General features: G+C 30.7%; 1 protein-coding gene across 2 annotated transcripts; it reads right to left on the reverse strand.

The window, feature by feature from the left end:
- Positions 1-61,911: 61,911 nt before the first annotated feature.
- On the reverse strand, positions 61,912-472,076 carry LOC142324038 (zinc finger protein basonuclin-2-like). Of its 2 annotated transcripts, none has more exons than XM_075364637.1 (6): positions 471,553-472,076; positions 412,535-412,620; positions 333,327-333,437; positions 242,565-242,667; positions 82,371-82,606; positions 61,912-69,239 (listed from the first exon to the last, which is right to left on the reverse strand). In XM_075364637.1, the coding sequence occupies exons 1-6, from the start codon at positions 471,596-471,598 to the stop codon at positions 66,183-66,185; spliced, it is 3,639 nt and encodes a 1,212-aa protein (XP_075220752.1). In that variant the 5' UTR covers positions 471,599-472,076; the 3' UTR covers positions 61,912-66,182. The 2 variants fall into 2 exon arrangements, with proteins under 2 accessions (XP_075220752.1, XP_075220744.1); XM_075364629.1 differs by lacking the exons at positions 412,535-412,620; positions 471,553-472,076 and adding exons at positions 406,975-407,985; positions 408,641-409,149.
- Between the last annotated feature and the right edge of the window lie 104,640 nt (positions 472,077-576,716).

The following is a 576,716-nucleotide window of genomic DNA, read 5'->3' on the forward strand; positions in this document are numbered from 1 at the left end:
TCTAACAAGGACGTTATCAGATACAATTCTTTTACAAGCTGTATCTATCGTTCTTTTTTATTAAACAATACCTCCAAAATGAGATCTATCTTATTTTGATCTTTCCTAATGTCACAGTTTCTTAAACGATTTCTTATCCCTTTCTTAGCCTTTGACATCGAAACGATTTCTTAGCCTTTGACATCCCTCAAGAGCTTCATTTCTGTAGCTTTAATACTGTTTAATGTTTTTTTCCTGAGGACCGAAGATACATTTCTTTACAGAGATAAAAGTAATACATAACGTCATTCATCCTGAGCTGAGATTGCTTTCTCTTTTTCCTCTTGAAGGTTCTATTAATGTAAACTCATATAGTTTGAAATAAATTTATATTCTATTATTCTGTCTACCATTTTTCCATTTGTTTTCAAATGCTACATTACGGTATACATCAAGGTATATTTTTGACGTGAGATGGGTGTTAGTTGGATTTTACTTGTTCGATAGGGATTATATAAAACACAGCTTTAAAGTTTACAGAACGTTTGTATTCGTTATTCTGTACTCTAATACTGTATTATAAATATATAGAGTTGTTATAAATTTTATTATAATGTATAGAATAAAATATGTTTTTGAGATTGTGTTTAGCCGAATACGGCTCCTCTCGACATAATCCTTTCTGAAACGCGCTGTCTTTTTGCATAATCTTTTGCCTCAGCTCCACCTTTCCGCCTAAGACGTTCTCAAAAAACGTTTTATGAGCTCGTTTTACGTAATTTTTTTCCGATGTAAAACTCAATTTCATAAAATTCTACCTCGTTTTCAATTGTCAAGATGGAAACCAAAATGTTATTACTAATCACCTACTTTACTACTACTCAATATTATAACAGAACAAGAATGATCTATTGTTACAAAACAGTAAGAAAAGTTATTAAGTTAATAAGATATTTCATTATCGGCTAATGAGTTAGAAAAATTACAGGTAAATGGTATGGATTTTCTGCCAGAAAAATAATTGGATAATAAATATGATTCCGATGTTTTAGAGTATATTTCTTAAAACTCTCTTCTCTTAAATCTCTTACTGTAAGGTATTTTAAAACCATGTACAAGATTAAATTTACTGGTAAAAATCTCTAATTTCTTACAGAAAATATATCAATGTATCCGTATGTGTAATACTACAATGTGTAGTATGTGTAATACTAGCATAAAAACAGCCAATAATGATATTCTAAGAATTTGAATTCGTATGGGGAATATTTCACAAGACCCGAGATCTTATTGTCAGGAACAGGCTTGTTATTACTGGTTTTTGGCTATCAAAGCCGTCTTTTTGTTTCTGAAATACTTTATGAAATGGAATCCTTAATATTTTACATCTGAACAAATCCGTAAGTCAAAAATCGGATATTTGGAAGTTATCTTTTGATTTTTAAATAATAATCGTCGTCGGTTTATAATAGGCATTTTAAAAAAAATAGTCTTTTCAATCCTGTTCCTCGAGCATAATTTTGATTTCATATTCTTATTACATTTTCCGCATAAATATTAAGTGAAATTAAAGAAAAGTAACATCACAGTTTCATATCTTAATTGAGAATCGTTAAAATCACATTTCTTGTCTCAGCAGTTATATTTGTTTTGTCATACTTACGCCGTAAAAAATTATGAAATATGGCGGTCACTTCTCTTTTCCATCTACTCAATTTATTTCAAGAAAAATCCTTCTGTTATTGCTACGGTTTCTACAAGTTAACTAACAGCTACTTATAAAAAAAATGTCAAAATCGACTTTACCAATTATTCGGGATCTGATACTTTTTATCAGTATTTATAAAAAAATGTAACCGTCTGAAGTTAATAAATACATCATAGTATTTCAAAAGTTCTACTCTGATTTCGTCAGGGATATAATTTTTTATTCTCTTAACTAATTCATACCTTTATCTTTCCTGATAACTTCACTATAGATCCTGAAAGTAACTCGAGTAATTGTCCCCAATTACAATGTTTAACCTTTATATTTTACGCTTTATAAAGCGTAATCCCACACAGCGTGAATATTTAATAATATAAATACCAATAATTTTTTCGATGCTTTTAGAGTTTATTGGCCTTTTTGTTTCACGCATTATATTTTTTTTCTGCTACTATTACTTTCATCACTATAAAAAATCCCTTGTCTTCTAAGAAAATCTTCAAGCGTATATACTAACCTGGTCTGTTTTTTTACAAGAGAGAGGGTTTTTCTGGAGAAAGGAGAAAATGGTGCAGTATATAAACATGAAGAGGGAAAAATAGAAGAAACAGGGTATTTGTTTTTAATAATTACAGAATATATTTATTGACATATGTATATATACATATAAAACCACTTTGGTTATGTTAGTTATTAAAAAATATATGTAAACTGTAATAGGAAAAATCCTATTCAAGAAATTATAGGAATTTGGAAAATTTCTAATTAATGATAAGGGTGATATTTTCCGCATTTATAAACTAAAAACAATAAACTATTTTCGATGAAGGAGATCAATAAGTATATATTAGTTTATTTTGACTACACAATTGTTAATACAAAATGTAATGAAGATATTAGATATATCAGAGTTTATGGAAGATATGACATTTATTCGGATCATTAATCGGATATTTTTTATATTTTTTTTATCTCTGTTCTAAATCTGTCATTCATGAGTAAACATTTTTATAAACTTCGGACAAGTTAAAAAATGTTAAATGTGAATGGTCGAGATGAATTATTTTTGTTACAGTAATTTTATTTCCTTGCTGCACCGATATTAAATTCTTAATGTATATTAAAATATATATATATATATATATATATATATATATATATATATATATATATATATATCTAATAATCGATTGGTTTTATGTAGTAGCTAATATTTAGAATTAGAGAAGTCAAACGGATGTTCGATTTGATAACCGGTATTAAAAATTATTTCATGAATTGCGTAAACACTATCAAAGAATTAATATTTTCATGGTCTACTGAAGCCTGATTTATGGGTTCCAAATTATAAGAGACAGGGAAAATAACTGTTACATTGTCATGATCAAAAAACATCAAAGAAAAATGCATTTAAAAACAAAAAATCAGTTGCACTAGACGGAAGTGTTGAGGGAAAAATAATTTTTAAATTTGCAGTTTCCCTTTTTTAAGGATTTGTTTCAAAATTAATTTATTTTTCAGGGTTTTTTAAAAAAAAGTTATTTTAGAACTAATACATTCGTCTGTTTGTAAATGAAAATTGCAATAAGGTCCATACAATTTAAATCTAAATATAAGATAGGTTTTAATAACTTAAGAAAATGTATCAAGTTACCCTTTTATTATGTACTGGAAACATTTCTCCATTTTAAATTAACTGTTAACGGCTATGTACTGTACTAGGGCTGATGAGTGAACGCTGAATATCAAAAAGAGGTATAATCAGCTAGATTGATTTTTACTACTTAGCACAGGGCAAGAAGAAACCGAAATACACACACACACACACACATATATATATATATATATAGTGGAGAGAAAGTGTGAGAGAATAACTATGAGTGTGTGTGTGTGTGTGTGTGTGTGTGTCTTTACAATATATTTGTGTGGCTCTTATGGTAAAGCTGCAACGGCAGACAAGATTAATGAGCATATCTTCGCTTCTCTCTCATCCTTTTTCAATCGCTCTCTGCCATTCATTGAATACAGACGAGACCACACTTCAGCGTATTGAAAGAAGCGACCGGCAGATTTGCATTTCAGTGTGGATGAGGATAGAGGCTGCTTCGCTCTTATGCTCTTAGCTAGATGATGTTCTTCTGAAAAGAACTCCCATCTTCTTTAACTCACACCGGCTCTTCTCTCGGTTGTGCTATCATCTGTTCTATTCAAACGGCGATCGGCCGCTACCGCTACTTGGATCTTGCATGTGATTTAAAACACCGTGAGCTCATTTCTTTCAACCATCATTACTTGAATCACCTCTCTACCTTTTCTTTTTGTTTTGTACGTACATTACATCTGTTAGGTTCAAATAATTTTCCTTTTTAAAACATTTATACCTAAATTAACCGCCTTATAATTAAAATAATAACTGTATGTCTCTTACTTATTTCTTTATTTACAACATTAAAATTTTCAGGTAATACAAGGAATTATTTTCTGTATGAAAATAAAGAAAATTTTCATTAGTATAGGTTTCTCTCTTTGAATTATTGAAGATTTAATCTAGCGTAAGGATTTTAAGTTAATTCAAAATGTTGCAAAAAACTTACTTAGTCACTTAAAAATTCAAAAAGGTTTCAAAAAAAATGAAAATAAATTAACAACATATTAAATATAATTATCTCTTTTTCAGGATTAAAAATGTATTTCCCTTGATATTAATAAGGTTCATAAATCATCTTTTCCTTAAACTCTGTTTTTGTTATCAATTCATTAAATCTTAAATGAGTTACAATTTAAAGGATTTAAACCGTCATCTTGATACTGATAACGGCTACAATTAGTTAATATAGAAAATCTAATGTGGACACAACATGACTTCCTTGTACGCCTATTAAAAAAAAATTACATGTACAGATTTTTAAAAGTACTTAAAATTTTATTTCACTAATAACTTCTGATATTTTTCATATTTTTATTATTGAATTTTTATTTATCGTAACTTTTTTTTACAATCAGAAGTTAATAATTATTAATAATAAAAAGATATATTTAAATTAAAAAAAAAAGTTCAAAAAAAGGAGATTAAGTCTGATTTGAACCTATGTGCCTTCCCGTTTTAAGATCAGAATATTTCATTAATTAAAATCTCATTTGGCTATAACACTTGAACCAATGGAAATAAGATAATCCAATAATATATCATAACGTTTAAAAGCTCTCAATGAGGGTTTATTAATGAAGTTAAGAACAATTCAAAACACCAACATTTTTTGGATTTTGGGCTCTTTTTTGGAGACTTTTGGTTCAGTAGATTGCAATCAAAAGGGTAGATGCACAACTAGATGTGGACAACAGTCCTAAATCCAAAATTTCAACATCTTACGGCTAATCGTTTTTGAGTTATGCGAGATGCATACGTACGTACAGATGTCACGCCAAAACTAGTTAAAATGGATTCAGAGAAGGCCAAAATTAATATTTCTTTTGAAATTTGAAAACCGAAATTTTTCGCGATCACAGTACTCCATTTATTTTGTACAAGGAAGTAAAAATTGAAAAACAGCTGTTAAATCGTAACTAGCATTAATAATCTTACAAGAATGATTTATAAAATAACGTGCTTCTTAATAAATTTTACATATTCGCATTATTAAACTGATTTGTAGAATTTATTTCTGCCTAATGTCGAGGAAGTATACAAAAGTAATAATTTTTTTTCAATAGTACCTTCTAGGGTAACAGAATTATTTGCTTTGCCACTTCTCTCGTTAAATAATAGTATGCAAGCGCACATGTGGGTCTGGTTGAATATAAATGTATACATGATTTTAATATTCTTGTATACAATGTTTAAACCGGAAGTAACCGTTTCGAATTTAAATCATAAGAAATTATAATTATCTTATTCACTTCAGGAATTAAATTTTGGTTGTCATTTGTTGATTTTATGAAAAGAATTTTTTAATTCTTTAGGCTGAACATAAATTTCATGAATTGAAGTCAAACATGAATTTTAAAAATATAAGAATGGAGGGTATCCCTTCTTAGTTAAAAATATATTTTTATAATTTTATAGAATAAATTCTGCTTTAAAAATTAATAGGTTTTATTATTTATTTTTTATCTGTTTGCTAAGAAGATTACACTTTCTCAGGTCTACTTTATCCTCTTTTGTTCTATAGACAATAGTTGTTAATTATTAAACTCAGAGGCATACATTCTTTATTTATTCCTCCTCAAAAAATGAGTTAACTCTATTACGTATTTATTTAAATATCTACATTTTCAATTACTGCATACTGTATATGCTTGTTATAAAAACATAGCTTATTTAATGTACGAGTTCGTATTATTTACGCACAACATATTCTGTCCTACAAACCGATCACTGGTTCTGGTCAGTTTTAATAGAATTTTCTGTGAAGAAGCAAAAATCCTGTTAAATATTATGGGACTACTACTCAAAGAACAAAGTCTATTTATATCTAATGGTTATAGCATAAAATTTCATCGGTATTTCGATAAATAAAATTTATATTAATGTTTAAAAATTATGTGGATTTCATCTATATTATTTGAATTACGTTTGTATAGCTTGTCCAAGAGGAATTGGCACAATTTGATGAACAGCTAGATGTATATCTTGCTGCCTAACGAGCACGGGTTTATAATACTATTCGATTAAAGACAGTATCTATACGGTACGATTATTGTTTATTCTAACAATAAGCAAATTCACGTCTTATATTTGTTAGTTACTCATTTAATCCTGAGTTTATATATCATTAAATTAATAATTTCTTTCTTTATTTGATACTGAAATAGATATGTTATGAAATATTATGCAGACTAATCGGCTGTTACTAATTAGTGTCTAGGCCATAGTATATTTATTTATAGTTTTATAATTGTACATAATATCCAAGCCAAACGAGCACAATATTGATGTCTATTGTTTATGCTACGCTCTACGCCCTTTGTTCTGGAATGGCGAATAACCGTACGCTAGTCTAAGAAATGAGCCATACATAAGAAAAATTTCTTTATTCAGGTTTGTGTAAATAATAACCGAACGAAGTGTCATTCTATACATTCAAATGAAACATTAAATATCTATTTATACAAACCGTTCCTGATTCATTCAGAGACTAACTTGTTTTTGTAAATGATTACGTTGTAATTTATTCTGAATTTGCAGTTGTATATGGTATATATATATATACCATATAAATATATATATATATATATTTAGATTATAAATTAAATTATTACAAAGAATAACATGAATCATATTTTTGGCGGGCAGTTATGTTAAGACAGGTTTCTCTTTAAACTTTAAATTTCTTTAAATAAATTTTCGCTCTTTTTGTTACTCTCATTCAATGAATTTTTGAAATGTGATAGGTCAGTCTAGTACCAGCCATCAGAGACTCAATATGTATTAAAACTTGTCCAGTTAATTGTGTGGCTAAAGAGTAAGATTATTGTCCGATTATAGCATTCTTTGAGTTTCAATTCTTGAAAGTAGTTGAAATCTTAAGTGTAATTTTAAAAGTAATTTATTCGCGTTAAATTAGTAAATTTTTGTCGGCTGTATTCTTATGGTATTGAATTGATTTTATTATTTTGCATATTTTATTTAATTTACATGAAAAAAACTTTCATCGCCAAGGGAAAAAAATTATACACAACGTTTTTAATTACATGACAGGAGAAGCTGCAACTGGAATGTTTGTTAGTGACCCAGAAAAAGTTGTGTTGCGTATGCCACAGGAGTCTCAAAAATAACAGTTTATCGAATTACTGATGAAATAGCTTCGGAAAACAAAATCAGTTCTCCTCTCAAAGAATAAAACGCAAAAAGGAAAATACAAACCCCCACAGTTTTGATCGGAATACTATACGATGTAAAGTGGTAAAATTTAACTTAACCGAGGGCTGCTTGCCTTCTGTAAGGAAACTTACCGCAAAACTAAAAAGTGATAGGGTGTGTAATGGGTAAAAGAGTAGGTTACGGATACTTTTGTTAAGCATGAACTTCAAATGGAAGAAAATTAGAAACAACAGGGCAATTGTTATTGAAAAACATGATATTCAGTACAAAAGGTTTCTGTATTTGAATAAAGTTGAAGAATATCGAGTTGAAAGAAGACCAGTCTTCTAAGTCGATGAGACTTATATTTTAAGTTCTCATTGGCAACAGAAATGTTGGCAACCTTCAAATGCGTCTGAGTGTTTTGCTGTGCCAATTTCAAAAGGAGATAATAATAATTATCCACGCCGGTGCTGAAACGGGATTCGTTCCCAACTACTTGACAGTATGGAAAGCCAAATCTTCCTCATGTGAATTTCATTCTCAGATGAATGCAACATGTTTTTAAAGCGGATAAGAGAAAAATTAATGCCAAACTTGACAGTTAACAGTGTCTTTATTTTAGATAATGCTTCTTATCACAATGCTGAAGAAAGCCAAGCACAAAATTCAGCGTCGACAATAAAATCAGTGATTAACTGGCTGCGGACTGGCTTGGGAAGAAAATTTGAAGAAAGTTCGGTTGTACGAGACATCTAAAAAAAAGATCATCTAAAAACATATAAGATAGATAAGACATTGGAGGAAGGCGGGTTTCCTGTTTTACGCCTACCCCCATTTCATCCCGATTTGAATTCCATCGAGATGATATGGGCACGGGTGAAAAACCCGATCGCAACCGAAAATGTACAATTTACGACAGTTGCAACAATGGAAATTTGTCATAAAAAGTTCGCAGAACTCTGAGTCGAAGACTGGATGAAATGTTGCGAACATGTTAAAAAACGAAGATGAGTGTCGGTCGCAACCTGCAAGGACCTGTAGAATAAGAAATTGAACTTGTCATCATCAATTTGAGAAGCGAGAGTTTATCAAAAGAAGACGAAAACATGCCTTAGAGAGTGAAGTGGTATATATTCGACAACTTTGTAATTTTTTACTTTAGTTATTTGTATTACGCTAATTCTAGTTACAAAGTCCATAAAGAAATACAATATAACGTAAAGTTCTACTGAAAATAAAATTGTTGAGCTAGTAAAAACAATTATAAAAACACACTAAAACAAGAACTACCTAAATTTCAAGGTAATAATTAAATCTTTTTTTTTTACTTGAAGTATTTAAAAATAAGTTACCTAAATACTTGTTTATTGTTTTATTCGGTTATTAATTAATTGATTTTATTATATAAATATAAGACTAAAAATAATTTAAAGATTTATGATGTGAATTTTTTTATTGATTGTAATAAACATTAGTATAAAAAATACTAAATAGAAAAATTTATACCGTAAATTGTATAAAAGAATTAGTTAAGTTAAAAAGTTACTATAAAATAAAAATAAAAAATATACTGTATATATACCGAAAAATTTCTTATACCGTATATATACTGTCTTCCACGAGTAGCATATAATAGCCTCGCGCTAGCTAGGCAACCATCACCTAGATTAGATCTGTGTCAATTCGGCTTGGACAAGCTATATGAAAATTATGTTTTATTTTGATATTCTAATTTTGATCGATAATGGAAGAGTTTTCAGTTAATTATGAAAAGATAACTGTAAATAGTGTCTGTGCTATACTGTTTAATTTTTTTTAAAAGCACAGTTAATATAAGCAATACGAAACTTCGAATTTATATACGTAATTCAGTTTTATTTTCGCTGACTAATTTTTACCTTTGTTCATCCTACCGCTATTACATTAAAAATAACGTTTATATAACTTATCATTACGCTGTCAAAATGAAGAAAATAATCGCAATTTAGAATAAGCTTCTGAATAAGCGTTTAGAATAAGAATAGATCGCGTCTGAAGTCCGGTCGAGAGTCAAGAACGTCCTTTAGGTTATCGAGCTCTAAAAGTGGTGTTAAAATATGTTCAAGTATTTCGGCTTGCCTGTGGGAAGCCACTGGAACATTCTCAATCGAATAACTACGCTATTAACTTAAAGTAAGAATGAATTTTTATGTGTCTATCTGAATACACGACTCTGTCATAATTTCGTCACTGTCCTTTTGCATTCACATGACTTTAATAATGAACTTCACATTTTTAAAAAACTCGATAAAAATTTAACATATCCTTGGATTAAACTATTAGATCACGTATCAGACATAAAAATTTTTCCGCAGTAATTCATAGGTAGTGACCGTTAGAAAAATCCATATAATTAAATAAACAACAATCTACCATGAAAGAAAAACATTTCAAATTCTTTTTTAGCATTGATTTTAAAATAAAATAACATAAAAATAATTGAAATTACGCTTACATCTGAGATAAAATAAAAATCTAGTTGCAGAGACAATGCTTCCTACTGAGATACGCTAGAATAAAGGATAAAAATTAAGAAGGATGACATGGAATAGTAAAATATTATTAAATGGGGAGATGTCATTCTAATCAGACGCAGAGCAGGACAGTTAGATGATTGATGATGTCAAAACTTTAGCTGTTCGTGGCGCCTCTTTGTCCTACGACAGTCTTAACAGACTTCTTTTAGACAAGGTTCTTGTAAAGAAGACCACAAGGGCGCTTTGAAAAGGATCATCAAGGTCGCTTAAGATGAAAACCTGAATTGAGAATTAAAAGTGCTTTGAAACATTACGAGAGGAATAATAATCGGTGTTTTAACCAAATATCTCTTTAAAAATTACGTCCTAAACAAAAAAATAATCAGACAATTTTTTAGCGTGCATAGTGTTTTACTGTACGTACCTAATTACATTTAATGCTGTAATATATACGGTATAAAATTAGTTTTATTGAAGGAAGATTTAATATGTACTTTTTAAACAATACAGGACTATTAATAATGTCTCCAATTTCTATCTTAAAGACTTCGTTAAGGAATTAAAGGATGCAAAGAAATATATTTATCTGACAAATTCGTTTGTTTTAAATGTAATTCTTATGATAAACTAAGTAATAATATAAAAAATAAACCTCAACTTAGTTCACGGTCATGCCTCATACGTAAGCAATACATTAGACTTTTCGAAAAATATATTTTTCATCAATATATACAAATATTACTATGTACTATTATTAGAAACCCTTCGATGAATTTGAGAATAAGAATGTAAGGGGAAGTGGATGAAAATGAGCTTCGTTTTATCTGAATAAAAGATTACAGTAATGAAGAATAAGGTGGGGAAGAAGTCGATCAAAATTACGAAAACGAAAGAGAGTTATTACGAAAACGATCACTTACGCGTTTTATCTGTTAACTCTGTATAAAAATCTGTATTATGTTATGATCTGTAGATAAAAAAAAAATCATTATTATTACTTTTGCTTTTTTTATGTTTAATACTATATGGTTCGATGTAAATGAATTTATATGAAAATTTAAATAGTGTCAGACCGTGTGGTAATCAAAAATTCCGCAAAAGGAAGAAAAATTACTATCATTAAGCAATAAAACAAAAAGTACATATATAAAAACGCATGAAATAGCAAAAGAGTAATTTTAATACTTATATATATATATATATATATATAACTTTTTTATAAATTCTGTACTTTTATTGTCAATAAAAAAATGTTGATTGAATAAAAGAAATGCCACTTACATTCTTTTTTTTTTCAGAAGTCATCAATTTTACGCGTGATAAGAACACATTCTACGAACAGATAAAAGGTAAGGTTGCACAGTTGTTATTTTATTAGTTTTGTAATTTATTTTTTCTTTATAAGGTTGACAAACATTTTTATACAGCTACTGTTTATAAAGAAAGTAATAAACTATTGTTTATTACATAGAGGGTTTCAAAGTTCTGTATTTTTTTTGTTAAAGTTAGAGTAGAAAAGATTGATGAACGGGAACTGTTTCTTTTTTTTTAACTCAGCCAGATATTTGAATAAAATCGTTCTTTGAACGCACTGGTTTAGAACGCATAAGATTATAAAATAGTTTTGCGCATATGAAAAATATTTTTTGTAAGAGATAGTTTATAAATATACTTAAGTTAAACAGACACATTTTATACTTTTATTTTATTTTTGAGTACTTATGTAGAGAAGTGGTATTTTCTTTTGGTGTAAACAATGGCAAAAGTAATTGTGTAGGAATCAGACCTAAAGTTTTAAGTTAAATGATTTTATATAAACTATTTAAGTTACTAAAATGAAATCAATACAGATTCCAATTCTTAAAAATAAATCATTAAACCTTGAAAATGATAAATTCAAATTTATTCATATAATAAAAATGTCTAAATGTGTTAAGAATACCCCTTTTATACGATTACAAGACAACCAACACAAAAACACTCAATAATTCTATCGAATTATAGAAACAAAGATATATAAATAGTGAAAGAATAGTTAGAAAATGTCTTGGGGCTATCTCGTGTACATTCAGCGGTGTAGAAATCCTGAATAAAGTGTAGTGTTGTAATGGAATTAGCAATTTCCCTATTGTCAGTTTATGAATACATTTGTGTTACTGTTGAGAGCTGTAATTCATTATTTTGGTAGTGCAAAAGCTTAGTGCCTGAATTTATTTTTAATTATAATACATTCAAATTAACATTTAAGTTCTTACTAAAACTTACGTTTGGTAGAAAAAAATTTCTTACAGTTTTAATAATTGTAAAAAAAACTTCAAAATTTCATTATTCAGATAGTCGGTTGAATTTTTTTTTACACTAAACAATTAAAAAGGTTTCTAAAACGATAAATAAGTAACATACTATAGTAGTCAACAACACCTGATCTATTTCTTGAATATTTTATCCGTAATATTCATTTATAACTGTACAAAAAAAGTTGTTTGATTCTAATAATGAAGTACAGATGAAAGCACACACAGCTATGTTTGAAGTATTTTATATTACGTGAAAGAATATTATTACAACTTCAACGAACAATTTTTAATGATGTTGATAATTCGTGACCAAATACATATTCGCCAAGCTTATATCAATCGACATTTACATTAATTGCTTTTCTACATGAAAGAATACACAGTTCGAGACCTGTTTAAGAAACCACTAACCATCATAGCCGTCGGTAATACTCTGAGTCATTTCTTAATTTAAGGATACAAGCAAGCGACTGCTGAGTTTCTCTGAATTATCAGTTAAATTTTTTAGTTACATAGAGAAACAAAATTGTTTCAATAAAGGAATTTAAATAAGACAAGGATCCGTACGAGTAGTTTTATTATAAACAAATGTTATTTCCTTAGATGTTAATTAGTGTTTCGTTGACAGAAACAGATTGCAAGCACTTTAGAATTGTTTTCTCTAAAAAAAGCTTCTTCACATACACCGTAGCGCGCGCGCACACACAAACAAACATATATATATATATATTTTCCACTTGTCATACCTTCTGGCGTGACATGCCTTCTGAAATGTTCTCGCACAACACGTTTGGAAGCTCCAAATTTTATAGTGCATCATGCTTCACGATTCTGTGCCAGTCAGTTAATATTATCATATCTTCTCCGAACGTAATTTAATCTATTGTCTAATTTATTCTAATTATTCTATTGCCTAATCTATAGTCCTCCTTCTACCACTTTTTTCTCTCCATCTACCCAAGATTCCCTCAATTGTTCAATTGCATGTATTCTCTTCTCAACCTACCAACTCTTCCTACCAAATTCGTCTTTCTGCTGATATTTTTAATAATTTAACTTCATTTCCCAATCCATCGCAGCATTCCTTCACTTTGCAATTTATTCTTCCATTTTACATTTTCAATTTTTCTCCGTATTTACATTTCAATGGTCTCTAATCTTTTTTCATCCTTCTTCCATAGCATCCATATTTCAGCATTATATAGTGCAACATTTCACATGTAGCAATTTTAGTCTCTTCCTTAATTCTATGTGTAATGGCCCACAAAAAAATAATTTCCTTCTGTTAAAACTTCCTTCGCCACTGGTACTCTAATTCTTATTTCTGTTGCGTAAGTTATATCCTTAGTTATTCTCTTTAGACACTTGAATCGTACGTACTATTTGCACTATTTCTTCACCGTTCAATCTAATATTTATCCTTTTACCGTTTCCTTCTATTACCTCTTGGTCTTACTTTTATTTATTCTTACCCATATTTTCACAATATTTTCTAAATCTTCCACTCCTTCCAAAAATACTCACCCCTCTTTACCCGTCAAAGCATTTTTCAACTATTTCCCTTATATGAAGGTTAAATAGTGTAATTGACAGGTAATACTTTTGCCTGACTCCACAGCTCAACATCTTCACTTTTCTTTTTCTCTGTAATTTTTGAAGGTAATATTTCAATAGCATAGAAATTTCAAAGGAGATTTTTTTATAACGAGGCCAATAAAGATTTTAATGTCAGATTTAAAAAAAAAGATGTAGCTTATATAATTTAGTAATTCATTCTGATTTCTTCCCATTTTAAAGTAACAGAAATATACAATATATAGAACATAATTTTGGGTACTGATTTCAAGAGGAAGGGAAACGATTTTAGGGTTAACAATTTTTTCATCATCTACAAGGCTTAACGTAAACTTAAACTTGCAAAAGTTTGTAGTAGCAATAACTATAAATATAAAACCAATGTACAAAATATGCCCAATGTTCATATGTATTAAATAAAAATTCACGTTTAGACTTTAACGGAGTCAATAAATTTGAACATTTAAAAACTTTGTCTAAAAAACCATATTGAAATCTATCTGTTAGCTACAAGCGAATAGACAAAACTGCAAACGAGTAAACGTAGTGAAATGCACATACCCGTTGCGGCTACTTCAACGAGGTAAAAAAAAAATTACAAAATGTTAAATATTTTGGTTTTCTAATTTTCGTAATTTTTACGTAAAGTTATTTGTAATCATAACAATGAGCTTAAAGTAAAGTTAAAGAATTAAAAATTTTTATCTTGAAGAGTAAATCGTAGCTGGTCAATCGGGTAAATTTCTGTTTTAGTGGAACTTTTAAAATGATTAATTTACAGCCATAGACAATAATAATTTGTTTAACTTATTACGAGGGATGTTTTTAAAGTAAGTAACATTTTGATATTTGTCCACTGCAGTACGGCTATTGCCGTTACGCTCATCTACACTGAGATACAACATCGACTAGCTTGCTACATACGCAATTACGTGATTGTTGATATTTTTTACAGTTTCCTGTACGTGCTTAAAATGACTATGACTATAGACAGTGCCGCTATTTGTGAAGTACGTGCTGTAATTCGTTTTTGAAATGCAAGGGTACGAAAGCGGCCGATATTTTTCAACAGATAACTTAAGTGTACAGGAATAACGCTATGTCCGATGGAATGATGAGGAAATGGGTTGGGAGTTTAAAGAGGACCGTACAAACCTATACGATATGGCACAGAATGCCCGACCGTCTGTCATTACAGATGACCTGGTGCAGAGAGTTAATGGAAAAGTCTGTGATAATAGACGGTAATAGACAATTCACATCACAATGTAATGAATTTTCTTTAATTTCAGGAAGTGTACTCTATGAAATAGCGTCAGTACGCTTTTCATTATTGGAATTTGTGCTCAAGCTCACCAAAAATGCTGACGAGTTGCACAGAAACAAAGGTTTACCCAGTGCTTTGAATTTTCTCACGAGATATTGCAATGAAGGCATTCCATTTTTAAGCAGAATTATTACTGGTGACGAGACACGGGTGTCTCACATTTCACCGGAATGAAAACGAGAGTCCATTGAATGAAAACACTCAACACTCCCGAGAAAGTGAAGTTCAAGCAAACAATGTCGCTCAGAAAATCACGTGCACTGTGCTTTAGGAGAGACAGGGGCCATTATCTTGTTGATTTTTTGCCTTGGGGGGAAACGATAAAGTCGAGACATATTGTGAGACCTTTACTAAACTGCATCGGGCAATCCAAAACAGAAGACATGGATAATCGATTTTTACCTCAATACGGTAATCGTACTGCTTCATGATAATGCTCGGTCACACGCAGCTCATCGCACCCAAGATTTCATCTCGTCATTTGGTTGGGAACAAATTAATAACTCACAATATATTCATCTGACCTGGTGCTCATTTACCACCACTTGTTCCTGCATTTAAAGCAGAACTTCGGCGCTCCATCACCACGATGAAGATGACGATATCATAACACTGTTCATTCAGCAATGGTCATTTTCTCAAGTGGAAAATTTCTATGAAGCTGGAATGCAGATACTGATCACACGATACGACAAATGCCTTAATGTAGGCGGAAAATATATAAAATTGAAGATTAAGATGAATATAATTTTTTTTTAATTTACTTGTTATTTTTTACATCAAAACGGCACTTATTTAAAAACAATGCCTGGTATTTTTCAAATAATTATTAGATTTTAGAATCTTATTTTTTAGCAGAAGATTAATTAATGTACCAGAAAGAAAACTGAGTGAATCAGTAATCTAATATACTTGCCTGTTCTAGTAACATACAAACAATTTTACGAAACTTATCCGCTGTAATTTTTTTGTCGTTATAGTCTTTTACATAATTCAGAACTTCTATGCTGCTTATGGATTAGCGATAATCTCATAAATAAACGTAATAGTCGTAGGAGTGACTGAAAAGGTTTCATTTTTAATGTAAAATTATTTAGCTGCTGTTGATGTATCAAAAGATTAATAAGTGAAAACTACTTGATTTGATAAAAATAATTTTTTTATTGAAGTTATCATTTTTTGCTCAAAGTAAAAAAACCAATACGCTTACACGTGTTTAATTTACTTAAAATTTCTATTTCAGACAGTGAATAAAAATGAAATCGATTTTGATATTTTGATGGTCTCTTACAGTGTTTTACGATCTCTTCTTTAGTTGTAATTCATCAGAACAGGCAACTATTTTTAACGGTTAAGAACGAATATATTACAAAGAGACTGATGAAATATATAACGGACAATTTTATATGTAGTTCATTGCGTCATGTTCAAACAGCGCATCAAACTACATCATAGAAATGCAAACATAACGGTTCGTCAAATCAACTAAAAAAAATCCCTTTCGGTACGCCGCAAGGCGGAGGTAGACTTCACCGGTATTAAGTAGGGGATAAAAAAAATTTCTACCTTAAAATTAAAAAAAACTTTAAATTTATCAATACGACAATGGTTGCATGTGAAAAAACTTTCACATGTTTAGCATACGACAGCCCCATCTTACAATTCCAGCAGCATTTTGGTTATCCCTTGCCATAAGGATTGGTCATATCAAAAGTTATTTCAGACAAAAGGTTCAGATAATGTTTAGAGGACTAACGACCACCTTAAACCGATTCGATACTGTACCTATTAAGGTAGGTATGGTTTCCTTTTGTCTTCGAAACCCCATTTTTTTCCACCCCCTGGGCAAATAGTTGGTTATATCAAAAAACTTTACTTAGATAAGTTTAAGGTCCTTATCCAAAGAATAGTAGGATCTTTAAACTAATTCGGTATTTTACTTAATAAAAAGGTTACAGCAATATTATTTTTCTTCGAAAAAGCCACCCATATCCACCCCATGGTCCAATTTTTGCCGTTAACAAACTCGACTAATATTTTGGGTCGAGTTAGTTTTAGAAAACAATTTGAAAGAGATTGGCGGGAAATTACGGCAGTTATCGTATCCACAAGAAAGTGAAATATATATATATATATATATATATATATATATATACGAGGGTAAGTCAATTATTATCCGCAATGTAGTTATAAATTTTATTACAATACAAATAGGAAACTTACATGTACATCATTTTTCAACATAGTCCCCTTACATTTCAAAGCACTAGGTCTATTATTGCACAAGCTTCCTGATGCCCTCATAAAAGAAGATTTTAGGTTGAGTTACGAGCCAGGAATGCACCGCTTCTTTCACTATTTCGCCCGAGGTAAATCGACGGCCCCTTAATGCCTCTTAGAGTAAACCAAACAAGTGGTAGTCAGTTGGGGCAAGATCAGGACTATACAGAGGATGAGCCAGTACTTCAAAGTTGAGTTTCTAGAGCGTTTCAGCAGTATGGGCAGCAGTATGTGGACGGGCATTGTCGTGCAACAACACAACACCTTTCGATAGCAGTCCCCGGCGTTTGCTTCGAATTGCAGGCTTCATCTTGGCAGTAAGCATCGCACTGTAACGCGCACTGTTTATTATCATGCCCCTTTCCTCATAATGTTCCAGTACTGGGCCTTGTGATTCCCAAAAAAACCGTAAGCATCAGTTTTCCTGCGGATGGTTGGGTCTTGAACTTTTTTTGTAGGGCGAATTTGGATGTTTCCATTCCATACTCTGCCGTCTACTCTCCGGCTCGTAATGATGGATCCATGTTTCGTCACCAGTGATGTTTCTGTCTAAGAAGATGTCCCTTTCGTTACCATAGCGATCCATACCATAGCGATGTGAAACGCGAAGATATATTGAGATTTTCCGGAAGTCGAATCATGGGTCCCATTACAATAGGTAGCTTTCTTATGAAATCTACCTAACATTCATGTCTGACTTGTGACTAAAAGAGTATGTTTTTAGACAATAATAAATCTAACGTGTAATGTACGTTTTTAATAAAAAATTGATAATTTATCGGGACATTATAATCTTATTTTCTTGTCTTGCCTAAAAGTTGCTATAATGCAGATTATTTTTTCAGTGCTGCCTAAAAACAAGTATTACTAAACAATTTCAGATTTAAAATGTTCAATACTTTCAAACATCATGAGCTCAAAATAATACATCAGGTTCGCTTAGTAAGATGCAATTAAATAAGCGTTCCAAAGATGGGAAAAGGAAATACAGTAGGGAATTATACGTCATGCTGATTCCCTAAAACGGAAATTATGTTTGCGTATGATTTGTTTTTATGTTTTCACTTTTTTCAGTTTAATTTTTCTTCATCAGAACAACAATAATAGTTAAAAAATAAAAAACAAACAGTCATGATTGTCCCGGTCCTACTAGTATAATTTTTTTTTTTAATTTTAACTATGATTCTTTAAACTTTTGACTTTACATATATTAATTTTAAGTCCTGATGGCTTCCGGGTAGGCCGAAAGATCTAAAATACATATCAACGTGCTGGAAAGGTGGATTACATTAATTGTTAATTTATATTAATAAATTAATAAAAAATACTTAACTTGGTTTCTGTACTAGGTAAGCCGTGTAATAAAATTTAGCTTTAAAAACAGAAGTAAAAAGTCGAAGATACAAAATAAAGCTCGATGGATTGACAGCGGTACAGGAGTGCGGAGATAGAGTGAATTAACAGATTAGATATACAGTGTTACGGACGACCGTATAAATCACCTTTAGTTTCAGTTTTTAATGGAGTTTCTCTTCATCTTTTCCATTCAATTTTTCTTCATCAGAACATCAATGTAAGAGCATCGAGGACATTTACGATCCGTTGTCTTAACAGCGAATACCAAAAACAAAGAACCGACCACTGTATTATGTCACTGACATACCGCCAACATTGTCAGTGTATACCGGTGAATATATGCGTGTGCGTTAATATGTTTTCTTCTTTCACTATATGTATGCAGGAAGTATTATAGTTAAGATTTAATTTTTTATATATACATATTCCTTGTTCTGTATTCTTTTTCCATCTTGCAGAGTCATCTACAAACAAGAGCTGAAAACTTTGTGACACCGGCTGTCTTCCCACATATTTTCTTTGTAACAAGCCTTTTTCAGTAGTCTCAACAGCTTTTATATATTACTACCTAATTTATGAATGCTAAGCTTTAATTTACAGTATTTATGCGAACTCATTCAAATTAATTTAGCTTATTTTTAAATGTGACTTAATTTCCTTAAGAAAAAAACTGTATAATTCTTCACTATCATTATAGTCATTTATGTAGACAATAAACAGGCTAAATTTTATATAAAATATACAAAAAACACAAGACCTTTTGGGAAATTATAACAATAGAACTTTATATTGCAAATAAATACATTCTTAACATAATTAACAGTAGGTTTTTGCATTAAATGATATTTACGAAAACGTGACAAGTTTAAAATGTTATCCATAACCGAATATTTTAGGAATATATATTAACAAAGAACATAATTTACATGTTAAAAATGATCAGAAATTTTTAGTTTAAAAACATCGATATTTTTTTTATATGTCTTATATTATGTAATTATATGATATATAATTAAATACACATACATTCTTGTTTACCGTAATTTTTACGTACAAATAAGTCAATTTTCGATTCATTTAAAACGATACTGACATATTCATGATACTTCCAGTGGTCAAAAAAAAAAACCCAAAGAAATGGTTATCATAATATTTAATTCTCTTTTCTAGAGCAGAAACAAAAGTTTCTCCCTTAACTTTAAAAATGGTTAACACTAGGAAAAATACTAAATTAAGTAAAAACATATAAGGACAAAAGAAAACAATTAAATAATAAGTTTCAAAGAATTTATCAGCTACTTAGGAGGAAGCCATAATTATCTTGAAACATTTTATTAGTCTGTAAAATAAAAGCACCCTGTCCCTTTGAGATTCAACTCACAGTTTTTGTAAAACCATTTTAAAATTCTGCAAACGTTTCAGTATACAATCAGAAAAGCTAGGTGGATCCTGATTTAATAGAAACAGCAGGAAATCAATTCTTTAGGTATACTAGATTATGTCGTTTTAATGTCACTCACAACCTAAACTACTAAAGCGCCCAAATCATTTAGTTTTAAATTAATTTTATCTGAGTAAAAATGAAAGATTAAAAAACCCACAAAAAATTAGATTACTGTGTGAGAGAATATGGTTAATATACGGGAAATTGAAATTGCAACAGGGAAAATTTTATTACAGCGAGAAATTATGATAACCAAAAAACCGGTGAAATATTATATTGCATGATAGAATAAAAGCTCATAAATACTATACGTAGTAAATATATTCAGAGCGAACATTTTTATAATTACAAATCTTTATAGAATGTTATAAATAACTAACCATAACACTAGTTAATGTAATTATTTTTAATTCATTTTTAGCTTATGGTATCACATGTACAAGCTATTTTTATTTTTATTTTTAAACGTTTTAATACGTTTCTTGTAAATACTTAATAATATAATTGTAATCCAAAGAGTACTAACCTCATTGATTTATGATTTTAAGTGGAGAGTTTTATTAAGGTCTCCTAGATTTTTACGTCTCATTCACGTTGTACGTGACGATTTTTGCCTATAGTAATAACTAACTGATAAAAAAATAAATAAAAAGCATAGATTTACGTAATTTGTGTTTTTTTTTTTTTTAATTGGAATTTACAAGTAGTATTCTTATGCTAACAGAAGAAAATGAATCTTCAGTTCAATTTAAGATAGTCTATGTAATATTTTTCTAAATTTTTATTTTTTCTTAATTACTACTTTTTTCTTAATCTTGAATGTATGTCAAATAAGTCAAATATACAAAACTTCCCCAATGATTATTGCGACAATAAGCGATAATTTACATAATAATCATACAGTAACACACACACACACACACTCGCGCGCGCGCGCGCATTCATTGCACTCGTGTACGTGAGTGCATGCAATTGATAGTTTCATTTCAATTGATAAGTTTCAGTGCACACACAATACATAGATTGTGCGTTGAAATAAAAATTCATAATTGAATAAAATTCATTATTTTTTTTTTTGTTTCATTCATAGTTGAAATGAAAATTGGGTGATACTCCCATGTGCCATGGGAACCCAGATTTGGAAAAATTAAAAAAAATATTTTAATATTGTTACTTTATGCTATTATTATTGTTATTATTTTTTTTTGTTTCAGGAAGAAAAATATGTGATTCTGATAATATTTTTTCTCCTAAATTGAGGAGATATGATATCGGTTTTTGCCAATCACGCAAGGTTTCTGATAGACAGGTATTTATACTTTCAAACATTTTAATACTTTCTGCATTCTTAATTATACAATATTCAACCATTTGACTCGCCTAGAAAATAAGAAATAACGATTTTCTGCTATATTTCTCCTGTGGAGCGTCCTTCTTGATGGTTCAAAAATAATCGGCCAGCATATTAGGATTCCATTTGCCTTGATACCTCTTTTCCGTAGCTGAAATATCCTGATGAAAGTGTTCCCCGTGCTCATCGTTCACTGCGCCAAAATTTTCCGGGAAGAAATTTAGGTGCGATTGCAGGAAGTATTCTTTTAAAGACATCCTACAACCCAAATTTTTATAAGATGTTATAAGATCGTTGACAATATATCGGTAATTATCCGCCTTTCGATTCCCAGAAAACTCTGAGTAACATTTTTGAATGATTACCAAGCTGTTTTCTCCAGTGAATTCAATAGTTCCTCAAATGTTTCATCATGCGTTAGTGATTGTATTTGTGGACCCACTAATATTCCTTCTTTAATTTTTGCATCACTAATTTTAGGAAACTTCTGTTTTAAATAATGAAACCAGGATTACTGTCCATGCCCTTGACGAAATTTTTCATTTATCCTAATTTGAAATATAACTGAGGTAGATACACATTTTTAGGATTAACAACGGGTCATGTTTCACATTTTTCTGTTCAGGAATGAGTGATTCGCGTTTAGGCCATTCTTTTCTAATGAAATGGATTCTTCTGTCCCTACTATCCCATTCAAACAAGCAACAGTACTTTGTGTAACCAAACTGCAGACCAAGAATAAGTGCAATTACCTTAAAATCACCACAAATACTCCATTCTTACACTGCATATTGAAGCTTTTTCAATATAAATTTACAGTTTTCATATGTTTCTTCCATACTAGTAGAGTGAGCCACAGGTACTGATGGTAATTTATTATCATTACGCAGAAGCACGGCTTTTAAACTAAATTTAGAGGAATCAATGAACATGCACCATTCTGTTGGTTATGTTCATTACAAAGTGTCTCGATAAGAGAATAAATGTCATTACATAACAATACGCCATTTTCTTCAGAAAAATATTCTTTAAATTCAGAATGACGATTACAATAATTATATGTATTTGTATTCTTTTGAAGAAGATTCCATCCTTTTAGCTGGGATGCAAGCATTTCAGATTGTTTTTTGGTTAACTTTAAATCTCGTATGAGATCATTAAGATTTTCTTGAGTCGTAATCCCTTTACTACTAATTAAAGGAAATAAAGTTGTAAATATGTAATACACAATAACTCAGACATACAAAGCACTCACAAGGCGTGATTACTGGTTCAGTACAACCTCACAACTGGCGTCGTTCTGATGAATGTGCGCTACTCTAGATCACGTTTGTACATGTCTGTAAACGTCTGATCCTGCACAAACAGTAGCGAAGTCTAGCCTTTGAGTAAGTTCATTTGGTTCCATCATATCTACAGTGCTCTAGGAGCTTTTACTTGACAATGGACAACTGGACGAAAAAACGTTATAAAATATTTAAAAAAATTAAAATAACAAAAACACTGTGGGTGATGGGGAAATTCCAAAAACATATTTGAAAATACAATAAAAAAACTGCAAGTACACCTGTTGGTACGCGTGAGATAAAAATGATGTTGACCAGAGTTATTATTAAAAAATAAGTAAATAGCGCCGGTATTTGTTAGGGTAGAATTATTAATATTAATTTTGAGAATTTATTATAGCAACAGTCTGACGCCCAATAATAGACATTATGTTCGATGATAATGAATTTTGTAGCGTGAAAACAATACGATGGTATATCGGGACTCAAACACAGAACCCGCTGTAGTGTTTTTTCCGTCACTAAGATCGCCAATAATAACTGAAGATATTTATAAGTATAGTAAACTTTTTACTTACAAATGTAATACTGATGAATGAAAGAAATATATTTTAATAATTTACATAGCGTTAAGTTTTGTTTCTTATAAATACTTTAATTTTTTTTTAAATAACGTTATTTCTTTGTTAGAACTATAAAATGTGTTTATGATAGATCGTTTCAAATTTAAACTGGTATTATTTACACTCATAAGCTGATAAAATAAAATAAAATTACTACCATTAAACTAAAGCCCTGAACTGGGTAAATGTTTGTGTACAAATATATACAACCGGTTTATAAATAAGTAATCTTGTTAATAAAATGTGAAACGTATAATTAGAGTATTAAAGTTAATATTCGAGTTAACAGAACTGAAAGATGAATGAAATATTTTACTACTAAAAACTTCAAAATAATTTTATTAAGATTTACTATTTCTAATTAAAAGTAATTAAAATTATTTGATTTTTTACTAAAACTATTACTATAGGGGTCAATTCCCTTTTACTAAAGGAATCAATACTGCTGTCTTGATAACTGCATTATATAACAATGAAATAATGAACATATCTTGGATATTTAGTATTCAGTGATAGTAAATGATTTGTTGTCGAACAAATTACCGTCTTTAAATAATATAATGATCTTAAGGTAAAGTGTAATATATTTTACATATATGTAAATAGCAAAAATAAAATCCCTGTTATTTTGTATAACTAATTGCAAAAAATACTTCCTTTTGGTATAAATAAAGAATATGTTGTACAGTTTCCTCAGAATATTTATTAGCAAAAAGGGGAAAATGCTACTGTATCATTTAGTAATTTATTTATTATTAATAAGAAATGTACACTTCTTGATGCATTAATAAAAAAATATAATAATAAGCGTATTAAAAAGAGGAAACTTAAACTTAATACTTATTTCTCAATATATTCTGTAAGCAATATTTAGCCAATTTTTTATCAAGAATCTGGACAGATGAACCGTACATAGATACATAGACCATGAAGTAAGATATAAAAGCTCGTGACACGCAGCCACTTCGAAGTGACTAATCAGATAAATAAAAGACTAGTAAAATAATCCGAATTAGTTTAAGGGCTTCTGGTATCGTTGCCATGCTTTTAATATTTTTTTGTTTTAATCACAAAAATAAATGACATACTATCTTCTAGGAGTTGTTCTTTGTTCTTAAATGATTTTTTTTTATGAGAAGTAGATTGTTCTGGGATGAAGTTATTTATAATTAGACATAAAAATGAGAAATGAGGGCCTTATTCTGAGTTTGATATTTGTAGTGCATATTTAGTGCCGGTGCTTTAAGTGAACACTATTAAAAAGCGCCCCTGCATGTAGGCATTCAATCTTAGTGAAAAATAACTCCTACTTTTATTGAATTTTTGCGTGGATGATGCAATAGCATCGTGGTTACTGCATTTGCAGTAACATCTTACGACAAAAACCGTTGTAACAGATGATCGACGGCGAAGCTAACCGCTGTTACGTAAGTGGATGAACACACAAAGTATATGCAAAAAATATATAAAAGCTAAATTTTAATCCTTATAATAAAATATATATCGCTACACTTTTTTTTGTGTCTTTTCACGTTGGTATGAAACTTTTTTTGATTGATTTAGACTTTTCAATATTTCTGTAACAGAGGAGTTTTGAACATAAATATACATATTGTTCAAGTTAAAAAAAAAGTTTTATAAAGCGTATGAATTTTTGTAACTGATAAACATTTAGTTGGTGGTAGTTTACGATTTGTTTGGTGGTGGTGGTGGTGTGCGTGCGTGCACGTGTTTGTATGTAGACTAGTGATGGGCACATAAATTACATCGGTAGATAAAACGGTTCGAAGAGGCGTGGTTAGCAACGAACGAGCGAACACCTTACAATCTCTTCTACCATTTCAACTAGAAATACAGACACCGTAATATACGAATATATCATATATACATTATATTCGCGCAAGATATATATATAAAGCATGCAGTGTAGCAGTAAAATGGCATCAGGCGGCAATTGCAGACACAAAACTATTTATTACTTCTATGCACTTGTGCATTAAGATTACACAAACAAACCAAGGGATACAAAGAACTGTCCTAGTATTATACTTTATACTCACAATACCAATATTAACATAAAAGAATACAAATTATAAAAATCATGTTTCTGGTATTCAGAATGACTTCAATTAAAAAGAAAAGTACATATTACTTATAATTTAAACATTGCAGTAACAACATTTATAAGTACAAAACAAGCAGTTTAATGCTTATGTGTTTGGAAAATTCATAACGATAACAAAAACATCGACAGTATTAAGATTTCGTTTGGTTACAAAGTAAGATTGAACCTAATAGGGAGTATAAGTTAAGAATGAGAATTGGGCTACTAGTTTATATAAATACGAGTATTATGTTAAAAATTGAAATATAAACTACGAATCTGTATTTTATTATCTGTCTGAAGAATCAAACGTAGGTTAGTACTAGTCTATCCCTCATAAAAGAAAATCTTCCAGAAATTTGTCGATAAGAAAAAGCTTTTAAATACGATTTGGTAATCGTTAAAATGTACAGTAATTCCCGAACGAGATCTCAGTTTAATGCTGGTTTTTATGGTGTTTTCTGATATGAGTGATACATTAAATTAATCAGGTAGAGTTGCTGAAAACTATCAGTTGATAGGTTTTGTCGGCTGATTTATTTTTTTTTATGGAGTGAAAATAGTGTTTAACGTTTCGGGTGTGTCGTGCACAGAGAAACTGTATATTTAACCTCAATCTCAGTTAGGACTTAGAAAGTTTTTTCACTGCCAGCTAGTGGACAGGACAGAGCAAATGAGTGACGGGGCTCGTCAAAACTCAGGTAAATAACTATCAATAAGGATTATAATTAAGTGCTGGATCCCTACATTATAAGGAGGAATACATTTTGTGCTATATCTCGGGAACGGTTTGACCAATCCCCTATCTCTTTGGTATTGTACCTGTTTTGGGATCCTCTTCCAACCCGCCTCCCCACCACAAACCCCCCAAAATTCGACCCTTCCCCAATTTTTTTGTAATTTTTCGAAAAATTGGGGTTTGACACTCACCCGACACCCTCCGAATCCTACAGCCCCCAAATCAAGTTTTTTTTCATTGAAAAACAAATCTCCCCCCCCCCCAAATTTGACCTCTCTGTTTTTCCATAAGTGGGTACTCAAAAGAAGAATTTTTCGAAGTAGAAGACATTGCTGACGTTCTTTTTAGGATGGAGGTAAATAAAGACCCGAGATTAGCAAGAAAGCAAGTTGGGCCTACTGAGGGAGAGAAACAGACGGAAAGTGACCTCAGTTCCTTCAGGCCACGTTGAATAAGGTGATAGACAAACCAAGTACCTCGAGGAAGATGGAGGGAGTGCAACTGATAGAGCAGCCAGTGGAGGTGCATGCGTCTAGCCTCAAGAGGAAAATCGTTGAAACTAACCAGGTAACAATTGCTGAAGGTAGTAGTATCTTTGGAAGCAACCCTGAGGGAACTGGATGTACTTCTCGAGGAGGTAATCCTGCTGGTCGACCTCTGTTGGTCTCATCCAGGCACCAAAATAGACATAAGGGAATGTGCATCTTGAGTAAGAGATAGAGCTAGAGAGATGTCGAAAATAGATCAGGAACTACAGATTAAGAAAACTCAGGCGGATAAGATTACTCAGACAATACTTATTGAAAGGGTGTTGAAGGACGGATGTGTTAACGATTAGCTTAACGGAAAAAGGTGGAGTGAGGAGGTGTTCAAGAATACCATGGTAAAGATTGGTCTTCCCTCTCAAGAGGAGGAAAATGCGATCCTCTATATTCTCGACTAGAATGGAAACAAAAATGGAATTTTCGCAAAGCATGTCTGTGCGGATGCACCAAACGTATCCAAGAAATTGAATGATGAAGAGTTGAGACCAAGCATGGTGACGATTGATGTCTTCTATGCGAATGAATTGGGAGAACACGACGAAGAGCAGGAATCAAGGAAGACTTATGTTCTAGCGCTGGATCTGGGCGAAGATAAGGTGATCGACCATATACTGGGCTGTTTACATAAAGTAAGCCGTCTACATTATAATGACTCCCTATCTTCGCCGAAGGAGGAAGAGATGGAGTAGTGGCACATAAGGAAGTCAAGTACTGAACAAGGAGGAGGGACATAACATGAAGATATGTCTGTCCAAAGAGCAGGTGGAGCCAGCGGTTGAGCAACAGGATGGGGTCAAGACGACAACAATGGTACATAATGAGGGCACCAATTAACTAGAGCGAAGAAAGAACTCGGTTGGGGAGGAACTTGCTGACCAGATTCTCTCAGTACGAAAGAGATGAGGAGACGCAGTGGAGGTAACGATGAAGAATGATCCATAACATACACAGGTACTTTGTGAGAAGGTGGACAATCTGGAAGGACCTAGCATGGTAATGAGGAGCTCTGAAAATCGAGAAGAGGCGTTACACATTAAAGACCTCAATGTAGACATAACCATAGATGAAGTGATGGTAGCTGTTAAGAAAGAGGAGAGTGACGACGTGACAGTCAAAGTAACCAATATGGGACTGCTTATGAGGGGACGAGGAATGCTACAGGGAAGCACGAGGAAGTTGGAGGACAAGTAAAGAATCTTGATTGGGTGGCACTCTTGTCGAGTAGAGAGGAGGTATCAAGAGTAAGGGTGCTTCCGATGCTAGGAGTGAGGTCACAAGTGATCTTCAAGGGCCCCAACCGCAGGGAAGACTGCTATAACTATGAAGAGCAGCGTCACCATAGAGCTCAGCGTAGAGAACCGACGCATTATATCGAGTGCTGCGAGCTGGGACACAGATTCGGGGACCTGCTATGTAGAAAGACTAGAAGATAATGGATTGGCTACAGTTAACGCCAATAAGAGCAGGCTGGCCCATGACTTACTGTGGGTACATGCGAGGAGTGAGGACTCGGATATGTTAGTAGTAGCGGATATATTAGTGGTAGGAGATGGCAAGTAGACAGAATAGGTTGTTCAGCCATACACAACACCTCAGGGAGCATCTACCGCATCTAGATCTACTAACAGGTGAGGGATTCATTGCAATAACTACTCTAAGGTGCACCATCTTCGGATGTCATAATTTCCCCAAAAGTACGATGAACGACTTTCAAGGGTTCCTAGAGAGACTGATTGCTGGTGTCAGAAGAGCTACAACGACACCGGTGGTCATCAGTGACTTCAACGCCGAGTTGCTGCAGGCGGGAGGTCTGAGAACCACCAGAAGACGCTAGGTATTCATATTAACAATGATCTCACTGGGACTTGTTCCTCTTAACGAACCCGGATTTGCTACAAATATAGGAAGAGGGCGTGGGTAGGTAAATATATATATATGCCTTCCCCCCGGAGACCCTTGTAAGTCGATTACAGTGATCATAAGCATACAGTGAGCTATTAGCATAAGACTAGAAGTAAACCGACCCCCCCCCCTCCGAACTCGCACGTACAATACGTTTGGAGGACAACGCCAAGACAAGCGCAGTTAATCGCGGAGGAAAGTGCAAGTATCTACGTACAGGTAACTGAAAGGGGGCCGAGTAAGCTGGCCGACATAGTAAGCACTGAGTGTGGCAGGGTTGCAATGATAACACGAAGGATGCCCAGAATTGCATATTGGTGGACGCCTGACGAAGCCGAATTGAGAGCCAGGATGATGGATGCCAGTGAAGGAGGGGTGAAGAGGAAGCTGGGCAGCTAATGCAGGAGATCCAGGTGGTAAGGAAAGAACTCCAGAAAACTATCAGAAAGCAGAAGAGTCCTTCGTGGTAAGCATTATGCGAAGACCTCGAAAGGAACCGGTGGGCCAGAGCTATCAGGTAGTACTGGAAACGTTTGGTAGGAGGTTGCCAGTTCTAACAATGGAACAAGCGGAGAGTACGGTTAGAGCATAATTTGCGGCCAGGCAGACGTTGGAGGAGGAGGAGGATAAGGTTCCTACTCGGAGAAGGTTCAACACTGATGAACTCCTGTCGGCAACCAGGCGCCTCAGTGCCAAGAAAAGCTCGGGAGTGGTGGCGAACGTGCTTGTTGAATTCTTTCCGTGGACAATGGCTGATATAATGATTGGGAAACTACAGCATGGAAGATTCCCGGTGGCATGGAAGAACGCCAAGCTTGTCCTACTAGGGAAACAGGCAATAGCCCTGGGGAGCCAGGAGGATATCGCCCAATTTGCTTGCTGAATACAGTTAGCAAGAAATACAAACGAATTATAGGTTACAGATTGGAGGAGGAGGTATAACACTCCGGTGGCCTATCTGAGGACCAGCACGCATTGTTAAAGGAAGATCCATGATGGATGCCCTGAAAAAGCTGGTGGATTGGGCGGATCAGCAAGCAGCAGGATCCAGGAGGTCCAGGGGGATACCTGCGGTAATCCTCCGGAAATTAAGAAATGCCTTCGGCGGCATGAAATGGGACTGTATCTTAAATGAGCTTAGAAGACGGTATATGGATCCCAATATAATTTCTGTGATAGCGAACTGCCTAAGTCACTATAACTGATGCCATCTCTGTACCTATCGTCTGGCACCCTGCGGTAACCCGCAGATTAAGCCGTCATTGTACGCTGAACAACTTTCTTCTGTTCCGCCCCTATCAAGAACTCCAACCCAAACTGACGCCCAATAGAGCACTACTGAAAAGTATACACTGGACAGTAGCCTCCACTTCGCTGTCCTGGGAACACCCATATTGCTCATCAATCTTGTCAGGGCTTGGACAACCCGCTAGCCCTTTCTGACCGCTTCCTCAACATGTATGGAGTAAGATCTGAGCCCATCCATCCAAATCCCAGCCAGATACTTCACCGCCGGGCCGGGGTACACAAACGTTTCACCCACCCGTAACCGAAGAGAACTCAATCTCCGGCACCCAGTCATGACAACCACTTTTATAATCTGCCATCCTCAGCCCATTAGTGGTTAGCAATCTCCTCATCAAGTCCACCGCCTCCTCTCCCACAGCCATCAGCTCGTCTTGGGTTTTACTAATACCAACGCCAAATCGTCTGCAAATCCCATTTGTCTGACTCCTCCGGATACTCCTGTAGTACTACTCCATCGAATGCTATGTTTTACAAAGCTGAACCCAAGACTGACCCTGAGGGACACTCTTTTCGACAGAGAACATTTCTTTTCCCTCCTCAGAAGTTCTGATCACGTACCTGTCTCTGAAATACTCCTGTGTGACTCTCCTTACGTACTACCGAATTCCCTCCCGAGGGAGAAGAACACCCGCCTCGTAGCGTGTCTGGTCACTACATCATCCCCTCCGTTCCTAGCCATGAGTAGCTTAATCGGAGGACATCTTGCCCTCAAACTGATCACATTCCACAGTCATCAGTTCGGCCTCTTGAGATGCCACCGATGCAGATGCCTCGAGAGATATCCGCATCGGTAAATTCCGCCCTTGTCAAGTTTTCCTGCAAAGACGTCATGAGACACCTAATTCTACCATGAAGCCCTCAGAAACTAAACTGAAAGCCTACACGCGGATGGTCAAAGACCCCGCGCCTAACTTTAAAAATTTTATCACCACCTAAACGAAATGTACCCACTTTACAAACGATTGCAAATAATATTTATTCCACGACAGCACATCAATCCAGTCAAAAATTTAATGGCACGACGGCATACCATAATTAAATTAGTGATTAGAGTGCTACCAGCGAGAATGAATGTCCCAGAGGACCTCAGGTCTGATCCGTTCGGGAGCTGAGTATAACCTCTAGTCTCCTACTTCAGCTCCAACTTTCAGGACAGCATGGATTTACAGCTCGGTTGATCGCAACCAACATTTATTTATTTTCCCCTTAATAAGTGTGCACTACAGTTCAACAAATCGCTATGCTAAAATTAAACCTTACCCGAGAGAGTGAAACACGCTCCCAAGCGTGACTCCCATTCGTACTTGCTATAACCGGTGCTCGGTGCCAAGCATGCCCACCTCTGGCCAATCAAACTGCCCTGACGGATCCTAGCAACCCGGGTAACTAACACTAATGAACCCGCAGTCGCCAGCGCAAAGTGCGAAGAGAAGTAGGCTATCCAAGTAAACTTGATAACATACAGCAGCAAAACCGCCAAGAAAAAGTTCTCTACAAGGTCCCCTATACCTACTTAAACAAAATTTCGGTCGAGACAAAAGCAACACATACTAATGAAGTTTGATCATCCCATCCCTGAGGGGAAATTTCTGCCCTCCTCTTTCGCTTGGGCTTAACTAACATATCCTCTTCGGTCATGGCCAGAGATACCTTAGCCTCACAACCTTGCAACAACATTGTTCGCTGTTTTCCTACTACAAAACACTCTGGGGAAGCTCACAAATTTGACTATTGTCCGCAGCGAGCCACGGACAGTTGGGGACCTTCTATATTCCCCTGCCATTCTTCATATCTCTTAGCCGCTTATGGATCGATTTTAAGAGTTCAATCACGGATTACTGCTCTCATTCTGAAAAGAACACAAGTAGGACTAGGAAGTATTCCTTAATTGTGACGGGGCTTACGACCAGAAGTCGTTGCCACCTCTTCGCTGTGGTGAGGCGGAACTTGTCGCAAAAATCTATGCCCTATACACCGCAAAATTGGAGCAAATGTAGTCTAAATTGATCAATGCTATACAGCAGCCGCAGAATGCAATCAGCTCGCCTTGAAACTATCGGAAAGTACAAACTCGACCGAAAGCCAAAACACTAAATGCAATCAATTAAGCCACAGAAACCTCCGGATGCATCAAAAGGACCAGAGGTTTCTCCTTAGGTACGGCGGGAAAATCCCGCCGTACTTAAGAAGAAACCAGTCCGCCATGTCTCCAAGTCTCCCACCAATTCTCCCAGTCCGCCATGTCCCTGCAACCGAAGGCGGGAGGAGAAGGCTAAGGCCAATAAACGTGACGCTTGGGGGAGAAAGATTGCAGTCAGTTGGCGATGCCAAATATCTGGGTATCTGGCTTGATAAAAACAGACGGTTTACTAGGCAAGTGGATGAAGCTACAAAAAAAGGCGGAGAGGACCTTACAAGCGATAAGCAGAATTATACCAAACGTTGAAGGACCAGGGTATTGGAAAAGAAGGATAATTGATTCACTGGTGATATCCACCATGGTGTATGGTACCCTAATATAGAACAGGGCGTTACTAATTAAGAGAAATGCAACGAGGTTAAATTGCGTGCTCAGGCTGACGGCAGTGAGAGTGGAATCGGCCTACCGGTGTCGATGGAGGCACTTAGTGTACTGGCTGGCACACCGTCAGCTCAGATGATCGCCAAAGAGAGGTACGATCGGAGGCATACTCCCCATGCCTCCAAACGAAATACGCGACGGGATGCTAGAAGAGTGGCAGACAAGATGGGACCAGAGTAGAACGGGAAGATGGACATGGCGCCTGATAAGAGATATGAGGCCTGAGACCTAGGGTATCTGAGGAGACATGGGAAGGTTGATTACTTTCTGACCGAGCTCCTCACAGGCCATGGTGAATTTATTGCCTACTTAAACAAATTTAAGCTCAGAACGAACCCAGAGTGTTACTATTGCGGCAAGATGAACACTACCCAACACATTACATTTGATTGCCCGAGGTGGAATCATGTGAGAGGCGTAGTGAGGAGATATGTACTTACTCCAGAGAACCTCATTAAGTATATGCTCGGAGGGGACCAACAGTAGCAGAGAATGAGGAGTATGGCCAAGAGTATAATTAGTAAGAAAGAAGAGGAGACCAGAGAAAGAGGACATTAGATGGAAGAAAAAAACCCCTGTGACCATTATTATGTTGATAAGAATGAAGTTGACTACGTGTGTGCTTCCGCGGTAGGGAAGGGCGGACAGCCTGGGTGAGGATAGGGTGGTCTGCCCCAGCGGGTCACTCCTGTTGAGGAGTCCAGCACTGCGGGGAACCGTTGTCCCGATGGGTTAGATTCAAGATTGAAAACTACATAAGAGCCTAGAGTCTAGAACAGGCTGTGACTGGAGGTTAGGTGTACACATATCGGGGCGCCCCATGTCAGTTTGAGTGTGACCGTGTTTCCTTCCTCTGGTCGAAACACCACTCGGGGCTGTGTCATACCTTATGGACATGTCCGGCCCCGAATGGGGAGGAAAGGTTTAGTCGGTAGGGCACAGGTCACAAACGTACTTTACAACACCTTGTACAACCTGTAAGCGAGTCTAACGCTTCATCCGTAACTGGGATTTCTCCGGCCTCGGTAAAAAAAAAATTAATCGTTGAAATTTAATAACTGTCTAAACAGAACTATTGAAATTAAAAAGAAAAAACAGACAATTAGAAAAGTTAACTAGGAAGTAAATTTTACTAATAATACTGCATTAGTGGTTTAAAATAAAAATTACTCTTGGTGTGATAGTAGAAATGAAGGATTTTGAATAGCTCAATTAAGCGACATAACGTAATCTGTTTCCGCAAATTCTAAAAATAATAGAACTACAAAAAATGTTGCCCTGATTTAAAACACGCGATTACAAAAAATACAATGAGAAACCTTGGTCTTAATAAAAATAAGAGAGGTTATGTTTGGAAGTAATGTAATGAGACCGCTACTGATTGAGACCGATAATGGTTATAGAGTGAATAAATTCGGGAGAATAGAGATAGAGTATAGGTAAAAATATCAACGAATGTTAACGGTATTCCCTGTCTTTTTCTGGATTGCGGGATTCTATGAGTACAAATTTTTTACCTTAAATTTTCTTACTTAATTTTTTTTTTTAATGTTTTGAATATTACAATGACATCATGGAATATCAATATGCAATAAGAACCCATGCTAAACACTGATATCACCAGAAAAAAAAAATTTCATGTTTTCTGTATGAACATAATAATATTTTGTTTAAATAAAAAAATTTTCCGATTACTTTATCTGAAAAAAAATTATAGTGGGATCATATAGAGAAACGTCCTCTATAAAAAGGATATGAATAGTGAAAAGTAAGGGTAAAAGTTACATTAAAAAAAATATATATAGACGAATCAGGTTTTCCCCTTTCTTGAAAGTCTGAAAATAACTACAATACTAACTGATCACCAGACTATAGTTAAAATATTCACAAATGATAAAAATTTTTAATTAATAATAATTTATTTTAAATAATAAAATGAAATACAACCACTATTATAGTAATCTTTATAAGTAATGTAAACTCTAATAGTCCACAGTAGCAAGTATAATGGTTATAAACAGTGCTCTCTGTGGAGAAATTTCTTAATGAATTTTTCGTGTAAGTAAATTTAAGTTATATTTACGTGAACAGAATTTCTTCAGCAAAGAGGTATAATTTTTCTCGTTCATTTTAGTACAATTGAAATAACGCCGATAACAGGTAGAATTTTAAGAAACACGTTATGGAATTTTAAGTATTATTATATATGAGTACGAAATAAATCCATATTACTAAGAGAAATCCGAATACACCAAAACTCCAGCTCTCTTAACTTAGCGAATTTTTTTTGTCTATTAAGTAAAACAAGAAAAAAGAAAATTATAATATTATTTAATAAAAGAACATAGATGAAATATAAAATCAAACAGGAATATAATAACATATACTTATGTTCTACACCTTCCAAATCCGCTTTGTAGTCATACAAAATACAAAAATACATTCTACTGTGTGATTCTGCGACTGCAGTGTTCGCAATGAAAGAGATTGAAACCGTAAAAAAGAGAAATACATGACCAGAAACATGTATTATGTTTCCAGAAATATTTCGGCGATGTTTATGTTCGTTTATTTTTTTCGGTATTGTTTATAATGGCTTTGAAGAAGCACGATGAAAAAACACTTAAATCTAATGAGAGATAATAATTCTTCATCCTAGGAAAACAGAAAAAGTAGACGATTAAGTTAAAATTTACGCGTATTAGAATGAATATTACATATGTGCAATTATTTGTAATTTTGAGTTGATAGTGTGTTCTAAATTATACTGCATCTGCATAATCGTGTACTAGACCACAATATACTAGTGTTTATCACACATTTCCATAAAAAAGTCATTGCTATCCACATTCCGTTCGGGATGCTCTCTTAAGAGGCACAAATCATTCACCGCCATTTATTTACCACTCTCTCTGTGACCAAACGGTGTAATTGTACGATTTTTTGCATAACACAAATTCATTTTTTACATTATTTTTAATCCAAAGCAAACAACACTTAACTTACAGCCAAAAGTTTTATCGAAGTGCGATATTTTTCATAGAAAGATTATAAATTGCAGGCTTTACTTTTTGCAATTAGGCAAAATAAGGTGATGGCATTGTAAGGAAAATATTATTATTATTATTATTTATAAAACTTGTGTTAAAAAGTGAGCCGTTGTACATCTAATAGATGTTCTATATCTTAATATTAAAATGTAATAGTTTTTTATATTAATCTGAGCAAGCACAATATTAAGAAACAAGCGCCCTGCTACTTGAAATGTTAAACGAGAAATCATATTTATGAACTTTGTTGATCTTCTTGGAATATTAAATATATAAACTGTTATAACCTTATTTGTTCTCAACAATATTTTCTAAATTTAAGAAATAAGCATATATCGCTTATTTCTTAATAAGGTAAGTGCTGATACACGTCTGATACTGCTCCTCTCTCTTTTTTCTAACCTCCGGGACCAACGTTATGTATTACATCAGAGGATGAGAGATGAATGATAATTTTTGTAGCGTGTAAAAATGTCTGACCGGGATTCGAACCCGGAACCTCCGGATGAAAGGCCGAGAAGCTATCACTCTCGCCACGGAGGTCGGCATGGTTTTAAGTAAGATTTCTTTAAGCATGTTCACCCTAATATATTAAAAAAATCTGATGAGGACAACACATGACTTCTTTGCACGCCTGTTAAATTACATTTAAAAAAAATGAAAAGTCATAAAATTTTATTTCATTAAAAAACTTCTGATATTTTTTCTTTTTTTTTGTTATTGATTATTATTCATCATACTTTTTTTAATTAATAATTATTAATAAATCAATATATTTAAATTAAAAAAAAGTTACGAAAAAAAAAAGAGATGAAGTCGGATTCGAACCGATGTGCTTTCCCCTAAGATCCAAATATTTCATTAATTCAAATCTTATTTTGCTATAACTCTGGAAACAACGAAAATAAGTACAGCTTATGTATATCATTGAAAATCTCTCAATGACGGCTTATTACTGCAGTTAAGAAAAGTAAATATTTCAAATTATTTGTATTTTGGACTTTTTTGACACGTTTGGTTGATTGCAATCAAAAAGGGAAGTGCACAACCAGATGTTATAACAGTATTAAGTCCTAAATTTGAGCATCCTACGGCTAATCGTTTTTGAGTTATGCGAGACACATACGTACACACATACATACGTACGTATAGACGTCACGCCGAAACTAGTCAAAATGGATATTTTCGCTAAAATTTGAAATCCGAATTTTTTCGCGATCACAATACTTCCTATACTTCGTACAAGAAAGTAAAAAGATGAAAAAAGACTTAAAAATTAGAGCAAGCAATCGTTTTTTTCAAATGAGAATTACAAACCTATCAGTTTGAGTATTTAAAAGAATACAATTTCTTCAAAACCTTTCTCTTAAACATCTTTATAAATCACAATACATTTATTCACAATATAATGATCGTTGATTTATTTTTTATTTTTGTTTTCTTTTACTATTAATGAGATTTAAGAGCTAGCAGATAGAAGAGAATTATAGAAAAATCATAATTTTATTGACCAGATATCTAAATCGTGTACAAATTAATAAATTTTAGATGCGGTGTCAAACCCTCTGGAAAATCAACCAACCCCCATTTATTCTCTACTAATTCTATTTCGTTTCTGTTTTATTAAAATATTTTATTAATTTTTTTGCTTCCATTAAATAATTTTAATAAAATATTTAACTTGCACCTTATAGCTTAGGGACAACCATAATAATATTTTATTGATTTCGAATAAATATTGAACAAGAAAAATACAAGAAACGCCAATAACATGCAACTTAAGCATCCGGAGTCATTTGTGAAAAACTGTAAATATGTACTTAGACTTTAAACCAAAAGTAGCAGAAACTGATAATTGAAATGTTAAAATATATTTTTAAAAGTATTTCTTTGTATTCAGATGAAATTTAATCCTTGTACAATGCATGAGTTTCAAAAATATTTTAGCTCCGTTTAGGATTATGCAGGAAATCAACTTCTTTCATAGGGAGACGCAAATGCCAATAAACCAGAAGTAAAGCATTCAAAAATCACTTTTGGGACGTAATTGTAAACATATGAATTTTCAATTTGAAATTAATTTGGAAAGGTACTCGAATTCAAATTAACTTAAAAGTTAAATAGAAAATTAATGATTTTTAGAATAAAAAAAATCAATCTTGTGTTTAAAATTTACACTTTGGGCTGAATTTCATTTTCAGTAATTAAAAATGAATTAGTAATGAAAGAATAATATAATTCTTTTTAATTCAGAAAATATTATTATTAAAACAATTACTTACGCAATAAAAATTGAGGTTACATGATTTTTTTAATTTTCAATATACATCTGTTTAATTCTATTAAATTTAATGCAAAATTTATTTCAAATTTGGTAAAAATAAATTATAAATTTCACTACTATCAAAAAGTTTGCTTTGTTTAATTTACCATGATTACTGATTTGTAAGCTAGTATAGTGACATCTTAAAATTTTATCTTGAAGATAACTTATATTGCATCACGCTGTGTTATGTTATACTGATAATGACAAAACGATCAACAGCCGTTGGTGTTGATAACGACTCGGTGGATAGAATTCAAATTTTTTCCACTTTTAGTTTTTTCGGATAAAGTCCACTTTTTGGAGGCTGTAATTTAGATATAACTAAGAAATCTCCAGGAAATTGAAAATTAAACATTTTTTTCAGGAAACATTTTTACAAAATCAGATTTATTGGTAAATTTAAATTTGAAAAAATGCTACAGCATAGTTAGAACGAATCTTGCAGATCATTAAATAAAAGTAATAATTACAGTAAAAGATAATTTGTTATCTATCTTAAAATAATGTATTTTAAGATAGATAATTATAATTTTTATACTTTTTAACTTCAATTAGGTACGATCAATAAACGTATAAGATCGTTGATTAACATTAACAAGATTATTATTCAGAAGTATTCCGTCGGCAACATCTCGTACATTAGTGTTAGAAAGGACAACGCCCTTTAAAAAATTTAGTCAAACACCACCCATCTAAGCTTGAAAACATCGGGAAAAATGGGTGTTGGTTAAAACAAACAAAAAATTACATTTTTTGAAAATTATTATTTTACCATTGGAACGTTTTACTCACCATTAAAATTTGTTCGTATCTTCATGAAAAATCAAAACGGTTTAATGGATGTATAATAAACAAAGAAACAGATTTTCTATAAATCTATTTAAAAAGAAAAAGATTTTTGACTGTTTATATATATATATATATCATAAAAACGAACGTACCTTTAGGGAAAAACGTAAAAAATAATAATTATAGGCTATTCCTTTAATGTCTACGATGATAATAATATAGTTATTTGCTTGTTTGTCCAGGTGATCATTTGTTTGAAGAAATAGCGGATTAACTATCTTTCTTGTGCTTGTAGTCTCGTACTGCATGGTAAGTTAGTTTTAAACCTTTGTCTTGTGGGAGCGCAAGCATCGTTAACGACAGTATTATTAATGTGCGTGTTCTTGTATGTGACATTAACAAATACATATCCTTGTACCGGCCATCAATATCACGTCATACTTAAGTCCATACAAATACAGTTCCGTCATAGTTATTTATAATTTAAAGCCTATAACAATTATAACATAATTGTAATTATCATTATTATTAAAATTATTCTAGATAAGTTGATTGGAATTTAAACACTATAAGAACAATTTACTGAATTTAATTGTTTTTAGCATAATTATAGTTAATAATAATAATAATTATATATATATATATATATATATATATATATATATATATAAAATTCCAATTTACTTAAAATTATTTACATTCAATATTCGTTGTCTCTCTGTAACCCTTTCCTTCTTAATATCAATAATTTGGCAGATTTTAATATTTTGAAAAGAAAAAAAATTATTTCTAAAATATTAAAAACTTATTTGTAAAATCTTGAAATTTTAAATATGGAAAATATGAACTACGTGGTGGAGTCATAACTAATAATGTTTCTGAAGCTTAGGAAAAGCTTTGCTAGTATTATTGTGTAGATGTCAATGTTGCCAGATATGCTGTAATGTTCAGTTACGTAGCGCTTACGTGCGCTTACACTTACGTAGTGATTAACATGGTGAAGGGGATCATGTGTTATATACTTTAAAGCAGTGATTCCCAACCTTTTTAGCTTCACGACCCTCACAAAACAAATATATACTTTCTACCTCCAACCTCAACCCCAACGTACTGAAATCTAGTTAAACTATTTAGCTACGTTAATAGCGAGGGGTATGAACCTGCTTGTATGAAGTGTAAAAACATGAGCAACTTACAGGTTCCAACTTGATGTGTACGTGCTACTTGTAATTTGATCTGCTTGCATAACATTCACTGTGAGAGCTTCATGGTTGACATGCATATGATACGTTTGAACACGTCGTGCGCTCAACAGTATAAAAGAGGCGTAAGGGGTAGAAGAACGGCAGTTTAGTTTCGAATGTAAACTGAGCGCCTGGTGCTTTTATTTAAGTTTTTAAAAGCGTAGTTTCAATGAAAATAATAATAATTGAAGTTTCGATTTTTTAATTTGCGGTCAAATGGTGTAACTATTTTTGTTTTTCAATTATATTCTTATACAAGATGGATAAATCTGTGAAAAAATGAAGTGAGCCAACTACATCCAGTAATCGATTTATAAAAAGACAATATTGTAGTTTTGACAGTTATTTAAAGTATGGTTTTACCTTATTGGATGGAAAGCCACAGTGCATTGTTTGCTTTCAAGTTCTCTCCGATGAAAACATGAAGCCATCAAATAAATTTAATTCGACAGTTGGAAACTAAACAACCGGATATAAAAGCAAACCCTTGGAATTTTTCAAAAGATAATTACATCGACAAGAGAGAGATCGACAAGCTTTTATTTGTAAAACAAGCCATACTGATAAAAGTACACTTGGAGCATCTTATCTCGTAGCATTAAGAGCAGCTAAGATGTCCCAACCTCATTCAGTCGCAGAAAATCTCGTACTGCCTACTGCTAATGATATGGTCAGTATTTTAATAGGCGTGGAAACAAAAAAAAATTGAAAAAAATTCCGCTTTCTTATGACTCAGTATTAATGTAATACTGTACATGTAATTAATGTAGTAGGCAGCCATGTCGATGACATGGCTGCCTGTCTTCGCGATCTAATAATTCAGCAAATCAGGTCAAGTGAATCTTTACTTAGTATTGAATTTAGTATTTAGTTTTATTATTTAGTTCTGAATTTAGTATTCAGTTTGATGAATTAACAGATATGACAATTTTTTTTTTTTTTTTTTTTTTAAATATGAATGTGATATGAACAGATAGGTCAAAGAAACTATGTTGTTTTGTAAATCAATACCTGGTCGTGCATCAGGACAATGTCTTTTTAATTTTTTTTATGAATCTACTAAAAACTACAACAAAGACTGAACAAAATGTATTGCTATTTAGTGATTGTGCAAAAGCGATAAGAGGAAAGAGTGGATTTGTGAAATAAATAAAAGATCCTCTCATATCAAGGGCAGAGTGGACGAACTGCTTCCTTCACAGACATGTTCTTGCAATAAAAACTATGGCGGAGAATCTGAAACAGATTCTTTGTAAAGCTGCAAAAACTAGTTAATTTTATTAAAAGCGACCATTGCGGAATAGGCGATTGCCTATTTCATCTATACGATGAAATGGATAAGAAGAAAAATTTCTCCATTTTCAAACAGAAGTCAGATAGTTATCGCGAGGGAAAGTGTTAATCGATTATTGGAATTTCGAGATGAATTAATAATATTTTTCCAGATTAAACAAACGCCATTCTCAGTGGTTTTACAGCATGAGTATATGTTACTGCTGGCTTACTTAGCTGATGTATTTTTGCATTTAAACGAATGTGAATTTACAAGGATTTAATAAAAAAACATTTTATTAGAGAGAAAGTTTCATTAAGTAGCTTTTGATATCTGGATTATTCGCTTTCAAAGCAAAAATTTTGATGTTTCACTCACTTCCGATTATACTGAGAAAAGTTTGGATGAAGAAAACACTATTATTCACAGTTTAGGTAGCATGACGATGAATTTGGGTGAGCTAAAACTTCAGTTGGCGGAGAATTTACCGGGAGATAAAAATCATTTCTCGAAGAGATAGGCACTGACTTCATTTAGTGAAATCATTATTGCAACTGCTAAGTTACCGGTTGAGATTACCGGCCAGATTATTGAAATGTCAGCCGATAAAATGTTACAACTACAATTCACATCTGAAGATTTAGATACGTTTTGGCTTGCTCGACGAAGTGAATGCCGAAATTTAGTTAAAGAAGCATTGAAAATATTAATTCCTTTAGTCACGTCTTACCTCTGTCAAAAGGGTTTTGCATCTATGGTTGCTCTAAAAGCTAAATATAGGGATGGTCTTTTATTACTTGAAAACAATTTGGTTTTGTGTGTTTGTATCATAGACCCTCGTTTGGAAAAACTCTTAAATTAAAAACAAAAGCGACCATCTCATTTCTTTATTTTCTTTACATGTATGTTTATAAAAAGTAAGTAAAATGTTTATAATAAATGATTTTTTTTTTATAAATTGATGTCATTGTTGTTTACGTGTAAAGTTGTAGGCTAATTTCGCGACCTTCCTTTCATACTATCGCGACCCCCAGGTTGAGAAACGCTGCTTTAGAGAATAAGTCGCTCATCTCGCTAGTAAGTGTACCCCATGTGCACTAAACGCATTCGCACATTAATATGCCCAACGGCAGAAGCCGACATATCTCGTAAATATGGTGCGTAATATCTTCACCACCGGAGCCATTGAGCCAGTCAGGGAATGAAGATTGGATATTGTGAAAAAGAAGTAATTTAACACACTGACCGCAGTTGCGTAAATCAGTCAGTGATCCAAGCAACAAATATTAATTAAACTATTTTTCTAGTTAAGTACCGGCAACTCCTCCGTTTATGTGAATACGCTTTATAATTCTCGTCATCACCATGTAAGATGTTTATTCATGGAATGAAAGAGTCTTACATAAATTCTTCATTTTAGCTATTTGCTATGTATACAAGATTCATTCAAAAAAAAAAATTAGTAATTTTGCTGTTGTATGTTTTTATTTGTTCTTGTCCACCGAGCGATAATGTATAATCTTTATTACAAATAAAATGTATTTTTCAGAACAATTTCGTTAAGAAAACAGAAAGGCTATAATCTAAAATAAATACTATTATATTCAGATAAAAAAAAAAGAACAGTAAAATTAATATTTACGTTAACAATTATTAATAATAAAAGCAACAATAAATGATTCAATGAAATGTTAATAATAATCCTGAATCGTAAAACATTATGTATACGTTACGTAATAAAAGAAAAAAAAGGTAATCACTGAAATAAATATATTTATTTCAAAATTATTTGTTTATTGAGAAACATAAACAAAAAACTATTTTTTGTGGAATCTTTCAAAATATTCACCCACGCACAGAGAAGGTTGACTTCTGTACTGGTGGCAGAGAGAGGAAGTATCTTTTCTTTTGCCTTTCATCGTGCATAATAGGCAGTTCCTTTGAGGATTACGGAACTTTTCTTCTTTCTCGTCATCATTTTATTGAACATATCAAGGAGAGGGGTTAGTAGGGCTGTACAGTTTCTAATTAATTTAGATTTATAAGAGAGAAGGATCAATGCCTTTAAGATGGGTAATCAAAACGTTTTTAAAAAACAAGTGGGAATTTTTGTTGGATTTTAAGTATAAAATGTGCCTGTTTACTAAAACGCATAAATAACTAGTTTCTAACAACATTCTAATAATTTTATTTCAATAGGATAGTGCAACATCATTTATCTAAATGATGAAACTATCCATGAATTCATTATATTTTGAAGTAACTTCAGGTTTTGAAACAGGTGAGTCTTACGAGTAGCGACATCATTCATACCTGCTCCAAATTCGGAACCTATTATCAATACGTCGTTCTATTTATCCTCTTAAGGACGCCTGTACCATCATTTATGAACAACTTAGATAACTTAATTACCATTTTATAACATTTTTCGATTTACTTTTCTATCTCCAGGAAGAGTATCCGTTGCATAAATTTTCCTTTTTATTAATTTTTCTAAAAAAGGCCCATACTACTGAAGTAGCTGTCCGAAAATAATGAATAGCTAATATCCAGATTCTCTTTGGTTAGTTTATGAACCTGAAAAAGTGGTTCATAAACTAACCAAAGACATACCTCTCGCTAGAAAGTACTGGATTTGGAAGCTTTTGTATAAAAAATTACACGGTGAACACGGATACAGGATTCCGTATACAGTTTTATGTCATTTTTATAACAGTCCTTTAAATAACTACAAAGGTTAGATTACCTCTCCATAGCAACATAGTTACATCAAGATGAAATTTTCCTGTCGGTAAAGCGATTGTGTCCAGTGTTCTGTAAAAAAGGTTAGTTATGATCTTTATATTAAAACAATCAGTTTTGTAGTTTTGGTCTGGTTTCAGGGTTCTGTGTGAAATGTGCAATTGCAAAATAAAAAAAATAAAAAAAAATTGAAATGCTATAAAATACGTCATTATTTCTAACAATCAGAAATAGTGTCTAGTTACTATTATATACTCCTTGTATGTTAAAAAAAAAAACAACCCGAGCCATGTGCAAAACCCCACTAAAATAATCGCTCTTCAATGCTTCACTCTTGCCTTTGGAGCAGTACTGGCAAATAAATAAATAACAACACCTGTAATAATGATCTAAATTTTTTCGCTTCTGTCAGCGTCAAGTCAATTAGCTCCTCACTTAAAATCATTTTAAAATAGTCACTATATTCTTTTCTGTGTAAGTTAAGTCCCAGTCCGGTTTAGTTAATAAAAATTAAGGCACTAATTTTTGGTCACTGCTGTGATCAATCGAAATATTGGATTTTCAAATGTTACTTTCTATTGTAAGGCAGATTATTGATTTTTGCTACTTTATTTAGATTTAATGTTGTTATTGTGTAGGACTTTAAATCGATCGCTTGTACGAAATCTTTTCAGTGTGAAATGAATTCTAATAAAACATATACAAAACAATCTTGTGAAGGAAAGATTGTAAAATAACGTACAAATAACCGACATCAAGATAATCTGCTATGCGATCCCACTAAAACAGGTGAAATGCCCGTTCATTACAAAGCCAACAAAACAATATGCATAACGACATGATATGTAATATCGTATAGGTAACAGTTTCATTCGCTATTTTTCCATAAGATATTACCGATGTCGAATTGAATTTTTGTAAACCTGCTTAATTTGACAAACATTAAGGTTTGATTGATTACTTCAGCGCAGTCGACCCCTTCGGCATATCGTATGTAAATAAATGTAAATGATTCTTTTGTTATCAAAATCGAATAGAAAAAGTATTTATAAAAACTGTGTTTAGTTCATCCAAGCAATGGTACTCGTTTACGGTCGCCAAAATCATTTAAAAGTCTTGGGAATACAAAAGAAAGCCTAACAGGGTATGAACTTTGGAACTGTGAACTTCAATGCAGTTTATGGAATCCGGGGCCAAACTCATTTTAAAATATTCATCTGTGGGAAAAATTATTGAATTTCTTGGGATATACCAATTTTCATTCGGTGTCATATGTGGCCGCCTCGTACATCCGACCGCTGCTCGATGAAATTAATTTTTACAATAATTGGAAATTTTTGATTTATTACTACGTATAATATTAAATGAGAAATTAAGCCCAAAATAATAAAAACAATAATGAGAAATAAAAATTAATTTACTCTTAATTTTAGTAATCTGAATTTTCTTTATACCTATTCTAATATAAATAAGATACCGCAAATTCTGAATTAAACAAAATGTCAAGTATAAAGAGAGATGAAGCAGATAAACCTTTACGTCAAAAGTCTTAAATGTGTTCACTGGGACATGAAAATAAGACAAAGTCCGTCTTAAGTTAGGCTTTTCTTGTCAAAGGATATTGAAGCGTAAGAGACAGTACGATCAGCCCATCTACCAGAAACCTTTCTAACTTAGAATTAAAAAGTAAAATCAATTTTGGAAGTTTGAAATGAACATGGAAAGTAACATATGTATAGAGTCCTTACCTAAGTATGTTTATTTAATAATACAAAAAATGCGCGCGCACGCACACACACACACACACACACACACACACACACACACACACACATAATATATATTAATTTATATTACATATACATATTTATTACACACACACACACACACACATATATATATATATATATATAGGTTATCATAAAAGAATGGTGTGGTTTTGAACATGGTTTAAATTAAAACAGAATTACTTACAGTTTATGTTTTTTTATTTTTCAAATTTGTCGTCTCACACATTTTTTTACATAATTTATAAATTTCAATATGTGCGCCCTTAGTCGCTCGACAAATGTCCAAACGATACTCAATTTCTCCCCAAACATTAGTTAACATTTCTTCGTTAATGGTTGTCATTGTTTCATTAATCCTGTTTTTTAAGCGGTTAGGTCGCAAATTTTTTCTGTATAAAAACGCTTTTGATGAACCCCCACAAGAAAAAATCGCAAGGTGTCAGGTCTGGACTCCTTGGAGGCCAAAGTATGGGTCCTTGTCGGCCTATCCATCGATCTCAAAATTTTTTCCCTCTTCAAAGCGTCCGTGACTAATGCATTGAAGTGCGGGGGAGCACCATCTTGTTGGAAATGAAGTTGATGAATGTTTTCGAGTTCACCCAGTTGAGGAAATCAACAATTGGTTAACATGTCAAGATATACAACTCCATTAATTGTTTTTTCAGCAAAGAAGAAAGGCCCTATTACACGATTTTTCATTACACTACACCAATCATTAACTTTAGTCAAATCGCATTGTTTCTCAATAATTGCGCGTGGGTTTTCAGAGCCCCATATTCGTGAATTGTGTCTGTTAACACATCCATTCACATGGAATGTAGCTTCGTCTGTAAAAATTATATCGTCTAAAAATGATTCGTTTTCACTTATTCTGTCCAACATTTCAACATCGAAATTGTAACGTTTTACACCATCATCGGGTTTCAATTCCTGCAGTATCTGAATTTTATAAGCGTGTAATTTCAGTTTTTTATGTAAAAATTTGTAAACTGTTGATTTTGGAATACCTAATTCGACGCTTCGACGGGGAATGGACTTCCCAGGACTTCTAATTGCCGATTGTATAATTAGTTCAACCGTTTCGTCTGGTACACTTGGTCTGCCGAATGATTTCTGTTTCTTAACCCATCCAGTTTCTTCGAATCGTTTGAACCAACGTGTTATGTTATTTTTGTGTGGTGGATCTCTTCCGAATTCACGTCGAAACGCACGTTGAACTAAAATTACGGATTTTAATTCAGCCATTAATAAAACACACTTTGCTTTGTCTTTATCCGAGAACATAGTAACTCACTAAACTCACCGCAACAATACAAGAACTGATGTTGTGGTTATAACTGCTGATATACAAACTTTTGGGTTGGAGGCTTTCAGGGATACCAATATAACATCTAGAAATTTCCCTACAATCTTCCTATGAATTACTGAAACCGCACCATTCATTTATGATAACTCTGTATATAAATATAAATTAAAAAAAAAATATTTTTTAATTTACAAACACAACTTTAATAATTCTTTTAAATAAAGACCATTTTGTATCTTTATCTGATAAAATTGTAGCTATCTGTATGTATGAGAGATTATTATAGCATCTTGGCTTCGACTCACGGCAGATTCTGAAATTTTTTTAACAATTTCATCTCAGATTAAAATGTGTAACAGAAAGTACAAGATAGAATAAGATAGTAAATATATAAGTGATGACACAAAACTAAAGAAATTCGAATTGTATGTGTGTTTATATATATATATATACATGGAAAAGAAAAAAATCCCTACTTCTTGCACATTTATGAAATTTTAAATTATTTCTTACATATGTTTAATCTTCGTCTTCTTATCCAGGATGACATGGTTGATATATTAACATACAATTGCTGAGTAAATGCTTAATTGAGAATCCAACTCCAGGAGGGCAGAAGCCAGAGATGTACTCAAGAAAAAAAAAATTAACGGCATATTAAAAACTGAATTTTAAATTATTAAAAACACGCAAATTTAAATAAATAGTACAAGTTTTACTAAATTAAGAATAAAAACTTTTAACTACCAATACGTATTAACAATTAATTCTAATTGAATTAATACAAATTACACTATTAATTTGAATTTTTAATGATTTTGTTTTTAATTGTTTTGCGATAATAATATTGAAATTTTAATTCATTCTTGAATAATACCAATGAAGGTAGCTTGCATAAAAAAGCAAACGATTAATAAAAATACCTGTGCATGTAACAGTTTCATATGTTTTTAGCGTAAATATAAAAAATTTAAACATTATGGTGAATATTTTTCACTGCTATTACATGGTTTAAGGGTTGGCAATGAATTTTATCATATATATATATATATATTTTCAACTGAAATTTACTTGTTTACAATTTAAAAAAAAAATAATAAAATTAAAATAAATTATGTTTATGACGGGTGAGTAATGTTTATAAAAATCAAAGTCAAGAGATAGTTTTCAGTAATTTCTTTAATTCTAGTTCTTCAGGTTACCAATTTTATGCAGAATTAGCACTACAAATAAGAACACAATTTAGGTTAAGTTTACAAAATCAAACACCAATTTAGATTTTTACCAAAATTTCCAGGATTTTTCAATATTACACACACACACACACACACACACACACACACACACACACACACACACACACACACACACACACACACACACACACACACACACACACACACACACACACACATACATATATATATATATATATATACACACACACTTTACCGACCAAAATGGGCTGGGCTGCTTCACAAATAACTCATAGCTAAATATATAGCAGATATACTCGCAACAATACTTCCATTTAAGGCTTTTCCAACCAACTGAACGGAGTAAATACACTTATTACACATGATCTTTCCTAAAAAAAACTTGAATAAATCACATTTAATAACACTCAGATTCATAAGAGTAGCATCAATGAAAGGTAAATACAAAAATTTTGTATTATATTTGGTTCACAACAATACATCACATGTGCCAATCACAGGGGCTCACATGTGAGCCCCTGTGTCACACGACATACATCGAACCTGTAGTCCAAATTTTGCATATACGTTGTAACAATGGATGATCCACTAATGTGATAGCTTCTGTGATGCGATTACAAGATCCTGAATGGTAAAGGTAATCGGTACACGTTTTGTTTGACAAAACACTAGAGAAAAAATTCACAGGATATATGGTCGAAAGAACGTGGAGACCAACACAAGCGTTCACTATCGCCGCGGCCAACACGCCCTCTCTTGGGTTTTGCCTATTCAGGTCACGTTTGACACATTTTATAAATTAGGTTAATTCGTCGCTTAAAACTGAAGGTTTTATGTAAATTAATATCGTTATGTGTCTCCGAGATGGTAATCATAGAATTTCAGTCGACCTTGGATAATAATTAACGGCCATTTTCCCTATTCTTCGGGTAAATTAGATCTTACATTTCCTAAATTCCGGGGTAACTGCTGTATTATGTTAAACGAGATCAGTACCCATATTTTATAGTCTTATATTTTCTCAGAGATTTGCAACTGATTCGGAAAAAATGTGCCTGTTTCCTAGGTTTTATCTTGCTCTAATCCTACGTGTTTAGCAAACATCAAAAACTATTTGTCCAATTCATTGGACCGATTACACGGTACAGTAAATTTATATTTATAAATTTACGTGAAATGCTTTATAAATGCAAGTAATTTATTTTTTTTTAAATAAAGCCTGCTTTATTATTAAGCCGGGGAAGTTTATCAATGAGCTTGTATTTACAAGGTTTACCATTTAGATTTCTGATCGGTAAACCGATTAATTTTACTAATTTTAATTTGTGATTGTCTTGACAAATAATTAACATCCAAGCCGATAGCTTTTAACAGCCAATTGTTTGCCGATAGCAAACATTTGTTTGCTATTTAAACCATTTTTTAGACATTTTAGGCTATTATATTTCTGGTAATAAAATAAGACAAAGGCGTTCGTGCTGTTATATATTTTAATAGTTTGAAGAAAATAAAAACATAATTTATACAGAATCAAGACCATTGAAAATATACAAAGATCTTAACTTCAAATAGTAGATAGATATTTCAGTGAATCATAATTATTAAGAATCAGTTAAAAGAAAATCTGAGTACTGTAATAACAATTTCTATTATTATTATCATAGGACATTTTTTTACTATCCGGTTGGGTAATTTATTATTTTTTTGTTTTATAACTCTTGTATTTGCTAAATAAGATTGTTTTTTCCTAAGTGCTTTATTTATTTTGTCTTTTTAAATATTATAATGAGTGGATAGGTAAATAAAAAATTAAGTATTAATGTAACACTACTACTTTATAGTAATATAAAATTATGGGGTATTATGAAACAGAATGTAACAAAATTCGTATGGACAAAATTCGTAATAACGTTATGCTAGATGTTTAAACGAGTCTTTGATAAAATAACGTGAAACAGAACTTTAATTTAGAGTAAAATATACTTTTTACAATAATCTTCACATTTCAAACTGAAGTATCATATTTGTCAGCCACACCAAAATAATTTTATTAAAAATCATATGCGAGGATCATAATTTAAGAAATTTTAATTCTTAAATTGTGAAGAAATTAATAATTAATATAATTCGCCTTACCAGCACGTTGATGTGTACTCTAGATCTTTCGGCTTACTTGGAAGCCATCATCAGGAGTTAAAATTAATACATTTAAAGTCAAAAGTTTAAAAAATCATAGTTAACATTTAAAAACAGTCATGACTGTCCCGGTCCTACTAGTATACTCTGAGTATATTCAGAGTTTTGACTTGTATTAAGGTATTAATTTTGATTTCTGATGATAGCTTCCAAATAAGCCATCAAGAGTACATATTGACTTGCTGGTAAGGTGGATTATATTAATTGTTCATTTATTCATTTAACATATCAGCGGTACCATTTTTGAGAAATTAATTTTTAAATTGTGAATATTTAAGAATAGAAATTTAAGATGTCCATCTTATTCACTTAAATCAACAAATATTTAATACATCTGTATTAAATTGTGTCTCAGTTAAGTTATTCACAGCATGAAGACAGGCCTGTAATTACTAGAAAAAATTCGCTAACTTATATTATTCCTAATAAGAATGGGAAAGGGCAAATTTTATTCTAAACACCGGAGTCGTAAAATTTTCTTGTCTTACTATGTAGACTGGTAAGTTAAAATAACATGTTTCCTTACGGTTGATTTATTGAAACTATCGTTGTACTTAAAGTAAATTTATTTTTATGTTCATAGATTTAAACTGATGTTAAGTGAATTTTAACCTTTTGACATTAGCCTTGAGTGACGGTTAAATTTTTACTTATTAATTAATTTCGGTTTTTATTATATTTTTTCACTAAAGAAAAATGCGTTTGAAATGCGTACAAGTATAAAAAACATAAAATTCCCCCGATACAATTATATTAATTTTCTTTCAAACAGTAAATCAGGTTCAAAAATTGATTTAAGTTAAAAGAAAAGAATAAATAAAAGGCAGATAATTAAAATAGAAAATAGTTGATTATAAATTAAAAAAAGAATCAATAAAAACCATGGAATGGGAATAACGTTATCCCATATAAAATAAAAAAAGAATAAATCAATAAAATGAGGTATAAAGATCATTTAATGTACGAGTATAAAAGGAAAAGTTAAGAAATTCGTGTAGATGACAAGAAGAAAGGAATAAAAATAGAAATAAAAAAAATTTCACTCATTCTAGGTTTAGTTGGAAACATAAATAATAATGAGCGATTCTTGCGTCTCTGCGAAAAGGTGCTCAATTAGTGAAGCTGAGCAGATGTGGTAATAACAGGTTAGCTTAGACCAAATATCGAGAACAAGCCATCCGCCTTGCGGTTGTTCTAGTCATATGAGTGAGCATGTACGAGTATATATGTTTGTGTGTGATGTTGTTTTACGGCATGAGATCATAGCCTGTTAGTTCATTCGGTCTTAAAGGTTGGTAGTTTAGCCACTTCATTTTTTCTTAACTCGCTAGCTACAAAGAAAATTAATTTAAACGCATACAGCAGAACAACTGCAGTTATTAAAATATGTAAGTGAAATGTTCTGTAGTTTTGAAAAATAAAAAAAGTACGGTCAGTAGATAAGTTATTAAATTTAGTATTTTATTGATTTAAACTATAAAAATTGATATTGAAATTTGTAAAAAAATCTCTCAGGGTAATGAATAAGAAGATTTTATTTACACAATCCATATTAAATTGCACAAAACTGTATTTTATATATTTTTTTATAACTACACTGTCTGTCCTTCCAAACAAAATCTTGCATTTACTTTTTCATCCACTACCTATCAACTGACTGACGTGAGATTTACATTTAGGTTCATTCCCGCTGGTAAAATGAAGATCATTCATTACTAATATCAGTTATTAAATAATTAGCAAAATAAAGTAAATTTAATATGTAGTTAGTAATAAAAAAACAAATAAAAATAATCCGAAAAGTACTCAAAACATGTGATTTCTTAAAAAAAGAATAAATTAAACTCATTCTGTAAATATATCATTCTCATAAATTAAATACATCAGCAGGAAGATTCAATCTCTTAAAGTATTTCACTGGAATATTGAAGTAGAAAAGTTTCACGACTGCATGCAAAATTTTATTTTTATTTCATAATCAAAGCCTTTATGATCAGAAATTCTTCTAATACGAAAGAATTTTACTTCACATTAACTTCTTCTAAGTCAATGTGAAAACAAGGTGCAGCACTATAGGACATAAAAAATTATTAAAAAAAGATTTATATAAATTTTCCCTATTCCAAAATGTGAGCTTTTAACTGCCTAATTAAAATTGTATCGATCATTTCTATGTTTGCTGACAGATTAATCTTTTCATGTACGTGATAGTTAATTATTAGTACTTAAAAATAGGTCGTGCAAGGTTTATGTTCTTAACGGATGTGATTCATTAAGAACTTTACAAAGTATAATATTTAGGTATTATATTAATACCATGATGGCGAACCTATGACACGCGTGTCAGACGTGTTACGCGAACTCATTTTGGGTGACACCCATCGACAGAGACAATAAATTGCATAATTCAAATATTTGTCTCTCGCAACGGCCAGAGTTGGGTACCACTCGAGTAATGTGAACTGCCTGGCATAGATACATAGTGAAAACATTCAAGATACATTTTTCCACTATTGACATAAATATAAAAAGGTTAAGAATTGCACTATAAAGAGATTAATCTTTACTCATGGCATTTTATTTTCACTTAAGTTCCCTAAACGGTCTTATTGTCAACATGTGCCTCGGGTAAACTTCACGTGCGTTCGGGTGCATTCGAAAAACGGACCCATTTGATCGCCATGTTCGTTAAGAGACAGGAGTGGGAGGGTTAGAAGAAAAAGTTATATTCAGTGCAACAGTGCTCTTCGAGGCATTCTGCGTGTCGGATAATTGATTACAGCGCCATATATTTGTTGGTTATACATACTATCTTAGAATTATTTTGTACCAGGAATCAGTACAACAACACTGCAAAAAGTTAATAGGTAAGAAATCTATCAACCTTTTATAAAAACGCCGTGATTTATTTATTTTGGCAGCCTTGTGATGGAGAATCAAAAAAATAAGAAAGCAAGATTGAATGATATAGGAAGTGGAAGTAGTATCCGACCCTTTCAAGACAAATGGACCAAGATGTTGACAGAAACAACAGATTATTGTTCATACTGTGTAATGAAACGGTAGTAAGCAGAACGTGGAATGTAGACATTTTGAAACTAATCACTGTCAGCTCTTGAAAAAAGTAACGATGAAAGCAAGGAATACACCTTTATTCTGGAATACACCTAGGCAGCTACACCTCTATAAAAGTCAATCAAATTCCATCATTAAATTTGTATGATGCTCTACAAATTTAACATTAGCAAGTTACTATATTGTGCACTACATAGCTCAGCATGGAAAAGCCCTCAGTGTCGGAGAATTTATTAAAGAAACACTTCTACGATGTACACCAGCTCTATTTCACGATATGAAAAATAAAGATGATATTATTAAAAGAATTTCCGAGTTACCACTCACTAGAAATACTATCAAAGACAGAATAATAAGTCTTAACAAAAGCGTACAACATGAATTTAAAAAAAATATTTAAATAATTGTAAATATTTTTCGATTTCTCTTGATGAAACTACTGATGTCAAATCAAATTTCGGTTGGCCATTATTGCTAGACATTCTGATGGTCTCACAATCAGAGAAGAGTTTATAAAGTTAGAATCAGTGCCAGTAAGTAAATCAGCAAACGAAATATGTAAGGTTGTTATAAAAACATTCAATGACCTAAACATTGATATCTCTAAAATTGTCAGTCACGACAGATGGTGGCACCAAATATGATGGGAAAAGATGTGGGATACCTGAAATTTTTATGAAAGCTATTAGACATCTACTTGCACCTTTCCATTGCATTATCCGTCAGGAGGTATTGTGTGCCAAATCGGGATTCTCGGAATTCAATGACTTAAAGTCAATTTTAACAAAAGTTGTGAATTTTATAGCTGCTCGACCCCTTCACAAGCAAGGATTTTCTGCACTTTTACAGGAAGTTGATTGAACCTACAGTGGGCTACTGATGCTCGATAATGTAAGATGACTGAGTCGAGGTAAAGTGCTTGAGCGATTTGTGGAGTTCTTTGAAGAAATTACAGTATTTATTGAGATAAGGATCTAGAAAACTTTCCTCAGATCAATGATCATAAGTGGGTCAGCAATTTGATGTTTTTTTACAGATCTCTCTGTTCATATGAATGAGCTGAGCTTAAAATTACAAGGTTTTGGCAAAACTTATAAATATTTCCTCGGAAAAAACGTATTTCGAGAAGACCACTACAACCAGTGTAATGGAGTCTATACTTATGTACCAAAATATAACTCTTTATCTGAATACTAACTCTTTATCTGAACAATTCAGCGAAAGATTCAACCAATTTAGAAGCCTAGAACAGACCATTAAAAAAATTAATTATCCGGATGGAGTTGTTTAACAGTACTTTGGAATTAAAGGATTTACAATGGATGCAAATTAGGTTGGAGATGCAACTTGCAGATTTTCAAGGTAGTATTTAGACTCACGTTTATCGACTTAAGGTAGAAACTTGAAAATCTGGAACGAAATCGTTTGAATAATGAAAAAGAGTGCAACTATGAACAAGAAATTTTGAGTGCTTGGAACAGATTACCTGGCACTTTTAGCGACATAAAAAATCTAGTGATGGCTTTGCTAACAATTTTTTCATCAAAATATTTTTGTGAGATTGTTCTCAGCATTAAATAATATTAAAATGAATAAAAGAAACCGGCTAACAGATAATGTTAGTGGCGCTTGCTTGGCCTTGAAGTGCAGCAAGTATGAACCTGCAATCGAAGAATTACCAGACAAACTATAGTGCCAAGAAGTTACTAATCTCTAATTTTTCATACAATTTGATTACCATTGTTTTTATTATTATTTTTTCCTAAATGTACATTAATTTTCTGTCTTTGTTCATTTTGTACATATTTTTTGGTTGATTTTTGTTGTTAAATGGCATTTAAATATGAAAAATAAATACCATAAAAATAAGTCTTTTTTTTACTATGGTTGCAAATATAAAAAAAATTATGAATATTTCTATATCATACAGAGATATATGATATATAAATCATATATAAATCAATATATATATATATATATATATATATATATATATTTCACGGCACATATATAGACTATATGTGACACGGCACCAGAGTTAGGGTTTTTAAAAATTTTGACACGCTGAGCTCAAAAGGTTCATCACTATATTAATAGCTTATTTATCTGGGATCTAATTATTTAGTATTAAAGCATTTGTCTTCAAATAGTGATAGCTGGCAGATAAAAATGTATTGTTTTATTACACTTTTTATTTTCTTTATTTTAACTCACAATGTTTTTATCAAATTTATTTCATATTTGTCCTTAAATCATGCATTCTTAATTTATCATACTTTCTGACATTGCCGATTGATGAAATATTGCACAGTTACTATGGTCAGGTGACAATACAATATTCCACCATTACTTTTGCAAACATCCCCCAGTACGGGGATAAATTAAGGGTACGGGTGAAAAGAAATTGCAAGATATGCAAAATAGCTATGCGAGTTTTTAAATCCAAATTGACCTACTAATTAAACTCTGCAATGTACGATAATAATTTGATTAATGTATGACTAAAAAGTATAAAGCAAGTTTTTAAAAATCTTTAAATTTTTTTGTAATATTACTTCTTTTGCCTCAAACAAACAATTCTACTGAGCAATTCCATGTAATTAAATATCATATTTTCTAGCTGCTCTCTTTTCTATTTCACTTTACGAGCATTCAAACAATTTTAATTTCTTAAACGTTCACAGCATTTTGAAATAAAAGATTACCCACACCATTAATTACATTATATTAAGCAAATTTCACTTTGTCTCTATTATGAATATTCCCATTAGAGACACAGAAAGGAGTAGATAATATTGTTAGAAGAAAATTTGCTCAGAATCAAAAACAATGATTTAATATTCTATTGGAAATATTACGTTGTAATATTTTGCTAGGTAAAAGGGTACGGAATCCAAAGAATTTTCCTTGAGGTAGAGTCTTGCAGGTTGTCCGTCTACATATTCCTTTTTTTAAGTTAAACATTTGAATCCTTATATCTCACATTTCCTTTTGAATTGTCTGTAGTCTTTTTCTATTTTCTAGGATCTACTGATTCTTCTAGGACTACTTTTTCATTTTTCCTCGTCTCATATGTCTTAAATAATTATTTTAGATTGTTCTGATTAAGCTTATATCTCATTCACTTTCTTAATTACTTCTTTATTTTTATTCTGCCTATTATTTTTTTCCAGCCTTTCTTTTTTATAATAGAAAAAATTATTATTACTTTATATACGAGTACATCTTGTAAATAAAGTCGGAAGTTTGTTTGTTTGTCTAGCATCACGCGAGAACCAATCGACCGATTGCTTTCAAGTGTGGAGGATACATTCATGTTATCCCAGAAAAGGGTTTAAACCATATAGAGTAGCTCTCTTGGGGATGAAGTTGTGAATTAAAAATCTTCAGTAAAGGTATAAAAAAATAATCTACTTCATTATTATATTTCTGTCACCATGGCAACAGAAATAGTTATGAATTTTTCGTCGTCAAAGAAACGTTTCCTTCAGTTATAGTTAGTACTATTCTTCAGCCATGGTAGAAGATATTACAGAATTGGAAGAAAGTGTTGGATCCGTTTGGATAATTGATATGGCGGTTGGGGTCGACAACCCTCAAAACGCTATGATATTCCAGAGGGCAGTGGATTCGGGACCTGGCTTGTGCCAGTGGAATGAGGGTGACCCATCCCGATAGATAGAACAAGGTCCTGTCCTTCTTGAGCGATCGACTAATCGCGATCTATCTGGCGGGGATGATGCGTGAAAGATAGATCTTGGAAGGACGGATTACGTTATAGCAATCGGATCGACGGTTGGGGATCGTGGGATGGCCTCTGTCATCTGCAGATCAGTTCCCTAGGTACTGGACGATGAACAGCGTCGACCGGTCTGTTTCTACGGGCCGCCGCGGATTGGACAGATTTTATAACTATTGTCTTTTATAATTTAGGTCCTTTTTCACGTTTCTATAAAGCTTGAATTCTTAAATTGTTTAACAAATTATGATCCCAATAGTGGGATCAAGGGGGCAAAGCCCTCTGGTTGTAGGGGTATGGCGACTGAAGCGAGCTATGTAGCTCTGGGGTTTGTCTGGGGCGACCTGGGTTCCGACCGGCTAGTATGTATATAAATATATTATTTTGAGTAACTTTTAAATTAGAATTAAAACTTTCAGCCATAGTTTGATCTGGAAGAATGTTTAACTTTTAACTTTAGGTTAGGTTAGGTATGTTTAAAGATATATACCAAACATAATTTAACTTTAGGTAATAATAATTGGATACATGCAAAGCGTGATGATGGTAGTTAAGAATAAACTAAAAGCATGGTTTTAAATATTCAATAAGATTCTACAATTAATTAAAAAAAACAGCAAGCAATTTCAAACAAAACATTATGTAGTCCGATCGCCGCCATTGAGGTAATCAGTGCAAAGAAATAAAGAATAATTAGAAAATGAGTTAATTGTTATTGGATGAATTTATATTATTACTAGTTTAGCTTATATATTTAGCTATTGATGGTCTGACTATGAACAATACAAAACTACAGTGTATGTAATCAGAAGTATTATCTTGAATTACTGCATTAATTAATCGTGTTTCTTAGACCTTAACAAACATTTTTTCCTTCCAGCACCTTAATTGAGCATATAATTAAAAAAAATAATTTTGATTACATATAAAATGAAATATACTAGTACATATTGTTTTATAGCAGCAGTTTTAATTTTAAATTGATAAATTATAATGTTTTACGAGTGCTTTAGTTCGTTGTGTATTATCGTATACGAGCTTCTTACATTTAGAATATTTATTATTTACTCATTACCAATTGAATATAATATTGCACAAAAAGACAGTATAAAAAGGTGCGATTTCACAGGCAGTGGCTCACAAGTAGTTAATAATACGATAAAGGATAAATTTTTATTAAGTAGTAACATTTAAAGCTAAACAACAAATTTTATAACATGGTAAGTGATGGTTTACGGCCATGTCTGCCTAACGCGGTGTCATCTCGCCTTATTAGCTTCACGTCCTATAAATACAAGATTTTATCGTAGACCGTATAAAATCGTTTTTGATGTAACTACAATTATTTTTCCCTTCAAGATCGCGTAAAACTCATTCATTGTTGTGTTATATTCTGTAGTGAGCTGTGGGAATACTCAGCATTTAAATAGCTTCTTCGGCAAAATAAACTATGAATACTTTTACCTACCAGTACTTTTTTAACAGATTGAAAAAAATCTTTCAAAATCCGTAATTAAAATTACTTTATCGTTGGATTAAAGCGAATGCAAAATGAAATCATAGCAGCATCTTCTTTTTTGTTTCTTTATATGCTAAACTATAAGAAATAATAATACTGCCTTTTTTACATATTAGAGTAAGGAATTCTCTATTTCCGTCTCTAAAAATAGAACAGCAAGCGAGTCGAACTACCGACTTCATTTATCCTTCATTGCAGAGGCTATAAAACGAAATTGTAAGCATAATACGATCATATTGTAAATTAACCACAAACAACTCTCTAAGTCAACTGTGTATAGAAAAAGTATGAGCTAGTCAACTAATCCAGAGTTAAACCTTCATTTATATGCATATAACGCCTAGCGTTATAGCTAGTGAATATAACGCTTAAACGTATTTGTACGCCTAGTTACATAATTCCTTAAAATTTCTTTAGACGGAAAACGGTATCAAAAAACAGCACATGAAAATATGCACGGTCAAGCTGGATAATTAACTAAATAAAAATTAAAAATTAACGGCTTATTTGTGCACGAATACCTTGTGAAATAACGTCAAATGTTCAATAAATGTACAGTATGCAAGTTTTTTCATACCGAATTATAACAACAATAAAGTGTTATATTTGTATTATAATAAAATATTTTATTTGTTATTTAATGGATATCACGTATAACGACGCTTAGAACAGCTACGTACCATCGTCTTGATCGGCTACTCTATGATTCTGTAGGATTTAAACTTAAATCATTTTAGATTTTAATTAGCTTTAATACCTACGGGTTTAATTTGGCCACCTCGGGTTTAATTAATAAACCCGAAAATGTCGTAGGAATGATCTGTTTGAGACTATAGTAATATATCAGACAGTAGGCTGAACTATAACTGGGCTTACTGCATCATGTTGTAAATCTCAAAAAAAATTACGTATTCACGAAATAAAACTTTCGTAATGAAAAAAATAATAAATAAAAAACAGAATTTTCACAAAAGTTAGTGTAAAATTAGACTTCATAAAATAACAGTATAATGTGAAGTAAAATGGAGTACTACATATATAAGCTATATCAGGTCCTTTAAAAAGTTTTAATACAAAGTAAAGTTAAATATAGAGTGTAAAATTATTTTTTTCAAAGTTTAGATTCAGAACTATTAACTGCTACAAGCGAATTAAGTAGCTTAAGCAGATAATGGTATCAGTACCGCAAAATAATTTAAATCAACATTAAGGGATTAGAGGGTACATTTTCTACTCATTTTTCCTTTCACATGCATATCCTGCAGTAATATTTTTAACGCGTGAAAGTCGATATTATATTTTCATAAGAAATAAATAACTAAGTTATTTGGAAATCTCATTAATTAATTACTTGAATTTTTTCTCGAGAAGTAAACAGACTTGATTCTATACAATACAATGGAAAAACTACTCATCATTAATATTATTATTATTGATTGATGACTACGCAAGTACGTCTATAATTAAAAAATATTTGCCTGACGATATGGAAGTGTCGTAGAAGTCCTGTTTTCATAAAATAACTCCATCAGGCTTAAGTGCAAAATTCAGTTGTCATAAAAATGTTTCTTCTAAAATAAAATTAAATGCAGTATGTCGTATATTTAATAATAATACCTTTACGTACTAGCATTTTTTCGTAAACAAATGCAGTATGTTAAAAAAAGAATCTGTAATGTTGCGGCTGATTACATACTGTTCTTACAAGTTTTTTTTTTAAAAAACAGGCCCAGCTAATTCTTGTAGAGATTAGTGATTTATATTTGTTTTTACCTCATTTTTTAATATTATTTGCATAACTAGAAAAATATGACGTTTTTATATTTTTCATTTTTGCTTTAGAGATTTGGGAAGTTTAAGTGATCCTGAAATCTGTTTATTCCTGTGGATACCGGTGTGTTCTTTGGGGGGTTGGGTTTCAGTTAACCACGCATCTCAGGAATGAACGACCAGAGATTGGGCAAGACTAAACTTCATTTATATTCATACATTTCAACCTCTGAAGCAATACCGTATGGTGATTCCGGGGGCTAAACAGAAAAAAAGAAATCTGTTTAAAAACAATGTTTTACAAAAGTAAAGAAATTTTTACAAAAAAAAAATAAAAAAATGAATAATGTAGGGAAAGGATTAATGATATTTTAGAAAAGGATGTAGTGTTATTATCTCTGAGTTTAATGTGATATCAGAAAGATTCAAAAAGTTGATAATAAATAATATACAACAGGAGTTAGGATTACACTATAAGTCCTAGGAGATTTGATATAGAAATACTGATATAGATTTGATATAGAGCTACTCGGGGAATAGTTCTAAAATCAAATTAAGCGCAATAGTAGTAGTTTCCAATGTCGCCTCTTATAAAATACAAACTTAGGATATCTTGAAGTTAAACATTTATAACTTGTTACCATTCGATTTACTGATATAGAAAAAATACTGGTAAGGCACATTTGAAGAGGATTCTAGTTTTATCTACTTAAATAAACAACCAACTATAAAATTTATTTTTACAAAACAATCGAACAAAATTTCATATGATAAACATGCTCTACTCAAAGCGAGTTTATTGTAGATTAAAAAAATTAAATAGTATTGCTGACAAAAAAAATAAAAAATAAGAAATCGTGATAAAACAAAGAGAAGTTTTGTTGTTTTATTTTGTTTTACATTCTTTTAAAATTTAAATTAAATAATTTAATGAGCATGTACATTTTTTTACAGTCTCTACGCAAATATTTAATCTGGGATTACCGTATATTGTAGGATAATTATCGACCAAAATTTAGATTTTAGTTAGAAGAAATTAGGAAATGTCAGAATAAAAAATACAACAATTATTATAATTTTTCTTTTAATTATTTATTAATTTATTTTTCAAACAGAAGCTGCAATACGATTGCATCACAACGTCTAAATTCATACATACAATACGAATATTAATATATTTTCACTTATATGTAATATTTATATATATATAAAACGAAACGTACATCGATAAATGCAAAGTTTATACAACAGTTTTTGAGTATTAAAGGTACCACTGTGTTTTTTTTTATTTATTATATATACATATATGTATATTTTATTATACGAATGACCGATCTATTTACATCTATTAGTCGAATATATTTTGATTTTTTTTCTGTCAAAACTTCATATTCTTATTTAAGAAGACTTCTTCTTAAAGTCTTTTGTCTATATTCATAAAATTATTTTGGGTTAACAAGTAAGAGATCATGTTTTACTCGTAAGTCCAGTAATAAGTAGTACAAAATTATAATATATAATAGTAGCATATATATATTTATTTATTTATATAAATTAACCAGAACGATGGTATATTTAAAAAAATGATTATCTGCAACGCAGAAAAATTCATACATATGTACATTGTAATACAACGAATAAAAATTTACATTAATGTAATATAAATTTATATTGTTATAATAGTCCTAAATTAACATGAAGTTCTGTTATTTAAAAATTAAATATTTAAATGTAGTAATAAATTCACAATTACAATGATTTTCGCGTTATAAATTTCTTGTTAATTAAGCGACATTTAATTTTATTCAGTATTAATGTAAAATGAGAAGTATAAATGCGTATGGTATTATACATTAAAAATTACAATTCCGTTGGAAAATCTCTCTTTATTAAAATTTTACGAAATATAAACAAAATTGATTCACATTAATTATAATTATAACAAATTAATATAAATGAAACTATACTAAATTTTTAAATAACCCTGGTAGATCATTATGAGTTACTTTTCTAACTACGCGTAACGAATTAAACTTTCAATGAATACGAAATTAATGCGTAATGATTAATACATTTTTGAAAGCATTAGTTTAAAAAAAAAACATTTATTTAATCCAATTTTTTATTTATTTGTGTAAGAGACAGTTCAAATTCAAAAAATAAATATAATTAAAAAACCGTATAATAAATTATTACACTTTTTTGCAATGTTAAGTGTAGTTTTTGAAAATTATTTACTTACGTATATAGTTCTTATTTATGTATCTATTTTTGTGTCGACAGTAAATAAGTTAATATTAAATATTCTCTTTGGAATATTTACTATTCTGAAGAGAAATATTTTTAGCAGTTTGCATAGCAACAGTTACGGTCATGTAACTGCTAATCGTCTGTCATTCGTTTGATAGTTTCAACTGTTTATTCTAATTTTACATTCCATCTTGTAAAAATTTATAAAAAATAAAATTAAAACAATCTAAGGAATAGATACTTTATTCGTATCTATTCGCAAATTTATTTTTGCGTACTATTTAGTCGCAGGTCTTACACATTCTGCCGATTAATATATTTAAAAGCTCTGTTATATAACTTCAATAAATAAGAAAAACTGCTTAAGTAATTTAGTTAACGTATAATTAATAATCACACATGTTTTCAACAGATCAATATTTAAAATTACATTAATTAACGAGCAAGGAACAACTGCGGTTATAATAATATACATTAACAATAATAATGGTTCATTTAATCGTATAATAATCTAATCGTATACCACAGATACATTTATAGTAAGAAATAAAACCATTAAATAATGAATCTTACTTCACATTCTAGTAAATCAAGTTTATTTATAGTTTTAAAGTAGTTTTTAAAAAAGGTACATCGACTTAAAGCTATTAATATCATAGATATTTAAGAATAAATCCATCGGTTTCAAAATTAATCAAATAAAATTATTAAAAAAAAAAATCAAAATTGTACAAAATTAATCAGCAATAAAGTACACATTCTGCTATTATGAATTTAAAATTGTATTTTGTTCGCATGTAAATACACAACGGAAAGTGATTCCTTTTTATTCATATGTTTAGTAACAATTATTAAGTCGATTGACAATAATAACTACGAACTGACAAATTTGTACTAATGTGTAACACTAAAATTTCAGAAAAAAATAGTTAAATTTAAGCACTTTGATTTTAAAAAGTTTATAGTTTTAAACCATTTAAATAACTTAGATATTGAAAATCCATACCTTTAAGAAATTCATCCGGCGCAAGTACGGTATTTTATTTTAAATGTTATTTTTATACGTATCGAATAAACTGCTCCAGGAGCCGTTTTAAAAGAACTAATCGAAAAAAACGTTTTAACTTCTCACAAAGGAGCTGAAGAATATTCATGACTTAGAAACCGATACATATAGTTCCTGTTCGTATAAGGAGTAAATATAGAGTCATTGACTTTCACAGTCCTTTTAACCACATTTTTCTAAGATAGGAATGTAGATAGATCATTTGTAATATAAATTGTTAAAAATATATATATATAACTTATATATTCTTAATCTTATATTATATATATATATATATATTACTTCTTAGGTTTTCTAATACATGTCAATAATTTTCTTTTATATCATGTATATTTCTCCCTTCTTTAATTATTATAGTAAGCTAAATGTTGTGAAATAGTACATTTTTTCGATTCGCTGTTATTTTTTAAACACTTAATGAATAAATTAAGCTAGGTAAAGATCGTACCGATAGATAAGACTGTCTTTTAACCGATAAAGAAATGAGACATAACTAGGTTATAAGTAAATAGTTGGCTATCTTACGCGTTAAAAAACAGCTTTAATCCAGACGACAAATGAATTAAAATTTTGAACTTCAGTTGCGTACTATATGAATTGTACTTTATTGCGTTTTAATAAACTTAAATATTACAGAAGAGTACGTACAGATAAATAAACAATATAAACATAATTTATGAAAATCAACTCTACAACAAAGCATGAAAACATAATAAAATATTATTTTTTTCCTTGTTGTTTTTAAGTACAAAAAAAACGTACTGTTTTAAAAATGACTACAATTAAAAAATAATTTTAAATAAAAATCTATATTTATTTAGGTTGCCTAGATTAACTTATTGTAATTAACAACACTTTTGGAACAAGAAATTAGGTATCACACTGTTAATTCGACAATTCCAGTACTGCCAATTTGTAGTACAATGTATTTTTTCACCGTAAAAACAGATTACCTTATACAATGTGTATATATATATATATATATATATATATATATATACATATTTTTAATGTTTCATCATCTTATGTAATGATTCGCATCTTGTTTTCTTATCACTGTTAAGACAAAATATTCGTTGAAAATAATTACATAAAAAACTGTACATATAAAATACTAATTACACATAAAAATTTGATTTATTGCACTTGTCTTAAGACCGTATTTCCACATATTACAGATTTCGTAATAAGTTCATATTAAATAATTACAAGTATAATCGTTACTGACAAGTTCATGCATTATATATACAAAAAGTTTAACTTAAAAAAAAAATCGTAAAATGTTGTAACAACTACACAAATTTAGTAAATATATTTTTAACTTTGCATCGGTTAAAATATCAGTAATTCCACACGTAGTGAACTATCATTATTAAACAAGAAAAAAGGTATTTCAAAATAATTTATTCGATCACTAGTAATTTATTTACATTACTTTCATTTTTTTTTAAATGAAAGGTGAAGAAAATTATAACAGCGACTGAAAAGAAAAAAAAATAGAATCGAATTCTTATTAGACGGCCTCAAGAAATTTAGTTTTAACCAAAATGATGAAAAAAATATATTACTCGCATATAATATTTTGATTCCTACGCTACACAATGCAGTAATTTAGGATTATATACTTTGTATCATTAGAGGAATTACTGACTGAAATCATAAGTACAATTACGTAATTGTGAATTACGAAATTCCGATCGTGAGGTAAATTTTTTTTAGCAGTTATTTTTCCTACTTTTAATATCGATTAACATTACGTATATAGTTTCGAACATCTTATTTTTCATCCAAAATCTTAAACTGTAATGTCTCGAATATCAAAAATATTTTTTTCCTTTCTAAGAATAAACCTTAAAATTACGATACCTTTTTCAAATTGTGATTACGTTTGCAACGCAATTAAAAAACATAATAATAGAAAATTGCTTAATTTATATAATTTAGTGTTCAGATTTAATAAATCGTTCTAGTTTTACACTCGGTATCATATGCAGACATATTTTGTAAGAAGATTAAATGTAGATTTAAAAGATGTATTTTGTGAAATTTTCATTACGATTAAATTTAAAAAAAGACTTTTTACCACCAAAGCGGGAGTGGGATGGGTCACGATGAGTTCTGACGATGTATACATTCGGTTTCACTATGTAGATCACGTCGCCTTTGTGTCGGAAATGATAAACCACAACCTGGTTGTGTACATCTCACCATTTCCTGAGAATGATACTGCAAGTAATGATCCTGCAGAGCTGTACTTCCTGGAAGGCTTTTTTGACAGAATCTGCACGGAAGAAAGCCATCTTTCTCCTGGAGGTCATCATCCTGAGCAGGAGAAGCTGGTGACGGTGGAGAATTGGAGCCAGAAGAATGTCCATTTAGTCGAGGTGCTCCAAGATGAGGGAAAAAACTGTGTAACGGGGGCATAAAAAGAGGAGGATGGGGTTGGAGACGATCACCATTAAGTAAACTTGGTGGTGGGAGATGAGGCGGTCCTAGAGACCCTGGATCGTAGAATCTTGATAAAAATTCACTATGGAACCCTCCAGGGCCATCAAGAAACATGCTACTAGCTTTATCCCCTAAGGAAGTCGATAAAAGTTTCCTATGTAAGTTTAAGTTAGCACTATGCCTGTCTCTACTCCGTTTAGATGGGAAGGCAGCGTTACAACCTTCAACCGTGCATTTATGCATCAGCTTTAAATGTACATTTTGATAGTGGGTTTTTACACCGAAATGATTTTGAAACACTTTACCGCAAGCTGTACACATTCTAGGGTTATCTTTGTCTATGGGAACATCCATTGCTCTAATAAATGCTCCGTCTTGAAAATGACCGTAAAGCAAATCACTGTTGTCTTCAGAAGGGCAGTCTGAAGTGGATCCTGAAGACCCTCTAGACTGTGATCTCGCAGGACTTCCAGGATCCCCAAAATGTCCCTGAGACAGATTTTCTAGTTGTCTTAAAGCGTTACATGAGTCAACGGATTCTTCACTTTTACATGAATCGTCTTTCTCATTCTCCTTTTCTTTCTTCTCATCATTTTGTCTAACTTCGTTTTTTAGATCATCTTTTTTTTCATCTTTATGGATTTCCTGTGAATATCTTTGTTCTTGTTCATCTTTTGGCTCATTTTCATTTTTATTATTTTCCTGTTGAGTTTCTTCTTTTTGTTCATCTTGCTGCTGCGATTCTTGTTGTTGTTGTTGCTGCTGCTCCTGCTGCTGCTGTTGTTGTTGTTGTTGCTGCTGCTGCTGCTGCTGTTGTTGCTGTTGCTGCTGCTGTTGTTGTTGTTGTGGTGGTTTTTGCTGCTGTTGTTGAGGCTTTTGGTCGTTATTATATGTCTCTTGAAATTTCTCTGGCAAAATTTGCTCAGAATCTATTTTTTTATTGCCGTTTTCATCACTATCTTTTTGATTTTGATTAGATTCATCAGTCTTCTCTTCATCGTTATGATGAAATTGTGACTCATCGATTCCATGAAACACTACATCTCCGGAAGATTCTTCATCAGTCATCATACCTTCTTCATCAGTCATCATTTGTGGTTGAGCACACCGCGTTGGATTTTGGCTTTTTCGCTTTCTCATCGCTTTAGAAGAAGCTTCAGGACGAATACTTGATGAATCTTCATTGCTGTCTTCATTGTATTCATCCATATCCACATCTGACTCAGAAAGTTTTAGTTTTTTATTACTACCATCTTCCGTACGGCCGCCATCACTCCGTTTATCGTCGTTTTCTTCATCTTCTCCTACAACTACAATACCTTCTTCTTCTTCATCGTCCATGAGGTAATCTTCATTAATGTTTTCTTTCCTACCTAGGCTTAAATCTAAACTTTGTTTTAAATCTAGAACGGCTGCCTGTGGAGGAGGAGTTAGTAAAGGAAAGGATCCAAACGAAAGAGGAGTTAATGCTGAAGCCGGTAAAGGTGGTATTAAAAGAGGATGAGATTGAGCACTTCGACCGTCATGAGGAGATATCTTACGACGTAGGTGAGGAGAATGTAACTTCGGATTCGGATTTGCACTATGTCTATTCCTAGATCGTCTTGAGCTAAACATCATATTACAACCTTCTACTGTACATTTGTGCATTTCTCTCAAATGAACTGCGGAGAAATGTATTTTTAAAGCACCTTTATCGCAAAATGTTTTTAAACATACATTACATTGAACTCTTTTCTTTCCTGTCGCAGGGTTTATGAGTTGCGTTCCAAGATTTAAAGGTAAACTAGACGATCCCCACTGTCGTTTTACTGGGGTACTAGCTTTCCGAGGGTGACCTCCGCCAGGCGGTCGGCCTGGCCGCCCTGTAGAAATTCTAGGTGCATCCCTACTAAGGTTTAAAGCACTATGAGAGTCTTCATCATCATCATCGTCTTCCTCTGAACCTAGATCACTACCGGCCGCACTATGTAAATCTAAAGGTGTTGGTAGGGGGACTGTCGGTAGCGGAGGGGGTGGTGGTGGAGGAGGTGGTTGGGGTGCTTGTACAGTAGTAGGAGGAGGAGCAGGACTCGTGACACAAAGGTTCATTAAACCGGGAGGGCTAGAATCAGATGTCTCTGAAGTTCTCCTTCGTTCTGGACTTCCTTTTACAGGTGGTATGGTGGCCATTTTACGAAAATCAAACGGCTGCATGTTTTGTAATCGATTTAACGGTGAAACACTAATAGGGCTGTTACAAATACTACTAGGAGGTGATGATGGTATAGGTCCGTTGGTTGTTGGCAGTTTCAAAAAGGACATCGATGGAACAGCAGCTGAAGGAGGGGGAGGTTGTTTCTGAATCGGTGGTGTGGACGGCCTCAATGAGGCTTGTTGTTGATGTTGCTGCTGTCTTTCTTGTTGATGTTCTCTTCTTTCTTGTTGTCTTTGTTCGTGTTGTTGTTGGTGTTGCTGTAATGACTGAAGCGATTTTATGCTTATTTTTGGTTCCTCTTTACGACTTGATGCGGCTCGCTCTATAAACTTTTTAATGTCAGATTCTATCCGGGGAAGCTGACCCAGTCTAGTATCTCCCATTCCCGGGAGACCGTGAAGTAAAAGTTGTTGCGTAATTGCTCGAGTTTCTCCGAACCTGAGGAACTGCTGGAGAACCAGCGGTTCCTCTTCAGGGCTACAGATATTCCACCGGTCCAGGACTGCTCCGTGAGGTTCCTGTCAAACAAAAAATTGGTTTTAGAGACAATCTTTTTAATTCCTTTTAGTTAACTAAAAAGTTCAATTTATACATTACATCCTAAACGTCCAATTTTGTTTTTATGGACTCTTTTTACACGGCTTGTGTAAGCCGATTGCTGAACCGTTTTCTTATTTACTTTTCAATTATTAGTTTATTAGTGTCATCTTACCTAGTATTTATCTCAATTCTTAAATATCTCATATTTATTTCACTATTAATTTAATATTTATTATCAAAATTATTATTCTATTAAAACTTTATTACTGATTTAAGCTGACAGATATGCAAAAGTTTTTTTTTTGTATTTTATTCACTAGATCATTTAAAAATAACCAGAATTTAATTAACAGTTTCACGTCGGTTTTGAGCCTCACTAACTAGCGATTATTTGCCAGAACATGATAAAAGGAAATTTTATTCTTTGTTTGGCTGCACTCTATTTTAAATATACTTCACTCATTAGCCGAGTATAACTTAACACAAAGATAATTAGATTGTCCCGGATTGAAATGCAGGTTAGGCTTGGGATTTTTCACACGTTAGAAAACTTTTCCCCACGGTATTTCCACGCGCAATCTTGAAGCTAATGTGGTAAATTAATAATCGAAAAAAACGTTTAGTAACTACGTCGTACTACGGTACATTTTACTATTTATAAATGATAATTTAGCGATAACAATATTTTAGTGTTATGAATAGAATGTAAATTTATGAAATGTAAATTTTTCCAAAACTAAAAATAATTTAATCTGTATGAATAGCCTATCTTAGTCCTATTTCTTGTAAACATTGTATTTTGCTTAATGAAAGAATTTTTATTTGTGGCATACGATTAAAAATATTACTGATGAAAAAGTATCACACAGTAATATCAGGAAAAAGTTCTTTTTTCCTTTTACATATGATGCAGGAAAAGGTAATGTGAAAATAATATTTATATTTTGACATTAATGAAATTATTTTACAAAATAACTTCGTTTTATATTTTATTATAATAAATGTCCGAAACAGTATTACTAAAAGAGAAACAGCAAAGAAATTAAAATAATATATAATCGTATCCTTTATTTCTTCTTTGTCTCTATCTATTCTTTCTGTCTATCCTTTCTTCGTTGTCTCATTTTTGGTCCTATTTTTCTTTACATGCGGTTATGTTCATTACTACTTTTTTTTTCTATTTCACCGGACTATTTCATTGAACAGAAAAAAGGTATACATCAAAATCGTTACTTTTAAAAATACTTTCTGAAAGCAATACTTGCAGGCACAGTACATGATAATATTAGTATTACTTTCTAACTTAAATATATATTTACGCGTAAATAAATAATATAGAATGAAATAAAAATATAAAATATTGACTAAAATAAAGTAGTTAATAAGAAACAAGACAAAAAAAAGATGTGTATGAAAAAGCTGGTTAGAAGACAAAGAATTCATTATACAAAGATAATTGAAAGCCTGGTCGGCAATAACCCTGCGGGACCATTTATTATAAGCCAGTGACAAACATGATTATTATACTCGGCTGGGGTCCTGCTATATATATTCTATACTGAGCTACAGAGGGTATTTGAATAAGACGACCGAAGACCGCTGCTGCTCCTTGTTTCTGGCCATCGGATCTCGCCTGTCTTCTGCGGTTTGTCTAACTCATTTCTCGTTTCTCCTAAGCTATTTACTATCTCTTTCTTTCTAGCTCTCGATTCTTTTTATCATCCTTCGATGTGAATTCGAAAATTAATTACCAGCACGGCATAAAACACGAAGACGGCTTCTTTTCCTTTAAGTAAGATAATTTCATTCATTTAATTTCCCAATAAACTAAAATGTAGAGGCTCACTCGTCATATTTATACTTCTAATATTAACAGAATTGTTAATTAACTTTTTATTTTATTTATTTCCTAATGTTTTAGCAATATTAAAAATATCTGGTATCTTAGTTTTCAACTAAAATGGCATCCTGTGCGTATGTTATCTGTTTGAACTATATTGCTTTGTTCATGATTAATTCATTTCATAAGTTCAAAGCTTGTACTGGGAGTATAGAATGGAAATTTTTTAGCGCATAGAAATTATCTATTCTGATCAGGATTCGAATCTAGGATTTTCCGGATGGAAAGTTGAAATGCTAAAAATACACCACGGAGGTCCGGTAATGAATGAAAAGCTCTTTATTAACCAGTAATGGGAAAGGAACTTATAACATTTTAAAATGAATTTTTTTATTATATTTTCAAATTAAATTTTAAATCTTATAACCAAAATACTAAAAAGGTTGCAGGGTGACTGAAAGTTTATTTATTGTGTTTTATAGATTATATAGAATGAAATTATTCTTTAAATAAACTTTTTGTTAAAGGTACCATGTGCCCAAAATTAAAAAAAAAAAAAACTATCAGGTGAACAAGTTTAATATACCCAAGAGTTTATAATAAAATATCCTACACTGATTATTGCAAAGAAATATCTAAATAATATTTTATATATATATCTTATGAATAACAGTGTATTATAAAAACAACGTTAGGGAAGGAACATGATACTTATTACGAAATAGTAATAATATAAAAATTTTACCTACAAACTAATTAGATAGCCATAGGGTATTGAAATCCTTTATGAAAACATAAAGGTATCGATGAAGTTAAAACGTTACAGAAGAGTTAAACATTTTATAACGTGTTTAAACGTTTTAATTTTTTTTAAATGTTCGTTGAGTTTTTTGTTCAACTCAAAACAGAAACAAAGACAGCATCGTAGTGATTATAGTGATTTTAAGGAAACGGCCAAAAGATCCGATTAAGCTACTGGTTTGCTCTGCAATTACTGCACTGACTATCGGACTGAGGGAGTGAATAAGATAGAAAAAAGAGAGATTGAGTAAGAAAGTGAGCTAGAGAGAGAGAGAGATCGATGTGCCGTGAGGGCGGAGTAGGTAACTTAGACAATCTAGATTCTTAACCCGCCTTTACAATCATACCTTCTCAAGCAAATAATAACTTTAAATTTTAAGAGGAGGGACAGGTCCGCGGGTTTTGTGTCTACCTTCTTTACTGTACGTCGATCAGGATATCAAATAGCAGGTTGGACATAAACGTCCATTTCATCAGAAAACACGATACGAATTAGAGATCTCCGTCTTTTTTAATTCTTTATAATTTACGAATACCATATAAAACGCCTGACTCATCATTAAAATAATTGTTACCTGCTTCTGTGTGTAAGAGCATCTGTACTTGTATGTATGTTAATATTGTCTATAGGATCCAAAATATATACGTAATTAAAGCTTAGTAATCTTTACATAATTATTTACTTAAAAAAAAGACTTTTGGCAAGCATACGTTGCCGCTCAGGACTTCTCAGTGTTCTTAGATATATTAATCAAATGATGAAACAAATCAAACTTGAGAACTTAAGCCAGACGTCACTATATATAACAGAAACTTGATATGAAAAAAGGGGAAACATGACTGATTCTATACGATTATTTTAAAGGAAATATTAATGTATTTTTACGATAGTAGACCGACAATGAAAGAAAACTTTAAGGAAAATGTCAAATTTTGTTAACAATTATTTAGATTTTTACTTATCATTTTTAAATAACATTAAAAGAGAGATTAATAGCGTAAATATTGTAATGCAAGAGAGAAATACTTTTTAAAGTCTTGAAAATGATTTACAGTTGTTTCTTGTTCGATGTAAAGATGAGAAATAATGTAGAGAAGGGAGGCTAGGGTAAGAGAGATACTCTGGTCAGATGTACGAAAGTCGAGTCAAGATAGAACAGCAGTTGAGTTGAGTTAAGTTAAGTTAAGTTAACTATATTAAGTTGTTTGGTAGAACAAGTAACACATATACACACACGCACGCACACACACACACACACACACACACACACACACTTCATGAGTGAGTCCGAGATAGCAGACGTGTTAAAATCCCGTGGGACATCTTATCCTGTAGGACACGTCCAGTCCTTGTTTGGAGAAGTTGAGAAGGCCCCTGCGGCCCACACACATTCACCCTTTCAACCCACTCACTGGTCGCCCAGTAATTGAATCACCCATTAAACTGAACGCAAAGGGGTTACCACTTGCCTGATGCTGCTGATGATGAGGGGTATATAGTTTCTGCCTTGAAAGCTAACCCTTTCAAAAACCCCTTCGCTCTTTACCCAACACCACAACAACTGCCCTTAAGTGAGTCTCTTTCATTAGGCCGTATCAAGTTAGAGGAAAAATAAAAAGTATATCTTGCAGTTTTCAGAAAACATCTTCATCACTAACATGCGTCAGTTAAATATATATATATATATATATATATATATATATATACACAAATAAATTATACGTTCGTGCAAAAACACGCACACAACACATACATACGCGCGCACGCGCTCTCTACCTAAGCATTCCAATGACTGATTAATGCAGCCTACATAAACCCTTTTAGGCTTTTTTTACAACTTAGAAAAAATTGTTTTGACATTCTATACTCTGCAACTATCATTTCCGAGCAGATCAATAACTACATTGAATTTTTGCAATCTACTTTTTAACTTGTTGAGTTCTAAGAATTAGTTCGCGTTAAATCGAAAATCTTATAAATTATCTCGCTAGGGATTTTAAAATAACTTTTGTGATAAATATATGGATTGAAAATATTTCAAACAAAATTATTTTTTAAGGAGAGAATATTTTTATAATTTAGACTACCATTAGATTAAAAACGGATGCTTATCTATGTTAATGTTTGAAAATATTACAGTCGTAAAATTGTAAGTCATACAGAACAGCATTAATGAAAACAGAATTTAAGGAAAATGACGACTTTGTTCTTGAAGTACCTGTCACATCAGTTAATTCACCTCGTATTATTTTGCTGAATTTTTAATTAGTCTATTCAGAGGTTTTAATCTGTTTCCCCTATTGTCTACAAAAAGTACGCAATAACATTAAATTATTGGTATATAATACCTTTCCCAAATTTTTTTCTACGGCCGAGACAGATTTTTAGCACCAAAAATGTAAGCCACCAGAAAAAAGACTTTCTCTAAGAATAATGAAGTTTACTATACAGTCAACTTTAAAGTTAAGTTGTAGTAGACTTGTAGAGCTAAATATCATTTGTATTTAGCGGGCTTTAAATGAACCGAACAACAATATTTTCGACTTAATAAAACACCTTTACTGTCTCATTCCTTAACAAGTCTGGCACGGAACTTGTTACTCTTTAGAAAGATAATATTACTATTGTGAGATATTTTTATTTCACGACAGTATTTGTCTTCGACACCTAATATTCTACCTTATTATTTTAGATTTTTTAAGATCTTACAATAATTAAAAATCTTCTAATAAAAGAATTTACTAGGTGTCATATTTACTTTACAAAAGCTAACATTAACGTATACAAAAATTATTTTAAATATACTTTCTTTCCATCAATTTTGTGCATTACAGTTAGTATCACAACCCATCGGTTTTTTCAAGGAGAAGAACTACCTTATACGAAGAAGTACTCTTCACGTGCTTTCTTAGATGATACTGCCTCAAAATTCTTTGTAAATACATTTTTAGTCCAGCAGTTAGTGTCAACCTGTCCAAGTAGCCATCTGTGTAGTAGAGCCACAGGTAGCAAACCATTTTTAATGCTCTGTCGGTTATAGTTACAACATTCGTGAAACGGTAATATAGAATTTTATAAATTTGGTTTCTAAAGTATTAAATTAATAAAAAATCTATATTAACTGTCTTCAGAAATATATATACGTTATACAGAAATATATATATGTATACATTATTAAAAACAAAGAAGTGGTTTTCAAATTTTGTGGTCGTCAAGCGCAGTACGACTGTTATTGAACTTGACGAAGTTTATTTAAGGGAACTATAGAAAAGGGCTCGATTTTGATGTGCTACCTCCAGAATGAAGCCCGAAGGCACTTTACGGAGGGAATTCAGTAACTGAAGGGTCAAATGCTTGATAGGGAGGTTGTATTTCCACACGAATTGTAACGCTCCACTCGAATGATCCCCAATCAATCCAAAACTTGCTCTGCTCATCTTAGTTTCTCTCTCGCTCGCTCTTTTTCTCTGTTGCACTCTTACTGTTTCGCCGTTCTCCGGTCTAGCAAGCCCTTCATCTATTAACCCTTAACAACCCTTTAGGATATTTCAATGAGACTTCTGTGTAAGCAAAGTTACTGATAAACAATAACCGATGCGCATACGCTAAAGTTAGTCTGTTTAAATAAAATTTTATAATATAAAAAACATATATATATAGTTTTTTTTCTATCCGCTAATAATTAATTAATAAATTTTCTCAAACGTTTCCAGATTTTTATTGGAGATAAGAAGGTAGGTTACTTAAAACAAATTATTTTCAAAAATAACAAAATTAAAACTTTCGCTACAACTGGAAAAAATCGAATATTTTATTTTTGGATTAGACTTTTAATACTTACAATAACATATAATATTGTACGATAATTTTTTTTTTTTTTTAATTTCTAAACAAAGAGTTGCACACAGGAATTCACATAGCCTACGTCTAAAATTGATCTTACGTCTGATTAGAATATTTTAATTTGTAAATAATATAGATTCTTCCATAATAATGCTTTTCAATTCATTTACTAATGTTTAAGTGAACTACTTCGAATGAAGGATGAAAGGTAAACAATTTTTTCACCATATTAAACTCGGTATTGTGATGTTTTTAGAATTTGAGAATCTTTTATCGATTTAATAATATAAAAATTTGATCCGGTTGAAATAAATTAATTTTACATAGACTATGTAATTATGACGCTGACAGGCATTGTAATTTTGAACATTTATTGCTAAATAACATAACATTATTTAGTAATAATGCAACCTAAAACACCATAGCATATGATCAAATTATATATAAGTATAGTTACGTATTACTTTTTGTTTTATAGATATTAATACTTGGCTTACAGAAAAAAATATGATTTTATAAAATATAAGTTTCTGGGGACGGTAGAACCATCAGCGACAAAACAATGACGTTATCTATACACCGTAAACAATGAAAAACAACAAAACTGCAACATAAATTCATGAGCACGGTTATACTTTTAAATAGGTAACGAACAAGAACGAAAATTAAATGGTCTATTCAAATTTAAACCTTATAAATCGTTTTTAAAGCGTAAATTTAGTCTGTGGTTTGCGTGTTAATTAAAAAGTTATCGTTTTGTATAAAATAAACATGATGAAATTAAACCATTTTATATATTTTTATTAAAAAGTTTTTTTTTAATAATTTCTACAATATGAAAATTATAGTGTTTAAAAAGAAATATGTTATAACATTTTATACAATTTTTAAAATTACTAATAAGTATACATTGCACACCCTTTTAGGTAAAAAAGTATACCGTTATAATACACTAATGGTATTGTAATAATCTTATTACAACCTTCTTATTATGAAGGTATATTTTCTTAAACGATGTTTTTTTTTGTAAAGGCCGGCCTACTATTTTATTTAGTTAAACTCCGGGTTTTATATTAACTATGAAGTATACGATAATTATATTGAAATTATATATGAATCTAACCGCGAAGATAATCGAAGGTAAAACAAAAACTTAACAGTCGAAGAACAAAAAATATGAAGAACAAGATCTGTGACGTATATTTTTTTCAGATGATATAAAGAAAAAATATAAAATAAGGAGACAGAAACAGCTGGACAAGATTAGATAAACACCGTAACTAAATGCTTTTGTTCTTAAATTATTGTTATTAATGGAATTTTGAAAATTGTTAGGAAGTTTAAAATAATAGAGAAAGATTTTGTTACGTCTTTCATTATGAAAAAAATTATTATGTTCGTTTTATGTGTCTTCAGGGTTAATTTTTTTTATTACTGAAATGATGATAATTCGATGTAGAAGATAGAAAATACAGTAGAAGGACCAAGGACGGAAAAATTGATTCTATCAATTAAATCGCGGACAATCGTTTCTCTTTCTTTCTTATTCCGCTGTTCCACTTTAGCCTACCTTCTCTTTCCCGGCACACCGTCTCCTCCTTCTTTGTTACAGGTAGAGCTATTAAAGGGGTGTAAAACTTGAACTACGTTCGTTTACCACCCAACTATTAGCAAGTCAGACACGATTTCCATTTGATTACAGTTTTACCGGTTCGTGTGCTATTAGAATACGACGACGAAACTACCAATATGTTTTTTAAACATACTCAGGTACATTTAAAAAAAACATTGCTTATCACATATAGAACTTACTTTTTTCAATTACCTGAACACGGTTTCTTAATTCAATTTTAATAGTACATTTGCAAATTTGCATCCGTATAGATGCACATACTTATTAAAGTACACAATTTCACATAAACGTACACAAATAGACACATATAAAACCATTAATTATTAACTGTAATAAAAAATAATAATATAGTATAATATTAATACCCGACACATTACAGTACAATACAAACAAGAACTTTTTAGGCACAAAAGGGGACTTGCTGATAATGTTATAAAAGCAGTCCACAACGAAGAGATATTTAAAGAATTGGTATATGGCGGTATTTTTTTTTTTCGTTTAGTTTTTTTAGTTAAGCATTATTTTTAGTTGTAGTATTATATATACATAAAAATAATAAAGAATTTTTAATTAATAAAAAAAAATTGATTTTTTTTTGTTGGTGTTAACAAAATCTAGCTCGTGTAAATAGTTGTAACACTTAAAATAGTAAAAGGCAACGTACTGATAAACCAAAATATCAAAAATAAAATATAAATTGGTAATTTTTATTTTTACAAAAATCGGATGTTGCTGAAAATATTTTTAGAAAAATTAATTTGAAGAGAACAGTGTTTTTTGTTTTAAATAATTTTAGCCACTTAAACAGGACAAAAATATCTGAAAATGTTGCACCGAGTAACATTTATATTTATTAACTGAAAAAACCTTTACGACAAAATTTGAACTCTATCATACGAAATAGAAAAAACATTATTACAAAAAAAATTATTGTATTTCTGAGAAGAACAATCAGATCATATTACAGGAAACCGGAGATAAAAAAAGCTTAACTTTACGCTACAAATGCAAAAAGAGTAATTGACCTGTAATTTTGACTATAGTTTAATATTTAAAGCCTATCAATTATGCTAAATAAAGCTGATAAAAATAATTAGTATAATTATTAAAAAAAAAACAAAAAAAAAACATAGACTAGCACAAAAGTTAATAATTTAAAAATATTAACTGAATTATGAGAAACATTTAGTATAAAAAGAAAACAATGTAATTTAATTCTCTCAAATTTTACATATTTTTTAATAGGAAAATTGTAATTTTTTTTTACTGAAGAATTATTTGAGTGTTTTTTCATCTACGACAAGAAATATGATCACTGACTTAATTTATTTCTAATTGTAAAACTATGCACTTTCACAAATTTCGAGCTAAATAATATTACCATAATACACTTCGATTTAAAGAAAACGTAAATTAAATAAATTATGAAAAAATTAATATCGTACTTTTGACATGTTCTTACAAAGACTAGATTCATAGTAAGCCAACAAACGTGTTTGCCTTATGTGAAGCAAATTATCGCGACTTGTTATTAAATAGTAAGAAGTGTAACTGCTATACCTTAATATTTAATACTTTTAAAAAAGTAACCTTAGTATGCGCATTTTAGCTAAAATTGGAATACGTATTTTTAATCTTAGGTTTGCATTGCTACAAAAGTCTTGGAAGCAGAACAACTTTTTGAGTCATTAAGAAATTCTTACAATTCTCTAGGAATCAAACTACAACCTTGCAGATTTTCCGTTGCAAACTCTACTGGTGGGGGTTCGTTATTATTCTATTTTGTAATAAAATATGTTCTTCTGTAAAGAAAATATATGCTGATAAAAAATTGGTTAAAAAAGTCCTTTTTGTCGAGTCACTCTATCAGAAAGCATAAGCACATGAGCATCCGTTAAGTAAGGCAAGTTTAAATTAAATTTGTAATTAAGATAGATAACATTTCAAATATAGTATCTATTCGTTTTAGTAGAATAAGAAATATTTAATTTTATTACAATGTTTTTTAATGTGATTCACAGCAGTTCGAGAATTCTGATAAAACTGTACATAGCGTATAATAAATGAAAACCATTCGATGACACGTTCATCCAGATAACAACTAAATTAAGAAAGACTAGTGAGGATTGTAATCCTAGCAATTTCCTTAAGGAGAACGAAAAGTAAAGGGCAACGTATACGGTTTTAAACAGAGCGGAATAATCCTGTAGAGTGAAGTAGGATTAGAAGGAGTCCTGGATCTCAAGGGACCATTCATAATTCATAGAACTGCCGTCAGATAGCGTAGGAGACACCCACAACATTGTCTGTCATGGGAATGTAGCACGACCGTCAAAAAGAAACACTGCTGAACCACCGCATTCAATTTTTCTATAGAAAATAAATTATATGCATAGTCATACCTAAGTCGGTTGCATCTTTAAAAACTTTAAAAACATCATTTTCAATACTGAAGCTTAAAAAAAATTATTATTACTTGTTTAAGCTGACTTATTCACATTTTAAATTTACCGTTGATGGGAAATTTTCTCATTGCTGTTTTTAATCAATATGTAGAATTAAAAAACTAATAATTTTAATTTTTAAATGTATAGATTAATTATGAATGTTTTTCAGAGTAATTATTTCATCATTTTCTCGAGGGTTTATTTAAATCTTAAAGTGCGCGATTAAAACAATTTTTCTAATTTTGGAAATAAAGAAAACAAGTATCTTATAATATTTAATTTCATAAAATGTTCGCTTTTTTAATTTAATGTACAAAATAAACAACTCAAAAACTGAACTTAAGTAACACTTGTGTATTTGTTACCTCAGAAACAAATACAAGTTCTGAAACAAATTAGCTTAAACTTATGCAAAAAATTGTTAAAGATCTAAGCTGTAAAAAAGCAAAGACGTAAGAAAATAGGAATTAATTAACTGAACTAAACTGTAAAATAAAGTAAAAATTGTGTTTAGAATCTATGAGACCTATGATATAAATCAATGAGAAGATATGAATCGAAAACAATGACAAAAAAAAACGATGAAATATCGTATTCGAACTGTATATTTGCAACCCGTTTTAAAAATCATCAATACAAAGTATTTACTACTGGAAATGTGAACTAAGGGTAAAAGAAAAAAAATCTAAAGAAACTTCAGTCTACTACCTAGTACCAGGAAGGAATGATGTTGTATGTACCTAATAATGTTTAAATATGGCAAACACAAATTGAAGTTAGGATAGAAAAAATGAGAAAATCGATAAAGCTATTTTCTTAGTAACATATGCAAACAGTGAATGCGCTCGAAATAAAAATTGAATTTGTGCTGAATATGTAATCGAAGAACGGCAAAGAGGGTAATGTAAGATACTTTAAATGATATAAATTGTTTTAGCTTGTCAATTTCAGGGGTTGACGAGAAAATGGAACATCCCTTATTAAATAAGGGTGAAAATAGGCAATAAAGGAAAGTATATGTGTTAAGCGGGTTGCATCGTTATGTTGGTACTGTACACAGACGCAAACATAACACCTGCTATAAACATATATGATCTGTCACGTGAAGGCGTAAAAAAAATACCATGATAATTTTATATTGATCAAACAACAGCCTGTTGGAAAAATATTTAAAAATACTTTTAACACAAAAAACATTGTCTGAGTCTTTTCTTAACAGAGTCGCTTAGCATAATTGCTGAGCGACTTAATAGTAATTTTCAGGAATAACAAGCATTTCATACCAGATTTAAATGAGAAAGTGAGGAATAAAGTGGTTTCTCGTTGCCTTCTTCACCGATCCGATTATAATATTGAACTTCGGACTTTTAAACATACTAAATTGGAAATGGTTCTGCTCTATAAGTGACAAGGTTCATCATACAGACTGGACTGAATATAGGAATCACGGGAAAATTCGAGATTAGTGTCGCTTTTTTTCAGATGTTTTATATAAATCACACCAATAAGTATGACTAGGAGAACCGACCTCAATCTTTTAATTCATATAACAAATTAATTTTCCCTTGCTCAGGGAAGCATTGCATTACATATACTGACGCCTTCAGCAAGAAATGCCGAATGAATGCTATTCTAACATTTTTCGATCTACAGCGATAAAGCTCATCTGAGTGGTATAACATTATTATTTTAGTTTATTATAGAAATGCACATAAAGAAACTGATTATACTTACGAAAAAAAAATTGAACCATCTAAAATAAATAAAAGTAAATAAAACAACAACAATTAGTTTTTTCTTTCGTGAGGGAGTGAAATGAGGTTTTAAAATCTCGTTTTTTAATATTTTTCTGTTGTTAAAACTATATTTAAAATTTGTAATAAATACCTGTTCTTATTATTATTATTAATTTAAATAAATATCTGAACTTATTATCTTGTTTCTAAAATTTAATTTTGCTTCTTAGTATGAAATTGAAAATGTATTTGATAGGTTTCTTCTTCAGTAATTCTATTCGTTTTACAAACTGCTGGTTGTGCAATATAGAAATTTTTTTAAAGATTTGGTTTGCTGAAATAGTAAAATTAATTGTTAAATTGAAATTTAAAGAGCTCCGGTTATAATGAAAAATAGTAAATTCACAAAATTGATAAATTTACTAATTGTTGCTTATTAATTTTTTGAAATTAACGATTTTATTTTTATTTTTGATTCACGAAAATCTTCAAGATGCAGAAAGAATTTATTTTGTAGTTCAAATTTTATTAATTTCAACGGACTTTCAAGATATTTTTGTGTTTAGAACCCGTTTTGTATCCAAAATAAACCCGCGCCAAATAAAAACGTTTGATTAAAATATCCAGTAGCACTTTAAAGAAGTAAAGGTGGACTTTTTAAGTTATTAAAAATTAAAGGTAATTAAGCATTTGAATAAAATATCCATTGGCATTGCAGATAAACATACTTTAAATGGTTAGGGTGTATTTAGAATCAAACTCAATATCACGTATACGTAAATACCGTAACGCTAAATTTAAAACTTACCTGTAAAATATAACCCCTAGCGTAATCTTCGTGAGTCCAACCAAAACCACGTAAAACTTGGATGACTTCCTCTCTTTGAAGAACACTGAATAATCTATCTAGAAGTATTTTAAGTCGTATTGGTAACGCCTGGCATCCGTATAATACTAACGAAGCAATGTCAAATGCGACGTTTGGTTGTACGGGTTCGACAGGGGTTTGACCCAAAACCTGCCTAAACCCTAATTTGTCCAGAGCTGAAACAAACACAGAAAAACAATGCTAATTAATAAATAATGTAATCAATAATAAACAACGAATAAAGAATGAAAAAATATTTATATTTTTAGAATTTGTGCATGTAATATACTCAGTAGTAATGTTTTTTCTGTTCTATGATGGTTTGTGTTTTGTTTTTTGAATTAGTTTTAGCAGTAATAATATAATTTATTTTTTATAATAAATTATAATATGTTATTATACCCAAACCAAATGTAAATGACTTAACATACTTAAACCTTTAAAAAATATATTTATATACAAGGATTATATAGCAGATACGTGTCTTCACTGAAATGGTTGAATGACTACACTAAATCTTTCATCAAGAATAACTTTTGTTCTGTAAACTTGAACCTTTCATTTTTTTATTGACATTTTTCAATATGTGTCATAACGGATTAATAAAGCCTCTGGTACAAGTAAATCAGCGACTCACCATTTTATACGTCTATGAGTGAATATTTGAAGGATTGAGACTTTAAAACGTCGAAACGGATATTTACGACTTCATAAAAGAACCGTTCCATGAAAAAGAATGAAATAAATTCATCGTGATAGAAACAAACTGAGAAACCTGATGAACGGGTAGAAAAATTAAGATCAAATCGCTGTATTAAAGTATACTTTTCGGCTATTATATTTCTATCCATTTTTCCATAAATTTCAGATAAGATAACTTAAATTAGGCTGAATATATAAAAATATGGCAATTTTTTGTTTGTTTTGACATGCAGTTTATTGGTAAGGAGTTTTTTTTATATATTTGGAAGGGTGAAGCGGTTTTAATATTTTAAAATGTGTGTAATATTCGGTTATATACTATTTTTTTTAGAACATTTTCTAGAGTATTGTGAAAGTATCTTTTTAAAGCATCCGTTTGCGGTATGAAGTTTCCATCGATCAAGAAGTACTTGAGAAAATTGTACGTTTTTTCTAATTATCTTATTTCTAAAAATTTCCTGTATTTTATGAATTTAATAATAGGTTATTTCAGATGAAGCTTAACGCAAAAGATCGCAAATTTATTTCTTGACGGAATAGTTTTACGTAACTTTATTAATTATTGACTAGAATAAATTTTTCAGTTTCCGGTCTAAATAAACGAAGAACACATATAAAATATAGTGGATATATATTTTTTATATTAACCGGGGTGATAAGTTTCGTAATTTATCATAACGAATGTTTGCAAATTAATAAAAAAGAAAAATTATTTCACAAAAATTAATGAAGGTCAAGCACTTTTTACAAACAAAGAATAAAATAAATAAAAAATATTTTAAAGATAAATAATAACAATCGCAATAATTTATAAACAAAAATAATGACCGGAATAATTTTGATATGATGATAATTTCCTGGAATACATTATTTCATGAAATGACCGTATCGGGTCACCGATTGAAAAATGTCAGAAGTTAAATAAACACACACAGACAAACGTTTGGTAATTATTACATACTGATACCGATATTCGTTGCTGTCGTGTCTTGTCATTATTTTTGCTATTATGTTAATTGAATATTATATATTCTAGAACGAAACACTAATAATAGTAGTAGAGTGGGGGGTAACAAAATTATAATTATTATCGTCAATAATATTATTTATTAATTAACTCATCATTTTCTAAAGTCAAAATCAAATCTTCAATTAAAACCGATTCGATGAATACTATTCTTCAAAGGGAACAAACTATTTCTAGGATTTTTAAAAAAGAGATTAAATAAATAAATAACGACCGAAGAATGAATTTTTCTTCCAACAATTAAAATAAATAATATCATTCAAAGTTTTATGCCGGTGTAAACGTTCATGTTTTTTATCCTGAAGCACTATGTTCTTTTTTTATTTTTTTTTTAACTATTTCCGTATTTAATTTTTTTTGTACGTAATCCAGCTATAATTTCTTTTTAAGCAAATCAGATTATATTAAGTATGCAACATATTCGATTGAATCAAAAAGAAAATAGTATCGACAATAAACATAATTAGGTTCAGAGGTTAATACTAGAAGAGTTTTGAATTATGTTTTAAAAGATCATCCCGCAATATTTAATAGGTAGGATCAATACTCATGTAACTGCTATTATTTTAAATTTGATGAATGTAACCTTGAAATCTATTTTATTTGTCGATATCATTTTGCCTTTATAAATGTGCTACTGCGCTTACAATGAATCTATCTGAAGATTTCAATTAAAATAATTTACTATTGACTGTTTGAAGTCCGGTTTTTTGTATTAATAACGTATAGAAAATGTAGGTAATCGCTTAGACTTTTATTGTCAAGTAATGTTATATTAGTAACGTAACACATTTTTAATGATAACGTGGATCAACAATATTAAAATTTTTTATGGCCTAGAACCTTACTGACAGCGACGCTGATATAAATTGTCTTTAGCTCATTAAATATGGGAAAATGTAAAATAATCTGAACTAACACAGACCGTTATTTTAATAAAAGTATGAAATAGATGTCATAGTATTTAATAAGCGAATAAATTTACAGAAAGGAAAATAATATTTTACGGCTTCTACTTGATTTATTAGGTTTATTTCGTGTTTGTTAGGATATTATTATTCAGTCATCAAAAGGCGTAACGTTATTTTAAGGGAAAGATATTGTTTATTTAGTAAATTCCCTGACAAGAATAGAACAGATACGTTCGGTCAGTGTCATTCACCCTTTCTCTTTCGGTTTTACACTGACTCACCCTATTGTCTCTCTTGTTCCCTTTATTTCTCTCTCTTGTAGAAATATACGTAATTTAGGTAGTCGGTTCCTTGACGTCATTATTTGATTCAGAAAGTGACAGCGAGTATCAGAAACGCGAGTAGGCTTAAATAATTTGGGTTAGAATGACAGAAGACAAACAGACAACCGTCCGTTGGCGTTACGCGTAAGCGGCGGGAAGTCGGAACGGGGTTGTTAGATTGCGGGTAGTGTTTGTTATTTTTCTTGCTTGACACAACACGGATCGGGGAAGTGAACAGGCGAATAAATATTTTATCCGCTGTCCCTGAGTGACACTCTTGTAAATTGTTAATGCCGTTCTGGACTTTGGTCAATTACAAAATTAACCCGTCCAGTAATACTGTAGTAGAAACAGAGTTCCGAACACTACCAGCCCTTGTCTCTCGTCTTGTTTGTAACCACCCTTTCGTTCTGAAATCTACCCTTCATTCATTCATTCATTCGGTCGCTCATATTTTCTCTCTTTCTGTATCTACCTAATTTTCAAAACGCAATCTCTGGACCCTTCTTCTACTCCCTTAAGGTCTGGCCTCTTCCCCTAAAATTTTATTACAATTTTTATCTCTTAAATTATTCACTACGAAGTACCCTCGACCCAGTGAAAATCTTTTAACTCTATAAATTTCCGCAGTATTGAAATAAAGTTTTTTTTTTATACTGCGTTAAGATATAAAATCGATGCTTAAGTGTTTCTATTTATTAATTTTTAATGGATAGTATAGCAACTACAAAAATTTCATACGCAGAATTCAAATTCATATGAAATTTCTGTAAAGTACAGAACACTTACAATGAGTTACTTTTTAAAATATGATTTTATGAAAAATTTACAATTAGTATAATTTTTATAATAAATTAACCTCATTTTAGTTACAGTGTCATACTATGAAAAAAAACAACAAAAAAATGGATACCCGTAAACACTGCAATAGCTTTCAAATATAATGGATAAATTTAAAAGATTTTTTTTTTTTTTTAATTATTTGTTAAACAATAAAAATACTTCTGATGTACTAACAAAACATATGAAAATAAAAAGTAAGTATTTCTTCAATATTTAACTTCTGAATCTTTAAAGCCGAGATCCGTTTTCTTATCTCTGAATCAGGCATAACATATTAGTTGTTTTATAAGCAGCAAAAACTTTTTACCAAAGAAATTCTTATTTAAACTGTCAAGTGATTTGAAGCGCGATCGAATTTTATAAAAATATGATATATTCCCATTAAATTTATACATTGAGAAAAACTCTTTCATGTTTTTATCACTAAAAATTACATTCTGTACATTTAAGAAAAGAAAAACATTTAAATCTATATTAAGTCAAATTTTTTATGTTATTTGGACAAACGAGTTTAATATGGATCTATTATAAATTGGGAAAACATGAAAATATTAATTATTTTAGAAAATATTACACCGCAGCTGTGTATGAAATACAACATAATTTTCTTTGGTAATATTTATTTATTTAGAAGCTAAGTGATAATTGCAAATATGACAATTATTTTTGATTAATGATCGTGGATCATAATCGATCTTTAAGTATGAAGATAATTTATACATAATTCAGTCATTGGAATGACTTGCTCGCCAATAGATATACCTTCCCAAAGGACTCACGAACAACAAACTAGAAGAAATCCTAAATCTATCCGATTGTATGAACAAATTTATTGAACTATCCACATCATTATTTGATCAAGTAATATAATATATTCACTTATGGATTTGCAAAAGAAATGTGGTTGGTAAACCAACTGAAGATACACATGAGCTTTGACTATGAATCATGCGTTATATGATTGTTTAATTATTGTTGTACTATAAGTGAAATGAGTATGAATACAATTTTAAGTTAAGTATAGATAGATTAAACAATTTATTTGTAATATTATATTTATGAGATGTGCACAGTTAAACTTTGTTGTTCTGTAATATGTCATAATTTATACAGCATTGTATATTATATTATTTATTTGTTGTCTACATTGTTTATTTACAATTATATTGTTATATAACTCAGTGAGATTACAAATCAAGTATTACTAATATTATTTTCATATTATTACTATAACATGTCCTTACAATACTAAAAGGAAAAAATCATCTGATTTTTTGACAGGCAAATGTTCAGTCATGTATCCTCTCCTTTTTACTAATTTTTTTTTTTTTAAACTCCGGGATCATCAGATTATATGATGAATGAAAATAGCATGTGAAAATGCCATGCCTGACCGCGATTCGAACCCGGATCCTCCGGATGAAAGGCCGAGACGCTACCACTTGCGCCACGGAGACCGTCCTTATTTACAATTTTTTTTATATTTTTTTTAACCTTCAGGTTCACTGTTATGTATTGCTTCAGAAGATGAGATGAATGATTTGTAGCGAGTCTGAATTGCTATTAAATATTATATTGTTCTTTTTTAATCAAATGTTTGGATATATTTGTGTCGCTTCTTATTAAGAGTCAATTATTTTAATTTTTTTTCTCTTGTGTGTTAGTTTGAGTTTATTTTGTTCTGTTAGTTGTGTTAAGTGTTTATTTTCCTCAGGTTTGTGTTCTTCTTTATTTACAAGTCGGTTTTTTTGTTTTTAGTTATTTTTAGGCATAGGCCTAGGTTAGACTACATAACGTAGCTGTCGCAGCGTTGCTATGGACCAGTTTCCAGCTGTTCCGCATAGCAACCAATCAGCGGGCGGCAGCTTCGAGGCGCTAAACAACATCAATTACTGCAACCGGGATCCACGGAAATCGTCGCGGAGAAAATTAATAAGGGATCGTTGAAAGTATGAGTGGTTCTTCGGATGATAGCAGTAACTCTGATATAACGGACTCGATTCCGATTCCTCCAGCGTGGCAAACGGTGCCGGTTTTACGCACATTGCCGGGATCTGACACAACTCCTGAGATTGACTTACATCTATCGAATAGATTTGATGGTCTGTCGGTGGAGGAGACTGACGATGCTGCTCCACAAAAGGAAGAGGTTAAGCCGCCTCCGATAGTATTATCTGGTATTTCGGATATCAGGAAGCTGATATCCGAAATTTCGGATATCAGCTGTTTGAGTTGTAAGAATCTGTGGTGAACAAAGCGGAATACACAGTGAGAATAATAAACAATAAATAACCTCGGCTGCCGTCAAAGGATATTGAGAGCTACAAAAAAATAATTCGTGTTGTTCGCGAAAATAATCTGATAGAGCTTACCTTCACGAGGCGTGATGAGAGGCCGTTTCGGATGGTGCTCAAGAATCTTCGCCATTCGATCTCAGATGCAGTTATATAGCAGGAGATTGAGAGCCAGGGGCACAAAGTTCGGAGCGTTGTAAGCGCACGTCACCGAGTAACGAAAGAGCCGTTGGCAACCTTTTTCGTAAATCTGAAACCTCAGGATAATAATGAGGTATTCGGGATAAAGTATATAGCAAACTGTTGCGTTAGGATTGAAATACCAAAGAGAACTCGAGGGTGGCTGCAGTGTATGAGGTGTCAACAGTACCGTAACAGAAGATCCTTGAAAGGAAATAGAAGAGGAGGATGAGTTATGCTCCGAAGCACGCTCCTGCGAGCTTCGAGGGTCTGACAGGCAAGTTATGTGATCTAAGCCGTGATTTCCCGTCTTTAGGTCAACGCGCCAGTAGTAATGCGGATAATAGTAACTGTGACACTGGCAATATTCACTGGATTCTGCATCCCATGTCCTTCGCTGAGGCAGTGGAAGGAACTGATAATAAGTCGGTTACACTGGATAGATTTGAGAAGCTAGCGAGTAACATTGAGTTCTTGGTTCAATAGATTGGGAACCTTCTGGGTCTGCTGACGAAGGTGATTTCGAAACTTCACTGATGATGAATACCCGAAACCCGCTGTACGTAACATTAATGGTGTAATGAATGGCAGGGAGGAAGTGGAGACGCTGACCTTCTTCGAACTGCTAGATGTCTTTATTATTTCGGAAACTCATTTTACTGATAGGAACTATTTGAGAATTAGGGGCTGTTCAGTATACACAACCAACCACTCTGATGGAAGGGCGCATGGGGGTACTGCGATTGTGGTAAGAAATGATATTTCATACGTTTGAGAGGAATTTGGACGTCTAGTTTCAAGGTATGCGTCCAGGTTGGATAAGCATATTAATCATCTCGCTTTGAATCTGATAGAAAAGAGCGTGGACGTTAGGAGACTAAAATGGCTCCGTGTGCTTGATCTTGTTGATGGCCCGTTATGATGATCTGGTTTGGCGGCTTGGTGCTCACATTTATTGATTCTTGGCTGTTTCAAAGTTACTGTTTCGTTTACTGTTCTATTTAAAGTTATTTATTTTGTTGATTTAATGTTAATGTTGAATAGACATTCAAAGGCACTATCAAATGTTAATTATGTTATACTATTGTTTTTGTATTACTTGAAGATTGTCATTGGGTGGTCCTCTTTCACGTGATGGTCAGTCATACGACTTGCTTATAACTTCATTGTAGAAGCTGATTGTAAGTAAATAAAGGAATTCAGCAAAAAACTTATGTATGTACATTATTCAGTCTAAATTTAGTTTTATTAATGATTCCAGTTGGTTTTTTGTTGATGGTTTGTATATTTATCCTGCTTTGCAGTTGACAAATTTATTTAAATATTAACATTAAAAATGTAGTACAAATAATCAGTATATAAATCCAACTTGATGTTTCTCCTATATTATTTTTGTAATTCAACTTATATTTTCATTGTTATTATTATCAAAAGTACTATTATTATAATTCTCCAAAAGAGATTCTCTATAATTAATTTAAGATTTTATTTTATTATCCTAAATAACAGAATATTTTTTTTGTTGTTTATTATTAATCAAAGATATGTAATCAAATTAGGTGAGCAATTCTCATCTCTGATAATTAATGATGCATATTTGGATTGGTTTTATCTATATATTAATGATTTGTACTACATTTTTAATATTAATAATCATATAGATTCGTCATCAGCATAAGCAGGATAAATAAACAAACCATCAACAAAAAACGAACTGTAATCGTTAATAAAACTAAATTTAGACTGAACAATATAATAATGAATAGAGATTCCCTAAAAGTCAGCTGGTGAACTGAATCTGAATTATAAAATATTTTGTACTTTTACATAAATGACTAGTAAAGAGCAGGGGATACATGACTGAACAGGTATGGTAATTATCGCAATTATTTAGCTAAGCAACTACGTCTAGATATAATATCTAAATTTTAAACCTAAACGGTTATAATTCTTTAGCGAGATTATTTAAGATGTATTTTAATTGACAGCTAGTTAAATTAAAATATGAAAAAATGTACAGATAGAGTTGATTTGCTTTTCTAAAGTCGATTGAAATGTTTTAAATTATTATATTCAAAAGCGAGTAGGCTTTACTTATTAGGTGAGGATTTAAAACTACAATAAAAGATACCCTACAAAAACAAATTAATGCTAAAAACAAGAGACCCAAGAACGATGGAATTTTTCAAATCAAATGAATGAGTTATATTTAAAAAACGAAAAATAAATATGAAAAAGATGTAAAAGAAAGCCGTGATATTTTATTTTTAATTTTGAGATACGGTTTAAAATCCTATTACTTCAAACATAAACGAGTGATGGCCTATTACAGCTACTTATCGGAGGTGAAATCAAAATTCTATTTTGTCATTACAGTAAGTAAATAAATGGCTAAGGCTCTGTTAAAATTTTATTCCTATTTATCACGTCTATTTTTATATAGCGTAAGTCAAAACAGAAATTAATGTCTGGCACCATTGACACTTTGACATGTTGTTTTATTTTGTTTCACATTTTCATTTACAGTACATTTTTTGATTTTGAATATATTTAGTCATTATATCTGCTAATAAATGATGCAGTTCTTCAAAGGATTAATCATAATTTATAAATTTAAACACACACGCGCGTGCGCGCGAGTGAAAACTGTATAAAAATTACCTAGAACCAATATTTACATGACAAATAAGACTGCTTAAGAAAATAATTCCACTGAAACCAACAGTTTATAATTTTTATGCAAAGTATTTATATATACTAAATACATCTGAAACGATTACGACACGAACTGTACTCTGTAATTGTGTCCTTGTAGTTGTTCATGTCTGATAACCATTACCGTACTTACGCCAGTTAGTGACGACGATTTAAAAAATTAATTTTCTTATTAAAATATACTTCTACGAATTTCCGAAGTGATTTAATCGTAAATGATATTGCCTATACTATCATCTCCAAACTGAACTGATGACAATGCACTTTCCTTTAGCTTGTTTTTTTTTTTAATAATTTTTTAATAAAATAAACTTTAAAATATAAATATATTTCGAGCTAAAGATAGTGAACAAGACAGGATTATAATTTTATTACTTAACTACAATGTTAAGTGTAGGGCTGTATTTTTAATGTCTGCCGTCATGAAATTAAATATGGTAAGTTTGATTCGAATTAACTAGTGTGGAATGCGTTATAGTCACATACAATATGTGTTTACTTTTTCCCGGTTTTCTACTGAAATTGGAATACGAAATTTCTATTTAACCGGTAACATCTGGTTTTATTTTTATTTTTCGTCATTTTATATCAGTCGGCCGAAGTGATTACTAATTATCATGTTGCACATATAATTTATTCAATAGCTTAAATTTGTAATAAACTTATTTCATATAATTTATTTTAACAATATCGTATCGTAGCGTAGTTTGATTATTAATTTTATAGAATTAATTTAATAATTTATTCATATACCTTTACTTTAGTTATACTTTTCATATCATTATTATATTTTACATATATCCTAGGTACATTTTTATATTTTTATTTTAATTATCATTATACATTGATACATTTTTATAATTATTATTATTTTTTTTTAATCACATCAAAAGAAAATTGAACTTACATTGTAGTCACAACGAAAATTAAAATATGAAGGCAATGAAAAATAAATTTTTAACAAACTATTGATAGCAACCCGATAAAACAATAAGAACAGTTAACCGGAAACCAGTATTTATTTTACGAGCTGCTACAATACGGACATAATTACAAGTCATTCACACAATCACAAATCAATGATAATTAATATAGAATACATTATAGTCATAAGATAAAAACATTATTTTTTGTTTTATAAAAAATAATGTAAAACTCAACTACACAATTTCCTTTTAACTGCTTCCGTTAGTCTGTTTATACTCTGTCACCAGATAAAAATTATGTGACGCTTTGTACCGTAAGTCTCTGTTTACGTAGATCTAGATTTGAGTATCATCATTTGAGTATCATGAGTAACAGTGATTTAATTAGAAAAAAAAAGTGTTGCTGGATTAGATAAATCTTGTTGTAGTTTTCCTTACGTTATTCAAACAGTATTCAGTTGAGGACGAATGTGTGTTCAGTTGATGAAGTTAATGGTGATTTATTTTTGATTATGCTTGTTCGTTATTATGATTATTTACTTACTGTTCCAAAGTAAATTTTTAATAATTTAACACTTACTATTTTAAAGTATGTTTGTAAAAATAAATATAAAATTGGCGATAAAGAAATATAATATTAGGATTCTTCTACTTTGAAAAGTAGAATTTCTTTAAAAAAGAATTTTCTAAGATAATTTGCTAAGATTTGTAAGAAACTAGAGTTAATATTTAAATTTTGTTCTGTGTTACTATTTAAGAAGTTTAAAAAAAAAATAATTTTCTTTTTTCTACTAATTAAGTCCTATTTAGAACTTAAAATTTAATATTTTATTCAACTTTCTAACGTAAGCTGTGCCCCAAGTTAGTTTTTAAATTTAAGCTAAGTGAGTTCACCTATGTAAAAAATTGTTTACTCACTGATATAAAGGACCTATGATTTATTATTAACTTTCATTAACGTAATTTACATGGTATACGACTCCGACAAAAATAATTTCATTTTAATGTAAATTTCTTCGACGCTCTGGTTAGCAACATCTGTACGAATTGAAAATTTTCTTTTTGATTCTGTTAATGAAAATAGAACGGTTAAAAAAAGAAACTTTCCTGAAATAAACTACACGGCCGTGTAAGGGAGTGTAAAAAGTATTAGGTCGAGGGATTGTAATTGATTCGGCAATTAAAAGAAATTCTCTCTGTTTCATCTCCCTTTTCGACAGTCAAAAGTTCGCCAGTCGGACGAGATGTGCGTGGGTTCGTGTCGAAATTGATTTATCTCTGAGCCAGGACACATCTGCCTTTCGACCGCTTCCACATTCTCTTCGTACTTACCGTAAACGTCCTCTCTGTACTTACAAAAATACGATTCCCCTTTATCTTCTATATTCCAGTCCGTGAATTTTATTTCCCTTGAAGCGGAATTTTCACAAAAGGACGCTTAGGAAACGCTTTATTTTTGCCGATCTATTTTTTTCTTGAGGCCTATACTTACGCTTGTAAAGTAGAAAGCTCGCTACCAGGCCGGTTAAACCGAACGAATTTCTTACGAATCTAAAAATAAACGATATAATTTTAGAATTATTAAACATATATTAGTAAATAACATTATAGGGTCAATGAATGAAACGTTAAATATTTATTTACGTTTTACAAGAGCGTTCCGTGGTTTTTGTAAGGAATATGGTACGATACCATAATATTAAGATTTGCTTTGATGGCGTAGCGGTTACGCTGTAGCTTTACCGAATGAAAGGTAGACAGACCGAGGCCTGCCAACAATAATTAGACTTTAACGCTCTGAATTCCTCGGTATTGTAATCTAGCAACTGTTTTTCAATAGGCTTTAATTAATAACACGCGGTATCTCATAAGCTAGGAAATAATAGCTATTGATTCACGAACAAGGGATGCAGCTAATTGGGGTTCACAACTAAACAAAGGTGAACCGAATATCCTATAAACTTCGAACACATTATATTTTCACTCGGTCTGTCAATCATAGGAATATACTATAAATAGAAAATTTAGACCTACTGAAGCTAGCAGGTCAGTCAAAACTCTAACTAGCCTATGCGTTTTTCTTTTGTTTTATCTCTGATTTCTGAGATAACAAAAATAAACACGTTATTTACACGTTGTCCTTCCTTTACAAAGTAGCTTAGTAATAATTCATCTGGAGTAATGTTCGGAAGCTGAGTTCCAGTTGAAATGTTTTTTTGGGTTTTTATTAAAACGTTCGATTCAAATCGTTTTAAAAGTTTAATAACAAAATACCAACTACTATTAAACCTATCTATCTATCTATCTTAATATCTATAAGTACTTATAGATAAGCAAGTCAATATATATAAAGATTTAACGAATATTTTTAACCTAATAAATACACGTATAAATTAATTAATTATTGGCTTGCAATCTTCAGTATGGCAGTCAATAATCAGTGTTATAGTGACACTGTTGTAGTTAATTGGATGTTATGTTCTTTGTACTATACAAGCCAGTATTTTAGAAAAAAATCAGAACTATGTTTGGTCGCCAAATATATTTATGATTTCGAAGGGAAACATTCGAAATTCTATATCAAATGTGTATGGTATAAGAAAACAAACAAATGCTGTGTTTAAAAAACGAGGTTATAGTTTATTTATAAAAATAGAAATAACACAGGTTACAATAAGTTAATAATATACGACTCATTTCATGTAACAATGATAAAATAACCGCAGTCTTTTCATTCTGAGCTAGATCAGAGTGAAGTTTTACGTTTAGAGCATGATATTCCTGTAATTAACGTAATCAAAATACTGACAAGCACAGAAGCAAGCAATTGCATTCTAGTGACGTCGTAAACTGCATGTCGTGAAGTTTCATATACATATATAGGTTGTCATACCAGACCAGTAATAACAGCAGTAGTTTACTCTACACGCACGCACATACTGACAATCGCGCAAGACGTACCACGGAGGGAGGTTTTGCTGTCTAGTTACAACATCAATGTTTGTTTATTTCCAATGAATTACAGTACACGATACGCTTTACACTTAAACAACACACACAAACATTACACGTACAGCTTATGCCTGTATTTAAACTGATACAGGCTGTTTTAGCACGTAAGTCGTCTAAGGGCGGAATTAATTTAGAATTAAATTTCTTGTCGTTTATGATATTGAACTAGGTCGAATAAAGCAATTTATTGTATTATATTAAATTATCTTAAACATATGTAGCTTTTACACACGGTTGTTTTCGTAGGATACGCAATGATTCAAAAGTCTCCTGCATAAAATTATTTCACAATTTACTTCTGGTTTATTAATTTTTTGCTAGCATAAATATATTGTAATCAAAAACATTTTTTTTAATTTTATGATTTTGAGAAAATTAAAATGAAGATAAAATTATGTAACTCTGCAGAATATACTTATATATAATTATTATTGTATCACCAAACAAAATTTAAATAAACAGTTTTGTTAAATACTCTTTTAGACTTGTCCTAGGAGATTTTTAGTGAGTCCCCGTCTCTGACGGGAATCTCACACACTCTGTAGTGCGAGCTGCTGCGCGTCTGGACGCAGATTTTTCCTCCTCCCTGTACAAAAAAAAAAAAAAAAAAAAACTTGTCCTAGACTTCAATATAAAAATTACATTATAAATATACTAGCTTTGATGACCAGAAGACCTTAAAAATATGTATCATCTCAATAAAAAATCGATTCGTATGATATTCTATTAGACTCCAAATATTCTGTGCAAATTTTACGAAACGGGACTCCGTAGATAGCTGAATCCCTTGTGCGTATAGTATTTGTTAATCTAAACCGTTATATTCCAAGAATATCTAACTTTATTCTTTGTAAAAATAAATACGAGCTAAAGATAACAATTTTATTTATTTCTTGCTCAAGAACTGGAGATCTTAACTAAAAATCATGATCGATATTTTTTTAGCCAGTATACCCGTGTAGTTGCAGGAAACATGATGTAACACAACTGAAAGTATCATGCAAGGTGGTTCTCCATTTTCCTTCTTCATGGTGACGAATTTATTGTCGTAATGCAGCAGGGCCGAGCACGCTGAAATGTATGCAAGATTCATTCCTACAAGCTATACCTCCCGTACATCGAATGCTTTTCATGCGTCACAAATGCCAAAGTAAGAAGGAAGAAACAGAAAATACAACCGGCAATCTTCATTACCGACATCTTAGCAAAGAATATCTTAAATGATTTTAATTTGTCTAATCACGATTCTTACCCTTTTTTAATTTAATTTTATCACAAATAAAATAATTAAATGATTATTTCATTAAAAATAATTTAATGATGGATATTATTTATCAGTTTAGTCTCAATAAACCGAAACTGAGATTGAAACTACAAGAAAGTCTTTCAAGTTAATTGTGACAACTAAATATCCCAGCAGAGGTCGATGAGTTTATTTCATCATTAGTCGTTAAGTAAAGAAAATGTCTCAGATCAGCTGCTTAAAAATATTTTTTCTTTTTTTTGTCGCTGTCCATTATTATTAATTAAATTGGCGAAATAATTTAAAGAAGTATGTTTAATTTTGAATCGATAATCTTTTCTGTAATCTGCAAAGGTGGTAAGCAAGTCTAAAGAAAACTCTTGAACTCTTTCCAAACTTCTTCAATAACTTTAAATTATGATATAAAAATACGTAGATATTCTTTTATTGACTTTTTTTAAGGCGGCAGTTTAATCCGAAAAATATAGTTTAATGGTTTTCAGAAGAAACTTTTATGACATATCGGGCTTAATGGAAAAAAAACGGCTTAATAATTCGGTTTAAGAATTCAGATTAATACGTATTCTAATGTGTGTTTTTGGTAGCACAAATTAAAACAATGATTGTAAAATCAATCACTGTCCGAACGGTAGGTTTCGATCAGTTTCTTCATTACTCGGTTAAAATAGCAGTTAGTTCGCGTATGCAAGTAAAATCAAAATTAGAATTCATAATGATATCTAGCAATACGGGCGATGAAGTGTATATGCGATAATAAAAGTAAAAAGAATCTACCCTTCATATTGTTTCCCACGTAAAAAGTGCAATTCTGGCCCCTTTATTGGTAGAACTGATTGGCATTGAGAGATGACGAAATTGGAGGGGAGTCCTTTTAATAAGAGATCGTCCTATATTTAATCTGATTCTTTTGTTAAATAGAGTTTAGGGTGCACGATGAAGTTTTAGAAGGGTAGTTTGTAGGACAAAATGGCGTAACGTGATTGTCAGACGGTTTAGAATTAGACACTGATGTCCTCTTATTACAGCTTTCTATTCTGTAGGTCTGGGTTCTGTTGAAGTGTCTCTTCCTGTTTGTTTATTGCACAGCAAATGTAATCAACCTCCTATCGTTCATACAATTCGTAAAAGAGAAATATGTTCGCTTAACAACCGAGTTACGTAATTCTGGACGTTCATTTGATTTTTGTATACTTTAATAATTTAAAATCAACCAAAACAAAATGGGCCGCATTTATGTTATTCTAGTACATACTATTTATAACTTAATAGTTGTAGCCAGCTTCTGTTCATTATTCAGGTACTTTTAGTAGATATGATGTTTCAAATTTTACATTTCGTTCATTTCAAACAAAAATTTAATTACATTAAAAAATTTTACTAGCAGTGAGATTAACCAAATTACAGTTAAACGGTATTTTTAGAAAAGTTGTTTATTTAATTATTAGACTAGAAAAAGATATATTTAAAACCTTTTTATAATTATAGTCTGATTTTTACTGATACATAATTTTCTACATTCAATTTAATTTCCTTCGAGCTATATAAATATTTAGTACTAATTTGTATGTTGTAAACACCAGACAATTTAAGCCGATTTGTAACTCTATTAAGCAAACCCACCAATTTAAAAATTTTAACATTATCGTATGGTGTGTAACAGCAAAACACAGTCACGCGATCAAAATTAAAAAACGTACCCCCTTAACGTTTTAGTTAAAACTATTTTTGCGTATTTTTATATAATTTTTATACGACTTTTCGCAAGTTAAAAACATTAAATTCATTTTTAATGGAAAGCTTTTTCATTAAAAAAGAAAATTTCTTTTACTTCTGTATTTGTTTAATTTGATAAACATCCTCTATTTACCAAAAAACATAAGAGCAAAATTTTAAGATGGTAGTAGATAAATACACTGTACTAAAATTTGTTTGGTATTCCGTTTTAATTAACAATACCATTATCACCGAGTCAAAGCCGACATTTAATTTTGTTACAAACAATAAAACGCACAAGTCAACCCTCTTTTTTTTAAGTTAAATGAAATAATGAAGGATTTCTGCTAGGAAACGAACCAAAGACCAGCAAATGGAAAACCAGCATTGTGGCTGACATTAACAAAAGATTTCATGATACATTTTCTTTCTACGTTCATGAAATAACGTGTCATGTAAAAGATTTCGTAAAAGATGTAATTTTTTAATCTCTTAACAAATGCTTATTTTGTAATAAATATTTGAATCTTTGTTCTTTGTTCAAAATAAAGACCAGTTTAAAACTCTTAACAGAAAACAACAATGGAAACATGTTTAGTTTGAAAAGAAACAAGTTAAAGAACGTTTAGATTATAAAAGCGATATAGATTTGCAAATAATATATCAAGTAATATAAAATAATTGCCCGTTTGTTTAAGAATCTTTTAAAAAAATGAAGGTATAACTTTTTATTCGTGTTTTAAATAAAAACAGTGTTTATTAGTTTGACATTATGAAATACTGTACAAAATATAATAAAACTTTTGTTTAAAAAACCTGACTGACTTTTTTACCACGTACTTACAGAACTATTGGGCCAATAAATATAAAAACACTACTACTTAATATACAGTAAATATTTCTACGTAGATTTATCAGAACAGAAAAGAAATCTGGTTTTAAATTGAAACTTGAATATAGGTGTACATTGTTTTTTTTAAATTTAGCGCGATATAAAAATAAATTTGCATATTCATCGTAAAAATATTGATTGTTTGAAATATGCATCGATTTTTACAGTAAAGAAATAAATTTTTAAAGAATTTTTGTTTTTTAAGTAGAAATTAATTAAAAAAATTTTTCGGTTGTTTTATGCATTTGATCCACAAATACCACGGAATTTGAGGTTATTATTTAAAAACAAAAATTCTCCGTCGTGCTGGAAAATAGGACTATTTCATATTATCTCGATGTCACACTTTTATATTCACAAAAATAAATTAGGATGATTCCTAATTTACTGTTTTTTGTAGCTCTTTCAGATATATCACTGAAGCTCTGTTAAAAAACACTTTTCATATTCTATTTCAAATAAAACTATTACCACAGATTTAATATACATATTTTATTAATCAAAATACTATGTAGCAAGTTTAATCCCAAATATTTATAGTAATAAACATCTTTTCTTTTTATTAATTTAATTTTCAACCGCATTTAAAATATTCGAACGTATACTCTATAATTTAACATTACATTTAATTATTTTTCAGATAAACGAAGGATTTAATTGTTTTTAATACTCTCACGTAAAATATAAATATATTGAAATATACATATTTATTAAATATATCGTATTTTTTATTTATAAATTTTTAACTGCTTTAGTTCAGTTCAACTCATCTTTAAAAGACACAGTTCAAAAATAACTTCTATAAATCTTTTATTGGTATTTATTAAGTCAATTTTTTTGTTTAATTATTCATTTAATAATAATTTTTCTTTAGAAAACATTAACTAGCAAATGATGATAATAAAATCAAAACAAAGAGTTAAAAAAATCAATAAATGAAAATATAATTATCCGATGTTCTACGTCTATAAAAATATACATTTAAAAATAAAGCGCACAATATTGAATTCCAGAACGCGCTTACAATTTATTATAAAAATTACTATAATAAACAGCATCTTTATATCTAGTTATTAAATTTAAGAGAATCTCAATTTTAATTATCCGTTAAGAGATAAACTATACAGATTGTAATCGGTGCTTTGTGGTTATTTTAATTACCTTTATTTTACTTTAAACGTAAAATAAATATTGCTTCGAATAAAAGATCAACATACAAGAAGTAGGGTGATGCTACCTAATAATAAATAGAAAACATAGCCAAGTTAAAAGTTGTTTAAATATTAGGCAATAGTTGCAAATAGAATACGTTATTTAGATTGTTCTTTTAAATAATTTCATTAAATAATTACTTCGTCATAAAAATGGAAAATTTCACTTTGTAATTTAAGATGTAATATCTAAAGTTCCACATAATAACATGTATTTAAATAATGAAGTCAGAAAGCAAGATCCCAATAAGCATGTGTTTTTATATTTATTTTATCGTTTAACAATAAGAGTATTATGAGTATTGAAAAAAAATTATATACGATCAAGAAATCTGTAATAATAAATAAAAAGTCATACATACACGAGCGCAAACCCTGTGCATGCGGGTACAAACACACTCATTAACTTTTACTTTTCTTTATTACGATTAAAAAACATTGTTTCTATATTGCATCATTATGAAATGTATATTATTTCATGCATTAAGTTCTTATGAATTTTATTTTTTGATAAAAAGTATTTTTTCCATCTACTCTATTTTTACCCATTACGTATTTCATGAAATTTTATTTTGATAAGTCACACCTTTTTTTTTGAGGGGGAGGGCGAAAAACGCTTTTGAGTTATCAACGCTCGGAACAAACATTCTAACAAAAAAAAACTAAAATTAGACCAAAACTAAATATTAAAAAACAAAATCTTGCAGTCAATATCATATAGCTACCTTAAACTAAAAACTCACTTAAAATTAATATAAAAAATAGCAAACAAAATATATGAAATGTAGATAACTCAAAATTTAATGAAGTCCGAAAGGAGTGTAAGGGCCTCTTTTTTGGATAACAAAAGATTAAGGAACAAAAATAAAAACGATCTCAGCGCCATTACAAAATATACACACGAGTAAACAAAAATTGAATTAAAAATTGATAACTGATTGAATTGGAAATGGTTTAAGATGGTGAAACAGTATTAAATTATATGAATTATATCGATACTTCGTAGAAATAACAATACCCGGTCTAAAACCTCCTTATCGTTGCCCAGGATTCGACAAATGTTTCATGATAATTTAAATTTACGTCTCAAGGCTGTATAATAAATGTAATCCACAAGAATGCGTCGCACTGTAAAGCAGCGGTTACATCGTACACAGAGGGGTGAGGTTTCTGATAACATCAGATACCCGTTAGTAGCTCTGGTATGTCCTGACCGCAATCGGCAGACGACCGCTTCCTCTTGAAGAATTTTTCTATGAAGAGGCCCATGATAGTACAGCTCTGTCGGAGTTTATTATCTACTGTAGAAGGCCAGTCACTCTAGCGGAAAGTGTGCTTTACAAAATTAATAAATCGGCAGTAATAACACGAGTGATGAAGACGGTTAACTACATGCGTCTTTGGCGGCAGAATCCGCACTTTCAATACCCGAAATTCCAATGTGGCTAGGGATCCAGCAGAAACTCACTTGTGTGTTGCAACGGCTCAACTCAGGGATTGCATTGTAAATTTTTCTTATGATAGGATGTCCAGAATATAAATCTTCTAAAGTTTGGAATGCACTACACGAGTCGCTTCAAATAAGGACAGACTTTACTTTTCGTAACGATACTGAAAGCTTTACTGATGGCATACAGTTTGGCAGTGAAGGCACTTGTGATGCTAGATGGACCGAACATGTAGGTTCTGTCATTAAATGCACATCCGATGGTCTCATTCTGTTTCGAGCAGTATGTTTATACTATTGCGTCTATGTTTTTATCGGAGAGAAATACGTAAAACATTTGCTGAAAGTTGATAGGAGTTGTTGATTTTTTATTGTACACAGTAAGGACAAATTAAAACTTAAGGTATCAAGTCTGACCGGAATATATGAACAGGGAATGGCTGGGAAAATAGTTGTGTGAAAATTTTTAAAAGGTGCAGTAAACGTCGGGTACAAATGCCCGTTGGTGTTGTAGAACGTGAATGGTCTTCATACCAATGTAAATGAGGGTTCGCGAGGACTGCTTTAAAAACTGAGTGATTTGATTGTTCTTTAAGAAAGGCAGAGTAAGATGCTAGCAGATGGTCCTCTATCCCGAAGTGATGGCCACCGCAATTGACAAATATTCCTGTGGCAGGGATTGATCTAAAGGCAGAAGAAAAACGTGATGCATAGCATCCAGCATCTTAAGAACGATCTAACGAACTGAATAGTAGCGACATCAAATGGGGAGCCTGATCGGCCCCACTTGATGTTGCTAAGGACTCGTAGCATATCTACAATTTTTAAACATCTCGCCTTTAACTGTTTTATGTTTTTGACTCACGTAAAACTTCTATGATAAGGCAAAGTTAAAAACGTAACGTCAGCAGTGATAGTAACTGGCCGTTGAAAAAGTCTTGTGGAACAAAAGAGTCTCGCAGGCAGGAAAATATGTCACATTTTGTTTTCTCACGTGAGAAGGTCAAATCGGTGACCTTGAACCAAGATTTAAGGCGAGATATAGTATTCTATAGTTGTCTCAGCCGAGGCTGTTGAACGGATCGTGATATATATATATTACAAAGTCATCAACACGTAAGGAAGATGAAACAGATGGCTGCACTCATTTAGTAATACTGTTGATGCATTAGCAAACATGATGGCACTTAATACACTTTCTTGAGGCACTCAATTCTTCTGGATGACGCTATTCGGCACAAAATCTCCAATACGAACACGGAAAGTTCGACCATTTAAGAATTCACATTAAAGGCAAGCAAGCATATTACCGTTAACTACCCATTCTTTAAGGGTTTTTAGAATACCACGTCGCCAGGCCGTGTCGTACGCCTTCTAGATATCAAGAAGAGAGTCACGAGGCGCTGGTGGAGCAGGAAAGCGTTTTGAATAGCAATCTCTAGTGACACAAGATAGTCAATTTTCTTGGCAGAAAGCACACTGTTCCGGAGGTAAAAGAGTATGTCTCTAAATACCAAGTAACCCTGCGGTTCACTTTGCATAAAATGCTTTTCAAGCAGAAGGCGGTAACCTGAGAGGCATGCTTTGTCATTACCAGGTATAAGTACTGGCACGACAATGACTTCCGACCAGACCGATGAGAAGATTTGTGCGGAGAATAAACCATTATAAATAAACAATAGGTGTTGTAGCGCCGAAGTGGAAGGTGTCAGAATACACTGAAACGAATGTTACCAGATTAGGAGAGGTGTCACGTGAGATTTCTAGAGCGTGCGATAACTCATTGAATGCAAAGGGAGCATTTGATTCACCAACCGAATCACCAACGTTTAACGATACTATTTCCATCCGTAACTTATAGCTCTGAAATTAGTATATGGTGAAGTGAAACAGCGAACGAAAACAATCTACCAAGTTTGTTGCGACTGCAGAAATGACGTGAGAAGTTCTCCGTCTGAATAAGTCCAAGAATAAATTGTTTCTGTGATCCGAAAATTGCACGAAGCTTCTTTCATACTACAGAGTTGCAGTAGTGTATATGAGATGGTGTCTACGTAACTCATCCATCGTTTTCTTTTAGTGTCTAAAAGTACCGATGATGTACCGCTCTAGCCTGACGATACAAATTCAAATGTTCATTTGTAGGCCTCCGGTTAAATTTACGCACTGATTGCCATCGTTTCCTAATCACATATTGACAATCATCATTCCATCAAGAAACGGAAATACGTCTAGGGTTTCCAGATGTTTGTGGAATGGATCTACTAGCATTTTCGTGTACGAGGGAGGTAAAAAAGGCAAGTTGATTCAGTATATCAAGTATATCAGTATATCAAGTATATTCAGTATATCTGTAATGGATACACCATTACAGATATACTGTGATGGGAAGGCTTTATGGTAACCGTTCAAATTAGCTCTTTTAATAATCCATCCCCGAGGATTTTGTTCACCACGCGGTCGACACCAAACGCAATAATAATTGGACTATGGTATTATCGTAAAAGTCGTCACAAGCAGACTAATTAACATAAGGGAGCAAACTTGGTAAGCAGAAGGTGAAGTTGATGTTGGACAATGAACCAGACGATGAGGACATAAATGTGCATACTACATCCTTCAGTAGACAGAGGTCTAAATCTTGTTTCACTCTGTTCATCATATTTCCTGGAGGGAAACAGACTGATGAGCCCCAAGAAATATGATTGGCATTAAAGTATCCACTATTAACGATGGAGCATTTGGTTAAGGATATCTAGAGTATCGAATTCGGAGCTCGGTGCGAGATACAGATTGCGAATATGCGATTTTAAGGGGGACAGGGATTTTTATGGGGACAGCACGGATGAGTCTAGATAGTGATATCCTTGTAGCTGACATCTCATTCCATATGAAGATAGCAACCCCAACTGTTTCTCTACTGTCTACGAGACAATCGTATCTCTCAAAGAAGTAGCCCCTAAGTGTGTAACTCTATCTTGGTGCAGGAAGTGCGTTTCTTGTAAGCACATTATTAAAGGTTCTTGTGCGCGTATCAATACTTTAAGATCTTCAATGCGAGACCAAAGACCTTGACGTTCCATTGGATAATTTCCTTAAATAAAGGTAATTACGTTTGTAGAATTAGAATTACATATATACACACACATATATATATATATATATATATATATATATATATATATATCTATTCGAGTACGACCATTCATTCTCAACCCTGGGGGGTGTTTCCAAAGGTTTGGCCTTACTAAAATTTCTTGCTCGAACACTGCAATATGTGCTCGATCTCAAAAGAAGGTCACGATGACTCTGACTTTTTATATACGTATATATAAAGTACATATATATAAAATATATGTATTTATAAAATTAATAATAGGCGATTCGGTTTTTATTTTTAGAATTTTTAATTTTAATAAACTCCGAAACTATCGGGTAGGGCGGTTCCTCAACCACATCTTCCAACATACGTGGTCAAAGAAGGGGAGATTTTGAAAAATGAGTAATCGCAGACGACAACCTAGAGGCCGATGTTTTTGTGGTCTTCCTTAACAGGGAACTTATTAGATGGCTTACCGCCAGCTGCACCGCCACCTGTCCGTAAAGGTAAAATCTTGGGGACAGGAACTTTTGAAAAGATCCCATTCACTGTAGTTTCACTAGCTGTAATTAATGTCATGCTTTTACTAATCAGCTCTGAATCAGCGAAAGTGAGCGAAGCAAATTGATCAGATTACATCTAAACAAGCTTTTTTAACTTACTACAGAATCCGCATTGTTAATTAACAAAGTTTAGAGGTGCTTACCTGGATATAGCAGTGGGAAAAGACAAGTTTGGTTTAACAAGGTTCCGAGAGTTCACCGTCGTTTTATTTTCTCTTCTTGCGGCCGAAAGAGATAGCTTCTGCTCGGTAAAAATTTTGAGGACTGCCTTCCCTTCTTTAAGGGGAAATTTTGTGAGCGATTTGAATGTGATCCACCACAGTTAGCACATTTTTCTTTTCTTGGAACTAAGAGTAGTTGTGACCTTCTTTTGCGCATCGAACACATATTGCAATGTTCGAGCAAGAAATTGTAGTAAGGCCATACTTTTGGAAACATCGCCAAAAGTTGGGAATGAATGGTCGTACTCGAATAGACATGTAACCTACTTTTTTTTCTCTGGTGGTACGGGAAGGTTAAACGTTAGTATAAGAGTAAGAATAGATTCTTCCATTCCGCTCTGACGTTTCATAATTCGGATTCACCTCTCCAACACCTTGGAGACGAAGCTCATCGACAATCTTATTAAAATCAAAAGGTCCCGGCAGAAGATTATTGATGTTTTAATACTGCGCATGGGTTGTGTCACTATTTAAACTATTATCTTCAATAGAGCTCTTATCCTCGTGAGGTCTCTCCACGTGGGATCGGGTGGTGGTTTTTTTCAAATGGACCACAAACCATTATAGGATTTTTTTAGGACTAGTAATTTTGGTTCCACTAGTGCCGGGGAAATGCAGGACCACTTCTGCAGACACGCGCAAATCCAAAATTTCAACATCCTACGGCTAATCGTTCTTGATAGAGCTTCATAGAGCCGGGTTCACTCAGGTGTCCAGAGGACATCGTTTGAGACTCATTACGTAGAGCCATCCTCCCATCGGCACGATAGTGTCCACCTTGGGTTACGGTTGCGTTTCGTAAGGTGTCGCAACACCACCGAGTGTAAGTGTAAGAAGGGACAGTGTAAGATGTTGTTGTGTTGCTAAGTAAGGGTGTATGTTGTAATTTGCGTAGTGTTTGTGGTGCGGAGAATGTGTGTAGTGTAAAACGTTAAGCAGTTCAGTGTGTAGTTGGAAGTACAGCTGCAGAGGTTCTGGCCTTAGGGACGCCAACCCCCAAAGTCTTAAAGAGAAAGACTCCCCAACGGGGTTGTTTTTCGTTAAATAATCGTTTGTACTACTAGTGAACAATAAGCAACCCCCCCCCCCTCCCACCCGTTGGGCCAATGAAATGAGGATGATATGTATGACGAATAAATGAGGTATAGTCTTTTTACAGACTCAGGCCGATCATTCCTGAGATGTGTGGTTGATTGAATCCCAACCACGAAGTACATCGCTATCCGCTATCTAATATTCAAATCCGTATAAAGGAAACTAGATTTTACTAGGATTTGAACCTCAGAATCTTCGACTTTTGAAAATCAGCTGTTTAACAATTATTTGCGACGAATTAACCACTAGACTAGTTTTTAGCTCGGTGGGCTAAAAAAAAAGAATATAATTAGTTGTATATTTAAATACATTCTATAAAAAGATGCGGAACCAATATTATTTCAATAATATATCGCCTGATACAAAATGGTTAACATTACACACAAATAAGCCAAACAGTTCAGTTTATAAAAAAAAATCTGATTTGGACAACACATGATTTTCTAGTACGCCTATTAAATTACATATACACATTTTTTTTAAATGAAAAGTGCATAAAATTTTATTTCATAAAAACGTCTGATATTTTTTTTTATTGTTATTAATGAATTATTATTTTTCGTAATTGATTTACAGAGGTGAATAATTATTAATAATTCAATATATTTAAATTAAAAAAAAGGAAACGAAGTCGGTTCGAACCGATGTGCTTCCCTTGTAAGATCCAATTATTTTATTAATCAGAATTTAATTTGGCTATAACTCTGAAACTAATGAAAATAAATACCACTTATGATATATCGTTGAAAAGCTCTCAATGAGGGATTATTCCCTTATTGGACGTTATTTGGACGTCATTTTGGACGTTAAGAAAACGTCCAAAATCCAACTTTTTTTGAACTTTGGGATTTTTTGTACACTTTTGGTTCAGTCGATTGCAATCAAAAGGGGAAGTGCAAAGGTAGATATTACAACAGTCCTAAATCTGAAATTTCAACATCCTTCGGCTAATCGTGTTTGAGTTATGCGGTTACATACGTACATAAATACATATGGACGTGCAGACGTCACGCCGAAACTAGTGAAAATGGATTCAGGGATGGTCAAAACGGATATTTCCGTTAAAGTCTGAAAACCATAATTTTTCGCGATCACAATACTTCCTTTACTTCGTACAAGGAACTAATAAGGATAGGATTAAAATGATTTAGAAAATATTTAACTTAACTTGCCCGACATGACAAGGAATTGATAAAAATATAGATTGTGAAATTAAATACTCAATAAAAATATCACAAATATAAATAAAGGAAAAATGAGAATGATTAGGAAAATTGTTTGTCTATAAATCACTATAAAACATAACCGGTAGTGAAATTGTACATTTTGATACGATGCAGTGTACAACTTTATATTTAAATAGAATACAGAAAAACTTTGTATAATCTAATAAGTATAAGAATCTTGAGTAAACTGTTTTTAAATACTGGTATAAACTAACTTTTAATCATTTTATTATTACCATCATTTTAATAACTTTATTAGTAACTTCATAAACTATAAAAATCTTAATTATATGAACGAAAAATAAAATTATAATTCTCAAACGATGATGATAATATTGAGGTCGAAAACGCGTTTGTTAAATACATGTATTATATATATATATATATATATATATATATATATATATATATATATATATATATATATTATTATTATTATTATTATTATTATTAATAATATTAAATAAACATATTAGAGACAAAATGTGGTAATTTTGTATAACTAGCAATTCCATTTAATTAATTTTATTATAATTTGCTCGCGATTCCTTAATAGTTAAAATTATTAGCTTTAAAGTGAATTATATAGTTTACCTTTGCAACGGAACGACTACATTTTATAAAATTAATAAATATGTTTAATTTTGAATTATTATGTTAGCTTATACCTAAAATATATTAACATATTTTTTGTATCGGTTAAATGATTTACCTACACTTTCTAAAAACCAAACTATCAACAGTATTAATTTTATAAAATTTGTACCAAATTTCATAACAATTAATATTATAAAAATCCTTATAAAAAATTTTATATACAATAAAAATCCTTTTATCTAACACATTTAAATCGGTATTCGATTTCGATCGGCATCGTCATAAAAATTATTATGTAGTTATGTCGCAATTGAAAGCCACCGGTTTGAAGTATTCAAAAGACATGTACATTATTTTCAGTATTCATACAAATTTCTGACGATTATAAATTTGCCTGATTGGTGAATTACTTTTTGACCTGAAAATGATTACTCGTAAAATTACCAGTAAAGAAATCTGTGAAGTATTATTTCAAAGTTTTTCACATCTTTTTTTCAAAGAGAAAGCGAAATTTTACGGCTGTTATTCTACGCACGACTCGTAGAAGCTAATAAGTTACTTTATGCGATGTACAGTCAATTCCTCTCTTAGGTACTTATAAGTGCAACTACTGAAGAAACAATTTATTATTAATGAGTATAATTTAATTAATTTATAAAGTAATAGAAATTTCAATAAATTTATGATATCCTTTGTAGGGTAGAGTTTTGATACCGGAACTGAAATTGAGATCAGAAAATGAAATCTGAACCTTATGTCAAACTTATTATGGTAGAACGTTTTGTAGTGCACCGTACAAAATGTTTTTGTACGTGCGCGCTCTGTGATCGTGTCAGACCGCCATTGTACTCGAAAAGGACAAACTACAGTAAGGGCGTGGTCGGCCAATAGAACGTTTGGATACAAAGGGTAGTTGAAGCTGTGGACGACAGTTGCAGCTAGGAATCTACCTTTCTCAGTCGTTCTCTCTCGCTCTGTCTTTATCCCTCTTTTCTCTACAGTTCAGTTCCTCCCTATTCGCTTTATAACAACCCATTATTTGCGAGAAAAGTTAAACTCTGTAGACTCCCATACTCCGTATAAATTACGGTCTTCGTCCTAGGATAGGTAGTTTTATGAATCGTACAATAAAAGAAGAAGAAATAATAACTAAAAATACTTTTAAATTAGATGGCCAACATTTAAAAACATTAACTACTCTTACCAAAACTTGCGCTGCGATTAATTGAAATCTTGTATAAACTCAATTAAAATATTAATTGAGAATATTAAAACAAAAATATTTTTAATAAAGAAATCTATAAAATTGTGATACCCAATTTACTAATATTTACGATATCAATTCTCTTTTCTCGTTTGCTAATTAAGTTCAATGTAGGTCTACCGTTAATGAAAACATTTTTCAGGGCTCGACTAAGTCCCGTTAGCTGTCTACCACTATTTTTATAATACGAATACTGTTTTCTGCGCGACACACTTTTTAAGAAGAATTTTATATTTCTAGGGAACCTAATAGTAGAGGAATATTTTGTATTAAATGAAAAATAAATATCAATTGTATGGTTGAAAGCTGTTTACTGAAATGAAAAAACACATCAGTCCGCATTTGTTAATACCCAACCGCACATTTACACACTATTTCTACACCTACATCTCTCGCAGCCGTCACTTATGCTTTTGCGTCCACATTCATAAGCTTTTGTTTAAGTGAAATTTTAATTTACCTAATGCATACGACTATTATTCATTTTATACATCTCATTATGATGGAATAAATTAGACTGGATAAATCGGATTAACTCCATTTTCTAACCGAACTAATACAAAAGAGTAATTCACAATAATGCATTTTGTGATTTTAACGCGGACTGGCCGGAACATGGTTAAACTATATAATTATTACTATTGAACTACTAAATTATTGCCAATAAAATTAGAATTAGATTTAAGGAAATGAAAACAGGATCCAGAACTCTATCGAGTTCTTAGTTCTATCGAGTTCCGGAGACTGAAATAAAGAGTAACACTTTAAGTTATCAAAAAAATAATAATAATACTTGTCTTCCCAACTACTGTAGAAATTGGATTTAAAGCATTTCCTTGTGCTGCAAAATTTCGCGTGATTTTAAGATTAAATTTCTTAAATACGCCTATTTTATGACGTATTTACTTTTGCTTTTTGCTTTTGTGTTACTTTCATTTATTTGTTCACTACAGAAGAAAGCAAAAATCAAGATGTACAGTCGCTTAACAAAAAACGTTTTTTTATTAAAAAAAAGTATGTTATCTCGTAACATAATAATTATTAATTTTTATTATAGTTTCATTTTTATTTATTTTATTGAAAAAAAATACTTTTATTTTTTTATTAAATTAATAATGCTTATTTCGATAACAATTCTTTATTTTGCGCAGTTTATAATTTTATAGTTAACTAATTATTATCTTCTTTTAATGTTAAGTTAATGCAGCGGATATTTCTATTACTATTTTTTTGTGAACACGCGATTTTAAACAATTTTTCAAACCGGCATTAAAGTTTCATATTTAAAATAGCATAAAATACGTAAATAAATCACAGCAGTATAAAATTCCTGTTGGATATATATAATTAAAAGAAAATAAAAAAATGTAATACTTATACTACGTCCGGATAGTTATTAATAAAGATACGTAGTCTACATGTGTATTGTGTGCGGATATATTGCAATGAGTAATACAAGAATATACATATGTGTGCTCGTGTGTATATGGGAGATATTACAAAGTGTGCACATAACATAATATTTAAATCAGAGCAAGACTAATTAATCTTATTTTAGAAATAAGAATACGTAATAATAACAGCTTCAAGAATCAGCCCTACATTACTTGGTAAAAGCCGGAAGAAAGTGCTCGAGAGCATCTAGATGTATATATGTATATATATATATATATATATATATACAGAGTGTTACTAAAATCGTGAGCTGTTATACTTTTTCTAATTTGTAAAAATTCTATTTGTAAAACTAAACAAAAAAATCCGTAAGAAGAATGGTAATTTCTCCTTCGTTCTCCCCCTGTCCAACGTTTTGTTATTTTTTTATAAAAAATTATATCTCAAGTTCGAAGAGAGTAATCACTAAATATTTGGTAAGCGTCATGGTAATAAAGTTTTAAAATTAGCAAAAAATCAGGACTTAAATATTTTCGCAAATTACAAAATGGATGCCATGTTTATTTTTTAATCCGTTATATCTCCATAAATATTACTTTTATCAAAATTTATGTTATTTGATAAAATATTAAACCTTTTCCTTTTTCTTTATATTGAACAAAATGACATTTTATTTTTTTAAATCAGTTAACAAATAGCCGAGTTATGGCAGAAAATTGATGTAATTTGTGTCTGTTTTCATGTCCTCCTCTTTATGTTCAATTATATTAAATATTAATTTTTTTTATTTATTGTTAATTCTAGTATTGTAAATTAGTATCAAATTAAGTAATAATTTTCTCACAATAACAGACCTAATAATTGTAACACAAAATTTCAACATCAATTTTCTCCCACAACTCGACTATTTGTTAACCAGTTTTAAAAAATAAAATGTCATTTTGTTAAAAAAAAAAGGCTTAATATTTTAACAAAACATAGATTTTGATAAAAACTAGAATTTTGGAGATATAACGGATAGAAAAATAAACATGACCGCCATTTTGTAATTTGCGTAAGTATTTATGTTTCTGATGTTTTGCTAATTTTAAAACTTTATTACAAAGACGCTTACCAAATATTAATGTGATTCTTCTATCCGAACTTGAGATATAAATTTGTATATAAAAATAACAAAATGGTAGACAGTGGAAGAACGAGGGAGAAATTGCTATTTTTCTTAAGGATATATTTGTTTAGTTTTACAAGTAGAATCCGAAAAGTATTGCCAGCCCACCATTTTAGAAACATTCTGTGTATGTATATATATATATTATATATATATATGTGTGTGTGTGTGTGTGTGTGTGTGTGTGTGTGTATCATGTTTCGAATAGTAATCATTAAATAACTTAATAAAAAAAAAGTGAATACGAACGTTAATAAAATATATAAATTAATTTAAAAGAGATTGTTTGAACAGCTAGCTTAATTTTTAATGAATAGTTCTAAACCAATTTTTGAAAAACTTATGTAAATCTAATTTGTATTCAACATTATTTTCAATTACTTTATTATCCAAATTAGACTATAAATTTCTAAGATGCAAAGATAGTTTTATTAAATCTGTATTAAGTATGTCAATAACAAGCTTTTATTCATCAATCGTACTAAAAGGTGAACTACTAATCCTGCATAAATTAGTTTGGAAAAAGCGTATAACCTCTTATTATTCTACTAGTGAAGAAGAAGCATTAAAACAATCAATATTTTATAATATTGTTTTAATATAGAAAGATTCAGGCCCATGTGGGAGGAACATATTGACATTGTAGTACGTTATTATACAAGTTTTAAATATAGGCTAATGGGCCTGGTTATCTTCTATAAATTATTCATAACATTATTTGGTGGCCTGCAGGTCATATTAATAATGAATGTTATGCCGATATTATAAGCTGACTAACAATTGCTAAATATGATACACCAAGCAATGTTATTTCTGTTTTTCCTTTTTCTTTTAGCTCGAAGACCTGAACACGAACAATGGCTTCTACCGACAAATAAAGATTTGTGAGCGCGATAAAAGTTGAGGTAATTTGCATCTCGTTGCTGCACTGGTGGTGGTAGTAATAATTGTGAGACATCCGTGCATATAACACAAACGTGCAAGCGCCCGTGTGTTTGTATTATAGATGCGCTTGCGCGCGCGCACACACACACACACACACACACACACACACACACACACACACCACAGAGAGAGAGTGAGTGAGAGATAGAGGAGGAGGGACTATATAGCCTTTTTAAAACAGTTTTCCCTGATTTTTTAAATAACTTGCTCCAAAATAATAACAAACGATTAACGAAAGGATATGCGCCCCCAAAATTATCAGAGAGAAAAAGTTTATACGCATTATCTAAAACACCTAAAACACACTTATTTTAGGCCGTTTTAAATATTAATAATAATTAATTCTGATCTACGAAACAAATTATACGTAACCGGTGCACTAAGATTGTCTTGTATCGAATCAGGAAGTCATGGAAGGGCAAGCGTAACTGTTACCTGTTAAATATTTGTTTTTTAGGGGGAAATAAAAATAAAAGAATCCCGTTAATAATTCTACAACAACCGATCTTAATATTTTACGCTGCCATAAAATAACCGGTTATGCTTCAAGAGCAGTAATATACGTAATAAAAAAATAAAAACTGTTAAAGAATTGCCGCCTTCCTTCAACCGAGTGTACTAAAATTACGTTAAAACCGATTTATTTTTTATTTAAAATGGAAGGTTAATTCCGATTCTGTGATTTTTTAAAACAAAAATCAACATGAAATATCCCACAATGTGCATGTAATTATAGTGTTATAAGAATATAGTAATTGTAGTAGCAAAAAGTGGATAAATTCTGAAAATTTATCTTAAATTTAATTAGATCAAATTAATAGAATTTTCTAAATTAGGTAAATGTTAGATTAATTAAACAAAACTTTAATATCCTTGAATATACTTCTTTTATTCAGTATTCATAGTGCCTCGCCACAAATTAATTTTGACTCGGTTCGGCAACCGATACCGTGTCCGGTATCTGGCAAATACATTTGAATAGTGCCGTGAATTATACCCAACAGACGATTTCGCCGATAACATGAACATTCAAACCAAATTTAGAAACTATACCTTCGACTGGAATTGAAAGAGGATCTTTCAGCATCAGTTAACCGCAATAATAATAATATACTAAATGGTCGGCAATAAAGGTAATCGTTTATGTATATGTTCTTTATACTTTACTTTGTAAGTGATGTATTTTCATGAAAGTCTTGCAGTATGCTTTTAAAATATAATTTTATTTAAAGGACTACCTTAACAAAACATTATATAGTGACAAGTATTTATACAATCATTTCTGCACATTTCTGCACCTTACACTGCACTATTTTTCTTCCCGTATATCAAAGTTATTAAGAATAAAAAAAGGTAATAACAACAATAAAAATTAATAAAAGAATAAATCTATTTTGATTATGGTACATGGTCATAATTATAGCTTGTTAGAAAATAACATGAATTGTTTTTTTTTCTTTCATAGATTATTTTTAGCGGAAGTACGTGTTTTGTTGACGGGTAGATAACATCTTTACGTCCTTATAGCTAAGACCGCCATCTGTTACTAACAGAGTTAGTAGACCTCTATAGCCTACTTTTAATGATACGGTATGTTAAGTACAAAGCATGTTTTCTTTACTAGTAAGTATCATTACCGTAAAATTTATCTTTCACTATTCTTCAATGAAATATTGTGCTACAGATAAAAACACACACACACATATATATATATATATATATATATATATATATATATTACTTAAGCCAAAATATTCTTTACTTTTTCTGGTAAAAAAAAATTAATTAATTCATTCCTTTCTTTTATTTTTTAAATTAATAAATAATATATTTCTTTAGATTTTTGAGATAAAGTCAAGACAGAATACACCAAGACATTATTAATGTACATTAGCATTTTGTCAAAATAGCTTAATGAAATACTGTAAAATCAAAATGAAAAATCTAAAATCATTTCATCATTGCTTAGTAAGTACAGATACTTTCTAAGTGAGTTACTTAACGCAATGCCCATGCCACTTTTGATGTGATAATATTTCATTACCGTGAAAAACGTTAATTTTTTGCCTTTTCAGAAATAAATTACAAAACCGCTTTTATTATAATTATTTATCTTTGATGTTTTTTTTTTTAAGAATGTCGCGGAAACAATTATTTTCACTTATTTAATCGGGTTTGATTAAGGAGTTTATTTTTAAATAAAAATAAACTGAATTTTAATGGCGGATATGATTACAATAGTACAATTTTAGAAGTGTCATTTTGTAGCTCTGATTGGGCGATTATTTGAGTGGGTGGAGAAATAGAGGTCGGGAGATTATATAGGGAAGCTGAAAGAGGATCCTACACAAAAGGAAGGGTGCCTCGCTGTCATGAAGGGTACAACAATAAAAATGGGAAATATTGCAGGCACTGCCCTTATCACTACTAACTAGAGAAGCAGCTGTTGCTTTTTTTTTGTAATACTTTATGGGACAAAAAACCGTTTGAATAGCACCTCCCCGACCCACATCTCAACAAAATTATTGAGATCCAACCACCCACAATCCACAGCCTTATTATCCCTTATATGCCTTATATTCTTTTAATCGTATATTATTATTTTCCTTATTTGCATCAGTCATGAATCCATAAAATTTAAATAAACGTTTAGGCTGATTATATAAGCCAAGAAGTTAGGAATAAAATATATTAAGAAAATTTAAATAAAATAAATACTTTCAAAAAAAAATGTTTAAAAAAAATTAAAAAAGGAAGATATCTTACTTCCACGTCTAAACTTAAATTGGAGTTAAGTTTTAATCAATTAGAACTTCGTTTTAGTACATACAAGTTTGAAGATTTTGAATGGATTCTTGTGTCCGTGGATTCTTTAAAGATTTATAGTACGTTTTTCTCTTTGTTCGTAATAAAAATAGATGTGAACGGATAATAAAAGTTAATGAACTTTAATACCGAGTACGTTTTATAAAATTACCGAAATTTTTTAAATATAATTAATAATAATAATAATAATAATAATAATAATAATAATAATAATAATAATAATAATGTAATATATTAAAATTATTTCAACTTATTAAGCATAAACGCAGAATATTTTGCACGATTTCATAGTTTATTTTCATTTCATTTATTTATTGTTATTAATTTATTTTTTTAAATTGTCTGAAGAGAATTTTAAATATATAAATAGCCGTGATCGTATCGATAAATTAATCACCTGGAAATTAAGATTACTGACTAAAAGAAAAATCTCTGTTACAATAACAGGACAAAAAAAAATCATCATTACTTTTTTACTGTTAAGTTTCTATTCTGATTGATATACATGTAAACAGAGTAATTTATTTATGTAGGCTACAAGACAAGGATACGTGAAATCTTTTTAAGGTCCAATGATCTCTCTCTCTCTCTCTCTCACTCACTCTCTCTCTTTCTTTCCTTCTTTATCTTAGTAACAAATAGAGTGAAAATAACCATACAATGTTGAATAAAACCGTTGAATCGCCGTGAAAATGAAACGTGTATTGTTAACTGATTCGACTGAGTTAGTTTATGAAGAGAAAAAAATACAATAAGAAGATACAGTACTTACATCTTCACATCTTCTCTTGAATTTTATGAATGAAATATACAAGGCCGATATGAGTCGTCGTAGAATGCACGTTCCAAAACAACTAGATAAAATAATTACGATATATTTTTCTTCAGATAATGTGAGAGGAAATGAAATTCTTTTATTAAAACTTCAACTGCCCTCGAAAATATAAATTTTCAACATATTAAATTTTTAAACTTATTTAAGGATTACTAATTACGATTTTTATTAATACTATAAAAACTATAGTCTACAAGACAATTAGCTCAAATTTAATACATCGAATAACGTGGAGAGAAATGAAATTGAGCGCTTCTTAAAATAGTATACTAAGAAAAAATGTTAAATTAAGAGAATTGAACTGTCATTTTACTCATGGTAAAAATTATTACACTTTATATTTCAGTTATTTTTATAGATTTCTCTGCTCTATCCTACCTACTTAAACTCTTACGAAAGAATTCATTAGAGCTAAAAATAAGTGCTACCTAAATATTAAATTTTTTTATAAATTTCCAATTTAATATAGGCGTAATATAACATTTAAAAAATATATAGTACATTCAATAATTTTCCATTTATTACCACAAAAATAGGCTTTAAATATTAATAAACTATCACCTGTTCAAATGTTCACTTACATGATAAAACTTTTCGACTTTTTGAAGTCGCTAAATTAAAAATTTGTAAGTGGTTGTCAAAATTAAATTTGGCGCAGACTTTAAAACGTTCAGAAATAAAGAAATATTTTGAAAAAAATATTTTTTTTATTTTTATTTTTTTGTGTTTTTAACGCGTTTGTTTTTCTGTATATTTTATTAAGTAAAATAAATTATATTTAATACTTTTTTAAAAAATTACTAAAAAGTATAAAAAAGTAATTTAAAAATTTTCCTTATATTCTGACTTTCGTTACCGAGTACTTAAGGGTACAAACCCTTAATTTATTGACGACTTCAAAATATCAAAACTTAAAGAAAAATCATAAAATTAATATTTTAATATTTTTAATCTCTTTTTTCTGCTTTCTAAAAACCACCGGTATGGAAAATACCGTTCTCAAGAGCGCAAAAAACAAGAATTTGATCATTACAAAAATACGAAAACGATGGAGTGCAGAGAAACAATGTACTACTTCTAAGCGTGAGCTAATATTATCTGGGATACGAGAGGAATATGGATTAAGTTAATACAAGGGCGTTTATGCAAAACAATTATCAAGACTTTTTCAAGCCACTTTTAAAATTATTATTTACATCTCTATTTTCCTTACAAATCCCATTAACACAAATTTTTAACTAGTTTTCTTGAACTTTTGTGTAATTACTTTGAATTTCAGAATTACATCTATTTATATGATAGCGTTCCAGTACAATGGAATGCTAATTATAATAAATTACTGTAGAGAAACAATTTTTTTTTTCAGTAATCTTCCTCTTGGATTTTTCGCAAAAAAAATCTTATCACAACAATATTTGAGAACCTTCCTTCGAAAAAAACAAATAATCACCGAAATCGGTAATAACCGAGTCTTTAACACGCTTAAAATTATGCATACCCGTCGAATTGATAACCCATTTTTAAAAGAGTAGGCATATTTTGTTAGCTGTTTAAAACTGTATTTATAAGTTAAACGATATAAATGTAGGATTAAAATATTATTTGTAGTTTTTTAGAACATAGTCTACAGTAAATTGCTTTTTATCACGATCTTAAGCAATAAATAGTAAAAACGTCTTTTCCAAAATCTACTGTTATTCAGAAAATAAAATAACTTTCCAAAATAAACTATTTTATAAGTTTATAAAATAAATTACCAATATTTTATTGGTTTTATATCTTTACAGTTAGGTTTAGGGAGAGATCCTCAACGGTAGGAAAAAAATGACTTAAAAGAGATGGTCAAAGCTAATAGAAAAATTTAGTCGAATAATCAAACTGCCAATTTATAGCAGATTATTTCTGTCTAATTTGAAAATTAAAAGTGATTTCAGACATCTCAATTTCCCATTTTTAACGTCCTGGTAAAAGTAGGAAGTTTCCTCTTTTAATGGTTTTGTTCCTCAAACATCAGTGGTATTAATGATGAATCGGTTCTATAGAAGGCAAAATTTATTATTTTAGTGGAAAAACTGAGATAAAAAAGTTCAGGTATGTAATAGTTGTTCCTCTTTAAATTAAGAAAAAAATGAAATATTTAACATTCCTCACCGGAATTATATTGTGTTAACGTTATCGGTAAATTGTGATGACCAGGCTAGTATCTTACCTGAAACAAAAAATAAAAATACGGATAATTAGAAAAGAAAAAACACACATACAAAGCGTGTTAATAATAATCTAATTATAGTGAACAAAACTGGCTAGATGGGATAACTCAGTTATCCCATATAAATTGACTATTTTAAAGCGCAAAAGAGAGTAACGAAAAAATTAGAAGAGTTACGCATATCATACATATAGCTCTGTTAACCTGTTTAATGTTTTTTTGTGCGTAAAACACTTGAGATACGAAAAACACCGTTCAAAGTAACGAAAATTTAATTTTTAACAATGGCTTTGTCATTTTCTCTAATTTCTGTCACTTGTGAAGTCACCTTTTTCTTTTGTTTTCTTGTTTAGCCTACGGGAATTACCGTTCAGGTATTACTTCAGAGGACGAATGAGGATATGTATGAGTGTAAATGAAGAGTAGTCTTGTACAGTCTCAGTTCGACCGTTCCTGAAATGTGTGGTTAGTTGAAACCGAACGACCAAAGAACACCGGTATTCACGATAAAATCCGTATAAAAGTAATTGCCTTTACTAGGACTCTCGACTTCCAAATCAGCTTATTTGGGTTGTGAAGTCGCCTACAAAATTTGATTAACACACCTCCAGAAAAATTTTATTGAAATTCACCAAATAATAAAAATGATGACAAATATGTTTGTGTTCTTTATCTCTTTAATTTGTTTTAAAACCATAGTTCTGGTAGATGATATGTGTTTCATTTATTGTTTAACCGATTATAATTTTAAATATTTTGATCGAATGAAATGAAATCGGACTTAAAATTAGAAAAACCGTTCAAAAATTTGATAACACAATATATAATTTATTAAATAGGAAAACTACTTTCAACTTATTCACTGAATAAATGGTTCTTTTCTACGTACTTTGTCTCAAATTACATTAGTTGAAATAAGTTTTCTATGATTGTTATGTTCTATTAACTTATGTTGTTTATAGGACTGGAGATGATGTAGGGTATTTATAGTTTATTATACTTGTACATCAGCCGTGCTTCAGTTACTAGATCGGATAAAATTTTATTATTTAATGATCCAAAGAAAATTCTGAACGTATTTTTTAAAAAAAAATTCAGGTTTTTTCATTAAATCCTTACAGAGTTCTCTGAAAAAATTATCAGGCTTGTCTTAACCAAGGTTTTATCTTTTTTCTTAAAGTTTATGATAGTCTTCTATTACTTTTCACATTTTTTTATTGAAATATTAATTATAAAACAATATTGTTTTTTTAACGTAAACAGTTGAATTACATACAATACAAATCGAAAAAATATAAAAATGAGAAACAAAAAGGCTATATTAAAACAATAAAATCAATAACTATATCCAAGTAGTTCAATAATAGTTATTTACAAAAATTTTGTAGCATGTATAATATTCTGTAAAACTGTATTTTTTCATTAACCTATTTAGTTGCTTTAGAACGTCAATTTAGCTTGGTTTTATTATTTTTACAGACTCAGCATTTAAATAAATGTTAAATGAAGAAAAAAATTTCTGATTTACGTTGATATGCTAATAATGTTAAACTCAAGAAATGAAAATTCTGTAAAAACCTTTTTTAAAGAATTGGGAAAATCGAATAAGAAATTATGTATTAATCCTTGTAACTATGTTATTAATTTAGTATTAAGCATAAATCGAATTTATATAAAATGATGCTTTATTCGACCGCAAGATAGCGTCACAGGTGAGACATATATATGGACTAGACAACGCAACATCTGTCGGAGCAGATGTCTCAATCCTCCTCAGCCCTACCTGTCAACCCCTCACTCCTCACAATATTGCTGCCATTAACATAGTGATCAGGGGTACCAACCCTAGTCTTCATACATATATATCAACCCCCCCTCCCTTGCAACACTGGGCGTGAACAATGAAAAGTACACATAATAGATGACTCGGCAATTTTAGATTTTTTGTATCATTTATACTGGAGTTAATTAATATAATATCGGATAGAAATATTAAACAAACACGTTATAAAAATGACTGTGAACGACGAGGAATTTCAGGGTTTAGATTGTATTATAAAACATACGTAATACATAAAAACGACATAGATGTAAAACTATCAACGTAAATATAGATGATTTAATTACAAAAATCAGTAATAACAATGAAGAGAGAAAATCGGTAACAATTTCGAAAAAAGTTTCTTCCGATATGCTGAAGGACTTAGGTTCAAAACTTACTTAAGTATATAGTTACTTTGACCGGATTTGAACGCTTTTGTTATAAATATACTTAAGTTGTTTGATTTCATTTATGGCACTTAATCACAATTAGTCGAATCGAGCCTTTTATTAGTCGAGTTAGCTGACGACGATTATAGCTTAGGTTGAAAAAATAAATAGTGAATCGTCAGTATATTACTGAAACCAAAAAAATCGAAACCTTTTAAACCAGTCTAACTAGTCGGTAAATAAAGGACTTGAAAACAGGATTTCGACAAATTTACATTATAATTTTGATTTTTTTTTAAACAATAGATGATCTGTATTTCTTTATTTAACCGATTATAATTTTAAATATTTTGGTCGAAAGAAATTTGTCTCAGTTTACTGGGTTTTTGCTGATTTCTGAAGTGCTCTTATCAGTTTTAATAAGTAGCTTCAAGTTTTTCCAAAAATGTAATCAAGTTCAAAACAAAACGAATATATAGTATTTTTATCCAAGCTCTAGTCTAGTCCTCGAAGGGGTCTGTTCTAATTCTAATCGATAAACTAATGCTTCCATCTTTTATCAGGTGCTACGACAGAAAATTTTGTATGAGACCTGAAATCTATTATAAGTCGTTCTCAAAAATCACATTCTCAAGATTCCAATCCAATCCCCCTCCAAATTTATTAGAAAACATGAGGAGTGTGTTCCATGCTGCGTTTTTCGCTAACCCAAACTAAAATAGTAGGGTTATTTTAATTTCATAAAAACTGAAATAACTTCAATTTTAACGAATCTAGAAGGTTGAAAGATTCCCGTTTCTTTAATTAATAAATTTCGTTTATCATTTGCTTTTACAACAATCTGGACTAAAGTTAATACATCCACCAAATTCCAACGTTTTGTAATATTCTTGGGAATCACAAGTTGACAAAAGATGAAAAAAGAATATCAGACAAGGGTTAATGGACTAAACTGGTCTTTGTTTGTTTTCTGATAAACACAAGTTACCGTTTTAGGATTTACCTTCGTATTTAGCAGAGAGAAAGTACAATATTTATTAGAATTCATCAGATCATTTTTGATCTAATTTTTTAAGCTATTTTGGTTTTGTTAAGCTATTAAAATCATCAAATCGATGTGTATCAGGGTTTTTCTTATTTGCAAGTTTTTACGCAGTAAGGGTTTTACATTTCTGACGGCCTTGTAACCGAAATTTTTTTTATCCGTCCGTTTACTCTAGTTTGGCAAAGCCAGAACCATTTTATATAAAATAGAAAAGATATCAATATTAATTACATACAACAGGGTGTATGAATCTTTTCTGCGAGCCTTCGGTAATGCTTCACCAAACCTTACAATTTTCTGCAGTTTCCGTTTTCCATTCTTATCGAATTAAAGTGCTTTTCATTTAAAATTTACACATTTAAATAATTTTAATTTTTTAACATTAATAACCGTTTATAACAAGTATAAAACCGTAATAAAGCAAACAAAAACTTTTGAAAACAGGCATTTAAAAAGAATAACAGGTTTTAAGTTAAGAACACAAAGATAATTCTAAAGATCAAAATATCTACAGAATTCACAAAATTATTATTTTATCATGGAGTTCGTTAGAACTTTGTTGGTAAGAGGCGACGAAGTCAACGAACTACGTTTACAGTTCTAAAAATGACCTAACCTACCAAAGAAATGAAAATGGGTAAAACAATAAAATAAGCGTGAAAAAATTATATTCGATTAACTTTGTAATAAAGAGTACTCTAAAAAATACCTCGAATTTTGTTAGACAACTTTTTTTCCATTTGATGAACTGCGGGACTGGAATATGTCATTTTATTCATTTTTTTAATGTACCTTTATGAATCGCGCCGCTAGATAGCAGTTCTTGATAGTATTAGGTAGCGTACAAAAACTTGATAATGTAATTGAAATAATAAAATTTAAAAGAAAATATACTACAGCTTTTAAAGTACTGAAGATGAAACAATTTTAATTTCCATCATTTCTTTAAAAAAAAATAAAATTATTAGTTTACAAGAGATTATTACTAGTTTTATTAAAAAAGGAATAAATGAAACAAATAATTTCTATTGGTAAAATCGAATTTAATGATTAAAATCAAGGGTTACAATTACAAAGTAATAAGTGCAATATTACATCACCGAAGTTTGATCCGTAAAGGTCATTGTACTACTTTTATTAGAAAAGGAAAAATATGGTATGAAGTGAATGATATGACCATCAACAAAAAAAATTGGCTGTGAAATTCAATTTGTTTGTTCGAGAAAGGGAATAAATTTTAATAATAAATCCATAAGATAACAATCAGTAATTCATAAAAAAATAAAAGAATAATCTAACAAAATGCAGTGATATCCCAAAAAAATTACAATGAAATTGGAAACAGTGTGTAAGAGTCTCGCAGATATCATTTCTTCCGCTCAAAAAATAAACATTTCTGCAATATAAATAAAACTGTTTTTAACAAAACAATACTGATATCAAAAAAGATAAGACACTGCATTACTATTATCAAAATCGGTTATTAATTTAGAATTTTCTTTAAAAAAAATACATGTTAAATATATGTAATAGACAATAAATTTATAATAATTGATAATAAAGTGTTTAAGAGTTCCATATAAGAAAAAAAAGGAAAATTTGTTACAAAATTTTATCGTCCCGATTTCATTAATTAAACAATGAATACATATCACACGAAGAAATAATACAATTCTTATGATTATTCGTTGTTTAGTAAATGAAATCGGGCCGGTAAGAGTTTTTTTAACAATTTTTTCTTATATATGAATATATAGTACATATATTTTTTCTTATATTATCGTTTTGTTAAAAACAGTTTTATTTATATTATAGAAATTTTTGTTTTTTGGGCGGAAGAAATGATTCTGGGAGACTCTTACCGTTCGGTTTACAGTTTCGTTGTACTTTTTTTTAATTTTAATTACTGGTTGCTCTCATTTTCTTGGAGTAAAGTTTGTTTTTTTTTTTAATTAACACGATCTTTTTTTATGTATAGTTTAGATAAAATTTAAAAAAATCATTTTAGAATAAAATAAAAATAATAATAAAATTAAATAAAAATCTAAAAATTAAACGATTCAAAAGGAGAAAAATCACTTTAACATTCTTAAGTTTAAATATACTTTTATTTATTTAATTCCATTTAATTGTAGTAAAGAGCTAAAAATCATCCAAGCAACTTGAGTGATTCTGAACGATTGTCTTTTTTTCATTGTATATCAGTAAAATAATACAAAATAGAAAGAAACATTACTTTTAGTGTTTCTTTATTTTTTATTGCACCTTTCTTCATAAATAATTCTATTAAGGAGTCTTTTTCAATATTAAAGTACACAATTACTAAATAAATCCTATTTAATACAATAATGGTTAATTAATAGTGTTTACGATTTAATTCTTTAACTGTTGTTAATCTTGTATAGATTATATAAAATCCAATATGAAGTTTTACTGCTGCTGAAATTATCGTTTCATTTTATATCATAATAATTTTGAAAATTAATTACAAACACCAATAGTTTTAAGTACTTTATACGAATATCGATTATGTTTATTAAATTAATTTTATGACTCCTGTGAGAGAAGCATAAAATTCATATTACCTTAATATGAGTTTGTTCCTGTAGTTTGAACTCATTTATGATAAAGTTTTAAATTAGGTGCAAATTCAGCTTTAACAGGATTGAACTCTTTTCCCCAAATAATCAAATTTTTCCCCGTTTAGGACTTATTAGATGAATCATTTACTACATATTTTAAGAAATTAACCTGAAATTTAAAGTTTCACCTATAATATTCGTCGTTAAAATCAACTTATTTCGCCAGTTTCAATATAGAACGATGATAATTCATTACTTTATAAATATAGTTTATAAGAGAAAACCAAGAAAATTCCTGTTGGGCCACACTGAATTAAATTAAAAATGTCATCTTCAATTCATCAATTTGAACTCGGCTGCATATTTATTTTCTGAAAATTACACCTTCCATTTATAAACAAATTCTTCTTTAATTCTAAACGTAGCATTTCATTATCAAATTAGATAAAGGAATTAGTATTTTTTTTTATTACTGATTAAGGGAAGAAAGTTTTGAAAAATTAATTATTTTAATTTAATATAAATAGATTTACCAAAACTTCATATTTACTAGCAGATCATACTCCCCGTAGTTTTGTTTACTAAGTAATTTCTGTATAATAAACAAATTTTTAATAATAATAGTAATAATAATGACAGGTTCACAGTCATTTATCTTTTCAGCTACAAAATCAAGAGCTATCATTTTATCTCTTTGAGGATAATTTAAATACTGTTTATAACTTCAGTTTCCTAGATGACTAGGGTTTAGGAATATATATATGTATATATATATATTCCTAAGAGAATATTTTTCTGTATATACATATATATATATATTTTAGCTGAATAATTTTTTAACCCTTACTAATCGATACTAAAGATTTTTCTTTGCAAATATGTTGTAATTACAATAACTACCTAAGGAACAACTATGACAAAATTAGTATTCAACCAACAAAAAGAGGTTAGAATTGTGAATATTTTATGTGATAGGTACCTTTGAATTCCCTAGGATTTAAAATTAAGAAGATTTTTTATGAGTGTCTATGATGTAAGTACAATCTCTATAAAATTTAAGCATTTTCAGGAAACAAATTTGACACAGATACTATGATGAATGAGGAAATATTAGTGAGTAAATATATCATTTAAGATTTACACAGGTCTGCATTATGTACGTTTATCTTATACGTACTGATTTACCGTATTGTTAAATATATATAGAATATATATATATATATATATATATATATATATATATATATATTAATGGAAGTATAAAAATAGTATTTTCACAGTTATCAACATTAAAAGAATAAATTAATGTTTCTAATAATTTATGTTTTAGCCTCACCTAATCTGCAGTATTAAGATTTCACTTAATTTATAACCCTAACTATTAATGCATTAAATAAAGCTTACTGACGTATTTATAAAACAAAACTCGCTGGAAGTATTTTAGTTAGTTATGAACTACAACAAGCAAACAAATGAAATAAGTTCAAATTGATATCGTACTATATTTATCGCCTTAATAAATTAATTTTAAAATTATTCACAAAAAATAAGATTTAGTTCGGTAATTCTTCTATTGTTAAACTAGGCAGATACAGTAAAATTATCGATGTTTACGTTAGTGTTCAAGTCTGACTTTGAATAAAGCTTGAATACTTAAAAAAAACCCAAAGATTTGAAAGCACACAAATGAAAAATACAAAATAAAATTAGCCTAAAAATAAAAAAAGTTTTTTTTGCATATGGATCTCATAAGTTCCAATTCCTATAAGTTTTTCCATCATTACTTTCTTCTACCTATTAATCGTTATTTAAACTAGCTTGAGATCTGCTTAAATCCCGAATGTAGTTATTCCAGATTACTGTAAAAATGGTAAAATAGTACCATCAGTGACAGAACGAATTAATGCGGTTTAATTTATGAGAATATTCTAACATAGAGTGTGTGGTAACACTAATAATTAAAAAAAAGGCCTTGAATGGGAATTAATAATACCTTTAAAGAACATAATACATCATTTTTTTAATCATAATTCGCATACATTATGTAACTCTTAAATCTCTAGAAAATCTCTTTTTAAGTAATTTTGACTTTTCACTCTTTCATTTTACCAACACAAATATTTTCAAATAATTAAAATCTAAAACTGATGTTCTTATAACATCAGTATGAAATTCTACATGATTAAAAAAAAATATATATATATTTATAGAATTTTTAATGAAATTATTTATCGGCAAAAAATGATCAAATGTTGACATTAAATATTTAAAAGTCATTTATGAATCATGCTGAAATATTATTAAAAATAAAATGATAGTGGAAATTCAGGAATTCTTTAAATTACATTGTAAAATATTTTTTCATATCACAAAATGCGTATTAAGGACATTAATTAGTCGTCTATTATATTTCAGTTTTCCATTTATTACTTAAAAGATCGTAAAAAATAAAACAAAAGAGACACATACCTTTAGACTTTTAATGTTTTCATATATCAAATTGTGAAAGATAGGTATTGAATCAGCAGGACGTGATGCACCTATTTCCGATGTAGAAAACACACTGTGACCGTTTCGATGAGTTACAAACTATACTATGTTTTTTTCACTCGTCTTAGCCGACCCTGGCGCTATGAACCCCTCCCTACACCTATAAGCGGGTATATTGCTGACAAAAATAATGACATTTATTCTCGGTGGGGGGTTGGATGTCAAAACGAACCGAACAGAGTCCTTTGGCGGTATATTACCTGAGCGCCTGAATCCAATCAAGAGGACAAAACCGAGAACAGCAAGACAACAGGACTGTTGTAGGTAATCTGTTACGCCGGACAATAAGTAACCAACTAACCATGAGTACACAAAAAAGAACGAGGGCATTCACGCGCGCGCGCACACGAACATAATGTACTCCGTATAATAGAATAGTGTTAATTTATTTTATTGCACCTTATTTTGAAAAGCACCTATAAGTACTTATTTAACTAATACTTAGTAAACGACTTTATTTTACTTTGCTTTTATTTTTATTACTTTATAACTGAATTTCACTCTACTCATTAATTAAAGAAATTATTTTATATGTGGTTTAGTTAGCTAAAATAAACTAAGATGATTTTATTAAAACCTTATGAAAACGCAAAATTATCGAAAATGTTCAAATACCCAAATACTTCAGAATAATAATAAAATACCGAAATTAATTGTTTAAGTAGTTGTGACTACTTATATAATTAAGAATTCAAAAATAATTGTTATTAGATTCTATAATTTAATATGTTATTTGTTCAAGTAGTTTGTTTTATAATTTAGAGGCTTTATTTATTTAAGAAAACATTTACCTCCGTAAACGAAAAATTTTGAAAACTGTTTTCTTTGCTAATTTAATTAAAATGAATATTTTGTTAAATACTTATTTATTTTATTAAAGTAACAAACTTACACGAATATCTGTGCATCGTGTTATAAATAAAATAAATTACGTGTTTGTATAAAAGCAGTCTGTTAGCTTTTACATCGATTAGGCCTATGCTCCCTTTTATTATGAAAGCATATTTTTACATAATAAAATCAGAAAGTTGTTTTGAAAAACGTAATGAAAACTCGTGTTTAAAATTAATCAAATGTATTCGTTACTTAATTCATCGGTTTACAGGCTGTGTATTGTCAGATTTACGTAAAGGAAAACAAAGCACCTAAAATCGTTCGATATTATTCATTTACAAGCATATTTTCTAAGTAAAAACAAACCTATACTGTTATTGTTTGTTAAATGTAATTTCATATTAAACGATTCCGGAACATTTGAGGTAAGACGAATGGCGTGGAAAACGGTAGCCTACTGCATAAGTAATAATCGAAAGGTTTAAAGAAGTGAATTGTAAAACGGCTTGAAAAAGCACTACCGAAGAGAATATGTGTTTTTTCCAGGAAGTTAAAGTAACAACGGTCAGTAATATTTGGGAATAAGTCCTCCCTAATCCTACAACTGAGCTGCCGGAGCGGATGCGGGAAGACATGGAGAATGTAGTTCCCGAAGGAACGTACGGCACTACAACAGGACATGTGCGAGAAGTTTTTCCCCTAGGTATTTATGAATATTGGATAATTTACCGGAAAGAAGTGGAAGAGTATAACGAGGTACCCTCTTTTCCCCCTATTCCCTTATTTTAGAAAACCTCTCGCCCCGTTTTAATTTATCCAAGATAATTCTTATATTCGTTCTGCCTCCGAGGATCTCCACCCGTACTTTACGCATAACCAAATCATTTTTATTATATATATATATATATATTTTTTTTTTTTTAACTACACGTAATATTTAAGTTTAACCTTATCGTGCCGTAGGCGGGGAAGAACGAACTTCTCTTCCTAATAATACAGGCTTCAGTGTTTCCTTCCTTTTTATATTATTTTTTATGCACTTCCTCTACGAAAACTCCACCCCTTCAGCATCTAAAAATCCTCTGACCTTTAATGCGGTCAGTCTACCGCCACTGTATCCTCACGACTGCTACCTTTCTGCTATTAATTATTACTTAAAGATTTTTCTCTACCGTTTGCATATAACTACTCCTCTCCAGCCGCATCGAACAACAATGAACAACGAAATAATTTATAGATCTCTAATGAAAGAAATAAAATATTTCTTTCAGAATCGGTCGTTTATTTTCTGTTCTGTTTTCAGCGGTCATGTTAAAGCCATATTAAAATACATCTTATAAAATTAAGTATTCCGTAAACTTATATCACGATATCGCCGTTCTTTAACTACATTTAATTAATAGTGTTTAACCAAAGTACCTCGATAAAAATAAATGTATTGCCGGTTGTATTGGAGTACCCAGTAGAATGTTCAAATATAGAAAATATATTGCAAAGTTTAAAAATTAAGTAAAATACTTTGCGAAAAACTCCAATAAATAAATAATATTACATTTTAGATAAACTGGAGATTTAATGTAATAAGATGTGATAATGTTACAGTTATTATTAATTTTTAATCCGAATTTCGACATTTGGCCCGTGACATTGTAGTGAAAAAAGCAATATTTCGATTTTACATTATACTTACAGCATAAACTTTAAAATATCTGATTTAATATCGATTGAAGTCCGAATAGTGATTATATACTGATGGTATTTGACATTATCCGTATTTGGTTTATTTTGGTCCTACAGCCTTCATTTTAACGGAGATTATTAATTTAAAAAGGAAGAGGAAATTCTGCAAGCTATATTTCACATAACCTAAATTTTACTAGGTTTAAATTAACCTAAAGAAATTACACATTATTACAGATAAATAAACTTCCGGTTGAACTTTAGACTACCGTAGTGACAAGATAATAAAGCATTAACGAACATTATCTGAATAAACACACGAAATTATTCGGTCATAAGATCACGGTGGACATTAAAAGTAATGACTGCATAATATTATTCTCTCAGGGAAATCTATTAATATTGGTAAGGAACAATATTAAACTTTTTTCATTACAAGGAACAAAATATGTGATGCTGATAAAACTTTTCACTCTGAATTCAAATATGTAAGCAGATTTTCTCCATCACCCCACCCTTTTTGTGATACTTTGGTAAACTTTGAAAGAAATGTAAGAATTTACATCAGACAAATCGTCTTGTGATTTACACCACACATCGGCATGGCGAAACTCAAGTGGCGATTAGCTCTAATCCAGTCTGTCAGACGTTTACAGAGGTCGAACAGCAGATAGAGGGGTCCAGTTCTTATCTTGATCCCCAAATTTACAGCCAAAATTTAGTTCATAACCTTTGTAACTGGTGAAGTCAAACTTCATCGCTGTTTCTTAAACGCCAAGTTCCCACAGATGTAACAGAAGTTATCCGGACCGATTACGCATTTCCTTGGCGGTACCTAATACAACAATCATGATATGGTAACCGTAAATCACAGAACAGAATGAAACCGCAGTACGTGCGTACTCAGCGAACATTTAAACAATACTGATGTGTCAATTGTACGATTCAAGTGACTGTTCTGTGCTGATATGTCAGAACCTATTGTAAATGAATCATCATGCATATACAGTAAGTAAGTTCATAATGTTATTTTGTACTCCATCTTCAGTAAGAAATCGTTTAAAATATTCTTTTATTTATATAATTTACCTCCAAAAAAATACTCAGAATTTCATAAAAGTCTGAAAATGTTATCACACAGAACTGTAGGGCTAAGGAAAAATTATGATTGCATTTTAAATCCAACAAAAATGTTGTGTTAGAACAGAATAAAACTTTAATCTGTCATTGTGTTTATTAATATAATACGAGGAGTATAAAGGTTACGACAGAATTTTTTCAACTTGTATTTCAATTAATAAAAAGTACACCTTTGTTGGGTACAAAGGTGTTGGACCCAAAAAAAACGTAAAAAAGATTTACTACTTATACCTTTTATCTTTGGAACACAGTCAGACAAATCGTCTTTAGGTTCACGCAACACTATCGGTATTGCAAAACTAAATTTAGATATAAAATTGTGTACAGCGTACATATTCAAAGAAAAGCGATTTTTAACAATTAGTTTACGAATGACCGTCGGCAATTGGAATCTGCTGATCAAACACAATGAAAAATAGCAAAAACTAAAATCGCTTCATAAGTGGCTGTACTTCAGTATTTTATTCGGCATAAAAATGATTTAATTATAAGAAACAACAGAAAAATAGTTCTGCAGAACGATTTTTGAATACGAGATGATGTCAGAATATTTCGAAATTGATTTTTAAAATTTTTAGAAACCTAGACAATCACAATTACTTATTTATAATTTCATACGAGGAGTTTTAGAGCATTCGGAAAAAAAAATAATTTCCATACTTTTATACGATTTGATAATAACAGAATGTTCCAAAAAAGCTATTACGAATGTGTTTTGCCAGTCCGAGTTATAAACTACAAACTACGTAATTTTTCTCAAGCGTTCGGTTAAGTTCAATTTACTTCGCACACAATTATCGTTAAATTGAAATATAAAATAGAACGTCTCAAGAATTTTTGCGTATTTGTAGCACTGTAACTTTCAGACGCATATACAGCGATTGTGCTCACACTGAAATATTTATAAAAGTAAATAAATTGGTTGCAGTTTATATGAGCAGCTGACACTACATCTGCCGCTATAACTACGTGGGTGGATATGTTTTAAGTCCAGGTACACGTTTAACATACAAGCTGCACAAATCGATATTATAAAGTACCGTATCGGTTAACCTACAATATTTCACTTACTAATATGTAACGTAGAAGGAGTTACAAAGAAACATTTCAATCGACTTACTCGACCTGTATATACAGGCAGTATTAATTATATAATATGTAAAAGGTTACAAGTATGTTGTTTATATAATTAAAATATATCGAAAAGTAATTATACTGATTGCTTTCCTGAATACCCACTCTACGCGACTTCTTTTGATATTAGCGATGCGAATGTGTTACGAGTGAACGAGTAATAAGGTGGTGGTATCGAGAAGTTAACGTGTTTTAACTCTGACGTTCGGTTCGGTACGGGACTTTTATACGTAGATGGATAGCGTGTCAACTCTTGCATCAGATAAAAGAGGGTGCGTTTTGTATTTTGGTGTGTTGTAGTCGTAGTCGCCGTAGATAGCATATCTATATTGTAGTGTTAAAACAACCGTTATAACAACTATAACGACGTGACCTACCATAAGTGATGAACGATAGTAAACCATCAGCTTTAATAATGATTTAATATACGTTTATGTATATTTGGATTTCACCACCTTCCTAATCTAATACACTAGATAAACGACACGTGACTGGTGACTCTTACGGTGAATGGAAATTTACTCTTTTTGTAAATTATTATACCCCTACAATATAAAATATCGTAATCTTATATCGCAGACCGGTACGTAGTATTTTCACCACATAATCACATACTTCTTGTTTTCTGTGGAAGTTTCTCTTGAAATTTTCAACCCCTTTTTTATTCCATTCGCTTATCGAACAAAACACATCCTGTTTCAAACAACTTTGTTCACGCTTCCTCTCACGTTTCCTTTAATATTATTTTATGGAATAATCTGTCACCAAAATAATATATCACAATAAAAAAATTACGTGGATGTAAAACATTACATTAATACATAGAATTACATATACGTATAAGCATGCGACCAGAACGAATTTCATGCAATAGTAAAGTAAAGAATAAGACACGTTTAAATAAAAATTATTTAGAATGAATTCATTTAATATATTATCAATGGCTAAAGAAAAAAATCATTTTTAACTAAAAATATTAAATTTGTGAAAATAAATCTATAAAAATCCTATTAATAAATTTTTAAATTATAATTGTTTTTGGCTTGTACTAGCCACTAAGTATCTTACTCAAACAACTTATCTAAAATGAGTACTAGTAACCGATAACATTTCTGTTACCTAAGAATTTTCCTAAATTATTAAACAAAGTTTTCAATGTAATAATTATGATGAATTCATAATTAAAGACCTGTTGATCGTCAAAATTTTAACAAAAACCAAAATTAATTTTAAATACAATGGCAATTAAAATTTTAACACATTTTCAGATATAATTTTTTCTGACGTACCTCTTGAAGTTCTTGAGTTGTTGTCTTGAAGTTAGTTGTCAAGGAATATTTGTTTTGTAGCATCTTCTTGAACGGAAATTAGCTGATCCTTCCTTTCCGTAATTACTAACCTTTTAATCACCAACTACAATTTTGGGCATCATATAATAGACGATGATAACTAATTCTACCCAACTTTTTGAAATGATAACAGTTTTCACAGTTATAGATTTAAATTTTCTAAGTAGCGTATAATAATAAAATAAATAAAAAAAATATATAAATTAGGAATAATACTTTATAAAATTGCTTTAAAAAAAGGTTACGGTTTAAACATGTTTCCTTATATAATATTAAGGCTACATGATGAGGAAATTCCATTTTTTTTAAAGTTTTCGTGTTTTATGGAAATATCGAATGAAATTTACTGCGAAGATCAAATGAAATCAGTAGAAAGCTACGTTTCAAATATTATAAATAAGTTGAATAAGAAAAAAACCTATTCCAGCTTAAAATTTAGTTATAAATATTAATATTGTTTACGATTAATAATGTGTCAGGAGTAATAAAATAGTATTATTTAAAAGTAGGCAAGTAGGCCTATATTGTCAAAATATATAAAGTTTAGAGTTAAGGTGAATTTAGATTCGACTTGTAGTGTAATCTAAATTCACCAAAATTTTAAATTTTTTTAATTCGATGATGAACTCATCGTCGAAGAATATTTCAGTTATTATGTTGTAGTTATATTATTCTTTTCTGACGGCACATTTAATGCTTAATTAATTGAGAAAAAAACATTATTTTACGGTATACCTAAAATTATCTAATAAAAACTGACAAGAAAATTATCAGAATCAGGTAAACGATTTTCACTCAGATGTTTTATAACTTTAGATTATCTAGACATCTAGATTATTCAATAATGATCCAGATCCGTAAACATCTGCTTATAATAAATTAATCTATTCATATTTAACTAAACAATGGATTTTTAAGGGATTTTCTGACAATTTACTAATAATTTATGTTTATAGGTTAAATAAACAGCAGTAACGCGCAATCTTTAGTAACTTATTTAATGTGACAGAGGGAAACGTAATATTTTAACATAAATTGACGAGGAATATCAAAAGTACTATTTTTATCAGATAAATTATATTTTATTAATATATAACGCAGCGTAAACGTTTAAATCAAAATTTAAAACAATATTTAGTAGATTAGGCAAACTGTCTTCCGAATACTTTCGTCACCGATCAGATATGTTTACTGCTAATCCTACTTGCTGACAACGTTGTTTGGTCAGAGTAACCGTAAGTTACGTTTATTAAAGTTTTTAAATTCATTACGATTTCATCGGGGAAACTTATTCTTCTTCAGTAGTTTTTCCGATAGTTATTAAGCAGCAAGAAGTACGTTTTACATAAAAATAAAATATAAGGTGTAAATAAAACTAATCAGCAGTAGAATATAGTTCCATCTCGTTAAAATATGTGTGTAATAAGCACAATGTATGCGTCCGAGATTGAAGTATAAAAAGAAAAGAAAAAAACAAACATTAGCATCGGTTCTTATTAATATAACTTCCCTAAGAGAAAAGATATTTATAATATATGTATGAAATTATTAACAAAAAAATCTCTTAATTTAATATTAAACAAAATTAATAAAAACTGTGATGTGTGATATCAATTATTCATTTAATTTATCTGTATACATAAGAATTCACAGTACTTACTGCGAAATAAACACTCCTTTCAACAGACCCTTCTTTCCGTAATAAGAATTTAGGGTTGTGGAGACTTACAAAGCTTTTTATATTTTAATGAACTCGTCGAAGCGTTTATTATTGTCCGCGGATATTCGTCCCGGTACGGAAAAAAATAATAACGGACAAACAGTTATAGCAGTAGGTCACGTTATTATTATGGATGGAATAAATCGGAAGGCAGTGATGGAAGTAAAGTACAAGAGGAAAATTTTCCTACCCCTACAATACATTTTTTTTCTATAGACTATAAGCGAGTGAGGAGAACAGAGGTTAGAGGGTAATAGTTGTGCATAAGAGGGAGTCGGGGGAGTTTTGTTGCTTGATTAAAATCAGTCATCCGAACGGCTTTTAAAATGACTCACCATTAGACATTATTTCCAACTTCCAATCCCCTACCGAATATATTTGTACGAGTATTTAATATCTATATACAAGCTATATCTTTAAAACTTATATTATTAATAGAATAGTAATTAAAAGGTTTTATTTTTATTTGACTAAAGTAAAAACTAGTCTGTTTTTAAAAACCCATAAACTTTATAATACATCAGATCCTATAAGATGTAAAACAAACTACACTATGACGCAACATATTTGATATCGTAATGTATTTCATCGACTACGTTGAACACTGTTTGTTTGAGGGATTACTGTTAATTAATTACACAGAGTGAATCGACTACCAGTTATTGAAAGTAATCATCATATATAACCATTTTTCCCTCAAAAAATCAGAAACGGTAATAATTCATCTAGATGAAAATATACATTAAATTCGATTATAGAGTTATTAAATTGTAGACAGTAGGAAAAACGAATATGAAAGTTAAAGTTAAATATGAACATAGTAAATATGAATATACGGTTAAGTTAATATGAATGTTTAAAGTTTGTACGATATGAAATTAACATTAGTATTTGCTGAAAACAGGATTTTGCATAAGACATACGTAAAACATAAATAACCTCTTAAGGTACTTATTATTATTTTGATAGAGACCACTAGCGGTCTGCATATAACATAATCGAAGACGAGTGTATTTATTAAATATTAACTAGTTAATATCACGGTTTTCAGTCTAATCTATTAAACCGTTCGAGTAAATGTTTACAAGCTCGCGAGGCAAATCAAGAAAGGTAAGCGGTAGAAAAGTAAATAAAAGAGTTAAGAGGGGGAAAAGAATAATATAAGAAATAATGGTGAGCATAAGGGTGCGAAGCTGGAGTTTTTGACGGGATAGGTAGATGGTTTAAAGGAGTACGGGGGTGTAGCCTGGTTCCGAGCAAATATTGACCGTTTCCTTGTATCCTCTTCCCCTAAACCTCCGCTTCAGGCTGCCCCCACATCTTGCTCATCACCCTGTTTTTACCGTATTACAACGTCTGGGCATGTCTTTCATTTGTATTATGCGGTGGAGAAGCCGCGTGACAATCCGATCGTTCCTCTAAGAAATATTTTTTCATCGTTTAAACATTCTTTTATTTCCGGTTTTAAGATTTAGTTTATCTTATAATGTCGTCTGCATTCGAAAAGGTAACCTCTAAACAACCGTAGGGAAGCAATATTCTATCAAAACTGATATTTTGTAAATCCGTTTAAAAAACCGATGCTCGTTAGAGTTGTACGGCTGTGTGAAGTACACATACCCACCCGTAATCGTAAAAATATAAAAATATGTACTCAAAAAATAACAAAAAACCATTTTCGTTGTAATCTTTAATTTTCATCCTCGGTTCTACACAATATTGTCTATACACTCTTAACTCGTGACGAATTTAATTTACCTTACAACCGAAAAACTTTATTACCAACGCTGAAGAGCCGATTTAAACTCTATCTTCAGTATTCGTGTTTTATTCTGAAAATAAACGTAACCTACTCGTATTTCAATCGATAAGGGCTTTTATTTTTTATTCTGTTTAGACGAAGTAAAACATATTTACTCTCATAAACGAAGTTGAGAAATTTTGTCGTTTAGCGGTCTCAAATAAACAAAAATTAACAAAAAAGTATATATTGACACAAACACGTGTTGGTTCGTTTTATTGAGTCTCTCAAGTACCTATAGCTTGCCTAAAACTAATATATAAATGCGAAATTTTGCCGCGGGTTCTGTCCGTTTGCAACAGCATCACGCAAAAACCAACCGACCGATTGCTTTCAAATTTTCATGATACATTTATAAAATCTCAGGGAAGATTTTAAGTCGTGGAACGAGGTCCTAGCTTTCTTGACGGTGAAGTCTTCCTCGACAAAATACCGTGTACTTAAGTTACTAGTATTTTGTCTTTTGTAATTAAGTTTCTTTTTCGGGTATTTATAAAGACTGTTTACTTTAATTGTTATTTATCGGTATTATTCTCACAACCATGAGGATAACGAACACAACGGAGGTCTAGGGTGCAGAGTCCCCTAACTAGACGGGAAGCGAGCGAAGAGAACCCTGACCGGCTATTATTAAATATCTTTCTAATATTATATATATTATAATATATTTCTAATATAATAATAGCGCTGCTAAACTTTAATTAAGATATCACGCTATTATTTCATATTTTATTTCACTTTATTCGTTGTTTCAATATACAAGTGGTGTGCGGTTTGGTATAAAGTTTTCGCTCCATAAAACATTGTGGGGGATGATTGTTAGGTGAAGGGTAGTAGAGACGGTTGCAGAAATACACCAACAGGAAGGAAAGTTTGGTGTGACATATCGCCGAGTTAATGGGTCGGAATTTATTGCAGACTAAGTGGCAAGTAAAGCAGTGAACCTTCTAAGCACTAAACGTACACATATCCACATAACAGGAAGAAACAAAAGCTGAAATGGAAAAGACAAAGTACTCGTATGTATTCTAATTTTATGCTAGATGACATATCGTCCGTGCTTTTTTACAGCATACAAAAGTTTTTATTCTTTACTCGCATCGGGGGATTCATGTTTCCTATATTTTGACCAAAATAACTGAACGTACAAATGTACACAGATTTCTTTTACTCAGAATACCACTCGCTTTTTCAAATTTTGCTATTTTTCCCCTAACAAACTGAATGTTATTATTATAAACCCTACATAAAAATAAGCGCAGGATAAAATATGGACGGGGTATTAAATCGTAGTAAAATTTTAATTTCGTATAACGGACAAAAATAAAATGATACGTTTATTGTTATTTTTTTTTTTTGAATTCCAAATCTTTGGAACGTATTAAAAGTTATATTTAACAAATATTACTGGCGAAAAAGCCGATTTGTTTTTCATAAACAATGACATCTTCAATATTATAAAAAGCTAGATTTTGTTAGTAAAGTTTATTATTTAAATTTAGAGGTCAAAGGACTAGTTATTAGTTCTTTTTTCTTTCTGTAGCATCATTGCCGCCGGTAAATAAATTCATTTAATAGATGAACGAGACCGTAGAGGATGAAATTAAACTTTTTCGTTTACTATAAACTCACTAATATTTACTCGAGTGGCAACCAACATAGTCAGATGGTAATTTCACTATGCGTATTGACAACTGTTTCACATAAATTAATTTATCCGCTTGCGTAGAACAATAAAAATTATTATTATTATAATTATTGTTATTATTCTGTTTATATACTTTGGGCGTAAAATAAAATTTTTAACGGTAAATTGTAAAAAAAATGAGCGGAATTCGTTTAGTCATCAGCGGAATCTGTACAAATCAATATTATTCGCTATATAATAGCGAAACGGACAATAAAATACGATAAGCACACCGAACCGATTACACCTTCTTTGATATAAAACACGTTTGATCGCTAAGAATCAGGGTAAATGTGTGTGTGTGTTATGAGTTATGTGAGAAGTGTAACTTTCGCTCAGTGTAAATATTGTACTAGAAAAGATGATATTACGTCTGCCGCTAGTCTCTTCTTTAGGAAGACCGCGGCCTGCTATACTAAGATATTGTTTCTTTCTTTCTCTCCTACAATATCTGTATATTCATCTTTCTGTGTGAGCGCGCACTCAGTTGCACACACCCGTGCGCGCGAACGCACGCACTCCTCTTTCTCTACATTTTACATCGCTTTATACTTCTGGTTCGGTCCTAATGACTTGTCAGCTGTATATGTCGAGTCATTCGGCTCCGATCTAAAAGGATTCATGACTAGTGGGGCCAACCACTCCTATTCTATAGATGAAGTGACTGAATGACTAAGTTATCGCCTGCAAAGCAAACAAAATACTTCCCTAACATGCTTTTGACATGTATTATTTAGTAAAGAACGTATTAAGAAAAAGCGTATCGAGTATCAGTGCTTTAATTAACGGAAACGTTTATCGGTTTTCTTCTTTAAACAAAGAGTCGGATATTTTAGTACATTAATATTCCCTTTTGTGAAAAATATATGAAAAACCTTTTTAGAAAAATTTTGTAAAATGTTTTTGTGCTCGCTGTACCGTAAAGATTTTGGGTATGGAAAAACTGAATTTTCATTTATAAAAAATTCTTGATACTCTAAAATAGAATTTATCTACTAGCGAAAATAGTTAAAAATATAGAGTAAAAGATAAACTTTTTTTAATAGTAGTTTTCCTATTCATAAACTGCCAATTTGTCTATATATCTTCTTTCTTTTTCCTGTTTAGCCTCCGGTAATTATGGTTCAGATAATACTTCAAAGGATGATATGTACGAGTGCAAATGAAGTGTAAGCTTGCACAGTGCCAGTTCGACCGTTCCTGAGATGTGTGGTTAATTGAAACCGAACCACCAAAGAACACCTGTATCCACGATCTAGTATTCAAATCCGTGTAAAAATAACTGACTTTACTAGGACTTGAACGCTGGAACACTCGACTTCCAAATCAGCTGATTTGGGCAGACGCCTTTACCACTAGACCAACCCAGTGGATTTGTCTATATATCTACCGGCGTATACGTTTACGTTCAGCCGGACATTTGTATGCATACAAGCTGACGTTTTGATGAGACTGTTGAGTAGGATAAGTCGTACACGTCTAATGAAGATTCGGTATTACTATTCACATTTAGATATTCACATATCGTACCGCGGCCTTTGAAATACTAGTAAGTTTTGCATTTAATTTAATATACAGATGTAATCGTACTCTTGTCTTTTTTATCAAATTTTTCTTAAATGATATAATTTTTCTTTCTTTACTATTATTATTATTATTATTATTATTATTATTATTATTATTATTATTATTATTATTATTATTAATAGTACTTAATAAAGTCATACTTTTTTCAAATCTTTAAATAAAATTTTAAATAAAATGGAAGCTTTTTATATTTTAAAGTTAGGCTGTTAATATAAACACAAAGTATTTATTGAATTGAATATGTACAGTAATAAAATTATGAACATACACTTTTACTGATACTTTTTTAGAAATCTTTCAGAATCGTGCTAAATTAAGCAATCAAAATAGAATTCTCACTGAGGTAAAAAGTGCGCAAATTTATTTTATTACTGTACACAGTTAAATTTACTTAATACACTAAGTAGAAGTAATTTTACTTACATATTTTAATGCCGGCTATATTAACATATTTTCAGGAGGTTGTTGATATACCTCTTCAAATATTAAATACGTGAGTCTCAATAAAACTTGTTGAGTTATATATATTTTGTGTAAAGATGTCCAAATATCAGAGATCGAAGGTGCTATATTGTTTCATCGAGGCATTTTCTGAAATTTCTGAAAAATTCTACGGGTAAATTTATCTAAGTAACACCGCAAATAGAGGAGAGAAATTTATACGGAAAGTCATATTTTATAGAGTACATATTTAGTATAGTATTTTGGTATCTGACTTAATTATATTCTTTCACAAACAGGTTACAGTTAAGGAAAAGGAAAATGAAAATGAAAAAGCGTGCTTGGTTTTCCAGTAATGGAAATGAGCCGAACCAATCTATAGATAGTAGAGATAAATAAGGTAACGTTATTTTTTACATGCTTTTTTTGGCGAATGATGTAATTTTTCTTAACATAAAATAAAAATGGGATGTATGTTATAAGAAAATATTTAAAAATGACTAGCATCACTAGTTTCCAATTTTAAAAGTTATAAATGGAGAATCGTAATTACTTTGTTTCTAATTCTTATTGGGAATTACCATTTGTTATCACTGGTTTGTCTTTTCAAATTTTACAAACAGAAAATAGTCGTCATTCTTTCTTTCACAGATATAATATTGATAATTATTTGGGTCATAACGCTCGGTATTTACAACGTTATGTTATTTATATTACGATAAATTTAAAATTAACAAAAATTATTCGATTCAACTGGCATTACTTTTACAAGATATGTTCAGCAGTTGTGATTTTATTTAACTATGACATCACAGAATGAATTTTGAAAAGAAGAAGGACAAACATTTGTTACAACTAGGGTAATGAATAGTAACATTGATCCGGTTGCCTTATTGAAATGGGGTAGGCGATATTTTATGACAGATACTAAAATCAAGAATTGATCTCTAGATTTTCTTATCGTTAACCAATCTATTGTTATTTAACATTAATTTTCTTATTACTAATGATGTTCTTTATATAACGATTTAGTTTTATCCCTAGAAGTCTTTAGATAAATATTACATCAGAAAATACGAAAAAGGTTAAACGTTAAGTTTTCGGAATATTCAGTAAATAAAAAAGTTTCATTATAAAGTGTTATGATTTATAGTTCAAATTCTATGCTGTTTCTCTGACCCTTTCGTTTTGTAAAATGTTAATTTAATAGAGGTATTTAACTGTATAAACAATGAGTTGCGACTGATTTCAATCGTTGTATTTTATAAAGCTTAATTATAACCTACTGTTGATGACATATGTCAATGAATTAATTTTTGAAACGTGATGAATTAATTTTTGTATTTGTATTGCGCATTTGGTTGTTACGTCAATTACATCGATATTTTGGGGTTAGTACACCCAATGTGTAAGGGTTATGATGATGATGATGATGTTCAAGGCTTATATTTACAATGGCCTGGCCCGAGGTTAAATTTGCCCAGGCTGTAAGCGGATATAAGGGATGGAAGAGGTGGACGTGGGTTAGAAGGGATCGATTGATTGATGTGCGATTAAAATATGTCAGTGATGAAATTTGCAGTGCGTCGGTTGGATGCGGCCCCCGGGTGGTAGAATCGTAGTGATGGTGATGATGATTTTAGTGACGACCGATCGGCGCAATGATGGGATATGGCGAGGTTATGCTGGCTCAGAGCGGCTCAGTTGATATGGAAATCCGTTTTTGGAACCCGCAGGAGGCACCCACGCCTCTCTCTTAGGATACCCTTCCCTTATTCAATCTGTCTCTCTCTGTCCCTTTCAAACGAGGTACACTGACAAGTCTCCTGCTGTTTTCATATCCCATTATAATTTCAAACCGCATCATCACGAGATAGTAAAAGTTCACCGCTCACACTAGCCTATAATAACCAACTACTGTGTAGTCAGTGAATGTATCTTGTCTTAGATATATTTAACAAATGTATTATTCATTAATAACAAAATTATAATTATATAGGGGTGTTCTGTTTTACCGTTAAGAGAGCAACAATATTAAAAAAGATTGCACAATCAAATAATGCTAACTATAACAACTAACAATATTCATCAAGACACGCTTCCTTAAGAAAACTGTTGGAAATAGAGAAAACGTGATTTTACAAAATTGTCCTCCGGTTCCTGTTTCATTTAAATTAGTATCTTTTCGTACGCCAGTATGTGAGTGATTTTTTATGCAGAACTTTATTGATAATCTCATCATTGTTGCTATCATTACTTTTCGAAACCTAGAAGGCATCAGTAAAACCTTTCTCAATACTAGGTTATCTTCAGAAATATGCAGTATCGGATAAAGTTCGATGAAAATATTATTAATTACGTAAGTAGAAACTTTGTTAAAAAAGAATTTATATTGAAATCAGCTGTTATATTATGATGGTTTAGTGTTAATAAACTGGAGCGTTCTAAATCTGAACAAAATTAGATTTGTTTTCTTTTAATTCACTTTCTTGTTTTTTTAATAAATGAGTGAAAGGGAAGTGGATTTGTCATTAATCAATATCTATTCCGTCTGCACGGAAACAAATATCTTTGTATTTTTTTTTTTTATTAGGAAATATCGTACGAAGACATTCAACTTTTTACGTAGTCTAAAATTATAAATGTTGTCTATTTTAAGTGTCGACTATACTTCATAAGTTTAACAAGATGAATAAGCATATTTTCATGCATCTTATTCATGTAAAACGAAACCGATTTAGTCTTTAAAATTCCTCTGTACAATAATGGATTTAATTTTAATTAGTAGCTAGCTCCTTTGTTATTATTACAAAGTAATGTAATATATTTTTAAAAATCGGCTAAAAGCCTAGTAGACCCGTGCTGCTCTACAGCGCTATTATTACAAAGTAATGTTATATATTCTAAAACATCGGCTAAAAGCCTATTCCATTTATCACACGTCTTACCACAAACCCCCTTGTTTTTTCCTTTCCTACTACAGGTAAAATGGGTGCACAAAACCTATTTCACATCTGCACTTTGAATAATTTTCGTGGGTGGATTTTTCGGGTGCAGTGTTTTGCGAGTTTAATAACTTATTTTTCCGGTTATAGTTTCTTGATTTAGGTATTTATTTTGTTTTTTGTTTATACTAACTCGTGCCTGATGTACGGCTGATTCAGGTAGACCTGGAGGAGAGCTCCCGATCGATGAGAAGAGTTTTTCTCCAGTTGCGGGTAGGAGATCCAGCAACTGGGAACATCGAAAGTCACCATACAGGATGTTATGTTCGATATTATCGGTTGTGACAGCATCGGAGAGATGGTTATAGAAGAGGTTCGACGTGCCAGTCGCTTACTTTCTAGAAGTAAGGTAAAGAATACAGGATAGATTTAGGCTCGGCGCCAGAAGAAGGTTGTCGGCTCGTCTGTTCCGTCCGGCAGGGATTACCACGTATGTTTTCCTTCTCTCCCGGCAAGGTCGGGTGGCAACCAGGATGATGAGCAGAAGCAGACTACGCATGCAGGAAAGCGTCGATTACGTGGTTCTCCTCCATCCTGTGAGGGGAAGAAGAAGTCCAGGGCCGGTTAGAGTTCCTTATATTCGGCTGAGGAACCTTCTGACTTGGAGAGATCCAAGTCGTTAGCGGTCGTTTTCGGTATGGAGGAAGAAGGACCTGCAGAACAGCGGTGTATGGAAAATATGGAGCAGACGTTTATGAAACAGAAGTGTTCTGCACGTGACAACCGGCTTCTGTTTCGTAGTGTGAGAGAGCTGAATTTGTCGATTCGACGGCACTCGAATACTAAAACTTGAAATTAAAGGGTGCTCCGAGGGTATGGACAGAACTGTTAGTATGCTGGAGTCTTCTGAAGTTCTAGACCGATTAGAAGATGGATCTCAGGGGCGAAAACCGGTTCGGCCAAATACGAAAGACAAGGCTACCCAGATGTACTACGTTGTCTGTGATGTAGCATCTTAGTCTCCGGACGGGGATTGGGACGGACCACGACTTGGTCGCTGGAGAAGCTTCGGTCGGCGCTCGAAGATGGAGCCGCTGATGTTGACCTCGAGCAGCTGGTCCTTAGAGGCTGAACCGAAGACATATTTCAGTCTTCCACTCTCCTGGAGGGTACTGACGGATTGGGAATGGGAGTTGATTCCGCCTGGGTTGTTGACGTGGCGGCTGGGATCGAGCGTTGTGAGCATATGACGGTACGCGTGATAGCCCCGTGGCTTAGGGACTTGGCTGCTACTAGTAAATTGAAACCCGGTCAGATTCTCTTTTTGCAGTCGAGTGCTCGGGTCCTTACCGAGGAGAATGGCAGCAACATGGTTACGCTCGGTCGGACGGATTACACTGTGGTCATTGACTCATCAGCAGGATACCGTGAAGTGGCCTCTGCTATCTGCAGATCCATTCCGCCGATGTTGGAGGATAGATAGGATCGACAAGTGTGCTTTTGTAGTCCGCAAGGGCGGATCGGGCAAATTTTACAACGATCTGTGGAGTATGTGGGCAGGGGTAATCAACTTCTCGTTCATTTTATACGGATGTCGCCAACATCGATGCCTGCAGGCAAGAAGCGACCTGCGAGTCCACCGACTACCACAGTTGTGGTTGAGGCGGACGGGCCTAACTTTGTAGATATTCTGCGTTCGGTAAAGCGGGCGGTTTCACCGGTGGAAACTGGGGTTCTCTCTGTCCGGCAGGGCCAAGGGAAGGAACTTCACCTCTGGGTTTGGGCGGAAAGTGGTGCGGCCGATCAACTGAGGAGGGAAATTGCTGAAAAGGTAGAGAGGGTGGCTGGTAATGAACGTGGATACCCTCACGTCGCAGGACAAGTTTATTCGAGAGCTTCGCAAAACAGTAGGTGAGTCGGTGACTATTGACGTCTTATCAATGCGGCCGGCGCACGGCTCCACATAGATGGTCACGTTGGCAGTGCCACCCATCCTGGCGGACAAACAGTTATCTGATGGGCGCATCCGCATCAGGTGGGTTGTTTGTCGAGTGATGCGGATTGCCTCCGATGAACTTTACTTCCGGTGTTGGATTTCAGGCCACAGGGCCAAGTTTTGTTTCCGAGTAGATAGGAGTGAGCGCTGTTTTACGTGCGGTAAAACCGGCCATTTACGTAAGGATTGGAAGCAGGAACTTAGATGCTCGTCCTGCAAATCGCACAGTCATGCGCCCGGAGATCAGGGATGTAAGACGGCTTCATCTGCATCTGAAGTTGTGTCTTCATAGGAACGCCGTGATATCTTTGAGGGACAGCTTTACTCGGGAGGGGTGGAAGGCTTCGGTGTTCCACCTACGATAATCAGGTGGGGACTCCCTTGAGATGCCATCGAGGGGAAAAAATATTAAGATCGTAGTCCCAGTGAGGGATCCCTCTGCAGGATCCCCGGTAGTGGCAAGGCATCAAGACCGGAGTCCCGGTGTGGAGTTCCCTTTTGGAAACTCCTCGCTTGAAGCATAGCAAGCAAAACTACCGAGTCCCGGATACCTGGGCGGGGCCTTGCGTCCTTCCGAGTAGTTTGTGGCAAGGGCACCTTTCACAGCCGAGTTTATGTTTAGTTGCGGATCTGGCTATGGGAGCGGGAAAACAGAAGATTACAAAATGACATCCGTCCAGTGATTTTCTATCGGATCGATCGAGCTTACCTTTTTTCATTGTGCTGGACTGGAAATCGATTTTCAGTTTAATTTTTTTTTAATATAAGATAAATAAATCCTCGTAATTTTTTACATAATTAAATTAAGTTTTCTGCGTAACGATAAACAACCTTATAACTAATTAACTATTTTCACAATATTTAAATTTAAAAAAATATACATTATGCGCAGCGCTCTCTTGTTTTGCTCACTAAAATCAAAATGAAGTCTGGAATCGCATTCTATTTATGCACGCATAACATATACGACAGTTCGATTATACAGTACATAGAGTTCATAGATAAATCATCATCTTTCTATAAAATTGAAAAATATATTACATCCTACTATTACAAGTTAAGAAAGCAATTATATATAAGAAATTTAATAAAGAATTTTGTATAATACATTTACATTAACAAGATTGTACTTTTTACTCTAGAGGTTTTAATAAATTATAATCGAGATACTTACGTAAATAAGTGGAAGAACGACAATTTTTTTATTTTTCATGAACACTGTTTTTTAACAAAATTAACTGAGGTCTCAAACCAAAAACGGTGTTAACTACGTAACAAATAGTCAGACCGTAAAATACTTTAAACAGCTATTTAAAAATAAATAAAAACTGCTTACAATTTCTTTTATAAAGCAATATAAAATTATGGTATTTCCTATTAACATTATAAAAATATATCGATTTAAACTAAATAGAAAAAAGAAGATTTTACTTTGTTTTTGTTTGTGTCTGTTCATAAAGAGTAATACATAGTGAAATTTTCCTTATGCGATATAAAACAACGTTGTATACAAAATATTCTTTTTTTAAATTCGGTAATTAATTAGAAATTCTGTCTTATGAAAGTGAACTCTGCACGTCGGTTTTGTGTGGACAGTAGGTAGCATGGGAAAGCGCGGGAGTAAGAAGCCCGAAGCGGAGAAGATAACTTCAGATATGACATGGATATTATTCCGAGACTGCATGGAGCATTTAGTAAAGGAATAAAAGATGACGACAAAGAAGAAGAAGAATAACAGGAAAGAGGGGAAAACAGATTATCGGCCCGTGACACGGTCAAGTGGACACTCAGTATGACAGAATTGTAGACATCGAAAGCCTCGGTACACTTTGTGTGAATAAAGATGCCGTGAAACAACTATTCCCAGGGCATTTAGATACGCGCGAACCAGCAACGTCAGTTGACATGACAATGCAACTCTCGATGGTCAGTTCACATTGGTCTCACAGACGAGACCAATTCTTCTTTTCGCCAGTTCTTTTCGCTATTTGCATGCTCTGACGATCACCTCTATATTTTAAACGATTGTCATCCTCTAACATAGTATTATTACTATTATTGTTGATGTTGTTGCTGTTGTTATTATTATATTATTGCTACAACGTACAATTTTTACATACTAAACCTCGAAGTGTTGTCCATATATTATCAATACTTTAATCCGATTAATTAATATTATTGAAAAAAGAAAACAAACATTCTCTTCTTCAGTGCAAAATTATTGTAAAGCAATTTTTATATTTGATGAAATAGGATGTATTTTATTCAATAAGCTCTTTCTTTAAAACCACTGCATTTAAAAAATGACAGCTAAAATCAGTCCTGGATTTTTTTGGTTTTATTAGTAATGCGCAGTAGCTGATGAGCTAACGTATACATATTTTACTTACATTTTATTTTACGCCTTCTTATTTTTAATCGATTTTGTAATCGGTTAAGGTTTTCTGTATTTCTTTTTATTTTTTTATTTTTAAATAGTTACAAGTACTACTATTATTTTCTTATTGATTTTATCTCACCAAATGTTTTCTTTATATATTCGGGCTAGAATTCGCAGCGTACGATTTCGCCCAGTTACAGTTTATTTCTCCTGATAATTTTTTTAAAAATTCAAACTTAAAAAGAATTCGAACCAAGAACCTTAAAATTATAGGAAGATATCCTATTATTACTCCGCTACAGAGGTTGATTTCCTTTCTTTTCTTTCAAATAATTTTTTGAACTTTACAAGTATCCGGAACTTTTGAATTTTTAAAATTTACTGACACTTTCAGAAACAGTAAACACAATAATATGTTAGAAAACCACTTTTGGTGCGATTCACCTATTATGGTTAACGGGTAACGGGATTTGCTTTTGACAATCGATGTGCTTAATCGTTAAAGAATTTTAAAGACTTGATACAAATTCCAGTTTTATACGCGAAGGTTTGTTCGATTATTCGGTTTACATTAAATTATACAAGAATGATTATTTCTTTATAAACGGGTGAACTATAAATTCCGAGAGGTGAAGAGGAGGTTAGCGAACGAAGACTATTTTTGTAACAGTCTTTACATACCATCAGGCTCGGGCACCGCTTACACTCTGTACCACCGATTGCAGTTCATACTATTGTATAAAAACAATGGCAGACGCCTAAGAGCTAAATGTACGAATCACTGCAGACAGAAAATCACCATCATTAACCGGTTGTAAAATAAATAGACGGTTTTTACGATCCTGTATTACTAAACAGAACAACGGTGAGAATTTTGTCCTCTTATAATTTCAGCCCGCATAAATTGTTAAAGTAAAATAACCCTTAAGTTATGAATATGAAGGGAATCGTGTGACGGGACAAAAAGTGGTCGTAAGGATTATCTTAGGCTTACATTTTAACCGTAAATTCATTACAAAGCTGTACTTTGTAGCGAACGACTGCTCAAATTCCTTTCCAATTGTTAATTATCGGCCTTCAAATTTTCATCATAATATAATTTAATTAATAAGTATTAAAGCTTCCACGGTACTTTTAAAATAGGCTTCTGCACGGTATCGATTTTATAAATAAGATCTTGTAATTAATATGTTTAGAGATTTTTAAATTTTTTTTTTGAACCTTACTCAGAATAAAAAAAATTATCAGCGATATAACTTCGACAGGATAGGACTGAAATATATGTGGATCAATACTGAGAAGCTAGTAGTCAAAGGTACGAAACATAATACATAATATATTCACAAATCTTTGGAACAAACACTTTCAACCGGGCTATCACGACATCCATCTGAAATAAATTTTATTTTAGCTTTAAAAATGATTTAATGTATTTTCTTATCAGTCTGAATGACAATAATTTAAAAAAAAATCTAATTTATTCTTTGTAGCAGCATAAGGACTATTTAAAGGAAAATATCTGTTTTTTCTGTTGTATGTCGTACATTTTTTCTTATGTACTCTTTTCACTGTTTTAAAAAAATATTTCCTCTTAAAAGAAATTATTTCTGTTGGTGTTATGCAAAGTTAGTTCTAGTAAAGAGCTGTTTCTACTCTTCCGTTTATATTATTATTTCTAATCGGACCCATCAATCGGTCTTTTAAATTAAGAACTTCACCTAACATATTTCTCAGTATTAAATATATTTCTCAAGTAAATATTCTTTTGATACGAAAGATTAACGTATCAAAATTTATCACAAAGTGTATAGAAAATTAATATTATAAACCTACTCCAGCAATCGGTGGAAGATATCGAACTAATAGTTAACACGTACAAATACTTAAAACTTAAAAGTTCTTCGTATTTTATGAATCGTATAATGCTATAATTTAAGATTTCTTTGTATTACTAGAATAATACCAGCCTACCGCACTTGTTATATAATTCTGAGAAAATTTTTATAATATTCGAACTATTTAAAAAATATATATATATATATTTAATATATTTCCAAAAGCTTCGGATCCTTCATTATATTTTAAAGTTGTGTGACGATTGCTTCTTCATTATTTAATACTTAAAAATCAACTTCCGCTATTTAAAGAAATAAGTTAAAATAGAAAACAGTCCGTTAAACGATTCGTCATAACGACAAGATTGTCATAAACAGAATCACACCGAAATCCATTTCATTAATGTGTGTTATAATAGCTGCCGAGAAGGAATGTGGCTGTACAAAATCGAGGGGATTTTAAAAGCAGATCGAGAGTATGTGAGATCACGATAAAAATGTCAATGGGATGGCAAAAGGTGAGAGACCCATTAGTTTGTGGCACACGTTGCCTTCGGTTCGTACGGTCAAAGGGAGATACATCTAGGCGGGGAGGTGATTTCCAAATGTCCTGCTGCGCTTAATCGTATAAAGAAACTTACAGAATAAAGTTTCCCTTCATAACGATTTAAATAAATCTCTGACGACTACGATCGATGAAATGTTAAACAATTTTTATCCCGAAGAAAAATAAAAGACCTAATTTAAAAATATTATATTTTATAAAAAGTATTTGAGGATATTTAAGAAGAATGAATAACTGCTTATCGTTTATCCGTAAATCTTGGTTTTACAGGATTCTGTTACTACCGTACGCCGTAGGGGAAGACGTACTCCACATGGCAGTTTCGGTTGGCACAACACCCATTCCGTACCTTGCCGTCATAGGCTTTATCGGAACTCATCTTCAGAACCTCGGCAAAAGGCATCTCTCAGTTTTGTTCTTGCCTCGGTCAAGATGCCACCGATGCGAATACCACATGTGATATTCTCATCGGTGTATTATTAGAAAATGAACTCTTTAAAATAAAACATCTATGTTGAATCTGTAACAAGAGCGAGTGACATGAACGAAATGAAATTAAAAAATCAACTACCTACTCGATAGGTATTTTCTTTTCTGATGATGGGGAATCTCATTTACGGACAACACTCTAAAAATTAAAAATAAGAATTAAATCAAATTGAGAATTTTAAGCAAAAAAAAAAAATATATTAACAAACATAAAAATCCACTGAAGTAACAAATAAATTATATAAATATCTATTAAATAACTAATAAATAAATATAATTATTCAATTTAAAAATTAAAAGTAATGAACATTTTTAGTTAAATAAAAGCGTGGCGCAGTGTTTATAATTTATTCAAAACAACACAACATTTATTTTTACAACAATTAATCTTCATTTTCATTTTCAATAACGTTGCGAGGAGGCGGAAAGGTCTGCTGGAACCTTTCCTGTTGAGACTGACTAGCTACAAGTAACAATCTGGGAAAATGCACCCACTCGCTTTTTTTGTACGTGATCTCACATAGTTGAAGTTCATCTTCGAATTCTGCTTGTAATCTAAGCCAAATTGAACGCACTCTTTCCGCTAAAAGTTTCATTTTAATTAATTATGAATTTTTATTTAATGAATTCATAATTATATTTACAATTATAATAACGATAATAATTAATAATTTTTCAGATTAATCGTAAAATTGTAATAACTTTGTGCAAAGATTTCTAAATTTAATTTTTATTTTTAATCTGATTAACCCTTAAAGGTCATCTCGGTGCAAATTTGAACCATCAAAGAATTAAAACTTGAGTTATTTTATTACAGATAAATGAAGTACATACATATACTAAACAACCTCATTAAACAAAAAATATATTTTAAAATACAGCAAATGTCTACAAATACTTATTCGAAAACATTGTTATAAAAACTGCACCACGCTTTTATTTAACTAAATATTTTCATAACTTTTAATTTTAAAATTTAATAATTATTACATTTATTTATTGGTTATTTATTAGATATTTATATAATTTATTTGTTCTTTTCAGTGCATTTTTATGTTTGTTAATATATTATATTTTTTTGTTTAAAATTCTCAATTTGATTTAATTCTTATTTTTAATTTTTAGAGTGTTTTTCTAATTTGTTTCCTTTTTTATTAATGTTAATATTAATATTAGTTAAAAGCTTTTTTAAAAAATAATTTTTTGTATGTAATCAAATATAATTTTGTAATTTTTTTTTTTTTTTTATATTTTTTACTTTTTAGTCTTAATGAACAATAAACTTTTACATGCAAAACAAGTATTCTTAATAATTTTTAAATCTGAATATTATTGTTTGTTTGTTTATTAAGACTAAAAAGTTATATTATTTATTTTTACATTTCGATGTACACACATTTTTACATATACGTTTACCAAATTTCTTTGATTTTCATACGATAGTTGATGAGAAATGAAAATTTTCAACTAAATGCATGAATTTAGCGTAGGCGTAGCGCACAGGGTGGTGGGTGTGGGTCATATCCAAATTCTAACACGGTAATATTGTATTGTCATCGAAGTTACATACGTGTACCAAATTTCATTGATTTTCATACGATAGATCAAAAAAGATATAGCAGTTGCAAGATTCGATTATAACTAAAGCAAGCTAATAAAAACTAAAATTAAAAATAAAACTAAATAAACAAAACAAGACAAAAACATCAAACCTTTTAACACAAGAACAACAAAATCAGATCGCAGGAAAGACCATACGAAACCCTAAATTTCCTCTGCAATTCGTTCTCTTGCCGGCTACCCGATGAAATGTTCAACGATTACCCATTTGGGCCGGTTTTTCCAATTCTCACGAAGATCTAATATCGACCCGATAATGTCGATATGACAAATAGTCGTAAATCAGATGGTACGCATCATCTAGTTGTTCGCAATCTGGACACACGTCTGAATCCACCAGGCCAAATCGCTGGAGTCTGTCTCGCAAGGCTCAATGACCAGAAAAAATTGCACCACATACTTGTTAGGGTGAACCCAAGGGGCGCCTCGCAAACCAAAACTGTCTGGGAAGAGATCATGTGTATATCGCCCAACCTATGCCACATCCCATCTGACCTGCCGTAAAGCATTCCCATGCCGTTCTATCTAGCGAATTTTTTTCTCTAGTCAATTCACCTGACTTCTTAGCAACATAATGCTGCTGCTTTTCTGACGCAATTAAATCTGCCGGTTTAACGCCTGCAATCACCAAGATTGCCTTCTGTGAAATGATACGGTAAAGTTCTCTTTTTCTGTTTAGCCTCCGAAACCACCGAAAGGTATTACTTCAGAGAATGAATGAGGATGACATGCACGAATGTAAATGAAAAGGTAACCTGGTAGACCCTACATAAATTACTTTAAATTTCCTACATAGTATATTATTTAGCGAGACTTCCTAAATCGATTTTTGTTAAATCAGCACCGAAAGAGAAAGTTGATCAATTTTATTCGAAATGGATCGTTATGATTCGAGGATATTTAATACTTATTCTTTTTGACCCGTTCATGTAATTTTGCGATGGCTGTAACAAACGGTAACTTAATATTTTTTACTTTCTTAAATCTCTCGTGAATTATTATACATATAAAGCGCGAAAAATATTTTTTCGATGGTACGGATAAATAAAACTACCGGTAAGAAAATTGTTGGTAGTACACCGATAAAAACGAGACATCTAGTCTTTTTTAACCGTTTGATTACGGATAAATAAATTATAATATTTTTGTTAAAAAATATTTTTTATTTAAAATGAAATAATAGTTTCCGTAGTAACAAAATCTTTTGTTAATTCTAAATTCTATCAGTTAATGATATACGTAAATTTATTAGTTTCGAAAAAAGAATTTAATTTTTAAAAGGAAAAGTATTTTTTATCATGAAATCAGGGGTGTGTTTTGTAATATTATTTGTGTTTCCGATGTCAAATACTGATAAACGAATTTTTGGTGGAGTGCCGGCAGATCAGGGTCAATTACCACACTGTGTATTTCTAGAAATAAAACGTAAAGGTTACTGTACCGGTGCTATAATTCACGAGGAATGGGTTTTAACAGCGGCTCATTGCGTTGTCATGAATGGCAAAGATGTAGTAAATCCAAGATCTGTATTAATAAAAGCCGGTTTCATTGGTGTAGCTTCAGACGAACATAATGTCCAAATCCGTGAAGGTAATCGGATAGTTTATCATAAGGATTATGTCGCTAATGGTGTCGCACATCACGATATTGCACTCGTAAATTCGAATGAACCGTTTCTACTAAATTATTTTGTAAATAAGGTCAGATTTTATAGATCGGAATGGCCGAAGGGTAGAATCTGGAAAGAATGTGAGGCGGCGGGATTTGGACAGACTGAAAAGAAGGAATTCAGTAAACTGATGTACTTAAACACTACAGCAAAACATGGAAAAAGAGCTTGTCCGTGTATAGAGAAAGATGATGTGCTGCAAAGAATTATTTGTTTACCGGCTTTGGCATATCAAGGACCCTGTACCGGAGACTCCGGCGGAGCGCTGCTTTGTCAGGGCCAAATCGTGGGTGTAGCTCATGCTATTCTAGATAGACGCGTATGCAGTTTGTTTCTAAAACCAGATAAAATACCGGATTGTGGTAGCGTTTATGTGTACGGAATGTACTTGTATACATGCCCTTATCTCGACTGGATTTCAGAACACGTGCCGGGCATTCCGAGAAAACCGACAAGCTGTAAGGGAACTTTATCATCGTCTCCCCCGAAAATAGCAATTATTATTATTGTTTTTAAATTTTTTACTCAGTAGAGAGTCTTAAATTTGAGTCTTAAGTCTTATATTTGTAAGATAACTTTTAACTCGAATAAAATCTTTAATTATAATCATTTTGCTATTCAATCTTTGAAACTTTAAATTTGTTTACTTTTTTTTTTAAAGAACCAAAAGTAAATTTTGAACACAGATTAAGCTTCGGTAAAAAGGTAACATAGGAAGCGAACTTTGTATAAATATTTAAGCTTAGAGGGGATTTATTCTACATAAAAACTCTACTTTTGAAATAAAATAATTTATACCCGTTAAATTACGTTGTTATTTTAATATGTTTCTTTTAATTTTAATTGTAACTAGATGAAAAATTCAGCGTATCATATCATATCGAACAATAAAATAAAATGGTACATATGAATATTTTTTTTACAAACGGCAAACAGTAATAGCAAAAAAAAAATCAATATATATATATTCAAATGATAAGAAGGATAAATTAACGCGATTATCATTAGTAATTCTTCTAAAAACGGTAAAACCAGATTAATAAGTTTCATAAACTGATTTTTCCACATATTTTGTTTAAGCCTTCTATTTCAAAAATAATTACAACGAGCTAAAAAAATAAGTTACCTAAGACATTTAACAATACGGCTCAATAGCATTGTTTTTTGTAGAAGATAGCAGAATTATTCGGTAGTTTATATTAACCTTTAAAGCGTACAATTTACGAAGATAAATAAAAAAAATTAGAACTGCAGTATTAAAATGTATTTTTACGACCGCGGGTTACGTACTCAGTGTCGTAGATTAAGATCTTTTTAACCTCTGTTATCACTGATGGTACGAAGGTTAAGCTGTTTGAAAGATAGTCTGTATTTTTACGTTGTACATAAATATTTTGATCACATAGGTTGCAATACAGCGACCGCTAATATGTAAGTCATAAGTTATAACCGAGGTACTTTGAAAAATATATAGATAACGTGTAGATGTATAGAGTATTATAAGAGTGAAACAATAAAAATAGGTAGTTTATTTTTTGAGTAATGAAATAACATACCAGGTATAACTACGTTGTTGGTGGAATATTTATATTTTTAGTAAAGGATCGGTTCACTCTTGAATAATATGAAATCGCTAAAGAATCGAAACCGATTGAATACAATGGCTTGGACATGATTATAATTTTTCTCCTTGCCTTTCCCCTCTCTTTCGATCTATGTCTTTTATTATCATGTCATCGTTTGTTAAAAGTTTCAATTTCTATCAATCTTTTGTGTTATTTTCCATTCTTATTTACAGAAGATGGAGGACGACATAAGTACACTCAAAAATTTCACCTCCTCTTCCGCGGTTCAATTCATCTTCGTAGTTATTCCTACAATCTTATTTTTTCTATGTACCGAGATTCGAAAACTTTAAACAACCTTATGTTACAAAATAGAATTCTACACCAAAACAATCCGAGTAGTATCTTTCTATTGATTCACAGTTAATACAGCTATTTCAATAACTAAAAAAAAAAGAAGAAAAAACCTTAAACTAGAATTTTTCTGATCTACACTGAAGTTTATAATTTATATAAAACTACAACCGTTCCCTTCAAAAGCTTTTGTTCATAGAATAACATAATAAATAATATTTTATTCGAATGATTTGTTAATGTAGCCCGCCTATAAAATTACAGAAACGCATCGAGTAAATGAAGTAGATAAAGGTTTTAAGAGATAACCAAAATGTTGCTGGAATTGTACGAAAATGGAGCTTGTCTTAAGCTAAACATGAGAAACATTTTTCACATGCAACCATTGCCCTATTGAGTAAATTTGAAGTTTTTTTTAACTTTAAGGTGGGAATCTTTTTTTCGCCTTCCGACGAGCCGGAAGGGATTTTTTTATTATTTTAGTACCAAAAAATAAATTTGACACTAATCTGACAAATTGACAAAATTATTATATATTTTTTTTTAAGAGTGGATTTATTTAATGTTGATGCGAATTAATAAACGCGACAAAGATTAAAATTATAATAATTTTTTTTTTAAATCCGGATTATTCTTGTTTACGAATTTAAATTTTATTGGAAATTAAATATGCATTACGTACTTAACTTACACCCATCTTCCAACAATAAACCGCTTTAGTAGTTTTCCTGTAGCGGTCACCCTATTTAAATACAACAATTTTTATAAATTACAGTATCAATATTTCAGTCGATACAACAAAGCTTCTGGAGGCTGCCTGACTGCTCATTTTAGCCGTACAAGATCACCTTCACGAGAGGCTGACAATAACATCCATTTGGAGAAGAGAGAGGAAAAGAGATAATGAGAGAGAAGGGAGAATGGCCATGACATTCCTTCACTATATTTGTCAACGTCATCCACCTAATTACCGGAGTGACAAAATTACTTTTGAATTAAGCCCTTAAGGTACCAATGCCAGAAAGCCAGACCGCATTCCCCTACATTAGTAATTATCAGACCGGTTTTAGTATCGCTTTAATTTCGCGTTCCACCTTTAGTACGTCGAATAAATAACGTGTATAATATTCTTAACAAAGGTTTTGAGCAGATAATTTCTATAATCTTTTAAAAGTAAATTTAATTCATTTTAGTCACTTTTTTATTTTAATATTATTTTATGACGAAGTAATTTTTACCTTGAATTATAAATATGCAAACCCTACTTACCACTAAAATAAAATATTATGAATCACCGTACTGACAAATTTATAGTCTTCTCATTTTATTAAATGTGCGATTTCTTTATTAAAATTTGAATCGTGGTTTTGTTTGTAATTTCACTCAAATATTTAATTTTAAAAGTTGTTTAAACAAATCGAGCGAGCGGTTTTTCTCAAATAATTTATTTTTAAAACGACCCTTGTCGACTAACAGTACTAAAAATAAAGTTACTGTTATCTGTTATTAATGAACGTTGAGAGTAAAACATCTATTACACCTTAAATAGTCATAAAATATGAATTGAAGGTTTTTCTCAGTTTTAATTTTGAGAGGTATCCCAAATTTCCACTAATCCACTTCTTTGAAGCGAGTGAGTACTACATAATCTGAAAAATTTGGCAAAATTTAGTTTTGATTACCTAATTTAAACATTAAGAGTAATAAAAATAACTGAGAAAAACCACTAACAAATATATTATTTTCATAAAGCATTCGGGTAACTTAATTTTTTTAGCCGATTATTAATAGTTTACTTTAATATGCAAAAAAAATAATTACCCTGGCAAATGTGAAAGTCAAACCGTACCGAATTAATTTATGAATTCAGTTGTAAAATCAGTCCTTTATTAACAGGTGAAGAATTCACTTGTACGATTGATTGTCGTTTTGGTGAGCTAGTTTTTCTGATTTACATCGCTATATTAAAATTATGGAAATTTCAAGGCAATGTAAAACCACTTCATTCTTCATTTTCTCCTGTATTCTGTTATAATAAGCTGAGGTATGATTTTTACTCTACTCAACTACTGTCATAATTTTCGGGAGTGACTGCTGTCTCATGTCAGATTAGCTACGACCGTTTCTGTTGCGGGCTATAACATTCTATACAGTAAACACAACTATCATGAGTAATAATTACTCCTGAGTAATAAATAATCAGAAGAAATATTGATTTGTAAATTATAATTCTGAGAATTTAATGTTATGTTTATGCGTTGGAGCGGTAGAAAAATACCAATAAATTGTTTCTTATTTTTAATTTTAAGCAACTCGAACCAAAAAAATTAATTATTTATTCATTTTTAGGAAAAATTTATTTCTAGATTGTATTTACAAGCCTAAAAATGAAATCTACTTATTATTTAATAATACCAAAGTGCAAGAAAATCATTTTTATGAAAAAACCTCAGTCTTAAAAAGCAATTCAATACATTCTTCTGTATTGAATGTGATTTTAATATTATTTTCCGACCAAGTAGGGAGAAATAGATTTCGAGAATCTTAATAACAAGCGATTTAAAAAAGTTGTTATTCTTTTAGTACGTTTTCTCTGGAAAGCTTTTTCCAAAATTTTAACGGTGTATATCCATTCTGGCAAAACAACTTTTATGATTTACGGTGAAGATTTATTAAGAAAGGAAGCTTCGATTTTTTTACTAGCATTTGTTTTTCTGGCAATAAAAAGAAGCGGGAACTAGGCAATTTCTGGACTAATTTCACATGAAAGTAAGTTAGTAGTACTGGAAATAGTGCAAGAGTATACCTTTCTAATGGAGCTTTTGTTCTCGCTGAATCATCTCTGCCTTTAGAAAATTTCTGTGCGTATAATGACCATATTATCATAAAATCAAATTCCACGAACAATTCATCTAATTTTCTAAAAGCAGTAATATTAAATGAAATGTGTCGATCAGCTTTAGCGAGTAAACAACGACTATGAATATATTAATTCATCAAAGAAATTTTATAATAAAACTTTAAGACTAGTTAGATTAATCAAACGGCACAGAGATAATCGAACATCAATGAAGATAATTGTATGTTTTTTAAAGAAGAAACAATGGACGGCTTAAATCACGCGAAAGAAGACAATGAAATTGTCCTCTTTCGAAAGAGGACAAATAATTTTCATCATAATATAATTTAATTAATAAGTTATAAAGCTTCTTCAGTACTTTTAAAATAGGCTTCTGCACGGTATCGATTTTATAAATAAAATCTTGTAATTAATATGTTTTGTGATTTTTAAATTATTTCTTTGAACCTTACTCAGAATAAAAAAATTATCAGCGATATAAGTTCGACAAGATAGGACTGAAATATATGTGGATCAATACAGAACGAGATTCGCAAATACATGTGTACGAATGAAATTGTATGATCGTAAGATAATTTAAACCTATTTATTTTACGCTTATATGCATTATTATGCTATAAAAAGATTGTTAATATTTTTTCTAACGATTTCGAAACCGATAATCAATGGATGTCCTATAGGTTTGTCCTTCTGTTATTTTTAATCAAGAAAAATTTCTTTTATTTAATCAAACCCCTGTGTAAGTTAATTTCTTGATAATATCGTATAATTTTTGACCGATGTAAATAATTTTTTGCATTACGTGGTTTCGAAATATCTAATAATATTACAAATCGGAAACATTTTCCTATTTATGTTAAGTACCGACAGAATTTTTACAATAAACAATTTAAATTCAAAAGAGTTGGAATAACTGACAGTAGACAGCTCTAGAGTATGCAGAGAGAAAGGGGATGACGATAGCGATGGGGAAAGTGATGGTAGTCCATAGAAGTGACAAGAGTTGGTGACAAGCACGTTTACCGGCTGAGAAGTCATTCTGAATGCTTGTCAGTCGGAGTATACTGTTGTCATATGACAGTTTGTATACGATTCTGAGCCGCTACAGTTTAGCATAACAAAGATAAAGATGTTCTGTCTAAACAGATCCCGTCAACTACTGCTAACTCCTAAGTCCATTTCCATTAACCTATTCCGCTCGTTTTAAAAATTATTTTTGTAATAATATTAATCTGCTATATTAACGATCTATCTTCCTCTCTTTTCTTAGCGACATAGTTATGTTTCTCAGAGACAATAATAAACTTAGCGTAACTAATAAACAAAAGATATGACTTTTAATCGAAATAAAAAAAATAATCCTTTTATTATCTACATACTATTGAATCAGCTTATACTAAAAACGAATTGTCATACAAACATACAAAAATTAGGTACTCTCTCTTTGTTAATTAAAACCCGTAAATTACTTCGTGCAATAATCGAATAATGCAGCATGTATTTTAAAATTTAGGAGTTATAGGTTTGTAACCAAAAGATTTTTTTTTTTAACTTCTCTACTCCCCTGGGCCGGACCGACTTGATGGTATTACGCCACCCAGGGGATTGTCCGTTACTCTAATAGGCCCTCCTCACCTACCGGCTATATACCGGCATGCCAGGTCAGGCCGACCGGTTGGCTCTTTTGAGATTTTTCCCTTTTTTAACTTAGTTAAGAAAACCTAACAGTCAACCCAAGGAGTCCTCAGCGGCTCATCGAAACCAGCACACCTCAGCATGCTGGCTCTCACCGCTGAGGCTGTCCACCCAAACTACAATCTAAAAACCCATATTCCTTTCATCTATAATTTTTTGTTTAAGGACTGACCTTATGAACTCTACAACCTTTCTCCAATTCTCTACCCTACTGAGCATATGATCTATTATCTCTCTCGGAGTCTTTCCGTCATTACCAGCATTGTATCTTAGCATTTGCCATTTTTGGTAATTCAGGAAAGTATGCTCTACATCGTCATGTTCGTTACAATACATGCACGTAGGTTGATCTCTTTTGCCAACTTTGTGGAGGTATTCATTAAGCACCCATGGCCAGTTAAAAACTGTGTGACGTGGTAATCTGTTTCTCCGTGGCGTCTGCCTGTCCATCTAACTATATCTGGAATCAAGGATCTGGTCCATCTGGCTACCCCAGCCTGCAGCCATCTTTCCTGCCATATATTATTAATATCTTGTCTGACTTCATTATCCACACGTCCTAGAAACCTCTCAACCCTGTGTCTAGCAATGAGATCAATAGGGGACACACCAGAAAACACACAGAGGGCCTCATACGAGACCGTTCTGTAAGCGGATGCTACTCCAAGCAATACCCTCCTGTGTATCTTTTTTAATCTGTCCTTGTTCCTGTTAATAGTCAAAGCGGGCCACCATGCAGGAACCGCATACAAAATCGATGAGACTACGGTTGTCGCAAGTAGTCTCCTTTTCGATACCCTAGGAGCTCTGTGCTTTGACATAATAACGTTCAAGCTTTTAATCGTTTTCTCTGCGCTATGACAGACGTTCAACACATGTTCAGTGAAACGACAATTTCTTTGCAGAGTAACTCCCAAGTATCTCAATACCTGAACTTCAGCAATGTTATTGCCTTCTATATATATATCCACTGGTTCCAACACCCTTCTACCGGTAAATTTTATATATTTGCACTTATCCACCGAGAGCTGTAATCCTCTTGAATGCAGCCATCTACCGACGAGTGCTGAATATCGAGTGCTGAATTTGCCTTATCCTTTACCTCATCAATTTTTTTTGGCCTGAATGAGTACTGCCAAGTCGTCAGCATAAGCCAAAAGCTGAACCCCTTTAGGGTATGTCTACTGGAGGACTCCATCAAAGGCTAGGACCCATAACAGTGGACCGAGCACTGAGCCTTGTGGCACACCACCGCACATGTTAAAAAGTACCTCTTCTTCTTGTGCACTGACTGCACACCTTCGATCTCTGAGATACTCCTCTACCTGTCTCCGCAAGTATGGACTAATTCCTTTCTCTACCAGCGCTCTATTTATATGTTTCCATACGATGGATCCAAACACATTCTTCACATCGAGAGAAACAAGTAGAGGACTACTTCTCGTCCGCCTAGTGCCGCTTCTAGCTTCTTCAGCCCAGTTCACTACTCTGTTGATAGCATGTACGATGGATCTACCTCTCCAAAAACCATATTGATTTGCACTAATTCCAGCACCCTCTTCCACCTCCTGCACAATGCGGCCAGCCAGCATTTTTCGACAACCTTCCCCATCATGTTGAGAAGGCTCAAAGGTCTGAAGGTCGGTTGTCCCCCATTACCTGTGTTCTTGGGCAAGAAGACAACCCTAGCCTCTTTCCAACACTCCGGGAAAGATTTAATAATCAGCCCGTGACTGGCCACCTCAAGCATTTCCCATGGTGCTTTTTTAATAAGGCTCTTGATGATTGTCGCTGGAATCTTGTCCGGTCTTGGACTTTTCTTAACGTCCAACATGCCCCCAGCACATTGCAGCTCACTTAATGCAAATCGTCTACTGTCACACTCAGTAGGGATACTCTCCTCGACCGTCATGCTAGGAAAAAACTGGGTATTTGTGCTTCGGCACATTCTTTTGTAAGAACGGGGAGACATCTTCCAAATCTTTTAGTAACCAAAAGATTGCCCCAAAATATATTGCAGGTCTTTATATTGAAACGTTAGAATTTATTGTCGTTTTATCTAAAGACAAATCTCCACAACCAGTGGACATTTAGTCCTAAAAAAATTTGTATAGTCTAAAACTAATAAAAAAATTGTAACGTAATTCGAATGAAAATTTAAATTAGAAAAATTTATACGAATAATTAATTGCTCCTCTTTCGTTACAATACATATATATGAGAAATAAGCCAGAACGTAGAAATGTCTATTTCACATAGAGTGTTAACTACAGCAGGAAGGGTTGAAAAAAAACCCGGTAAAGTGAACTATGAAGATAATGACCCGATATTTCTGACTCGATATTTCTTTATCGACCCAAATAGTTTGGCAAAATCAAAATAAAACATGAGGATTTTCGTCATAAAAATATTTTTACTCGTGAGTCGATTTTATTGAATTGAAAAGTTCTTTATCGTTCAATGCAAACATTAAAATTGCTTACTTATTGGCAAGAGCTCTTGGCCTTTAAAAATTATAAATAGTGTATTGCTACCGTATGGTCTAATAGAGGAAACATGATAAAAATGATGCAGCTGAAGTCATCGGATGATTACAGGCAAGGAAAATGTCCGTCCGTACATACCATTCGTACTTGAAAGGATAGCACGCATAAAAATAATTGAAAAAAAAAACTGTTACTTGTTTTAATAAGTTTAGCGAACCTTGTTTGATGTGTGATAATGATGTTGTAGGAATCACTTAGTAAATAGTAAACATTACTCTTTCAAATTAGACAGCGCTTAAACAAAAAATTTTACCAGCAGTCAAAGGTACGAAACATAATATATTCACAAATCTTTGGAACAAACACTTTCAGCCGTGCGATCACGACATCCATCTGAAATAAATTTTATTTTAGCTTTAAAAATGATTTAATGTATTTTCTTATCAGTCTGAATGACAAAAATAAAAAAAAAAAATCTAATTTATTCTTTGTAGCAGCAGCAGGACTATTTAAAGGAAAATATCTATTTTTCTGTTGTATGTCGTACATTTTTTCTTATGTATTCTTTTCACTGTTTTAAAAAAAGTATTTCCTCTTAAAAGAAATTATTTCTCTTGGTGTTATGCAAAGTTAGTTCTAGTAAAGAGCTGTTTCTACTCTTCCGTTTATATTATTATTTCTAATCGGACCCATCAATCGGTCATTTAAATTAAGAACTTCACCTAACATATTTCTCAGTATTAAATATATTTTTCAAGTAAATATTCTTTTGATACGAAAGATTAACGTATCAAAATTTATCACAAAGTGTATAGAAAATTAATATTATAAACCTACTCCAGCAATCGGTGGAAGATATCGAACTAATAGTTAACACGTACAAATACTTAAAACTTAAAAGTTCTTCGTATTTTATGAATCGTATAATGCTATAATTTAAGATTTCTTTGTATTACTAGAATAATACCAAGCCTACCGCACTTGTTATATAATTCTGAGAAAATTTTTATAATATTCGAACTATTTAAAAAATATATATATATATATTTAATATATTTCCAAAAGCTTCGGATCCTTCATTATATTTTAAAGTTGTGTGACGATTGCTTCTTCATTATTTAATACTTAAAAATCAACTTCCGCTATTTAAAGAAATAAGTTAAAATAGAAAACAGTCCGTTAAACGATTCGTCATAACGACAAGATTGTCATAAACAGAATCACACCGAAATCCATTTCATTAATGTGTGTTATAATAGCTGTCGAGAAGGAATGTGGCTTTACAAAATCGAGGGGATTTTAAAAGCAGATCGAGAGTATGTGAGATCACGATAAAAATGTCAATGGGATGGCAAAAGGTGAGAGACCCATTAGTTTGTGGCACACGTTGCCTTCGGTTCGTACGGTCAAAGGGAGATACATCTAGGCGGGGAGGTGATTTCCAAATGTCCTGCTGCGCTTAATCGTATAAAGAAACTTACAGAATAAAGTTTCCCTTCATAATGATTTAAATAAATCTCTGACGACTACGATCGATAAAATGTTAAATAATTTTTATCCCGAAGAAAAATAAAAACCTAATATAAAAATATTTTATTTTATTAAAAGTATTTGCGGATATTCAGGAAGAATAAAGCTCACTCCGTACCTTGCCCTCATGGGCTTTATCGGAAGTCATCTTCAGAACCTCGGCAAAAGGCATCTCGCAGTTTTGTTCTTACCTCCCATGATAATAATGAGCGTGATAATAACCATAATAATAACTAGCGGATACTGTTGCGGGTCCAACACTTTGTCCGTAAATGAGATTCCCCCTCATCAGAAAAGAACAAAACCTATCGAGTAAGTAGTTGATTTTTTAATTTCAGTTCGTTCATGTCACTTGCTCTTGTTACAGATTCGACATAGATGTTTTATTTTAAAGAGTTCATTTTCTAGTAATACACCGATGAGAATATCACATGTGGAATTCGCATCGGTGACATCTTGACCGAGGCAAGAACAAAACTGAGAGATGCCTTTTGCCGAGGTTCTGAAGATGACTTCCGATAAAGCCCATGACGGCAAGGTACGGAGTGGGTGTTGTGGCGACCGAAACTGCCATGTGGAGTAGGTCTTCCCCTACGACGTCCGGTAGTAACAGAATCCTGTAAAACCAAGATTCACGGATAAATGATAAGCAGTTATTCATTCTTCTTGAATATCTTTTTTGTTTTTTGTATTTTTTTTATATTTTTACTTTTTAGTCTTAATGAAAAATAAACTTTTTACATCCAAAACAAGTATTCTTAATAATATTTAAATCTAAATATTATTGTTTGTTCAATCATTTTCATACGATAGTTCATGAGAAATGAAAATTTTCAACTGAATCCATGAATTTAGAGTAGGCGTAGCGCGTGGGGTCGTGGGGATGGGTCATATCAAATTCCGACACCGTAGTGCTGTATTGTCATCTAAATTACATACGTGTATCAAATTTCATTGATTTTCATACAATAGTTGATGAGAAATGAAAATTTTCAACTAAATGCATGAATTTAGTGTAGGCGTAGCGCACAGGGTGGTGGCTGTGGGTCATATCCAAATTCTAACACGGTAATATTGTATTGTCATCGAAGTTACATACGTGTACCAAATTTCATTGATTTTCATACGATAGATCAAAAAAGATATAGCAGTTGGAAGATTCGATTATAACTAAAGCAAATTAAATAAAAGCTAATAAAAACTAAAATTAAAAATAAAACTAAATAAACAAAACACGACAAAAACATCAAACCTCTTAACACAAGAACAACAAAATCAGATCGCAGGAAAGACCATACGAAACCCTAAATTTCCTCGGCAATCCGTTCTCTTGCCGGCTACCCGATGAAATGTTCAACGATTACCTATTTGGGCCGGTTTTTCCAATTCTCACGAAGATGTAATATCGACCCGATAATGTCGATCTGACAAATAGTCGTAAATCAGATGGTATGCGTCATCTAGTTGTTCACAACTAGATGTAACGCCTACAATCACCAAGATTGCCTTCTGTGAAATGATACGGTAAAGTTCTCTTTTTCTGTTTAGCCTCCGAAACCACCGATAGGTATTACTTCAGAGAATGAATGAGGATGACATGCACGAATGTAAATGAAACGGTAACCTGGTAGACCCTACATAAATTACTTGAAGTTTCCTACATAGTATATTATTTAGCGAGACTTCCTAAATCGATTTTTGTTAAACAGCACCGACAGAGAAAATTTATCAATTTTATTCGATATCGGTCGTTATGATTCGAGGATATTTAATACTTATTCTTTTTGACCCGTTCATGTTGTTTAGCGATCGCTGTAACAAACGGTAACTTAATATTTTTTACTTTCTTAAATCTCTCGTGAATTATTATACATATAAAGCGCGAAAAATATGATTTTCGATGGTACGGATAAAATACAACTACCGGTAAGAAAATTGGTGCGAGTTCACCGATAAAAACGAGACATCTAGTCTTTTTTAACGGTTTGATTACGGATAAATAAATTATTATATATTTGCTAAAAAATATGTTTTATGTAAAATGAAATAATAGTTTCAGTAGTAACAAAATCTTTTGTTAATTCTAAATTCTATTTGTTAATGATATACGTAAAGTTATAGTTAATTTTGAAAAAAGAATTTAATTTTTAAAAGGAAAAATATTTTTTATCATGAAATCAGAGGTGTGTTTTATAATATTATTTGTGTTTCCGATGTCAAATACTGATAAACGAATTTTTGGAGGAGAGCCGGCTGATCAGGGTCAATTACCACACTGTGTATTTCTAGACGTAAAAAATAAAAGTATCTGTACCGGTGCTATAATTCACGAGGAATGGGTTTTATCATTGCGCCTCATTGCGTTGTCATGAAGAACAAAAATGTAAATCCAAGATTTGTAATAATAAAAGCCGGTTTCATTAGTGAAACTTCACGCCAATATAATGTCCAAATCCGTGAAGGTAAATGGATAGTTTATCATAAGGATTTAGTCCCTTATGCTATCGGACAACACGATATTTCACTCATAACTTCGGATGAACCGTTTCTACTAAATTCTTTTGTAAATAAGCTCGGATTTTATAGATGGGAATGGCCGAAGGGTAGAATCTGGAACGAATGTTTGGCGGCGGGATTCGGACTGACTGAAACAAAGGAAAGCGGTAAACTGATGTACTTAAACACTACAGCAAAACATGGAAAAAGTGTTTGTCCGTGTGTAGAGAATGATGATGTGCTGCAAAGAATTATTTGTTTACCGTATTTGGCATACGAAGGATCCTGTTTCGGAGACTCCGGCTGAGCGCTGCTTTGTCAGGGCCAAATCGTGGGTGTAGCTCATGGCGCTCTAGATAGACGCATATGCAGTACGCTTCATAAACCAGATGTAAATAAGGACTGCGGATGCATTTATGTGTACGGAGTGTACTTGTATACATGCCCTTATCTCGACTGGATTTCAGAACACGTGCCTGGCATTCCGAGAAAACCGACAAGCTGTAAGGGAACTTTATCATCGTCTCCCCCGAAAATAGCAACTATTATTATTTTTTTTAAATTTTTTACTCAGTAGAGAGTCTTAAATTTGTCTTAAATTTGAGTCTTAAGTCTTAAATTTGTAAGATAACTTTTAACTCGAATAAAATCTTTAATTATAATCATTTTGCTTTTCAATCTTTGAAACTTTAAATTTGTTTACTTTTTTTTTAAAGAACCAAAAGTAAATTTTGAACACAGATTAAGCTTCGGTAAGAAGGTAATATAGGAAGCGAACTTTGTATAAATATTTAAGCTTAGAGGGGATTTATTCTACATAAAAACTCTACTTTTGAAATATAATAATTTATACCCGTTAAATTACGTTGTTATTTTAATATGTTTCTTTTAATTTTAATTGGAACTAGATGAAAAATTCAGCGTATATCAGCATATCTTATCGAACAATAAAATAAAATCGTACATATGAATATTTTTTTTTACAAACGGCAAACAGTAATAACAGAAGAATAGATCAATATATATATATATATATTCAAATGATAAGAAGGATAAATTAACGCGATTATAATTAGCAATTCTTCTAAAAACGGTAAAACCAGATTAATAACGAAACCGTAAAACATTGCTATTTCATAAACTGATTTTTCCACATATTTTGTTTAAGCCTTCTATTTCAAAAATAATTACAACGAGCTAAAAAAATAAGTTACCTAAGACATTTAACAATACGGCTCAATAGCATTGTTTTTTGTAGAAGATAGCAGAACTATTCGGTAGTTTATATTAACCTTTAAAGCGTACAATTTACGAAGATAAATAAAAAAAATTAGAACTGCAGTATTAAAATGTATTTTTACGACTGCGGGTTACGTACTCAGTGTCGTAGATTAAGATCTTTTTAACCTCTGTTATCACTGATGGTACGAAGGTTAAGCTGTTTGAAAGATAGTCTGTATTTTTACGTTGTACATAAATATTTTGATCACATAGGTTGCAATACAGCGACCGCTAATATGTAAGTCATAAGTTATAACCGAGGTACTTTGAAATATATATAGATAACGTGTAGATGTATAGAGTATTATAAGAGTGAAACAATAAAAATAGGTAGTTTATTTTTTGAGTAATGAAATAACATACCAGGTATAACTACGTTGTTGGTGGAATATTTATATTTTTAGTAAAGGATCGGTTCACTCTTGAATAATATGAAATCGCTAAAGAATCGAAACCGATTGAATACAATGGCTTGGACATGATTATAATTTTTCTCCTTGCCATTCCCCTCTCTTTCGATCTATGTCTTTTATTATCATGTCATCGTTTGTTAAAAGTTTCAATTTCTATCAATCTTTTGTGTTATTTTCCATTCTTATTTACAGAAGATGGAGGACGACATAAGTACACTCAAAAATTTCACCTCCTCTTCCGCGGTTCAATTCATCTTCGTAGTTATTCCTACAATCTTATTTTTTCTATGTACCGAGATTCGAAAACTTTAAACAACCTTATGTTACAAAATAGAATTCTACACCAAAACAATCCGAGTAGTATCTTTCTATTGATTCACAGTTAATACAGCTATTTCAATAGCTAAAAAAAAAGAAGAAAAAACCTTAAACTAGAATTTTTCTGATCTATACTGAAGCTTATAATTTATATAAAACTACAACCGTTCCCTTCAAAAGCTTTTGTTCATAGAATAACATAATAAATAATATTTTATTCGAATGATTTGTTAATGTAGCCCGCCTATAAAATTACAGAAACGCATCGAGTAAATGAAATAGATAAAGGTTTTAAGTACAGGAAATTAAGAACTGTATCACAAACTTATGAATGCAATCGATCTTTAGATGTAATTTTTAATTAAATCACTTAACTAAGTCGACTCGTTTACTGGGTCGAGACGATATGTATTATCCATTTTTCACTGCAGATAACGAACAATATTTTATTACTTTACTATAATCTATCGAAACACTACTTCTTATGGATGTGTAATGTAGCACCTCTTATGAAACGGGTAGAAAGCACCTCATGTAATACTTCCATCTGTCAGAGATGGAAGTATTACATACTTACATTTGGAGTAAGAATGTATCTTGTGCGGAGAATACCTGAAGATGTGGTTTGTTATGCGACCGTCTAAACGCTAATCTATCTGTGAAAACTCGTATTTGACTCGGTGAAAAGATAATAGGAAATAATTTTGTTTCTTGTATTCCAAATTATTATTATAGTCGAGCGTGTTTATGTAAATTTCATAGAGTTCCTAGAGACTCAAGTAAAGTTGCCTATAACCGTTGGGTTTACGACACTTAAGAGACAAATAGTTACAATTTGTCTTAAATTTCCAAAGTAAACGACACAACGGTAGGTCGGTCGGTTTATATTAAGAGGAGTAAATTAGTGTTATGAAAACGTAATTCGAACCAGTATGTCGCGTGAAATAAATAATGAATTAATCAATCAGGAAGCTATATGGAATATAATCTCATGAGGAAAAGATCGGTATAAAATTTAAAATCTTGGAAATAAAATAGAATTACACGGTTATAAAAACCCCGTCGTAACCAAATGTTTTACATAATTAATGACTACGTCCAACGTAAAGTTCATTAGTAGTGTACAAATAATGAAGTTCAAGTTTAAATGCATATTTATTAGATTAAATAACTCTGTAGAAGGAGAAAAATTAGAGTAATTTAATTCGGTTTTTTTTAAAAAAAATAACGGGTGGACAAATACGTATTTGTTTCTTTCTATATTTAATTCATTTGGTCCTGGGTTCAATTCTAATGACTAATCTTATTAAATTTTTTTATAGATTAATTTCTGTAACAAAAATAATAATAACTGTACTGACGAAAAATTTCATCGCATAAATGGAGACGGTAATCTAATGTTTGATTTGTAAAAGAAAATATAGTTTTATCTATTTATACATTTGACTATATATTTAAAGATAATATTCGACTTTAATTAACCAAATATTGATTTCTTTGTAAAAAAAAATATCATTGTCTAAGATCTATCAATCTCTACTAGTTACTTACGAACAATATCACTATATTAACAACGTACTTAAATTTTAAAGAAAAAATATTTCCCATTCCTTTTCATTTTAAAACGAAAAAGTAAGTAAACTAAAAAAGATGTTAAAACGATAAAAGATAATTAATAATTTTGTAATTTTACAAAGGTTTTTTAAGTGCTGAAATGAAGACTAAAATAGGCCTAAAATAGTATCGTAATTCGAGAAAATGTTTTCGAGAACATTAAACGATAAAATGTAGTAGGACTATGACTGTAATTGTTTTACAAAAAATATTTGAGAGAGTCTTTAGGTTTTGGTTCAGGAAGAAAGATATTTATAAAAATCTGTGGTGGGCTAAGGAAAAAGGTAGAAAATAATTTATTTAAAAATTTTTTTTCTTATTTAGGGATGGAGAAAAAGAAAAAAATAGAAAAGAAACATGTCAAGCACGGGATAAACACAACAGACCGAAGTAGCAACAAAAATGTAAAAATTTAGATTATTTTAAGTAATTAAATGAATTTTAAAAGAACTGAAAAACTACATAATATGAATTAAATTTATTACAGTAGAATATGTCAAGGGTTTTTTTTTTAATTATTTTAATAACCAAAAATAAAATTTATACAGGAGAATGTATCAAGTTTTTTAGGAAGATTTCATAAAAAAGCTAACTATTGTAATGGGTACCATGATTCAACTTCCGGAAAATTTCGACGTATCTTAGCATTTCACATCCACCAGAGCACAAATCCATCGTCAACTAAAAAGCTTATGTATATATTTCACTTTCTTATGGATACGATAACTGCTGTAAATTTGCGCCATACACTTTCAAATTGTTCCTTAAAAATATCTCGTCCCAAAATCTCGGTCGAGTTTGTTAACGGCCAAATTACTATACAATTACAAATCACCATAACTTTTTTATTAAGTAAAATATCGAATTCGTTTAAAGGTTCTACTATTTTTTGGATAAGGGCCCAGAACTTATCTCAGCAAAGTTTTTTGATATCACAACCACTGGCCCAGGGGGTGGAAAAAATGGGGTTTCGAAGACAAAAAATATCATACTTCCCCTAATAGACACAGTATCGAATCGGTCTAAAGTGGTTGTTAATCCTCTAAACATTACCGAAAACTTTTGTCTGAAAAAATTTTTGATATGACCAATCTTTACGGGAAGAGATAACTAAAATGTTACTGGAATTGTACGAAAATGGGGCTTTTCTTATGCTAAACATGAGAAACCATTGCACTATTGAGTAAATTTGAAGTTTTTTTTAACTTTAAGGTGGGAAACTTTTTTTCGCCTTCCGACGTGCCGGAAGGGATTTTTTTATTATTTTAGTACCAAAAAATAAATTTGACACTAATCTGAAAAATTAACAAAATTATTATATATTTTGTTTTAAGAGTGGATTTATTTAATGTTGATGCTGAATTAATAAACGCGACAAAGATTAAAATTATAATAATTTTTTTTTAAATCCGGATTATTCTTGTTTACGAATTTAAATTTTATTGGAAATTAAATATGCATTACGTACTTAACTTACACCCATCTTCCAACAATAAACCGCTTTAGTAGTTTTCCTGTAGCGGTCACCCTATTTAAATACAAAAATTTTTATTAATTACAGTATCAATACTTCAGTCGATACAACAAAGCTTCTGGAGGCTGCCTGACTGCTCATTTTAGCCGTACAAGATCACCTTCACGAGAGGCTGACAATAACATCCATTTGGAGAAGAGAGAGGAAAAGAGATAATGAGAGAGAAGGGAGAATGGCCATGACATTCCTTCACTATATTTGTCAACGTCATCCACCTAATTACCGGAGTGACAAAATTACTTTTGAATTAAGCCCTTAAGGTACCAATGCCAGAAAGCCAGACCGCATTCCCCTACATTAGTAATTATCAGACCGGTTTTAGTATCGCTTTAATTTCGCGTTCCACCTTTAGTACGTCGAATAAATAACGTGTATAATATTCTTAACAAAGGTTTTGAGCAGATAATTTCTATAATCTTTTAAAAGTAAATTTAATTCATTTTAGTCACTTTTTTATTTTAATATTATTTTATGACGAAGTAATTTTTACCTTGAATTATAAATATGCAAACCCTACTTACCACTAAAATAAAATATTATGAATCACCGTACTGACAAATTTATAGTCTTCTCATTTTATTAAATGTGCGATTTCTTTATTAAAATTTGAATCGTGGTTTTGTTTGTAATTTCACTCAAATATTTAATTTTAAAAGTTGTTTAAACAAATCGAGCGAGCGGTTTTTCTCAAATAATTTATTTTTAAAACGACCCTTGTCGACTAACAGTACTAAAAATAAAGTTACTGTTATCTGTTATTAATGAACGTTGAGAGTAAAACATCTATTACACCTTAAATAGTCATAAAATATGAATTGAAGGTTTTTCTCAGTTTTAAATTTTGAGAGGTATCCCAAATTTCCACTAATCCACTTCTTTGAAGCGAGTGAGTACTACATAATCTGAAAAATTTGGCAAAATTTAGTTTAGATTACCTAATTTAAACACTACGAGTAATAAAAATAACTGAGAAAAACCACTAACAAATATATTATTTTCATAAAGCATTCGGGTAACTTAATCAATTTTTTTAGCCGATTATTAATATTTTACTTTAATATGCAAAAAAAATAATTACCCTGGCAAATGTGAAAGTCAAACCGTACCGAATTAATTTATGAATTCAATTGTAAAATCAGTCCTTTATTAACAGGTGAAGAATTCACTTGTACGATTGATTGTCGTTTTGGTGAGCCTGTTTTTCTGATTTACATCGCTATATTAAAATTATGGAAATTTCAAGGCAATGTAAAACCACTTCATTCTTCATTTTCTCCAGTATTCTGTTATAATAAGCTGAGGTATGATTTTTACTCTACTCAACTACTGTCATAATTTTCGGGAGTGACTGCTGTCTCATGTCAGATTAGCTACGACCGTTTCTGTTGCGGGCTGTAACATTCTATACAGTAAACACAACTATCATGAGTAATAATTACTCCTGAGTAATAAATAATCAGAACAAATATTGATTTGTAAATTATAATTCTGAGAATTTAATGTTATGTTTATGTGTTGGAGCGGTAGAAAAATACCAATAAATTGTGTTCTTATTTTTAATTTTAAGCAACTCGAACCAAAAAAATTAATTATTTATTCATTTTTAGGAAAAATTTATTTCTAGATTGTATTTACAAGCCTAAAAATGAAATCTACTTATTATTTAATAATACCAAAGTGCAAGAAAATCATTTTTATGAAAAAACCTCAGTCTTAAAAAGCAATTCAATACATTCTTCTGTATTGAATGTGATTTTAAAATTATTTTCCGACCAAGTAGGGAGAAATAGATTTCGAGAATCTTAATAACAAGCGATTTAAAAAAGTTGTTATTCTTTTAGTACGTTTTCTCTGGAAAGCTTTTTCCAAAATTTTAACGGTGTATATCCATTCTGGCAAAACAACTTTTATGATTTACGGTGAAGATTTATTAAGAAAGGAAGCTTCGATTTTTTTACTAGCATTTGTTTTTCTGGCAATAAAAAGAAGCGGGAACTAGGCAATTTCTGGACTAATTTCATATGAAAGTAAGTTAGTAGTACTGGAAATAGTGCAAGAGTATACCTTTCTAATGGAGCTTTTGTTCTCGCTGAATCATCTCTGCCTTTAGAAAATTTCTGTGCGTATAATGACCATATTATCATAAAATCAAATTCCACGAACAATTCATCTAATTTTCTAAAAGCAGTAATATTAAATGAAATGTGTCGATCAGCTTTAGCGAGTAAACAACGACTCGTGTACGACCATGATGAATATATTAATTCATCAAAGAAATTTTATAATAAAACTTTAAGACTAGTTAGATTAATCAAACGGCACAGAGATAATCGAACATCAATGAAGATAATTGAATGTTTTTTTTAAGAAGAAACAATGGACGGCTTAAATCACGCGAAAGAGGACAATGCATATTCAGTTGAGGGAAGGAAAAGTCGTAAGGGTTGAACAAAGATAGAGTGATGTACATAGTTGGGAGTATACGTCCACGATTATATATATATATATATATATATATATATATATATAAACTGCTTCAACAGGAGCAGTTCTCAAAGGCTAAAGGACGACGGCTAAATAATTATATCTGGAGATTTAATCATCCGCACGGAGTAACTAATTTTCCAAACGAACGATCAGAGAATTTTCCCTCTCTCCCTTTATCGCTGCTTTTCTATCTTCTTCCCACCCTATCTACTGCCACAACCTTTCCCTGTATTCATTGCCTCCTCATCGCCTGGGGTCACTAGCTTTTCTGTTATCCACGGCTGTCATGCCAAATGTAACTTGAAACTTTAGCAACATTAAATTTCACTTGTTAAACTCGACTGTAATAGTCGGCAATAAGCAACTATGGGTTATTAAAGCGAGGATGGTGAGATCACTTTTATACATCAGGACTTTTCTGATGAGATAAATTATATAAATCACCAACAGACCGCTCACTACTTTTAAATTATATACTGTGGAATAAAACCGCAACCAAACGGTATCACAGATAAAATGATAAAAACCATCGAAAAAACTTTCTGTTTAAAGTTTACTTCTAACTGGAAAACTAAAAAATTAAACTGGATTTAAATAAAATATATCTCATAAGTGTGTGAAATATAAATGACAGTTATATTTATTTAATGAAGTATGTCAGAAAATGGTACGTTGAATTTACAAGAATTATTTGAAATTATTTATTTAACGATAGCACTAACTTGTCAATAGATAAAACGTTGATGGATACTTCTTGCTTAAAGAATGAATTTCTTTTTCTTTCTTTTTTTTTCAGAAAACCGGTATCTTTTTTAAAGAACCCGTAGAACATCTACTTATTATCGTTCTGCTCAATTTAGGATGATTCCCAAAATTAGTGATTATTAGAGGAATAGAGGACTACTGCGTTTAAAAATACAAAAAACAAAAGAAAAATAAGAGTAACATCCCCTGTAAATCTTCTACTTAAAAAAAATAAATAATAACTGATTGAAAAAAATTAACAAAAAGTATAGAAGATTTAGTAAGTTTTCTATTAATGGTTTTATAATTATTATTATTTTAATTTAAATATCATAAATTTCATTCAAAAACAATTTCCTTATTTAATAATATATAATCCGATTAAATGAAAACTTTATTATCTTTTTATCTATTTATTATCTTTTTTACCAAAATACGCAACTGAAATGTTTCCAGCATTTAATTTCACATTTGTGTCGATTTTATCCGTTTAAAAATCGTATCGATTTCCTAAAACGATGAATTTCGTATGTGGTAGTTCGATAAATAATTACAAAATATTTCATCTTTAAAATTGATGTTTTTTGTGCGAGCGTACTCATAAAATATCTGAATATCTAACTAGAATAAACGTTAAGAAACATCGACCGACCTTAATTACATTGATGTCACTGGCTTGTTTTAGCCTCTACATAGGCAGAGGACAACATGAGTAGACGGCGAGCGAGCGAGATAATCTACTCTCAGTTGCTACGCCTGATGGCGAGCATTGACCAGCCGAGCACAGACTAGGTATTAATTAACATTATTAATGGCATGTCGCCTCTCTTTTTGGTGGCGGCCATCTTTGTTTGTTTAAGAGCAGCAACGCCCGCCACAACAAATGCATACCTTTGAAACAAAGCAACGACGTAGCTGTCTCGGCTTGCCGTAGCTTCTTACAGCCTCCAGTTTTTTTCACTGGAATCGGTGTTCCATTCCTCTACCGGCCATTTTTGTCTTCCGTTATTCAACGACAGTTTTTGGATGTGTCGATCAATTCATTGATACAACGCTTATCATCCACGGCAACAATAAAACTCGAACAATTTTTTTACTCTCTTTAAATTAACCGTATTTTTTACCGATTGAACGATATAGCATTATTAATTTTTTTCTTCTTTCCCTACTTTATGTCGATGGAATTCTTTACTAACTGACGGATACCCAGCTAAAATTTAAGTTATCATTTTTTCAGTGCGTATTAATGAAACGGTTAATTTTTAATTTAACGTTGTAGTTATCAGTGCGATGGCCTACTTTCAAGATAAACATCACCCTACGAATAATTAAGCGGTGCATCTCCAATATAAATTGCATCTTTGAGTCTATAAGTCTAGTGAATTTCCAATAGTTCTTTCTAATTGCAATTCATTACGCTTCGCAATGTACAACAGGCGACAATATTTTTAAAAATTAATTTATTTTATTATTATAGATTAAAAAATAAAGTACAACTTAAGTACGAATTGAATATTTATTTAACCGAAATTTACGAATAGAGTTAGCTTGGTAGTCGGTTGATCATTTGTGAATAGCTGTAATTTGAACCGATTTTAAGTTTACACACATCCAGAAAGAAAGCCCGTTCAGCAACAGAAGATGCTATTAATAAATTGTATTTACTCCAAAACTTTGTTATGAAATTATTAGAGTTGTAACGAATTTAATTTTATTATCCTCCTGTAAATGAAATAGCGTATTCTTTTTAGGTGGTTACTAAAATCCCGAAGGTTAATTTAGGCATGCCGTTTTCAATTCGCCGATGTAGCTAATTTGATGCTAAAAAAGATTTGTTAAAATATTATTGTTTATTGTCATTTGCCTTAAACTAAGTCAAAAATGTAATCGCTGACAAAAATAACAGACGAGTCGCATAATAGTATTCATAAAATGAATGTTTTCTTTTATTTACGTGTATTTAGGGATTGTTAATGAGAAAGTAGGTACTTGTTTTGGAGGTGAGGAAAAGACAATGAAACAGTTGAGTCGGCTAGTTAACTTTACGTATCTTATAGAAGAACATAGCTTAGTATTATTGTAATATAGATGCCTTGAACTCTGGCCCTCTATCAGACTAAAGAATTCTTAAACGGTAATCACCGACTCCTCGCCGATCGACAGAAATCAAGAAAAGTGGCGGTACAACAGGTCATTGTGGTCTCCAGTCTACCGAGATTTTTAGTGACTGGATATTATGATTATTTATCGCCCTTGACCGGATTTGGTCTACGCTGAGGTCATCCGCGGTGAGTTTATGTCATACAACGATGATATAACCGAGATAATAGTTTTACGATGATAATAATTTCTGCAGAAATTAATAATAACTTCAGTCTCATATAAATACCAAATATTTCGAATTTAAATTACTGACCGCATTGCTTTACTGCTCGGTAATTTGTTTAGTTCAATGTTACTGATAATATTTTTATTCGGTTTGTTAATAGAATATTCCGAAAATTTGTTACGAAATTAAAAATTGAAAACCAGACAGTTTGGTTTGGTTTTAAATTGAAAACCAAACAGTAACTATACGGTAAATTAAAGTGAGTTATATTTTTTTTTTTTTTTTGTTTTAGTAGCCTTTTAATTTTTATTTCTTATATTATTTTATATTCAACTACGTATTCTTCAAATGTGTTCTTTAACTTCAAGTAATTTAATTTATAAAATCTGATCTTTGATTCCAATTAAAATTATTCTTTTCTCTCAACGTGATCAATATAATATTAAAGGTAGTGTTGTGAACGTCCTCAATTTTTTTGCGATTTACAGAATATTACAATACCAATATGTTTAATGTCCGACTGATGTACAGATGAAACTAACTAACTGAAGAATGTCGGTGTACCTACTAAATATCTAAAATCGTAAAACATTATGGATTATGAGTTAGATATATGATATAAAGGATTATAAATGTAGTATAATTAGATCGCATTAAATTTTATAAAATAATTTTAAAGCTTGACGCTATTTTACGCTTGTAAAAAAAGTATACCTTGCCAGTAAGTAACATTGCGTTTCATGCCGTGTCAATAACCTACCGATATAATGCATAGGATGGAATGCCAATAACATGAATATCATGCCGGTCTTAGAGAAAATAAGAAATAAAACTGTTTCCCGTAGTCTCTTTCACCGAGGCAAAAATCTACTAACGGATATCAACATGCAAAGTCTACCGATATTCAAATGATATTCAGCATTAGAAGTAACAATTTCACTCCGTTCATCTCAGGAATTAGTTGAATAGGGAACAAATACTCACACAGAAAACAACTTCGATTACTGTCGTTTCTACACCTCCTGGTTTCAAATGTCGTAGTCGTATGAAAATCTTGGACGGGTAGTATAAAGCAACAAAAATGGCTACAAATTGCACTCTTTCGTGGGAGTTAATGCGTATGTAAATTTTCTTCACTTTAAAAAAAAAAAATTCTACACTCTTTAGTCTTATATTTACATATGATTGCTCCAAAGCAGTTAAAGAATAAGATTTCTTATATTTTAATCTTACAACAACCTTTTTAAGTTTTCTCAATCGCCTATTCTGCTGCAGTACAAATTATCGATAAAACGATCGCTATTTATTTCTTCATACAGTAACAACGAATTAAAGTCCGATAACAGTTACTGTGATGGATGATAATGAATTTTTATAGCGTGCGAAAAATTTCATGTTCGACCGGGACTCGAACGTATATCGATGATAACGTTTTAATAGTAAAGGTACCTTTTTTTAATAATAAGGTATTATTTTTAACGATAAAGTTTATTTTAATAATAAAAATTTATTTGTTCGTTTACTGTACGTAACATATTAGCAGTAACGAGAATTCACAATGATACCCGTCGCTTACTAAAATATGTAATCGGTATATTCGCTAGATTTAATACTCAGAGCGCTGATTAGTAAATCAAACAGCAAATAACTAAAAATAGAAGAATCCTCTTTGGTATTAAACACTGATAAAATGAACAAAACCTCCCAACAAGGTATGATAAAGGATAAATAATTATTTTTCATCGTATTCTTCATTTTGACGCTCGATTCTCAAAATATAAATGAAGTTATCTCTAAGTTGTTCGATAAGAAAAAAAAAATTTTGTGATTAGATCGACTCCGGATCCGTATTGAGTTTGTAGCCAGAGTTTGAGATATGTTGAAATTAAAACGATAACTGAAATAAATATCTAAGAATGAAATTAATTATTGAAAGATGTTGAAACTTCAGTGATAATCGCTGCATTCTCCTAAAAAGAGTTTAATCCTTGTTAAAAAAATGTATTTTTTTAAAAATCAACTCGGTACACAATAGTAATAGGTACTGTAGAATCGTTTAATTATTTCATTTTTAACAAAACCTACGTAATGATGTGAAAAGAAAATATTTTTCATTTTAAACTGTTGTTCCTAGACGGTAAAATAAATATTGAAAGTAAGTGAATAATCAAGTAAATAGAATTAATTAAATGGATAACTAACATCAATATTGTTTGAATGAAGGAATGTTTGGATATTGCAGAGGATTAGGCTCTATATAGAATATTGACAAAAACAATGGGTAGGGAAAATTCCTTCGTAATTCAATGGAAGTATACCGATATAATGTTTACATTTTTGAAGCAGTCATATGTAAACAGGCCATGTGTTTCTAGCAGGGGAGATAGGGTGATGTGTAATATCGATATGAATTTTGTAACGCTGGCATCTGAGAGAGAACACAGAATGGAGAAATTATTAGACGGCGTATAATATTACATACGAACGAACACTCACAAGCAAAGGAAATAAGGGCTTTAAACGACAATATTACAATACATTCTTTACTTTGAACTAATTCATTCATTGTTTAAAGAAATTCATAGTTTCAGAATTACGAACGTTTTTTGTTTTCATTGATGTGGAATGCACGGCAAATGCAAAACTTTTTTTTTACGCCGGTAAAACCTTTACTTTGGTTAAATTTTCCATTTGACTGTTCCCTACTTCATACAACAATAATTTATTTGGAGCTAACACCTTAGATTATTAAAAAAAAACGGAACAGTTTATGACTGTAAAAGAAAAGAATATATACAAATTAATTATATGGAATACCAGTTAAATAAATAATTATATTTTTCTACACTTTAGTTAAACTAAAAATACTACGCCATGTGACCAGCAAGAGAACTCGATTTCACCCTTTATGCGCACCACGTGCAACCTTCAATATCTCGTTAAAAGGGTTCCTGTATTTAATTAATGTCAGCAGATTAGCGAATAAAAATAATACGTTGAATTTCTTATATTAAGTTTAAATGGTGAAACAACATGCCAAATGCCAGAGCTGAAGAATGTTATGTATAAAAAACGTTTCAAAACATGTTTGCTTTAAATTTTTACCCAGTAAATGTTTTTACATCCAATAAATCACAGAACACTTTTCACTTGAGACACTACTCGTTCCAAATTTCAAAATGATGTCAAAAATTCAAAGAATGAATCTCGCAAAATAACATCTTTATTCCGATTGATCACAGTAAAAAGGAAAAATTAATTATCAAGTTAAGTAATTAATTTTTCGTTTTCGAGAATCTCTCTCTTTGTAAATAATTTGTTCATAAAAAAGTTTATAAATATATTGAACCGTAAATGGATAAAACAGCCTCCTAGTTTACCGTCAAAATAACGGTCTGGCAAATGACGTATTTTTCATTTACTCGATTAGATTTTGTTGTAATTTTTTTTTTATGCGGATATTTTAATACAAGAATGAAACATTGTTAAATTAACTGAAATACACAACGGTTAAACAATTTCATTTAGATTAACAACCCGATATTTGCATCATGTTTATAGCAAAAAATATTCGCAAAATAAATCCTATTTGTAAAAATCTAATGTGGACACTACGTGACTTCCTTGTACACTTATTAAATTTACATATACACATTTTTTGCTACACTTTATTTAAACTTATTTCATTTGAAGTGAGATACGATGCTCCAATTCTTTAATAAAGTGGACAGTTACACAATTGCATTGTGGTGGACACCACATTGCATCACATATTTTGTAGTGTCCGTATCAGCATTTTTTATTAGTTTATACATTAATCTTGTTTCATTCACGTCGCTCAAGTAATTACGTGGGGTAAGTGAGACCGTTTAGACTCCGTAACCATGCACATATCGGTTCGAATTCGACTTCATGTACATATATATTTTTACCTTTTTTTTAAATTTTAATATATTGATTTATTAATAATTATTAACCTCTGTAAACATTTTTGAATTAAAATAAAAAGTACATAAAATTTAATTTCACTATTAACTTCTGATTTTTTCCCACATTTTTTTATTGTTATTATTGAATTATTATTTGTTGTAATTTTTTTTCGTCAGAGGTTAATAATTATTATTAAATCGATATATTTAAATTAAAAAATCTATATGAAGTCGGATTCGAATCGATATGCCTTCCCCTTGTAAGATTCAAATATTCCATTAATTAAATTCTTATTTGGGTATAACTCTGGAACCGATGAAAATAAGTACCACTTAAGATATTTCGTTGAAAAGCTCTCAATGAGAGCTTATTACTGCAGTTAAGAAAAAGTAGAAAATCCAAATGTTTTGGATTTTGGGCTTTTTTGGGTGCTTTTGGTTCAGTCGATTACAATCAAAAAGAGAGGGGCACAACTAGATGTAAAAACAGTCCTAACTCCAAATCACCCTACGGCTAATACTGTTTGAGTTATGCGAGATACATACGTAATACAGACATCATGTCGACACTAGTCAAAATGGATTTCTAGATGGCCAAAATGGATATTTCCGTTGAAATCTGAAAACCTAAATTTTTCGCGATCACAATACTTCCTTTACTTCGTGCAAGGAAGTAAAAAGGTTGATCAGCTGTTATTTTTACGTAACCTTGTAATAATACCTTTCGGTATTTTTCACAACTTTGCTACCCATTCATAGAAGCATCTTATGATCATTTATGATCACGTGACGAAAAGTTTTAGAAACTGAATGATGCAAAATGAATGCTTAAACGTAAACGTTTACTTTTTGTTTATTATTTTCTGTACAGTTGTTATTTTTTTGATTTGTGAATGCATAACCTAATTTTTCCTCTTTAAAGATGGTTACAATAACATAAAACGTTCATTTAATGATGTTACAATATTTAAAAAATTGAAGGCCTAATTATTTTGTTATAAAAGTAAACAAAACTGTAAAATTTCAACCGCTGAATTATACGGGTATGAGTAAACGAAATTTCCGACAATCGGAAACAAGAAAAGGAAAAATGGAGTGGTAACGGAGGGAGCAGATGTGTGAGTAAAAAGAAGGGGGTAATAAAATGGGAATAGAGGTAGGTGGTTTGGATATTATTTACAAAACAATAGAAAGCTATAGTCAAGAGTTCAGCAGAGAGAAACAATGGAACACAATAAAATGGACTTTGCAACATAAGACAAATAAAATGGCAGGAGCAACAGTGACCGCTAAGTAAATATAATAAACACACGCACACATATGCATACACGAAAACACTCATATATAAACTTCAATAGATCACAACTATGTATTTACACATTCGGGTTTTGCTTGTACGAGGACTACTCGATGCCGGAAGGTGCTTTGTTCTGACTTTAAGTTACTACATCGTTTTCATTTCCCCGTCTAAACTCCCTTACCCCTTTTTAAGCCCACTTATTTGTTTTTGTACCGGAACACTTGTCTTTCTCTTCCATTTCATGAAAAATACGTGACTCTGTTGAGCTCTGTGGTCCAGCGAGTATGTTTTGTCCAATTCAACAGTACTCCCGTTTCTCTAAAATACCACTGCCGTGTATAACTGTTTCATTTATGTTACGGAAATTCTGTAGTTACATGCATTGAACGTATTTAAATGAAGATCTTATAAAATGTTACTATATATTTAAATTACATATTAATTAGTTTTAGGAGAATCTTTTACAAATTTATTATAAAAATTCTAATTTTTTGTTACGAGTTTGTCGACTTCAACTAATATTAAAAAAAAAACAAAAAACAAATAGTATGAATATAAATTGAAGCCTATACAGAAAAGTAAAAATTGGCATAGGCTATGTTGAAAATAGATAGCAATATAGAAAAAAAAAAACTGGAAAATTATAGGCCTATATGTTACAAAAAATGATGAGTTATATTTGGCTGGCTCTGATTAGGGGAAATTATCGCGTAACGTGATACTATTCTGCTATGAACGTTTCTAAGATCAAACAAGAAGTTATATTCACAAGTCGAAGATACTAAACAAGCTTTTGATTTATGAACTTGATCGTCAACTACAGCCGTATGCCGCGACATAGACTAATATTATCGACTAACTATACTCAAGTATGCTATTCATATGTTGTTTTTGAACGTTTTACTCGTTTCATAGTCTACTAGTCAACACGTTTGCTCTTACATGCAAATACTTAACGATGTTTACTATACTATGTGCAGTTTAGTAAGTGGTACACCACTTAATATGAATACCCCTAAGTTAACACACGATCTTACAATGAAATACAACTGAAAATGTTTATATTGGAAATTATGTAAATAAAAAGAAAAAAATAAACCTGAATTCCAAACTGGATCGAATAATTAATTTTTAAGTATCTTGCATTTTTAAATGTAATATATATATAATAAACAATTTTTTTTCATGTAATAATAGCCTAATATAAAATTGTCTTCTATAAAATTTTAAATGAATTATACAGGATCATTATATTTTCACCGTTATAGTATTTTAATTTAAAAGGTAGGTAAAAAAGAGAAATAGTCTGAATCTAACAATTATAGAAAAAACGGGTAAATTCCATTTCGAGGAAATCATACCGGCATAATTTAATTATTGTAAATAAAACTCGCATTGTTCGAATAAGTTCTTCGTTTTATTTATTTACTTATTTTATACAGATGTAATAGGCTGACGCCCAATAACTCAGTTGCTGATGGATGAAAATGAATTTTTGTAGCGTGTGAAGTTGATGGGATTCGAACTCGGAAAATCCGGATGAGAGGCAGAGTTGCTATCAATACGTCACAGAAATCGAAATGAGAATTATAACATAAAGTTATACGTATTTACTATCTGTTATGGTAATGTAATATTAGGATGATTAATAATAATAAAATAACTGCAATAAAGAATAATTTTCTGACTTTACAAAATATATAGTTTTTAAACTTGATTGAACTTATTTCAAAATAGTAGAATTAAACGCAAACAGAAATTTTCATATAATGAATGAATTGAAAATAAAAAATAAAACTATTTTATTTTTATTTCAGAGTTCATTTAATATCTCACTGTAGAGCCTCTTACCAAAACTAATTTAATAACGTAAATATGGCAACGATATGTTGAAAATTAATTGTAATTTCCGAATATTAAGAATTTTTTTTTAATTCTTCAGCACTAAAATATTAAATGAAAGTATTAATGCTAACTCGGTTATGTTTTACTACATGTAAATATTATTCTTTTTTTTAATATATATTGTCATTCTAAATCGTGGCTAACGGTGACGTGATCCTTTTAAAGGTAAGCCTCGTTTATTCTCGGTGAAACGGTAGCGTTTTTACTTTTCACCGATAGATTGCGGATTCGAATCCTGTTTTTTAGTCGCTACTAAGTCTTCAGCTCATGCATAAGTGCTTTAAAACTTAAATGATGAATTCATCACCACAAAAATAGACCTTGACTGACAATATAAGATGAAACAACTGAGAACGTAATTACGTTAGCTACCTTGCTCAAAAATGGGATAAGTTCAGTCGATTTGTAGAAGTGTATTTATAATGGATCGGTATCTTATTGAATGGTTTTACCGGTGAAATGTAATATTTCATTAGCATAATTAATTATAGCTTAATCCGTTCTCTAATTCAACCGCTTCTAAAACTTTTGTTAAAATTTCTCAGAAAACTTCTTTCTTGTAAAAAAATATTATTGTTTCTCTTTAGATAATCACGAAGTCCTCTCGTAAATAGTTTCATACAGTAAAAATCCTTATTCATATCGTAATTGTACGATCGGATTTCAAGAATAAATAATTTAATATATTTAAAATGTCGTTGTTAAATCACGTTCCACTTTTTTTAAGGTTAAATAGCCTTCGGGGGAATTATACGAATGTACCTCATTACTTCTGAATTGATTCAGTGTATATGAATATAATGAATTTCTTTACCAGAAACACATAAATCAATTTGTTGCATTTTTAATGATGCATTTTTAAGATTAATCTGCATTAATATTTCTTATGATTATGACTTATATTAAGTCTCTAAGGTATAAGAGGATTCTTTCTCTAAAAGTAATATTGCTCGCTACAAAGTCGGTTAGTGGTAAACAGTATAGAGGAGTAATTTTTGGGGCAGAGAATTAACTGCACTCCGGAGGCCATGGCTTGGTAATGTGGGCATATTCGGCTCAGTGAAAAATTCAACGGAAAACTTTACCTAGAAAGCTTGGAACGAAAACTTTTTAATTACTTTTGAAAAAGCTACTGTATTTTTGGGATTGACTTGTACCGATGTCAGTTCGCTTTCAATTGTTACGGTTATAGCACCAAACAGAAAATTCATTGTTAAGATCCAGTTTTCTAATTCTTTCATTTTTCATTTACAAAAAGATCGCTCGTTCTCGTTTTCATTTCTTTTCCACCAACTTTTTAAAAATTATCTAATTTTGTGATATAAAACAAACTTATTTGTGAATATGTTTGATTTTAAATGCTCTGTGTGCGTGTGTGCGGGCGCGCGCGCTCGTATGAGACATATTATACTTGATTTTTCTAATATCTAACATAAATATATTAGAGGTCAGGGTGTATCTGAATAAGGGTTGTATCTATAAGTTATGTGAGGCTGTCGATATGTTTGTTGGACACCGGACTTGGCATCGGCAGTTAAAAGTAGTAGTCTATAATTTTACATCGTAACGCCGTTGTTAGGATCACCCGTTCCCTGTTCTCCGTACCACTCTCATTAACTTCCACTGCCTTCTAAAGTCTACTGTCGAAAATATTAAATGTCTCCCGCCTTCTTCTACGACCGACTCTCCACCCACTATATTTCAGCCGTCTGTCTACATGCCCATGTTAATGACAACATAAAAACTGGTTGCCCTCGACAATCCAAGTACCTATAACACATAAGACATTTCTAATGAACATCTTCCCATGCATCATGTTATTAACTTAACGCTTATAATTCTACGCGGTATGGATACACACGCGCGCGTGCGCACACAAACACACACAATTCGAATGCAATAATTTCTTTACCTACTTTTTTAATTAAAAAAAATTGAAAAAGATTTAAAGCGGTTTATTAAATTATTATTATAGGTCAATAAAGCGCCTTGTTGTGAAAAGAAACTTAGTAAATACGGAATAGTAAATAAAAGAATTATTATTAAATGTTTCAAGCTAAACACATTCAGGGTTTTATCTCTTCAGTTCAATTAACGTAACAGAAGTAGAGAAATAAAAATGTCTAATTTAGCATGTATTGAAAATTTATAATTTTTCCATTTAATTCACAATTAATTGTAACTAAAGGCAGAACACCGATATGATTTCTTACTTACTAGTTCTTAGTAAAAAAATCTATCTCATACTTATATTTCTAATTTGAAAGAGAATCGTGATTATGAAATATAGATTTTAATTTCCTACCCTTTACAAACCGTATCATAATAAGACTAATTTTATTTTGCTTTATACAAATTAAACTAATTAATAAATACAATAATTAAGCGAATAATAAGGCAAATCTGATAACTCCCTAGGTCGCTTAAAATTCATTCAATAAAAAATAAAAATCGAACAATACAGTAATAAATAATGAAAGAGGCATAATTTACCGAATAACTTTCTTTCACGAACGGTTATAAATCCAGTAAAAATTAATACATTTCACGAACAACGAGTTGATTTATATTATTAATCTCACATCACAAATATTTACTTTTCTTAACGCAGAAACGGAAAAAATCGTTGAATGCTATAATTATAAAATGCAGTTAACTATTAATATAAATACATTCTCTCACTAATGCAGTATTCTATATTGTTATTATTAAATCATGCTTATTACGTTGTTACTTTTTTCATCAGATCATTTAATGTTTTTATTGTTTATGTTTTTCATTATTTTGTGGTTTAGTTCAAAACATTTAAAAACGTTAATAACAGTCATAAAATCGTCTATTAGTTAAATACATTTCTGATCGTACCGTGGTTATAGTTATTACTGTAGAGCATTATGTAGACAAACATTTTGTTAGATGGAGATGGTGATATCTGTAACTTAATTGTAGATTACTTTAAGTGTTGATGGTATTAACCGCAGGTTATTTCCATTGACTTTTTTAACAGCGATAGATCTTTCTGTCAGTCAGTAAGAACATAACAAATGTAATCCTAATGTTTAGCTACAAATGAATAAAATTAATTTATTTTTTTTAAAAGTTGTTAACAAATAGACTTTTCCAAACGTTTTTAATACAGAGATTTTCTAAAATAATTTTCTTCAAAGATTAAAGGCAGCCTACAATTTTACTATTTAGCTGGAAGAAAAAAGTAAGCTACTTTGAAAAGTTCAATGATTTCTAAATCCAGCATCTGTAAACGTTTTCAGAACCGAAGGTGTTTATTCTGTGTCTAGGATATCTTGGAACCAACAAACCGTTGCGGGAGCAATTTGAAGTAAAAACCGTACATCTCTGTTTAAAGCAAAGGTGGATTAGATACTTTAATCGATCAACTAAAATGTGACAGTTGCACTGTGAAACAGTAATCGCATATTAAATTTCAAGTTTAGTAATTAAGTATTTATTAATGTAATTCTATTCAAAAAATGAAATTATTTAATGTAGATTATCTCTAAGTACATCCTACAAAATTCATATTTGTTAATCATTCAAAGTATTTATTTTTATTATAACTTCATATTTCATTGAAAATAAAACCCCATTATTTCATTTTCTATCGGTTTTTGTGTATCCGTGAAACAACAGGCTTTAACCATAAGGAATGTTTTCATCGATAGATCATAAAACCATCGTTGTGACTAATCATAAAATAATTACATGCGGGCCTGTCTCTGCTACACATTTTTTGCGTTTCAGGAAAACTTTACAGGGTTAAACAATTTACTAGAACAAAAAAAAAAGCAACAGCTGTAGTACAAAACATTTGTCAACTTGATCAGATATCAAATGAGAAATTGAATATCCCTGACATAAATAGTCGTTAATGATTTACCGATTTTTTCCCTTAGTACCACTAAGGGATGCGTTTTAGCAAACGAATGTATAAAGAAAAAAGTATTAAATTTAATGTAAGTTGTTTGAAGGTCGCTAAAATGGTGCTTCCCATGCTATTTCCCATTATCTACTGGTGCAGGATTTTCAGACAAAGACAACATTTCAATAAGCTTGGCGGAGAACGAATGTGACAAGAGACAACGTACAGTGGTAGGGAAACATTCAAATTTGTCGCGCTTTTATGTCAGATGTAGAAGTAATTGGTTTTTTGGATGGTTCTATGTAAACAACAATTGTAGATTTGTAAAGTTCTTTTAGAAAGAAAAAGATGTTTAATTAAAAAGAAGAGCTGACCTAATTAAAATAATAGAAGTAAGGGTATATATATATATATATATATGTCTACATATATATTTTTTTTAATTCCATTTTTTTCAGATACCATCTGAAAACTCCATTAACACTGTTGGTGGTTCCATTCCTGTTCTTGAAATCTTATGCCAATGGATTTCAAAAGATCTTGCACTGGTATACATTTCTTGGTACGCGACTACATTTCATATCGGGGACCGAGATATCTATCAATAATCGGCCACGTATTCGTGTAACAAGAAAAAGATATTACAAGGAATCTTACTTCATGGCCGATTTAGTGTTCGGGATGCAGCAGGAGCTAATAACTGCGATGGGCTTCTTCCCCTTCTCGATTAAATGTAGATATATACATTCACAGGAAATATTTTTCCAAAATTTTATCTGAGCGTATAATTTTTTTTTTCGGTTACAGTAAAGAATTGTATCCAGGTAAACAAGGATAATTTAATTATTATAATTCGTTTTACCCGAATGTAAAATTCACTCAAAGTGAAATATAAAATTCAAAAAATGTTTTTTTACAGCTCTTTTTTATCTTTTAAATTCACGATAACTAGCCGAACCCATACCCATGTGAATTCAACGAATGAATTATTTTTATCCACCTGTAACATGAATCTAATTGGACTTCGGAAACTACATCAACGAAAATTATTTTCGCTTTCTCATTTACAATAAATAGATAAATTAGTTAGAATTGAAGTAGGTGATCGTTCCAAAAGCTTTCAATGATGATCTTCAACAAATATCTCATTATTTTTATTCACTTTTATAAAAAATAGACCCATATATCCTAAATTTTTCGATTGTTCTTTAAAACTTAACAATTTTAGGTTATAGGAAACAAGATTATATGAAAGTATTATTTTAATTTTAATAATATTCTATTTTACAAAAATAAATTATGGAGTAATAGATTTTATCGCAGAATGAACTATCTGGCCTGTGATTATGAAAGAGTTTTTTTTTAAACAAATATACAAAATTTACACTAAAAAAAAAACAATAAAAAACTATTTCATATGTGTTTGTATGTTTTTTCTTTCCTTTTTTTTAAAATTTATTGACAATATTTTAGATAACTTATTACTGACGAAAATTCTTATCAAAACGGGAAGGACACGGTCTGATGTCATTTATTCGTAGTAGAGTAGTAAGTCTTCTTTATCAATAATATGTGACAAAAGGGTCACATATAGTAGTTCATTAGGATATCACAATAGCTGAGTTATTATGTCACCGTACATGTTTAATCAACAATATTGGAACAGTTTTTCAGTATTAAAAATATCACATAATAACAATAAAAAAATAACTATCTTCGTGCTACTTTAAAAAACTTACATTCTTTCCAAAATGCCTGAGAAATCCGTTTATTTTTTTTTACAAAAACTGGAAATTATTATCTCAGAACAATAGATATAAAATAATGTTATGTATATATGCGTCATGATACCAAAGAAAGCAGGAGCGGATAAATGTGAAGAATACAGAACAATTAGCTTAACTATTCATGCATAAAATATCTTAACTAGATTTCTGTACAGAAGAATTGAGAGGAGAGTGAAAGAAGTGTTAGAAGACCAATTTGGTTTCAGGAAACGTATTTTCAAGGGAAGCAATTTTAGCACTCAAATTAATACTAGAAGGAATATTAAAGAAAAACAAGCCAACATACTAGGTATATATACACTTAGAAAAGGCATTTGATAACATAGACTGGAGTATAATGTTCAGCATTTAAAAAAATTTAGGTTTCAATTATAGAGATGGAAGAACAATTGATAACATTTATAGGAACCAAACTGCCACAGTAATAGTCAAGGAACATAAGAAAGAAGCAGTAATAAAAAAGGGAGACCGACAAGGATGTTCCCTATCCCCGTTATTTTTTAATCTTCACATAGAACTAGCAGTTAATGATCTTAAAGAACGATTTATATCCGGAGTAACAGCGCAAGGTGAAAAGGTAAAGATGCTACGATTTGCTTATGATATCGTAATTCTAGTTGAGAGTAAAAAAGATTTAGAAGAAACAATGAATAGCATGGATGAAGTCGTACGCAAGAACTACCGCATGAAAATAAACAAGAACTTAAGTAAAGTAATGAAAGTAATAGAAATAATGTAGGTGGACCACTGAATATAAAAATAGGAAGAGAAAAAATTACGGAAGTAGAATTACTAAAGATGGACGAAGCAGGAGCGATATAAAATGCCGAATAGCTCAGGCGAAACAAGCTTTCAGTCAAAAATATAATTTGCTTACATCAAAAATTAATTTAAACATCAGGAAAATACTTCTGAAAGTATATTTTTGGAGTGTAGCTTTATATGGAAGTGAAACTTGGACGATCGGCGTACCTGAGAAGAAATGATTAGAAGCTTTTGAAATGATGTGCTATAGGAGAACGTTAAAAATCGCATGGGTGAATAAAGTGATAAATGAAGAGGTATTGCGGCAAATAGATGAAGAAAGAAGCATTTGGAAAAATATAGTTAAAAGAAGAGACAGACTTATAGGCCACATACTAAGGCATCCTGGAATAGTCGCTTTAATATTGGAAGGACAAATAGAAGGAAAAAATTGTGTAGGCACGCCCCGTTTGGAATATGTAAAACAAATTGTTAGGGATGTAGAGGGTAAACTGAAATGAAATGACCGTCACTAGTTAGGGTATCTTGGAGAGCTGCATCAAACCAGTCAAGTGACTGAAGACAAAAAACAATGTATATATGAATTTTTATGGTCTAATAGAATCAAAATAATTTTGTTTAGAGAATTTTTTTGTCAAATTTAACTACGTCAAATTGTTTGGTGTAATTTAACCACATAATTACTTACAAACTTGTCAAAAGTCAAGTAAATATTCGTTTACACATATTTATAATACTTCATATTTATATTCTTATACGTAAACATTTATCAGAAATGCACCATTTCTGATAAAATTGAAATTCGAGATAAAAATTATGTTACAATAAATAAAAAATATGTTAAATGCTGTAAATCTGTCCATGTATATTTCTGTTTGTTTATTAGGTTTAGAAGAAATACAACAGGCTGGGTAATTATCGCTCATAATTTATTATCAAATACAAGGATGAATCTAAGACATACAAAATGTAATAAAAAGTGAAACTATTAAAAGTACTGAAGTATTTTACAAATTTTTATTATTTTGTACAGTACAATTAATTAAGGAGTTAATTATTTTCCTTTTATTATATATTTAAACGATTTTTATTTTTTTATTAAATTAATAATGTTTATTACAACCCGATTGTATTTTTCAATTTTGATATGTAACCTTCTTTTAATTCATAATAAATCTACATTTATGCATGTTTCTGCCCGCTGCAGTAGGGAGAATGCACACATTCGTGATGTCTGTGTGTACGTTAGCAGGACTGAGCTAGTCAAGTCATTGCCGGTAATGAACACCGCGCGGTTCTTTGCTAGTAATTATAACATCTATTATGAAATATGGTATGAGTATAGCGCTGTATACAGTTGAAACGAATTAAATTACAGATTCTAATGAACCAGACTGTACATTACTAATGTTTATGACATCACCAGGTGACAAATGACATCTACGGTGACTAAGCGTTAATGCTTTAGCGGCCGTAATCATCACTTTAGATACCATTCGTTGTTCGTTGCTACAAATCCAGTTTAATTTTTATACAGTAATATGTGGTTGTTTTTATTAACATTTAGTCTTTGTATATCTGTACAACTAAATATATACTAATTTTGTTATCGAGAAATAGATATTTCTATTTCTATTTATACTTTATTAAATTTTTGTATTTGGTGTCAAATTAAATTACAACTTTCAGTTTATGATTTTTATAGAATTTAATGAATATTAAAATTTTAATCCTGTGACACTAATTTTGCAAATTTAACCTCAATAAATGGATTTACTATTTCATTAAACTTTCTTTTCTATAGACAAAGTGAGCTAATCTCACAAAAATTCAAACATTATACATTTTTCTTAAAAATATATAAGAAAATAAAAAGTGTAGGCCTACAATAAAAATAATTAGCAACATTCATGACATAATTTTACGACAACATTCAATAAAGAGAAAATAGTTTTTAATAGAGATCTCTAAGTTTAATTGGCTAGTACGTTACGAGAAAATGTGATCGATGGAAAAATTCCAAATCCAATCCAATCTAATAGCCAATACGAGTCACCTTCACTCATCAATCAGCTGCACTTAGCGATAATAACAGATTACTTTCATGTAAATGTTTTTGAGTTTCTTTGTAGAGATTGCTACATATGTTCTATATATATATATATATATATATATATATATATATATATGTAATATCTATGTATTATAAACTTATGAGTATATAAGTATTTATTGTTATTAATTTTTATTTTTTTGTTCATTTTTATAATACAAACTTTAAACGATTTAATTATAAATAGATTTAATGCAGTAAGTTGCAGCTTTTTACCTGTAATGTAAAACTAAATTCTTTTCATACCTCCGTACAAAAGCTAAATTTAGCTTAGTGGAGGTAATTATTAAAATAAATTGTATGTATGCTTGAATAAATAAATAAAATAAAATAAAAACTATTAGAATTATTATTATTATTACTATTATAATAATTTTTACTATTATTACATGGCTTACCACCAGTTTTCAACGCTTCAGCCAGACGTTTTGGTAAGGCTAACGATACTATTGGAATTATTTTGATTCAATATTATAAAGATTAAGACAACTACCCGCATGAAGGAAAAGCTGTTGTTACATTACGTTTATGTTTCATGAGATGTTCCTTTCCTTTCGATTGGTGGGTCACCAGGATTAGATGTTATATACCTCCTTATTAATCCACCATTGTCCGAGAAGACAACCTTCTACACAGCAGAGATAAACCATCTGAACCAGCAGAATAGGAACACAACTCCTACCTCTTTCTGATCCCAGATCTCCTTCACTTGATCGGTAAAATCTCGGTACTTTCCTGTCTTTTCACAATATTTCTTCTTCAAGTTGATTGCCAGTAGTATAGCAATATCTATGAGGTAGGTAATTTTTTTTTGCTTGTCTGTCACTACAATGTTAGGCCTTCTAATGACCTCTATCTTGTATCTAATCCAAGGCTCTCAGTTTCAGAAAATAGACCTGCACTCTCCCGCCAATTAAAAGAAGATTCATTGTCCACCTCCCCATGAGAGAGACATGCAATGAATTTATCGTTGAACTTTTTTTCTCCAACCACACACATTTTTTCCTCAACTGTGGGAGCCTCAGCAAAGGATTGGAAATCATCTTCGTTTATATGAAGTGGAATTAAACTAGTATTATACCTCCAACTATCTTCCTTTGAAGTAAGCTAAGGATCCTCATTTTCTAAAGAAATCCCTAGTGTTCTGCAGCTGTTTTTCATCCAACTCAAGAAAATCAATGACCCCTCTTTCACCTTTCTTTTCGGGTATATAGAACCGCTTCAACCGACCTCCTTGTATGTTGCGTGTGGAACTTCATAAACATAACGCATATGATACGATCCTTCTCTTCAAGGTCAGTTTTTTGTTCATATGATACCAAAATTATATGAAACAATAAATTTCTATAATAACTACAAAGATACTGTAAATCTGTTTATTGTCTTTATTTTTAGAGCCGTTCAACTAAAAATCAGGATTGCCTCAAATCGACTTTTGAAGCCAGATGTTAAACCCTCTCTTGCGTGGCCATGGTCCAATTCCACATACTGCAAGAAACAAGTCTGAAGGTTTCACGCCCCCTCCACAAATGCCAAAAACAAGACGCATCAATCAAAGACACTCTATATCCTTCAATCTGCAGTTACTGACCTCTCTCCTTTATTTCATGACACTGACACAATATTTTTCTAGACCAAAACCCTTGCATATGTCCACCTCAACCGTTCAATCAGCTTAAAAGCCACTTTAAACCTCTGACAGTGACGGAAAATTATTAATATCATCTATATGCGTGAATTGGTTGAAACTATATTGGCCAATCTGGAAACCCTTATTAACAAGATGAAGAATGTAGATAAACAGTTCAAAACCAAATGGAACTTAAAAATATCTCGGCGCGGCGGATGGTTACATCACCGATACTGATTGAAACCTTAATAGGGGGTACATAACTGAAGACAAGTTTACCACATTCTTATAATCCTCGTCAAAATCTTAAGGATTACCGGATTGACCTAGTACAGCAATAGTACCTTCAAAGGTCAGGAGGAGGGCATCAAATCAAAAGCCGTCCTGTAATTAATATATGCCGGGTATATAGGCCGATTTTTATCTTCTTTTTCACACCAGTTATGACACTATCAATAATTATCTGCTTCTTGCAACCACTACAACACTGGCAACAGCCTGTTTGTTCTTCGGCTATCACCTGTTGCCTTTCCAATTGATCATTGTTCTTGGCACTCAGGATAGATGTTAATATCTCCAAAAAGGTAGATAATAGGCCTATGTTTAGATGAATAATCCGTTGGAAGAACAGTGTTTGGAATCAAATAGGTCATTCCTTTGGTAAAAATCATTGGTATGTGACTTGCATTCAAATGCATCTACGAGAAAAACTCCATAGTCTCGACTGCGCTAATGGAAAATCCTTATATCAAAAGTTCTAAACTGTGCGTTACCCATTGGTTTACAATTATGAACCTTACTGACAATACAACTTACATTAGTGGTGATATCATGTTCAAATACAACCGGATTCGATAAGTTCTCCTTTTCACTCTATAGATCCGACCCACCTCAAGAATACGGAGTAAAGCAGAACCTGACCGTATTTATTCCTGATAATCCAATATCACCTTCTTTTTAAGAGCAAATTTTCTTGAATTTGGTGTTGAAATGTAATTTGCAGCCTCTTATAAAAAGAAAAATACTAAACAGATGACTGTTCTCGCCTATTGCTTAATTTGTTGCGAGGTATTCTAAAGAGAATACCATATGACGTTATGGTTTAGAAAATCCAGGATCTCAGCACTACTTCTAATTCTGCTAATTCTCTGCGCTCCTGTGTGATTAAATTACGGTTTTTAACAGCCTACAAATCCTCGCACTAGGTCTGTCGCTTTCAAGAAGGCCGTTAACTGAGCGCCTTTCTGGAAGGAAAAGCACCTTCCTTCGTTGATTCGCTGCATATTTCCAACTGTTACCGTTAGGTCACCAATGTGAATTAAGTCATCCGCTTTCTTTACAGATGTTATATTCAGCATCTTACTAATAAATAATTTACGTAATAAAAGTCCCTCTTGGGTCTCAATCTCGGTATATAAGTATTCTTTTGGTATTAACTCAGCAAACTTAATATTGTTCACCGCAAAGATATCATACATCGGATTATTGGCTTTGATGATTCAGAAGTGTTTGCCTCATTAGAGGGGTTTCACCAATCCAAGTTCCCTTGATACTTCCTGCCTAATCGCCGTAAGAGCAGTTTGCAATAATTGATTTTATTGTTATCTCCAGATAAGTAATTAGCAATAAAAAATGAACTGCGCTGATCAAGGATGTTCTAAACAGTCTTAGTTTGTAATTAAAGAAAACTGTTATACACAGTCCTATATAACTACACACTGTATGGTCTCATATCATTATCGACCAGTCAGTTAAGACGGGTTGCAGCTGTTTCCATCCCCAAAGGAATCCGCAGTTTCAGTGCGTAGGTTGCGGACTCAGTCACCGACAGATAATCCGAAGGCTACTCCGCGTATGGGAGCAAGGAATTGATAATAAACGAGCTGCTAACATGTGTACTTGTGTGCGCCAATCCTGCTTCATGGCCAGAAACAAAAGTATAAAAGACTTATAAAGACATATAAAAGTTGAAAAAAATATAGTCACCAGAAACACCTCAACACAGGCGCAGAACTGATTTTCTCAGGTACTTCGAGGCCACCAGCTTCCACAAAGAGAAGGGACTTCCATACTGTCACAAGACCGTCTCGGTTTATTATTAATATTATTACTATTTATTTTTTTTTTTTTTTTATTCCCACTGGCAATTACAGTAGAATGTCATGTCGTTTCCCATATTGAAGATCACGGCAAATAACTAAAATAATAATAATAATACCAATCAATCATTTATGTAAACTTTATTTTAGATAGAATTTTAAATAATCTAATATATCATAGTTTAAGTAAATTATTAAAACAACAATATCCATTTTCCACTCATAATTAACTAAAGATCAACCTGTTGGTGAGTTTAAAATCCTGCAGGATCTATAGCTGTTATATAGTAATTTTTAAATTTTATTAAACTATGTATAAAATTAAACTACGTACGCGCGCGTACGCATGCAGCGATAATTTTTTTTTAGTAAAGTTGTATCATAGTGAAGAGATTACTCTTTTATATGTTAAAACGGCGTGTTATTTAAAATTATGTTACGTAATTTTCTTTTGAAGAAATTATATTATATGACTTTGTTTAATCACGCTCCTGTATTCATAGTACAGTCTATAGTACGAGTATGTACTACTATCACCTAGAGACATGTGAAAAATCGTTCATAAAAACTTTAATATTTTTTTTATGTCAAATGGAGTAATATGAAATTAAAATCAACGATAACCTCTCCAAAGAAAGGTCTCGTCTTACCTAACCGATTTGGGGGTTAAGTAAGGCAAGAGCCTCTTCACCTTACCCTCAGATCAAACATTTTTCAGAAATATAGAGTAAATTAAGGTTTATCTTATTACAAGTTACAAGTTATAATTTTTTTTGCTTTCAAAGTTTTCAAGTTTCAGGTTACTGAATAGAAATTGTTATTTACAATGATTGAGACTCTCGTAAAACGTTATTAAACAGTTATAAAAAATAAAGTGCTCTTTTTAAAAGTATGATTCTCACACGATCTAACGTTGTAGAATTAAAAAATTCTTTATCCTGTAGACGAATTTCGTGTTAAAATTTAAAAAAAAAATTAAACGGTTAAGACATGATAAAAAAATATTTTGGCAAAATGCCTCATATTAAACTACAAGTATAATCAAAAAAAGAATATTCCTTCCCTGGAACCTTTAGAGTTTGAATGCAAAACAGCCACATCTATATAAAATTGCTAATAAAAATGTTCACACTTAAACTGAGTTTTTAACAAAATTCTATATTAAGTAAAACTCTTATTAAAATTTTTCTAGTTAAAAACACATATTTTTTTCGTTTGTTTTTGAATATCGCTTTTTTTAATCTGTCATTCTATTTGTCTGACGTAAAAATAAAAGGAAATGAAAGGGGGAAAAGGGTTGAAAGAAGAGCAAAGGAAAGAGGGAAAAAGCTCAAAATACGTATTATCCCGCTTACTCTTCTAGTGCTTTTCCCATCTACGCTTAAATAATTAAATCCTTTAGGGAAATTTCAGACTTTGTTAATTTTTCCTTTTTAATACAGAAATAGAGGTGAGGAGGAGACTTCCTCCGCGTAATTATGAAATATATCTCTTTATTTACCGATACCTGTTCCCACACAGAAGGGCAATGTTTATGCTTTACTCTTAAATAACGTTACATACACTTAATGAAGTTATTTCTTATTAAAAAAAAAAATAAATAAATTGGTTTTAAAATTTAATAATTCAAAATCTAATTCATAAAGTTAATAATTTTTCTTTTTTTCACGAGAAAGCTTTGGAAATTAAAACAAAATATATAAATATACCTACTCAAAACACGTGTAACGATTCACTAAAAATAGATAGATTATAATGCTAAACACAGCTTAAAAATATAATAATACATTTTTTCAAGTAACAATTGTTATTACCCCAATCATAGTTATTTTTAATGTTGAAAGATGGATTATTGAAATGAAAAATGAAAATCTGACCGGGATTCGAAATCAGAATAATTCGAATGAAAGTCAGAGAGTACCACTCCACTCGGAGGTCAGAGGTACTAGACAAAAAATAAAAATGATTTATTAATTAAGATATTTAATGAAGTTTTACTATATTATAATCAAACATAAAAAGTCATTTAATTTTTATTTTATATTTTCAAGATTTTCTTTTATGTTTTCCCATAATGAGAAGTGGCATGTATTAATATTTTTTTAATCGTATTACTAATAATATTTCTTCAGTCTTTCTTAACAATGCGACGCTTTTAAAACACCTGTGACATAACAGACACTAATCGGAGTTGCTTTGCTTAGTTGTTCACTCTACAGCCAGCCGTTGTGGTAGTCGAAGTGAACGTGTCAGTTATAGAAGGTTGGCATGGATGTAAAATGTGAGTTCGGCTCAGTGAAGACACCATTTCATCTCTTACACTCTCATAAGCCTTTCTGGTTTTTTTTGTTTGAGGGGAGAAGGTAAATGACTGTCACTTAAAAGAGTGATTTGAATGTCATGTCAGGTAACCTAAAGTCATTAGATTATACATTTTGTTTAGATTATATATACATTTAAGTAAATTAAACAAAACTGACTACAAAAATGTTATATAAGAAAAAATTGATTATAAAACTTACACTTAGGTAAGAAACACACAAGGATTTTGTGATGGCAAAATAATATTGTAAAAAAAAAGATTTGTTTGCCATATATTAATGCATCAAGAGTTAAATTGAAGAAAATTTACAAGATAGAAAGCGAAAAATAAATTATACCAAAGATTGGTATAATAAAAAAATGAATTCAGAAGATAGGAGATTTGTTTAAACTATATATTTATACATAGTAGAAAGGAATGGAGATTTTCAGTAAACTAGTTAACCGACTAAAACCACACTAATTTCAGTTACTTATTTCATTTATTAAAACCATAGTAAATGGTGTTAAACTATTGCGTCATTAAAATCAGTGAATTTTTTGTTTTTAATAGATTAGCAAAATATAAATAATAAATTAGCATTTTAACCTAGGTTATAAGTACGATCGATCAATAATTATTTTTGAACAATTAAAAAAAAATGTTATTTTCTATATCTAGTTCATAGTACTCCATAAAGAAGTACGTTTGAATTTCTCATTCCATAATTATTTTTCTGCTCGCGTATCTGGTCGATTGCATATTGTTATTAAGAATATTTTCCTGCTAGAAGTGCTAAAATGTACGATCATATTTGGCTAATGCATCGATTATTTTTTACTATAATTAATCTGTTGCTTCGATGGAGGGAAAGGAACCGGAACTATCTCACAGCTCTTAAACCAGGTTACGTTTGATATGAGATATCATTACCCCATTACTGATGGTGCACATATTCAGCCAGTAATATAAAACAGATCCATTAACGTAGTATATCGCTCTGGACTAATAATTTTCTCTATTTCTATTCTTTATGGGTAATAAAACTTATTTTGGTATAAACGGTGTAAAAAAAATAATAAGTAAAACAAAAAATTGAGATCCCATTTTAACATTTTCGGCTTAAATTAGTACATTCCACAAAATTTTATAAAATTATACCAACTTATGCAGTAAATTATAAAAAAATACGTATTATTTTATTGTTTATATTAAAATGGTCTATTTTACCCGTTTTCATCCATTTGAATAAATAATGTCATTTAATCCTTTTGAAAAGCAATATTGAATAATAACCCGCCTCTCATAAACCCGTAATCATTTTAATGATTACAACTGCGACTAAACCTAAGAGGAGCTGAACCTAAATTGAATTCTGAACCTCTAAGTATTTCGTATCTAAGCTCTAGAAAATGTGTATTTTTGTATAGCATGAGACTATTATTTAATTGTATGAGGTAAAGATGGAAAATTAATAGGCAGATGTGTGAGATTTACAGATGGATGTATGTTAGTTTCGAAAAATACAATTTGAAAATCAAAGACACTACTATTGATAAAATCTTCAACGGTAAATGAGAAACTAGGTAATGACAGGAAAGAAATAAGTTTTACATACGGTCGTTCCGTAAGGGCTTTAATCTATTCAGAATTTTTAAAATTGATAGTGTGTAAAAAGTATCTGGCTTACCTGATGCACAGGTCGCCTACTTTAGCCAAGTACACAGAATGTTTATTTAAACATTTCATCGTGCACGAAGTATTAAAGAAACCTAAACGTCTTATTAACTTGACAGAATGAAGTTAAGAAGGTTTAATCGCTCAGAATCTTTTCGATAAAAAAACCAGATTAAGGTGATAATTTTTTGACAAAGCGAAGAACCGAAAAAATATCGAGAAAGAAATAAGATGATCAAATAAGTGGCGCACTGTTAACAAGATGACATTAAAAGCCGAGGAAAGTTCTGTTAAGTGTTTTCTGCACCCTCTCCGAGTGGAAAGTCTATTTAATTTCTTGCTATAAAGTTGCGCATAAGCTGTTGTTTAATAAGCGTATAAAAGTGTGAGCCGGAGTAACTCCCTCGGGCCCTCTCAACAATTTACCAGACAACTAAGCAAGCGCTTCTTGTACTTCTTATTCTCATATTCTTATTTCTCTATACTTTCTGCCATACTTCCTCATATTTTCATTTCTTCTTCTTCTTCCTCCTCATTTTACCCCTGGCTTCATATCTCTTTTTAAACTTGGGCTTTCATAACTCTTTCACGGTTTTCTTATCCACCTTCATTCACAGAACTATAACCGGCAGCCCGACCTGCAAAAGACAAGAGAAGAGTTTCCGTCCCTCGGGAAAGAAGCATCCGCGCTTAAAGCATGCCCCCTACAAATCTCTAGCGTTTCATATTTTGAGGGTTAAAGTTTGTCTTAGTTTTAGGATAAGGAAAGAGCCACTATAAGAAGTGTATGAAGGGAACACTACGTTATTGATAATTCTTCTTGTTGCTTACAGTATTCCCACTTTTCTAACAATAAGAAAACTTTGTGATAAAGAAAAGACTTGAGGTAATTTCGTAAATTAAATAAGTATCCTTATGAATGTTTCTAGTAATAATAATAATAATTTATGATAAACACGTTGATAAACTTAGGGTAAAAGATAAATCATCAAAATATCATCAGTTTTATCTATAAATAGAAAATACCTATTAATGCTAATGAATTATTTTTTATTTTTGTAGTTTTATAATTGAACGTTGTGTACACACACACACACACACACACACACACACACACACACACACACACACACACACACACACACACACACACATACACACACACACACACACACACACACACACACACACACACACATATATATATATATACATATATATATATATATATATTATATAAAGTACAAAGCAATACCAAAAACAGAAGAAATACATTTTGGGACGAATTTTATAATTCTTCAATCAAAACTGACCGATAACTGGAAAACTTTTAATCGAAAAACATCCAAATCGAGACAGAACTAGAAGAAATTACAAGGCGCCTCTTAAAGCATATTTTGACATTTTTTTTCGCACATTCCACATCTGTCACACGTAACCTCAAACATAGTAATACAGATTAAAAGTTGTCAATAATCGAACTTTTCTTTAGTTTTCTTCATGGCTTTTAAGACGGTAAAGAAATAAAATTTAAAAAACTGAATTGATTATGAAATAAATTAAGATCTTATCCTACTTTTAATCGCTATTATGAAACCAGTTATTAAGCTTTAAATTCAGCGGCAAACATATAGTATGGGCAGTTTAGCTCCTACTCCATAACGTTTAGCCCACTATACCACTTTTGAATGCCCTAGATTTTGTATCACCGGCTCTCGTTTAGCATGCATTTTCTATACGTAACATGTAATGTAATTCGCAGTACAAATACGTTATATATGACGAGAATAAAGAGACTGGATACAGATATACTAAGTTAAATGATGAAATTAAGAACAATATCAAGTTAAGACGCAAAGAAATCGTAGGTACGTGGCTAAAGATTATTGCAATTGAAGATTCAATTTAAAACAAATGAATCAGATTAAAAATAAAACTAATTTAGTAGGAGAGACGTTATATAGAAAGATGGCAGTAAGTAAAATCTATGGATATCGATTAACGTACTAATAGTGATGGGTGAACAAAAAAAAGTACAAAAATGGGAAAGAAAATGAATGCAGCATTGTATCGCCACATAAAAAATTATTAGGAAATAGAGTGTGCCAAAAAAATACTGGTTGAAGAGGAGATATAATGAGGTAAACTGAAAAAGTGGATTTACTGATTTTAAAATAAGAGAAAACGTTGGGAAATATAATGAAAATGTGTTTAATATCAAAGATATAACTAAAACCGTTTGTCACAGAAAGAAAGAAAAACTAATTCGTGGGAGGAATATTTGGAAGGAATGTAGATGAGAAAAATAATCTGTATGTGCTAGAGGAGAGCAAAATCCTTTAAAAAAATCGAACAAGATGTCGAAGGTGGCTGCACGTTACAATTTGTATTTGATAGAGCTCGGAAAAAGTTAAACAAATTTTAAGCGGTAGGAAAAGATTACATTCCATGCGAATTACTGTATTATAGGAGAACGAGGAGTGAGTAGGTTTTACGCATTAGAACGGAAGACTTATAAGACTGGAGAAATATCCTCAGATTTTAAAAGGAGTAAAATTGTTTCTACATCAATGAAACCTGGGGCAAATTAATGTTAAAATAATAGTTACATCTGTATAACGTCTCATGCACTGAAAATAAATACTATAATAGTTTATAGACGAATAAAAGTTCTAATTAAGGGATACCTTTGCGGTTTAAAAAAGAGAATGGATTCAAGAGAAGTCGTTCTGGGCCTCAGATTAATTTTAGAAGGTGGCTTAAATAGAATAAAACACCTCAATGACATCCATTGATTTTAAAAATTCATAGACATTAAATAAAATAGAATAAAAAAAAATGTCTAAAACTTTAAGAAAATTTGAACTTATTAAGTCGGAAAAGAAAAATTGTTTATAATTTATCAAGAACGTGGTAACGATTATATTAAGAGGAAATGGAAGTTTTGATTCCGAAAGTTGAAAGAAAACGATATAGTCTCTCTCCGTTCTTCCTTTGAACTTATGCGTAAATGTACTAAAGGAACTGAAGAAATCAAAAATTGAGAGTAAATTAAGTATTAAAGGAGAAAAAATAAAGGTGTTAAGATTCGCTGATGACACTGTCGTTTTGGCAGAAAACAACGATTATTTAGAAAAACAGTATGAATTAATCCATGAAAAAAATACTTTAAATCAGAAATAAATAAAACTAATACAAAGGTAATTAAATATGACAGAAAAGAGAATAACATGTATTTAACTCCACGTTATTCTCTTTTCCACCGGAATTGAGAAAATTTTGTTGTTTAGGTAGTAAAATTACAAAAGATGGACGAAGTAAGATGGATGTAAAAAGCAAGCTGGCACGATCAAGGAAAAAATTTATGCAAACAAGAATGCTAATGTCAATCTTAGAAATAATAATTAGGAAAAATGTTTTGAAAATATTTACTTTGAGTATAGTGCTTTACGGTTGTGAAATATGAACGATATAATAAACAAAGAGAAAAAAAATACGCCTTAGAAACATTGACGTTATTGAAAAGTATCGAAAATAATAAATAAAAAAACATAGGAAATTAAGAGAACTTAAGGCGAATAGGAAAGAGATTTGTAGTAGAAGAATCATGAAAAGACTAATTAATTTGGTGGGACGTATATTAAAACATCCGGGTTTAGTAAATGTAATTTTTACGAAGCAAGAACTGTATAGGAAGACAAAGATATGGTTTATAATAGCATAAAACAGATAATTGAGGAGGTACCTCCTCAGTTATCAGTTTTATACTACACTTCACACTTTTATACTTCTACATGGTTAACGTTTTTGCTACTTAATATACTTCCTAATAAATATAATTAAAATTTTCATTTTTGACCAGTCAAATAAAATAATCATGTAGAGCTATTAGTTCATTTAAATATTTATTGTTTTCTTATTTCATTTCGAATGGAAAAGAGCAGTAGTTATAAAATATTTTTATATTTTACCGGAATAAAGTACAGAAAAAAAAATTATAGTGAAAATGACGACCAAACATAAAACCAATATTAATGAACGTGACCTTTGCCTTCAAAATTAATAATCGTAATAATAAATTCAATAAGTTAATTACATACAATAGAAACAACATATCAGGAGAAAATATTTACAATACAAATAGCCTAATTAATTATTACTGTTTATATAAAATGGTTCGAGTAATTTTAAATGATTATAAAACTTTTTATTGCTATTAACATAGCAGAAAGATTAAAACTGTCGGTTAATCAACCGACACATAAAGGACAAGGACAAGATTTAATGAATTATTATACAGCCGGGTTCAAGGACAACAAATGTAATAGTTTATAAAGAGAAGTTAGTTTACACCTTCCGAGCCTGAAATTAATCTTAATTTTATTGTAAACTGCGATAAAGTGACCCGATGATTTAGAACACCTACTCGTAATTGAGCTTAAAGAAAAATAAAAATCAAAGAATATCAAATTACTATTTAGAATTAAATATTTTTGGAAGTAAATGATTTTTATCGCTTGAATTTATGAAATTTCTTTTTCAACAGACATCAAATTTTTATCATCACAGTTTATATTCCCGTGTTCTAGCTAAGTTACCTAACATTTTGTTTCGATAGAGCACCCCTTTGGTCGTACATGTCGGCTTAATACATTTTCGACCGTTAAAACATTATATCTTTTTATAACTAACAACTTTTAATTGTAAAAAAAGTTCAAGTTGACTTAATCGTTTTTAATCTATTTCATTGAAAATGGATTTAAATGAACTTGTTATAATTTAAATTAATAATAGTTAATTTATTTTTCCGCTGATTCCCTTCAGTATCACTTATAACAGGTAAATGAGTTTATTTATTAAATTAACAACATAAGACAAAACCTTAATTTAACAAAATTTTAAATTTCATAAGTACTGAAAGATGAAATATTCTACATCATACACCGCTATTGGATCATAACTTTCTAAACCATCCGTTGTGTCAACAATTAAAAAATTAATTTCCACGAATCGATGAAGTGATGAATAACAACCACCGATGAACTAAAATAATATTACAGGTCATATTATAATCTGACTACAGTACTTGAGTTAATTTCAACAATTATGTTAACAACAATGAATTAAATAATAACCACAACAAACGATTTAATCTAGTGAAATAAATGAAAATGAATCGATCCCATGTTATTAATCTGTCAGATTTTTGGTTTAAGTATCCTCTCTATATTAGCTTAGTAAAAGATAACAGATAAGTTTTTCATCAATTTTATTTACACGTAACTTAGTTTATTCACTTACAGACGACGGAAACTCTATTTAAAAAAAAATTATAGAACTTATTTAAAAATTTAATTGTTATCTTCATTGTGTTCACAATGATGACAACAATGGGGTTTTTTGTAGTTCTCGTTTAATGATGCAAATCAGTGATATAGAAATTTATTTCTTTTCAAAAAAACTATCTAATTTTATGTTTATTTAATGTTTAAAGTGTTACAAGAGGCATAAAGACCTATTATTACTCTTTAAAATGTCGTAAGAAAAAGCGTAATTTTATTTTTTTTTAATATTTTTTTTACTGTTGGGGCAGTAGTAATTTCGACTGGCTAATTTATCCTACTACGGAAAAATGATTGCGCTACGAATTAAATTCTGTATGCACATATATCGTTTACATCTACCTATGTTACAATTCTAAAGGATCTAAGGACTGAAGAAAAAGAAATCAGTAATATGAGACATTGGCAAATACTGCTTTAAATAGAATATAGAAAAAAGCAAACCGGTTAAGAATTTATTTTGATTGTATAAATGTATAAGCTATGTACGCGTAATATAGAAAAATGCGTTCTTTTAATCTGAATCACCGGCGTTAATTATTATTAATTTTAAGTAAGTTTAGATGTAGCCTAAAGAGCCTAAATTTTATTTCTATTTTTAATAATTTGTAACACTCCAACGGGAAGTTTATTTTCCCATATTCGTAATAGGTAATACTAAAGGATAAATTGTTTTAATACCGCATAAGCTCGAAGCTTGTGACGAGGGAATACGAGATGGAAATTTTATAGCGTATGAAAAATGCCATACTTGACTGGTATTCGAATCTGGGACCTCCAGATGAAACCCCGAAACGTAACCGCTTCACCATAGAGATCGGTGGATTTAACAACCGCATTTACATCAAACTGGCTTTTTTTTGTGTGTTTCCCCACCCTCCAGAGCTGGATCTACGCATAAACTCAGCTCCGGGGGACTTCGCCTCAAACTACCTCGGAAGGACGCAAGGCCCCGCCCAGGTAGCCAGGACTCGGTCTTTTTGCTGCATTGCGGAGTTCTCAAAAGGGAACTCCCCACAGGGACTCCGGTCTTAATGCCTCGTCTCTAGTGGGGAACCACCATAGGGATCCCCCACCGAAACTATGGTCTTATTTTCTTCCCCCAACCGCATCTCAAGGGAGTTCCCAACCGATCATCGTAGGTGGAAGACCAAATTTCTCCACCCCACCCGAGTGAGGCTGTCCCTCAAAGGTACCAAGGAGTTCCTACGAAGACATAGTTCCAGATGCAGATGAAGCCGTCTTATATCCCCGACCTTCGGGCGCATGACCGTTTGACTTGCAGGATGAGCATTTAGGTTCCTGCTTGCAATCCTTTCGTAAATGGCCGGGTTTACGGCATGTAAAACAATGTCTACTCCTATCTATTCCGGAACAAAACTTGGCCGTGTGACCTGAATTCCAACACCTAAAGTAAGTTCATCGTAGGCACGCCGCATCACTCGACAAGCCACCCACCCGATGCGGGCGCGCTCATCAGGTAATAGTTTGTCCGCCAGGATGGGCGGCACTGGCAATGTGACCACCTATTTACAGCCGTAAGCCGGTCGCATAACTAAGACATCAATAGTGACCGACTCACCTATTGTTTTGTGAAGCTCTCGAATAAACTCGTCCTGCGACTTCATGGTATCCACGTCCTTTACCATCACGTGGCCCCTTCTACCACCTCTACCAGCTGGGGCTGTAGTAGCACCCTCCACCTTTTCTGCGATTTCCTTGCTCAGTTGATCGGCCTTACCACTATCCGCCCGAACCCGGAGGTGAAGATACCCCCCTTGGCCCTATAGGACGGAGAAAACCCTAGTTTTCTCCCGTAAAACCGCCGCCTTCACCGAACGGAGAAGATCTGCGAAGTTCCGTGCTTAACCTTAATCACAACTGTAGTAGTAGGTGAACCCGCGGGTCACATCTTGCCTGCAAGCATTGATGGTGGCGACGCCCGTATCAAATGGACGAGAAGTTGCTTCCCCGTCCTTCTGCTTACCTACTCCACAGACCGTCGCAAAATTTTCCCGATCCGCCCTTGCGGACCACAGAAGCACACTTGTCGATCCTTTCCATCCTCTAGCACCTAAGAAACAGCCGCTCAAGATCAACCAGACTTCATCTTCGACCGGCCGCTTAAGCTCTTCCAGCGACCAAGTCGTGACCCATCCCAATCCCCCATCCGGAGTCAGAGATACCACGTCGGTAACGACGTAGTACGTCTGGGTAGCCTTGTCCTCCGCACTTGGCCGAACCGTTCGTCGTCTCTGAGATCTATCTTCTAATCGGTCTAGAACGTCTTTAAAAGACTCCAACATACTAACACTTCTGACCATATCCTCGGAGCACCCTTTAATTTCAAGTTTAGTATTCGAATGCTGTCGAACCAACAAATTCAGCTCTCTCACACTACGAAAGACAAGCCTCATGTTGTGTGCAAAACACTTCTGTTTCATAAAAGTTTGTTCCATACCTTCCGCACACCGCTGTTCTGCAGGTCCTAATTTTCCTCCATACCGGAAACGGTTTGAAACTACACATCTCAGAAACGATCGACCTGAGATTGTACAAGATTACACTTTATTTACATTCATGCATATCATCATCATTCATTCTCTAATGTAATATCTTACGGTGGTTGTAAACAGAGAAAGAAAAAACCACCAAAAAACACCGGTATCCATATATACCTTGGCTGTTTGTTTTCTAATATACCTTCTTCAAAATTGTTATGCTAATTATTTAAAATATTAATAATATTCCTATAGTATATTTATCTTTTACCATCGTCGTAGGTTACTTTTATCTAATTTTATGGGTAGAAATTGCAGTTTATTGTACGTTAGAAATTAAACGTATTTAATCAAGAAGGCACAAACTAATGTTAATAATTTCCTTTTATCTACCGTTACTTATATTTTTTTCTTGCAAAACCAAATCGCATAAATGTCTGAATTAAAATGCGTTTAAATTACATGATTCTCGCCTAATGTGAGAGGGAATTTTATTTTACACGTACCAAATAAAAAAATTACTGTATCTGATAAAATCATAGTGTAATAAATAATTAGTAATTAAAATGTGAGACATCTTTTCATATTTATATAAGACACTTAAGTCAGAGCACCAGATGTTTTAAATTATTTGAAGCTTCAGTCACAGCTAAATCTAGTCACAGTCAAGTCTCAGTAAACGAACACAATTTAACTTCTGTTATTAGATCATAAATCTTGACCACCCAGAATAATTTAATGTATAGTTACAGTCACATCATCCTTATCGTCACTAACTTGCTCAATCTTTCTCTCTCTCTTCCCCCTCCCGATCTAGTTATCTCTCAAAGACGCAACCTTCTGTGCTCTTTTCTTTCATTTTTAATAAAATTTTACAACATTAGTTATAAGGAAAATTAAGTAGACTAGTAAGTACAAGAATATTGTGTATTATTTAGTATTTTTGTACATTACAACGGATTAGATTCAGATTACTTAAACAAGAAAACACACTAATACAGTAATAAATTTAAAAATATACATACATGTATATTCCATTACGTGGACTGTGCAAGGATAATTTAACCAAAATGCTTCATTTTAATTAAAAAACAATTATATTATGCGAAAATTTTTAAAAAAAGTTAGAAAAGTTTACGGGTTCATGACTGAACGAATATACATTAAAACTGGTTTCGTGTAAAACTTGAAAAATCTGCCTTGGCCCAAGTATTTGTAAAGTATAATATAATATTTAAAATGACTTTTCATTGCATGTGTTTCTTAATAACATTTTAGAATGTGTATACATTCATAGCTTTCTTAATACGTATATCCTAGTACTCTTAACAGTTAATAGATGAGTCTCATGCAGGATTATGGGTTTAGTATAATTACCAGTAATTTACTTTCAGGGAAAATATCAATAATTAGCGATAAATAAATATTTTATTGGAATAAACTGAAGAAAAAAGGAGTGTATAATACCTTTTAATTGCTTTCTGTTTACGCTAAACAATTTCAAGGGTATAATTTTATAATGCCCTTATGAGTACACCAAGTACCAGCAAACCTCTGAGCAAAGAGAATACAGAAAAGTAGAATACACGTTTCTGAAAGACTCCTCAATGCATTACAAAGTAAGGTTTGATGTTTATAACAAACAATTCCTTTTTACACTTTTGAAAATGTATATTTACACTGTAATTTATCTATGCTTCATTAAAGTATGTTTAATTATCCAACAGAAATAAAAATCATTTTTAGATACGAAAAAAAGAACCGTAAGAAAACACTTATCCTAGCTTTCATGTTTATTTTCCATAAAACTGACGTAACTCTGAATAAAAGTCTAGCATCTTGAGTTTGCTGCGGTAAATTTGGGATAATTAAAAGACGTATTTTAATAAATAAGATACATGTACATTCTTTTATATTCCCTAAGGGAAGAAATGTCGACCGCTATTATGTATTGTGTGTAATATAAATAATATAATACAGTGAGAAAGAGGAAAGATGTGCTTAGTCAAGATTTGCCGGCGGAAGCCAAATACCAACAACAAAAGATTTTAAATAATAAAGAAAATAAGTAAGAAGAAGAAAACAACAACGGGCTAAGTAACGGAACAGTTGCCGGTTCTAGACGGCGAGGTCGGTGGATATATAATATTGTAACACGGGTGGGATATTTTCATTTTTCTTAGACGCGGGAAGGAAGTTTCTGTTGTTATATTGTGTAACCCGTTACCCGTTTGGTGTTCCCTTAGGGGTAGTTTGGCGATCATTTAGTTTTGCAACCCTTTCAAGACGCTGCGATGCTAGATGCTCGTCGACGTTAGCTTGAGGCTCTTTATTGAATCCTACACCCTGTGGAAGAGTAAGAGAAATGTAGAGAAAGAGTGCGGATTAAATAAAGAAAGGGCATAAGGATGGCACAAGAAAAGAGAACGAGTAAAAGAGATGGAAAGATACTTCCTCTGTAATATTTAATTACAACGGAATTCAGCGGGGTGAATTTACTTTGCATTATGCAAAGTATTTTCTAAGATTAACTTTCAAACCCCTTCCATCGCTGCTGCCTTCTTCACTTACTCGGCTCTTTCACTATTGTTGCTTATCTGCATACTGTTTTATAAGCGGTATTTGTTCGTTTTTGATCCGGTAAAAAAGAGACATGACAATACAGAAAGGTGGTAATTACCGTTTAAGATTTGGGCATTTTTGTAATTTTAGTAAAATATCGAGTGAATTTCTATTTTGTACCTAACGGAAATATATATATATTTTAAGAAGGATATATAATCAATCAAACTGCTTTGTGTGTGTGTGGGAGGGGGGGAGCTCAGGTTCTGTTAATAGTTCAGCTTATTATTTGACCTAAATTTACAAACATTAGTTGAAAATTTCAAATACAAAAATATAAAAAGTAGTATTTCTATAAAGTACTTTAGGATCTATTAAAATTATTACTTTTTAATAACGAATTCTAGGATTAATTTTTAACTCATGAATTAAATATAATGTATATTTTACTAATAGTATACAGTAAATCAGAAAAGTTGTACAGACAAAAGTATTCATAAATCGCAAAGATTAAATATCAGGCGTAACTAAGAAGTAAATTGAGAAATGATTCAGTTCATCAACGCATAATAAAACAGAGATTTCGAAGAAATTTCGAGTCAAGTGTGAGAATAAAATATCTGTTTAATTTTAAAGGGTTGATATTATCTATTTATTTTCTACGTAACAGATGTCTGAAAAATATGTCCATTTACTAATCAGTTTTCGCAGAATTATTTGTCGTATGGCCGATTAACTGAATAAAGAAAAAGATTATTGTTTATCAGTAGGTCTAAGTAAATTTTTGCTTAATTTAAACGGTTATAATATTAAAAGAACGCTTACCTATCGGTTACCTAAATGTTTAAAACCAACCGCCTAATTACTTTTTATTTTATACTTCTCTAACTTCGACTTCGAATATCTTTTACAGAAAGTAATACGTGCACTGAGAAAATTTAATAACAATATTCATAAAATTGGTGAAGAATCCATCTTTAATAAAATTTATCGACGGTATTGCTGGCATCTTTAATAATGTTAGGAAAAAGAAAAATTGCGTAATGATTTTGTGAAAAATATTTCACAATGAAAATTTGAGCTGATATTTTCACAATCAATTTGAGATGATCATTAATCTTTTAAAATATTAAAAAAAGTAGCTCTTAAGTAGATCGTTTATTACACGGTTTTATTTCAACTAATGACTGGTTTCTGTTTCCGTTGATAAAGCGAGTGGTGACAACGAACGACAACGTTACCACCCCTCAATTATAGCCGGACAAATGAGGTAGTGTCCTCTTTCATACTCGCTTTGTCGTTTGTTTTTTTTTTTTAGAAAATAGCCACCGGCAGGGTAACATTAGACCGTACAATTCTATTGTGAAGAGGACTGACTACACGACAACTATCAGTCACTTAAGTTTAAATTGGGCGTACGTCTGACAACAGGTCGGACTTTTTATTTCAGAGTTGTTGTCACAGGCTGTCGCGTCAATAAATTAGTACCACTTTACCACTTTCCTACTCATGCTTCCCGTGTCACACCCGCCGTCCTACTAATCATTTTCGTTACGCTTCCTGATAACCGAAACGTCACCATTATCTTTTTTCTGTACATAAAAATTACTTTTTTAACTAAAATTAGGATAACGATCGGAAATGAATTACTTTTAAGTTCTTATACGGTACTCAAAAAAATATTTTTGAATTTGTTTATGAATTTCTATGAATTGTTTATTAATGTGGTTTAATTTATTATTAATTATTAATATGGTAAAACTTTCTACGGAGATTTCTGTAAATGTTTTTGGCATCCGAACGTATTATATTATTTTTTAAGCCTAATTAATTAACTATTTTCTATTATTTATTATCTTTTATATTGAAACAAGACAGATTTGTAGTCACGGAACTATTTTTAATTTAATATTTTGAGTTAATAAGTAGTTAACAAGAAGGTTTTTTTACCACCGGTTGTATCAGGATTGATTTTTTTAAATTCTGATTTAGTGGTAATTTTTTAGGTTTTAATGACCTTTTTATGTTGTAATAAATTCTGAATAGTATCCTTCAACTTTTGTTATCATTGCTTGCTTAAGGTTTTCATCCTTTGCATTTCTTTCTATTATCAGATGTACTACCGGCAACTACTGATGCCTTGACGACCCTATCCATTGACCGGTTTTCTAATTTGTTTTTGTAAAATTCAGTGAAGATTTTATTTACTCAAAAAAGTTTTATCCGAAAAGAAAATATTTATTCTTTAACCTTTAAACAACATAGGCTTTTTTATATTTTACTTTTGAGTAAGTTAAACACATTAATCTACTAGAAAGTGAAATGTGCAGAATGTATATTAAAAAGAATAGTACGGAACGTTTATAATAAAATATTTAATTCCATTTACTAGAAGAATTTATATCCTTAACTGACTGATCGGGTGATGGATAATGTTGTCGCTTCTATTGATACTATTTATCGTAAATGAAAAGAATAATACAATGTGATATATTTTCAGCATTAGCTCGCTTTAAATTATTATAATCGTTCAGTATTGCAAGCTAAAAAACACAAAAAAAAAAAATAGAAAATACCTGCGAAATAAACATATTTTAACTAAACTGAAATTACACAATTAGTTGCTGTACCTCATTCTTTTGGACTTGGGAAAGTGTATTAGGATTTCAAAAAAAAAAATAATGAAAATGCATTTGAAGTATTGGTTTATGATGAACTCTCAGGGAATCAAAATTAACACTGGTTTTTATAAAGGAAAATACAGCTCTGAAAAATAATTCAGAACGTTTGCGATCCAAAAAAAAGTGTTTGTAATAATTTTATTTTCAGTTACGGTTATATTTTACTATGAAAACTGTCTCTATTTTAAAAAATGTATGACGTAAAGAAATGAAAAAGCAGATAGATAGGTTTTTGTCGACTTGTCAAAGAAGAGAATAATTCCGTGTTGAATTATTTATAGGGTCAAAGAGAGAATAAAATATAGAAGACGAGAAATTTGTGGCAGTTCCTTCTCGCTGCTCGCAGATCTTAGAATTCGTTAACGCATTGAGTACGCGGGCGGTGAGGGATGGTCGCATCGAGTATAAGTTAAGGTGGCAGTTTTTCAAACGATTGAAGAAGATTTAAGCTTTCCTACAAAGTTATTTTTCTTTGTGGGTGTAGTTCTCGGAGAATGAAAGTCGGTATAGAGTATGATCGAGGGGATTCAAATGAGGAGTGTCGGATAGATAGATACAAGAAGAAAAGGGGGTGAAGCGGAGTAGTGGCACAAAGACGTTCCGCCCCTAGGGACCAATGGGGGTGGTTGTTCGAGTGAAAAGAGGTGGATCGGTGGGTGGCTCTGACGGAAAGGGGGTTTTATATTATGCACGACCCGTGGCCCCTTGATCAGTCAAACTCTTATATCCTATTTTATTCTCTGTCATTCATTCAACTATTTATCATTTTATCCCGCTGTTCGCCTTTATCTAATATCACTTTTCATCATATTTCAAAGTTCAAAAGAAATTATTACTTAATATATTGTGAAGTACTATTATAATTTTGAATAACTAGATTCTAACGAATAGTTTATTTCTCATATAGAATTAACAAAATTAACAGGCCAAAAAAAAACTTACAGCGAAAAGCGTTTTAATTTGAATTAAAAAAAAAATTATTAACTAAATATTTTTCTTTCGATCGCTACTAATAGTTATTTTCTTAATTAGAGGTTTAAAAATCAAACTAAATATTTCAAATTAAAATTATTTTACTTTATTAATTTTTTTTTACAATTAATAGATCGATTAAATATTAAAATTCATTACAAGCAATAGGCTTAAAGATTATGTTACAAACATATCTGACTCTAAATCTTTGTTAATAAATTAATTGAACTTACAGATCTAGCTTATGCACTTAAAAAAACTTTTATTACATAATTAGTTAAGAAAATATATTGTATGATATTTTTATGTAGTGATTTATTATTTTTGAACCGAGTGAAAGTTGAAAACGTAGAACGTGGTAAAAAATGTAATTAAATGTAGTGTAAAGTATGAAATGCGATAAAATAACAATAAAACAAAGATAAACAGATTAAAACGAAGGTAAGCTGATAAAGAATGATTTGTGTGAATATAAGTCGAGTCTCATGTTAGAAAACATAAAGGAAATAATTAGACAGTTAATTGTAAGTGGATGAGAGAAATAACGATGAAGGTGTAGTATTAGGAAAGAGTAAAAGAATCAAGAGCGAACCCATCTCGTAATTAACACAAGACTCGGTCGGGGCTGCCGTTGTTTCTCGGTTTTCTGCTCTATGAAATTTATAAATAATATGTAATTAACTAGTGACGCTCTAGGCATCTTCAGTCACGTGGTTATTACTCTTCGCCACCGTTAAACCGCTGCATTTTCTTTTTACCTATATTTCCTACGTATAACAAAATGATGATTAATTATAATATTTAACTCTTCTTAAATGTATTTACTATATTACTTCAATTATCCGGGCTTTACCCTAATTAATCTAATAACACAAATTAAATTAAACGATCCCAGTAATGACGAATTATTAATATAGCTGATTCCTGGCGTCAGTATGATGACAAGCTTTACGCTAGTCTCATAATTCTCGAAATCAGGTAAAATGAAAAAAATAATTATTAAAAGTTTTTTCAAAGAAAGCTTAATAAACTTAAGAAATAAAAAGTTAAGAAAACAAAAACATTGTTTAAATCTTTCAAGTACTCTGAATATTTGAATGCGTGCAAAAGTAAGATACGTAACTTCCCAGTATCCGGCCGCTAAATAGGCTAACCTGTGGTGCCATCGAGCGGTAGTATTTCCCGATAATGATAAGATCTCAAATATATAAATTAATCTTTCACAAAGGAAATTTTGTTTAAGAAAAATAGACAATAGTTAGAAAAATTTATTAATTATTTTTTATTTATTTATTTCATACAGACGCAAAGAAAAACAAAAAAAAAATCATTTTTTTAATTTTTCAAAGATATTCTACAAAATCTAATATTAAAATAAAATACTATTTTTTTATGAAATTACTCATCGTCTTTATTATTTTCAAAAATTTATGTAAAAAACTTATGATGTTTTACTGTAAATATGTTTATTAATTTGTATTCAACTGTCGTCGCAAAAGCTTAAAAGGATAGGAAATTTAACTTGAATAACTATTCAAGCCCTTTATTAATTCTTTTATGTTCCCTAAATAACATTTAATGGACGGAATATTTTATTTAAACGGTAAATGAGGCTTAAAACATTATTGATTTCAAAATACCACCTTTTATTAACTGTAAGTTTGTTACTTAAACCCAGTCTACACGTCTCTAACATATATAAATTAAGGGTAAGTTTTAAATCTGTAACGTACGACCGAAACTTCTGCATTGTTTGAACCACGATTAGAAAAAATGTATCTCAACATATAAGGGAGATTTCAGTGGCTCAACAGTTATGCAAACTATTCATTTTTCTTTGGTATGTAAAGAATATCGTCGTTATATCAACTATTCGTCATTATCTGCATACAAAAAAAGTAATTTAAAATGAGCTGCTGGTGATATCGACAGCTGCCACCTAACCGTGATATTAGGATTTATCAAAGCTATTGAAATTATTAGGAAAGGAATTATCAAGTCTATTTATATTATAGAACATTTTAAAATAAAAAATAATAATAAAAAAAAAATAATGTAGTAATACCATGAGTAAATTTTAATGCAGATATATTATTTTGCATTAATTGTACAGAAATAAAGTTATGATATCAGTAATCTAATCGATAATAAACTTTATTCCCCAGAATTATTTCTTTACAACTATTTAAGTTAAAATTCTGTTTAATTAATTGAGAATCTTAATAATCAACTCAAAGTGTAATTTATTTGTATCATCAGAATAAGATAAAATTTATGCGTTAACATAGTACTAAAAAGGACGTTGTAAAATCTACACCTTTTAAATTGTTTTATAAATAAAATCAAAATATAAAACTATTTATAAAACATTAATGATAATGTCGCTGAAAAAGTAAAAAAAATTAAGGACATAAATACAAATAAGTTAAAACGGATAAGAAACATATGAAATCGCGTGTTTTAGATGGAAATATAAGAATTGTCGGCCATCTGGGTTCGATGAAAAATCTACCCTACGTGACGAGAGTAATAGAAGATGTTATGACAGATAGGAGGTCCCTGAAGTGTCCACTACTACATTTTATATCCTCAAACGCGAAAGAACTCACGTTCATACGCGCGTGCATACACACACACAAACACACCTTATAGAAGAGATTGTAGTTGAAAGTCCAGCAAGTAGCTTCCTTATATCATATTCATGGTCTTCGCACGAATGCTTCTCACGATCTCCTGACTTTTTCCTTGTAAAAAACATCATCCCCATTGCGGTCATTTTAAGTTCTGCGAAAATATACGTTACAAACTATACTTTTTATCCTTCAGCACGAGTCAGGTTTTTCATACTTGATCATCTGATATATTATAATAAAATATTTAAGCGAGGGTTGAATTGAGTAGATAATATCGAAAAATTGTAAATTTATAACTAATTTAGACATTTTTTGTAATTAGAAATTTATAATTACTTCAAGAGCTATAAACTATTAACTGGGAAAAAAACATCAGTAATGAGTTAAATTAAAATTATTAGAAGATTATTAGAAGAACAAATACAAGCTTAAGACTAGTAAATAAATAGACGTGAAATGTATTTAAATATTTTTTATTCAAAATAAAAAAATTATTTAAAGTATAAAACGCATTTTCAAGCAGAAACATTTTTCAATTATTTTTAAAACTTAAAAAAAAAAAATAATTTATTAAATATATATTTAAAAGCCAGCGAAATAGCTATGATTAAAAAAAAATTATAACATAATTCCGCTGTGTAATACAAACACTTTTCCTATTTTTTTCTTCTGAAACATTAAAAAAATACATAACTAAACGAAAACAATCTAATTACAAAATAATGCACAACACGATTTTAATTATATTCAAAACCAGTTTTACTTAGATATTTGTTTAGAAAACTCTTCAGTACTTTGTCATTTGTCATTCCCACGAAAAATATATAAAATTCAAGTATAACACACACACACACACATATATATATATATATATATATATATCTCGCAAGATTTTCATAAACTATTCTACTCAAAAAAAATAATGGAATACGTTCATATGTAAATATATGTCCTATAACACTTCGTTTGCGAGTTACGACTAATGAAAGATTACACTCGGATTTCAGCTACCCCGGTGAAATGTGGTCGTACTGAAATTTTTAGAACGTTAATTAAGGGGTAGGATTAGAGATTTCTTATGATTTTTTATTTAAGTATTTTAATAAAATTGGTCCCAGAACCGTATCTGCAGCAGGTAGATGATAAATCTATGGTGAAAACCAATTAATTGGGGTAAAAACCCTGTTTTTTTATGTTTGACGTAGAATAACTTTATTAAGTGGTTAATAAACACGTAAAAATGTTAAAGAAAATTTTTAGAGAATTGAATTCTGAACAGAACAGTGAAAAATAAGTTGAATAAAACAAAGAAAAGTGAGAAAAATTAGAATTTTATTTAGAAAGAGTATAATAGACCAAAGTGCATTATACGTACCAGCTCTTTATAAATACTCAGAAATGAGCCCGCCATTTTCAACAAAATTATTTACACGCTTCTGTACTGCTTTTGTTGTTTATTTTAGTTTTTCAGGGCTTCCGTATGTTGCTAAGCCGCATCTATAATGCGGAAATTAATTCTTCACGAGAGTGCATTTTTGTTTTGTATAAAATATTTTTCATCCATCTTCAGTCGCAAAAATCTAAAGCTGTTAGATCAGATGATCTTGGTAGCCAAGGATGTGGACCTCCACGACCGATCCATTTTTTAGGGAAATGACGATTTAAGTGAGTGAAAACGACACAAGAGAAGTGAAGAGGCGCGCCATCGTGCTGGAAGTATACATTGCGTCTCAACGCTAGAGGAATATCTTCAAGCAGCTGCGGCAATTCTTCTTGAAGAAAGTGCAAGCAGATCTCAGCATTTAAGTAATATGAACGGTCGAAACGGCTGATTGTGAAGAAGGCCGTACCATACATTGACGCTAAATCGGTGTTAAAAATTGGCTTCCACCGTTTCATGAAGGTTTATTTCTGCCCACGTATTCTCACTGCGTAAGTTTTTGAATACTTCAAATGAAATTTGACTCATCGGTAAACAAAACATACTTGTAGAGTTGTTGTTTTGAATTCCACCAGTTGCAGAACTCCCAGAAGCGGGCCGTCTTCTGCAGATGTATTCGCCGTTTACGATAAGAATAAAACTTGTTTTACGTGTCCTCCAAACTATCGAATGCAAAACTCCGATCCGCTTAGAAAGACGTCGTGATCTCACACCTGGACTGCGCTGAACTGTATCGATAATAATTTATTCAAAATATCATCGTGTTGGACAGATCGTTCGTAGCTGATACGAATACTAGGAAGTGACCTGTTTCCCGAAGATTGCGAAAAGTCGCGCGCGCTAATTGTTTTGGGATCTGGAATTCCGCGATTCGGAAAACATATTTCATATTCTACTGCAGCAGCTGTAGCATTACAATTCAACACAACAAAAACGAATGCCATATCAGCATATTCCTCTGTTGTAAATAAGTGCAGCATTTTATCAACGACAAACTGATCACGTTCAAAATAAATTTCACAGAAAAACTTTGCTAACTAAAGCACAGTTCACAGCACCCGATATACTTAATGTACCTTAAGAATGATTGAAACATTAATACAGTATTGTTGTTGTACTGTTGATCAGCTGTTGTTACTTAATTTTCAAACAATTTATTGTATTAATGACATTAATAAAAAAAAAAGTTATTATCTAAGTAATTTTTATTTTACAATCGTGTAATTTCCAGTTTTTATTTTTATTTTTCAAGAGTAAATTTTATTTTTACAAACGGTTTTTGTTTTCATTAAATAAGAACTTTTCTAACAATAGTAATGTACTGTTTCTAAGTAAAATTCGAATTTTTCTAACTTTTCTTTGTTTTACTCAACTTATCTTAACTACTTTCTTCAGAATTAAGTTCTCTACAAGTTTTTTTTTAAAGTGCTACGTGTTTATTACCATTTAATAAAGTTAGTGAACGTCAAAATACAAAAAACAGGTATTTTTACCTCCAATTTTTTCGTTTCACCTAAGATTTCTCAAAAACTACTGCAGATAAGGTTCTGGAACCGAATTTTATTCGATCTTTCAGGTCAAAAACCATAAAAAATACTAATTCTGCTCCTTAATTAAGTCCTAAAAATTTCAGTATGATTTAATTTCACCGGGATAGCTGAAATCTGAGCGAAATCATTCACTAGTCGTAACTCGCAAACTTAGCATTTTAGGACACATATTTTCATGTACATTTCTATTATTTTTATGAGTAGAATAGGTTATGAAAGTATCGGGAGAAGTTCGTGATACACTAGTATATATATATGTGGACAACATATAAAAATTCTGCGCGCGCCTGTGTGCGCGCGTTCGTGTGCGTGCATGTGTGTGTGTGTGTGTGTGTGTGTGTGTGTGTCGGCGCGTGCGCGTGAGATAGTATGTAAGCAGATATTTAAAAGCATCTATAACCACACAAACAAATTTGCATGGTATTTTACTTTCTTGCAGCTTCTTAGCTAAGCCAATAAAATTACTTTTGCATTAACTACAAATAAGTACATTTACCTCTCGTTTTTTTTTTACAATTTTACATCCATCTCTCCCTTCCTATAGGTCTGTGTATTCGAGAATGAGCAATTTTATGATTTTAGTGAGTCATTTTTATGTGTGGGATGCTCATGCGAAATCATGATTTAACGATTACCCAAGGAAATATTAATGGAAACAATGAATGTATTATGTTTAGTTATTCACAGTTATTATGTACACTTTACATGGTATAGCTCGCTATTCTCCCTTATAGTATGTCATTAATAAATACTATAGAACAAATTGTATTGTTATTACTCTTTTAAACAATATTATATTGTTGTTTGCTGGTATGTAGCAGCATTATTAAAGAAAATACTTAAAACTTTATTTTTATAAGTATTTTTAAGCATTTAAATATACAAACACGTACTACAGTTAAAATAAACAACGACAACTGATGATAGTACCTTTTTAATCTGATTTATTCGATAATTTCTCTAAAATAATGCAAACAAAATTGTATGATTAAATATTTAGTTAATAGTAAACGTTTTGCTAAAAGAATGCACGATTAAATAATATTCTGTCCTAAAGAATAATTATCCAGTCGATTTTTACACTTCTGACATATTTTACACTTTTGACTTTATTGTATAATTCACAACTCTATACCTTTACATACTAAAAAAACCGGAATTACTATCTAATCTGCGAAAGTGCTTTGCTACTACTCTAAACCGACTGTTCCGTAACCTAACAATTCAATTAAAATATAGATTCTGTTACTTCATAATGCGACTATTTTGTTTCTAGGCGATTCACTTTAGTGGATATAATTTCGATTAATTTTAGAGTTATTTTAACGCACCTTAAAAATAACAACAATTTTTTACAAAACTTTAAAAATTTTTATTTTTATTACCCTAGCACTCGGCTTTAATCGTAGTTTTTTTTCGAGGCTCAAACTTATCTTAAAATAAACGACTTTTTGTTTTTTACTAATTTATTGGAGTATATCTTCTATGAATAAAATTCGAGCATAAGAAATTTGCAACAATGGTTTTTATAACTTTGTTTTTTGGAAAATCTTGGCAAAAATTTGCTCGTCTTAGGTAAACAGTTTGTTTATTCATTAATATAACACGCATTTAAACGAGGTAAATTGGTTAAAAACGACAACGATGGAGAAAAAACCTTTACGAACCCTTACACTTTATTGGTTTACATCAACCCCTTGAAATATGCGAGATCCAAATGTGTCCACAGACATAACTAATAATTTACGATTTTTTTTTTTAAGAATTCTCTTATTGCTTGTTTAATGTAAGCACTGGTTGAAAAATCTATAAGAACCACAAAAAATAACCATATTCAAAACAAATTTCACATTCCAGCATGATTAAAATACTTCTACAGGTTTCAAACGCATTAGATCATCATCCTGAAATTTGGTACAGGGTTTTTTCAAGAACAATTAATGCCTTATATCAGGCTTATCAAAAAAGTGAAATTAATTGGTGTTATGTTGCCATCTTAACCGATCCAGTCATGCTGTTGCAAATAACAGTGAAGGTCAAATAAGATACACTTCCAGTCTAGACAAATTCTATTACTATGCTGGGTTGAAAAAAAAAATATGTACAAAGTAAATGTAATTTACAAATGTTATATTATACAAATATAATTTGTGTGTAATATATATATTATATATAATTTCAAAAATAGCTTACTTAATTCCAATTTAATTTTTTCGAGCGCTTTCGGCTATTCTGCCATCTTCGAGAGAAGTATAATTATGATTAACATATATAAAATTATAGTAATCTCAATTATTATTACATAACAATTGAGAAGCTATTACAATACGGACGTAGTGACTTAGACTTAAAACTTTAACTTTTGACGAATTTTAACAAAATGACAATCATATATGTATATATATATATATATATAAAATTTAAATATGTAAGAATATAATTTTATATTTGGTAATCATAATTCTACTCCTTTTGAAGATGGCATAATAGCCGAAAGCGCTCGAGAAAATCAAATTGGAATTTGGTAAGCTGTTTTTTATAATTATATATAATAGTTATTATACCAAACGGTGCCATGTTCGAAAAACTAAATATATATATACACTAGCCGATCAGGGCTCCGTCCCCGGGTCTCCCGCTCTCTTCGTTATTCTCATGGTTGTAAGAATAATACTGATAAATAACAATTAAAGTGTTCAGACTTTTCAAATACGTACCTGAAAAAAATTATATTTCAAATGACAGAATAGTAGTACCTATGGTAACTAACGTGTAGAGTCCTTTGACGAGAAAACTTCAAAACCTCACCCCAAAGGGGCTAGGGTCTATACCTGTGGCTTAAAACCTTTCCTGGGGTAACAAGAATGTAACCTGAAATTTTGAATGCAATCGGTTGGTTGATTCACGCGTGATGCTGTTGCAAACGAACAGACAGACAGAATCCGCCACAAATATTCGCATCTTATATATATATATATATATATATATATATATATATGTCGGAGAATAAAGTACAGTGGAGTATCTTCCGACAAAACGATGAGAATATTCTTTAGAATATCTGTATTTTTAGTAGTTTTAAGAAATGTACTATTACGTGTAATATTTTGTAAAATAAGGTTTAAATTGTTTTATTGCGGTAGGCTTAGGCCTAGGTAGGCACATGGTTGTCAACGTAGTCGGGATCCCAGGACGATAGGGGTATCATAAAATTAATAAGGAAAAGGAAATATGCAGTAGGCATATTATTTGAGAATATCGAGAAAAGGCAGTCTTGCTTTGGAACCCAGATCGAACAGACGTCCTGGTGATCGCGAATTCGTTATTTCCCTGAGCCTCGGTCTATCGCAAGTTGTTTTAATATTATTTGAATTCTAAATTAAATTAATCTTATATTATAATTCGTGTACTACTGAGTTATTGATAAGTGATAATTATCATTTGTAATTATTTCATTGTACGAGTTATCTACTCATTTTTATTAATTGAACTTTATTATAATCTTATATATTCTCCACTTGTAATAATAAAAATGAGTGAAACACAAAACGTTGAATCCCTGACAAATCTCCTCGCCTCTCCGATATATATATATATATATATATATATATACATGTATAAGTAAATAAAGTTAACATTTTGCTTGGGTGGATTTTAATATTTATAAAAATAAGACACAAAATATGTTTCCAATATTTTCTTTAATTTTTTTTTTGTTTAGGTTACATACATAAAAAAAAAAAACATACTTCCGAATGAATATAAAGCCAATATGGAAAACAAAAATTATGTATAAATGAATCGTAAAGACGCCAGAAGATTAGGCTAACCACACAAAACATTCCTCCTAAAATTCATAAAAAAAAAAACATACTACCGAATGAATATAAAGCCAATATGGAAAACAAAAATTATGTATAAATGAATCGTAAAGACGCCAGAAGATTAGGCTAACCACACAAAACATTCCTCCTAAAATTCATAACTTTTTCAAATGTAAAGACAAATACTTTGTCGAACATATTCAAATTTATTAATTTGATAACTTCTAATTTAAAAAAAAACCTGAATCGGACTAAGTTTTAGTTTTCTTTTCATTACATGAAAAAAATATGTTTTATTTAATTTAAGTAAAAAGATAAATTGGGAGAAAACATCACACATAATTAAGATGAAATTACCTGGCATTCTGTCCAACAGTAGTGAATCGACCACTCTTACAATTTTTTATAATTTTAATGAATCATATACCAGTTTTAATGATATATTCATTAAACCGTGGAGTATGAATAAAAATATACGAATGGAAATTACTCAGGAATATTTTGATTTATATTAATGAAAAATACGGAAAGTATAAAAATATACAGTTGTTAATACGTATAAATAGGGCCATGGAGGAAGTGGTTGTTCTCAAATGTACAGTAAATAGGTCTTTTACCTTCGTATAATATATATATAGATCCTATATATTTTATACATACATGTACTACACGCTATTACAATAAATGTTGTTATATGAGATTAGGACGTTTGTTATTCGGTAATTACCTGTATAGTCGCTCTGAATTGCAAAATAGAAGCAGATCCTCGTCTCGTCGTCGTGTTTCTGTCTCTGTTCCCTTTGGTCGTCCACCATCTTTGATTACAACTGGAAGTGCTGTTGTTGTTGTTGTTGCTGTGGCTGTTGTTCACGGATGCAATTATATGCTAATGCCAGATGACCTAACCTGATAATACACGTCCCTCTTCAACGACCAGTGTGTCCTGTCCTATTCTTTTATCTTCTGATTCTTTATCTTATTTTCTTTTTTACCAGACTCCTCCTACATTTCCCAAATATAACCTCGAATCCTATCGGCTTATTATTAAAGTATGGCTGTAATTCTTGTACGTTACTCGTGCTCTGTCAGTCCGTATAATTGCGCTAGGTATTTGTTTCATTTCTAGGTAACATGCATCTGCCGTGAAGTTCTAGTAACGAATTAATTTAAGGGAGTATACAATCATAATGATTATTTTTTATTATTGTTTTTATTGCTCTATGACACTATAAGCGATAACAAAATCAAATAAATATAAGTAATATCAAATCGATAGAACATATTCAATCGAATACTTCAATCGACTAAAAAATAGCAATTTCCGATACTAAATAAATTAAGCCTAAGAAATTTGATAAATTATATATTTATTTAATATTTCTGAAACGGTAATGTATAAAACAATCCTGGTTATCATATCTACAGTTTAATTTATCCGCCCTATAAATATAATCGTAATAAAATAAACTAATTTATCTTACGGATAATAATTGTGGTGTAATTATTTATTATTTTTAATATCGTTGATTAAGATAATCGCAACACGATTATAAATGTTATATTACTTTATACTTATTTTACTGTAGAGGATGATTATGTTCTTTTAAAGTAAAGGATTTTTTATATCCTGCAGATGAACCCGTGTAATTTACAAGGTACAACGTTTAAAACCACGCCTGACCATCCCGGTCAGGCATGGCATTTTTACACACGCTACAAATCATTCATCTCATGCTCTGAAGCAATGTCTAACGGCGGTCCCGGAGGTTAAAAAAAAAACATTTAAAACCGCTCTGCTAAATGTCTATCAAAATACTTACTGACGGCCTATTTTTATTTTTACTCTGGTTACATTGATAGAAAGAAAGGCGGTCGATTTGGGATTACTTAAATTACATTAGTTAGAAAAGACAAGCTAGATAATTAAAAAAAAAATTAAAAATTAGTACCTTACTTTTTCATTAACAATTGCTTCAACGTACATGTCTAACTAGTTATTGAAAAAGTAATATGCCTAAGATATGAATTAATAAAATGAAAGAGTAGCTAAGCACGAAAATTAAAAACGATCGAATTTTATTTGGAGAACATAAATCTGTCCACATTAATCGGCAGAAGGATAAATTTTTATCCTATTTATCAGAAATAAGCGATTTTTTATTCATGAGTTTGAAACTAAAATAAGATGTTCTTCGGTCTTAAAAATAATTAATTTAAAAAATTGTAGCAAATCTAGTATCAACAAATAAAATTGTAAACGGAACTTTTACAGGTTTAATCATAATTTGTAAAAACAGTGCGAGAACTAAAAATATATAAAAATGAAAAATATTCTATTTACCTTAAACATAAAATTTTGTTCAAAAACACTAAATTCAGAAAAAAACAAGCGGTATTTTTTATCACAAAGTCAGGACTGAATAACTGTTACGGACGACTTCACTTTCCCAAATTAGAAAAAGTTTTTCATTGAAAACTTCTTAACTAACCGTAACTAAGAAACCGCTCTAGTAAAGATTATTTATTTTAGGACGTATTTATTCTTAAATTATAAATACTGCTGAGCTCTTTTTCATAATTTAAATTATCATTATTAATTATACGAATTTTTGGTAAATAAATAAACGGGAAATATATGTTATTAAATTTATTTTACCTTCGACGAATAAATCGAGAAAAGAGATCAACTGCTTAGGATCATAAAATTTATTACGAGGTCGTTTATGATAATTATGAATCTAATGAGAATAATAACGTTAAAGGAAAACGGTAGAGAGCCTAAATGAATAACTAAAGGATGTACATGATAAAGTAAAGAGAAAATAGAAGAAGCACAGAACAGATTGTGTGCATGGTTGAATGCAAATAGCACTAAAATGATAGCTCGACTTGTTCACACGCAACGATCCCCTCCCCCAACCCTCTTCCTAACAACACACCAGCGTTACTCTTAAATCCTGCTTGATTTCCCCCTCTAACCCCTGTCCGTAAAAACCTCCACCGTACTCCACTCCTCGTTCTACCTAGACGAAGTAACATTGACCTTTGAGACAAAACACAAATTCTACCTACCTGCGCGCAGTGTTTATGTTTTGACATATAGTTCGGTACATTTTCTCGCCTGAAATAAAGCTTCTGTATTTATGTCTATTATCCAGCGTAATAAGAGCATTTACTTTTTTTAAGTTTAATGAACTACGTAGTGTTATTAAACGGTTTTGTAACTAACAGTGATGTTTTTCTTATAACAAAATTTTATGCGACAATTTTGGTAGAAGTATCCTAAACTTCAACCTTCATTATTTACAACCGAATCGACAATTAAAATAAAAAAAATTATATCTACCTGGTGTGAGTTAATTATGCTAACTTTGTAGTTACTGCTGCCTTAACAGTCATTTCCCGTCTTTATATTGTATAAAACGTATTATACAGTCCTATTGTCATAACAGGAAAAACTTTATTGCTTAACCAAGGATAGAAAGCGCTTAGCCAGTTAACTTATTTTAATATACTACTAATATTATCGTAATATATTAAACGACTCCTTAATAAAGAAGTAAATCTGATATTTTCATGTTTTAATAAATTTGTATTAAATTATTTACTTTCTGAAATCGTATATGTATCAGCCTAATGTTAATTTACTTATAAACAGTCGATGAAACACGACCAAAAAATTGATCGTAAAATTATTTACGATTGATAATTTAGGGTTTTTCCCTCATCGACTTAAGATTGAAAATTAGTTTTTAAATTTAATTTAAGTAATTCAGTTTACTGATGTTTTTTAATTGAAATATATAAAATTATTTCAAAATAAAATCTGAAAATAATGAAATTGCAGCATACACTCATGAAATAATGCATAATAATTTTTTTTTATTATCTATAAAGAGTTATTAACTATAAGGAGATATATTACAGATAGGTTATAGTTCTAAACGATAAAGCAAAACGTTTGGACATTATTATTTGATTACCTATTTATCAGAAAAACACAACGTAACAGAAAACTCCGAATTACTTACCTAATAATTCAGAATTTTTGTTCTTCAGAGTTGATTGCTTTTACTTTTTAAACGTAAAAAAATAATAGAAATGACAACGTTATTCGAAAAGGCTAATTAAAGATACAGTAAAAAAATTATTTAATTATGATCATAATAAAAATAAAAGTCAAAATTGATTTGTTGTTATAAAAAAGGCTAACAACAAAGTTATTCTCTTTATTCTTATATAGGGGAAAAATAATGATACGTGAAAAAATTTTAAAAATTCAAACAATTAATGCTTTTTTCTTTTTGCTGTTCCCCACGCACAAATTCATCTCCCATCACCCAAGAAAATTATTTGATTTGTCTACGTTTACTATGTTAAATGGAAGAAACTAAAAAACTGAAAAATGTACAACCAATAAAAATTTACATGTGATTTTTTTGGCGGTGGGGGTGAATTATGATGAAATTTTATCGTAATACTATCTTTAAGTTAAAACCAAAAAATTTTTAAAATAAACAAAAGAAATAGAAAATAAACCAAAAACAAATAAATTAAAAACTAAATGTAAAGGTAAAACATATAAACCAAAAAAGTTTTAAAAGATTCCAAAAAAGAATTTTTTTAATTTTGATCGGCTTTCCTACCCCCAATAATGCTACGAAAGTATTTTTTTGGGTCGGTTCACTACTATTACGTCTAAGAAGACGTAAAAAAATTCGGTTAAAAAATATGTGTGAAATAAAAAGTTTTTCGATTTTGGGGGAAGGGAGAATATGAGGGACAATTTTTTTTTTAATGATAAGGTAACCATACAGGCATGTATTGTTTAATATATATATATATATATATATATAGAGAGAGAGAGAGAGAGAGAGATAGAGAGAGAGCCATATATCTTAATATAAAGCGGGGTTTTGTTTAAAAAACTTTTAGAAAATTCTCTCCCAAAGAAACTTTCTACCCTACCCCCTGGAGATTTAGACTTCCAACTCTTACAAAACAAATTGCCCTATGTACATGCGTGTCTGCCAAATTTCATAAAAATCGATTTATTCAGTCAAAAGTTATTAAGCTTCAAACACGTCAACACACTTACATACATGTGTGAACATTACCCGAACCTTTTTCTGGTTTTTTAGGGTTTCTGGGTCTGAAACGTTAAGAAATGTAATAATAACCTATACCCCATTTTTTGGATGCTTATCATACTTTCTATTTTGCAGCAGGAGTAAAAAGTGTGGTTTATCAGATCCAATGAAAAATCTATCGTTCAAAAATATTAATAAACTATTTCTTTAGAGAAAATTAAATTTTTTTCCTAGTCACATCAAAATGAACAAACTCATATGCCGTTGCAAGGAACACAAAAATACGTAGGAATAAAAAATTATTTTTTATTTATTTAGGCAGAGGTGTATTCGCACATACATATAAGTGATTCCACTGATTAGTGTGTTAATTAATGAGAAACCGAAATGTTTTTTTCTTTCAGAATTTAAAATTTTTTGCTTATATAAATTTTATTATTTATTTCGATTTTTCTTCCTCTGAAGATTCACATTTTTTAAAACTACTTTGAAAAATCTTTCGCTGTAATGAAAAATAATGTCTGATTATCTGTTGAAGTAGGTTATTCTAGAAGATGTGTTTCTAAGAAATAATTTTTTCCTAGTATTTATTCTATTTAGTAATTCAGTTCTAGCATTCCAGTACGGTAACCCACAGGGTTGTTCTAGTGGTAAAATCTTCTAACGTCTTCCCAAATCAGCTGATTGGAAGTCGAGAGTTTCAGTGATCAAATCCTACTAAAGCCAGTTATTTTTACACGGATTTGAATACTAGATAGTGGATATCGGTGTTCTTTGTTGGTTGGGTTCCAATTAACAACACATCTCAGCAACGGTCGAACTGAGACTGTACAAGACTACACTTCATTTATACTCATATATATCATCCCCATTCATACTCTGAAGTATTATCTGAACGGTAATTACCGGAGGTTAAATAGGAAAAAGAAAATATTCCAGTACGGTAAAGAAAACCAACACTAATTTCTTTCTTCAATAAATTGAAGCACCACGAATATACCATACCAAAAATTTTAGGAACTAATTCTGCAAAACAAAACCTAGGAAGGAAATTCGAACTAATAAATTGTAAAAAAGATAATCTAAAGGAAGCAATCCACCATTAAAATTAGCATACTCTAATCAGTGAAATAATTTATTGATTATTAGGATCATTAAACGTTATGTAATAATGTTAAACAACCTGTCATTTTAAGAATATTAACTACGACATTTATACGAGCATATATCTTTCTTGAAATTTATCTATCCTGTGTTAAATTACAAAGCAAATCTCACAAAACCATTATTAATAATAATTATATGGGTCGTAGAACTAATAACTATCTCTGAATTTTCAAAAACTTGTTTGATTAATACACGTTGAAATACAGCATAGCGCACCATTTTTAAAAAATTATAAATCAATGCCAATAATAAAAATAAAAATAATGAATGATTACATAGAGAATAGTAATTTTATTTACTGCAGTATTTATGATCGATATCGTAGCTGTTAATGAACTTAAATTATCAATTTATACAAAAATTACAAACATAACACTTCTAAATAAATATTTACGCTGCAACTAAAATACACAAATTATAAATACTAAAGTTTTTGTAAGAACTGTGAAAAATTATCAGAGTGACGTAAAATATTTTTTCTAGAAAAGTTTTATTTCGTTTCACGATTTAAAAAAAATTATATTCTTAATAAAAACATTAATTTATTGTTTTTATAAGATTTAATTAGTCATTACAGCTTAAAATCTTAACTTATATCTTGTTCAGAAGGGGTACACAAGTATGAGAAAGTAACTTTATTTAACTACCATTTCTTTTGTTTAGCTACCATTATCTAAAACAATAAAAAGAATTAAAACCAGGAGTACCCATATATAAAACATATTACATTATTCACATTAATATCGATAACTATTTTCTGGAGAATACTTAAAAATGAGTGTACTTAAATATTTGTGGGAATACGAAAAAGAGATGTTTTGACGAACACCATTTAACAAACGTATTAATAAAAACATCCAACTCTCATCATCTACGAAAGAAACATTTTCATTAGCCGAGCAAAATTTACCCAATCTAATTCTCGAATCCATCCTGACGATTTGAGAGAAAGTACAGCTCAAGTTTAAAGTGTGTACCGCAGAAGACGATGCTTAAAGGTTTCTCAAATAACAAAACTGTAACATGAACAGAACGTTAAAGAAACATTTTACAGTTAACCTATTAAGGATCTAAGTCCTTTAAACGTTAAGATCTTATAATAAATTAATATTTTATTCATACTAAACCAAAATTATACTCTACATAGATCACATGAAAAATGGTAAAAATGCTATTATAGATTTCGTAAAGAACTGTTCTACGATTGCCTCGAAGGATCAAAATTACGAGAAAGCCTTGAGTAGAGCAGCGTCAAAAAAAACAAAATTAATAAAATAAAGTCTGTTATGTTTATAATTAAGAATAATAATTATCTAAAACCACAGTGATGCAGCAATGCGTAAATTCGCTGATAAATAAAAAAAATCGGAAAGGTTTATTTGAAAAATAATTCAGTATATATTTAATCCACCACAACAAATATTTAAATAGTATGTACAAATTTCAGATTTATGTAATTATTTTATACCAGGTTTGTCTATGATTAAAAATCCATGTGCCGAGTAATATTGTGTTTTTTAAAAACAGGAAACTATATATTTTAATCTGGAGGGTAGAAAATCATTTAGTATGTTAGTAATTGATTTGGATTAAATAATTTATGCATTTGTTTTTCTTTTTTAATCTCCAAGATGGTAATATTATAATTTAAACAAATGTGTGTAAGTAATCTTTATCAAAAAATAAAAAAAGTCAAGATCAATGTTTAATTAAAGAAGTTACAAGCTAAATAATACAGTTTGGTGCTGTTGTAAATGAAATTTATTTGATCTCAAAATGTTTTACATGGTGGGAATCAAAAACTGGAAACATAATAATTTATAATTCTTTTAAGTAATTACTTTCTGATATGGAGCTGAATATCACGTAAATTTCACTGGATTTAGCATACTGATATAAAAAAATATATTCCGGTTGATAAAGGAGGGCACGGAAAACCACATCATTCCTCATTTTCCATAGCTTGGTATGAGATCTTCTTATTCTTCGGATCATTTTTCGGAATTATCTGTCCCTCATTTATATCTCCTACAACGTTTTTTAATGATAAATAACAGACAGGAATAGAGGGACATCATCCAGGAACGTTTCCATGTAAATTTCCTTCCAGTTGTTTTCTCTAATAATAAGAAAATAAGCGTTTTTCAATAAATCTAAATCTTGCATAAATCATGTCTTATAATAGTAATAAGAATAAAAGTGTAACAGCAGTGCGAGTATTTTGCAGTGTTCTTATTAAGGATTTGTTAGTTTAATTTGCAACAGGAACAATAATATCATTCACTATTTCTTTTAAAACAGAGATATAAATTCAATCAATACCGATTGGATATTTACTTTTTACATTTGTCATGCGAGTTAAAACTTTTTTTGACATTACTTGGAAACAAAAGTACTAAACAATCAAATAAATTTTCGAACTAAACCGCCTAAATTTAAACAGGTATGGTACCAATGCACACAGCAATTCCCTTTATTAAACCAAAGAGTTGTTGGAAAATATGATTAAAATATTTATTCGATTACTCAGCTACATGGATAAAAAAAGATTCTGTAACGGAAGTTGTCCGTAGAACCCAGCATTCTGACCGTTTCATCAACTAATAACAACCATTACTCATCAGCTATTCAACTATCGGCTATCAATTTCTTTAACGTGCCAACTAATAACTAATAGAAAATGACAGAAAGAATGGAATTTTAAGAAAAAGAAAATAATACTTGACCGCAGAAGGTAAAATCAGACAGTATGAATTTGAGAGTAGGTTATATCTATCTAAAAATTCATAAACGATATCATTCAAATCGTAACTAATTATAGATTACTATACGTATATTTATTAGATACGAAAAAAATATCTTCGCTTAAAAAAATGTATTCGCTTCTTACTATCGCTATTTTTTCCAAGCGTATAAAATAACAGGAACAAATTCTTCGTACGTTACACAATTCAAGTTAAGAATATCATAAAAGAAATGAAAAGCAGATAATGAGATATCGGTGAGCCAGGAAAGAGAATGGTATGTATCGTGCACCGATGCGTGCATACGTGTGCGCGCGTATGGATCTACCAGACATGTCTTTGAGGTCTTGTTCGCTCCACGGGGAGCTTCAACCGTCGATTCGAGGCCGCGGCGATCGAAGAGCGAACCTCATAAAGAAACTTAATTAATTCTTAAGTGGTATGTCATTCGGACAACGGAGTCAAACGACGGTGCTGCTTCGGCGGCAAACGACGGCGGCTTCATAAACTAAACTCGGGAGCGATTTATATAGGCCGGCGCTGTGCGAGAGTGTAATTAAATGGAGTCATAAAATTTAATGGTACCGGACCGAGATTGACAATGTTTATTATATTGTCCGAACGACCGGCCGAAGCACTACTAACGGGTAAGAATCGGTTGAGCCTCTTGAAGTTAATGATTGTCATAACAGGTTCTCATCTTAACTCGCCTCTTGTACTTATTTCTTTGTCATTATTATTTTTTACCGGCATTAATAATTTTGCCATGACTCCACCTACAAACCGCACTGGCATCAAATCAATTAAAGGTACGTAGGCCGGTCACACAACTTAAGCTGTATTCGAAGCAGTTACATAAATTAGATTACACTCTGGTAGTTTCGCATAATAAAACCGTTTTAAAAGTAAAATAAAATGATCGAAAACCTCTACGAAATTATTAAAAAAATTTCAACGAATATATTATCAGAAATACACTTACTACATCTTGATACATTTTATCTAAAATCACCTTCTTAAATCCTACAGGCGGTTAATTAATACTATAATTTGCCGGTGGACATATTTATTTTGTGTCAGTGTTGGACGTCTTCAGAAATAAAATTTAATATTATCTACCGATTATTTTACGTGTAAAGTACACTTCCTCTTTTGGGTCCATAGCATCAGATTAAACTCGAACTTAAAATAATAACATCGAAATAGTATATTATCAACACAAGCAGCTATCGATATTATAAAAAATAAAATAAAAAATATCGTGAGTTATGCTATGTGTATGTTTTTATAAAAGTATAATTGCACAAGTATTTGAGATATAGAAATTATATTTCGACACTTATAAATCAAAAGCGTTTTAAAATAACTTGAGTAACTACTCAAGTTACTTTCAGTATCTTTCATGTAATTTTCCGTTTAGAAAAGTAAGATCTCAATATATTCTTGCTATAAATTAACCGATTAAAATCGTTTAAAATCGATTATTTTTGTTTGTTGGAATTCTAGCAAGATAAAGGAAAATTTATTCTAGTTAACCGAGATGAAAATGAACTGCCCACAAATGAACGAAATGATTCCTCGCCGTCGGATATGACAAGTAAAGAACCGAGAGTCCACGTAGCTCCGACGAGATAAAGCACAATAATACAACTACAAGGCAATTACCTGTTGTCGAAGAAGCAGACCCTATAACGACTGAGCTATTTATTATTCAGAATATAATGTTTGCAATAATTGAGTTATAAATCATTGTACTGGAATGCGCGCGCTACTACAACCGATCAAATTTCTGCAGGTTTAAAATAGTCGCCCGAAGCTTGTCCGTCCTATGTCTACAGAACATAACTTATATAATACACACCCACGCCCGAACAAATTACGTATGAAAGAAATCCTTTAATTATCCTTCTGCATTATTCACAAATCTGATAATTATGACTGAAAATTCCACACATATTGTAAAATTAGTAGTATGTATTCGAAGAAAGTAAAATGTAATATACGTTTTACAACTGAAGTATCGATCTGAACTGGTCGTTATAGTCGAAACTCAAACATTTTCTATATTTTTAATGATTAGTTAATAATAAAATAAGTTATTTTCTATTAGTAAATTTTGTAGTTTTTTTCGAAATACAGATATTTTAAACTATCAAATTTACAGTGAAATACTTTGTCTAAAATTATTTAATCAAATCAGAGGTAATTAGAATATTATATTTTGTTTTTAATTTTAAATTCAGAATTTATATTTAGTGAATCTAACGACATTATTTTATAATATATTACATATGTAGTATACGTATACATATATTTCAACACTGGTTATTTATTTATTATATTTACTGATTAAGGTAAAGGAGTGGTTCAATGTAATATATTTCGTACACAAATATGTACAATATTTATTAGATTACAGTATTAAATAAAATAAATATTATTAATTTATAAGCCACACTAGTATGTTACACTTACTCTTGTGAGTGTAAAATAATATATTTAGGATAAATAATATTAGTAATATGCTTAGATAAATAATAAGGTTCACTGTGTAAAAATATTTAAACTTATTAATCGATATGAAAACGAAAAATATCGAAATGGGAAATAACAACTAAGGAAGTTATTTCTTCCGATTGAACTATAATAAAAAAAATGTGAATTGCATTTCGTAAAAATACGGAAACGGAAAAATTTCACGTTATTTCAATTAATCGCAACGTATTTTACGCGTTTAATTCATTTATTTATATTGCTACACACATTTTGATATACTGATTACAATATTATTAACAAAATACATCGAAACGTCAAAAATCCATATTATTTATTCATTATTCCAATCAACCACGATCTTCTTTGATAATAGAAGTCTTCTACTGCCAAGTATAAACGGTTCGTATAAATAACGTAATATGGTAAAAAACTGATAATTTTAAAATGTGAAAATTTGTGACAGTGAAAATAATAAGAGACCGTAATTTTTATAGAAATGGGGATAAATAGAGGAAGTTGTTAATAATTAGATCGAAAATAGGCAGATGCATAAAAGAGGCGATACGTGACAGGAAGTTAGGTCAACTTACGGCTGGACGTACGGACGGACGGATCTTCCTCGTGCGCAAGAGTCCCGAATAAAATCGATGGAGTCTGGCAGGCAAAGGCGGCGTTAGACCGAAGAGGTGGCGGGAGGGAGTATCACATCACATGTAAATTTATTCATGGTTGAAAATAATGTTAGGTGATACATTCGTCCATCAATAACACTCTTGCCTCATTCGGCTCATTTGACTTGCATAAAAGGAGGATTCTCTCTGCTTACCGTACTACAGCCTACTTCACCGCCCGCAACGATACAGTCGCTCAATGCCATGTTTTTAGATCGGCAATGCTGCTCAAAAGGCAGTACAATAAACAAAATTTACAATCGCTAATCTCTTAAAACCGTGGTAAGAAACCGAATTTTTATAAATGTTTGAAATATACTGCAATAACTTCAACAAGGACTACGTTTATCGTCTGCACAAATTGTGAATTAAAATTTCTATATTAAGAGCACAACAACCAATATATATAATGACTACAACAACCTGTATTCAAGTACCTACTTTACTTACATTTATCACTGTGATTACTTTTAAAAAATCTGATGTGGACAAAACACGATTTCCTTGTACGTCTATTAAATTAGATTTACACTTTTTTTTTAAATAAGTACATAAAAACTTTATTCTATTAAACACTTCTGATATTTTTTCTATTTTTTTTTTGTTCTTGAATTATTATTTATCGTAAAGATTTTTTTACAATGAGAGGTTGATAATTATTAATAAATTAATATATTTAAATTAAAAAAAAAGTTAAAAAAACGGAGATGAAGTCTGATTCGAACCGATGTGCCTTCCCTTAAGATCCAGATATTTTATTAATTAAAATTTTATTTGACAATAACTCTGGAACCAATGAAAATAAGTACCACTTTTCATATATCGTTGAAAAGCTTTCAATGAGGGCTTATTACTGCAGTTAAGAAAAAGTCCAAAATCCAAATGTTTTTGGATTTTGAGCTTTTTTGGACACTTTTGGTTCAGTAGATTGCAATCAAAAAGGGGAGGTGCACAACTAGTTGTTACAACAGCCCTAAATCCAAAATTTCAACATTCTACGACTAATCGTTTTTGAGTTATGCGAAATACATTCGTACGTACGTACATTCGTCACGTCGAAACTAGTCAAAATGGATTCAGGAATGGTAAAAATGGATATTTCCGTTGAAATCTTAAAACCGAAATTTTTCACGATCACAACACTTCCTTTACTTCGTACAAGGCAGTAAAAATGACACTGAGTAAGTCCATATGCGATTTTTTTTATAATTATAATAAAAACCTGATTTGTGTGTGAGATATTAAAAAGGAACGTATAATAAATTAGCTATCGGATAAATAATGTAAGGCATCATTTTTGTAAAACATCTGTTCATGGAAATGAATTTAATGACTTTACAATCATACTTATGTGGTTATGTATATAAAAAAAAAAATATGTTGTAAAGTAGTCGTATATGTAACTATATAATTTTTCGTAATACTCTAATAACGTCTTCTCAATATTTGGGAGTTTTTAAGAGTTCAATTTAACGAAAATCCTCAAAGTTTAGGATCGAAACTCCCAGCATGAAAATTCTCCAAACTCAAGAAAACCTATCTCATTTTGAAAATACTACCCCATCACCCACCCTTTTAAGCGGGTTAAGCAAAATTTTAAAATGAAGCTTTGCCGTTTTTCACGAATAACATGAAAATTGTGAAAAAGAGGTAGAAAGTGAAATGGTGAAAAATCGACAAAAGTAGACGCAATTTTTTGAAAGTTGATAAAATCTTTCATAAGACGAAATTTTCTCGGCCCTTATAGCCTTCTTAGTACCGAAGTTAACAATCACATTTGCAAACTGGTGCATAACTGTTTTGTTATTTATCCAGTTGTGAATGAGGTCACCATTTCATCTGCTATCTCCCTTTTACCAGTTTTTCACCTGATTTTCGGTTTCTCTCGCTCAGCATTAGGCAAAAAAAAAAAAGTCAAGCTTCAAGAATCATTCAAAACTGCCGAACCTGAAGATCAAATGAGCTTTGAAGAGCTCAATCTGTATGTCAAGAACGCCATGAGTAGCCGCTGATACAACATATTCTTGTTCAAAATATTAACTACCGGACATTTATACTAGGCAAATGATATTGATGAAGTCGACAAAAATATTTGTTTACATTCAAGAACCGTAGATGACAAACCGTATCTCCATCCCAGTTTTATTTTGATGTAAAATTTATCTGTTCTCGAAAAAAATCCGTCAAATGAAAACTGTCCGATATATATAAGATTTATTTTACCAGAACAGTGAAATCGAATAGAGAGGAATAAGTTTAAAATTACATTAATTTTCCCGGCATAATAAAATGTAAAAGAACTGACATTTAAACCATATGAAAAAAAATAGTCATTTTTAAAGTTTAATGATGCTACCTTTAATATTTTATGTGAAAATAAATACTAGTAAAATGCGAAATTTTAAACAATTAAATAGTATTTTCACTGGAAAAATTTTGATTTCGGGTATAATATAGGCCTAATTTATGGCTTAGCATTCTTCAGTTTAGCAGTACTTTTGTAAATGAGGTAATTTACAAACAAAAGGGAAGGTGACCCTTACGAGATTGTCTCGAGTAAGGGATAGCGGTCTGGGTTTCCAACGAGATGTTATATATCAGAATAGTAAAGTAACGTCGTAAAGGTTTTTTTCTTTTGGGTGGGAGGTACTTTGACTATAAGATGAGGAAACTGACCATGATAATCTGCATATTCACCCCTTCAACCCGCTACAGTACCCAATAAGATTGACCAACTACCCACACGGGAACTACCGGGTCCTATTTTATGACCTTTTCTATTTATTTCTTATCCCCTATGCTCCATAAAATGCCCACATCTACCGTCTCCCCTTTTTTTCAAGTTAGAATTCAATTTATTAGTCAATTTTATAAACGAGAGATATATGATTTTTATTATCGAAGGAAAAATAAAGATTATGTTCTTCAAATTACAATAAACGTTTTATTTGCTGACTGCAGTGCAGTTTACTTTTGTGTATATTTTACGCCCTTAGATAATCATGATAATTTCTACTTTAAGCAATTTTTTTATATTCCTTCAAATTACCATTAATTACTTATTGGTAATAACTCGAACTCCGCATTCAGAATTTAATTAACTTCTAAATTATATGTTTTTACTGAAAAATGTTAATCATAACCGATCATAAATCTTTAGAGATATTTATTTATAAAATACGTTTTGCTTTCTAACAAAAAATACAGCTTTAATGTAACTAATACTCCCCCTTGAAGTAATTTCTTTAGTGAACATTCAAACACACCCTACAGCCACTAAATACTGTACATGGAATTATGTGCAACATAGTTATGCAATTTAATTCATATTTTTACGTTTAAATATGTTAATTACATTTCTCTTTACGTATTTTCAGTGTTTTACCAAAGAAATGCTACAGCATATTAATAAAATATTGGTAAATATTTCACTGTAATAATCGCATACATGACCGATAATAATTTTTAAACATACAACCGGTGAAAAATGATATTACCAATAAGTTAATAGTTCTTTATGATCCGATAACAATTTATGTACGATGTTATCCTCGTATGTAATATTACATGTTTATTATGCACATTAATTAATAAATTTATGCAGTGTTCTAGCGATAACTTCATTTACAGACTGATAGATTCATTCATAAATTTATCTTTAAATTCATTAATTTATCCTTAAATTAATCTTTTATTTAGAATTGTTGCGGAAATCTTATTTTCATATACTCGTATTCTGATAATGAAATTCTAAAACCCATTCTCTTTATTCTTATTTTCACTTTCAACAAACAAATCTTTCATCGATAATAAAATAGAGGACATACAACACAAATTATAAATGATGATGGAAAAGAATATTTATTATAAAATTAACTACGACTAAGTACCAAGTAAAAGTAGAAGTCACCGTTTACTTGAATGTTATAAATAGTAAAAAAAAAAAAAATTTGTCGTAGTAATTGCGCCAGAAGAGCGGATTTCCGGTTTTAGTTAATAAAGAAAGGATGTTACACTGCTGTAATGATTTTTGAAAATAATATTGCTTTTGGTGTTATTCTTTTTCGGTTTTGTTTTCTTTTTTTTTTGTATTTCATGTTATGTGTTCTTTTATAATACTGCTATGTACTGAGTATTGTTCCAATAAATACATAAGTATATAATGTGCTTGTACATTTGTGTTTTTCTTCCTCCTTTTCATATACTTGAGTTGTGACTGCATCAATTGCTTAATACTGGTACTTGTCAACAGCTTACTTTAATACTGTTACTCCTAATTTTTATGGTTTTGCAGTCGTGCAAACAAAAAAATAAAAGGTTTAAACCAATCCAAAACGATTGAAACTTCAAAATTGATTTTTTGGACACTAGCCTCCTTCCTTCATACTAGATAACATTTTGTTTTATTGCGGAACTAAAATATTATAGCAAAAATAGCTCGCACCTGGCGGTGCTCGCAAAAATTTGATTTGAGCTACAAAACTTGAGGTTTTGGGACCATTTAGTAGCTTATGGTGCTCGCCAAAATATAATTTTAGCTTTATAACAAGTCACCCTTCAAGTTACAACATAACGTACCTCAAAAACCCAGATTTTTGACGCTAACTCCGGTTCCTGTGAACCTGTACGCTTGAAAATCAATAGGGGTCTATCCCCAATAGTTAACATTATCCCACCATCTTTTGTCAAAATCAGTTAAGATTTGGGTCCAGTAGAGGGGACGAAAAAATCTTATACATGCATATATACATGGATATACATTGCGAAATCGTATTCAGAAGACTCCAAAACGTAAAGAAAAGTTGGTACCATTCTCCAACCGATAACCGCTTAGAAAATCAGAGCAGGCGCAGTAGCGATTTCTACAAATTGTCTGTTAATCGGCTCAAAATGCTACTACTGGGTAAGCATTTAAGGCTGTACTATTTGTATTGAATTTTCTATAAGAATCCTTAATCCTTTGTTACGAATAATGAAATTACCGGCAACAATATAAAAATTAATATTTTAGTTGTGACTCGATTAATTTATTTTACGTATTTTTACATTTATCCTTTTACTTGAGGACTAAATACATTCTTCCATCGTAAAAGAGTGAATTCGACAAATATTATACAGCGACCGTTTACAGATGAATAGCAAGTAATCTGTTGTGAATTACATTTTACAAACCTACGCATGCCATAATAAACACATTATTACTCACCATGAGGAACCCAGCCGTGAGAACAGTTGTCACAGAATCGAATATGTTGTTTACCAGGAGTAAAACATTCGCAGGCGCAACCGGGTACTGTACATCTTATTGCCTGCAATAAAAAAATAAAACAAAATTAATAATGATAATAAAATACAGGAAATCATTCTAATACTGTGTCGAGGCTGCTAATAAACAAATATTAATGAGATTTAACACCAAAATTATTTATGGAATACTAGAACCAAAGAAAATATATCCAGAATTTCAGAGCAATAACAAAACAAGTGATCATAATTAACTTTTTGTATCTTTTAATTAGTTTTTATAAAAACTCTTTTTAATCTAAAATAGTAGCTGTGAGAAAACAAGACCTGATAACATATTGTTAACAATGTTGATAAAGTGTTATATAAATAACAATAAGTTAATGATAATAAGTGTTAAATAATTAACAATACATCGATCAGTCGATTTAATTGATACTCTGGTATTTTCTTACGGACAAATCATTCAATCGATTTAAAGTAGGATAAAAATACACGTACAATTATTAATAATAGTTTCCTGACCTTAAAAAAAGCCAAAGCAATTTTAAAAAAGAGACCTTTAGTATTTTTATAATGCAGTAGGAGATGGAATGTGAAGAAATGTCGCTCTAGGGAGTTATCACGTAAGATAGCCAAGCCAGCCGTTCACCGGACAGAAGCAGTTCGAAATGAATTCTGACGGTGTCCCGAGAGACTCGGTTCTTCCTAAAACTAGCTAGAGTTTTACGATGCCAATTTTCGAACCGGGTTCTTTCAATATTCTAATTTTTACTCCTGTATCGTTCAATTTTACCACTCGTACGAATCAATTTTAAAATTCCAATCTTTATCCAATTTTAAAAAACCGGGGTTGAATCTTTCAAAAATTTTTATATAAATCGCTACAACATAAAATTAGATAGTTCGATTTGTTGTTGTAAATTATGTTATTCCTACCGATATAAAAAAAGTCACCTAAATAATAATTAGTTATTATAAAAAATATCAAACGTGTAAAATATTTGATATTATTATATTAAAAATGTCATATTATTATGTATCCAGGTTATAATTATGTATATATTAATAAATAAAAATTATTTACTAAATATGATATTATATGTATTAAGCTAAGTTACGTTAATAATATCAATATCATCACGTTCTATCTCTCGCTCTTACAATCCCTTATTCTAAGATTTACCTCTAGAATGACACGTATCAGGGCTAAATTGCCTCTTGACCGAACAGAACTTTCAATGAATATGTATCGAGCATCTCGCACTATTGAAATATAATAATGTATTTTTTATCGATGAAAAAACATAAAAACTATAAAAATGCTTTTACGAGCAGTCGTGTCTAAATTTGTGTGTGTTGGCGGATGGGTGTTTAGAATGCAGGTTATAGATTAAAATTTTGAATTTCGGAATGAATTTTAGCAAACATAGAGCAGTTTAAATTGTTAATACTTACATACATTGGCAAAACTTTAATAATGTTGACAATGAGCTAAGAAATGATGACAATGATGACGATGAATTTTATTGGCCTCGAGTTACAGACAATTTCTTTTTATTACAAAAAATTTGATTAAAAAAGAAGTAAAATTAAAAGTATTAATAAACTAAAATTAACGTAATTTACAAAATTATTTCTAGGAACTTAATAGGTTCACTTTTGCCGACGCAAAAATAAGTTAGCGATTGCGTTTAACATAGTGAACGGATGGAAGAATAAGGGGTGAAAATGTTTACGGGGTTAGTCGTCTTAGTTATGAATGGTTGACAATTTATCCAACTGCAATATCCACGCGCTATCGTTTGACGACGTCTGATAAAGTTACGACATAAGATGAATTGCTTCAACCCTCGGCTCAAAATCATCAAGTTCTATCTCTCCCGCTCTTACAATCCCTTACTTTAAGATTTACCTCTGGACTGACACATATCAGGGCTAAATTACCTCTCGAACGAACAGAACTTTCAATGAACATACATTATTATATTTCAATAGTTTCTCGCACTATTGAAATATAATAATGTATTTTTTATCGATGAAAATAATAAAACAGGAAAAAACAGATTAAATTTCTATTGCATAATTCTCCAATGTAATCTTTTATTATTATGAGAATATTTATCAAAAATAATAAGGCACTAATTGCGATTAATTAGTTTATATTAAATTTGAATGAATTTGTATCGATATAATCACTAAATCCAAATATTTTGTATGTAATTATGATACCTAAAATATATAATAAACTTGACATTAAAAAAGCCATTTTAACTGCAATAAGTTTGTTTTAACAAAATATTAAGAATGTAATAATTGTAATAGAAACATCAATAATCAAAATAAAATTCAAATAATCCTGCGATTTATTTCAAACACGTGTTATTTAACGTATGCAGTTTACAATTTTTTTTATCGGTACAATTAATCGGAATCGATTTTTTCTTCTTTTAAGGCTGAGGAAACACTTTATCAACGCTACTAAAAAACACAAAAAACTACAAAAATGCTTTTATGTGCAGTCGTGCCTAAATTTGTGTGTGTTGGCGATGGGTGTATTTTAGAATGTAAGTTACAAATTAAAATTTTGAACTTCGGAATGAATTTTAGCAAACATACAGTAGTTTAAATTGTTAATAGTTGCGTTATTTAAATAAAGGTTTACAAGATGTAGAATAAAATATCACAGAATACTTAAAGAGATTATTGACATGATCGAAGTGAGCAGCGGTATATTCGTAATGATGTTTACCGAGTACCCGTTGAACATTAGCTAACGGCAAATAAGCTAATATGAAAAGATCATAACGTACCAACCCCTTCTATTTTACGATTAACAGGGGGTAAACAATTCCGTTTATTCTCTAGAGATTTGATGACATAGAGGGGAAATAATTCCGAGTTACTTTTCGTCTTTCTGAATCGAATTAATTATATCTTAAATATTTAAATAACGTTAAACTTTGTAACCGCACACCTATTGACCGCTAATTATATCAAAAATATATATATTTACTAGTAAAATACAAGAATGTAAGGTTCACAATACATCAAAATATTGAGTAAACCTAATCAAATTACACATTTTACTTACACCGAACATTATAATAGCAGTAAGGCTATTGTTGTTGTAACTCTGAAGTAATAAATTGATTTCCTAAGAACGAATATAAGAAGTCCAACCGTATTAATCTATATAAGTATTATCAATGAAACAAAAATAATCAATAAAATGGTACCAAATAACTTACATAAAAAGAATATATTACAAAAAATCACATTATATTATAAAGAACTATCATATAAATATATTAATAGTAGTTCCGTTACACGAAAAAATCTGATGTGGGCACTTCATGATTTCCTTGTACGTACATTAAATTACAAATTTTTGCCGCACTTCATTTAAAATTATTTATTTGAAATTGAGATACGATCCTCCAATTCTTTAATAAAGTTGACAGTTACACAATTGCTGAAATATTAGTTCTTATTAATATCAGATATTTATACAATTATTAATTCAACATCTTACATGAAATATTAGGATAGAATAAAATTCCCTTTACTACTTGTATTACGATATCAGTATTATTTATATTTTCGTGAGATGCTGATTAACAAAAGTTTCAAATTTTTGGTGTGTCGTGTAAATAAAAGTTAATAATTAAACTATCCGTTTAGTGAACTCCTGTATACTGGTTAAAAATATTAATTTCGACATTACGGTGTAAAATATTCAGTTTTTATTATTGGATTATATGTTGAATAATCAAAAATGAAAAAGAAACAATCAAACAGGAAAAAGAAAGATAACATGAAGAAATATATCTGAAAAAAAGAGGAAGAAAATGTTGCAGACCAAAAGACAATAAACAGCAACAAATTGTTGCAAACAAAGAAAGAATAAAAACATTAAAAGAAGATAATAAATATAAATAGGAAACAAATATTAAAACTAAGGAAAGAATAAAAAGATTAGAGAAGATGATAAATATAAAGAGGAATAAAACGTTAAGACCAAGGAAAGAATAAAAAGATTAAGAGAGGATGTTGAATATAAACAGAGAGAAAATTTTAAAACTAGAGAACGTGTATACAAATTAAGATAAGAATTATATCAAACCAAAGAGCGATTAAATGATTGGAAAAAAAACAACTAAATGAAATGATAATCAACTCCGATTTGGGAGAATATTGTCCGACGATATCAGACGAGTAATGAACTAAAAGATAAGAAATTTTTTGCAATTTATTAAAGATCGGGCATGTATGCCTCAGTGTATACGTTGTTCTTGTGAGGGTCTATTTTTAGGTCAGTCTGTAGTTAACTTTAATGTAGATAAAAATAAACAGAAATTAAACTAGAAAATTCAAAAATAATATTATCTAAATTATAATTTTCAATTAATATTAAATAATCAGATGTTTCACCAAATCTATTACATATACACATATATAAAATGCCTATTAAATTAATATACACGTTTTTAAATGTACATAAGATTTTATTTCACTAATAACTTCTGATTTTTTTCACATTTTTTTTTTTTTTTACTGAATTATTATTTAAGGTTTTTTTTCAATGAGACGCTAATAATCCTTAATAAATCAATATATTTAAATTAAAAATAAAAAAAGTTAAAAAACAAAAAAAGGAGATGCCTTCCCCTAAGATCCAGATATTTCATTAATTAAAATTTTATTTGGTTATAACTCTGAAACCAATGAAAAAACGTACCACTTATGACACATCGTTGAAAAGCTCTCAGTTAGGGCTTATTACTGCAGCTAAGAAAAAATTCTAAATTCAAATTGTAAGGATTTTGGACTCTTTTGGTTCAATCGATTGCAATCAAAAGGAGAGGTGCATAACTAGATGTTAAAACAATCCTAAATCCAAAATTTCAACATCCTACAATTTTTTTAGTTATGAGAGAGACGTACGTACAGATGTCACAAAACGTAAAGATGTCTAGAAAATGTATTCAGGGATGGTCAAAATGGATATTTCCGTTGAAATCTGAAAACCGAAATTTTTCACAATACACAACTTCCTTTACTTGGTACAAGGAATTAAGAACGTAAAATTTTGCCTTAAGTCAATAATGAAAAAAAGAAAAAAATCAACATGTTTATACGTCAGTATTTTATGTCTATCTATTTTTTTAAGTTTACTTTATGTCACCTATTTTACGTCAGTTTTTTACTTGTTATCACCAGAACTAAAAAGATATAAGATTCAAAGTTATCAAAAATAAACTGGAAAATTGGATTAGAACACTAAATGAAAACAAGGTGTATTTGAAATAGAGAGAAATTGATGTATTAAGAAAAATGTGAAGAATGAATTGTTTTAGTTATTAATTTTAGTATAAGTAATTTAATATAACACTTTTTATGTACTGGCCAAGTTTTCCCAAGCTTCGTACTGAGATTTTAGCATATTTGCCGGGTTCAGTGTGTAGTTGTATAATATTTTATGTAATTATGTATTATACCTTAATTCTGTATCCTGATAATGATCAATAAATAAATAAAAATATATAAAATTGTTTTATATGACAATATATGTAAATAACTTCAACTAATCAAAATTGTGATCATTATTAAACTGTATTTGGAAATCGCTCGTAACGTTCTGGTGAATAAAATAATATAGTGTTAAAAATATATTCATTATTACTGAATCTTAGCTGTTGCATTACGGCAATACATTATTAAATGCTTCTACAGTATATTATATATTCTATGTTTATACATACATTCTATATTCTATGTTATATACAATTCCCATGTTCGGGTGTAAAGTTGAATAATAAATAAATATTTTAGAAATACGCGTAACATCTTTATTTGTATCTAGTATTTGTTTTTTTTTTTTTAGGGTAACGAATTCTGTTCATACAGCTGCATAGAAATTTTTATCAACTTTTATGGGTAAGCACAAGCAAATAATGCTTGTATTGCAGTATTGAAAGACCTATGCTGTTCCGGGTCGAGAGTTATCTTAAAGTTTAAAACGTTCATAATATTTTTCATCATTTGTTACTTTTAATCGTGAAATATAAAAAAGCGTGTGTTTCATTGTCTGTTCAGACAAAGGTTACTGCTCGTCCTCGAGCTGCTGAGAGCTTTCTCAGTATTTTATTAGTATCGATATGAATTTTTTATACCAAAAATAACACGTAACCTAAGAATCCAAAGGTGCTGTTAAATTTAAAGTACTGAAAAAGAAGGATATATTTAATTTTCATAAATTGGTCAAACCATTCGGTAACAAACTTTATGGGTGTCGCAATGCGCAATGTTAGCGCTTTCTTCCCGGTGTTGGAGGTAAATGGTTAGAGATCCAGAAGTGTCTTGATATACGATTCCATCGATGAATATTGTAAAAACTATAGAATTTTCGTTTATTCACAGAAATTACTGATTACTTTAAAAAAATGAATGGAAAATAAATTTTAACTGGTAGTTTGTATAAAAACGTATTTTCTACAGTTCCTAAATAACATAGATATCTTTATACATGTGGCGAAAGTTTAATTATAAGTTACTGGCAATTAATAAATTTTTATTATTGATGTTCGGTTTTAGTTTAGTATGATATTAGTATTTATAAGATTTTATGAAAACAAAGATAATTTACTGCAGGCATTTTAATTTATCGTAGACGTTTTTACTACGATTGCGTTATTTATTGTAATTTTAATAAACGTAGACATAAAAATTATTTTGCGGAAATAATTTACCTTCAGAAGAACGGTTTGTTAACATGTTAAACACTGCAGTTAATTAGCTTAATACAAGTGAACCTTGATTCAAAGCGATGTTTTTTGTGGTATTTTACCATTCCAACAGCGTATGATCAGTGTTGTAGCGCGATTGAAGATCATTAATTCTTAATTACCATACGAATTTGTAAAATACATTCTCCCAATTTCTACAGAAGATTACTCGCCGATTATTTAATTTATATTTTTTTATTTTTATAATTATTATAAAAAAATAAAATGGAATATTATCACTGTGGCTGATGAATCCAGTTTTGTTGGGAAGTACTTCTAACGTAACGTAGTGTATTATGCAAATTAACAAGCTGACATCAAAGAACGGTAGCGAAATTGAAACACACTCCCTCCTCATCTATATGTCTATTAGACAGAATGGCTTTGCCCGAAGAAGACTGTTATTTTGATGAATGGAAGCGTGGTACGAATGTTGCAGTTATTCCATTTTAATCCACAAAGAAATAATAAAAGTTCGGCTGTGTAGTGACATATTAAAATGAGACCCATGGGGCGTCATTTAGTCGTGAAAAGGGTGTGAAAGAAATGATGTCACTTTTCTCCCCTCTGGGATAGATGATTTATGTGCGGCTTATCAAGAAAAGGGCGGCAACCCTCTCAACCCTACGACCTCGCAAGATTTTCCAAAACGTTTTATTTCACCCTCCTTCTTTTCCTTAAATTTTCGTTTTATCTATTGCCGTGCTCATATCTTCTTTACTTCCTCAACTCCCTTCTTGTAAACATCCCCGTAATTGTACACCAATTTAATACTTCATAATTTAATTTATCTCCAGATTAAACAAAGAAATCCAAACAAAAATTGATTTTTTTTTTTAAGTATTTGACGTAATCTTTTCTTTTAGGCTTTACAATCTTATTAGCTTTATATTTTCTTTTCTGTCTACTTGTTATTAATTATTTCAGAGAAAAGAAATATGTAAATATTTATTCAATTACTTATACATTGATCATGTGACAACTGAAATGTATTACACCAAAGCAAAAGCTATTAATTATGATTCTTACTCCACAGAGTTTTATTTATTTTATTATGTTATTAATTTTATTTTAATAATGTTAATAGTACCGTGTTAGCATGGTGACTTCTAGATCACCTGCGGTCGTGGTTCGATTTTCAACAAGAGTCTGGCTAAAAATTATCTCTTATCTGCTGAGATATTAGACAAAATTTCGAAATTTATTTTACAATCAATTTACGGTTAATAAATATTTAAACTTCAATTAACAAGAGATGCAAAATATTTTAAGCTGAAATAAACCTGATAAGAATAAATCGGATTATAAAACAAATCTTTATTACATCTAAATCATTTTATCGATCTACGATTAAATTTCTCTTAGGTATTTATTTTAAAAAATCTAACTATCCGTCCATGAGGAATCTATGTATTTTATAATCTAAAATGGTATTCTACCGAAGCCGATTAAAACAATTAAATTGCAGATTTAATCAAATTCTAAATTTTTGGAGATAGATAAGATACGCAATTCTACGCACCGAGCCTTACTTATACAATTTGTATAATATTTAAGTGTGGTCAATACATTTCTATAGGAGGGTATCTTTTGCCCACGGTTCCCGGACGAGGCAAGTTCGAAAGATTTGCTGCGAACAATGAAGACGTGGTTGCCTCGAGCAGCAAAGCAAACTGCCGCGCTCGAACCTGCCGTCGGGCGAACCACTCGTCACTCGTTTAATAGAGAGTTTGTTTCGATCTGTTGTGGCAGCATGGGCGGTTTTAGTGTGTTTCTCTTGTTAGACGGGCGCGCCAAGAAATAAATAACGAGAATTGCGAAATGTTAATTTAATTCTACAGATCGAAAGAAATGCTACGGAACTCAAAATAACCTAATTATCACAATTGCACTACGAAAAGCCTCAGAAAAATGATGGAATAAATATAATAACCTCATTCAACTTTCTTCAGTGACCAAGAATCTTAATTTTATTGCTGCTAGTATTTCTTGTACCGAAGCGGCTTCTCGAAAATGTGTACCCACTTTTTTTTCATTTAATTAATAAACATATTGCATCAAAACCATTTCTCACGCTCCGGCTAAAATTAGACAAAAAGTAAAGCTGGTAAATTTTTATTCCGTTTTTATAATAATTTATTGCATAAAAATTTTTAATTGTGGGCTCAACACGATCTTATGTGATTTGCTTAAATTGAAAGCGTTTAGCACCCAAAAGAAAAAAAAAATGGGAATAAAATTTTACACGTTTTATACACGAAAGACTTTCCGAGAATTCAATATTTTAAAAAATATTACCGAGAGTGTTTTGAGAAGTATGCATATTCATACAGTAAACTGTTTTTTTTTTCTTACTTCAAAGAGGAAAATAAAGACTCCGCCGTCCAATTCTGAAAAACCCCGATTTTGTTTTCTTTTTTCTATTATTTCTTTGGTAATATACACTAGTGAAAAGTTTGAAGGATAAAAATTGAAGCAAATGAATTCATGAACTGTCACCAGTACATAACTCCTCTGAAATTTTAATCGGGTGTTTTGTCTCTGTCTCGATTTTGTAGAAACAGTTTCTTTGCGGTTTAGTAGCTGAGATGTACTTTAGTACCAGCAACCTTCTCTTACATCCAGTAGACAAGAATTACAAAAAAATGGTATTAAATATTCGAAAAGGTTTTGTATTTGTAATACAGTCACAGGAATGTATTACAGATTTAAAGAAACCACTTTTTTGAAATTTTCTTCTAAAATTCCAGGCAAATATCTCTTCTGTATTTCACTATTTATATTTTTACTTATTTTGGTATCAATATTTCCTTTACTTATAGTAATTTTCAGATGGATTTTAATAAAAACAAAATGGGTATCATTAGTTACAATTTTGTCGAATTGCAGTTAACGAGTGAACGTAGATCAAAGAAGTAGTGTTTTTTCTTGGTCCTTTTTTCAATCACTTTTGAACATACCTAGTGTTAACATCGTTCCTACAACCTGATGAATACTTGCACGAAGTACGAATTCTAAATAGTCTGGAAAAGTCTATTTCAGAGAAGTTATTATTTAGAGTTTCGATCATTTTGTAACACCTTTTTACAATTTTTTACAACAGTAAAGCATAACAAAAACTAATAATGTTACATGTTTTTTTCTGGTTATACATTTTAAATTAATTTTAAATATATAAAATAGTAATAATATACTTAAAAATAAAATTGCAATCGAATTGAACAATTTTCTAAAGTGGGAACGTTAACCAGTATCCGATAATTTATTAAAAGTAATTAACTTAAAACTCGTTTAATAGTAATTATATATATAGTTGCATTTCTTTATATAAATATTTTGTTAAAACTAATCAATAATTTTTAAAATAATATGAAGTTCTTTAAACGCATTTTTAATTTCGGATACATCTCAGTGTAAAACCCAACCGCAGACAGATGATACTTCATGATGAATATTGCCACTACAGAAGGCAGTCAGTACATACGTAGACAAAGACATACGCACATCCAAGACACGTTATAGCGACCATAAATTTTATTACTTTTAAACTGCATTACGAACAACGGTAATAACATTATGAAATGAGTTCCCTGTATTTTATGTTATACAAAATCTTAATATTAATTAATGAATAAATTAATGTGGTTTGGTGATTATAGAGTAAATGTGGGTGTCGGTATTTGTATTTGTAAAATTATGCTAATAACAAAAATTTTGTTTGCGTGATATGCCTTAGATGTTACTGCTCAGAAGTCTGTGTCTCCTTGACTTCACATTCTAGAATTATCTCTGAATCCTTGGCATAGTTAAAAAATAATGAGTATGCAGCAGCAGTTACATGGGATTCTCTATTCTTAACATCTATCAAGCATATCTAATTATTTCAGATTTCCTTATATATAAGGAATATATATATATATATAACCTTACTATAACAATTATATTAAAATTTAACTTTTAATTGTGTTAAATTATTTTAATTTAATGAACAGACAGATTACAATTTCTCATATTTCATCGTATGACAGAGGTAAAATTAGTTTACCTGTGTAGATTCTACCTAAAGTAATGAAGTAATTATTTTCAGAACTTTAAGTTAAATAAAACGTTCATGTTTTAGACAGTATTGTAATAAATAAAATTTAAAATAGAAAATAGTATTTCAGTAAAATGTATATACTAATTAAAATAAAATCAATGTTTCTTATATGAGAAGGTAAATAATTCAGGCTATTACGTTGAACAAAGTCTTTTATTACAATAAACTTTTAGGAAGTTAACTCTTTAATGTGATTACACGTGAAGTCACGAAGCTATAATTCATATATATTATCTAAAATTCATATCAGAAATCTTTAGAGTATTACTGGAAAAAATTGCAAGAATATATTTGAGATTTTTAAATTTTAACAAAAAAAAAATTTTTGTCAAACAGATTATAATGCACACAAATGTATTTTAGACTACAAACTTCAGTGTTAAAATAGAGTAGGATTTGCCCTAAATATAATTAATCATCATTAATTTTATATTTTTACACGATTTGTGTCTTATAATTAGTACATAAAGAACAAATAAGTGAAATCTATACATATTTACTGCAACTCCAAAATAAAAGTATTATTACCTAACAATAATCAACAAAATTCTGTGCTGTGCAGGAGTTGCTACTACCTCATCGATCGCATCTACAAGATTGAATGCTCACCAGAAACGGTGAATGTTAGTGAATAAAATATCAGAGATAGAAAAAATAAAACTGCTGTTGTTAGATAACAACATTTTGTGGAGTGTTAAATTTTCGTTCCCAGCGGTTATTTTTTTTATAACAGTTTAAATTCTGCTTTCCAAAAAAAAAATTCTGAAAAACTGTTTTTTCACCTCAATTCAGAAAAATCGGAAAACGGCAAGTCAAGAGTTTTCTTGCACATTTTACATAGAATAGATTGGTGATTCTAACCATTCTGTGTAACAGAATTTTATCTACGAAACCTTCTTTCTTGGTGATATATAAAATGAAAAACTCATCCGCCGAAATGTATGGCGCTTATTGTAGTGCTACCATAATACCGTACTCAAAGCAACTTTTTGCGACTATCTACTGTTGCTAAATTTACTTTAAATAAATAATTAACAGTAATTAACTAAATTTAGTATTAACATTAATAACTAATATTTAATTATTTAAATCAGATAATTTAAATTGTTTTAATTATTTCAATTTTTTTCCGAAAACAAGTCGGGAGTTCCTCAGGGCTCTGTCTTGAACCCCGTATTATACTCCATTTTACTGCAGACCTACCTAATACGGACGGGGATACTATTACATCCTTTGCAGATAACACAACTATTCTCGTTTTTGCTGCTAGCTCAACTATAGCATCGAAAAGCTTATAATTTGAAATGGATTTAGGTGGTCGAATACATAAGAATTCGCGATAACCAACAAAATCGAACCAAGTAACATTAACGATGAGAAAAGGTGACTGCTCACGGGTCCTCCTTCATGGTGCAATAATTCCGCAAACTGCGAGTGTGAGGTACGTAGGTCTACTAACGACCATTAATTAACGTGGTAACGTGGAAAGTTCATGTAAGAGAGAAGAGAATACAATTTGAGATAAAGCTCAAGGAAATATTCTGGTTATTGGATAGAAGTTCTCGTTTGTCCTTGTCTAATAAGCTGCTGGTATACTCAACAATTCTAAAATCTATCTTCTTTCTTTTTCCTGTTTAACCTCCGGTAATTACCGTTCAGATAATACTTCAGAGTATGAATGAGGATGATATGAATGAGTGTTAATTAAATGTAATCTTGTACTGTCTCAGTTTGACCGTTCCTGAGATGTGTGGTTAATTGAAACCCAAGCGCCAAAGAACACCGGTATTCACGATCTAGTATTCAAATCCGAATATAATCTATCTGGACCTATAGGATCGAACTAAGGGGCACCGCGATCAGAAGCAATTTCGACATCTTACAGCGGTTTCAGAATAAGGTAGCAAGGTGTATAACAGAAGGAACTTGGTTTAAAAGGAAAAATAAGATTCATGATTATTTAGGATTACGGTCCGTGCGGAAGGAGATACAACGTTTCAGTTCAAAATTCGTATAATGGCTTAACTATTACACAAATCGCTTGGCAGTAAACCTACTAGACGATGAAGGTGACTTTAGAAGTTTGAACGGACTGCACGTTTTGGACTTAAGTGTCCCTATAATGTCTTAATATATCTATAGATAACTTGGATGTAAGTGTTGTGCACTGTTTATTAGACTTTAATTTGAAATTGCTACATATACTCTTCCTTTTTTTTTCATCGGTTAATCTTTTTTTTTTTTTTTCATCTACTTATAACTTACTTCTGTTTCTGTTCTAGTGATGTTAATGCATTTACAATTGCTAATTGTATGTGTTTGGCATAAAGGTTTTTATTATACTACCGTGTAATTTTTGAGGAGTTTCGCTGAGAACTTCTTATCATATGATTTGGGATGTGATCCAGTTTATTAAAGGTTTGCGTAAATGTAACTGTAAAGAAGTTCTGAAAAAAGAAATTATTTCAGTTTTATTAGTGGTAGAGATGAAAATTATGTTTTTGCAATAACTCAGGTTTTCATTCTCCGATTTTCAAAAAAAAGATGTCATCTCATTTACATTGAAATGTTTATTTAAGTTAATTAGACATGTATGGTAAAGATTATAGAAATATAAAAATTGTTAAAATTGACGTAGCCTTCGCACTATAACTTACGAACATTGTTACATCGTATTTTTTAATTTTTTAGGAAAATCTAGTGTAAATGAGTGTATAGATTATTATAATAATCTTTGAACAGAAATAGAGATATAAGATTTTTTTAAGAAACACAAAATGGCGGGCAGAAAGTAAACGAAAGGAAAATCGTAACTTTTTCATAGTACAATTTTTATTAATTTGTATGTAGAATCCGAAAATGAATACTCGCTTTGTCACCTGTACGAGCATATGTTCTATTTATGTTTACTATCCGAATATAAAATATTACTATGCAAACATCGATAATAAGAAAATAAGTCACTGTTTTTTCTTTATCAATATTTTGTGATATTTATACTCATAATCCCATTATGTAAACAATTGCATTAACAAAAAAAATAATAGAAATAACAAAGAAAATGTCACTAGTCCACTTTTATTACAGTCTCTCATATTATTCTCTTACTGTCTCTTAGAGAGCCTTCTAACCTTATAAAAATGGTACGAATGGTAGCGTCTCGGCCTTTCATCCGGAGGTTCGAATCCCGGTCAAGCATGGCACTTTCACACGCTACTTGTTATTCATCTCATCCTCTGAAGCAATACCTAACGATGGTCCCGTAGGTTAAATAATGAAAAAAATAGAACAAACCCTTATTAAAATGGTTATCATGGCAACATGTAAACAGGGCGACGAAGATATAGATGATGCCACGTAAGAGGAAGATAAGGAATCAACCAGCAGACTAATAATTAGTCGATTCAGTAATAGATTATTACAATTTCCATCAGCTTTGTTTATTAAAGACTGTTTTTTATTACCAAAATTATAATCATAATCGTAACTCGCTTACTTTTGTTTTTAACTTTAGTATTATAATTATGACTGTAACAAATTTTAATTAAAGGCTTTTCATTTTAATTAATATCAAAGACTTAATTTGTAACGAGTTGTGTACCAAAACAAAAATAAATTTTTCCCTTGCCAAATATCACCCGCTTTTTCACTCACGTTAATTATGCAATTCGAATATAAGACTCAATTTAGGTAACTATTTAAGTAAATATCATTTTTTATTCGTCTTAAGCGTCAATCAAAAGTGAGCGCGGAAACAGCGACCAGTCGGTCGATTAATTCAAAGATGTTAAGTTAATTATACAGAATAAAAGCTGCAGAGTGACCATTACTAGAGAGCAGTGACTTTCAACCTTTTTAGCTCTACGACCACCAATGAATAAAAAAAAAGTACAATAAATATTTTGCGACTCCCGGCCTGAACCCAATGAAATCTAGTTAAAACTTTTTAGCTGCGTTGATAACGACGTGTATGAACATACACGTATGAAGTGTACAAACATGAGTAATTTACAGGTTTCAATTTCACGTGTACATGCTGCTTGTAATTTGGTCTGCTTGTATAATATTCATTATGAGAGCTTCACGATCGAACATGCATATGATACATTTGACACGTCGTGCTCTGAGCAGCATAAAAGAGGCGTAAGGCGTCAGTTTAGTTTCGAATGCAAAGTGTGCGTCTGGTGCCTTTATTTAAGTTTTTAAAAGTGTAGTTTCATTGAAACTAATAGTAACTGATGTTTCGGTTTTACAGTTTGCGATCAAACGGTGTAATTGATTTTTTTAAAAATTAAATTCCTACGCAAAATGGATAAATTTGTGAAAAAACGTAGAAAGCCTTCTACATCCAGTGAATCGTTTTGTAAGAAAACAGGTTTGTACAATGATAGTTATTTAAATTATGGTTTTATCTACTGGATGGAAAGCCACAGTGTGTTGTTTGCTTTCAAGTCCTCTCCGATGAAAACATGAAACTACCAAGATTAATTCGACACTTGGAAATTAAACATAGGGATCGTAAAAGTAAACTGTTGGAATGTTTAGAAAGAAGATATTCTTTGAAAAATCAAAAAGCTTCTATTTGTAAATGAAGCCATACTGATAAAAGTAGACTTCAAGCATCATATCTTGTAGCATTAAGAGTAGTAGCTAAGATGTCCAACCCTTATATTGCCTGCTGCAATTGATTCAGTCAGTGTTTTAATAGGCAAAAAAAAAACTGTGGAAGTGACAAAAAAACTGAAAACAATTCCGCTTTCTAACGAAACAGTAACAAGACGAATCGATATCGTGACTGCCGATATTCGCGATCAGATAATTCAGCAAGCGAGTCCAAGTGAATTTTTCAGTATTCAATTTGATACTTCATAATCAAACGGACACACAAAAAATTCCACAGTCATTACTATCCAGCGTGCGGCTCAAAAGCTGACGTATGAACGATCAAGATGGGCTGAGTCCACTGTCGTGATTACTTCAGAGGGGAGGAGGACAGGTGTTATCGGTGCTGGCGATGGGGTATATCGCGGCGCGTTGCTAGGGCCCTGAGGCCCTGATAGAACTAATTTATGCTTTACTTGTGAGAAACCGGGTCACAGGCGGGAGCGATGCCCGGAAGCGACATGTTGTGCGCTGTGTGGTACGGAGGTCTACCGAGCCAGAGGATGTTCGTCAACGAAATGAAGTTCCTCCAGTTTAATGCCAACGGAAGTAGACAGGCCGTGTACCTGTGCTGGGAGGGGGCTCAGCGAGAGCCGATAGACGTGATTCTGGTGTCTGAGCCGAACAAGGTGATGGTGGAGGGTTCTCGATGGATAGTGGACATCCGGGGCGACCATAGGGCTACCATCGGCTAGTGTGCCAGTGGTCGTCTGGGGAGTTGAGAGAGTCTTTGTGTGAGCTGACCTATTTGGCTTGGAGGTGTATAGATGCTACCACTCGCCCGGAACCGACATAGAGGATTTCCTTTCTTGGACGATGTGGGTGCAGAAGTCACCAGGAATAGTAGCAGGAATTTACTGGTGATGGGGGACTTTAACGCCAAGTCTCCCGAATTTTCTGATCGAGTAATGTCAATTAGAGGCCTTCACCTGAGTGAGAGGTTGAGTCGGCTCGGGCTCAGCTGCATTAACGGAGAAGACGATACGTTCTAATGGGGAGAATCGAAATCGGCTATGGACTTGGCATTTGTTACGGAGGATCGTGTTGGCTACTATTTAACTGGAAACTGTTGAAGGAGGAATGTCTATCAGATCATAGGCTTATCAGGTTTGATTCACTAATAAGTCACAGGATTCACCCTCCGGCGAGGTTGGCCATCTCCAACGTAGGCTGCATCAAGTTTTCCCGAAAGATTGACGACCGGTTGATTAGAGTTGAGTCTCCTGAGAAGTTTGCAGAGATAGTAGTGGACGAGTGTAAGTTTTCTCGGGTGACTTACAACCGAGCGAGAAGAAGACACGTTTTTTTGGTGGAGCGTGGAACTTGACAGGTTATACAAGGACGAGGTTGGTCTCGGTGAAGAAACCCGGTACGGTGGAGGCGCCCACTTCGTATTAGCCCATCTGCCTTATTAATAATCTCACGAAGCTTTTCGAGAGGATGCTTGAAGCCAGGCTCCGTGAGAAGATTACGATGAATAGAGGGAGGTCTGCACGTAAGGTAATATGGCTTTCGACCTGGGCGGTCGACGGTCGGTGCAGTCGACGCGGTGATGAAGATTGTGGATGCAGTAGCGGCGAGCATTTAGAGGACGTGCAGGATTCCGTAGATGGTACTTCTCGACTTCCGCATTGCCTTTAACTCCCTCAGTTGGACTCAGTTTTCCGGGCGCTGAGGGGGTGGGTTGTGAGTGGCTATCTTAGGAGGGTGTTGGAAGACTATATTAATGGTAGGAAGCTAGTGTAAAAGCTTGGTGATACTGATCTCTAGTTCCGATCCACGTGTGGAATGCCCCAGGGCTCCGTTTTCAGTTCCCATCTGTGTAATATTGTGTACGATGGGGTTCTTCGGTTGCAAAACACCCGGAGTGTCACTTTATCGCCTACGCTGATGATTTGGCTCTGATGGTTGTGGTGGTGGGGGTAAAGACCGAAGAGGAGGTGATGCGTGCAGCGAATGCCGCTATCGTGAGTGGATGGCCAGGGTGGAACTCCATCTGTCCTGCGATAAATCTCTGTTTGTCCCAATGGGGGAAGGCGGCGGCTGGTGCCCTTGCGGATTATGATGGAGAGAGCCATGGTCCAATCACAGGAGGCCGCCAAGTATCTTGGGATGTGGTTGAACCTTTGGCGGTCATTCGCTATTCACATCCGTGCTGTGAGTGAAAAAGCTGGGCAGTCTGTCAAATACTTGGTTAAGTTACTAACGAACGTTATAGGGTCCCGTGCGTCGAAGAGGAGACTGTACGCACTTGTGGTGACCTCGGTTCACTTCTATGGCACCCCAGTGTGGAAGAGAGCCACGGTGGTAGGGCGTAACAGAAGCCTCTTAGAGGGAGTACAGTACCGTATGGCTCTTAAGGTGGCGTCAGCATACGCCTCGGTCTCGACAGAAGCGGTGGATGATGGGGGCCGGAAACGGTATAGCCGGGCCTGGCATTTCCCTCATGTGGCGGCTGGAGGCGACACCTCCTGGAACCGTGCTAATGCGTAATTGCGGGTCCGGTTCCGGGAGGCAGGGTTAAAAAAAAATTGATGAATCAACAGATGTGGCAAACATTTCAGTTCTTTTATTTTACAAAATATGAATGTGAGCGACAGATCAACAAATAAAATATATTATTTTGCAAATCAATATCTAGGCATGTAACACGATAATGTTTTTTAGTGGGGGGGGGGGGGGGTTTATGAAGCTACTACAAAGTATAACATAGATTAGGAAGAATATATTGCAATATGTATAGATGGTACAAAGGCGATAAGAAAAAAGAACAGTGGATTTCTGAAAAAAATATTAAAAGATCGTCTTATACCAAGGACGGAATAGACGAACTACACCTTTCACAGCGTGCCTGCCGTAAAATATATGCCGAAAAATCTCAAAAAAATTCATCGTAAAACTGTAAAAAGAGTAATTTTATTAAAAATCTACCATTGCGTAATAGGTTGTTTGCTGAACTATGCGATGACATGGGCTAAAAGAAAATATCTCTTCTGTTCAATACAGAGATCAAATGGTAATCACGTGGGAAAGTGTTAACCCGGTAATAATTGGAGTAGCGAGATGAACGCCATTCTCAATGGTAATGAGTATTGCTGTCGGGTTACTTAGCTGATGGATTTTCACATTTAAACAACTTGAATGTGAATTTACAAGGAGGTGATAAAAAAAAATGTTATTAACGATAAAGTTCATGCTTTCATTAAGAAGCTTGATATCTGCATTATTTACCTTCAAAGCAAATATTTTTGTATGTTTCCACTCACTTCCAGTTATCCTGAGAAAAATTTGAATAAAGAAGACACTATTATTCGCTACAGTTTGGATACCATAAGATATATTTTCGGGAGCTAAACATTCAGTTGGCGGAGTATTTCCCAAAAGATAAAAATAATTTCTCAAAGAGATGTCAGATTATTACATTGAGGAATAACTTTACTGAATCCATTTAGTGAAAACGTTGTTGCAGCTGTTAAGTTACCGGTTGAAATTCACGACCAGATCATTGAAATATTTGCGATAAAACGTTACAACTACAATTCACATCTGAAGATTCAGATACGTTTTGGCTTGTTGGTTAAAGTGAATATGGAAATTTAGTCACAGAAGCATTGAAAATATTAATCCCTTTCGCCACGTCTTAACTCTGTGGAAAGGGTTTTTCTTCTACGGTTGCGCTAAAATGTAAATAAGGAATCGTCTTTTATCACATGAAAAACACTTTGCTTTTGTTTGCTCCTAACACACATCCACGTATGGAGAAACTTTTAATTGATAAACAAAATTAATTTATTTTCTTTACATTTTTACTTAAAAATTTAAGTAAAGTGTTTAATGATTTTTTTTACTTCATAAAATGATTTCATTATTGTTACATGTAAAGTTGTAGACTAATTTCGCGACCACCTTTCGTAACACCGCAATCCCCGTGGGTTGCAACCCCCAGGTTGAGAAACGCTGCTTTAGGTAATATCATTCGAACAGCAATTAAATTGAGTATTCCCTGTAGAAGATATTTTTAACTTGTATCTTCTTTTAGATAAATACTGATGCAAGAGTACTTACTATATTTATACTCGTTTACGGCTAAGATTATTTAGGAATAAACGAATTTACGACTATCTGTAACTAACTAATAATAAAAAAATACTCATTTCTCTATAATAATTAATTCGGTAGAGTCTGCTGATTATAAATACGTTACAATAAAAATGATTCAGTGACATGGAATTGAAAAAATATACGGAATAAGCTTGCGTTGGCTAATGCTTACCAAAAATTGAAAGCGCAGATTGAAGTTTATAAAAGATCAGCAGCAGAGATATTTATAGTACATTTTTTAAAAAGATAACTGATTTTATGAGCAGGCTTGTGCTGGAATTTTAGTTAAAAGAATTTGTTGATGTTATTCCGAGAAATTTATTTTCATTTCTGCCGTAGCACTTCTAGGAATATATATATATTTTAAGTCATCTGTCACACATTAAAACAGAGCAATCTAGTTTTATAAACGTATTCAATAATTATTAGCGTTAACTAGGTGTTTATGCAGTAATGAGTTTAGAAAACCAGTTTGAAAGACTGTTAACTAATAATATATTTTACAGAAAATTAATTACGAGGAATAATGAAGTAGTAATTATACGAAACCAAGTAACGTAATGTTATTAGGAATAACATTTTTTACATTATGCATTTTTGTCGTTTATTTTTAATATTTCTAGTGCTTACGTAATGACGCAACGAAAATTATCATTTTTATATCTTTGCATCATACCGTTAAGTAGTAAGAAGTTGTGCCTGCAACTTATGTGTACGGCAAAACATAGAACTCCTTATAACTAAAATTTTTATATCGGTATTCGATAAATTTTCAGATCAGTGAGTATTTATAAAAAGAGATATATGTAACCTATATACGCGTTTTAATTTATAGAATTTTTATATTTATAAAAGCAAAAATTAATTTCTTTTTGAGTGGCTTAATAAAACTATTGAACCTTTTTAAATTTTCTAATAATGTATGTCAAAATATATTTTAAGATTAAGCAGTTCGGAGAAAAAAAACACCCTAACGCTTTATTAAAAACGAAAGGTTTGAGTAGAAAAGATATATTCATAATTTTGATAAAAAAATTATTATTTTAATTTCACATTCATGCGTGTATCTTGTATAAAATTAAGGAATTGGAGATCGACATTGAATGTGACTTTTTTTATCTTCTTGTTACTTAAATTCCAGCAGAAAATCTTTTAAGTGCGGTGACAATATAAATTAATATCATCATGACATCATACGACACCATGAGATCTAAATAAAGAGGTCGTACCTCTCAGTGATGTAATGTAAAACAAAACTGTTCGTTTAATATAACTATTTTTCACAATCACGTAAATAGATTAAATCTACCTTTGCGTATTTAAAAACTCTCTTTAAATCAGAAATTTTATTTAAAAAATTTTAAATTAAATGTCTAATTTCAAATAGAATAGTATTTTGAAAAGAATTATTTATATCGTATTTAGGAAAAACATAAATCAGCAGTTAACGACAGATTTAATGTCTATTAAGCATTCTGTATGCTAAAATAACCAAAAAGCTTGTTATTTTACATTTAATCAAAATTTATTTGTGGGAACTTAAGCTGGTTTAAGCAATTTAAAAAAAAATTAAATACTGAAATATTTTTCCAGCTTCCTATTTATAACACAGACTCTCCAAATGTTACCCCAAAGTGTTGTAACAAGCTAAAATAAATTTTTTAAATTGTTTTTATATGCCCCACTATTTTTTAGTATTCCAAATGGATTTAAATCAGTTAATTTTAAAGTTAGATAAAAGGCATTTTTCAAATCGTCATATACTTTATATCACTTGCACAATTTAGACGCAGTTTGATACAAATATCATACAATTTGACGATACCGTTTCAGAATTAAGGGGAAACAAAAAGTTGACTATCTAAAAAGTTGCAGATTTGTAAAATATATATTACCGTAAAGAGACCTGACTATTTGTTAATACAGGGAATTTGTATTTTCAGTAAGTCTTTTAAATGATTTATTAATTCTATTAATAGTAAGCAGCTAATCATTTATTTAATATGTTTACCACTAAACATATATAAGGTTTCTAGATAAAAATTTATTAATTTTGGTATTAGATTTGTAACCTAATTATATTTTAGATGAGATGTATAATTTAATTTCTCATCATAAATAAACGGCTGGTTGATAATTATGATGAAAAAAAATGAAATTTAATAATAATTTCTAAAACAAATATTATGTAGAAAGTTCTGTAATTTAAGGTCTATTATATCCAAACAGGTGTAAATAAATTTAAAGGATTTTTAATAATTCTTAAACATTATTAAACGAGTACCGTTACTGAAAAATAGAAAAAAAATGTTTCCATTCAATATGTCAAATTAAGTTTCTTTTTGTCATTCATCGACTAGTTTAGGGAAAATGCCAGGTGTTAAGAGTGCCGCAATTGATTAAGGACGTAGGACGAAAGACTCGTGTTAGAATGACTAGACGGGATAGAAAGGATCCTTGTTAACTACCTTTCTGTCTATTGATCCTGCAACTGAAAATTCGTCCTGATGACGACGTAATAATAATGATGCCTGTTGATTTTACAAATACAATAAGATACAATGCGATTCGATACAATAGCAGGTGTAGAGCGAGACATAAAAAAATACAAAGTCATTTCTCATTTTTAAAGTACACCACGGTGCCTTATATTAGGTAATTAATAAAATATTTCAAAATTATATCTTTTGTAACTTTCAATATGAACCATCCTACAAAAGAATGTACGGTTCTTCTGTCAATTCGAATTAAAAAAGAAGAAATCCATGATACAGCAAAATCATTTTAACTAGTCGTAATAGCGTATATGGAAATTATAGGTTTTTTTATTTAATTTTATACCTTTATAAAACCTTTGTTTAGTAATTTCTAAAAAATTTAGGGAAATATCGGTTAACATTGTGTAAATAGTAAGGAAGTAAAATATTAAAATAAATAATTGTACGAAAATTAAGAATGAAAAAATGAGATGAATGAAATTTACATTTTTACGGGCCAGTAACATACGGTATTTAATCATCTTAAACTAAAGAGTAGGTATTCATTCAGATTTGTTTAACTGTATTAATTTAATATATTTTTATAAATATTTGTCCAAACCTTAAAATTCAGTAAATAAACCGATTTTGAATGACTTTTTTGCTTTCTAAACGAAGTTTCACTTATGATCCCAATATAAGTTTTCCCAAAAAACTTTTGGAACAACTTGTCAGCGGGAAAGTTTTAAAAAAAAAAATTACACTGAGTGTATAAATGATTTTAATATGTTTTTTAAATTTTTTGTCATCATTATCATCATCGCATTGAATTGATTGCTATAGCGTAATGACGCGTAGGTTGATTTCATTTCTTACACAAAATATTCAAAAATTCTTACAAGTATTTACATTAATACTTATTTTACTTACTTACACTTAAGATTTACACTTACTTTACGATGATCGTCGTAAAGAGTTAATCTGTGTATCATAATTCTATAGAATATCAAAACTGTAATTAATGGTAAGTTGCTGAAATTATATAGATGAAAATAAGCCATATCTCTTATGGACAATGTTTTTTGTTGGTCTGTCCACATTATCAATAAAAATAAAAATAAAAAAATTAAACAACATAAACTTTTAAAAAGTAAAACCACCCTAAAAAGTAAAAAACAACTTTTCCAATTCTTTAAATATCGAAATTTCAAAGAACTTGGTATTTTAAATTTCATAACGTAGTACCAAGTTATAGGTTAATAAATTGTTGGTATTTATTTTTAATTGGTGCCAACTTCTAAAAGTCGAAATTTAATGCATAATCTTTTTTTGAAACGCTCTAAAAATAAAAAGTAACATTTTAATATCAATATTAAAATTTTTCCTTTTTTTAAAGTCAGTTTCTTAATTTTTAAGAATTAAAGTCGGTTTTATATATTTCTTTGCTTATATGTTTGTTATCACATACACAGGTACGCTAAACAGGTTTTTTTTTTACAAAAAAATTTGAATTTTGGAAAAATAATCATGAGACAACGAATTTCAGCAAATTACCATTAATAGAATGCTATGTCGCTGCAACTTAAGAGTAAATCTAAGAAATTTTGTAATAATATTCAGATTATTATAAAATTTAGTTATTAATATTTAGAGATTTTAATAAGTCGTGTTACCACATTAATACGTTCTTCAATGGCAACTCATTTCATTTATTCTACTCAATTAATCAACGTGTCTGTAAAGAGTTTAATAGAGCCTGATTTGATTATGTCTTCTGAAGTGGAGATTGTAAATTAAGTGGCCGATCATAGAACTGCCTTCTTTAAAATTAAATACAAGAGAAAAATCGAGATAATAATAACCCGGTAATACAACACTAACAAAGGATCTAAATTCATTTGACTTTGACATCGTCAAATAACGCAATAGAAAGGCACACAAGAAGCACTTGAAAAGCAATTTAGTCGAGGGGACACTCACTCGACTCTCTTTTCGACATTGAAGAGCCCTTAAGGGACATAGAGCGCAACAGGTGTGACTGTATTTTTTCTTATTCATAAAAAAATCCTTCGTTTGTCAACACAAGTCTCATAGTGATCTGAAATTGTATAGCCGAGTGATCCTTGTAATTTAAAATAATAATAGCGACACAAGTAGTCTAGTTGGGACGGATAAGTGAGGTATTTCTTTACATTACCTTTCTTTCTCTTGTCACGTCATCTTCACGACACTTTTATTATATCATTAAACAGGATGACTGTCGTGACATTATTAGCATCATAAAAGGGTGCTATAGTCTAAACTCTGAAACCCAAATAATGAAAAAATAAATTAATTCTTTAATCTAAATGAGAAGAATTCTTTATACGTTTTGCGATGTACTCAAACGTATTAATGTGAATGTATAATACATATTATATGCTTAAAATATTATATGCTGAATAAAATAAAAGCCGTTTGATTTCAAGCCGAGTATGTATTCGCTAAACGAATACATTATTTGATTTTGAACTGATTTTCTCATAATTTTATTTGTTGTGAAATTTTAGAAGATTTTATCAGATACTTTATTAGTTTTATATGTCACATTAACACATATGATACTTTTTCTCTGGGTTAGATATTTTTGTTTTGCATGATAACTTGAGATGATAATATTTGTAGAATAACAAACCCGCTAAAAATCGAATCTGCTACCAATTAAACGATAACCTTTAATATTGACAACAATATCTGTTGAATAAATATGTACAATATTAAAATAAATATAGAAGTTATGTTCCAGGTTGTAATAGATTATTTACTTTTATAGTTGATTCACCATCGGTTACCGGACTACTTGTTCAGATAAATGCGGAATTTAGTCTAAAATTTGCAGCGTATGAAAAAAGCCGAGTTTAAAATTTATTATGAATTTTTTTTAAATTTTGATTGTGATAATGAAAAATGTTTTCAGCGCGTTGATTTTAATTTACCTATTAATGATTTCAAGAACTTTAAAAAAAAGAAATTAGAAATAAATTACTACTTCAATATACATTTACAGATTATTTAAAAAGAAAAAAAAAAGAAAAATAATGCTCCCCTATTTTTAAAAAGAAACAGTAATAACAATGAAAAAACCATGCGCAGTGATTTGAACATTTCGCGAACCCTTTTCCATGACTCTATAAATGAGTGAAAAATTGATATAAAGACAATTCAAATGAATTCATTCTGTATTTTTAATCGGTACTCTTAAAAACAGTAAAAACTACCGGTATATCCTTCAAAGAAAGAAAAAATATATATACAGGTTATCCATAAATAATTATTAAATAAAAATTAGAAGGAAAGGTACAAACAAACTGAAAGCATACATTGTCAATGAAAACAATTGTTTTTTTTACCGACTTTTCCAAGAAAAGTATGGTGTTATTTTCGGTTGAGGGGTGAAATTGAATTTTCTTTCATTTTTGAGATATGAGGAATACGAAATACCGTTCATTTAAAATGCAATTTTTTATATATATGTCTACGTATAAATTCTGTGGCTCGAAGAACTCCAAAACTATGAGATAAAGTTCATTGAAAATTAGATACACTGTAGTAGTATAACTGAAATTGTGTATGTAAAAATTTGATGAAGGTTGGTTTAGCCGTCCTTCAGTTACGCTCAATTTAAAGTCGACACAACAGACAACATAATCTCGTGAGGTTATGTTGTGTGTACAGTTGTGTATTTTTTACATGCCCTTACGCAGTGAGTTACAGTGGTGTGGAATTGAACATTGATACTTTTGAGTAGGGTCTACTCGGCATGCGTTGTACTCTTAAAATCAGTACGTTCTGACTGCGAAATAGCGAGGACGCCGGAAAAATTCGACGCAAGGAAAATTCGGTCTTCTCAGTTTTTATTTTTTTTTAGAGGAAGAAAATCGGAACTAGCAAACATTTTTAATCTATTATAATTGTGACAACAAGATGGTTTATAAAAATTTAAACTTCTTCTAGTTGGAAAACAGTGGCTGAAATACGGTGGATAAAATATTTTTATTTTTTATTAATCTATTTGAATTATTCCTTTAGATCGTTCATAAAACAGGTAGTTTTATTAATTAATATAAAAAAAAGATTGCCGCTAAGCTATACCATGTTATTTAGTATATTATTAAATTTAAGCGTTACTTAATTCATGTTGTAATAAGTTATTAACGTGTCACGATATTAGTATAATAGGATGCAAATATTGTATAAAAAGTAAGTTTCAAACGATAACAAAAACTGGTCTTCAGAACAGTCCCATCTTAGACCACAGAAAAGTTAAAATTGAATTCACTGAACTACGTATTGCAACGACTATACATATTGCAACATATTATTAGTTATAATACGGTATAAATTTTAAAATAGTTAGTTTGTGATAAAGGAAAAAATAACCGCTGGTTTTCGTTGTGTTCTTTTCTTTTTTTAATTTAGATAAAACAGTAACTCAAAACTTTAATATACAACATGAATCAGACGTATTTCAAAACGAATATTAATTGTGAGATTATCTATGAATTATCATATAAACTTATTCTAAAATATTTAAATGTAAGTTTTCATAAGTTATAAAAAAATACCGTTTACCTTTTCAAAATCATTTAAATATTAAAAAACAATTTAACGGAAACGATGGTGATGAATTAGTGATCAATTGATGATTTAATTAACAACTACCACAAAAAAAAATATTTTTAATGAAAAAATTTTTGTAAATATTTATTTTAAATTAATTTTTTTCGAAGTATTTTTCAATCATGTTAAGAGGAGATTAAAATAAAAAAAAAATTGTATATATTCATACCCGCCATCTTTATCAGTACAACCGTGATCGCTTCATAGTGAAGCGACTGAAGTGGCACTAAGGGTTCCTGTAAGGACGAAGTGCGGGGGTTTTATTATGAGAAGAGGGGAATGGAAATTGAAGAAGGGTTTCAGAGAACGAGTGACTCAGGGAGTCGAGTGACGGGTGCTCTACTACGACTAGCTTTTGTTTTGTTTGTCGAACACTTCATCAGGGCCGCGCTCCGCTCAAATCGATTACAGACCCCCTCCATTCCCGATCGTGTACGTCTCACTCGATAACTTTCTCTCTCTCTCTCTCTTACTCATTTATTTTCTCACGCTAAGTTGTGTTTTTACATTTAACTTCTGAAATTAACCCGTTCAACTGTATCTTTTAACCGTTTTAAGAATTTTAATTTAATGACATTTTAAACTAATCATTACTTACGTAGTCTGCAATCTGTTCAACGAATTATATTTCGGACACAACGAATATATATTATTAGAATTATATTATAATTAAATGTTCGCTATTAGGCTACGTTATGTTTTTAAGTATACAAGTCTTTCCCGAAAAAAAACTACGTTTAAACAATTTCTTTAAAAAAACTTTTATTCGTTATTTTATTATATTACATCAATTAAATACTGTGAGTTACGCTTAAAATGACTGCGTAATATACAACTGCTTTCATCATATTCTACAAAATAATTTTATGACTAAGTTAAAAAATGACTAAACTTCTACAATTATGAAACATAGAATTCATCAATCGTGAACTTTGAACTTTCATTCCAATTTTTCTCCAGTCTCTCAACCGATTATTTTGTTATAATCATTTACATTATCGTTATTAATTAATACGAATTAAATTTTTGTCGGAAGAAAAGAAAAGTAAAAATTCATTTAGAAAGGGTATAGCTCAGTTCCTAATAATAAGGTGGGATGATATCAGGTGGAAAACGTTATAGTGTCCATTATCTTTTGTAAAATGATATTAGAGAAGTAAACGTCCAAAATAATCAACCCTTTACTTGTAATTAGTTGTATGTTATCATATTCCGCAGCTGTTAAACGTTAAATATTCCCACGTTTAAGGGTCGAAAGGGTTATCCTTTATAATGTTTAATTTCTTGCCGTGTTGTAATTTGTTTCACTGAAACTTCTCTATTATCAAAAATCATGATCTCGTAATTAGTTTAATAACGAACTAACGACAAATGAGACACGAGCAAAGTACTTCCGACTTACTTCACGCAATGTTATAATCAAAATGTTACTACTTATAAACAGAAAGACTATAAGGATTAGTTTTGTAGAATGTACTTAGTAATAACCGTTCGATTACAACTCGTTACTTCTAAAGAAACTGATTTTCATTCGATAGAAAATAGATAAAATTATGAATCACTGATTCTAGTTTTTAAACACCACTAGTAAATAACGTACTTAAATTGTGTTAAATGATGTGCTTTGTACAAAATTATTATTGGAAAATTAAGTAGATTCACTCCATTTGTTTTGTTTGCAATTTCTTTTTTTTTAGTAACAAAAACGTTTCTAACAGTAACAGTATTCACTACACATTCACCCCTGTGGTGAAGAATAGTGTCACTTGTAGGGTTGAAAATCACCTGAATTTTGATGGAATTGCCACTCCGATAGGAATTGTATATTTGGTTGAGTTTAGAAGGCAACGGGAAACAACTTTGCTACTCGCATTCCCTACTAAACCTGGTATGCTATTCTTGTTATTGATGAGGATGGACATGTCAGGGAATGACTTCCGACTTATGTCAGGTCTCCTAGAACCGTTACAGTTGTAGCGCTTAGCTTATATTTATATATAATTAATATACTACGAGTATTTTCTAAACACTATCGAGTAGAGGTACTGTGTGTAATGCGTTATTTCCTGACCGGTGGAAATTGTGAATATCTATCCTGATCTTTGTTAAGAATAAGACGCTTGTAAACCGACGAGGCAAAAGACACCGTCCACATTTTTTTCTCTAAGAGTAATGTTGTTCTACAGACGGTATTATGATGAACAGAGTAATGCGTCTCTTGCAAACTGAAGTAATCTGAATCTCGGTGAAATCAGCAAGGTGATATACAGAGTAGCTATACTCGTATTCAATTTGCTAGAAGAGGAAACAGGAAAATACGTCTTTCATCATTTTCAAGAGTAATCCTGCTACGGGGTACTATTATTTTTGAGAATAGCTGTAACAATTTTGGAAATGATTTGTGCTTCATGTCACGCTCCTGTAACGTTAAGGTTATACTATCTAAAAGTCAGACGCCATATCGAAGGTACTTATATTCAAGTATATTACATTATAATGTATACAGGTATATTCTTTTTTAGGCAATCAGTAGCTAAATGTTATACAATGTATTATGTTTCCATAAAATATTTTAAATTTAAACCTAGTTTATACTAATTAGAATAAATTATTTTATCAGGATATAAATAAATAAAATATTTTATTAATCAGGATATCTTGCCTTGTAAGATATTTAGATAAGAGGAATTCATTAAAAATGTAAAATGATTGATTTTTATGTTAATTGGTAATATTTTTGAAATGATTTTAAAAATATAAACATTTGATATTATTTTTAATTTCTCAATTCATCATAATTTCAGTTTTTTTTATCAATTTTTCGTTCTTCGAAGTAATTTAACTATTTTTATCAATATTTTTTTTTTAACACTATATTCACGTTTATTAATAATAACTTAAATATATTTTATCATTTGCGCAAAAATTGAATTTACGGTATTGTTTCAGAATGTTAAAAATATACGTACTTTCGAAATCTGCTTTCAGGGAAATTTCTTTTTTAAATAAACTTGATAATTTTGAAATAATTTCGGTTAACCAGAAAATTTCGGTTATCAGCGTATAAAAAGAAAAAAATATTTTTACCGTTTGCAGTTTGCTACCTTTAATTTTTTACGCATTCATGGTCACTTGGCGGAAATAAATCGTTGCAGGACTTATTTCATGGAAAAAATTGAAGACGTTTTGGAAATATTGAAACATATACTTAGAACCTAAAAGTAAGAATAACAAGAAGTAAAAATATATTTTGTATGTTCTTAAGAATTCTTTTATAATCGAAGTAGTACCATATTTATTAATATTCTGGATTTCGTATAAATTCACGATGATAATTTTTATTCATTCTTCCATTTCTTAATCTCTATTATACCATTCTTAGTAACTTTATTTGAATTTTGACTTTTATCCATTTAATAATTTCACTTTTATGCAAGATACTTTTTTATCTTTTCTTTTCAAATATAATTTAATAATAATTTGTACGGCATAGTCTTTTGTCATTATAGCTAAATAAATTATGATTTTTATTTTGCTTGTAACCTCTGTTTTAGGTAGATTTCATAAGAAAGTTATCTATTGTAAAGGTTACCGTGATTCGACTTCCGGAAAACTTCTGCATATCTTCGCGTTTCACATCCACCAGACCCCAAAACCGTCAGATCAAAAGTTTATGTATATATATAATTTTTCAATTTCTTGTGGACACGATAACTGCCATAATTTTGTGCCAATCACTTTCAAATTGTTCCTTAAAAATATCTCCTCCCAAAATCTCGGTCGAGTTTGTTAACGCCCAAAATGGCACTATGGGGGTGGAAATGGGAAGAGTCTTTTTCGAAAAAACACAATATCGCTATAATTTTTTAATAAGTAAAATATTAAATTCGTTTAAAGTTCCTACTATTCTTTTGATAAGGGCCGAAAACTTATTTAAGTAAAGTTTTTTGATATCACCAACCATAGGCCAGGGGGTAGAAAAAATGGGGTTTTGAAGACGAAAAATATCATATATCCTTTAATAGGTAGAGTATCGAATCAGTTTAAAGTGATCGTTAGTCCTCTAAATATTATCTAAAACTTTTGTCTGAAACAATTTTTGGTAGTGACCAACCTTACGGCAAGGGATGAACAAAATGTTGATGGAATTGTAAGAAGATGGGGCTTGTATGTTAAACATGTGAAACTTTTTTTCACATGCAACCATTGTCGTATTGATTACATTTGAAGTTTTTCTTAACGTTAAGGTGGAAATCTTTTTTATCCCCTACTTAGCACCGGTCTACCTCCGCCTTCCGGCGTATCGAAAGGGATTTTTTAAATGTATATTTTAAATGATTGTCTTATGTTTTCTGTAATCATATTAGAAAAAAAATAATTTTCTCGTCCTAATTATTCTGGGTATCTTTTCAATCTATCTTCTACATAAAGGAAAATTTTTTCTTTCTGTGTGTGCCCTAATAAGTCAAAAACTACTGAACCGATTTCGTTGAAAATTTCACAATTTATTATTATTTGTTCCGGGAGTGTTTCATATTATTAGTTTCATATGTGAATAATGTTAATTTTACAACTTAAATTATTTAATATCATTAATGATACATTATACCGATAAATTTTTTACGGTTTATGTATTAAAATTAATATTATTCTTACCACTTGACAGTTTTTATTCATAGTTCAATTCAGTTTTAATGTTATTTTGAAAAAGTTGCCACTGTAAGGCAAATAACATTTAACCTTGAATAAAATTCACACGTGTGCTTATAGGCGTAAAAATATTTACAATGTATCTCATCTCATAACTTATAAGCACGGAAACAGTAAAGAAGAATTATGATATGCTACCACAACGTACATTTTTAATATTAATCATGTATAATTACAATTTTTAAACTCTAACACCAATGTTTAGAAATGAAAAGTTTGAATATAAGTAAATTAAATTCAATGATGATAATTTTTTTTTTAAATTGCTGAAAAAAGTTCAGTAAAAATAATAAAGGTTTCTATGCCTTTCCATACACTACTTGAGTTTGAACAATAAAACTTGAAGCTGAATACATTTTTTTACTGATCAGTATTCCACTTAAATGATTTTATTTACTACAACACAAACAAGACATTATACATTTTATGCCGACTTTACAAAGATAAAAGTACGATATTACTTTCGCTCGCATGGTAGGATTGGAAGGTGAAATCCAATTTTCTTTACGTTTTGAGATATCAGGTGCACAAAAATACCTTTTACTTAAAATGTAATTTCCTTATATAAATAAATACATATATATATTACATATATGTATAAAATTAGTGGCTTGAAAATTTCCAAAACTACTCTATCAGTTTCACTGGAATTTGGATATGCTGCAGTAGTGTATCTGAAGTTGAGCAAGTGAAAATTTGATGAAGATTGGTTGAGAAGTTATTCAGTTACGCTCAATTTAAGGTCGACAACAGATTTTAAATCACCAACATAACTTCAATTTGAGATTATGTGACTTCGTATTGGTGTATTTTTTATACGTGCTTATGCAGTGAGTCTCAGCGGTGAGTGATTTTAAACCCGATGCTTATGTGTAGGGTTTACTCGTTAATTTTAATTATTTCATAAAATTAGGGTAATGATTATTTAATTTTCATATAAACAGAAAATATATTTTAATACCAAATTTTAAAAATTATATCTCTTTTAGTTTTTTTATTTAACTTATGTTTTTTATATCTCTTTTGCAAAAAATTATACGAAATAATTATTCAAAGTAAAATAACGAAAAGTCGATCTTCTTAGAGACAACTGTACAAGATTTTTTATTTATTTTCAATATACATTAAATTCTGAAAAATAAGAAAAACATTTAAAAAATGGATTATTAGTATTATTATTATTATTTAAACTGGATGTGTCGAGATTTAAAAGTTCTAATTTAATACACAAAAGGATCAGCTTTAAATATATATAAAACTAATAATATTAATTATTTTGTTTGAGCGAATCGCTTAAAATTCAAACTGATTGTGGTGGGTATTTAACGAATAAAATTCTATTAATGGAATATTATACGGAAAAAGGAAAAATCTTTCGCTTTTGTATACGTTTTACAAATTTTTTCTGGCGGTCATGACCCTTCGATTTCCATGCTTACTATCTATTTAATGTTAGCAGATAAACTAATGCGACAGATATATTAATAGCTAGGTAAACTTTTAATGGGGAAAAAATGTAAATTTAATAAGGTTGCGTTATAAGTATGAATAGGTTAGCATAGATTAACTATACTAAATTTGACTAAGATGATGGTTTAGAAAAAGAAGATGAAAGTGCGAATCAAAATTTAAATTTAATAATGTTACCTGTAATAAATTGAGATACGCTACCTATAATATTAGGAAATTAATTTATTCTATAATCAAATCATATGAATATAAAACATCATGATGCAACTCAAATAGCAGCTCGTAATAATATTTGATAAAAGTTAATGAAATTTTAATATCAATACAGTTCCCCATTTACAAAGTGACAAATATTCAAACGCATTACATTTACTTTAACGTACAAAATTAAAACGTCATATTACTAAGGCGCTAAATTTACTCAATAAAGGATGTTGACGTCACCAATACTACATTAAAATTCATGTAATATGTAATAAAATATATCGGAGTTGAGAGCTTCTGAAAAGATAAAGTAAAGTTGAACATATGGATAGACTATCCGTTGTAATTTTGACAGCAAAGTATATTTATTTCACACCTAAAATGGGAACTTGTTATGTATCCTTTATAACTGAAGTTATTCAGTAATATTATTACAACACTGTAAAGACAAAATAGTGACCAAATTATTCTTAAGGTATATTCTAAAGGTATTAGTATTATTATTATATACAACTCAACAACCCATTATTTAAAATCAAATATATATTTAAATATATAATACAGGCCTACCTACATTAACGTAAAGGTCACACTTATATACATTTGGGAATAATATAATTCATTCTTAGTCTAAAATTTACAGCATAATATAATCTGTTAAATAAGATGTTTTATTTATAATTAATCTTTACAATTCAGTGTTAATGAAAATATTTGAATACAATAGAAAATTATTTTTCCTACGAAAAAGTAAACGTTACTATTAAATTGATGACCAAGATAATTACGAAACTGGTTATGAAAACTTATATATTACAATACAAATATACAATACGTATTTTGAAAAAAAAAGTTTTTTTTCAAATACGTAATTTAGGTGAAAAAAATTTTTTTTTTTTTTCAAAATACGCATCGTAAAAAATGAGTGGGAATTAATTTTTCCAAGATTTTGATAAAACACATGAAACATCCAAAAATATTTTTCACCTAAAAAGGAATGGAGTCCTCGATCGAGGTTTCTACAAAAAACATAACCATCCAAAATAAAAGTGTTTGAAAAATAAGTGATTTTTTTAGTTCATGTGTAGTTTCTAATAGTGTATAAAATATTAAAGATTATAAAAAAAAGAAGATTTTTAAAAACCACAAACAAGATATTAAAGGTAAGAAATTGAAGGCTTTTTTAAAACGTTTTGGTCAAAGCTAATTTCATTAGCTTTACAGTATTAACAATATAAATACTTACAAAAAACAATATTGTGTGATGATAACTTAATTATACTATTTATAATGTAAAAATAATTGTCGATTGGTTAAAAAAAATATTTTTTCCGTGGATATCTTACGTCTTTTATTGCAACACGTACACTCTTAATTATTACATAAAAAAATAATTACTGTACATACACAATTAACATCTGTTAATTTTATTGATTATTTTATTCCAACGTTTCAGATAGTAAACATTTACTACTGTAATTAAACCAAAGATTAATAGATTTAATAACATTTCGTTATATATCGATTAAACTAGCCACTTAATTATTTACCTTAATTATTAGATTATATTAGATCACCTTAATTATTTATAATCGTTAACCGATACGATGAATGAATCACAATTTAATATTCTCGTATTTTATGTGCGTATGATGAATGCATACGCACATTTATTTCTATTTCTTTAAGTATTCATATGTACGATTAGTCGATGTAATACACAAAATTTAATTTGGCCGTACTAAGAACACGCGAGTTTAATAGCGAGGAACAGAAATGTAAATGCGTATAGTGAAAAAAATGTATTATTTTAAGTCATACGTTGTTCGAAGTTAAAAATGAAAGACGGGGTAAACGGTACAGGATTTATGGGTTCTCTTGACGTGGGATAGATACACGGACGTTCCGAGTTTAAAGCAACGGCCGCCAAAAAGGCTGAAAAGCCAGTTAAGCCGACCAAACCTTCGTAGCCTAACCAGCACTAACGCGGCGCCCGATGTGTAAACATATCCTATTAAAAGACGACTCACAAATGGCTTCTACGGTCATTAGTAAATGATTTATCGTCTCGCTATTTGCATGCGATGCCAGTCCCCCTTCCAATATATAGTGTATAGCTCGCTCGCTTACTCGATTGTTCTCTATCTCTTTTTGCTTCACTGTTTCCTAACGTATGTTTTTGCCTCCAGTAAAGGTTTCTACTTCGTTCTTGATAAATGCACACGAGCGAGATTTAAATTCGGACATTTATTTTGATACAAATTAAATAATATATGAAAATACTGTAATATAATTAAAAATAATCAAAAGTGCGCTCTGTACCGATTCAACAATAAAAAAATGTTCTGAGACAAATTTGGGGGATTAATATTTAGATTTAAAATAAAGTTATACGTACTCTATACTATCCTTTACAAACTCAAGTACCTTTACAAGATCAAAAATATCCCATTTATGTGTGTACATTTTGTGGTAATAATTTGTTCTTAAACGACAAAATATTATCATGCAATATACGTAGTTGTGTGTGTGTGTATATATATATAGACACACACACACCATGTACTAATACGTTTTTTGGACACCTGACATGATCATTCGCAAACACTCCTTATGTGTTATTGTCGATCTCAAGAATGAAAAAGAGTAAGCTCACAAGGAAAAGTAATAACTAAAGCTGTAACCCGTTACCTTAATTAATACAGTTGAATTCACTGTTGCATATAAGCACGCCGAGGCGATAAATAACATTCCCTGTTTAGCACGAAGAATGAGGTCTGCATAGGGTGCCATACTGCTTTAGGAAAAAGCATCTGTAAAAGACTTTTCAATGTAAACGCTTTTTGTGCACCGTAACCGCACCGAGGGTTGAGATATATAATGTTAGAACAAATGTTCTGATTCCAAGGGCCGATAAAATCCTTAATGGTGTACGCACAAATTCAGATATTTCTCTTCCGTAATCTCTAGATCACCTTGCATTACCGCCTTTAATTTAACCAAACGTATTTTTTTTTCATCAGAGGATGAAATGAATGGCAATTTTTTAACGTGTGATTATTCCAGGCCTGACCGGGATTTGAACTAGGGATCTGCAGATGAAAGACCAAGACTTTACCACTCGCGCCACGGAGGCCGGCAAACATGTTCTGTTGTTTTACTCAAATGATCGTTTTTAACAAGGAAAAAGTACAGTAAAAAAATATAAATAAGTGCAAAAGTTGAATGCCAATATAGCAGCATATATATCTTTAATTTATTATAAAAATGAGCTTTACTTTTCTGACATCATAGTTCTAGAGTCATGCTGCAAGGAGAAAAGTTCCGTAATCAGTCAAAGAATGGGGTATCGGTTTGATCCGAGGACCCTAAAAAACAATAAAAGTACGAGGTAATATTCGTACTATTTATGTACGAATATTGATCGTGTTTAATAACGTTTGACTGGAGAAACCTATTTTGATGAGATTTGGTGCAGACATTCGTGTATGTGGGGTAATTTGTTGTCAAATGGGTCACTCCAAGGGGTGAGGTAAATAGTTTCTTCTGTCTCAATTTTCTCAAAAGTCTCGAAATATAACCTCACTATACTAAGCTATGCATATACATGCTTATCATACCATTAAAAAAAAAATCTCTAATTCTTCGCCTTCACCAAAAATTGATTTTTTAAATTATTGTTACTATCGATTTATTTTTATCTTTGAAATTTACTTCATTATTTTCTAGTGGTTAACTAGAAACTATTTTCTAGTGGTCTAGTGGTTAACTCGTGGTAAATTACTTGCTTAACAGCATATTTTCGAAGTTGATGATTCTCAACTTCAAATTCTAGTAAACCTTAGTTGCTTTTAGACGGATTTAAGTACTAGATAATGGATAGCGATGTCCATTATCTATGGACACATGGTGGTTGTTGGTATAACCAAACACCTAGGAATGATCGGTCTGAGTCTATACAGGACTAACTACACCACATTTACATGTCATACATATTATCCTAATCTCAGTAGGCCAAGGCGTGGGGAGGGGTGTCGTTACTTACTGTGTAGTTGAATAGATTGCAACGTACATATGCTTTCATTAATTTATTAATTTTCTTTAAAAATATTACATATCATAACAGAGATACACTATTTGACGTAATGTTAGTAAATATCTGATAAATCTTTACGCATCGAGGACTTCAATCAAATATAATTAAAATTTCATATACGAGTATATAAGAGTATTTTAAATTCACGTAAACAAAAAATGTACGTATCCTACTTAAATAAGATTAAATGAAGAACTACGGATACTTGATGTAAATCGACAGGTAGTGATATATTTCCGTTAAAAAACTTTTATTATGTAAAACTTACAAAAATAAAACTTAAAAAAATAATCCTACATTTCAGATAAATATGTCTTTAATTTACGTTTTTATGAGTGTATTTGTGTGTACGTGCGTATGTGTGTGTGTGTGTGTTGGCGTTTTTGTAATTTCTTTATAATGCCTCCATTTTGAAATTTAATGAATAATTACTTTACCAAAAAGTAATTCTAATATTACAAATCAAACAGAACGGTGGATAATTGTACGCTAAGTGTCATAAGGGTATTTAATTAGAACTCATCTTAAAACGTTTATCAGTAATACATTATGTTTTTATTTCAAAACTGGTACCGTTACCTTTTAGCACTGTTAATTTCATTGGAACTACTTTTAACGCGAATGTTAAGAAATATATGCCATGATAATGTGGTCTTGAAGTGATTCATAATATTTGATGATAATATTTTTAAAATTTTGTGACGATCTATTTTTAATATATGTTCCACTTCCCCTAATTACATTTATAAACTTCCTTTTTAGAATATCTCAAACTAAATAATACAGTTTTAATATAAAATCTCTTTACATGTTTCGTAGTCTTTGTAACGAAAGGACACTGTAAAAGCTAGACTGATGGGTCAGGCCTGCTAAAATACTTATAGCAACAGTAATGCAAAAAAAAACGGTAACGTAATTAGTTTATCCTATACTTTATAATGTAGCTAGAAAATGAATAATATCTGTATAAAAAAATGGTAAATATGATTCATCAATCAGGTTGCGACTCGAACTCAGATTCTGTCGTTATATGATACGAAAAAAGTAAGTAACCGAGTATGAAATTAGTTACGTTTGAAATTTTAGTTTTAAAAAGGGAGAAGTTGAAGAATACGCCAGCAAAAACAAAAATAAAATTTATACTGAGTAGTGATCGTAACAACGACCGATAAATAGAATGATTTACTTGTATCGGATAAATCTATCAAAAGGTTGTGGACTGTAAGAGTACTATTCGATTAATAACATTTGCATGCTTCGGGTTATCTTGTCTTGAAGGCATCTATCCAATAAATTTTCAGATTTTTTTCTTTCGTAAGATACCAGATGAAAATTTCATCTTACAACATGTGTATTTTTAATTTTTACTTTATTTAGATTTTTAGGATTTTTTAACGGATGAAACTTTAATAATCTCCACTAAACAAGATCAATAATTACACGAAGAGTTATTAACTTACATAAATTATTAATGTTAAATTCAATGCTATGGTATAATGGGGGGATTTTCCGTCATTTTTAGGTCGGATGTACTTCCTTATGTCATGCTATTAGATAGATTTAGTTCATACATGAATAATTTCATGGTCTAAATCGATGATAACTACCTATTATCGCTTAATATTCCTGGTTATATTAACTTCAGCTTCCATACAGAAACCCTTGTATTAACGCACCTCAGGCTGTCGTTGAAGTCACAAATACCGTATTTTTCTGAATCATTATTCAATCAGTATTTTGCCTCTCACGAAAATATCACCATTTTAAGTTTGATAGGTTTTATTCTCATATTAAACTTTATTGAATATACAATTTATAATATATATATATATATATACGTTTGTGTGTGTGTGTGTGTGTGTGTGAATGTATGTATGTAAATTAGTTAATAAAATGTATTAATAATGTAGCTCTTTCTGAGTAATAATTTTGTAGGTATTGCGGTAAGACTGCCAGCAGTGAAATGAACTAAAGTTCACGATTAGATATTATCAGTGAGTTTTATTGGACTGTACATACGTACATGATATAACTGCCTAAAGCATTTTTAGCAAGAATTTAAGGGGCTAGTATTTAAAATCAATCCTATTTAACATTTGAAAGGAAGTACTCCCTCAAACTTAGTAATTCATAAAAAAGTGACAAGGTTTATAACAAGTTATTGTTTTGTTCAAACTGGTAAACTTTTAACGTGATTAATTGAACTTGCAATGTACATTCCAGATATCGACGTATCTTAATCCAGATGTTAAATTGTAACATTAAAATGTCAGTGGCTGGCTTGAAATTTACGGATATCACCCGGTATCCGTAAATTTGTAATAATAATAATAATAATAAAAAGAAGAAGAAGAAGAAGAAGAAAAATGGTGTTACATAAGTTAATCCTCCTTGCAATAATAAATTATCTGATCGTTTCGAAGAAGCTCTTTTGTCTTGGGTGCACGTCAGCAACCCAACCCCATAAGTAACAGAATTACATAACAAAGCATCAAGTGAGTAACCGACCTTTGTATCGTCAGCTAAATTTATTTATGTATGATATTTGACAAAAACTGTCACAAAGATAACAAGCTGTGTTCCGATTAAGTTAGAAATAATTCACAAAACTAAAGTTACGACAGTTTCATTTTATGATCTTTCGGAAATCGGGTGTTATAAATAAGTTACTGTTCATAATTTTTAATCTAATATCTAAAAACGGGCAATATAAAATAATTACTCTGCATATAAACAGTGAATATTTCTAATAACCTCATTTTTTTATATTCATATATTACTACTTGTAATTTAAAATCCTGTACAATACAATTTAATATGCACGAGTGTATCTGAATCCGTGTAAACGTGAACAAGTACGAACAATAATTATCGAGTAAAATGAATCGATGATGTAGTTTTAGTCATGAATTCTAAGAAAACAGAAGATATTTTATTTCATTTTTTCTTTCTAGCCTTTCTGTTTGAAGTGGTTTTAAAATTTAATAATTATACAAAATAAAATTAAGTTACAAAATTTTACTCTTCAAAATAAGTAAAAGAATAATAGGTTTAACTTTGTATCGCAAAAACGTTTTTTTTAATACAATCATTTTTTGTGAGCACAATAATTACTAGGTATATAAAGGACACACCTGTTATATTCTGGAGACAGGTTCTTAAAAGAATATAATTGAGAGAGAAAAAGAGAGAGCGATCGAGCGAGAAAGAGGATTAAGAGTGGGGATAGCGAGTCGTTGGCAAAAACCTTGGATGTATAGCAGCGGCCCGTCTTACCAAGCAAGAGTTAACTCGACTAAGGTATCTCGTGTCAATTTTGTTAGATACTATTATTATTGTGGTTCTTGGCTACAGGTAAAGGTTGACGCAAGAGGAAGTCAGGATTCAGGGTCAAAATAATGAATCAAAATTTGCTGAGATTGTATGAATTGTTTTGAACGTTATACGGTACCCGCGAATAAATCCACCTTGAATTAAATAACACCGAATGAATTGTGAGAAACGGAGAAAGGATATATATATATATATATATAAACATTAAATATGCGTTTTCTACGTCTATGTGTATATAGGTGAACGCGCATGTGCGTGGGTCGGATAATTATGATATTGCGCTATTCGCTTGCGGCTACGTTAACTGACATCATTGAACAAAGATTAATAAATGGAAGCAATAGTGGTAAATCTCTAAATCTTTAAATAAAAATACGGTCAGATCTATATTTTTTAAACTAGTCAATTGTAAGACCGTTAAAGTTAAGGTTTTTAAATCAATAGAAAAATAATTTACAAGTACCTATGATGCAATATTCATATAGTACAATACAAATATTATTTAAAATTTAGATTGACTGTTTTTAGTATAAATTTAATACAAAAAATAAGAAGATGCTAAAATTAAAAAAGTAATTTTATACCTGATAATAGACTCGGAGATTTACGAATTTCTCTTGAAAATACCCAGAAAACAATATTTCTCATGATTCTAATATTTTTCCGTTTTGTACTCTTTTAAATAAATTCGATACTAAACCGAGTTCTACCATCAGTTCTGATGACCACAATTTCTTATCCTTATCAATTTGAAATCTCACGAAAGAAAAAGCTTAAATTAGAAGCGTTACATTTTACCAATTTTTTCACATAACATGTTGACTTTTATACCGTATTAAACCTATTTCTTCTGTGCGTTATTGTGATAGTTTCAATTTATTTAAAGAAAACATGTAAGCATTACGACAAATACAGCATAAAATGAATCCGTTTTTTGTCTTTTTGAGCGATGCTGCAGTTTCAATGTCCACTACTTCGTTAATAGGTTAGATAAAAGTAATCGTATATATGTATATTTATAAATTCTATGAGACTGAAAGAATTTTTCTACGCCGAAGTGGGGTTTTGCGCTATTACTGTACCTTCAGTTAACAAAGAGATGAAAAATAATGAGATGGAGAGAATGATTTTCATTAAAATGGACGGCAACTTCCACCAGTTTTAGGAATGAGTACAGTTGCTTCACGTAACCGTAGAATGCAGTGCAGGAGTTATACAAGCCTCTACAACTCAGCAAGTGTGATTTTAGAAGACAGTATTTTTCTGTAGCCGAAAGTAAAATTCGTTTTTCTATTATTATTAAAAACGCGTCCATTTTATCATCCTACGGTAACTAACTAAAGTTAAATACGGTTAGATCCATTTTAACGAAATTAAATATTCTATCTATTATCACACCATACCTTCTTCCGACTGATATTTTTCTTCTTAGGTGCTGAGCTAATATTAGTTCGATATTAACGAGAGACACCTCTTATCCGTCGATGTATCAATGGATGTCTGGCCTACTTTTGCTCAGTACCCATTTTCTCTAGTACCAAAATTATCCAGCCTTCCGTGTTTTACATTCAACGGTTTCTTACTACAATTGCTTTTACTCGTAAAAACCTCAAAAAATTTATGCGAATAAATAAAATACCGTAATTTTCTTTCTAAAACCTGGTCTCTCGATCATGTGCGTATATTTATTCTCTTTGTCCCATACAGCTCTCCACGGTTAAAGATAAAATGTAAAACAGTGCCCGCCCTAAAATTTAAATGCGCTTACATATATTTTATAAATAAACCAAACCATTTAGAATCACGAAATAAGATTAATTTCACAGGATATTTGTTTTTATTCCTATCATAACTTTAAAAAATTCTAAATTTTTTAAAGAAGTAAAGAAATATTATTTATTATGTTAATTTTAAAAGTATAAGGTGGTCATTAAATTCATTTCACGTTCAACAAACAAAGGTTAATTTAGTACGTATGTTAAACTCAATAATCCTAAACGGTAAGGAAACCGCTAAGGTAACTTTTGTGCTTACCAATGATACATTTTTTGTGAAACACTGTTTTACTTATTCGGATTAGATCTCCAAATAAATTAAACTTCGTATAAAATATGCTCTTCACTATTAGCCTTTGCAATTTGTCATGGTTAACGTATCCTTTTGATTACTACTTTACATATTCATTTAAAAGAGAAATAATAAAGTATCTATGCAACAAATTCTTAAATATGTCTCGCTGTTATAGCCAAAGGTACAAATAAAAAGGTGTTTAATAATACTCATAAAAAATCTGATGTGCACACCATATGACTTCCTTGTATGCCTATTAAATTACATACACAAATTTTTTTTAAATGAAAAGTACATCAAATTTTACTTCATTAACAACTTCTGATATTCTTATTTTATTCGTTTATTTATTTTTTGTTATTATTGAATTATTATTATTATTATGGCTCAGTCAATTGTAATCAAAAGGAGAGATGCACAACTATATGTTACAACAGTCCTAAATCCAAATTTTCAACACCCTACGGCTAAAAGTTTTTGATTTATGCGAGATACATACATACATAGGTACGTACAGACGTCACGCCGAAACTAGTCAAAATATATTAAGGGTTGGTCAAAATGGATATTTCATTGAAATCTGAAAACCGAAATTTTTCGCGACACAATACTTCCTCTACTTCATACAAGGAAGTAAAAATATTTAATTATATATGTAATTAATATTTTCTGTTGAAAATATATTCATATAGCATAATACTTTTTCAGAAAATAGTACTAATTATATACTTACATAATTCATATATGGTATGAAGTATTCAAAATTGAAAAAAAGAAAATAGTAATAAACTAATTAGAAATATTTATTAAATTATTCTGATGTAGGATGAATTTTTATAAAATATTTATGCATATATGTAAAAATCGTGATGTAAGTTTTGCATAACACGCTAATCGACTGATAACTATCATGAGATGAAATTACACATCGTTTAATTTTCGTCGTACCTGCAAAATTGCTTCTATCTAATTCTTCTGTCACGTAATTCTAAGCTTAGTAAATTTAAGCGGGTATTTTAAAATACACTTATCATAACAGATGATAACATCGGTGAAGATCTAATAATCTTTCCTCCCATGATTTGCTTATTATTATCTAGCCTGCATATTTATTTACGGACACATACGTAGACTTATTTACGGATGAGTACTGTGTTTACGGATCGATTAACGGATGAGTACACAGACTGTTGATTTAAGGGTAAATATGAACGGTATTTTTCCGATACTTTTATATTCCTTTCTCAGTTAGTTATAATTGAAATACTAACCTGAAGGCTTGCGGACTAGAAGATGGAATATGAAATTTGGAGTTTGTTAAAAATGCCAAGAACGACTACGATTTGGACCCAGAATTTCCTGGATGAATCACCATGAGTCTGCCGAGATCGGTTGACATCGGGCGGATAGTGCCGTAGATAAATAAACAAATCAAGCATAAGATTTGTTAAATTCTGTCAACGGAAATAATTATAAAAAGAATAGATGCGGATATATATATATATATATAATAAAAATAATCGAGGAACATTAATCGTAAATGAAAGATATTTCAAGTAACACACGTCACAATCTATTAAACTCCATTTGGAAATAACCTCCATATGTAATTCCATCTTTGAGGAAAATGAAACTAAAAGATTATTTTTTATTTCAAAAAGGAGTAACTATTAAAATATAAACAGGTTACCTAGATTTCCTTACAGAACATTCGAAAACGTACGATTTTTGCGGGATGTTGATAGATCCCGAGTTACCACCGAGTCGGAAACTGGCGATAGGAAACGCAAAATATGTTAAATTTAACTAATTGTTCCTTTTTGCCCAAAACTGATAAACAACAGAAAATTTTTACCTTTATCACTGTTAGCAACCGTAAATTAACTATTCAGCTTATTATAATAGGGTCTTGAATTGACCATTGGAGTAGATAAAACTTTTTCGCAGATAAATATCTGCACTCCAAATATGCTTTTCTTCTTTAAAACACGTTACAGAACTATCTTTTTTCTCTTATAGATGAAGAGGTTTTACAGTTTCCCTTCCCGATCTACGTGCCTCGAACAAATATTACTTGAAATTAACCTCATCAAAAAGTCTATGCAGGGAAGAAGAAAAAAGATTTTAACCGTTATTTAAAGATAATAAATTTCCAGAAATCAAAGTTAAAACAATAATCAATAAATTTTTACAAATTTAGTATGATGTCATATAAATCAGATCATGTATAAAATTAGTCCACCGGGCTTGTCTAGTGGTAAATTCGTTGTCGCAAATCACATGTTTAACAGCTGATTTTCGAATTCGAAGGTTTTCAGTTTAAAAATATTTGTAAAAGTTAGTTTTTTTATACAACTTGAATATTAGACAGTAGATAGCGATGTACTTTGATGGTTAGGATACATCTCGGGAATGGTTGGTCTGAGTCTGTACAAGATTACACTTCAATTGCAAGTCATACATATCATCCTCATCTCATTAGGCCGGGTGGGGGTTCTTATGTTCACTAGTTGAACAGATTACAACGAACATATTAGGAATAAAATAAATATATAAAAGTTATTTATAAATATTTTTTCATTTTTTTTTTACTTCATTACTTATATTCTTTTCCGATTTCATTTACAGAAAACTTCAAACCCGTAATCGTTTGGAGTTTTTGATTATTATTTCATTACAACAAGAAAATCTCAAAAAATTCTTTTGAAGCAGGATGGAGCATAATACCAAGAAAAAAAGAGAAATTTCTTCATTTTCATTATCGTTAAAAAAAATACCACAAAAGGAATAATTTTGTCTATAAAATATTAGTTGGTCATCAATAATCTCATTTATTGGTTAGCAATAGATACTGCTTTTACAAAGTAATTTCTCAGTACGATGCAAAAATTATTTTTCCTTATTTTTTTAATGGTGTTATTCCAATATGTTTTTTAAACATCAAAAAGCATCGTTTGCCTGTATTTCTATATTTGGAACTACCATCACAAATTACAATTATTATGTTCGTTTGCAACCTTCTGTAGACTAAAATACTAAACAAAAAAGAAAATAAAAAAAATAAATAAAACTGGAATGTAGAAGTGGATAGATTGGGGACAAATAAAACTGGATAAGACAAGTCAAGTAAAAAAAAAAATCTGACTGACTAGCCAAGGTCTCTAATGACATTAATATTGAAAGAAAATAATATTCAATACCATCTATTAAAAATAATTACCCCCACCACCACCAACGACATCAACAACAAACACAACGGCAGCGAACAGAAATCTTGTTTCAATCGATTTTATCACGGGCTATGATTAGTAGTGGGCAAACCTGTTCGGACTCAGACCGACAGCGACCTTGGTGACCGTATCAATCATAAAACATTCCCTCCAAAATTGTTACACCTTTCTTTATTACAATACTTACACTGCATGCAAGAATTTCAAAAACTACGGTAGCAATTTGATCCATATGTCATTAATATGCGGAGTCTCTTGGTAAATTCCAATACTTTAATGTTTCGATAGGAAGGGCTTGGATATTCCGTATTAGAATCGACGCAAAAAAGTACAAAGTGACTTTTATGAGATATTTTCTAAATATCTCTAAATCTAAATATCTAAAAAAATTTGGTGCTGCAAATTTTAACAATGTAGGAAGAATTTTTTGCATCGTTTCGCATAAACGATCTATTAATATCTTATAAGTTTTGGGTTTGAATTTGTAGCATTTTCATTTATATTCTGCGAAAACTTGAATTTTCCCATTACTCGAAATACCAGTGTTAATATTCGTAACATTACTTTCAAAATAATTAATCCCCAGCGGGAAAGCGGTTCACATTTTTCATGTTATTTAAAAGGGAGTTTGGGCGAGAGAGCGTACATACACTCAGTTCTCGGCAAAGCGATTTCATATTCACCCATGTAAAATAACTTACGGACAAAGATAAATTAATGAATGAATAAAGGTGGAAAAATATTTGAAACAAAGGATTCGTGTGGACGCTTTACGAATGTTTGGTCCGTGGAGGACAAGAAGTAAGCACATTCAGACTGACGGGACGTTACAAATTAATAGAAAAGGAGAAGGGTGGTACGGTTGATACTAGGGGTTGTTTCAGGGCCGCCACTTTCAGAGGTCACTGGCGTGTGTCATTTATTAATTCCTCTTTTTTAATTTCTCTGTTTGTTTTAGCGTTCTCCCGTTTCCCGCCCCGCTACTTCCCTTCGTCCCAACGGGAAGGGAAAAGTAAATGGGCATCGCCACTCGCTTTTTTCGCTGTCACAAGCATTTTTAAATCCGCAGATTTTTGTTTAAAAGCTCTCCTCTCTCCATCTACCGCCGAACAATGATGGGAGGACGAGTTTCAATCGGGAGATGTGTTGCAATAAACGGGACACAATTCCTCTTTTTTCTCCCCTCTAGGGTTTAACATCCTATATCGTACCTATTAATTCTATATCTCTCCGGAATCTCGCTCGATGACAGATATAATCCTCCTGTCCGGCAGTTTACCTACCTATCTACCGATGATATATTATTGGGATAAACGAAAAATAAAACTCATCTCTGGTCACAATGATTTAGATTTTTCTCCCTTCTACTAATTTTGCAAAAAAATAAAATAATTGAATCCCATACAAACGCATAATAAAATCTGTTGACACCGTAGTATGTAGTCTATATGGACCCTTGCACTCGCGAGCGCACACCCACACCCACACATACATATGCATAATCACGATTAGTTTGTACCAGAAATTTATCGTTGTTACGAATTCATAATAAATTAACGAATTAGTACCTTTTTAAGGGAAAAATACATGGTATTTTAAATTATACTTGGCCTTAAAAAAAAGAGCACAGTTGAAATTATATTACATCCACCTAAACAAACATAATTTTCTTTCATTTATACGCAGATGAGTGAAAAAATGTGGCGATTGTCATTTTTAACGTAAAAAATAAAATAATAATAAAACTAATTAAACCCTAAATAGATTTCAAAAATAACAAATAAGGGTTATATTTAACAGGAGGGAAAAATCAGGAAATAGTCGAGAGACTATAAAATCCAGTAACCGATGAAAATCACTGAAAAATAATCCACCGGATTAAAATTAAAAAAATATTTATCACAACATTTAATCACTTCCAAACTTGTAAATTATTTGTTTTATCTGAAACTAAATTTATTACACAATATTTCATTTAAGATTCTGCCAAAATTACAGTTTTTCAAAACTGTAACAATTTCTTATCAAAAAAACATTTTGATAAGAGATAAGACAACGTTTCTAGAAAGATATATAACTCTTCATTATCGGCCAATCGTAATAATAATAATCGTAAATAAGATCAATTGTAGTTTATCACCAAATACAAATACTGTATTAGAAATAGAAAAAATTTTAATTGTATGATTTTTATTTGTGTAACTTCTTACGAGGAAATTTCCATCGGAAAAAAGAAGAAATATTGTCTTCAGTTAAAAATACTTACAACTAAGCTATTGTAAAAATTTTATATTATTTGTGGAATATGGGTTTGCATTGGTTGTAAGCCGTAACAGAGTATTTTTTAATTTGTAATAAAAACAAAAATATACCATTATTTTATAAATAGACTTATTATTTTATTTTAAATGGAAAATAAATGCATAAATCTAACTAACTTGCTCAGATATATTAGTTGGTTCTGAATTGGAAGGTACCGTTTTTCTAGTTCGTAATATCAAGTATCTTTTTTTTAAATCTCCGGGTCCGCAGTTAAGCAATTATTTTCCGCAGAGATTGAGATGAATACTTTGTAGCGTGTGTGAAAAATGTCATGCCTGACCGGGATTCGAACCCAGGGCCTCCATGTCAAAGGTCGAGGCGCTACCACTTCCGCCACGAAGTTCGGGAATATCAAGTAACTAGAAAGTTTTTTCAAAAAAAAAAAAACACGACTGCAGAGTTTATCATTCTTTTTCCGTAGGTCCGTTGCTTGAATGATTTATTTGTCACACTCTTTATCTTCAAATAAAAAGAGATCAAATTTCCGTCAAGCCGATGGTTTTTTAGTACGAACAAAATTTTAATGTTTGTTTCTGATGTTTTGATGCAGATACTGGTACAATTAATTAACATCATCGCTCTTTTAGACATACATGAATGGATATTTGCTGAGAAAAAGCGCGGATACAATTGAGTAGTTAAAATACGTAAGAGCAAAGACATTCATTTCTTTATTAAAATAAATTTTAGAAGTTTTGAGAGTTTCTTCGTCCATTGAAAGAGCAAAGTTGGAAAGAGGGACTCAAAAGGTCATAATGACCATTTTTAAGTGCCCTGAATGAAGGATCACTGTAGTAGTAGAAGTAACAGCAACAGCAGCAGCAGCAGCAGGGCTATTCGGAATGGGACCACTTAAAGTATGACTTTTAATTACAATCCTGGACCGACCGATCTCTTTTTCAACCTAGTACGTTTTTTTTAAAGTGCTCTTAACCATTCTATCCACAGAAATGAGAGAAATATAATGAGAGAAAATAGAGAGCGATAAACAGAAAAAAGGGAGAGAAGTTTTTATAATTAGACTAAGTCTCGGTTTGGAAGAATGAATATTTTGTAAGGATTTTTTATCAAAACCTATATCAAATGAATATTTATGTTAAAATTCTCCTACTATTTTTTTAGTTTATACTTTAGTTTCTATATGAACTAAAATATATGAATTTTATCGCAAAAATTGTTTTTATAATATTACAATGAAATATACCACCGCTTAATTAATTTATTTTTTAGTATATTATCTAGTTAAAGTAAAATTATAACACGTATTTTTATTTATAATTTACAATTAGACAATTTTAACGTTTTTCCATTCATACATCTAGTAGTGTTTTCCTAATGTATACGCTGCAATCTTTGCAATTAGTGAAGAATAAGTTACATCCCCCCCCCCCCGCCGGCCAAATGACATGAGAATGATATGTATGACATGAAAATGTGGTGTAGTCTTATACAGACTCAGACCGACCATTCCTGAGATGAGTGGTTAATTGAACCCCAACCACCATTGTACACCGCTATCCACTGTCTAGTATTCAAATCCGTATAAAAGCAATTAAGTTTTACTAGGATTTGAACCTGAGAACTTTCGACTTCGAAAATCAGCTGTTAAACAAGTGATTAATGACGACGATTTAACTGCTAGCCTAGCCCGGGGGGCTAAATAGTAAATTTCTCATCCGAGAAATTAAAAATCTGAAAGCAAAATAAAAACCATGAACAATGTGAAAAATCCATAGTATCTGCAAAAGATTTACCGATGATGAAAATGTTTTTCCACTACGAAATCAAACACGGTATACATCAAAACAACTGAAGTATTTCAAGTCTTATTCCGCTATGTGTAAAATATGAACTTTGTTGAACTTTTTATAAGGAAATACATCTCGGACATTATGACTATAGACTTAGGAAATCAGCTTACGTGAACATAGGAGTCCGGTTATGTAATTATATGCTTTTAACTAACGGGTATCTAACTACGATTTTATCTAATGCTGAATTTTCCACCGTAGACTCATATCATTCATGATGTTTAAAAAGAAATATTCTAAAATACCTATCTACAGTACGATGGAGTTTCGTACAAATAGTTAACAGAAGATCTTGCAAATATTTTGCATATATACGCACTAATCTTTGCTTGAAAGTAGATGATAGATAGATATGTTTACACTTTGTAACTTAAAAAAAGGAGGAAATTCTCAATTCGAAAAAGTTGTTTTTTACTAATTTTCAAGACAATTGCACAGATTTCAATGTCTATTTTTTTGTTTATAATATATAAGAAAATTTGTAATTTTTTCCTAAATAATTTATATCATAAATAAACATTAAATTGTTTGTGAAACAATTTAAACATATTTTTTAGGATATTATCTTCGGTTTGCTTGGTACGGATTATGATAGCTTAATGATGCAGCTTAATTTATTCCGTAGAACCCAGGTTGGCGTTCAGTAGCAAACGATGAGTAGTTTCTCCGCGTTATTTTTGTTATTTCCTTCAAGATTCTCGTTTATCGCCTTTTAAGTATTTTACAAACTATTATTTTTCACAATAAATATGAAATATATTTATAGTAATAAGGTTTTTTTAAAAAATATCACACTAAAATGTAAAAAAAAATTGTATTTCTCAGTTCTCTTGATAATCTGAATTTTTTATTTTCCTTCAAATTAAAAAATAGTCGGAAAATAAAGAATAATAATGCAGTACTTTTTTATATATTTTATAATGTGATGTTTGAAGTCGGTTTTTTTTTCTTATATTTTAGTGAGTGGTTACTTTTTTACAGTCGTTTATATTATTTAATTTTTTTCTAAACTTTTCAGTAATTCAAGAAATTAGACTATGGAATATCATACTAAATCACGAAAAGAATGTTACTCGGCTTATTTAGTGAGCTAACTTTTTAAAATGCATGGAGCTCATCGCTAAACGTTATATCTGTTGCGATTTAAAACAGCGAATATTACATAATATTAGTTATAAAATGAATTTAATTTTAGAAAGCTTGAACAAATATTACAGATGTAAACAATCCTATTAAAACATTTTTCTTCTGATCTTACTATTTCTAAGAATGCTTTTATTGTTAAAGAATCGTATGCCACTGAATCACCTAGATGACCTATCTTCCTTGACAAACTAGTCATATAATATAGCCTAATTAAATTAAGTATTGAAATAAATTATATTTATTTTATATATATATTATATGTTTTATATGAAACATATAAAACATATATATATTTAAACAAATTTATTTATATACTCGTATTTATGTTATAAATAATATGTGTATTATAATATATTTTGTACAACCGAATTTTTAATCAAATGTTATTTATTTAACTGTAAATATTTTTATTTTAATGTAAATAATAAAATACTAGGTTATTAATGATTGAAATTAATTACTCGATTTTTATGAAAAAAAAAAATCTGGTGACGAGGAATCGTGATCCTTAATAGCATTCACAATTCTATATTTATTCGGTAAATTCATTAACATTTATACATCTTTTTTTTTACATTAACACCTCATTAATAATGTCATGCTTATTTATACTGACTAGTAAATAAATTGATATATTTAACTATTCTGTCTGGATTCTATTGTTATGAAATCCTACAACGTATTTATATAATAATCGTACGTAAGTAAACCATCCGACATTTGTTTTTATATCTTTCGTGACGAGTTTAAAAATTCAATTTCTTTAATTTTAAATTTTTTTATTTTGTAATTGTTGTCTCATTTAAAAAGGTGTCCGCTTTTAAAATTTATATTTACTTTTTCACATTAATCTAGACAAAACGTCTAAAACAAAACTAAGAAATTGATCTGAGGATTTTTGAAATTTTATTCATGAAAATTATTTATCTATCTTATTCTGAATAATACTCATACATATATTCTTATAAGATAATAAAAATTACCCTGTTTCTGCTGAAAATTATTAAGGTAAATTTATACATAAACTTCAGTCTTAGCTCCTTCTACTTCCCAGACTAGAACAGGTAACAACTTTAAATAATTAATAGCCTAATTTCCTAAAGTAATAACATTAAAATTATCGATGCCGATTAACCCATAGTGTAAGACAGATATTAGACCTCATATTATACTACTTTACAAGATGTATTTTTATTATTAATATTCTAAAAACCTATGAAATCTTTACTTATATAATTTATATAAAGTTAATCGAGAAAAACTAAGCGTAATTACGATCAATATTAGTTAATATATTAAATACGAGAATAGAACTTCAACTAAGTTGATGTTGTAAATGCTAAATCATACATATAAAAAAATAATTTTAAAAGTTAATAAATAATTTATATCAGGCTAATTATTTCAGTTTCGTTAGAAAAAATTGTAATTACGGTCACGGCTAGTGAGAAATAGTTCAACAGGAATGCACGATAAGACTTCTGTAAAAGAAATTATCTTACGATTTTGAAATATATGTAGACAATGTTTTCTCTTACATTTAATTTAAAATATGTATAATCCGTATTAATTCATTCACTTCAACTGTCAGTTAAATTTGTTTATATCAAGATTAAGGTAAAATCAACGTGAAACACGAACGGTTAGTTTAGTTTAGATAGAGACAAAAGCACACATTAAAAAAAAATACATTAGGTAATGTAACCGATTCCTATCCAAAAAGTTTCATCAGCGATATTCGACAAACCTACGAGGAAAAAATGGAAGCGAATGATTTGTTTTGTGTCAAGTTTAAATGACATACTGCGGCTCTGCTTCACTGGTGATGTTTTTCAATCGTAGTAGGTGGAAGACGATGAAGGCTATATGAGATATTATAAGGTGAGAAAGAGACAGAGAAAACAAGAAAAAAAGAAAGAGACAGAAAAACAGAACAAAATGAAGGATAGAGAAAGATAGGAATCGTATAATGAGAGAGTGGTCGGAACAGAAAACAGAAATAAATCAGTTTGCAGGCGGAGCCATGGATTGACAGATCACGCGTCTTGTGGTACTTGGTTCGTTGGTTCATTCGTTTGAAGAAAGAAAAAAACATCCAAGGTGAAAAACAGATTATAAGGCCGAGTCCCGAGTCAGGTTTCTGGTTATTTTAAACTAGTAGACCGACGATGCTTCTTGTGGGCATTGTTGAAAATAAACTCACAGAAAACAAATATTTTTGATATAATAGCTATCATTCAATCTAAAAATAATGTTTTTTCAACGTTATACCTTAGGCGAGACTTACCTGTAACATATCGTTTTTCATTATTTACTTCTTACAAATATATATTTACCGGTCATAGTTTATCTGGAAGTATAGATAAGCTCTACAAACATTTATTTAAAAATACAAATCGTTCAAAGATTCTTCTTTTACTCTAACTCAGTAAGGCCCTAAAAGTTCTAAATAGATGTTTACGGTGTACGCCCTATACGGGCTAAGCGTATTTGCATGTTAAACGATTGTAATTTATTATTTCGTTAGTTTAATTATTACATATTTTAAAGTTTATATTAAAATCGTTTAATTGTCTATAATGACCGCCTCGGAGACAGATATTAGATTGATTGCCTGCCTACTACTTTTCGGTTCTCGGTTGGAGTTTGAAAAATGTAAAACCATTCAACTTCAACGTTGTTGCTAGTTACCTTTAGAAGTCTATGCGACAAAAAATCTATAATGAAAAAATAAAACAAACATAATAGTCATTAATTTACTTTGCCTATCTTTTTTTAGTCTTCCTAGAGTTAATTTATTGAGATTACGTTTCTGAAGATAATGATACGTATCTAAATATTATTTATTACCAAATATATATAAATATTCAATCTCGTCTATTTAACTTAGGCCTACATGATTTTAAAAAATTTCTACAAAATTTTTATAATTTTTAAATAGGCAAAACTAGCATTATTTGAAAGATACAATATTTTATGCAGAATGAAATCTATTATTAAAAAAATATTATAGTACACCACCTTCGAACGGAACAAATCTAAGTAATATTCTTAGTAACGGAAAAATAATTCATGTTTGATGCAATATATATTTTTGATTTGAATAACTTAAGCGATTTACTTCATACCCGAGATATGTTCCGAATTCCGTTACTGGTGAACTTTTACTTGAATTTAATCACGAAATTCATTTGCAACAAATGACGTTCAAAATCATTACATAATAATGTTTAAAATATACTATTTTTTATTTTCTACTAAAATTGCAACTAGCATAATAAAACTCTAACCTGTAAATGATTAAAATTCAGATGGAGATTCTGACAAGTAATCGACTAAAATATTATTCAAAAGTAAAAGAAAAAGATATAAAAAAACAAATTAAAAAATAATTTTGATAAAACTAATTAAATCTAAATATTCTGTTATCGTAGGCTAGTTTAAAAGTATATTTTAAACTAATAAAGCCTATTTGGAAGGGTTAGAATTACTTTTCAGATAAACGTACGTTTAAACTTGGTCACTTCACTTTATGTGCCCTTTGCACACACGTTCTCGGGAAATGTTTTAACTTGCTTCCCTCGAGATCAGTCACTAATGATCTATGTAACTCTAAGCGTAAAAACGTAAAAATCAGTTTAAAAACGTAGACCACATTTTTGTTCATGAGAGCGTGTAGGATATATAAGGTCTACATACAGATTACTCTCTTATTCTATCCGCTTTTTTTTATGATCTATTCGTTCCTACTTATCGATTCTTTAAACTACGTAGCTTTTTATATGTAATTCTTGTACAAGTATTAATAACGAAGTTTGAAAGAGGTGGGTTTTCATTTTAATGAAACATTATATATTTTTCTCTTACTTATTATCACTAATAAATTTTTATTATTATATTAAATATAGTTTTTGCAATTACGACATGATTTGGTCACATTATAGGCTGCATCATCATACCTTTGCCTTGAAAAATTTAAATATATCCTATTCCACAAATAAATTTAGGGCTTCACGGTACAGTATAAAATATTACTTCCCCTCTTTTTAAGGGAACCGACGGTCCCTAAGGTTATTTGTTAATTGTAATTTTAAAATATTACATTATATTTGTAAGGTAAGTAGATATTTTTATTGAGAGCTATTGGCCTATACTAATAAAAAAAAGTACGCCAAACATGAGTTTCAATAATTAGTGTCATCTTATGAATATAATAAATGATTTAACTTCCGAGATCGAATCAGACGATCGAATATAGAGAGGTATATCTATTTCAGAAGGTAAGCCGGGGAAGAATCGAGAGAAAAAGAGATAGATCGAGAGAGAGTTTAGAGCACACAAAGAGAGAGAATACAAATTTTTGCATGTCAACACCCCCTCCCATCAAGATGGCGGAGGGCGAAGCTGTGATTGGCCCGCTAGCGTTGACAGGTCAATATTACGGGAGTGCATGCATGTATTAATCCATTAGCAACCGTTCTATAGCTTCGTCTACAACCCCGACTCCTAAACCCTTCTCTACCCCTTCAAAATCCCCTTTCCGTTCCACTCGAACCCTACATTAAGTACTATCATCCTTCTCCTTTCTCGGTTCGTCTAAAACCGGCACAACAACAGGAGCCGAAGAGCAAAGACTTCATCATCCCCTTTTACAGTGCAAATAAAGATGTCCAGGGAAGTACGACCATCCATCTTATCTTACGTAACGAAAGCAACATCTCCGACCCGATATTGAAATCTGTTCAGAAAATGTTATTAATTCTACCCTATCCATTTACTTCACGATTTATATAGTGTACTACAAGTGAAGTTTTTTATTCGCTTCATCGCATCAGTAATATTATACGTCTGCTATCCTCTTATGCGCTCGCCCAGAGTAGTCAGGGTAGAGAGAAACTACCTGAATCGATAAATTTAATACTTGTAACGAAACAATCATTATATAATTAAATGATTCTAAGCGTTTTTAAATCACAGATCACAAGAAATCAATTTTACTACGGTACCGATGTTCACTGACATTATTTCTTCAGTTAGCTTATAAAATCTGTAATCATTAAATTAAATAAATAAATTCGTTATAGAATACATTGACAAAGTGGTCAAGGCAGTGATTCCCAAACTGTGCGTCGCGGCCTCTTCACAGGGACGCCACGAAATATTGTAAAAGTTTCATAATTAATTGAACTAAGACATTTATAATTATTAATTTAATGTTAAGTAAAAAAATAAAATAATGAAGATACAGGAGTTTTATTTATTTTTATCTCTTAGTTACGAGAAATCATACTTTTACTTAGGGTAGGACGCAATGGAAAAATTTTAATTGAATAAGGGCGCTGCGACTCGCAAATGTTTGAGAACCACTGGGTTAAGGCATTAAATAAGCAAATATATGACTATTCGAGAGGTTAGTAAATAGTCTGACGACTAATTTAAGTACGGAAAATAATAAAATATAACGTAACATCTCCAAATTACTTATTGAATATTAGTTGTTATTACCTTAAATACTGATTAATATGTAAAATAACAGTAGTAAAGAGAAAAGGGGAAAGGAGTGCGAGGTTATTATTTTAATGCCGTCGAATTACAAAGACTAGTTACATAGTAACGGTTTCCGAATGCGCCTTCGTGGCATGAATCAAAGTACCCGAGGGGGAAATCGCTCGGTTCATTCGTATCGTAGGTGTAATTGTTTTAGCGACTACACGGTTACATTACACTTGTAATACCACCGTGTCGTACCGGGGCAAGGCAAGCCAGCCGAGTCTGGCTACGACGTCGACATAGTAATGGCAGCGTGACGTCATAAATCATGTTCGGTCATGCGCAAGAAAGATCGCACCCTGGTCAATTGTTTGGTCCTAATGTCAAATGCGTGAGTTGTGCAACAAGATAGTATAAAACGAGTCGGTGGTGTAGGCTATATTCAACTCTCGTACACCGGTGCGCCGGCCGACCGGTGTGCGGGTGAAAGGTTGTATCGGCATGCTATACCGTGCCGCATTAACTTTTTGCTACTCCTCCCGCGCCACCACGATCACCCGCAGCTCCACATCTTTCTCGATCTTCTTCCTACTTATATCTTAAGTACTCGTTTACCACTGGATGACGAAACAAACGACCCTGAGGGCTGCCGAAGCCAGTCGTACGGATAATTATCGTCGTTTTAAGATAATTATCCGAATGTTTTACTAGTAGTTTTTGTAGCACTCGGTATACTGGTATACTAATAGTATCGATATAAAGTATTTATCGATTAAATTTTGCTTAAAGATATTCTGTCACAAAGATTATAATCGCGGAACTGAAATAAATCGAAAAGAATAATTTACATTAAGTTATCTTATACACTATGATGGCAATCTAAAAACGTTTAAATTAAACTTAATACCTAACTTAAAAAAAGGAGCCATTATTAATTTTGAATTTAATATCATCACATCGAATAAAAGTACTAAATAATATACTAAATAATCTCTAGCTAGATATATATAGCTAAGTTAGTTATATTCTTATTTAATACACATCTCTAAACGATTAATAGACGTAAAAGACATTTTTTTTAATTTGTTTATTTTTTAAAATATATTTTTATAATTATATTATTTAAAATAATACTACAAACATATTATACATATGTAAAATATTTTCAACATATTTTATACATATGTTTCAACGTATGTTTTATACATTAGTATTACATATTACCGACTTTTTGAAGAAAAGTACGATATTACTTTTGGTCGCACGGTGGAAGTGGGGATAAAAATGAATTTTCTTTACGTTTTAAGATATGATAAGTATGAAAAAACCATCTACTTAAATTGGGGTTTCATATACAAATAAACCTACGTATAAAATTTTGTGGCTCGAAATTCTCGGAAACTAATCGATTAATTTTATTTCAATCTATACATGATGTAGTAGTGTATCTGAAGTTGTGCTTGTGCAAATTTGATGAAGACCGGTTGAGTCGAAGAACGACTTCGTTCTTCGAAGAACGGTCTTCGACTTGGGTTGAGTTTTGCTTTAAGGTCGAAAAAACTTTAGCGGGGAGCAAGTTAGAAGCGTGGTTAGTTATGGTGCTGCAAATTGGAACGTTGATGTTTCTTTATCTGCGGTATGTACTGTTAGCAATATTAAACAAAATTAAGAAAAAGAAAATATTAAAATCAACTTAACGAAAAGTCGGTATTCTTGCTCAGAACGGCGCAATTTTTTTTTTCTTGCATTGTTATACTTCTACGAAGTCTTTTTTCATGTTATATTGAATTTGTATATACTGTTAATGTCCCTTTAGCAATGAAAATACCCATTTGTTTTTTTATTTTTAATTAAATGGACGTTTTTTGCTTACGAATCTTTTTACTCCATTTTTAATATAGATCGTTCTTTGTGCGAACTGTGATCACATAGTCCATAAGAAAATGTAAATGTCAAAAATTCTGAGAAAATTGGCAAAGATAAAGAATATTTCAGCAAAATTAAAAGTAGCATATAATATTTTTTCGTCTATCTGTTAGTATTTACAATCGACACTTCATAGAGAACCACGAGTAAATTTGATTAATGATAATCACGTGAAGAGAGAGAGATCCCCAAGGAAACCCCTCATTAAAGCATAAACAATTTCATCATCTCGTATATAGAAAAAGTACTTGTATAAGTGATCCGAATAAAGTTCAACACCTGTAGCACAAGAAATAAATCACAGGTAGAAAATAATAAAAATAAAAACAATGAATGTTATCAATAACAATGTATGACAACACTATAAATAATAACAAAAGTTCGTCGGTAACAGAAATATTTGTAATTTACGGACTATCTAACTGCCGTTCACTATACAGAGAGAGACTCATTCTGTATTCACACTCCTAGGTTCCTTCTACCTGTCACTCCTCTGGTTACATCTCCCAGGTCCAGCACATGGAAATTTTAGATGTCTGATTTCTTCACTGTTATCCAATAGAGTTACTGACAGATAATTTACGTGTTTGTCTAAAATCTTTTTGCATCGTGAGTTAAAGTTTTGTCAGACACAAACTCATATGCTGGGGTACGACAGAAACTCACATTTATCGTACGATCACTGTGATATTCTGCTCAGCAACTAATTTACTCCCCTTGATGTTAAGTACGCCCCTTGATGATTTTGCTCGTACTTGATGTTAAGCTGTTTCCTCTTTTTTACTGCGTGGCCCTTCCACAAAACACGACGATCCAAGTGTAAACCAAGACACCGTACCCGATCCGTGTGAGGGATGTAGCTGCCATTCAGGGAGACCCATGGAAAATTATCCCTTCTTACCGTAAATTTCACGTCGCTCGATTGATTCTGACACACCCTCATTTAACGAAAGCATTACTAACATCTTATGACTGATCAAATCAAAGTCTGGAGCCTTTTTTTAATGTTTTTTCCTTCCTTGATTACTACTACCATCTCCGATAATGAAAAAGGCTTAATTGGAATCATAGAGGAATCATAGACATAGAGGAATCGGGCTATCTAGAAATTCAAGAAAATCCTGTACGTCCAGCGGTAAAAAGAGCTTACTCAGATGAGAAATATAGGTAGATCTTTTCGAAGCTCTCAAGAGAGGCGATGTAAATGGAGCTCGTCGGAGATACTTGGGCAGCTTTCTATAGTGCCTACGACTATTCAGGGAAGAAAGTTCCTGAAGGGACTCCTTGAATGTTTCATTTCTAAAGGACTTCAGCAGATATTTACAGTCACAAGCGTTGGTATTAAAATTGGACTAGACGCCGAGTTCGCGCTTCCGCGGACTCGGTTAGGTAGTTCAGAGGGTGATACTGTAGAAAAAGAAGTGTAAAGAAGTCCGAAAGAAGCCTAAAGCGAAGGCGTTGTCTGAGATAATAATTTTTACTGATGTAAGTCTCTGCCGAGGCATTTGCATCAGTGACATCCCGACTGAGGCCTGGCTGATGACTGTGAGATGCAATCAGTTAGAGGGTCTAAAGATGACCTTCAGTAAAGCTCCTCAGGGCTCGGAACGGAGCGGGTGGTGTGGCGTGTTTTCCCCTACGGGGTTCGGATGCCAAATAAGAGAGGGTTATTCTTCTGCGTTAGCTGAAGCCTCTGACCATTCCATTTCCCGAGGTACGGGTCGGGAGAGAGTTGCCGGTTGGCGAACTCGGGACTGGACGGCGATGAGGCAAACTGTGGGCCGGCTTGGAGAACCGCTCAACGAGGGTGATCCTGATCGGCGTGCTGCCCTGTTTACAGACTATCGTCGGAAAAAACCGAATATTTTCACAATCAGGTCTTCTAAACGTGATTCCTGGCGCTCTTTGTACAAGAGCAAAGGTCCCATGAGGTGTCGTTATAGAGCTGGAAATAAGAAGAAAAAATGACATTCTTCTGTCGGCTCTTTCGACCCAAATGAAATTATAATAGATAGAGATCGTGTCCTTGCCTGTTGTAGCTAAAGTTACCGAGAATGACTTGTACCTCCACATTAATAATAGATTGACTTCTAATCTTTCACTAATGTACGACCAGCATGTTTTTCTCCTCGTAAGGACACATAGGATGCAATTCTTAGGGTGATAGATATAGCTTCGGCTAGTGAGTGCAAATATATATTTGGAGTCTTTTTGGATATATTCGTGGCCTTCAATAACTTGTGGTGGCCCTCTGCATTGTTTCAGTTGCAGCAGCGTGGTTGCACGCAAAATGAGATTGAGACTCTCTCGAGCTATTTTAGCAACAGAACCTTTGTGATGGCGGTTCGGAAATAGGAAAGAAAGATCCTTGTCAAAAGGTTGTCCGCAGGGCAATGTTGTCGGTTCTCTCGTCTGGATCGTCGAATTCGATCCTCTGATGTGGTTGAGGATGCCCGGTGGCTTCCGCATCATCGCTTATGCGGAAGATGGGTTGCTGCTGGTCGAAGGAGATTCGCGGATAAAGCTAGAGTTCAGAGCGATCCTGGCATGTAAGGTACTAAGCTTGTGGAGTCTTCAGTATAAGATGGTTTCCAGTGCAGCGAAAACCACTATGATGTTTCTGAAAGGCCATTTAGCCGCGATTCGTCACTCGCTAGTCGTGGTGAGCGGCCTTCCCATTGGGTATGTCATCGTTCAAAAGTATCTGGCTGTAATTCTTCATAAGAAACTTCAATTCAAGGAGCACCTTCAGTTTGTCGCAAGGAAGGCTACGGATGCTTTCTTTCGTGTTAGTAGAGTCATACTTTGACTGTATTGGGAATTTAATTTCCGTACCATGCGTATTCTTTTTAAAAGTGTCTCTGAGGCCATAATATTGCACGCTCAATTAACGCATGTCCTTTCTGTTTGTTTCCAGTACGAGGCTGAACAAACCAGAGTTGTTAGGAAGCTTGAGAGAGTAAACTCCTTTCTTGATCTGCGAGTCTTCTACTCGCAGAGAATGAACCATAGTGGTTGGCTTCCACCGTTTCCTCGCACTGAATAGATCCCCATGAGGAGGTCTGAATAGAGTAGTATTCCGGGTGGTTGTTTCCCTTGGACAGTTGATTGGCCAGAGGTACACGTGTTGGCAGCGTACTCGCAGCAAATTACTTGACGATTTACTGCCTGACAACAGTGAAGCTGGAGAAATTGCATACCATCTGAGAGTACGGCGTGAGGTTGCTCAGTTTTGCGAGAATGCAGTTTCCTTGGAGATTACCGATGCAGCAAGTTTAAGTATGGCAAATTATTAACAGTTAAGTTAGGGGCAAGACCGCCGGCTTTGATGGAATAACGGCAGAGCTCCTTGTTTGCTCGGTTGGAGTTAGAGTGAAAGCTATCCCACGCGTGTTTAACACATTACTGGAGGATACTTCTCGGTATGTTGGAAGAAGGGTATTGTAAATTGTTGTTTAAATCAGGCGACAAGGATCTCGTCGTTACTTAGTTGTATAGCGTAAGGTTGTTGCTGGCGTCTATTTGTAAGGTCTTCGTAAAAGTTCTGTACCTGCGTATAAATGGGAGGCTGAACTCACAAAGCTTATTGTTGGAGAATCAGTACGGGTTTCGTCCCGGAAAGGGTACCGAGGACGCCATATGATATGATGAGTGTTGTAACAGCTAGCAAGGAAGAACATGTTCTGGGAAATTTTGTTGTCATCTCTAGAGCGTTTAATAACCTGTCGTTGCCTTCTGTCATTTATCAATTACAAAATAGTGTACTGATAGTGAACTGCGAGTAATGAAAAGTTACATCAGGCATCGGGATGTGCATGAGGTAAGCAAGACGCTGTCCAAGAGTTGTCCTCAGGGCAGAGTGTTGGGTCCATTGTTGTGGGTAGTGGAGTTTGATTCCCTTTTGCGGCTGCAATTGCCCGAGGGTGTGTCATCGTGGCTTATGCCAACGATGGGCTCCTGCTGGTCGAAGGAAGCTCCCGGAGAGGGGTTGAGTTCCGAGCCACCCAGGCATGCAGGATACTTGAGTTGAGAGGTCATCAACATAAAATGACGTTTAGCCCGGAGAAGACCACGAAGATGCTTCGTAAAGGCCATTTGGCAGTGAGGCGTCAGGTTCGTGTTTTGATGTCAGGCCTTCTTCGTATTAAATATGTTTAAGTTAAAAAGTATCTCGGGTTGTTTTTCACGAGAAATTCCAGTTCAAGAAGTACCATAATACGTCACGGAGAAGGCCTATCGTGCCTTCCTTGGGTATTTAACGAGTGGTCATTCCTGATTGGGGTTTTAATTTTAAGACTATGTATATCCTTTATAAGGGCGTGTGCGAGGCAATTATGTTACATAACGACGCCTGTTTGGGCGGATAGGCTAAAATTTAAAAGCTATCGGGATATATTATTAAGAGCTCAACGCTTTATATTATTAACAGTAACGGGAGGTTACCGTACTGCTTCACAGGAGGTAATATTGGTTATTGCAGGCGTGAAACCGATAGATTTATTTGCGTCAGAAAATCAGCAGCGTTATGTTGCTAAGAAGTCAGGTGAATTGACTTCAGAAAAAATTCGCGAGATAGAACGGCATGGCAGTGCTTTATGGCAGGCCATATGAAATGAGGCAGATGGTGGGCGTTATACAATGATCTCTTTCCAGACGTTTTTGGTTTGCGGGGCGCGCCTTGGGTTCACTCTAACAAGTGCGTAACGCAATTTCTTTCTGGTCATGGCGCCTTCTGAGACAGACTCCAGCGATTTGACCTGGTGGATTCAGAAATGCGTCCAGATTGTGGACAACTAGTTGACGCATACCATGTAATTTACAAATGCGCAAAATACGAACTTATGCGTACGGAGACTATTTGTCGGCTCGAATCGGGTCGTCATTAGATCTCCATGAGGATTAGAAACACCGGGGAGAATGGGTAATCGTTGAAAATTTCATTGGATACTTGATAAGAGAAGATTGCTCAGGGAATTTAGGGTTTCGCCTGGTCTTTCCTGTGTTTTGGTTTTGTTGTTCTTGTGTTGTAAGGTTTGATGTTTTTTAGTGTTTTGTTTATTTATTTTTAGTTTTATTTCTTGTTTTGTGTTATGTTATGGTTGTGTGTTGAATCCAACTTCTAATCTATCTGGTAGGTAATTGCGTTTTAAATTTCAGTTCCTTCATGTCACTCTGTCTTGTTAAAGACTCGACATAGATGTGTTTTGTTTTGATGAGTTCATTTCTTAGTAGTACACCGATGGGAATATCACATGTCGTATTCACATCGGTGGCATTCTGACAGAGGCAAGAACAAGTCTGAGAGATGCCTCTTGTCGAGATTCTGAAAATCACTTCAGGTAAAGCCTATAAGGGCTAGGTAAGGAGGGGGTGGCATGACGACCGAAACCGCCACATGGAGGGTGTTTTCTCCTACCGGATCAGGATGTTCTTTTATTCTACGTGCAGCTCTGTTGAAAGAAGCCCTGTTTTCAGGCGTCCTGTAGCATTACCACCTTTTCCTAAGGTTTCATAGTATTAATGAGGTCCATCACCTCCTTTTGATAGTTTCTACATTCCTTTCATTTATACCTCTCTTCCAGTGTCGACAGCCAGGCCCCTTCTTGAATTGCTGAGGTTAAATATTGTGTTGCATATTCAATATTCTTGAACGTTTCAACAGCACAGTTTCAACCAGTCCCTTCTCGACCCAGTTGTAACTGGGTCCATATTGGGACCGATTGGGACTCATATTGTAATATTAGCCCCGATCGGTCCTGTTACTGTGGAGGGCCAAAAACTATTTCTTCCTTATCACTGTGGTGCCGGTGGTGAGTATGACAGGTAAGTGGTCCGACATTAGCTCGTAGTTGTTCCTAACCGAAGTGTAGAATCTAAAAATTGTAGGAGATAGTGGTAAATGAAGATGAAGAAGACATATAATGAAAACGTATATAAAAACCGATTAATAAAATATGTTTAAATTACTTAATAAAATAGAAAGTTTCACTTCTAATTACATGCGCACTTCTAGTATTATTTTTATAACTTTGAAATTACATGCGAGTTGTTGAAACAAAGCATCCTTGCACTTATTCTTAATAGAGTTGTATTTTTTTGCAGACTATGTCAATTAATTCATCACCTATCGAATACATGAATGAAACTTGGTTATAATTTTTGTCCTTTATCCACCCTTTTTTTAGAGATTCAAAGTTAAGAAAACTAAAAGCCTAATAGCCTTTGTTGTAGCGTTATGTAGAAATCGTTACATAAGATTTTATTGAGAGTGAAACAAACCCAGGACTTTGGAGAAATTTTTGCAAAATTCTTTTACCAGAAGAGCTGTTTTGTTACTTCTAACCTTTCTTAATAGCCAATAGTTTTCATTTTTGAATAAAATACGATTATGAAAAATACGTTCGTGTTAGAAGTAGTAATTAAAAGGGCAATATTGAAAGTAATTTATGAAGACGTGAAAATAGCAAAGAATAAAAAAGTTGAATATTTCTTCATTCCCAATCACTAGATCAAAGCTAGCATGCGGTGCTTCAGTGCAGACGGTCTGTGAAGCTATTTTTATCTGCAGTACAACATCCAAAAAGATTATAAGCATCTTGACATCTGACAAAAGTCTCCGTAACCATTCTCTAGAAAAAAAAAGCATCCCTTATCGTCCGTACTAGAGCGTATTTAGTACTGAAACGGTTTCCTTTGTTTTCTTTAACGTGCTAAATTTATTCGTTAACATTTCAAATTTATTGAAATCCTGAGGAAAGTAATTAGTCATACGAGTAATGCCTTCACAACATTTACTGTAGTGATGAAATTTAGATGTATAGTTAAAAACATTATTTCCAAACAATGTGTCACCGGGGCCTGTTGTATCTTAAACGCTTTTTTATTAGTGTTTTAGCCAAAAGATAGATCAAAATAAAAGAATTCATTAACAGTAGAATATATTTTTCAGTTTAGAATTAATATTTTATAAACAGTAATGTTTTACATAACTATTTGTAAAAGAAATAAGATAATTACCGTTACGCAATTTCTTAATTAAAAATCTACAGATATCTATAGAATCTTATTTTCTTTTAGTACAGTATTTTTACGAATAAATTTCAATCAAATTAAACACAATCCAGAGCAGCAGTAACAATACGGCTTCCTGCTAACATAAAAAAACATAATTTACCGTACGGGTATTAGTTATTTTTTAAATACAAAAGAAGTATAACATTTTCTGAAAATGTAATAATTATTAATTAGTAATTTTATGATTTTAATAGTGTTAATTATTATTTCAACATTCCTTAAGAACAGCTTCGTAGCAATATTTGTTATCGATTAATTTTTTTTTTAATTCAGAAAGCGTTCGATACTTTGTAAAGAACTTTTTATTTATTTAATACATGTAACGACAATAATAATAGTAAAATAATACAGGATTTTAGAACAAGTGTCAACATTCTTTAAATACACCACAAAGTACATGAATAAATACAGGTATAAGTAACCCGACTTATTAAAGCATTTGAACTCTGCATCTGGAAAGACATGTTATGCTAATGTATATGAGTTCCCAATAGGTTCCAGTACATGAGTGACTCAATAGCGTTAATTTATTTTCAAGATAGTCAGCCTCCGGCAAATTCGCTCGCCCGTTCTTTCTCTTTCGTTTGTTGGCTATCTCTTTTTCTTACAATGTTTTGAAACATATATTATTAAGCTAGTTGTCAGACCGAGTATTATGGTTTTCTTGTCATCACTATCGGCTACTTCAAGACATATGCACTGAAATATTCTCATAAAATAATATTTTAACTCCTGACATTTTTTTAATCATCAAATTTTCATAAAATATAGAACAAAATTTATTTGTTTAAATGATATCGTTAGTAAAATGAACACGTATTCAGCCGGTTAATATAGATTATATTCTCTAGTATGTTTTATGTAATATGAAACAAAGGTATTTATTATATATTTTCTTTATTAAGCGAGAAATACGATTGAAATATAGCAGTAAGAACCGATAAGCCGATAAGAACCAGAAAAAAAAAATTTTTAAGGTTAAAATGACAAATAACTGTTTTGTTATTCGCTCGGGTGTTAATATCACACCTATAAAACCCAAAATCGTAACACCAATTAATTTTGCTTTAATGTGAGCTTGATTTTATATTGCTAATTTGGAACTCACACTTAATTAATTTAAGATTTTTAAAATTGTTTAAATAATCCTATTCAAGTCGTTGTAGGCTTAAATTCTGTAATAAAAAAAAAATTATTTTTGGAAAAATCTGTGAGAGTGAACACATTCGTTTATTTGTATGCGTGTATTCTATTATACAATATGAAAAACCATGATTACAGATTTCAATGATTTAAGCGAAGTAAAAACAAAAAGTTATATATATTTTTTCAAGAAGTGAATTCAACAAAATTGTAGGGAAATGATTATAGCTGCTCTAACCGGAGAAAATCAAATTTAATCGTTTAATAAAAAAAAATGAATAAATAAATATATTATTACTTCTCCGATTCTAATCTAATTTTTTCAGTATAAACATCTTAAAAAGTAGTGATGGAGTGATGTACTAAAAATAAATTTAACAATCTATTAATTATAATTTACGTAGGTAATATTAAAACTGTTCCTTTAGGAACCTATACTCTCGCCGTACAAGATATTGTTTTAACGACGCAGACTTTGAATACATTGCTTATACTAAGTCTAAATTAAAAACATGTATTTTTACAAAATAGTTAAAAAATAAAAGAAGAGCTAATCGATAGAAGCTTAGAATAAGAAAATTAAAAAAATAATAAAAACCAAGAAAATATAAATAATTATTCACAAATTAAGGACAAGGAGTTAGAGTAGATGGGCGTAAACCGTACAAAGGAAATACGGGAGGCGGATAGTAGGTTGTATAAGGGGTCGATATTGAGACACCAGTACCTGGCGCCGTCGTACATTGTCACCTGATCGATAGGGGGAGACTTGAACGTGAATGTGTGAAAAGTGAGAGAAAAGAAAATCGAGCGTAAATGAGGGCGCTGGAGAGGAAGAGAGATAGTTAAGGATTAAGGAAGAATGGATAATAAACCGGGGTTTTAAACAAAACCAATTAATTACGAACAACTTTGAGATTGACGCCTGAAATTCGCCTTTTATATTAGGGGGTATCGTAATACACCGACATTGCAATAATGTATCAGCGACGCGTGACTGCATTCGACATGACATTCTGTATGGCATTTTAATAAACGACAGCTTGACACATACTTGCGTGATAGGACAGTTATATCATACGTACGACACTTTTGACATAAATGACATGCGAACTGTTTAGTTTTCCTCTATTTTTTAGTTCGTTTTCTCTTCATATTTTCAAGGAAACCAACCGACCTAGCTATAATAAATGTTGTTTAAATTATTACACGATAATTTTTATCGGCAAGTTTAATTATAATAACAAACTTTTTAAATTTTTATGTTTATAGTAGCTTTCGATAACTGAAATTATTCAATAAAAACGCTACGTAACTAAAATAATATTACAATAATAAAATGTATATATTTAAAGAATTATATATAACAAATTACTTATAAATATATGCAAACAAGCTACAGTAAATCAGACTGTTACTTCTTATGAGAAAGAAATGCAAAGATGATTCCTAATCACTGTTCAAGGATAACTAAATTTGAGTATAAAAAATATCGGTGAGAATCCGAGAAAAATCTTTTCAGTGGTTACGGTATTCCTGTCATACTTCAATGGTATGATAAAAATTGAGCTATGAAGATTTCTTTTAATGACATTTTACTTTTAGTAGTGAAGTTTAGGTCATTTTCGATACGGAAATAAGAATTAAGATGCTAATATTAACGTAATTAATATGTACCGTTTGTAGTAATGTGTTCCGATATTAATGTGTGCAAAGAGTTAACGAAATCCAGCAACATGTATTATCTTATGAGAAATAAAATAATCGAGAATTGTAACTTCATCTCTTGATTTTGAAAATCATTCCGATAACTTCCCAATTACAGCCTCATATATATTACTGCTTTATTATTTTTTTTTTATTATTATTATTTTACTCGTAAATAAAACTGTCGAAATATTTTTTTTTTAAATTTGAGATTTTAATAAAAAAAAATCTCTTTTAAAATTCTTTGGATTATACTTCGATCTTTCAGTTACTTCCTTTTACATGTATAGCCTCCGGGAATTACCCACAGGTAATACTTCAGAGGATGAATGAGAATGATATGCATGACTCTAAGTGAAGTGTAGTCTTAGACAGTCCCAGATCGACCATTTCTGAAATGTGTGGTTAATTGAACCCCAACCACCAAAGAACACTGGAATCCACGATCTAGTATTCAAATCCGTATAAAAGTAACTGCCTTTACTTAATAATTTACGTAACCTTGTTTGTAATAAGTTTAAATATTATTTGAATATATACAAACATTTATATTTACTTACATAATGAGAAGAGGATTATTTAAGAAAGATAAAGCAATTATCAAACTGATTCTAAACAAGCGAAGGAAAAAAAATTAGGTCGTATTACAAAATGAATTCGGTAAACAGTAGCAGTAAAGTACGTAGAACAACATTATTAGTTGTACATTCCTTAGACAGACTATTGATTTTCAGTCCGAAAACAAACTTGAATATCGTATGTACTTAAGGAGTCTATACGATGTATACTGTGTATTCCAGTGATACTGTATATTTATTTAATAATTATTCCATATGGTGTATCAAAATGTTTGTGAAAGATACTTTTATAAACAAGTAAAATAAATTACCGATAAATTTAACAAAAAATTATGTAGGCAAACCATCTATGAAATTTAACAGGAGAAGGCCTACGATTAACACGTTTAATAGCTGAAAAGAAATTCGCAGCCATACCAATTTGTTCAAATGGACCGTACATTTTTAAGGCACATAAGTGAAAAAAAAGAAGTAAATAAGCGCAGAAAAATTAAACAATGTTCTGTTAAGTGTCAGAAATATTTTGTGGTTTTCTGTGTAAAGCAATGTGTGACTTTTACAAGGAATACTTTCGTCATCGGTTGAACAGGACGTGTTAAATTTAGTACTTGTGAGTTTATATTTTTTAGACAGTTCAAGTTATAAACAAATATCGGAAGGGTTAATTATGTGCATCTCCCGAAATAGCCCTTGTAGTCGCCCACTATATATACAACTTGCAACATTTTTAACAGAGTTTACAACGCAAGAGGGAGTGCGCGCGTCGCACTCATACACACGCCGTACGCACGCACGTACTTGTTCATCTCACAAGCCGCATTTATTCTTTCTCTCTACTTTTTAAAACATGTAAATTTGAAAGAAAAAACATGTTACGCGTAGAATAGCGCATTTTTAAAACTCATGACATATTCCTTAAACATTCTTCTTTACTATCTAGAACGATTCTTTTTCTTCCTTTTACTGTACCTCCCTATATTTATTTCCTTTCAACAGATGTGACTTGTTAACTCGAATTGTTTGTAACTCTTGTAAATATTTTTAACATAATTATTGATTACCCATCATTCTTTGCGGTCGACTAATCACTAACTCTATCGTTCATTCTGACTACTTCGTTTTTTAAAACATATCGTGACATATTTATCTTTTATCCGGTCTTATTTTAAGAAATCGTGACACCGTATAAACATGTAAGAATAAACAATAAATAAATGTTTTAAAATAAAAAAATTCTATAATTAAAGTAAGTTAAACTTTTTTAATAAATTTTCCAAGTTGAATAATATAAAAACGATAAAAACGGACAAAAATGACAAAAACGATAAAAATGTTTAGAACTAATTTTTTAACACATTACATATAAAAGGGATAAACCTTTTTCCCTGAATTATAATTATTAAACTACTCGATTTGATTGAGTTCGAAAAGTATATTACTTAAGGAAATCCGAAAAGAAAGAAGTTTGTAGTAGATCTGCTAAGGTATATAATTTGCTAGATTATTACATATATTAAGGGATCCAGGATTACTTAATTTGGTTGTATAGTATGTCAAAATGTAGAGGAAAATGTAAATTCACCCCTTTATTAAAAAAATGAAATGTAATTTCACCTCTTTAGAGGAAAATGTAAAGACACCCCTTTATATTTTCAACTGAAATATATTTTATATTTTTAACTGAAATTGTAGAACGTAAAATCAAAATATTAGAATTGGTTAAATAGGAATGCCTATCGGGTCAAAACCGTCAAACCGCTAATTACAAAAACAGAAATATATTTTTAAATATTTGTTGTTTTTTACTTAAAATTAATAAGTTTGATGTTTGATTGCATTGTTAGATTATAAAGCGCTTTGATAACCTCTTGATTAGCGATAAGAATATCCATATTACTCGTAATATGAATGTTGTAAATCAAGTTTTTATTAAAAATTGTTATATTCTACATAAATTTCATTTTTTCACTACTTTCACATATCTGCATTCCTGCTATTAGATGATGCAATTATTATTTTTCTGAAGCAATTAGCACTATATATTGAATGTAATAATTATATTTATTGCATTTATTAATTTTGTGTCATTATCATCTAATACTAAAATTTTCTTGAGATGGCTCCTTGATAATTTTAAAAGAACTCTACGCCAGTTGCTTTCCTTATCCGTATAGTAGCGAACACAACTGTTCTTGATGTGATCTGTGCAATTTATAATTATATAGTGATGTGAATAAAATATATATTTTTAAATCCATCATTCAAGCGATATTCGCAAACTCACTTTCTGAACGATATTTCATAAATAAAACATATCATTAAAGATATTTATTATAGAACAAATAGAAGTGAAAGGTACGTAAATTTGATAGTTTATTTATTATGAACTGTAAAGAAAACATTCTTAAATATTGTATGGATTATTGTCTTCAGTTGAAGAAAACAGTAATTAATCGCTGATGAAATTAAAATCTTTTTTTTCATATTAAAACGTGTATTATAATCGTTTATACATTTCAAGAGAGTCTATAGAAAATTTTCCTTGTTTTATCTTAGACACTATGGCTATAAACATTTATAATGATTAAATTATTATTTAATCTAAATTTCTGTTTACGTCCCTTTAAAGTCGATTTAATAGCATAGAGAAATATTTATGAGCAGATTGAAAAATTTATTTCTTTAGAGAAAGTGGTAGACCTGAAATTGGAATGCTAATGTTTTCTGTTCGTTTTTCAGTTCAGAAAAATGCATCGGAAGTCAATTTTAAACTTTTTTGGAGAACTGATAGCGGGTTGACAAGACATTCTAAAAGAATCCGATCTAAAATGTATTCAAAACTTAAATAAAACAAAAATAAAATTTTACTGAACAGATAAAAGTATTACATTTTTTCTTACAAAATGTCAGTGTTTGACAGCCACCGGATTCCTTGTGTACGTAAAAAATGAGTTACTTATAAAAACGGTATTCAAATCCTTTCATCGTTCCATTCGTTTACGTGATAATTCTTATAAGATTCAACTGATTATCGTGAAATCTTCAAATCAGCATTATCGCAGAATATGAAGACAAAGAAATTGTTCGGGATGTAATGATTTATCTATTCGTACAGACCGTAAAAATATACGTTAAATTGTTCGTGTTCTGCGGTTAATAAAGAAAAGTTTCCTTGTTTGAAGCAATTGTATCGGTAGCCGAATTTCTTGTGAGTTTCGTTGAATTCCGTCACGGTTAGAATAAAGTAACCGTAAATATGTAAAATATAAACCCGATTATGTTATGTAACCTTATGTAACACTTTCGTGTTTCGTAAACTGTATATTGTTATTAACTAATTTATTTTTAATATTAGACATTCAAATGTTAAAAAATGTTTGAATTTTTAGAAAAAAATTTTTTTTTTCAAACATATAAAAGTAGCCGTTCTCCGTGGTGCGAGTGGTAGCTTCTCGACCCTTCATCCGGAGGTCCCGGGTTAGAATCCCGGTCAGGCAAAAATTTTATTCCTTTCATCCTCTGAAGCAATACCTGAGGATAGTCCCGGAGGTTAAAAAAGAAAAGAAAAAAAGCTATAAAAGTAAATACAATTGTGAGTATATTCCTTAACCTACTTATTTATCAACAATGAACTTAATGAAAGAAACTAACGACGCCTAATAATATGTTTAAATGCTTTGAAAACCACATGAAAAAAAATCTACATAAACCCTAGAGTAAAAGCAATTCGCTGAAAAAAAAAATTAATAAATACTCAGTTAATTACCTAATTAAACGAGTTCAGTAACTTGGTTCTCCTGTAAAGAATGTAACGCTAACTAAATATTTATTTATAAAGTATTTCAGTACTTTTTTTTTAATAATATCATTTTTTTTTTAAATCTTTAAATTCTTTAGATAAAAACATTTAAGTAATAATCCAGTTTACTATACCTGGAGAAATTTTTAATTCAGAAATACGGAAAAAATTCATACTTTATACAGTCTTTAAGTTACTTGTACGTAAATTAAAAATTTCGTCAATATAAAGTAATTTTTTTTTCAGATCAACCACAATGTGTTGGCTTAAATAACATTCACGGTTTAGTAAGACCGATGATATCGTTTAAAAATAGGTGTAAAGTTAGTAGGGAATTTCTTAAAACTATACGATTATTTTTTGTGAGCGACTCGTATAACGTATAGAGAATGCATTATTACTACCCGGTGTTTGAGTTACGGTATATAAGAAAAAAATTAAACGTGATCGAAACAATTTAACGGGAGAGCTATAGTTTTTGTATAGATAGCTTATGTCAACCGGGTTCGGGTTAGTTTTTTGTTACGTATACCGCTGAGGATCTCGCTAGCTCTGTCAGCCTTTCTTAATCTGTATTCCATCCTCTACTAATAACTAACCCGCACGATACCACAGCTACCTGGTCGAACTCAATTTAAAAATGGGCGGGACACAGAGAATACTTCTTTCCAATCTTTCTGGTTCCCATTACGGCTATCTCTCTGTCCCCGTTACTGATATTATAAACCGAAAAACCATTTCGTTTTCTTTTCCTTGAGCGGAAACCGTACCAATTATAGAAGCGACAAATCTAACCCAAAAATTAAAAAAAAAAATCAGAAGTATGTAAATTTTATGGTTTTTAATTTACTAACCTATTATTATATTCCGTCTCTGTTTCAGTCTTATGTCGGCAATTAAAAATCATAATTTTCAACCTTTCAAGGTAACCACATGACACATAGTCGTTGTGTTGTTCGTTCGTTTCTCTTCATTTAATTTAATAGCGTGGTAGTGAAACTCTATTTCATGGTAATTGTTACTCCATCGATTCTACTTTGTTCTATAAAACGTTCACAAACGCACACGTAGTACCTTCAGGTTTGCTGAATACTAATATACTTTCTTTCACAGAAGAACTGTGTGTAAAAATTCACCAGTGAATTAAACTAAAATATATTTCCTTATACTTAACGACATAAATTTTTTTTAGCCGGGTACCTTTTTAACATACTTTATTGAAATACACAACTCAAAACAATTTTTAACAAAAAAATAATTCTTATTAACCAGTAGTAAAAATAAATCTATGAAAATGTTATCGGTGATATTTATCTGAAGAAGCTTTCTCATATTACGAAGCAGTAGTGAGAACACTATGTATAATTACAATCGGTTTTGTTTTATTCATCTATACAAAAAATCTACGTAAGAAAATAACAGTCTACAACAATCACAATATCTGATATGTTTAGAACAATACATAACAATAAAAGTGGGAAATAATTGTTTGTATTAATTTAAATCTGCATTCGGTATTTGTTTGAGCTTTATGATCGTTCAGAGCTTTTTTATTTATTCATTAGAGATTTAAGGTCTTAAATCAATAGATTAATACCCGATTTTACCTGACCGTTCTATCATTATTACTTTTAATAATAAATACCAGGACACAGAAGACAGAGTAAGCGTTCTTTTCTAGATAACCAAACCGCAGAACTGGTCTACAGAAATCGTGACGTTCTCGACTCTCATATTCTTCTCGTTTCATTCCAGAGGTTTAGTTTTCTGAATTGATGTCCCTGGAATCATTGCGAGTCTGAATGCGGTTATCCGAATTGCCCCCTCGTTATCTGCCTGACCGAGCAATGAAATATTTATGGATTAAATAGATTTATTCTACGACCTTCTTTTATTCTACAAGAAATCATTCTGTTTCAATCGTGTTCAGTTTAAGAATTAGAATCAAGAGAAGATAGAAATCAGCATTAAATGCTATAAGGAAAAGACTTGAACCGAATAATGAAGTTTTTATTTCTTGCAGTTATAGCCGTTAAAAAAGAATCAATCGAGTAGGAATGAAAAATTAAAGAAAATATTAAAGTATAGTTGCATATCGTTTTATCACAGATTCATAACTACAACGCTGCTACTGTTTAATTCAATCAGTTTATTATTATCTATCTTAATGGAACACAATTTTATTAATAAGTGACTTTAATTAATATTTTTTTTTAATAAAACAACGATTAACTTAATATCAAAAATAGGAAACTTATTAAATAAATTTCCTTTTCGACCGTGATGACTGTTTCTCATTTTTTTTAGCTTCTGAAACCACTGTAAGGTATTAGTTCAGACCATGAATGTGGATGATATGTATGAATGTATATGAAGTCTTATAGTATCAGGTCGACCATTCCTGAGATTGTGGTTAATTGAAATCCGACCACCAAACAACACCGATATCCACAACTAGTATTCAAATCCGTATAAAAGTAACTGCCTTTACTAGGATTTGAACCTTAAAACTTTCGACTTCGAAATCAGCTGAATTGCGATGACGAGTTCTCCACTAGACTAACCGGGTGGGTTTGGATGACTGCTACACGAAATCTGCCGTCCGTTTGTTTAGAGATACAATCTAAAATAAAATAATATAAAGAAATATATGGTTTAGCCTCCTGTGATGTACGGATTGCTTAATAGCATGTGATGTAATAAAACTATAACATACAGTATACTCCTGGTATTGTATTTAAAAAAAAAGGCAACCTTTGAATTTCTTTTATAATCTGTTTTAAATTTATTTATTTATTTGAGATGACGGGCATCGACTTCTTTGGTCAATTTTCCCTATGAGAATGAAAATCTGTAGCGTATGAAAAATTTCATGCCCTGACCGGAATTCGAACGCGAGACTTCCGGATGAAAGGCTGAGATGCTACCGTTCCACCACGAAGATTGGCAAATTTAGTCTTAATTTAATATTTTGGAGGGTTTTATAAAATTAACTTCCAGTTTAATGTTAGTCTGTTAGTAACATATTTCTAACCGGAATGAAGATTTTGATCTGTGGATAATTATTTTTATCATTCAAGGAACAAAGTGTAAATACGTGAAGATTTCTATCAGCTTATGAAATTTGCAAATTATTAATTTTAGAAAACAAAATAAATCGGAAGCAAAAATGAAATTGTATTTTAAAATACTTTAAATTCATAGAATTTCAGGTTATCGTACAGTTCTGCAAAGAATACTTTGAACAGATAGATTTAAAAAAAGAGTGTTGAACGTAAACAAATTTTACTATCGATTATGCGGCTGTACGATAGGTTATTGGTCTCTCCCGTAGACCAATGTTAGCCTGAGAATGTTGCTTTTTCTTTTTTATTTCACGAACCGTGGAATAAATTAACGTTTAAAACAAAATTTCACTCAAATGTCGCATATCTAAAATGTAATCTGGCTATTTTAAGTTAAGTATATTCGCTTATATTTGGTCAGAGTAATGGAATATTTATATCGAAGGACAAAGGATATCTCGTTTGATTCCGATTCACTTATTATAGCTATTACTTCCCTTATTTTAGAAGAAAGGGCGCGGCTGGGGATTCCGAGAGTGTCACGTAAAGGAGAACACACGCACTTCCCCTTAGATGACGTAATGAATAGCGGTTGACACGCACGCAATTCTACGCACGCATAAAAGTTGGATACACACGACACACGCAGAATGTATATAACCCTACCTATTCTTGACACTTTTATGACCCTAATGACAGCTATCCAAAACGTCTGTTTTACCACTTAATGTCCTTGGCGGGACACACCAACAAATTTAATCTCGGTTTCCCCTTTTCAACGTATAATTTCTGGAATTAAAATAATTCATTTAATAAATGGTTACAGCTCTCTTTTACATCAGGATAATATTCTATTAAGAGGTAGTACGCACGACATGTGTTGATTAATATTTTTACTTATATTACTATTACTTTTACAATTGCAGTTATCATTTCACGTCACTACAGTTATCACGGTTTTGCTATTATTTTCCAACTAGAATTTCCTATATGCCTAAAACGTATTTCAAAACGTTTCTAAAAACTTAGCTTAAATTTTAGCTAAAAATTAGCAAAAACATTGAATAGTGTTCTAGGCTAAAAATTAAGTTATTTTTAAGCGTAACAAAAACAAATGTTACGGTAAAAAAAGTAACATAATCGGACATGAGCTTGTTGGTATTATTCAACGAATGAATAATTATCTACTTTAATAATTTAGGATCGTCATAATTTTGCATTAGCAAATAGAAGTGTTTTTACACTGATTAACGTCAAAGAGAAGTTGTTTCTTTTCTAAAGACGCAAGAACGTAACATCTGTCTAAAAGACTGCTAATATTATATCATACGTTATATTAATTTAAAAAAATTATCCTACGCATGTGAAGAACCTTATATTTCCCAAGCGATAAAAGAATGAATCTTCCAGGAAAACTTATAAATTTCACTTCGATCTAGATCGTGTACCATAAGAAGAATGAACTTGAGGTTATTTTTAAAACGTTTACAGAAATGTAATTATGTTTTAATTTTTTAACTTTTGTTGCATTTTTACGTAATTTAATAAAATTGTTTAAGATACATCCCGAGTGTTATTCTCAGCTATTGTAAAATGTAAAACTACATTCACCTCAAACAAAAATGTTATCTAAATTATGCGCATAGAATTATATGAATTCGATATAGATAAATTATTTGGGTAAATAATACCAATAATGACACCCTAATAATAGGGTATGAATAAAATGTATAACGCTATAATATATATATGTGCCTACTATATATGTAGCTGCAATAATTTGATTAGAATATGTTGTAACATTCCTTAAATTACATTTAATAATATTATGTGATAAACCGTCACTCCGTTATAATTTGATCATGGCGTGGTAGGAATTGAATGTTATCGAATAATTAGTGTGCGAGAGAGAGAGAGAGAGAACGACAAATACTGTAGAAGAGAGAACGAGAAAGGGGATGAGTGGAGCGAGAGAGAAATGGTTTATAGGAGAGATTCCTCCCACACTGTTATACGGTATAAAGATATTACATAACCGTACCATACGCTTTGCACAGCTCGTATATATAGTACGATGTTAGGTTGACGTGCGAGGAATTTAACAAGGAATGTCCGATTAAATCGTTTACCGATACCAGCACGCCCTGCGGTCGGTCAGGTAAACTAAATTAATCAACGTACCGATCCCCTATTTTCCATTTTCATTAGCTGAACCTACCGAAGTACCACCCATAATCCCGGTTTACCTCTTACTCCGCTATTTCTACACATTTTCATCATTCATGCTCCTACCGCTTCATTTGATAAACACTAATCGTAGATTATTTCCAACGACACGTAATATGAAATACGTTACATGTCTAAACATATTGTGGCGTTACATCGAAAACAAAAGTTAAAATTAGTTCTAAATATGTTCACGAATTTTTGTCAGGATTTTACTATGATAAACTAGATATATAAATGGTTAAAAGTAAATTGACCGTTTTAAAAGAATTGTTAATAAACAAAAAAAAAAAATCAAGCTAATTAATAAAGTCAGCAGGAGAAGTTGAACAAATTTAAATCACATAACTTTTTTTTCTAATAGGTTAGTCGTTACCACATAATTATAAGAAAACATTTGATGTGGAAACTTCATGGCTTTCTTGTACGCCTATTAAATTACACATACACATTTTTTCTGCACTTCATTTAAACTTATTTCATTTGAAAGTGAGATACGATCCTCCAATTCTTTAATAAAATGACAGTTACACAATTGCATTGTGGTGGACACCATATTGCATCACATTTTTTGTGGTATCCGTATCACCATTTTATATTAGTTTATATATTAATTTTGTTTAACATCACTCAAGTAGTTATTTGGTGAACAACATTTTTGAATTAAAATGAAAAATAAATAAAATTCTATTTCACTAATAACGTCTGATTTTTTTCATATTTTAATTTGTTTTTATTGTTATTATTGAATTATTATTTATTGTAACAATTTTTTTTTTACATTTAGAGGTTTTAATAAAGCAGCAATATATCTAAATTAAAAAAAAGAAAAAAAAAACGTTAAAAAACATATGTATATGAAGTCGGATTCGAACCGATGTGTCATCTCCTTGTAAGATCCAAATAATTCATTAATTACAATTTCATTTGGCTATAACTCTGGAACCAATGAAAATAAGAACCACTTATGATACATCGTTGAAAAGCTCTCAATCAGGGATTATAACTGCAGTGAAGAAAAAGTCCAAAATCAATTTTTTGGGGGATTTTGGACTTTTTTGGATACTTTTAGTCCAGTTGATTGCAACCATAAGCCGAGGTATACAACAAGATATTACAACAGTCCTAAATCTAAAATTTCAATACTCTATGGCTGATAGTTTTTGAATTATGCGAGATACATACTTACGTACCGACGTCACGCCGAAACTAGTCAAAATAGATTCAGGGATAGTCAAAATGGATATTTCCGTTGAAATCTGAAAACCGAAATTTTTTGCGATATCAAAAGCCTTTACTTCGTATAATGAAGTAAAAAGGAACAATTTTAATTTTTCTATCGAATAGTAAGTTATCACTTAGGTTATAACTTAAATTAAAACGGAAAATCTATTTACTAAATTAGTCTTATTCTACCTAGACATTCATATCGCCTTAAATGAGTCTAAATTATTTGAAATGATTTGCTCAGCCGGAAGAGGATATCAAACAAGACTCGATTACCGTTTTACAGTAAAAAAAAATAAATCACTGATTTTTTTCAAATAAGAAATTTACTTATTACTTGGTTATGAAAATGAAAATCGCTACTTCAAAAGTTAGATAAATTTTATATTAGCGGTATTAAATTTGTAGATACAGACTCAAATACGAAATTTATCCATTAGATTAATAATCTATAAGAAAACAACAAAAGTAATATTAGTTACTTTAAATTAAATTTCAAATAAAAAATATAGTATTTTAACAGGAATTAATTATTCGTACGAACTTAAACGTTTTAATAATCATATTTAATTAAATAAACGTTTTACATCTTGTAAAACTTGTAACTAGTATTTGACATTTTTAAGATAAATTTACATTAAATACGCAAAAGTTACACGAGTAAAATTTTACGGACATAATAATGGATTTATCAGAGAAACTTAAAGCAATGCTAACGTAAAGATGAACTAACAAAGAACTAGCTGCTTTTTTTTAGCAATTCTTATAAAAATTGAACATAATAAAACTACCTTTACGCAAATAAATGTGGGAGATAAACATAAAGTCAGTGTACCATAAATCTGCATTTATTGCAGAAAGTGAAAGCAGGATTCTTCAAATGATAAAAGAGATTGATGTTATTATAGGAAAACACTTTCGGATATTTTCCATTATAGATTATAATATCTTTATATGAAATCAAATATACAAATTTTTGAAGCAAATTACTGAGTACGACTCACTTACGGGAACCAAAGATAGTGTTTAAGCTAGTCTTGATCGTATTAAATTAAAAAACTTACATCGTTCTCTTTTTCTCTTATAAGAGTTCTTTCTATTCTAAATGATTAAGGCAATTTGATTGCAATGCTAACAGTAACAATACTTTTTTTGGTAGAAAAAGTACTCAGATCGCTTATACGTATAATGTAAATAGTCCAAACTATTGTTTTCGTGAAAATTGAAAATCTTTTTTTCAAAAAAATAAAACAATTTTGTAGAAGTAAACTTGTTAAATGTTGGACGTTGGTTTTGTGCCAAAGCAGAAAACGAATAGAAAGATGTAATACGTATGCATGTCTAATACATGTATATAAAGGTACTGTTCTGTTTTCGCTTTTTCCCCATTTTATTATGTAGGCTGGTAGGTAGTGTGTAGAGGGTTGTTATTTAAATTCAGGTTTTTTTCCTTATGTAATACTTTTTTATTAATGTAATAATTTTTTAAATAGTAATATTTAATTTTTCTAATACGTAAAGCAAGTTAAATTTATTTATTTTTTTATTAAAAACATTTACAAATTCATTTTATCCTCTTACAATAAGTTTGTCGTAGGAATATTCTTTCAGTTTATTTATTTTACATTACATATTTTTGGAAAGCCTTATTTACAGCAGTTTCTTTGTTTATTTTTGTATTTTTATTACTTATATTCTCTATTAATATTCTCTTAATGTATATTTTATTAATTACTTTTTTATTATTTTAATTTTATATGATTTACAGAAAATAGATTTCTATTGTATGTAGTACGGTGTGACCAGGTTAAATTTATGAAAAACATATTTTTGGGACTTTCATTGCTAGTGTATGTACCCACAAAAAAAATTTAATTTGTTAGAAATATATTTAAACTTATTAGTTGTGAATTACTAGAAATGAAGTAAAAATGTTATGCATTTAATAAAACGGTTTAAACTGAAAAAATGAAATTTGACAAAACTATTCCATATGACGTAAACAATTTTTTTTTTTTTTTTTAGTTTTTAAAATAAAAGCTAATATTTTAAGGTAATACAATAAAAGGAAACGTTCTAAAATCAGAATCCGCTGTGAAGTCATCGACATGCGTTGAGGATGTTAAAAAAACAAAACAAAATGGTTGTTTTTGTACAATAATTGAGAAAATGAAAATAATCACGCTAAGAATTTGTAAGTTATTAAAAGCAAAGAATAAAATTATATTAAAGGATAGTAAATTCATACGCTATCGTTACTACGGATGAATTTATTTTAGGGCGGGTAAAACTAAGATGGTAAAGAGTAAAACGTTAGAACTAAAATTATCGATCGATTAAATAATTTTAGTCGGTAAAGTTTAACGATCAGACTCGATATAACTCAGTCGATAGCCCAAGAGTTAACAATTTCATTTATCGCCATACCTTCCGACAGACTATAAAAGTAAACTTAAAGTAAATAAACACGATTAAGACAATAAGTAATTGAAATCGACTTTCCCACAATTCGTCATTTATATTTATTTATTTATGTTTCTCATTTATAAAATTTAATTTCATACTAAAACGATACGTTTTCCAGTTAAAAGCAAACTGTACATAACAGCGTACTTCACGGAACTACTTGTGAAAAACAAAAAACTTATGATTTAATAAGCTAAACGTTTACTGAGTGATAAATAGAGAGAAATGATTTATTTAAATGAAATATAAATGCGTGAATTAATCGTTATCTGATTTTAATTTTATCAAAACGTATCCGTTTGTTTGAAAACTATAAAATGTTACAGTTTATAAAGTAAGGAAATACGCTCTCACGGAATACGCAATTATTGTACTGCAGTAATATTTCTTTTTAAAAGGAATTTATTATAGTTGTCACCGTTGTAAATTAAGTAAAAGAGACATTTAGAAAATGGTGATTTACATAAAACAAATGAATAACTATTTATCATATGATAAAAATAGATTTCATAATATTCATATCGTAAAATAATAAACTAAAATACGATTATTTATAAATCCAGATTTTAGCAACAAAGAAGTTAACATTAATTTGGTGCATCGGTACAGATTTACTGTTACTAAAGAACGTTTTCCCGTAACATACATTTATTTTCATTTTATGTCGGTAACAAGTTGTTTAATTTCAATGATTTTTTTAAACTATAAATATACTTATAATTTTCTCTAAAATTCTTTTGTAGCTGAGTTTACTTTACGCTTATCCACGTCACTTTCAGAAAAATTATGAATTTAATTTCAGAACAGTCCTCATTACTGAAAATTTATCGACCTTATGGAAATTATATTCAATGCATTATTTCTAAGAGATATAAATAAACACCGTCAAAAAAAAGTTAACGTTTATGATTGGGGTTTCATAATTTACGATGTGTTCGGAAAATCATACTAATTCTCTATAATACATTTTGTTACATCAAACAGCAATACAATTTCAATTTTTAATAGCCTTTATACAATTTTTAATTACCTATTGATATTCGCTATTACAAAAATATTTTAACCATTTATTCTCAAAGGAACGACAAGCATAAGCCTAATTACAGTTACTTTATATTAGATAATGTTACTTTACGATTGAAGTACATAGAAAATGCCAAGCTGCCCGAGATTAAAGGATAAACCTTCTGTATAAAAGGCAAAGACGCTGCCCAGTCCTCCAATATAGTAGCGCAGTGACGATGAATTATCATTTTAATTATAATTTATGAAACGGGATGAAGAAACGGGATATTTTTTCATGAAATTGTTATTATTAGAAAGTTTTACGACAATTTTTAATTTTAGTTGAAACGAACTAAATGTTAAAATGGTAATGGTGATTATTTTCGAAAATCTATTACCTAACTACATTTAGACTGGATAAAAATATTTTCAATACATTTACAACTTGAAACACATTTTTACTTTAAATGTTGTTTTTTTTGTTTTCTTTTTTTTTAAGTAAAGAACTATAATAGAAGATTACTCAAAACAATAATGTAAACAAACCGCTACATTTCTGTTGAACTCGTATTTATTTTTTAATGGCTTCCCTAAAACTAAAAAAAAGAGATCTGAATAAAGCCTTATAGCTTCAACAGTATTAATTACTGGATCTTAGAAAACATTTACATGTTTTTTAACGTTTATTAATAATAAAGTCGGTCACATAGTTTATTTTAAATAATTAACTTTGAGAAATGACAGAATTTGTTATTAATATGAAACAGTAAATAAATGAAATACATATTTTAAAAATTCTACAGAATTAAATGCAAAATTAATAATTCATTATACCAGGCGATCAGTATAAGAAAGAATTTTGACTACGACATTTTATATATATAACAGTGTATATATATATATTATTGAATATATATGTTATTGAATTTTTCAATAAGTGAAACATAAATTTACCTTGATAATCTTCCAACTGAAATATAATTGAGTAATAAAATCCGTTAAATTGACTTATACATTTTGATGCAAAATTCATCACGTAGAATAAAAATATCAGTTAAAATTGAACTTTTATTAAAAATTCAGATAATATTTTTCTTACTCAGAATAATTTTATGAAAAAGGAGATATTCAAATACATGTATAATATCCGCATTTCGCTTCGTTAGAAAGGATTTTTCTTTTAAAAAAATTACGTTAGCCTAGGTTACGTAATCTAATTTTAAGAAGAAATTTTACTTGTTAGTGAGGTTTTTTATTTTAGTTAACGGTACAACAAGTGTAATGAAACAAGTAAAAGGTAGATAGCAAGTACGTTGGAAAAATATGCACGGATAAATAAAGAGATAAAATCGCAAGTTGCAAGTTGCAATAACTAGCGAGCAAGTTACTAACCCAATAGAAACAGGTTTAATATGTAAAACTTGCTGAGGTTATCAAAAAGGGTATATCTTCAATGTAAGATAGTGAGAAAGAAACAAACATTCTGGTCTTTTAACACTCGTATGTCTCCTTTCTATTCTAGTAAATACTGCCTAATAATTACAGTTCTTTCATATTTTTTTACTCGCAACTGCAATTTTTTAATTTAATCCCTGCAAACAAGAATAACCATATAAATACACAAAACGTTTGGCCCATACGACATTAACAAACAACTTGAATAAAATTATCGTACAGGTCAGTTTTGAAAGCGTTATTTTATCGAATGACAGTAAACAAAATTTGAAGAATTGTATTTAAACTGCGTTACAAAAATTCCCTTTAAAGGCATAACAGTTAAAATAATTTAAAACTAAGAAGGTGTACCGGTTTAATTCCTCTTATTTTTCTGTTTTCTTTTAGTTAGCTTCATCTAATTATTAGATTAACTTCCAGTTGTAGAAAATATAATGATTATTTTCATATGAAGTAAAGATTAACGCGAGTAAAAAGTGTTTCAATTGTGGGAGTATGTTATCAACCTTTCTTTGAGTTTTTAACGATAAAGCATTCAGTGAAACATATAATGTTAACCTTCACGATAGAATTACTATAATGATCTCAACTGTCAAGGTACTGCATTCGTTAACTGGAATAGTAAATTGGTTAATTCAGTGACGCCAACAATCGGGTAAAAAAGACTAATATATATATATATATATATATATATATATATATGCCATCTAATCTGATAGATTTTTTAAAATAATATCTATAAACACTGAATTATATGAAATTATCTCCTACAATTATTCTAATCATTTCATTCAGTTACTTGTCCTATTATAGCAAGATTCGTGAGGGTTCCATGAGTATCTTAAATGCTAACATAGGAAGAGGGAATAAATAACTGTTTAAGCAGGTTTAATTTTTTTTTTAGATTAATCCTATATGCATGGCCTTTAAAAAAAAGACACGGGGAAAAGTGGTAGTCGTTCACAGATCCAGCGGACCGTCTCTGTACCTCTCCATTTTATCTATCCGATAATTTCTGAGGAAAATAATTTGGTGTTAGCACCCTTAAAAATTGAAATTGAAGCCTAAACGGCCTTAATTAATTTTATATATATATATATATATATATATATATATATATATAAAATTAAAAGTTATTTAAGATAGCTAATATTGTTATAAAAATATTCCGCTAAATAATGTTAATTTTTGATCATAGTATGGTTCATTTTACGAGTCATCTGTAATAGAATCTTCGATTTTTATTTTAAATTAAACTATTTTTAAACATCTTATTAACAAAAATGTTACCATTAGATTACAACAAATTTTTAAAAGTATTATTATTTTGGAACTATAACTAATGATGATGCATACGTCAAACTTTTTTAAATAAACTTTACATATATTTTAATTACAAAGAATGGTTTTAAGACTGAAGATTTTTTTTGAGATGACATAGGGCAAAATAAACACTGCTTTGGTTATTTTGCCCTATGAGAATGGAAATTTTTAACGTATGAAAAATGCCATGCCTGACGGGGATTCGAACGTAGAACCTCCGGATGAAAGACTGAGAGGCTACCACTTCGCCATCGAGATCAGTAAGATTATTTTTTAAACGCCTTTTAATATACAGGTAAATTAAGTAGATGTATATTTGTCTATTTTCTGTTAAACCAATATACAATGATTAGTAGTTCTATATATTATATAATATAGAGGGTCAAGGCTCGCTTTGCGCGCCCTTCCCGTTCAGCCAGGGAGCGGAGCCCCCTGGACCACCGCTGTATTCGTTATCCTTGTAGTTGTAATAATACACAAAAATAACAATTAAAGTATAAGAACTTCACAAATTCCTGAAAAAGAAACTAAATTATAAAGGATAGAATAGTAGTAACTAAAATCTTTTGATAAGGAAATATTCACAATTTCACCCCAAAGGGAGCTAGGGTCTTAATCTTTGGCTTAAAATCATCCCTGGGATAACAAGAATGTATCCTGAAAATTTGAAAGTAATCGGTCGGTTGGTTCTCGCGTGATGTTTTTGTAAACGGAAAGACTAAACCCTCCACAAAATGTTGAATTCTTATATTACACACACACACACACACATATATATATATATATATTCTTCGCAAGTGACATTGATTTATTAGTTTTAAATAAAAGTTCCTTAAAAGAAAATTCCAAAAATATATATACTGTAGAATTCTATAAAAATTTTATGAATGAAAAATAATTATAAAAAACTTTTATACTGGAATTAATTAGAAGAAATAATCAGATTATTAATAGAGTAAATTATATAAATTTAGAATCACAAAAATAAATATCAGAAATTGGATAATGTGAAATAGATTCAGAATGAATTAATGAAATTATTCCTCAAAGACAAGTTAAAATTGCTACTGAAGAAAAAGAAAACATCAGCTGTTAAAAAATAAGTTAAAAACCGGTTTAGAGTACAATTATTTACAAAAATTAAAATAAAATGCAAATTCTGATTATTAAGATTTAAAATTTTATGTTTTTGTTCTACAAGTTGCAGCTTGGCAGATGCTAGAATTAAAAACAAAACATTTTTATAAAGTAAACTTCCAGTTACTTTTATAATGTCATAAGGCATTATATTATTTACTTCTTTCTAATTTGTTATTTTATTTATTCTTCTTTCAACTGATATGGTTGATGTAAGACAGTAAAAATTGAATGTAATGTCTGATTATATTTGTCACACATTCGTTTATTTTAATATCCTACTTCTTTTAAGTCTGTAGACTATTAAAAAAAAGGAAAAAAAAAGAAAAACAGATTGTTATATTTTGATGTACTTCAATTTAATGTAATTTTCGGGAAATTTACATTTTGTGGATTCACTACAATCCAGCTTTACCTAATATTTTTTTTTTTTAATACAAAAAAGATAAATTCATTACTATATTTATGAGAAAAAAATATCGCGACCGTTAAATGATGGTCTCCGTTACAGTCCAATATCTCAGAATCTGGTCTTCGTGATTATAAGTTCAGAAGCTTCATTAAAACTTAATTAGCCCTCAAGAAAATATTATCTTTAATACAATAACAAACAGCAAGATATCACCAAAAGGGTTAATAAGATGTTATTACTGGCAGATCTGCCAGTTAAATTTATTTGAATGCATATAACGTCAAAACAATACGTTCAACTTAAGGCCCAGGGTTACACGAACTAGTTTTTTATATACTATCATCAACAACTTGAACAATTTTGTGCAGAATTTAATAAATCTAAAAGAAAATTGTTTTGAAACGCTTATTACTCTCGTAAATGTAATTTTAAGAAAGAAGAAAATAAAAAACAGAACAATTTTAGTTATGTTTTTAAAACGGTTTATTATAACTAACACCAGCAACAATATGCTAGCCGGGATTTGATTTCGTGATTTTAACGAAATGGAAGCAGTAGAGTTTGCTGGTTAGAGAGGGTCGGATGAAGAAGTGATAGAACAGCGTGTCGGAGTACACGTATGTACGTGTCTAGATAAAAAGGATAATGAGGGGAGAGACAGAGATAGAGTGCACGTATATGAAACGAAGAGAGACAGAACTATATAGTCCGTTGGTTTCGGGAACGGACGAGACGGAGTGACGGGTTCGTCCTGCAGCAGAAAGCAGGATGCTGCAAGACGAAAGATAATCAAGAAGGCCTATAATTAGGGGGGACCCAACTCTCTGATGCTAAATAACTAGTTTAGAGGGCGTACCTTGGTCAAGATAGATTACACCAATCCAACAGATATCCCCACTGACTACTCTAACTCTGCACGAACACAAAACACAATGTTGTACATTCGGTAGATAGGGGGAGTTATACTGCTAACACCGTTGCAGAATCACTAGTTATCTGAGAACTTATTCAGTTGTACTCTCTCGCACTCTAAACAATGATATATGGTCTGAGATTTAATGTAACCATGTAACAAATATACACTTTATATACACACACACACACACACACACACATATATATATATATATATATATATATATATATATATACACACAGAGAGAGAGAGAGAGAGAGAGAGAGAGAGAGAGAGAGAGAGAGAGAGAGAGACAGAGACAGAGAAACCATTATTTTATAAATATAACTTATGATCTATGATATCATAAGGTGAACTATTGGTTTCACCATAACAATTCAAGAAACGTACCTGCTTACTTACTTATTTATATATTCTAAGCATAATATTACTTACGTAATAACCTTTAAAACAATAGAATAAAATATCCATTTCTTCCATTGAAAAATAAATACAGAATTTTCATGGCTGAACATAAATGATTAATAACAAAATAAACTTTCACAAAATACCTTCTTCGCAAAGCGGATTAACGCTGATTAAGTAATTTTCTTCAATATTAAAGTAAAAATAAAGTACAAACTAATTGTTAAAATAATATACTACGGATAGAAGTTATAAAACTGATTATTTATCTAAAAACTGTTGAGTTAAAATATCAAAATAAAACAATTGTACCAATATTTTTCTTTTATTTATAGGTACTTGTCTCATAATAATACAGTAAAAAATATTTATTTAAAGTTGCGATCAGTTTTAATATGATGTTAAAAAATGTGTCCAGCTAATTTCCATCACGAATCGTTTCAGCTTTCTGCGTTCCGGTTTTACATCGTTAATAGAACATGTGAAAATACTTAGATGGGAAAGGATATAATTATATGCAGCAACGTAGCCGTGTAAATTTTAATTAAATAATAATTTTCATTTATCTTTTCTCCTCTTCTAACCAGATGCAATGCATGTAAGGCACGGTTTCTCGATAGCACGGTTACATCTAAACAATATATTGGCCGTTTTATACTATCTGTCCAAATTTTTCTTATGGATGTGATGCATCTACCAGGGAAAAGAGGCATAGGTCAGAAATGTTATATGAGAGTAGTAATTTTATTGCATATTTGGTCTCTTTTGTGAACAGAGTTAATGCATAACTAGTAAAATTAATCATCTTTTGCATTTCCGGATCGGCACGTCAATATGAAAAAAAAAATGTTTGGTTCAGTGATAACGGTAGAGACAAATCACTCGTTCCAAAATTATTTAGTAAGGGTGGCTTGAGTTTTTTTTATGCTAGGCATGGCCACGTAACTTTAGATAATACTTGTATATCGTGTCTTTTTGTTTAAATTAGTGCATAACTAACCCACCGGGTCGGTCTAATGATGAACTCGTCATCGCAAATAGCTGATTTTAAGTCGAGTTATAAGTTTCAAATCCTAATAAAGGCAGTTACTTTTATATGGATTTGAATACTATATCGTAAATAACGGTGTTCTTTGGTGGTTGGGTTTCAATTAACCACACATCTCAGGAACGGTCGACCTGAGACTGTGCAAGACTACACTTCATTCACGCATATCATCCTCATGCATCCTCTGAAGTAATACATTATGGTGGTTCCGGAGGCTAAACAAAAAAATAAGTAAAACCTAACAAACATATTTTTTTTTTTATTTTTTAGTAAAAAAGGAACTTTTATATCCCTTTTCGATTGAATATTTAAAAAAAATAGTTAAACAAGAAATACATCATAACGAGTGAATTTCATGATCGAGTAAAAATATTTTTCCATACACATGTAGCAGTGTTTATTTGATAAATAATTAACATAATTCAACTTATTTTGAACACATATATTTTGGAAGGAAGCACTGTATATTTAAAAAACTAGTTTTAGAATCTTCATTGAAACGAAAGGAAAAGTAGGTTTTTCATAAATCATCTTTCATAATGTATTAGTAATATGGATAATATAAAACATACGGCATATTTATAACGTAGCAATTAAATTTTATAGGGCAAATAAAAAAAAAGGTACAAACGTAAATTTCTTAAAGCTTTGTTAAACTATGTCTGCTTATTATGACTAAATAATTCTTCAATAGAATAAAACAATTTAGATAAGTTAATAAAACTATAAAAAGTTATTTAATAGATTATTTTATGAAATATCTCGCTAATTAATAATACTTTACGTATAGTTACCAACAAGAAAGAAATTGCGACTGGCAACGAGGTTAATTATTGAGTTCTTTTATAACTAAAGAAACACTGTAAAAATAAAGGAAATAATAAAAACTTAGCTGAAGCAAATTATTTTTTAAACCGCAAATTACAACCAGAAAAATAATGCAAACAATTAATTATTAAATAAAAAACAGTGATAAATTGTTGCTTCTCCTTCCCACACAAACACACACAAATGTCTTTATTACAAAATTAAAATTATTAAAAATTTTATTAATATAAAAAGTTAAAAATACTATTATAAAAAGCAGTTAAATTAAAATTAGGCAAATACAATATTACAGAAAATTAACATCACTTTCACTGACCGTGCAAATGGCGGGGGGTACCGTAAGCCCCTGCCCACTTGAAGGGGTTGACGGCAAAGGAGGTGGAGCCCCAGCTTCAGGCCTGAAGAACCAGGATGCAACCGATGCCCACTGTTAAACACAAAAAAAATTAAGAAATTACCATAAATATAAATTATACGTCTTCAAATCATTTAACGTATTATTTTATAAAAGTATCTTAGCATATCCTTATAATTAAAAAAAAAAAAAAAAAAAAAAAAAATACAATTCCTTCTTTAATAATATTTTATATGTTATAAAGGTGAAGTATAGCTTTACGTTTTAGGTGTATAGCTGTTAATCCATTTGATTACTTGAATAAATAAAATTAATATAAATAGCATCAATAATAATTATCAAATTAAAATTTCAACTTAAAAATACAGGTATTTGATTGTTATACCGATACCAATCTATGATATGTGAAAATACTTGAAAGTACCTATGAAATTAGCCTTGATCTTGGCAGATTAACAGTACTTAGCGCTCGAAGGTATACTAACATTATAGTACAACCAAACTTTTATTAGATGAATGAAGGTGGGTATAAAACGACTTAATTTTCTTAAAAAAGGAAGGAACTGACCATTTTTTATTTTCCATTTTGAACCTTTTGTCTATTGTAGCTTCCGGTTCTGCCCGAGCTTTTTATTACAACTGACATCAGCGCTGGTAAAATCGGAACGACCCCTGAGGCTGCATTTTGTTTAATGAATTGCTTGTGTAAAGTACGCAAATTGAGATGAAAAATAGTACCTTCCTTTTTACTTATGCGATGTTAAATTGTAGACGGATTGGTAGGATTCTGATGGTAACATTAAAAATTTCGGTTAAAAATTAAATGGTATATTAATTTTAAGCGGTAAACGGTTGAGAAAAAAGAACTAAGTGTTATTACCAACCGTCCAACGTCGTTAATAAAACAGATACAAGTAAAAGAATGAGTTTTGCGCCATGGATCTCTAACTAATTAATTACATCATTCATGCTATATTGAGAAAATCAATCTCATACGGTGTCAGTCAACTTATTACGTGACCTATACAGTAGAGCTTAATTGTAATAAAAGAAAAAATAATAAACTAAGAACGAAGGTAGATCAAGTTGTTTTTAGTATCATTATTGGTACTATTACTACGATGGAGCTAATTAATTATTTAGACTAAAAAATGTAAAGTTTCATAGTTAATTTTAAAACCTAATGTAAAGTTTCATAGTTAATTTTAAAACCTGACGAGCTCCTTTTCGCAAGAATTCAAATTTCTTCTAGTATTATATTTGTACAATCAGGTTGTGTTTGATTTACAGTATTTTGGCACCTCGAATGAAATAATCTAAATGCACTACTATAAATACTTAATTCAGGCCAGTCATATCATGTAAAGGGATTAATTTGAAAAAATAAGAATCGGTTTATAATATTAATATTTTTAATAAACAATACAGGATAAACATGAACCTTTATTCGGTATAATTTTTTTATACTAGTGTTAACACTTTTATAAATAATTTACGATTTACAAAAAAAGTATTGGTTTTGATGGTTTTTCAACAGAAAATAAGACAGCTAATTACGGGAACAGAATGTAATCCTGGGTAATTGAACTATTTATAATCATGATTGTAGTACGTGTAGTAAAATTATTAGCTACGTTTCCAGGATCAGTTTAACTGTCTTGCAGCTCATGAGAATTTAAGAAATGTTCATTCCTACGAAGATGTTAGAGGTTATAAAATAGAAAATTTGCGTTTTTCTTTCCTTTAAAAAAAATTTAATTACAATATAGAGTTATCTTCAATCTCATATAGTTATTGGCTAAAGAAAATTTTTAGTCCTTACTCGAAATGATAAACGTAATAATACAGTAATTTATTTGCATTTCTTTCTAAAAAAAATATTCTTTGATAGTTTTTAATATTTAACTCTTTTTTTATATTCAACAAAATAAAATTATATAAACTTTATCCGGCTAGCCAAAAGAACCAACACTCTTTAGTCATGATATGACTACTAGGCGCTGGTACTTTAATTTCTTTGTTCGATTAGTCTGAAGTGGATTTTTCTTTTACGCTAAACGTATATATACATTTAATCTATCCTCTCTTTGAATTGGAAGTATCAAAATTTTCCCTGTTTGATTACGTAATTACTACGAGGTGCAGTTTAGTTTTAATTTTTTATAGTAGCAATAAATGTTAAAGCTATATTTTTAAATATTACTATTAATATGTAGTGTTTACGAGTAGAATGTGTGTCGGGGTTTATTGACGGAAAGACTAAGATGTACCGATTCATTTTGAAAATAAACATATTCTTTTATTGCTTAGTTTCGTAAAATATAATATGATTTTAAAAAAAGTGATATTGTAGAAAAATTCAATTTGATCACTATAATTTGATATGGATAATTTCTCAGTTACGGAAGTAGTTGGTAGAATTTAAATTTCAGTAGTTTATAAAGAACAGAAAATATTCTTTATATTTACTTTACTTAAATTTCATTACTATTTTAAAAGTTTATGCTGTTTTTAATTTTTACTGTTTACATAATTTAACAATAATTGGCTTCCAATAAATAATTAGTAAAACGAAAAGAAAAAGGTTTACCGAGTTATTAATACGAGTAGAATAAATTTTATTATAGATAAGAAGTCAATATTCAATACTATAATAGTATATACAGTAGTGGATTTTCTGTTTTTTGATAGTATATAGGCTAAGGGTTTTATCTTTTGTCGAGTAAAGCAATCAAAACTTTTATATAGCTTTGTCATCTCCCTTATCGTTAGTCCTTTCATCCCCTACTTTACTTCAGTCAACTACCACCACTCGACTGGATGAGTTATGATTTATGATCCTTTGCAGATGTTTTCTTGTTTACAACTTTATATACTTCGTCCGTCCGATTTTATTTCGACTTCCTTCGAAAGATTGTTTTAATTCTTTTTCATTATCATATTATAGCAATAATGCAATTTATCATACGCTTAAAAATATTCCACGACCGTGTTCAAAAAAGAATATTTCCCTCAAAACCTTTAATAAAAAATTATTGTGATAACGATTTGTTATGAAAGTAAAGTACGAAACCATTCTTCTGTAATAGAAATATCTAAAACGTTTTATAAATTAATTCTTTAAAAATATAAAATAATAAAAAAGAATTAAATTTTTTTTTTTCTGGGATTATATGAATGGAAAAAGATCAGTAATTAAAATAAAAATTTGAATTCTGATAATTTTTTCCACACGGACGTTTACTTTTTCAGTATATTAAAATTTATAAATATATATAGGACTAGGTTGTAGGACTTCACTGTCACGCGGCTTTTTTCTGATGCACGGCTTACACACACAGTTTAAAATATTTATAATTTTATTTACATATAATATTTTTTGATTATTTAATTGAATGATTCTAACTAAAGCGCGCGCGCATACCGTATTTCATTTGCGCTGGTGTGGCGGTTTTATCGGCTACTTGAAATACTTTTTTACACTTAAAGTATTATTCATTTATTTAATTTTACCGCTCACGTGTGACGTCACAAAACATCAGACTACAGCAGCTATACATCAGTTCTACACCAGCGGTCCTTGTGGTGAGAGGGAGTACTACTGACGCAATATAACCACTTGCTACTTAGCATTTTTTGGGTGGGAGGTACGATTTTGCAAAACGTTTTTTTGAAATATTATTTTTTAATTGTTAAAAAATGCGCCTAAGAAAAATAAGACCTCAATTAGGCGAAATCTCGAGATACTGAGTGGAATCTTGCTCTACAGCACCAACCCCTTGAACTTATAAGTTGAAAATTGAAAGTCATCAATGCCCCATATATAGAAGTAATCTGACCAAGCTTGGTCAAAATCGGTCTAGTAGTTCTGGAGATATAAGGTGATTTAGAGGATGACACGACATGATACGAACATCAGGAAAATTTCCATCCTGTTTTTGGGTTCCTTAGGTGTCAAAACGTAAAGATCCGGTGAAAACCGGATATGCTTAAATTGGACCGATTATCATACTTTTCCTTCCAAAGCAATAACTCTGCTACAGCGCTAGACAGGACAGTAATATACGAGTATGTGTAAGTACATAATTGCTAAAAATAGTGAATGAATGTTTTGGTTAGGCGGAATTTTAAAAAAAAATACTATTCAATTTCTACACATTTGATTAGAATGTACAATTATCCTTAAGACAAAATTTATCCATATCCTTCACAAAACGTGAAGGTTATATGCATGCAGAGCGTAAATAGAAGGATAAAAAAATATTTTATTCATTAGATAAAATATTTTTATTTTATGATAAATGAATAAAACTTCTTGAATGATTTTCTTAATTTATCAGAACTTTTGCTGCATTAAAGAAAAAACTCATTCATTTTTTGTACTGAATAGTTATAAGATTATAAAAAATATATATGTATGTAAATATATATATATAGATATATATATATATATACAATATATGCACATTGAATTCATTATGTCTTTGATACACACACACACACACACACACACACACACACACACACACACACACACACACACACACACACACAGAGAGAGAGAGAGAGAGAGAGAGAGAGAGAGAGAGAGAGAGAGAGAGAGAGAGAGAGAGAGAGTGATTGAGAGAGAGATCACAATCGAAACCAATTCTGAATCTGTTTTATTATAAATATTATTTTTATCAATATATATTACTGATAACTATCATACTGGGTACAAGCTCTGTATCGTTCACGACAGTAAGAGAGTACATCGATTCTCGTTTTACATTATCTGTCCCAGATTTTTTTTTCTGCTCTAATGCACGCGAAGCTCTTGATGAACAAGAGGAACAGGTTAAAGATGCTTTTTTGAAAGCCACTATCCTCACGATACCACCGATCTCTTTGACGAAAAAACGGTTTCATTTCTGGAACTGAATATTACAGTAGGCTTGGCATTCTGATATTCCGTTCGGTTAAGGAGGCTGCCAGAAACCCTTTTACTCTTTTCTTATTTTAGTAACCCCTGGCATTGGGTGCTGGTTACTTTCGGATCTGCGTGTATTTAGACAGGTCACAAACGTTTGTCTGTTAGCGGCAAAAAACACAAGTTATTTATATCGGTAAAAGGTGCAGTAATTTAGTTCATCAAATCTAGTTCAGACAGAGTTTAGATTTTTATCGTAGAAGGTTTTGTTGACCTGTATCTGAATAAATCTCAGAAATATACGGTAAGAAAATTTATATTACAGTATAAAACTTACGCGTTACATATTCTACTTGTGTAAGGTGAATATGGATCACGTATTTTTTTATAATCTATTAATGAGATTATTACAATTTACAATTTGAAAGCATCAGCATGAGATTTTAAACTGTTTGTGTAGGCTACGTGTGAACGTTTCCTACGAATGTGTTAGCTTATTTATCGTTATGTTAATAATACTTGCTGAGGTCTTTTGGTAGGCATTCGTGTTAATTTTTATTTAGATATATTTATTGCGTTTTCTTTAACTTTGTCTTATGCTGAAGACAACACAATAGTTATTTTAAATCCATTCTCAAAACAACCGGTGAATTTAAAATTACGTTTAGCAATTTAGAATCTATCTGTTTGAAAAATATAAATTTTCGAAAAAAGTTTCTAATTTTTTTTTTTTTTAATGTATTTTCATCAAAGTAGTAATTTAATTAGGGAAACTGTTCACTTCATTACTTTATTTTACTTTACGCTTTATTTTACTTGTATGGAATTTAACGAAAAATAAATAAAATTATTTTAAGTTGCGTGATCATATTCGTATCATATTCAATCATTGTAAAAATAATATTTATTAAAACTTTGTCACATTATATTTATTTTAATTTGATTAATTGATATTTTAAAACGAAATTATTTAAAATTTCTTTCGTGCTCGTTAACCACCATTCTATCGCGGTAATAAGCTGTATACTTAATCCATTCCGATATTTATTACATTTTCAAGTTCATTTCATAAAAAAATAAAGTTTTAAACAGGAAAATTTATGTAATAATTATCGTTATTACTATTTTTTAATAAAATATAACTACTACTAAAATTTTGTTACCACTACAAACAATTCTCTTCTTCTTTGTAATATATATTTACAAAATTGATGGCGTAATGGAAATATTTCATCGTAAAATAAAAATTACAAATTTTAATCTTTTAAATCTAAACTCCTTAAATAAATACATCAACTTATAAAAATAAATTCACTGCCAATATCGTTGTAAAAATATCGTTTCAATATATATATATTCAACTTTAGATGGTATTAATATAAAGAACAATCTAAAACAAAATTTATAATTAAAGAAAAATCTCGTTTTCTTTTTTGCTTTCTAAAAAAGATGTAGTATTTAATTTAATCATAAAAAAGGTATTTTATATTTTAATTTATAAATTAATGTATTTTAGGATTTGAAATTAAAAAGATTAAAATTTCTAATCGTTGTCTAACGATAAAATATATCCATTACGCCGCTATTAATTTTATAACTGTATTACAAAGATGAGAATTGTATGGAATGCTAACAAAATTTCAGTAACTTTTATGAAAAAGGCAAATTGAAATTTACGTTTTTAGCGTTGCTGCAAAGAATGAAATACATTTGTTAATTAAAAAAATACAGAAGATCTATATCTAAAATATAATATAGAAAATATAATATAGAAGATCTATATCTAAATCTGTAATTCGTTAATTTTGTCTTTACAATAACTCAGTGTATTCGTCTTTTACTGGATATGACCGGGTGATTCGATCTTTCTACTACCAGACATAATAATCTGATTAGCCTACTATGCAGCATTTTCAAGATGTATGAAGCGATTTATTCAACGTAAGAATTACAATTTATTATTGCAGTATTACAGAATACTAGCCGTCAGGGCTCGCTTCGCTCGTCGACCGTCTTGGGGCTCTGGCTCCTGGACCCCGGACACGTTCGTTATCCTCATGCTTGTGAGAACTATCGCATTTATATGCTCGTGCATCCTCCGATCTCTAGGCGCCGATCTCTTTCCTCTTTGGTTTCATATTCTCGTGAAACCTGGCTACGCTTAACGGCACTTGATCGTCCTAGATTGGATCGCTACTTAGAGGACATAATGAAAAAGACTACTACTTGGAAAAAAGAAGAAGACAAACGAATAATGGGACGTTACGTACAAGAAAAGAAAAGTGAAGAGGAAACGACGAAGAAAATATACAGAATTTACAAACGCCTGAAGGAAAAACTAAATTACAAAAGACAGAATAGTGGTAACTACAGTAGTGTGAATGTTAAATATTTTACAGATTTTCATTTAAAACAAATGACCAAGTCATTTTACTTCATTATATTTCTGTTTCCCTGGTTACAGAAATATAACGGATTAAAAAGATTAACTTTTATTTCTTTAATGAATATAATATTCATAACTTCTCCCCCATCGGGACTAGAGTCTCTATCTATGGCTGAAAACTTTCCCTGGGATACACGAATATATCCTGAAAATTTGGAAGCAATCGGTCGGCTGGTTCTCGCTTGATGTTGTTACAAAAAAAACAGATAAACTTTCACATATCTATATAAGTTTATTACATTAAAGCTTTTAAAAAAATCGTTTTTCTTACAACAGGAAAAATTAGTTTTCCTACAATTAGTTTTTTTTTTTTTAAATTCACCTCCCTAAAGTATCTATTTTGTAATATTTATGAGTTCTACTCTAAATTCTATCTTCTTCTGCAAGTACTGAAATAATAAGAGCTATTTTTTTAAAAGAAGAATAAAGTATTATTAATAAGAAAACTGATGTAGAAATAGAAAATGTGTACTTAATATACTTACGTTTTCAGAAAGTTAAAAGAAATCTTTTAATAATTGCTATCTACTGTCTTAACTACCTCTTTATATATATATATATATATATATATATATATATAAACACCGTTTGTCCACTTATTCCACCTAGTAAGCATTTCCCGTGTATTATTTAAATTAAAAATACTATAAAGTAGGTTTCGAGGAAAGAAATCTAAATATTAACAAAATTATCAAAATGATTTCAAAATAATTGAAATTTTTTTTTAATGTCCTGCATCAGTTAACAATCTAATTGTAAACATATATATCTACACGTGTAGCCTGTGTGTATTATATAAATATAATCAAAATTATAGTAAGCTTAATTGAAGATTAAGAAGCGGTATTTATTTATACCCTATACTTACCAGTAAATTAAATATGGTACTTAAGACTAGAATAAAATAAGGATTTAGTTTTTTATTTACAGTAGTTATATTATTTGTTCACAACTCGATCCACAATTTCACTAATATTGCAACAATAATGATGATAATAATGATTATTATATACACGAGTAATGCGACCGTTCCTTTTAAACATTATAAAATCTTAAAAAAAACATTAAAATGTAATTTACCTTTAGGTTCACCCATTTAACATAGAAATAAAAGAAAAAAAAATTCTCCGTCTAAAATTGCTACGGAAATTAAATAAAGGCATAAAAAGAAACTTAGATGCAAGTTAGTATCCACTTTAAATTTTACAACTGTTTTAAAAAGTATGTTTTTATAAATCAGTTATATTTTATTCACTTGTTAATTACAGATAATAACTTACATTCTTTTTAACGAGGTTTTAATTTTTTTTTTAAATATCATTTATTTACCAGGAACTGTAAACACAAATATAACAAAAAAAAAAAAAAAAAAAAAAAATAGAGTACTGAAATATATTTCTTTATCGCACGAAAATTACAATCTACAAAAGAAAATGGTTTACTCCATAACGTAGACTAATCATTTGAATATGCTTTTGGGAAATAAATTAGCCTAATTAAATACTATGTACTTGACCAACCGTAAATGTTTTTATTATCAATTTCTTAACAATGTAGCCGTAGGAATTTAATAATGTTTTTAAAGAAAAATTACACACTTTTCTAAAAATACCATCTATGGAATGAATATATTATAAAAATACTCGTAGTAGTATTTTCATAATAAAAAAATCTGTTATGGACCCCACATGACTTCCTTGTACGTCTATTAAATTACACATTTTTGCCGCACTTCATTTAAAATTATTTTATTTGAAATTGAGATACGATCCTCCAATTCTTTAATAAAAGTATACTATTATACAGTTGCTAAAATATTAGTTCTTATTAACACCAAATATTTATACAATTATTAATTCAACAATCTTATCTGAAATATTAGAGTTAGAGTAAAATATTAGAGTAGAGTTAGAATTAGAGTAAAAGTCCCTTGATTACTATTTAAATAAATCGTTTACCAAATAATCCAGTAATAAAAAGTTATTATTCTATACCGTAAGGTCAAAATTAATATTTGTGACCAGTATACAAAAGCTCACAAAACGGAATAGTTTAATTATTATTAACTTTTATTTATACAACACACCAGAAATCTTGTGCATATTATTTGAAAAAAGAAATTTCAACAACCACTTTAAATTGATTACAATTCAAAAATGTATTTTATTTTTCTGTCAAATAATTAAAGAAAATAATTCTTTTTTTAAAATAAATATACAATTTTTATTAGAATTTGCTAAGAAAATCCAAAAATAATATGATTCTAACTTTAATTTTCAATTAATATTAAATAATTAGATGTTTTACCAAATCTTCTACATATACACATATGTAATGCCTATTAAATTTTATTTGCACTTTTTTAAAAGTACATAAAATTTTATTTCACTAATAATTTTTTTTTATTATCATTGAATTATTATTTATTGTAAATTTTTTTACAGTCACGAGTTAATAATTATTAAATCAATATATTTAAATTACATAAAGAAACGTTAAAAAGATAAATAAATAAATAAATAAAAGGAGACGAAGTCTGATTCGAACCGATGTGCCTTCTCTTTAACATCCAAATATTTCATTAATTAAAATTTTAATTTTAATTTCGATTGCAATCAAAAAGGGAGGTATGCAGCTAGATGTTACAACAGTGCTAAATCCAAAATATCAACATCCAATGGCTAATCGTTTTTGAGTTATGCGAGATACATTCGCACATTAGTATGTACAGATTTCACGCCGAAACTAGTTAAAATGGATTGAGGGATGGTCAGAATGGGTATTTTTCTTGATATATGAAAACCGAAATGTTTCGCGATCACAATACTTCCTTCACTTCGTATAAGGAAGTACATTTTAGCAGATTTTATACGTTTTTCTCTTTTTCAAAGGAGGAAACACATTTAAAAAGTATAAACTGTTCAGTATATCATCAACAATAGAAAAACATTTTAAATAATTTAAGTTTGAAGCCATACAACAAAACAAATCTAATTTTCATGACACTTAATTGTAATATCTTTAGAAAAATTAATTACTCTGTTTATTTTTCCGTTACGTTCTTTGATGGTTCAGTTCCCATTGAGTTCAATGGATCGGCAGTAAGTATTGGATTAAATGGTTATCGCTATTCAATCTCCTTAACCGTTTATATATAAATAAATGAAATACAACCTTAGTAACAATTCGTCCGTAGTCTCTTTTCTTACTTTCGGTCATTCGACCATCCTCAGGAAAAGTTATTCTTCAATTTATATCATTGAAATTAAATTACGTAAAAAGTAAATTTAAAATCACAACTGGTCGTCATAATATGAAATTAGTCGTGTCTGTTATGTAAGAAGGTCGCGGTTGTACTAAAATCTTAACTCCTCAATTTTATTAAAGAGAAATTTATATTGCTCTTTGTTTAACCGGTATTAGGCGCTCGAATGTCTTGATGGCGTAAATATACTTATATTAGTCCTAATCCAAAATTACAACCGTTATTACAAAAAAAAGAAAATATATTCTTTTGTCTCCGATTAAGTAAGATTCGATTAAAAAATAAAAGAAAAGGAAATGCGGAGAGAAATTACGACTGAGATCTGATACTCGATCCCAAATGACGTCATAGGATTTAAACATAGGAGGAACTCATCACAATGGGGGGCCAGGGGGCTGTATTTGGTTTATTCTAGCTACTGACAATGTCCAGACCACGCTACTGTACACTATACTAACAGTTAAGACACTATAAACAATCTGACACTTAAACTTCTGTTCTCATCTTAAATTCTCTTAACTTAGCGTACACAGAAAACAAAACATATACAGAAACACATTCATAGACCTCCTTCAAACACACACACACACACACACACACACACACACACACACAGTATCTAATTAATCGTTTAAACTGTTTTACTTTTGTTATAGGTTACACCGTTTATTTTTTTTATTTGAACTACCGTTTTTAAAGCCTTCTGTCGTATATGCAGCTATAAGTCACAATCTTCAAAAAAATTTAATCCAAAATTAAAAGTCTGAAAATACTCTATGATAAATCTATTAAAAATCATAAAACCTATTTTTTTATTTAAATAAATTCACAACTTTATAAATTTTTTAAATCTACGGATATTCTAATTATAAAACATAATTTTTAATACGTTGAAAAACGTGGGTGAAGAACATATTCAATGGTAGGAGTCCAGCATATGTGTATTTTTTAAAGCGATTAAGAAACCACGAAAAATTCCTAATTTGTGATTAAAAATTACAGATATAAAAATTTGTGTGCTTCTATCTGTGTTATAATGCTTTTTATCGTTAGTCTCTGGAATTAGATCTACTGTCAAGTGACCACATCACGTAATATTTCTCAGCTAATTACATGAAGTATATATATTACTTATTAATATATGAATCGGTTCACATAATTTTTCATAGCAGTAAAGGATTCTCTTTATAATCGTATTTCGTATACTTTAAGGCAAAGCAGGGATGAGACGTGTAAGGTTGAATATTTTTGATTCAATTAAGAAGACAAATGAAAAACTTTGCGTTCATTAATTTTCTTTGTACGCCTGATATAAGACGGTTACAATTTTTAGTGGTAACTTCGTCACACGCCAAATCATCAACAACCATCGGGTTATAACCAGTAGCAGACATTGTTTTTTATTTAAATCTGGACCGCGTCTGATCGTCGATATTCGATACGATTTCAATTTTATTTTCCCCATAGCAGAACATATATTATTGTGATATGTGGCAAGTTTGAGTTAGAAGGGTGAGAAGTATCAGATAAAAAGGGTTGACGATTGAGAGGAGTAACTCAGCAAAGAAGGGGGCAGAAATCTGATAAACAATGTAAATATTATGCATAATTTGTGTAGAGCTTCCGTTACTCCGACTTCATCGTACTGTCCTTAAAATGGAATAATTATTCATAAGGCCTTCTCCGTGTTTGATACGCCCGAATAATAAAGAACTCTCTCTCGCTCTTAAGTAAACACTTTTTTTCTACTTTCACCCAAATAAAAACAATCCCTTACGAGTAAAACAGCCTTTAAAAAATTGAAATACTACCGAATTATGATGTACATATTGAAAACACGACGGTAAATTAATGTCTACCTTTTACCTCTTAATTCTTGACCGAAAACGGTTTCCGTAATTAATTTTTTTCGAGTGTAATATGCACATGTAATTGTATTTGTACGCTCATGCATTAGTCTGCTATGTTTCTGAGAAGATTGGAGAATACGGTTTGGGCTGGTCAGTCACACTGTTTTCCAATGTAATTAAGTTCTTTCTTTGATAATATTTGTATCCGATCGTTGTGCTATTGTGCTGGACACAAATAGCATAACAATTTGATACAAATAGTATAAAATAATTAAACCCGCATTTAAGTTTTTATACCGATAATATTTAAACAAAGCAATTAGTTTGCCGTTATTGTCCTTAATAATCTAGCTTCTAGCAGTGAAAACAGTAATTCCAATTATATTATTTAGTTTTTTAGTTTACAACTAAACGCTTATTAATCTTACATTGATGCATAAATCTATGATAAATTTTAATCGCAAGAGCAATGAATTTTTTTTGGAAATGAAATTTATGTATTTTATTATTATTATTATTATAATTATTATTATTATTATTATTATTACTTATTACCTCCTCTATGAATCATGAGACCTTGCCGTTGGTGAGGGGGCTTGAGTGCTCAGGGATACAGAGTAGCTGGACCGAAGGTGCAACCATATCGGAGAGGTATCTGTTGAGAGCCAGACTAAGGAATGATTCCTGAAAGAGGGCAGCAGCTCTTTCAGTAGTTGTTAGGGGCGTGAGTCAGGACGACTTAAACGGCCGTATCAACATCACTCAGTCCTCTGAGTACTGCGCAGCTGAAAGCAATGGAAAACTACAGCTGCTTTTTTTTCCAAGAAAATGTGGCTCTGCATTTTCACATATACAATAATGGAGGCGCCTTCCTTGGTAAAATATTCCGGAGGTAAAATAGTCCCCCGTTCGGATCTCCGGGTGGGGACTACTAAGGAAGGGGTCACCAAAAAATTAAAAAATAACATTCTACGAGTCGGAGCGTGGAATGTTAGAAGCTTAAAAAAGGTTGGTAGGCTAGAGAATTTAAAAAGGGAAATGGATAGGGTAAACGTGGATATAGTAGGAATTAGTGAGGTTCGGTGGGAAGAGGAAGGCGACTTTTGGTCGGGTGACTTTAGAGTAATTAACTCAGCGTCAAATAATGGGCAGGCAGGAGTAGGTTTCGTGATGAACAAGAAAATAGGGAGGAGAGTAGAGTATTTCAAGACGCATAGCGATAGAGTCATTGTAATAAGGATAAATTCAAAACCTAAACCGACAACGATTGTTAACGTCTATATGCCTACAAGCGCCCATGATGATGATGAGGTAGAATGTGTATACGAAGAGATTGATGAAGCAATTAAACACGTAAAAGGAGATGAAAACTTAATAATAGTTGGAGATTGGAATGCAAGCATTGGAAAAGGCAAGGAAGGAAATATAGTGGGTGAATACGGGCTGGGCAAAAGGAATGAAAGAGGGGACCGACTTATAGAGTTTTGCACGAAGTATAATTTAGTAATTGCCAACACCCAATTTAAAAATCATAATAGAAGAATATACACTTGGAAAAAGCCAGGCGATACTGGAAGGTATCAGATAGATTATATCATGGTTAAGCAAAGATTTAGAAATCAACTCTTGGACTGCAAAACTTACCCTGGAGCAGACATTGATAGCGACCATAATTTGGTGATAATGAAATGTAGATTGGGGTTTAAAAACCTGAAGAAAAGGTGTCAGATGAATCGGTGGAATTTAGAGAAGCTTGAGGAAGAGGAGGTAAAGAAGATTTTTGAGGAGGACATCGCTAGAGGTCTGAGTAAAAAAGATAAGATAGAAAATGTAGAAGAAGAATGGGAGAATGTTAAAAAAGAAATTCTTAAATCAGCAGAAGCGAACTTAGGCGGAATAAAGAGAACTGGTAGAAAACCTTGGGTTTCAGACGATATATTGCAGCTGATGGATGAACGTAGAAAATATAAGAATGCTAGTGATGAAGAAAGTAAAAGGAACTATCGGCAATTAAGAAATGCTATAAACAGGAAGTGCAAACTGGCGAAAGAAGAGTGGATTAAAGAAAAGTGTTCAGAAGTGGAAAGAGAAATGAACATTGGTAAAATAGACGGAGCATACAGGAAAGTTAAGGAAAATTTTGGGGTACATAAATTAAAATCTAATAATGTGTTAAACAAAGATGGTACACCTATATATAATACGAAAGGTAAAGTCGATAGATGGGTGGAATATATTGAAGAGTTATACGGAGGAAATGAATTAGAAAATGGTTTTATAGAGGAAGAAGAGGAAGTTGAGGAGGATGAAATGGGAGAAACAATACTGAGATCTGAATTTAAGAGAGCATTAAAAGATTTAAATGGCAGGAAGGCTCCTGGAATAGACGGAATACCTGTAGAATTACTGCGCAGTGCAGGGGAGGAGGCGATTGATAGATTATACAAACTGGTGTGTAATATTTATGAAAAAGGGGAATTTCCGTCAGACTTCAAAAAAAGTGTTATAGTAATGATACCAAAGAAATCAGGGGCAGATAAATGTGAAGAATACAGAACAATTAGTTTAACTAGTCATGCATCAAAAATCTTAACTAGAATTCTATACAGAAGAATTGAGAGGAGAGTGGAGGAAGTGTTAGGAGAAGACCAATTTGGTTTCAGGAAATGTATAGGGACACGGGAAGCAATTTTAGGCCTCAGATTAATAGTAGAAGGAAGATTACAGAAAAACAAACCAACATACTTGGCGTTTATAGACCTAGAAAAGGCATTCGATAACGTAGACTGGAATAAAATGTTCAGCATTTTAAAAAAATTAGGGTTCAAATACAGAGATAGAAGAACAATTGCTAACATGTACAGGAACCAAACAGCAACAGTAGCAATTGAAGAACATAAGAAAGAAGCCATAATAAGAAAGGGAGTCCGACAAGGATGTTCTCTATCTCCGTTACTTTTTAATCTTTACATGGAACTAGCAGTTAATGATGTTAAAGAACAATTTAGATTCGGAGTAACAGTACAAGGTGAAAAGATAAAGATGCTACGATTTGCTGATGATATAGTAATTCTAGCCGAGAATAAAAAGGATTTAGAAGAAACAATGAACGGCATAGATGAAGTCCTACGCAAGAACTATCGCATGAAAATAAACAAGAACAAAACAAAAGTAATGAAATGTAGTAGAAATAACAAAGATGGACCACTGAATGTGAAAATAGGAGGAGAAAAGATTATGGAGGTAGAAGAATTTTGTTATTTGGGAAGTAGAATTACTAAAGATGGACGAAGCAGGAGCGATATAAAATGCCGAATAGCACAAGCTAAACGAGCCTTCAGTAAGAAATATAAGTTGTTTACATCAAAAATTAATTTAAATGTCAGGAAAAGATTTTTGAAAGTGTATGTTTGGAGTGTCGCTTTATATGGAAGTGAAACTTGGACAATCGGAGTATCTGAGAAGAAAAGGTTAGAAGCTTTTGAAATGTGGTGCTATAGGAGAATGTTAAAAATCAGGTGGGTGGATAAAGTGACAAATGAGGAGGTATTGCGGCAAATAGATGAAGAAAGAAGCATTTGGAAAAATATAGTTAAAAGAAGAGACAGACTTATAGGCCACATACTAAGGCATCCTGGAATAGTCGCTTTAATTTTGGAAGGACAGGTAGAAGGGAAAAATTGTGTAGGCAGGCCACGTTTGGAATATGTAAAACAAATTGTTAGGGATGTAGGATGTAGAGGGTATACTGAAATGAAACGACTAGCACTAGATAGGGAATCTTGGAGGGCTGCATCAAACCAGTCAAGTGACTGAAGACAAAAAAAAAAAAAAAAAAAATTACTTATAAATAAATATCATTCGGTTTTATAAAATAAAAACAATAAAAGTATCAATTTAACAATATTATTACATTCAATTAACAATAACTTGTGCTTTAATTAATAATTTCTTAGAATAACACTTACAATACAGTTTTTGGAGTATTATTTAGAAATAATTAATTATAAAATATACACTTACGCATTTTCATTTACGATAAAACAATCACTGTTTCGGTTTCTCATTTTTTAAACGTTATTAAAGAAAGGAAATTTTGTAGAAATAGTTGTTTTTATATACGAAGTTACTTACACGTGAATGTTCAGACGTATAGGGTCTGACGGTTATGTGCGTGAGAACGATTCTTTTTGTATTATTTTTTGATAATACGGTGTCATAGAATTTTATAAAAGTGACAAGATTATATCCCCGGTTTTACGAGGGTATACTTGTATTTGGTAGATTATATCGCATGTCATGACACGTAGAAATGTTGAAATAACGTCACCTAACTTGTCAGACGTAGCAAAAAATGGACGAAAATAAAATTGAACATTTTTTCTCAGACACGCATAGTTTTACTATACTATTTCGTATATTGAGGAAATAATATACAGTAATTTCACTATAATATGCACAATGTAAATTGGCTGTTTGGTATATTATCGTTTAAAACTGATAGGGTAACGCACCAAATGAACATACAACGTAATAACCATCAATTTGAGTTTCACTGGTTTGTTCACAGTTTGAGTTATATTGAAGTACATAAATCTTTCCAATATTGCAAATAATATTTATGTTTGCACCACACAATGAACACTTAAACATTTAAAAAAAATCATGATAATTAAACTACATAATGATATGAATGAATGTATCTTTCTCTCTCACTCTGAACGCGTATTGTGTGTGTGTGCGCGCGCGCGCGCGCGCGCGTGTGTGTGTGTGTGTGTGTGTGTGTGTGTGTGTGTGCATATATATATATATTTTTTAATAAACTATTTGAGTATTTTACAATCCCTTCATTTATAAAGTCCCATTAAATTACTTATGAGTTTGGAAGTTATTTTAAATAGGTTAAAAACACAAGATAGCCTATTGTAGAAAACGGAGCGAAGTAGAGAAAAACAAATAGAACTAATTGTAAATAAAGCGATTAATTTCGTGCTAATTTAAAAAAAAAGTCCTTTTTTTGCCAAGTCCATAGATTTCTGCTTTTTTTGTTACATTTTTATATAATTTCATACTACTTTGTTCGGGTAGTAACATATACAACTCGCCCACCAAGATATTAAGCGCTTACTTTCATATCTCTTTATACTTCAGAATATAAAATTATATTCAGCCTTTGTGTGTTTATAAACCGGGTAGAGTAAGTCTAATCGGTGATTATGGTTTTCTAATAATACTGAATTTTTTTTTAATATATTTGTTTTAATAAATAGCAGACATACTATTAAATAATAAACCGTAAACCTGCATACTTATTTTTTTGCCTTACATTGTGGAAAAATTAAAAAATGGTTATAAAATTCTTTACTTTTCAAAAAAAATAATTTATGTGACTGGAAAGATGTTATTATCAGTCATAAAACCAATAATATATTTAAAACCCTAAAATAAATTTCTAGTAGAAGGACAGTTCATTTTATCTTCATACGGGCGTATAGAAATACACATAAAATATAGCACTTCTAAAGTATGTCATTTATATCATTGTATAAACTCGAGGCAAAATTATACCTATAACATAGGTAAACACGCATGTAAAAAATTATAGTGTAAATTCTCAGCTGCTGAATATATAACAAACTATGTTAGGGTATTAAAACGGTGTTTCAGTGTTCGCAGAGGAACACAGAAAGTAATGTGTTTCATTTCCAAGGTCTCCGATATTTTTACTACATTATAAAATGGAATACAAGTCATACCGCGAATAACCGGCGTAAAACTTATAGATCGGCTAAGTTAATAATAAATGAGTTACTTACCTAACAACATATTCAGACTTTACTGACAAATAATTTATTAGACTTAAAATTACTATTTTATTACGTAAATTTTAATTCAACATAATAATTATTAATTTTTACTGCTGCATTTAATACAAGGATCGTCGATTTTATACTTATAAACATTAAATCCGGTTATCTAATAATCAGAGTTCATATTTTAAAATTTAAAGAGATACCAGATTTACTAATTGATGCGTTATTCTTGTTCTTAGTAACTGCCAAATTTAGAATTTTTATCGTAAATTACAGCGAACGTTTGGAGAAAAACAGAAATACATAATGACCGATGTTAAAAACTGTTACGTAACTATCTGGAATTTTCGTGTGTAATGCCAACAAATAGTCTATGTACTTTATACATAAATGTTATAAAGATAATTTTAATGAAGCAAAAACATTCGAAAACCAAATATTAATAACCCAATATTAATTTGATGAAGGGTGTATTTTATCCCACATTTTAATTATTTTTCTAAGAATCGATAAGCATCACGTAAATTTTATTTTTTTCTTGAGGTATCTTAAAACTAATAAATCAATCACACTACTGTTTCGATATCAATAAAGCATACCACAAGCCTGTAAAAGTATTTTTTGCAAATCCTTTTTTTTTGGCAGTAAAGTTACTTTTATTTACAATCAACTCCGATTAACCGGACCGTAAGTAAATTTGATTACAAAAAATAAATGGCATAAAAAATAAAGGTTTCCATTGGAATCTCTTAAAGAGTCGTACATGCTTACATATGTATTATACAGAAGATGTAAAATATAACGAAGGTAAACAGGTACATACAATGATGAGAACAAAATACATTCGTCAATTCCAGAAACAAAAAAAGAAAACAAAGAAAACCCCAAGAAGTAGTCCTTTCAAGTCACACAAATAATCACAAAAAAAAAACAAACCAAACGAAGAAAAAGTGAAATAAAAAATAAATAGAACCAACAAAAGTAGATGGCTAAGGTAACCGTCACCCACACCTTGAAGAACCTTACAGATCCAATATGTGGCGCCTGAAGCGGCTACACACATATTGGATCTATCCAATGAAGCGCCAGAACGCTTCATTGCGTTCACGCAATTATCCAGAAAGTTAACTGCGGCCCAGTTCACATGTCTATTCGTCTTATTTTATAGTTAATACCGAATCGTCGTATTTTCTCTCGAACGCCTGGCACACCCTGATAATCATGTATCTCAGTGTTTTTCACAAACCACAGTTTTTCTTTTTATATTTCTCCATAATTTGTTCTGGAATTGCTGTACGATTTCAATATTACTACCGCTTGTTGTACTCCACAGTTATATCTCGTAGGTCCAAATCATTTTCAGGATCGTTGTGAACTGCTTGGATAAGAATGCTTGTTGGATAATGATAAATGCGACCCTACTATCTAGCAATAGTACCTCTCTCTGAACTTAATGTCAAGCTGTTTCCGTTTCTCTCTGACGTGAATCCTCCACGCCAGACAGCGATTCAGATGCAGCCCCGGGTATCACACGCTATTAGCATGGGGGAGGAAAACACCATTTAGTACAAAATGCTTTATGTACTAAATACTTTATGAATTTAGTATTAAAATGTACTAAATGCATAAAGCATTTAGTACAATGCATAAAGCGTTGTGTATAACAGCTAACGAAAAAGCAAATAAAACACTACCATTGTTAAAGTAAGCACAATAAATTACTTATTAATTTGCCTAAAGTGAAAGCAGCAGTAATGAGTAATACGATGTAATTACAAAAAATCATGTAACCCAGAAGTATTCCCTGTTTTACTGTGACCGAATTTACAATTTGTAAAATCATTTAAATGTCTGATATATCGGTTAAATAAAAGATAAAGGTTTTTTCATAAATAACTCTCTGAAGATCTGGTGACTTTCGGATGTTTTTTTATTGGATTTACTATTAATTATTTACCATAACATTTAGCTTGAAATGTATAATCAAGACAATCCTTTAAATAATTAGGATTCATTAAAAGATTAAACAATTAAATTAATTACACATTTTCTATAATTACAGGCTCATTAATAAAGCAACATCAACTAAAAATATAGTTAAGACGCTAAAATACACTTAAAATGAAGGGAAAAGTTTCTTCACCTTAGTAAACTGTTATGTCAGCTCAACTTCAGCCAGCCACCAATATTCTCGTGAATTACATATATATACTCAAATTTATGTATAATACAGTTTGTATTTAGACTATCTGTAGTAATGTTATTTTAATATATATTCACTGTTTTAATGCAACACTCTATTACATTATTTACTTTAAAATTAAAATTATAAAAAATTTGAGTTTTCCGATACAAATTTAAAAATATAGAAAACATTTGAATTAAAGCCCCTTATTATTAGAAAGATGTTAATTCTTCTATGCGTAATGTAAGTTTAAGATACGAAATCGTTAAACTGTTTAAATTAACGCTATTTTATTTTTATTATTTCCAATATTTTTAATTATGCGTCAAAGTGTCGAAAGAAAAAGAAAATTTATACACCGAATAAGATAAAAAATATCGTAAAAAATAAAATAAAATGTTATATCTGAATTAGGATCGATGGAAAAATGAATGTAAGGTTTTTACGTAAAAAAATGGTGATAAAGAGGTGTTCTTTTCATGAACGCGACAAGAGCTAATATTTGTCCGGGAACATCAGCTATAGTTTGACAGTTGTTTACATATCGTAGTTTTTTACTTGTTTCCTTTTGTCTCATTATTTATAAAATATTTGCTGATTCATCCCTTAACGACCGACTCTAAGAGAAAAAATATCCTGTAATTTTTATAATAAATATGTTTTATTGTTAAGGGTATGCCCTATTACCAAATATTTGAAATAAAACGTTGTTTGTAAGTCGATCGAAATTTAAAAGAAAGAAAATTTAATTAATTTTTCTTTTTAATAAAAACACTACCTTTGCATAAATAAAATATTACATCGCATTACTGCAATAATTGGATCAATTTTAAGGATCATTACTTTTATTTACGAATATTATTGCTGGCAATCGGTTTACGGCTAATTACAGTACTGCAGAACAAGCGCATAATTTACGACATCGAGATAATTAATCCGATTATGTACACTATTAAAAAAATAAAAAATGTGAGTAGAACAAGAAACAAATTTTAACATTGTTTTTTTTTTAAATATAAAAATTCTCTCTAATTTATGAAATTGATAACTATTGTTATAAATATTAAATAATATGTTTAAATAAATAATATTAAATATAATAGAATTTTGTTTGAACGAAAATATTTTTCTCATAAGTTTTCTCTTAACATAATTCGTTACTTGGTTAAGTCTTCCTGTTAATGAAAAAAAAATCATAAATTTCCTAGATAATGAAATTAATTATGTTGGTACAAATTTAAAATTCTTTATAAAAATTATTCTCTTAATAACACTGCCTATCTTTTCGCGTAATAGCATTCCCAAACTAAGAATAGGAATTCAGTATTAAAAAAGAACTTACACATTTCTGTCATTCAAAATATGCAATAATTTCATCTTACGATATACTTGAGCGAAGTATGTCTCATAATATGCTCGCACGCATATATTAATTTGCATGTATGCTTCCCAAAAAATGATTAACCGGCGTCAGTGTAATACAGTTATCAATAATTAATAGCAAGTATTTAAATGAAAATTTTAAAAAGATAATCCTAATATTTTACCGGTTTCTATAACGATCGTAGGAAAATAAAGTGCGAAAGATTCTATTTTATTTTGAACTTTTATAAACAAAAATTTTGAATTGTAGATGCATAAACACAACTTTGATTGTAACATGATTACCACAAAGTTATTAATTAATTTATTTTTATCCAATAAATGTGGTCTTCAATCTCTGGCCAGGAACCAAAGATTTACATCACTTGTTTGTGAGTGTGTGTGTGTATGTAAGCAGAATAAAATATAGCGTTTATTTGCCTGTAGGTCTGAACGGCTCTTACTTTAGGGAGGAGCAGAGAACACTGTGGAATCAGATAAACCGTCTCTGTAAGCTCATATAAAGTGATTTATTCCCACTGTGAAATACCCATCGACCAAAAAACTTGTACAATCTCTTCCCCCCAATCACCCGTACACTTTCTCTAACTCTCTCTCTCTCTCTCTCGCTCACCCCTATATTTCTATCTCTTTTCCCTTTCACCCCTTCTACAATCTAATATTGACCCATTACACTCCGTTAATGGTACCTTTGTTAGTTAATTTCCGTGGACATCACAGCGGCGCTGAATACCGATTGTCCGCTTCTGTCATTTCCCGGTTACCCCATCGCTTTACCGATATCCGATGTGTAGTGTGTAACATTAAAGTGAAACATGTAGGCTAATCATTAGTTCCAGCGTATAAAACTCTGTTCTAGTCAACCGCAATACAACTTATTTATCAATGAATTACGGCTCTTTTTTATAAAACATTTTTTGTCGCAAATAATGAAAGCGATCATTTTAGCGAATCCTTCTTTTATACTAACCGTGGAATCGTTCTAACATAAGCAGACCACTATCAATGTCTATTTACTAAAAATATTTTATCGTAAATTATTATATTTTATTGTAATTACAGTATTTAGAATTTCTGATACGATGTCACCTACTCGTTGACATGATGTCATACGTATTTTGTGATTGGTTTGAGAAAAAATAAAACTTATAATAATGCGTCAGTATTTTATTAGGAATCATTTTATATTGATAAACTCCGATAATCTTCGATTTTATTGAAAATAACATATTCTATAAACTGATATTTAGGAAAATTATTTGGTTACAGAAACAAAATAGAAACAAACAAATTTATAATTCTTATTATATTTCAAATTATCCCGTAAAAGTAGTTATAAATAGCCTGTACTGAACACGATTTACACTCTTCCTTGAACGTTTATTTTTTCAACTCTTAAGCTCGAAAATCAACTCATATAACTACACAATATGTTTGGAAATAAATTCCACAAGTATAAAAGACAGAGATTTATCGGAGCCTATCTAAAATATGATGTATACAAAATTCTGAGCAGTGAAAGTCTGTGAATAGACAATAAAATACCAATTGATATATTTCCAAATAAGATTAATTAGTGTAACATTTGCATATATTTTCTTTGTGTTACACAATTAAATTTAATAAAAGGAGTTATAAAACACTTTTAAGGCACTAAGTTCTAATGACTGAATTATTACCACTTCATTTATATTACATGAATTTCCTTTTTAATTTAATCTAAAGGATACCAACTATTATTTACTTGTCCGTACATTTGATATATATATATATATATATATATATATATATATATATATATATATATATATATCAAACAGCTACAACAGCTTAATTCCAAGTTGGCTGGGAACATTCCGATAAAAGTATATTAATAAAATTTAAAATTATGTCACGATAAAAATAATAATTCTATATACAGTAAAAAAGTATTTTATGAAAATAAATATAAATAAATAAACATATATATATATATATACACATATAAAAGCATACCCGCCCGGGTGCGCCAGAGAGAAGGCGAGAGAGAGTGAGTGAGAGAGGGGCTGTATGAAATATAAATTTATGCGTTAAGTGTGAATAACTATCACAACAAAGGTAATCTTAAAATCGTGACAAATTTATAATTATCTGTTGAATGCGTATTCAATGTACTATAATACATACCGCATGGAAATGGTGTCACTTTTTCTACTCGTAAATAAATTATGTTCACTAGTATTCCTTATTATTCTATTATAGGTACTCTCAAAAATAACTATCTATACAGGTTTACGGGCATCTTGATATATTTTATTAACTCTGCAATTGCATCAGAACGATATTCCAAATATTAATTTTATTTATTTTGTAACTTAATTTTACTTTTTGGATTGTTCGGTAGCCAAATATCTAAAACTTGGGCCTTTGTAATTTTTTTTAAATATCTATATATTTCGAATCTATTTATCAGTTACTAAATTTAAAAAAAACAAATGAAGCGACAAATAAAATATTCCTAATTAGGAAGAATAAGTGTGCCATTTATTATAAAATTACATGTACAAGCACACACACATACATAATTGTGCCCCCGCATTCACGAAGTTTATGTATAATCAATTATTAATATATTTATATTTTAATCAGTGAAAGATTGTACATGAAATTTTATTTAAATATATCTTAAATGTGTGTGTGTGTGTGTGTGTGTGTGTGTGTGTGTGTGTTTGTTTTTAAATAGTAAGCGAGAGCATGCACGCGTGCGATTTAAGTTGGGTGGAGTGTCATGGCATTTCTCAAAATCAACTTGAAAGGAAAGGATGCAAATCAGGTTGATACAAGTACCCTGAAGCCATCACGAGTTGTACATGTTACCTACTACCTATGCTGAAAACATCCTTTGTCTTTGTAAAATGTGCCGCCTAGTTCGTGACAATGTATTAAAAGAATTTTCGACCCGATTTATCGGTTACATGCACTGTTAAAATCGATTACTTGGCCCTCGAATGTTTATTAAAACCTTTAAAATCTCCCTTTCTAAACTGAACAAACGCTAAATTGTTTGTCGATTTTTCGCTACAAATCCCTAATGATTTTCATAACTTCTGATACAAAGAAAATATAAATAGTTAATACAAGAATAACATAAAAGAAGAGATATGTAGGTTTTTTTAGAAGTATATATTTACCATTTCATAAAATATACTTTTGCTATCTACCTTAACTTAAATTATATAAGTACAATGTTAATTGATTTTCAAAGTGTTGTACTCCTGTAAATTGCCTGAAATAATTTTAACATGATTTAATGAAATAGGAGTAATCATTATTGTTGTACTTTAGATCACAAAAACATTTTGTTACATGGCCAAAAAATTATTTAATTTTATCAGTTAAATCAAAAATTATATTAACGGAACAATTTTCCAAGAAATTACAAACCGGTTATAAAAATTATAACGTAAACAATTTAAAAAAACAACTATGCAGTCACTGATGAATTATTTTTTTATAAGATAAAAACGCAAAATCCAGTGATTTTTTGGGTTTGTGTGTGTGTGATCGCGCGCGCGCTTGTGTGTGTAATACTGTTGGAAATCTGAGAAGCAGAGATTTTGCAACTTTCTAGCAGACAAAAGGTATAAGGAAAATGGTGGGAGTGAGATAAAAAGGGTTGTCTAACGCATACTAGCGGGGATGTAATGAGATCTTTAACGGGGAAGAAACGAGGTAAAAAGGGAGTATAAAGGAGTGAGGTTGTCGGTGAGATGGAGATGGAAGGGGTTCATGTGGTAAAGATAGGGTGGTAGTTAGTGATGCTAATAAATATTCAGCAAGGGGTTGCTTTCTGGGGATGCTCTGCCAGATAGGAAGATGCTACGGGTCGCATATTCATTAGGCGATGACAAGACTTTACCTCCTCCCTATAGCCTCCCCCATATCCATCCATCGTCATGGAGACCCGTCTGCTGACAGGAAAGCAACTTTACCAGAGGACCGACTAAATTACCCCTTCCTTAAACCCCGTGTTTCATTCGCTCTCCCCGGTTACATAACATACCACCGACAATAATCAGGCTTCCTTTATTGCATTATTGTCAGACATTTAATTTCATCAAATAGAATGAAAAATCGCTAACTCAAGCGATGCTTTTAAAGTATAGCAACTACTTTTTAAACTACATGTAAAATTTCAAAAAAACTTGCAGGTTTCTTTTTATCCTATCCTTTCATCAAAAATATTGCAGAAACAAAAGTAGGCTTTAAAATCATTAGATTGTTAAACAACTGAACATGTTTCTTGTTTATTTAATTATAAAAAAAGATGTGATATTTATGTTAATATATATACCGTAGAATCGTGATAAATAATTTTTATTTTGCTTTTAAAAAAATGTATAAATGATTTTCTATTTCATTAATTATTCCTTATTTAAATAACGTAGTACAATAGTTATGTATTATTAGGAATGATTATTGTACATGTAAAAAAATTCATAATATATAAACTCTATATCTATATACATATATATATAAAACAGCATGACTAGACTAACTGTTAAACAACATCCAGAAAAAATGAATGATATATTTTAACTGCTGATAGTTTAATAAATAAACTACTGAAGATAAATTTATGAAATAATGAAATTTACTATTCTAAATTTCTCGATAACAAATGTTGATCATCAACTTGATTTTTAGATATAATAAAGTTTTAGATTTTTTATATTCGACCTTGAAAGGAGTGAAAAAATGTAAAAAAAGCTCGAACAATGATTACAACTTTTCCTCATTTCCTACTATATTAAATAAAATATTCACTCGATTTAGGCTGGCAAATACTCTTTGGATAAATATCTAAAAACATTTTCGGGTTTTTTGAATTTTAATATTTTAACGGAGTAAAAGAACGGTGAATAACTCAGAACTGAGAAACTTCTAAACATTCGTCCATAATTATAACGAAGCACGTTATTTCGGCTTGTATTCGAAAAATTGTTTAAAATATTTGCATTAAATAAATCTTACCAAATCGACAAGCAGGAAGAGATTCTTACTAGTAAATATTGTTTCGCTAATCATCAAATAGCACAGAGAACACGCGTCTGTTTGGTTTAGGATTACGCAGACAATTAAAGTAGACTTTCGCCGACTTAAATTATTAAAACATAGATTGCTTGATAATTCTTCAGTCGCGTGACACAATATACTCGTATATTCACAGTTTCAATTAGTGATCCGTCAAATACTGGGCATACAAATAAAATGTCTGATTCTGAAAACTAGAATACAAAATTTCACGCTAACTTTTGATGCTAATTTTACTAATAATGCTAACTTTTTTCTAACTTTCTGAAATTATTTCGGAAACAAAGTACCACCGAAGTTAATTTATGAGTTAATTTAGGATGGTAGTGTACTAATTTAAGCGGAATAACGATAGCATATTGATACTTGTTAAAATAACTACCGCGCACATAGATTGTGCTCGATCCAAAACTTAACCGTAATTATATTTGGAACGATTAGTTCTGTCATAAAGCTTTAAAAATGAGAGGAAGTTTTGTGTTTTGTTAAAAGATTCCTCGATCACCTGGACGATAAATGAGCAACCACGTTACTGTACTAAATAGCATGTTAATGTGCACTAGAGAGAACCATCCGGTTGAAAATGCAATGTTTGTAACGTATTGTGTGCCATAAGACAGACATAATTCATCATTCAAACGCGTTGGAGTAGCACAGAAGGTTAGCGCTCGCCTTCTCGTAAAGGAAGTAAACGATTCGAGATCTAGACAAACCGGCTAGATTTTAACGACTTCTTGGTACCGTTTTACGGTCACCATTTTGTTGTCGGTTTTTAATTAACGGCACGTTCTGCTCCATTGTTCTAGAGTGTAGCAAGCTGCAGATACACACCTTACACGAACAAGTGACGCAGCTGCGAAAAGATACAATAACAACACAGCTAAACAGGATAATCAGAGATTTTTAGAATACGATGCAAATAATTTGATCGAAACTTGTTAAACAAGAGATAAAGATAATAATATAATAAATAAATAATGTAAGTAAAAAAAAACCTCAACTATTCTTAGTACAATTGTGTTTTTTTTTTTTTTTTTGTTATAAGAATTCTAAATAGAAAAAAAACCGTATACATGCGTAATTTTTATCATACTTAATAATTAAAAATAATTGATCTATAATTTCTATTAAAAATATTTTAAGGAATTAGACTTTCGTAAAGAAAAGGCTGATTTCCATTAAAAAAAACTAATTTTTCAGTCAATATCTAAGATTAACAAATACTGTTCTAATTCCAATATAACCCGATTAAATCGTCCGAAGATCGAATAGATTAATTTACATGGCCGTACATTTAACAGCAAATGTAACCCGAGAGTGAACTGTAGACAACTTAAAGAAAAAAAAAAGATTAAAGTAACATTCATTTGTTAGGGTGTGGGTATATAATTTAGCAGAACTCTGGTATACTGTGTATTACAGTATACCTTAGGTTATTGTAGTGGATTAATTTTCATTTCGGAAGATTATAAAAAATTATACTCTTAAAAGTAAATTAAAAATAATTTCCATTGCAATTATGTAAAACACGTTAATGAAACGATAAATTCATTTGATTTAAATAATAAAATACCGGTAAACTAATATTATTCAATACCTTGTAAATCTCGTGAAATAAGTAGCTGTTTATAAAAATTTGAATAAAACTGTAAATACAGTACTACCCTAATAAAATAAATATCAAATAATAAGTTTATGATTTGGAAAAGAAACTTATTTAATAAAGTATCGGTCTAATTGTTGTAAACCGTAACAGTAATTTTGTAGCAGCAAACTTCATTCAACATATAAATAAGTAATAAAAGGAATGATCATAAAAACTCACTGTTCTTCCTTACCAAATAATTAGTAACTAATAATCTACATAGTACAAATCTATTTATTTTATCCTATTATTTTGTTCGGCTAACGCATCAGTCATCATTTGGTAGTATATATGATTCTGAATAAGAAAATAAACGGGTGTCCTAGCCCGTAACTATTGTCCTAATACTCTCAGGTATACTACCTTGGAGTTTTATAATATAAAATGATAGAATCATTGAAATACAGACCCGTTTAAAGCAAAAAAATCCGTTTATAAAATTGTAATACAGTAAAAGACTTTATTTATCGTATCAAAATAGAATCTTAATAACAGATCCCTAACAATTTATTTTCACCTAGCCGTACGGTTTTAAATTATTATCACGATGAAAATAATTTAACCTAAGTAGAACGGATCAAATCATTATTTCAGTTCTTTTGTAGATAACAATGTACTGAGACGACTAATATTTATTTTATTTCCAATTACGTAATGACGGGGATCGCCATCGTGCGGTTACGGTACGTTTATATGTGTAAATCAATTTAAGATCTTCGATTTGACACTCACGGATGAGGCGGCGTGTTGCATTGACAGTGCCATCAATCGAAAGTAAATGGGGTCTGAACTCACATAACAACCGAATGATGATGGATGACTCGTGTCGGGAGTCGCTTTTACTCTGATTACTACCCGGCCACGACAATTAGTTATCCGTCTAACCAACAGCCAAAAATGTACTCTCTCTTTCTAAAACACACAGCCGCACGCTCACAAACCCAATCTAAAGCTTTCAATCTTTCTTTTCGAATTTATTTTGATTTTTCTTACGACGAAGATAATCTTCTAAAATCTTGAAAAATCCTACGAATTATGTAATGAATAAAAATAGATTTAACTTCCAAATATTTAAACAGGATTCTTATATAAATTAGTTTTCGTAGATAAATATTCGTGAATTTACTTATCTGAATAAAAAAATTATTTTTTAACGACATAAAAGTGACATAACTCGATAAAATGTGTTTCATATTTATTATAATTTTAAATCTGCAACTATTTTGCGATAAAACGTTTGTTGCAGTAATAGTTGGAATCATCACCGATCGAGTCCGACACCCTTTTGTTATGTAGCAAGACCAAGTTTAAAATCAAAAAAACTATTTATTTACTATTAGATGCAGACTATTTTTATACGGTTCTTAACTGCACGTGTTGAGATCCGTTTACCAGACGTATCTCAAAAATGTTAGACTGAATCCGACCGAGATCAATTAACTTAATGTAACTAATCGGGCCAGCAGCCAATGAACTTAAGATAACATACCGAGTAAAGAAAAATGAAAAAATAAATAATTAAAATTAAAAATATCAAGTTAATCGTCAGTAAAAATAGTCTTCTTTAAATCGGATTACTTAGCGGTCTGAACGTTCTGAGCAAGACAATAAATCATCCAGTTTAACATCGATCAGAGGTACTTCTGCTAAGGTCCCTTTTTTATTTTCTATTCCTTCTTCTTCTTCGGACAAGCATCATGGGGATCAAGGCAGCCCCCATCGCGCCTTATGTAGCGGCATATCAGCACCCTTTGGTTGCCGCTGATCAAACTAGGTAGGGCATCGGCTTCATTATTGAGGCTTAGAAAGGTGACCCGGTGTGCCTGTGAAACTACATAAGGACTCTATTTCCTTCCAGGGGTCGCAAATATAGCCAAACTAGCGATTAAAGTAGCTTACATTTATTTCAGAAATCGGTAATATTGTATATTGTTTTATTATTCGTGTTAAACGGACGGATGCCTTTTATAAATACGGGATCTTATTAACTGGATGTAGATATACGATAGTTTAAAAATAAAATATCGCCTTATGGTACAAGTGTTTCAGGACTAGCTTTCGCTTCTTTTCATTATAACAATATCCGATAAGATTTAAACCGTTCTTTAATCTGCTTTAAGGTAACCGATACCTATTTTAATGTAAATTCATTTTATTTTAACCGTTTGTAATTATTTATTTACTATTCTTCTACGTAATGATACAAACGTGTGTAATACTAATACTATTACTGTAATTCTTCTTCTTTACGTGCATCTTTTTGAAGAAAAAAATGTACACGTTTATTATCATCATCGACTCTGCCGGGATAAGTTAGTCCGTAAAGTTACATCTAAATCGCATTCACAAGATGGTCTATCGAGATATACTTCTCATATAAACTTTTACACGACTGCGTTAGAAAAAAATATTGTGTTCGAGTGAAACGTGTGTGTTTTATGTGTGTCTTTATACGTCTGTCTCTGTAACTCCAGAACGGCTGCAACGATTTTCATGAAGTAGATATCAAATAATTCATCTCGTGTTTTCGACACAAATACAATGATTTTACAAAAACAATAAGGCATATCGTTGAGGCAGTTTTCTTTTTGTTGAAATACCAAAATTGTTTGAAATTCAACAAAAGTGTTCGAATGAAGATTTAAGAAAATGAACGGTTCAGCCAAAACGCTATTAGTGAAATCTAGTTACAAAAATTAAGTAAATACGTCATTATGTATATAAGTAAGTTTTAATTTCTATTTTTATAGGACTACCGGCTAGTCACCCGATTACAGCCGCTGATAATATATGATATTTTTCGGATTAAAAATGAAATGACTGCGTTTCGAACCATAAAAGTGAAAAAGAAATTAGATACAGAAGCTACCACCCGGCTATGGAGATCGGCGGCGCGGTATAGTAATGAAATTACTAATAAAAATAATTTAACCAAAGTTACAGATAATTTTTAAAATCACGCTTAATAAAAAATAGATACTTATGGAAATATTTAACTGAATCTCCGATAATCGATTACAAAAATACTGTAATTAAAAACGGATACAGAGAGAAAATTTAAATAAAACCAAATTATATCGATTAAATTAATCTGTAGGGAATATTTATTTACACATTTAAGAAAAAATATTTTCATGAAAATATCTTTAAATATTCATTATGTCCTAATTGGAACGAGTTAAATGAATATTATTTAATATGTGTAAAGCACTTATAGCTATTTCTGGTCTACAGAATTTGCTATTATAAATCAAATAATTCTACGGTTCCTTTTCTTATTTACTCTTTTGATAGATGGGATGACAAATTTGGTTAAGATAATTTTAAAGCCGGTTATTTTTATAGTAGGATCATTAAAAAGATGTTGATGTATAGCTTGTTTCTTAAACGATGGTCAGTAAAAAAAATTATCTTTCTAATGAAAATTACGATAAAAGAAGAAATCGAACAAAAACACTCTTAATATAACAATATATAATCGAATTGCAGAATAGCAATCTGTTGAATCCAACGCGAGTGTTTCAAATCAAATCGCAGCCATGATAATGGATAAATTAGTGGGCCAATCAGAATACAGAAGCAGGCCCCCTTCACAGTACTATTACATACCCTAATACTGAGTAGTTGTTGAAAGGGTTGTAAATGAGGGGCAGATGTGGGGTTTTATCCTAGCCACGTGACCAAGGTCCCCTTTATATATATACTTAGAACCCTCACAAAGATAGAGACAGAGGGAAGAGGAAAAAGAGAGACTCTAAATGTTCATCTCCTGTTTTTAACATGTAGTAGTCCCTTCCCTCAAACCTACAACCCTGTGGATACACATACATACACGCACATACACACACACACACACACACACACATTAGCAAAGGTTACAGAAAGGCGGAAAAACAATCGCTTAGACCCTTGTCCCTTTAACTTCCCCTTTCAATCGAAAAAAAAAGGTTTACTTCTTTTAAAAAATTTTTCCAAGGAGCTTGCGTCTAAAGTTACTAAAATTTTGCTATCAGATAAATCAGAAAATAGCAAGAATGTTTTCTTTTTTTTAAATACGATAGCGGTTTTACTTTTAAAATAATAATTTTGTTTATATTTTCTAACAAAGGTTCATCGCTAAATCGTCTGTAAATACTAGCACAAAAGAGTCAGACAAATACAACCATACACAACGAAAATGGACAATAATTAGATAAAAGCAATATAAAAATTATTTTTATGAAAAAAATATATATATATCAATTATTTTAATGTTTTTGTTCGAAAATAGCGAATAATAATGTGCAGTTCATTCTTTTCTGATATCCAGTTTACAAAAACTAAAATATAATACAACCTAATAAGAAAAATATGAATTATGAAGAATGTTTTTTGGGTAAAATATAATATAATATTACTCGTAAAACATTTAATAGTATCGCCTATTTTAAAAATACTTAATATATTTTAAACATAATAAATATCTTAGCAGTTATATCTTCTGAACTTATGGAATGTATTTTTAATCACATTATTACTTTTTTTACTGTAATTAACGCAATAATTTAAAAAAATGTATATATTGCTTACTGTTTTCATTAAAATGTTGATTTAATATCTATTGAAAGTTAACAATCTTTGCAGGGGATTTTTAATGTACGTACAAAAGGAAACTAATCTTAGTGACCGTGATTTAACTGTATCTTTTTAAATCGTATAATAGACCGTTATTTATTTATATATAAAATTAGGGGTAAACTGATTTTAACAACTGTAGAACAACTGAAACAATACTTTATAATTTAGTTGTTAAGTAGACAACATAAAAAACTGTCAAAACTATTTATACTTTATTAAAAGAAAATTTAAATAATTTTAAGAATTATTCATTTCATCCATTATCGACACGATATTTGAAATATATATTGATTCTAGTAGAGCAAAAGCAATCGAATAAAAATATATATTTTTAATTAAGGCAATCTTCTTTTTACGTCTTACATTGCACCTTCCCACACGAATTAAAAAATGAGACGACGGGGCACAGGTTACTCGCTTTTGGTAACAATATAGATTTACTCTCTCGTATCATAAACAAAAATTACAAACAATTTTTATTGTTATTTTTCGTGACAAAAAATGAGTATTTTCGATATGGTTTCTTGTCAAATTAACGAAAAAACATGTAAAAATTTTATTTTATGAATAAAATTTGCAACTTATTTTAAAATAAATTTCTGTTTATTTATACATTTTATCGGCTTCATCGGTTCCTTTTAATAATTATATAAACAGGGTGATCTTCCGCGAACATTGTGAATTTTTAAAACATCTTTAATAAATTGGTATTTGTTTCATAATTTAAATTTTTAAAAAATCTTTAAAAAAATGAATCGGAGACAAGAAACGTTAAGTTAAAGTAGAATTCCTTTACATTTCATTTTCATAAAGGATAAGATACATCAAAAAAGAATCTCAAAACAATACTCCGAAAAAATACACATTATTAAATAGAATGAAATACTTCCTAAAAAATTAAATTTACATTTTAAACTTTCTAAGCGAATAAACAATAATAAATACAGAATATTAATAATAATAACGGAACTAACCGAAGAATTACATCGAAACCGGCGATATTTTTTAAGTAACATAAACTTTTTTTAACTCGCGGTAAACATTAAAGAAATCTTTCTTGCATCTTGCATCTTACTACATCTTTATTCGTGATATAAATTGTTTCTTTATTTTTATTTCTTTTAATATCCCGCTGTGTAGGCTTTCCTATGCCAGATTTACTGCTCACAATTCACACATAAAAATACACACGTAAACACACAGGAACACTCGACCGACATCTAGAAAACAACTCGAGCTAAATATTTTCTATTCGATGAATATTATTATTTTTATTAATTTTTTCGACTGTATAAGGAATAAAATACAATAATTATTTAATTTCACGTTTTATTGAAAATTTTCATTTAGCGTCCTGGAAAAAATTTCAAATTCATTTTTATCTTAAGCGTAAGAAATTAACGGCCGAGTAACGTTTTTATAGGAAGTAGGTAATATTAATTTTCGTGACTAAAAACATAATTTTATTCCACCGAATAAAGTTACACGGTTTTACAAATTCTACAAAGGCGTATAAAACTATGAAAAAAAATTAGTTCGAATTTATAATTTTCAAGATCAACAGAGTAATATTAAAAAAAAAAATGAATGAAAGATAATAAAAAATAAAATATATTTCAGAAACAACGGATTCATTAAAATATGATTTTATTTTTATCTTAATACTTTATAAAACTAAAATATATTTTCCTTCAACGAACCTATGAACATGCATCTACAAATTATTTCAAATATATTTATTTTTGAAATTTTTATTCATTAAAGAAATAATAGATTAAAGAGTAATTAATTTTCTGGTTTGAATATCAGAAAGTAGATTCCGAATAGTTTTTGAGATTCATGTGTCGTAAAATAAACTTGTAATCAGAAATTTAGATCTTCATCCGCGACCTTAGAAAGAGGTAAACTTGAACGTGCTTTTACCTTAAAAAAGCAACCTAACGGTTTTTAGCATCATATATACTTATAACTATTCGAAGAATTCGAACAATACACATATATATAAATTAAAGTTACATAAAAATATATTGTTTGAATTACGCTTTAGGTCGACCAGATTAATAGATAATAAATGTCGTGTTGAAAACGTTGTATACTCTTATATTACTGATACGCTTGTCTAAAAGTTACTTGTTTAGATGTTTAAAATGAAGCAAGACGTAAAGAAATTAAGAGAAGAGAGAATGCCTATATGAGGAAGAAGTGGAGAAAGGGGGCTACGTTAGATGATACTAACTTAGAAACAAAGAAGCCTCGGCAAAAACAGGTTATAATATGTTGTCGTGTCAAAAGAAGATTTTGAAATATATTGGACCACAATTAGTGTTTTGTGAGCCCCATCTCGGAGCTCAGTGGGCACTCTCACGCATCTAATGAATACAGAGTGTGTCAGAAATATGGCGCTGCCCACAACGATAATATGATGTGTTACCCGCGTCTGCCTCTCCGTGCCCCTCACCGCGGTACCTATTATTCCGACCGTGCTAATAACCAGAAAATAAATAAAACCGGTAAAGAAACAACAACAAAAAAGAGCTTATATTGTGAAGGCCGGTTAATGTCTATAAGGAAGATAAAGTGCACAGCACTTCTTTCTCCCTCATCGTTCATTCTTCCCTCATTCTTTGTTATTCCTGCGATAATAATTCTTTATTAATTGGATGATACCTCGCTTCTTCTACAATTCAAATGCAACTATTCCTTTAAGACGACTGTTTTATTTTGTGTGTTTATGTTGTAAGAATATATATTTATATTTAATCCCCTACATAAGCTACATTTTATTCTTGTTTAAATAGATCGATAACTAGTTGAAGGACTTCATTTACGGAAATTTATACTAAACACGCAAACCTTCAACTGCATGGTACCTAATTTCACTGACGAAAATATTTGATAAAAATATTATGAATAATAGGACTACTGAATTAAAAAAAGTACTTTGTATCGAGATATATAAAACTACTACAGTTAGTTTTAAAACGACTTAAAACAGATTATTAGCTTGTTTAATAAAATTTTGTTATAACTATTCGAAAAATTTGTTTTCGCTCATTGAGGAACATCCTAAGATTATGCTTGTCAATACCTTTAAAAAATTAAAATCAGGCCCAAAGCAGAGTAATGCAGAGTCAACTAACCTTGGGTAAGGTCAATATAACATTTTAACTATGTAGGCTATAATGTAGAAATACGTAAATTTTTTATTTCAAAGAAAAAATTCATAGATATGTTAAAAACAAATCTTTTTAAACTATCCTTAATATTAAACGATTATATTGGGAAAGTTAAATTTTTTATTCATTAAGTTCTTCACTGTAAACTAACTCTAGAAAATAAATAACAAAATTAACCGCTTACTTAAATGTTTCATGAAATAAAAAAATAAAATTTCATTTTTCATCGCTTTATTTCATTGATTCACAGTAAGTTATACAATTTAATTTTAGTATACTTATATTAAATATTTTACAGTCGAAGAAGAATCCTTCGTGTATAATTATGCCGAATCCTGCAAAATTTGTATTTTATATTATTCTAGTTAAATGACTGGTAACATCATAGTCGATATTACTAATAGTCGTCTACTACCCGGTGTCAGAATTGATTCTTGTACTCGAAATTATTTACTAGTATATAATTTATCCGTAGTAAGTGAGTAGGTCTAAATCACAATAAAATTTATTTGTGCGAAAATAGACAGAACAATCTATTTTGAGATTGTGCTATCTCAAATTAGGAACTGAAGTAGTTCCTAACGTTGTAGAAACCACCGTTAAAATGTTGCTGAAGATATTATTGATTATATATTTCAGAACTTTTACCGTTGGAATTCTTTTGATAAATTGCACACTTTGTTACTAAATTATATATAAATATGTGTATAAACACTTAAAAAGAAAGGGTGAAACTGATGATGTCCGTTTGAAATCAAAAAAAGAAACAAATGAAGAAAAACATCCTGAGCAGGTAAATTAAAAAAGAGTTTTCTTTCAGTAAAATAGGGTGGATATAATTTACCGCAGCTATTAAAATCATGCTTATGTAATATGGTGAGCATATAACATGATCTAAAGAAATAATATTTCACTTTCGTATTATACATAAATGTTGCACGCACACAAATACACACACACACACACACACACACACACACACACACACACACATATATATATATATATATATATATATCAATAATCTAAATTCAAAAATTATATAATCCAGAAACTCTAATAATTAATCAAATGCTAGTCGATCAACTGATTTCATTTTCAGATTTTAATTTTTTAATAAGGCTACTTTACACACTACAAATAAAGCTTCGTTTAAATAGTATAATCATCAAATATTTATTACTTAAGAAAAGATATTTCCTATGTTCTTATTTCAAAGAGTTTCAATGTAATTCTCAAAATATGGCAACATTTTAGTCGTCTCCTTAAAAAAAAAGAGGCTAGTTAATATTTTAGAATCTCCATCAAATAATTAAGAACTGAATTTGTAGAATAGACCCCTACGTTATTATTCATATTAATGCTACTTGAAAAATGAAATAATTATGTTATTATTACTACTATTATAATTTAACTATGATTTTCATACGCAGGTGAATCGTTATCTGTCTCCCTTCATTATGATCGTTAAAATTAACGAGTAAAGTTAGAATAAGAATAAAAGGTAGATGATGTTGATAAAGATAGAGGACAAAAGTGCAAAGAAGGAATCGGCGCGTAAATAAAATGAAGTATATATATATATATATATATATATATATATATACATACATATACTAGTACATGAAGTGTACGGAACCTTTTATATCATAATTATGTAAATTATAAAGTAATTGGATGTTTCAAAGTGAAGCGGGCGGTAGTACATCTAAAATAATTGCTTCGGCTTCATCTCCTCCCTTCTATCCTAAATTACACAGGCATAGGTAGAAGTCGAGGAAGGAACTTTGGTAGTCGTTACCAGGATAGATGCAGGAGCAAGGCTGTCCTAATTAGTTTCAACTGGTACCAACAGATCGCTCTACATTTAATTTATACTTATGTCTGTTACGCTGCTTTGAATTTCCGCTAAAATCACCGTACATAATATTCCCGTACAGTTAGTTACAAAAAAATCTTACAATAAAAAATACATTTCAAAATTATTATTACCTTAAGCTTTCATTCAGCTGTAAGATTTATATTTCACAAATCCCAAGCGTAATTTCCAGTTACATTAAATGAGTAATTTTATGAATTTTTTTAAGATACAAGATTCTTTCAAACCATACAATAGATATTCAAGCTCGTAGATTAACTGATATACGTAACCCTCTGTTGTTCAATAACAACCCATTCATAACTATAAATATCTTTATTTTATACAGTTGATTTCATGTTAAATGTATAATACTCGTATATGTAATACATTTAACAGTTCGTATAGTTTCTTGTAAAATAACTTATGCAACTAATGGGAAAAGGTTTTTTCAATAAAAAACGCTATACCCGCATAGAAAGGTTATGCCCGTTTATTGTGATCTTCATTACTCGAAATTTTTTATATATTTTCCTCCACATAATAGTTTATATTTAGTAACTTATAAGTCCAGTTAAAATTCAGCAGTACTTCTTCTAGTTTCAGGTCAACGAATCTCAGAAACGGACTTCTTTAAACTCCGAACGCAAAAGTTAACTGTACTTTAGAAAATTAAAGACTCACAAGAATTGACAAAACGGTACACTCACTGACGCACTTCTACAAAATAAAAACAAATGAAAAGAATCACCACAAACAAAGAATCTGAGAAATTCTCGATTGAGCAAATTTTAATTCAATATAGCGTTTAGATTAATAAACGGAACAAATCATTACATACAGATTACGATTTCCGAACTAACACAAGCCTCTGGAATATATAAACTTACTGTTCCTACTATATAATAGTGTCCATCCGTGAAACGGGCACAGTTTCTGTAGAAGATACAACAAATACTTAGAAGGTCTCTAGAGCAACACAAGATCAACATTTATCGGTCACCACGCAGATACAAAACACAATTCCTCCAAAATAACAACAATCTTGATGTTTTACACAAAAACCATACCTTAATTCCCTTGAACATTTTGAAATATATTAATAACAAAGATACACCAAATGAATGTATACGATTCAAATTCAAAACTCATTTTAACAACATTATTAATACGAGTATGCGTAAAAAAAAAAATTAAAAAATGCTCACCAATAAAATCACGTAATATTGCTAACGTACCAGCTAACATAAAGTTACAGCAGCACCATTCAGTGAGGATATTAAAGACGATTGAAAACATTTTAAGTATAAATTTTAAACCCGTTTTATCATAAAATTTGCGCTTTGCAATGATGTTGTAAACGTATATACATTAAAGTAATTAGTCGATTATTGACTTTACCAATTTTAGCCTTATTAACTAAAATTAAACCCCGGTCTTGAAGGATCTTAATACATTTAAATGACGAAATTAACCGATAGGTTTATTTTAGGTACGTAACAAATTAAACAATTTTTCAATTAAACATTCTTTTGTGTGTTTTATAAGTAAATTTTTTCCTTAGTTAAAAAAAAAATACTTTTCAAAACAAAATACATAAAAGATATTTTTTTATCGTAATTTATAAAACAGAGTTAAATAAAAAGATTAAACATGTTTGCAAAAGCTCGTAGTTAGTATAAGCTAACTGCAAATTAATCAATTTAATAACGATCAGATTATTATTGCTAATTATATATTTTTTAAACACAATTAATAATTAGATCTACACATAATTAACGATCAGTTAATTAATACCTAATTATAACATATGTAGTTAATAAAAGATTTTTTTTTTAATCTTACATCGTTATAACTTACTTTGCACAGGAAGTAAAGTACACCTGCGTTATAAAAATTAAGGAAAATGACTGTACGATCCGTTATTAAGCTATTAATTAAACGTTAAAACTTGTGTTTAAAGAATTAAACTAAAATGGAGACTATTATTCCATCTCTGACGCGAACAAATTTACCTTAACGGATGTTCGTGTAATGAATTCGGAATGAATTTATCAGCAGCACGTCAATCAGAACTAAATGACATTCAACTTCGATTATTTTAGTCGTGGCAGTCTTACAAGCGTCTTTTAAATTTAATAACGTTTATGTTTTTATTAAAAGTCTGAAAGTTTTTACCTTTACGTACAAATTTTAAAATACATTTTTATTTTGTGTGGTCGTATATTATTCAAGCAAGCAGTAAAGATCATTTTATTCCTTTTAAGTTGACACGGTCGTAAGTTGTATAAAGCAACAGTTTTAATGAGATATATATATATAGGTGTAGCGGCATAAATAAACCGTTTATTAAAAGAAAGTATGTAATTCCACTTTGATAGACAGAGAAGTGTAGTCAAACCAACCGGCCGAATAGGTCGGTCTGGCAGACAAGAAAATTATTTTGCAGATGATTGCCTACTCAAACTGAATTTCTTTCTTCCCGGTCGGTCGACTCGTGTTGATACTGCATCGACTATCGCCGCCTCCGAACGACGACGAGCAGGCTGTTTCGTGGAACACAGAAAAGAAGATAGGACGGGTCTTACAAACAAGACCGGCAAGCGAGCAAGGTTTAGTCACGCCACGCACTATGGTAAATTGTACTATTAAACATTAACTTTCTACCGAACCAGAACCGTACGACTAACTATAGATTAACCGACTCGACTTCGTACTTCTATAATACTTCTCTCGTTTTGCACTGCTCGGTTATAACTTCACTCCGGCACTTAAGATTTGTTTCGTTTTCCAATTTATTTATTTTCAAAAGGATATTTCATCATGATCGGTTCAACTCTGCTAAGCTTCCGTCCGATCCGGTACACGAACAGAAAAGCCGGTTTGTCAGAATTCTCCACTCCACTAATACATCCAGTTTCTCATCCGTACCTACCAAACAACTAACTAAAACGCGTCACGCGTGTGAACTTTCATGCAAACGGCATATGTACAGATATTGAAATTAAAGTGGTACCGGGTTATTTCTAATTCTTTCTTTTTGTGGTTCTACGGACTTGCCTTAATTATAATGCCATCATAATAGCGATCCGAGATAATAGTATGTGGAATGAAGTTTCATCTCCTGTAATAGGTAGACAACATCTATTCTTGATAAATAGAAATAATTTATGGGATTAAAGAATCGTTACTCCGTACATATCCGGCAATCAATATTAATTATAATAGACTCATAAAATGCTTAGATTTAATAGACCATTTATAATTTATCACTTTCAAAACAAGTTTCTGTCATATTTTTTAGTAATTATAGAAACTCTACAAGCAATAAAAGAAATAGTCTTAAAAATATTTTTATAGTTAGGTTAAACTGTAAAACAACCTACATAATCGTGTGTGTTTATATATATATATATATATGTTAATGATGTATTGTAATATTTGCATAGAAACAAATAGTGCATGTTATTATACGAATATTTTCATGGCTTATTTAAGAGTGTGCGAAAACATAGATATAGTACTGATATGTTTTTAAAAAAATAAATTTTCATTCCGGTTTGCATGTGTTCTACCATTAAAATTTGTCAAATTTTTTATTTAGAAAATTTGAACATAGTACTTAAAAATAAAAAAATCACGAAAATCTTTCCCAGAGAATATTTTTCAATGATTTTAAAATCGTTTATTCAATTAAAAATTTATCGTATTTTACAGAATTTATAAGCTAAAAATTCTTCAGAGATATAAATTTATAAACATGTCGGGAACTCTTAATATTCCAAATGTTCTAAGCTTACTTTGATTAAAATTGAAACGATGAGTCTTGATGTTTTTACATCGTTTTAAGAATTTTTTTCTATAAAATCCTTCTGTAGGCTAGTGATTCAATTTATTTAACGATAACGAAAAAACAACATAACGAATACCCAGAAATTTTGGTTTGAAATTAATTATTTTAATTTTAACCGGTTTAATTCAGCTAAGCGGGTTAATTCTTTTCTAGTATCCATCAGATACTACAAAAAAAGCTTGATTAACAAGGTAACTAAAACTTAACAGAGATAAGGTAAAATAGTTAGTTTTGCAAGCAAGAAAATTATAATAAAATTAATTTTATTATAATAGCACGCGACCTATAAATTACATTAAAATATTTTGAATTTTGAACCAGCAATGGGAGAAAAGTTGGAAAATTGTTGGTACGTTTCTACTTTAATTAATTTTAATTGTTAGGATCTTAACGTTGAAAAATTAATTACATACATATATACGTATATATAAACGAGGTGGCTGAAAAGTAACTTACATCCCCCTCTATCTTTTTTTATAATCGAGATAGCGGGATGCTTTTGGAGGAATTCTTCCTTTTCATCCTTCTACAGAGAAAGAGAGGCTACTTCAATGAACATATATTTCACTCTTTTTTATTTTTTTGTAGGAGGGGACGGGGGTTCAAACTGGACTAATGGGCATTTGATATATCATTTTAAAGTGCTGAATGACACGAGAATAATTATATAATTAATTATATTATTAATTATATAATTATATAATTATTAAATTCTGATCTACCAATCCAAAATGACGGACAATAATTTGTTTCTTTCAGGTAGCTAGAACTACGTTGTATGCTCCCCTACAATTTTTTTGTTATTTGAAGTATTCCGATTCTTTCTTTGGAAATCTATGAAAAGAGAGGCTATTTCAGTAAACCTCAATTAAGAGTATTTGGTTTTCACAGGGACGGCTCAAAAACGTTTAATGGGATATATGGTCATGTGATATACTGTTTTAAAGAGCTTTGCAAGCCAAGAAAAACTGTGAAAATAAATAAATTCTGACTATTTAAAACAAAATGACCACAAAAGTCATTTAATAGAAAAAATTAATTATTAAATTTTTTTAAATACTTCTTTCAATCAAAAATTTAAACTTCTTTCAGCTAAGAATTTTTATTGCTTCTCATCTCATTGTAAATGTTCAAACTGGCCTTTCTGTTTTTCCAAGCAGTAACACAAATGCTTCTCGAAAGCTTCTCTCCCATTATGAAAATTTCTAATGAAATCTTCCGACATTCTATCTCAATGCTTTCCCTTTATTCTTCCAGAGAAATTGGCTGCGAGCTATAAACGGTTGATTTTAAATGCCTTCACAGAAAGAAATCAAGGACATTCAGGTCAGGTGATCTAGTTGGCCATTCAGTACTACAACGTCAATCTATCCAGTGTTTTGAAAACTTCTGGTTCAACGCATTTCTCGCGCTGCGAGCGTAGTGCAGAGGAGCACCATCTAACTGGAAAAACACAACTTCTGTCATCAATAAAAACTGTCCGTTTGGTTTACGAGCTATCTAAATCAATTTGTTGAGACTCGGAATTATCTGCTCGTTCAGCAAAGCATAGTACACATCACCATTATGTTACCATTAACGGTCCAAGAAGTCTGTCACTTATTGTTCCACCCCATATATTTAACCGCTGCGAATGCTAGGTATGACTTTCACGAGACCACTGAGGGTTTTCTTGGCAACAGTACCTACTATTTGTTAACAGTCGCATATAAAGAAAACGAGGTTTCATCAGAGAACAATATATCGAAGCAAGAAACGGTTGATACTGTTAATCTCTTTTTCAAAATTCTATTGAATTCAACCCTCCTATCAAAATCATCTTCAATAAGTTCTTGTATTAATTAAACTGAATCGTGTATGAATAATATTTATGTTTTTTCACCACTTTTTGGAATAATCAGCTTGATATATTATTTTGTGTAATCGCTCTTGCCGATTGTTAATTATTAACAAAAATTTCTGTTAATATTCCTTCTTCAATATCTTCATCTGTACCGGGTCGAACAGGGTTTTGAAAAAGGCTGCCAGTACATTGAAATTTTTCTATTAAATTTTTGACTGCATTCATGGAAAGTGTATGATTAGGATGCCCGCATTAAATGCATTATCTATTTCTTTGTATGTTTTTATTCCTCCAAATAAAAATACTGTTTGCTAAGTCTAAGTCAGGTTAAACTTGTTTAATCTAAATTAAGCTTTTTTTTAAATTTTGATTTCTTTAATATTCTTTTTTTATTTTTTGATCTTTGTAATTTAGACGTTTTTAAGCTTACTAATAGAAAAACACAAAACTTCATCCAAAAATAACACTAATGCAGTTACAAGTAAACATCTGTCAGCTACTTATCACAAAATCAATAATGAATATATAAATTTTGAAAAATGTAATTTACCTTGTTTAGTTGTTGATCAGCTGTTGACATTTCTAACTTATGAAATAAAAATTACTTTCTTAAAAGTTTTTTATGAAATAAGATTTTAATGTTAAAAATGAGTAAATTCATTATAATTTAATAATTTTTTGAATTATTTTTAAATTTAAGACTAATTAATTGAAAGGAATATTTGAAAGAAAATTGGAATAATTAATTTTTCAATTTAATGACATCTGTGGTTACCATTTTGATTTAAATAGTCAGAATTTATTTATTTTTAAATACCATCATTTTATCTCTTAAAAACCTTTAAAACAACATATCATATGACCATATGTCCCATTTGAAATTTTTGAGTTGCCCCTGCCCCCCGCCAACCCTGAAGGCCAAAAATCCTAAATTGGGGCCTTATAATTTAGACTCTCTTATCGGAGAAGATTTCCAAAGAGATAATCAGGATACTTCAAATAACAAAAAATTTAAAAGGGAGGACATAACCAAAATGATTATTAGTCCCATTTAAAATTTTTGAGTGTCCCCGCTTCCCACCGCTCAAAAATCAAAGGGTGAAATAAATGTTCATTGAAGTATTGTTTCAGTACAATGAAGAATGCCGCCAACCGCATCCAGTTATTTCAATTATAAAAATAAAAAAAGCTAAAGGGGGATGTAAGTTACTTTTCAACCACCCGTTATATTGTACGATATATGGATATCGTTTGTACATTAATTCATGTCTTTTCAGGAAGTTCTATCTATATATTTCGGATCAGACGTACTTATAATTCAATTTCGAACCGCCAAACCAATTACTTTTAAAGACAGTCGAGGTTTCTGTTTACAGGTGTGGGTGCGAGTGAGTTAACCTTTGTGTAAAACCAAAAGAGAGCGAGTAATAAATGAAACGATATGTGCGTGCAATGCAGCCTACAGAAATATTATATTAATAGAAGTAAAAATGAAATCCGCTATCATACGGTTTATCAACTCTGTTCCATCCGGTTAGTTATAGGCTTACAGTATCGTTTATATCGTAGTTAATTGAAAACATTTTAATAACAGAAGCAATTGCTCTTATCTTGATGTTGATGATGATGATGATGGTGATTCTGATGATGTAGAAAGTGACGACGACAAGGGCGTCAACAGCAACATCGCGTGTCGGTTAATTGATTTCGTGGAAGATTTTAACATTTTTTAAAAGGTTTCCGACGTACTCTTTCGATCTCCCCTCAGTTATTCTCGATTTTAATCGGATGGTATTAATATAATCTTGCGGCAATAAAAATAATATAAAAACAACTTTAAATATGAAATTCTTGATATGAACCTACTTCGTCAAAAGAAAAATAATTATACAAAGATTGATTACAACAGTTTGTAATAGAAGTTAGACATAAATTCATGACGTGAGTCCATGAGTTTTTTTATAGAATAAATAATATTAACGTAAAGAATATCGCGCTCGGTTATATGTTGTTTTGAAGTGAAAATTTCTTTCTGAAGACGGGAAGGTCGCTCTCTCTCTCTCTCTCTCTCTCTGCGCGCGCGCATGTGTATCTAGAATAATTGAATACGGTGACAATTTCTTTACTGCTAAATAATATATATGTAACAAAAATGTATTTTTGTTGGTAAACAGAAAAGAGGAAAATTATCTAAAACTACAAATTTACGTTAAAAACGATATCAAAACGATAGCGCAGATTCAAATTAATCCGTGAATAATATACTAAAAATTAATGAAAAAAATTAATATAGTATAAATTAATAAAGTAAAAAAATCCTAGGAATTCTCTCAGTCTAACGTGTCATATATATATATATACAGATAATCAGAAGAAACTAAATTATCTCACCTAATATTTGTGACAGGTTTTGTACTTGATGAGAGTCGTTGTTCAACGTATTTATAAATAAAATAAGGTATAAAACGAGAAGGAATTTAAGACTGTTAGTTTGGTCTCAAAAAACTAACAAATTAGTAAACAAAATTCTACTTCTGGATAATTAATAGAAAATATTAATTTTATTTTCTTCTTTCACTAATTGAGATTATTTGTAGTATTTCGGGTAAATATAATTCCAGAGCATATTTAAAAAATAATGTAATATATATTTGAAATATGAAATAAAATATGATATTTAAAAATATAATACGAAAAAATATTTTATTCTTAAAAAAAAATAATAATAATGAAGACTACTGTGATAAGCATCAGTAGATTTACAAATTCAAAAAGCATTACAATTTTGAATTTTAATGATTTTAAACTGCCTTAACCTGTATCAATCGATTATAAAATGTTTTTAACATTTTTGTTTGAATTCCACTAATCTTATGTCGACTACCGATCCAATCCCACATTTAGACAACCGAGTCGATTTATTATTCGCAAGTTGCCAAGTACGCGAAAATTAATGTAGCCTGATACGAGCAAAACCGTCTACTCTTTGAAATAGCTTTAAACCTACACACTACTATTTTTATTATTATTATCTTTTTTGCATTTTACCGGAAAAATAAAAAAATTAATCGTTACGATAAAACATTCAGGATACATAATTAAACTTAGCGTATAGAATAGATATAAACTAACCAGAGTATTTCATAACATATTTTTTTTGGTCTGGTAAACCAGTTACAAAATGAGTTTTGCGCAAAATAAATTTTCACGGAAATTTTTATACGGATAAAATACTAACAAAAACTTAAATTTACAAAATCAAAAAAGTAAAAGTCAAATTTTTCTTTGAAAATAAAACAAAAAATATATACAACGATCTATTAAAAATAATAATACTACATATTCTGGAAACTTCCTTGCAATAGGAAAATAAAGGGATATGATTAGATTTGAGTTTTAATTAGTAAACTTCTCGCGCCACATTCGGTTCTCAACATGCGATATTTTAATTATACGTAAATTTTAATAATTGAAATTATCGATAAGATTTTCAAAGGTGAAATATTAAATCAGTTGTTTGTTTGAATACTAATCTGTGCTGATCAAAGAAAGAAGAAAACCTATTGGTCGTAATCTAAAAACCCGAAATATTAAGCTCCCACCTTTTTTAATTATCGCTCATCCGGAACTAAAACTTTAAAATTCCTAAGGCGACGAATTTTATACAGTCAAAGAATAAATTCGGTTGCCGGTATATTTTAGTTGCTGGGGTTCAGTTAACTACACGTCTCAGGAATAGTCGGCTTGAGCTGCACAAGACTACACCTATTTACATGTCATACTTATCATCCTAAACTCGTTAATAAGAGTAGGTTACAGTAGGGAAGGTTGCTTATTGTTCACTAATTGAACAGATTTCTACGTACGCATTAGGAAAGGAAAAAAAAGATTAAATTTAACTTAAAGGGTCAAAGGAGAATTTAGGAAAATCTATAGATCAACCTTACGCTTATCTCTTACGAGGTGTATGGTTATCTAATTTTTACTTAACGTCTTTAAGTGCAACGTTAGACGTATACGATAGCTTTCCAGAAATACTACAAGCCGGTGAAGTTTTTTTTTTAATATGATCAATATTTTATTTCGTGTTAAATAATTAGGACCATATGAAGTATGTTGTCGAAAGACTGGACAATTAGGTAGAAAATGGATTATCCAAAAATTTAAATTTAAATTTTTTTGGATAAAAGATAATTTAATAAACGATTATTCATTATCTTTTCAACAATAACAAGAATTTCAAATCCCCAAGTGTGTAGAATGATATTAATTAGAGAATGTGAACAATTTATTTCAGCTTTCTAGGTATTCAGCAAATTAGAGAATCAGTGTGTTTAAGAAAGGAGATTTCGCATTTATATATAATATATATGTGGATTATTATACTATAACATTTAATAATAGTAAACAAATACCCTATATTTTTAAATAACTAATTTAACGATAGTGTTAGCTATAACTAGTTTTAAAGTCTATCGAATCTGCGAATGAAAATATAATATAGAACTGAGCAATCGATCATCATCAACCTTCTATTTCAAAGAAAAATATATTTTACTCCAGCTATGATTTGTCACTACTATAGTCTTTAAACTGAAAGATCCCCAATTTTTCATTGTGAACAAAATGCAAACATCACTAAATTTAATTTAATTTAAAATCGGAACGGGTTCAGCTTATAATGCTAGTGCAAATTAATTTTGAACAATGAATCATATTATTTCTTCATACTGGGTTATTATCTTGAAGTTAAAAATATCTTTAAAATGTAAACAGGCTAAGGGCGATAGTTAACTGAAACTTTTATATATATATATATATATATATGTATGTATGTATGTATGTATGTATGTATGTATGTATGTATGTATGTGTGTGTGTGTGTGTGTGTGTGTGTGTGTGTGTGTGTGTGTGTGTGTGTGTGTGTGTGTGTGTGTGTGTGTGTGTGTGTGTGTGTGTGTGTGTGTGTGTGTGTGTGGTGTTATGAAATAGTTTACAAAGCATAATACTACAATAAATACGCAAGACGAAAATTTATTTTAATGTTTGGTTGTGGTTGTGGTACGTTAAACAGTAACTTACTCCAAACGTTTGCTCTTTTACTTATAACATTTTACACTGAATGTACAGCGTTCGCAACCATCAAAGTAAGGTTTAATTTTTTTTTAAAAACCTACCTTTTACTACATCACATTTTTTTTAGAAATATTCAAAGAAAAATGAATTTATCATTACAGGAATCAGCATAATCAAAACCAGCTTCATTTTTTAGTCTGATAATATTAAAAAATGGAACTCAGTAGATCATAATTATGTTTAATTACGTATAATGATATCATATACACTCGTAACTTAATAAATAGTTAAATAGTAATGAAACTATTTACATTAACTTAATAGAAAAATCAAATAATTTAAAATAAAAAAAGTCTAACCCTGCAAATCCGATTAAGGCATTTACAAATGAATCTTTTGTCGATTTAAAAAAAAATTAAATTCTATTTGATTAATTAATGTAAATATTTTATACATGGATTTTTATTTACTCTATATTAATCAATAATAACCAAAAAAAGCTCAATAAAATTATTTGTAACAAAAATATTCTGAAGATTATTATAAAATAAATTATTAATTTAAAATTAATTTTGAAGATAAATATAAATTTAATTAATTATATTTTGAAATTAAAATCAGAAATAAAATTTATACTGGTAAAAGTTCAAATATTTCTGCTCTATCATCTCTTTGATTAAATCGATAAAAATCGTAAACCCATTCGTTAAAAAATACGCTAAACAACATTTTAATTTTAATAACGCAGCGCATTCCATTTTATAAAAAAAATACTTTACCTGTTAATATGATTAATTAATCGCTGTAATTTAGAAAAATACCGTTAAACCCAAACGAAAAGCACATTATATGCTTAGAAAAAAAAAACATGGCTGCATATCTAGAAATATTTCTCATTCGTCCGACTATAAATTTGAAGTTTCACAAAATGTTTTTCATATATTACACGGAACATTCGATCTGTAATTATCTTTCTTTTGGTAAAGGAAAATTTTCCATTGAAATAAAACTGTTTTTGCAGGATTTCATCTTAGTTACAGCGGTACAGTCGTGGCTGGACTTTGGCCTCCTCAACAATTCGTCCGCCGGGTTCGAATCCCGGTCAGGCATGGCATTTTCACACACGCTACAAATCGTCCATCTCATCCACTGAACAATACCTAATGGTGGTCCCGGAGTTTAAAAAAAAAAAAAAAAACAATTCGTCTCCAATCTTCCCTTCTCCGTGAAACTGCTCTCCAGTCCGATACTAGAAACCCAACGAAAACGATTCTCACTTCCTGCAGCCTTCGTGACCTCGGTTTTCCCCTTTTTTATACACTTTCAACGATTGCATTCACTACTTGCCTCTGAGTTCTCTGTGGTAACATTCTCTCAACATATCCCAGCCAGACGATTCTTTTTGATTTTATAAACCGGACTATGTTCTGTCTCTCATGAAATCTCTCACTCTCTTCGTCAGATTCGCCGTACACTTCCCTTGTTGATACGTCCATATATTCTTCGAATTATTTTCCTTTCAAAAATGTTTTCCTCTAGTATAGAAACAACACCACGAAAAAATTTCTCTTTAATAAGGCGTATAATTTCCATTAATATATAAACAGACGTATGCCCGCAGGTAAAGGTAAATAAACTCGGTTTTATTAATTACATAAAATAACAGTTTTAATATTTGTCTCTTCTTTCTATGCTTTTGGCTTCAGATTACGAACAGCGAACGGCGACAGCAACCGTCAAATGCCGCTTGCAGAAATATATCCTTTCAGAAAACAGGTGCAGATATAAATAATATTGTAATATTACTAATAATCGAATAAATTTATGAAAGCACAATATCTAACAAAACAAAATCATAACAGGAAAGATGCCTATCACCGTATCGAAATGCTAGCGTCTCAGCTTTTCATCCGGAGGTCCCGGGTTCGAATCCCGGTCAGGCATAGCATTCTTCATACGCTACAAATATCCATTCTCATTGGGAAAAATGACTAAAGCAGTCGATACCCTTCATCTCAAAAAAAAAAAAACTTTATCGTCCTATTAACGAAACGAGTTGGGTTTTTATTATATCTTTTCATTTACGTAATATAAAAAAATTAAGTGATGGTGAGTAATGATTTGTTGAACAAATTTAGTAAAACTTAAAATTTACCAGTAATTAGTAGCCAAGAGTCATGTTTCATCTAATATTTAAATTATAATTGGGATTATTGATTAACATATTTTCCATAACTTTTCAGAACCTGACAAGTTAGGAAATATTTTTACTTAAAAATTATATCCTTGCTCATTGCATGCATCATTTTTAAATTTACTATAGAAATTGGCATTCCATTCGGACAAGAAAATTTATTATTCAATAATAATCGCAGACTTTAATCTCAGTTTCCAAATTTTATAAACAGTAAATTAATTTTCAATCCTTTATAAAGTAATATCAATATTCAAATTTTATTGTTTCGTTTAAATAAAATGGTTATCTTTCAGCAAAATTTATTAACTTTTAATTACAAATATATATATTTATATTTTATATTTTGAATTCTTTTAAAGATAAAAACATACATTCATCCCTTTAAATGAAAATGCCCAAATTTCTCTAAATGCAAAATATTCTCAAAAATTCTTTCTCATGATCACTTCTAGGTTTAGTGATCAGATATTTTATATGTGCATATATATATATATATATATATATATATATATATATAATTATTATTTTTTTAATAATAAATTAGTTGCATTAATTCCACATTATTTCAATAGAGAGCATGAACATCATTAGAAATCGCAGATTACAACTTTGTTTTTTTATTATAAACTAAGTAATAATAACGTTCTTGCTTTTTCTTAGGATTTCTTTTTTCCAGGTATATGAACATGTAAAACAACCATTATGTATCCCGGTTTTTAAATGTATTTCCGCATTAATAATGTAACACACATCAACTAATTTACTATCACAAAATGAGAAGATAAAACTTTTTATTGGTTTTTATAAACCAAACACATGATTAGGTTTTTACGATTTCTATTCATCCCTTGTATGCAAAAAATAAAAATGAAGTTACCGTTTACAGTAATATTTCAGAAACGCAGTCGTTTGATGCGATGTAGGTCATTTTACGGGTATTTCCTGTTTCACTAATATCATTCGAAAGATTTACATTTTTTGCTGGTTTTTGCAACAAAATTTGTTTTAAATAATAATAATTTCACAGTTGTTTATAATAAATAAAAACATTTACACGGGATGAAAAATTAGCGTTTTCTAAACTAATAAATTATTCCAAGGTAAGCAAAAATTTTCGGTAGATTTGGACAATTTCACCAGTAAAGAGGTCGTTTAACAGATAGATATTAGGGTAGTTCTGTGTAGTTATTTAGAAGGCTATGCATTAGAATCTGTAGAATAAATCGCAAAAGTCGTTTAATTTTATTAATACCTGTTATTGCTATATAAAATAGGGGATAAGTTGTATCTGCATAAAGTAATACGTATTCTTTGAATATTTATATTTTTTCTTATGAAAACGTACGCTATATGTATTGTCAAGAAAGAAAACAAGCAACATTTTAAAAATACAATCGCATATTCAATTTTTATAATGTCGTAACAGAAGAAACACGTCACGATTTATTCTAACATAAAATTAAGTATGCATAGGATATTGAGTAATTTTTATATTTAATTCTAATGAAGGCATGTATGGTTTAAGTGATCTTTGAATGGAATAGGTAAGAATACTGTTACTGTTGAAACAGAAAAAACGAGTATGGAGACTTATCAGAAAATATGACGTAAACACTGCTATTACGCATTATTAGTTCTCTAGAAATCTAGTGATCGTAACGTTTACAGTCTGATATTATTTTAAATAATCGTGAGAATTTTCAGTAAACAGTATTTAAGGATTAAAGACTAAAAGTAACGATAACCTACATATGTGTATCGATAAGCGTTTGTCCGCGCACCTGCGTATACTTATAATAATAATAATAAATATGTATATTGAATTTTCTTTGAATGTAGCTTAGTTAAACACTTTTATGAAACCGTGGATCTCAGATTCATAGCGCAGTACTTTCTAAACCTAGTTATGACTTCCCGTATCTCTGATTAATGAGATTAAAAAGTTTCATGGGAAATTTATCAGGGAGGCTTATAATTTAATTCCACATTTTTAAATAAAAGGTTAGAAAAAACTTATAATTTGAAACGTGATACAACCTTGCAGTGGTGCTTGAAAATTTTATGTAAAATATTTGATTCTATACTGTAAAAAAGAAAATTAGTTGTTTCATCACTTTATATATATTATTCGTAATGTATACGTTGCAATGTCTTCAACTAGTGAACAATAATCAACCCACTCCATGGTCCAATGAGATGAGGATGATATATATAACATATAAATTAGGTGTAGTCTTGTACAGACTCAGGCCAACCATTCCGAGACGTGTGGTTAACTGAACTCCCATCACAAAAGTACCCCGATATCCACTGTCTAGTATTCAAATCTCTATAAAAGCAACTAATTTTTACTAGGGTTTGAACCTCAGAACCATAGACTTAGAAAATTAGCTGTTGAACAACTGATTTACGACGACAAGTTTACCACTAGACCAGCTCGGTGGGCTATTTCATCACTTAATTGAGCAAATGGTATTTAAAATAAATAAAAAATGTATTTTAATCAGTTTCTGTAGCTACTATTGAAAATAATAATTTCTAAAAGTATGAAGGTTAATTTTTACCGATACTTTAATCGAAAATAAAAAAAATTAATTAATCGAAAGAAACGTTTTTATTTGATAATTTGATTCGATTAATGACAGAATCGTTGAATAGAAGTCAGCTATTTAACGAATAGCCTTTAGGGAAGGAAACGATACGTTTTATTCAGACTAGTCGTTAGTAATGGTATGGCGTTCACCTTTCTGATTCCCCCCATCCTTACCTAATAATTCTCATCTTTGTTCATAGTTCTAGACTCGCTAATTAAAACGAGGAATATTGCTTGTCAAGAGTTCCGGTATTACATACTGGTCACCGATTGTTGACTTCTTACTCGCTCGATGTTTTACACAAAAAAACCGATTCTTCTAATCGTAGACTTCTTTTTCCAATTTTTTGCATCCAAAATTTTCCCAATATGCGGAGAGCATCTTATTTTTCTATCGCTCTGTAATTTTTATATAAAGTATAAATGTATTAAAACAGACAAGAAAGTCAATAAAATATCAGAACAAATTATGCGAGTTGTTTTTTATTACGGCTATGTTGTAATTCCTTTATGTAGAGACTACCGCCTTTTGTTTATGATAGCGATAAAATAATTAATAGATCAGATTATTAGATTGGACCGGTCTCGTATAGGCACTGTGTTTACTTAATCAGAAATAAAAATTAAATAAATCGACGTAATATAAATACAATTATTTTAACGAATTTTTATTTTTATTAATCGATGATATTAGAAAATGAAATAGTAAATTAAATTTATGAAGTAATAAAATTTATAAAACATAAGTACGATCAGTGTGACGTGATATTAAAAATTGATTAAAGAGCATTTAATTATCTTTTTCAAAATAATTTAATTTACATTTTTTTACACTTGTACAAAAAACATTACAGATGACGTCATTCCTAATTAATTTATAAATTATTTTTTCAATCGGTTTAAATCGTTATTATGATAGAATAAAGATTTATTATTAAAAATTATTAACGTAATCTCACACTTGCAATATTTGAAATAAACTTTGTCTAATGGAAAAATTATAATAGTTTTTATTACTTTTATTTATGTGTATAATAATTACAACTATTTTTTCCCTCTTAATTTAAACTACGTTTTATAAGAGAAATAAATATGAAATGTTTCAAGCAGTTTTTAAATATATATGTTAGCGTATAAAATTAATAATTATCGATAATATCTCACAAAACTAACCAATAAATTTCTCAAATGGTTACTCAAATGGCAATTCTAACAGTGCACACATGCTGGTAAGATGGATTTTTAAATTATAATAATTTTTATTAATTTAAAGTAACAAATGATCAATTAACTTTTAAAAAAAAGGAAGCAAATAAATAATTTCTAATTAACCTAAAAAATTCCTAATTAACAATAATTTATCTCACAGCTAATTGTCTTCAGAGAAGTTGTAAAAAGGTTTTGCTTCGCTAAATATGAATACGAATAGAAACAGAAATTAACTGAGATGTTGTACTCGGTTGTGAACAAATACTAAAGTTAGAAAATTAACGATATAGACTACCACGAGAAAACTTGACAGAAAAACGCAGATTAATCTTTCTACGGAAAACTTATATAAATCTGACTTGAACCGACTGCATATAAATTATCATTACTACTACGTGAATATACCCGTATTGACATAAGTATTCATTAAAAGAAGAAGAAAAAGGAAATCAAACGATTTCTGTTGAAGGATTCATTAAATAAATTTTGATTTTTCATTTAAAAAGAATGTACCAACTTATTTTTCTCGGCTTGTTTGTGTAAAGAGAAAGCGTAAAACGTTTTACATATCTAAATACAATTACGAACAAATGTTCCATTTACCTGTAAACAATAAAGAAAACTACGAAAACCCTTCCGTAAAAACATCTAAAGAAATATCTCAGAAAAATTTCTTTTTTCGGTTTTTATTACTTTTTTAAAGAGCTAAACCATCCTCATTATACTCGTAGCACGAAAATTTCAATAAAGCATTAAAACATAAACATAACGTTTATTTAGCGAGTCGAGCAAATTTTATCACCTCTACTATAAGTGCAACGTAAAACGTATATTGCGCGACAATAGAAGTTTACGTTCAGTTTAGCCTTAAGGCCAGAACATAGGCAATCAGCCGGCCATGCACAAAGCTACATTATGATGATTTTACTAACATCTGATTAATAAATAAAAATAAAGCCTTTGAATTAATTTATTTTAACGGGTTATGTATAATTATCTATATTCAATTACGAAAACATATAGTTTTGTAAGTGTGAGATGTCGCCTAAGTTCTCTGTAAAAAAAGGACAAAAGTAAAGCGTTTCTGTTTAATAATATATAATTTTTACGTTTATTAATTAATAAAAACAAAAAAAAAGAATATTTTTATCGATTGATATTTACAGTTACAAAAAATTAAACCCATCACGCGACCAATATTTTTTTTAGAGCCACAGTTACGCAGAATTACAATTGAAACATATTCTAAAATTTCACTAAACACTAACTAAATTTATTTTGTAAACGATGACAAAAGCACTTTAAAAATAAAACGTTCTACTAGATTCAAATCAGTCCTTTTTTAATAAAAATGTAGGTCTATTAGATCGTTTATTTTTAAAACTTCCTTTAATTCAGAAGAAGCCTTCTGTTTTAACTCAAGAACTATTAAAGAAATAACACTAGTTTATGTAATTAAAGACATATTACTTTCATTTCGAAATTTCCAATCGATAATAACCAAAATGAATATTGTATACTATATCTATATATATATATATATATATATATATATATATATATATATATACACACACATATAATTAATATTTTCAGATAATAGTAATAATAATATTATTATTATATTAATATTAATTTTTAAAATCTAATAAAATTATTCTATAAATTTATCGAGTGTTATTTTTAACGTATAATTTTAAAATAACCTCTTTAATGACAATATCTTCAAACAACATGGGAATTAAAAGTTACCTCAAATTATTTAATAACTTTGAATATCGATAAAAATGTATTATAGACTGCAATAAAATTAAACTATCATAATTAAATTAGCAGGTAATGTTTTAATTTTAATAGGTTTTTAATTATAAAAATATGAAAAAAAAGGAAAGTTAAATTAAAAAATGCGTTTGAAGATTATAATTAAGAATGATAAACTATAATTTAATTACAATTACAAAACATGTAAGATTATAAATAGGTTATCAATTAAAGAACGAGTGGCCCATAAAATATAATAAATTTATCTAATAAGTGATGATCAAGAAAATAAATTATAGCGCTTCACTTTTTTTAATTTTTATATCGTATTATATTTTATCTTTTGTCTTTTTTTAAAGATGATTGTATTTATCACCTACAGGAAAAATTTGTATTTCGTACTCCGGATGTTATTTGAACATATGGACTGATTGCTGTTCCATTAAGATATAAAAACATTAAAATAAGTATTAACTGATAGTATAGACACATATATGCTGTTATACTTTTATTATTAATAGAAATAACTGCCGAAGTCGTAAAAATATTACACAGGGTTCAACCAACATTCGGTTTAATGATATAAATTTTATTTTTTATATTATTTATTATGCAATTCTATTTACAACTCCTGCGTGTTTGATGTGCAGCTATAATTTAGCATTCTATATCTTAAATTTATAAATATTAGATAATTTGTAAACTGTGAGCTTCTTTTTTTAATAAGGAAGAACAAATTAAACTAATTTTTTCTCTTTTAATTTACATCCAGCGGCTAGATGATTCATTAATCACCAAACTAACTCTGGATGCCGTACGTTCCGACAACCTAACTCTTCGATTCACACGGTTTAGTAGAAATTTCATTTCATCAAAAAAATAATTTATTTTCTATTAATGAATCTATCCTGTCACTTTGTGGAAATTTAAAACGTCATTATATCGAGGGCCTATTTAAAACGCCTTTGTTGTTAAAGTTATCCCTTCCGATGCAATATTTTCACTCGTGCATGTACGCAATTTTGCAAATATATAAATTTAAAAAAATATATATTTTCAAAGTTATATTAATGTTGATACTTAACGGTAATTTTTCTAATAAAATATTTATAGTTTTCTATATCCTCCTTCATCAGTACTGGTTTCTTGCATCCGCAGAAAATCGCTGTAAATCAAAATATTTTATTTCATTTCAGTTTTTAACGTATTTTTTTATCGTATAATTCATTATTTAATGGAAATATACTCGTATTAAAACTAGTAGGTAATAGTAATAAGAATAATTCTATCAAGTTTATTTCTCCTTGTTTTATAGTCGAACTCCTTTTCAGTTAAACATTCATTACAACCGATAGAGAGATTCTAAAACTATATATTTTCTACGTTATTCTTCTGATAATTTTACCGTTTAATCGCGATTTACGTGCTTTTCTTTCCAAAAATTTGATTTATCGTTTTCAGACTTGTTTTTCAACTAGAATTGTAAAGTTATTACATCCATGATATTTATGTATTAATTTTCTCACATCCTTAGATAGTGATATTCACATCCTTAGATATTCTGTGCTTAAAGAAAAACTAGATATATCTTTCATTATGAACCGCATTTTAAAATCTAAACTTTTTTGCTTTCAAGAATTTTTTTAATACAGATAATATCCTCTACGTATCTCTTAAAACCTGATAGATTTTTTTTTTTCTACATCTTAGTTTTAGATTTAATTGTTAAATAAGTTATATTATGTTATAAGATAACCTGAATGTATAAGAATTTACGTTGATTATTTAATTGTTCTATCGTTATTTCATTTGGATATCCTAAAATAACAAATATAATTAAAATAAAACGTCTGTGAATGAACTTCCGAAATAATAAAAATTCAAAACGCTTAAAAGATGTTAAAATAATAAAACGTACATTTATCCGTTATCCTAGAAAGGGCTTTTTTATCTAAGAAAACAATAATATTGTAGAAGAAGTGCACACAGAAGCAGCACAAGAAGAAAAGCAAACGGGCGCTGACCCCTGGATCAAGAACCGAGAAGTTAGGATGGCGCTGCCACTGAAAGCTATGTGCCAGAGAAAATAGACGAAATCCGACACAGCGACTAAGCAGAAGGGGGCCCCGAAGCCAAAAAAGACAAGTGATAAAAGAGGTATTCGAAGTTGTGATAAAAGACGACAATGAGATTCGAAGGGACCAACCCCAATCAACGCTCAGCTTTGCCCGGCAAAAGGAAAATAAAAATAAACAGCTAAAGGAAACAAATATATACATCGGTTAAACTGCAGAAAAAATCGAGGATAAGAACACAGAAAATATTCAGCTATTTATACAATGTGAAGCGGTCATTGCATTGAAAGTTAAGCATCAAGAAATAACGATCAAATCTGGAAAAGCCCAGTTGTTCAGGAATCGCGGGTGGCAGAAAAAAGTTGAAAAATATCGACAGCCTGAGAAGGGGCGTAGGCAGGCTGATGCCCATGACCGACAAAATCCAACGGCCAGAGTAAAGAGGCTTCCTAGCCTCTTTTAAACCCAATAATCAATAGAATGAGAAAAATACCGCAATAGGTATTGTAGATGTCCTAGACAGGCGCAAACAACAACTAAGCGCGTACTGCAAAAGACTGAGAAGGTAAAAAAAATCCGGAAGAGAAAGTGTGATAACAACCTATTCAAAAATTGGGAGAAAGCTTTTTAATGGAGTCTGGAGGAGCCTTATAAAACCGTCGACAACCCACCCACCAAAGAAGAAATGGAAACACAGTGAAGGGCAGCACACTATGGCAAAGAGCACAATGAGACCCTGTTAATCAGGAACGAACCAGATACAAATCGAAATATCGAAGACATGCGGCCGGTACAAGTCACCGCGAGCGTTATCAAGAAAGCGGTTAAGAAAACCGTGAACTGGAAAGCTCCAGGGCTGCATAAAATGCAAAACTACTGGAAAAAACCTTCAAGAGTACGCGTTCGATGCTGGCCGAAGATTTAATCGAATCATTCAAAATTTCGAATCAATCCCGCCAACCCTTACTGAAGGTATACCTACAAGAAACCGAAAGATGACAACACAGAAAACCCACCCATGCCTTCCCACCCTTTATAAAATCCCCACGACAGTCATGATAGAGAAAATCAACGGCCATTTAGCCTGAAGTAATATTTTAACTGAGAAACAGAAAGGACGCCGAGCAGAAAATCAACGCTGCAAGGAGCAACTAGTGATCGATTCCATTATATGAATTACATCCGAAGCAAACAGCGTATATATGACGTACATAGAATATAGAAAAAGTTTGGATAGCGTGCCACACATGTGACTTATCGAAGTTTTGCGCATTTATAAAACAGATGCTGGACTGCTAAATTTCCTGACACAAATCATGGAAAACAACTTCTTGAAAAACAACACTGCAAGTTACTACCAGTCGAGGAAATGTCACAACCGAAAAAAAATAACATGCATCCACAGCAGACTAAATAGGCGACTCTATCAGTCCTCTGTGGTTCTGCTTGGCGCTGAATCCGCTATCTAGAGTGCTCAATGAGACACCGTACGGATTCGTCCTAAATAAGAAGACCCCCGAAAATATATCGAATCCCCCACTTCTTGTATATGGATGACCTTAAGTTTTATGCTTTACGCTTTTTTATAGATCACCAACCCCAGTCGTTATTCCATCTCACTAAAATCTTCAGCAGGAGTATAATAATGGGGTTCGGATTAGACAAATACAGCACTCTCATAATCGAGAAAGGCTACCACGAAAACTTTTTTTTAACCTCCTGGACTACCGTTAGATATTGCTTCAGAGGATAAAATAAATGAAATATTTGTAGCGTGTGAAAATGCCATTCCTGACCGGGATTAGAACCCGGGACCTCCGGATGAAAGGCCGAGACGCCACCACGAAAACCTGGAAGGGCCTATGTTGCGTACAGATGAAACGATCAAGCACATGCAAGCGGGAGAAACTTATAAATACCAACGATACCAGCAGTCAATCGAACCGGATCGTGGCTCAATCAAACAGGAATTGGGCAATAAATATGTCCGCCGATTAAAACAGATTCATAAAACGGCGCTAAGCGGGAGGAAAAAAGCAACAGCTTTGTTCCTCATACCGCCGTTAGCCTTCTCGTTTTTAAGTGGAGCGACACAGAGCTCGAAGAAAAAACCGTATAACAAGGATGACGAATACAAAGTTCCGCGACCATCACCCGAATACATACGTCGAACGATTTTACCTATCGAGAACACACGAAGAGCGATGAATAGCAAATCGCAAATGCGCACTACGTGTAAATTCAGACGCTACGAGAATATTTTCAATTGAAAAAAGAAACGAAAAATTCACACGCCGCCGTTATCAGTGCTGACAAGTATACACATTTAATCTAAAAGGAAACGCATGAGCCCCTCCAAAATACAGTGGTGGAGAAAAAAGCTACGGAAGTAGAAAGAAAAGGAGATGCACAGAATCTCCTTATCAGAATAAATATCAGCTAACGCCACCGCATATTGACTAGAATGCATCGCACATATGTCTGCGAAGAGGAAACATATACGCGAGACAGAAGGCTTCATGTTCAACACCCAAATACCGCTGTTAAAACCAGAAATTACATCAATGAGATCGTTAAAAATAATGCCCAAAGAAACCTGCCGACGATGCAGCGATAGAAAGAAGACCATGGATCACATCACGGGAGGATGCACGCAGCTCGCAGCCATAGAGCACACTATCCGGAATGTTCTCGTCGCTAAGTTTACACATCAAGAAATAGCTATGAAGTACGGACAGTTTCAATTTAAAATCGGACTGTTTCATTACTCGAAATTCGAATAGGATCTGGTAATCGAAAACGAAAACGTAAAGTTGTACTGCAACAGAGAAATAACGACTAACGTACACAATAAATTGGACATCAATCAAAAAAGCAACGAAAGAGATATTCCTGGTTTAAATCTCGATACCAAGCAGGAACAACTTGGACAAAAATCGTAACGAAAAATTAGAGAAATATATACTGTTGTCTCAGAAAATCAAGGAAATGCGACAACAACAGCGTGTTAACATTGTGCCGATCATCCTCTCGAGTACGCGGATGATACCGAAAAACTATTGGCGAACATCGAAAAATTACAACTCAATTCGTGGATCTATTTAGAGTAACAGAAAAATGTAATCAACAGTACCTGCAGAATTTAGGAAATTCCTACAATGAAACAGTTGGATAGCTTTGACGAAAATAGTCCGCAACAAATATGCCACCAAATAACAGCTTATATTTGAGTTTAAAAAAAAAAATAATAATAAGAAAAGGAAAAAAATGTTTCTTTTATTTAAAAAACGGTAGGTTTTGTAACTTTTTCTTAACTAATTATAAGTAGCTAACTAATTACTGTGTATAATAGTAAGTATGGGGTAAATAAGGTCATGATAAAATATAAATCGTAATTAAATAGACCAACAAATAGCAAATACAGAAACCACATTAAATATGTATGTAATGCCCTGGTATGGTTAATATATAATATTTACAGTCAACATATTTCTATTTAAAAGAATGGAAATTTTTGAGATAATCAACAAGTTTATGAATTAACCTTAAAAGATAATAAAATAAAAAAACATATATAATATAAATATGTAGTAGTCATTAATTTTTTTTTCAGAACATTCTATTAAAGCCATTCGTAATTTATAATATCTACAATATAACAGTACAAAAACTGATCTTGAATAACAAGTTCATGGGTAGAAGACCGTTGGGAAGCAGAGGATAACTTATTGTAATAAAGTAAATAAACAAAATTAATACAACTATCCTAATAATATTTTTCAGATTATAATAAATTATCAATACTATTCAGATTAACATAACAATTCTATTTTAGTTTAATTAAATCGAAGTAATTGTTAAACAAATTAAGAAGGCTTTACAGTAAATTAAAACTTATAAGTTGTGATTATTTTTATAGGCTAAATTTATTATAAATTATGCCTAAAATAAAAATATGATAGTAAATGAAAATAATAAGAACAATATTTTATCGATATCACTCCGACTACTAGACCTATTAATTATAATTATTTCTGATATTTTTATTGTTTAATTGGAAATTTTATAAGCAAAATTATTAATTAATATTTTTATCGAAAACAATAATTAATATTCACATTATCAGTAACAATAAATTATTAGTTACTTGATTAATTAATTGTAAATAACTTGAATGTAAATAAAAGCCTAATGTTACGTTAATAGTAAAAGTTTTATTTTTATTCGTTTTAAAGATTCCTTTCTTTATTTTGTCCTTTTATCTTTTCTATTGCTCCATCCGCTATTTGTAATTGTTAATCGATTTCACAATGGATGTTGAAGTGAAAATAATTTTTAAAATTCACCCGAATGTGGACGTGTGATATTTATGGCTGATTACGGACTACGTTAAGTTAACTTTATGAATTTTATTGGAAATAAACTACCAACGATGAATGATTCTAGAATTTAGTTAAAGGTTATATTTTATATATATATATATGTGTGTGTGTGTGTGTTACAGTGTGCATAAAACAAAACTTAGTTTACATAAAAAATCGTCTTTTCATTCTGAAAAATAATTAATAACCATAATAATACGTTTTATTAGTACTTCTAATAATCAAATAAACTTTAGATAAACATATGTAAAATAAAATTAAAATAAAACTTTATAAAAAATTAATTTTATTAGCAATTTGCAGGAAAGTAACACCAATTTTCAACAGTAAAAAAAAAACATTTTGTAAAAAAAATGTTTTCGCATAAATTAATTAAAAAAGTAGGAAAGATTAATTTCTTGTATATTTAATTGTTTTGCGTCAGAACATTAAAAGTAAAAATCTGATGTGAACATTACATACATAGGCGTACAAGGAAGTCATCCTTGTACGCCTATTAAATTACATATTTGTTTAAAATGAAAAGTAAATAAAATTTTATTTCATTAATAACTTCTGATATGTTTTCATAATTTTATTATTATTATTATTATTTATCGTAAAACCTTTTTTTACAATCGGAGGTTAATAATTATTAATAAATCGATACATTTAAATTTAAAAAAAAAAGGAGATGAATTCGGATTTGAACCGATATAGCTTTCTCTTGTAAGATCCAAATATTTCATTAATTAAAATTTTATTTGGCGGTAACTCTGGAACCAATAAAAATAAGTACCACTTATGATATATTGTTGAAAAGCGCTCAATGAGGAATTATTACTGCAGTTAAGAAAAAGTCCAAAATCCAATTTTATTTTGATTTTGGACTTTTTTGGACACTTTTGGTCCAGTCTATTGCAATCAAAAGGGAAGGTGTACAACCAGATGTTACAACAGTCCTAAATCCAAAATTTCAACATTCTACGACTAATCGTTTTTGAGTTATGTGAAATACATTCGTACGTACGTACAGAAGTCAAGCCGAAACTAGTCAAAATGGATTCAGGGATGGTCAAAATGGATATTTCCGTTGAAAGCTGAAAACCTAAATTTTTCTCGATTACAGTACGTACATGGAAGTAAAAAACAAACTGAAAATAAAAATCATTTTTACTTTAATAATTTATTATTATATTATTTTCTGCTTATATAAATGTTTTTTATTTATTATGTTGTGTTTATAATATTTAAATTAATTATATCCTTCTTGCTACACGAGAGCGGACATATTGTATTACACTGCAAGCTTTAATTTTAATTCAAGCACGAAATTTTCCACGTCGGGACATAATAATAGATGACCGGTTTTTACAAAATGTTGCGAAAACCCCCTTCTTAAATGTTCATACAGTTCCGCGCTACAGTAATTAAATTATTTATAAATATGCAAACGAATGAACACATAAACTTAAATTGTATTTATTTGTTTATTTTTTAAAAATTATTATCATCTTGTGTTGCTTATATATCAACGATTTTTCTACGATGTTTTTAGTCTTAGAATCTTTAAGGCTTGTTTATTGGAAGCTAATTTACTCGGTAAATCGTAATCGAAAATCAAAATTTATTACAACTGATTTTTATTTGGGTAAACCTAAATTGATTAAAAAATAATAGCTAAATTTTTGTTTTATTTTTTTTTTAATTCTTCACGGATAAAACGAATGATTAATTAGTAAACTACGTAATAACAAAAATTAAATTAGAAAATATGGAGAAAAAACCGTTGTTATTACATCGAATAGAATTATTATCCTTTTCATCAGACTTTGTTAGGATAGGGTTAATGTGTTCGTGATGATTGTTTGTCCCCCTGTAACTCGAGAATAGTAGCATCGATTGTGATAAACCAAGTATTAAATAATTAATTTCAGTTTTATGACGTTAAATAAAATAATTGGCCGACGATGTGGGACAATTTCCCTATTCCAAGAAACCCAAACTTTTGAATCCCATTTTTTGGAGTATTAAATAAAAATTGTTAATATGAGGATGTCAGAAGTACATAAAGACCATTGTAGAATCGATAAAAAATGTAATCTTGAAATATACTTTCATAAATTAAAATATGCGCTGTTATTTACTAAAAAAATATTTTATAAAATAATTTTACTATATTTTTTGTCCGTATTAGTGCCATTTATTTAAACCCTGAACGTTCTGAAGAATTCCTATTAGTTTTAATTTTTTTCACATACGTTAAAATTACATTTATCGTATATAATACAAGAGCCTTAGTTTGTCCTAGGACAAATAATTTGTTACAGGCTAAATTTAAAGATCGTTTAAATGTAAAGAATTAAAAATTATTATCGAAATAGATTGAAGAAAAGAAACATTTTTAAATCAATTAGAAAAAACTTATTTATATCTAAAACTAGATGCTCACTTCGACTGTTAAACAAGCATCATCAGCAGTTAAAGATGTTACAGTGATAATTAATAATATTAATGTATTAAAGAAGTAAATATTAATTAACGAATAACAATACTTACAAACAATATAAAACGAACAGTTGTAAGGATGTTTATAGAAAAACAAATGTTGATTAAAGCAATCTCTATCGAAGTTGTGAAATAAGATTAACTCAAAAACATCTAAACCATCTCTCAAACTTGCGACTATTAATGTTATAAAAATAGAGCATATATTTAGAAATTTGATCTATAAAGAAGATATTTAATAAGTCTACTATTTATTATAATTTTTGAAATGGAAGTTTCAATAGTTTAGATGTTTTTGAGCCAATTTTACTTTTTCGGTAGGGTTTGTCTAAAACAACTACGATTTTTTATTAACCTTTATTCTGCGAACATAGTTAAAATTACTCGATTTTTTTTTCATTTAATAATTAATATTTATTGTTATTTCTTTAATAATTAATTTATATACGAATTATTTCCTTTTTATGATGATTGTTTAACAATGAAAAAGTCCATCTAGTATAAATTTTAAATAAAGCTTACAAAAAAAACTTTTTTTGTAAACGGTTTTCATCCTTCTGTTAAATTGAAATTTAGAGAACTATTGAAAAATCAGAAACTCAATAAATATGAACATCCGTATGAAGAGGTAATTTAAAATAAATTTATACTACACGAGTGGACGTTTTTTCGAAAAGTATTTTGATATTTTTAGAAAAAAAGAATGGCGTGTTATCAATCGAGTTGATAGGTGCATAAAATATTTTACTATTTTACTATCCAATATTATTGCTTTAAATTTTCATTAATCAAACAAAAATGTATTAACTGAATATTAATATAACACCTAATCAATCAGGGAAAAAAATATTTACATTTTTCTTTTTTTTTAGTTTATGAATCAAACCTCACGCAGATGTAGAAAAGTGAGGGTGAAAATGAAGAATGATTTATCCAATTAAGTATTCGAATGTTGAATTTCGAGGCAAAATTTTAAAAATGTGCAGTAAAATTTTCATAGAATATGCATAAAAAACTTTTCAATTGCCTGTACATTATTTGATATCGATTAAAGAATTATCAGATACATCATGTGGGAGGGATTGTTTAGATTATATAAAAGTCGATGTTATTATAACTGACTAGGTGATTATGATTTATGAAATTCATAATTAAATTGTTTCAAAATTTGTATAATTTAAAAAACTTTTATTAGAATGTTTTTTTTTTTTTATTCCATTTCTTTCCGGTACACATTTATACATAAGGAATTAATTTGCTTTGTATCCGAGTGTAGTACCCTATTTATCGGACACTATACTTATTGTAAATACAACTAATACACAAATTACATGTGTCCGTTACGATGTTGCAGTAAGAAAGAAAGTCATTCTACAAATCAATAAAATACCAAGAAAATAATCTCAACAAAACATAAAGAAATCCTAATAAATTCCTTTTTTTCAGACATATTCTATTGTATTTTACAGTTTCGAATTACGCTTTACAATGCGATTCATAAATATACAAAATTAAAAAACAAAATTTAATTCAATTTTAGTTATTTTGCATCGCAACAAACTGTATTTTGTCATAATTTACATCTAAAAATTTTTAAAAACATGTCTCATAATTTAAACTTGGACATATTTATTTTAATAAACCCCAAAAAAAGTTTTTTTTCTGTAAATTGCTCAAAGTACATATTTTATTTATTGTAAATATTATATTTTATTCATCTATTCTTACGAATTTAATACAAGTTGGCATATTATCCGGATTTTCATCTTGTTATTCGCTATCTGGTTTTCCGCATTGCGGGAGAACGGGAAGCGATTTTAACATAACCTATAGAATAAATTTATGATAGCAACGATTAAACAATTAGTGACGTCTTTTAATTTATAGTATTATAGAGTGTTTCAACCCCCTCCTTATAAAAACGTTGTTTTTAGGAATTTCTTACTAAAGAAGCTATTTTATTTAATTAATCGGTAAGCAATAATTTAAAAATATTAAAATATTATAAATATTTGTAGGAAAAATGTTTTGAAAAGTTATAAGGGTACTTGATCCGCTTTTTTGTTATATACTCGACAAAAATAGGCTCCATTTATAGTTAGTTATCTTTGAGCAAAGTATTTTTCAACATAATAAAAAATTCTAATTACTTTTGTTGTAAACATTTTTAGATTTCAAATGACTTTTATTTTGTTACGTTTTTTGATAATTTATAATGTAGCTCTTCTTAAATTAAAAGAACTATATTTTTCTAAGGCTCGGTCTCCTTTGATGTAATCAGAATTTACGGGTAAATATCAGGAGAAGTATTTTAAAAAATGTATGAGATTCTGAAAAATATTTTAAAGAATATTTTCAGAAAAATCTCTTAAATTTTTAATTAATTTTTCCATCTACTTAAAAAACACACGACTAATTGGAAGATGTCATATTATTTAACAAATACAAGAGTTAATCTGAGTAACTATAGGTTTCTTCAATGTAGTTTAAGGTTTATATAATCATTTTACACTACTTTTATCTGAGAATGTCCGGTTCCAGTGATAAATCGGAGTCTTTACCGGTGAACCGTGAGGGGTCTCTGTTGTACACGGAGAAGGTTGTGAGACAAGCTTCTCGTGATACCTTACGTAGTACGAGACGAGGAGTGGTCATTTCTGATTGCCCCCCATCCGTTTCTTCGTGGGTGAGTGGAGAAGGAGGAGTATGCGGACGGAATTATCCACCTTTGATCAAGGAGGGATCTGTACTGCAGGGAGCTCTCTTGCCCACATTCGCAGTCAAGTCTGTGTCTGTTTCTTCAAGCATGAAAATTAAAGCTGGTGGAGGACGGCGCCCGTGGCGAAGAGAGGGGGCAGAGGGCCAATCTCAAGAGACGGCTGTCTTGTCTCTTGATCCTACGGTATCTGTTTCCCCGTCAGATGGCGGATTTTCTGACTCGGTTTTGAGCTTTTGTGTGGAGAAAATGGAGGAGGAGGATTCTATGGAGGAGCCCAAGGCGAGTAACAAGCGTCTGAAGTCACAGTCCCCGCCGTTATCCGCCCCGTAGAGAAAGCTTCGGGTGGAAGGTTGTGTTACTGTCGGGGCAGACTGGGAATCTAGTGTCTTGTTGGCCGAGACCGACGGAATGGTTCATTAGCCCTTCTGTGAGGAGCGGTCACACATCCTGGCTGGTTCTACGGCTGTGTCGGCTTTACGGGAGCTCTTTCAGGCGGTCGAGTGGCTATATGGCCATGTACAAAAATGCCCTAATGACAAGCGGGAAATCAAAGGCGCCGTGGACCGGATGGTGGTGGTGGAGAGGAGGTTATCTGGTGTGGCCTGGACGTCCCTGTTAGGGGCACCTGCAGGGGGGGGGGTCCTGCTTCGTCACAGACTGAGGCCGTAACTAAGAGCCCACGGAGGGACCACGACTTGGAAGACGTGTTGTCTCGGTTTCTGTCTGACACGGAGTTGATTGATGCGGTGGGCAGCTCCTGGCCACACTGCTTAATATTCTCGGGTGACCCCGGGTGGCAGAGGGGTCGCTAGTCGCGATGGATACTTACCGGATTGTGGGTCTCTCCGCGTCCATGCCTGATGAGGATCACAGGATGTACCCTAGAGCGTCAGAGGGGGACATCAAGGAGGAAGGTTCCCGGTTTTTGGCCGAGGAGAGGTTGCGTCATCTCCGCGGCGTTTCACAGTTTTCTATGATGTTGCAGCTGGGGAGGAACTGACTCTTCTGACGATCTTGGGTGCGTTAAAGAGTATTTGATGTATGTCGCTTGAGCCGATCTTCTTTCTTCCACCTGGTCGGCTTGGGAAGTGCATCGAACGGATAGTCTTGTACTTCCTTTAGCCGGGAGGGATCTGGCGTCAAGGTGGTGGGGAAGCAAGCTCCTACTGGAGGGCGAGTTGTGGTTCCTCCCCTGACCCGGCGTTCCACGCCGGCCAAGAAGGAGAGTGGTACGGTTGCTGTTCGGTCTACTGACCGGTCGTACGCTGACCTCGTAAAGCAGGTAAAACAGTCCATGGAGAATCAGGAAGTATATTCTGTCTTTACTAGGGGTCAGTGGTGGCGAACTGCGTATACGAGTGCTGGGTGCCAACAGGGCTGCAACACTGAAGCCGGCTATTCGTGGTAGTACGGCGGGAATGCGGGTGGACGTGCAGTCGAAGGAGGGCCGGCGAGCTGTGGTTCATACTCACGACTTTGAGGACACGTAGGCTGAAGCTGAGGTGGTGGTGGCTGTGAGGCTGGTGGTTAAACCTGTCACCGATTTTCACCTGTCTTCACTCCGTCCGGCGTTTGGTAGCACGCAAAACGCTACTGTCATTATTACGTATGGGGTGGCTAAGCAGTTGATTGCCTGGCGGCTGAAGGTAGGCTGGGTTCATTGTCGGTACTTAATGCGTGACCCTGAGGACCGATGCTTCAGGTGTTGGGGCCTGGAGCATATGTCCTTTGGATGCACGGATCCTGACCGCACCAAACTGTACTTCAACTGCGGTCAGGAGGGACATCAGCGGGCCCGATGTCCTACTTCGCGGAGGTGTGGTGTCTGTAGTTCGGAGGGCCACACGCTGGAGGTTTGTAAGCCCGATAATGAGTTTTATGGATTTTTCGAGTCGCTTGCTTCTCGGATACTTCGGCTGAATGATAGAGCTGCTGGAGCGACAAGGGGATGAGGGAAGCTCTTTGTGAGCTGCCATTCGTTTGCGCTTGCACAGATGAATGGCAGTGATGAGGCACGTAGACTCTCTTGTCCTCTTAGCGAGAGAAATGGAAAAAACCTTGGTCTCGGCGGGGATGCCCTTTTGGATGTTTCTGTTAGAGGCAAGACGGCATCAAGACCGTGTCCCGGCTCCAAGGTTGGGAGAACAGGAACGGCAGGGCCGGGCCTGGTAACCTACCCCTGGGATTAAAGGCAGGCGATAACATAAGATTCGACCGGCGAGCCCACCTGTCCTGCCGGTAGACAGGGAGGCTCGTTAGAGTAGATGGACACACCTAGACTGTGCCGTGATTCGTTGTGGAATCTGGTTCAGGGGAGGGGAAAAATATATATAGGTTAAGAAAGACTAAATTTAATTATATTTCAGCTATTTATTAAATTAAAATAATCTTTGCTTAGTAATTTTAATTGCCTGAAATACAGGGAATACGTAGGTGGTATCTATGAGAATATAATGCGAATTCCTGTCCGTGTCCCACTGTTTAAACTAATAAATAATTACAGATACTCAAAGCGCTTTATGTATTATTTATTACAAACATTTGATATTTAGTCCGTCGTAAACTGACCCACTCTTACAATAATATTTTTCACACCTTGCGACTTGCGACTACCAAACTAATGTAAATTGTTTTCTTTAATCTACGTAGGATTCACAAATAAAACAACAATACTGTTTAATACAAAGAATCTTATTTCAGATTATTAAACGTTTAGTCATTTCAAATGAGTTATTAAATAGGTAACGCTTTCATGTATATATTTTCATACACAACTTAGAAGGCGCATATTTGTCAACGCTTTAACATTAAAATGAGTCTTATTATTTGGAATATAATATATTAGGTGTAATTTAATAATGAAATTAATTTATATGTATTGTTTTTTATCATTCGAGTGTCATTCGCTTAGAGTAATCCATAAATAAGTTACGCGCATTCAGTGGCCACATATTATTCTACAGTACAATAGATTAAATGAATAAGCGTAAAATTACTCTAAACGGTATTATAATACTTTATTCTAGTATATAATTTACTTAACCGTATATTTTTCGTTATCTAATTGAGAATTTAAATTAATTCTAAGAGTAATAATTTCATTTGTGTACTAATGAGAAAAATTAATTTTAAGTTGAAGAATTTACAGAACGTATTTGTGGTTTGCCTAATATTTTTCAGCGGTAACGTTTTTATAAAACTTATCCAGATCGTTTTGACATATTTTTTCTTTTGATCTCTAAAAATCAAAATCTAAATTTCGATTTAAATTTAATATATAACTTTTTTTTATATATAGTCTGAATATCTATCGAAATAAAATCGATTAATTTTATTTAATATATTACACTAAATATTATTTACTGATCTTTTCTAATAATATACGTTACGTAAAAGAGATAAGTAATTAAAAATTAGCTGTAATTTTGTAAATTTTGTCACTCTAATCAAAACTTATTTTAAACAAAATACAGTTAATTATATACCTACTTACTAATTCCGCCTTGTAGATCAGGAAGGTCTATTGTATTATTTTTGTTCACGAATATTTTATACGAGTACCTGAATATTTTTTATAAAGCGTTATATTTTCCGCTTTTTTGATATGTCATTGAAAAAAATGATGATTTCGTAAAACATTAACTAATGAACATAATTATATAAATATTAAAGATAAAATCTGATATTTTTACACGGTTTGGATACATCGTAAGATTTTTAAGATAATTTATAGCATTATTATTTTAATAATTTTTTTTCCTTTTTAATATACCGTCGTTGTTTTCTCGGATATAAATTTCACTTTTTCTAAAAAGATTTTATTTAATATTACGTTTTTATTAGTTACGGTTATGCACATAAATGATAAATTTTATTTCTTTAACTTCTTCATATTATATTTATTGTAATCATCTGAGTTTACTTTAATATTTCTTAATTTATTATGAAGAGTTTTATAATAAAACACGGTAAATTACATAATTAATAATTTAAAAAAAAAAAAAGTTTAGTTTTTAGAGAAATATTTTTCTATAGTGCTGGTAATTACACGACTTAACGACACATTTATGTCCATCTATGTTAAGTCTAGTGTGTACATACAATAAATGTAACAATATAGAAATTTTAAGCTTAACCATCTCGATCAAATATTTTCATACTTTGAAAACTACGCCTTTTATGCTAATAAAATTACATTTTTTCATTTAATTATGTATCTGAAATTCATTTTATAACGATCGATATAGGTTAAATATAGTAAATAAAGATTTTATTTTGTAGAAAATTTACGTTAAGATATATTCATATGTTGTTTACAAAAGACGTAAAACTCGCCTTTAACAAATTTTTATGGTTTGAGGCACATTGAATTTAAAACTTTCGTTCCCAAAACAAATGAACCGAATTTTTCACGGTAAATTTTGAAATAATATATTATTCTTGTAATTTAATAATTATTAATATGATAGTTATAGTATTATATCATTTGATCTTGACCGTAGACATTCCTGTGAGTTTTATGTTATTACCTGTGTGAATTAATTATTGTTTCTAAACGTTTAAAAATTTGTTTGAAGTGATAAAATATCAGAGGCGGAATAATAATTCACCAGCTTATTTTAAAGACCGGGTAAAATAATTAAACGAATTTCAATTTTATTCACGTTTAGTGGGTTCTGCGCGTTTTACAAAATAAAATTTCAGCTAAAAAACAAAATCTTTGAAATTGTCAGAATTTGTGAATCGGTTCTTAGTTATACGCGTTAAAGTATGTTAAGAATGCTGATGATCAAATTTTGATCAACAGGGATTTTTTTATCAATATACAGATCATATCGCTCGGAATAACGTTGACCTAACAGTTAAAAATATTTTTTCGCTCCTGCGCTTAAAATATAGACTAAAATTGAGCCTTTATGCCTATATATTAGATCATTTTTACCGTTTTGCATTTTGTTCTATGAATTACACGATTTAATGTGATTTTTTCGAAATTCGATTTTTACTCGGCTACTCTTTCGATTACGATCGTCGATCGGTATATCACCGGTTGACATGCGTGAAAATTTAATTTAAAACTGAAGAATTTTAATTTTATTAAAATTTTCTATCGATTTTATTCTTATTTTATTCGACACACTTAAAAGCAATAATTAAATGTACTATGCTAGTATAAGCTGAAAGTTTAACTTACATTAAGCGGACGCAGATATCGATTTAAGTGACTTTTTGAAGACGGCGTCGCTGATGACGATGAGGAGGAAGAAGACGGTTGGTGTAGAGAACCCTGATGGCCGTTAAGAACGGCATCGAGAGAACGTTGAAGACTGAGTTCGTAATGAGATGCTCTTCTGGAAGCGTGTCTTCCCATTTGATGATGTTCTCCGACGGTCATATTCTGAGGATGGGTAACAGGCGATGAAAGAACGTTATGGGGTTGTAGCGCTGTAGGCGGAAGGGGCGGCCGTAATTGGTGTAGAAGACCGACCACGTCCTGTGGACAAGGGTGGGCCCCCTTGGTTAAATCCTGTGGGGATGGAGCCCGCAACCGCATGGAATCCAGGCCCAGTATCCCTGATGCCCCCCTATTATGCATGTGTAGCATTAACCACTTTATGTCATTTTTTTAATAACTTATCCTGTTCGTTGAACAGTACGCGACGAAAGAAGAAACTAAAAGTTTGTGTACGAAGTATTTAGATTTTAACACTTACTATTATATAAATAAAATCGTTAATCGCTAATAGTTTTTTCTGTTGGAATTTTAATAATATGAAAAAATTGTCTGAATTAGTTTCTCCATTAAAAGTTAAATTTTAATTATAGATACAAGTAAATACTGTACGCGTAATAATAATAATAACGAAGAACAAAACGAAGATGTTTATTTTTTACTATCAAAATCATTTCACTCAGTCACACTTTCCTGCTTTATTGAATAATCATGTTATTTGTAACTACAAGTCTGTTTTCACTACAACAGCGTACATCTAAAAATTATTTACCGAATAAAATCGAAATAAATTTTTTCACAATTTAAAACTTTTATTTTTATTCCGCACAGCGATTGTTATTCAAAAACAAGTAACTTTAGGTTATTCGGAGAGATAACTATTCTTATTAGTCAGTTTTTATGATATTTAGTTTATTCTGTCTACACTTCTTAAAAATGTTTTTCAAATAAAATCAACTTTCATCAGTTTTTCTGTAACAAACATTTTAAAATAATTTATATTAATACAAAAAAGTATTTTAATTGTTATATATGAAAAATCTAAATATTTTAACAAACTTCAAAAATTACTTGAAATGTCAACGATGTTAAGAGAGAACGATACGATTTATATGTTATCAGATTATACAAATCGTATTACATTTTGTTTTATTCATATTTTTCGTAATTTAATTAATCTTAAAATCGTCTTTCGTATCGCTTTATAAAACAATTTTATTTTTATTGAATGGAATGAATATCTTTTTCTTAAATTTATAGGAAACACCGAATAAAAAAAGATGATAATATTTTCAAATCTGTAAACGTTCGACTTCGAAATTAATTTAAGATATTATAAAACGCTTCCATTTTTATTTTATAAATTAAATAAGACGGGTAATTAAATAACTTTAAGTACATTTTAATAGTAAATAATGCTTCTATAATTACACGTACATCGGAAATATTCTTTAAATTGTTATCTTTATAAAGAAAGAATTTTTTAAAAACGACAAAGAAAATTGTGTATTAATAATTTAGGGTTAGATTTAACAGAATAAACTCAGGAGAATATATTTAAATATATTTCCTTTCATTTTTAAAAACGATTATTTTATAAATTCAATACATTAAAGTACATAATTACCTGCCGAATACATTTTACCTCTTGTACCAAAAATTGAATTTATTATTGCTCTTCAGAATTTTAAATTTTAATAAGCGATGGTAAAATAAATATAAAATATGCAAATACGAGAATAAACTTATCGTTAAATACTAAGGTGATTATTGTTTTACAATTTTAGCAAATTTCTCAAATTTAGTCTGTCACTTCCTAAAGCTTCAGTCGCACCTTGAACTGATTATCAGCAAAATTTGTTCGTTATCAGATGATCGTTTCAAAAACCGTTTACCGTTGTAAAACGCATATTTATGCGTGTAAATATAAATTTATAAGTAAATAGGTAAAATATAATAAATACTATAAATAAATAAATAAATAATTAATTCACAACCCGTTGATGGCGCACTATTAAATTCAACCGACCGCAACAGTACACACGCGAGCAAAGAGACGCGTTCACTGTATTCATCATTGTAAAAAATAACAAAAAAAGTAGCTCCGTATTTTCACGGCAGTACATGGATTGAAACGGTTTTGGCGTTGTTAGAAATGTGGGAGTCTGTAGCGCAGGTCGATTCACAATTCGTCCGATGGTAGCGCTGATGTCTTCGACTCCCCTCTTCTTCACCGTCATCTTCCACAGTCTCCTTTTAGCACCCGATCATTCCGATTTACCCGCCCGTCAGTCCGTCTTTTTCTTGTCCTTTCTTTTTTCTCACCTCTCCTCTTTTACTCACCCACTCTCTCTCTCTTTCTTTTCATCTCCTCTTTTTATTTCATCCTGCCGCCACTGCCTCTGCCTCTGCTGCAGCGGTTGCTGTTACTTGTTTCACCTTCGTTCGCTTTCAGTAGTCCCATCTCGTCTTGAATACACCGCGCCCTTCACTGGGATCTGCTGTGTACCAGCATCCTCTTCCTTTTAACTCTCTCAGCTACTTCTGTTTATTATCACTTAATTTTTGGATAAATCAGTCGATACGTTATTATTTAACAAATCTTTTTTGTCACTTTTTTTCACTAATTTTGTTACGTATATATAATGTAATTAAAGTTATATTTATCTAACATTAAAGAGATACACGAGAAAAACGGGTAATAATACGGTACAGCAAATGTTATTAAGATAAATATGACAAAACTAATCCGACAAGTTTATAAAATGTTATACATAATTCATCGATGTTAGCCATTAGTAAATTAGTGAACAATTATGTAAATTATCTCAAAAATATTAACCGTATATGACTGTTTTGAAACAAAGAATATAATACATACAATTTTCAGAATTGTATTCTGCTACAAAGCAACAGCCTGAACGTTAAATTAATTACCGTTAAATTAATCAGCACTATTCTAATAGATGGAAGTATTAGCCCGTGATTAACCGGAAATATTTTATTAAAAATTATGGCCTACCTGTTATATAAAGGTGAACTTAATAAAGAATAAATAAAGAAGCAAAATAGTGTTAATATATTACCTTAAATTTTCACGGTAAGTAGAAGTATGATTTACGGAACTGAAATTTAAATTTGGATAAACGAACAGCATTATTTAGTTTTTAATCTACATGTCTTTTGTCCTCATTCTGTCTGTATGAGACCCAAATACTACCTGCTCGGATGAGTTCGTAAAAGAAAAATACAATTTTAAATCATCTTTCGTCGGAAGAAAAAAATCGAAGTTTTAAGTAAGTTATTATTTTTACAAACAAATCTGTTATAGTTAACATTAATTTACGCAAGTTATTTTTAGACCGAATTCAATAAAAGCAGTACGTTCAATTCGATTAGTGTATGATACAACTTTATTATTGTTTATGCATTCTCATAAACTGTTACCTTACCACTCGCATAACTCTTCGCCTTATTCTTTATCAGACCGACCGACTTCAATAATTTTTATTTTATCTTGCAGAAGCGGTGATCATGCAAGTCTTTTCCGTAAAACTTAAGCGAGAGGTTCTTTGCACGATAAAAGGATTTTCTACAGTCAATTTGAAGATTCTTTATTAATTTTTGCCATCATTGCTTTTATGCTAATATTCACAATATCTTCGCTTAAAAAACGTAGTTCGAAGTATACGCCAACATTTAATTAAAGTATAACACAGATTCTCCTATTTCTTATGTTCTTTAATCGAGATCAACTCTCTCCCTTTTGATTTTCTTTCTAATAGAATTTTTAATAGTCGAGCAGTTTTTGTTTATATATAGGCCTACCTACTGCATAAAAATCAATTAAAAATTTGTAAATAAAAGAAGATTTTTTTTCTAATCGACCCAAGAAGTTATAATTTAGTCAAGGAATATTTTGGTGGCATCCGAAGACAAATTATTATAGTTACACTTGCAATTATCAAAACAAATATCATTATCATTTGTGTTTTGATAATCACAAATAAATAGTTCAAAATATTTTATTTGTCAAGTACATATTTTTTCATTAACCGATAAAAAGTCGAATGAAAAAATTTACAGATTTTGTAACAAGTTTTAAGAGAACTGGTAATTTCGATGGAAATTTTAGGAAAGCGCCTGAGTTTATGTAGCCTAACTAAATGTAATTAGTAATTCTTGATAGCTAACCTATATAAATACATGCATGTCCACCTTCCAGCTCAATATAAGCTTCTAAACGACCTTAAAAAACAAATAATGTTTCACGAAAATTAAAAACATATTCATTAACTGAATTTTGTTTGGATGACGGGTATTTAAAATAAGCAGCAGTTGAAAAAATTCTAATATTAAGCTATTATTTTTTTTCTGAATTAGTCTTTATAATCGGCTTTAGATAACATACAACATAATCTAAATAATCTATTTTAAATGTTAGAGTAGTTCATACAGGACTGACTAGCAAACTTAAAAAGAGAGAATCTAAGTATAAATGTAAGCACTAATAGTAAAACAAGATTTAGTTATAATCGTAGACTTTTTTATCTACTTTATGTAGATGTTTTACAATTTATTAGCTTATTTTGTTTTCTCTATTACTAATATGGATATCAGTACAATGAACCGTAAACGGAAGATACGCTGTAATGTTATCAGAAGATTACGTATGAAAATGTTTAATAAGTTTATAAAATGAAATTTTTACTCAGAAAAATTACAACATATGTTTACAACATTAATTTTTGCTTTTTAGCCCCCAAATTTACCATGTTTTTCCCAGATTTTATATATACATGAGATCATAAATATAAAAGAAAATATATATTTTTTTAAAAGAAGTGAGCTGTTAATATATAAAATGAGTTCCTTACTTTTAGAAGTTATAGTATATTTCAAACTTGTCCAATTGCGGATTAATATGTGCGTGCGCACACACACACACAAGCTTCATTTTTCTGACGTCAGGTTCCTTGAGGTATGCTGTGTGTGCTTCTTAATTATGACATTTTACTGTTTAATTATACTACTGAATTAAGAAGTCTGAACGGCCTGTGTAGAAAAAATTTCAAGTTACACGGACTCAATGGTTATGAACGATGCATTATTATTATTATATATATATATATATATATATATATATATATATATATATATATATATATATATATATTATTTATTATTAATTATATTTATTTATGTAAAATGGAATAAAATAAGCTTTTAATTGTATAGCTGTAAATATTTCAGTGACAATTACAGATATATTGGTCAATGTTACCTTCACGATAGGTTTGATAATTGAAATATATTTTTTTTTTATATTTCTAATATCATGAGTACGAAAATGATATTATAAAATGTCACCTACTTAGGTACATAGAATCTAAAGATAAAGTTATATTTTTATTTACGAAAGGAATAGTGCGAAAAAGAAGGAAATGGAAGATCGAAGCGAAGGAGAAAGACGAGAGACAGAAAGAAAGAAAGAAAGGATATTTTTTTTTCTCTTACTTACCACGTCCATCATCAGCGCAGGACTGGTCGCTGATTGGCTAGTTCTACGCAAGCGCAGTGTATCGTCTCCTGTGCTTACCCCCTCTCCTGTAAACAGAGAAATAACGCCCCCTGGTGACATCTCATATAACTACGACAGACAAGATAACAGTTAAAAAGTTAAACAAAACACATCAAAACTATAACTTGTCTACCTTTTTATTTCCATACACGCTTACAATTAGTCCATTGTTAATGAAAAACCTATTGTTTGTTCATCATTAATAAACTTAACATATCTTTTAGCTAATTTACTCGAATAATAAGCTATTTTAATTAATTCGTTACATAACGATATATATACTTAGTCTGGAACGATATTTAATCACACTAATAAAGCCAGTGCATGAATTATTATAATTGTTTTTTTTTTTTTTTGTTTTTAAGTACTGATCAGATCCTTTTTATACCATTCCAGTCGTTAATTTTATTTAACAAATGTTTATACAGGTGTGAACTGAAAACAAAACTTAGTGAAATTCTTCAAATTTGGATTTAGAATAAATTGTAAGATTATATAAAAATACATTTAATTTGAAACATCCAAAAAGTATGGAGTGCAAATATTTTTATTTCATAAGGCATCAAAAATATGCAAATTTATTTTCTATTATAACGCAGAAATTAAGTTCGTCTGCAAAATGTTGATTATTTTATAATAATCTTTTCAACAATAACATTAATTTATTAACCCCTTATCAAACGCAGTTCGATAATAAAGAAAATATTTTATTTACATTTATTCTTTAAGAATTTGCTGTTTCTTATTGAATTATTTATCGCAAATTAAAACTTTCTTAATTTTTACACGTAAGATTCTTTTCCATGACTGCCACTTTAAGTTAAAAGTAATGAATACATTCGACAATAGCCATATTTAGTTTTACATTATTAAAAAACTTTGTATTGAAAAAAATATTATAATGAGGAAATTTCTTTTTTTACTTCCTTGTACGAAGTAAAGGAAGTATTGTGATCGCGAAACATTTCGGTTTTCAAATTTCAACGGAAATATCCATTTTCACCATCCCTGAATCCATTTTGAGTAGTTTCGGTTTGACTTCTGTACGTACGTACGAATGTATCTCGCATAACTCAAAAACGATTGGCGGTAGGATGTTTAAATTTTGGATTTAGCACTGTTATAACATCTAGTTGTGCACCTCCCTTTTGGATTGCAATCGAAATAAAAATTAAATTTTTAATTAATGAAATAATTGAATCTTAAAGGGAAGGCACATAGGTTCGAATCAGACTTCGTCTCGTTTTGTTTTTTTTTTTTTAACTTTTCTTTTTTTTAAATTTAAATATACTGATTTGACAATTATTAACCTGATTGTAAATTTAAAAAAATTAGAATAAAAAATATTCAATAATAACAATAAAAAAATCAGAAGTTATTAGTGAAATAAAATTTTAAGTACTTTTAAAAATGTGAATATGTAATTTAATAGGCGTACAAGGAAGTAATATGGTGTCCACATCAGATTTACTGAAACATCTGATTCTAATATTAATTGAATATTATAATTTATAATCTGTTGATATGAAGTATCGTTTTGTTTTTAACTGTGTTTAGCTGTGTTTAAAAATTAATTTAAGATGAGTGCTTCTTTATCCGATTGCACTAAGGAAAATTAATTCAGTATTTTATCATTTCACAAGATAAGAAGCCAGAAGGGATTGATTGGTAAATTAGTTTTAACGATATGAAGAGTTGTTTGAGTGGAACAAAGATCCTTGAATGGACTGATCGGTTAAAAATATTAGAATTTTTTTGCGTACGATGAACAACTGAAAGTTAGGCCATCAACTTGAAAGTTAATTATGACAATATTCTGCGGTATGTAAGATCAGTTTTTATTTACTTCACGCCTAAAGGTGAAACCATGAAAAGTGAAAACTACTGTGTCTCTGCTATCATTGAAGGCAAAAAACTGTCCGAAAGGTTTGTAAATGTTCAAAAGGTTTGATTTTGCTTCATGGTAAGTATTGTCTTCATACACCCAAATTAACAAATTTATGTCTTCAAGATTTCAGTTTTGAAATGCCGGATTATGGGACGTACAATCCTGATTTGGCTCCAAGAAGGAAATTAAATGCTTGTTGAAAAATAGACTGAAGTGGATAGAAGGACAGACTATTATATTGAAAAATGAGCATAATTTTTTAAGTGGAAATAAAAGTAAACGGTTTTTTTAAATTTCGCTTTACTTTTTGACTTAGTCTCCTGCATATGTAAGGTAAAGTACGATGATCGTATCAAATATAGGGTAACTTGTCTTTCAAATCTTATGTTTTAGGGTCCATCTAGTATATCTACACAAAAAAAAAATAAATATATATTTATGTATGGATGTATATGCGTACGCATGTAGGAATTTGTGTCGCACCCTTTTAGCCTTATATCTCAGAATGACCGTACCGATTTTCTTCAAATTTTGTTTCAAGAAATTCTAGATGTGGGGAATTAATTATGTTAATTTTTTCCAAAAATTCTTTTTGGGGATTGGGGATATCGCGAAAAAATAATTTCGATTTTCTTCAGAGGCACTTTAGAAAAAGGTTTTCTTTGGCAAATTTTTACCTAAATTCTGTAAACAGATCAAAAACCTTTTTTTTCAAAATAATCAAGCTCCAGCTCTTAAAATTGAATTATAAATATATGCATTTTTTGTCTTTTTGCTCTATCTCCCTTCGTTTTTAATATAACTTTTAAAAATTTTTTGGTATTTTGTATATCGTATAATATAGGCCTATAAAAAATGTCTACAATTTTCCAAAATTATAAATCCCGGGCCTTAAAAAAAGAAAACTTTTTGAAAATTTTACCTTCATGTTTACCTTTTATTAGACTGGGTGTTAGATTTAGAGAAAATCCTGAATTAGACCTTAACTCATGAATGCATATTTTCACATTTTTTTCTTTGTCAAATGTAATATTGTTTTTCTTTTTTTTTTGCTCCAACACATTTAATTTTTACTTCCTTGTACGAAGTAAAAGAAGTATGTGATCGTGAAAAATTTCGGTTTTCAGATTTCAACGGAAATAGCCATTTTCACTATCCCTGAATCCATTTTGAGTAGTTTCGGCTTGACTTCTGTACGTACGTACGAATGTATCTCGCATAACTCAAAAACGATTAGTCGTAGAATGTTGACATTTTGTATTTAGGACTGTTGTAACATCTAGTTGTACACCTTCCCTTTTGATAAACTGGACCAAAAGTGTCCATAAAAGCTCAGTATCCAAAACATTTGGATTTTTGAATTTTTCTTAACTGCAATAATAAGCCTTCATTGAGAGCTTTTCAACGATATACATAAGTAGTAATTATTTTTATTGGTTCCAGAATTATGGCCAAATAAAATTCTAATTATTGAAATATCTGGATCTTACGAGGGGAAGGCACATCGGTTCAAATCCGACTTCATCTCCTTTTCTTTCTTTTTTTAAATCTAAATATATAGATTTATTAATAATTATTAACCTCTACTGAAAAAAAAAATTACAATGAACATTAATTCAATAAAAATAATAAATATATAAAAAAAATCAGAAGTTATTAATGAAATAAAATTTGATGTACTTTTCATTTAAAAAAAATGTGTATATGTAATTTAATAGGCGTACAAGGAAGTCATGTAATGTTCAAATCTATTTTTTTATTAATTTAAGCATTTTCAAATTGGTAATGGAGAAAAGGTTCGGTTCTTCTGACAAAATTTGTTAGATTTTCCTTATATATGATCAATTGATTCTTAGGAACGTATAATTTAAACTATAATTATTAGTAATATTTTAGTAGCATCTTCTAAGAAAGGAGCTTTTATATCACAATGTTACGTGAATTTAGATACGTAATATGGAGAACCGATGATCTTATGGAATGATTCTAACTGGAAAGTTCGGTTGTGATTTAAATTACGATTTTAACACGACAAAAAATCTGATCGTCATACATCTAAATTAATTTAAGGAAATATTTGTAAATCTAAAACCTTTTTTTAATTTAGTTGGCAAAGCTGTTTCATCACGACTTCAAAATAAGACTGTTTGCTTTCATGGGGTATTTAGATAAGCCGTGGATTCAGGTTGAAGCCTGAGTTACCGATGGCTATGAAATATCTGTACAAGAATACAGCTTCGTACTTCGAATGATGCTAATCGTATTCTACTCGGAGTGAATTTGATGTATATGTAGATTTCGCCAAACTATTCGAAATCCGGAACATCGAGTTTTCAAATCATTTATCCAAGAGTTAAGAGGGTGTAAGTTTAAGGTAGATGTTTATGTAATGCGATGTTGCGACAACATCCAGTTGTCCACAGAAGATTCTACTTAGTATTCTGAGTAACAGTAAAGTCCTAAATATTAATTAAATAGAAAAGGGAGAGATTCTTTTTGTCATAATAAGTGATTATGGCGCATTGAAGAGAAACTGTCTTCCAGAAAATATCTTAAAATAAAGTTATATGAGTAAGGCAAACATTTTTAAACTTGATTATTAATCCGTTATCCAAGATTTTTCGATACTTGACGTCACATCTACGGACGCACCGAGGTGAATATCTTATCTCAGATCAATCACGAAATTACAGACGGTGTGGAAAAAATGCGTCCGATTACTATTAAAATTACTGAAAGAAAATCAATGTGTTTTTTGCCCGGTTTTGGAAAGAGTACTACCTCGATAAATTTCCGCTACCTCAAATTCACAGAATTTTATTAAAAATGTTATATAAAATATATAAATCCTTTATAATCATTTCCTTTATAATTTAATAACTAATCAAATAAGATTGAGGAAATTTTTAAATAAAAGCTCTATATTAATCTCCCGGTACATATTTATAACATTAAAATCGCCATAAGGCCTAAAAAAGAAAAGAGATTTTTTAAGGTTATTTCGAATATTATGAATCGAGGAGGATAGTATATGATAGCTACATTAACTGTTGTTGATTGACAAAGTCTGCACCTTGAAGAACACGATAGGTTCCTGCAGAGAATAAAGTGATTTAATTGTTTATCAAATTGATGCAGCCCTAATTTTATTTCTGAGATAGTTCGTACGGCAGGTTGTTAACCTTCCGTAAACAAATTTTTAACCAAATTTTAGATAAAGTTCAGAGGTAAGATGAATTTCGATTGGAGTTTTATTCTCGAGATGTATGCTTATTAAGACAAATATTAAATACTGTTAATTCAATGGAAAATTATGTTTTTTTTATTATTTTATGAAGATAAAACTCGAAGTAATTGTTTCATTAGAGCTAACATTCGATTGAATATGTTCTTTATAGCTGTTATGAAGTGGCTAACTGGGAAAGAGGATCTGTTATGTTATCGAACTGGGGGCTCGCATACTGAAAGAGGCTGAAGAAGGTTGTTTAAAGTTTGAAGAAATAGGCGTGAAGTGGGCGAGCTAGCTTTTAACCTAACAGAGATAGAATGAAAAATTTCTATTTAAATGTAACCGGCTATTAATACTACCTCTTTTAGCAGAATTTATATCGTTAGTTATTTTTGTTGTATCTTTCTGCATTAAGTACAGTCTTTGTAGTTGTCCGGTTGAAATCCGTGACAGACCATGAGTTGGCTATATATCTGGTGATTAATAAAACTTTTGATAAGTGGTCTCAGCGTAATTAAAACGCTCAGGATTTTGTTATTGTAATAGATTTTCGTACGATAACAATGTAAGTATCTACTACAGGCAGCTTTTTGACCGAGAAAATTCCGTTTTTATTTTCCATTGCAGCATTAAATCTAAATTTTAAAAAATCTTACTTACTTTTATTTATCTCCGAATCGGTAAAAAATGAGAAAATATACATTAATATTTGAAAAAACATTTTATGGATCGTACTTTATATACTTGAGTATTCAGTTCGAGTAATATTTCATTAAGATCTACACGGTAAGGTTTATCAGCTTGATGGAGGTAATCAATTTTTCCCCACTTTTGCCCCTAAAATATTTTATTCATTTTTTACTAAGAATCAACTTTAGACGATTAAATTTTAATGCCGTTGTTAGTTGAAGAGCCTTTGAAGTTATTATCTCTAGCCGTATTTTAAATAAATTTCAAAAAAGGAGAAATTTCGCAACGGTTTGAATTAAATTATAGAAGATACTCTGGCAATTTTTCAACGTTTTGCAGATCGATTTTCTGAAAGTATATCGGAAGCATATAGGGGTTTATTGAAAGCATATCTTGCTTTGTACTGGTGAGTGGTTATTAGTATAAAATAAACTTATTTGTTACTTCAAATTGTTAACATGTAGATCATAGATCATTCGGGGTGCAAACGTTTTATTATACCGCATCATGTTTTGTTTGAAAGTTTATCTTTACTTAGTACTTGTTGCCCTTTATTACTTGAATTTAAATACGTTGTCATATCTGAAGCGGAATCAGCTAATTAATTACCTTTACATGTTTCCAACGATCGGCAACATCATTCTTAATCGGATGAAGGGAGTAGCGAATAGCACAACAAAGTTATTGCCATTAATTCAATGTGAAAATCTAATTAAATCTAAAGACTAGTTGAAACCCCTACTAAAGATGATTAAATAAATGTAATAGTTGTAATAAATAAACTTCGCGTAACATAAAAAAACTTATATTACTATTAAACCAACCGATTTCTAGATGTAGATATGTTGAAGAAAACGGTAAATGTATATAATCGATTTATCTACGAAAGGTATATAAATCGAGGAAATAGAAAATCAATACTAATAGGATTTATATTCTATTAGGAAAATAGAATATAATTAAATGAATAATTAATAATACTATTATTATTATTATTATTATTATTATTTATTTTTTATTTTTTTAATTGAATTTTTTACGGGCATCGACTGCTAAGGTCATTAGCCCTCGTCACATTCTTTAAAAGAAATTATTATCTCCATCAGGATCGTCATATGTAAGGGTGTAAAGGGCCCTTACATTTTATTTAAAAGCACAAACTACACAAAACATTTAACACATAAAAGACAAGGACAATCACAAACACTTACGGGGTGTAAAGGGCCCTGATATTAAAATTTGAGATAAGGTTCTCAAAAGACCATGAAATTAAAATTAAAATTTAACTTATCAATACCATTTCTTTCTTTCTTTATATATATATAAACTACCACTTAGAGTATCTTTTACCACAGCTTTAAACTTTCATTTTATAGACTTTTAAGAAGTCCACTGGCGTGTAGAAATGCAACTATATTTTCTTCATTTCCATTATCCAGATCAGCACTAATATTATTTGTAATACGGAACCTCTTTCTGAGGTCCTCATATATGGTACACTCTATTAGATGCTTGATTGTCAGTGTTTTATTACAAACACCGCACATTGGTCTCACTTCGCCGGTTAACAAATATAAATTTGTTAATCGCGTGTGACCGATTGTCTGGTCACAGCTACTTGTTCACGGCGAGTCAACTTAAAGTCGCTTTTCCATTTATAAGGAGAAGTTTTTACTGAGTTTAATTTTGTATTTAAACTCCTCTATTCAGTGTTCCACTTGTTTCTTACTATGTTTGTTAGACGGTTTTTAACATCTGCCACTCTTACAGGAAATGCATCCAAATCATCGCATACTGTTGCCTTTCTGGCAGCTTCGTCTGCGATTTCATTACCTGTAATACCAGCATGCCCCGGAGTCCATACAAATACGCATCGCTGTCCTCGTTGTTTTAGTACGTATAAAATGGACAGGATGTTTGAAATTAGGACATCCTTAATGTTCTTGTTCCGAATTGCGACAAGTGCACTTAATGAATCGGAACATATTAGCACTCTCTCTTCGCAATAGTGTTCAGTTTAGCGAAGAGCCTGCTGAATTGCAGTGAGTTCTGCCGTGTAGACACTGGCCACATCTGGCAGTTTCCAAAAGTGGGCTTCTTCATTTACATATATTGAGCATCCAACACATGTTCGGTTTTAGAACATCAGTATAAATTCTAATATGTTCTTCGTAGCTACTGACGGTTGCCAAAATTTCCTGTTGGATGATCACTGCTGGTTTCTTTTTTATTTCTCCCTCAGAGAGATCCAAGCTTGTATTTACCGCTGGCAAGAGTCATGGCGGTATTTCTCTAGTAGAAATTGCCAATGTATCTGGAATGGCAATTTCATATTTATTTCTTTATTCGTGGTACCTAATTCCGGCTGGTCTGGAATAGGTAGCACGACGTTCGTATAATGCAGCCATGGGATGATTCGTAAACAATTTATTATTTATATGAGCAGGGAAAGCCCATACATTTGCTGCATATCTTAACAAGAGGATCTCTCTTCTACAATGTAGTGGCATTATTCCGGCTTCAGATATCAGACTAGCCGCCGGACTTGTGCGGAAAGCGCCTGTTGCATATCTTATTCCGCTATTATGAACTACGTCTAACTTTTTTAAATGCGACTTTCTAGCGGATGAATATACGATACATCCGTAGTCTAGTTTAGATTGAACCAATGCTTTATACAATCTCAATAATGTCTCTTTGTCTGAGCCCCAATTTAAGTTCGATAAACATTTTATAATGTTTAGGGCTCTTTTGCATCTATCACTCAAGTCCTGTATATGTAATCCCCATGTAAGGGATTTATCCAATACTAATCCTAAATATCTTACATTGTCTTTATATTGTATTGGATTATCATCAAATGTCAACGCAGGACTTTGATGAGGAATTCTCTTCCTACAAAAGTGTACACAGCACGTTTTTTCTTGTGAGAATTGGAATCCGTTATTCTTTGCAACTTCATTTAGAGCATTGATCGCTCGTTGCAATTTGTACCTAACCATAGCAGTCTTGTTGCTGGCATACACAATTGCCAGATCATCAACATAGACGCTTTTGCTGATTTCTGCTGGAATGGCTAATATCAATTTATTGATGGCAATGGTAAAGAAGGTACCGCTCAACGGCGAACCTTGTGGTATGCCATTTTCCAAATTTCTTACAGATGAATATTCGCTACTGACTCGTACTTGGAAAGTACGGTCATTCATATAGTTGCTGAGCAGTATAGGCAGGTTGCCACGAATTCATGTATCTGGAGCATTACACCATGACACCAGGTCATATCGGAAGCCTTCTGAAGATCGAAGACTCCGACACAATGTTTCCTTTTAATGAAGCTGTTATATATAACGTTCTCTCAGGTGATCATTTGATCAGTAGTAGAATAATATTGCCGAAAACCGGCTTGATACGGTGATATCAGGTTTTCTTTTTCCAAAACCCAGACGAGTCGATTATTAATCATTTTCTCCAGTATTTTTCCCATAGCACACGTCAAAGAAATAGGACGATAGCTATTGGGGTCTGTTAAATTTTTATTTTTCTTTGGTACTGGAACAACATGAGCTTTTTTCCACTGCTGCGGGTACGTTCCTTCCCGCCATATTTTATTATAAAATTCTAATAATCTACGCTTTGCAGTGGTATTCAGCTGCCTGATCATATTATAGTGGATTTCATCCGGACCAGCAGCTGTGTTACCTGATTTTTCCAACGCTTTCGCGAATTCTTCCATTTTAAATGGTACATTATATGAGTAATTATACTCAGTTCTAAAATTTAGTAGACCTTCGAGTTCTTCTTTTTTGGTTCGAAAATCTTCCTCGTAGTTGGCCGTTTTGCTGGCCTTTTCGAAGTGATTGGATAATAGCTCTGCAATTTCTTATGGAGTGTCTTTTATTTCATCTTCATCTTGAAGGCTAGTTATGGGAGCAAAATCATTACGCCCACAAATCGCCTTCACTTTCCTCCAAACATCTGATGCAGTAGTAGTTTTGTCGATGGATGACACGTATTGCTGCCAGGATCGTTTTTTCGAATCTATCATAAGACGTTTTGCATACGCCCTGTATTTCTTAAAGGCAACAAGATTTTCTATACTAGGACGCTTCTTAAAGGCGTTATACGCTCTTTTCTTTCTTTTTATAGCATCACTTATTTCATCGTTCCACCATGGAACGGGTTTCTTGGTAAGTTTCCCAGATGTTTTGGGAATATATCTCGATGCCGACTCAATTATTGCATTTGTTATGGCGTCGACATCGTCTCCGATAACTCTAGTTGTTTCTGGGAGTATCGTTCTAGCTGTGAAGCTCGTCCAGTATGCCTTTTTAAATATCCATCTTTTAGGGATGGGATATATTGTTCTTGTAACATCAGTTACAATTTGCACCGGGAAATGATCGCTTCCATGCAGATCGTCTATGACATGGAAGCTGTACCTCGGTGCTATCGATCCGCTTATAAGTGCAAGATCTATACAGGACGTCGATCCATCTCTGGCATTGAAAAAGGTTCCTGATCCGTCGTTTAAAATAATAAGTTCTGAATTCATCAGGAACCCTTCCAGTTCTCTTCCACGGGGATCTACTCGATCCGATCCCCAAAGAGTATTATGAGCGTTAAAGTCACCCACCAGTAAAACAGGTGAGGGAAGCTCGAAAATTAGTCTTGCTATGTCATCCTTATTCCAATCAAAATTCGGCAAGTATATGCTGCAAACAGTGATCTGAAGCGGACGCTTCATTCTAACGGCGACCGCTTGTAGGTTTGTGTTTAGAACAACCGCTTCGGTGGTAGCTCTAGTCGATGTTAATATAGCTACTCCACCTCTAACTCTTACATTTGGCGATTGATCACGCCGAAATATATCGAATCCTTTTAATTTAAAATTTTCATTTCGGCGGAAATGCGTTTCTTGCAGGCATGTACAAATCGGGTCTACATCATGTACCAAGCGTTGGAGCTCATGAATGTTTGAAAAACATCCATTGATGTTCCACTGTACTATCGACTCGCTAATTTTTAATTAAATTATTGTCTGGGTTTTCCTTTCGGCCATCCTTTTTTCCTCTTCTTCTCCATCCTGCGAACAGCATCGTGTTCGCGGAGAAGGTCGTCGCCTGTAAGGCTTCCGGTCTCCGTATCGGAGACCACCGAAGCCGCCGACGACGACGGGCATGGATCGGCACCGGTTACAGGCGCCGATTGTGGGGCGGCAACTTGGCCGACCCCAGACACGGGGGTCGCACCGGTCACCGCCTGTGAAGCGGGGGACATTCGTCCCTCCTGTGAAATTTTTTGTGGCCTCTGAGGCTTAGAGGCCACTTCAGTTACAGGAGGCTTGGGAGCCTCCATAACAGTCTCTGTAGGTATCACTTTTTCCTTGTCATCAAGAATCTCACTGAGTCGAACTTGGCATTCTGCTTTGGCGTCCGTTTTCTTCAGAACAGGAGCAGCTTTCGGTGTTTTATCTTCGGGAGGAGGCTGTACTAATATCTTTGGCTTTATAGGATCTTTACTATTGAAAGGTTTCATTTTATTGTCTATAATTCTTTCGATCATATTAGCCAAGGTCGGAGCAAGTTTACTGATGAGTTGACCCTCATCGACAGCAACTGCAGTAGTGACAGGAGCGGCAGCCGCAGCCTGAGCGTAAGTTGTTGTTGCTCTAGGCTTACGGACGTTAACTATCTTCTTTGCATCGAAGTAGCTGACCTTTTGCAGGGTTTTTACTTCCTGCACAGTTACTTCATCTTTGTAGACAGAACAATTCCTTGATCTACAAGAATGCGCTCCTTTGCAATTGATACATGTAGGAGGCTCTTTACACGGCTCTCCCTCATGCACCTCTTCACCGCACACGCATATTTGAGGTCTTTCGCATCTAAGAGCGGTGTGGCCAAAGCGTTGGCATTTAAAGCACCTCATTGGCTGTGGGACAAATGCCCGCACATCCAAACGGTGAATCCCTGCTCTTATCTTTTCCGGCAAAGTAGGCTGGTTGAAAGTGAGGACATGAGAAGCTGAGGGTAAGACCTCACCGTTCCTTCTCATGTTCAATCGACGGCACTCTATTACTCCTTGTGCTGCCAGTTCCTCTACAATCTCTTGCTCCGAACAATTTAAAAGATCCCGACAGTCCACAACACCCCTTGAGGTGTTGAGCGTGCTGTGGGGATCAACACGTACAGCTAGTTCTCCAATTTTCTTCAGTTCTAGAATCTTCTGAGACTGTATATCATTAACAGTCTCTATATGTAGTCCCGTGAAAGTTTTTCTTATTTCTTTAACAGGGCCTCCAGCACATTTGTTTATTTCTCGAGCGATGAGGAAAGGACTCACCTTTGAGAAATTACCTTCTTCCTTCGTGATAACCAAATACTTAGGTTTTGGAATGCTGCTCTTGAAAAAAGCTTTCTGCAATCCTAGCCTCAATCTCAATCCTTCTGGTTTCTGCACTCTTTCGGCGTTTTGCCTCAGGCGAAACGGCCGGTTCTAAACGAGGGTGTTTGCGTGAACCCTCTGCCACGTTTAATTGTTCAGTTTCCATGAACAAATAATCCCTTCTGTAGTAAGGCTAGCCGCCGGGGTACACTCCCACTCCAGGGCTACCAACCATGGAGGTCCGTTCCGGTACTCCGGTGGAACCGGCATATGTCTTGGCAGAGAGCGGATGCGCAGTCTCTGCACTGACTCCAGGCCCCTACACACCGAAGCTTTCAGGGCTCCCATGCTCCGAACATGGGCACCTTAACTACATGCTTGCCATCGCGGGGGGCATGTGGACGACGAAAGGTCTCCGTTACACCTGCAAATAACTTTGACCGTGGCCGCCACATCGCCAGCTCTAAAGGCGATATTAATCCATTTCCGTAATCGTTAAGAATTTCGTATCTGCAGGTGGCCGCAAAGTCCAGTCCTGTAATTCGGCCTATAGATGTAAATCGGCCGAAAAAAGCATATCCGAGGAACAACACTCGGAACCCCGTTAGCCAGCTATATGTAATGTACTTGAGTACAGCTGTTGCCGCCCTGGACGTGGAACGTAGATGTTGTGTTCCGGACGTGGGGAATATCTACCTCAAGGGCATTATTATTATTATTATTATTACTATTATTATTATTATTATGATATAAATATTTATCTGCCAAATTAATAAAAACTTTATGTCGCTTAATTGTCAGGTCAAATTTTTATTATTTATAATGTATACTCATTTATTATTTACATTATTTTTTTTTCTTAGCTGTAACGTTCATCATTATTAATTTTTTTAACGACAAAAATTTATTATTAGTCCTTTATTTAATGCCTTATGTAAAGGATATCGTTCTTTACCGCTCAAGGAACCGAACCGATAATGAATATCAGCCAATAAATCGTTAAGAAAATAAAGAGAAAAAACTAACGAGAGGGAGTAAAAAACAGAGATATTTTTAAATAAAGGATTATTGTTGTAGTCTGTATCATGTAGGCTGTGCACTGGCATGCAATCATTCCGTGATAACAACGAGGATAAGATACAAAGAACTTATAGTAATTACGAATAAAGAGAGAAACACTATAGTTGTCACACTCTAATTCAAAGAATTAATAAAGTCTTGTTTCAGTAACAATATTAATGACAATCAAATAATAATAATAATAAAACTCAACATACTAATTGGTGAAATTCGTAATAGGCTACACATTAGTAATATTATATTATAAGGCGGCTACCATGATGATTACTGTTTCCACAGTTTACTTATATACATTTAATTGGTTAATGTACAACATTCTTAATTATGCAATTTATTAATAATTAAAATCTTTTACTTTACATAATTAATAAGTCACGCCTAATAAACAAAAATTTCAGCAAATTTAATGTTGTCTACTTCTTTGTAAAACGGCGTAGAACTCACGTAGCCTACTTAAAAATAAAATAAGATAAAATAATTACTCGATTTTTTATATAAGAACCTTCATATCGTACGATTTTATTTATAAATACTGTATATAAATCGTTTAAAAATTAAATTAGATTAATTTATATTTTATTTGACAACGAACAGCTGCTGCGCAGGAGAACTCTTTGTATTTAGGCCTAACTGGAAACAATTTATTATTACGCCGGATGTGAACAGTAAATATACGATAATTATTTATTTCGATTAGAAGAACGGATTACAAGACCGAATGAAAAGTATTTTTGTAACGATTAATCTAAGATAATACGTAACGTAACTCCATTCATTTACAACATTCATTCATTCACTCGTTCGTTACGTTTGTTATTATTTTACGTTTAATATTGATTACATACATTCAGATAAATGTCTTATAGACAATCTACCCTCAGCCCCTAAAATCGTCCCGATAATGCATTAGAATCCTCTACCTAACGCCTGCAATATAGTCCTTAAAAAAAAGAGATGCATACTCGTTTCACTAAAAATAACTTATATCAAAAATTGCAGAACCGTAACTACTTTCAAAAATCGTATACTTATATTTTTATTCATAAGAGCGTATTTGGACACTAACAAATCATATGATATAACATTAACTTCTGAAATACATCGTTTATAACCAGTTTGTGTTACTAAAATTCGGTAGATTAGTCTGTACACCTATTAAGGTATAACGGTGTAGTTCCTTAAACTAAATATGATCTAACCCCCACCAAATATTTTACAACGATGATTCCTAAACTCTTCAAATTGATGCTATATTTTAGTATAAATATTTCATCAGCGGTTCCTTTCACAATAATAGACATGGAATGGAAAAATCCTAAGAGTTTACTTCAAAAAAAAAAAAGAAGATGCATTGACACGTAAGTATCCATAGAATCGTAATTGTTAATGAAAACCTTTTTCTTCAGATGCAGAGAGAAAGAATTATTTCTGCCATTTTTTAATTGTACTTAGGTAAACAGTTTGAATTATCAAAATTTTTCGGATTTGTACAAGTATTATAAATACGTTTCATTTAATCCACAACGTCTGATTTCTTTCCCGATTTAAAATTATACATCTTTATTTATTATATATATATCTTTTTGTAACAAAAGCAAAATTTTTTTATTGTAACGATTAACATCGTCCACTTTATTCGTTAGGCGGGGATTTATTATCTGAGCAAAAAATTGCAAAATAAGAACAAAGGAAGTTCATGACTTGAATAATACTGTTGAATTGCAAAGAATAAAGAAATACAGGCGTAATTTAATTAATTTCTTAAGACATTTTTATCGACATAAATTGATTGATGCGAAGTGTCAAAAGCGAGGCGATCCGCGACATAGCGGCACTTCATTCTTGATAACAACTATTCGTTATCGAAGTCGTTCTAGGAACTGTCCGGCAACACAATAAAATATGTACCAGCAACAAAGACATATTAAATCACGCACAGACGCGTGTGCATCCATCAAACAAAATTTTTTTATCGCAAACAGTTTCTGCCCACCCGTGCACTTACTTCATCTTAACAATTCTTACGATGTTTCATGCGATAGCAGAAATCCTATTTCTGAAAAAAAACTTCATATTAGGGATTAGATTGAATTAATTTTGTTCTTTCATTTCATCATAAAGAAAAGCAACATAAATCTCAGTAGGATTATATAATAAGTAACAAATAGCCCTTCAAATGGATTTACGGGTTTAGAAGAGATAATTCGAAAATATAAAACCGATATCATTCTCAATTTAACATAAGAAATTGATAAATTTAATTAAGTAAAAATTCGAAACATAAAACGGAATGACGAGAAGGATTTCTGATCAGGAATTTATTGAATAACTAACATAAAATTAATAAATTGAATCACCGGTTTAATTCTTACGATACAAAATTTCTCTATGTTCATGATATGCGAAAAAATGGAGAAAAATATGTATTATTATAGTTAGAATAAATTCAAAGTACAACTACAAAAATAATGCAGATTTAAATATCCACCTCTTCACCAGAAGATGAAGAGATAGAATAAATATATAAAGTATAGATGATATTGCAAAAAAAAATCTTTCACAGTTCTGCGCAAGAAAACCGACTTTCGTTAATTTAATTTGGTTTTAATATTTTAATGATTTTTTTTTAAATTTGGTTTAATGCTAACAACAGGTACTACAGATAAAGAAACGTCAACGATCCGACTTGCACCAACATAACGAATCTCACTTCTAACTTGCCCCGCTTAAGTTTTTGAATTACGCTTAAATTGAGCGTAATTCAAGAACTACTCAACAAATCTTCATAAAATTTTCACTCGCACAACTTCAAATACAGTAAAATAGCATATCTACATTTCAATAAAATCGATTAAGTAATTTTGGAGATTTTTGTCATATAATTTTATACATAGGCCTACATATAAGGAAACCCAATTTAATTTGATGGTATTATCGTACTCATACCTCAAAACGTAAAGAAAATTCATTTTCACCCCTACTTCCATCATGCGACCAAGAAATTAAAATGCTACTATCTCCGAGAGATTGGAAATTGCAATGCTACAAAAGGAAAAGAACAAGGTGAATAAAACGAGCTAACTCAAACAAATTAAGGGGAACTGGGGCTTTCAGGAATTTCAATACTAGCTACGGTTAAACCTTTTGTAACATCATAAAAGTAAGAGATTTACGTAAGCTTGATCAAGACTTATGGTGCAAGTATCAAATAAATATATAAGTACTACGAAACGACCCTGAAATCAAATTATGTGACACGTTTTCAAGAAGTAGAAATTGATTCGGATCAAAAAGAAAATGTGATAAAACACTGCCCGAATTTTACGAAACGAAACAAAAAAACAGAAATAACATTCGCAAAAAATAACAGAAATAATATGAACAGAAATAATTTCAGGCCTTAAAGGTACTACGACATCGCGAAAAGTTCTTAAACTCAGAAGAGGTTTGAATAAATTTGAAAAAAAAAAACAAGTAATTACTGCATGGAAAAAGATACTTTGGGTAGAAATGAAGCAAATCGTAGAAAGCCTTCTGTTATGAGAAATACATTACAACTGATAGATTGACAAGAAAAGGATTCTATCACGAAAAATGATGACGATAGAAAGTACAAAGAAAATAAGGAAGTATTTAAATGAAAGATGGAGTGAAATAGAAAAAAATAGTTACAGGATATATAGCTCTGGGATGTGGAAAATAAAACAGCATTTTTATAAATTAATACAATTTAATAATAGTATAAAACAAGGAATACCGGTTTAGGTAAGAACAGTTAATTTTTGGAATATATGGAGAAACTAATTTTCTCTTCGCATAATCTTATGGTTATATAGAAGCGAAAAATCATTGGATAAACTGGTAGAGAAGGATAAAGAAATTGTTGATCTCTGAAAGGCATCTGTATTAAACGTCCGAATTTTATGAGCTGTGAAAATCTTTAAAAAAATATGAAATAGAAGATGGTGTACGTACTATATGAATTACTATTTTGTCTCGTAGAAGTAGGACTTTCTTTCTTTTTCCTGTTTAGCCTCTGGTAATTACCGTTCAGGTATTACTTCAAAGGATGAATGAGGATGATATGTATGAGTGTAAATGAAGTGCAGTCTTCCACATTCTCGGTTCGACCGTTCCTGAGATGTGTGGTTAATTGAAACCGAACCACCAAAGAACACCGGTATCCACGATCTAATATTCAAATCCTATAAAAGTAACTGCCTTTATCAGGACTTAAACGCTGGAACTCTCGACTTCCAAATCAGCTGATTTGGGAAGACGCGTTCACCACTAGGCCAACCCGGTGAGTAAGTAGAAGCAGGACTGAATTGCAGGAAACATTAGAATGTAAACACTCTACCAGACAGAAGAATTACTCTCTTTTTCAATAAAAGCATTATTTTTGACCATATTAAAAAAGAGAAGTAGAGAAATGTGTGAACTACGTCGTTACAAATTAACATTTTAAATTTATTAAAGTAGATGTATAGGGCATACTAAATGACGTTCTAGGTGAAGACAAAACGGTTTAAAAAAATAACAAAAAAAAACCAATGAAATCACGAAATTTTTTGGGTTTCAAGATAATTTTGGAGGCAGTAGGAAGAAAAACAAAGTTACGTGTATTTCATTTATTCGCATTGAAAAAAGATTATACTGTTTTTAATACCAAACATAAATATCTGCTGTTGCCGATCGTAGATTTAGGAATTCTAGTTCTAAAAAGATAGTAAATTTTTTTATAGTATGATCTTAAACGTTTTTTATGTTCATACATTAATAAAAATACATCACACATACTTACATAAAGAATTAGAAGGACTTTTTTGAAACCTATTTGTATGTTGTGTAGCTAGCTCATTATGTCAACTATACATAGATAATAGTGTAGACAGGGAAAAAAGAATTTGATCGTGGCATCAAGATTTGAGTGATTTCCTATTTGAGATGTGGTGTTGGAAGAAAAAATGAAAAGAAGACGGATCAATATCGTATGAGTTGAAGAATTTTTAGATGAATCGAAGAAGAGAAAAGTTTGTGGTATAATTTTCTTGTAAGGACTAGGCTTGCGGGTCAGTAATTTTTTTCCAGAAAGGTAGTTTACAGGGTAAAACAGTAAAGGAAGACAGAGGTAATAAAATACTAGAGAGAAAATTGCGGATGCGAGATGTAAAAGGTAGCGGAAGAGACAGACAGGAATGGAAAAATACATCAAACCAGTGATGACAGAAAAAAGAAGACTTTACACTAGTACATAATTAAAAGCTATGCGCTATGTAGCAGTAGCCTGTGGGTAGAACATAAGGACCTGCAACTCTAAGACTTAGGTTGTCTATAGTAATAAGTCTACGAATCGTAACCGGGAATCTGCTGTAAGACAAATCGCTATAAGAAACTGCCTTTTAATAAATATAAACGAACAGGTCCGTAGTCAAAGAACATAGTAAAGGAATAGTCAGTCTATAGCTTTTACATTTTACAACGAAGAACGTAATTTACAATTATTTCAAAGAAGACATTTTACACCGAGGTTGAATTTATACTCGATTAAATATCAAAATTATGTTGAAGTTTAGGACAGATGCACGTTTTTGAGCAAATTATATTAATATACACAAATATGCATTATTTGAATCGTTAGTATTATACGAAATTTAACTCGATACTCTTTTATTATGTTAAAACGAATATAATGGTGTGAAAATAATACTGTTTAATGGCAAGAAAATAAACTATTTGTTTAAAAATTACAGATAAAATAAATTTCTATAAACATCGGTTTAATAACAGTTGATTGTTATAATGACGAGACTATATAATATATTTTCTGCCTGTACGACTACATTATTTGATAATATATTAACGAGGTCCATTCTACAAAGAACTATCAGTAAAATAAATGAATGAAATTTAATTCAATGGATTTATCATATAATATAGTTAGCAACAGCTCAATAATGTCAGTATTATTTATTTCAGAAGATATATTTTTTTTGTATCAATTTTTGACCGTTGAGCACGTGGTTTGTTCACAAATATTTATAGACGTAGCCTATATTGGCATTGTTTTTGTCTTTAGACTACTATAAAAGGTGATGTCACACAGGCCGAATGAGTGAGAGTGATAAATAGAGGGAGTGAGAGAAAAAAGATAAGATAGTCTTTACTTCTAGGAAGGTGGCGTCAGCAGTGATCTATAACCTCTGTTGATGACCGCGCGCTCTAAAAAGTCCATACCATTAAATTTATTACTTTACGCCCGATTTATTTTAATCGAAATAAAACAATGTTACTTCACAACTGAGCATTCTCCAGTGTATTTCCAGGTTTATTTATTATTTATTTATTTTTAACGATAGCAGTAGGCTTAACAATATGAGCAAACCGAATAAAATAATAATTCCTACTCGTAAATGCGAGTATTATTTAATTATTGTATTATTTAATTTTTGTAGTAGAAAAAACTACTGAGATTAAAAATATTTTCCTAGAATTAATGATTATAATGAACAAAAATTTCTGTGTAAAAATACAGCGGAATAATTCAAAATAATCCTGTCCTTAATTAAACTGGAAAACAAGATTACGTAACGAAAACGATTTACGAAGATTTTACTTCACGAAGGTGAAAAAAAAGAAAGAAAAAATGTTTTACTTAAAATCTAAACCTAGATGGCTATTTTAATTACTGAACAATCTTTATTTCTAGATATTACAGAAATAATATTCAGAAAAATGTGTGTAAACACAAAAAAGAAGTAATATTAATAAAAAAATAATATTGATATTGTTTCGAAACACTGTAAAACGTGTATTTTAGCCAGGCTTTTAAGCTAAATTTACTCTTTCTATTGGGAATTTTGGTGATTTTTAATTAATTGTAATTTTTTTTATTCTTGCTTTAAAAACCCACCTAAAAATTTCGTTTAATATTTTTTTCTAAGTACTGTTAAGTTATACCTTTTTTATTATTATTTCTTCTATTTTAATTTATTATTATTTTGTTATAAATAACTTTTTCACGTCTATGACGTTTTAACAATCGAAATCATCTAGGTTTAAATTTTAAACGAAATGCTTGAATACAGTTTCTGGAGTTTAATCTTATATTTTCTAGTTTATAAAATAATCGTTTACCGTAGTTATGTATTTGAATTTTGTAGTGAATTTTTACAAAATGTGCAACGACAGAACTACAGATTCATTTTTTACCGATGTTTTTGTCACTTTTTCAATAACAGTCGGTAGTGAAACTTATGCAAAATTTAGAAAATTTTTATTTCTCATTATATTCATACGATAGAGAATTACGAAAAAACAGACATAAGTTGTTATTAAGTTTAATTCTAAGAGTAGATATTAAAATCTGTGCTATCCCTGACTTCTGTTTTATTATAATGATTGTAAAACCTTATTTACGCAACCGAGTAAAAATAAATGGTATGCTCTGCTGTTTCTCCAGAAGTTGAGCTTGAATTCTGTAAAATATAGTATTTACCATTAATTTATAATGGCGAACTGACGGTTTTTTTCGTCTACGTTATATACCATACAGAATTTTTTATTCTTGTAATAGCCGAATAGCGAAAAATGTATACGCAAGTAGTACAATTAGCGATGATGTGACCGAACGATCAAATACACTTGAAAAATCATCTTTTAATCGAAATTGCCAGCTACAAAATAAAATGCTCGGATACTTCTATACAACGGATTAGAACTGAGGTATAGACAAGCAACCCTTTACAGCCGGTAAACCATCGGGCTGTAAAGAAATTAATCCTTTAGTTAACGAAATCTGAGCAGTACTTCACACCTGTTCGATCTAAATTCACATTTCCATTTCATGGAATATTAGTTGTAGGATGTAAAAATTGCGCTTAATCGTATTATACTACTATATCTTTTCTTTTATTAATCAAATGGTATTATATGTTTCGCACTTAAATCACATAAATTTCTTAATAATTATAATGTCTATCATTAATTCTCAACAATCGATCATAACGAATTACAGAGACATAGAATAAAATTTTGTTACGGTTATTACTCATTTACAGCAAAATTTATTACAACATTTACAGCATAGTTAGATTTAGTGGAGGGATGGCTATAAAATATGATTGAAAAAAAATTACTTAATTCACTAAACCATTTAAAAGTAAGTTTTAATTACTAATTTTTTACAAAAAGCGGACCTTTTTGCTGCACATTTTTGCAAGACATTTCCCACTCAACGGAGGAAGTCCTGATAATAAAGAAATAGCTGACTTTATGAACAGCCCTTAAGCCTTCAGATTAGGCCTATCTCAACTACGACGGTGCCGCGGGTAATCAGACACGGAAAACGCTCAAGGAAAGCTAAGCTCCAGGTTTTGACCTAGTAACTGGAAAGATGTTAATCGTGTTCCCGTTCAAGGCCATCAAGTACATTACGGACCTACGCAATGATATCCTTCAGACGTCTTACTTCCTATCAGAATGGAAAGTGTCTCAAGTAATCATGGTTCCAAAGTCGTGTAACCTGCGCACGAGGTATTTTCCTAAAGGCCAGTAAGCCTTCTGGTGAGATTATTTGAGGTCTGTTTCTTCGAAGGCTATGGCGGACGTTGAAATAAAAAAAGTTATTCCGAATCACCAATTTAGATCCAGAGGTGGGCATTCTACCGTTGAGCAATCGCATAGAACTGTTAATGTAATCACACAAAGTCTAGAAGAAAGGAATTTCTCAGTGGCCTTCTTGGATGCACAGCAGGCCTTTGACAAGGTCTGGTTTCTGCTCTGCTTCATAAGTTGAAACGCAGACTTCCTCAACAATTGTAACTAGTCTTGGGGAACTATCTCCATGAGCGCTTCTCCCAGGTAGATGCAACTGCGAGTTATCTGGATTCTTTGACGTCAAAGAATCCACAAGGAGGGTCCTTGTAGATTCTGTTCCTTGTGGACCAGGGGTTCCACAAGGTTTTGTCTTAAGAACAGTACTGTACATGAATTTTACTGTGGAACTTCCAGCTTCGGAAGATGCCACCGCGCCACGTTTGCTGACGATACAAGAATCCTGACCGTTGACGAGGACGCACACTTTCAAAGAATCTGTTTTTGATCTCACTGGCGAGTGGCTAGCAAAATGGAGGATAAAAGTGAATCCGAATAAGTCAAGTCATATTACCTTTGAATTGCGGAGGGATGACTGTGCCGAAGTCCACCTGGATGGGGATCGTCATTCCGCGCTCTGATCGGGTTTGGTATCTTGAGTTTCAGCGTTATCGTCAATTAACGTGGAAGTACCACGTGAAAGAGAAAAGGATGCAACTTAACACCAAGTATAAGAGGCTTTATTGGTTATTAGGTAGAAACTCACTCGCACCTGTTATTGTCCGATAAACTTTTGATGTACAAGAGGGATTCAAAAACGGTTTGGACATGTAGCATACAACAATAGGGCATGACGTGGAAAAGTAACGTGGAGATTATACAATTTTTTCAGAACAAGTTGGCGAGATCAATTGCAGGGGCACCGTGGTTGCTCGGAATGAAGAAATTCACAACTATCTTGGCTTGGCTTAGTTAGTACGAGATCAAACTATTCGGTTTAAATTACAGACAACGATCAGAGAGTCATATGAACTTTCTAGCAGTTAATCTCGTAGACAACAGTGAAAATATCCGGCGTCTGAAACGCCAAAATTGCCGAAGATGTCCATGACTTGGGATATCTGATTGACACTTTAATTGGTTCGGTATTAAACGACATGATATAAACATCTTTACTATGCCTTAGTGAGATGCCTAGCGCCCTTCTATTTCTTTCCGTGAACTGATCATAGTACTAATTTGTTTATCTCTATTTATTATTTAATAATGTTTTGACTTATTTTTATGGTTTATTTTTTCCCTAGATATTTTGACCCCTCGAATCCTTGCGCCCCAATTAATTGGAAGTATGTTTATTTATATGCATTTTTATGTATAGGTAATTTATTTATATATATTTTCATTTATATATGTACGTGTTATTGAGGGTGTTTACTGGAAACCCCTCTACACCTGCTTTTTGTTATAAAATTTACATGTGATTCCTTTATCGGAATCGATTTATGAGTAATCGGTTATTTATGAGTAATCGGCTTCCAATTAATCCTTATCGATTTATGAATAGAAAATTTTTGTGACAAAAAATATTAGCTTTTTAAAGAAAATGGAAGAATTTATTGGTAGGAACGAGCCAAAAACCTATTTATGACTAATTTCTGGTTGTTCTGTTACATTTTAAGTCAGTTTGAAAATTAGTTAATTATAGCCGCAAAGGATTCAAAGGAAAATATCGATTTGAATAAAATGGGAGATAATTTATTTTTTTTTAAATTTCGTTAAACATAATTTGCTATAAAAATAATAAGATTAAGGAAAGGAAAAGTAATTTCTGGCTAGTTATTATAACATTAATTTTATATTTACAAATGGAAGATTTAACTCGAATACAAAAAGTTTTTTTTTCTTACAATCGATCTTGAATAACAGGTTTGAATTAATCACATATCTTTCTGCCCTAGTTTTTAAGTGATCATAAGAAAATTGTTAAACAACTTTAAAATATGTGAATTAAGTAAAATATTTTTTATAATAATAATATAATGAAAAAAGAGTATAAAAGAAAACATTGTTAAACTACGAAACTCTAAGTCTAACTGTAATGTAAATAGAAGACTTAACTCCCTGCAACGTAACATAAAAACATAATAGAAAAAGAATATATAAGGACTATTATGTAGTAAAATTAAGGTTTGAAAAAAATAATACATTAATAAATCAAAAATCTTTCAGAGATTTTCTTACGACTATTAGGAATAATAAGCTGACAGAGAAAAAAATGCCAGGAGGCTAAAATATAACTTGGAGATAATGAAGCTAAAAAATCGGTTTTATAAAGTCAAAATTATAACTACCGCTACAATACGACCGATTCTGATAACCGGATGCGATAACAAACCTACTTAAAATGAGCGCAAGAAGAAAATGACAAAATTGACTGTAAAGGGGGAATAAAACGAACAGTAAACTTCAACATTGATGTCTATCAACAGCTAGTTCGTAATAAGCATAACAACAATATATATTCACCTGTCACACACGCACACTCATACACACACGCACACATAATATTAAATACTGTATACTACTTATGAATATATACATACACACATACAGTCTTGCTTGCTGGTTATTTGTTAGACTAATTTCCTGTAAAAATACAAATTGAATGTATTTATACGGTGTGTTATACGGTGTTTTTTTTATCAATTATTTGTATGGGACATGGACGATTCAATACATGAAAATAACGGTAGTTATAGTTAAGAACATATATTCCCATACACTTAGGCTTGTATAATGACCTGTTATTCCCCACAAAAAAGTTTTTTAAATCTCACTGATAAGGAATTTAATGCTACGTGAAATATTAGTAAATCACTATTAAAACAACACCACAAGTTTCCAAGATGTTTAAAGGATAATAAAAGAATTTTAAAACGATGGTGGTTAATTTTATACAAGAATGTTAAAAATTAAAGCTCAAAAAAACTTTAAAATTCTATTTTTTTAGTTCCATTTCAATCATTAATTCAACTGAAAACTGACATTTTAAAAGTGGGAATATCATAATAGGAATTTTAGCCTTGAAAAATGCCAAATCAGAAAGATTAGAACTTATAACCTTCTGGATTAAAGTCTAAGACGCTACCACTATGCGGATTTAATTATTTTCTTTAAAGTTATTATTTTTATAAATATTCTTATGACAATTATTATGTAAAAACATGTAATACGTTGTCAGAGATAATTTCATTTAAATATTTAGTCTAAAAAAAAATATTCTACGTATCAAAAAAAAAAATAATAATAATTTACGATAATTAAAAGAAAACAAACATCCTTTCTAACCTAAAACAGTTCCACCTTCGTAGCTTGACAGGCTTTTTTGTCTTTCTTTTTTACCTATTTTCATATTTATTTACCCTTGCTTCGGTATAAAAATTTTGATTTTCCTTTAGAATTCCTTATTCTTTCTGTACAGAACGCTTCACATTTATTAGTGTATACTCCTGACTTCAATGTAAGTGCCTCCACATTTCTATTATTCTCCATTAATCTAATCATTTCCATTAATAATTTCTCATCGTTTTTGTTATTTTAATCCATATATCACATTATTTTCTTTGGTACGTACACCTAATGCATCGTATATGTTCAAATATTGAGTGCCTAACACATGAAGACATTCTTGGCGATAAGGGAGTTTAGTGAATCACTTGTGATCAGACTTTATTCAAGAGTTCTCTTTGCGAATTTTTCACTTCGTCTAGTTCTTTCTTATATTATATTTTATCAAATTATATTTTTACACGATATCAGGAACAGAAGAACAAAGCCTGTTAAGTAAAGGTTTACTGCGTTTGCACTTACTGCTTCTGCACTTATAAAGTGCAGAGGGATAAAAGTGCAGTAATTATTTCAGACAGTTAAAACTTAGCTAAAACAGTATTCCTTGCTTTAACATTATTGTTTAAAATTAACCACCGTCTTCTTAAAAATAATTGATAACTAAGAATAATTTTTCAAACACGATAAATGTAAGATAATGCTATTAAATATGACTGAAATCGTGTGATTAATCTCATAGTTTATTTAAGCTATTAATATTTTTTTTCCCGAATGTAACCTTTCGTCTGATTAGGAAATCTGAAAACGTTTGTGAGAATAAAAACGCTTCTCTTCAACTAACTAGTTAATAATTTATTAATTAAAGACTTTTAGTCAAAAGATATGCTTAGTGAACCAAAAGTAGGTAAACAGTAAATGATACATATATTTTGAGATTACATTTACAATTAAATTTATTCTATACAATAATGCGATACGAAACACCGAACATTTTATCTATGCAGCTGGTCAAATTGCTGTCCTTCCCAGTTTACACAGCTTTGAAGTCTTTTCACGCTTCAACAAACATTTTTACACAAATATCTTCATGCATTAATTTTTTTTAAATCCATCTCTGATGTAATTTTTCAAATCACGGACACTTCGTGGTCTTCGACTATAAAATTTATCCTTGAGTACTCCCGAAAAGAAAAAATCGATTGGGATAAAGTCAGGTGAACGTACCGGTCAATCAGTTGACCCTCTTCAGTCAATCCATTTCTCAGGAAATGTTTCATCGAAATAATCACGGACTGTTCTTAAATAATGTCGAGGGGCCTTATTTCGTTGGATATAAAGGCAGTGTGAATTAGGCTGTTGTAATTGTGGAACAACTTCATTCATTAGAACTTTTTTATTAGGCCTATAGGCCTGTGACAACCATAAAAAAATTGGTTCTAAAACACCAGAACTTGAAACGACACTGACACCAAGCTGGTTTTTAGCTGTTGCTCTAATGTTAAATGCGTGTTCTCGCTATAACAGTAAACATAATACAACCACTCTGTCAAAATGACCGGATAATTTGAAAGAAGCTTCATCACTCCTTACAATTTTATCTAAAATTATTGGTTTTTTTTATAATTTCCTGCAGCATGATCTCACTAAATTGCATCCGCCTGACCGGCTTATCCTTCAATAAGCCAGAAACACCGTAGTTATATTGGGTATCATTGTTATATGGTGTCCTATACCCTAACACACATAATTCCTCCTACTGCCCACCTACTTTTGGTCCACTGTCAATAGATTTCTTTTAGAAATAATATGTCCTACTTTAGTACGTATAAATTATTTGGTTTTTGTAATTTGTAATCACTGATAAAGGTAAAATAACACAAGGTAAGGTATGTTATTTTACCTTTATCAGTGATAAAGGTACCTTTACCTTTATCAACACATTAATTAATAATAAATTGGAATAAATATTATGTAAAGATAATTTCATAAATAACTTTGGTAGGGCTAGTGACGTTTTCTAAATACGAACAACGAATAAAAAATTTATATTACCAGTCTAAATTGGTTTCGATGATTTACAGATTTCATAAATGAAGATTTAATTTATGGAATAAGCTATTGACATTAAAGAAAGGTTAAATTAAAAGTAAAATACCATATTCTCCAAAATATATTTGCCAAATTATAAACAAATTGATGATGACGTTGCTTAACATTCGCAAAATTTACATAAAGATTAAAATTTAATCCCTCCCCGGGAATGAAGTTGAAAATTATTTTATGTCCGTTGACGGAAAAGTATTTAGACGGGTACGAAAACCCCTTCTTTAAAAAAGAAAAGACATACTCGTAGATAAAAAATTTAAGTCTATGTAATATGATAGAAAGAATGGATAGTTCAAAAACTAGAGCTTTATAAAATTACAATCGTTATGGATAGAAGTGCTAAAGTTATTACTAGAGACCGGATTATATGCAACATAAAAGCTTGAAATACGCATGAAAAATGCTTAAAATATACATGAAAAGTGTGAATATATGCAACTTTAAATAATAAAAATAGTAATTTTTAGTTTTTTTATTTCAAAATCAGCATACCATTAGTAAGTAGTTGAATAACATATCGATAAATTCGATAATAAACAATTATTTAACATTTTGTTACTTTTGTAAACATAAATAATCAGAGGTACTGTTCCGCGGCTGCTAAGTGCGCTCTAAGAACCGTAGAGCTAATAGGTTTGGCCGGCTACAAAAAATATATCATTTATTAACAAGGTAACCTACCGAAAAATATTGTAAACATAGCGAAAATATGCATCATCACTAGATTTTAAGGAAAATATGCAATAACCGGTGAGTATGGGCTTAATATGAAAATGCATATAATCCGGTCTCTAATTATTACGATTATAATAGTACTCTTAGCACCTGATTATAAGTATTACAATAATTATAATTATTATATTATCTGATTATAATTATTACAATAATTATAATCAGGAGATAATTCGAAACAGACTCCATCAAATGTAGACCGACCTATCCACATCAAAGTCGATTTCACTGACATTTGTATTTTTTGATTTAGAGGCTTTAAATGTTGTCAAAGAAAAAATGCTGGGGGAAGGTTACCTTTCAATCAATCAGAAAAATTTATTCTCTTCTTCTAAAATTAACTGTGGCATATTTAAATTAGAGGTAATACAGTAATGTATAAAAACCGTAAAAGTCCATTATTTGTGCTTTCGAAACAAAAAACAAATAAAATTTTTAATGCGTTACGAATTGCGAGGGATAACGAAAAAGATAGAAGTACTTTTGTATAACTTCCACGTTGTAAAATAACCACAGTTAACTGAGTTTAATGCTTATTATAAAGAAAAATGATTTTTCTTCATCGATAAATAAAAATATCATTTAAATAACTATCTACAATAAAAAGTAAGTCATCAAATTTTAATGCACTGTAAACTTGTGCAAAAATCGACTGTATTAGTCAAAAATAAAAAGTTATTACTATTCAGCAGGCAAGTGGACAATAAAACCAAATTAGGTGTAGAACGTGTTGCAAAATCTTTCTTTTCTGATGGAAAAAAAAATACTTAGTAGGGGTACTGATGTAATACGTATTCACCAAAACAATAATTAATAGCTTAAAGTATAATTGTTAATGTTATACAAATTGTAACTATGATCTGTTTAAAAATAATAATTTAATATTCCTTGTTAAGTTGCAAACTTATAAACAATGAATATACCTGTTACAGAAAATAGTAAGCTTTCCTTGTTTTAGTATAAAATATTTTTCGACCGAAGTATCGTCTTCTAGGCGGTTACCGGTTGTTCTCAAGTAATTAAAAAATTTAAAAAAAATAGTATAAAATGTGGTTATATCAATGCAAAATCGTCTTGAAAGTTACTATCCTTGATAGTGAAGATTTTTTTGCCCGTGGAAAATAACAGAATATAGTTAGGATTTTTAAAAATATTATTAATGTCGGGGAAGTTACACTGAAAAAAAACTCAAAGTTATAATATAACGTTGATACTGTTACAATAAAAACAATCCGACAATTTTTTCTCCTTAAAATGTACGTCATAATTCTGTGATAAATTTGATTATCTGTCATCAGTTTGGTTTACAAGAGGTTCCCCCTGAACATTATAATCAAATGATAAATTTATTTACGAATATTTTAGAAAATAAAAACAAAATATAGGTCTTAGATCTTTCTAGATAAGATATGCGATCGATAAAATCTTTGAAGTTTAAAATTAAATATAAAGTAAAATGAAAGTTTCGTCTATATTTTGTACTACATTCCTAAAGTTAGGCAAGATGCTCCAAAATAAATTTAAAGCTGACCTCTGAATCTGGTAATTAAGAATTCACTGGGCTAGTGTCACGTCTTACTTAAATCGATGAGTTACCTTCTAAAATAAAAAAAATAAAATAGTTTTCTGTAAGATAATATAATTATTTCTTAATATAAATATGTTTTATTACAATGTAGATCATATTCAGCAATAACTAAATCAATGGGAAATAAAAGCAGAGAGAATAAAAAAAATAATATAAGTACAGACCGTTAAAGAAGAATGACAAATTATTAATGATCACAAGAATCACATTCTCGTATGATGGAGAAACTTATTCGCATGGCTAAAATGCTCTTATATATTAATTGATGAATTCCGTACGCTTGGACTTACTTAATTTTGATAGTTATCATAATAATTTTTCATAAGCACCTCATTGTAATATAATTTGAGGAAAAAAATCTGATGTGGGTACCACGTAACTTCCTTGTACGCTTATTAAATTATATATACACATTTTTCTAAAATGATAAGTACGTAAAATTTTATTTCATTAATAACTTCTGATATTTTATTTATTTTTTATTTTTGTTATTATTGGATTATTATTTATCGTAAATTTTTTTACAATCAGAGATTAATAGTTATTAATAAATCAATATATTTAAATTAAAAATAAAAAGTTAAAAAAAGGAGATGAAGTCTAATTCGAACCGATGTGCCTTCCCCTTCTTACATCCAAATGTTTCATTAAATAAATTTCATTTGGCTATAACTCTGAAACAAACGAAAACAAGTACCAGTTATGATATATTGTTGTAAAGCTCTCAATGAAAGTTTATTACTGCAGTTAAAAAAAATTAAAAAATAATTTTTTTTGGATTTTGAACTTTTTTGGACACTATTGGTCCAGTTGATTGCAATCAAAAATGGAGTTGCACAACTAGATATTAAAACAGTCTTAAATCCAAAATTTCAACATCCTTCGACTAATCGATTTTGAGTTGATGCGAAATACATACGTACGGACAGACGTCACACCGAAACTAGTCAAAATGGATTCAGGGATGGTCAAAATGGATATTTCCTTTGAAATCTGAAAACCAACATTTTTTGCGATCACAATACTTCCTTTACTTCGTACAAGGAAGTAAAAAAGAGTTAAATAATTACAGAGATTTTTTTAAAATAATCATCATAGATTTATGACAATCATCTACAGATTGATTCAGGAGGAAAATAAAATAAATTGGAAACTTATTCTAAAGCTTGAAATAAGGAAAAAGTTTCATATAAACATATGTCCGAAAACAGTTTATTATCGAGTTACGGCTAGCGGAAAATTTCGCCCGGATTTCAGTTCCCCCGGTGAATTGAGGTAATGCAGAAAAATGTTTTGGGAGTACCACATTGATGGTTTCTTATGTTTTTTTGACCAAAAATATCAAATAACACAGATCCCAGAACTGTATCTTTCCTAATTTTCATGATATCTAACGAAAAACAGAAAGATTCCATGACGAAAAATACGTTTTTTTTAAAAAATTAACTGTCGATATTAAATTATCTGTCGTTAAAACGAAAAAAAAAAATGGAAGAAGAATGCTGAAAAACAGCATAACCTACTATTTTAAACTCGATTTGAAGATTGTTCTACCAGAAAAAATTGCGGCACAAAATTATTTTCGGGAAAAGTTTTGATAGAAAACTAAACATATAGCCACACGTTATTGGACGGAAGTGTTGCTTCTTTTGAAGATTCCGCCCTTCAATGATACGAATGCATTTATAAAAAAAAAGGCTTACATTATTTTTTCCTGTTTATGACTTTATAAAACGGGTTGATAATCAAATCTGCAGCAGCGGGTTTAAAGAAAATATATATGATTATTATTAAATATTAGTTTTCTGGCGCAGATAGAAGCGGCCACTGTTTTATATGCGGTAAGGTGGCCATTTACCGAAGGACTGCAAGCAGCACCCTAGATGCTTATCCTGCAAGTCACACGGTCATGTGTTCGGGAGTCGCAGATGTAAAATGATGACTCCATCGGCATCTGGAACTGGTTCTTCGTAGTAACATTATAGTATCTCTGAGGGCCATTCCGATTACGATGATCGGATGGGGACTCCCTTGCGGTACCTTTGGGGAGAAAGTAAGATCCAGTCGGTGGGGAATCCTATCGGGGGTTTCCCAATAGAGGCAAGGCATAAAGACCGAGTCGCGGTGGGGGGATCCTTTGCGGTCCCGTCATTAGTGGTATGGCGCTTAAAATATCAAGTCCGGCTATCTGGCGGTAACTTAGTTCCCGACGAGGTAGTTAGAGACTACGGCACCCCTCGGAGCCGATTTATGTTGCGTATCCGGCTCCGTGGGGCGCGAAAAAAAAAGAAAATAGAATAGTTTTATTGATTAAACATAAACACTTATTTTTATAAATTCTTACGTTTAACTTGCAAAGGATGTGAAATTTACATTATTAACTAAAAAAGATTATTTAATTTAAGATTCAATAGAAGGCATTTCGATCATTGTAATCGCTTTTTATTCCAAAATTAAGAAAAAAATAAAGATGATTATTAAAAAAAAAATGTTTTTTCTTGCGGCTGATATATGGTGATAGTATTATTATTATTCGTTTAAAAATCTTGATAGCGCAGATAGTAGATATATAAAAAATCCACTACCTTTAAGCGCCCACTCAAAATTACTTCCTAGATTTACCCTTGCTATAAAGCAGTACTAACAGCTCTCATAAACACAGATTTCAGCTATAATAATAATATTAATGGGCCGTGAAGTCCTTCCACACTCTACACGTTCTGTGACTTTTTCACATATTATTAGGGATACTATTGGTAGTCTCAGTCTTTTAAATGACGTTATAAGAAGTAGGCCTACATAAATTTTATTTATTTATTTAATGAATAAAATAATATTTAATTAATATATATTATTATATAAATAAAATATATAGCAGGAGAATAAATCAGTATTTTATAAATTTTTCAATACACTATCTGTTTATTAGTTATGTTATTTTGAAAATATTAAATTACATCTTCGTAAGGAATTAAAAATTACTTTCATAATTAAATATCTCGTTAAATTTTATTTTAAATAGTTATATCTATAGTCTACTGAATATAGAAAATATAAAGCAAGCACGTCTTGCACAGGTTATCGGACTAAAAAATGCCATACTTGGTGTAACATGCATAATAATACTGTTTATTATCACGTAAGATTACTAAATGTGGCCATCATTTTACGCTTTTTCTCTTGTATGATGGATTATCCATAATGTGTCTTTTTTTTATTTAAAATAATCTTGAACCATAATTTGATCATACAAACAAAAACTCACTGACCATCATATCCCACCTACACTCTAGGAATCACTGATACAATTTATTCGTTATTCATTTTGTTTTGCAGTACGTAAAAAAAAAAAGAAAAAAGTAATTGACTACTTATTAAGTTAATCTTATATATACCAATTATAATTTACGTATAATATACTACTTTACATAATAAAATAGATTAAAAATATTGCATAACCTCACTTTTTTTTATACAAACTTACCGGCTTATATATTAACTTTTTTATAAGCGCTTTGGTAGTGATATACACTACTACTTCATCGGTAACAGTAATGCATGATTTTTCAAAAAATATTATATTTTATTGACTATTATATTTTTTTTTATATTTTTATTAGGAATAATTCACTTCTAGCCAAGTCTATAAATTTGAATTCTAGTTTATGCTGCTATTAGGAAAAATAGGGTTTTATATATTTATATATAAATACAAAAATGTACAGTTTTGACTGAAAGACAGTTATTGCTGCTTCCAATTTTTTTTTTCTAGTAACAAACTCAATATAAAAAAAATCATGCATTATTATTATTGTTTTTGAAAAATTAGTGCACATTACGAAAGCGCTTCAAATAATAAAATTAACGACTATAATGCCACCGTTTGAAGCACATATATTTATTTATTAACATATTTTGATGATAGGATGAATTAAAAAAAATAAATTATCAGTATAATATCTCACTACAGAGAAAGGATAAAGTAACAGAGAGGAAAAGAAAGAGATAGAGAGGAGAAACTGAGCGTATATTTGTATAAATTAATTACGAAAATGTTATTGCCTCTCTATATAATGTCTCTGGCGTAAAAAGAGTTTAATATAAGTACGTAAACTCGTATCATATAAAACCGATGTTTCTGTTTTTTATCAAGTATAAAACTCACTGGCTAGATGATGTAGTAAATAAAAATATTTAATCTTAATATTTATAGTCGTATTTTATTAAAGTTAGTCGCTTCATTAATTTTATAAATTTTAGGATAGTATCATTAGTCTCGGAAAATAGGGATTTTAAGTCAGAACAAGTGTAAGGTAAACCTTGTAAACAATAACATAAATGGGATCTATATTAAAAGGAGCCTGACTATTTATACTACTGAAGAAAAGTTTCTAGTGAAAAAATTTTCAGAACTACATCTTCACAGTAATCAAAAAGGATAAGAGAATTAATAGAAAACTAACGTAGGCACAATTCTATACAACAATTTTAAACGGTTGAATTCAGTCTGTAGATTTGACTAAATGAGAGAGTCGTTGAGTTTTTCTTCCTTTTACAGAGAAAAAGAAAAAATTACCCATCATTTATTTTAGTAAGAATATTTTCTACTCTACTGTAAAGAGAATATTTTTTCAGCCGCTTCTTGTTTCTGTTGTTGTTACTATAAATGAAGTTCTAACCTAATATATAAGCCGGTTTATATTAGATGTGCATAATTATTCTCCACTCATCGGGGAATCTATAAAATAAGCCGAATAAATTTTTGGAGCTTTGACCGCAGATGTTTTCTTTGTAAAATTATCCGATGAAAAAAATTAATTCAATAAAAAGTAAACAAAGAAATGAATTAAATTAACTAAAATATATTTTTTTTTACTTGTTAATTTTATCGTAGCGTTACATGTTGATATCTAGGTTACTGACAAAATATGACCTTAACATTGAACTGAACAAAGCAATAGTTATTGAGTATAAAGGCAGGCCTATATATACAAGCAGTCTGTTTATATAAATGACTCATATTATTATTCAAAATAATTGCTCGTTGTTAATGTCTAGTCAAAAAGGAATACTGTAATTATCGGTGAAAGTACTGAACCCAGGATGTGTAAATATAACTCGGATACGGGCGAAAAAAAAGCGTGAACACAGGAGAATTCGAAGACTGACAACATAACATTTATGCCGATTTAATAATTCTTTTTGCTATCTCGTAATCTCGACTGATTTTTAGTTAAACACACTTTTATTCCGATTATCGGTTCTACTTAAATAAATTAAACGAATAATATTTTTGAAAAATATCGATAAATAGTCAGTGCCTGTTGTGTACCGTATCAATGTGTTGTCAATATAATTAATGAAATTATTTTAGAAAAAAATGTATACTAAAAGCAATTTAAGCGCACTATTCTTCGATATAATAGCTTTCCTCGAATTTATTATAAACTACTACAATAAAATCTGTTGTTTGTTTTTTTTTTTAAATCAGAAACAAGTAATGTAACAACGATTTTTTAAATTATTTAAAGAAATAAATTATGAGCGGTCTCATTTCCAATTCCTGATATTTTAGTAAATATCAATCAATGAAGGAGTACTTTTGCGGATGACATCATATAAAAGCGATGACGTCATAAGGTAGAGGGTGATGGGTAGACTTACCATTGAGGAGGTACGGTGGTCTATGTGAGGTGGTGGTTTTCATGACGGCAGCGTGGGGCCGGCGGTGGGAGGCGGCATCTTGCGCTGGATAGCCTGGAACTGGGTCAATCGATATCTTGTGTCGTGGAGGACAGAAACTTGAAGATCGAGGACCTTCTAGGACGAGAGTCTGTCGTCCACTGAGCGACTAGGGTGGCCACCCCAGCGACCCGGTCATGCGCTGCGACATTAGGATGCGCGCGCAGTTCCTGCGACAAGGAGACAGATACAGGTGAGGTGACACCCCCGTGCTCTTGTCTCTCGTCGCGCAGGCCCGACGATCGAACGAACCCTTGGTCTGGCCACCTGGCCGGGGTTGGGTAGAAGTAGAATATAAGGGGCGGTGACATTTTGACAATCGCTAACCTCCCACCCGTAATTGTCCGGTGTCCTTTCGTTTTGCAAACGTAATGTCACCGGTGAAGGGAAAGGGAAATCGCAATATAAACGCTCGCAAAATTTAATCGGCCCTTGTCATCGGTGTACAGGTACAAAGAAGTTCACAGACTCGAACTACAAATCTATTCACAAATGAACTCAAGCATGGTCGAAACAGCAAAAAATTTTAACGATGTGTAAAATTCTTTAAAAAGACCGTTAATGACTAATTAGTTTTCAGGTCGGTAAATGTTTGCATTGAAACTGTAATCTTGATATAACTTAGAATGATACAACAAATTATTTGAGGATAAAAAATGAAATAATCATTTTCTTAAAAACGGTTCTTTTCCGTCCTGTCCCGTTTATACACATGTAACTGTTATAAGTGTATGTGTGCTTGTGAACGCGCGATTTCTTACATGTCAAGGATAAATTTTAATCCAACTACAACACGAAACGAAACCTAAAGCCAGAGGAATTAGGAAAGAAAGTTAAATTGATAATAAAAGTCGCTAATTCACTTAAAAACTTTCCCAAGGTTATCGTTCGTACTTCAGCCTGAGAAAAACTCCAGTGTTGAGACTAATATGCAGGCCTTTATACGTGACCCAGTTAATAAAATATATAAATATTTACTAAAAGAGGCAAGAAATTAGAAAACAGATTAGATGAGTTAAGCGGTATGTACTTTACGGATATCGAGTAACCTGTAAAGATTTTATAAATATTTTAAAAGATAAAACAGAAAAAATAAATACTGTGTACTGAAGTTTCTCCTTCAATAAGATTATACTTGACGGTAAACACTTGTGATGATATTAAAACCTGTTAAAATATATTATAAGGAAAGAATGTAAATATATCAATCGTTATTTTTTATTTTTTTAACGGCATGAAACAAATTGTTTCGTCGGCGAAAAAGCTAATCAAGGAGTGAAAATATAAAAAAAAGAATATTTATAAAATTCAGGCTTCACGCGTATAAGGTTTACTACGTCATCAATTCGACAATGAAAGACAACTTCATCCATTAAAAGTTTAAACTTGTCTACAAATGCATTTTAAATGGAATCTGTTTTACATAATATTTGTTCAGTTTGAAAATGAAACTGGCAACTTATAACAGGAAAATTTTAATATGAAAAAATGTGTATATTTATATTAAATTTATAAATTCATTATCACAAGAAAAAACTACTTTAATGATATTGTAGAAATTAATAGTTTGAATATTAATGTAACGTTTCATTTGGAGTGTGATGCTCTATGGAGTTGAAACATGAACGATGAGAAAGGCAGATAGAAAACGAATTGATGCTTTTGCGATGTGGGTTCGGCGCTGAATAAGTGTCAGATGGCAAGACCATGTAATAAATAAAGAAGTATTAAGGAAAATCGTAGAGAACAGGAAAATTTTAAATGCGATTGAATATAGAAAAAGGAACTGGCTAGGACAGTGAGTTCCAAACTGTGAGCCGCGGCCTTTTCACAGGGGCGCCTCGAAATAATGTAAAAACCTCATAATTGAACCAAGACATTTATAATTATTAATTTAACATTAATAAAGTAAAAAAATAATGAATACACGAGTTTTATTTATTTTTATCTCTTACTTACGAGTAGTCATACTTTTACTTAGGGTAGGACGCTATAGAAAAAAAATTAATTGAAAAAGGGTGCCGCAACTCGGATATGTTTGGGAACCACTGGGCTAGGAGATAGTATGAGAAGAAGGTGTTTATCAGTGGATGCGATAGAAGGCTTGGTAAAAAGAAGGAAAGGAAGAGATTTCAATTGATGGATGGGTTTACGGAAAAGGGAAAACATGCGGAAACAAAGAGGTTAGCAAACGATACAACAAGGTGGAGAGCAGCAGCCGTGACAGGACCTGCCCTACTGGCAGATCACTATGAATGAATGAATATTACAGATAGGATAATTACTGTACTTTTAACTAATTTTAAAAATTTTGTATGAAAAAGAAAACAAGACATTTAATCATGTTAAATTCTCATTAAATATTTATTTATATATTATATATTGCTACTGTTTACGAATATTTGTTCTTTGCCAGGCTGTATCTACATGTTGCAGCGTTAAGTTGGATGCCAATACGCCTTTCAAACTGAAACGTATAACTTTTTCTATGCTGCTTCTTAGCGTCCTAGGTTATTATAAGAGTCAAATAGTTAGGTAATCGTATGAGTATGTAAATTATCATTTAGGTTTTCAATTTCTTTCACGTGCCTTCTGTATATAAATTCAGAATAATATATATAATAATTAGAAAGGTTAATATTCGAACAACGGTAGTTGCAAAGGTTCCCGATAAATAATTTATAAAAATATTTATTGAAAATATGATAGTAAACTGCGTTTGCTTTATTTATAGTTCTTTCTCGGCGTTTTACTGATATAGTAAATAGCAAAACTGCTTTGCCTATAAATGGAGGGAGGTGGAACCAAAAGTAGAATATATGTACATAAAATAATTCAAATTCTCTGTATTAATATCTTTTTTCAAGTTCTAAGCAAGAAAAAGCTTATATTTTTGTCAAGAGGGGAGGGCTGGTCCCTTGCAATTATTTTTATATTATGACATGTTGCATATTCTTAATTAGCGCAGTATTGATATCTTAGTCCAGTTGCATTCAGTTTGCGTCCTTGTCCGGTACTGTAACAGTGACAAATAAAAATAAAAAAAGAATTTTTGCTTATATAATTCTCGTATGTCTCATTCACCTTCAAACGAATCAGAACGAGTCAAACCCTCGATCTTTCAATAAAATATTTACAAGATAACTTAATTTTGTTTCTACAGATTAAATAATTGTTTTTGTTACAGATTGATTACTCTTGTTATGTAATAGTCCGAGTATGACTATAACACGATATAACTTCCAGTGACCCGTTTAAATTTTAGATAAAGATTTTTACATAATACATTGTATTCAAGAAAATGAGATGTATAATTTAGTTTAAACCTCTTTTATTATTTCGCAAAGTTATTTGGGAACTTTGCGAAACAATAAAAAAAGATTTTTTTTCATTATACCGTTACAACATCTAAACCCTTTCTATGGAAATAATTAAGAACACACGAGAGTATCAGCGAGGTGAATAATTTTTTATGTAGTGAATTGGAACACTAAATGATCCCAAAAACGATTACTTGAAAAAGATTACCGAAAAAAATTGGTGTTTTTTTTTTTTTTTATTATTAAAAGCAACATTAGTCTCTAAATAACTTTTGATTTCATATTATGAACGAATAAGCTTAGGAAACGATTTGACCTTTAAAACAAGTCTTTTATAAATTTTTTTGAATCGGTTCTGATAAGGAACCAATAATTATCAAACCCTAAATTACATTTCTTTTGTAGTATTATTGACCATTATGTACGATCATCTCTAGTTGGAAGTGCGATTCAAGTTAACAACCATACTGTAGTACTAGAAATATATAAAGTGATTCAAGGAAACGGGAAATTTTGAAAGTTGTGTTGCTAGCCGTGGGTACCACTTGATAAGTGGCGCCAGCCTCTCTAACCTAACCTGCCATTTAGTTGTCATGGATCTTTGGAGTGGTGCGCAACGTGCATTTGCTACCAAAGCGCTTTACAAAAACAATGACAGTGTGGAGGGAGCGCGTAGAGAATTTCGCCGTCATTTTAATCTGGGACGGCACGACCGTGTTCCATCAGCACATGCAATTAAAACATGGATATCTAATTTTGAGAAAACCGGTTCGGTAATGAAAAAGAAACCTCCAGGCCGTGAGCGAACCGTCCGTACACCACAGAATGTTCAAGCTTTACAAGATGCTGTCACACGAAGTCCACATCGGTCAATCCGTCGTCTCTCAGCATCTTTACAATTGCACAGTTCAAGTGTTCAGAAGATAAATGATAACCAAAAGTTGGTTCACGAACTGTGGATGTCAGACGAAGCGCATTTCCACCTCAGTGGATTTGTTAACAAGCAAAATTTCAGATACTGGGCACATGAAAATCCTACGCAGCTACACCAGCGTCCGTTGCACAGCCAGAAAGTGACAGTGTGGTGTGCTATGTCATCTTACGGTGTTTTAGGCCCTTATATTTTTGAGGATGACAACGGTCTTGCGATTACAGTGACGTCGGCTCGTTACGTAGCCGTGCTTGAAACCTTTGTTGTGAAACAACAGAAGAGATTTCCACCAATTCCTAACACAGCCTGGTTTCAACAAGACGGAGCAACGTCACATACTGCACGAATATCGATGACAGCTGTACGCCGATTGTTTGGACAACGTGTCATTTCACGAAATGGTGACGTTAGATGGCCTCCCAGATCGCCTGATCTCTCAGCTTGCGATTACTTTTTGTGGGGTCACCTTAAAAGCAAAGTGTTCCACAGTAGATCTGCTACAACGGAAGAACTGAAGGTAAAGATCCGAGAAGCAATTGCGAAAATTCCAGTTGAGACGTTACGTCAAACCACGAACAATTTAACGAAGAGACTTCGTGAGTGTTTACGTAGAAGAGGAGGTCACCTGCAAGATGTCATCTTTAAAAAATAAACTAAAATGTATGTATCCTAAAATGCCAATATTTTTACAATTACATGAAATAAAATTAATTTTCTAAAAAAAGTTTTTCATTAACGTTATTTAATTTTTAAAATTTCCCGTTTCTTTGGTAAATCTAAGAGATAAATATAAGGGTAAAAATAAAGGCAACACAAGGGACCTTGTGTTGCGGAAGCACTAATAACTCGCAATTGATCCATTAGGAGAATAACATTTTTTACTAAATAAGTGAATCTTAATCAATAATAAGTAAAAATATACTTACTTTTTTTATAAAAGTATTACAAACATAATAACAATTTAAAAAGGTGTAGGGTATGGTTAATTTAACTTATATTAAACAAAGAGTGTGATTACGAGTAGCTTTAAATTGACGAGAAGGAAAGAAAGTTTTAACGAGACGAAAAATGTCACGTTATCAATTTTTAAAAATTTACACGATAATTTTTACATTTTAATGAAGCTTTTTATCATCATACGACCTTATTTTATAAATTATTGTTCCGCAATAAATTCTCTCGTATTTCCTCAACAATGCTGTACAAAATATAATTCATTCAAAAATTGCGTGATGCCCTTCGTATCGAAACACATCCTTTGCCGTCGTAAGGAAACTGTTATCTTTAGCCCGTTCTTTATATTATCGTATTAAGAGAATCTGAAAATAGTAATTTTGCGTAGTAAATTACAGGGACGAATTTTGAGGTGACACTGGAAGGAGAAACTTTACTTTTAAGTGTTCTTTCACTGAAATAGACCGGATAATAATATTGTAGACTGTTGTAAATAATACAATAATGAAAAATTTATTTCTTTTACAAACGGTTTACAGTTTTTTATTGTACATGTAAACGTGTTGCAACTTGTGTAAAAATAACATCTTAAATAAGAGTACCGGATTAATTATTAACTGATGCCTGCACGGCATAATTGAAATAAGTCGTGACTTTAAAAGTGTCAAACTTCCTCTTAAGGGATAACCTCTTCTTTTCGTAAGGTATGATTGCTCTTTCTTACATGTTGTTCTTTTGTTTACGTACTAAATAATTAAATGATCATTTTAAGTACAAAACTGATTATTGGTTTTAAGTTCATATAGGGGTTCAAATAAGTCTATTTTTAGCTCTGTTCATTATATTTTCAAAAGATAGTCCAAGATCTGTAAAAAAAAATATACTTTAGAATACCTTATGATAGAATTATATGGTTTTCATTTTGTATGATTAATTAAAATAACTAAATATTTAAAAATTCGGAGATGTGATGAATAATATAAATAAAATTTAAAACAAATCTTTTTTTTAAACGGTTTACGTTTTTAGTTGTAGTTAACATTTTCCCTGACGATGGTGGTTGTGAAGGAAAACTTTGCTCGAAACTTTCCAATATAATCATATCAACAAAATATGATTTAAGAAGGGTGTGGTAGTTTTTTGTAATTTTTTTACTACAAATCTTTTAGGATACTCTTTTCATTTTGCCAAAATAATTTTATCGTTATGAGATTCCATTTTATCAAGTTAATGTATCGTTGTTAAGCAAGTGATAATTTCAAACGATACTTTTCTTCGATTTTCAACTTACGTAGTACATTATTTGAATATCATTATAGTAATTATTTTAAAATCAGTCAAGCCAGACAAAAAAAGATCGTCAGTAATGACCATTTAAACGATCTCTTAAGAGACGGTGAGCTACAAGTATTTTATTAAGTACTAATTATAACCATTTTTACTAAAAACAAACTAGTTAAAAAGAGATATCGCCATATTAGTAGCTTACGTTTCAAAATAATTATTTATAATCTTGACTGCTCTTATCAGTGCTCATAATTCAAGTCGCGGAGTCAACTGTACAAAGTTTCGGACAACAGGCTATATATGACTCTAAGATATTAAATTCTAATGTTCTTACGTCTCAAAATAATTTCGTAATTAACAGTTATTGCTACAACCGATGAAACTAAATTAAAAAAATAATAATATTTGTATATGGAGTTTTAAGTTATTTACGATACAAGATAATATTTATATGATTTTTATTATGCAAGATACAAGTCTACAAGGAAAATAGGCTACAACTGTTACAATAATCATATTATTAATTATAATAATTATATATTTTTTGTTTATCTAAATTCATTTCGACTGTTGTGACTTTCCACAAATCGATGAGTAAAATAAATTAATTAACTCCTAGACTAAAACGTAACATCTCTATTACTTTAGAAATGAAACACACATGGCTGTTATTCTGGAACAGATGTTTTCAACTAAATAAAACATTTTTAGCTGACGAAAACAAAAGGTTTCAGCCGAATAAAGGAAATTTATTCGACTTTTCAACTTTAAAATAACAATAAAGAAAATTTTATGTTAATAAAAAATTTTTCAAACCTTTTTTCATGGAAGTCTATTATAATAAGTTTCCTATTCAAGAAATATTAAAGTTTGTTACTCTAAAAAACTATATAAAATTAAAATTTGTTTCATATATGTTAATGGATTGTGATATAAGTTTGTGATTTAAATTTTTAAATTGTGAAAAACTAATTGCAAGATTATTATTTAATTACCGTTTTGTAAAATGGTACTTGGGGTGAGGACAGTTTTGTTAATATCAAGCAAACAGTAAAACTATTCAAAAAACGATAATTTTTTTATTCTTAATTAAAATATGTGGAATGTGAATAGTTAACGTGTCAGTTGCTACCGTGAAACTGAAATGAACAACCTTAACTTAATTTACATAAGAAACAAAAATAAAGCTTATCAAAATCTTAATTTTGTAGATAAAACTTATTCCGTACTATGACTTGATCCTTCCGATAAAATCACAATTTGATCGATTCATAAATACTGGTTCACTCAAAAGAAAAAAATTAAGTACACCCTAAACTTGTATAACAACGTAAAATATTATAACAATGCCTACACGAACTCGCAAAATTAGTATGTAACTCATCAAACATTATATTGATTTTTATTGTACAATTTAATTCACTATGTAAGCAACATATAGCAGCTAAATGAATAAAATCCATTAACGTATTTAATTATAACTCTTAATTATAATAAGTAAACGTAAAAACTAATTTCTTCGTAGCTACATAATTAAAAAAACAGATTCAATCAATTTTTTACGTGCTTTAATAATTAAATTTTAAAAAAAATTATCCTAAAACATTATACAAATAATTCAGTTAAAGGTTATCTAAAATTAGCCTTGAATACTACAAGCAGTTATCCGAGTTGCTTACTATAACCCAGTCTAAACTCATAGAATAAACGAGAAAATAGGTTCCAAAATCGAAGGAGAAAATGTAAGAATCTATATTGGTATTGTATATATCAGATAACTAACTGTTTTCTTTTTTCTTTTTGTCATATAACAGATGAATATATATATATATATATATATATATATATATATATATATATATATATATATATATACACACACACCTATAGTCATTCATATTTCCGTTGTTTTCCATTTAATTTTATTAAAGTATTAAGGCTATAGTTGTTGTTAGACATTTCACAAAATAGAATTTAAAAAAGTCAAAAGTAGTTGATTTTAACCAGTTCAATTTGAACCGAACTACAAAATTATTTATGTCTGTGATTTTGAATTTAATAACCGACTTCATAATTAATAAATTGAAGATAATTTTATTTTATTTCCCACTTAATTTTCTTCCGATTCATCGCATTTTATTTCATTTCTAAATTTCTATTAAAAAAAAATAAACATAACAAACATCTTCGTCACTTTTAACTTGATTTTACGTCCACGTGAAAACTTCAAAAAATTCTAGAAATATTCGTCATTAAATACTAATAACTGATCGTATGTAATTCTTCTCATCCTTCTTTTTCCTGTTTAGCCTCCGGTAACTACCGTTTTTAGATAATACTTCAGAGGATGAATGAGGATGATATGTATGAGTGTAAATGAAGTGTGGTCTTGTACATTCTCAGTTTGACCAATCCTGAGATGTGTGGTTAATTGAAACCCAACCACCAAAGAACACCGGTATCCACGATATAGCATTCAAACCATGTAAAAATAACTGGCTTTACTAGGACTTGAACGCTGGAACTCTCGGCTTCCAAATCAGTTGATTTGGGAAGACGCGTTCACCACTAGACCAACCCGGTGGGTTAATTCTTCTCATCCAATTTCAGTATTCTTCACTTAACCGTTTTTAAACAGTCTGGCATTTCAAGTCGTGGCTATTTTAAAAACATATTAAATATTATATATATGGAAAAAATTAGAAACGCAGGAAAAAAAATTGAAAAAACCAGAATGTTCGATCGGAAAAGTTAAACGGTAAAATTTGTTCAGTAATTAAAAGTAACCGTTACTACGGAGAGGATTAAGGGGCAATGTTAAAATAACTACTACATTAAATTCTGCAGAGAGCAAACATACTGCACGATAAAACTATACATGTACTACGCATTGGTATTTTGGTCAGTTGCTCGTAAGACAATGCTCCGGCTAATCGTTTCCTTGAGAGAGTCTTCTGCATTGGCATGAATATTTCTTTCATTGCCATTTTAATATACAGATATCTGTTTTCATCCTCGATGTAATAACTGATGCTCTTCGTTATTACACATATTTTCTTATTTCGGTTACCAAAACATTTACTCATTTAATTTTTTAATCTTCGTTTAAAAATAATTACTTTCAATTGAAATAAGTATTACTTAAAAAATGTTCTTTAACAAGAAAAATATTGAATTAAAATCGTCTGAATTGGGCGAGAACAATAAAAATAAGTTAGTTAATAGATAGTTAATGAAGTATACTCTTAATTTTGTTTTCATATATCATAGAAAAATTAGTTAAAAGAGTAAAAAAGAGTATTTTACTTTTTTAACAAAAATTTCAAACAGGAAGTATTAAATCACGTATTTTTACATCAAACTGTTTGAAAGTTAAATAAGACGATCTGTGAAATTTTTACTTTTATGAAGCCAGTTTTCGCTTCATAAAAGCGATATATTTATTGTATGTTCTATACATGAATAATTAATTTTGGGATCTGGCATAATTAAGTAATTAGCATGATAACCGAGCCTTTGTTAACCTGATCATAACCCATCAGCATGTTAACCTGTCCCCGTCAAGGGGGGAGTGTCACCGAGTGAGGTCGGGGTCCTCTCCGCACGACAGTAGCAGGAGTGGACCTATATCTCCGGGTGCGAGCTGATAGCGGTGCGGCTGAATAACTGAGCGAGAACATCGCCGAAAAAGTAGAAGGTGCCACTACGGCTCTGAAGGGAAGAGATAGCCGGACGGTCCTCGTTATTGTTAAGACGTGGACGTACTCACTACGAAGAACAAGTTCCTAAAGGAACTTCGACGGGTTACAGCGGAGTCGGTCTCACTAGATATAATGTCCATGCGACCGGCATTTGGGGCGACACACCTTCGCAGTGCCGCCCATCATGGCGGACAAGCTTCTGTCCGATGGGCGAATTCAAATCGGGTGGGTGGCCTGCCGAGTGATGAGGCGCACCTTTGATGACTTATATTTCTGGTGCTGGAAGTCAGGCTGCAGAGCCAAATCTTGTCTTGGACCAGAGCGCAGCGGCCATTGCTTTACCTGTGGCGAGCCTGGCCATTTGCGGAAAGATTGCATACAGGGGCTCGGTGTCCACATGCAAATTGCATGGAAATGCTCCTGGAGGCCGGAGATGTAAGGCGACTTCGCTCAAGTCATGAATCCGCTGGAGTTTGTACAACAAAGCTGCGATGTCTGTAGGGGACAGCCCCTTCTGGGAGTGGTGGGAGGCTCTGGCGTCTCGCTACCAATGATCGGGTGGAGACTCCCTTGTAGACGCCATCGAGGGTGAATGCAAGATCATAGTCCCGGTGGGGGATCCCTCCGGGGATTCTCCATTAGAGGCTAGGCATCAAGACCGGTGTTCCGGCGGGGGGAATTCCTTAGTGTTCTTCCGCTAGAAACATGGCATGTAACACAAGACTGAGTCCCGGCTAACTGGGTGGAGCCTAGCACTCTACCGAGGTAGTTTGAGGCAAAGGCACCCCTCGGAGCTGAGTTTATGCGTAGTTGCGGATCCGGCTACGGTGAGCAGGGAGATTACAGACGGAAAAAACAAACAAACGAGCCTTTTAGCCGCAAGACAAACCAACTCTTTCTACTGAATTCAAAGTATAGTCAGAAATTCGGAACCAAAACATACATTCGTTCAGTAACAGTTTTAAATTTTGCAGAAGTCTATCTCTTCTACATTTTCTGGCGGCTAGAGGTCGCGACTGGGTGTTATGTACATTCTTACTGATATCTTGATGTTTTAGTATCCAAAACAATAGTTTTCGATAGAAATAATGTTAGTGAAACATCAAGGATGCCAATACTTCATGAAACGCGTGATGAATCCTGCCGACGCACCCAAAAAAAAACAAGATTAACACGGTCTTTCTAATCCCTGACGACCTTGGCTTGATCTGTTAAATCCCTTTATTCTTTCCTATTTTCCTCATGAAGTTGCTTACCCATATCCTTACCTTTTCTCATGAAGTTGTTACTAAGATGAATAGCAAGGTCTGTAATCTGGTTGCACTTTTCCTGCTCATGAGTTACTTCGATAAGAGGTTTATAATGATACATCGGTTTATCTGAAAGGACAGTACGGTAATAATAATTCTTATAGGGATCGATTTCGAGCACAGCCAGAGAAATACACCTAAAATATGCATATATTCTTCAAGGACCCAAACCCAGAAGTATTCGCTAATAAAATAAATTAGCCGCGTTGTATAACCTTTTTCAAACCTTTTTTCAAAACGTGACAACTGCAAAACACGTGCTCCATGGATTCGTCAGTTCGTTCATATAGTCGGGAAAGACCTGAGGTAACGGTAGAGTCCTTTATTATATGCTTCATGTATTCGATATGGTATATAAAAAACAAAGCACTCAGTTTCAGAAAACAGCTGGCCATTCTCCAGCCAATGAAGCGGCATTGTTACTCGCTTATCCATGAGACACGGAATGAATCTACAGCAGAAATAATAAAAATTATTATTTTTACTACTCATCAAACAAAATCTTCAGAACTTTGCAACGTCGGATCCCTGCAACTAAAAAAAAAAAAATCGATCCTCAAAAAATAAATACATAAAATAAGGTTAACTTATAAGTTAGGATTTTATTTTGAAAAAAATAATTTCTTAATGAAATAGAATAATTTGGTTGTAGATATTAAGTCTGAATTTTAAAATCCAGTTTGAAATTTGATATTAGATTAAGTTAATCCGTTATTCATACAGTTAAGGGCATAATGAAAACAAAAGTAGTCGTAAACATACTGTAAAGAGACTCTTCTACACGTTAATTTATATACACGTTAAAATGATAAGATTTTTTTGGCAGTTACGTTAGTTATAAAACAAAAAAAAATTTATTAATTAGTGATAAATATCACTGAAACTTCGACGAAAAGTTTTAGTCTTTTGAGTGTGATTTATTATATATAATTAATATCAACGAACATTTACACCCATTTTTTTTTGTATAACTATACAAATTGTTTATTTAAACGAATGATACATTTAAATTTATTTACGGTTTCTTTTTTTTTGGAAACATTCTCTGACTGGATAAGTCAGATGTTTATTGATAGTCTCTTTTTACTTATTAAATATATCATTATGTTTAAATATAAATGAAGGAGTTTTTTATTTTGGAAAAACAACCGATGTCAAAAATTTTTTTTTAGTCACTTTTAAACAAAGTTTCAGGAAATACAAAGTAATTTTATATCGATTGGTTTACCTCAAAATCTTAAAAACCTGTATCTTTTGCGATTGCACTACTGTATTCATTTTACTCGCTGCAATTCAGTATTTCCAACCGACAAAGTTGTAAACCTAAATGGGCTAAAATAACTGATTTTTTATATTGAGTTGGTGTTTCATATCAACTTTACTTATTCTGATGTTGAGTGCAACTATTTGTTCATAATACTGATAAAATTATGTAATAAAACAAAAGATGTGTTGAACGTAATATGTAATTAATTTTTTTTTATATTACTTTATGTGCAAAAACAAGTAGGATCAGACTAAAGACTTAAATTTCAGGAGTAAACAAAATTTTGTTTAAACATTTTTTTTTTTATTGCCATGCTGTAGTAAAATATACTGGAAGTGTCATTACATTGTAAGATTTTTAATAATATTTTTACATTTAAATGTTTTCCCCTACTGAATGAAGATAATAATTATAATTAATGCATTGTTTCCCGCAGAATGGGGTGTAATAACTTGTTGCTTTAGACTATTTGTCCTGGTGTTTGATACGACTATGACGCCTGTACAACATGTGAAGTAGAAGCGGAACTAATAAGCATTCCTTTCTTTAAGAGTAGTGATGATCACTATGCGTCGAATAACAGAGTGAATGTATCATTTAATTTAAATTAACATCTTCATATCGGTGAAAATTAAAGTGAAGTCGAGTAAAATAGAGAGCTTTTACTTATTAAATGACAAATATTTACTTAAAGACTGCACAGTGTTCTTTTTTCAGTGTAATAACATCCAGAGTCGTCCCTAGGGGTTGAGGCGCCTGGGTAAAAGAAAGCTGAGGCGCCCCCTCCACTGTCAAATTGACCAAGTATGTAAATATTGAAATTTGGGTGCTAAAGGGAATATAATTGAGGATAAATTGAAAGTGAGAAAAGAGAAACACATTTTGTAAACGTATAGCCGACGGTGAATATAAATGTTATACGATTTACCTGTTTAAGCACTAACCTTTGAAAGAACGTTTTAATAAAAACTTTTACAAATAATTCACATTTTAATTGCAGAACTAACACATTTTTTTTAGTCTATATGCAGTAGGTAGAGTTTCGTGTTTTACGGTTTCAAAATTTAAGTGATACCATCTCGTGCCGAGATGGTATCACCCCCCCCCCCCCCGACGCGACGTCCGGGTCAGCTTGACCCCCCTAGAGATGGCACTGATAACTGGTCATATGACAAGTGTAAACCAAGATACTAATTTTGAATTACAACTGCATTCTCTAGAAAAGAGAAATTCTCTTTTCTTTATATTTTCAAATATTGGTTTGTACTATTTCAATAAAAGTTTTATAAGTTAATTATTCTGTATAAATATATATGCCGCACTAACAGTACTCAAAAAGAGAAACATTAATTGATTATTTTCTGATAAATTTCATTACTGATGATTTAAAGATTCTCTCCTATACTCATTACGCCTAAATACTTAAACCAGCCAATTTTTAATATTAAAGGATTATAGGATTAACATAGAAAAAAAAGTTTGAAGCTAGTTAAATATGATTAATTGAAAAAATAGGGATCACCTTGATACAATCTGCGATATCCATTGCTTCTAAAAAAAATTAGGAAGCATCCCTTAGCACGTTTTTTTTCTTAATTGTAAAAAGATAAATAAACAGTTATGAAACGTAAGTCGTCTTTAAAATATTTAGTAGGAAACTTTATATCCATAACTTGCGCATTTTATAAAATATTAAACTTTTCAAAAATCATTACCTGTACACAGTTTAAAGGAAACTTTTATAAAACTTTACCTTTGTCTGAGCTAACTGTGATTCTATATTAGGTTAAGAGATTGTTGCTAGGAGCGGTGAGAATTGTGATTCCGTTGGATGAGGCGGTTGTGCTAAAATCGGGTTTTGAATGATCTTTGTTAATTTGAAGGTTGTTTTTTTTTGCTTTGTTTTAGTATTATCTATTCACGGATATATTTGTATAAAATCAAGAACAAAATCACAATATGTTTGCTTTGGTTTAGTAATTCACATTAAATAGCAAAGAAAAATAGGTAAGACGATATTATTATTAATAAACGAGAACGATAAAAAATCCCACTTAATAATAAAGACGTTACTTAGGAAAATAATGCTGCTTTTAAAATAAAAAAAACATTATTTCTTTTATTTACTCTAAAGAGTATTTATCATTTATTATATCCATAATTCATAATGTATACATGTATTCACTGATGGTTAATTACACGACAAATGCATTTTGTCAGCATAAGTGTAATACGGTGTCCTCACAAAAAGTTTTTTCTTAGAGTAAAATAAAAAGTAATAAATAGCTAATTAATACGGTTATTTAGAAAATAAATTTTCGGTTAATATATTTAATGTTTTCAAAAACTAAGAAATGTCAATCGGACGAGTTTCATGTAAAGTAAATAGTTTCATGAATATTAATATAAAAGTTTATTCGTCGTAAAATCGTGGTGTGCGACTTTTAAAAACAAGCGAGCTGATCCTGTCATAAATAACCAGTATTAAACGAATACTACTATTCACCTGAATCGTTCTTTAATGAGCTCTATAATTAATTACTTTATAGTACTAAAACACGTTCTTAACAACAATCGATAATTAATTCCTTATTAAAATGTTTTAAGTATAACTTATCGAGTATTACTTCATTGTCAGTGATATAACGGCATGAAAATAAACGATTAATTATTATCTATAGTTATTAATTTGTAATTTGATTTTTATCAAAGTTTAGCATTCCTGTTTTCAAACAACCGTAGTACTTGATCGGTCGTTATAAGAATTTAATAAATCATGTTATCTTATAAATATGACATCAACAAAAAAAAAAGAAAAGACACGGATTATTTTGCGCTCACTTATTAGGGCATTCGTGTTATCTGAAATTACTAGTTTATTTAAATGGTATTTAAAATACCATTTAAATTAAACCTAGAATGTTGTGAAGTGTGCTTTCTATCAAAATAAAATGGTATAAATTAAACATATATGAATTTCAAAAGGTAAAATTATAATCGAGTTCCTCTTCAATACTCTTCTCTCAAACATTTATTCAAAAGCAAGAACGGTAAATAAGTTTATAAAAATATTTTTAAAAAAAATTATAAGTTTATCCCTTTAGCATATTTCGAAATAATTTATTTTTATTAAAGTCTTGCATATGATTTAATGTAATCCTAATGCCATTTTGGTGTAATATCTGAAAATATGGAAGAAAATTAATCAAAATGTCAATTAATGAATGACATCATTACTTAAAAAAAAAAAATTAATAATAATAAATATATAAATAATAACGTATAAAAAAGTTAAATAAAGTACATAAATTAATGTTATTTCTTTTTTTTTAAGATTTGTTTTATTTCAGAATAGTGAATATAAAATGTTTTATTGCATTTTTTAAACGGGTCCTGAGATTGTATGGAATAAAAACTATCTAAATAATAAATATCTATCAAATTGGAATGAAGTGTTTATAAAACACTGTATATATATATATATATATATATAGTTTTTTGTTTGTATGCATTGGTATCAATTTCTGAAAGTATTTTGGTTGGGACCAACCGTTAAACCTTCTTCAGTGTCACAAAATAGAATAAATTTAATCTATTTGGTAATTCTAAAAAAAAAAAATAATAATAATAACAGCGTGAGGTGTAATTATTATAAATCCCACATCCATTAATGTATAGGTAGAGAAATTTCAATTAGAAAAATCGTTTCTATTGGTGTATAGATTAATCAAATTTAACTTTTAAAAACCTTTAAAAAATGTAAACCTGACAACGCTAATTATAAATAATAAATTAACCGATTAATAAATTAATAGGTAACTTATTAAGCTCTATCGGTAGCTTTGCTGGCCCGGCAACCGGCTGTTGTTAATCTATTAATGTTTTCACCTACGCCAGAAAGATTTTTTAATACTAAGCCTACATCCAAAAAAACTAACGCTTTTATTTTAAAAATAATAATCATAACTGACATAAATGAGGTACATAAAATACCAGTTCAGAGGTTATTTTATTATAAGCTTTAACATTTTTTCCCAGTATGGTTTTTTCTTTAAAATCAGTTTGTCACTCTGTGTTACCCGAATATTGCTTACGATGCGATTAAATTATAAAAAATAGCATCGCGGGTTAGATTATCGTTGTAATGTAACCAAAAAATGTTCTTTATTGCTATCAACAAATCCACAGGGTATTATATCTACGTTGCTGATGACAAATTAATCATCGGTACACTATAAGCACAGGATTCAATAACGTAGATCGGATTGTAATCTAATATACGGGGAACTATGTGTACAGAATGAGAAACTAATCGTAATTAATGTTTTATCAGTTACATGCCACAACAATGACGCTTATGAGCAATCAACGACGCACAAGTCACTCGTCAAAATCCTATCATCCTTTCAAGATTATCGACCGTCTCGTGCAGGAATAGTCTTGGGAAAACGAGAGCGAATGAAGAGTTAAGTGCTTTCTTACTATTTTATGTAGACATCACCGAAATGCAGTGACATTCTATATTATAAATATTTCTGTAACTGTTCAAAAAATCATGTTTTATTACATCTGATAACTTTAGCGAATTACTAGTCGTTTTAAAACAAACTAGCAAAGAAATAAGACCTTAATGAACACTAACAATTTATAATAGAAAAGAAGATAATCTCAGAAAAAAGAATGCAAAAAGGGAATTTTTATTATTTTAATTTGAACATCGTTTGTATACTTTGGGAGCCGTTTCTCATTTTGTTAAATTACAAGTAATAAATTTACGTCAAATGAATTCTATACATATAGAACATATTTTTTTTATTATTATGTAAATACATGTTTGACTTACCTGGATGTAATTAGCTCTTGTTTTATTGAAGACTAAAATTACGCTATTGTAATTAATTGGTTTGTTTATTGTACTTTACAATTATTTGTAGCATCCAAACTCCGTGTCAATTCGTGGAGATTCCGAGAAACTCCGTGGAGACTCGAAGAAACAAACAATTGAACGAAATTTAATTTTATAAATGCCATTTATTTAAAGTCAGTTTGGATTGGTATGCGATGGGAGGAGGTAAAACATTTCAAAAAGTAAAATAAAGACGATAAATAGTTTACAAAATTTAAAGAAATTAAGCTTCTACGTTTCCAATCAACATTTAAGGAACAGATAATACTACGCATAAAAAATATACAGTTTTTACGGTATAAAAACTAAGAAGTCACTATATTTGTAATTTCAATAAAATAATTAGCTCTTTTCAGCTCTTACGTAAGTTAAGGTTAGAGGCTAACTGCCTATCGACATAAATGTTTAAATCATAATTAATTATTATTTAATATTTAAAATAAAAACGTATGTTAAAACTTTAAAAGGTGAATTATTTACTCGGCAAGAATGTGAAAATAAATGAATTTTCATTCGAATTAATTATTTGTATTAGACGCTATAAATTAGGTAATAAAAAAGAGTTCGTTTCGTAAACGAAACTTATATTATTTTTGTTGGAATATTTTTGCTTCCGGGCGTTGATATTCTAAGACTGTCTTAAACCAGTTTTGGGCCGTATTCAAGGAAAAAATTTGCTATTGTTGGTCTCTGTATATCCCAAAAATTAAAAAAAACGTTTATGCCGTCAAAGGAGATTATCGTCCGAAAATCGATCTACGATAATAAAACTAAATATAATTGTACAAATTTTATCAGTTATTTTATAAATAATTAAATATTTTTTATTTTTTTTATGTTCGATTGCGATAGGATTATTTCTTACAAGTTTCCCGAACCGAACCCGGAATTTCGGTATAGAGGGAAATATGCTACTCCTATGTCTGTAAGGTATTCGCTTATAAAAATGTTATTAAATTTTATTGTTATTTGTTAAGCGTAAACTATCTTGAGATTTTTTTTCACTAGTATTATCTATTAAAACCGGTCTATAACCGTAAACAATAATTAGTCGAGTAATTTTCAAAAAAACTATTTCATTAGAGAGATGAGAATAAAGCAAATTGAGAGATATAAAAGATACATGCTAAACCTAATGAGGAAGTTAAACCTGCGATTTTCAGTACTTTAAAACGAACAGTTTTAAATTAAAGAATTTAACGATGCTGTATTACTTAAAGCAAATATAAACTCCTTAAAGTTAAAAAAAAGATAGAAATCATTTCAGTTATACATAATTAATAACCTTATTCGTTACAAAATTACCGATTTATACCATCATTCCGATGATTTTTTTTTGTTTCGCAATAAGATAAACTTTAAAAAGTCGTATAGAAAAACTTAATCAGACTTAAAAAAATTTTAGTTACCAAAAATGTTAATAAATAACCATTTTTAAGTTATTTATATTTCGATTTCAAGAATTCGTTACCAAATTAAAATGACTACCAAAAAATGTTAACCCTTAAAATTGATTCCGACTTTTATTTTAAAGATGAACCAAAATAAATCTTTTATTAGATATTAAGTGTGGTATTTCTAAAGTCCTTTTTTTAAATATTGTTTAGTTTATAAATTATGTTGCTCATATAAAAAAGCAATTCACAAGAAAAACAAATGCGACAAATTAAAATTTCAACAAAAATAAGAAAAGCAATACACAAAAACGACTTAGAAACTGTTTCTGAGCATGAGCTGAAGCTCTATTATGGAATGCGGAAATATATATTAATCATTATTTCTAAGTTTCCCAACAAATATCTCTAAATTTTTGTACGAAAATATTTGGTATGTCCCAATGACGTCAGCTTTTAATCGTCATTAATGTATAAAGTTCAACATATTAAACAATGATGATGAAGAACAAAAATGAAAAATATTTGTAAACACTGTATTACAAGAATTAAATTTTTAGTTACAAAATCTAACGGTCATGTTATCAAAGAATCTCTCCCTCTACAAAACAGAGAATTAATCTACGAAAGTGTCTGTCTATGTGGTAAAGAGTATGAACGTAAATAAAACATACATTCCGGTCGAATTAAATCCTCTTCCAACTTTTTTTTAAGACGATTAACACTGTGATTATATCTATTGAACAAGCCTGGAATAATAAAGAAAAACTAATTCGGTTAAATTAATGAAAAAAAAAGTTATTAAATTTATAATAAAATTAATGTGACCTACATAATATTAGCTTGTTCTGATTCCATTTTAAAATATTAACAAATAAGAATCGAATAATTTCTTAATAATTCTATCTAATACAGACGAACAATGCGCGTGAAGCAAAAATATAATCTTGAAAATTAAATTTTTCAGCAGTCGAAAGTTCATAAATGAAAACTGGAATGCGATGCTCCAAATTTTAAATCAAAACTATCACATGCGTTTATAAAAATCATGGCCCAGAATTTTTTTTAACAAAAATTCTGGAAACCTCGGACTAACAAGTAATGAATTAGCATTTTGTGTTATTTCTTACGTTCAAATTATTCGGTAGAAAACAAAAGAAATTAACAACAAATGTCTAAAAAAAATTCATTAGGGTAATCTGAAAACTCACACCAAATTATCAATATGTGTCTCTTATAGGTTTTTATGAAAAACTTTACATTTAATTTAATTTTTTTTTATTACATTCTTTAATTAATACCTTAATTATTATTTAATATGGCAAGTATTATACATTAACAACAATTAAAACTTTTAAGTATCGGCTATATTGTTGTCTAAATAAGACGATTTACGATTATGTGGTTCACTGGACACACAATATCAAGGTTATACAAACAATAAAAATTTATATTTCGATACATGTTATGTAAGATATAACTAATTCCCTAGACCTGTCGTGCACAGCATAGTTTCATACTTTTCAATTGTAGTTTACGATGATAAAATTAATTTTCTTAATAACAACCGCTATTAAGATTAAATGTTCGCAAATAAATTAATATCCATAAAAATTTTATTTTAAGTGAAATAAATTTAAGATTTATTTAAAACAAGAGCTGATCGATTGTTTTAAACAATTATTGTTAAAAACAAGAGCTGATCGAACTCAAAAAATTTGGGAAAAGTATACACAAACCCTCAATTTAGAAGTAAATAACAAATAATTTGTTAAAAATAAATTTTAAATTTTAGACTATATAAACAGGATATTAAGAATACCTCGCCGAACAAAGTACTGACAAAAACAAGCACCCGTTTAATCATGTGAAAGATTATACTTTCATAATAATTTTTTGTGCGTTTTTTGGGGCTATTTTAAATAATGAAAAATCGATTTAATATTAAGGTCTACCTCGGAAACATTATTGATATAAAACGTATTATAAAATATAATTATCTGCCAAAAACGTCGATTTTTTTTAATCTACAATAGTAGAATTTAAAACTTTTCAGAAACTTTAATTGAAATTTTTATGAAGAAAAAAATCAAATATAAGATAAATAATAAAAAAAATCTACAAAAACATTAATCACTGTTCAAGAGTAGGCGCACATTTTTAGTATGTGATCAATAAAAATTTTTTTAAATTAATTTTAACATAATGCATTCAACTTTTATATTTTTTATTAAAATAGATTTAAATTTTTATAGAAGAGGTTTTCCACCGATTAAATTTCATAAAAAAAGATAATTCAACTTGGGATATTCAATAAATAGATAAAAACCATTTTTATTTTTTTATTTTAAATAACCCTGTAAATTTGTGTACTGTATTATATAAAATTAGATTAAGTCGATGAAATTATAAGTACATCCGTTCATAGATAATTAAGAAAACTATCAAAATAAATAGAGATAAACGAGTCATAACTTAATAATAGTTTTGTAATAACAACTGAACACTGACATTTTAGAAAAACCGGTAAGTTTGGTTGATTAATACAATTACAGAGTCCTGGTATTTAATTTGTAATTAGAAATGCTGATGAACCAAATATTATAAAAATTCTTTACAACATTATTAAAACGATTAAAACTTTTTCGCCAAAGCCGATTTAAAAAGCTCACAGATTGTAATTTTTTAAGTATTCTATAGTTATAAAAGACTTAATTGATGATTTGTAGGTTAGGGCTACATTGATGTTAAACTAATGTTTTATTTATCAACAATCATAATTTTTTCAAACAAATATTACATTAAAAGGCTAATTTTCTTTATTTTTTAAACAACAAAAAATCTTATATAGAAAAAACTACATTACAATGAGATAGGCCTATAAAACCACGCATTGGTATACATGTTATAAATTATATTGTAATACAGTCAAGCGAGGCTGTAACATAATACCCATCAGAATGGATGCGCAAGATCAAAAAATAATTTATAACAGTTAACATTAACAAATTGTTTCAACTATTAATTTTTTTAAATTTTTGTTAATTTTTATTAATTTTTGTTTAGCGTAAACAGAATGTTTTGTTTAAAGCAACGTTCAACGGCCTATTTTCTTCTATTCAAAAATCAAGGATTCTTCTTAACTGAACTAACAAATTTATGCGTACTTATTACCATATTCGTAAATTTTTAATGATTTTACGAAACATAACATACATAGCTATTTATTTTTTGAAAGCTTAATAGTTAATACTTTTTTAAAGTTTAAAAAATAAATACTTTTACATCTACAGCATAATTATATAACCTAATTACAATATTAATATATTTTCATTACTTATTTTTTTTAAATACAGCCAACGCAATACACGATACAAGAAAATTAATAAATTCAGGAAGATAACAAATCATTAGTTAAAATTATCTGAACTTCTTTTTAAAATGAGGATAATAATACAAAAAGTGTCATAAAATTACGTAGACTTAAAATTAAAAAAAAACCATAAAAAGCTTTTTCTAATGAGGTCTTTTACCGTGGACCAAGATTTCCATATACTTCACACTGATTAACGTGTTGATTTTATTTTTCTATTTAGCGGTAAACGTTTTGATAAGATCTACTGGGAGCAACCGAGTTATCATGAGGTATACGCCTACACTTCAGACTTTTAAGTCCCAAACCCGTAGAAAATATTAAACGAAAAAAAGAGTGGAGAAATGTTTTTATAATTCAAGTTTTGTTTTAGGTAACATAAAAATGTATTTTCTGCATGATTTTCTTATATCTTCTGTATTATACATTTTAAAGCTTTTCCATTTTGTCGAAATTCCGTATTAAAAGTTTTATTGAAAAAAAGGAGAAGCCTTCGCGTGAATTGTATTTAAACGATTAAATGGTTTATTCGGTAGGTCTAGGCTGTGTAATTATTTATTATATAGGAATAGCTTAATTAATCAATCGGTATCAAAGTATGTGACAGGCTACATTTTATGTACGAGACAATTCAACCACAAAAAAGGGATGTTGATTTAAAGTTAAATAATGATTCGGGTGATTACATTTGATAAAAAATTATCACATAATTGTTGGTTTACGACCCGTAATAGATTAAAAAAATATTCTGAAACATTTTACTCGGCTATAAGGTTAGTTTTTGTTTTTTATTTTTTAGCCTAGACCAATAAAATACGATCAGATACTTTTTACAGAAACATACTGTTCCTTAACATACCAAATGAAAGCTAAATGTGCCCTAAAAAAACAATTTCAGGTAGGCTATTTAAAGAAATAGACTCGTATTATATCTCAATATAATAATTTTTAACGTAATAACCGAGTATTTAACTACTGCTAAATTACTCGGAAAACGTTTTATGATTATTAATAAAAAAAAGAAATGATTTTTTTTTATTTCCTTATTAAAATAAAAATAAAAAAAATACTGTCATCTAGCAATATTACAATAAAAAAATAAACATTTAAACATATTTAACAGAACTTACCTATGCCCATTTCATAGTAGGAGAAGTTTTGTTTCTTCACTACCATTCAAAAGTGAAAATATGCCTTTAATATGCTGGCACTTTAAATAATTGTTTATATCAACAGTGAATGTTATTTTAAAGGTTACATTTAATCCGCAACCGAATATAAATTCTTTACGCGCATAATCATTTGTAAAAGAACACACATACACAACTTATAAAAAATTGCAAAATACAAATTTTAATGTTTTTCTTCCACTGATACACTCACTTTTAAAAAATTCCACCGATTCTTCGTGTCAAACGCACTTGTTGCTTTAAAACGTGTTCTGAAATTTTATTTTTTAAAGAGTTTCGATAATTATAGAAATAAAGTTTTTTTAATACTAATTAAATTTACTATTTTAGATTTATGAGATATTAGAATTTACAAAAAAAAAGTTACCGCTAGGTAAGTTTTGTTTATAAACATTTATTTTCTGCCGCCGGCTACGAACGCAGTCTAGCGGAGACACGTCACACAAACGACCAACCTGGATGCCGTCCTCGCCTCGACTGTCGCCCGTTTTGACAAAACAACAATTTCTACCCCTCCACTGACAATTTCCCCCACTACTTGTGGATGTCACCAAACAGCCAACGGCAGTCGGGGGCGGAGTGTCTCTTCGTACACAGTTTGTCCCCGCTGCATCCCACTACGGGCCGGTCTGCCGATTTGGAATTCGTCACAGTAAAAACCACGTGTCTCCAATCCGAATGCGTCATGTGACCGCCGGCTTTGCACAAGAGGACAGAAATATCAGGTGGATCTAGAAAACATTTTGTTGACATCCTTAGATCTCTTAAAGCGGAGTAATAGTTTATTATCTTAGTTTTCGTTACCGGACAAAGCCCATGAGAAACGTACAAAATGCAGAATGTAACGTGAGTTAACATAAAGTATTTCGTTTGTTTACATTTATTTACTTTAATAAACGTAAATATTCCAACCGTATAAGACCGATTCATAACCCATGTTTCAGTAGGTTTGTAGATGGAGATAAAGTCATTCTAGGAAATGTTTTTAACCTTATTTCAAAAACGTAACGATTTGATTCGTTTTCTTTTTTAGGTTAACGTAAGAGATCCGGAACTATTAGTACTTCTGAAATTAATAACTTGAAAGAAAATTCGTCGACCTGTAACTTAAGTAACTTATTTTTAAGATGACAGAAAAGAATTATGCAGAAATCGCTCGCTTATAAACATGCAGAATTCACAAAACAACGAGTCTATTATTGCTTATTCGCTCCGCAAATCGGTTTTATACAACAAGTAAACTATTCAAATGATCGGAATTTGTTTAGCTTAGCTAAATAAATAAAAGTTGTAGCATTATAAAAATATAATAAATAAATGAGGCTGGCCAAAAACAAAAATTAAATTAATGTGTTTTTATATACAGTATCTTTACAATATTATTTTTTGTTTATGTGTTTGTGTAAAGAAGCTGGTGACAAACGCTTTTTAACGGGCACAAATAAAACAATAAAATTACTAATATGCCAAATGAGTAAGGGCCGCTGTACATCGGTTTGCTCTTACTCCTACAGCGGATACTGTAATCTGTCGATAGATTAAAGCGTAGAAATCTATTGAGAGCTTAGCATTATTCTATTGAATTCGCAGTTAAGTACACTGTAGCTTATAGCTCATCCGTACCTCTATAGACTTGGCTATCAGAAACAATAGTCATTATTACTAAACCCTACCAAACAGGACACTCGATCGGTTAACCTTGGTGATTACGCGTGGACCATTAACCGATTTGAAAAAAAATTAAATAAATTAATATAATCTAAGCATTCGCGATTCTAATATATATATATATATATATATATATATTGTAGAAATAGCCTATAATAATTTACCGAGGTGATTTATCAAGAATAAATTACAATTGAAGACTAATTTTAATTTACAAGGAGGTTATAGCTTAAATATTACAATTTACAAAACTATTTTATAACAAATTTGATTACTGAAATTTTATTTTACGTGCTAATATAAGAAATGCAGCTTTAAAATTATTTCAGTGTTGTAGTTATGTATTATTTGAAAGGCAAGTATTTTATTTTCATTTAATTACTTTACTTTTGTATTAATTTCCACTTTCTTCGTAATGATTATAAAACAAAAGGTAGTTGTCATGGGAACCATGGCTCATACAGATTTACTACCTCAAAAAAGAATTATTTACTAATTAGTCTGATAAATTAATTAATTAGATCTACTGTATTAACAAAATATTTGATAAAAAATTTTGTTTAGGAGGCATAACTTGTTCTTTTCACTTGTGTGTACTTTTTATAGAGTGGAGGTCTTTGAGAAGTTAAAATAACTTTTCATAATTTATTTGATAAATTACGGTCAAACAATCGGTCTTTAGATTTAAGCATTGATACTTATAGTCAGATGCTCGATCTAAAATAACGAAAATAGGCCTTCCAGTATTTGAATCACGATATTTTGGTAGAATGTACCAGTTGTTGGAAAATAACTTTTCCCCTGAGAGTTGTACACCGGATAAATAACAATTGAAATAAATGGACAACTTCAAAAACTGTTGTAAGGGCTTCTTTATTTTCCGTTTTACCGAAAGTATCAGAGCATGTGTTACATGATCTACAATGTGGAAGTAACTGATTCGACTTCACAATTAATAATGAAAAACTATTCTCAATAACGAAAGACAGAACATGATTATTCTCAATGGAAGAAAGTTGAGGCGGGTTACGAAAGCTATATGCTTAGAACAAAGATTTTCTTTCAAGAATGGTCTGGATAAAGAAATTCAGAAAAGGATGTCCTTTTATTGGAAGAAATATTGATCGGTGAAATATATTTTGAAAAGCAAAATTTCACAAAAAAATGAAAATTTATTTTCACGTAGATAATTATGTTCTTCCTTGAATGATATATGGTACATTAATCAAAGAAATATACACAGAAAATTCAGAAGGAAAGGGAAATAATTTTGGGACTGATTCTAGAGCTTGAAATAAGGAAAACGTTCATACAATCATATGTCCGAAAACGCTTTGTTATCGAGTTACAGTTAGTAAAAATTTCTTCCGGATTTCAGTTACCCTGTGAAATGAGGCATACCGAAATTTTTAAGATGTTATACAAGTGGTAAACTTGATGGTTTTTTATGTTTTTTGGCATGAAAAATTGTATAATATAGACCTCAGAACTGTAGTTCCCTAGTTTTTACGATATTCAAAGTAAAACAGAAATACACTCGGTGAGGAAAAACACGTTTTTATGTTTGAAATACAATAACTTTGTTAAATGACTAATAAATGCTTAAATTTTATTTTTAAGACTTATAACAAATTTTATTTTGAGAGAATTGTTGTAATAAAGCCAAAGAAAAAAAGAAACAACTTTTATGATAAATCAGAATAAAACTAAATAGAAAAATATTATGAATTTGTAAACATTAAAAACAGATGTTTTTAGTATAATAAATTGAGTCCTTTGAATTTTTAATAATATTCGTGAATAAGATATCGTTAAGTTGGCGACAGAAGATGAAAGGGAGTTGAAAAGTGCATCAATGTCAATGGTGGAATTTAAAACATTTCTTGTAAATGAATACAAATATCGGTGTGTATATATATATTTTTTAAACTAAATTAAAAGTATTTTAAGTTTTCAAAGATTTAAATTTATTGTACTAAAAACAGGAGTTTTTAATTTTTACAAATTCATAACATTTTTCTGTTCATTTTTATTTTAAAAGTTAATTTTCTTTTGTTTTTCATACACTTTATTGGATTAACTTTTTCAAAATTGAATTCTCAGTTGATTTTTATAATAAAATTTAAGCGTTTATTAATCATTTAACAAAGTTATTGTTCTTCAAACCTAAAATAAACGTATTTTTTGTCACCGAAGTTTTCCATTGGATATCATGAAAACTACGGGAGAACAGTTCTGGGGCCTATTTTATTTGATTTTCAGGTTAAAAAACATAAGTAACCATCAGTTTTTTTTACCCCTTATATAACGCCTTACAAATTTCAGTATGATCAAATTTCACCAAGGAAGTGAAATCCGGACGAAAATTTTCGTTAGCCGTAATTCGGTAGCAAAGCGTTTTCGGACATACTTTCAAAACATGAAATTTGTATGAACTTCATTCCTTACTTCGTGTTTTATACTTATTAATTTACTGTAAATGTTCTAAAATTCCACCATTGACATTGATGCAGTTTTCAGCTCCTTCCTTTCATCTACTGTCGCCAGATCTAACGGTATCTTGCATTCCTTGATGAGGGCAGCAGCAGCTTGATTGAGAGTGCGTGCGATCAGTTAAATACATGTGTCTACTTTTTGCTTATATGTATATATAATAAACAGAGGGTATAGAACTAAGCATATTAGAGGTCTCCTCAAGTGATAGAATTGAGGAAAAGAATTCAAATAAGTGATGGTTGCTGCGCTAAAACTTTGAGTGGAATCAGGTTGATTTCGCGGATAGATTTGAAGGCAAAACACGACACAACATTCTTTTTTTCATTTATAAAAATAATACTTTGTTTTATTAATTAATAAATAAGTAGTAATAATGACACGTTTAGCTTTTATTAAGAGTTTTCAAAGTGAAACTGTATTATTAAGCTGTGTTGCCGTTAAAACCAGTTTAACTTCTAAACTGTGTCCATACAATTAGTACAGAACTACTATAGTTATCTGTAACAGGCATACATATAAGAAGCAACGTTACATTTGGCGGAGAATCACATTTTAACGGGTTTATCTATATTTTATGAAAAATATCAACGAATGAGTTTTTGAGCAGCTAAATTAAAATTTTCTAATTTTCCAATTGTACTCAGATACTATATTGTGACAAAATGTAGAGGGTAAAAATAATAATTTATGATTTTACATTTTAATATGATGAACTACAGTCTAGATCCTGACTTATATAAATATTACGATTGATATTACTTTAACCGGCCTAAGAAGCTTTTATGATACCAATAATCAAATATTTCCATCGGTAAAAAATGATGAATTTAACCGAATGCCTTCTTCACGTTGCAGAATATGAAAAATGGATTTATTTTAGCTATATCACTTTAAATATGTTTTAAAAGTTGAGAAAATGTTGCGGAAAAAATGTTTTCTTAGACAATGCTGAAGGTTTGTGATCTTAGTTTACGCTAATATTACGTATGTCAGATATAATTGAATAAAGGTGAGCAAGATTCTACCATATGAAAATGATATGTTACTGGCCGAATTAAACTTTGAAATAACACTACTTTTGAAAAATAATAATGTTTACTCAGATTATTTGCCTAATCTCTGCCGATATCTACCGAGCTATATTCTTGACAGCCCTTTTCATTCAAATACGATGTTCAATAGGATGTATCGTTGTCTTTAAATACTAAACTTTTTTAATCCAAAGGACGTCTTTGTTTTCAATTTAGTTAAGTAATTTACAAAAATAAATTACTATATTTTGAGAAATTAAAGTTATAATAGACAAATCGATAGAAATGTTATATTAAATAAAGTTAACCGGGCATTAAATATGATTTTCTAGTTGTATATAATACAGTTAATGCATATGTCAAGCAGTAATCGGAGAATAACATAATTGAATCAAAAATAGAACCAGTTTTTTAAAACAGGATGACAACAGAGAAATGCTTGTTAAAAAGGTTGCTTACTATGACATTACAAGAAAAACACAGCAACATGGTTCGATGAACCGTTTATTTTCAACTTAAAAGAATGTTTGTATTATATATGTATAAACACGCGCGTGCACACACACAGACACACTCACACGAGTATTTCAATTTTTTTTTTATACATGAGTGATTCAAGATTAGTCAAATGAGTGTAAGATATCACTAACTAATGCTTAATGTCTACTGACATTAAATGTAATTAATAATGAACTCTTCTTAGATAAAAGTAATTTATACGTGATGATATATCACATTCGCGCGTTTGAAAAACTCATCTCTACATTGTATTAAAGGAATAAAATATGTTATTATAATCCTGTTTGGAATAAGAAAGCAGAAGTGAAGTGTTCGGACTAGTTTATGAGTTTTTTTTTTTTGTTTTGATGTAATTAATAATCGATTTTTTCTCTCGTAATAACGTACATTTAGTGCGTCGTCCTACTTTTCAATTATAAGTTGTTAACCGTTTTTTTATAAGTTTTTCAATTGTTTTTCTTAACCGTTTCATAAATGGCATCGACTACTGCAAATACTGCATGATATAGTCTCTCTTTAAGTACGAGAAAAAAAAATATTAATTTTGATTTAAGAATTTATTTCGAAATGAACTTCTGCATAAAAATATAAAACGTGTATAGAAATAAGGTTTATTTATTATAATTATATAAATTTTATTAATTACAACTTTTGGAGGGCACCCTCTGTTTGCGTTTATGGTATATTATATGCATAAAGTACCAGGTCTTCCTGAGAATTATTAAAAAGCTTCGAAAGCATATCTACGACCAATAAAGCACTCAGAAATGTACTTTTCAGAAATATTTGACCGTGAAAATGTATTTACCATTCTAGACATTATGGCACAGATATTATGATCGATTTATTTAATAAAATATTATAAATTAGTTTTGAAAGCCTTGGTATATTAAAATCATAAATTCTTACTTGGATTCTTCAAGATGTAAACATTGATATTACTTTTATTCAAAAAAGACATTGCGAAGAAACAGGATCTACTTGTTGATGGAAAAAATTATAGATTAAAATTCGACTATTTTATATAACTACTGCGATTACAGTTTAGATATATACATTAAGGAAGGATTGGCTACTGAGGTATGTTATACAGCAGCAGCAGTTACCTTCCCATTATAAACATAATTACCTACGATCACTATGTTCTAATATTTTCTTCATACTTTTTCAGTTTTCCTCAAATCTTGTATTATTCATCAAGGTTTTAAACAGCGACTATGGAGCTTATACTTAGAATAACTTAAACGAAAAAGGATGTAATTTGAAAGAATAAGTGAACTTGAATAGACTAAATGTAAATCTTTTGTTCAGTATGATGGAATAAAGACCGTAACTATGATTTGTGTATTGTCTTTTTGGTTCTAAAAAGAAAATTTATCCTATTCAAATAATATATTTACCTGTTTAATATATTTCTTTAGAACAGGATTCTTAAAATTAGAAGTCATGCAGTCTCTAAGTAAAATTTGAAGAAGACTGATCGACCAGCACATTCTTTCATACTCGATGAGATTGGAAAGTAGATTCCATCCAAAATTGAGAATCTCATCAGGTTTTTTATTACAATTATGGCAATAAGGAAACTTACGGTGTTCTGTATAGAGTCCTAGGCCATAAGCGTAAGAGAAATATTCTTTTGTCGGCTCTTTCGACCCAGGGGTGTTGTTTCTAATAAACCTGACATTTTAAATATTCTATTGAGGAATAATGTGAAAAATAGAACCTCGTATTATCTGCGAGTCCGAGAGGAAATTGCTGCTTTTCGCTCTGATGTTGTATTTATAGAAATTACAGAGGTAGAGGTACGTCAGGTAATTTGGGTTCTGGAAGGAATAAATTCCCCGGTTTCGATGGAATTACGGTGGAGGTCCCTCCATTCTGTTGGAATTTGTGGTAGTACTTTGACTACAATTTTTAATAGTATGCTCTGAGCTGGCTATTTCCCTACTTGTTAGAAAAAAGGCGTTTTAAAATTATTGTTTAAAGGTGGTAAGAAGGATCTCCACTGTAAGCTTCTCTTATAGGCTTTTAACGCTCGTGCCAGATACTGGAAAGGTACTGTACCTTCTTATTACTTATAAATTGAATTCTAGAAAATTGTTGGTGAATGATCAGTATGGTTTTCGCCCGAGCAAGGGCACGGAGGATGCTGTTGTTAAGGTTATGAAGTTATGAACGTTGTCTCTTCTAGTGAGTATTTCTTATGTATCTTTTTGGACATATATGGCTTTAGTAATTTTAGGGCTTTTAATCATTTCTGATGGCCTTCTGCCTTGTTTCAGCTGTAGAAGCGTAATTGTATACAGAATGAGCTGAATTTCTTATAGTTACTTCAACAATCGAGATTTTGTTCTTCGAGACGGCATCTCAGAAGTAGGAAAAACGCTTTCTAAAGGTCGTCCACAGGGTAGTGTTTTAGAACCCCTGCTCTGGGTTGTTAAATTCTATTCTTTGATGCGGTTGAGGTTACCCAGTGGATGCCGCGTCATTGCGGAAGGAGCACTTTCAATATGCTGCCAAAAAGGCTTGTTCTGCTTTATTCAGTGTTGGGAGAGCAGTTCACCCGTATTGGGGACTTAATTTCAGAACCGTGTGTATTCTATATAAGGGAGTATGCAGTATACAATTCTGTATGCTGCAACTCTCTGAGCTTATCGAATGAAGTACAAATGTTATAGGAATATTTTGTTGAGTGCCAAGCGGCTTCTATTGTTATCTGTGGTTTGTGCCTACAGGACTGTCTCTCTAGAGGCGGTCCCTGTTATTTCTGATATTAACCGCATTGATATCCTTGCGACTCAGCGCGAGTTACGTTATGATGCTAAGAAGGTAGGCAACACTTAATTCTTGGCAAATACAAGAAGTAGTCGACCAAGATTTCCATTTATTGCTGATAACGTGGACTGAATCGTCCGATGGTCGTTACACGCTTGGTATTTTCCTCCATATGAGAAGTATGCAGGTAGTAAGGTGGATTTTCTCCAATCGGCAAATTACTCAGTTTCTTTCTGGACTTGATGTTTTTCGATACAGGTTGGCCAAATTTAGTTTGATAAATTCAGACTTGGGTTCAGAATGTAGGGCCATTGATGATGTTCACCGTGTCTTATATGTCTGCTGAATGTACCAAGATAGGATTCTGAATGTACCAAAGGTGCTAGAAGGTTTGCGAGGATCAATTCTATTTTGATCTATAAATTAATTGGAAAACCAAAAGGGAATGGAATATAATTTCTGGCTTCTTTATGTTCTTAGCCCTGCGGAGGATGGCTGAGGAGTCTAATTCTAATATAGATGTATAGATAGAATAGCTACCGGGGTGGCTAGGGGCCCGCCTGGGTGCTTACTTCAAGGTAAGCGTTTTGGCCTATCTTTTGAGCTCCGGTTAGCTGAGATATTTGCTATTAGGTTGATAATGGATGTATGGAGAATTCTTTGACGGAGCTGCATTGTGGTAGGTGTAGGCATTAATCTCGTTCTGAAAGCGGACCAAAACAGAGAGGTATAGGGTATGTATTCATTAGAGGCTTATTAAATTTGTAAATATGTTTCTTGATTTTATGTAAAGAGAACTTTGACCATTAATTTGCAGGAAAAAATTGTCGTTGCGATCAACAGGTTTTGTTGGTATGAGGATAATATTTTTCTCGTTTAAAGACTCAAACAAGTGTTGATCTCAGTGCGTAGTCTAACTGAAGTTATGTATAGGAAGAGTTTTTGCGTGAAACCTTCGGTCTTAGTAGAAGGTGCAGGGATGTGTTTCAGCGAATCGGTTAATTTGACAGTTGAGGGTTGTATGTAATGGTATGTCGTCGTGGTTTGAAGAAGACATACGAAGGCGATAGTAGATTTTGTAAATACACCGATGGAAATGTTTGCTGAGGATTTGCATCCGTGGCATCCTGACAGAGGCCAAACTGATGATTCTGTTGTGTTTTCAAGTTTAGAGGGTCTAAAAGACGACCTCCGGTAAAACCATCTGGGCTAGGAACGAGGGGTGGTGTGCCGTCAGGGATCGTCACAAGGCGGGTGTCTTTGCCTAAGGGGTCAGGATGCAATTATGGCTTCAGTGAGTCGTTTTTTACCAAATAAGTACAGGAAATATTGACTCTCGGGATGAAAAAAAAGTACGAGTGTCTATATTGTCATTACAAAGAAGATATAAACATGGAACTCGCATCATATATCCTTACATCTTTTGGAGCTTCAGGGAAATTCAGATGGATCGAAACTGTTGAGCGACTAGATTAGATACTCAAGCAGGAAAACTTAGTTTTGCTGAATATGTTGGGTTCGACTAGAAATGATGTTCAATTTCAAAATAATATTAAATGTGGCAAGATAAAATACTTTCTTACCTGGGCATGAAAATAAAAGTAGTATCAGATAAATCCGTCAGAAAGCATATGGATATTAAGTCGAAATGTTCCACGATCTCATTTCTTTGTACGTAGAGAAAAGGACTTTTTCTTAAAATGCAAATTGGCAAAACATATTCATTAAAAATCATCGTTCGTTTTATAAGCGAGGTACTGTGTGTTATATACGTTAAAGTTTTCCTCCAAAGAAAGTAACGGATGAAACTCCTTAGAGTTTAGTGTTGTTGCCGCTTCTTATAAATGTGTGCTTAACTGTATACAATGTGTATGTAGCTCAATCACTGAAGTTAGTGATGTTCTCCCACCACCGAAATTTCTCAGGATGATGTTACATTTGAGTATCAAATATTTTTCAAAAGATGGTGGCAATAATCAAACCCTGATAAATACATTATAACAAAATGTCATCTAAATAACCGGTTAGCTTCTAACCGATTACGATTTTTATTCAGAGAAAAGCAATTACATATAATAAACATCCGAGTATTTAGGAATTCGATAGCAGATCCCTTTCCTTTAAAACCATTTACAACTGTAAATCAAGAAAACTAAAAACAAATAATTACATCGTTCGGAAGTTATTGATTTAACTGGAGAGAGCCAGTTCTAAGTTCACCATTTGATCACTTTATAATCAGCAGAGTGCTGTTGTCCTGTCTGGTTTGTGTAGTTTAATCGAACGAATATTTCTGCGTGCATGATCTGTTGAAAATTGTTGTTACCTGTTTCACATTTTTTTTTATTTTTATATTGTAAAATTTTAAAAAGAAACTAAAATTTATATCATTTCGAGTTTGATAATGGAGAAAAGCGGGAAGGGTGAATGTAAACAATTTGCCATTTTGGCATGATGATATTACCGCATAAGCTTAAAGCTTGTCCGTGAAGTATGGAAATTGAATTATGTAGCGTATGAAAAATTCCATGTCTTACCAAGATTCGAACCCAGGATCTCCGGATGAAAGGCCGAGACGCTACCACTTCGCTCTTATTATTGGAATACAAATTTTTATTATCATATTTTTTTAAACAAATAAATGTTTTCTTGTTTCCTTTCGAAAAAAATCATTTCTTCCCTTCAAGACAGAGATAAGTATTATTTCATTTTTACGTTCACTTATTTTCCCATTTTGATAAAAATGCTTAGAAAATTTTTCAAATATTGTAGTTTACGAGGCAAAAAATTCATCATTTCATAATAATTATTTTAGTTGATTTTAAAGAAAACTGGTTTTGGGTAGAAAAAGTGTTCCTTTATATAAAACATCGGCGCGTTGGTGCTGACAGTTTGTGAAGGTATGTAGAATTAATAAGCTTTCGCTCGACGTGATTATTTAGCTTATAACAGAATTTAATGGTAGACTAAGATCATATTGTAATATTTATAATATACATAACCAATTACCAATTTACCAATTAATAGGTAACAACATTATTATTATTTTATTTTTGTTTTAATAAGTTATTAAAGCATTTATACTTTATACTGCAATTATTTTACCATATTAGCAAATTATTATAACTAAATTAGTCGGCTATTATTTTTTTAACATCTTAATTTTATTTTCAAGAATTCGTATGTGAACTGGAACGTAAAACTATACTATCTCAGTAAATATTTTTTGATGTTATACTAAATTTTGTATAAGTTCCTAATTTTTATATTCATTTACTAATTTCACTTACTTTATTAATTAATAAAGTTAGTTAATTTTACTAACTTTACTAATATTTGTATAAATTCCAGAAAAAAAACAAAAGGTCTGGTTTGATTTATTTTTTATTTACGAATAAAAATTTGAATGATCTTCTATTTAATATGACGCACATTATTCAAAAATAATTTTGGATTAATTGTTGTGAGTTTTCCTTTGTCAAAAGTTGAACTTTTTCGTAAGAAAGTATAAATTTACTGATGTTTTACAATTTCAGTTGTTTTGTTACCTTTCTAACTATTTTCTTGTAACGTAAATGAGGCGTGATCAAGATTGATGCCATAATGTTTACGTAAAATGACCGGTATCAATCGTATTTATTTCTCTTTTAGTTTTACGCTTAAGTTACTTTCATCATCAATATTATTATTAATTTTCTTTAATTAAATTCGTCGTTATCGAATGTTATTAAAAATTATCTTAATATTTGATTTAACGCATTCATTGCGCATACCTTAAATTCGCATTCATTTCATTAGATTAAGTACAGAACTAATTGTTCTAATATTTATTATTGTACTTATTTCATTAGCCAGTCGTATGATTTTAACAAAATTTTATTGTGCACTTAAGAAGTTTGTAAACAAGCAATGTAGAGAATAAAAAAAAAAAAAAAACAGAAAGAAATAATTAAACGTTTTATTTAACTACATTAATTTTATTTAATGCAGCATTACATTAATTCAGTTCAAGTTCACGTTTGAATGGCTAAATTATCCTTGCCGGAATCTAAATTAAATTAAAAATAATTTTTATGAATAACAAATTTTAAAACAACGAGATGATAATACACAAATATTTATAGTAATTCAATAACGAAACTATTTCTCGGACCAAGAACTGGAATTGTAGCACATTTATTGTAATGCATTCTTAGATTCGGCTTCACCGTAACTGAAATTTATGTTATTCATAAATATATAATGAGATAATTAAATATAATTGTCGGGGAATTATTTCACATATTTTCAGCAAGAGAGGTTAATTTACATAATTCAATCGTTTATACAGAGATTGTTTGAATCTACCACTCAATCGGATAAAAATACTTAAAGGAAGGTATAAATGAAACTTAATCCGATGTTTACATAGTAAGTTACTGTAAAAATGAAGGCTGTATAAACATAGATCCCGAAAATACTTTGTTTTTCAGAAAAAATAAACGAATAAGGAATTTTAATTTTTTGATCGCAAAGGCGGCTCATATTAATTTTTAAATGCTTACTTTGAAATATTTTTACTGTAAAATTATGGTCTTTTTCTTCTCTTTAATTACAACAATAAGATGTCAATTATGTCGATAGGTTTTTAATCGATTCCCGACTAAATTCTGTTATTTTTCCTCATTCTTCATTCTTCATTTTTTTTTTACTTTATTTATGTCATAAGCAAAAGTCAGATTTCAAACTGCCGATCTATCGAACGAATTTACAGAAGATTGTTAGAGCAACGATTGTTAGGTAAATTTTAAAATAATTTAAGACAACGTTCGGGATAAAGAAATAATTTTACTCCAGAGTGTTTCTTTATTAGGAAAATGTTCTTAAATCAAGTAGCAGTGCTTGAAATTATCGTTAAATATTTTTAGATAATGTAATTAGAAAGAGCAATTAACTCGAGTTCAAGTCTTTTTATTAACAAGTAAACAAAGTATGCTATTATTATTTGGTTTTAAAAATAACCATGAGAATTTAATCGGCTTGTTATTTTACTGAAACGAAACGGTTACAAAAAAGCTAACAAAGCGATTAAATCTCATGCAAAATATCTTTTCGTTTTAGAATTTCAGCGTTTATCGTTTTCAAAATTTTACCTGTAGGCAGATTGCTTGAAATCGTACAATGATATGTCCTTTACTTCGCGATCAAATGCTTAAAATATTAGCTATTAAAAGATATTTTTTCTGAGCTACCATTTTGAAAATTGAAAAATTAAAAGTTCGATTTTTCTTTACTTTTTTTTTAACCTCTGGGACCACCGTTAGATATTGGTTCAGAGGATAAAATGAATGACAAGTAGCGTGTGAAAAATGCCATGCCCTACCGGGATTCGAACCCAGAACCTCCGGATGAAAACCCGCGACGCTATCATTCTTGCCAACATTTTTATTTACTTTTCGGTAAACTTCGGTTTAAAGACTACCAACAGTTCACCCGACACAATCTTAGTTTAATTAAAATTACATTTCGGCTTAAACTTTTTTTATTTATTGTCAGAAAAGCAAAGGAATACATGAAAAAGCATGCGAACTAATTACGTTTCTTTATCATCTTGCAGCACAAAGTTAAGTTATTATTGATGCAAATTTTACTTCCGTTCCAAAAACAACGGTCTTATCTTTCATAAATTAATTTTTTTTTTATCTTCTTATGAAAAAATACAAACATAGTTAGAAATGTATAGCATTCTGATTAATTACCGTAACTGTGTACTTCAACCATAAAAGAGTAATTTCTTATATTTAGAAAAAATTAATTTATAACTTGTTAATATATTCATAAAACTACGCAAGGTATCTTAACCAGTAATTACAGAACAACAAAACTTCAAATCGTCGTTTTTAATAGTTTTATCATAAAACTTCAGAAATATAAAATAAAAATCGAATTCGTATGAAAAATATGTTTAAGTTTAAAAGGTATTACTTGTAATAATTCTTGGAATTGTTTTTTTAGTCGTGGCTGAATTTTTTAGTAATGATTTAATTACTATTTTTTTGCAAATGTTTACTTTGACGAAGTCAATAGTCAGAAGATTACTTAAACCTATTACTAAGTTTTACAGTGGCGTAACGGTCTAGAGAACTACAGTAACGTTAAATGTAAGGAATAAATTAAGCAAAAACAGGGTGTTTTGTTTGACCGTAAAAGGCGTTGAGTGATTAAAACTGAAGATATATTTATTGCATTTCTTTGTATAGGTACAACAATAATAAAATAAATTGTCTCTTATGTTTTATTGTTTCGATAACGTGGTCTGTTTACTGAAATTCCTTGCATAAATAAAAAAAAGAAATGGGTTGCCATTAATTTTAAAATGAAGGATTAGGCGGTTGGGGTAAAAGAGCTGTTACCGATAATTATTGACTAGTTTGTATTACAGTTTGGAATGTTTTAAAGTACATTCATATCTTAGTATTTTAATACAGTTTTGAAGTTACCGCTATTTATTAGAACCCTCGCATGAAAAAAACTATAAACTTGGTAAACTTTCATTTTCGGGAAGAGCTTATGATTTTCTGATTCTCCAATTTGAAATAAATTTAATTAGTTACTTGTTTACTTATACGTGCACATATTCCGTACATTTTATGGGTAATTTAATTTATGAATAACTTTATTTAATTAACGCGTCTTCTTAAATATAATATAATCGATAAATCTTTGACGAGGCAAAGAAAGAGAGTAATGTTTGTTTTTTACGTACAATTCATCGAGTTTTGCATAACACCGATCTAAAATTTAACATCAGAGCTTACGCACATTCTAACAAGTTCTAAAACTCTTCTTAGCCATCAAAAAGAAAGTAGACCAATATTTTTATTCATTTCCCTGAATTTATATCGATAAAAGAGAACATAAGGCAGTCATATATAGCATTCGAGAAACTAACGAAGAGTGGGGAAGAATCATTACCGACCGACCTTCTGCCTGAAGGAAAATAAAAAGAATGCGTTCAGTTTGTTTGTGTTGTTGATTAATTAGGTAGGTCCTTATTGAAATGTATCCACAAAGTCTATCTACAACACGTTTATATTTATACTAAAGAAGGAGTATCTAAATAAGTGGCTTCAAACTTATTCAGACACTTCATTTAGAAACTGAATCTATTAAATCTATTAAAAGTAATAATGAATAGAATTTGACAGCTTTTCCTATTTTTTCTATTTTTTTTTTTTTAGTTAAAACGAAAAATTATTTTGTTATTTGATTACTGAATTGCAACTGAAAAAAGGAAGATCAAGCCGACAGAGCTTGAACTCTAAAGAAGAAAATATAGACTATGTTAAAAGACATAAAATCATAGGACATTCAGAAACAGTAGCGGTTAGAACATTTTTTTAATAAGAAAATCGAGGGAATACAGTTATCGTAGACAACCTGTTTGAGGAAGATTATACTCAACTTAGAAAGTAATGAAATAAAAATTAAGCAGAACAAATCAAATCAATTGCACCATCAAGAACGAAGTAGCATTTACAAGAATTCCTTTCTCTGTATGATCGACACAGTGTCAAAAATTCAAAATCGAATTTGAAGAAAGTAAGTCTATTCCTTCTGTACAGAGGAAGAACTAAGGAATAGTAACATAAATATCGGTATTCGAGTATATTTTCTTTCAACACTTTGAAAAATAAAACAGTCATTAAAAATAAAACAGTTGTCATTAAAACAGGTGAAAATTAAAGTAGAGACCAACTGGTGGTGGAAAAAAACTAACTCGTTCGTTCAAAAAGGAAAGGTATAAGATAAAACTGAAGTCTTCCTTCTCAGAACAGAAATTTTTTCTTAAAATTAACGTAGAAGATATGAATGGTAAAGCGCAAGAAAATAGGTGGAAGGACACCAGTTCAATTAAGCTTGGGCAAAAAGTATGTGGCGCGACGAAAAAGTGAAAGTTTGTCGAAAGGTTATTGATTTACAATAACTTCGGAAGCACACAGTGGAAGAGGTAATAAAGGAGGTGATAATATTCAAGATAATAGAAGTTAGCCTGTCGAACGAGAGGAATGAAGTCTATACTGCAAAAAATTTTATCTATTTTTTCTCGGTCTTTTAAAATTTAAAAGATATGTTTTGTACAGTATGAAAAGTAAAGAGTACGATTTAATTCGAACGATAAACAAGATAAGATAAAAAAAAGATGAAATTTCAATTTTTGTCAGAATGAATAAAAAAAATAATAACGCGAGATAAATTACCTGAAAATTTAATCGTTAACAGTTTTAAGAAAGTTGTTCGCGAAGACGAACTGGTATCGTGAAACAGAATTTAGAAGTGTGATAATGGAACTAATAAGAGTGAAAATTAATGTACAAACATTTCTAAATAAAAAGCTAGTAAATAATTAATCAGCGACTACTTATTAACCGATATTACTGACGAATATGTTTATCCATCTTATTTACATGTGTTTTAACCGATTGTTGAGAAAAAAGTACGGTATTATTTTCGGTGGCATAGTTGGAGTGGGGGTGAAAATGAATTTTCATTACGTTATGAGTAGTACTAAAATAACATTCACTTAAATAAGTGGTTTCTTTTAATAGATGTAAAACATTTTGTGATTCAAAAATTTGAAGAACTAGACTTGAACGGGGCATGTTAGAAGCGTGGTTCGTTACGATGTTCCAAGTTGAAACGTTGACGTTTATTTATCTGCGGTATTGTTAGCAATATTAAATCAAAGTAAAAAAAAATATATTAAAACCAAATTAAATTAACGGAAAGGCGGCCTTCTTGCGGAGAACTGCGTAAGATTTTCTTCAAATATAAAAACCAAGTTAACAGTTTTATTAGTATTTTTTTGCTTTACCATAATTTTTCAGCTCCATAACTTTTATTTTTCAGAGAAAAAAATGATACTAAAAACTAATGAATATTAATTTAAGTTATCCACATTTCAGAAATAAAGAATTGCTGTCTAATTATGTCGTCCCAAATACATTTATTATAATAAAAGACCAATTTTAAAAGATTAAACTCGAATATAGTACATCTGTGCAAGAAACAAAAAATCAAAATACTAAAAAAGAAAGAGCTGTTATTGTTTTTTTTTTCGTTTTTCATTATTATTATAGCGCGTGCGCTCGTGTGTTTTGTGTACGTTTAGCAAAATATATTAGCATTTAGTAAGCAATTTTTACCAGTTATTTGCAGTGTTCTAAGAAACATAAATTACAAACTTAGAATGGAAAAATTGGATTGTTTTCTCTTTACAATGTATTTTGACTAAAATTCCATAATTAAAAAAAAATTATTTTGTTAAAATATTATTACGTTTCAATAAATAGGTTACCTAACCCTAACCTTTACACCACAATAATTAATGCACTTTCACTCACTGGTATTGTGATTATCGTTGGCACGAATTAATCTTTTATTTGAAGTCAGTCGTGTATTAAAAAAAATATAGCTTTAATGGTGGCAAATGTTAAGATTTTTCAAAACAATGTTTAATTAAGTAATAAAATAACGAGACTTCGTTAAAACTATTAAGAAATCGACTAGTAATATCTTTTTTTTTACGTTCAGAACGAATACGTTCAATACGAATAAATAATCGTTCAATACTAATTTTACATCCCCTCCAAAGATTGGGTTTAAATCTAACGTGTGGTAATAATTTCAGGCAGAAACAGTTCCTCATAGTTTAAGGTTTTTTTTTAGCCAGCATTCTTTGAATTCCGGCTAGGTCTACCGGTTAGGATAATGTACAAGATTAATTTTTTGTTGCTGTTTACAGAATTTCGTTTACGTTATTTTTTCATAGCTTGCGTACGTAATAATAGTATGTAAAAAATACATTTACTTATATCTGAATGAAGAGCAGGTAAAACCTTTTTCATATTTGTGTACACTCAAACCAGTCGCGTGCAGAATTGTCGCATAACTATCTCATTTATTTAGAAAACTAGACCCTCAACAGAACGCTGATCATCAGAAAGCTGATGATCAAGCTAACCTTGAGTCATAAAAACGATTATTTATGTAAAACTTACTGTCACAGATGCAGTATTGCAGTACGAGATGGCACTATCGATTTATAATGCATTATACTTCAATAACTACTTTAAAGTATTTGTTTATCTGTGGAATTTAAATACTCTTTATGTTACAATATTTCAAAAACTGCACTAAAATAAGTGCATGATCGGTATTCTTTAGACTTAAATATAAGTATGTTATACGTTAAATATTCAATAAAGAATTTTTCTGTGTCTGATTAAGCTAATATTGTTTTACTACCAAGTAATTTTGTAAGCGAAGAAGAAAAAATGCCTAATATAATAGTAAATCTTTGATAATTAGTCATAAATTTTATTTCGACCAGTTTTATGTATGAGTAATTAATAATATTAATAACATTAATATTCATTACTCCTAAACGTGAAAAGACATTACAAAGCAGTTAATGATTAATATTAATTTATAATTGTAACAGTCTATAACAAACGGTAGAAACGTTATTTGATCATAATTACAGTATGTTAGGTAATAGGAAATAAATATTATTATTCTTATTAATCTGGATGTTTTTTTTATAAATTAGAAAAAAATAATTACGAATAGGGGGCGAAAGAAAAACCAGAGGGACCATCAGCATTAAAAGTTAATCTTCCTTAAACCTCTATCGCTCGCCTTTCAGCAAAAGCCAACAGAAATTCTGTGTTATTCCGATACATGCTAGAATTAATGGTTTTACTACATCATTAAAAATTAACATAAAACTGAAAATACACACTTTTTAAAGATTTATTTTTAATTTAGCTGCTCCAAGAAGATTTCAATTTAATGTTCTTCCGGGTTGTTAGTTGTGACTGAATATAACTATTCTCCATACGGGAAAAATTATCTTATAAAAAAACGATTAAGAGATATACAATAAACGGCCTGTTAACCTACAATTACTGACCGATTTAAATACTATCGGTGAGAATGATCGAGCCATACCGGCCGCGTGATGTTATAAAATGCAAAGAAGTAAAAGCTATAATAGAAATATAAGAGGACAACGTATTAAATAAGGGTTACGCAGCGAGTGAAAGGAAATGACAACAAGGACGGTCTATGTCAACTGAGCGGCCCGACTCCGTTTTATCACATATTAAAACCGGGGGACACGGACATTTATGACAACCTGCCGTCATAAAAAGAAACCTTTCAGATTCTAGATTATACTCGTCCTGGCGACCGAGCACCGATTCACAACGCATCAAAAAAGAACATTCTAAATTGTCTGACTGACTACTACTTCTCAAGAAATTTAATCGTATAATGTCTGAATTAAATTAATAATTATTCATTTGATGCTCATGTTATGAATTCAATAAATTCATGAAGATTTAATCGATGTGAATTTATATATACAACATTACATAAACAATAAAATATATTGTACTTATTCATAATTTAAACTGTATCATAATTAAATATTACAATTTACATTTGAGTACGATTATAATTTCTTTATATTAACCATCTAATGAAATATTAAAGTACCTGACAAAATTAATTTATAATTGTTACAGTCTATAACAAACGGTAGAAAAGTTATTTGACAAACACATACATAAATAATATTTTATACATTAAGATTATCTAATTGTGATACGTAGACGAAATTCCATATAATATCTATAAAATCAACCCACCGGGTTGGTCTAGTGGTGAACGCGTCTTCCAAAATCAGCTGATTTCGAAGTCGAAAGTTCCAGCGTTCAAATCCTAGTAAAGTCAGTTATTTTTACACGGATTTGAATACTAGATCGTGGATACCGGTGTTCTTTGGCGGGTTGGGTTTTCACTTAACCACACATCTCAGGAATGGTCGAACTGAGACTGCACAAGACTCATTTACACGCATAATACATATCATCCTCTTAAGTATTATCTGAAAGGTAATTACCGGAGGCTAAAGGAAAAAAAGTAAATAAAGGAATATCTATAAAACCAACCGACGAAAAAGTTTAATTTTTTTTCATGTGAATTTTGTACACACAAAAAAAATCCGTAGATTTTTTTTTTGTGTACAAAATTTCTATACAATTAATTTGTGTACAATTAAAAGCTTGAATGACTATATGTTATCGATTATAAAAGAAAAAAGCTCCATTACATTTTATAAGAAAGGTACTCAGTAATATCGATTACTATACCACCGGTTTATTCAGAATAAGAAAATGTTTAAAAGAATAATTGTAGAAATTATTTAACTAACCGTATAATAATAAATATCAAATTTTGATGTCACCTGAATTACACTACTATATGAAATTCCTGCGGATAAAACAAATACATAATTTCGATTTTGTTATTTAGAAAACAGTAGTTATCTGTAACGTCGTAGGATATTATTATATAAGAAAGTTGTAAGGAAAAAACGGCTTACAGATTCCTGCTAGAAAAGCCTTCCATTTTTAAAGGATTTTAATTACCTACTACTGTCTGGACGTTGTTTCGTTTTTGTTTTAAAACTAATCAATAGCAATCTAGTTGAAAGGCTTATTTTATTAAACTTATTAAAAAAGTAATTAAATTTATATTCTTAAACTCCTAATGGCAAAGAAAGTTTAACCTTTTATTAATAAATCAACTTCATTTTTATTATTCATATAATAGTTAATTTTACTATTATTTGCAATTTATTATTCAATCTTTCCTTCCACCTAAAGTAAATTTGTTTTTTCATACCGTTTATAAATATTATTGTTTTAAATCATTACACAAATAATTTATTATAAATAAACTTTTACCGTCACGGTTATCAATATATTCTATCTGTTTCTTCACAGAGCTCATTTACATTAAATACAAAACTAAATATAGAAATAATAAAATTTTTACAATCACTACTTCTTACGAGATTTTTATTTTTATGGATGGATTATTTTGTGATATGAAAAGGATTGTCATTTTTTGTACGTAGAAGTAATTAAGGACAAAAAAAATATTTAAAATTAACTGGTCTATGTTACCGGCAAAAATAAATTTCTTGATTTTAAATTTTCGGTGTAGATTTAATCTTGTGTACTACGACAACCATGTACAGACGTTGTCGAACGGGTGAGGTACGCATGTGATCTGGACTCCTGCAGCTCGGGAATTTCACACAGGGGTGTCACCCGGGCGATAAACGCGTTTACTGCGGACAGCGGCGACCTCAAAGAGTTGTAGTGAGCAAGGCTTACGAGGACTAGCCCGTGCACTGGCAGACCGATCTCAGATAATGTTATTACGCAGCTGAAGTAGAGAGAAGTCTCCGTTCTTAAGATTGACGCGCGGATTAAATCCGAGTTACTTCCTTCTCTCTCGTATGAACTGTCTCTCCTTTTAATACGACTCTGCAATGTCACGACTGTCTCGCTTGTACGGTTGACATCTCGACCCTGGAACTTAACAGTTACTATTGCTTAACTGTCACCTTTAACAAAACCTTTTTATATGCAAACAGCGTAGAATGATATAATACTAAACATAATACGTTGAGAAAAGATTAAAGAATTTAATACAAGACTTGTCCTATTTTTTCCCTGTCAAAATTTACAATCGGCAAATTTAGGTTACTTAATTTCTTTATATCATTATAAAATAATAATTTTTACTGTTTTTTTTTCAATCAAAAACGTTGGCCATCAGGTTCTTCATTATCTTCATTTTCTTCTTTCTACTTGTAAATTCTATATTTATTTATTTTTTTTATTCCATTCTATTTTAGAAATTTCAGTATTACTAACCGAATAATAGTAACTTTCTAAAAGATTAATTTTATCTTCATGAAGTACTGCCTGAAAAAACAGCATTTGTACTAAAATCGATTTAAAGAGGTGCAAATTCTCATTCGATTTAATATAAAATTAGTACTGTAATAATGTTTGATTCCAATCTCATAGCGACTGAAATCTAATAAAATTAATTTTTAAGCGATCTATTTTGGCTATTTTTGTAAGCGTTACAAAAATAAAACATATCTTTTTCTGGATGGTGACTTTTTCACTATTCCAAATGTCTCCTCGTTTTCTACTGTTTATCACTGAATAACTACAAAAATATTTAAAATTATTAGTAGTGTATTACTTGTATTACTGTGTTTCTAATTTTGAACTGGATTAAAAACAGTTGAGTTCTAAAATGATACTGAATAACAAAAGTAAAAATTAAAATACGAAACGAAAATTTATATAGCAGTTAAAAGTGGAAAACTTTAGCCAAAATCAAAAATATTGTTGTATTAGAAACATTATGAATATTGTTACCGAAAACACCAGGCGTCCCTCGATAGTGTTTTTTTTTTGATACGGTATCTCCATCGTATTCCCATAAGGGTGTTGAATTTTTGTTTTTCAATTTTTTTTTGTAAATAAAGTGGTCGAGTAAAGATTACAAAAATACTTTATCGAAGACCAACGTAATATTAAGTATTTAATAATGTACTGAGAAAAACATGATGTTGTACGGAAGTCGTAAAACAATCGGACGTAGAGTGGAGACAATTTTACGATGTGCTGTAGTGGTGGTGGCTTGGCTGTGGCATCTTTTCCGCCATCATTTCACACCATTTTCCCTGCCTAAGAAAGCCGCCATTTTGAAAATTTCTTGAAAAATCATTACGTGTGTCATTCTACCAAAGCAAGAAATCTTAATAAAAATCGGAAAATGTGTTTGGTAACACATAACCAGTGTCACAAACATATAAAACTTTCTGACTTAACTAATTTTGTTAATATCGATTGAAGTTAATCGTTTTTATTTTTAAAATTCTGATAAATATATAAAGTCACCGTTGTTGGATACTGTTCCTTTGCTGCCATTTCCTGTTAGTTTCTGGTACGATTTTGAGACTCAAAGAAATAAAGATTAACTCCTTCATCCAAAGAAACTAAAAAAACGGAAACTAAAAAGAATCTCCAAAGAAACGGAAAGAGAAAGTATCTGCATAAAACGTTATCCTCCATTGGCGGTGCCGCTCGACATTTTGTGGGATTCACCATACACCTCACGAATTCAAAAGCGAAGTTAGTCCGTCAGGGCCAAAACCTTTTCTCGTATGAACTTTAATTTCTGAAGGAAGAGGAATTTTTCTTACTACATATTTTTCTGGAGGTCACAGCAAAGCCGCTGATCAGTAATGTTCTCATACTATTCTAAGTAAAACTCTCTTTTACTAAGAAAGGGGGAGAAAACCGTTCTTTTCCTGGAGAGAGCTTGAGCTATCTTCTGGATGAGACTATTTGTGAACGCTTCATAAGTTTTACATTTGTTACTCGTAGTCTATTTATTCAAGGCTTTAATTAATTTTTTTCTAAACGAGTGAAGGAAGATCTTCCTCCTTTGATATAGTTAATAATAATTGATATAGGAAATAATTTTTGTAAATTTCGTTTTACGACTTGAACGTAATTATTTGTCTTCATAAAGCAGCTGCATTTTTTAAAATTGTTTGACGGTTTTCCTATGTTCAGGAAGAAGTAGATATTTACGCACGCGAGTTGGAAATCCAACAGAGAACACATTTGTATCACGATTAGAGCTATATCGCGGCTCGGATTCCAAGACAAACGGAATAAAAAAAATTAAGCCAATATTCGAAATAATATATTCATATTATAAAAAAAACCGGTTTTTTGAATAATAATAATCAATTAGTTTATTATAAAATAGCAAACAGTATTAACATATTATTTCACATTCACACGTTGTGTGATTTACAATGATAATAAAAAAAATCGTTTGGATGATATATGAATCAATTTTGTACATTCTTTATGGTAGAATAAAATGTTGCTAATTTTAATCTTACGGTAATAAATATAAATATTCATAATACAAAAGAAACAAAATATTGTAGTTATAAATATAATTTTTCAATGAATTTTAAATGTTTTTTATTTTTTTAAACAGCTACCTAGACGCAACGATATACGATATAATATTAATAATAGCAACAAACATTTTTACGGGAGAGAGAATCGGGATAAAATCATTATAATTTTATAATAACCGTATTTAATATGCAGATTTTATTATAACTTATGTTTTTATCATAATTTTAAACTGAATCGGCAATCATCAACCCTGCCACTTTAGAGAAGCAATAATTTATGAAAAACAAAGAAAAACATAATGCCGCTGGGCATTTATTAAACCTATTTCGTGTGTAAAAATGACAAGATGACAAGTAGACTCTTCTTGTTAAAAAGAAAAGAATCTGCTTTATTATCTATAGTTTCTGTTCTTCACTTAATTTATAATCAAACTACTAATCTGTGTGTAAGCCTAAATCTTAAGTTTATTATCTTAAAGTTGACGTCTTAGATCGTTAACTTTTTTTGTTTATGATGAATAAGAAAAAATAATTAACCGACATAAAATTCAATACTAGTCCGAGAATTTATTAGGTCTTTTTTTCAGTTATTCTATTGAAAATGTAAGCGAGAGAATTTATGTTCTATATTTTAATAATTAATTCAAATTTATGTATTATTGTATATTTTGCAGAGGAAAAAGAAATATGATAAAAAAATATGCTTGTATTACTTAATGGAATATTTTTCCAAAAATTCAGTAAAATATGAAAGATCTATTTAAGAAAAATTAGAAATTAATTATATCTCTAAATAATTGGTAGGTGTATGAGACTAAAAATCTCTTTGTAGAAATTAAAACATTTTACGAGTTTATATACTGTATATACAAATATATATGTATAATTAAAAAAAAAAATATCAGGTAGACGCATAGGTAAGTCTATTTAACCTTAAAATATTAAGCAACTTATATAAAAAACAATAATTACAAAATTTCAAAATTTGTGTAATTTTTCCCAATTGTACAAATTAAATAATACTTTTGATTCTACTTTATTCTAGTTTTCATCTCAATTTGTAAATTACGAATAGATTTAAGATTAAATTGTCGATAAGATCTATCGCCGAAAGAATAAATAGTTTTATTTTTAACCTACTTTTGGAGCTGTCTATATCTTTATAGAGTTTTCGTTTATTTACAAAAATTTTAATTTTAAAGGTAGTTCTATTGATTTTAATGTTATCTTACTCTCTTCATCTTAAATTAAAAAAAAAAATTACCTTAACTGGTGAATAATTATAAAAATAATTGTCAGTGTTAACTAAAAACACTTTATATTTACATTAGTTATTGGCATAGTGTAATGACATTGACATGCATTAATGTTATATCAATCTGATAAGAAGGATTAAACTATCTTTGGTTAAACATTGGGTAAAAAATATTTATTTTTTTATTATCTTATGCAGTATTATCATCTACATTTTCCTACAATGTACTAAAGTTAGCATAAATATAAAAATATTCTAATTTGATATTACTCGTAGACATTTAATCTATTTTTATTTGTTTGCAAAGAAAGGTTAATTTAATTTTTACGGTACAGTAAATCAATTTAAATATAACAGTAGTCGGGATTAAACATAAATATATAATTTAACAAAAAAAAAAAATTATTATTTTTAGCGAAAATGAATGACACGCTAGTTACCGAGAGAAAATTATAAACTAACAGGCCGACTTCAAATAGTCATAAAATTGGCTGTTTTGTATTTGGTCCTCAAAAAAAAGTTTTGTAGCTCCTAATATTGCAAATGATAAAATTTACTTTAAATATTACAACAAACTTGAATTAATCTAAAAAAAATGTTTTATTGGATACATTAATCTACATTTCAATCAGTTATTTCCTTTACGGTTAACCATATCGTTGCTGAGGTAATAAACAAAGGGTCTTGATACGCTTACACGAGTAGTAACCGCTTTTTCTCGTAATTTTATTCAGGTATGAACTATTCACATCCGTCTAGCTGACCCGTTTCGCATTCTCTTATACTAATTCATTCTGCATTCTGATTTACGTACCTTGAAGATTGAGAGTTTTTAGCTAAATTTTATCTTTGTACATGCGAATGTCGATTACATTTATTTATTTTAATATCTGAATGTCTCGTCGAGGACCTTTTACTGTGTATTTTAATCGTTTCTTGAAGTATTATAAATCTCATTGCTTTTCGATCGGAGTCGAGTCGTTAGTTAAACGGCGAAGTTAGATCTTAACTTTACCGTTTATTGCACCGTTTAAATGTCGGTTGTTTTTTCACGTATATCTACATTGAGACTTACAATTATAATAAAGCTGTCGTGTTTGTGACAGCCTTGAAGCAGCATTCCGACCGCCACCGCCTTCCACTCCTCCGCCTTCACTGCTGCAGGTCATCGACGAACGGAGGATGCACCGAGGTCATCAGAAGCGTCCTGCGGAAAATATATTCTGGGGCCTCGATGCGTGAATTCTTCCGCTCTCGAGGCTGGCACGGTCGCCATTGTCCTATCTCTCTCATACAGCCGCACACGTACACTAAGCTCTATTGTAGTTAGTTACGCGTTTGTTAACCGATACATGTTACTTGTTATTAATTATTGTCGGTTAGTTATTTATATTACAATGTTGATTTCGTGATAGATAAATTAATTTTAAAAAATAATTACGTTTCTAAGACGCAAACACATGTATTTATTACGCAAATTATGAATTAAAAATTTGAATATATGCGACTACATAAGTTTTAATTATTCTCGGCAGCTAATAAACTAATGGAAGCTATTTTATCGATATCATTCTTAACTTGCTGTTTCACATACTCGATTTTTTTTTGTATTTCGTATCCTTATATTCTTATTTGTTTATTATCCGTTCTGTGGTAAATTCGAAGATTTTTGTGGCGGTTGTAATTCGTTTTTATTAATTTTGTTACTGTTTTTGGTTTTATTTACAAAGTAAACACTCTCTTTCATTTTAGATGAAAAGGTTTTTAGCATAAAATCTTATTAGAAGCAATAGGTTTTTCAAAGAATTATTACCTAGTGCTATATTTTAATTTTTATTAAAACATCCTATCACGCAAAATAGTATAGCTTATATAATTTTTTTTTAAATTATTTCAGTACACAATAAACATTTCCTTAAAGCCATAATTTTACCTAGAAAATTATGAGACTAAACAAAACTCAAACGTTTTGTTTTTAGAATACCATCGAAATAAACACAGAAAAAATTTAAATCGATTCATTTCCTTACATTTAATGTATTTCATTTATTGCAGTATATTACAATGAGATGTAAATACATTCTTTTAAAAATAAAATATCCACATTTAGAATGTATGCACAATTGTAAAAAAAAAATTTCTTAATTTTGAAAAAGTTATCAATATGTAAAATTATAAAAGTAGTGACAAAATTATTTTAATACAACAACGAATCGGAAGCATCACATTTAATCGTAGGAAACAAGAGTTAACGGTTTCTTATCAGTTCTTACAAGTTGAGAGAAGAAATGTATAAAAAGTGTTAACAGTTTACAGTTGTGAGCGAGTTCAGTATCTTCGTAAAACAACAAATAAATAACCCCAAAGAAAAAAGGCAATTGAAGTTTTTTAGAAAAGTGTAGAAAATAGATTAAAATTTCAAATGGAAAAAATGGGTCTTACGCTTCCATGCACCAGAATACAAATGATCTATTTATCAAAAACTTATCATTATTTTATATTAACAAGGAACTAAGTATATAACCGGTTTCATTTTTTTAAGTTTAAATAATTTTTTGTGTTATCATACTTTAAGTAAATTTTATTAGCTCGCTAGATTTGTAGGCAATTTTTATTTACACTAAATTTTAGCTACCTCCCACTTAAGTTCTCAGTCCATGGAACGGTAAAATATACTCTTTTACTTTTTCATCACTTAATATGACTAATGAGTAATGGGTCTTACGATCGTATGGGTTTAAAGGAAGACATTCCTTTAAATCTTATAAGATCAATTCACAGACTAAGCTTATAAAGCTAGCTTAAGAAAAATAAAGCCAACTGTTCGACATTTTTATGTCTGGACAATGCTTATGATAATGTAGAGTAGAAGGAAATGCGCTAAAACATAGATAAGAATACTTGAATACAAGTTATTTAAGGCTAGTGATCAGAACAGAAGATGAAAAACATTTTACCCAAAAGGAATAATGAAAATCTATAATGTTTTCCTTTTACTTTTTAACCTCATTAAAGAAGTAGCGGTACAGGAATTATATGTAAATTATGAGGGCGGAGTATTGGCACAAGAAAAGCATTCAAAACTAATAAAAAAATTAGTTCAGATGAAGAAAATTTTAATGTTCTAAATCTATTACTAGGAGATAAGGTATGTTGTTAAAATATGCTGGGTTAAAATAAAAACGAGTAAAACATAAATAATACAACTTTTTTTTTTTTTTGTTATAATTTAACCCTGTCTCCCGGAACCAGACCCCCAATTAAGCATGAACACGGTTCCGGGAGTTGCCTTCGTCTCTAGCCGCCAGATGAGGGAAACCGCCAGGCCCGGCTATGCCGTTCCCGGCCTCCATCAACCAACCTCGCTTGTCAGATGCAATAATACAGCTTATCAGAAAAGAGGATAACTAGGAATCGATTATTAAAATTTTGGTAGTAATATATCCTTATTTTCAGAATATTTATTTAGGCAATAAAATTACAACATATTGAGGGCGTAAGACGGAGATCAAAAGTAGACTGGCTCAAGTAAAGAAGACTTTCAAGCGAAAAACGCCTGCATGTTTTAAATATGGATCTATGAATTTGAAAGGGATTCTTTAAAATATTTATTAGGAGTTCCGAATATTTGCATTGCAGCGAAATGCGGAAGTTGTATAAACAGAAAGGAAAAGAATAAAAGAATTGAAGTGTAGTGCTAAAAATTATTTTTTTGTAAACTTTTTTGAAAATTAGTTCGATTAGGACAAAATACAAAATAAAGAGGTCTTAAGGCGAATAGAAAAGGAAAGAAATCTGAGGAATATCTTAAGAGACGAAATAGATTGCAGATGTCATAATGCATAATCAGAGTTAAAACTGTTGAGGCAAAGGAAAATTTGAATATATAAAATGAATATCTGAGGATGAAGGATGATTCTATAAAATAGTTACGATTTGTTTTGATTAGAGAAAGTTATATAAACTAATTATCCATTAATAGAATTTTTTTGTGATTGTGCTTAACTTATATAATACCAACAAACAATAAATAATAGGCTATATACGTATTTTGTAAAGTAAGAATTTTTGCAGTTAAGTTCTAGCGGTCCAATAACAACCTGTAAAATAATATCGATATTTATTAAACAAAGCCTTAATAGAAATTAAGAGGTAATTCGAAAATATACTATGGCCCAGAAACAATGACTTTATTCTAAGTGTGCGTAAACTGTACTGGTTTGTGATCGATTAAATTTAGCCAATAATATATTGTTTTTTGTCCAATAATTCATGCTAGTAATCTATAAATCACAAAAACAATATTGGCACAAACTAACAGCTATGTATGTCTAATAATTATAATAAATTTAAGAAACTGAATATTTATGGTAGATCTATTTTTAGTACTAAAATTATGCCATTAACAAGAGCTAAAATAAAAAGAAATATATTAAAAAAAAACAGAGGGTTAAAAACCAAATCCCTTAGATCACAGAAGGATAACTTGTATAATCATTCTTTTGCTACAGAAATATGTGTTCAGTTATCTATTCACTTCGTTAAATTAATTTTACTGAACAGATTCGCGCCTTAATTTTCCTTTTACTAAGAAGGTTGCGAAAAAAAGAAGAAGGTTGATGTGGATTATTAAAATCTAATTTTAAATAAGTTTCACGCTCAAACATCATTTTCTTTCCTAGCTGGGATTTTATTTCATTTATCCCCTTTAAACTAGTTATAGCTTACTATTAGTATTTTCCCGACTTTTTTTGGAATTTCCTGGAACAGAGCCGAAGAATCTACGTCACTAGTAATATGAGTATATAGATCTGTTTTAACTTTTCATCATTATGTAGCCATTTATACTCGCTCCTTGTTTAAGGAGAACGATAAGATAAATTAAATTTGTACCCTAACTGGCTTCCATACAAAGTATTTATTCGAATCTGGGTCATACGATATCATAAGAAGAACAGCTGCCGAAGCAGCTGATCTGTGATTATGCAAACCGGAATACGAACCGGTAGAATTTTATTGCTTTAAATTAATGTTTTGTGTATTATAATTTGTAGGCTCGGTTAACTGTTATAGCACGTAGGTGTAAACTGGTAAACGATTAAAATAGTAATGAATTTAAAGAGATATATTAACAAATAAAAAAAAAAAATTTACCCATAATTTTGAAACCGATTTTTACGTTTAATTTTGGAAATAAAATCTTTCAGGAAATAAAATATGCATATTCCAAAAATAAGGCGTCCGTTATTTTAAAATAATACGGTGCAGTAATCGTAAGTAATGTACATATGTGATAGAAAGGGAACATACGTAAGAGCGCCGCATCATGGGGTCAAACCTATTACAAATAATAGAGGCATGCTACGATGCTAGCGATGCTATGTGGTGTTGTGTCTAACTAATTGAATTTATTAAACGGTTTGTTAACTTTATAGAGTTGTTTTTTCATTGTGTTGTGTCCACCTCACCTCACATACACTACTGAATTAAATTATACCGCGCCGCATTATCATTACAGTACTTCTTCCGGTTTCTGTTCGGACTCTTCTAAAACGATTTCAATAATACTATGTATGACCTCATCTAACCTCATCACTCTCTCTCGCTAACCACCCTATTTCTACTTCCCTGTTACAATCGCTACGATAAATATCATTACTCTAAATAAGCAAACTAATAAGCTATTTTAGAATATTAGTGCAAGTTGAAATAATCTTTCTTTTAAAACAAATTTTTAAACTTTGTTAAGTTGAAGTGGTACGCATTTTTATTTTTGACGAGTATTAAAACGAAGTTTTAATGCTCGTATATCTATCAGTAGCTCGTATATATATCAGTAGTAAGAAAATGAATGATAACCAAGAGTACACCGTATTACGAAGACTAGACTACAAAATATGAATACTAGAGTGATCACAACATTTATTATCAATATAGATGTATTACAAATATAAAAATATTGTCTATGCGAGTAAGTCAGATTATATGGAAATTTCATATATCATATGATTATATTTTTTGGAGGAAAAATTAATATTTTTAGTGAATTGTCGCCAACCGATGTAATACAGTGTCGTATTCTGAATAAAATGGTGATAATTAAAAGTGATTAGGCTTCAAATTTCATGAAAATGTTTATTTTTCTGTTCGGAAATTTTATTTCAGAGATGTATTTACAAAATAAACTCACAATTTAACGAAAAAAATGTTTGTTTAGGGTAATATGTGGTCAAAACGACTGCATTAAACTAAGGTATAAACAGTGGAATGTTTGTGTTCACTTCGGCTCCTTAATTTAAATAATTTTACATAAACCCTACAACTAATTTTATGCATGGAAAGAGAAATTTTAGTAGTTAAAAGATTATTTTGAATTTACGGTAATAATAACAAAAACGCCTAACGGACTAAAACTATTGTAGCATTTTCTTTAATATAAATTAAAATTGAGTAAAAAAAAATTATAAACTAGATCGAATCTTTTTTAAAAAAATTTTAAATGAAAAAAAATTATTTAGATTTCTACTACCGAAATAATCGTTGGGGGCCGTGCATGAGATACAAGGTTTTCCGAAAACGGTATATTTCTTCCCGTAAACAAGAATCTCACGCCGGTTTTATTAGAGATAATGAAGAGTGTTTTATTTGACCGTTGCTTTCAACATAAAACTCGATATTCTGTTAATAATCGTTGTCAATCTCACAAAAAAAAAAAAAAATATTTAGCCATATCACTACATCATTCTTTTCATCATAGGAATTGAATTTTTTTTTTTTTGTACTTTAACTATCCTTTTTTTATTTAAGACTAGTGGACCCGGTAATGCTTCGCTACTGCTAAATTTAAGTGTACGAATTAAATAAATTTTGTTTTATATTTGACATATGTAATCTATTTTGTTCATTTTGTTGTGCTGTTTCTTCCTCTGATTCATTTCTTCTATATTCTCTCATTCTCTTGGCTCGAATTGTGGGTCGACCAATATCTTGTTGTTTTTGACGCATTGTTATTTTTAAATTATAAAACTTTTATCTTCTATTTAAATATTAATATTATTATTCGTGTTTTTTTTTTTTTACATTTTTGTAGCTTACGAAACAAGTGATACGGACAAAATTACGAAAACAATAAATTGTACAATATTGATTCACTATTAATTTTCTTTCTTTCATCTTATAAACCCTGGAATGTTTACCACAGTTCAAACCTCACCAATCTCACTACTAAAAATATATAAATCATAAAAAAAAAAAACGTATAAATAAAGAACCTAAAACTTCTTTTGCTAAAATTTAATGTCGTTGTTTACATTGAGAGACGTCGTCTATATGGACTATATCTATCTCGATATCGACTTCCTCGGACAGTTATTATGTAACCAATATTTTGTCGTTTTGGACACATTGTTATTCAAGCCACGTAAACTAATAACATGTAAACACTCCCGGAACAAAAATAAATATTGTAATTTTCAGCAAAATCGGTTGAGCAGTTTTTGAGGTATTAGGGAACACACAAAACGAAGAGTTTCTTCTATTTATATAGACAGTATTAGTTAAATCTGTATGAAAATAAAATCTGTCAGAAACAATTATTCTCAATTTAATTCAGTTAAAAGATCAATTTAATTAGGTGACGTGTACTATTAATATTAATGAAATTTAAGAAACCAAAATAATCAGGAAGATCGTTAGAACTTCGCCGGTAAGGGTCCGCAGTACTGCACGGCACGGCGAAGTCAAAATTATGTTTACAGTTCTAAACGTGACCTAATCTAAAAGTGAAATAAAAATGGGAAAAGAAATTAAAAAATAAACATGAAAACATTATATTCCAATTCAGTTAAATTTGTAATAAAGAATACTTTTAAAAAATACCTCGAATTTTGTTAGAAACAATTTTTTCCATTTGATGAACCGCGGGACTCGAATATGTCACTTATTCTTCTTTTAAGGGTGACTTTACGAATCGCGCCGTGACTAGTTTGATTAAAAAAAGAATAATATGGTACGAAGTGATTGATATGACTATAAACAAAAAAATTGGCCGGATAACAATGTTATAGGATAACAATCGGTAAGTCATAAAAATAAATTAAAGAATAATCTAAAAAAACGCAGTGATATCCAAAAAGGTAGATACTACATTTGTATCATCAAAATCTATTATTAATTTAGAATTAAAAAAAAAAATACATGTTAAATATATGTAATAAACAATAGACATACAACAATAGATAATAAACAATATTTAAGCGTTCCATATAATAAGTAAAAAATAGAAAAATTTGTTACAAAACTCTTACCGGCCCGATTTCATTTATATGTAATACATATCATATTTAGAGAAATAATACAATTCTTATGATAATTCGCCGTTTAATAAATGAAATCGGGTCGGTAACAGTTTTGTAACAAAGTTTTCTATTTTTTACTTATTATATGGAACGCTAAACATTGTTTATTATACCATTTGTTTTATTGTACATCTATTGTCTATTACATATATTTAACATAATATTTTTTTAAACAAAATTATAGATTAATAACAGATTTTGATGATAGAAATGTAGTGTGTTACCTTTTTTGATATTAATATTATTTTAAAACAGTTTTGTTTATATTACAGAAATTTTTGTTTTTTAACGGAAGAAATGATATCTGCGCAACTATTATTGAGGTGAGGTTTACAATTTCATTTCAATTTTTTTTTTTAGTAATTACTTAACTGCTTGTAATTGTGTTTTAGATAACCAAAAATTTCTACTTTGATCGGTAAGATTAAGTCAGCACTTACTTGAAAAATTTGCCTAGTTTTTACTTTTCTTTAGATCTCGTAATCCTAGTTGACAGACAGGAGGATTTATTGTTTTGGAGTTACCCTCATAAGTGAAATTTTTATCGTTACTAAAAAACAAAAAAACAGTAAATGGAACTTTTCACTTTCTTATGTAAGACAAATCATTAAAAATAAAAATGTATAACATATATTACTTTATTTCCATTATTACTTAGAATCGTTGTTAAACTCCTTAAGTTAAACTATTTTTCCACAATAATAATAATAATAATAATTCAATAGGCTATAAATATGTTTATAATTGCTATAAACATGTTTTATGCTATAAATTGTTTGCCAATTGTGCTGTAATTTAGACTTATAAGGGTTTCTCCTACTTTGATTCATCATGAGAAATACAGTGAGATGAATTTTTCAGCAGAACGCTAATTGAAAGCACTTTTAGTTTACTGGTTCCCCTCTGCAGTTTTTGTCTACCAGAATTAAACTGTTAATACTTTGTTGATCTTTTTCCTAGTGTTTTTATTTCTTTGTATTCAGAAAAAACTGATGTACGTTCACAGTATAAAAGGTCATATTTAAAATGCGAATGTGAATTTTTTAGATGTGGTAATAAATAAGTTCTTTTAAAACGATAAAGTCTGTACTTTGCTTTGATCTTACTAATTGTTTCACTATTAGAGTAGAAAGTCGTAATTAATAATGAATAACATAAAGAGGACGTACATTTTTCCTAAAGTTGCTAATTTGATAAATTATTACAATAGTCAGACGAGAACTGGCACAATCATTACGTTGAGGTGGAAAAAATTTAATTATGCAGTTCTTAATATTCAATGATTCTCTATTTGTACTGGCGTACTAAATCTAACAGAAATAAAATATCTTTAAGGGGAAAAATTAGTTGTATTTTATTAATTTTTGAGCGCGTATATATATATTTTTTTTTTGTTAGGATGTGAAAATATTTAAGATCTATTTTAAAAAAAATCGATTTTATTTGTAAATAAGAAAAGATAGAGCGAATGAGACAAAAAATAAATAGCGTAATGAATGAACAAGAGAGAGAGTTGGAGCGAGAGAGAGAGAGAGAGAGAGAGAGAGAGAGCAAGTGAGAGTGACAGAGACAGACAGACAGAAAAGCGAAGAGAACCGATGAGAATCATAAAAGTAGACTGTTTGCTTTACGACAGAGTTAGGTGGTCGGCTGGATGAGAACAGAAGAATGTTACTGCCCCCCAGTGAACCGACCCCATCTGATTATGGCGTTCCACAAATCACCTTGTATCGTCACCAAATCATCCACCCTCTAATACAAAACTCACTTATTTCACAACACTAGTTATCTCTAAGATCCTTTTTTCGCTGAAACCTTCTTTTGTTAGATTAGGTTGTATTCATCCAGTAAAGAAATAAAAATGTAATAAGATTGTTTAATTTAATTAAAAAACCTAATTATTATTAAAGAAATTATGAAAGAACTACGATTGGTAGGAGTCTACTAGAAAAATGAGAATTAATAACTGTTATAAATTTAAAAAATACGCGTATTACTTATTAAAGTCTGCGTATTTTCCAAATTGTCTAATTTATTTTATAAAATACTGTAACGACCGGGTGATCCGGCTAGGTGGGGATAGGTTTGTCAATGAAAAAGAATTCGGTTGAGTAAATAACTACATTTAATTCCTTCCTCATATAAGAGAAGCGATAAACCCTTTTCACCAACACAAACCACGTCGACAAAAATCTTATTAGTTTGCTTAATACTATCCTTATCATTGACCACAAAATATACGAGACCGCACGACCACAGTTCCACAGTCTACTTAGATTTAGATTTTTCTTCGTGTTTTCAACACTTTGCCTTTCATCAACCAAGTAATTTCAAGACTTGGGCGAGGTCGGAAAACGTGCAGCTCCCGCAGACCACTGATGAGTCGATATACTTACTACTACGATTACCATAAACGTGGTAATAATTGACAAATATAGACATGTAAGGAGTCCTCCAAGGGATATAATTAAATACTTAACAAAATAACCGCTTAAATACAGTAAAAACAGCTTGGGTTTTATCAGCGAAAAGGGAATCGTTCAATATTCTGGTTCGCATGTACATATTACAGCAGCATCTGGTTACTTCCAAAATAGTAGGCAACAGTCTTTACTTTAATATTTTACTCTTTTCAAAATGTATCTCATTCAGTGGTGAGGGGGGTTCAAACACTACCACACCGGAACACCGGTACACAGAACAAAACATAGACGGGTCGCCCCTCGGGTACCTTAACTCAAAAGTTCAACATTTAACGTAACCTTTAGGAATCCAGTTCACCTGTAAGAAAGCGGGTATCTACCAAATGCCGTATTTACCGAAAACTCTGTATACTTTATTTAAATTTATACATGATTAGTTAATTTGAAAGGGTAAAAGTTATAGGCTACTACTACGACTACTTGAATATTAGTTTTCACTTACGAATGGGATTGTCCCGGGTAATTTATAGAGAATTGCGCAGGCCGTGGTACAACTTTGCCTCAATTGCCGCGGCTCGGAATTTAAAACTACATTGTACCATTGGTTTTGAAAATTTCTCTCTAGTTTGCTATAATATAACTCAAGCTGTGGAGAGAACCCTTTCTTGAACCGGTCAGTCGCCTCTCGCGCATGGTGGGCGACTATACCGGGCTGTACGCATACTTAACCTGTCGCCAGGATTTGGCCACCCGATGCGAAATGACAATTTCCAAGAGCTTATCTCACGTTGTACAATTGCACTGCATCCGTTCTGTATCTGTTTCGTATTTAACTCACATTAAAACATTAATCAAAATTATTTATAAAAACATTTACTCTCTTAAAAATTACTTTATTTCTTTCTCTATACTCTTATAATAGAATTAACTTTCTAATTTTCTATAAAATAACGTTAAACTAGTAAAATAATAAGTCAAGTTTCTCATTTTATTCTGAACACTGGTTACAGATTATTCTTGCTGCGTTTGGTTGAAAATCTGTAAAGAGCGAATTAGATATGGGAAATATTTTGAGTACAGAATGTATTTCCTATTACTTTTAAACGGCAAATAGCTTAGAGAGATACTCCTGCGTTTGCTGATAAACAAATACAGTCACTGAAGTTTTTAGAACATATATATCATTCTTACAGCTTATTCCTATAACTTTTTCATATCATTTAATTCTTTCGGTGTTTAGAGAAAAAAAAACTGCGAAGTCACAACTGAAACTCCGGACATCAAAGCCAGAGTAGATTGTTTCTTGCTTTTTATCTGCGGTTTGCTCCCGTCATACTTGAAATTATTTATGAGCTACAACATTTTTGTATCTAATCCATCAAATCAACTTTAACCTTATGAGAAAATAAAAAAAAATAAAAAATAAAAAATGAATAAAGAAAAAATGAAAATAATTCGTCCGGGTGTTATAAATGCAAATCTTATACTTCAGAAATATTGGAGACTTATTATTTATTTATTATAAACTTCAACACTTCTATTTATACCATTTCTGCTTATAATTTTGAAAAATAATGTACAATTTGTTCATAACTTATTGTATCTTCTACATGAAAATGTTTCATAAAGCGGAAATGAATATCGGTTTAAAAATTTTACGATATGTTTCTCCCGAAAATTCACATCAACTTAAAAATCAATTTTATTTTACTTTTGCAAATAGAGACGTTTTTGATATCATTTACTATCAGTTTAATGGACTCAAGAATTTAAATTAAATTAAAAATCTTGTAGAGTTATTTTTTTCCACGGTAATCCGGTTAGATGTATTTAAAAAAAAGGAAGGAGTGAGTAGATTAGGTTTTATTAGTTAATTTAAACGGTTTAAAGTAATGACAATTTCATTATTAGTAGATTTAACGTTAGAAGAAATATTTGATACGAAAACTAAACATCTTCTATTTACCAAAATTCTTAAAAATAGTTAAATGCTACATGTTAGCAGTAATAATGCTACATTTTTTTAAAATAAAAAAAAAACTAAAACTCATTCATCGTATGTAAAAGTTTTTTGAGTTCCTGAAGATGGATTTGGTATCCAAAAGTACTTGAATACACATAAAAGAAGTTGTTGGTAAGTGGGTTTTATAAATTATTATTATTGTATAATCATACCAAGGAACCATGTTTGATAAAATTATAACAACAACCTAGTTCATAGTTTAATTTTCATGCTTTGAAGTTTTTGTTATTTAGTTTTGTTTTTGGCTTCATTTTTAGTAAGGAATTTTTATTTTTTCTATCAGTAATGAGTAATAATGAGAGTAAAGAAATACTCAACCTCAGAAACCTAAGAGCTATAGCAGATTAACGTTAATGAAGGGTAAATTATCCAGTAATGATTTCGGCAAGATTGCCGATCCGAACGAATAAAATGTTGTGGCTGATCCAGTTGAAGCTGAAAAACAAATTTTTCAACATTTTAATGAAATGAATAATAATGATCTGCAGAATCCTTATTTATATGGATTAATAAGTGTAGTTATCGTCCAGCGAAAATGTAATCGGAAATTTGGAAAAGATGCTAATTTTAGGGATACAAACTTTCGTTATAAAGTAATTTACTTTATGGCAAAATAGTTAAAGAGATTGAAATCTGCTGAAAAGCGTTTGTTTCTAATAGAAGAATAAACCAGGAAAAAATTTAATCCTTGCAAAAGTCGATTAAATTTCCTAAATAACAACGAGATAAACACAAAAATGGGCTATACTCACTAATTGAGATCAATATTACTACCATAAAAAAACGATAATGTACTATTTAAAGGCCAAAATACTCATTACAGATATTATATATATTTATTGGATATTACTTTTTCAAGATTTTGCCAGTTTATAACTTCGTTTTTATATTTTAAATATCATTACAATTTAATTACATCAATACTATTATTCAGAGCTATTTAAATTATTTTTTAACTTAATAACTAAAATGTTCTATTTATTATAATCTGTAAAGGTAAAAAGGTGTTTGGTCAGAAGTTTATCGCCTTTTTTGCGTGTAAATTTTATTTCAAAGTAAGGAAATATATTTTTATTTGTTTGATTTACACTTCTGTTGGGATAAATATTTTTAGAAAAACAAATTATTTACAGGATACTGATAAATAAATTTAAAGAAAACAGTTATTATTTTACAGTTATATATTTTAAAAGAAAAAAAAAGCTTTCCTGTAAAGTGTACAAAATGTGACTAAACTCCCTTGTACTATTTAAATACGAAATGTTATACTATTCTTCTTACATATTTATCTGGGAATCATATTATTTGATGTAATAATACCTTTTTCTCTGTACTATGCTCTAATCTTCTGAATTTAATATTTGTGTTTGCCATACATTCTTAGTCACTTGCGGTCGATCACTATTACCTTAAGGTAAAGCTCAACAGCTTTGGTCCACTTTTTATAAAAATTTTCACATCTTCTTTTTCCAACGATTCGCATTAAAAATTTTCCATTTTTACTTTTTTCGTCGCCACGTTCGCTGATGACACTGCTATCCTGGCCGTTAACGAAATCCCTGGCCTAGCCTCACAGAACCTACAAAATGGCGTTGGATCGTATGTGCGTGTGGCAGAAGAAGTGGAGGATTAAGGTTAATCAAGGTAAGTCGAGGCACGTCACATTTACCATGCGGAGAGGTGACTGTCCCCGTGTGTACTTCGATGGTGTTTTGATTCCGCAAACGGAGACTGTGCGGTATCTGGGACTTCACCTGGATCGGCGTTTGACCTGGAAGTGTAACGTGAACATGAAGAGGAAACAGCTAAATGCAAGGTACAGGGATCTTCATTGGCTGCTAAGGAGGAACTCAGACCTCACGTTATCCAACAAGATCTTAATTTATAAGGCTATCCTGCGCCCAATCTGGACGTACGGTGTAGAATTGTGGGGAACGGTTAATACTAGTCATGTGGAAATTATACAACGATTTCAGAACAAAGTATCGAGGGTAATTGCCGAAGCTCTGTGGTTCACGCGGAATGATGAGATTTACGATAATCTGGAGCTCCCATCGGTTCTTGAGATTCCACTACAGCGCAATGTCAAATACCTGCAGAGGCTTGAGATCATGTAAACCACTTTGCAATTAATCTACTCGATAACAGCAGAGACGTCCGACGGTTGAAACGTGCCCATGTACTCGACTTAGGTTCTGCGTGACAGTTTGGAATCTAACACCGTCAATTTTAGTGGTGTCGTATCTAATTTCTTGTTACTTCTCTTTCTTTTTCTTTTTTATTTGTTGTTAATGTTTGTTTTGTGAACTATATGGTGCTGAAATTAATGGTTTGTGATTTATGACTGAGCTTGAAATTTCATATTTGACTTTGCTTGCAACTATTTATTGTGTATTATTTATTTTGGGGGTTCCTTAAGGACCACTGTCTTATCACGTGCTTTTGTCAGGAAACTTACTTATGGCTCTGCAGAAGAGCCGATTGTAGTTTGTAATTGTTACTGAGCAAAAAAAAAAGAAGTTTTTACTTATTTAGTCAATTTTGATAAAAGTGGATAGTAGTGTAAATATAGTATGTCTGCGCTGGTTTATATTTGGGAGCTTTCTTATATCTACAATTTTTTTTTAATCTTACCGTTGAAACAGACGTAATTAATTCTCCAATATATGGTGAGTTGGTTCTATCTTAAAGTTTAGCTCTTTATTATTGATAGTGTTATTATTATTATTACAAGTATTATTATTTTACGATACTTGTAGATTATTTTTACGCTTACTTATCTCAAAACTTCTATTTATCGATTAATGCATGCCATTTGTATTTTTAAAAAATTAGTTGTTGGCTTTAGCGAAAACTATATCACAATTTATTTTTATACTTGGATTGTTACTTAACTCCCAAAAGTTTTCCTTATCAACAAAATATGCCGTGGAACGTTTTATATATATATATATATATATATATATATATATATATATATATATGTCGGAGAATAAAGTACAGTATCTTCCGACAAAACGATGAGAATATTCTTTAGAATATCTGTATTTTTAGTAGTTTTAAGAAATGTACTATTACTTGTAATGTTTTGTAAAATAAGGTTTAAATTGTTTTATTGCGGTAGGCTTAGGCCTAGGTAGGCACATGGTTGTCAACGTAGTCGGGATCCCAGGACGATAGGGGTATCATAAAATTAATAAGGAAAAGGAAATATGCAGTAGGTATATTATTTGAGAATATTGAGAAAAGGTAGTCTTGCTTTGGAACCCAGATCGAACGGACGTCCTGGTGGTCGCGAATTCGTTATTTCCCTGAGCCTCGGTCTATCGCAAGTTGTTTTAGTATTGTTTGAGTTCTAAATTAAATTAATCTTATATTATGATTCGTGTACTGCTGAGTTATTGATGGGTGATAGTTATCATTTGTAATTGTTTCATTGTACGAGTTGTCTACTCATTTTTATTGGTTGAGCTTTATTATAGTCTTATATATTCTCCACTTGTAATAATAAAAGTGAGTGAAACACAAAACGTTGAATCCCTGACAAATCTCCTCGCCTCTCCGACATCAGAAGTGGGATCGTCTCCATCTGGTCCATCACCTGATCAGTGGAATACATTGTTTGAGTTTATGAAGTGTTGTATGCAAAAGCCATTATCGACAAAGAAAAGTGTTGCGTTACCACGATTTAATCCAGAGAGTGCGGGATCGGATTCTGTTGCTTGGTGCTCTGCAGCAGAACTGTGTCTATTAGAAAATCCTCTTCATCGCGCAATGTGACGTGTTTCAAATGTGGGGTAGCTGGTCATATTGCGCCAAACTGTACGGCTCCAGGTAGCAGCCGTAGCGGTCCAGGGAACAACAAGGAGACTGGTAGCGTCGAACGCCGTGTGAATCTTTGCACAGTTGCAGCTCCTACTGGTATTCTAAACCATCTTGGTGAGTCGTTTCCATATTGTTTTGATTCAGGAGCGGAATGCTCATTAATAAAGGAATCGATAGTGATTAAGTTTTCTGGACGTAGAATTAATGAATTAATAATTTTGAAAGGCATCGGAAATGTTGTAGTAAATTGTAGCATGCAAATTTTATCTATTGTAATTATGGATTTGTTTACATTAGAGATCCTTTTTCACGTTGTCCCAGATGAATATTTGAGTTATAATATTTTAATTGGTCGAGAAATTTTGAGCTTGGGTTTTGAAGTAAATATTTCTCAAAATAATTTTAAAATCTGTAAATCTAAAGTAGTAAATGAATGTAGTAAATTCGAAATTATAAATTTTGATAATTGCAGATACGATAGAAGAAGCGTTTGAAAGACTTCGAGTGGTATTAAAAATTCTTATAGATGCGGGATTCTCATTTAATTTTTCAAAATGTTCTTTTCTCAAAACATCTGTTTCATACCTTGGGTATGAGATTCAAGAAGGACAAGTTCGTCCAAACCCTCGTAAAATAAACCCTTTAACAATGTTACCCGCTCCAAGGACCGTTACTCAGCTTAGACAGTTTATTGGCCTTGCATCTTATTTCCGACGGTTTGTCCCTAAGTTTTCACAAATCATGAAACCATTATATGCTCTTACCTTAGGTAAAAAATATATTGAGTGGACTGAGACACATGAAAACGCCCGACAAAAAGTAATTCATACTTTGACCAACGAACCCGTCTTAATTATCTTTGACCCGGATTATCCTATAGAACTGCATACCGACGCTAGTTCCGATGGGTACGGAGCAATACTCATGCATAAAGTAGACGGTAAAAATAAAGTTATTGAATACTTTAGTAAAAGGACAAGCCCAGCCGAGTCCAGGTATCATTCTTACGAACTCGAAACTATGGCCGTTGTTAAATCTATTAAACATTTTCGGCATTACTTGCATGGACGACAATTTACTGTTGTAACTGATTGTAATTCATTGAAATCTTCTCAAAATAAGATTGATCTTAATGATAGAGTCCATAGGTGGTGGGCTTATTTACAGGCTTTTCAGTTCGATATAGTTTATAGAGAAGGCAAACGTATGTCGCACGCGGATTTCTTCTCTCGAAACCCTTTTTGTCCGATTTACCAAAACAGGTTAATAAGTTTAAAATAGGAGATCACGTTTTGATTAAGAACGAAGAACGTAATCAAACGAAACTAGATAGGAAATTTAGAGGTCCATTCGTAGTAACAGAATTACTTGGTACCGACAGGTACACACTAAAATCTTTAAGTAGTAGTAGAAGTTATAAGTATAGTCATGATAAGTTGAGAGAAATGCCTGAGAATTATATTCCTCATGAGTTGGATGTTTCCTCGGACAATGAAAGTTGTGCCGAGGAGACTGTTGATGTTGGTCCTGAAACAGGGACTATGGTTTAAAAAGAGACCACTAATGACGCAATGCACTAATGGCTGGCAGCAGGTCGTGGACCTGGAATTTTTATTTTTCGCACATGCATCAGTGTGTAGTCGTAACTGCAAACTAAATTAGTGGCTAATGTTAGTTTGATCAGGGCGCGATGGGCACCTGATGATGTGTCGGGCAGGTAGTTGTGGCAACTACAGAATATGTATGATACTGTATGTGGCATACAGGGTAGCCTAGAGATAGTGCAGAGGTCTATTGGTGGAGGAAATTAAATCTTATTTGACAGTTAAATGATAAGGAATAATGATTGAAAAAGAGACCACCAATGACGCAATGCACTAATGGCTGGCAGCAGGTCGTGGACCTGGAATTTTTATTTTTCGCACATGCATCAGTGTGTAGTCGTAACTGCAAACTAAATTAGTGGCTAATGTTAGTTTGATCAGGGCGCGATGGGCACCTGATGATGTGTCGGGCAGGTAGTTGTGGCAACTACAGAATATGTATGATACTGTATGTGGCATACAGGGTAGCCTAGAGATAGTGCAGAGGTCTATTGGTGGAGGAAATAAAATCTTATTTGACAGTTAACTGATAAGGAATAATGATTGATGGCTTTTCGATCTCTTGAGTACTGTACGATGACTATTTAGGATAATGAATAATTAATGGATTTCTGTTACTCGAGAGGACTTCTGAATCTATCTTTTGTACTTTAACTATTGTAAAATGCTTTATAATGACCGAGGTCAGTTGAAAACAAAAATTAAAATACCACTGTAACTCAATGTTTTAGATACACCCGAGGGCGTGTGATTGTCAGAATGGCCGTGTCGGAGAATAAAGTACAGTGGAGTATCTTCCGACAAAACGATGAGAATATTCTTTAGAATATCTGTATTTTTAGTAGTTTTAAGAAATGTACCATTACTTGTAATGTTTTGTAAAATAAGGTTTAAATTGTTTTATTGCGGTAGGCTAGGCCTAGGTAGGCACATGGTTGTCAACGTAGTCGGGATCCCAGGACGATAGGGGTATCATAAAATTAATAAGGAAAAGGAAATATGCAGTAGGTATATTATTTGAGAATATGGAGAAAGGGTAGTCTTGCTTTGGAACCCAGATCGAACAGACGTCCTGGTGGTCGCGAATTCGTTATTTCCCTGAGCCTCGGTCTATCGCAAGTTGTTTTAATGTTATTTGAATTCTAAATTGAATTAATCTTATATTGTAATTCGTGTGCTACAGAGTTATTGATAAGTGATAATTATCATTTGTAATTATTTCATTGTACCAGTTATCTACTCATTTTTATTAATTGAACTTTATTGTAATCTTATATATTCTCCACTTGTAATGGTGGGAATGAGTGAAGCACAAAACGTTGAATCCCTGACAAATCTCCTCGCCTCTCCGACATATATATATATATATATATATATATATATATATATATATATATATATATATATATAGGGAAGTAAGCGTTAGTGATGAATTAGAGTAATAATATGATTAAAGCCGTTTATATAAAAAGTAGCGGGGACATTTGTAAATTATTAAATTTATTTATTTTTTTTTTAATAGTATTTTAAGCCTGAGTTATGCGTTTTTTGTTTTCTTTATGTTTTGTGAGCTACACAGGCTACAAACTCTTCTATCCGATTATGGCTTTACTTATAGTTTTTTACTTACTAGTTTTGCTACATTTTTTTATTGTTATTTCTTTTCTTTTTTTTTTATTTGATTAAATATCAATATGTTTTACGTTAAAATATTGTAAAATTTGCAATACACCGAAGTAAAATCTTATTTAACCGATATCGTAATCATGAAAAAATTATTTGACATCGGGTAACTTATAATATAATAATTTATAATCGCTTATGAATTTTTATGTTGTTTTCAAAGTTCATTCGGACGAGGTAGTTTAGAAGAGAAAGTCACTCTAAATTTCAGTGATTCTGATGGGTTGTATTATTGTGATAACGAAACGTCCAAGTGTAACCAGATCTACGGCAGTTGAAGTAGCGATTAGTTACCGCCAATGTTTTCTATATTGCTACTGGATCTTGATCGAGTAAAATTTTGGTAGGTTTTAATTAAATTTAAATTCCAGATAACTGCTGTATTTTAACCGTTGGAATTTCATTTAATCGCTATCTAAAGAATAAGTCACACCATATTCATCGCCATTATATATTACAATAAACATCTCTGTTATACTAGCTTCTAATTCTCAGAAATAAATGAAAGATGAATAAGTAGCACTCGACTAATTAGGAACCTCACTTTGTATGAGTAAAAGTTACCACTTTCTATGGACTCTCCTACCGAAGTGTGTGTTTAGGACCAGGTTATTTTGGTGAAAAAATAAATTAATATTTATTTTGTTACAAATCAAGTTGACGTTTATAATTAATGATCTTTTTATGTCTAATTTAATCGTTTATAAAACGTAATACCTTTAAGAAAAACGTTTCTAGTAGAAGAAATCAATTCATAGAGGTACATCAAAGTACATAGAGGTATGTATCAAATGTATTACAAAATTTATTCGTATTCAAAAAGCTTAAAAAATCTACCTGAGGGTTTTAGAATCGCTATTAAAGAAGTAAATTCTTATGTTTCTTTCAAGCATATCTAATTACAGGTAATAATAAGAAATAAAAAAATCCTAAAGATAAGAGGTTATAATACAGCTTCTTAGTATGCCATCTAATTTTCAGCCTCCGAATGAAAGAAGATTTAGGAATTTCAAAGGCATTAAAAACATTTGTAATTTCCGTAACCGAGTCAAATGTCGAAATATTTCAGTGTCATTGTGAAAAATGAATTAAAATAAGTACGTCTTGTCTCATATAATTCTATAAAGAGCCAAAATATACTTTAGTAAAATCAAACAGCTCATATTTTATTCTACAAACAAACCAACAAACTTTAAACGAAAGCGTGGAAAATTTTTGTGAATTTGTACTGATGCTGTACGAAGTTCTAAGTGCAGGGTTTATATTTCGTTGAACGCATTAGTGGTAGCTGTATTAGTAATGAATTTGTAGTCATACTAAGAAGTGTTATAACGTAAGGTTTTATGTTACGGCGGAATAATATGACCTTACGTATAAATTCTTCTTTTTCAGTTTAATAAATATTTATGAGAAAAGGTTGGAATGAGTATTATTAGTTGTGCTTATACCATTAACAGTAATAAGGTATTCTATACTCCAACCTTATCTTTATTTTATGATCTTTTTGTGTTTTGACAAAGTTAATGATAGTAGTCTATTGTTTTATTTTTTACCTCTTTCCTTTCTTTGATTCCCTTCTGTTGGTTATGTATTTTTCTACAGGGGAATTATAAAATAACGTTTTGCGAAGTGTATATTTTGTACTTGTAAAAAAATAAATAGAGATATTTTTATTAAAAATTTCTCGTAAAATTTTAATAATTAATTTATACTAGTACGTTTATTTTTAAGAAATTAAATAAACATAATATTGACATAAACAGATATGTACACAAGATCGATTAACTTCATTTACTCTGTTATCATTATTATTAAATATTTTGATTCGCTATCTTTTTTATTCGTATCAATTCAGAAAGCTGCTAAACCGAAAAATACAAAAATTAGAATATTTGACAACTGGGAATAATAAATTAAAACAAATAGCGATGTATTTTTTTATAGATTTTATAGGAGTATTATTTACATGTATAAAATTCTATAAAAATATTTTAAAGGAAAACTTTATATTTATTAATGAATTTTCCACGGTGGAGTGGTAGAGTCCCGGCCTTTCATCCGGGGGTCCTGGATTCGAATCTCGGTCAGGTTTCATAGCCTACAAAAATTCCAACTTATAAGGTTTGCTGAAAGCTTCTGTGGTAAATAGATCTATAAAATAATTTTGGCTCAGTCAACAACCCTCTTTTTAGTACACACTTGGATAAAAATTTACAATATGCGTGTTAGAATTCGTATCTGAATGTTCAGAGGATACTTCCTGTAAGTCACAATCTCCTCTAAAAAACACCATACAGACTCTAAGAAATGAAAAAATAAAAACACTTTAAGATAATAAGCATCCTATTTTCTGATTTCCTCTTGAAAAACCCCGATTATGCGGTTTAATATCTGAATGTGAAGCCCACCGTAATGCATACAATTTAGTTCTGTATGTGATACATTCATTTTAATCTACATAGCGACTGGCAGAATTATAGACAGCATTTCTGTCAGGGAAAGCTTTTTACTAGTGTCTTTTGTATCTTAGATTATTTACGTGTCACAGCTACAAGAAAAATTGGGTCAGGTAGTTTAATGAAACAAATTAATGTACTCGTTTTAGAACGGAAACAATACAACCAACGTGTTTCGGATGGACATAATAAGAGTAGCCTTATCAATTATCCCTTGAATCTATGACGGAATCTTGGAAAATAGTTTAATAAATAAACGAACATAGGTGTTTTTGCATAGATATTCATAAAAATATCGACGTAACGTAACATACATGTAATGAAGTTACGATTGGTAAGCGATTAAAATTAAATGTATAACTGGTATTCACCAGCAGGATATAATCAGAAATGATATTCAACCAGATCCTTGAGGATAAACCCAAATAATCTTGAAAAATAGGTATAAAATAATAAAATATTACGAGTTTCTTACTGTAAATATTTGTTATACTTTTGGTTAACCCTGATGTAGTTTATTCTAATTAGAAGATACTTCCTATAAGTTAGAATTCGTATCAGAATGTTCAGAGAATACTTCCTGTAAGTAAGTCACAATCTCCTCTAAAAAACCATATAGACTCTAAGGAATGAAAAAAAAAAAACATGTTAAGGTAACAAGTATCCTCTTATACTGGTTTGGCTCTTATCATACATTAATAATTAGAAGAGAGTAATTATATTATTCTAAAATATTTCTTTTTATCACATTCCGACACAGAACTGGAAGAATTTGATAAAGACTAACATCGAGCAAAATAAAGAATAAAGCAACCGAAATGGGTAATAAGGAAATTAAACTACTCGAGAAAATTTGGTGAATGATAATTATTAAATACCAGGTTTTTAAATAGGAGATAAAAAAGGGAAAACATGATATTATCTAATAAAAGCAATGAATTTCGCCTCTACAAGAAGATTTGCTAGTAATAGAATTATCCAGTACAGATCCAAGGAATCCAAAATTGGGTTTTTTATTTTTTAGAATATTGACGAAGTAAAGCGGTCATCAAAATCGGACTGTCGTAAGATAGAAGACCTTTCATGCCAAAAAGAAGTTAATATAATCAGATATAAATCTAAGAATTAGAATGAAACTCTTAATGCCGGTACATCTGTAAAATTAAAAATGAAGAGATCTTGAACAGAACAGAAGAAAATTTTGTGACAATACATCAATGAGGATAAAAGATTAACTCAGACAAGAAAGGAACAGAAGGTGCATTAAGCTGGTTAATTAACTGCTTCCAAAGAAAGAAAAAAATACTATGAAACATTCTTTTTATATTTATTTAAATTCTCTACGATTCGACATAGCCTTCGCAAAGTCAACGATGTACTTTAAAAAAATGATGTTTATGTAATATCTGATCAAAAACTTTCTAAAGCAAGGTATTAGGAGGATTTTTACAACAGATTATAAATTTAGGATCACTTTCCATTAATTTACTTGAAGGAAATAAATTTTTATTTTATAAGAAAAAAGTAAGTTTTATAGGCAATTCATTTATTATGTTTGATGAGCTCATGCCTATGTAATAGTAAATTATGAAAACAGGAATTCAGAATTGAAATTTAAGTATATACCTTCTTTCATTAATTGATTTTATTGAGAGTCTTAAGGAAATTTAGTAAGTAATGAAAAGATAACCGTGCTACAGCTATGTGTCAGTGGATAAGTCAGAGCGTGTTAGTAGGTACGTGGTGCGAGTGCGTGTCTCGGTGTGCATGCGCGAAGGAAAACTAACAGATAAAATTTTCGCAGTATTGCAAGTGCATAGTGAAGAGGCAAAGTGAAATGAAGTTTGTTCATCGTTGCGGTAGATAGGATATAAAATAGATTCGAATTCCCCAGAGTCCCTGGAGAATTTGTGGTTTACAATAATTGCGGAGGCAGGTGGAGTCTGTATAATCGAGGTACCGGTCATCAAAAGTCCATCAGGGTTCAGTCCTAAAAACGAACACATTCACTCTCATACAAGCACCCTCATCCTCTTCTACAAAATCTATCCTCAAGGGGTAACCTACTTCCTGATAAATATTTATTCACCTAATAAATACTATCTCTCTTTCAGTATGAAGGAAACCTCTTTCATACTCCGTTCAGTCTTTTACTCTTTCATTCGGCATTTTCTATCACACTGCTTAAACCTACATAACATTACTTCGTCTTCAACTGTTTTGTAGGCTATCTGAATCCATTTCTTTCTATATTTTAAATCATCGCTTTACTTTTTAACGAAAAATATTATGAACGCTAGTGAAGAGCTTTTAATGTAGTTTATTAGTTACAAAAACTTAACTACAAAATTCCGTGACTGTTATTTATGAACACAATCTGTAATCGACAAAATTGATCTTTTAAGGAGATTAAGAGAAGTGAATTAATTGTGAGAATTCAGGAGTCAGGAAACGAAAATAATAAATATAAAAGTTTGAATTTTGATTTTCACGATAGGTTTTAATCTTTTAAAACCGTTTTAATATAAACTATTTTATTCAGTACATTTTGATTTACAGTAATCACTAAAAATACATGAATGGCTTTCGTAGTCAATTTAAAAACATACTAAGGCAAATAAAATGAGCAGATTACGTTTAAAACCTTTTACATTTTAACAGTGGTATTGTAAACATCATATTGACTGGTAGCATGCAGCGATTCTATAATATAGAACAATCAGTTATTATATAAATGGTTTGTTCATTTCAAGCTTTGTGTTAAGGATGTATTACAAAGAACTAATTTCAGTACGCCTGTGCACAAAGTGAGTAATAAAATTTTACAGAAGTACATTATATAATAAATTATTTTTGTAAATTCTGGAATTAAAGAAAAGAATTTCATTGAAGTCTTTTTAAATTGGGCTAAAAGAAACGCTTTTTAAGAGAACGCTGTAACCTCAACTCATTTTTTGTGAATGTATAATACCAAATGTATTATATGTATGTAGGATAAAAGTTTTTGACAATGTAAATAACTAAAGGAAAGTTATTCATTACTTTAACACTTTATAAAATTGTTTTATAACAATTTTAATAATTAGTAATACTGATGTAAGGGAAAGAATCAGGAGGCTATTAGTAAAAAAAAAAAAAAAACCAAAAAAAACATGCTATTAGTAATAAAGAGAGTAAATAGTTGACAACAATCTATTACCACGACCGATGCACTTTTTCAGCTTCTTCTAAGCTTTTTATAACTGATAGTCAGGGACACTGGTGAGAGATCGGTAACCAAAAGTTGGGCAGAATTTTTATTCTGACCATAAATAAACTATATTTATGAAAAGGGTCAAATCTATGACAATTGTATTAGTTAAATAATTTTTAAAAATGTATAAAAACCAAAGAAATACAATTCAGTTAAGATTATATATTTTGCATGAAGCTTTCTCGGTTTACTTATTAAATTATTTTTTTAAATATTCAAGTATCAAACATCAAAATCATTCATGAAGGCGTCAACCTCGCGTGGTGATTTTTCTGGCGTTCAATTAAGTTTTTTTACTAAGAGTAAGCTACTATAAAAGTATTCTGCTTTTCAAGCGTTTTAGATGTCGTACTGACATGACGGATATAAAAATAAACGTGCCGTCATCAGTGTCTAATAAAGGAAATTGCCCTTAATATTGTACGAAAGAAATTTAGCTAAGTTTAGATCAGTTGTCACACCTTCTTCGCAACTTGAAACGTTTTGCGTGCTCGACTGTTCAACTTATCAACCTATTATACCTTTTATGCTTTTCAAAATCACTGCCAGTCATCTTAAGTTTAATTAAAGAGCTGTTTTTATGATAAGTCTTTTAATTTATCTCTGTAAATTTCTGTTTATAAAAAATTAATGAAATATGAGTGTACACCGGTTTGACAGGTATTTTGTGATATTTCTTTCTACGAGAAGTTATTCGTTTTTACTAGTTAAAATAACAATTCAGAAATTAATTAATAATAATATGATATTATAATAATAATAATTAGTAATAGAAATGAAAAAAAAAATTAATGAAAATTTGTTTTTTCTCTGTATTAGAAATTTTTATTTACCTATACTTTTTATATATGTTTCGCTACGAGATTTCGATGTAAAAATAGTAAAATCATTCGGTAACTTAGTATCCAGCAATATGGACCTGGAACTTATTCTGAAAAAAACTTGGGCTGACAAAGGACTGAATGATAATATCCAGGAATAAGCTTAAAATATGAATAAAATTTACGATCGCGCAATTGTTTTAAAAACTTTTTTGAAAATTATAAATATTACATTAAATCATAGTCTGGTTAGATATATTATACAATGAAGTTCACAGTTATTTTTTTCTGGAAAGTTTCATGCTTTTATAAATTAATTTTATCTCGGCTAAAACAGCGCAGAATGAATACAACTCCACAAGTAGACAGATGAAATTTTAGAGCTCGCTCATATGTGTTCTGTGTGTATGTGTGTTTGTGTGTGTGTGTGTGTTTGTGCAACGCTTGTGCTTGCGCGCGTATTTACGACTGTAAAGATAGGTTACAATATGCGTATAGCCAACGGTTGTTTGTATAGATATACGGGATCATTAAGTTAATGGGTTGTTGGATGTTTATAGAAGAGAAAAAAGAAAGAGACTTCTGCTCTCTTGAATCTTTGTGCCTTTTTACTACTCATTCAATATTTCGTTGAGTTACGTTGCCGAGTGACTGATGGTAACCTCGCTCGGTTCAGTCGAGGTACTAATACTAAAAATGGACCAACATCCCTTTGAAAGTGATGCAACGGTTGCCTACTCCGATGATACCTCGTACAAATGTTATGTTTGAATGCATCATGAAGTGAATACTGGACCGCTGTACTTCAAACGGTCATCATTGAGTTCAACTTCGGCTCTCGTGTTCATTATAATGTCAGTTCGCCTTTCTTTCTGCATGCCTGCCTGTCTGTTTGTCTGCAACAGCGTATTGAACGAAGAGATGTATCATCATTTTATTTGAATAACAAATTATTTTGTCAAATGAATAGCGAGTAATAATAATAATAATAATAAAACTATTTCATGAATAAATATATTCTAATTATAGTTTATTGATTTTGAACAATTTAGGAATATTTCATTTTAATCGTCAACATCTTATATTAATGATCCTTTTCATTTACTTAAAAAGTATATGTATTTAACGTTAAACCAAAACATATTAACTAAAGAATTGAATAAAAATTATTAATACATAATTTATACATTAATTATTAATACATAATAATGTATTATTATACATTATTATGTATTATAAGCTCATATTATTATGAGCTTATAATACATAAGCTCATAATGATCAGCTCGATATTTAATTTTATTATACTATATTGTTAGAAAGAGAGTAAAAACGTTTAAAAATGTATAAAGACATAAAAATAAATTTTATAAAAAAAAAAAAAGATAAATCATAGAAAAAAATAAAAGTTTAATAAACTGAAGTATTTATATTAAATAAAGCCCACAAAGCGGATCGATTGATTCTATTCACAAATAAACTTCGGTTTTCAAAATAGAATTCAATGCATTAAAATAACGTAAGGCAAAACTGACTGAGAAAAATGTTTTATTAAAAATAGCAAGGAGTGGCATTTCACAAAAATCTCTTTGGAAAGGCGGAAGTTAATTTTTTCATTTACTTAATTAAAAAAAAATACTGATACGGAAAGGACAGTCCATTTTTGAAGGATAATTCAGAGTTATTTTTTTTAGTAAGCCTAAATTATACTGATTCTCTTATAAAAGTATCTCTGGCATTTTTAAATTACTTGATTATTATAAATTTTACTAAATTAGTAACAAAATTATTTTAAAAAACAATATGCATACTTGAAACTTCCTTGAAGTTTAAAAACCATGGTTTTCAATCTCTATTATAATATTTTTCTATCTGATGTCATTTGCCTATCTTTTATGATAATTAATTTTGTTTTTTAATTATTTATTACACAGAATTATTTTTTTTTTTTATTATTTTTTTTATCTGAATTTTTACGGGCATCGACTGCTAAGGTCATTAGCCCTCGTCACAATCTTTAAAAGAAATTACTATCACCATCTGGATCGTCATATGTAAGGGTGTAAAGGGCCCTTACATTTTATTTAAAAGCACAAACTACACAAAACGTTAAGACATAAAGGACAAGGACAATCACAAACACTTACGGGGTGTAAAGGGCCCCGATATTAAAATTTGAGATAAGGTTCTCAAAAGACCATGAAATTAAAATTTCAACTTATCAATACCATTACTTTCTTTATATATATATAAACTACCGCTTAGAGATTCTTTTATCACAGCTTTAAACTTTCATTTTATAGACATTTAAGAAGTCCACTGGCGTGTAAAAATGCAACTATATTTTCTTCATTTCCATTATCCAGATCAGCACTAATATTATTTGTAAGACGGAACCTCTTTCTAAGGTCCTCATATATGGTACACTTTTCTATTAGATGCTTGATTGTCAGTGTTTTATTACAAACACCGCACATTGGTCTCACTTCGCCGGTTAACAAATATAAATTTGTTAATCGCGTGTGACCGATTCTAAGTCTGGTCACCGCTACTTGTTCACGGCGAGTCAACTTAAAGTCGCTTTTCCATTTATAAGGAGAAGTTTTTACTGAGTTTAATTTTGTATTTAAACTCCTCCATTCAGCATTCCACTTGTTTTTTACTATGTTTGTTAGATGGTTTTTAACATCTGCCACTCTTACAGGAAATCCATCCAAATCATCGCTGCCTTTCTGGCAGCTTCGTCTGCGATTTCATTACCTGTAATACCAGCATGCCCCGGAGACCATACAAATACGCATCGCTGTCCTCGTTGTTTTAGAACGTATAAAATGGACAGGATGTTTGCAATTAGGACATCCTTAATGTTCTTGTTCCGAATAGCGACAAGTGCACTTAAAGAATCGGAACATATTAGCACTCTCTCTTCGCAATAGTGTTCAGTGTAGCGAAGAGCTTGCTGAATTGCAGTGAGTTCTGCCGTGTAGACACTGGCCACATCTGGCAGTTTCCAAAAGTGGGCTTCTCCATTTACATATATTGAGCATCCAACACCATGTTCGGTTTTAGAACCGTCAGTATAAATTCTAATATGTTCTTCGTAACTACTGACGGTTGCCAAAAATTCCCGTTGGATGATCACTGCTGGTTTCTTTTTTATTTCTCCTTGAGAGAGATCGAAACTTGTATTTACCGCTGGCAAGAGCCATGGCGGTATTTCTCTAGTAGAAATTGCCAACGTATCTGGAATGGCAATTTCGTATTTACTTCTTAATTCGTGGTACGTAATTCCGGCTGGTCTGGAATAGGTAGCACGACGTTCGTATAATGCAGCCATAGGATGGTTGTTGAAAAGTTTATTATTTATATGGGCAGGATAAGCCCATATATTTGCTGCGTATCTTAGTAAAAGGATCTCTCTTCTAAAATGTAGTGGCATTATTCCGGCTTCAGCCATCAGACTAGCCGCCGGACTTGTACGGAAAGCGCCTGTTGCATATCTTATTCCGCTATTATGAACTACGTCTGACTTTTTTAAATGCGACTTTCTAGCGGATGAATATACGATACATCCGTAGTCTAGTTTAGATTGAACCAATGCTTTATACAATCTCAATAATGTCTCTTTGTCTGAACCCCAATTTAAGTTCGATAAACATTTTATAATGTTTAGGGCTCTTTTGCATATATCACTCAAGTCCTGTATATGTAATTCCCATGTAAGGGATTTATCTAATACTAGTCCTAAATATCTTACATTGTCTTTATATTGTATTGGATTATCATCAATTGTCAACGCAGGACTTTGATGAGGAATTCTCTTCCTACAAAAGTGTACACAGCACGTTATTTCTGGTGAGAATTGGAATCCGTTATTCCTTGCAACTTCATTTAGAGCATTGTTCGCTCGTTGCAATTTGTACCTCACCATAGCAGTCTTGTTGCTGGCATACACAATTGCCAGATCATCAACATAGACGCTTTTGCTGATTTCTACTGGAATGGCTAATATCAATTTATTAATGTCAATGGTAAACAAGGTACCGCTCAACGGCGAACCCTGCGGTATGCCATTTTCCAAGATTCTTTCACATGAATATTCATTGTTGACGCGTACTTGGAAGGTACGGTCATTCATATAGTTGCTGAGCAGTATAAGCAGATTGCCACGAATGCCCCATTCATATATCCGCCAGGTCATATTGAAAGCCTTCTGAAGATCAAAGAAGACTCCGACACAATGTTTCCTTGTAATGAAGCTGTTATATATAACGTCCTCTAAGCTGATCATTTGATCAGTGGTAGAATGGTATTGCCGAAAACCTGCTTGATACGGTGATATCTGGTTTTCTTTTTCCAAAACCCAGACGAGTCGATTATTAATCATTTTTTCAAATATTTTTCCCATAGCACAGTTAAAGAAATAGGACGGTAGCTATTGGGATCTGTTAAATTTTTTTTTTTTTGATACTGGAACAACATGAGCTTTTTTTCACTGCTGCGGGTACGTTCCATCCCGCCATATTTGATTATAAAGTTCTAATAATCTGCGTTTTGCAGTGGTATTCAGCTGCCTGATCATATTATAATGGATTTCATCCGGACCAGCAGCTGTGTTACCTGCTTTTTCCAACGCGTTCACGAATTCTTCCATTTTAAATGGTACATTATATGAGTAATTATACTAGGTTCTAAAATTTAGTAGATCTTCCAGTTCTTCTTTTTTGGTTCGAAAACCTTCCTCGTAGTTGGCCGTTTTGCTGGCCTTCTCGAAGTGATTGGACAATAGCTCTGCTATTTCGTTTGGAGTATCCTTAATTCCATCTTCATCTTGAAGGCTAGTTGTGGGAGCAAACCTTTTACGCCCACAAATCGCCTTCACTTTCCTCCAAACATCTGATGCAGTAGTGGTTCTGTCGATGGATGACACGTATTGCTGCCACGATCGTTTTTTCGAGTCAATCATAAGACGTTTTGCATACGCCCTGTATTTTTTTTAAAGGCAACAAGATTTTCTATGCTTAAAGTTCTATGACCATACTTAAAGTTTACGTATGAGAATTGCTAAATTCATTCGAAATACAAAATAAAAACTTACCGAAAATTTTATAAATATCATTAATCATCGACTAAATTTAATTCCAGTAAATTCTTCGAAAAGTAACAAGAAATAAATGAGAAGAAGATGAAAGGATAAATAAACTAACAAAAAATAGATATAAAAAAAAAAAACAAGTAAAAAGTTTTACTTTTGCTTCTTCCTCCTCTTCGGCAGGTTCTCTGCTAAAGAGGATGGTGACTGACCAAATGAATTAACGTTACGACACCGCTTTCAAAAATACTTTGGGGAATTTATTATCCACTTCTAATGTCAAAATATTTTCCTTACCTATCATCAATCATAGAAATTAGCAATTGGAATATTTTATCAGAAAAATAAGAAATTAGAGTAGGCCTATTTACGGTGAATTGAAATAAATTATAAAAAATATTTCCACCAGTTTTCGTCTTTTTCTACTTAATAAAATAATAGTATTTATAATTTGGTAGGGTGTAATAAGGAGCAATCCATTTTTTTCAAGGGGGGAGGAAGCTTCATTGTTTAATGACCTCTTTCAACAATCATCCGTACAGTATTTATATAAATCTCAAAACTCTCCCCGAAACCACCTTCTTGTCCTTTCATTTAATGGCCAATTTCACTTCCAGTAAGGCACACCCTCTTTAAAAGTCTTTCTGTCCTAAAGACCTCCCCATCCCTCCTGACAAACCCAACCCTACTCGGTTTTTCTTTTATTCCCTTTAATATCCATTCCGTCAACTCATAAAAGAATTTTCATTTCCACATTTCCTCTACGTCTGTCTCGCTTTCTCTTCATGACTTCCCCTTTTTTTTCTTTTGTCGTCTGTCGGCTACATATTCATTTATATATGAGATATCTGTCTCGTCATTTTTCTGTAAATGCTTCTTTGAAGGAAAATTCCTGAAACAGTTTCAAAAAAGTTTTTCATTAAATATATATATTTTTTCATATTAATTTTCTAAATTTAACTTAAAAATTTAAATATTTTAATATTAATAATTTTTTTAACTGACAGGTAGATCGTACAACTAAGATGAAATGCAACGGAAATATTATAGTATGATGTCGGTTTAAAGAAAAAATGTGTTCAAAAGGTTTAAAATTTTAAAAATGAAAACGATAAGTGTTAAACTAATAGGTACAACATAATTTAAAGGATGAAATAAAACAAGTTCCAACATTCGTATTTAAATCAAAAATTAGTAATACATACCTTAAGAATCAATCTAAGCTGAACTGAACTGAATATTTTGATTTGTGTCGAGTTCTTCAAAACAAAAAGAAGCAATCCTGACTATCATTTATTTGCAACATTATAATTATCGTCAATAACTTTGTTAAGCTTTATTATTAAAACTAATCACAAGAAATACACTCCATTTCTTAAGTAAAGTTTATAACACAGAGTGTTCAACTTAAAAGAGGCCGCATGACTTAATTTAATCTATAAATATTAGTTTACTGGCCAACAGTTACATAATAATTAACAGAAGGTGTTGAAAGTGATGTCAATCCACTTTTATGCACTTGCCAACACGTTTGTCCATGTTCCTGGCTACTCTTGTTAGCTGTACCCAGTCTATTTCCTGAACGGCAACGATAATGTTTGTTTTCAATTCCTGCTGGATTTGTAAGATTGCTCCTATAAGTAATTTCTTTTAAGTAACCCCACAGAAAGAAGTCTAGTCTAGTCATAACAGGGGATCTTGGTGGCTACAATCCTTTAGAAATGAATCAGTCACCGAAAAAATCCTGTAGCATAGTAGAGCCAGCGGTATGAAAAGTGGCACTGTCCTGTTGTCATCAGCAATCTCGCTGGAGATTTCGTCTGTAATTAAGTTTCTATCACGGTTACACATTCCTCAACGATTTACCGCATTTTAACAAACAACACACGATTACGCAACCATGTTCAAAAGCCCAATGTTCGATTCAGACTGGTAATACTCAAATGTGCAGGCAATAAGCAGTCCACCCCACTCCAGCTCCAGTCGTACCAACAGCTTTCTCATTATTTTACCTATTTCACACCAATATATGATTTTTAACAAAAATATGCATTTAATATAAACTGCTGAGTGATGGGACTTCCTTTTAAGTTGAACATTCTGTATTTAGAAATGTCTTTAAGTCAACTGATTTATTTGTAAATGAGTTTATTTTTACTTTTTTCTAAGGTTAAATAAGCTATGTTACTTTTACTTTCCCGGCATTAGTGATATATGCTGCTATAGCTATAACAGGAAAGTATAAAGATCGGTAAAAAAAAATCTAAAACAATTGGTCTTTTTTTTTAATTTTGTGCCGTAATGTAGCATTTAAAAAAAATAAAAAAGTAAAATAAATTTAAATCGATTGTAAATAATCTGTACAAAAGCTATTCTAATGTTTTTAATTAACAAAAATCTATTTTCAAACGAACGTTTGTGCATAAGTATATATATTGGCTTGTATTTAGTCGTAACTCTGGACCACGTCGGCCGATTTTCTTCAAATTGGTAGACAGGTACTATCTTCAGAAGGAAAGATGTATAACATCTTTGAAAAAATTTGAAAATAGGGAGGGATATTTTGACAGAAATTGAATTTCAAATCTTTGCTGCGTCACTTTAACAGAACATTTTTCTTATAAAAGTTGAAGATTACACATTAGAAAAAACCTTTATTTAAATTTCACTCTTCCCCAGAAAATGACATTTTTTAGCCATATCTTGCCTCAGAAAAAGAGTTAATGGAGATTCTTTGCATCTACATTATCTGTATTAATAGGCTTTCAAATCACTATCAATATATTTTGCACATCTCACAATGGTCTTTTAAGTAAAAAAAAATTATTTATTTTAAATTTAAATCCATTTCGCAAGTTACCCATTGTATTTAAAATAAAAAAAATCTTAATTTTTTTTCTTAGCTACTCTTGGATTTCATGAAAAAAAAGCCAAAAATTTTCACTCCTTTACAATTACAACTTTATTTATTTATGGCTGTATCTTAGTATTTTTAAAACAATTTTATTTTTTAAATTTATTATCACACTTAGCGGGGATTACTTTTTTAAAACTCATTACTCTTGTCTAACTCTTGTCTAACTCTTGTCTATAGAAGCCTCAAAATTAAAAACAAACGATTTTTTCACAATTTCAAACTTTTATTGCCCAAACGTATTTTGTTTTACAGTAAAATCACTAAAATAACTTAATACCCTTCCCCTGATTGGGGAGGTTCCAATTTTTTAAAATATATTTTTAAAAGTCGAAAACATATTTATCGAAATTGTGACCTTAATACACTACGTAATATTAACAATTTTTTTTTTCTGTTGAATATTTTTGCTTCAACAATTAAAATTAAATGATTTAAATATAATCAAAATGGATTTAAAAGTACATTTAATTCATTAAAAAAATTCATAGCATTGTACTTGAGAGTATCCGATGTCACAAAAATCTGTAAAAAAAGGGCTTTTTGACTTTTATTTATTTTTCAAAAAATAAATACATGAAATCTTCTTTTTTTAATGCTTTTATTTACATTAAATGCACAATTTGACCGGCGTAGCCAGGAATGTTATGCAATTCATTGCGGTCTCTTTTTGTAAAATAAATCAAAATTTTCTGTAATAAAAAATTTTTCAAATCATTATAATTAATGATTTGGAAAATTACTTACTTCTCACATCTTTGTAGACGCGAGGAGAATTTAATAAAAACAAATGTTAAGCCATTTCTACGAATACTTAGAAATAAAAAAACGATGCTAACATGAAAAAAATAGGAAATTTGTAAAACAGAACTGTAAACGTGTTTTATTTTAATAAGAATAAAACGTTTTTCTACTGTTACATCATCCTTTAGAGTATCTTATCTGTTAGGATAATATAGCAAAGTTGAGTATTCTAAATTATGAGATAATAAAATTTCAAAAGATGTGTTTGTTGTTCTTTATATCTTATTTTTTTTTATAAACCATAGATATTGTAGTAAAGACTTGGATATAATTTTATTGTAATACAATAACATTTTGCTTTAACAATTAAAATTAAAAGATTTAAATATAATCAAAATCGATTTAAAAGTACAAAAGCAGTTTCTTCCCATTTCTTGAAGTATTTGTGTAAGAAAATAGCTTCAAATGTAAAAGGAAGCGGATAAAAATCAAATATACGTAATTCAGTAAGTTAAGCATTAAACATAATTAATTTTAAGATATACGTTAATCGTAGTTAGTACTAATTGCGAGTAGAAAAATTGATGTTGTATAAATAGATAATAGCTAAGTCAACAGTAATTCTCAAGCGGTCGGAGTTAAGTGAACAAAACAAATTTGATTTTCTATTTGTACACTAGTAAATTCCTTAGCTTTTTTTTGTTTTCTCTTTACAAAGTCGTAAATATTTTATATCTGATGGCATTCCAATCAATTTTTGATTCATTATTTTCCAATCGACTACGTAAAATCTAGTAACGTGAAATGTTTGTTCTTAAACAAAAAGTTTAATTTCTGTTTTGTTTAAAATTGTTATTATTTATAGTAATGTAAGAAGAATTTACCCGCGCATTTTATTATACGTATTTTGATTTAACAGAATCCTAATTTAACTGATCAAAGTCTTCTAGAAACATGTTTGTTATCAATATTGAGGTTTTCGATTCGATTGCGACTTAAGGTCGATCATCAAGCAGCAGCTGTTACCTCCTATTGGGAAACGTCACCCTGCTCAGATAAATTGTTTCTAACACATTCCCTATCTTACTTTCTTTTTCTTTCTATAAAGCTCTTTCTCTCTTTATTTCGTTTTGTGACCGGATCTATTACGTGGGACGGTTCTGAGACAAAACAAAGTCGCTTTCCTACCCGTCTAATGTCTACCTACCGACCGCTTGCCGCCGCGATCGACGCCGAATCATTTGTTTCGGTCGCAGTCATCGAGTCACTCTGCTTGAGGTCGCCGACAACCACCCTTCTAAAAGAACACAACAACCACCTGGTGATCTGGTCTTCCGACATCGTAAAATTACTACTAGTCCCATCAATTATTTGTCTGCCCCTCTATAAGGGTCTCAACGTTAAATTACAAGAATATGAATGTTTAAATCATAATACATTTTACATTCATAAAAATTTAATTAAAAAAACAAAATTAACTCTTCTAATTAAACTTATCACATAAACTCCTACTGATTTGACAAGTCGAATAGATCTCTCAATTGTTGTATAAGCAATTTGGAATCTTAAATTGGGTAGGAAAAATGAACGATCAAATATTAAGATTTAATGAATGACAGACAATTCTAATAGTATGATATATTCTTAACGAATGATTTCTGAATTGTGCTATCGATTGCTGAAGTATTGCCTATTTGAAATGTAATCTGCAATTTTGGTAGTTAAAGAAATTTATTAAACAAATCTTCAATAACTAATAGCTACTCAACCGACTAATGCACTGAAAGTGATAACACTTGGTAAATTCACTGCAAGTGAAAACATTTTGTGAATTCACTGCAAGTTAAAACAAACAAAATAAGTAGTATAAAAAAAAATTACTCAATTGTGGTTGAAAATATTATGATTGATAAGAGAATTTATTCGCGTTTATCGGATTTGTTACGTTTACTTAAAAATCATTTTAATTTGTGTATTATCATTAAGTAAAATATTTGTGTGCCATCTGCAAACGAAATAAAATGATCGATTATAATTTAATGATTATAGTTTTATTGTAAATTATTTAATGTATTTTCATAAATTGTTTCATAATTTAAACCTATCGAAGAAAAGCGAAATGATTTCAGTTTGTGAATAAACATTGGTGACAAAAGCGACCAAGCGAAGGCAAAATCAAATAAACACGATCACTTGGACTTTTTATTATTTGTTAACGTATTTTAATTTCTGGCACAATTATATTGATCGTTTATTAATGCAAAAAAATGAGGTATAAAATATTTTTAAAGGTAAAATAAGTGTAGTTGGGAATTGAGATCCTAACTTCCGGACGAAAGTCCAGAAAATTTCACGGTAAAAATTTCACCATTATTCGTTTTTAATTAAAAATATTTACTTTTAAATCTAAGATATTTATTTAAATGTTTATTTTTGCAAACTTACTGATTAGGAGTTAGAGAAATACCGGTGAGCAGTAAATTCGCCTTTAAAATTAAAAATAATTTACTAGAAAGTACTTATCGTGTTACCACATGAAAAGTCAGGCATGCAAATACTTATTCTACAATGGAAATCTCGTTTTTATATTCCCCAAAAAATCTTATATAATATTTATTATAATTTTCATTTTTTTGAGTTTTTTTTTTACAAAAAACATAAAGATCTCTATAAATATGGATTTTAGCTTACTAAACAAATCCATTGACTGTTTCAAAACTATTAGTTCTTTAAAACGCTTTAATTTATTTCATATTGAATTTTATTTAGTTAGTTTTATTCAGGCATTTCACATAATTTCTTTCGTTTATTTCATATTTAGAAGTATTAAAAACTTGTCTTAATAGTAATTTTTTTTTTTACAAACTAAATCAAGGGATTGTGCATGAAAATATTTACGGAAAATATTTACAAACGAGAGTTACAAATAAAAGATGAGATAATTAACTAAATGTTTAATTTAATTTAAATAATTAGTTTTCTTTTTGTAGCCCATACACAAGCAGAATGGTAAAATCTATGAAAAGTTCGATTATGTATTAATTCAATACTTCAGTTTTCACTAACTAATTTAAGTCATCGCATCTATTGAAGAATTAAATTAGATATTTATTTTGAAAAAAAAAGAAGCACTTTCTATGGTTTCTGATGTCTGAATCTATGATAATTATTTTGACGTAATTAAAATATCGACTAATTTACTATAAGTATAACAATTTTTCTACAGTAAAATTCAAATTATTTTATCCTTTTCAAAATCGATACTCACTCAAATAATGTTAACACCAACATGTAATCTTTTTATTTTTTCAGTACCAGCTTTGAATTATATTTAAAAATTTATTTTCAGTGTTTCAATCCTAGTTTATTTTATTGAAAATTCTCAAAATTTCAAGTTTATATAATAATTACAATTTACATAAATCTTCTCGTTTATTAATGTTTCAAATTATCTTTAATTATTCTAAGATTTTCTTTTGTAACAATGTCCTGATTTTTAACACAATTATATTTTTTTCTAAATTTATAATTACGAGAGCAAAATTATAAATTTTACTTGAATTAAATAATTATTATCTATTTGTAAATGCATTTAAACTAGGTTACTGTGAAAAGTTATATACATACAGTATATATCTGTACGTCAGATTTTGATTACGTTACTAATAAATATTTAAAATTAAGTGAACCGGACAGGTAATCTTGTTTTCGGTTCTTTTACTGCGCTACTCTTCTTGATGAGTTTAAAATAAATTATGATGTAAGCTTGGAGATAATAACGTTTATCGTTCGTTATTTTGAGATTTTCTTATCACCAAGTACCCGTATCACTAGGACAATTGAGTTAAACTGATATCTGTTTCTGGAAGATTACTGGGACGTTTTGAAGTTTCGAACATAAGTTTTACATATATTGGAAGGTAATAGATTGTAACTCATTGTCTTCCTTCAATAGTTGAGTAAAAACTCTTCACTTTTCCCTTACTTACGGGCTTGAATTGTGGGATACAGCGTGTAACTCCAGGATTGACATACTTGAACGCTACCGGACGAAAAAGTTGCGAAAAATTCTAAACCTACCCTTGTACATAAGCAGTAGCCTCATATATAATGATCTTAAGTCGCAAAACGTTAGGCAGGAAATCTTCCTGGTCAGCCTACGGAATCAAAATCGTTTGGATCGGCACCCGAATTACTTGGCGAACATCTATTTATTGGATAACACGATAAATGATTTTCATCATCGCTAAGGAACAATATTCTTGGTTTGCCTTATCGTTTCAATTAGGTGACTTTTATGATCTGGCCGTACGGAGTGCTCTTTTTTCTCATTATTAAGTCACAAGCCGCTAGGTCTGTGACTACTTAATGTTAGATCAAATATAGATCTTATTTACTTATTGTTCAATTATGTTGCTGAACAGATTGTAAATTTGCTGTGTCGTTATGATAAAAAGAAAAAGCGTTTCCCTTTTCTTTTTTCTTCGTACTTTATTCTTAAGAAATAAGAAATGAAGGAATGTCAAACAATTTTTAGTAAATATTTTGCTTCCCAATCTATTCTAAAATAATCATAGGGGATAGAAAGTGAAACACCTAAATTATAAATATAAGTGGTTTTAAAAAGATGTTTAAAAAGTTGAAAGAGTATTTTAACGTTCAATTTAATGACATGTCAAAACCTCTCAAAATTAAAGACCGATTGCAATAATTCAATATATTAGTGGTAATGCAACACGCATTTTTCCTGTCATTTTCACGGCACAACCAACATATTATCGTTATATTACTTTGGTAATTCAATATATCTATTTTAGAATAAACCGTGAACCAATTTTACAGTACATACATTTAATTCCTATACAGTAAAGATTCATGTCTTTCTAAAATATTTTCACGATAATCTAAAGTTAAAAATATTTTTTTTTTCAGTAAAATAGGAAAACTGTGCAGCACGATCGTTCTCATAACATCATTACCGATATCCTGTATTTTGAGACGCTGTAGAAATTTATCGCTGTATAGTTGAGCGATTATGAATAGAAGAAAATATTTTTTTACACGAAGGTAATACAACTTCTCATTATCTTTGAGAGCTGCCGGAGTACATAGATTTTTAGGCCTGTCGGGTAGTTCAGTACTTATGAACAGTACTAGTGTCATAGCACCTACAACGTAATATTCTATATTTTAGGATTTTCCTTATGCGTAATATTTCTTATTTCTGAATCCGAGTAACAGCATCGCTAACACAAATAACAAAATACGAGATGAACTGTAAGAAAATGGCAAAACAATACACGTAATGCGATAAATTTATTTTATCTTTTGGATGAAAAGTAACTAACAAATATGTCGAATACAAAATTACGACTTATCCATCTCGTAATTTTGAAAATATGAAAATTATTTTATAAATACATTGCATAATGTGTTTCAATTTTAAATTTACTTCCGTAATCGCATGACGCAGAACATTAGTGCAGTATATCGGCACTAACAGAGTATTTATTTATTTTTACTCGTGTTTTCTTCAAAAATTTGGACATTATAATGTACAATTCCAATAAAACAAAATACTAAAACAAATCGGTTTCTAAATGTTATACAAGCTAAGATAAATAGTTTATGATATTTGATAATACTTTATCGATAAGGATAATGTTAAGTAGTTATTTTCATTCTTGTTGATATTAATTATTTTTATTTATTAATTAATAAAACGATAAAGAATTAGGTAACATTAAGACTTTGCCTATTTTTAGTTTATCAACATATAATTAAATATGTCACGGTCATTGTGAGATCGAGTGTCGCGAAATAATTTTTTTTTTTAATTCTAATTGATAACTTATCCAAAAACACAATATTCTACTTGTTTGATTAACGTTATAAGAGCAGAAAATAATAAAAAAAAATCATTACGTAATATCCTGAATATTTAATAGTTGTACATCTCACAAGTTCATGTCTTTGATCAGTTTTTACAAAATTAGTTATTGAATCGTAATAGAAAAGTTTCTCAACGGTAATAATTATGATCCCAATCAACAGAATATATGAAAAGCCATATGAAAAGAAATAAATAGAAAATATCTCTTAATCATATATTTTTTTAAAAATCTTTCACTGAGTAAAGCCAACCGGGAAAAAATTCTGGAAAATTATCAGTTTATTACAATTACTTTTTTATGCGCCAGAAAAGGTTTCCTTGATTAATTTGAATTAAAAACAGTATCCCCTAATTTTCCAAGTTAACATAATAATTCTGTCATTTACATTCACTCTTTGTCAACTGATTTGTAATTTTTAATCCCAGTAGTGAATGTTTTCCAATGCTTTCCGGATCTTTATTTTCTATCGTTCTTCTTTTGAACATTTTATTTCTTATAGTTTAATACTGTACTTTTTATCCGTTTAGCAAATACACATTTTCATTTTAAAATCAGTTCATAGTGTAGTACAACTTTTGTATGATACTGCTGTTTACTGTGCACAGATGTGCTTATATTTTCGAGTGGTCTCCAGAAAATATTCAACATGTATTTTCTAATGCAATATGGCAAATAAATCGTCTATTCGATGCCAATTCACAAGTTAGTGTAAAAAAAATTGTGTTTGTATAAATAAATTATTCATTTTTACTTAATACTTTAAAAGGATATAGTTGTTAATTATGCATGTAGATAAAATTTGGCAGCTTCATTTCAACTTTTTTTTTCTTTTAAAAAAGCATACAACTTAGCTCTGTTACGCAGTAGGATGAATCATACATCTTATGAGTCTTAAACGAACTTTATTATAGCTTTCTCAAATTTTCAAGGAAATTTGCAAGCACAACCCCATTATTGTGAGGCAAAATATCGCTCTTGAAAGCTAGAAGCTTTCCAGTAGTAAAAATATTGTCATAATTGCTATAAAATATATGCTATACGTACTTTTTACATATTGATCTTATTTTTCTGAATTTTAAAATGTTTAAATGTATTTTCTTAAGAATTTGTAAACGAAATTAAATATTTCTTCACATTATAACTTCTATTTCATTCTCGCTATAAGGAAAGTTTTTAATGCTCGTAGAATCGTTTTGATTTTTAAAAAATCCGTTCTGTTTTATGCAAAATAAGCCTTACTAATATTCTATCAGAAATAGTACATAGAGAGAAACAGTATAACTTATAATAGAATCCAAAACTGATAATATTTTTAGATTTGTCAAAATACTCCCTTCATTTAGTAAATAACGTTAACACATTTTTCAACTAAACTTTATCTGGAGTATGTTACTGTAAATTAAATGGTAATCTAACTATTAGCATTTAAAATTGAGAATTACTTTTAATGAAAATTTATCAGTAGGAAAGAAATCTCATTAAATGCACGGTAAAATTATTGAATAGACAAGAAACTATGACTGAAAGATAAAGGGAAGCGAAAGAAACCTTGTGGTTCGATGTTAATATGATTGTGATAAGCTGTCGCCTAACGCCAACTTTGAACATTATAGTCTGAGCAGTGGCTTTCATGATGTACGATAAAATATTATAAAGATAGCGATAAAAATTCACACGCGTATATCAGGGGTTAGCTGAGAGTAGAGCCTTTCATAAATAATGCGTTGCATTTGATGGAATTTTTTTGTAGTCAACATGCGGTTAAATGCAGTAGGAGAAAGAACTTCTCATTAACGTCTTATTATGTGTATCATACTTATGTAATACCTTAAGACTAAGATCACATCACCCGTTCAAAAAGAAATCACATTACTTCTATTATAACTATACAAATACTCATTGATAACATTTAATAGAATTTAGGAAAGAAAAGTAAATTATAAAGTAAACTTTAAAGTAGCATTTTCTTGTAATGATACAATCTTTACACATTTATCGCAATTTATCTAAAAAAATTACTATTCACCTAGTATTTAAATTCAATAAATATTACTAAATAAAAAAAAATCATGATTTACGTATATTATAAGTCGTATATTTTGTTCAAATAATTACAAATTTATTTGTATTCTATACGCATGCGAATTGTGTCATCAATACAGTTTTAATATTTACTGAATACATGTACCTTTATATTATAATTATTGGTTACTGACTTATTGCAGTTATGTTGTTTTATTTTTTAATTTCGTTGTTATAATAAATTAGATACGCCGTTGTTTAGGATGGAATATGGTCGCAGGTCCATCCAGTAGATAAATCATTTTTGGATTCTAAAGAAAGTCAATTTAGAAAAATAATGAGAGCGAACGAGGCGCAACATGGGGTAGAATCTCATAGCGAGTGGGGGCGGGTGTTTTAGTTTTGCGGTTGGAATATAAGGTCGGGGGAAGTGGGTCGTCTTGTAATTATTATTTTATCCACCCGTGGCGCCGACACCTGCCTCTGGGTTAGGTATATTTTTTGTCTTCTCATGCAACACACTACATACATGTTTATGATGTCGCGACAACACGCTTTTGTTTTTTTATTTTAAATCTTTAATAGAACTACTGAGATCAATTGACCACAATTTTTTTTCTTTTTGAAAATATTTAATCGATTTTTTATCTATATTAAATGGAATAAATACTGTATTAATATCAATAATTACTGTAAATTAATAATAAAATTTACCTTTACTTTCTAACTCAAAACTGACCGGTTTGATTACATTAATTAGAACTTCCAGTACTCATGTTTACCGATGAACAAACTAAAGCCGATAAAGCGCATTGTTAGATCAGTGTCTTGAATAAAATTAGATGAGGACATAAATAACTGTATTCGTGGCGAGTTTTAACAACACTAAGAAAAACCTTTTCATTTCGTTTTGTTTGAAAAAAAATTCCAACACAAATGATTTACTACAATTACTCCAAGACTCAAGGGTTTTTTGTTTCAGATTTAAATTTTAATTTTTATATGATTATTGGTAGTGATAAAACAAGAATTAAAAACGATTCAACTTTCATCTGACAAGTTTTTAATCCATTTTTTTAGTATTAATGTAATCATTTTTAGATTAATACTAAAAATGAGCTTAAGAAATATTGTTCCCAATCGTTTAAGGTTGGCTTAGTAGAAATCATTTCTGCGTGGCCGAAAAGCTACTGGATATATGGTCGTCTTCCAATTCAACCAGACCCCCCTCAACGATAAGAAAAATATAAATAACATAACAATTAATAGTATTGAATTATTTTTCATCATTTTTACCTTATATATTCAAAACTGTTGCTTATGTACATACCTGTTTATGCATGCAAACAATGATTAGACAATTATACTTTGCATTCATTCAGGCTACATTTATTTCGTAGGTTTCCCTTAATCGTAATGAACCATTTTTTTATGTTGAATTTTCCATAATTCAATCTAAAATAATAATTTTTGAAAAAGTAAGTTGATGACAGTTTTTGTTCGTAGGTTAGCTAATGTATAGAAATTTATTACTACTTAAGAGAAAGGATATTGTTTTGTTGAAGAGAAATTTTTTAAGAAAAGTAAGACAATCTAAGATAAAAGTAATATTTAGATATAACCGGATGAATACTGAAGTGACTCCAGTGGAAAATTATTCTAATTTCTTGGAAGATCATTTTTAAGTATTTCTAAATCATTGGGCGAGTATCACAACATCAGAAAAACTTTAACGCATACAATCGCAAAATAAATCAGAAACAAAATTGAAAATAATTCAGTTATTGTTAAAGAAATCAATGTAATAATGGTAATTTTATTGTACACACTTTAACTGTCGCGCTAAAAATTCCAACACCAAACTTTTATCAGAAACTTCTCCTTTATGTTGAAAAACCTTAAAAGAAAATATATTTTCTACTCAAATTACAGCGATCAGTATGTTTGTAATTAAGTTTAGTTTTGTTTCAAACAACGTATCAAACTAAAATTACGTTCATATTATATTATACTAGGTTTACGTTTTCTCATTATTTTCAAACTCTTCCCAGTTAAATTCTGTTCAGAAGGTAAATCACTGTCTTCTGTCTTTCTTTTTAACTGATACAATTTCCACGACAGCCGTATCGATAGCATTGTAAAACGTTTGTTAAGGACTGTAACGCAGTTTTTAAAAAAACTTTATCAATTATTTTTTATACCTTGTGTATTTTTGCAACTATTTTATTTAAAGGCGTAAAAAAGTGCCAAAAAAGTAGAAGTGCGTTTTAATAAATTATCCATTCCAAAGTAATTGAAATAATTATTTTGTATATTTTTCTTAATTGTTTATTTAACTATTAAAACGAAAAAAAAATTCTGTTTCTTTTTTATTTATTTTACAACGCATATAATTAAAATATAAAGTCAAACGATTTTTAAACAAAAAGTTGAATTTAATTTTTTCCCCGCAGTAATCTCTTAATTTGAATTCATAATATATTTAGTAGACTAATTAATCCTGACTATTTTTATTTAAAAATATTTATTTATTTTCCTGCTTAAGCAAAAAAAATAAATAAATAAAAGCAGTTTAATATTTTCTTACAAATAATCCCTGAATAATTGTATTCTAAAGTAAATTCATGTACACAGAGTCGTAAATATTGTATTTATACGATAGATCTGCTGAACACAAAAATGATGGTCAGTATTCTATCACAACTACACGCAGACTATACGACCAAAAAATTAACACAAGCTTGTATAAAATATTAAGAACATAATGTATGTGTAAATGAGACAGTACCTATCCTTCTGAAGACACCAGGGATAAATTTACAAGCTACGGATATTTAGACCACCCACGTTTATGTAAGCAATAGCGTGTGTTTAGGGTCGATTTCCCCCAATATAGGCCACTGGGTAAAACTGGGGTTGCCTCTGTTTATTCTCGTCATCATCCCTCATATCGTAACATACAACATACAAGTTGTTTTTCAATTTGTAAACGTGGTGAGGTTCAGGAAATTTCATTTTCAATTAAAATTTTGCATTTCAAGTTACAGACTGCAGTAATATCATAAAAATGCAGAAAAATCGACGATATTACACTGATACACAAAAACAAACAACACACACACACACACACACACACACACACACACACACACACAAATTAAATGCTGCGTAATACTATTCTGAAATTAATCAATGCTCATAATGTTCACAGTGTGTTCGTAAGATGTGATATGTATGAGATTCAATCAGAAATTCGAAGATATGTTTTACGTTCATATCCACAGCCATGTTAGAGATCCAGCCCATTCAAGACTAATCTATTTTGGATATCCAAAACTTCCAGGGTAATGAAACGGTAGTTTAAAAGTTAATTTCACAGAAAATAATCATGAATCATATATATAATCAAATATATTCATGAATAATCATCTACTACGAAAGTACTAATATAATTCAACATGAATAATCATGAATATATTTTTTAGACTCATTTTTGAAACAGAATTATTTAAAGTACATTTAAATTCATCTTGTTTCGATTGGTATACATTTGGAAAATTAATAAATAATCGTATAAATTAAATTTTCATTTAACAACAATTTAAAAAGTGTAAATCCTAGTACTTTCGGATCTGTTACTCCATATTCAGGGATTTTCTAAAAGATGTTAATTTAAATTCAAATCAATATTCGTTTTCAACCGTTATGTTCTTAACGGTTTAATTTAAAAACAATTCTTGATTTGAAATTAAATTAACATCTTTTAGAAAATCCTTGAATATAGAGTAATAGCTCCGAAAATACTACGAGTTACACCTTTTATGTTGTTGGTAAGTGGAAATTTAATTTATACAATTATATTAATTAATACCAACGGTGCCAAACGCTTAGTAAATTAAATCTAATAAATACTCATTTCAATAATTTAAAATCAACAATAACTTAGGAAAAAGTAATTTTGCACATTTTACTGAATTGTGCTTACTAATTCAATCGTGCAACGGTAAAAGTACTGTAGTTATGACCATACTAAAAAAAAAAAATATAAAATGAATAAAAATAATAATTTTATATATATATATATATATATATATATATGTATATATATATATATAAATTTATATTAAGAACAGTTCATGTATTTGTATAATCGAGTTCTTAAACAGAGAAATTTTGGCGGAAATGAAACATTTTCTTGTGTGACGATCTCTGTATATCATAAAATACAATTGTAACTGTACACAATTATTTTTTAATTTTATCCTAAATTATTAAAGTTTTTAACTTCAAAATTAAAAATTAACAATTTACAACTTTGGAGGAGAAAATTACTTTTAAAAGACGATTTTACAAGACAACGTGTATTATTTTCTGTACTACTAAATCATAAAACGATGTCCTGACATCATTGTGACAAATTAGTTTCAAGATCTTTCTTATTGATATGCATAATCAGAAGAGGTTTATGGGTGAAATGGAAAAGTTTTCAAACTTTTTTCCAGCAAAAGAGAAAAAACGAAAATAAAATATGAAAACCGGGTCTCTCATTTAAAAATTATAATTTTGTAGATCATTCTTTTAAAGATCTTGGGCAAGGATTATTCCTTAAGTTTAGGTCAAAATTATTGGTTTCTTTGTCTCTTTACACTTGATGAGGTTTTACTACATTAAGCTACGAAAGTACTAATATAAATATACATTTCCTTAATTCCTGCTACGCCCGCTGTTTACGAAAAAAATGTTGTTGCATACAAACTACAAAAAGAAAACGATTGCTAAAATCAAAAATAAAACCTTTTTTTTGCAAAATTTTCTCCTGTTTTGCATTTTTATTATATCGGTTTTTACGTAATTATTTTATTCTTTTATATATTTTGAATAAATGCAAACGAATTTCTGACTTCATTTTTTTTAATACACCCAAGAAATCTTGCATATCTTGTTATTCTTATCTAATGGTAAAATACTACTGACGTGTAAAAATTCACCCTTTTAAAATTATTATTAATTTAAAACCTTTAGGGTTTGGCTTATAACTAATAAAGTGTAGAAATATTTTTGGCTAACACATATTCACAATGAATTTTTCATCTCTATCGGAAAAATTTCTTTCGTTATTTGAATTCCATTAAAATAAAATAGCTGCAATCTGTATTACCGTAGAATTATTTTCCCAAATCCCTATGATCGCTTATTTATTCTAAATTAAAAAGTAAACTGGTATAACAAGGTTATTTGAATACAAAACGTACAAAAAACAGAACCTTTCAAATTACAACTTATTTAATTCTAGAGCATAGAAAACACGATAAAATTAACCAGAATGAATGGATACGTATGCGAAATTAGAAAAAAAGTAAGGAAATGTAAAAAAATAATGTAATTTTATAAAGAATATAAAGAGTTGTAAAACGAGTGTATGTTTTTATAACCACGTTAAGTACAGAAATATATAGGCTACCGACAACGAGGTGGGACTGTATTCAATTCTATATGAGCGCTGTTACAACACAGCATGTGAGCTTGTATAGCACGATGAAAATTGAAAATTGCAAGAGTGAAAATTAAATTAATCCTCATTAAATCCCGATGTTGTACCTAAGCCGTAGTGCAACTCTCTTACAATCCCTTTTTACAATTATTTTCTATCTCTTTTTAAGCTATTTCATTTCTACTAATTTTACCCTGTTTCTCTGTTTTATACAAACAGAACAACATTGCTATTTCAGCGCGGTAGATTCATCCCAATTGGTTTGAAAATAACTGTTATTTGTTTGAATAACTGCGTGTGAAATTGTAGACACGGTTGTTGCAGTTATTATTAAAGCATGCTGTTCAATAATATACCGCAGCATTACTTACATTATTTCACAACAAATAAAATAGTAATATTTACAACACATTTCCGTATACATTATCCTTGTATAAGGTATCTCGATAATTCAATGACCTTTCAGTCACTCTTGAACTGCTAAATGCCTACGAATTTAAAAAAAGTCGTTTCGTCGTACGTTACATAAAACGCGCGTGAATAAAATTTCAATAAAATAATTTTAATTATTCAGTATCTTATTATTCTAGTATTAATTACGAAGATCCGATACGAAATTCTATAATTAACTTGCTTATCAAAATAGCAAGTTAATGAATAGGGTTTAACAACCCTATTCATAACACCTTTAAAAAACAATGGTGGTCTTGTTTTATTTCCACATAATTTTTCAGTTTATATATGAAATTAATATTGTTTTTATTCAGAAAATAGAAGGAAAACTAAATGAAATTTCGATGTTTACTGCTTTTTGACCAAATTGACTTTATTGCTGGCAATAAAAATATGACTTATGAAGTGTGAAATAACAAATCTTTCTCATCCGGTTTCTACATTTAAACAAAATTTTAATTAAAAAATAACATAATATTGAAGAAAAGGAAATTTACTACCATTTGATAGAAAATGTTCATTAGATAATTTTTTTTTTGCAACTACTTTAAGGAATAACCCTAATTTAAAAATCCAGCGATTAGATAGAATGTTATGTATCCATCCCGAGAAATCTGAAGTTTATTCTTAAAAAATATTCTACAATTTTGTCTTGAAATTTCCTTTTATCTATTCAATTTTAATGATTTACTTTGATGACTATGTTTTCTAGCACGTCCCAGACTTGTTTCTTGAGATTCTTGTGAAGTTCTGGTGGGGAAGTGATACAATAACACTTAAATTATCGAACCGGTGCAAATATTAACCAAAAAATTCCAAAATTACAATATGCATTTTCATGGATTTTGTCTAGTAAATGGGAAAAAGGGTAAAACATATGTTTCTTAATACGAGTACGTACGCATGTACCGCATGCGTCTACTTTAAGAAATTTGAATAACACTAATAACGGATTGACGCCGTTATGAGATCAACTAAAAATATTTTTGACCTCCGACAAAAGAAAATTTAAAAGGACATGCAGGTGACATAACTTTCAACCGGTTCTTTCCATGTTTTTGTGTTAGTAATCAAAATATTTTACTCTTATTTAGGTTTGTAACCTAAATTAAATTTATTACATTATTAAATATTCCACGCTTAATACCTGCGACTTCTATCCCCTTTACAATCAGTGCTTAGCTGCTTGAATCTTCTCTATCAAAACCACTAAGGGAGCTTTTTGCTGTATACTAGCGGTCTCACAGGAACATGTTTTAAATAAAATTTCGGCTGCGATTTGAGGACACCGTACATTTTGAATAAGCTATCTGTAATAACCCAATTCCAACGAACTACCGCATTATAAGATACTACGCTTTTTAAAACGCTCTCGAATCTTCACAAGTGCCTCTTCAGAACTCGTCAAATAAAACTATCTATAAATGCACGGCCTACCATTCTGATGAAGCCCGATGGCAAACTCCCTTTTTGAACTATTTTATTCTATTTTCGAATCAATATTGCTGCGTTTCAACAAATAAAATCTTGTAGTAATCTGACAAGATCGCTAAAAGTAATTTAATGTTGAGTATAACGTAAATGTACCTATAAAATTTGACTCTTCTTAATGTTACCGCTATGTTTACAGTTCGAGTTGGGGGAAAAAGAGCAATTTTTGTCTCTTTAGAAATAGGTAATTCATTGTTCCTTTTGATAATATTTAAAATTTGCTGTTTCATTGGAGTTCTAGATGCTACCGCCATCTTCTCTATGCTCTCTACAGCTGTCAAATTGATTTACCTCTCACAAGGAGTAAAATTATAAAAGCTTTGATTATGCCCTATTTCAAGGTGGGACAGCAAAACGTCATCAAACATCATCAGGGTTTCAGAATAAAGGTTTCAGACAGGAACCCTGTTTACTGTCCAATTCTGTATTTCAGTTATGTGTGCATGTCTATAAACTACGTAAAATTGAACAAATTGAGGACGGTCTCTTACTCAACGGTTTGGAGAGCTTCAACGGTTTTGAGGTAAGAATAATTCAGTACAATCGAAGTACAGATTAAAGAAGGAAACATTGTCTAGATTACAAGGGGGAATATTTATGCAGAAACATAAACGATTATCTATTTGGTTTATATTATATTATATTTATATTATATTTTATATTTATATTATATTTTATATTATAATAACAGACTGATTGATAACAACATAATTTTTGGTGGCAATCCTATTAAATAGTAAAAAATAAACTAATACTACTCTACAAATCTGCTAAGATTATTTAACTGTATATGAATAAAAACCATTCCGAATATATACAAAATTATCCTTTTTTTATGACTGGTTTTCTAATTTTTTAATTGATAGCTTTAAAATGATTGGTGCTTTGTACAAGGTACACTATTTTACATTCTATTCTTATAAAAAAACTCTTCAGTTGAACATATATATATCATACTTTATAAAAAAAACCAATCCTCTGAAATATAATTTGTGACTGATGAATCTAAATAGGTCAAACTAATAAGCAGTATTGGTAATGAAATTTTCATTGTTTGTAATTCCAGTAACATAAAACGAATCAGGCTGTTAATCAGAGTTATTTCAATTTCAAGAAAGTTACGTTAACAGTCAGTTAACGTAACTTTCTTGAAATATTAAAAATAGAAAAGTTCCATAAAGATTATGTTCGACATTTACCCAATTCTCGTATAGAAATAAAAAATTTCCTATAAATTACAGATTTAGGCTACTTCTTTAACTTTTTGGCAAAGAAGAATAAATATATATTATAAATATAGTTTATATTATATATGGTTCTTATTATTCTATTATATAATTTTTTTTATTTATAAGGGATAATATTCATTTCTCCTTTTTTATATTCGAATTATGAGAGATCATTCCATCAACTGCTGCCCAGGTAGCCAAGGATCGGATTGATTTGTCTTCCGTTCTAAGACGTTTTTATTTTTTAACGTTTACAATGTCTTACCATTTAGTATCAGAACTTTTTTAAAAATCATAAATTTTAGATGACGGTCAAACTCACAAAAGTGATCTTCCGTATCAATACCATGTTTCCCAAGATCTCCAAGATACGAAGGAAAGAGTATGAATTACGATGTAGTTTTGTCCCTGAATAATTAGTTAAATCTACAATTTTTCTGATGAAAAAATGTTAGGATTAGTTCTAATTGTAAATCGCGATTTAAAATTACAGTTGAAACACATTGGTGACAATTAAATAACTGAAGCTATGTGATGCGTTTTAAGGAGAGGTAACTGGGTTTTAGGTAGGATTTGATCCACACGTTCAAGTTTTGAATGCAAAATTAATCTCAAAACTTTTCATATTTACTTATTATTACAAATTTAGATTAGTATTTCTGTGAAAATAACATTTTTAAAAGTCGCTTGGTTTTTACTTCAATAGTGATGTCCATACTCTTCAAATGTTAAATACTCAACTTATACTTTCAAAATTACAATTATATTTATAGATAATTGAAATTGAAAAAAGAGTATCTTAATATCTACAAGAAGGGAATTAAAAGAAACAGAAAGCATGATAGGTTGGATGTACAGAATAGAGTATTTGATGGGTTTGTCTAATTGAGCGGGAAATTGACCACGTACAATACACTGACGCACCATCACAAATGACAGCGCACCCTCTACTATATATATGTTCTGACATTCTATCAACCCCATGACCGAAAACTCCTTTATTTCTGATATCTACTATTCCTTCAGTCTGCTTTCTTTACCATTTTTTTTTTTTTTGATTTTATTGGAAGAGAAAGTATTTAATAAAATGGAATTTATCTATTTTTTGTTTTTTGGTCTTACAGCTTGTTATGAGGTAACACAATCTCACAAAATAAATTGTTTACTCTGTAATTTGTTAATTTCATAAATTAAATATATTTAATAGATTTTTTAATTAATAAAGATCTGTTACTTAAAGGGATTTATAATCTATTAAATAGTTTCAATCTTTTGAAAACTAACAACAACAATGTTTGACAAATCCTATAGATAATATTTATTTACTTGCAAGCCTGTTACGTAACATGCTGAAAAAAATTTCAATTTCTTTTTATCTGTTGTACAATTGTCATAGATAAAAATTTACTCATCACTAATAGTTTAAAAATATTTCAAAAAATTTCAAAATGTAGGTTTTTTCAGTTTACAAGGAAGTTTTTTCTTCAGATTTTTTGCTCCTAAAGTCTGATTGACAAATATTTCTGCTGCTTGAAACGAATTCAGAGCATCTATCTAAATTCTTATAATTTAAAAAAAATTGAACTAAAGTCATCGAAACAAGTACAATAGTTGTACTTGTTTAATGAATATTCTGGTCAGATCTTGAAACCTACTTCTTGTCTACAGAACTAAATTTAAAAAAAATCCTATGGTTATCAGTGTCTCTGGTAGCTTACATCTTGTTGTTATAGGAGAATTATTTTTGGCTATAGCTAAACTAGTCGATCTATTACTGTCTAAATTATGTTTAATAATTACCTTTCATCCAATTCAGTTATTTTTGCTCAAAATGAGTTCGATCTACTACTGTTCATAGAACTACTGGTAAAATATAAGTTTAATTATATAAACTACGATCGACTCAAATTATGGAAAGAAAATGTTAATCTTTTATGTTCTTCCTTTGCCGTAAAGTTAATATAGATTCGGTTTTATCGAAAGTAAATTGTCTGATGATATATAAACGTACCTTTAATTTTCTCATTGAACCTTATTATTGAATAATTTTTAAATTTCAGCTAACTTTCAAATTTAATTCTCCGAGACAGATTTAAAATAAGAGATAAGAAAGTAAACAGCAGATTTATTTAGAAGCTGCAAAATTTCCAGTCCGTCTTGTCAAGGGTCAAAGTTGAAGCAGTAAATAAAAGTCACCCCAATCACTTGTAACATCAGCTCTTAAAAAAAATCTTCCCCCGCAATCCTTCTTACGAGAGTGTCCACAGCGATTAAAGGAGCTATAAATTCATGTTGGGATCTGAAATCGCAATCTCGCTCTACTTCTTTCTTTCTTTACTCTCTTTTATTCGTTTTGCTCGTTTCTTGTCTCTTCATAAACCAATAACTTTTAGATGTCATCATCAGCATTAAAGATATATAACTAAAATTATAGACAATAGAAGTAGTCTTAAACAATTCCTTGCTTTTCTAATAAACTTATAAAACAATGGCCCTAAGTTTACATTCTTTATATATCTTTAAGTCGATCTTTGGAAGAACGTGGTTAATTCTAAACTTAGTAAGTTACAATAAAAAGTTTTCTTAGCTTAATAAATATTTGTATAAATTTTCCGATGAACATAAGAGCATTGTTTCTAGAAACTTGAATAAGTTCTGAAAGTGCTAATTTAGAACAGTTAAAACAATTGTGACTGTAAAAGAACGAAGACTTAATAGTAAAAACGTTGTGAAGAATTAATCCTTCTTTTTTAAATATTAAAATATCGTTTAACTTACTCTCTTTTATATTTTTCTGATAACATGTAACTTTTTTCAAATAGAACAGAAGAAACGGTAAATATTTTAGTCGGTTATGAGTGGAAATCCAACAAAATTCTCTCATCAATTGTTTTTTTAAATGCCATAAACGTAAAGGTTTTACGCGACGTGACGTGGGGTACATTTTACTTCTAAAACTGATATACCCATTCTCAAGACAATAAGCACCTTATTCCAGGGTTACTTAATATAGTGAGGGTCATCCATTGTCTCCTTGACTGATCTAAACGGATCTACTGTTGCACACCGATAATCCAAATCTACAGACTGCAGAAGTATTCAGCCCTACCGGTAATACTTTCACTTTAATTGTCATAGAAACTGATTTTATAATGAAGTCATTACTCAGAGAAAAATTAATTTTGTCTCTTGTGACTTGCATCTTAGATTCATTATATGCTTTACAGCCTTAGAAAAGAGCGTGGCAGATAGTGTAAAGCAACAAATTGATGTATATCTCGGCCGAGAAATACAAATTTATTTCTCGAATGTATATAGAAGCAGTTTGTATATATATTGGTTTTATTAAATAAGGGAATAAATTTTTTAAGAATTAGTTAAATTTGAGGGTAAAAGTTAAAACATTCAAATACTTATTTTAGAAAAATTGTTGGCATTAAACTATTCTCAGAAAATAAGAAAGGTTGCGTAATTATAATACTGTACGAATTAGATTTTACTATTTCGTTTCAGAAACAAATCTGAATTTATAACTCCTTATTTAGTTTAGTCAAGATTCCACAGAAATGATCATAAACTGACGGTTTTTTAGAATTTTAAGATATATCTTATCTAGTTAACTGTAAACACTACAGAATAAATATTTTACGATGTGTATTTATTGAATTTGCACGTAGTGGATCTTATGCTGTAAAGAACATATTTTAGTCATTAGTTGCGATTCACACACAGCACGAACAGCCAAAAATAGTTATTGCATAATGAACCGTCATTTTAGTTTTAGCGGAAAAATCAAAATTTCAAATACAAATTCCAATTTAAATCAAATAGTATAACTTTTTTATGCGTCAGAACTAATGAAAGAAACGAAAACGAAAGTAATAAGTTGGCCAGTTGTTTTACGGCTTGATAATTATTTTTTTGAATAAAGGTATGGAAATTTCAAGTCCTAGCATGAGGAGCCTTTTTATCAACATAATTTATTAATGAGGTATATGAAAAATATCAAACTGGTTTATCGCAATATGAATATATCTTTAGGCTGTTGAATATGATTTCAGCATGAAAGAGAAGTGGGGAATGGAGCAAGATCGACTAAACGTTTTCAACAATGAAGCAGTTCTTGGAAGGTTTTAAAACTTTGTAAGATACTTAGAATTTATGAATGGTATATCATAAACTTTTGAAATAATGTAGAGAATATTTATTAGAGTAGTTTACAGAAAGCAATAATACATACCAGACTATATCAGTACTATTTGACATTCTGTAAAAACTACATATATAGTATTCAAATTTTCTTTTTTTGATTATTAGGTTATTTTTTAATAGAACTTTGTTTCAATTATTGTGCTGTATTTTAACTTTAGCGGGATAAAAACATATTTCACCCGTAGTGAACTTTGGAAGTAAACCCAGTGATCTAGATATATATTAATTATAAATATATTATTAAAAATTATAATATAATTAGCTAATTATTATATATAATTTTATATATTCCTAATGTTTCTATGTAAATACATATATATATATATATATATATATATATATGCGCGCGCGAACACACACACACACACACACACAAAATGTAAAATCATTTGTGTGTTTTCACACACCTGATACAGAAATGATGTTGATACACTTTTTGCTCCCCAGAAATTTTTCCAAAATATTGTAAAAACTAAAAAGTAATTTCATAAAACATGAAAGAGACATAAAATTATACTTAACAACTGGGTTATGAATGATATTAAGTATTCGAAAATAATGTAGTTGCAACTACTCCAATCAAGTTAATTAATAAATAACGAATAACTTGGGTTTATTGTGCTTATGCAAGCTTAAAATCTATGTGTTACCAACCTAAAAAGTTGGCCATACATATAAAACCCGTCATATCTTCAAAATTTCTGTTATTTTGTTGTTCGGTAATGTTATGTTTATTTTTGGTAAGCGATCAACCACAAGGGAAGTTTAAGGAATTTTTTAAAATAAAGATCCGAATTTTTCTGAATGAAAACTTTACTTTTTCGCTGTAACTGAAATTGTTCATTACGATTTATTCTGTTAATTTCGCATCTATAATATTTACTACGAGTGATAACCTTTTATTTAGAAATTTTGTTGAATGATGTTCTAAATATATAAAATCGTTAATTGCAGCGGAAGATTTGTCAGAAATGTTATTTACGAAAAAATACATATTATAAAAAAGTATTTTAAAAGATTTGTTATTTATATAATTACAATTTTATTTTTAAATTTGATAAACTAGTTTATTTTGTTTATCTATATATATATATATATATATATATATATATATATATATATATATATATATGCTGTTCAAGGCTCTCTTTGCTCGCCTGACCGTCTAGCCAGGTGCCTATCCCCTGGATCCCCGACGCATTCGTAATTCTCATGGTTGTGAGAATATTTCGCATATCGTTCAAGGTCCGGGCGCTGATCTCTTTCCTATTTGGTTTCTTGTTTTCAATGAAACCCAGAAACAATACGCTTAGCGGCACTTGATGACTGTCCTCTCTTTTCTCTTTTTAGAGGGCATAATGAAAAAGATTGAAAAAATACATGCAAAGAAGAAGAATACAAATGAAAAATAAAAACGGACGTTAAGTACAAAAAAGAAAAGAGAATAGGAAATTACGAAGGAAATATACAGAAGTACTTGGAAAAAATCACTAAATTACGAAAGACAGAATTGTAGTAACTATAATTACTAAAATATTGAGAATATTTAACTTATTATAAATATTCATTAAAGAGAAATCAATAATTTTACTTCATTATATTTCTGTTGCATGGTGACAGAAATAAAATTAGAAAAAAAATTAATTTTTGATCCTTGAATGAATATCTTTAATTTATAACTTCATCCCCAAGGGGGTTAATGCCACTATCTATGACTTAAAATCTTCCCTGAGATAACACAAATGTATCCTGAAAATTTGAAAGCAATTGGTCGGTTGGTTTTCGCATGATGCTGTTGTAAATTAACAAATAAACAGACAGAAAAATTTTTTTTATATTATTTTTTAATATCGCCATACAAGCTTGAAGCTTGAGTACGGAACATGGAAATGGGATTTTTAGCGTATGAAAAATAAGATGCCATGCCTGACTGTGATTCGAACTCGGAAGCTCCAGATGAAAGGCCGAGACGCTACCACTATATAATACTTTATTGACTATATTTCTTTATTGTAATTGTTACATTTTTGATTAATTTAAAAAGTTCTTTAACGATATTCTATAACACTTATAATTATTTGATGTTATATCATCAATGTTGATTGTAACTAAAGAACTCGTTTTTGAGTTATTAAAAATGTCTGATTAAAAAAATGTAAAATCCCATTCGTAATCGTTCATCTGTTTTAAAGTTCATGTATGATAACTCATTTTCTTAATTATTACATACATAGGTATTAAAATAAAATTAAACAAATATCTAACTGGTACATAATAAATTTTTAAACTTTTATTAATCTCTCATATATCTTCGATACAACGGACTTTGATATTTTCAATTCTTATAATTAAAGACATTTCAGGAAGTTAAAGAGTCTACTATTTCACATATTATTGGTAATATTTTTTTTCAGCGTAATTAACATTCTGTACAAAATCATTAAATATTCTATTGTGGTCGTCAGTCTGCAATAAAAAAAGATTAATCCTGGATAAACAAAAGTTAAATATGTGAGTTCCGATTTTAAGTTAATTAATTAATAAATTTCGCGGAAATTAATACTGATTTTCTATAATTATATATCGTTTTATTAATTTTATAATTATTATATTTTATATTTGTTAATTTGCTGTTTTATTATATATATATATATATATATATATATATATTTCTTCTGTCCGTGTGTAGGTACTAACACGGATAAAATAAACTCCTCCTAAACGGCTGGACTGATTTTGATGAAATTTTGTGTGTGATTAAGTTGATTCGAGAATGGTTTAGGTTCACGATTTGATCCGATAGAAAATGTGTTTTTTAATTAATTTATTTATTTATGTGTTGTTGTTGATCTTGGTACGGTTAAGGTTTTAAAGTGTAATTAAAAAATATACATTGTGCAAAATTTGTAAGGTGCAGTATTGAAGTGAGTATTTTACATGTATTTTAATGATGTATACAGGTGCATTCAATAAATCAACTTAACCTACAAATTTAAATTGTCGGTTCTCATTTGATTCTATGCAACTTATGAAGTATTGAACGGCTCTTTTAAAAATAAAAATGTAAGTTTGTAAAATAAATTATAACATTTATAAAATTAAAATATAAGTTACTTATAATAATTATAGTTTAAAGTACATTTAAAAAATTAAAGTTATAATTTTTATAGCTGATTAATTTTATAAAAAAATTGTTTTTAATTTAAAATTATCTAAAATTTGGTAAAATAGATGTTAAAATAAATAATGAGAGAAATGATAAAAATTTCTACTAAAATTTTAACTACGTTGTTATTTTTACAGCGCTTTAATTTTTTTTATTAATTGATTAATTAAGCTATCATATGGTTATGAAACTTCAAAATTATTAAATAAAAAGAAGTAGGAGGTACTTTTTTAGAATAATCTTAAGTGAAAATTAGCAGTAATGTGGATAACAATTTATTAATTATACTAATTATTAATTTTACGACGTACACAGCATGCACAAATAGTCCATAACCGTCGGTTAAATAGAACGGCAGAAGTTCAATTGACGGACAATGCAAATTTAAGAGACCAGGTTGCAAACACACGCGCAAATGAAAGTCGAGAGCATCACAATGAAAGTCTTATAGCTAATGCATTGAGACAAAGAAAGGCACGTCAACCAGTCACCGATGCAAACAGAGCACATGATTGACAGCGCATGCAAGAACGTCGCGCATTGACACGTGAATCACTTCACCGCCCTTCACTTCACCGTTCGACTATTTGTCACACGCACTAATTGTCATCGGCTATATGTACAAAGAATGTCAACACTGTCATGCATTTAAATACAAAGGTGAATCGGCCGGTCTTTGCTGCGCATCAGGAAAAGTTTCACTTCCACCGTTGAATTCGCCGCCAGAACCATTGAAAACACTATTGGCTGGAGCCACATCTCATTCGAAATTGTTTTTCCATTCGTAAATTCAATTCTTGCTTCCAAATGACAAAAATCGTTCAGAATGAGGGTGGTCGTAATTTTGAATTAACATTTAAGATTCAGGGCCAAGTGTATCTTCAAATGGTTCTTTGTTCACAATACCTGATGCCGATCCAAAGTTTTTGCAAATCTTCTTCAAGAGCAATGAGAAGCAACAAATTAACACACGCTGCCAATACAACCACATCGAGCAGATGGAGGAACTAGAAATAGTGCCAACTTTGGAAACGTTTTTGCGTTGGAAATTGCTTCATAAGGCGTTGCAGCCTTGATGGTGGGCGGACTGCGCATTCAGCACTCAGGTTGCCATTAACATTCACACAAATTCAGACGCAACGTGTAACATAAAGAGGCATTCAGCCATGGCTGAAGTTTTGAGAAAAAGCAAAATTATTATCTGGGATGAATGCACTATGGCTCACAAGCATTTACTTGAAGCTCTCGATAGAACGTTGAAAGATCTCATAGGTCGAGTTATGATAACTGTACGGGTGGTGGCGTCAGATATTTTAAAAATAATTTTTTTTACATATTTTTTCATGAAAACGGTCCAAACAATTTATAGTTTATTTGAAAATCTTTTATTTTTGGATTTACAACGTGTTTGAACAGGACAACGTCTGTCGGGTCCACTAGTATTCTAATAAAATATATAGCCTGCTATATAAAACAGTAATTTTTATTAGTCATGTTCTTCAACGATGCACACTTTAAAATAACATTATATTTAAATAGATTTGTATTAATTTATTTGTTCATTGTTGTTTTATATGAAATTCATAATGGGTATACTAATTTTGCCAGACCTAGTGTAAATAACAAGTAGGCTGACAACGTTACCTGAATATTAATAAAAATATATTTCTACTTCATTCAATGGCCGTTTATGAAACATTTTTCTTATTCTTACTTTTAAAGTTTTAACTTGAACGATTTAGTTTTTGCTAAATTTTATTGTTTCGTAATTTTATTGTTTTTAATAAATATTTAGGAAACGTCTCTCACAACACGAAAAATTCACCAATATTTATGTATTTATTAAGTGGGTAGATTTTTTGTGAGGCATTTTTTGTTTTGATTGTTTATTTAACTTTTCATTTCACATATTTAGGCGTAGAATTAAGTACGTTCAATAAGAAAATATAAATATACATACATTACCGTAAAATGATAAGGCTAAAAGTCCTGTTATGCTGAATATTTTTATATCACCCTTCCTCTACTTTTCATGACGTGTAACTTATATTCATAATCTTGATGAGGTATACGAGAGCCATTCGTACTTTTCCGATATTCAAACCTGCTCTGTTTATCGATCGTATTACTGATGGAGAAAATACATCGCATGTCACTGATATGTGTTACTGAGAAGGCGACAGGTTATTTTTTAGTGGAATTAGAATCTAACATCTTATAAAAGCGAAAGTATTACGACGACAACGAAGAAAACACTACTAAATATGCCAAAGATCAACCCTGATTCAAAATAATTTATGCGGTCTGAATCGACCGATTACAATTCAAGCTGAAAACCTACTGTCAGCTGTAAAAGAGAAATTATCGAATAATATTTATTTTGGCTATAAATACAAAAAAACGTGTAACGAAATAAAGATAAAAATTACAATATAAGTAAATATTGAAGCATTCCATGCCGTAATTAAAATGGTAGGTCGTTTCTGATGTATATTACCTAACTATTATTAATCAGCACTAAAGTGGTTGTAGTTAATCATAAAAGAAAATAAGCAGAAAGATATTAACGAATATAACATTAGTTTTATTATATTTTATGAGAAAAAGCAAAGTGAATCAAACCCTTATTATTTTAGTCGCTAGATGAAATTATGCAAAATAGTGCAATCATAAATTTTTAAGAAGATTTTAACATCCACTCCTTAGTTACTATCTAAGAATTACGGGAAAGCAATTATTGTAAGACATAAAGTACGTTTAGTAGTAGGAGAGCTTTTCCTTCTACGTTTGGCGGTTATATATAATCTTCCCTTGCCTGCTACAACTTACTCTTGACACATAGGGTGGTATATAAATTGTCGCCCCCTCAAGAGTGCCACTGCCCTTATCTTAGTCCCTGTGGGGGTTGTCCACCCTAGTGACCACAGCACTTCATCCCTTCCTTACCTACCCTAAACACCTTCCTCCGATTCGTACCCGACATTGCCCCTAAGCATTACTACACTGCTAACTAAAGTGGTGATATATATTACTGAATCACACCTTGCTTCGAAATCAGTACTTTTACCGTAAAAATGCTGTATAAAAAAATTTAGATCGACCTGTGTATTATATTTATAAACGAGAAAGAATTACTAGCATGACTAAAATTGCCGTATTATATTCTTGCAATTTAGAAACATGTTTTTCAATTTTTAATTGATTTATTACAGACGTCGTTAAATTTATTTAGAGTCTAAGATAATATCTAATTTAATTTAAGACAAATTATTTCTAAAAAAAATAATACAAATAATACAAAAAGAAAAATTATCGCGATAATTTTAAGCTGTTATGCTGTGATGCTATTATTAAAATAAATTTCCTCCTAACGACTAACTTTAATAGATTTAAGCTATATTTATATACACATACTTGTATATGATTTAGAAAAACATTTACGAGAATTTTAACACAGAAATTTTCTGTTAAATTTTATAAAAATATTTTCAAATAACCATTAATTTAAATAAATCAAAAGCAAAATTCATCTTGACAAAAAGATACTTCCGTGATTTTAATAAAGTAAGATACATTTATGGATTGATTGATTGACTCATATGATATTCAGGAAGTCTTCAAGTAAGTAAACTGGCTTTATCGATTCGAGAGCCATATCTTTTATTAGATTCTATAAAATGTATTACATTAAAAAATAATTCAATCTGGTTTATTACTCTATTCGATCTCATCTATTTTTAATTTGTTTAGTTATAAGGAAATCATTACCTACCTAATTTAGAACTCCATATTATAAATCTTATTAAGATAAAATGAGTAATTCATTTCTTAATTATTTGGATACCTGAGGTAGGAAATAATGCAAAGGATTCTTCTGTTAAGAAATAAATGAAATGTCAAAGATTCTAACATAAATATTCAGTGGAAACATAAGAAGTACACATAAACTTTATATATATATATATGTCCTAGACGAGTTGAAAAATCAGGTTTATTTCAAAGAGCGCCGTAATTTTGCAATGCGCCAGGGAAACTGGAAAATTACCTAGCAATTTCTAATCAAGCTGATATTTTCAAAGCTTATTGTAATGAGTCCATACAACTTTAGGCTAATTAGATAATGTTCAATTGCTTACACATTAAAGAGAAATAGAGGTAAACAATAGTCCAATATAAGCATTATTGCGTAGGCTAAGTTTGGTTAAATTATATTTATAATTTGCACATTTTTTTAATTTGCCTGAATTTGTATGGGACATTACATTAAGCCTGAAAAATATCAGACTGATTAGAAATTGCAAGAAAATTTTTCCAATTTTCTGGGCTAAATGTCATAGGCTCTTTACAGTAAGCCTGATTTTTCAATTCGCCTACGATATTTTATATATATATATAAAACATCAGCTGTTACTCTTGTGATAGTAGAGTATAAAAATTGTTTCTCATTAAATGTTATATTCATCTTTTATTGACTGTTTATAAAAAATTAAGTTATTCATGGACAATTGTGTTATGCTTGTAATGTTATTGAAGAATTAAAATTAATAATGGTTAGATATTAGTTTTTTTTTAGTTATTTTGTAGGTTTGAATCCCGGTCAGGTATAGCATTTTCATACGCTACAAAGTTGTCATTTCTTCTCATCCCCTGAAGTAATACTCGTACCTAAGTGATGCTACAAAGAAAAATGTTACACCCAGAACCTAGTGCAACATAATCACGGATCAGTTGTCAACTGATCGATTTGACGCAATTGATATTATGACTGGTGGAACTAATTCTGGTAGAAAACGTTGGTCGTTATCATCTTCCGATCGACATCCTAGGAAGTCGTCGTGACGTAAACTCATTCGGGATAATCTTGTGAGCAACCTGAATGGCTCGATCATTGAAGTTACCATTGAGGACTTAGATTCTTAATCAGCGTCTCCGTCATGGTAAACGGTTCCGGTATCGTTAGCCGAGAATGACGCACGCTACTAGTGATGTCACAAACTACTTAACTTTGTCAAACAGCTATGAGCACTTATGCACGATGGAGGAAAGCAATACTGCCTAAAAGAGGTTATAAAACAATCACCGATTGTCCTCTATGACGTCACTGATGTGTTGTGTTGCTAGGAATTGAGTCGGTCGTTTCCAAAAGCAAATACTACGTTAAAAGTTTCAGTCCTAAACAATTACGTGTGATGTCGAAACGCGTAGAAATCTACAAAAAAATAACAGAGTTGGTCCGTGTACACAAGCTAATCGGACACATATTCACAAGAAAGGACGAGCGTGCCTTTCAGGTAGTTCTGAGGAACTTATATTATTCAATCCCAATCGACATCATCAACATTGAAATTGAAGAAAAAGAAAATAAGGTACGGAGTATTATAAACGCCCGTCATGGGGTGACAAGAGAACTATTGTCTGCATTCTTCATACATCTTAAGGCTAATGATAACAACAAGGAAATACGCAAAATAAAAGAAATCGTGTGTCTCAAACCTCATTTGAGACATTCACAAGAGCTCCAGGTTTGATTCAATGTTTGAAATGTCAACAATACCCACATATGAAGAATGCCTGCATGTGACCTTTCCGGTGTGCAAGTGCGCAGAGGGACACGGGATTGCGGACTGTCCAAGAAAAGAACGAAATACTCCTGTGTTTGTGCATTTTGTCATTCCAAGTAATTATAAAAATTATATAAGGAGATTCTGGAAAGGAAACAGAGGCAGAAAGTGCTATACTCCGAGGAAGTGCTATCCACAAGAGGTTAGGGACAAAAAGTCGACTTCATTTAATCTAGGTAAAGCAAATTTTCCTTCTTTAGATCGAGAAAGGGCAAGAGATCCAAGCGCTCAATCGAATAATAATTTCGGATCCTATGCTACGGTTGTGCTGCACAATACCCCTGAAGATTCTGAGGACAGATTAAAAAAATTGCCCTCAAAAATACGTAGTTTCTAGTTCAGAAAAATTGGAAGCCTGATAGCCTTACTCAACCAAGTGATAGCTAAAATTTGTTAATGGCCAGGTTTCTTAGAATAGCTACTGAAACACCAATTTGTCTTTCTGTCCGCAGACAAGAATTGTTTTTTCACCTTACTGCTCTGGGCCGGACATACGATTAAGTAAAGGTCAGCCCAAAGAAGTGTCATTTTACTCTAAGGGAGCCTCCCCACCAACCGGCAGTAAATCCGGCACGGCAGTTCGGTTCCCCCAGGTCGGATCTTTTGATCTTTATTTTGCCTGCCTGTAATCCCGGGAGGGGGTAACCAGGCCGGACTATGTCGTTCCTGGCTCCCACTCCAGAGACTGGGTCTCGGTCTTAACAATTGCCTGCCTCTAACCGCCGCACGAGGTGACCGGGCCTGATTATGTCGTTCCGGGCTCCGCACGATGGCCGGGTCTGGGTCTTAATTTTCTCCCTGACCTACGCTAGCCCTGGAGTCCCCATCCGCTCATCGGAACCGGCACACCTAAGCATACCGGCCCTCACGGATGGGGCTGTCCGCTCTTCCCTACGGTAAAGTCCACGGCGTCTCCCTTCAGTGTCCTTAGCGCGTAACACCTTCATAGCATACGTGTAGAAGCCTTCTTCTGAGGACAGCATGAAGAATACCAGGTTTTTGGGTTTTAATCTGTCCATATCTGCTTGGGTCCGTCAATAATGCAATTCTGCACAAATAAATATGTTGAGCCTCGCTGTGTCCTCTCTTTCGCAAAACATGCAGCACGGATAGTCCCGCCTGCCAAATCGATTGAGGTAATGCTGAAATGTTCCGTGGCCGGAGAGCATTTGTGACCATACCATGGATTTTATATCACAATGCATTTTATATCACCATGTTTCCTTTTCGTCCACATGTCTAAATCTATGATTAATCTCCTTGCCCAGACTGCATTATTTCCAGTCATCCATATTTCACGCCATATCTCCATTACGTTAACCTCTCTTGAGTTCTTACAGCTCTCTGAGAAACTCCTGTTCTCATGTCCGTGATTAGAAATGTCCATAATCTCCCACGTGACTTCCTTGAATAGCCCCTATAGCACTGCGGCATGAATGCCCTCCGGGCCCGGACATTTTTTGTCCTTCAGTTTGAGGATAACCGCCGTCACCTCATGTTGCGTGAAGCGCTTTCTGTTCAACTCTATGAATTCAGTAGTACCGTTATCTAAGGAAACATATCTAATCAGTTGGTGTATCGCTGTCTTCTCCGTGAGGATGGGTACCTACCTACCAAATAATCGCTTCATAGCGATCTGATAGGCCTGCCCTCTCGGATCTGAATCGAGCTCTCCATAGAGTTCTCTCCATTTATTTTTCTTAGATAACTTGATTTCATAATTCAGTAAGCGTCTTTCAGCTACGTATCTTTGCGCAGCCTCACCATCATGCGTCCCCACCACCAACCCTTAACCACTGTTTTTGGCGTCGTAGACTCGTCACTTGGTGTATGTGCTATTTGCTCGGTCCACCAATACTACGGGTGAAACCTATTACTACTCCTAGGAATCTTTGAAATCTCATGGACTATCAAATCCTGGAGAGACGATGGCGACAAATTTCTTCCATTTCTGATTTGTCTAGCAACATTTTCGACGACAGTTGCAACTTGCCTTCTTGTCAGTGGTGGAGGTTTCTGACTAAATATCAAACGATGGGTTTTCAATTTTGTAATACTGTGGTCAAGGTTATTACTTGCCATTTCGTCCTGCAGGACTCTCCAGTTACACCTGGAACAGTCCCATCATCCTTCCAATATGGTTAAATCCAGAATCGAGGTATGTCCCCTCGCAGCATATGAAGGTGTGTAGTCATTTAAGCAGTAAAATTAAAACCATTGCAGTTCCAATTCAAACATCGCTTTTACCATCATGACATTTGTAAAAACCTCGCCGCGATGGTTTGTATAAGGACAACCAGCAACAACAGCCTTACAATTCAGGACGCCCATCAGGTTGATCTGCCTGGGCGATCTGGGAATGACATTATTGAGTCTACCCATTAATGTCTCAAATTCATCAAATTCACAGTTGTGACTGACATAGGCTCAATCAGCACTGCATCTGGTAATTCCACTGCTATCAATCCTTTTTCTCTGTGGAATGGCTGCTAGCCCCACCATCCACTAATATTCAGAATAGCTAAGTCACCCGCAGCATCTGTGCCTCATTCTCTTTTGGCAACTGTATATCTCGTAAGTTCGGTTGTTATGAGGATGTCCGTGTCCTCACCAGTTCTCCCACTAAGACGTAGGAGAGAATATTTCTATTGGTATTAGCTCGGGCCAACGTAATCATTTCTGGTTGAGCCGTACATCACGTCTCCGGTACGCTGATCAACGCTATTGCAGTCCAAACACCTTTTTCCTTTGCGGCATTATCTAATCTGGTGGCCTTTGCCACCACAGTTGTAACACAGTTCCTATCTGCTGGAACCCCGACACTCAGTGCTACTGTGCCCTGTGTTCCAACATCTGTACCAGCAATTGGATTCTTCTCTAATATAAGTTTGACAGTGAACTCATACAACTGCTGTCCTCTTTTCTGTGAGTTTATTTGCAACCCTGTGTGTCGTGATGACTGTGATGTTCTGTGTATCGCCATAACCTCTCCTTATTGACAACATTCCGAAGTCCTCTCCCCACAATGCCAGCAATTGTCTCGTTTATCTTGCGTTTCTTTCCCTTAACGTCTGTGATCTTCCGTTGCGGGGCTTCATGAGTTCCGGTAGTTCTTTGGTCGGTCCCTTCCTGTATGGGAATTGACCTACGCCGCATCTTATATTTTTATCGCCTTCTGTGTCAAATTCCTCGTATTTTGACATCCTACAAGCCTAGATTTGGGGGGTCATAACTTATACACTGGTTGTATGTGAAAAACTAATGTACACAGAAAAATCTAAATTATGGTACAATCCGTAATCTAAAAATCATTAAACTTTAAACACTTCTTCCGTAACCTTATTTCAATAAACCACACTACTTTTCCAATTGAAAAACCACAAAAACCATCCAAATAAGCCACTATAACGCAAAGCGCAGACACAATCTCTCGGTATGAGCTTCCTTACTCGACTACCCCGCAGACAAAAATTGTAGACGTTTATCTTCACAAAATCGTTAGATGTTGTCTTCCTCTGAGAAACTCACTTCATTGGTAGGGATTATCACCTGGGAAAAGTAGGTGTAATCTCAATGTATGTCGGTATTACATAAGGAAGCTCTTGAGTGGGCTCCTGCTGGTAGAAGAATGGTTGGTAGGCTGAGGAATACTTCGAGGAAGACACTGATGGAATAGTTGTGGGAATGAGGAAGGACGTGGGAGGAGTTCAATTGGAAAGCGGCCAGCAGGATCGAGTAAAGAGGAGCAGTGGAGCCCCTGTGCTCCAGGAGGAGTCAGCAGAATTAAGAAAAAGAAGATAACGGTATTAAACTTGTTACTTGTTAGTCATAAGATAAAATATAAAAATTAACATGAATTTGGGCAGATATTTCGCATAAAAATGTTTTATAGTTTAATATACAATGTTCAAGAATAATGTAAAGAAGAAAAATAAAATAAAGAAGAAAAAAAGACTACACTTCACTTACACATACATATCCTCTGACGTAAAACCTGATGGTAATTCCCGGAGACTAAACAAAAAAAAATTATAAAACTAACAAACATTATTATAATTCTATTAATTACCACAGTGTAGCAGTCAAATACGCGCTCATACTCGTAGTTCATTTTATAACATTGATTGAGATTGAATTTTTCAAATATGTTTTCAATGAGTTATTTTATATTTTAATACTTTCTAATGAAACTGAAATTTCTACCAAAGGGTTCAGAAAAGATAAAAGAAAGAAAAATTAAGTATTAAATAATCTTTATAAATAATTTATTCTGTTTCTAGAAATAAATTTGCTAGACTATCTTTATTTCCTTGTATGACGTAAAGGAAGTCTGTACGTACGTATGTGTATATGTACGTAGTATATCGCATAATTAAAAAATGATTAGCCGTAGGATGTTAAAATTTTGGATTTAGGACTGTTGAAATATCAAGTTGTGCACCTCGCCTTTTGATTGCAATCGACTGAACCAAACGTGTCCAAAGTCGAAAACATTTGGATTTTGAACTTTTTTTAACTACAGCAATAAGTTCATATTGAGAGCTTTTCAGCGATATACGTATCCTAAGTGGTACTTATTTTCATTGTTTTAGAGTTATAGCCAAATAAAATTTTAATTAATGAAATATATGAAATATTCTCCCTCAAGTCGGAGTTGATCTTCATTTAGTTTATTTGTTTTTTGTTGCCAATCATTTAATCGCTCTTTGCTCTGATATAATCTTTCTGATCTTAATTTCTGTACTCGTTCTCTAGTTTCAGCAATTGTGTAACTGTCCACTTTATTAAAGAATTCGAGGATCGTATCTCACTTTCAAATGAAATAAGTTTAAATAAAGTGCAGCAAATGTGTATATGTAATTTAATAGGCTCAACAGGAAGTAATGTGATGTCTACATCAGTTTTTTTATATTTATATTACATTATTATTTCTATTACCTTGTTATTGTTTATTATGTTTATGTTTAAATATATGTAAGGGGGCAACATTTTATGAATTTTTTCTAAATTTAAGTGATTTGATATTTAAAAATTCAATTTTATATATATATATATATATATATATATATATTTATAATGTAATTAATTAATTTATTTATATCTTGTTATATGTTTTAAGTTGAAACAACATTTTATGTGATTCACCCTGATTTACTTCAATAATAAGCGTTAAAAACATTTATATTTTCTTTCATATTTTTAACGTTTTACTTTTCTCACTAAATTATGATCGTTTGTATGCTTTACAGTTTATAAATGTATCTTATGTCAATAATTAAATCACTAATCCTGTTTAGTAGATAGGTATTAAGTACTAATTATTATTATTCGTTAATTTAAACATTGTAAAATAAGTAATAATAATTTCAAAATAAATATTAAAAAAAGGAATTCTTTAAAACCATATTTCTAGAATTATAAAGTATACGGGATCCTGAGACTAGTTCCTGACACGATGTCCTTCTTTATTCTCTTGTTTCTTCTTTTTGATACAAAACTTAACTATTTCTACTTGTTAATTCATTAATAAATATTAATTTAAAAAAATTAAATGTAGATTTTATTATAGTATATCCAGATAAATAAGTAAAATTCAGAGGAATTAGAATTTGAGATTAACATATTAGGATAACATTTTTTATTGTAGGATGTACGTTATAGGATATATCTGAATATAAATATTTTGTAGAATAGAATCGAATTAATTAAAACACACCAATCAAGTGGCTAAAAAAAGAAATGTAATTACCTCCCAATAGCAAACATGTGTAATACTAAAAATATAATTTCTCACATGTTAAGCAATATTTTAAAGAATTGTACCATTAGTTCAAAATAAAATATTCTATTTCAAACTTTAGATATTACGTTTGTCGGTTACTCTACCATTTATTTGATAAATATTACCTCTCAACCACATGTTTAATCTTTTTCTCATCATAAAAATTAATTTTCCCTATTATGGAAAATAAAAAATATAATTTTGGATAAATCAGTAATTTTTGTATTTATTTTTTTATTATTATTTCATATTTCCATTTTATGCGTAGTATGGTTATCCTACAATTCTTTTTATATAAAATTAAAATAAATTATTATTTTTTTTTTTTTTGTCTTCAGTCATTTGACTGGTTTGATGCAGCTCTCCAAGATTCCCTATCTAGTGCTAGTCGTTTCATTTCAGTATACCCTATACATCCTACATCCCCAACAATTTGTTTTACATACTCCAAACGTGGCCTGCCTACACAATTTTTCCCTTCTACCTGTCCTTCCAATATTAAAGCGACTATTCCAGGATGCCTTAGTATGTGGCCTATAAGTCTGTCTCTTCTTTCAACTATATTTTTCCAAATGCTACTTTCTTCATCTATTTGCCGCAATACCTCTTCATTTGTCACTTTATCCACCCATCTGATTTTTAACATTCTCCTATAGCACCACATTTCAAAAGCTTCTAATCTTTTCTTCTCAGATACTCCGATTGTCCAAGTTTCACTTCCATATAAAGCGACACTCCAAACATACACTTTCAAAAATCTTTTCCTGACATTTAAATTCATTTTTGATGTAAACAAATTATATTTCTTACTAAAGGCTCGTTTAGCTTGTGCTATTCGGCATTTTATATCGCTCCTGCTTCGTCCATCTTTAGTAATTTTACTTCCCAAATAACAAAATTCTTCTACCTCCATAATCTTTTCTTCTCCTATTTTCACATTCAGTGGTCCATCTTTGTTATTTCTACTACATTTCATTACTTTTGTTTTGTTCTTGTTTATTTTCATGCGATAGTTTTTGCGTAGGACTTCATCTATGCCGTTCATTGTTTCTTCTAAATCCTTTTTACTCTCGGCTAGAATTACTATATCATCAGCAAATCGTAGCATCTTTATCTTTTCACCTTGTACTGTTACTCCGAATCTAAATTGTTCTTTAACATCATTAACTGCTAGTTCCATGTAAAGATTAAAAAGTAACGGCGATAGGGAACATCCTTGTCGGACTCCCTTTCTTATTAGGGCTTCTTTCTTATGTTCTTCAATTGTTATTGTTGCTGTTTGGTTCCTGTACATGTTAGCAATTGTTCTTCTATCTCTGTATTTGAACCCTAATTTTTTTAAAATGCTGAACATTTTATTCCAGTCTACGTTATCGAAAGCCTTTTCTAGGTCTATAAACGCCAAGTATGTTGGTTTGTTTTTCTTTAATCTTCCTTCTACTATTAATCTGAGGCCTAAAATTGCTTCCCTTGTCCCTATACTTTTCCTGAAACCAAATTGGTCTTCTCCTAACACTTCTTCCACTCTCCTCTCAATTCTTCTGTATAAAATTATTACTATTATTACTTACTAATTATTACTGAATGAATAATATTTTCTTGCAACAAATGTAACGTTCTAAAAATTTATCTACTTTACATATTTGCCAACAAATTAATTGAAATCTGAATTAATTATACAGATCATGAAAAACGTTATTTTTCATTTACATCAAGTTCAGATTATACTTAGTTCTTTCTTAAATAAAACTTACATGCTTAAATATGGTTGTAAATGTATTTGCGCATTCAACTACTATTGAGATTATAATGACTTTCTTAATACAGGTTCATATATATTTAAAAAATAAAAATCTCCACAAATATATGTACTAAATACCGCTAGTAACCAAAAATACTTACAACAAGGAATCGCTCTCGATTAACACTAAAATTTGGATAATTACGTAAATGTTTTCGTTTTAAAATGATTTCTCATTCTAATCTTTGTATTTCAAAGCGATCATTTAACTATAACGATCATTTAACTATTGCAGGATATAATACAAAATATATCCAAGTTCACATAAAGTTGTATCAACAATTAAAGTCATTGGCCACTTATTAGTGTAATGCAATTGTAAAAGGTTTTGAAGTTCAAATCCTAGTAAACGTTAGTTTCTTTAAGATGGATTTGAATGCTAGACTGGTGTAATTTGGTGGTTGGGATTCAGTTAACCACACGTCTCAGGAATGGTTGGCCTAAGTCTGAAAAAAATGAACACCTCATTTATGTGTTTTATATATATATATATATATCATCCTCATCTCATTGCGCTGTAGAGGGGCTGCTTATTGTTCACTGGTTGAAGATTGTAACGTACACATTGCGAATAATAATAAGCTGTCATAAACATTTTTTTGAAAAAACTGCTTTTTTAATAAATAAAAATTTTTTTTTTTAAAAAAAGGATTTATTTTTCAATAAATGTTGTACTCTAAAAGGTGCTTTTCTGAAATATAATACACGAAAGTTCACTGTTGCTAAAGTTTTATTCTACAGAAAAATAATTTTTCATATGACGGAGAAACCTGTGTTCCTTAATTTTGTCTTAAACGCTTTCTTTCAGTTTAACTACTTTTTTAACATGATAATCGGTTTGTTAATTTTTTATCAAATAAACATTTAAAAAAATATATTTTACGAAAAATATTTCAAGAAATCTGTTATTTATATTATTAAAATTTTATTGTTAAATTTTTTAAACTTGTTTTTTTTGTTTATCAGTATATAAACGCTAACTGGTAAGGGCTTGTTTCGATCGCCCGACCGTCTAGCCAGGTATAAACCCGCGACGACTTCGTTAACGTAATGGTTGTGAGATTTTGCATTTATATACTCGTTCAACCTCCAGGCGCTGATCTCTTTCCTCTTTGGTTTCTTGTTCTCGTGAAACCCGGCAAAAATACGCTTAGCTGCACTTGATGATTCGTCCTAGATTCGTTCACTTTTTAAAGGTTCAAAGAAAAAGATTGAAAAAGCTACAAAGAAGGAAGAAGAAGTCGAATGAATAACGAAAAGGGACGTTATGTACAGAAAAAAGGAAAGAAAAGAGAAAATGACGAAGAAGGAAGTATACAGACTTTAAAATTATTTGAAAAAAAAATTCTGATTTAGACACCACATGATTTCCTTGTACGCCTATTCAATTACATATACACATTTTTTGTTGCACTTCATTTAAACTTATTTAATTTGAAAATGAGATACGATCCTCCACTTTTTTAATAAAGTGAACAGTTACGCAATTTCAAAAATATTCGTTTTTATTAACATCAAATATTTATATAATTATTAATTCAACAATCTTACCTGAAATATAAGGATAGAGTAAAATCCATTTTGATTAATTTCGGCGTGTCGTCTGTACCTGCGTACGTACGTATCTCGCATAACTAAAAAACGATTATCCGTAGTATGTTGATATTTTGGATTTAGGACTGCTGCATCTAGTTGTGCACCTCCCCTTTTGATTGCAATCGACTGAACCATAAGTGTCCAAAAAAACCCAAAATCCAAAAAGATTTGGATTTTTGATTTTTTCTTAACGGCAGTAATAAGCCTTTATTGAGAGCTTTTCAACGATATATTATAAATGGTACTTATTTTCATTTGTTCCAGAGTTATAGCCAAATAAAATTTTAATTAATGAAATATTTTGATTTTACAAGGGGAAGGCACATCGGTTCGAATTCGACTTCATTTCCTTTTTTTTATTTTTTATTTTTTTAAATAATTTAAATGTATAGATTTATTAAAAATGAATTATTAATCACTAAATGTAAAAAAAAACGATAAATAATAATTGAATAATAACAATAAAAAAAAATAATCAAAAGTATCAGAAGTTATTAATGAAATAAAATTTTATGTACTTTACATTTAAAAAAAATGTGTATATGTAATTTAATAGGCATACAAGGAAGTGATGTGGTCTCCACATATGTTTTTTTTCTTACTGTTTTAAATGAACTGAATCGTGCTAATTAAGATAAAAGTAGTATTCCTATTATATTTAAATAAAATTGATTGATTAAAGTAGAAATTTATGGAGGATGTTACTTATTCGTATTCTATACTAATTTATTAAAAGAGAAAATTACTCTTTTCTAAATCAATATAAAGATGTACTATGATCAATTTCACACGTACTGAAAAGTATTTACTCAGGAAGATAGTAACATTATTATATATTACGTCACCGTCACCAGTCAGCTGTTTAATATTAAATTTTTTGAATTCTTGGCTAGAATTTAACATCAGAAAAAGCTGATATAAAATGATTTTAATTATTATCTACCTATATGATTCTGAGTAACTCTTCATTATAAGGAGAAAAAATTATTTGTACGTATTATGAAGTTTTTAATCGAAAAGATCTTTTTCTTAACAAAAAAAAGATTTTATTTAAAAATAATTATTAGGTTGCTGAAACGTAGGACGGTTTATCATCAAGAAAATATAATACATAAAAACAGTTAATTGGATATTATTATTAATTAACATTATTAATATGTAAAGGAGCAAGATATTCTATACAATAATTTATTAATTTACTTGTAAAAGGTAAATAAATATTAATAAATGTTGTTTGACCAAAACTTATTAATAAAAATCAGATTAATAAGCTATTTATTTATACATAGTTAAGATTCAACAATTAGTTTTTATTTTTAAAAACGAATTAATTATACGCCCTTTGTTATTTTTTTATGAAATATACAGAAGCAAAAGTAAAAACAGAAAAATACTTTCTCGTTTGTTGTTTTTTTGCTGATGAAACTATGTGATCGTTTTGTAATTTGGGAAGAATGATGACAGAATTATCATCACAGATGCAGTCTAAAGTTTGGGAAGAATAGATGGTCACTCGGCGCCGAGGGAACAGAACGGTAAAGGTCGGATAAGGTGGAAGAGAAACAGAGGGAGGGAAGTGAGTCGAAAATGAGTGAGGGAGTGTAATTTAGCGGGTGGGGACAAAAAGAAAAAGAAGTAAAAGCAGTGGAAGAGAAGTGTTAATTGACTATTGATCTGTACTCTCACTAACTCTCCTTCCTAGCAGCTTTTCTCATCTCTCACTCTGTGATTAGGAACGAAGACAGAGGGGAAAGGGAGGATCGAGTGGGTTTCGATGGGAGAGTGAAAGGGGGATTTGTGGTCATTTGATGACGGGGGAGTAGTTCCTGTCCGGCTCATTAAGGCAACCACTTCACAGTCCTCTATCGATGCACAATACTCTGTAGTATAGCATGAAACCACGTTATTGTTCTCAAAACCGCACTAAATCTAGCAGAATTATCAATAATTTATTACATACTTGCGCTTGCGTGCACACATATACAAATACATATATACAATCGAACAAAAATTTAATTTGTCGCGATCCATTTATTTTTCAGAATTTGTTATGTACTTTCTACTCTTTTGATATAAATAATGAGAACGGTTGATTTAAGAATGTTGAAAAATTTAATTTTAAGAAAATATATCAATAAATCAGAAATATAATCCAAACTATAAAATTATAATCTGAAACTTACTTACGGTACTACATAAATCGCTTCTGAACTCGGTAACTAATTATGGTGACTATTGAAGCTAAAATTGTCATCGAAGAATTATTTATGTTTCGCTCAATTATAATTGAAGTATCACTTGGAAAGAGTATCACTTAGGGCACTTGCTTCAACAAGATAAATAAATTTTGAATGACTAAAATTTTATTTCATCGTAAAGAGAAACGCTCAGGAACCGTTTACAAAAATTAAAATCGATATCTTAATTTTATTTGTTAAGCTACCGTCATTAATAAATGTGAAAGAATCAAAAAGGAATATAAATACAAAGCTAATAATAGATATTGATTAGCGATAATTATACTCTACGTCACAAAAACTCTTCACTACTCTCTTTCCGAATTGTTTAAGAATTTAACACTATTTTGTATTCAGCGTATGGATGAAAGATTTGTAAAATTAAACGTCACGAAAAAGTATTTTCTATGGAATAACAATTATAAAGTATGTATTGTTTTAAAATTAGTCCATAATTAAGGAGCAAACACAATAGAGCGATAATTATAACTTTAACTGATGGAAATTATTCAACCGATGCGTTACATGTAAATTGATCTGCAAACCTTTTTTCAGTAAATTATGATTGATTCCGTTATGTTTGAATATTAAATCAATGAATAAATAGATGTACGTTCACTTCATACAAATATCTTGCTTTTCCTAACAGTGTTTGACATTTTTCCTTCAAATCGTATGATTTTCTGAGTTCTATAAAAACTTTCTTTGCAACAATCGCAATTGAAGTTAGAAAATTTGCATGTATCCAATAAGAATAGACGAATAAATAATATAAAATGGTTTTCTCAAAGTTCTTCCTGTCACTATATGTGAAATGACTGTGTTTTCTTCCAAAGGTAAGTGATCAAAAGATATGATCCCATCGCGATAGCAAAAACGTTTGTTGAATTTCAAAAAACGTAGTAAAAAATCAGTACTTGCATATACTGTGCACGGGGATGTTCAAAACTGAACATATTATAGGAATAATCTTACGTATACGAAAGCAGTTATTCGCGCGAACTACCGGCCCCCAAATCGTTCATAACGCTTATATTATAGAACTTTACAAGTTTTTTGAAACTGTGAGGAATATAATGCGAGATCAATATTTGCTTTTAATATAACAATCATAAGAGCGTACCTCGTCTTATATGGGTTGTAAACGTTACAAAACGTGTGATGAAAGCTTTGCTAATGCAGTATAGAACTTCAAATCAGCAATCAAAGACAGAATCAGTGCATTCTGTAATGAATTTAACGAGACGAATAACAACAAATGAGAGGTCACCCTTGTCGGAGCAAGTGGTGCAAATTTACCTCAATGCTAGTTCAATGAGACTTGATTTTGTAATTGACATTTTTTGCAATTAAATTAATTTTTGTTACAAAAGCGATTAGTAATAGATGAGAGAAAAAAAGGAGAGAAAAAATGAGAGAAAAAACTCCCTATTGTTTGAAAACATATACTTATATGAAGTGAATCACAAAAGAATCAAATCTAACAAAATTGAAAATAGGACGGATCAACGAAGCTTTTGTTTCATCCTAATTGAAGAAGATGTATGCTAAAAGAAATGCAGGGGTAACAATAAAATAACTGTAGAGGACGTCAATAAAGGAAAAAATAAACATTCTACATAAGAACGAAAAGTTATCAGTACACTATTTAAAAACTCGAGAAATTAATTGATCCAGTGGTAACATAATCTTTTATTTATTTATTAATTTTATATATATTTATAATTAATAAAAATTTATTTTTATTTAATTTAGTTTAATTTTTTAAAAATTATGAATACAAGATTTGTATGAAAATAAAAAAAATCTGATGTGGACACCACATGACTTCCTTGTACGCCTATTAAATTTATTGTAAATTTTTTTTTGCAGTCACAGGTTACTAATTATTAATAAATCAATATATTTAAATTATTAAAAAAAATGATAAAAAAAGGAAATGAAATCGAATTCGAGCTGATGTGCCTTCCTCTTGCAAGACCAAAATATTTCATTAATTAAAATTTTTTTTTTGGTATAACTGGAAAAAATGAAAATAAGTATCATTTATAAAATATCATTGAAAAGCTCTCAATGAAGGCTTATTACTGCAGTTAAGAAAAAGTCAAAAATTCAAATCTTTTTGGACACGTTTGATTCAGTCGATTGCAATCAAACGGGGAGGTGCACAACTAGATGTTACAACAGTCCTAAACCCAAAATATCAACATCTTACGGCTAATCGTTTTGATGTACGTACAGACATCCCACCAAAACTAGTCAAAAAAAGAAATAAAAAAAGAAAGTAATTCCATTCTATTCTGTTATTACTTTTATTTCTAACCTTTGCCCATAGAGATGGATAGAGGTATCAGCTATCATAATCACCATAAATTCATTATTTCCTTGATGGTTTTGGGTTCACAAGATTATCACAAGCTACATTATTTCTCTTAAAATTTCATAGTATTCGTACTCTAGAGAAAGTTAAAAATATATGAAAATATATTTTATTTCCAAAAGAATCATTAATTTCAACACTTTTGTAATCCGAGACTCAATTTTAATTTACTTACAGACATATAATAAATATTATCGGCATATCTGCTATTGTTCTGACAATTAGTTATCGACAATGCCTACATTCATTTTCAAGGTTGCGTCTGGTAAAAATTAATAGATAAAGATGAATTCTCTTCCTATTTTATGCTTAAAGAACTCTTGCTTATAATGTGCAACTTCCCAGCCTGTTATGTTATAACTGACCTTCTCGGCTTTAATTTCCATATGAACACGCTCTTGCCTTCAGATTTAATATGCGACATGTTACACAATCGTGTAAAAATGAATATATTTGAATCAAAGAAATGACGAATTACAATGGTTCCTATTATGTGATAATGTCTACATAATACAAGTTTTTCTTTGGATTTGGATTGTTTTTGAAATTTATTAAGCTCCTAATTTGTGTTTAATTAAGCAGCTCATTTAAATATATTTCATACATTGTCGATGAATTATTATTTATAAATACAAGATCTGAATGAAAATAAAAAAATAATAACCAGATATGTAAAAACAAAAGTACAAGATTATTTCAATTTGAGACATGGCTATAAAATAACTCTTACCTAAATTTCAGTGTCTGATCGTGAACTGTATGATTAAAAATTATTCTGAATCATACTCTAGAGTAAACCATATAGTATTCAGTTTTTTTAGGCTGTATTTATAAATTTTACGATTAATTTTCGAACCTTTGTTAAAGCATCCATGCACCGTTGACAAAACACTGAACCTGAAAACTATATGAATAAATAGATGACTTA

This window comes from Lycorma delicatula, chromosome 1 (genome assembly GCF_047948215.1).
Source record: "Lycorma delicatula isolate Av1 chromosome 1, ASM4794821v1, whole genome shotgun sequence".
Classification (NCBI taxonomy): domain Eukaryota; kingdom Metazoa; phylum Arthropoda; class Insecta; order Hemiptera; family Fulgoridae; genus Lycorma; species Lycorma delicatula.

What these genes read in the sequence shown, in the direction of transcription:
- LOC142324038 (XM_075364629.1), bottom strand. Translation starts at nt 407,385, where the DNA reads ATGCTACACATGCATAATAGGGGGGCATCAGGGATACTGGGCCTGGAT. An exon ending in GATATCTGCGTCCGCTTAAT is followed by an intron (nt 333,438 to 406,974) that starts GTAAGTTAAACT and finishes TGTGTTTAACAG; the next exon opens with TGGGCATCGGTTGCATCCTG. An exon ending in CTAGGGGTTATATTTTACAG is followed by an intron (nt 69,240 to 82,370) that starts GTAAGTTTTAAA and finishes TTTGTTTGACAG; the next exon opens with GAACCTCACGGAGCAGTCCT.